The sequence below is a fragment of the Haemorhous mexicanus genome, chromosome 20, assembly GCF_027477595.1.
Source record: "Haemorhous mexicanus isolate bHaeMex1 chromosome 20, bHaeMex1.pri, whole genome shotgun sequence".
Lineage (NCBI taxonomy): Eukaryota > Metazoa > Chordata > Aves > Passeriformes > Fringillidae > Haemorhous > Haemorhous mexicanus.
The window spans coordinates 2592240-3071457 of record NC_082360.1 but is presented as its reverse complement, the minus strand read 5'-3'; the positions used below and the strand labels follow the sequence as shown (position 1 = coordinate 3071457).

At 43.9% G+C, this 479218-nt stretch overlaps 7 protein-coding genes across 30 annotated transcripts; 4 read left to right on the top strand and 3 right to left on the bottom strand.

Annotated features, from left to right (window-relative positions):
* The first annotated feature begins 9086 nt into the window (after nt 1-9086).
* Nucleotides 9087-53578, top strand: FOXK2 (forkhead box K2). 2 transcript variants are annotated; one of them, XM_059864447.1, is made up of 9 exons: nt 9087-9595; nt 40812-41006; nt 43564-43711; nt 44163-44309; nt 47008-47201; nt 47998-48173; nt 49043-49339; nt 49698-49907; nt 51356-53578. In XM_059864447.1, exons 1-9 carry the CDS (start codon nt 9102-9104, stop codon nt 51550-51552), a joined length of 2058 nt encoding a protein of 685 aa, XP_059720430.1. In that variant the 5' UTR covers nt 9087-9101; the 3' UTR covers nt 51553-53578. The 2 variants fall into 2 exon arrangements, with proteins under 2 accessions (XP_059720430.1, XP_059720431.1); XM_059864448.1 differs by lacking the exon at nt 9087-9595 and adding an exon at nt 12131-12246.
* Nucleotides 53579-55479: 1901 nt separating this feature from the next.
* Nucleotides 55480-70757, bottom strand: WDR45B (WD repeat domain 45B). 2 transcript variants are annotated; one of them, XM_059864449.1, is made up of 10 exons: nt 70556-70757; nt 65157-65231; nt 63331-63432; nt 62640-62727; nt 62025-62119; nt 60524-60714; nt 58672-58757; nt 57835-57936; nt 57205-57326; nt 55480-56941 (listed from the first exon to the last, which is right to left on the bottom strand). In XM_059864449.1, the coding sequence occupies exons 1-10, from the start codon at nt 70740-70742 to the stop codon at nt 56835-56837; spliced, it is 1155 nt and encodes a 384-aa protein (XP_059720432.1). In that variant the 5' UTR covers nt 70743-70757; the 3' UTR covers nt 55480-56834. The 2 variants fall into 2 exon arrangements, with proteins under 2 accessions (XP_059720432.1, XP_059720433.1); XM_059864450.1 differs by lacking the exon at nt 70556-70757 and adding an exon at nt 69716-69855.
* FN3K (fructosamine 3 kinase) lies at nt 70081-81570 on the top strand. Of its 7 annotated transcripts, XM_059864457.1 has the most exons (9): nt 70099-70213; nt 70332-70445; nt 70824-71640; nt 74246-74425; nt 75416-75567; nt 76835-76926; nt 77740-77822; nt 78642-78764; nt 79533-81570. In XM_059864457.1, the coding sequence occupies exons 4-9, from the start codon at nt 74279-74281 to the stop codon at nt 79869-79871; spliced, it is 936 nt and encodes a 311-aa protein (XP_059720440.1). In that variant the 5' UTR covers nt 70099-70213; nt 70332-70445; nt 70824-71640; nt 74246-74278; the 3' UTR covers nt 79872-81570. The 7 variants fall into 7 exon arrangements, with proteins under 7 accessions (XP_059720438.1, XP_059720437.1, XP_059720439.1 ...); XM_059864455.1 differs by having other exon boundaries at nt 70081-70445; XM_059864454.1 differs by having other exon boundaries at nt 70081-70485.
* A 970-nt stretch (nt 81571-82540) lies between these two features.
* TBCD (tubulin folding cofactor D) lies at nt 82541-203407 on the top strand. 2 transcript variants are annotated; one of them, XM_059864302.1, is made up of 40 exons: nt 82541-82703; nt 82829-83022; nt 85779-85829; nt 86029-86126; nt 86874-86975; nt 88129-88275; nt 89101-89156; nt 91281-91413; nt 98663-98708; nt 101352-101484; nt 102634-102782; nt 103698-103758; nt 104283-104357; nt 107420-107514; nt 130389-130545; nt 141360-141417; nt 145695-145724; nt 149051-149136; nt 153202-153282; nt 153997-154070; nt 154915-155032; nt 155952-156012; nt 157373-157395; nt 165592-165623; nt 167778-167840; nt 168261-168337; nt 170502-170583; nt 174152-174270; nt 175015-175106; nt 175978-176118; nt 178734-178817; nt 180164-180322; nt 181466-181604; nt 188845-188966; nt 189850-189927; nt 195623-195712; nt 196114-196201; nt 198710-198819; nt 201231-201315; nt 203093-203407. In XM_059864302.1, the coding sequence occupies exons 2-40, from the start codon at nt 82845-82847 to the stop codon at nt 203102-203104; spliced, it is 3585 nt and encodes a 1194-aa protein (XP_059720285.1). In that variant the 5' UTR covers nt 82541-82703; nt 82829-82844; the 3' UTR covers nt 203105-203407. The 2 variants fall into 2 exon arrangements, with proteins under 2 accessions (XP_059720285.1, XP_059720283.1); XM_059864300.1 differs by lacking the exon at nt 203093-203407 and having other exon boundaries at nt 201231-201420.
* On the bottom strand, nt 109776-118072 carry ZNF750 (zinc finger protein 750). Its single transcript, XM_059864303.1, has 3 exons — nt 117927-118072; nt 111878-113510; nt 109776-111463 (listed from the first exon to the last, which is right to left on the bottom strand). The coding sequence occupies exons 2-3, from the start codon at nt 113299-113301 to the stop codon at nt 110761-110763; spliced, it is 2127 nt and encodes a 708-aa protein (XP_059720286.1). The 5' UTR covers nt 113302-113510; nt 117927-118072; the 3' UTR covers nt 109776-110760.
* B3GNTL1 (UDP-GlcNAc:betaGal beta-1,3-N-acetylglucosaminyltransferase like 1) lies at nt 199618-307661 on the bottom strand. 15 transcript variants are annotated; one of them, XR_009488902.1, is made up of 16 exons: nt 307551-307610; nt 305955-306116; nt 304600-304726; nt 304020-304136; nt 303817-303916; nt 298795-298859; nt 290242-290307; nt 277650-277745; nt 232425-232520; nt 224238-224362; nt 216020-216155; nt 208536-208604; nt 207281-207422; nt 204776-204862; nt 203396-203486; nt 199618-201599 (listed from the first exon to the last, which is right to left on the bottom strand). XR_009488902.1 is itself a non-coding variant. In XM_059864306.1 (15 exons), exons 2-14 carry the CDS (start codon nt 306002-306004, stop codon nt 204782-204784), a joined length of 1203 nt encoding a protein of 400 aa, XP_059720289.1. In that variant the 5' UTR covers nt 306005-306116; nt 307551-307610; the 3' UTR covers nt 199618-201599; nt 204776-204781. The 15 variants fall into 15 exon arrangements, 10 of the variants coding, with proteins under 10 accessions (XP_059720289.1, XP_059720293.1, XP_059720288.1 ...); XR_009488904.1 differs by having other exon boundaries at nt 207281-207355; XR_009488901.1 differs by lacking the exon at nt 203396-203486.
* Nucleotides 307662-325665: 18004 nt separating this feature from the next.
* Nucleotides 325666-350461, top strand: METRNL (meteorin like, glial cell differentiation regulator). The gene is made up of 4 exons (XM_059864274.1): nt 325666-325943; nt 331566-331954; nt 348224-348283; nt 348931-350461. The coding sequence occupies exons 1-4, from the start codon at nt 325831-325833 to the stop codon at nt 349245-349247; spliced, it is 879 nt and encodes a 292-aa protein (XP_059720257.1). The 5' UTR covers nt 325666-325830; the 3' UTR covers nt 349248-350461.
* Nucleotides 350462-479218: the final 128757 nt, after the last annotated feature.

Below are 479218 nucleotides of genomic sequence, written 5' to 3'. Positions count from 1 at the left end.
AAAAGTTTGTGAGGATACTTAGTAGATGTTTTAAATTTTGTTTCAAATTTTGATTACTCTTTGATATCAGATCTTTGTGGTGTAAAATAGCAAAGGTGAATTCCAAACTGCAGGGCAGTATTGATGTATTTACTGGTGAGATGACACCAGGTGTTCTCTAAGAGGGTGAGTTTTGTGTTTAAAATTCTGTATTGGGAATTGGAAGAAAAAAATATTTTTAGATACAAAAATGGGAATTGGAAGAAAAAATATTTTTAGATACAAAAATGTCTCTCTTGGATGTCCAGTGACCCTCTGTCCTTCCCTGCTTCCATCCATCCTAATCTTGGTTTATTCAGTTACAGCTGTGAGTGATGTTTTTCTTCCCCACTTGTCTACTAAAACCCTGCCTCTGCAATTATTGCAACTGTTTTATTGGGGAAAATTGCCTTTCAGTCTTTCCTTACAAAGGAAGAAAATTAATGGAAGGAGATTTTCAGCTGCATTTACATGTCTGGGTTTGTGTAAAGACCGAACACAATCACAGATTTTTTTAAAAAATTGATAAACTGAGGGAAAAATGTTATCTGTGGAAGAAATTGAAGAGTGTTACTGGTGTTAATTATAGGTAGCATGTTCTTACCTGCATTTGCTTTTTTTCTTGAATCAAAGTGGAGCCAAAATCAAAGAATGAGAATGCATAAATCGTGTGACATTACAGAAACACAGTTTGTTGTACAAGGGCTATTAGGAGACTTGAAGAGCCTCTGAGGTAGTGGGCTACAGTTGCTGTACTTGGGGTTTTGTCACACTGACTCAAACTCAGTTCATAATGCTGCCTTCAAAACTTGGCCAACCTCAGAGGGAGCCAAAACCCCCTGCTTTGAAATTAAGAAAGATACCTTTATATTGAACAACATTTCTCTCAAAAGCTGCAGAAAGTAAAACACGCACAAAAAGGTCAGGCCCAAAGGTCAGGCAGGAAGACCATCACTGGCACCAAACTTGCAAATAAAATCATTTCTGCAGAGCTCTGTCCCAGTATATGACAAAAAATTGAATGATGTGTCACAGGTCAGTTTGCAGAATTGTGCTTACATCAATAATCTATTTGATTGCTGCAAATAACTTCTTACTAAGTGTTTTCTGGGGAGGAAAACAGCCTTATTAAGTAAAATAAAGGCAATTTGAGTGAAAAGTGCCATTATGGATCTGATGAGGGAAAATACAAATAGTCCCTTGAAACTGATTAGTAGAAAGTTAAAAATTCATTAGAATCCTGGAGCCTACCAACACACTAATTAAGTTGTTGAATTGCTGAGCTTCTCAAATCATCCCCAGCACTGACCAGCTCCAGGGCAGTGACAGCAGTCTGCAGGGCAGGGCTTGTGTAGCTGCTCTATTTACAGGCAGATTCTAAATTTAATAGTGGTTTACAAATATATTTTGGGCTAGAAACTCTAATGGTGGTCTGTGAAAGTTGACTGATTTTATGTTTGTGTCCTTGGGAGAGAGGGCAATGTGTTTGTGAGTGCAACCTACTAATATTTCAACTCTATTTTAAACTCTCAGTTTCTGGTTTTATTTCTATCTAAGAATTCTGTTAGAAAGTGGCTGGATTTTATCTGCAAAGCTTTTGCACTTGACAAGTTTCAGGTGGCATAAACAGCTTGTGAAAAGTCAAAAAAGTCCTGTAGTCCTGTTGCTGATGCTGTGGAAGGTGCTTTGCTGTGTAGTTGATGCATGTTGCTGTTTTTCTCTAATGCTGCAGTCCATCCTCAGAATAGCTTTAAGTGCATCTTAAAATTTTAATTTATTATGGTCTAAATATTTATGACACATATAGAAATGCTTCTCTTCATGTTAACTTCCTACTGAGCAAACTTTGCTCTTCTGTTGTTTTGGGTTTGTTTTTTTCCTGAGCCACATGCTCAGGGGAGGTTTGGGTTGGACACTGGGAAAGATTCTTCCTGCAGAGATCAGGAGACTGTGGGGCACTGCCCAGGCTCCCCAGGGAATGGGCACAGCCCCGGGGCTGCCAGAGCTCCAGGAGAGCTGGGACAGCACTCTCAGGGTGGGATGGTTGGGTGTCCTGGGCAGGGCCACAAGTTGGGCTGTGATGATCTCTGTGGGTCTCTTCCAGCTCAGAATATTCTGTGGTTCCTTGTCCCAGTTCTGCACCTCACTCAGAGATTTGATAATGAAAAACTGTGTTGCTGACTGCAGTGACTGTAACAATTACAAGCACATTGTTCCACGTTGCTCTTGTGTTCAGTGCTGTCACTATCCAAACAGGCAGCTCCCCTGGCAGCAGGGATGCCCCACAGAAGGCACTGGATGGAACTGGGGGCACTTGGAAACACTGGTGAGGAACTCTGGATCCTCATCACGAGGTGGGCTGTTTGTTTGGTGGTTGGAATACAGTCTGTTGCATCATTCCTTTTCTGAGACTGAAATGAAAACAGAGTATCAAATTAACCACAGGCTAATTCAATTAGCAAAATAAATTGAGGTGGAGGAGATGGGCTTTGAAGAACCCAAGTCCTCAGCAGAGAGATTTATTCCTCTGTTGAACATCTGTCAGTAATTACTGTCTCTGAGCATCAGTAGCTTCTGGTCACAGACTCTCTGCTGGTTGTTCCTAACACAACCCCGTGGTGGCCTTTGACTGATGAGACTCAGCTTCATTTTTCTGCTCCTGATTGAGGTATTGTAGTGCCTGTGTGTTGGTGTTCTGAATATCTGCTGAAGGGAACTGTTTTCCTCACGTGTGGTTCTGTTTTCCCCAAAGGTCTCACCTTTACCATGCTTATTATGCATCACTCAGGTGAACATGTAGAAGTGAGTGACATCTTTCTGCCTCAATATTCTGTATTTGCAGTAGATATAAATTGGTTTTCATCGATTTTTTTTTTTTCTTCTCTCCCTGTGTTGAAAAGACTTTGGTAGTGATATTTGGGCAATATTACTTTTTTTTTTTAAAGGTAATTTCAGACCTGTCTGTGCTGTCCATTTTGTATTGCAAAGCATGTTAACATGAGTCTGAATTTTGAACAGATTCCTGTCTCTCCTGTCAGAAATGTTTGTATTCTCCCCTTGCCCTTCTGGAGGTTGCTTGAACACCTTGTGATTTGCATGGGACTCAAACAGAATCTCTGCACCACAACGCTTGTTTGGGTTTTTTTCCTACATGGTTCTAAACAGCTGTTTGTTGTTCAAGTGTTCCCCTCCCAGAAAGAAGTCAATAGTGTGACTTTCTCTCTCTCTTTTATCAAAACTTTAAATGCTTTATGTTTTAAAGATTAGGTATAAATGTCCTTCAGTTTCATAGAAAAAGCAATTAAATATGACAACCATTCTGAATATTTTGAAGTTTATTAGGAAAATGAGAATCTATTGGGCCAAGCCTTACACTGAATGTACTTCAGTATCTTGTTTTGTCTCCAGGAAGGACATTCTCAGGCAGCTCCATCTTATGTCAATGTTACAAATGCAGCTGTGCAAGACTGGCTCTTGGTAGATTTTGGTAGAAACAGAGAACAGAGGTTGGTTCTTGTGTTGGAGGATTCCTAACAAGGATGGAAAATGTCCTATTTTAAGTTGTTCAGGCTTTGGCTACACATTAAAAATACCAATGCTAAATACTTTATATGGATGTGAAAAGCAGTGCTGCTGTCATCATATTCCTTATAGGATCTTTCTTTGTGTGCTTTGAATTCAGCCAGTTTCTTTATAGGCATCTTACAATATCTGTTTATGGAACATGAGGTTGTTGTCACAGTGCTTTTGCCTTATTACATGATTTCAGTTACATTTGTCTCTAGTGAAGACAATTGCAATTGCTTAACCTTTGTGTGATAGTTTTTCATACCTCAGTATCTCAGTAACTCTCTTCTGAAGTTTGCTTTGTTCTGCAGTTATCCTGTTGGACACAGTAAGAAATATTTCAAAGACAGACATAAAGAAAAGTATGTCTTTACTTTTCACTGTTACTTTCTTTTTGACCTTCTGTTGGCTGAGGAAAAGGCATTGATTTTAAAACAAACCCAAACCAAACTGATTTTGATAAAAACTTCATTTCTCCCACGTTGAAATGACAAATTTCAATTAGAAGGCTCTATCATGAAAAGAATATTTTAGAGCCTGTTTTTCTATTGATTCTTGTTAGTTTACCCTTGGTACTGGATTTGATTTACCTTTGGTTATGTTTCATGTAGTTAATTCACATTTTAATTCAAAGAGAGTTGCTGTACATTTCTTGATCCATCAAAGAGATAGGATGAACATTTCATTGCAGAAAAGGCAAAAGAACTTGGAGAAAATTCTTGCAGTAGAATTGTGGCTCATAACTGATAGCAGTTACTAATGATCAGCAGCATTAAATCCACTGAGTGCTGCACTCATGAGATCTGGTCCTGATTATGCTTCAGGACTTCACTGTGTAGAACTCTTGGTTAGAAGTGGATAACAAAACTTCAGTGCTTTTGAATCATCAGGTCCAATTTTAAACATAAAATAGAAGCCTGAAGAATAATTAACTATTTCTTTGGCAAAGGTCTGGGTCATGCAAGGCTGGATTGCAAAGCAAGGGGGGGTTTGCATTTCCAGTTAACAGACACTGCTGCTGCAGCTTCTGAAAATCCTTTTGTGGTGCTGCAGTGTAGAGTTCCTTTCTGTGTGATTACCTGGGAGAGTGGAATGGATGCTCTCTGTTCAAGGCATTTGAGTTTTCATGGTCTTCCAGCACATGGAGGATTTGGGGCTGTGCCTTTATCCCTTTGGTCACTACCAAGTTCCAGCATGGCTGAGTCGACTGCTCACCTCCTCGAACTGCTTGAGGTCAGTTATGTAATTGCTCTTTGCAGATAGGAATTAATTAGCCTGATTATTTTTCATAGCTTTTGGATGGCTTCCCCACCTGGAGAGGAGCAATTCCTCTGTGTCAGTGAGTGACTGCTGAGCCAGAAGCTTTCTGCCTTGCACTTGTGAGAAGTGCTGACTGGTTCTTTGGGTTGTGTTAGGAAGCAGGCAGCCTGTGGTTAGAATGCAAAGGATAATAAAGCAGTTCCACAACCGAGCTGCCCAGCCCAGTGAGCTGCTGGGTGGCATTGGCTTGTGCAGTGCTCATTTCCCTTCTCTCCCAAGTCAATGGCACATTAACAAGTGGCAGCTCAGGTGGCTGTGTTTGCCCTCCTCCCTGTTCCTCCAACAAAAAATGTGTTCTGGATGTCTTAGGTTTTTTAAGAGAATTGCACTCTACAGCTTTATTACTTAAAGAGGTGGGAAAGTCATCCATAAAGAAAAAAATGCTAACATTTGAGTTATAGTGGTTTATTTTCTCCTGTTATTATTAAAGTCACTTCAGAAACTGGCTTGGGTGTATCTGGAGAGCTTCCCAGCATCCCAGCCATTTGCTGTTTTCATTATTTTGCAGCAATTGCACAGTGCTTTTTTAACACTTTCCCCTTGACCAAAATGCATTTGTGAGAAAATGACTAAATCCCAGCATGAGTCCTGCTAAGTTTTACACACCTTGTTAAATTTAAGTATGTGAAGAGCTCCAGGATAGTTATTGGGATTACCCAAAAATGTGCCTGTGGGTTTGAGGCTCGTTGGAGGAAGCTGTTACTGCTTACAAGGGGCTTCTCACCTTGGGAAAGGAAAGATGTGCTTGTGAGGTGCAGGGATATTAATATGGGAAATCTTTCTCCATTCAGCTGCACAGGGTCTGGTATTTGAAGGGCTCATCTTGTTATATCACACATGGATGTTGCTGAAGTGGTTCTGACAATTAACTTTGTAGGATTTTGTTTACTAAAAATCAAATCTCACTGGAAGCCTGGGACACTTGCTGTAATAAAAAGATTATGAATAGCTCCTGATAGCTTTTAAAAGCTGTTTAATTGCTGGTTGTGTCAAAGTAAGCAATTAAGGTCACTTAATCTACTTGATTATTCATCATATTCCTCTAGTAGTATTCTGTGCTTGGGATCTGTGAAAATGTGCATCTTGAGAAGCTGCTGCACTCATTGATAGCCCTCAGTACAGGGCACAGGTAATAAGAAGAAAACTTCATTCTGTGGCAGTGCTAGCCCCAGCACAAGCAGCTGTGAATGAATGCCCTTGCATTGCCACAGCAGGAGCTTCAAGGAAAAAGGAAAAAGTCTAAAACTGTGTAGGTTGGTCACATAAAACAGTATTAATGGATTAGCTCTTAGATGGTACTTGCACATTTCTATCAACCTCGTGCCAGATTGTTTTAAGATTAGATGGTACAGGTGCTTCATTTCTGTGATGCAGTCAGATGCTGCTGCATAATATGATGGGGACTGGGTAACATTGGGTTACTTGGCATGAGGTAGAAAAATGGAGGAAGTGCTTTGAGAGCTTGTTTAGTGTCAGTGGCTACTGCAGAAGTTCATTGGGCTGATTAAATTTTGGTCAGTAGCTTCATTCTGTCCTGAATAGTTAAGGTGGATATAAGGCAGACAGAGAAAAAGGCCTTTTGCTTTCAGTCAGCTGGCAGGGGAAAAAACAAGTGTGAAAGAGGATTATCTGCAGTGCAGCTCTGACATCAGGGCCAGGTTTTGTTCCACGAGTGGATTTTGGGGAACCCAGAGACCCAGAACAGACAGAATGTTCTGTCAGTGGGAGCTGTTCACCACATGTACCTGCTCTGCTTCCTGCTCTGTGCAGCACAGACCTGCACATGGGCAGGTCAGGGTGACCTGTAGCTGTGCTGTGTGATCACAAAGTGACTAAATCTGCTCCAATTTAGAAAAACATGGACAGAAGGATCTCAGCTGTCCTCTTGAAATGAATGGAGCTTCTCACAATGGGGTCTGGTGTTTGCTCTGCAGTGCTGCTCATGCAAAAGCAAACAGCCCTACTGGTGTTCAGTTCCTTTCCACAGAGCAGCTTAGTGACGGTGGGACCCTTGGAAAGAAATTTCAGTGCAGACAGATTGCAGAACTTCAGCATTCCATGCCAGTGTTGTCTGTGTTGTTCTGTATGAGCAGGACAGGATCTGTATCAGCTTTGTGAATTCAGTACTGCTTGTTATTAATGAATTAATACAAATTAAGAAAGCTGTGATTCACATAATGGAAAAGGGTGAAGTAGCAGCAGTGCCTTTGAGCTCTGCAAACTGAGCAACCATCAGGGTGGTGAAAAGTGCTGCTGGCCTGATGGAAATTCACCTGGCTGCTCTCCCATTCTGCCAGTTTTCTCTCTCTGCAGGCGTGGGGTGTGTTAGGAGATGGCAATCCATGGGTAATTCCAGCCAGCAGGGCCCTCAGGATCCCAAACCGATTGTTAGCAAAGCAGGCACAACATTTCTGTTGCCAGCAGAGCCAAGGGATAAAAACAAGCTGAGAATCAGGGAGTCATAACTGCCTCTCTGATGCTCCACATTTGCTGTGCCAAACATATGTTGGTATAGAAGAAAGTCTGATTCTAAATACCAAAGTGTGGGCAAGATTTAACTAAAGTTTCTGTAAAAGAAACCAAAGCTCTAAACTGTTGCTATATTTTACTGCATCTGCTGTGCATATGAGATTGTGTAAATGGACTGAACCAGTATGGAATTATGTTGTAGCTGCCTATAAGAAGTGCTGATACAATCCTAAGGGTAAAACTAAGGTTTGCCATCACTTTGCAGGCAGCAGGTACTATATTCTGTTCCTAAGCATTCACAAAATAGTTCTACAGTTGAAGATCTGTTGACTCAGATGTGCAAACCCAAAAGTTTCAATTTCAACTTTACTGCTGGATGTTTGTTAGCAGGCTGACTGGTTTTAGGCTGAAATGTAAAAATGTTTAATGTCTTCTGAATTCACAGAATGGTTTGGGTCAGAAGGGACCTAAAGTTCATCCCTCTGCCATAGGCAGGAACACCTTCCACCAGACCAGGCTGCTCCAAACCTCATCCAACCTGCCCTTAAACACATCTGGGGATTGGACAGCCACAGCTTCTCGGGGCAGTTTTTTTATTAATAAATAATTGTGAGCTTCAGCACAGTAAAACCCCCAAACAACACAACCCTTTTCTCAGCAAACCATGGTGAGGTTATGGAGCTGTTACAGTGACATGTTTGCAGTGCATATGTTGGTAAATAAGCATGAATACATTGTAGCACCCTCTTCCCAGTTCATAGGCAAAAGTGTTTAACTGTTTTCTTTTCAGTTTTGACAGTGCCTGGTCCCTGTAACAATGAGTATTTGGATCAGGTATAATATTTTCATTGCAGATGCTCTATTTGTTGAACTGTGTAAAATTAATGCCATCTTTTTTGGTAGCCTGTGCTATTTTCAAGCCAAACCCATGCTGTGGATTCTCACTTGGTGTTTCCATGCTGCTACCTGTACCATTCCCTCCTGCGTGCCATGCCTCGGAGCAGTGACATTCAGCACTCGGTGTCTGGGTGCTGTGTCAGGTCACTCGCTCCCTCCTTGTGCCCTAGTTCCTCTGAGAAAACTGGGGCTGAGCCGAGCTGTGTGCACAGACACAGCCTGCCTTACCTGGAACTTGGACATTTGAAACACTCTACTGGCTTTCCATGGGTGTTACAAAACTCTGACAGTGCTGAGTTACCTTTAGGTTTATCATCACTCTCACAAAGCTGTCAGATCAAACTTTAGTTCTAGTTCTATTTTTATTATTTGTTAATAATACGGTATTTTGAGGCTAAATTTGAGCAGTTACCCAGCACTCTCCTACTGGTTCTTGCTCACCCTCTACCAGTATTCGTCTACTTGTATTTATTCCATTCTCCATTCTTCCCCCTCTCCCCCCGCGCCCGGTGCCGTTCCTGAGGGCGCTGCTTGCGGACGGCAGGTGCGGGGCCCGGATCCCCGCCGGAGGCTGCAGGTGGCCGAGAGGGAGGGGAGGGGGCGCGGGAGCCGACAGGGGCGGCCGTCCCGGAGCCGGCTCCGTCCCTCCCCTCCCGTCCTTCTCCTCCCCTCCCGGCCTGCGGGCGGGAGGTGCCGCCGGGGCAGCTCCGCCCCGCTCCCCGCGCGCGGCTCCGCTCCGCGTTTTCCGGGCCGCGCCCCTGCGCTCGTGCGCCGACACTCGGACGTGCGGGGCCGGCGCCGCTCGCCATTGGCCGCGCCGCCGTAGCCCCATGGGCGTGCGGGCCGCGCATTGGCTCCGCGCGCTGTCAATCAGCGCGTGGCTGCGTCAGGGCCGGGTGCGCGGCCCCGTTCCCTGCTGTGTGCGGGGCCGGCGCGGGGCCGGTGCGGGCGGGGCCGCGCCTCGCTCGTCCCTCGCTAAGATGGCGGCGGCGGCGGCGGCGGCGGCCGTGGCGCGGCTCGAGGGCCGGGAGTTCGAGTACCTCATGAAGAAGCGCTCGGTGACCATCGGCCGCAACTCGTCGCAGGGCTCGGTGGACGTGAGCATGGGCCACTCCAGCTTCATCTCCCGCCGCCACCTCGAGATCTTCACCGCCGCGCCCCCGCCGCCGCCGGCCGGCGCGGACGGGCCGCCGCCCCCGCCGCAGGGGGACCCGGCGGGCGGAGCGGGGGGCGACTTCTACCTGCGCTGCCTCGGCAAGAACGGCGTGTTCGTGGACGGCGTGTTCCAGCGGCGCGGGGCGCCGCCGCTGCAGCTGCCGCGAGTGTGAGTACGCGGGGCCGGCGCTCCGGGGCCCGCCGGAGGCCGCGGGTGCACATGGCGTGTGACAGGCGAGAGCGGCCCCGTCCTGCCCGCGCCTCCGCCGGCACCGCCCGGCACCGCCGCCGTGCCCTCCGCCGTGTCCTTCCCCCGCACGGCCGCCCCGCCGCAGCCCCGCACGGAGCGCCCGGCGCGGGCTGGAGCGGCCCCGGGCTGGCGAACAGAACCGGGCACAGCCCGAGCGCTGCTCGCGGGCGTCAGGGGAGACCGGCCGGGCGGTTCTGCACGGCCCCGGGCTGGCTGGGGGCAGGATCAGCGCTGGGGGAGTCCTGGGGCCCCCTCGGTGCTTTGGCAGAACCGGGGGGTTGTTCTGGTTTTGGTGATAGTTTCTGTTGCTTTGCCTAATTTTAACGTTTATTCTTACGGGTAAACTGAATCATCCACGTGAAATGCTTCTGCTGGCCTTAGCGTTTTAAAATGTTTTCGTTACGTGACAGCAAATGTATTAAGAGGTTTTAAACGGTAATACATTCCTTTGCCATTACCAAACATTAACTGTCTGTGCAAAATGATTTTCTAGGGCAATACGTGAGGCCTGCCCCCGACATTTAAGGCTGTGTTGAACCGTAAATAAGTGATCTGTGCTCTGAGGAGTCACATGTAGGAAAAGTGAAAGTGTTTTGGTTTAGTGTATTTTAGCTTCCTTGACTAAGAAATACCTCAGACGTTACGAGTGCTGTACCTTTATAAAGCACATGCCATCAGTGACACGGCCTTAATGCCCTCTGAGCTTGTAAACGGTGTTTAGGACATTGATGGTGTGTATTTTCTGCTCTGTCGGCCTAATGTTTGCTCTGTCACCTGGTTTCTCTGTGAAAATCAAATTGTCTTACCTCGCTGCTTTCTAGGAAATGCTCATTCTGAAGGGCTTTAACAGTGCCAATGTGTAGTCCTGAATATAGTTGGAGGACTCTTTTGACCTTTAACTGTCAGTTCTGTTTTTGCTTTCTGCTTTTAATATTAATAATTATTTGGCATGTGGTTAATCTGTATTTTAATCTAACACGTTTATGAAATGTAGATCAAATACTTTTTTCTCTGTAAGCACTGCAGTGTAATATACTATTTGTATGCACAATTGTGCATGATCTGTGTTGATTTCAAATAGTCTAGAATTAGTTGGAGTAATTGAGTCAGTAACATTCTTTTAAATGTTACCTGAGGAAACATTTAAAAGAGGAAAAAAGAAGTACTACTTCTTCATGCTGTCCACTGATTTGTAATTTATTCTAGTTCTTTCAGTCAGTGTGGCTTTTCAAGTGGAAAGAAGATTCAGAAGGATTTTTTGTCTCACTTTTTTTTTGAACAATGATGAAAAGTTGTGTGTAGTTAAAATTTCTTCCCCGGTGAACGTGGGTGGTGGTGCAGGAACTGGCATTTGCTGTGTTCAGAGGTGACACCATTCCTTGGGCTGTGCACACACAGCCCTCAGTTCCCAGAGCTGCTGGATGTGGTTATCTCCTGGTTACAAATTGGAGATGTGGGCCTGTAAATAAAAGGTGCCCCTGGCCAGGAGCTGGAGCTGCCATGCAGGGGGGTGAGCATCACCTTGGGGGGCCGGAAGAGTCTGCAGCCCCAGAGCTACACTGGTGATTAAGAGCAAGTGCTACTTTGTTGCTTTATTAAAAATAAACCTGTTTCTAAAACACAAATCTTACTGAGGTAGAATGGGGAAATAGCAGTTTCATTATTTGCAAAGCTTTTTTTTTTTTTTTTTGAACAGCAGTCTTCAGGCAAATTCAAGGTACTGTCTCCTCTTAGGAAGTCCTTGCTGTGGCTGGCTGATGTCTAATATTGTTTGTAGTCCTGTTCCTGAGTTTTGTTGTAGATTTAGCTGGTCACACTGAAGGTGGTCTCCTGGATTTTAAGTCAAACTGACTTACTTCAGTATAATGTAAACATTAATTAATGGTTGAAGTGTGATGGGAAAGAAAGTAGTTTTGGTGTGAGCTCAAGATTGATGATTGCCAGCCTCCAGCTCAAGTAATCACCAGATCTATTTTTGTTGTTCTTTAATCCTCCTCTGCTGCCAGTAATAAATATGCTTTGCCTATGACTACACGATCATCGGAAATTTTAATGGCAGGTGAAGTTTAAAAAATTCAGGGTGGCCTGTTCCTTCTGTTGGTTTTTAGGTGATCCTGGAAACCAAGAATGGGGGCTCCATCTCTGTTTTGTCTGATTAATAGTGACTTAAAAAGGTGCCAAGTACAATACTCTTATAGACTTGAAATGTCTTATTTGCTTGTCACTAATAATTGTATATAGTTCCAGTGTCCTTGGCCTTTTTTTGTTTCAGCACAATGTTTAAATTTGACTGCATTAATAATGTTACTGAACTCCTTGTCTTTAGAAGGCAAAAACAGAAATGCACCTTGGTAGTCTCTTACAAAACACACATTTTAAACATCTGGGGAAATTAAATTATTAATGTTAAAGTGTACACTTACCTGTAATAAAGGCATCTTTTTTCTGCAGATGGAAATGTCATGAAACATGGAATTACTGTGCCTTAAGATAAGTGTTCTGATTGCTATTTTTAATGCCTCCCTGGAAGCCTCACTGGCAATTCAAATGTTGAAGTTATCAAGCAGGAGGTAATAGCAGTGGGAAGTGTGTTTTTGTTTTTGCAGTTCTTGACAGACTCCCATCCCTACTTGTGTATGTACAAACCAGCTGTCGTCTTGTGAGATGAATCAAGTGGGGGTGGGGAGAAAAAAGCCATTTTTGAGTGTGTCCAGCAAGGAGCTCTCCTGTCAATGTCATGGTACACATGGGATGAAAGAGGTTGCAGAGGCTCCTGCTCAAGACACCCAGATCAAAGCAAGAAATTAATATTTCTGCAGCCACCTTTGAGATGCACAGACTGTCCCTCTCCAGTTCCTAAAGTTCATGTTTTTTAATTGCTTTCATTTGCTGCCCGTGGAATTTCCCCTGCCTTCAGTGAAAGCATTGATTGGATATATTGCTAGGTAAATCATAACATCAATATTTGCTTTTGAGGTACTTGGCTGGAAAAATACCTTTTGTGCTGGGCAGAGCAGCAGTTGTTGTCAGAGCTGGTGTGTACAGCTTTTGGAGAGGCAGGATTCCAGACAGATGTAACTGATACAGCTGGAAAAACAGACAGACTTCTGGGTACAGCTTTGCTCTGAAGGAGTGCTTTTGTTTTGGTTTGATTTTTGGATTTCTGGGATGAGCTTTGTGTATTGGCCTTTGAATTCACAGAACTCAGGACATCTTGAACCTCACGGTTCCGAGGCACTCTTACTCATTTTGACAAACCCGTAGATTTTGTCTTTTAGTCATTGCTTTTGGTTTTGCTTTTGTGGAAGTAATTTGTGATTCATAAACAAGATGCCATGAACATAGGAACTGCATTTTTAAGTGAGATCACAGATGCATTTAGTCCATGACCTGCCTTCAGGAGTGGTCTGTAGCAGATGCCCAGGAAGGAGCATTAAAATTGATTAATACAAATGGTTGTGTTTCGCTTGGTTATTCTTTTGGATCCAAAGTCAGAGTTCAGTTCTTCTTGAGTTAAAATAATTTACTGTTTGCATTTTTTCTCTCTCTTTTTTTAGTAGTTGAGTTTGGGTAAACCTCCTCTATCCACAGTGTCTCTGGATAGTGAATTCTGCAAAGTAATTGAAGCCCATGTTGGGAAAAATACCTCTTTTTGCTGAGTTTTTGGAACCTGATGCCTGGTAATTTCATTTGATCCAACTGAAACTCTTTTATAGTAAGAGACAGTAAATAACTCTCCCATTCTGTCATTCATTCTGCAGACTTCTTTACATTGCTAAGTGTGGGTGCTCTTACAGTAAATGACATCAAGTACGTTTTACTTTAGCTTAACATTTACTGACTAATCCTAAATTAAACCTGTGTAGCTGAAAACTAAAATTTAATTTGTTTGTATTCCTCTGATTTTCCTCCTGGCAATACAGAGGGCTGAATCAATAGTTTTAGCTCGGTCTTGTAGTCTGGAGCTACACGCTGGGGTTATTGCTGCCTTTAAGCAGTAGAAGTTCTCCTGCTGATGAAAGCTGGTCGATTCTGAGCAAGGATCAAGAGTATCTATTCCCTGAGTCAATTCTTTGGAAAAGTTTATTATGCTCAGTGTTACCTGCCCAGGAAACAGATTGTAAAGAGCCTCAAATATATCAGTGCACTTTCTTTTGTCATCTAATTGAAGTTACTTAAATTTTGTGCAAAGCTGTGATGTCTGTGTGGTTGGAGCTGTGACTGTACATGTGCTCCATGGAAATTTCTCACTGGAAACATCTGTGGTTTGGCTTAGCAGTGGAGGTGAAAGGATCATGACATTTCCTTGGGTAGAGTTCCATGGTAGCTAAGGAAGAGCATGCATTGCTTGGGTTTGAGTTATGGTTTATGTCCTAAAGGTTTTCTTATGAATAAACAGTTAGATACTTAGGGCAGTCAAACAAAACACATGCTTCAAGGAGTTGGTGTTAATATATCTGCAGTCTGTACTGACAGAGGGCTGTAAGTCCCTCAGGCCATGGGGCACCTGCTTTCTCCCTTCCTTGACACCACTCTTGACAGAGACAGTGGCTCCTCAGGGTGACAGCTGCCTGAAAGCTGGGGAGACCTTGGGATTGATTTGTGTTCAGAGGTGTGTTTGGAGCTCCATACCAGCTGTATTAAAACTATCAATTACAAATTACCTCAGAGCTTAAAAGTAAGGAACATTGGACTTGGCTGTGACTTGACAGACTCAGACTCCAGAAACTTTTATTTACTGGTCCTGTGCCATAGTGACTAATAAGGTCAACGGGGCTGTGTTTATAGGTGGGTTTTTGGCTACTTTAAAGTAGGATTTGCAAATGTCAAGCTCAGTAGAAGCAGTGTTCTCACTTTAGCAGATCTGATTGAAGAGGAGTGTAGGAGGGAGGTAGAGCACATATGATTTGAAATGAAAATAGAGATGAGCGGGAAGTTTCTATAGTAATGATTTGTGTTACAGTTGTTTCTGTCATCTCTTTTTTTTCATATTTGCCTCTCAATTACACACACCTTCTGAGTGATTTTTTTATTAATAAAGCAGTGTTGCAAATTGTCAGACACCAATCAGGTAATTGAGGTAAAGCTTTAACAGTTTATATTTGGATTAATTTGCACTCAATGTGCTTTTTCTGTTGGTATGATTGATACGTATATGAAATGTCCTTACCCAATTCTGCTGATGCTACTAATGTTCTTACATGTGCAGTTAGCTATAGGAGGAAGTAGATCTTTTGTGTAATTCTATGAAATACTACAAACTTTATAGTCTGTAAATTTCCTGTAAATTTCTATGACAGAAGCAAGATTAGTGTCATTTTGGTTTAAAGGTGCAAAGTCATGGTTAAAACTGTCTGTTCCAAGAATCTGCAGTTGAAAGACAGTTTTGATATTGTTACTTCAGTTATAATAATGAGGTAGGAGATAAGCAAATTAAATAATTCTTTGCATTGATTAAATCAAAATACTAAGGTGCCATGTTTGAGTAGGGTGATACACTTAATCAGTAGCAAAAGTAGTAGGTTAAATGAGCTAATAAAGAAAATAAGTTAATCTTTCACCCTGTCTTTTCAAAATAAATGTGTGTTATTAATTTGCTTATAGTTAGGTAAGGGAACTGTCTTACAAATATTCCTTCATGAAGGGAGATGTGTTTTAGAGAATAATTCTGCTGTGGAGGAGTTCTGCTGCTATTGGGTTTTTCTTTTTATTTTTTTCAGCATGTGCAATTGCAATGGACAAAGCAAAAGGTTATTTACAGTCATGCCTGAGCTATTCTAAATAAGATGATGCTTCTCATTTGCTGTATTCTTCAGTAAATGCAGCAACTCTTCAAGACATCTCAAGTCCCATTAATTTATATAAAATTATGTAAAATACAGGGGAAAACATAATTTCAAAGAAAACCTTGTATTTGTCATGTAGTGTGAGGCCATGGCTTTTGCAGTTAGAAGGACTTTTCCCAACAGTTCACTAATAAGCTGCTGTCTGTGCTGAAATCCTGGGAAGGTGGTGGGTTTATCTGCTGCCTTGCTTGTTTTCATGATAAAAAGTTGATGTGTAGTGACATTTGTTTCCTGCGACTTCCTGCCTTTAAGGAGTTTTTGACCTAGATAAAGCAGTCGGAGGGGAGGAACCATATTTATTCTGCAGCTATTCCACTTTGGATGGTACAGGAAATAAATGTTCCATTCTCCAGTTAAGATCCCCTCACTGCTGGTTGATCACTGAAGGGAGCTGAGACTTCAGTGAGTTGCAGAGCTGGTGCAAATTTTTTGACACATCATTTTTTGTAGGGCATGAGAAGGTCTGTGCATGGTTGGAGTCTGTTTTCTCACAGTTGTGGGTGTTTGTGTGATTCTGCTGCAGCCCTGCACGTGCTGCTCTGTCCTCTCAGGTACTGCCAAGCAGAACCTTGGACAAAGCCTGGTCTGTGTGTGCTGGAGTACTGGTGGGAGGAAAATTTTCAGTATTCAGAATTTCAGAGTGTCTTAATAAATATTAATATGAACACACCACCTTTTTGTTTGTCCATGTGCAGCAAATGAAATGAAAACCATGAGGAGGTTGGCAAACAGTTCTGTCCATGCTGATCCAAACATTCCTGTTGACCTCAGCAAGGAAGCTCCTGTGGACAAGGATGTGCATGGAATTGAGAGTTAGGAGAGCCAGAGCAGTGAAGTAAAAATGCCAGAGTCCTGTCATTATCAGAGTGTTATGAAGTGGAACAAAATTAGTATAAAGTTGACTGGAATTAGTTTTAATTCAGTGCTGGTTTAAGGCTTAACTTTAGGAATTACAGCAGGAAGCTCCAGCCAAAGCCTGGCTGAAAGCAGAAGTGACCTCAGTGTTGGATCAGACTGCTCAGCACCTTGTCCATGTGGATTCTCTGGGGATGGGGATGTTGTAACTATATAAAGTGCTTCAGGTAACTACAATCCCATATTGAAAAAAATGTCTGTATTCCCAACAGCAGAACTCATGGAATGCACAGGCTGGTTAGAATACTGTGCAGCTTAGTGCTAAATCATGAGTAGAAATACCTGCTCACTACTGGATTTTTTGTGGTGATCTGGAGTGAATGCAATTACTGATAAATATTTACAGTGTTGTAAACATTGTCCTCACAAATAATGAGGACAAAAAAATAGAATTAATCAATTTTAAAAACCCCAAAACAATGTCATCTGGAAAAGTAGACAGGGCAGAACTATAGGGTGGAAAACTGTTCTGAAAAGTAGCAGTAGAGTGAAAGCTATGACTGCAGAGGGATCATGAGATGCCTGTTCTGAGATGATATGTCAAGGCACTGATGTGATGACTCTGTGGAAATTGGGGAGTGGCAGCTGCTGCTGGAGCTTCACATCGTTCTGGAATCAAATCTGTGTTTATGGATCTTGCAAAACTGCAAGGATTTAAGGGGAGGGTTGCTAAGAGGAATTGAAGGCTGGAAGAAGTCCTAAAGAGTGAGGGACAAAAAGGGTCCAGTATATTTGTTTTATTCAAAAGGAGTGTGGGGTGCCTGGGCTGGTGTAGGTCGGTTTTTATGGGGCTGAATGAGGGTACTAAAGGCTCTCTAATGGATCACACACAGGTGTGAAAGCAGAGGCTGTAAACTGAATTGTCGAGGTTTGAATGAAGCTGTGTTGCTTTCAAGAGTGCTGGGGTGTCTATCTCACCATCTTCCTCTGATAAATATGTAAAAAATAACCCTTGCAGTAGTCAGCCCCAGTGCAGAGGTGCAGAGCAGGTATGGCTGGGTGACATGTCATGGCTTAGGGTTACAGGAGCTAAAGCTGGAGCTTCTTTGCTTCCTCTGCAAGTCTTTATTAATAAACTGTCATAGGGTTATAGCAAGAGACCATTTGATTGTGTATTTTAACAAAGAGTCATGATTTGTCTTGGTTTGAAATTAAAATTACTTCTAAAGCATCAAGCATCCAGTTGGATATTTGTTTATTTCCACTTGCCTGTAGTGTTCTCCCACTGATGTTGATGCTTTTGTTCACTATGTCATACTCTTCATATTGGAGGACACTGTACAGTTTCAGAGATAATTTTTGTGTAATATCAAGTGATTCTGTGGAAACTTTTGTTCTTTTAGTAAGTCTTAGATACAACTCATGGGCTATAAACCACTTAATTCTTGTCTTGATAAGAAATCAGGCTAGTGCATAATGGAAAAGGTCTTTACATCTTGCAGTGAACTTGAATTCAAGTTTTTTGATTACTTAAATGAAGATTAAATGCATGTTTCTGCTTCAGAAAGTGTGGATGATATAATTTATTGATAGAAGTTCTTTTTAAATTCCGATTTTCACTGATGTGTTCCAGTATGGGAGCAGGTATTTTGCCTGCCCTTTTCCTTCTTGGCTTCCTTTTTTCCCTGTCACAGCTGGGAAAAAGTAGTTTAACTTCCTTTGAAGGATCAGTTTCCTCAAAGAGCTGTAGCTGAAATGTTGGTGCTTAGCACAGTGTAGAATACATGTTTTACTACTGTAAGGTAAAAGTCTGATTGTGTATGAGATATAAACACAGTTAGCTAGCTTTTGTTTGTTTGTTTTGAAGTTCTCTTTGTTGTTTTTTAGAACTGAGAATACAGGAAAACATTCATTTATCACTTTGTATTGTCCTCTGGACATATTTGGGTGTTCTAGGTAGAATATAACTTGAGCAGACAAGGCCTAGACATGTAGTTTATACACTTCTGTAGTAATATACAGATCAATATTATATATATAATATATACATACAATGCCATTATATATTTATACAATACAATTAAATAGAATTTTATATTACACAATCTTTATATATATGATTGTATATATTTACCATCAGTGCAGTAAACACACAAGGGAGCTAGTTAGGAAGGATAAATGATGGAAGCTGGCTCTGACAGAAAAGAATTTCCTTCCTTGGGTGATTCTGCAATCTTCTGACCTTTCTGGGCAGGTGAAGGCCTGCAGAGCAAGGAAGGGGACAGAGAAATAAGATTTTAAAATGAGTAAGGCTTAGAGAAGAGAAGGGTGAGTTTATTCACATGAAGTTCTCTGTGGGGCTAAATTTAAATTTGAATCAGAGCAAACTGGTTATTTAAGTAAGGAAAAATCATGGTAAAGAGGATAAATGCTCTCAGGTACACAGTGGGATTGTTGGGGTTGCCACAGCAGGGCCAGGAGCTGGACTCTGATCTGTGTGGTCCCTTCCAACTCGGGATATTCTGTCATTGATTTTAGCTTCACACCCCACAGAGATGAGGAAAATGGGAGAGGGGAGTTCAGTTGGTACATGGGAGGGGTGAGGACCCAGGCCCAAGGTGTTTTGCTCTAGAACATGGGCAGGATATTCTGGGTTGGTCGTTGTGTGAAGTGAAGTGAAAGGGTGAGCTGGGAGGCTTAAGGGAAGATGGAAGATGAAGATCATCTCAAGTTTAAGGGCTGAGCCTGAGAAGCAATACAATTGTTATTAGAAATATAATCATTAACCTAATGTAGTGTAAGGAGTCTCAGACTTGGGTGTTTAACTGGGAAGATGTCACACAGAAGGATTTGGGGTCTCACATTTTGGGAACATGGGCTGTGCTTTGAGCATCTGAGCTAATCCAAGGTTTGACTGCTGCTGCAGTGGAGCACAGGAGGGAAGGTCCTGTTTTCTGCAGTGCTCCTGATGCAGCTTGGGCTGGCCTTGGAGCTCATCAGATGTTCAGATGCTGCTGCTCTCTGCTTTTTTTGCTATTTTTGGGTGCTTTGCTGTTGCACTGAAGTGGCTCACAGAGGTCTGGCAGGCAGTGGAGTACATGGTGGGCCTGCACAGACTTTGGGCAGCAGTCAGCTGGCTGGGACTTGTGGAATTGTACAGTAAGGAGTTGCAGTTCTAGGAGCTGTTTGTGCTATATGGAATAAAAATGGAAAGGAAAAGAAAGATTTGAAACAGTGAAAGACCAAAACTAATTTTGGTGTACTAAAAAAGCACTTGCAATGTAATGTAAAAATCTTTAAATCCTAGAAGTTCTTGTGACAGCATGCTTTTTGGTAAAGGGGGATGCTAAATTAAAAAAAAAAAAGGTAGATTTAAGTAGATGGGATGCTGACATAATTGATGATATCATACCTTTGGTTAATCTGTGCTTTCTGGCTCTCTGTGTTTCTCTCTCTCAAAATGTGAATACACAGAGAAAACATGAGAGAAAAAGGGAGTGTGGGTTCCTTGGCTGTGGATCATCTCATAGCAGAGGACACAGTTAATGTATGGTCTGGATTCCATGTATGAAATCAGCCTGGCTCCTGCCTAAATCCAGGCTTTGCTCCACAGGTCACTAGTGCAGTTGCTGGTATATTTGCAGTAGTGGAGTTACAAGCTCTAGGGAAAATTGAACATTAAGCATATAGTGCAGGTAAATGGTATTTTAAAAAATTTTATACATACTTTTTGTTTGTAGTGTGTGTGGGTCCCAAAAAAACCCTTTTATCTCAGAAATACTTCTCTATCTGTAAGGCAGGCAGGTGAGTGATTGGAGGTTGTGCAGCATTCTATATGGACTGCCTGAAAGGAAAGAATTACTTTGAAGATAATTGTAAAAACTTCTCTGACTTTTACATGTCTTCATTGCAGGGGCTGCATGTATGGGATGGTGCTTTTTCAGGAAATACATAAATGTGCTGAAGTTGACAATTCAGGTAGCTCACATGGGATTTGGTTTTCCTGTGGTGTCTTTTGAGGGCCTCAACTTGATAGGTTGTAGAAACATCTCAAACAAAGGTGTGATTTGCAGAGAGCTTTTGCTTCTTTATGCAGGACAGCAAATCCAGAATGCCATCAAAGGGAAAATCATAATAATTCAGTGGAGCTGATCCAGCCTTCCAAAACTGCTTGGGAGTAGCTGTGCATGGGCTTCCTGCTCTGATGGAACTGGCTGCTCACCTTCACTCTGAGCCTTCTCCCAGGGCTGATGAGGTGCAGCATTTCAGGAAAACCATCTCTTGCAGGAGGAGCAGGTGATAACAAATACCAGCCTTCATTTCTGTGCAGTGTTCGGTGGGCTTGGATGCTGACAGAGGTTGGTAGGAGTGAGTTACTGAAATGATCATCAGTCAAAACCCTGCTTATCACTTCCACAGATGAAAGCAGTAAATAATGCATTAAGCAAAGAGGTGTTCAAGGAAGTGAGTTGTTTTCTTTCCTTAGGTGTGTGGATGTCCTGGGTGTGGCTGGGTTAGGCTCAGATAAGGCTCTAGAGGGGTTTCTGTCTGATCTGCCTGACATGGTCATCACTCAATACACTTATTTTGAAGAAACCAGCCAAAGCACTTGTGTGGTCTGACCCAGGAGGTTTTTTTATCAGGTAGAGGGGGTTGGTGGTTTGGTCCTCTCTGCCCTTTCATATTACTGAATGTTTGTGCCTTTAGTAGCATTAAGGGCAGCAAGGCTAACACTGACTTTGTGTTCAAATGCTGTGAAAATCCTGCTTTGAAGAGGGTGCAATTATTCTGAACTTTATTAAAATTACTGGATTGGGTGGTAAGATTGTCATAGAATGATGAAATGCATCCTCATGCAGCCCTACTCTCAATTTTACCATCAAGATCCTGGCACCACTTTTGCAGCTGCATCAGGGTGGAGAGCAAATGCAGCAGTTTGAGGTGGTTCCCCTCTGCTGGGAATGCAGGGCTGAAGTCTCAGTGTAGGGTGGGCTCTACAGTTTGTGGTTGGGTACAATATTATTCAGCTTTCTAGATATTGATAATTGGCAGAGACATGTAGGACCTGGAAACCACAGTGTTTCAGTTAAAATGTCCACGTGACAGGCGCGTGTGGCAGCACCGGAAAGAGATGCAATAGGTAAAAACCACAGGAGAACTTCAGTTGTTTGTTTATCCTCTTAAATTGAAATTCAGGCCTTTGTTTTTAAAACCTTTTCCTGGTATTGGTCTGCCCATAAAGCTGAGAAATGCAACTAGTCTATGAGTATTCACCCTTTCTGTAACAAAACATCATTAGAACTGAGATTCTGGAGGATTCTGTTATAACTTTTAAAAAACACAGTTTTCTTTATTTCTTCCTTTCTTTCTTTTTTTTTTTTTTTTGAGATTTTTTGATGGCCCAAGATGCTGTTTTCTCATATAGTAATTTTCCCTTAACTGCATCACAGTATGTAGGGAATATTACCTCAGATAGAAAAAACTGGCACTAATTGTTAAACATTCACAAGATAAAATTAAAAACCTCATTCACAGCTGGGAGGAGAGCTCAGATCCTTCCACCTTTCTCTGTTTAAACATACAAGGTCAATTCAAAGCAACTCATGATGAAGATTTTAAATTTCCTACATGAATTTTGACCTGTTATGAATGGCTTTTGGTGTCTCCTGCAGTGCAGGCAGCCAGAGCACTCATCTGCCAGCACACCCTTGCACACAGATGTTGACTTTCCTGTCAGTAGTGAAATAGCCCTGCTTGTTTTATGGGGTGGTTATTCTGAGGTTGGAAGATTGTTGAGCCTGGAAGAGATCACTAACCTCAGCTTGCTACTTAGCTATAAATAAGTTTGGTCTGCTGTGGACTAGTAAGTACCCAAGATTCTTACGTGAGGTTATTCACTCTTATCTAGGGCTATCAGCAAACTGGGTGGTTTGAAGCCTTTAAAGAAAAGAAGCATGCAAGCCTTGCAAAAGAGTCAAAGAAGCATCTGAATATAAATAATTCAACCCTCAGCCAGAAGGATAAAATAAAAATCTGTAGAAGTTTTAAGTTTGGGGGTAGTGTTTTAAAGTTATTTTGGTTTAATAGTAGCTGAAGGAAATATTATTTGTATTTGTCTGTGTGCATTCGTTGAGTTAGCTGCAGTGTTGCTGAAAAGTGTGCCATAAAATAATTGAGCTTCATCTGAAAAGCTGGAAAGCATGGTCACATGGAATACAAAATAACCATAGTGTGGGAGAGTGTGACTTTGACTACAGGGAGAAGAAAACTGACTAAGGTGGTTTAATCAAAAATGTTGGTTGTAAAAATCAGGCTTTTCCACGGCTTTTGAAATGAAAAAAGAAAAATCCTCATGTTGTGGAAATGAACCTGGGATTTAGCAGTGTAGGAATGTGTGATCTGGGTCTCTTGGTTAGGGAGGCTCAAGGAGGCAGGATGTGTTTTTTGGTAATTCTCATCATACTCAGACTCTGATTCCATTCTTTTACTGAAGGTGTTGGTGTGCCTCATCCCCAAGGAAACTCTTGTTTCTGCAACTTGTTCTTTTTGCAACAACATTTGATATTACAGGGTTTGGTGGTTTTCTTGTTCTTCCAGTAAAATTCTTTATCTGGAAGGTCTAAGTAGTTTGGGGTTAATTACTCTCAGATGAACGTAGGTAAGGCCCAGGGGGTTTGGGAGCCTGTTGCAGTGACATTACTTCAGCTGGGACATCCCTGGGCTCTGGTTAGGGACACACTGGTTACTGGGTGTGTTTCACCAGCACAGTTTTGTCCTTCTTGTGAGTGTTTTGTTTTTATGGGAGCTGCTTGTTCCTGCTTTCCCCAGCAGATGTAAAGAAGGGAATATGTACAAACTGCCCTGTGTTTTCCTAGGGATGTTTTGTGGCAAATAAATTGCTGACTGAGAATATACTGACAGTGTCTGACACAGAGCAATGAGCTGGACTTAGCAAGTTCTTCCCTCAATGAGGGAGACTTTTATTTTTAAATCCGAAAGGTCCTTAGATACTTGTGATGGTTCACACCATCTTTAAGTCATTAGAATAACCCTCTTAAAGGTGTTCTAAATGGAGACAGGATTTGACTTGTGCAGGTAATGATTTAATACAAAAATACAAAGGAAAGAGCAATCCCTCGGGGTATTTAAAAGGAAAATACTGCATGATAGGTATTAAAGAGGAAGTGAATGGATTTAATATTGGGTGCAGAAGGGGCTGATTTGGGGTGATCCTTTCCCAAAAGATCCCTGTGGCAGCAGCAGAAGCAGCATTCTTGTACAGCTGTGACTGGAGTGGGGAGGCAGAGCTGGCTGCTGCAGCCAGCAGGTATTTGAAGTCACAGAGTTGAACTCCATCTGAATCAGGTTTTTTCCCCTCCATGTTTTGGAGTCTTAAAACATCCCCATTGCATTTCACTGTCACCTGGGCCATGGTGGCATCGTTGTGTGTTGCTGTGTTTGAGGTGCTGAGTGCACAGAGGAGCTGTGCACAGCTTCAGAGGTGTTGAGCAGTTTAAATGTGTGCCTGCATCCAGCACAGAGTGTCCTCCAGGAGCCACAGACACTACAGAAGTCATTTTATGTAATCTTAGACAAACTGAGCCTGCTGCTTCTAAAGGTTGCTTCACACTACCACTGATTATATTTAATATAAGCCTTGAAGTGAGTTAGTGCCAAGCAAAGCATTGTTTGGAGTATGGAGAAATAACCTGGGAGCCAGAATTAGCCTGTGTTCGTGTGGAGTGGTGTGTGTTTCGTCAGGGCTGCCCAGATCATGTCGTCCCTGAAGGCAGCACATTTCAGCTGGGAATGTTTCAGCCATTCCAACATGGAACATGCTGGGGAGTGGTGCCAGTGACATACGCTGAACATATGACCAGCACATGCCCCACTCCGGCCTGGGCCGTGAATTATTTACTTTTTGTTACAAGCTGTTTAGTTTTGAGAGGTTCTCTCCCCTCTGTCAGTATCAAGCACTGAGCCTTTTGTTTCCTTTTTAGTTTGGTAGTTGGTTTGTTTGGTTTTTTTAAATCTTCTTTTCTACTCTTGCTGTTGATTCGGTATTTCTAAAATTCTCTCCACCACCCCCACCCCTGTTTTGTTTGTGCTCGTTCTCTTAGGATGCCATCCCAGGTAACTCCTGTGGTAAGGCCATTGAAGCTGTGGAGGCCAGTCTGATTATTTTCAACTTGTAATTGAGAGATAAAATGACCTTACACTGAATCTTTTGGGACTTGGTCTATATTCATTAGTTAGCTGTGGTAGCTCTTCTCTGTGTCAATTTTTCACTGTTATGTTTCACGTCTGTGAAATGGCAGAGTTTTGCCCTCATCCCTTGTCATCTCTGGTTAGATAAATGATGTGAAGCAGACACTCCATAGGCCTTTTCTGATTTTAAACTGATTTTTGATGACAGCTCAAGTTCCCAGACTGCTTGTGACTCTTCATTTGTAGCAGCTCTGTGCTGTGGATTCTGGTACAAAATGAGTGAGCACCAACCCAGACTGATGGGCTGGGAGCTCTGGAGAGCAACAGTAGATAAAACTTTCATGTACATACAAATATACTGCATCTTTGCTGTGTGTTTCATAACATTTTAGGGAGTGTTACCTCTTGGATGGGATCAGGCTTGACACAAAATTAATTGGACTTGGTGAGCTTTTCAGAATGAATCATCTCGTAGTTATTTGTGTGCACTGTAGGTAACAGGCTTAGCATTGCATACTTCTTTATATAGATTATTCTTTTAAATTCAGTTTTCTCCTGGAAGTGCATTGAGTTAAAGAATACACTGTTACACAAGACTTTGCTTCTCATTTTAATATGCTGGTAAAGTTGATTTTTCAGGCATTTGCAGTAATTAAAAGTATTCTCATGGTTCCTGTTTTTAGAAGCCCTTTTTTAAATATTCACATTAGATCTCTACAGTAGCACAGGTTCATTAAAATTGTACTTTCTCCTTGTTTTAACCATAATTTTCAATAAAATTCAGGCCCTGCAGATAGACTGTAACTAACCCTTGGGTTTCTAGGTTAGTTAAAACAAACTCCTTGGGAGTCAGAGCTGAGAGAACCATCCTGTCCTGCCCTGTCCTCTCCTGTGTGAGAGCTCTGGTGTTCATGCTGTGCTCAAGCCAGATTAGTTTACTGGTGGGCCTGAAAAACAATCCCTGGGAAGGGAAGGGGAGAGGCTTGGGATTAGTTTTCTGTCAAGTCAGGAGTGCAACTTTTTCCATTACCAGATGGAAGATACTAATATAAGGTTGATAATATGGTTTTAATAGCATTTCATGGAATCATAGAATTTTTTAGTTGGAAATGATCTTCAAGGTCATTGAGTCCAGCCACTGATCCAGCACTGCCAAGGTCACCACTGACCCATGTCCCCAAGTGCCACAACCACATGTCATTTAAATCCCTCCAGGGATGGTGACTCCACCACAGCCCTCAGCAGCCTGTGCTGGGGACTGACCACCCTTTCTGTGAAGAAATTTTTCCTCATATCCAACTTAAACCTCCCATGGCACAGCTTGAGGCCATTTCTTCTTATCCTGTCCCTCCTTCCCTGGGGGCAAAGCCTGATCCTCACCTGGCTGCAGGTCCCCCCTGAGCCTCCTTTCCTCCAGGGTGAGCCCCCTCAGCTGCTCTTGGTGCTCCAGCCCCTTCCACAGCTCCATTCCCTGTCCTGGACATGTGGCAGCCCCACAATGGCTTTCTTGTTGTGAGGGGTCCAAAACTGGTCACAAGATTTGAGGTGTGCCCAGCCCAGGGGACAGGCACTGCCCTGGTCCTGTGGCCACCATGGCTGGTGCAGGCCATGTGCCATTGGCCTTCTTGGCTACTTGGGCTGATGTTCAGCTCTTGTTGGCCAGTACCCCCAGGCCCTTTCCAGCCACTCTGCCCCAGGGGCTGTTGTGACCCAAGTGTAGGACCTTGCACTTGGCCTGGTTAAACCTCACAACCTCACAGCCCATGGGTCCAGCCTGTGCAGATCCCTCTGCAGAGCCTTCCTCCCCTCCAGCAGAGCAGCATTTCCACCCAGCTTGGCATCATCTGCAAAATGCCTCAGGGTGCCCTCAGTCCCCAGACCACGTCATGGCTAAAGATGGCAAACATGGACCAGTGTGAAAGTTGTCTCCTCTTGGAAGGTCTTCCTCTGATCCTGTCTGCAGGGTCTGCCACTGCCCTGGGCAGCCTGTGCCAGCCACTGACCTCCCTTCCTGAGAAGATATTTTTCCTCATATCCAACCTAAACCTCCCTGACACAGCTTGAGGCCATTTCCTCTTGTCCTGTCCCTCCTTCCCTGGGAGCAGAGCCTGACCCCACCTGGCTGCAGGTCCCCCCCGAGCCTCCTTTTCCCCAGGTGAGCCTGGAGCACTCCTCATGTGGCTCTGGCACCCCTAGATCCCTTGTGGGCAGGTTCTCACACTAACCCAAAGGATATTTTCCTGTCAAACCTTGTTTTGCTGGGTCCCTTGGTGCTGGTTTGGTTGGTATCACTGAGGGCTTTAGCAGCAGAGGTGCTGCTGGCCACCTCCTCCCCAGGCAGGAGAGATCCTTACTGCTTCTGCTCCTGGGTTCACAGTGACAGATGTGAGCCACAAACCCTGGAGGAGGAAAAACAAAGGAGACCACTGTGGACAGTGAAGTTGGACTGGAAAAACAGCAAAGCTGTGCTGGTGCTATTTTGAGTAGGTCCAAACTATTTGTGTGGTTGATGGTTCTCGTTTTGCTCTTCACCACAGATGTATCTTCAAACACAGATATTTGATAAGCAGTTTCTGTTCAGCTTTGTGTTTTGTTTTCTAAGGGTGATGAAGAATTCAAGGTTTCTTCTTGTGTTTTAAGCTCTCTGTGTGAGGTGAAGGTGTCAAGTCTTGTCACCTTTGCAGTTCTTGGGGGAAAGCCACTGATTCTCCTGGCACTGCCATATAAACTGACTGGTGTTTTCTCAGGAGAGTGAGCAAAACTGAGTGAAAGATATCATTTATAAATGAACTAATTAGTGCTCATAAGGTCTTCCTGATGTGATTCCTGGTGATGATTAAAGGAGTGGTAATTTAAAAATAGCTAATGCATCTTTTTGACTCTCAAAAACATAACAAACAAACTTGTGCATTAAAGTTAACATTTAATGAGCAACTTGTAAAAAAAAAATCCTGATGATTTCTTATTTTGAGAAAGGATGTTGAAAAATTGGAGGTTTATACAGACTGGTTTTAATCATCTAAGGTGTTTGTTATCTTAGTTTTTAGCTTTTCTGACTTAGAGCCTGCATGTTGTTGTATACTGGGGAGGTGTGCATATCATTAAAATGCTGGGTAAGGCCATGGTCATGCCCTCCAGAGTTGTTAAAATGTCTTTTGGATTCATATTTTAATTATCACCTCCATTTTTGCTCTGCTTTTCCTTAATAGGATTTAGAATATTAGTCTTCCACTTTTCCAGATGGATATTTCTAAGTTTCTTGGTCACCCAAGGACACTAAGATTGTAAAATAATTAGCTGTATGAGTTAAAAACAAGGGAAATTTACTCCACATCTGTGGTACTGTTTGCTGCTATTTACTTCAGAATTTGTGGTAAGTTTAATTTTGGAGTCACCTTGGTTATTATGGGAAATGCCAATTTTTTGTGGTGCTTCCTATACTGACATAGGGATTAAAAAATATATATATTCTCAGGATCACAGTTTTTTGTCATTATTGACAGAACTGTAATATAATGCTGTACACACAGAAAAATAGGAAACACTTTCTCTAACTAGGGATTAGCATTTCATTTCACCACAGCACATCTTTCTGAAAATCAAACTCTTTCAAATATCAGTTGGTCCTTAAGTGTAAATGGAAACATGTTAATTTAAGTGCTGTGAAAATTGGTGTTTGCAGTTCTCTTTGTGCAGCAGCATATGCATTGAACTCATTTGCATCTCTTCAGCTTTGCCAGACAAGGAGATTGTGCAGGGGAATTTTGGAGTAATCCTATGACTGCTGAAATTGTTAAATATGCAATCCTGGGTTGGGATTTCACTACAAAAAATTATGAATTTGTAGCAATCAATGTTTGTACATGACAAAAATGTCATTTTAACAGCCAGTGGTGTTCTGCTAGAGGGAAGATCCAGCTTACAGGTGTGTGAGGAGTTGGTGATTGATAATTTGGAGGATTTTTTGTTATGTGACTGTTTTGTCAGTTCCATAGAGGGAAGATGCTCAGTTGATAAACTGGGGAAGCCTGACTTGGACAAATGTCACTTGGTTTTCCAGGGAGGGTGAAAGTAAGATCCCTTGTTTTATCTCTGTCTCAATTCAGCTTTGCTCATCCAGCAAAGCTGAATTGTTTGAGCAGTTTGGCAGGATCTTCCTCTGCCCAAGAACCTTCCTGGAGCTGATTACAGCTCAATTTTTTCAGCATTTCAATCATTTTATAAACTTAACTACATCAATTTGTGTGTTGCAAGGAAGAGTCAGCTCAATATTCATTTTTATTCTGGAAGTCTTTAACTGATACTGTGTCAATTATTGCCTACAAAATTACTTTGGCTCTGGCAGAATCACCAGAGCTTAAAGCAGAGTGAAACAATGTATTTATGTACCAGGACCATTTTTTATTTTAGATATTCTGTTTTTAGAAAATTCAATGGTCAGGAAGAGCTAAATCACAAACAAATAACAATAAAAAAAGGTTGGAATTTGAAGCTAAACTAAAAGAAGCTTCTCTCAAGACATGGTTGGTTTATTGTCAGAAAAGTCACATTGGGTTTGGTTCACACAACCTAAGGAGATGCTTTTGTCATCACCTTCCATCCACATTCTTTGTTTGTGGGATTGATCTGGTCATTGTGGATTCCCACCCTGACTGCAGGAGTGCAACCCAGGCTGAAGAGTGTACAGCAGTGTCCTTCATTTACACAGGAAAAGAAATAAAAAGTGAAAATAGTGCTTTTATCACTAAAACAGTTTGGTATTGCAAAAAAATAAAAAAACCAAAAAAACAAACAAAAAATTTAGAGGGGCTGTTTCTGGCCAGAGAAAGATTTTTCAATTTCATTTTGTTGGTAAAAGGCAGGGTAGGAGTGTGGTTAATTAAAACCAGTAGATAAAACACAAATAAACAAAGTGAAAGTGTCCTTCAGTGTCGGGGGGGCAGGATGTGCCCTCGCTGTTGAGCACCTCCAGGTGTGCACTGTGGGGATGGTTTTGGGTGGTTCTGCACAGGACAAGGTACAGGAGTGAGGAGCCCTTGGAGTAACCTGGCAGCTGTTTGGCACCTGGAATGAGGAATTCCTTGGTACTAAAGGAAAATAATTGAAGAATCCTTTTCCTCCACATACTTTTCAGTATTGAGATAGAAATTTCAGCTTTTTCTTCTTTATTTTTTTTTAATTAGTTGAAATATTGCTTTCATTTTCTTCTGTTCAGTAAGGGGGAAGAAACTCTAGCTTCTCACAGACACTTAGGAAATGAGGTTTGTGTTGTTTATCATCCTCAAACCCTTCAGTGTGTAACTGTATGGATTTTAATTAGAATGTATGCATTTAATAAGCAGTTTTCCTGGTGTAATAGTAAAGTACTGATGAAATGAAAGGTCCTTTAGCTGTGTTTGGGAGAATGTGATATATGGCTTAAGATATTTGTGTGTGTGTGTGTTACTTTTTGCCATGTAGGCTTCACAGCCACCACTTCTGTGCTCCTTAAACAGCTCCTCTGTGCACCAAACTCTGATTGAGGCACTTCAGTCTCATTTAATGAACTAATCTCCCTGTCCCTCAAGACATGTCTCTCACCTGATGCTTTGCCTCTTAAAGTGGTTGTAGAAAAAGGAAGAATTGGGGGATGATCCAATGGTTTAAACAAAGATTGGGTGTTGGGAAAAATATGTTCTGTTCCTAACTCTGTTGCACACTTGCCAAAACAGCTTGGCCAAGTCACAAATCCATTTAATCTGTTTTTGGAAATGGGGATAATGCTTCATGGGCAGGCAGATGATGGAATTTCAGTGCTCTTTTCCAGCAGTTTTTATCAGGGAAGAGCTTTGCCTTGTCTTTTAAAACCAATCCCTTGGGTTTGAAGAAGATTACTTGGTGTGCAGGGTGAACTCTCTGACTCCCTCCCTGCTCCCTGTTTTTGAGGACTGTTGGTGCTGTTTTTCCTTGTCCCTCAGACTTTCTTACGTACACTGTTCTCATGTGAATGCTGCTGTCCCTAAACTTTGGTGTGCCTCAGAGTTCAAAACCCCCTGGATCTACTGACCTGACCTGTGTGCAGTATGGCAGTGTTTCCTAAAGAAAGGGACAGCAGTGGCTTAGTTATAGTTAAGACCTTGAAAGTAGCACAGAAATTAGTTTTGGAAACTTATTTTTCTACATTAGTTCAAATCTCAAGCTTTCAAAGAGAAGGGTTAGAGGAGTTGCATATTGGGGGTGTTGTCTTGTGTAATATAATACAGCACAGCTTTTAAATTCAGGGCTCATGGTGTCTTTTTGAGTCAGGATTAGACTATGAGATGGCTTAAACTTACTGAAGATCAGCAGACTTCTACATTTCAACTCGAGTAGTTTTCTGCTGAATCAGTGGATGTCACTGGAGGTACCAGTGGCTCCTGGAAGCAGGGAACTGGAATTATGGAGTTACAGCTGGGACCAGAGCTGGTGCAGGAGGCCAGGAAGAGCCTGCCCTGTTGGGAGCACAGAGCTGTCACATTCCTGTATCCCATGGAACATCCCCCAGGTCAGGCTTTTATTGCAGAGAGCCTGGTAGGAACCTGGGCTTCAGCAATCTTGGTTTGTGTTGTTCATTACTTCAGTAGGTGTTGCTTGGAATGGTTTCATTTTGCCTAATGTTGAAGAGGTGTGAGCAGGAGGGTATGTGTGTGCACCTAAACTCCCTTTAAACCAGGGCAGCACAGCCAGCCCTAGCCCTGACTCAAACCACTTGAGGCTTTTCCTTGCTCTCTCAAAGGCATCATGAAGTGTCTGCCCATTTTCACTCACTCTAGAGACAGGTGACAAACTTGGGCCCAAGTTCAGCTCATGTGGCCATGCTGCACCCTCTCCTCTCTGCTGCTGCTCCTTCAGTACATGACAATCATTGGCCTGTGTTCTCATAAAACTTTTATTGAGTCTATTTTTTTTTTTAATTCCTGGACAGATTTCTACTTGCGTGACTCTGACTGGTTAAATCATGTCTGTTGTTTTTATTTGCTTTTATCCTTCTGTGCTTTTCCTGCTGCCCCTTGCACAGGCCACAATTTGAGAACTTGGCATGGTCTCAGAACAACTCAGGAGGAGGAGGAAGAGTGCTTATTGAAGGATATTTTCCAATAACAACGTGCTTGTTATAGATTAGTTTCTTTACTTTGTGGCTTTTCAGACTTTTTGGCATCTTGATTGGTTCTTGAGTGTACACACAAGTGACAAAGGAACCTAAATTTATGTCACACTGTGCAGCAGTCAATGCATAGAACATTTCTAGAAGGTCTGCACATTCAGGAGAAAAGTTTTAGGAATTTGCAAATAGAAGGAAAATGGGAAAGTTGTTAGAACAAACATTCTGGAGAGCTTGCTTGGTTTATAAAAAAGTCTCAGAATATAATACAAAAATCTTAATTTCTGTTAAGATTCCCAGCCCAGCAATATCACCACAGTGAAGCAAATATGGAATGGCTCTTGACCATCAGACATCTTTAAGTAAGCAACTGTGAAATTTAATTAATGCCCATAGCTGTGTGAGAGGAGGCTGGAAAAAGCCTGTTCTTTGAGCAGACAGGCAGATTTAGGGGGGAAATTAAACACTGCTGTCTACTCAAAGTTCGAGTTGGTAGGAAGCAGTTTTTGTCATTCTTCAATGGCCTGAGTTAGTCATGGATTTCTGTGTCAAATAAAAGGTTGTGCTGCTCTTGGAAGCAGAGTTCTGCCTTGAAGAGCCCATCTAAAATAAACTTTGCTTCCTTGAATGGGGAATAATCATTGTGCAGCCCAGCTTCAGTGGGTAGCTGCTCTCTTGGTAAGGAAGTTTGGGCATAATTTTGCAGTGGAATGCAGGTCTCTGATGAGGTAATAAACGAAGGCTTTTGTTACTAAAGTAACATATGAGTCACAAGTGCTTTTTTTATGATTATGCTTGCGTCAAAACACATCATGACAGCACTTGTTCACTGTACTCCTCCTACTGCTTTAATTGTAAGGAATGTGAGATGCCAGGAACTGTCTGTTTGGCTCCCAGCAGTTTGGTTTGCTTTGCTGATAGCTTTTATTTAACATTAATTGATATTATTAGAAACTCAGTGTTTCCATATGAACTTTTGCACCCCCACGAGTACCCTGTGACTAAGACTGAGGTGCCAGGCACATCTAAGCTGCCAGCTTGGTGGTAAAGGATGGGGTGGGTTTGGTTTGTCAGCTTTGGTTGTAAATTCTGTGCTTCATGAGAAGTTTTGGAATGGCATTTGCTGTGACAGAGAAAGTTGGAGCCTGCATATTTATGGTTAAATGCAGTTATCTGGAAGGAAGAAAAAATGATAATTGATTTCTGTTTTTAATTGCAAGTGTTTTGTTTGTGTTTTTTAAGCAGGAAGCTGTTGTGTTGTAGAGTGATGTATATAGGCTTTGTTGGGACTGTTTGCAATTTGGCAAAGGTAGAGGCACTCCAGCTTTTGGACAAATTTTAAATTGTTTTTTATAGTTTAGTAGGAAATGTAGAGATTGAGACCACACAACCTGGCTCTGCATAAGGCTTTTGTGTACAGAGATGCTAAACACCCGAAAATGCAGTGTTTCCATAGGCGGAGTTTCTTTTGTATTCACAGGCTGGGGAGCCTCAAATTCCAGAGGCATTACATGAGCAGTTTTAATGAATTAGTGTCTGGTTTTCCTGCAGCAGATGTGACAAGCAGCTTTATAAGCTGCTTCCCATCGATCGCTGTTTTCCAGCTCTTTTGTGTCTTTCTTTTGCTCAGAGAAAAGCAGGGAAGAGCTCGGTTTCTACAGTAACTGCTGCCTACACTCCTGCCTGCAGGCCAAGTGCTTTCTCAGTCCTGCAGCCTGTGCAGGGCTACTGCATTGAAATTCTGTACGTTTTGTTTGGGTTTCTGGTTTGGGTTTTTTTTTCTTCTTGCTGGTTTCAATATTTTGCCCTTTAAGAAAAGAGGAGAATGCAGTGGAAATTTGCGATTTTGAGATAGGTAGTTTTAATTAACCCCGCAGCACGTTGCTATGATTGTAAGATAACCTAAATATTTTTGCTGCTGATCGGTACCAGTGTTGTGTGGTTGGTATGGAAAGAAAAGAGATCCTGGCTGCTGAAAGAACCTTTGAAAATCTGTGATATACTGAACACCCTTTTCTGTAGCATAATAAGGCAGGGGAGGAGTGAGAATGGCTCCAAGTTGTTAATAGAATCCTTTACGTTTGCAGCAAAATTTGCTGTAGTGGAACAACTTCAGCACACTCTTTTCAGTCTAAACTCTCCAATAGCCTTAGAGGAACTGCTGTGAATACAGGGTTAAAAATCCCAGTTTCTCATGATGTCAGCTCTGTGAGTGGGAACGAGCTGAACACCATTTCAGATGGTGTCATGTGTTTATTACTCCATTTGTGTTTGCTGCTGCCGGTTCAGGAACGTTCCTGTTGTCGTCATCAATATTCTGCTGTCATAGGATCATTTTTTGACGCAGGCAGGTTTGTTCCAGATCCTTCTAAGGCAGGTCAGCTCTGTTCCTGTAAGGAATATCAACCAACAGCTTTACATACTTCTTAAGCACTTGCTAAAACATGAGCAGGGAAGTCTGTAACTGAGGTTTCCCATGGGAGAGCCAGTAATTTATAGCTGGATTGTATTTCCAGCCTTTGCTTACAATTTGCTACAAGTGTTTTATTGGCCAACTTGAATTAACATGAGGCTACAGCAATATTTCATCACTTCTGATGCTGCATAGATCTTTGCTTTTGAATCTTAAGAGATCAGAAAATAGAGAGAGTTGGATCAATGATCTTGCTCTTTAGGGTGGTTTCCATCCTATTAGGTGGCACTGTGTAGACAGCGATGGCACACCTGAAAAAATACCCAACTCCTTGTGAAGAGAATGCCCAGTGCTCAGAATAAAAATTCTAATTTCTGCTTTAAAAATCTGCCAGTGTTTTGTCCCTTATGGCGTTAGAGGTCGAGCGTGCCTCGAGCCCTCCCAGTCTGTGTGTGGAGGATGTGCTGTGCAGAGATTGATCTTTGGGCCACAGAAATCAATTGCAAAGGATAAGGGAATTAAGGGGAACACGTGTGAGCTCAGGATTCAGTCCTCAGAGGAAAAACTGCCACTCCTGAAAGGGCAATTGCTTTTTGGGTAACCTCTAGAAGTGTCCTCACTAGTAATGGCCAAGCATAATGGAATGTAAATTTATGGTAAATTAGCCTCATCAGGACTTGGTTTCAAAGCAGGGAGGAGGAGGAGGAGGAGGAGGAATCCATCCCACCCCAATGGATGTGGATATGGCCCTGTAGGAAGTGATGCCATATTCTGGCTGGGATGGTTTCTCAAAGGTTGTGGCCAGCTGCAAGCAGGAGGGCATCAAAAATGTCCTTTCTAAAAATCTGCTGGAGGAGCTGGGCTTTGTGTTCCATTAATATAAATAATGTTTTTTCATCACCTCTTCCCCATCAATAGAGAAAACCAGATACTCCCATGGCCAACGATGGAGAAAGGTTTACAAATGCCACCTTAAAGCTAAAATCTCTGACAGGAGCACAAGGTGGGACCTACATGAAAAAATTACCCATTGAGAAAGTTATCCCTGTTTAGAATTATAAGAAAATAATTATAATCTATTTTTCTACTGAAGCACTCTTTTTCAGTGTATCTGTGATAATTTTTCCTATACTCTTAGTACTGGCAAGGTGTTACAACACTTTTTAATGTAATTCTAGAAAAGACTTTTTAAAACAAATATCTGAACACATATTTCTGTTTAAAGAGTCAAGATGATGCCTACTGTAAAAAATGGTGTGGTATTTTCTTAATAACCTGTGCTTTATTAGTAATCATTTAGTGCTGGGAGTTTTCAGGTGGCTACTCAGTATATGACTGTTGGGATGGATTTATTTATCACCTCTGTTGTTAGCTGGAAGTCCAGACTTTAAACTGTTGAGTACTTTTCAATTATCTTGAAATAAAAGCAGCAATTCAGTTCAATTTGTCTTCTTAATAAGTTTTGGGTTTGTTGATTCTTTTAGCTCTAAAGGTGATGACTCTATTCCAGAAATGGAGTGTGGTATTGACTTCCAGTTCAATTAAACAGAGCCCAAAGTCTTAAAATAAATTCTGGATGTGAATAATTCAGTATGCCTGCTCTTGGTGTTGAGCAGTCAGAAACCTTTTGGTAGAAAATTCAGACTCTGGAATATGTAATCATACTTCAACTTGTTGAGCTTTTTTCACTTCCATGGTATTTCTAGTTGTACTCGTTAAGACTCATCTTTTAAGTCTTGTTTATTTAAAAACCAGTTAAAAACCACAGCCACATATTGTTTAATCTATAATTAATATCCTATTAATCCATTGTGATGGAATCAATAATAAATGAAGCAGCAAATGGAGAAAAGATGAAATTGGGGTCCTTGTGCTTTCAAATTGAAATTTACCCATTAGCAGGAAGTCAATCAAATTGTAATTTCCAAGCACCACGTTCCAGTGGACACTTGCTTGAATGGACTTGCTGCTGGAGTGCTCAGGGCAGAGGGAGAGGCTAAAGGACCTTGATTTGAGTTAATTTCATTTTTTTTTTTCTGGAGAAGCCCAAGGGTGGGTCTTAGTGCCTAAGGAGTGGTTGTAGAAAGCCTGGGGCCAGGCTGGGCCAGAGGCTCACACTTGGGCACAAGCAGGGGGAGAAGTTGCAGTGAAGAATTTATAGCTGTACAAATGAGAAAACTGTTCACTGCTTGAGGATGTAATTAGAGGAAATGTGTTTCCCAACTCTGTGTTTGGAAGGCTTCAAAATTTGGAGAGACAAGGCTCTGAGCAAGCTGATCTAGCTTGGAAGTTACCCTGCTTTGAGCAGGAGATGGGCCTGGACATTTTCAGAGGTCCTTTCCAAACTCAGTTTCTCTCTAGTTGTGTCTGAAAGATGTAAAAGCTCAATTTTTGCTTGACTTTTGAAAAATAATTGTTTCCAAAGTGGGGCCTGGGAGTGTGCACTGCAGGTGATTAAGTGTCAGTGTGCCCATCTTCTGCCAGAAGTATAAATAAATCAACTGGCTGTCAGAGTCATTTTTACTGGAATAAGGGGAAAGTTTGGGAAGTAGATCACAAGTAGGCAGGTAAGAGGAATTAGAAAATGGATTAGTTTCAAATCTCCCTTCCATGAAAAGGAGACCATAGCTAGAAGTATGGTAATTTCCATGGGTTTTTTTTTAGTTCAGTGATCAAAATAGCAGAAGGAAGTAGAAATAGTATCTCAGGCTGCTGTGCTGTCAGAGAAAAGGGGAAAAGCTGTGTTTGGTGGTGCAGATGTTGATAATGACCTCTGCTTCCCTTTGTGGGGAGTCAACACTGCCTGTGTTCACCTTGAAAGTATTTGAAGTCAAAAATCGACACCAGCAATCTCCCAGATGCTGACTGGGTTCTTTTTTGAGTCTTGGCTTTTTAATGTGAAAAGTTGAAGCTGTCCTTGGCTCTCAGTAAACCAACAAGAGTTCAAAACCAGGCATCTTGTTATTCTTTCAGATCTGTTTAAATCTCAGGAGATCTTTGAGTTAACAGGGGTTCAGTATCACAGTCAGTGTGAAGGAATTGAGCTGTGCACTTGTAACTACCCTGACTTCAGGGGTTATCACTGCTCAACCCTTATCATCTATTTGAATGTAAAATCTGGAGGTGCTGATAAAAGAGCCTGCTGATCAAAGTGGCATGGCAGCTTCTGTCTGATTTTGGTCCTGGTTCTTAGAAGGCAATTAAACTGGAATAATTCAAAGGATGCTGAAGCACTTGGTGTCACAGCAGGGTTTATGTACAGGGAAAAATTGAATTCTTCTGCTGGGTTTTGGTTTCCCAGATAAAGACAGGATGAAATTCCTCCTTCCCAGTCAGATGGTACTTTCACACAGGCAGAATTACAAGTGTGTCATCAGCCTTTTCCTGCAGTGTGGACAGAACTGCTGAGGGGAAGTGAGAAAATACTGGAAATACAGATGTGACAAAACCAGACTTTGCACATTTTTACCCTGAGACACTTCTCTGGCACCCTGCAAAGTTCCTAAATTCTGTAGAGGTCCTGCCTGGATCAGCATCTCTGTGTTTGCCTGAGAACTGCAGATATAGATGAGTTATCTGTGGAATAGTTTGAAATGCTGTGATGCTTGGTGTCTGTGTTCCAGTAGTCAACCCACAATGAGCTTTTTTTTTTAATTTAAAGAAGAATAATTGAGGTCATGAGTTACATTTTAGCTGTCACACCTCCTCTGTGGTTCCCTGGGTCATGCAGTGGCTCTGCTGTGATGCTCACCTGGACTTGTCATCAATAAATGTACAAAACAGCTTTATTTCTTTGGGATTTTTTTGTAAGTGGGTTGTCTAGATGAGTTTCTCCTCCAGCAAGCCGTGCTGTGGTAGTGTATTGTGAAACTATTGTAAGCTTTTGAACAGTGAGTAAAACCCAGTTCAGCTTGTTGAGGACTAAATGTTTGATGAGGTCTCTCCTTGTGGGTGTTTCTGTGGTTTTTGTTTAGTTCATTGTATAACTAAAGAATATGCCAAAACTAAATTGAATCTGATCAAATTAGAACATGTTCTGTACTTTGATTCTGGATGCAAATATAAGACATTTGCATAACTGCAATTTATTCAGGAATTCTGTTGGTTAGTATACATTCTTTATTCTGCTTTTTGGCTGAATTCCAGCTATAAAAATATCCTTCCATTAAAAAAAACTGTTTGCAAATATGAATCAATTGACAGATGTGGTTTTTTGATAATATTCAGGTGTTTATTGCTCTGACCAGACAGGAATTTGTAAGTGCATTGTATTTCCTTACTTACACTGGCTTTTCAGGCATGGGAAATGTAAAGTGCACTGGGGGTGCCTCTGGGTTTTCATGTCTGTCAGTCCCAGTTTGTTTGGCACGTGTGGAACCTCTGGAGTCCCCTGGTTGGTCAGAGCTCCTGTGTTTGGGGCTGCTTTTTGTGAGTGTTTTTCCCAACCTTGAACATTTGAGAGCCCCCTGTCAGTGCTGTCTCCTTGTTTGCCAGAGGTGCTCACAGGGAGATGATGCCCTCAGGGCTGCAGTAGGGTAAAAGGAGATCTTTTAATGTGTGTGTGCCTACATGGAATATCAAAGGAGCTGCTGAGTGTTCTTTTTCTCCCTTCCCATGTTCCTGAAGCTGTGGGGATCCACCTCTTCCCATCCTCACCTGGTGTGGCACAGGAGGACTCCAGGTCCTCAGTGCTGTGCACTGGGCTGGTTTCTTACCAGGCAATAAGGACTCTAAGCAGGGAACTAGCACCTAAAGCCATGTCCAGTTCTCCCCTTGAGTTGAAATAAATTTGGTCTTCAAAGCATTTAAGGTAAATTTGCAGGTATGGAATAGCCTCATGAAATGCATAGGGAAGGTGACTAAATCTTTGTCTGTGTCAAGCAGATTTTGTTGTTCACTTTCTCACAGGGATTTTTTTCTTAATCTTTGGCTGTCTTTGCATACACTTGAGTGTTGTTTTTATTGCTGCTTAAAAGAAATGCTTGGTAAATATTTTTATTACCAAAACAGCCAAGACCCCTTTCCAGTGTCGCTGAAATGATACAAGCACAAAGTACTTTCTACTGGAAAAAGCAAAGAAATGAGTTGTTACTGAATATATTAAAAAAAACCCAACCCAGAAATTGGTCCATTTAACTTCCTTGCTGAAATGCTTGTGCAGTTTTTTGGCACAGATTCTGTTCCTAATTTAGTACATTGAGCATGTTTCAGAAATAGGTCGTCTGTTAAATGCGGACACGGTCCGTACTCAGAAGTAAGGCAGAGAGAAAAGGAAGGTCACTGTCAATTCTTTCTCTTTTTCCTGATCCTTGAATGTGGATTGTAGGGAAAAAGAACCACTGTGGTGCATGTGGCAAGGGACACAGTGAAAATCAAATGCTGCCTTTGTTCTATAAACATCCTTCGATTCATTTTAAGATATGAAAGCCAAAGCACAGGAGAGTTCATTTCTAAGGCTACTCTGCAGCTCAGTGTTCCTGCCAATTCTTACATCACTTTTATGTTTAATATATTTTTCCAGAGAAATGATCGCTTTTATTTACAGTCTGTATTTTGCATTCATAGCTCATTTCTTACCCCTTGTTCCAGAATGTGCTTGTTTCCTTTTTGTATAAACCTAGATCTGCCTAGAAGCACTTGAAAGCAAAACAAACCCAAACCCAACATTTTGTGAGGTTTGTTTCTGGGTATAGTCTTGTTGGAAAGTCCTTTTTATCATGTGGGAGGTGTGTAAATGTCATCGTGGGTTTAGTGCTCAGTGTAGTCTAGCAACTTAAGGATGAGGAGGTAGTAAAGTTATTTGAACTGTATTTTTATAGATGCTTTTGTTGAGACAAAATTAAGTTTCTTATTTGCTCAAGATTAAGCAAATTTATTTACTGAGAAGTTAGAAACAAGCCTGTCCTGTTTAATTGGGTTCATTTCTAAATGCTGTGCACAGGGATGTTGAAAAGGGATTATCCTAAGGTACATTCATTGTATATTATTTTTCAAATTTGTAAACAGTTGCACATTGTTAATTTATTGTTTGTCATTAAATTTAGGCAGGTAATCCTTGGTAATACATGAAAATAGGTAGTTTACTGAAATTGGGTCTTAAATACAGCTCTGAAAAAAGGTGTTTCAATGTAGTACTAAAGCAGCAGTATACTCTGTAAATGAGCAGAATTGGAATTGGTATATGTTTAATTTAATAGGTATTTTTAGAGAAAAGAAGCCAAATCTCTTAGGCCAGTCTATGAAACTGGTTAGACCTCAAATTGGCCAACGTTCATGCTTCTGATTAATTCTGCTGTCATGGACCAACTTGTTCATTTGCTGAAGCCATTCCTTGGCATCATAAAATAATGAGGTTTTGTTTTTAAAATAGCTCTGCTTTGGGGCTGCTGCAAGATCAGGATGAACCTCAAGAAATTTGGAGACAATGCACACACTGCCCTTGTTAGAAAGAATTGCATTTCCTTGTGTTCCTTAACAAATGTCAGCTGCTTACCTGGGGATCTTTTTCTGGTCATGTTGATCTCCCTGTATGATCTGTAAATTGAAGATGGTTGTAGGTAATTATAAATATATATATATATATATATAAATTATAAATTATAAATGAGCTTAGGTGATAACATGCAAGTTATTCAGAAAGTCTTACATTCTGTAAACAAGTGGCTCATGTATTTGTTTATTTTTATTTTTCAGCTGTACTTTCAGGTTTCCCAGCACAAACATCAAGATAACATTCACAGCTCTGTCCAATGAAAAGAGAGAAAAACAGGAGGCCCCGGAGTCCCCAGTGAAGCCTGTGCAGCCCCAGATCTCTCCCTTAACAATAAACATTCCAGACAACATGGCTCACCTGATCAGCCCCCTCCCTTCTCCCACAGGAACCATCAGGTATTTAAACCCTGCAGGTGGGATCAGGGCCACGCACAGTCAGCCTCAGCACAACTTTCTCATTCAGGATTTTGCTTTGGAGGTCAAAATTCAGCTGAAGCTGAGCCTTACCTGCCTCCAGAAACCCCCTTTCTGCGTAGCTGCATGAACATTAACATGTTCAATGTGTAACATTCTGCTCAAGAACCTGGCTTTTTTCTTGCATTTCAACAATTTAAATTGCTTTTTGCTCTTGCATGCTGATTGCAATGCTTCAAATGAGACAATTTTAAATGACACCATTTTAAAATGTCCTGATTTGCCACTGTCCTGAAGTTCATCATCAGGAAAAATGGTTTGGGGTATTATTGGTGTGGAGAATGGACTGATCTCTTATTCCAGAAGATTTAGGTTTGTTTAGTTGGAAGGGAGCAGTTTCTTTTGTTTTTCCTTGCCCTGCTGCTTCTTTGGTAATTGCAGCCCTTGTCCCACCTGCTATGTGGGACCAAACTCAATTAAACACAAGCAACCCATCCTCACACATTTCTTCAGATGAAATTATTCAGTCTTGGAAAGATCAGGAGCAAAACTTCCATGTCAAGGCCCTGAAAGTTGTTTCAGTCATGTTCATGCTTTTGAAAGCTTTCTTTGTCCCCTCTTACTTCCTGTGACATCCCTTGAGTGAAGAACTGTCCATGCTTGCTTTTAAAAAGGTACAGCTTGTTAATGAGATTTGAATGGAAGGATAATTGACTTCTTGCATGTTTGCCAAGCTCTTGGTCTCTGTCTGGGAGTATTTAATGACACCTGCTGAAATGATGGAAGCAGAGAGAAGAGATACCTAGACTTGTCTGTGTAACAGGTTTGCTTTCTTCTAAGAATTCAGGGAAAACACATCTTGCCAATGACAGAGCAGCTCACAAATATTTCAGATAATATCCCATCTATCACCACTGGCTTTGCCTCACTATGAATTGTGTAATTCTCTTCAGGGCTTTCATGCACCTGTTGAGTAGTTTATTACAGGAAAAAAAAAAAAAGACAGTTTGGAGTCTATTTTGAGAGCAAAGCCTGACAGTTTCTCTGCAAATCATCCTGTTTTGTAGAAGACTTGTAAACTTGCTTTGATTATACCATATGTGTCTCTTTGTCAATATATGCTGAAGTGAGCAGAGCAGAGGGATGTTGTCAGCTGATACAAACACAGAGCAGGAGTGACCTATATCTAAAAAAATAAATTAGCTGCACATTTGGGCTCCTACCAAGGATTCTTCTGTACAACACTTAAAAATTGCCATCTCTCTTATAGTAAGTGTATCACTAGTAACAAATCATGGGTGGATTTCTTGGGAAGTGAAGCTTTGATGTTTTCAGTGTAAGTATATATTGCCCAATCTACAGTGCTTGTACATAAAAAAGGAGGTAGCAAAACACTGGAGGGGCCAGGCAGACAAACTAACCTTGAGTGATGAAAATTGTTAAAGCTTTAGTGTGTAGATCTAAATAACATTGTCTAGATTATTTGTTGTTGATGTTTTGAACCATAGATTTAAAGATTATCTTTGGAGATAAGGCTGGCTCTGGGGGCACAGCCAGGTGCAGCTATTGAGATTTCTAGTTTTTTGGAATTTTTGAGGGCTGCCTTGAAATCAGCTGCAGTATGAATTGCAGAGAGGGTGTCCTTGCAAAAGAGCTGCCAGAATTATTTTGGGGAAGGGGATGGACCTCACCTGCTGACTTTCTCTTTCCTCTTGGCTAAAAGGAAGTCATAGAAGAAAATTGGCATCGTGCAGCTGCAGTTCCTGTGGACTCTGCAAGGCAGGGGAGCACTGGTAGAAAGGTGTTCCCGTGGAATTGTATCCAGTTTTACCTGGGTTTTGTGATGGATGGCAAAATGTGAAGTGTTAGGAGATACTCTGAAGTGTTTGGCACCATCTCTTGCTTTCCAGCAGTGTATCTGCTCTGTTGGCCCAATACTGCATTAAATCAGCTGAGTCAGTGCTGATGCATCCCATTAGAGATAAATTTATGATTTTTATACACATACCTATGTGTAAGTATGTGCACACACCTGTAAACACTTAAAATAATGTTGGTTTCAATTTAAATGAGACTCAAACCTTTTTTTACCTCACTGCTTGCTTTATTTTCTCAAATGTGCAAAAACACTACGCAGGAGAGATGATTATTTTGGGGGCAGACTGAACACAAGCATATGACAGAAACTCCATGCAAGATGTGTGTCTTGTTTCCAACAAGTGCCTGAAAATCTGTGCTTGCTGATGCAGTGAAAGTGGACTTGAGGTGGCAAATCTTACACCAATATATTACAGCCTGATCAATCAGCTGATTCTTGAGGAGGAAAGCCTGAGGGAGATTTCTTCCTGCAGTGATTCTGATTCCATGGCTGGCTTAGCAAGGCATGGAAGGTGGTTTGGAATGGAAGCCCTGACAACCCTTTAGCTGCAACCTCACAGCTCTGGTAGTGGCTTTGCTGCAGTAAGAGCTTTTTGATGAGACATAATGTGGTGATATACTGTATAACAAAATAGTAGGATCTTCTTTTTATGCTCTACAGTGCTGCAAATTCCTGCCCATCGAGCCCCCGCGGCGCAGGCTCCTCAGGGTACAAGATGAGCCGTGGAATAGCATCTGACCTACATTTGATGGCTGACAATTCCCAGTCAGAAAACGACAAGGAAGCTTCGGGGGGAGACAGCCCAAAGGTAAACACAGCTTGAAACCAATCCCAGGAATTACACCTGAACTGAATGGAAGGCTTGGGATGTTTTGTTTGCTAAGGTGTATGCACTGAGGGGTAATTTAACGTGCCAGGCTTTAAAAACAATGTGTAGGGTTTTGTGATCAGATGTGAGATTGATTGATTGATTGATTAACCCCTGGGCCCTTTGGGGGAGGGTCTGTGTGCAGTCTCAGTTACAGATCCTTTTGGAGGCTATTGAAAATTCTTTGCTGTTATACATACCTGCAAAATTTGTGTTACCCTGAAATTGCTAATCAGAAGAACAAAGCTTTCTTAATTTCTTTTCTACCTCAAGATTTTGGTTGTCCAGAAGTGCCCTAAGTCAATTTAATGATGTTTATGACTTTTGATCTAGTGAGCAGTGTGTATCTCTTCAAAATTTGTTGATGCAGACTTTTCTTGTTTCTGTCCAGGATGACTCTAAGCCACCCTACTCCTATGCACAGTTAATAGTCCAAGCAATTACAATGGCCCCGGATAAGCAGCTTACACTAAATGGAATTTATACGCACATTACTAAAAATTATCCTTACTACAGGACAGCAGACAAGGGCTGGCAGGTAATTCTGATTTCTGGAATTTTTATTTTATTTTTTTACATGTGAGCAATACTGGCAGCTGTAAATGGTCATGAGCAGGCAGTTGGTAAGCCTCATAACCCTTCAGATACAGAATTTGTCAAATGAGTGTCTTGTCTTTCCTCTGATTGTAAGTTTTCCAACAAAGTGGGCAATTTACATTAGTCTGTATTTTAAATATTGTTTTATTGATGGAATGGTGTTCTCTAAACCTCTAGTAGGGATGCAGACAGACTTTGGGGAGAGCAGAGTGCATTTGGCACTGGATTTGAATCCTCTGTGCTATCTAGGAAAGGTGTCATGTTCTGTAACCTACAGTTGTGTCAACATCTGTGTTGCTATCTTGAGATAAAATTGAGGTATGAAATACTCCAAGTTTAGTTCTCTTTGGAAACAGTGATCTTGCCCATGCAGCAGGTGAAGGAACAAGTGTGTTACCTCATTATCTCACCCTGGTTCATGCACTGTTTGATTTGTGAACTTGCCCATTCCTGTACCAAACCTTTCAACTCTGCAGAATTAATTTCTTCTTTCTTTTCATTTTCACAAGACCAGCTTCAGCTTTTGCCAGGATGACTAACCAAGTACAAATCAGTCTGGCAGAGCCTTGCCAGGCACATGTGAAGGCTCAGTGCCTTTGGTGCTGTTTTGGGTGTCTCAGAGGCCAAGGAGCCTGGAACACCTGGAGCACATGGTCCATCCTGGGCTATCTGCTCCCAGTTATTGGCAGGGAGGTAAAATTTAGGGAGATGGGGTGAGAGGAAAAGTGAGGAAGTGTCGGCTGCACAAGTGGAAGACTGAAGAATACAATCCTTCCCTGCAGAGGAAGAGATTTTTAACTATTAATCACATTCTTATTTGTCATACAGCCTAAATGAAAGCTGGCTCACTCTCCCAAGGTTAGTGGGGAATGTAGCTGCTCCTGGCTGTTTGCTAAGGGTTTGGTTAGACAAGGACTTGGCTGTTGTGGCTGGGAAGTCTCTTTTGTTTCCCTTTCCCACATAACAGTGCAGTATCCTGGCTTCAGTCATGTTGTTTTAGCACCAAGACTCTGTTTATAAAATGTTGATGCGTGTTTTGCTTCCTATTTTGCAGTACCTTGAGTGTCTGTGTAGGTGATGTTGCTTTGTGAGCATCATGAACCCACCACACACACAGAGCTATGCTGAGCTAAAGAGCTCTGCCATGGAGCAGGGGTGGGTTTGGGGCTGGGATGCTTCCTAAAGCCAAGGTGACAGGCACAGCAGCCAGTGTCTTCTGGAGTCATTCATCTGCAGCTAGGCATAGAAACAACTGGAAAAGCTGAAAATCAGATGCTGTTCAGTCACTGCTCTGCCAGCTTCTGCACATTAGGAGTTGGAATGCAGCTCAGGTGACTTAGGAAAGATGTTCCAAATCATATTTGAGGCTATATATGCACATATCATTCAAAACATTGAGTACAAACACATGCACAGTGTCCCAGTCCCACACCTTAAGATTTCTATCCTTTAGCATACAATGGGCTCCTTTTGATGGGCATTTGAAGGCTCCTCTCTCTGAGCTTATTTTAGCAGGTATTTTTGGATCCATTCCTTTATTCTAGCATATGGAGAAATAAATACAATTTATAAATATGTTCTTGGCATCTTTCTAGTTATGTTTCCGTTTTTGGCAGGGAAAAAACCATCTCTGGTTTCATCAGTTTGCATTCAAGAAATCATATGTGGTTATCATCACTGCTTTAAGTTTTCCAAACTTACCATCAGGGTCATGAACTCAGATATTTGAGCAAGTTTTACATTGGCTTTGCACATTTTTGAGAGCTTTTGTTAACATAAATTTCCCATTTACCTCTGTCCTCCCACAAGTGTTTCAGGGTGAATCCTTAGCATCAGTCTCTTCCTGTTCAGTGATGATATTGAGAGAGATTGTAGGGTTTATCTATGTTTAAAAAAAGAAATTCAGTGTGCAAAGCCAAGCACAGATAGGGCAGCTTGAGGGTGTCAGCATTTCTGTGCATTGCTCTGGTGGAGGAGTGGGGGGATGTTGCAGCAAATTGAGGATGTGGAATGTGAAAGGGACTGTGGTGACAAAGATCTGGAAGAGCTGGTTCAGGACCTGCTGCCACTTGGTGTTTTAATTGACACAGTAAATTCTTGGCTCTGTTATTGAGACAAACTGGACTGTGGGTGAATTCACAGCACTCCAGCTGCCCTTGGAGCTTGTGCAACTTAGCTTTTCTTTCTGAACTGTGGAACAGTAACAGAATTGGCACACAGGATCAGAATCAGTATATGCTGTGTTCTGCTGGCCCTCCTGGAAGGAGCTGGGACACCTGGGGAAGGGTGGTGTACAAGCACTGATCATTTTTATTTTTGTTTTTAACACTGCATTCTCACAAGTATTTGTAGTGTTCTAAACATTGGTTTCAATCACCGTGTTTCTCATGAGAGAATGAAATAAATGGGATTCTTGTTATTTCCAATTAGAATACTGGGTTTTTAATTGTTGGGAAGGATTTTACAAATGCAAGAGTCCTTTCAGGTTTGTGGCACTGCTTGGTAGTGCTCTGAGTTCTGTTAAATTAAGGAATTAAAGAGCTGAACCCCCAGTCTCCTGTGCTACAAACTGCTGCAGTAGGCCACATTCTGACTTGGAAAAGTTATATGAATTCTACATATTTTTTTATGTTCCATAGAATTCAATACGTCACAATCTCTCTCTGAATCGTTATTTCATCAAAGTACCACGTTCCCAGGAAGAACCAGGCAAAGGCTCATTCTGGAGGATAGACCCTGCCTCTGAAAGCAAATTAATAGAGCAGGCTTTTAGGAAAAGGCGGCCTAGGGGAGTACCTTGCTTTAGAACCCCTCTGGGACCACTCTCTTCTAGGTAAGGAAAACCAGATGAACAAAAAGACTATGGCTGTTGTTTAATCTTCAGGCTGCTACAGACTTGATAGCTTTGGATACAGTCACAAGTTTAGTAATTTAATTTCATCCAGACTCAGTGTTTGAATTCTGTGTGTTTCATTAGGAGGCTGCCCCGTACACCAGGCTGGTGTTTATTGCTTGGTTTTAGTGTTAAAGAGCTTGGTTTGCAGAACTAACTATCAGATTGTTAATGTATGCAAGCCTTGCTGTACCTTTGATGGGTTTTGCAGAATTATAATTTTAATTTCTAACTGCCATCTACTGGATTTTAAAACTGTTTACAAAGAAAATTCTCAGATGCCAGCTACCATTTTATTAACCTTAGAGATGACAATTGTGTATTCAGTTTGCTAATGTTGGAGCAGAATTTGTCCTGGGGAAATACCTGGGTTTAAATTGTTCCCTCTGTAAAGTTATGGCCTTTCTGCTGGTGCAGATCTTTTTCTGCTTGCCCTGTAGCCTCAGATTTGCTCATTGTTCTTCTCCACCAGAAGAAATGTTCATGTTTCACAGATTTAGAGTCTCCCTAAGAAGGCATCCAGCCACTTCTTCTCCGTTAACTGTACCTGGAGTTTGCTTTTAAATTCTGTCCCTGTTTAACAGAAGCTTTTTAAAAGATGCTGAGCTCTGGGTTGTAGCTGTGCCCTCCCCTGCTGCACAGGGCAGTGTGTTACGCTCTCCTTAGAGGAAGGTCACGGGCTTTCACAGTTCAGAAGTTAAAACACATCAGCTGCTGCTTTCATTTCTAACTACAGAAGTGCCCCAGCTTCTCCTAATCACTCTGGAGTGTTGTCTGCACACTCCAGTGGCGTCCAGACCCCCGAGAGCCTGTCCAGGGAAGGATCTCCTGTCCCCATGGAGCCTGAGCCCAGCGCCATCCAGCCAAAACTCGCCGTCATCCAAGAAGCGCGATTTGCACAGAGCGCCCCAGGTGAGCACCCTGAGCTCAGCACAGGGGGCAGAGGGTGACACCAACATCCTGCCAAGACCTAATGTGGACCCAGAAATGAGTGTATATGTCACCTCTTCAGAGCAGATCTGTGAGAAACTCAGGAACAGCCAGGGAGGGTCTGTTTGAGCACCTGGGGCTGCTCCAGAAGCTTGGGTCACTGTTGCTGAGGAGAGGCTGTGCCTCTGTCCTCTGTAGGACTGTGCTGTCTTGTAACAGTTCTCTTGAAAAACCCCAAAAGGTAAGGTTGTGTGTGTTAGAGAAATAAGAAAAGGCCTTTCACACCTCTGTGGTCATGCCATCCTTCCAGAGTGGGGGGCATAAAAGAATTGAAAAGATAAAGAGAGATAAGAAATTTCCTATTAAAACAAAAAGAGCATAAGGCATGATGGGATCAGGATGTGTTTGTTCATTACCTTCTTTGATATACATTTGCCATCCAGTTTCTTGGTGGTGATGTGGCACTACAGAGGGCAGAGAGGGTCCTGAGCATTCCTCAGCATTCCCAGGGCAGCCATGCTGCACACAGCACCAGCAACACACACATGTTCCCATCTGTGGAAAGGGCTTTACTTAAAGAAGTGCAAAGCACAGCTTTGTTTGGGGGCAGAGCTGGGGTGCCCAAAAGGTGTGTGGGGCTTGCTGAGCCAGTACAGCCCTTACCTTGAGCCTGGAGCTGGGAATAACCACTTGTCCTAACCTCCATTGTCCAGTGTTACCTTTTGGCTCATTCAGGCATTAGTGAAGGAGCTTGCTAATTCTCTGATGTTTTAATGGGAAGTTTAAAAGAGCAACTGGCTTAGAAGAAATAATGAAAATTGGCAATCTAATTTGGACCTCTTTCTTGGTAGGATCACCTCTCTCTAGCCAGCCAGTTTTAATTACCGTACAACGGCAGCTACCACAAGCTATCAAACCCGTCACCTACACTGTTGCAACTCCTGTGACAACTTCAACCTCCCAGCAGCCTGTAGTTCAGACAGTTCATGTTGTGCACCAGATCCCAGCTGTGTCAGTCACCAACGTGACTGGATTGGCACCAGCAAACACTTACACTGTCGCAGGACAGGCGGTTGTCACACAAGCTGCTATGGTCGCCCAGCCCAAGGTAGAACCCCAAGAGAATGGAGACCACAAGGAAGTCAAAGGTAAGAACCTGTGGGGTTGTTTTGGCTCCTCTTTCTGCAGAGGGATTAGTATTTGGAATTTAGAATTGTAGAACCATGGAAGAGTTTGGTTTGGAAGGACCTTAAAGCCCATCTCGTGTGGGCAGAGATGCCTTCCACTGTCCTGGGTTGCTCCAGGCCTCATTCAGGGATGGGACATCAATATTTGCAGGGCAGTGCTTGAAGTGTTTGGCTAAAACTGAAGATTTCAAATTGTAATTTCTCAGATATGTTGGAGCAAGTAATAAAACAACACACTCGACTGAGGGCTGAGTGAGTGAAACCAAGTGGTTCCTGAGCACTTTGTTAATTTTAACCAAATTTTCTCTCCTGTTTGCAGTGAAAGTGGAGCCTCTCCCTGCTATTAGCCATGCTGCAATAGGAGCTGCTGGTCGCATCATCCAGACATCGCAGCCCGCCCCCTTACAGACAGTTACCATAGTGCAACAGGCGCCGCTGGGGCAGCACCAGCTGCCCATCAAAGCTGTCACCCAGAACGGAACGCACATCGTGCCCCTGAGCGCCGCCGTGGCGGGCCAGGGCAGCGCGGGTACGCCCCCTCTCCGCCCCCTCCTCCCCCTCCTCCCTCCTCCCTCCTCCTCCTCCCTCTCCTCTCCTCGTTCTTCTCCTCGTTCCTCTCCACTTCTCTTTGCCTGAGCATCTCTTTATTCTCTCTGTGGTTGTTATAGGGATGTACTTGGTGGGGACACCCCTTCCTCTCTCCTTGTTAGACAGGGATAGAAACAAGTTTTAAAAGAAGCTCCTGGAAATCAGAGCTATTAAAATGGTGCCAACCTCCCAGGTGGTTTCTTGGAAGCCACTGACAGGAAAACAAGAACTTGATTGTGGGTTGGCTCTTTGAACTGTTACTTTTTATTATGATTTTATTGAACCTGTACTGAAAAGGCCAAAATTCTGTAAGGTTTTGAGGTGGTTGGTGTCTGAATCCATCATTCCCCTCTGGGCCTTGGCAGGCTGAGTGGGCAGCAGTGCTTTGTCATCATTCCACACATTCCCTCTTGCTCCCAGCACGAGCAGGTTTGCTCTGCTGGCAGGTCCTCACAGCTCGTTCCAACAGTTCTGCTTTGTGTATTATCTGATACTGAAGGAGAGGTTTTCTGTCACATGTTTACAGGAATACTTTTAGGGCTGTCTTACATCAATTCATTACCTGCATTTCTGCTCAAAAGTCTTTCTAATGGAGTGAATTATCTCCTTCATTTCCTTTTTACTCCTTTGCCATCACTGACATTTATAGGTCAGTGTTCTGGCTGCTGCCACTTCACTTCCAGCTTAAGAGCAGCAAAAGCATCACAGTCAGACTTGAGGTGCACTTTCTGTGTCAGAAGGGATGTGTGAATAGAGCTGAGAGCCATGTGAAATACACTGAAAAGCTATTTTTAAAAGTAAGGAATAATTCTTTTTCTCTTTTTCCTGGATTCTGAAAACTCAGCTGATTCCACACGTTCCCTGACAGGGCAGCCAAGGGCTGCAGGGTGTGCAGGGAGTGTGGCTGCACACAAGAGTAGAGTTGATGCTTCCCACTGTTGTCTGTGTGTGATGGGTGTGCAGTGAGGTGCTCCAGGTCCTGGGCTCTTGTTACAGTAACTCCTAAGGCAGCAAGAAACCAGGTAAATCTCAGGCAAAGCATCTGAAGTGGGAGCTGGGCCTATAGAAACACAGATTAGTGTTTGTCCGTGTGACACACACAGCTGTGTGTTTGTCTTTGGTGAATGAAGGTTTGTGCCATCTGAGAAGGAAGAGATGCAGAGCAAACCCTGTTCCTGTTCCATTTTCCATGTGTGGTAAAGTTTCCAGGTGCTTTCAGGTCCTGCTCTCAGCAGAGCAGCCTGGCAGCATTGCTCGGTCCCTGTCAGTCAGCTCTGGGGTCCATAAGCAACTCAGGTTTCTTACTGTACAGAACACTTGATAACTGAATGCTGTGTATGTGATTTGACAAGGATCAGGGTGCTGAGGTTGGTGTTCTGTTTTCTGCAGCTGCTGCAAGTCCTTTGCATATGTTGGCGACCCACGCGTCCGCATCGGCCTCGCTCCCCACCAAGCGCCAGAACGGAGACCAGGCGGAACAGCAGGAACTGAAACGGATCAAAACAGAGGATGGAGAGAGCATAGTCATAGCTGTGAACGTGGACACCCCACCCGTGGCAGTGAGTGACAAAGGCAGCCAGAACTAGAAACTTTAGGGGAGTTTTCTTTTTTTAAAAAAAAAAAAAAAACCAAACAAAAAGAAAAAAAACCCACAAAAAACCAACAAAAACAAAACTCCGTGGTGCCAAAAGGAGACACTTAAATCTAACACCTAAAATGTTGGAACATGTTCTCACGCAGTGGGGAAAGGGGCCCTGTGAATCAGACTTCAACTTTCAGCACTGAAACAAAACCCAACACAGGTGGCCTTAAAACTTGGTAATTTAAAGTCAAACTGCAGAACCATGTTGTTGTAGAGGCTGTGCCCCCGCCCCTCCTGCCCCACGGACCGTGTGTGCTGGGAGGGCTGCAGCTTTAACAGGATCTGTCAGATTTTTCCCAGGACTGAGGATCTCAGTGTAACGGCAGCATGATAGCGCTTAGTGTGACTGGTTTCAAACGATTGTAAATTCCTAAAGGGAACAGAGGCAGGAGCCATTCCGACACCGTGGCAGCTAAGCCTTTCCGAACCACCCACCCATGCAGTTGTTGATAGATATGCAGTATTTTGTTGTTCACATGTGGAATTAGAAATTTTTGAGGTGTATTTTCATTTCTTTGCAAAACAATGGGGTCTTTGACATTTCAAATCACTCCATTTCTACTCCGGAAACTTTGGAATCACACAACTACTTTTCATGTGAAATTTTGTTTGGTAAAAAACTGAATGTAGGGTTTTTTTAACCAACGGAATGATTTACTTTTGTCTGTCCTGTTCAAGTTCAGATAAAGCTACTTTATTACATCTGCAAATTTTCATATTTTAGCAGTTGCCTGATAAATTTAATCAAATTTTATTACCATGTGTAGTGATCAAACGCTTCTTTGGGCTTGCATGTAACTGATTAGAAACTCTGATGTAAATGAGCCGTTAACTGACGTAAAGAACTGCTATGGATTTGACCAGAGCTGCACTTACCTGTTTCTCTCTCTGCTACCTTTTGCTGTTTGTTACTTTGTGTTGACTTTGACTGTCCCTGGCATATTTTTCCAGTCTAAAGTAAAACAAGAGTCTCGCTTAATATTGTGTATGTTTAAGATAACAGACTGTTCTTCATTTAGAAAGATAAAATTCTTTATCACGAGTCCTTTTAAAAAGAGTAAAATTATCTTGTCAGAGGTATATTCGATATTTTTAAGCTTAAGCACCCTTCAGTAGAAATTAATCTGCCCCGTTTCTCTGTAACACTTTGATGTCAGACACTGACCTCGGGGTCTCCATGACCAGTAGCTGTTGTGGTTTTCTAACAGTGGCTACCAGATTATGGTAATAATTTTTTTTTTTTTTAAGTGTGTGTTCTGCAGTTGAACATTTTAAAATGTATCGGTAATTTCTCACTTTAATGTGGTAATAGATTCCACTTTACATTTCAAAATTCAATTGGAACAAGGCTGCTGTTCAGTCTTCAACTCACACAACGTCTTAGTTCCTCCTGCAGCCAGGTGAGTGGGAGCCGGAGCTGGCTCCATCGGAATCTGGTTTTTGTCCTGTTCTGTAATAAAGATGCATTATTTATATTTCCTTTCCTGCTACGAAAGGAAAAACTGTATTTTCATGATGGACTGAACAGTTTGGAGTGGTTATTTTAGGCAGCTTTTGGAAACTATTTACCTAAAGACCAAATATGAGAAATGTGTACAAGTTTTGTGTTCATCCACACAATGGAACTGTTACAATGTCTCTGCAGATAATACATTAAAAAACTATGAAAAAAAAACTCTACACAAGCTGGATTTATAACAGGCATTTAAAAAAGAGCATAACCTGAAAAGAAGCATTTCTGTACAATTGCAACGTTTTCTTTAGAGGTTTTAAAAATAAAAAAAAGTAAAGTTTTAACATACTTTTTTTAAGAAAAAAAAATCCAGTACTAGTAATTTAATTTGGTGTTGAATGAATTGACTAGAATGTGGTTTATTTTCAGAAGTGAGAATCTGTTCACAACTAGGGCTAGGTGAATAATAGTGTATAAGATTTTTTTAAATAAAATTAAATTTTATTCAGCAAATTAACCAAGTTGAAATTACTCAACAAGTGTGTTTGCAATATCCATGTATATTTGGGGTTAATGCAGCTTCTGTGCCAGCCCCACCAGGCCAAGGTGCCCCTTCCAGCCACACCACTGGCAGGGAGGGGCCTGGGGCTGGACCCTGCCCGGGGCCCAGGAGGGCACAGCAACGTGTCTGCCCTCATGGATCATTATTTCTGTAAGTACATTTTAGGAGATGTCACTTTCTGGAATCACTGTCATGAATGGGGGTTTGGTGGCTGATCCCCTTTTCCTGCACTGGCTACGCTCTCTGTTTCTCAGCAGTTGGGGAAATGCTTTCAAGGACCAGGAAAACTTTGCTGGAAGCTGGGTCAGGTTTTCATGGCAATGCTTCCAAGAGCTGGGGAGAAACCCAACTCCCCAAGCCTTGGATGGCCATGGAACTGCTGGGCAGGGCTGTGGTGTTTGGAGTGAATGGGCAGAGCCTGTTCCTGGAACAGAAAGCACGGTCTGAATGGCCTGAATAAAACACAGTCCTTGGGAAGAAGAAGAAAATAACCATGGAGGCAGTGAAGTGGTGTAATTGTTACTCTGCCCCAGGGGCAGGCAGAGCAGTGTGACCCAGCCCCAGCCTGGTGGCATTTTGTGGCTGCTGTGTCCAGCACAGCCCTTCTGCCCTGTGTCTGTAAGAACTGCTCATGTCTCACATCTCCGACTGCACTGATTAATCTTGTATTTTCTCCTTTATTGTGACTACCTAAAGGTTCTGAAAGCAATCCTCGTATTCCAGTTTCTGCTGGCAGATACCTGGAATTACTGCAGAATTCAGTGCACTGACTCATTAGTTTTCCTGTCAGGATTCTGAACTGTGACCCAGGTACTGTGGAGAGAGATGGCAAAATGGGGAGAGAAGGCATGAGTTACTTTTCAGTACCAAGGGAACTGCTGATCCCTGTGCTTCAGGAGCAGATGCTGCTGCCCATACCTGGTGGTCTGCTCTTGCTGTGGGAGCTCTCTGCTTTCCTGGTGCCTGGGGGTGATCCTGTGGCCACGTGGTGCCACCAGTCCATCAGTGCCAGGTACAGGGCCCCCAGGCCTCGTTCCTTTTCCCAACGAGTGACTGACTGAGCACTGTTCCATTCATTGTAGAGCTGTGCAGACTCTGGGTCCATCCATCCACAGGAGAGCTGCGAGTGAAGCCCTGAAGCACTGGCAGAGCAACCTGGAGGCAGCAGCAGCTGGGAAGACTCAATCCTGTGCTGGATTTGATCCCTGTGAAACAGCTGTACCTAATCACATCCATTTGCAGGTAGCACAAGACAGCTGAGGTGGATTAGGGCACGCCAGGGTTTCTGCAGCACTGCTGGCTGCCTGCACAGGTGTGTTATTTTCATTCCTGCTGCCACGTTGGAGCAGAGGTTTAGGGAAAATTTGATCCGTTTGGAAGAGTTTAAATCTTCCCCAGAAATGTGTTTGTAGTCTCTTGTCAGCTCTAGGATAACAGGGACATGGGGTTGGAGCAGGGGCAGGGCTGGGTGGGGGAGTTCAGGAGTTTCCTGGTGCTGGGATCAGGAGCAGCTCCCAGCTGCACAGGGAGAGGATTTACATCGCCCTTGGGGAGTGTCTGCAGCACGTCCCCATCCCATCCTTCTCCAGATGGCAGGCCCAGGTCCTGCTGCTGGTCCAGCCCAGCAGGGGGGGAATGGTGAGGTTAGTGCTGAACAAGAACTGGTTTGCACTGGGAAGCTGGACTTGTTTTGGGACAGAAAGCAAGGTGCATGGCCCAGGCAGTGGCTCACATGCTCCTGTCCCCTCCTGCTGCAGCAGACTCAGCTCCTGTCCTTCACCAGTCACCACTATTGACTCACACGTTTATTCCCCCAGCCTGGAGCAATGGAAACCATGGCTGTGACCATCAGTGAATACAGCAAAGTTAGTCACTTTTATTTAAAAGAAATAACATATTACAAATAAGTGTGCAAAACAATTCCTGTGGTTAAATATGCATAAAAGCAACATGCAACCTTGACATCAACATGGTAAGTTAGTCCTTAGTAGGTTACATGACACTAAAAGGGACTTGTCAAAGTTAGAGTTTGCAACTGAAGTCACAGAGTGTCAGGGCTGAAGCATCTGTGAAATTAGCTTTCAGAAGAGCCAGACCTCCCCGCCCCAGTGTTCAGTGCCACAGCTGCTGAACTTGGGGCTATCTCAGGTTCTGGGTTAGGAGCTTGTGCCTTAGGTCAGCAGGAAATAGGGCAACAATTTTTGGGGAAGAGTGTACGAGTCAGTGGGTTCAGTCTAACCTACCTGTCCCTGGGCCAGCAGCAATAGTATGCGACAGCTCAAAGGGAAAAAAAAAAGACAAGTTTGCAAGTTTAAAGCCATTGCAGACATGGACCTTCCTGCCACCTTGTTCAGTTCTTGTGCTGGACATGGCCATGGCCTCTCCAGCCTCCCAGCTGCAGCAGTTTGGCAGTAGTTTGGCAGCAGTTTCACAGCTGTCACACCAGTACCGACTGTTGGATCATGGAAGGAATCAGCTCTACAACTACAGGAGCCCTGGGTGCTTGCTATGCTCACACAGGAGAGGGGAGCTGGGTCAGCCCTTGCCCAAAGGTGCCTCCAGCTGCTTCACAGAGTTTGGCACCTTGGACAAGTAATGCTGATCCCTCACCTGACGCAGCACTGGCAGGGCCACACGACCACCACCACCCAGCCCTGGGCACCAGGTCAGAGGACAAGCAGGACTTGACCTACAGGTGTCCCTTGCTCCATACTTGTCACCTTCCCTGTTCCCTCAGCTGTGCCAGGGGAGGGAGGAGAAAGCATGACCCAGTGTTCCCTGCTCCCAGCCATGCAGAAAAAGTAAAGCAATGCCTAAAATCTTCTGTTTTCACATCCCTTTTCCTAAAGCCAGCTGAAGGTGTGGACAGCCCCTGCAGAGCTCTCCCTGTGGCAGGCACTCTTGTTGGAGCTACAGTCATGTCACAGTTTAGACTAAAGAGAAACCCAGTAGGCACAAGCTTGTTGAAAGCCACATCTTGAAAACTTGAGTTGGTGACAGTAACCCAAAGAGATTTTAATGATGAATACTTGCAGAAATGAGAACAAACATATGTAGTCCACTACTTCAGAGCTGCTTGTGATCATGTTGAGCCAGGCTTCTCCATGAGCTGTGCTGCACTTCTGGCTCAGTGCTGGACACTCAGATCCTGTCCCTCAAAGGCGCGGGGTGGCCGAGGCAGTGCTTTGAGCCGGGCACTCCCCTCCCTCAGTCAAAGCTTGTCGTCCGTCATTTCTAGGAACTGAGCGTACACATCCCTTGAGCATTCCCCTTTTTGGTTGAATAAGAACTTGTAGTAGCTGCCATCTGCACATATTGCTGCAACACAAACAAGCAGGGTCAGGGGGCTGTGCCAGGGCTGCTTGCCTTTGCTCCAGCATAAGCTGCCCTTCAGACTCTCAGAGGTGTTCTGGAGGGACCCATGGCCCACCAGTTGTGCCAGCCCCGTGCCTCCCTCCCTGGGCAGTGGTGCAGCCAGAGCTCTGGGATGACAGGGACACAGCCCTGTCTCAGCAGAGCATTCCCTCCCTCCAAGCCAGCACAGTTCAAAGTCAGAACCTGGGGATGCCTCCATCACTCACCTATGACAGCATTTGGCTCTGTTCCAAAGGCACAAATGCACGGAGAGCCTGAGGGAACCTGGAATTTGGAAAAACTCCATTTGGAACTGAAGTATTTGGGGAGAAAGGTGGCAGAGGCCAAACTGAAAGAGAAAACAAAAAAAAGTAACAGGTTGGTAAGGTGTTGACTAGGGTGGATTCAGAGCTGCTGGAGTGATTGAACAAGGTGCAGGTTTGACCTGATTTTTTTACTGGCTTTTTACTTGAGTAAGAATCAGATAACCTGAGTAATTTCCCCTTGCAGGAAGGGAAACACGACAGCTACCTTGCTGGCTTTAAGTGACTGCAAAAACTGCCAGAAGGATTGATTTTTAGTAGAGGAAGGATTCCACAACATATGTTCATCCTAAGGTTCACTAAAACCTACACTGAGCCTCTACTGAGATGCTACAGCCCTGCAAAGAACAGCAGGAACTTGGCAATTACCAGAGATTATTAAATCTGCAGCTTCATGCCAGCCCAGCAGATAAATTTTTCCACCTCCATCAGTGTAGAGATTTTGCTACTGAGTGACAGGGCCAGTGTTTTAAATGCAATTCAAAGCTCAAGGACCCCCCCACCCCCAGGGCTTCAGAATGGCTCCAGCCCTACCTTGACTGCTTATTTCTTTTGGGGTCTTCTGCAGCAAAAATGTGGACTGTGCCGTGGTCACTGGAGACGCAGATGAGGGAAGCATCCTGGTTGAAGTTAATACTGCAGAGAACACAGACAGCTGCAGGATTTCTCCTGGGACAGACCCACAGCCCTGGCACAGACAGTTCTGCTGCTGCAGTTGTGCCAGCCTGGCAGGTGGGGTGGTACCAGGAGGAGCAGGGGCTGCCCCGAGCCAGGGCTGCTTTGGGATGAGCAGGCAGCTCTCAGAACAGGCCCTGCAGTGGCAGCAGCAGCAGCAGCCCTGGCATGGACACAACACCAGTGACACTGCTGGAAGGAAATGCACGAGCTCTGCTCTGAGGGATGGGCAGAAGGTGCAACTGCTGCCCCACAGTGGGACTCAGCACAGGAATGGGAGTTTTCCTGGGGAATGGGCAGAGGGGTTCCCTGCTCCTGGGACAGTCACACCTGGGCCCTGGGTGCTCCCCTGCACAGCAGGATGTGGGGATAAAGCTCCCCTTGCCCCTGAGCTCACCCCAGTCCCCCTGAGCAGTGCTCCAGTGCATCAGGGCACTCCCTGGCTGTCAGTGGGAAGTTCAGCATCCCCCAGATCCCACTGGGCTGGGCAGAGTCATTGCCTGGCACCAGCCCCAGCTCTGTCCTGGTCCTGCAGCCTGTGCCAGGCCTCACAGAGCTCCCAGCTCCTGCTTTCTCCTCCCAGCAGAGAGCCCAGAGGGAGGTGCAGGGGCAGCCAGGGTACCACAGCCATGCTGTGCTGGCTGAGGGGCTCAGCACAGCCAGACCCACAGATGGCACAGAAGCAGCTGAACGTACCAGTATATATTGGCTGCTTGTGATCCTCGACGTAGCTCCTGGATTAAATGCCCTGATGAAGTATCAAATATTCTTATGAGGGTCCCCTTGGAAAGGAATCAAGCATTGTATTAGGAAAGGCAGAAGACTGTCTTTACATCTGTGAATGCATCCTAAAATGTTGTCTGGCCAGCATGGCCCTGCACACACTGCTGGAGTTTTCTTCTTGGTAGATTTGCAAACCTCTCAAAACCAAATTCTGGGGAAGAACACTAGTTTCCCCACACACCACCACCACCACAATGTAATAATGCCTGGGTACAATCTTGTCACTTAGTGACTCAGGAAGTCTCTTTTAGTTCAGTTCTAAAGCACTGCTGCAGCCCTGGCCCTGATTTGCAGACACTGGCTGCTGTAGAGTGTGCCCAGGATCTGTGGGTCCCTTCTGCCACGCTCCCCTCAGTACTACTGCATTTTTCATTGCTGCTGTGCAGGTCTTTCCCACTGAGTATAATCAAGCTGTGGCTGGTCTTGTCTTAAAACTGGTTCAGTTGACATCACTTAGAAGCATCAGTTACCACACACTCTTGATCTGTATTGATCCAAATCTGAGCACCACCCAGTCAGGTGACAGAACACTGCACTGGGAAACTCCTTCAGCTGGAGTCAGCCAGCCTGACAGCAGAGCTGCAGAACGAGCCAGGGTGTCTCAAACAAAGTGATCAACAAATCAGTGCTGCCTTCCTCTGATGAAGAGTGGGTGTACACTGGGCTGTGCATCACCACCTGCAGCTCCTGTGACACACCTGGTTAACAGAGGCAGCTCTCCAGTCACACACCAGGACATAACCACCCAGCAGAGAAAGACTTGGTAAACATAGTTTAGTTTGTATTTAAGAGACAGGCTTGAGATGTTTGCTGACTGGGCTCAGACTCCGAGTTCAGTTGGAAAATAAAAGCTGCTTGAACTTCTTCTCTATGCAAAACAAGGAATGTTTAATACAGACGCAGCAGATAATGGCTCTATTTAGCAATGGAGTTGGCAGCTTTTAGAACTCTTTTTAGGAGACATGAAATCATTAAGCTTAAGAGAGACTTAGGATACATTTTCTTTTTTTAAACTGCTTGAGTGACAGGCTGGGCAGTAGAAACTATGTGAAACAGAGACTCGTTGGATTAATTTGGCTTGTCCTTTAGAAACTGATTTCAGCTGAGTGGAAGAAGGCAGCAAGAGCTGTGCCTGCCTCAGGGAGATGGGTCCATCTGCCTGACATTCCCAGGGGAGACAAATGTCCTGGCAGCTCTGCCTCAGCCCAGCACAGGGGATCTGCACTGCACCCTAACTTCATGCTCTTGTCTCTCCAGCCCCATGGAACACATGGCCCTTTCTGTGTGAGGGGGCAGCCTGCCCCATCCTGCTCTGTAACAGGGGCTAAGCCAGAGCAGAACAGAGCCTGCCAGTACAACTGAGCTATTTACAAGTATTTCTTTAGCCAGGGGGTCTGGAGTGAATTTAAGCAGAAAATAATAAAAGGTGAAGAATGCAAATAAGCTCCCCCCCCGCCCCTTTTAAAAAACATCTTGAAGAACACATCAAAGACATGAACTACTTGGGCCAAGTTGTGTTCAAATGTCACTGAAGAATCACTACTAGAGCCAGCTAAAACAAATACCACCTCAGGCACAGCCCTTGGCTGTTGGCTGTTTGGGCATCCCAGGGGAGCAGGGAAGATAAAGACTGAGAGTGCACAGTTCAGTGGCAGATTTTCCCAGGAGGTATTTCTCTGTCTCTCCTCCAAAGGATGTGACTTGCTATTTCATCTCACTACGCTAGAACACACAGTAAGTCAGAGGCAGGGGACATCATTCTTACTTTTTCTGATGCTGTTGCAATTCTTGTTCCCTGCAGGTTTAAAGCAATACAGCTCAAGACTCCTTCATGAGCTGGGATGTCCACAGGAGGCTTCTCTGTGTTAGCCAGATCCACGATCTGCACGTGGCCAGTGTGTGTTCCAGGAAATGCAAGAAGAGAGTTATTACTATTTGGACAAAGGACACAGAGACCTGAAAGACAAAAAAAAAAAACAAAAACAAAAATTGGATCATTTCCATAACCTAATCAACTTTCCAAATGTATGTTTCTAAAATATAATTCTGAGTAAATCAGAATCTCATTTTAATGGCTAGTGCCATTACATTGATTGCTAGTCCCAAAACATCACCTGTCCAAGAGTGCAGAGCACAGTTAAGCAGAGGAGTTGCATAATTTTAACTTGCTCTCATCAGTTCATTTTATTGTAATCCAGCTGTGGTTATCCAGAATCTGGGTGGTTTTGCAGATCAGCCCAGTCAGTCCATTACATCAAAGCTATTTTAAGAAGAACTTAAAAAGTCTCCTTAGCAGCTCAGAAAGGGTAAGAGTTTATCAAAAATGACATCTGAGCTTCTGCTCCATCAGTGAAACTATTATTAATTTGTGTTTCAACTTGGTTCTTACAGCACTGGCACCTTTCTCTTTGTAATGTTTTGTGGCCCATTTAAGGTAAATCACACCAATCCCAGGTGTTCTGTGGGTGCCAAGTGAACTCCTGAAAATTCAGTGCAAGAAAAAAACCTCCTCCTGCTGCATGCCCTGCCTGTCAGTCAGTCAGGCTGCTGGAGCTGCATGCAGGCTGGGACTCCATGGCAGCAATTCCATGTTTGCTGCAGGCAGGCATGAAAACCCTCAGAGATGGGGGTTCCAATCCTGTATAATGTGGTGGAGAAAACACCCTCCTGACATCCCAGCTGAGCCTCTCCACCAACCAAGCCCTGCCTGCAGCCCTTGTTTGCTCCACCCTTCCTGACACTCCTCCAAGCCCCTGCCAGCCCTGCAGAGAGCCCTTCAGCAGCTCCTTCTGCTCCTGCTGCCATCACTGAATGAGCCTGAGCCCCCCCAGGCTCAACAACAGCCACAGCCAGGCCTTGCTATTTAAAAAGAACACTATCAGTTTGCTCATTAGGCTCTTTTTAACAGGAGAGAAGAGTTTGCTCAACACCTCCAGCTCTATTAGGAAAGAGAAATGATGCACCTTACTGGAATTTGTGTTTATAATTAACCTTCCAGTAAAAATACAGGTTCTTTAGAGAAAAAAGCATACAGCTCTTCAGAAATCACATCTATAACATGAGCACAGCAAACAGCTTTTCTGGGCCAAGTATTTATAAATTCTAATAACCATTCTATAAACACAAAAGCATCTCCAAAGGACACGACTGCAGTGCAGTAAGTGTTTAATGACTTCTAAAGAACTGACTGAGGCAGCTGAAGATAAATGGCACGTCAAGAACACAATAAACTTGTTTCCATTCCCCAGCCCACACGTACAACCAACCTTTAGGGTTGTAGCAGGTTTCAAAGACGTGCAGCTGGTGGGGATTGTGTGTGAAGGTGAAAACTTTAATCATCGAGTCCAAGACAACCACAATTCTGAAACAGACCAGAAGTTCCTGTGACTCGGGTGCATAAAACAGGGACACAAACATTCATCCAGACCTGCAAAGACTTTCAACTGATTTAACAGCCCCATTCTTCCTGCCCTCCCCCACAAGAGACTCCCAGCCTTGCAGCAGCCACGCAATGATAAGCCTGCAAAGCACTTTTATCCAGCCCCTCCACCCACGCATACACAGACTCCAGCTGTTCACAGCTGCTCTTGCTCCAGGGATCTGCTGGAATTTTCTTCACTCCCCTCCATACCTAGAAAATCAGCAGGAGCCACAGGAGAATATTTCCCTACATTAGGGGACCAGGAATTCTTGTAGGTTTTTCACCAAGGCTTCACATAGCAGGATACTTAAACTGTGGCCTGTTTACACCTAATTCCCTGCCCCAGAAGCCTGTTTCACCTGCTGCTGTTAGAGCAGGATCTTTCTCTTCGTACAAGCAGCTGGGAGTGAGCAGGAGCACAGAGCCAAGCTGGGTGTCTGGACCCCTCTGCTGTACCTACCTGTCTCTTCGCAGCTTCACTGCTTTGACTTCTGTGGAAAACTCTATCTCAATGACAGTCTTCTTCTTCAGGTCATCCCAGATCATGACTACAACAGTGCAGAGATTGCATTAGACCATCAAGGCATATTCAGAGATCCACAGCTCCCTTATAACAACTTGCAGCTCCCCACAGTCTGATCAAGAGGTTCACCCAATGGTTAAGCAGCTACAGACAAGCATCCTGCTAAGCAGAAGGCACTGAGGCACTACGTATCAACCCCCTCACTCACACTATAACTTGTGCAGGCAGGAGCTGGTCAACTCCAACCACAAAAACTGACAAAAAAGACTTATTCTAAAGAAATGCAGCTTTTTTTTTGTTTGCTCTGAGGGTTATGAAAGAACTAACGTAGCTGTTGAAAAGAGTAGTACATTTTCCTACAAAGCTTGCCAGGCAGGGAGCTTCCTGCTCCTTGCAGAGCTCACTGTGAGAAGGTCAGCAGGCCTTGGAGAGCAGTCCCTGCAGGTACCAGCCTGTTAGCACTGCACCAGCAGTGATGTAACTCACTGCACCACGGTGCCTTAAACCTGCAGCAGCATCCCCTTCACCCGACCTTCAGGACATCAGCTCAGGGCCCTGGCTGTGGGAGCTCTCTGGCAGTGTCACACAGGGCCAAGGGGCCTTTGCAGGGTGCACCCCTCAAGCTCACCTTTGTTGGGTGGGTACTTCGGCTTTTTTCCTCCACCTACTAGTGCTAAATAGTTGCAACGAAACAACATTTCCACATGGCCAACACCACCTTCTAGAAACTCTGCAAGACAAATGTTTCATTTGAAAGTGTCAGAACTGGTTAAATTGCCATCTAATTTTTACCACTGTTACAAGAAAAGCTTGTGTTATCCAGCACATTTCTCAGGCATCTGAGAAGAAGAGCATCTTCCTACCCTGGCTGCTCTTAAAAACCAGAGAATGTAGATTCCTTGAAAGTTCTTCACACTGGAGCAGTAAAGCCCTGGATTTCATACAAGCCCTTGTGGTTTCTTCAACAGCACTTCTGAGTGCTGTGTTTCCTTCCTGAACAGTTGTACTTGAACACGACCCCTTTCTGCAGCAGATCCTCCTCCTGACTCCATTAAAGCATTAAAAGCAGGACAGCACATCCTGCTGTGAAGAGGTGTTATCACTGTGCCAAAAAGGTCTGCAGTATTTACAAGGGATAACCTGAAACAATTGAAGAATGTGTGATGTGTTCTGAATCTGTGTTAGAGCACTGAGTCACTGCCTGGATGGGAATTTCTTGGAACTCCTGGATGCAAGACAGACAAGCTGGGGTTGCAACAAGATTTGGCTTCATGCTGGGTTACAGAGAAAATCAAATGGACAAGCTCCAGCTGGGAGTGTCTTGGGCAGGTTTAAACCCACAGGGACAATGAACAGGATCTCTGTGTGCCTACACAGCCAGTTCAGTGAGAGCTCTCACAATCCACAGGGAAAAGGCAATCTGACTCATAAGGAACTTTTCACCACAGGACTCCTGGAAGCATCTCCTTCCAGAGCTACTGGCAGGAAGAGTTTTGACAAGGAACTCTACAGGATTTCAGGCTAATCCTGACTCTTTGAGCACATTGTCACAAGTGACAGTCCCAAGGCATGTTGCTTATGGAAGAATTTACTTTTAAGAGCAGAAAATAGTTTGTCAGCCTTGGCTATGTGAACAGTGACTAAAATCCTTACAGCAGTAGCAAGTGAAAATGTGCCTGATTTTGTAGGAATTGCTACTTTAAGTACATTTTTCCTCTTAATAAATCCCTTTTCTCACCACAGGCTGAAAGTGCTGGGAAACCTGTTTAGCAGCTCACTTCCTATATTTAGGATTAGAATGACATGGCTCAGTTTCAGTTTCCCATATTTTGACTCAGTTTTGTTTGTTTTTCTGATAAAAAGCTCCACTGTTAACACAGCTCATCTACTGACTTCTGTTAAGACACAGGAGCAGCTTTACCACATTAAGATCCTCCCAGATTTTTAAAACATACATAGAAGGTAAGATTTAGAGCATGAGAGGTCTGACCTCTCAGTGCTCTTGCAGACAATACTCTTGAGTATGAGAAATGTTACACTGAGATCTCCAGGAAAATGCCTGGAGTCTCACTGCCACACTGGATCATCCAGATCAGCACACATGAACAGAACAACTGGTGGCTGCAGGGAGCCACTCCTCCTGCTCATAAATACCCAGGAAATGCCTCTCCTACTCAGGCTACAAACATTAGCAACAGCAAACACAACTCTGCCAGAAGCTGAGACCGATTCCTCATCAGCCAACTGTGCAAATTAACACCACGGAGACTTTTGACCAGGCAATGGCACAAGTGAGAGTCCCTGTGGGAGCAGCAGGAGCTGCCTCTCCTGAGGCTTTATTCAAAGCCTTCCAGGGATGGAAAAGTGAAAGCTGAGCAAGAATCAGTCAGGGAAAAAATGAGAAGGCTGAGCTTCCAACACAGAGCAGCACGGTGTAATAAGTGAGTGTTTTACCTTGTTTCTCTTTTTCTTTGAGTGGATCTGCATTATAAACTCGGAATCCATTTTCCATTCCACATGCAAAGCATCCTGTGTAAAAAGCACATATATATACACATATATAGTAATTGCCAGATACACTCAAGAAGGAAGCAAGAGCCAGAGGGTTAGGAAAGCATTGCTCAACGACTGCATGGATACACTTGAGCTGAAGAGCACTCACAGGCTCTGTTAGTGATGGCAAGTGAAAATCTTCCAGAGAAGCTGTCCTCTATGCTGGCCTGGTGGAAATGTCTTGGTATTGGTAATAGGCAGGTAAGAAAATAATAGAAGGAAAGGAAACCAATTCCCAACCCACCTGGATCCTGTGCCATGCACTAGAGTGCAGGAAACCAGCATCTTAATGTTTATGGTCCAACAGTTATGAAGTGAGCTCCCTCCTTTCTTAATAGATCCAAATATACCTCATGATTATGACTCTGCTGTGGATGTTTCCAGAGCACAGTGCTCATCAAACAGCTTTTCCAACTGTGCTAACAAGAGCTGACTGCTGTACCATGCCAATAACTATATGCCAATAGCTGAATTCTAACCCAGGACATAAGCAGAAGCCAGATTAAAACTCTCTGGAAAATAATTGTAGCTACTTTTTCATACAGAAGTATGCATGTGCTTCTTTAGTGAAATCCATTAAGCTGCCAGTCCCCTGTCCTGCTCCTTGCCCTGCTAACAGGTGAACACAGGCACTGGTACAAAGCAATGCCACTGTGAAATCAGAGCAATGACAAGTCACCAGGAAGCTGCTGGCACTGGCAGCAGCCTGATGGCAGGATGGCTGCTCACAATTTGTGTGTACTGTACCAAAAATCCAGTTAAAAATCTCTGAGGTACTGGAACATAAGTTCCATTTACTCTGCTTTTATTCTTATGTACTGCAATGACTTGAACCCCTCAAATAAAAGCTGAGGAGCTCTGTCTAAACACAACCCTTCCCCAAACTCGATACTCCAACAATCACAGGGCATGTGGGGGAAGAAATCAAAACACAAAAACCTACACCCTTAACCCGAAAAACTCCCAGGTACAACTTCACCCTGTCCAAGATACTGTAATAAATTAAGTGCACAAAGTTCTTGTTTACACAGATAAACACACACACAAAGTAGATAATGTGAATGTCATAATTTTAGCAGGGTTAGCAACCATATTGCAATAGGCTTTGATATGAACCCTGCTGACTTTCTCTCCTCCCCCCTCAGCATTGATTTGCTCTGGCAGCCAGGTCTGTAAGTGTGAGCTGCAGTGATCTCCCAGCACTGGGACAGCCAGGGAGCAAGCTGCACTGGAAACCTTCCCCTCTACATAAAGCACTGCTGCACAGGATGAGAACTGATCTGGTCCTCACAGCTGATCCAAGTAATTATTCTCCAGCAACTCCCATACTGTATTTCCAGGGAAGTCAAAGGGAAGAGATGCTGAAGCTGTTCCCAGTAAGAAAGTGCTGTAAGGTTTGAGTTGTGCTGATCCCAGAAGCTCCAAACAACCCAAATGCAGCATTCCTGATGCAATCAAACACACACTTTACACTTCCTGCAGCACCACTACAGCTCTCTGCAGGACCAACCTCATGAGTAAGACGTGGGCTGCTTTAATGCCTTGGGAATATCCACATTTTTAACTGAAGACAGCACAGCAGAACGTGGGGATGTGAGTAACAGTGAGATTCCCCATGTGGTCGATCACTACCCACAGAGATATTAAGATCTTAGGCACGGCAACCCCTGAGTCAAACAAGAGAAGAAAACCCTATAGGAAGATTTCCATTTCTGCTTCAGTTCCAGGTAACAGGAACAGCTTTGAAGCTTGGTGATTCCCATCTGACTGATTTCTGTTCCACTGGAATCACAAATTTGATGGCTACAGCTTTCTGTAAGGAAGGTAAGCCCTTCCTTACAGGGCTGACAGAGGAGGGAACATTTCCTTAGGTTCACTTCCTTCCACAAGAAGTGCACCTCTCTTTTCAAGAAGGGACAGATGAGCTGAAAAGCCACTGACAAAAGATAACTCAGATATTTGTTTTAAAAAATGTAATGATCTGTAATTGCCTTGACCCCTAGTTGTGCTAGTTCCTACAGAAAAAGTGCTTTTTGCCACCAGTGCCAGCGAGACCAGAGTGAGTTTTGTTCCTCCAAATCTGCAGAAAAAGGAAGAGTTAAATTAATGACCAGCCTTTAGAAGATGCCACAGGCAGAAGGTGACCCGTTGGCACAGAGAAACCTGCAGGCTCTGGGGTGTGAGGTCCCACAGGGGCAGTAGTGGAGCACAGGGAAGTGACCATGTCCAGCACAGCTTCTGCCATGGTGGTTTTCCTTGGCACCACAAATGCTGTGTAAAGCCAAGAGCACAGGACCCTACCAACACTGTGGGGTCCTACAAAGCATTCCAGCCCACTGGAGAAGAGCAAATACATAAGTCAAGGGTTTCCACACCAAAACAAACCCACACCTCAGTTTTCAAAGCAGCTTTAGGCTGCAACAGTGACAAAACAGAAATTTGTCAGCAATTTACAGTAAGACCATTTATTATGATGTTTTGTCTCTTAATTTCTGAAAAGCACGTTAGTGTCCTTCTCAAAGCAATAGGAAAGGATCTGAAATCAGGAGCTCACAGTCTCCAAATTAGCAAGATAAAATCAGAATATTTTGACTTCAAACAACTGACAACTTCCATTTCCTTGTGTTACATTGTTTCTTTTTAATTTAAAGCCTAAAAGCAGCAAAGGCATCTGATATAAAACCAGCATCATTCAAGTCAGAGAAAGGAAGGCCCGTGGCAGAACAACCACAGCTGCTTTATCACTTGCCAGTCAGGAAGACTCAGCCTCAGTGAGATTTCTTTGATGGTTCCTCCTGTTCTCCCATCCTTGTGGGATTGGCCAGTCTTAAATTATTAAGAAATTAGGTTATTGTGGCAGTACATGCAGACACCCACACTTGTGAGCTTCAGCACTCCAGTGACTCACGCTCTATTCCTGGCAAAGCAAGAAGGCAGCAGGCAGCTTTCCCTCCCCTCTGCTCTCTTTCAGGTGGCCAAACATCACCTGCCCTTCAGCACTTTCCAAGAGCCCTAAACTCATAAAAGGTCACTGAGTTACTGCAGTGCAGTGTCATCGTTCCTCACAGCAGCAGCTCCAGGAGCTGCCAAACAGAAGCCAATTGTGTTTTTTCTTCATGTTTTTTGTCATCACTCAATTGCCTGGCCAGGTGAGGTGGGATGGGACATGAATACTGTCATGATGCCAAGACAAATTCCTTAAGGTGCTTTGGATGTGACAGCATTTGAAAAAGGGGTTTGTCTTGCATTTATTGCTATAGAATTAAGGAAGCCTTTGTAACAAACAAATTTTACACTAAATTGATGATCTAAAGGCATTTGCAATAAAAGAGAAACTTTTCTTATACAGCTCTACAGGCCAAGCACCAAATATCACTGCTCCATTACAGACCCTGCAGATGTGAAATTAAGCTCATCCTCAAAAATCTTTTTCCATCTCTGTTGGAGAGGCAAGATGAAAACAAGTGCAGAGCTGCTGAGAAACAAACTATTCTATTCAAGTCTATGGGATAGGAGGAAAAGAGCTGCCAAGATGCTCTCACCTCATTACCTCCTTCATGTGCTATTGCCAAGATGTCATCAGAGACCTTTGACTAAAATCAACAGAATAATTTGTGTTTACACACAACTTCAATGGCATCAGCAACAGGTACAAGAGCTGCAGTCTACAACAACAGAGGCTGCAAGAGTGTCTTAAGCAAGAATATTATTTGTTAAAGCAAAAGGATGTTACAAAATTATGAGCTTCTGCTCCTTATTCCACAAAAACGACACTTACTCATAAGACTGGTGCTATTTTTGTCTTGCCAAAGCAGGATGAGGAACATGCACCCTGCTTCTGGAGGAGGCCTTCTCCTCTAACAAAGGGAAAAGATAAGCCAAGGATGCACAGGGGCTGTTGTATCAGTGCTTGCCTGCCAGTGCGATTAGAAGTGTTAACCACAGTTTTTAAAACACAAACCAGGTAACAAGAAAGAAGAAAGCAGTTACACCATTCATTTTGAAAGGGGAGTACTGAGACTGAGAAAGGGCTGAACTGTGAGCAGCTCCCAAAGAAGCCCTTGAAGCACAGGCTTTGAGAGCCTGCCGGAGCCACACACGGTGAGCAGCCAAGCGCAGCAAGCCCCAACAAGCCGGGTCCTGGTCCTGTTCCTTCTCCGCTCACCCACCCACCCATTCAACTCTCCGAAGCGCTGGGCACAGACGCGAGCGCACAGCGCTGAAACAACGGGAGAACCACTAAACCCTCCCGCTGCCAGCGGCCTTCCCGGCTCCTCCCAGCAGCTGCAGCCGCCACACCTCGGGCATCCCCTAAGGCAGCAGCAGCCCCGGGACGCGAGCGGGAGCCCGCAGTGACGGCTCGGGAGCCGCGGCAGACCCGGGCCCAGCCCAGCCCGGCCCCGGCTCAGCACCGCCGCCCCTCCGCGGCACCACCCGGCTCCCCGGGCCCGCAGCCGTACCGTGGTCCTGGTTGAAGCCGGCGTAGAGCAGCCCGTTGCCGTGCGGGTTGGCCGGGAGCAGGTTCATGGCTCCGGCTCGGCCCCTTCGCCCCCGCCCCTCACACCATGGCGGCGCCCGCCCGCCTCAGCCCCGCCGCGGGAGCCCGAACCGAGCCGGGCCGAGTTAAGCCCGCCCGAGTCGGGCCCAGTCCAGCGAGCCCGCCGGAGCCGAGCCGGGCCGAGCTGAGCCGAACCCGCCCGAGCCGGGCTGAGCGGAGCCGAGTCCGGCCGAGTCCCGCCGGGCCGAGGCGGACAGGCCGGCGGCTGCTTCCGGCCCCGCCAGGCACCGCTGCCGAGCGCAGAGCCCATCCAGCCCTCGGCGGGAGGAGCGCCGAGTAGTCGAGCGTCGCGGGAAGGGCGGCGGTAGCGCCGGGAATGGACCGGGAGTGACAGCCCGGACCGACCAGGACGAACCGGGACTGACCGCCGGGCCGGAGGGGAGGATGGGTGGCCAGTTTGGTAAAAACTTTCACATCAAACTACTAAAAACACAGGAGTTGCGGTTAGAACGCGCTAAAATAGGGATTCCCTGACTTGACAAAACCCCAAACCACCCCCCAAACCCTACCCCCAACAGCACAGATACGTCTTGAAAATTCTCGCGAATTTCTCGGGACCCAAGGCCCTGAGCACCCTAACTGGACTTAAACAGTAATTTTACTTCGAGCAAGAGGATGGACCCGACATCCTGGTGAGGCCCCTTCCCAGCCGGATTTTTCCATGACTGTATGGTGAGCTGGAGCCCAGGCTGTGTGTGCTCACACCAACAGCAGCTATTCCCCATCCCTCCTGTGCGTTCACCTCCTTTTCCGTGCTCGCTCTGTGCCTTCCGTCGCGTCTCGGATTTGTGACCAGCTCTGCTGGGAAGTGACCGCAGCTTTTCGGTGCGCGACAGCTGAGTGCAGCCCCGGAGCTCTGCACGGACCAGCTGCTGTAGTGTTCTTTGGGTACTTATATATACATATAAAATAGAATAATCGCATTGCATCTTTATGAGATTTTGTTTCCTCAGGCAGCCAAGAGACTGGGTAATGTGAAATAACAAACCCTTTGCTTTTTTTTTTTAAAGCTTCCCTTGCCCAGCTAGGGCCCCAGGCTTTACTTGATCCCCGTGGGATTGCTGCGGGCGTTACCAGGAGCCAGGAGTGCTGCTCCAGCCTGTCCTTACCTTGTGTTTATCGTGGCTGGCAGGAGGAACAGAGATTCTGGCTTGGGGACGGACACACATCCGCAGAAATGCTCCCTCCAGCCAGGCATTCCTCCTGCATATCACACAAAGGGACCAGGCTGCTCATTGAGGAGGCCAAGGGTATAATTTGGAATAAATGAACCAGCGTAGCCGTGTGCATGGCACAGAACTGCTGATGCTACACCCGGACCGGGCGGGCAGATATTAAAGTCTGGGTGTCTCCGATCCAGGTTTAACCCCGCGGAGCTGCGGGCAGCCCTGTCCGTGTGTGCACTGGAGATGCAATTTCAACACCCCGACAGCTCCATCGCAGCGTTTCCCGGAGCTCCCCCGGCACACTCAGCCCAGCGGGCGGAGCCTGCTTGTACCCGGGGACAGAGCCCACAGGAATTTCTTCCACCGCACGGGGGTTTGCGGGCTGGGCTTTCCCTGTGAGCAGACTTCTTCTGGTGGCACTTTTCTTTAAACTGATGCACTGATTGCTCCAGGTCCGGCACTACTCTGACTCTTAACTGGCCGGAATTTTTACACTCCCAGTGCTGATCCAGGAGGAACATCACAGACTCTCACAGCAGTGGGGATGCCGATAGGAAACTGGATGAAGCTGCACCAAAGGATTGTTATTACTGGGGAGGAGGAGTCACACAATCCCTTCACACATGAAAGACTTGGCTTGAGTTATTCTTCCACCTTTCAGGTAACAATTTTGTAGACAGATGTTGTATCAGAAGCCTTATATGACACTTAAAGGCTGAGTTCACATTCCTGGTATCTAATTCAGGTATATTGTTCTTCAAATTTTTCTAAAGGAAGATAAAGCCAACCCTCCCCAGTTAAAAGAAACCATTTCTAAAGAATCTGAAGAAATTATTTATTTCCCAGAAATACTCAATTAATTTATTTTTGAAATAGTGTTCTTCAAGTCGTGTTTCTTTTACCACAGTGTCTGTGGCATTTTTGTCCTAGAACTTTCTCATAGAGTGGTATGAAATGAAATTTATTCTTACAGGAAAGTGTTTAACCTACAAATTAATTCCCCAAAGTATTAAAAAACATACAAAACCACTTATCAAATTAATTACATACACTACACCTTGTTGTGCATGTGCATAATAATTACATATCCATTTTTAGCTTAGTGAAGTTTGTCTTTAAAAATTACAGGGAACTTCACAAAGAATCCAAATGCACTATTGTAGCACTACAGAATTTATCACACTGTTGGTAGAATTTAACAATCATAAATACATTGTTAAGTATATTTAATACATTTTATTGTATTGAACACATTTTAATTGTGTTTAATATATATTCAGTGTATTTAATGCATTTTAAGTACCTCTGCCTGAAGATGCAGACCCATAACTAATTTTTATATTTTTAATTGTTTGCAAAAAATACAGGATTTTCTTTTATTTTTATTGGTAATGCACAGATTTCATGGAATTAAGAATTTAATCGAATGGTATTTATCCCTTGTATAAAACCACACAAAATAGTGAAACCAATGGTGTTGTGCACATCAGACACTAAAACGCAGGACGTATCCAGTAGCAGAATGTCATGTCCTTTTGGTGGCATTGGATGTGTCATTCATCCCAAAGCACCATTTCTTTTGTGAGCAAGCTCTAAAACAAGACTTCACGTTCTAATTTTTGTCAGCGTGGTACTTACATGGAGTGTGCGCTGCATTAAACAGGAATCCCTGTGTTCGAGTCTGGAGGGCCACGGGGCGCTTGTGCGGAGAGGGGAGCAGTGTCAGACTCCCGTCACACCGGGAACTGGCCCCTCATAACACCGGGAACAGCCCTCATAACACCGGGAACAGCCCTCATAACACCGGGAACAGGCCCCCATCCCGGCGGGAACAGCATCCCTCACAGCGGGAACAGCCCCTCATAACACTGGGAACAGCATTCCCTCATAACACCGGGAAGAGCATCCCCTCATAGCGGGAACAGCCCCTCATAACACCGAGAACAGCATCCCCTCACACCGGGAACTCCTGTTCCCATAACACCGGGAAATGCCTCCATCCCAGCGGGAACAGCATCTCCTTACAGCCGGAACAGCAGACCCTCGCACCGGGAGCAGCTGTCCCTCACACCGGGAACTCCTGTTCCCATAACACCGGGAACAGCCCCCATTACACCGGGAGTGGCCGCCCCTCACTGCAGGAGCAGCCTCCGGGAACAGCCCTCCATCTGCAGGAACAAGCTTCCCTCACACCAGGAGAAGCTGCCCCTCACACCCAGGAGCAGCCTCCCCTCACACCGGGAACAGCCCTCCATCACTGCAGGAACTGTTCCCTCACACCGGGAGCAGCCTCCCCTCACACCGGGAACAGCCCTCCATCACTGCAGGAACTGTTCCCTCACACCGGGAGCAGCCTCCCCTCACACAGGGAGCAGCCCTCCATCACTGCAGGAACTGTTCCCTCACACCGGGAGCAGCCGCCCCTCACACCGCGAGCAGCCTTCCCTCACACCAGGAACAGCCGTCCATCACTGCAGGAACTGTTCCCTCACACCGGGAGCAGCCGCCCCTCACACCGCGAGCAGCCTTCCCTCACACCAGGAACAGCCGTCCATCACTGCAGGAACTGTTCCCTCACACCAGGAACAGCCGTCCATCACTGCAGGAACTGTTCCCTCACACCGGGAGCAGCCTCCCCTCACAAGGGGGGCAGCCCCCCTCACGCCGGCCTCCGGGGGTGCCGCTCACCCGCGCTGTGCCCGCCGGTCCCGTCCCGCAGCCTGGCCGGGATCTCCGTGTCCCCACGGCACTGTCCCGCACCGGCAGGAATTTCCGCAGGGATCCCCGCCTGGCTCATCCTCCTCCTTGCACCCCACCCGGCCGATTAGCGGATTTAATCACATCTCTTTGGGCTGAAGCTTTGGGTTTCACACCAAATGCCCCCGATACAGCGCTTGTGGACATTCCTGGGGCTGCCTTCAGCTTCCCTCTAGCGGATCGGCCTAAAACCGCTCTTCCGCAGGCGGTCGCGGAGCTTTAGAGCGGCTCCAAACTACAAATACCAGCAGCTCCAGCACTGCTGAGAGGCCCCAGGACCCACCTCTCCTAGAATTAACCTCTCCAGTTTATGGTAGCAAATATTTATAAAGAATTTTATTTTTCATGTGTAGCTATAAAAGCAAAGCATTTTGAAACGTTCTCTCTGGCTGAGCTATTTTTTTAGCTGTGTTCTTTAAATTTTTTTCCTGTGGTGGGTGGACCTTCCTACCTCATCGTAGAGTGACAGTGGCAGAAGGACCCAGACCTTTAATCCTGTTTCGCAGCAGGTTTAGCAGAGGAGCAGCTGCAGCAGCCTGGAAATGACCATGGAGAAGATCCTGAAGGCAGAGCTGAACACCAACCTCCTGAAGGCACTGGGGAGCTCTGGGGGAGGATGCATCAGCCAAGGCCAAACGTATGAGACAGACAGAGGACGGGTGTTTGTGAAAATCAACCACAAACCTCAGGTCAATGCCAGCAGATCTTATGATTGCATAGAGATAGCTCTATGATTGCATAGAGAAAGCTTTTTATTTTAAAAGCAGCTGATCGTTAATAATACATAATTATTTCAGTTCTGAGTTTTCTTTTTAAAGCTGTGTCTATTTTATATCCAGAATTAATGTAGCAGGTTTGGTTAGTGTGAAATGCAGTGTAATGCAATGTGATAACCCTCAACAGCAGGAATGAGCTTCATTCCTGTAAAAAGGAGGCCAAGCACAAAGCTGTTACTGTGGTACTTGGAGTTTGGAAAAGCCCAGAGCTGACTTTGCATTCACTGCATTCCTTTTCATGTTCCAGTTGGGAGGATTGATGATGGGAGGGCACAAACAGGGGCCAGTGCTAAAACTTGCTGTTATCTTTAAAGCTACAGAAATTTCAAATATCCCCATTGCTTTTGGCATTTCTAAAAGTAAAACTCTTGCAGCTTCTCAAGCCAAACTCTTGACTTCTCTGCTACTAAATGAATACTCAATTGCTTTTTCTAACACCAAAGTGCATCAGAAATTTGCTTTATCCATATCAAAATCATCCTAAACTGCTGTGAAAAACAGCACCTTTGCTTCAAAAATGCAGAGCACATGCTGAGTAATTTTGCTGTCTTCTCCATCCAGTGGCCTGTGGGGAAAGAAGAAACAGTTTAAGGGCTCAATGTTACCTTATTTAGCAGTGGCTACATAATCTTCAGAGGTGCTGCTGCATCCAGGTAGTTTGGGGTCTTCATGAGCAGCTGGAAATCAGGGTGAAATGTGACATATCTTACAGCTCTGGAATGAATTTAGGAAAAAAAAGATAAAAGAAGTCAGGGTTAAGGCCCTTAAGTCTTTCTGTGTGGACTGAAGCCTTGCTGCAGCTCTCTCCTTTTATCAAGAGGAATTAACTCCTTGCCACTTTGTCAAAAGTACTCATTGTAGACATCCATAGTTTAGCCCAAGGATATTCTTATTCCTTGACAGGCTAGAAAAATGTTTGAAGGGGAAATGGCAAGTTTGGAAGCCATTCAGAAAACCAATATTGTGAGAGTGCCTCAGCCCATCAAAGTGATTGACCTGCCTGGAGGAGGAGCCATGTTTGCCATGGAGTACCTAAAGATGAAGCACCTCAACAAGTATGTCCATGCTTTTCTTTTTACTGTGTTTTGGGACACATTTTTTTTAATGTCTTACAGTCAGACAGGAAATTCATGAGCAGAGTTGCTTTATTCTCTGAGACAGAGCTTCTCTCTGTTGAGTTCTGTGTTTCTCTGTTTGCATATTAAAAAATATGTATGTGTGTATGTATCACAGATACAATACAATACAATACAATATGTGTGTGCACACTCCTTGTCCATATTTTGCTTTTCCTGCACTAGAAATGGCTGTCACTGCTCATTTGTGTGCTGCTCCACACGTGCTGAGATGCTGCTGCACTGAATTTAATCACAGCTGAGTTTGGCTCATCATTCTTTCATGAGATTTTTCACTGGAGTTTCTTTTTCCAGCCCAATGGGTTTCTTTAACCTTACAGGCTGCTTAGGTCTTTGAAACCTCTGCTTCTCTCTGTAGAATCTTCCAGTATGATTTAAGCCATGATTAGGTTAAGATGATATGAATCTGCATTTCTTCTGTCAGCCAATCTGAACATGGAATTCAGGAGTCATGTGTTGCTGAAAACAGATTTTCAGGAGCACTGCTGTCTTCCAGGCCTCCATATGGGAACAGTGTCATGTCTGTGGCTCTTCTGGCAGCTGCTTGTCCAACCCATCTATTTTATTTGGGACAATAATGACAATTCCACAGCCTCCACAAACAGGTTATTCTAATCCATCCCACTGTTCCTAGAAAGGATTTTCCAATGTCTGACCTTAGTCCTTCTGGTTGCAATCTGAAATCCACCATTTCCCCCCCCCCCCCCCATTTTGGAAATGAAGAAGAAATTAGTTTCTGTCCTTGAAACTCCTGTTAAGATACCTGTGGAATATTTAACTGGTTTTTAGTTGTCTAGAACTAAACCTCTGCCTATGGATTCTTTTCAAACTTACCTTTCAACTGCTGTTCAGCTGATTTGGAAGGGTAAAGCCAACAGGAGATACCATGTTCTGTTCTCTGCTGATAGTGGGGCTGATAAGGACCATCCTCCTCCCTTTCTGCTCCTGTTTATACTACCTTGTGTTCTCTTTACCTTTCTTGCAAGAGCATTTAGTGTGTTTGTTGTATTATCTGTGTCTTCAGAGCTGTTGTCAAGTAATTTGCTCCCTGTTAGGTGCTTGTGAAATTGATTAAGGGTCTATGTTTGCCAAAAATAGCCTTGGTCATATTTAATTGAGGTGTTTCTTCCTCATATAATATTCGCTCACTTGTTTCACTTTGATTTTGGTTTATTTGGTCCTACAGATACTCTTCAAAGCTGGGAGAGCAGATAGCAGAGCTTCATCTTTATAACCAGAAACTTGGAGAGAAGCTGAGGACTGAGGGAAGCACAATTGGTAAAGCATTGATGTAATGTACTAAACCAAAAAGGAAGCAATTCCTTTGGCTGGGGTGCAGCATTGCTTTCAATTTCCTAAGTCAAGCTGACAATTTGGACTCTGCTTCACTGTCAGACACTCTCTTAAAATGTTCTTGAGCTTACAGAAATCCTATTTTTTGTTTGCTGTTGGTTTAGATAACAGAATATTGTCCCTTGGTAAATGCAGAATTAAGCTCCTCTTTAAAGATGTTGGAGATGACATTTTTGAACTCAAATAAGAAGCAAAATATTAAAGAACTGCTGCTCCTCAAAGTGAATTAAAGCATAAATGAAAAGAAATCAGCTATATAAAGAATTATTTTTTGAGTTGGTACTGTTAAAATTTGAAGTGCCAGTCTGTATCTGTATTGTTCCCATGACTTCAGAGTGGAGTGGGTCTGACTCTTAGTGGTGGACAAATTATAATCCATTATTTTTGAGTGAAGGCCAAATTACTGGCAGGTCCCAAATAATCTATGAATCAAACCCAAGCTACATTCAATGGCAACATGTCCAAGTACCAGAAGAGCAGATTGTGACTCTGTATTTGGGCTCCTTTCCTGAATGTCCAACTCCTTCATCCAAAGTAAACTCACTGACCATGGCTGACTATGTCTCCATTTCCAGCATCTTCAAGTGCAAAAGATTTCTTTTCAGCTTTATAAAGGATTGTTGCCATGAAATAAGTGTAACTTATTGCTGAAAGTTATTTTTCCTGCCTTAAGTTCTGTGTTTGCAAACTTTAGCATGTAAAGATCTCAAATCCCCTAATATTTCTTTTGTTCTGTAGGAAAAGGAGCTGGTCGCTCCGAGGCCCAGTTTGTGGATAAGTTTGGATTCCACATAGCCACTTGCTGTGGTTATATCCCACAGGTATGGTCTGTTCCACAGCTGTGAAAGCCAACGGGCACTTGGAGAGGTCTGTAAAGTGCTCATACCCGAGCTTGCTCCATTTGTCTGCAGCTTTCTAACCACAGCTTTGCTTTCCCTGTTCCTCTCTGTTCCTGGTACTGTCTGGCCAGCAGGCACTGTGGGTTGAGTGAGAATTTGGAATGAAGTGCTGGTTCTTTAGCTTGGTGATATTTAAAATCAGTGTCCCTTCACATACCATATCTTGGTTTATTAACCCCTACTATATGGATCTCTGCACTGCTTTTGGAGAGCCTCATCATGTAACAGCTCATGACACATTGGAAAGGGCTCTTGGAAATGAAAGGGCTCTTGGAGATAATTCCACCATTTTCTGGCTCTGCATGTGTCAGGATTTCATTCTACAACAACTGAATGAACCGTCAGTATCTCAAACTCTTTGCTAAGTACAACTTTTCACCAAGTTAGAAATGTGTTACCCAGTAAAAATGAATGAATGCTTCTGCATTTCCAGAAAGATTTGAAACAGGACATTGAACAACTGAAATGATCTGACCAGAAACTCTCCCTCTAAAATACATTTTAAAAATGAGAATGAATGAAAATAGCCAGCATCTCAGTTTTTATTAAAGAGAGCCCCACCAAAGTATGGTGGGGAGCAGCACTCCCAAAACAAAACATCTGATGTTGCTGTGCATTGGTCACACTGACATTGTCCAGGCCATTGTGTCAGCACTGAATGTTTTAACTGGATCTCTCTTATTGACACTGGATGAATGTGTGTTAAAACTGCATGTGACAAACCTGTGCTGGATTTTCCAGGTGAATGAGTGGCAGAGTGACTGGCCGACCTTCTTCATCCGTCACCGACTGCAGGCTCAGCTGGATTTGATTGAAAAGGATTATGGAGACAGGGAAGCCAGAGAACTCTGGTCACAGCTAAAAGTATGAACCATGTTTTAAATCTGTTTTCTATAATTTCAGAAAATGTGTATCAGTGGGATTGTAAAGGTGTTTTATAAGGGATTTACCCAGCTTGGAATGAAGAACAGGGTCTGGATGAGCTTCTCAGTGGGTCCATCAACACTGTCAGCTGAACAGAGTTCCTGTTACTCTTTCAGTCTTACAGATAGTGGAAAAAAACCACCTGTAATTCAGAATTAACCTTTATTTCTGAGAATGTAGCTAGTAATAATAATAATATGGGAAATCCTAGGAGCTTGGTGTTATGAAGTGGGTGAAATTCTGCTCCCTGGACAGATTTGTATTTTACCTGGCCCAGGCTGAGGCTGGTTCAGGCCATGTTCCATGCAGCACTCAGGGAACACCAGGGATGTTCCCCCTCTCTTCTGTTCAGTGGTCCAGATGCTTACTGCAGTCCTTTTTGCCATTGAAACTTTTTAGTTTAAATGAAATTATTTTATATTTCTCATGACAGCCAACAGTATCCATGTCTAGAAACAATGCATCAGTACCAGGTGTTGATACTAGATGTGAATTAAGTGCTTTGCTGAGTGCTGAGCTCTGTCAAGAACAATCCAGAATATTTATCACTGGATTATTCTTGTTGCCATCAGTGTCCAAAGCACTCCATGAGGGCTGAACACAGGCAGCATTTGGTCACCTCAGGCTATAACATGCTACAGTACTTTATTTTATTTATTATTTTCTTCAAAACTCTTTAATTGTTAATGTCTGTTTATGCTTTTTCAGCCGAAGATTCCTGAAATGTTCTGTGATGTGGAAATTGTTCCTGCTCTCCTGCACGGGGACCTGTGGGCAGGGAATGTGGCTGAGGACGACTCTGGGCCAATTATATTTGACCCTGCCTGCTTCTATGGCCATTCAGAATTTGAGCTGGCCATTGCTGGAATGTTTGGGGGCTTCAGCAGCTCTTTTTTCTCTGCCTATCACAGTAAAATACCCAAAGCCCCAGGATTTGAGAAACGGAACAAGTTGTATCAGCTCTTTAATTACATCAACCACTGGAACCATTTTGGGACAGGGTACAGGGGCTCTACCCTAAACATGATGAGGAAACTTCTGAAGTAACCAGGCACATTTGAGAAATTCTGATATAGTCCCTTAGGAATGAGCAGCCCCTGCTCATCCCAAGTACCACAAACTCAGAATTGGTGGTAAAACACCTGATATGGGGAAGGTTTAATGCACTCTGAGCCTCACTAACTAAGAGCAATTGTGTAATCTTTAACTTGGGCACTGGATTCCTCCCTGCTGGAGGAAGGGGCTGCACTGTTTGTCAAGGCTCCGCTGGCATGGAAAGCAGCACGTCAGTCAGTCTGCCCTTGCTCTCTCACCTCTGTGCTGTGCTCCCACAGCTGTTCCACAGCAGCATCTTCCCAGTCCTGCTGCTGCTCCAGCAGCAGCTTGTTATGGAGAGCTGCAGTTGTGGGACAGTGGTGCTGGAAGCAAGTTCTTGTGTCTGCCCATGTTAGTTCTGGTTTAGTTTTCTGTCTGTTCCCAGCCCTTTTCCCATGAATACTTCCATGGTCTTCTGTTTCCCTTTCCTTTCCTTTTGCCTGTCAAATGTCCTAATCCAAAATTTCAGTCAGATTCTGTGAATCTGAAAAGGTTCTCTGTTTAATTTAATGAGCAAACAAGGCCCTTTGGCTGCATTTGGCAAACAGATGTAATTAATAATATTTCTAATTTGGCAAACAGATGTAATTAATAATATTTCTAATATTTATTTTAATTTAACATAATTTACTCACATTTGTTTTTTCCTTGCTAGAAGAACTGAAATTCCAGTGGTATTTTCTAGAATGATATTTAGTTCCTTGGCAATTAACTGTACAGTCAGAAATAGGTTATTACCACTCAAAGTTGATAATAGGATTTCATCATTTTAGTGTCATATTTCAGTGTGTTGTACTACAATAGTAACATATTTAAATAACTTTGTAAAAAGACAGCAAAATGTGGCTGGGTGAGAAGAAGCACCTGTGGCTGCTGAGTTGGTTGGTGCTTGATGTATTTTCAATTTTAGGAAATGAGTGCAGTGGGCAAAGCTGGTCTGTTGTGCCACAACTGGGTTATGGAAGGAATATCAAAATGTCAAATCTGATGGATTTTTAAGGGGTTTTATTGTTCGTTACTGCTTTATTTTTACAGAAAACACAGGCAGTGGGAATTTGGGGAGAAAAGTGTTCAGCAAAGACACTGGTGCACAATCTGAGCTAGGGTACATTAGTGACTCTGGAGGATTTTAATGGAAGTAGCAAGAAGAGTAAAAGTGAGTGCAGTCCCACAAATATGAATTAGAAGATTTGGGTAAGAATGACCTGAGTATTCAGACTTCAGTTGGTTGGCATGACTAACACTAAAATATTATATTCAAAATTGCTCAGATATATTTAGACTTTTCTCAGCTTTAAATGGTTGTGCTATAAAGATTTAATTAAGTTTAAAATTTGATGTTGTAATTGGTTTAAAACAATGCACTTTGCTCTCTGTAAATATGATACAAATAGTGAAAAATTTTTGCTTCCTTTGAATCAGGGGAATCTATCACAGTTGGTTATAAAACAACAGAACTAAAGCCATGGAAAAGAACTAAAACAGTGGAAAAGTGGAACAGTAGAGTTTGGGATTGTAGCTAATGGCTGGAAGATCTAGGTCTGAGCAAAGTGCACTGGTGTTTATGGATATGAACAAACCAACTTGTATCACACTGGGAACTACTTGTGAACTCAAATTTCTTCTGAAATAAAACACTTGTCTTGCAGAAGCCTTGTGTTCAGTGTACATGTCGTTTGTGGCAGTGGTTTGATGGAATGAATTTGAGCCTGAAAATAAAATATTTGGGTGTGGATGGAGCTGCTGGATAGCAGGAAAAAGCAACTTACCTGTTGGGACATCCTTGAATTTCCTGCAGAGTCAGTGGGGCTGTAGTTGCAGCTTTCAGGGTTGCAGTGTTGTTTCCAGAACTGTGTGATATTAACCAGGCAATGCAGTGTGGGTTGGGTAAGGAATGGAGGTCATGGACAGCTCCATCCAGCTGTCTCCCACACACCTTGTGTGGTTGTCCCCATCCTTGTCCTTTGCCCCTGGGGTTCCTGTGCCCAAGTCCCCAACTCCATCCTCACCCAGTGCTTGGGTGCCCATGCCTGTGTCCCCATCCTTGTCCCATCCCCAGAACCCCATAGCTGGGTGTCCCCAGGGTGGGTATCCCCATCTCCAACCTAGATGTTCCCATCCCTGGTGGGTGTCCCTGGGGTTGTGTCCCCATCCCCAGTAGGTCTTCTTGTTTCCACTGGGTGTCCCTCGGCTGGATGTCCCCATCCCCAGTAGGGGTTTCTGTCTCCGGATGGTGTCCCCAGGGTGGGCGTCACCATCCCCGGTGGATGTCCCCAGACTGGATGTCCCCATCCCCAGTAGGGGTTCCTGTTCCCAGTGTGGGTGTCGCCGTCCCCGGTGTGTATTCCCACACTGGATATCCTCACCCCCAGTGGGTGTTCCCAGGGTGGGTGTCCCCATCCCCAGTAGGTGTTCCCGTCTCCGGCGGGTGTCTCCAGGGTGGGTGTCACCGTCCCCGGGGGGTATTCCCAGGCTGGATGTCCCTACCCCCGGTGTATGTCCCCAGGGCGTGTCCCCTCATCTCTCCCCCGCCTCACGGAGGGGCCGGGCCCGCGCTCGGAGGCGCCGCCGCCTTTGGTCCCTCCTGGCGGCCCGTAGCTGGGCGGCGGCGGCGGCGCGGGGCGGGCCCGGGGCGGCAGCGGGCGCTTGTCCCGCGTGGTCGCTTGTCCTCGGTTATCGCTTATCCCGGTTACCGCTTGTCCCGGGTGGTCGCACCGCGCCGGGCCGGAGGGGCGAGGGCGGCGGCTCCGGGAGCCCCGCGGTGGGGGCTGGCGGCGGAGGCCGGTAGGGCCGGGCGGGGCCGCGGGAGGGGCCGCGGGAGGGGCGCGGTGGCCGCATGGCGGGGCCGGGCGGGGTGAGCGGGGCGGCGGGACCGGGGCGGAACTGACCCTTCCTGCTGTCACTGCCAGCGCCGGGCCCGCCGCGATGGACGGAGCGGGGCGGGAGCCGGAGGAGGGCGAGGAGCGGGAGCCGGGTGCCATCAGCGCCAGGAACATCCTGGACAGCTTCACCGAGAGCCGCGAGGTCGCGGAGCTGATCGGGAACCTGCGGGAGGTCTTCGGGGAGCTGGTGACAAGGGAGATGGCCACGGAACGGTTCATAGGTAAGCACGGCAGCCAAAGGGAGTGGTCCTGCTGTTGCATGACATAAACATTTCATTATGTATGATTCATTTTAGTATTGCTGAGTACCAAAAAGGGACCAAACCGCTAATTTTTGGGTCAGTGATAGTGCTAGAACTTTATCAACAGGTAATTCAGATCGGATGTTTTGCTCATTTTGTTTTCCATATGGATATTCTCTTATTGCCTGGTATTTAACTACTGTAAATGAAAACTTAATTCTTAGAGTCCAGAAATCGGAATTCTGACTCGTGCTGGACCTTCAGTTTCCTGTTCAAATTCAGGCGATAATCTTGTTAAAAGTTTGTATGTCTGTCCAATAAAGCAACTCTGTTACTCATGGAAACACACCCATTTTGTGCTTCAAAGTGTCAATTTCCTATTTACCTTTTCATTTCATGGGAAATGTGAAGAGGAGCTGCATCTATACAGATCATGTTTGTTTTTCCAAGTGGAGGTAACTTTGACTTTTGTGCCACCTAAGGAAAGCTCTCCTGCCCCTGGGCCTTGGCTGAATGTGGAAGGACCACAGTGAGGTGCATGTAGCAGTGTCCTGGGTGACCAGCCTGTTTCAAGGCCCATCTGTGTGTTGGGTCAATATTCTGATGAGGTGATTTGCAAAAGTTCATTCAGTGCTTCATGTATTTGCAAACTGAATTTAGCAGAGTGGCATTTTGCAAGGATTTTTGTGAAGGATGGAGAAATTGCAAAACTCACAGTCAAAATATTGACCCAGCAGCTTTGTTGTTGATAGCAAGATGTGAGGTGGGTAAACAATAAAGCAGAACCCCCCAAATTTGGAGATCTGACCCTGCAGAAGTTTCTCAGTAGCATTATTGTGGATGGCTGATCTGACTGTTCCATCTGAATGATGGACATGAAACTGCTCAGACAGAAGGAACTCTCATTGCTGAGGTTGTTCAGCATCACAGTGGAAATGTCAGATGTCAGTGGGACAGGAAAAACCATTGCTGGAAAAGTCACCTTGCTGTACCTCTCTGTCACATCCTGTGGAGTGTTTCTTTGCATTTAAATGGTATTATGAGCTTTCTGCCTGTGTATCATTGCCCAGTAAACACAGGCTCAGTATACTTAAAAGAGGTGTTGTGGTTCAGTGTTGGGTTATAATATTTAGTGTGCTCAGGTGTCATTCATCCTTCTTGAACAAAATGTCCCAAACCTGCCAAGAAGCTCAGTGTGTGGGTTAGAACACTGACACTTGGGGAATACCTTTCATCTGGGAGCAGGGAATGCAGTGATCACCTCTTCCACAGGGTTTTAAGGAAAGTTTCCAAAGCATTCAGAAAAACTCATGATGCTCATTTTGTGATGAACCATTAGAAAGTTTGGGAAACAGTTTAATCTGCAATTACAATTTTGAAGGAAAATATAAGAAGGTCTTTTTTGAAATAATAGTTTTAGAGCATCTGGTCTAGGTTCATTCTCTTCAGCTTTTATATTTGGGGTTTTATTTTATTTTATCTTTGCCAGGCTGTGACCTGGGAAAAGAATTTGCTCCTCAGTTCCACTGAGGAAAGCTGGAAAGCTGCTGCTGGAAAGCTGCTGCTTTGGTGTTGGAATTTGTGTCCACTGGTCCTGCTGTTTGTGTGCAGCATTAATTCAGGTGGGAAGTCAGGGATGACCAGGAGCTCAGGTTTCCCTCAGGATGGTGTGCTGGTGTCCCAGTGGAATTGCACAGGGGTGCTGTTGGATGGTCTGGTGTCTGAAAGTGGTTGTGCAGTGTCATCCACTGGTCAACTGCAGCACTGTTGGCTTTGAGTCATGTCTTCAGTGTAGGTGTTGTGTCAAGCAGAGAAAAAGGACAGAGAGCAAAGTGGTTTGTAAGAGAAACAAATAGAAAAGGGCAGCTTAAGGAGGTTTTGGTTTTCTAATTCAAAAGCTGTTTTCTCACCAAATAGCAAAAATGAGCCAGGCAATCTCCAGTGCCACACTGGAACAGTTAATGATCTTCTTGGGAATCCAGCTTTCATTTCTGTACCTGCTTTTTGTTGATTCTGGGTTTAAGTTGAAAAGCTTTTGTGTCTGAAAGCTGTGGAAAGTTGTTGGTGTTTTTTGTTTTTTTTTTTTTTTTTTTTTTTTTTTCCAATTTGTCTTTTCTTGAGTCAGTATCCAAAAGGAAGAGACAGTGCTACTGGTAGCAAAATAGAGTAAGGGATGTGAACAGATGTGAACAGTTTTGAGGAGCACAGTGGTAAGAGCTGCAGTTTGTTTGTTTGTTGAGGTTAAAATTTGTTAAGAATTCTTTGTTCTTTGCTGAACAATTCCCTGTATTCTATTTCAAAATAAGAAAGAGAAAGTAGCTCTGAGGATTGTGAGGAGCACCCTCATTGCAAAGTGTTACTTGTGGAAGGTTTGTCCAGGGAAATTGGAGAGACTCCTGGGAGTGGGTTGATGGCCCAGTGGAGATAAATGAGTGCAGTGTGAGGGGACAGACTGTGCTTGTGCTGTTACTTGGAGTTATAAACTGCTCTGTGTTGGAAGGGATCATCTCATGCCAGCCTCCCTCCTCTGGGCAGGGACACCTTCCACTACCCCAGGCTGCTCCAAGCTCCATCCACTCGATGCTTTTCTAACTTTGGGACCTTGCTTACAGGTGCTGGCAGCTCAGGGATGCAGGAATCTTAAGCTAAAACTGTTCAGAATCAGAGGGTATCTCACAGTTAAGGCTCTGGAAGAGCCTTGCAGTAGTTTATTACAGATATCTTTTCCTTTTCAGGTATAATGGACAAGTACCAGGAGCAGCCTCACCTTTTGGATCACCACTTAGGTAGGAATGTCAGCCTTAAATCATTTTTGTGTCTATACTTAAAAATCTGTTACTCTGGAAGGTCTGGGTTTGCATTACAAGGTTGCTGTGGCTGATAGTACTCCAATTTTATAATTGTTGTCTCACTCTGTTCTGTCAGAAGTACAAGAAACTCTGTGACCTGAATGTAATCCCACTGCTTTTTCTCTCCTTTCACTAGAGGGGATGATGAATTCCCTGTTGGAGATAGTATGTGACAGTGGATCTCCTCCCCCACTAGTTCACCTGGCTTTTAAATTTCTCTACATCATTACAAAGGTAAAAAAATCCTAAATTTAGTGTTCTTTAACTGAAATTTGTAAGTTATGAACATTTTCTTTGTTATTTTCAAAAATATTAAAATAAATAAGTGTTGAATGTGATGAAATATTTTAAACTGCACTGTGAAAGATTAGTTCTTTTGTTTCCCATTTTCATGATAGCTGATGTTATTTAATGATCCAGATTAGTAAAACTCCAGGTCTGAATGCAAAAGAAATTGCAGACAGGGAGATACTGAGTGATAAAACATGAGTTATAACAAAAACATGAGTTATAACATTGAAAAGTAAAATGTGATGAACAGTTAGATGGATGTGGAATTTACATTTGAGCACAAGAAAATATTTTTGGGCTGTAAGGGCTGAGCCCTGGAAAGGGAAAGGCTCAGAGAGGTGGTGGGGTCTCTATCCCTGGGATACTGGACACCCCATGGACATGGTCCTGGGCAGCCTGCTGGGTGACCCTGCTTTACCAGGAGGGCTGGACTGGACAATCTCCAGATGTCCCTTGTTTTAAAGTTAATTAGCATGTCATGAATTCTTAATAACTTAGTAAAAACACAAAGTTATATATCACAATTAAACACAAAGTTAAATATCACAAGGTCTTTAAGACTTTGATTGAAGGCTTACTCTCCTTATGACATGGGGATCCTAATCAAGAAATTCCTCCAAGGGTCTTTCCTTTCCCCTCAGTGTGTGCTGCTGCTGGATGGGTTCTGAATTCTGGAACTTTCTGCTTTAGGTGAGAGGCTACAAACGTTTCCTGCCACGGTTCCCTCATGAAGTCAGGGACCTGCAGCCTGTTTTGGATATGCTTGCAAAGCAGAACCCAAGAGATCCTGAGGTGAGAACTTGCTGTACTTTTATGTCTCCAGTGGAAGAAGCTGAAGGAAAACATTTGGAAAAAGTAGATAAAGCACTGACACACCCTGTCTGATGTTAACACCTGGATTTGGTGTGAAAACCATCATCCTTTCACAGGAGAAATATCCTCCCCAAGGAGAGGTTTTGGTTTTCTTTCATGGGATTTGTTCCAAGGATTTAGAAGCAGTGGCAGTAGAGGTGCAAATAGAATCTTTAACTGCTCATGGAAGGAAGAAATTGATTGTAACGTGTTTTAATTCACTGACCAATTAAATCCAGGTGTGTGTGTTGGGTCTGTCAGCTGACAGTCACAAAATTCCCTGCCGTTGAGTGCTTGGCAGATTCAATTTAGATGTAAGATACTGTAATATAGTATAGAACAATATAATATAATATAATATAATATAATATAATATAATATAATATAATATAATATAATATAATATAATATAATATAATGTAATATAATATCATGTAATGTAATATAGAATCATGTAATGTAATATAGAATCATGTAATGTAATATAGAATCATGTAATGTAATATAATATCATGTAATGTAATATAGAATCATGTAATGTAATGTAATATAATATAATAAATATAATTATATAATTATATTATTCTATAATATATTACATTATATGATTCTATACTGTATTATATTTATTATATTATATATATTATTCTATACTATACTATATATATGTTATATTATATTGTATTATATTACAATATAATATAACATTATATTGTAATATAATATTATATTATATTATATTATACTATACTATACTATATTATATTATACTTTATTATATTATACTATACTATATTATACTATGTTTTTCTATACTATGTTACATTGTATTTTAATATAATAAAGTATAGAATAATATAGTATAATATAATATAGTATTGTATAATACAATAATATAATTACAATATAATATAATATAATATGATATGATATAATATGATATATAATATAATATAATATAATATAATATAATATAATATAATATAATATAATATAATATAATATAGTAATTAATCAGCCTTCTGATAAAATCCTCCTCATCATTCCTCTCCTCTGTCTGGGGCAAAAATATCTCCTCCCCCTTCCTTTGCAGACTTGGGAAACTCGCTACATGCTCCTGCTGTGGCTGTCCATGATCTGCCTGATCCCTTTTGACCTGGCCCGTTTCGATGGGAACCTCGTTTCCCTGGAGGGGCAGGCTCGGCAGCCAACCATGGATCGCATCCTGGACATAGCCAAGGTGAGCAGAACACACCCTGCAGGGCTTTCAGACCTTTGGCTCAGTCATTCACTAGGTGATAAATATTCATATGTTCTGTATGTTCCTCAATGATAGTCTTTTCTGCACATTATTTAAATCTGTATTTTTGTGTCTAATCCGTAAAGAATTTTTTCATACTCTGGATCTTCAATCTGTTGATTGCTGCTTTAGAGTCAGGTGAGACTGCAGCTTGTTTCCCCTGATGTAACAAACTATTTTATCTGAGGTGAACCTCTGCTTTTGATTATGTTAGAGGCTTTCAACACATGCAAGTGCCAGAGAGCTTCTCTGAAAGCCAGATCTGAGGATCTAGAGAAAATCAGCATTTGAGGAGAGTGAGCAACTTTGGAAGCTGTGACTGTGTGAAGATTTTTAAACAAATACCTGAAGTTCCAGTGGGTGTCAGCCCAGGTGGCTGACTTGTCATACCTTTGAGATAAAAATAAACCACCCCCCTTCCCCACAGGTACCCCAAGAGCTCAGGCTTTTGGCACTTGCAGCACTAAGGGGGTTACTGCTTACAGCCCAATGAGCCTGTGAGTTAAGGCTTCAGCAGATAAATATTCAGTAATAAACCTGCTTTGAAAGGCACACAAAGGGAGACTCTGCCTCAGATACAGTTTGTTAAATGGAAAAATAAACTTTCTACTATCTTTAATCTCAGTTTGTGACCATAATAATGTTATAATGTGTGTAATCATCATAATATTTGTCATGTGAGTATCCAGTAGTGTATTAGGTACAGAGTTGGTTTTCTGTCTCCATGTATGAATTCTTTTACAGTCAGTTTTGTTTTCCCTTCAGTGTTACCTGGTTGTCAGTGACAAGGCTCGGGATGCAGCTGCTGTGCTGGTGTCCAAGTAAGTCTCTTTTGTGCATCTTGGCAGAAAGGCTCCCATTCCTCCTGCTGCTTCTTAATCTGCCATGGCAGGGTTGGGAGGGCTGGAAATTGCCAGCTGTCTGTGGGATATTAATATTGATTGAATTGGATGCAGATCCAGTTGGATTGGATCCTAGTATTTGGGAATACTGCTTCCTCTGCACGTGGAAATAAATTACAAAATAATAAATGATAAATTCATAATAATAAAATAAATTGCAAAATAATAAATTAAACAGGGATAGCACACACATGTCTCTTGTTTCAGAATCTATTCCAGTCCACATTCCTGGACATTCTAGTGGAAGTCAGCTCAGGTTGTGACTGATGTGGGGTTTTTTCCCTTTTTAAAGCAGTAAAAGCCCCAGCTCTGCACTGCAGCCTGTGCTCAGCAGAGGGCGCTGATTAATTTTAATTAGGAGTGTGTGTTCAGCACACATATGGGGATAGAATACATTAATCTGGTTCTAGTACCAGGTGTGCCAGGCTGTAGTGGTGCTGTATAGTGTATTTAGAATTACTTAGTTTATTATGAAAACACCATTTTCAAAACAGCCTGGTGAGTAAAACACTTCACCAGATTTTAGAAGGCTGACTCCAAGGCCTCTCCCTGTTCTCACATCCCCAAAGCCAGTTCTGAGCATAATCATTCTGACATGAAGTTTGTGTGCCACCTCCCTGCAGCTGGGCTGTTACTTGGGTGGGCAGAGCACAACGGTCCTGGGACAGATGGACAGACAAGATACAGGAGTCTGACTCTGTAGCATGCTCTGGGAAAGTCCCTGGGGAGCAGGAGAAAGTCTGGGCCCTGCTTTGTGCTCCAGGGAGTTGATGAATTTCAAGTGAAGTTTGAAACATCAGGATTCAAGACCTGCTGCTTTCCAAAGGGAGCTGCTTCTCACAGGGCAAAGGAGCTGGGGTATATTTCATAAATTCTCCTTTCTGCCTGCTCAGTCAGTGGCTGCAGTAGGAGGAGATGAGGCTGATCCTTATCCTGGTTTTAGTCTGGAGGTTAGGACACTCCTTTGGGAAAGAAAGATTTAAACTCCTTGGGGCTGAGGAAGGGTCTAGGAACCAGCTCAGCCACTTCACAGGTCACTTCTCTCACGTGTGCCCTTGGGCCAAAGGCAGCCTCATCCTTCAACCCAAAACAACCCTCCTGCAGCTCACCCCAAGTCCTCATTGTTCTGCTGCTGAGCACCACAGGGACTGGCTGGGAAGCCAGTCCATGCCAGCAGCTCACTGCTGAGATGTTTTCTGTATTTATTATATTTAATACTCCCTCAGCTCTTGGGGCTGTTCCCCAGTTATCTGTAGGTGTTGGAAGGATCCAAGTCCTGGCTCTGGGGCACATCCTCTTTGAGTTCTGTGAGTTGTGCTGGGTGGGCACAACTCCCCATGTGCCTTGTTTCCACTGGGTGAGTTGAGAACAAATGTAGTCTGAGGTACTGCTGCAGCAGGACCTGGTTTGTGGGTGCCAGGACACTGAAGTGATGCCCTGACTGCAGCTTGGCTGCTCAGGGAAGGGCTGAGAGTAGGTTTATGATAATTTAGCCATGAAAATCATCTTTTCCCTTTTCCAAGATGGCTAAAAACACATCTCTTCACCCATCTAGTGTGTTAAATAACAGGTGCTTGACCTTTTCAAATATCTGGAACCCCAAATGTAGCCCTGCTGTTGTTTGTTCTGGGCCTGACTGCTGACAGACAGTGCCAAATGACCACTGATTTTCAGATTTGCAGAACGGCTGGTTTTGGTGAGAGAGGTGAAAAATCCTCCTATTTCTTTCACCTTTTCACTAATTGTAATAGAAATAATTTCTTAATTTTTGTTGCTTTATAATTAAGATAAGAAATTTCTAGAACCCAAACTTTAAGCTGGGTTTGAAGTGAAAACTAAGTTCCAGGTCAGAGCCTTGCTCAGAAACAGCTGGCTAAACATAGGATGGTTTGGAGTGTTCCTATCCTCAATGATCTGGGGAAAGACACATTGAAGAATTATTTCAAGGAACTAAAACCAGTTTGGATAGGAGGAAAAATCATTTTTCATTGGGTGTCATAAAGTCAATGGCTGCAATGTTTTTCTTTTTTTTTTCTGTGACAGATTTATTGTCCGCCCTGATGTCAAGCAAAGCAGGATGGCAGATTTCCTGGACTGGGTGCTCTCCATGTTATCCAAATCCTCCTCCCAGACCATGGAGGGCACTGTCATTGTGAATGGCATGCTCCAGGCCCTGGTAAATACTGGTTTTCCTTTAAAAGATAGACAGTTGGGTTTATGGCCAGCCTTTACTGCTCCAGGAGGCCCTTGACAGCAAATGCACAGAGGGGTTCCTGGCAATGGAAAAAGGAGAATTTCCTCCACAGCAGTTTTGACAATATAACTTCCCATGCATGTATATTTTCTTTTATTGTCATCCCCAAATGAAAGTGAAATTGCAGTACAGATGCTCATAAATAACTCTCAAAGTAGCAGTCATTTCAGTAAGTTTCGGGTTGTTTGCTAATCTGAAGGAATTTTTTGTTGAGTGCCCTTTCCTTGTGAATTGATAGTGGTGTATGAGTCAAAAGAGCTGAATTCTTAGTTTGGGTTTTAAAATTGACATACTGTGCATGGGGAAGAAATCTGCAGTACCTGAACTGCTGTTCCAGGGCACTGCTCCTCTTGTACATCCTAAGAAGGGCTATTTATAAAAGCTTTGTTGTAGTTTTTCACCCTTAGAAGTGCTGGGGTGTGTTTTGAGATCCTGGGGTAACACTTCTGGTGTCTGTGTCAGTTTTGATGTCCGAATGTATTTGGGCAGAATGGGTTTGTGTGGGGGGAGGGATTGTTGTTCCTTCTTGGTTTGGTTGTTGACCAAGGCAGTGCAGGTGAAGAGAGATCACGAGCCCTTGTGCAGTCTTTGCAGTTGCACAGGTTTGAGGATTTGCTGGTGTTTGTACAAGTTTTGATAATTTGCATAAATTTGCTACTCTTCTTAACCAGTCACTAAGAGGACTTGTGTGCAATGTGGTACTAAACATCAAAGCAAAGGTCTGGAGCAAGTGTGTGGAGTGTGGGTTTTTTTTTTTTTTTTAGTTGTTTCTTTTTCCTCTCGAGCTCTTCCAAATCAGAAGGGAGAAGAAATGATCTATATTTAGAATAACTGAGGAGCTGCTGCTTAGGCAGGAGGAAGCGTTATTTGTGTGCATTGCAGCGTTTCAAAAGACAGAATGATGTTTCATCATTTTATTGTCAGATCTGGAAAGGGAGACTGCCTGTTTGCCATTCCCGGGGCATGATGAGACCTGCAGGATGTATAATGCATTAGTGTTTTGTCATAATTCCTTTGAGTTTGGCTTTGGCTCCATCCACCTGTTCATTAGTGCGCACTAAGCGAAACAGGTGAATACTCAACAAGTAGAATCGAAACCAGAATGTGATACAATAGACCTGGGAGCAGAGCCTGCTGCTTTGCTTTTCTGGGATTTTTTTTTTTTTCCTTCTCCACAGCTCATAATTCCTGTTCCAGTTGGTAGATATGAGCAGATTTGTAAAGCCTTGTCTTGCATTTAGTCTTCAATTTCTCCTTTGAGTCACTACAATGAGTTGTATCATTAGGGAGTAAAGGTTTTCAGAATAGTATGTGTATGCATGTAGGTGCTCAAGGAGAGCAGGAAATAATTATTTCAAGAGTTAAATGTTATAAATCATATTTATATATAATTACATATATTCTTAGTAGTTTAATATTAAGAATTTTGTCTCACACTTGGAGCAACACTAGGTTGTCAAAAATATCACCTGAAATAAATGTTCAAAATAAGTAAACAATTCTCTTTATCATGCAAGATTCTAACTTCATGCAGTATATAATATATTCTATTCTATAAATAAATACAATGTATTTTAACATAACAAGTAATCACTAAATGTGTAAAGCAGGGCACATCCTCATGAAGGGCAGCTAAAAGTTGTGGCAACGAGCTTCAGAATTCTTTGCCCTTGGATTCCTCCAGCACTTTGTTACTTTAAGAGTCAAACTGCAGCTGCTTGGCCATCTCTCTGAACAAGCAGAGAAAAGAGACCATTTTTCAGTTCTGGTCAGTACAGCAAGGTGGGTTTTGGGAATGATGTAACCCACCAGAGTGGGGATAAAAAGTCTCCCCACATCAGAGCAGAGTGGGGCTGCCGTGAGCAGGGTGGGTTTTGGTTGGGTTAGGGTTTTTGGTCTGCATTTACCGAGCGGCCCCGAGCGAGGCCGGCATGGAAAAATTGCTCGGAAAAGACACGAAACTCCTGCATTTCAATGAAGTGAAACTGCAAGTCAGGGACGCAGTGAGTAGTTGGCCGTGGCTGACTTTGATCTGCCTCTTCGTGGCCGTGAGCCTGGCTGATCAGGTGTGTGCTGCTGTTTCATCTCACTCAGCGTTGTGTGCAGAACGAGTCCGGCCGTTCCGCGGCTCCTGTCGGAACACGCACCCCGCCTTGCATATTGTAATTGCACTGGGGCCTGTGGCTCTCTGCTCCTTCCACCTGTCCTCAGGAACTCACCATTTCCCAACGGGGGGCACCAGCAGGCACCTCTGCTGCCACTATTTCAAATTCTCTGTTTCAAACTGCCCTCCTTTGTTGAAAGCTCTGTTGCGCTATGGCATTTAATTTGCTGCCCTACTCCTGTCCTTTGGCATCTGAAGGACTGAAAATGTTGGATTATTAAGCAATTGCTACTTTTTTATAACATTTGTTTACTTGAAGGAAACTTCTAGCCTGTTTCAAGAATCTGCATTTTAAATTCTCTTGGTCTGGAGGTTTGCTTTTAAACCTGCCATTATATCAAACAGCTTTTTAGTTATCGCTGCAGGGCGCAGCACTCCCAGTTCTTGCGTGACAGAGATGTCATCACGTTGAGGTAGCCTTGGGCATTGAAACTTATTAAACCTTATTTGTTTTATAAGTGATTCAGTATACAAGTGTGAGTAATAATTAAAAAAAATAAAACGCCCTACACAGTGATCTGATGAAACTCGAGAGTCTTAAGAACGAGGCATTTCCCTGAGCTGTCTCTAATGCAAAGGTTATTTAGCAATAGCTACATGCTTATGTAAATTTGGCTCCAGGGAAGAAAGAACTCTCTAACTCCATTCTTTCAGACCCAGAGGCACAAAAATAGAATATTTCCAAATAGAATGTTTCCCAAGTCTCTGTATTTTTGGCATTCTCAGAGAATTTGCTGTTTTAGGATTGTCTATTGGCCTTATTTTTTTAAAAAAGGGGTTGTTCCTTAGTGGTTTGGTGATAAAAGTGTAGAAAAAGCAGTGTTGGTGAGAGGTACCAATGTTCTTATGTCTGCAGGTACCAAGGGCACTGACTCCTTTCTGCTCGTGCCATTCCTCTCCTGGCTGGCACAGAGTATTCTTCTAATGTGGCCCTGTCTGATACTGCTGGGTTTTTCTCTTCTCACCAGAGCTTTTGTGGTTCATTCCAGGTTCAGAAGTTCTGTTACCATAAAGCTGTTTCTTTTTCTTGTTAGAACACAGTACTATCTCAAGCTGCTAAATGTTTTTTACCTTCTGAGTATTTAAAATCCGTGGGTTTTGGTAATCTCAAGATGGAAAGGAGATACTCTGCCAGCTCTCCATGTGTTAGTGTAAACATTTCAGATGTTCAGCTGATAAATAACTGGGATCACATGAAAGCTGCCATCACTCTGTTGGTGTCTGTCAGTGTCGGTGTCATGTTGATGCTCAACACCCAAACACGTGCAGCCCACAGCAGGAATGCTGCTTGTGTGGAGGCACAGCAAGAGCAAGGCCTTTAACTAGCCCAGTTTACCTTCAGCTGCAGGTAGAGTGCATTAAATATTCCCTCCTTCCAAGTGAACTTCAGTTCTGCCAGCGTGTTCTCCCTCCCTGCTCCTGGCCCCGAGGCAGGGATGGCTGGTGGCATTCCCGGGCTGTTGTGTGGCTACCAGGGGGTGCTCCAGAGCAGTGCAAGGGATCATTTCCTGCTCTTCCCAGCCAGGCTGGAATTATCCTCCCAGCCCTCCTCTTGGTAACAACCAGAGGGTAGATCCAGACCTGTGTCTCCTGCTCGGCAGGAAGATCCACTCACTCCCCACCAGGCAGGCCACCCCTCGTGGTGATTTGTGTAGCTTGGGGAACAAGTCCTGGAGATGCTCCCGACTGATAGATCTCCTGCAGGTCGAGCCCAAAGTGGGTTATGCAGACAATTGGCAGGTGTGGTGTCTCTGCTGGGATTATTAAGAAACTGGGCTTTGTTTGCCTTGCCCTGTGCTGTTTCTAAAGCAGAACCAGACTTGACAGTCGTCATTGCTTGCACACCACTGATTTTCTCTAATTTGTAGGTGGCTTAATTATTTATAAGAGAGGGAGTCACATACTTTTCAACAGCTGAGCAGGTTGGGTAGGTTGCTGTGTGCTCTGTGTCCTCCTTAGAGGAGCCTGTGGCGTGGCTGCCACTGCTGGGCTGCTCCGACAGGCAGGCTCCTCGTGTCAGCCCTCTGCCACCAAAATGCCTGTGCAGGTGGCAAACCAAGCTTATTAATTGCTTTGTTTGTATCAGATTTTTGGAAATGGTGTGCCTTGGATATTTTTCTTCCTTCAAGGCAGGAAGTTTAAGCTGGGTGCTGTAATGTTGATTTGCTCTTTTTGCTGCTTTTTTTTTTTTCCCCTCATCATTTTCATTTATGCATCATGAACATTTATTTTTTAATATGATCCCTGTTAGTTCCAGATTTACAGTATTTTTCTGGAGGTGTAACTCTGCTGTAAATGCCTGACTGTGGCATGTGCTGGAAGGAAATATTTTTTTTACTTCTCAAAAGCCAGCATTGGTTCAAGTGCTCTTTTATTTTCTTTGAGAAAAATACATCTATTACAATCAAAGGTTTTAGAGATTTGGACTTGGGGATGCTTTTGCATGCTTTGACTCATAAATAAATAATGAACACTTCTCTCTTGTCTTCTCTACACTCAGAAAAAAACCCTAGACACTGCTGTGTAGAATATCTGAAGAGTAGTTCTCCACAGTTGGGCTGTTACCTATTTACTTCTGTAAAATTTATTTTTGAAATAGCTGTTAAACTTCTCTGACACAGAGAAATGCCTGATGTATCTGTTGTAGAAGCTCCAGGAACCTGCTCCAAGGTTGTATCTGACCCCCAGTGCACCTCAGTGGGTGCAGAAAGAACTTTCTTCCCATTCAACCAATTGGCATTTTCAGCTGTGTTTATTCCTAAACCATTGGGAACAGATTTCATTGATCAAAAGTCATGTAAATATTATGGCCCTTTAAAAAAGGTTTAGTTATTAATTAAAATTAATAATTATTGATTAATTAGCTGTGGTGTCTTTTGGACAATTTTTACTTCTCCTAAAAACTCATATTGATAAAATAAAACATCCTAATGCACATCTCAGTTGATTTATAGCTGTTGGCATAATGACTTTTATTACCAAATGTGTATTATAAATCCCCATGATAGGAGTAGATGTTCTGAGTTGAAAATGGTTGTTCTTTAAGTTTTAGTGAAACTGCTGTAGGGAGACAATGTGTGTTTCACCTTTTTGTTCAGAAAATAATAGAAATTATTATGAAATGGAATCTGCCAAGGTTGCTGTTCTAAACTGATTCATAGGTGTGTGAGGAAAAGCATTTAAAAAATACTGTGCAATATTTGAATTTTTCTCATTTCCTTTTGTGTTTTGGTTGATTCCTTCCATCTCTCTCAGAGGTGGCACCTTCCAGTTGTGTTGTTCCTGAGGAGTCAGGACTTAATTCAGCCTTGGACTCAAGGGTGTGAGGACACGTGGAGAAGCTTGGAGAAAGGTGCCAGAATTTGGGAACTGCAGACTGAAATGGGTTGGTGGGAGGATTCTGTTCCAGCTCCCCAGCAGTGTGCTGAGAGCACACACCCAGAGGTGTTTGTTTGTCCAGGAGCATTCCCAAAGATCTGTTCAAAAGCTGTTTCTCTGCATTATCACTGCTTGAGGAATTACACTGTGCTTTGCTTGAATATGCTTGAATATAATAATAATAACAATAATAATAATAATAATAATAATAATAATAATAATAATAATTTGGAGTAAGCCCGTGTGTGCCTTAAAAATAATGTTTGCTGTTAAGTTAGGCAGAAAGGAGAAGGAGTTGTGAGGATGGAGGGAAGGAATTGTGAGGGTGGAGGGAAGGAATTGTGAGGATGCAGGGAAGGAATTGTGAGGATGCAGGGATGCTGCCCTGTCTCCAGCATCCACAGCAATGTGTGTGGAGAAACCAGGGATGGGGATTTAAAGCAGAACACAGGAACAAAGTGATGAAATGAGTTTCTGCGTGTTTCAACAAAGACAGAAAAAGTTTTAGAGGAGCTCTAGATTTGTTGTCCCAAAGATTTGCAGTTTCTCTGGCATATTTTTTAGGCTTTTTTAGTACAAGCAGAGTTTTGATGTATGTCAATGGGAAATTTTTGTATTGTTTTTAACACTGACTTCATATATTGCTAAAAGCTGTGCCAATTTATACATTTAAAGTGATATTTATTTCTGTTGGCTGGGCCTGAAGTCATTCTATTGCATTGCTGCTTTGCAAAAGTCATATTTAAGGGAGCCCTCACACTTCCCTGCATTAACATCTCAAATACTTTGATATATAATATGAAATTCCCGTCTCTGCTACTTGTAGTAGTGCTGATTTGTGATCCTGAAATGCAATTTAGTAACAAAGCCAAAGGGACTGGGTACACAGCCCCGGGGTGTTTTTCTTGCCTCTGTTGCTCGCAGCCACGCCTGCAGCGCGGGAGGCATGTGTGTGTGTTTGGTATGTGTGAGAAAGTACCTCTTTTCTGGGGAAGTCTGTTCTTGTTTCACTCCCAGGCATATTTATTGAGGAAGATTTTTGCTTCTGGTGAGTGCCAGAGCAAGGACAAACAAGAGCCTGGCCAGGTTTTTGCTCCATGGGGAGCTGAGGAAGCTTTTAATGTGTAACGTGTTCTGTCAGGTGTTAATGGTCCTTGTCTGGCTGCAGTGCTGGGCTTTCATCTCACTGGGATGTTTAGCTGCAGATAAAGTTCCCTGGGCACAGGAATTGCAGTTGGCCTGCTGGAGGTGTATTTGCAGGTGTCTGTAGGTGGTTCAGTCTCTCACAAGCAGTGGTTGCAGCACACTGAGCTCCTGTGACCCAGCACTGAGCCTGATGGGTCAGGGACCTGAGCTAGCCCAAAACTGGTGGCCTTTTTCTTTCCTCATTTTTTATTCTGGTTTTTTTTTTTTTTTAAATTTTCTTTTAACTGTTTTTTGGCCCCCTCACTCCCCTGAGCAGTTACCAAGAAGAACTGCACCCTGAGACTCCTCCTTTTATGCTATTTAAATCAGCAAACACTACACATTACCATGAGAACATTAGAAATATCTTAGAGCTAAATGCTTGATATATTGTGTTACAGAATCTCTGTATTCTCATGTCTGTGTTCCCTATTTTAATTGTAGGCACAGCTGTTTAAACATGGCAAGAGAGAAGACTGTTTACCATATGGTAAGTTTGTAATAGCCTGGGTTCTGTTTTTCAAGCCATTGCAGTAGAAAAGGGAAAGGAAGATTAACCTGGTGACAAGTGGCTCTGTAAGGAGTAAAATCCACAGTGATAAAGCAGGGAAAATGAGGGCAGCAAAAGCAGAAATGACAGTGAGGGAGGAGCAGATGCCACCAGGGAATGCTGTGTTGGAGAAGCACCTCAGAGGATTTGGCAGGTGGTCACACTGGCCATTGCTGTGACACAGGAGCTGAACCCAGAACAGAGAAACTGTTAGATGTGGGAAATATTTGTTTGAAATTTAGTTGAGCATAAACTGGTTTTGTACATATTACTGCTGGGAGTTCAGCAGAGACTCTTCAAGTTTTAATACAAACACAGGATTTCAAAAAACCCAAGTTTTAAGAACCAGCTGTGTACAGGACACAGCTGGAGTCATGTTGGGATAATTTTGGAATAAGAGAAGTTTTTTAGTAAAAAGAGATTATGTTGGGTGCAATTAGGAATAGCCAGGAAGCCAAAAAGAGAAAAAGAGAGTATGGAGGTTTCTGAACAGTGTAGCTGCATTTGGGAATTATGTTTGTCTTGGGGTGAATCTTGAAATAGGATCAGAACTGACTGCAGTGTGATCTTGGGCCTTATTGGTAGCAATAAAGGGAGGCAGGGAAAGGTGGTGGCTTGTTCCAAAACACTACAAAAGGCCTGGTCAGTTTTGTGGAGCTTATCTGAGTAGCAGAAATGGGGTTTGTGCCATTCTCAGAAACCAAGCTGGAATGTAGACTCACTTTAGAGTGTTTGTGATTTCACTCATGAAATTATTTTGGCCCTGAGAAGGTGTTTAGTTCTGGTGCTGGAAAGTCTCATTCTCCCAGTTCCTAAGGCTGAGATGCAGACACTTCCTTAGCAAATGCCTGAGAGATGGGTGATGATGGAGATAAGATAGTGAAGACAAACAGCATGGAATGACACAGGTGCAAATCCTGGGAATGCCATTGCACAGGAAGGGCAGAATCCACTGGGGAGGCTGCCAGAGAAGCAGAAAAAGAAACAGACTGGGAAAATTACAGTGCCACAGAAAAGGACAGAATTTAGAAAATACCACAGTACAGCACAGTATGGAAGGAGCATATTGAGCTCACAGCATCAACCCTGCTGGTGAAATCAGAAGCTTTGGCTCATGGCATGGAAAGAATAGTGAGTTATGAGTCTGTAATAAGAGGAAAATCAGGGGCATATCAATGAGTGAATTTACCCTAGAAAATCTAGAATGCTCACAGCTGAGAAGCAGATATTCAGATGGGAACTGTTCAGGAAAAGAAAATGTGAGAGACAAAAAATATCCAAGATTTTTAATTATAACAGATCTGAGGATGAAATGGAGGAAAAAATAGGCAAATGTCAAAGCAAGATCCTTTTTGAAGTCACTTGTGACATAGAAGTTGAATTAAAAACAAACACTAGCCCTAGAGTAATTTACATGGGTCTGTAGGATATTTTAGATTCAAGGGTTGGCAGGACTTGGAAGAGGCCTTTATTTATATATTCTTAATTTATTTTCTGTCTTTGAATGATGATGTTTCTGCAGCCTCTTCCTCCTAAACTATCAGTCTCTTGGGCTTTTATAACTGCAAAAAAATCCAGGTTGCTGGAAGGTATTGAAGCAATAATAATCATCACTGGCTTGTTGTCTGCATGGATTGTTTGTTTCATTTGTAATTTCAGTACATCAAGATGCATCACCACTCTTTTTAAAGACTTGAGCAGATTTGTAAGTCATGTCTTACAGTGGCTCAGACTTTGAAATAATTGCATTTTCTTTGATCTCTTTGTATTTTGAAAGCCCTGATATGAGGCTGGGGAAGGAGGCTGCAGAGGGTTTGGCTGCTGTGGTTCCCTCTGAGCAGTGCAGTTGGAAGCCCAGTGGCTCTTTCAGAGCCTGAGTCATTAGTCTCTATTAGCTAATGGTCAACTTCTGAAGAATTCTTTTCAACCTAATGAAACTGCAGAAGGGCTTTTTTATTTGTAACAGCCATAGCTTCCTTGTGAAAATTTTGAATCCTGGAACTTTATCCTCATTAACCCAAGATTCTCCTTTCTCTGTGTTTTTTTACTTGCTGGACAAATAACTTTGTTACCTTTGATGTGCCCAAATGAGAGGTTTTGTGGCTGATTGTTTACACATCCACAGTGTTTCTCATGTGTAAATGTTTCTGGACATCCATCATCATAAAAATTTCAGTGTCAGGATTTGGTGCTGCCTGAAAATACTAAATGAGGAAAGGGAAAGCTTCTTCAGTGTGCAGGAGATTTTCTGAGTAAAAGAATTACATTTTCTAGCTTCTGGTTCTGTTAGACACTGAAAGACACTTGGATTTGTTGCTTCCAGAAACATAAACACTCAGAGAAATGTAGATTATAATTTTCATCATCAAAGCTGATCCTTAAAGCCATCTCCCCTGGCTGGGCAGTGAGGGATATTGCAGCTGTTTGAGCAGTGTCACCTACCACAGAGTAGGTAACGGGGCATTTGCATTTCAGTAGTGCCTTCAAAAATAGAAATCTCCTAAAAAGCTTTCAAAACTTTGAGATGTTCATACCAAGGTGGTTTTAAAAGCAGTTTTTCTGGTGTTTTGTTTTCTTTTACAGCCACTACTGTTCTGGAGTGTCTTGACAGCTGCAAGCTGTCAGAAAGCAATCAGATGGTTCTGCGCAAGCTGGGCATGAAACTGGTCCAGAGGCTTGGGCTGACATTTGTGAAACCAAAGGTAGCAAAGTGGAGGTCAGTTCAAAGCTGAAAAGTTCAAAAAAAAAGGAAAATCCAAAAGCATAAAAGCCACTACAAATACATAAATCCATACATTTGCCTTCTGCCCCTCTGAACCTTCCTTTAAAGAAAAAGAAATCTGTGTGGGATTTTTTCTGCATATATTCTTCATTTGCATTATTTGGAAAAAGGAGAATTCCTCCACTGTATTTAGTTTCCTGTATTTTTTTTCAATTTTGGTACATAAGTGAGTGCTGGGACAAGCCAAATCTGACTTTGCACATTGCACAAGCAGAAGCCTGTTCCTATATAATGCATAACTCACTAAATATGGGAAGACCTTTGTTCTGAAGCTGATTTAGTACAATTTTGTAAGAGTGAACATAACTTTTTCCATTACCTGGTCCTACCCTGATTCGATAGAAAGTTCACAGGGGAAAAGTGGTTTGCAATCCTGCTCTGGTTTTGCATATTAGTCAGGTTTTGGTGTCTGGTTTTACCTACTGCCAGAGGGCAAACTCTTTTTGAGATTTCTCGCACTGATATTTTAAAATTGCAGGCTCCCTTGGTGACTATTTTTATTGTATTTATTTTACTGGCTTTTGAGAACATCCTTAGGCATAGAAAATTCTTTTTAGGTGGAGAATGTACCTTGCCCCATGGCAAAAGTCAGTTTAGCATGTAAAGTCTATCTTTTGTAAGAATGCATCTGCACCACGGGCTAAATATTCGAGTACAGCTTGGTCAGAAAGTACTAAGCTGGCTTTGAGATTTAAAAAGCAATTTTTAATAAGATGATTTTATTAATTTTTTAATTTTTTTTTTTTTTTTTTTTTTTTTTTAGTTTTTGGAGAGACTTTTGGGCATGGGAATTTTGTTTCTCTTTGTTGTTAGCAGTGGAAAATAGGTTATAGTGAAACAGGAAAGGGAGGGATAATGAAAAGGAACTATTTGAATAGTCTGGCTCTTCTCACCTTGGAAAACAGACAACTGGGTCAGGAGCAAGGAGAATGGGATATTTCTCCCTTTCCTTTAAACAGCCACTAAATAACTGGAGAGCTGTGCCCTGGGAGGTGCAGGAGGTGGCAGACAGCCTTTGTGGCAGTGTGTCCCTGCTGCAGCTGGCAGTTCAATCAGAAATCACTGGAGCTGTGTTTGCTGCAGGTACCAGCGTGGCTGTCGCTCCCTGGCTGCCAACCTGCAGGCTCAGGGTGCTGCTGGGCAGAGCCAGAAGAGAGAAGTTGCTGCTGCTGAAGCTGATGATGATGATGATGAGGAATATGACATTCCAGCAGAGATTGAAAATGTTGTAGGTGTGTTAAAGCTGGAGAGAAGTTGTTGCAATGGTGCTGTTGGATTATGCCCTTTTAAATTTAAATTTAAAATTTATACACAAATACAAAATTTATATATAAATACATACTATATAAACCTTCTATTAAACTTGAAAAATTCTCTACAGATCCATTTCTCACATGCTGCAAATTAAACATACGTTGGAAAATTATCTGCTTGGGGCTAAAAAAGTAATGTGGGTATCTGTGCTGCTGTGAACAGCTGGAAAGACTCTGAAACTTCTGTCTGTGCAGCTGATTAAAATAGATGGCATTTGGTCAAATGAGTTGGATTTCAGCATCTCAGTCAGAAACTCAGTACTGGAGTATTTGTTGTAGAATTGGCCATGGAGGTATAAACACACTGAAATACATTTTACCAATTTTATCCAGTTATATAAAAGAGATGCCCTGAGCCTTTTACAAATGAATTAAAATTTATAATGAAATACACAACAAAAACTATGTCACATGAAAGCTGAAGAATTATGGTTTAATTTTGAGACTGTGGTAGTATCAAAGGAACAGCATTTGTTTCTTAATATGCAGTTGTACAGCATGTCCTCTGCTAGCTGGCTGGTGGATATTCTGTAAAGAAATAGGCAAAAACTGCATCAGAAGACTTTTATAACTGAATGTCTAATGAACCTCTGCATAAAGCACCATGGCCTCCATTTTGAATCTTTTACAGCACTTAAAATTTCAATCTTTTTCCATAAACCATTTTGACATATTTCTTGCCTTTTAGTTTCAAGTCATGTGAAAAACAGAATAAATCTAGATACAATACAAAGATTTTTATAGAAAGAGGCAAATGAAGTTTGAACTCCTTAAGAATTTTTTCTATTATCAATAAGAATAATCTGTTTTTTTTTTAAATAAAATTATTTGCAGAACAATTGTTGGTTGGCCTGAAAGACAAAGACACCATTGTGAGGTGGTCTGCAGCCAAAGGGTGAGTTTGTTATGGTGACTGTAAACAATACATATAAATAATATATAACATGGAAAAATGGATTTCTGTCTTGTTCTATAGAAATGTGATGTAATGATTGATAATTTGGGTATATTGCCAGTATTTGCTGTTACTGCAAATGGCTTTAGCACAGCCTGGGGTGGGTGGGTGGGTGCACAGACACTTTTGTCTCTTCTGCTGGTGAAAACTCAGTCAGTTCTTAGGGAATTTCAGGTGGGTTTGGAAATGTTCTGGGCAAGACAAGATTTGAAGAGTGCAAAGAAACATTTCTTCAAAATGATTTTTTGCTCTTTCTCTTTTGAAATGCATTTCTGTGGGGGGTTCACTGCTGTGTAGTTTTTTTTAAAGTTTGAGATTATTGTTTAAGGATATCAGTCTCAGGGCAGTGGAGTGGCATCTTGAAGTCAGGAGGATTCCAGTAGCTAATTTTTTCCCTATAATTTACCAATCAACTGTAGTACTAATGATCCATTGTATGCTTCTTTCTTTTTCTTCTTCTGTAGAATTGGTAGAATAACTGGAAGACTTCCAAAAGAATTAGCAGATGATGTGATTGGGTCTCTGTTGGACTGTTTTAGGTAAAAATCTTATTTCACACTTTACACACATCTAAAACATGTCTGCTTGTGGAACAGGGGGACAGCAGTGAGGAAGAAAGGTTTAAAAATCTGTAAATTGTCTTGCTGTCCTCTCAGATTTCAAAATCTTTGAGGGCACAGATGGGCTAAGGGTATTCAATAAAGAAATTATTTCTGATCTCTCCTTGTGACCCCATACTAAGGTAATGTGCAGGGACTGAAGTAATCTTAGGAAAGATAAAGAAAATGCTCATTAACTTGCTACTTTAGAGATTCCTGCTGTGCTCAAGCTCATGTCTTGAGTTCAGTGTCCATCCTCAGAAACCCAGCAGAGCTGGAAATGATGTTCTGAGGTTCACCAGAGGTGAGAAGAGGCTGAAACATGTAGGGAGAGTGAGGAGTAGATAGGGTATAATAGAGATTTCTGCACTTGGGAATGGTGTGGATGTGGTTGCCCTCTAGGATTTGTGTTACTAGAAGCAAACTGAAGCATCAGGTGGCAGGTTTAGAATAAAGACAGTGGTGTTACTCAGTTTTTACAGTTAAACTCTAAAAACTTCTTGCCATAGCACCTTGTGGATACTGAGAATATTTACCTGAACAAAAAGTCTGCTTGTTGTCTGCAAGCCTCTCCATCATCTGCCAGAGTTTGGAAGTGTTTTGCAGAGTGGATGTGCAGGTTCTCAGACTCTGGCCAAGGGATCTGCTCATGCCTGTGTCAGACAGGATTTGGGGCCAGTGGAGACTCTGCTTGGGGCACCCAGAGCTGTGGGATGTTCTTTTGGGGCACTTTAGTGTTGGATGTCATGGCTTTGCATTCCTGTAGAGCATGTAAAGTCATTAAACAAAAAATTCAACAAGTATCATGTGCTTTTGTTTAATACCAAGTTGCTCATCACAGCTGCATTGAGTGCCTGAAATCTAAATGAGTGGTTTAGGGCAAGCCAATAACAAAAAGAGTTTCTTTATTGGCAAGAAATGCTGCTCAGGAGCAGTTTGTCACTCAGATGGCCCCAGTTTTAAAAAGTGCTTTCACTTTGGTTGTGAGTACAAATAAAGGATGCCAGCTCACAGGATAACACATTAGGAAAAAAAAGAAGGTATAAAGTGTGAAAGACTTGCAAGGAAAGTATCCACTGAGATGATCCCTCACTGTGTTACTGTGATTAATTTAAGAGGTGCTGCTGATCTCAATTATCCCTGGAGCTTCAAAGACCTGTGCTCACTGTGTTTTCTTTCCTTGTTTTTCAAGTCATAGGGATGAGTAATTCAACTAGTAATTGAGTGACCTGCTTTCTTCAGAAACACCTGGGAACAAATGTAGGCAAGGACAGAGAGAGCCTCTGTTGGAGTCTTTGCACTAAATATCTAGAGACCAAAATAGGAATAAAGCAGGTGCTCATCAGAGGCACTCTCTTTTACCTCTTGGGATAAGAAGGAAGGATTTGTTCTGTGCAGACATATCAAAAGACAAGAGTCAGGGAAGAAATGAGTGCTGACTTTTCACAGTGTAGTGAGATTGTCAGCTCAGTTCCACTGGGGTATGAGCCTTGTGTTGCTCAGCATACACATAAAGAATCCTGGAAAAAAGGGGAATGAGGGGCTGAGGAGACCAGCTGATATTCAAAGCTGATTTAATGTAGTGAGAGGTAAAAGTGACAGGAAGGAAAGTGTTACAGAAGCCCAGGTGAGGTACTATGACAGTAAATGTCATGTAAAATATAATGTCTAATGCATGCAAACTGATGTACTTGGGGCAAAATGCTGCTCACTGTCAAAGCCCTGGAAGCCACTGATCTGTGAGAGTGCATCAGGGGAGCGCTCAGCCCTGGCAGGGAAAACAAGAGAAATGTTGGAAATGATGAGGAAAGGGAGAGATGAAACGAAATCACTGAGAAGTGGTTTAACTGAAAACAAGAGAAATGTTGGAAATGATGAGGAAAGGGAGAGATGAAACGAAATCACTGAGAAGTGGTTTAACTGATGGGGCTTTTTACAGGTGGGAAGGAGAAGTGGAGGGGTGGGATTTGCTGGATCTCCCCTGTAAATAGGCCAGAAGGAGGGAGAGCAAGAGGCTGTTTACCATTCACTCTCCCTGGTGCCAGAGCAGGAAGCAGCAGGAAGTGCATTTCCACACAATTATAATTAACCAGTGGAAGTCATTGCCACGGGATGTTATGGGAGCCAAAAGTGTAAAGGGAGTTCAAAAAGGGATTATCCAAATTAATGGAAGAGAGTCCCTTCAGAGGTTATTAAATAATGAGTCCGGCTCCAGCCTCTGGTTCAGCTGTCTCTGTGCTGCTGATTGCCAAAGCCAGGGGGGCAAGAAGGGGATGGGGGTCCTGCTTCTCTTTGGCTGAGCACCTGCTCTCAGAGGTGCAATTCAGAGATGGTGTTGGGAGAGATGAAGCTTGGATATGACCTAGCCTGGCTGTCTTCTCAGGTTCCTACTCCTCGTGTAACACAGAATGAACTCTGTTCAGATTTAATCCTGCAGCATGCCACCTTTCCTCTTTTCACTTCATTATCTGCCAGACCACTAAAAATTATTTACCATTTGGGGTTTTTTGCTGTGTTCATTACAAGTTTCTCTGGTTTATGTTTTCTAAAGGTGGATAAAACTCACTGTTTGCTTACTTCATAAACTCTTGTAATGGGTTTGCTGGGAATTGCCATGTGAACCTCTTTTGCAAGTTAAGGGCTGCATTTGGCACTAAACTCATTAGTTATTTTGGGTATGTTCTGTACTCTTTCTGCCCATGTACTAGGAAGTTGTTTTCCTTTTCTCTATGACTTTCAAGTATTGAATCTTCTGTATTGAGTTACATTTATAGTCATAAATGAGTTTTTTGAGTATTTAATCATATTTATAGCACTGTTTATGTTGTATAAACAGGAAGGAAAACATGTTCAACTTGTATTTTACAAGTCCTTTGCCATCAATAACACAATAAGAACAGGCTGGTTTGGATTAGGGGTCTTTTAACATGTTAGGAATTCACTTTAAGAAATGAAGTCCTGAGAGGGAGGGCCAGTTTTAACAGAATTTGTCCTGACTTTAGTTTCCAGGAAACAGACACGGCGTGGCACGGGGGGTGCCTGGCCCTGGCTGAGCTGGGCAGGAGAGGATTGCTGCTCCCTTCCCGAATCCCAGATGGTGAGTTGGACTTGCTGGCTGTAAGTTCATGAAATAATTGATATTATTAGGCACCAAATGTGTGGCAGTAGACTGGGATTTGCTGATGTGTGTGTGCTGGGTGATGACTGAACCACTGAGTTCTACAGTAAAACATTTGCCCATGGGGATATTTAAGTACTTCTGTCTAAAGCATTGGCTTGGGTGTGCCTTTTTTAATACTTAATAAATATTTCTTTCCAAAATGGAATTAATTTCTTGGGGTTTTCTTCTTTCTTCTTTCCTCCCATGTTTCTTTGTACACTTGTATAAAACAATTCTGCATGTCTCCATATTGTGTCAGTGTCATTATTTAAGCAGAATATATTAAATAATTGATGACTAACTTGCACTTTAAAGCCAGTAGCTTCTGCTGTTTGTTTATGGTTAAATTTCAAAGGCCAGTTTCATGTAATTTATACATGAACTGTTTATGTTTTAAATGGGTTTTTGAAATAGCAAGATGGAAGGAAAAAGAACAGGGCAGAGGAATTGTTTCTTTGTGTGTTCTGTAGTTATCAACATACACTGAATTACAGAGATATTAATGTGATTTTGGTCAATGCCATACACAGTGGGAATGACAAAAGCACAGTGTAGCAGTTGACATCCACTCTTGGGTGCTTTTAAGTGGCTTGTTCTAGATGGTTCTTTGGGTCCCATCTGGTGCTCCTGTGTTGAGCAGAGAATTGAACACTAAATTTAAAAAATGTTTCAAAGCTGGTGTTTTACACTAGAAAGTCAGGGTGCTAAATCTTGTCTAGTTTGAGGATGTGCTGTCAAATATGGCATTTAAAGCAGATTATTACTCTGTCTCCACGGAAGGAGTTCATGTCCATTCTAGCATGTGCTGCATGTGAGAAAGTTTGTGCAGTGAGCCTTCAGTTGGTTTCCCTTTTTTCATTACTTTTGCCCTTGCATGATAAAGGTGAAACAGTTAAAAACCTTCCAGTTTACAGCTGAGGAATCATGAAAGGGAAATCCTCCATAGGTAAATCTGTACTTCAGTTCTGACAAAACCAGAACTGCCCACCTCTGTCAGGGAATCTGGATAACCTCATGACAGATTTTTATTTAATTTGAAGAAGGCAGATCAGATCACCACTGAAGCTGGCTTAAATAATATAATATTATAAATAATATTTGTATGAAGATGGGGGAGAATAAATCCTTGAATTCTTTGGAGGAAACACCAAAAAATTTTTCTTCTTTCACTTTAAAGAAATTCAAATTACCAAGTAAAGAGATACACAAGATTTTTTTTTTAATTGTGGATAATAGTAACTGAAGCTTTCTGCTTTCAGAGATGAGTGAGGCACATAGCTTAAGGTAGTGTGAAGAGTGGCAGTGGTGACACATGACTCTGTAATTTCATGTTTGGAAATTAGGGATTTAGCAGCATCTGACCCTAAGATTGAAGCTTTAATCTTGGACTGGAAAGCAGCTCTTCTCTTTGTGTGATCACATGCTGATGTACAGCTCAGTACCTCACACTGACTTCTGCCCTGCTGCTGGCATTTCAGTTCATTTGGCTTCTTCTGTTACTGCATTGCCTTTTTTCAAACTTACATTGATATTTTTGCCTTTTGCTAATGTGAGTGAAGCTTTTCTCTATGAAGGATTAAATTAAAGATCAGTGTACCTCTTTTTGTTCCTTACCTCAGAAACTGAAGTTCTGTCATATACTGTTTGATTACTAAACTTGTTACAGTGCTCTGTCTGAGCTTTTGGCTCAAAGCAGCACAGCACAAAACATGAGTTAAAAAAATTCTGGGAATTCTGCATTATGTTGAATGCAGGTCCCCTTCCTTGAGTAGGTTTACACCTATTAGTGATGTTCAGGCAGGTGAGGATGCCTCTAACCTGAGTAATGATCAGGGAGAAATGGATACCTGTGGCTTGATGGGAATAATGCTTGTTCTGGGTTTGTTCTCCTTACACTGTGCAAATTTACACAGGGATCAGCCTTATTTTAGTTGAACTTTTGCAGCAGTTTGGACAAGCTGGACAGCAGCTTTAAGGCAGAGGGAATTCTGAGCTTCATTATTTGGAATTAAAAGTAAGGATGAATTAACCTGTGTAGTAAATTTCCATCACTGAAGAAAGCTCCTTTTGTTTGGAATTGATTTGGTCCCAAAATTCTGCTTGCCAATTGAAAATTTAACTAGCAACTTCTTGCTAGCTGTTCTTCAACATAGATAGTGCAGTAAATGTATTTGTGTTCATTAATGACTTTCCATATATTGTAAGTACAGATCACAAGATTTATTTGAAAAATTGCCAGTTTATATACACAGATGTAGAAGTAGGAAATAGTTTTATGGCTGTATGTAGAAGGACACAGAAACTGGTAGTGAGTGATAACACATGTACTGAAACAAGACCTTCACCAGGAGAGTTGGCCTCAGGTGAAATAAATTATATAAATAACTTTTTAGGCCTGGAGTTTGAAGGCTGCTCAGTGTCTGTCTAACCTCAGCAAAGCAGGCACCTGGATTGCTTAGTTCTTCATATTTTCAGTATTGTTTTCATAGCCATTTACTTAAAGTTGAGCATGAACTGCATTTGTTAAACCTGTGCATGCTTTCTTTGGTTTGACTTGAGTCTTGGTCTCAGTCAGTGCGAGAAGAGGTCGCTTACACAGAGTTTGGGGCAGTTTATTTAAAGTGGCCTCTGCCTCTGAGTAACTAAATTTGGTCTGTTGTTCTCTCTTAGGGCAGAATGGCAAAGTGCATCCATACACAGAGCAGTTTTTACAGTATATTCTAAAAAGCCAGTTTTAATCTTAAGCTTGTTTAAACTACTGCACAGTGACATAAAAAGATTTTCAAAGGAAAGAAAAAGACCCAAACCCCCCCCCCATTAGATGAAATTAAGGCTGAAAAAAGACTATGACAGTATGTTATTGAGCAATATTGTTTCTAGAGCTTAAATGTCGTTTAAGAAAAGAAGTTGTAAAAGTTATTTTACATCATACAATTGCAAAAACCCCTTGAAGATTCATCTAATTTACTTTGGCTTTAGCAACGAATGCAAAAATTCACTCATCAAAACCTGAGCTTGTACAAGGCAAAGTTCAATTGCTTAAAAATATTAATATAAAATTATGAACATTATTTACAATGGAGAGATTGAGTGTATCTTCTCATGGGCCGAGCCCAATGAACGAGGGTTTGTAGAAATTTCACGATGATGCTGGTAACCAGAAACTCACTGAAAGGAGGAGAATTAGGACACTCTTGTTCTCTTCCTTAAAGTGAAGACTCTGCTGCAGTCATTGGGCCTGACCCTCTTAGCACCTTGCTGGGATTTCGTGGATTCTTTTTGGTTTGTCCTTTTTTGTCCTTTCCCCTTTGGGTTGCACTGAGTATCCTGAGCGTCAGCCGCGGGCTCCGCGGGCGCGCCGTGCCCGTCCTGCGCGCCGTCGCCATCCAGCCGCGCCGTGCCGGGGCTGTAGGCAGCCAGCTGGCACAGAGCCACAGCTGCTGTCTGCTTCTGCTCATCACAGCTCTCCATGAGCCCCAAGTCTGCAGCCTCACCACGCTGGGCTGCCGAGGGTTTGTCACAGGCACTGCTGCTGGGGGGCTTGGGGACGCACGGCTCCGCTCCGGAGCTCTCCTTCTCGGCGTTCGGAGCAGCGGCGCCGTTGTTGTCGTGGGATGGGCTGTGGAAGGATGTTTTCAGGCTGGCTGTGTTACAGGAATCCTTCACTGAGAGGTTCAGGGGCATGTCCTGCATTTCCAGGAAGCTCTGCCTGTCTGTTTTGGATGGGGTTTTGTACATGTGCTCATGAGTAGGTCCTGTGCTTGTGTCGGGCTTTTTTGAAAGATTGAGGGGACCTATCCCTGTGTCTTCCTCCGTGTTGGACAGCGGCCCCGCGTTGTTCTGGCTGTCGGTCTGTGTGTGTGAGTCTTCATCAGTGACATTGATGCTGGAAGAAACAAGGAGAAAAGAGAATTCACTATCAATTGCTCTTTTAAACTGGGGCTCAGGAAGTGGGCAGGAAGAGGAAGAAATCTAGACTTGTAGCCTAGAAGTCCGACAATTCTGTTGTTTCTCCTTAAATCCCCAAATCCCTTTGACCATACCCATCACTGTAATGGAAGTAATTCCCTGAAGTACTCAAACCCATTGGAAGTACAAAAACAAGGTGGAAATTCCTGGTAATTTAAGGAGAATGAACAGTGTGCTCACTGTAGCATCTTGTGCTTTGCACAGTTAGTACAGAACATATTAACTCACTGCTGTAAATCTAAATATATCTAACAGGCATTGCATGAAATGTGCCCACCTGTCTTTGTGTGTTCCTGGTAAACCTGACAAGAATTGCAAAGTGTTATTTTACCTGTTAGGTGAATCCCCTCTCTCCTGCTGTGCCTGCACTCCTTGAAGGGAGGGCGCTTGGTCCGTGCTTTTTCTCACAGGTCTGAAGGCTGTGAAGTTTTCTTCTGATTGGTCATACTTGCCCAGGGATGTGGATGATGACTTGTTGGAGAGGTCAAACAAACCCTCACACGTGTGGCTTGACTGGGTGAAGTTGGTGGGGCTGGGTCTGCCAGGGGAGCCTGTTGCTGCACTTCCTGCGAGAGGGCTCATTTTGGCATTCTCTCTTTCATTTTGGTCATCCTTAGCATTACTTTTGGCATGCAATAATGTCATTTCTTTCTCATAATCTGCTTGTTTTTTATGTGAGCTTAGAGGGTATTGTTGGGACGGGCTTAAAGAAGCTGGGTACAGCAAGGTGGTTTCTTCCATCAGATGAGAGTTTTGATCCCTGTTAATACCAGCTACGTGTGAAAATCTGTAAAATGGAGGATCTGTTGGCCTACAAAATCCATATGGTATCGGTGGAGTGGAGTGGTACTGCTGGAACAATCGGTAGTGTTCGTATGCTGATGGATTTAGGGGTTTTGGAAGTGGCCCAGGGTGGGGAAGAAAGTGTCTTTGATCTTGTGTTCCATAGACAGAGAGAGCAGAGCTTTCACACTCTGAGCTACCTGGGAGCAGGTAAGGTGTGTAGATAGCAAGCCGGTGCTCATAGAAATGGGGTGAGTACTCGGGGATCATTGGTTGCATGTAAGGTGAAATGGAACCAAAGCCTTTCGTGGGAGCAACTTTGTGTGGAAATTCTGGGAGGAAAGAACCTGCCTTCCACGGGTGAGCCGGTGCGTGAAACGCAGACTTGGTGTGAAAAGGAGAACTTTTGTTAGAGAGGGAGAGGATTTCAGATGCCTCAGTGATTTCTGGGCCTTTGCTGTCTCGGTGTTCTCCGACAGGAACGAAGGCTGAGGGCCTGACCATGCCCTCCAGCAGGGGCTGCACGCTGATGGCACCTTCTGCTGCAGAGCTGGCAGGGCTTAATTCCTTCGGAATCGCGGGTTTCTGTCCTTGAATTGCAGCATTTGTTGCCTGGGTTTGTAACTCAACGTTTTCCTTGGCATCTTCTTTTGTAAAAGGATATTGAGGCTTTGAATCGAGGCTTGACAGTCCGTTTGTGACAGATTTAGAGGAAGTTGGTTTGACGGTAGATTCCAGCTGGTTGATCTGTTTGGGCTCCAGGGAACTGCCCTTCGGGCACTTGATGACACGATCCTGCTCTGACACCAAAGTGATGGAGTTTTTGCAGAGGCCATACTTCATGTGGTTAAAGAGGTGGGATTTCTCATTGCAAGTGAAGGGGCACTGGAAGCACTTGTACTTGAACGGCTTTCCCGGTGGTCTTGGGATGTAATGAGGCTTCTTGGGTTTACGTTCTTTGAGGAGACTCATTCTTTTTTCTGCTTTAAACAATTAAATGTAATGGTTCTTTATAAAAACTTTCTTGTGGTTGGCTTCCCTAGGTTTTAGCCTCGTGATGTTTCCGGTTTTTCAGGTTTCTAGAATCCTTCTTCCCAGGTGAGGAGAAGCAGCCAGCTCCTGTGGTGTCTCAGGGAAGAGGGTGCCGGAAAACAAGGCTTCTGCCACTGGTAGTGCAGGAACTGAAACACAAAGTTTAAAATGAGCTGTAGTGGAGCATTGGATCTAAACACAAAGTAGTGCCTTGTCTTAAGAGCATTCCCCCTCATGCTGTATATGTTGTATTAGTCGGGTATTTTAGAACAGAATAAAAAAGCTGGAAGCAGGCTGCAGTTAGATGGGCACTGACCTTTGGCATCCTCCCGCACCCAAACACAGTCACACAAGTGGCCTAATTTCCAGCAGCAGCACTTGTCACCTGCCTGTGCTGCCAGCTCGGGGGAGTTCTCTTTGAAAGCTGGAGGAACATTCATTGAGAAGATGAAAGTAGAAATCCAGGTGGAGCTGTTGAGAGAGGAGTGGAGTGGGTGGGATGGGAAGAGGCAGGTCCCGGCAGGGGCTGGATGTGGGGCGAGCCTGTCGGGCCGGTCCGGGAGAGCGAGGAGGGAATTTCCTGCTGTGGTGACACAAGGGTGGGGTGCATGGGTCGCTCTTGGGCGGCTGACTGGGCTCTTTCTGAGACTGACCAACCCCTCTCTTCACTGGTGTGGCGTTTCCCAACAGCCCAGTCTCAGTGGATACCTCAAAAGTGCCCAATCTCTCGAAGGATAAAACCACACCGATTTTCTTCCTCTTCCTAATTCAATTAAGAGAAATGAGTGCTGCAGTGTCTGACTAATGGAATCCTCTGCCTGATAAACACATCTCCCATCCTCCTGCTGCTCACAGATTGCACATGGTTAACACGGGCACCCCAGTGCATTAACTCGGGGGGAAAAGTGTCTGACAGTAATTGATTTCTAGGGGAAGGATCTATCTGCCTTTCTTTGGAAAAACGAAGGTTGTGGATACTTCATCCAGCCCGGTGATTCGCTGGGTAGATAAGTCAGGAGGGCTTGTACCGGCTTGTTCCATTATGTTCACTGATTCTGAAGGCGTGAGAAACTCTCGGAGTCAAGTTCTCATGATTTTATAGGATGTGTTATGGCAGAGATCTAAAAACTGATGATTTCATCATGAACTACAAGCATCATTATCAAAATGATGACTGTTGCAAAACCACGTACTGTATCTATTGTGTTACCCGAAACTACAGGAATACTAATTGGAAGAGTGACGAGATAGCTCCATTTTTTTTTTTAAAAAAAGCTTTTTACATAGAAGTTTGAATTAGTAGTATTAAAATACTAAGTTTATGAAAAGAATTGCTGGTAATTATGTGCTGTGAGATTTTAGTTCAAGTAGAGATGTTTTGCATTTCTTAAGTCAGAGATTATTTAACAGAAAATGACAGGCAACACATGATGAAAACTGAAGGGAAAGCTACAGAATTGCTGCTTGGCTCATCAGGTATAGTAATTCTAGCATATTGTATTAAATGTTGTTTCTGATGTCATAGAAGTATTAATTTTGTTAAAATAGTTATTGTGAAGGCACCCTTAAAAATGCAAAGCTGCTCTGCAAGTAGAAAAAATACAATCAAGCTTTTTCTTATAAGTAACAAATGATTAAATGTGCTTCAGATTAATGAAAAAGGAATTTCTAGAGAAGTAGCTTTTTGTTTTTCAGGTTTTAATGAGGTTGTTTGAGTTGGATACTGATACTGTAAGAGCAACAAGGAAAAATGCATTAGCATGTTAAAGTCTCTTCATTGGAGTATGGCTGAAATAGTAGTCCAATAAATTAAAAAAAATTGTATTTTAAAATATTTTAAATAACAATAGCTAGAAATCTTTTCAAATATTAAAAATAATACTTTTACATTAAAAAATAAATAAATGAAATGTTGAGACACAGGAGGAGAGGCTGAGATAGGGAACTGGGCTCTTTCTTCTGCCTTAAGTGAGCTTGTTGCACTTATTTTTACCTAATGATTTGTAACTAGCATGGAAAGTTCGTAATGGACTCGGTCAAGTCAGTTTGTGCCTGTTATTCTTTATATCTTCTTGGAAGTGCTTGTACTAATTATTCTTGAAAAAAGATAATTGTTGTCAAAACTCCATTGCTTTCTTAGGTGAAGCATTGATGATAAGGTCCGAATCTGCATTCAGGTGCAGCATTTATAATAAAGGGATGGTAATTAGATTTCCTTGTTCTTCCAGCTTTCCTTTGCTTCATAATGAAAATTCCTGTGTGTCCTGTCCTCCCCCCTCTGACTTTGTACTTGGTATTTAACTTTGATTCAAGTTATTCCTGTTGGACAGAGCATTAACTATCATTTCTTAACAAGATAAAATGCGTTGTTGCAGTTTTAATGCTGGAAATTTCAAGCCTTGGAGCTGCTGTGCCGTGGGTACAGCAGGAGAGCATTCCAACAGCTTTTTATTTCTTTCTGTTTAATTTGTTTGGATGGCTCCAGAACCTGCTGCTCTGACTTGGGAGGTGCAGAGAGCAGCTTATTTTAAAGGGTGTTTACCTTTCCTAAACTTAGGTCAGGCCAGCCAGGTGAATGTTTTCTTTCTCTCTTTTACTATTTAGTCCCTTTTTTTCTCATGGTTTAAAAATGCCAGTAATAAAATATTTCTGAAGTTAGACAAGTAGGATAATTCTTCCTCTGGTCCCTAATTCACAGGAGTGTCTGGCAGAGAGACATATTTTAGCATTAAAAAAACATTCAAACTATTTGATCACACAGTCAAAAAGGACATTAATGGTTTAAAATAGGTGTAACCAATTAAAACTGTCCCTATATAAATGATGTCACTTACAGCTGTACAATCTATGTTTTGTGCTGCCAAAGCTAGAATTTAGTATTGGAAAGAAAATATCAAAATAAGTAGTTGCTTTTTCCTTTAACTTCAATGCCATCACTTGTGATATCTTTTAAAAAGGGGAAAAAAATCTTCAACAGGAGGATAATTTTTACATAACTTTTTTTTCTTAGATTGAGAATTTATTTCCTGCAGACCTGCTTGTAGAAATGCAGATGCTTATATATTATTATAATTCTCTAGTTTTGAAATGCAGTAGTGTTATTTACTTATATTTTTATTGAAAACAAGTTATTCAGATAATCTTGATCAAACTTGAGGTTATCTTAGTTGTTTGTTTTTGGCTCTAGTAACCTCCTCATGGCTTTCGAACCTGTCGCCCTTTCCAGCCTGACACTGACTGCTCCAAGCTTCCTTCCTCCTATTTTTAAAAGCAGCTTGTTGCTCCCTCCTTGCCTTTAACCTGTTGGCAGGTTCAGAAAACAGGAATGTAGTTGAACATTGTGTGTAAATATATAAACAAAAAATCTCCGTGGGGATAAGTATATACACACATATGCACATGTGTATTCATCCACACACAGATATGTGCATATATATCTGTCCAGGTTGTTTTTTTAGGGTTTTAAGTAGTTTAAATTGTTTAAGATGCCCAGTTGATCAAAGAGGAAATTTCAAAATGTCTTTTATTACAAGCAGGGACAGTAATTACATTTCTTTTTAGGACACTGCTTCAGCAAAGTACGTAACAGCTGCCCATGCCCACCCCATTATTATTGCAGGCTCCTTCTGGTGATGTGGATCTCTCTGACCAGGAGGACTCACTGGGGTGGAACATTTTGAAGGACATGCTATAATTAAAATATTGTGATGTGGCATTATTGCATAACCCAAGGACATGCCATTGTCACCTACCCAGGGTGTTGCAAGAACAAGATTTGTGAGTTTTATTCTAGCTGAGATTTTTCCAGCGATTAACCACCCCTCCCTTCTAAACTTCCAGGTCCTTGAAACTGAAAGATAAATTTTAACACAACTGATTGTTAATTAGGAGGAAGCAGGGGTGAGAGGGGTGGGCTGGGAGGGCAGTGTGTGTGTGAGGTGCAGACCCACGGGAACTGCTCTGTGTGTGTGTCTGGGTGTGAGAGGAAGCTCCAAACACAGATTAAATGACTTGCTTAGGCAGCGTGGAAAGGAAATAAAAATCTCTCTACATACCAAGTTAATAAATCAATGTCTTAATACACTCTAACTGACTAGAAAATAGAAAATGATCTGATTTTCTGCTAAATTTCCAGAAGCTGGAAAAATTAATAAATCAAAGCTGGAACACATTATTTTCACACATTATTTTCAGATGAACCTGACACAACTCTAGGAAGCAGAGCTGGCACAGCAAAACAGCAGTTTTAAGCAATGCAGCTTTTTTGTCATACTTCAATATATTAACTCCCCAAATAAAAAAAAAAATAAATAAAAGGTGCTGAAAACCCTTTGCACCCACAAGAGTTAATTATTGTAAAAACTTGCAAGAGTCAGATTTTCTCTCGGACTGAAATATTCCCCTCTCCTGTTGAAACTTTCTGCTGAAAGCTGAGCCTGGTGCCGTGAGTGCACCTGCTGGAGTAACCCTGGCTGCTGGGACAGCTGGGAACTGAGCACCTCAGCTTTCCTCCTTAACATCAGCAAGGTTTTATTGAAAGAAATGCTCTAAAGCAAGGTACTCACCGGGCACCGGGCTGTCCGAGAGCCGCCGGGCGGGCGCTGCGCTGGAGCTGTCACTGCTGGGAGAGCAGTACCTGTTCTCTGCCTGAGCCCTGAGTGAAACTGCAGGAGGCTGTTCCAGGGGAGGGACCTGAGCGTGTAGGAGTTGAGCCCTCGGGGTGTAGAGATGCACCTGATATTACTCCAGCCTGCAGCTACGATTCATTTGTTTGCGTCCACCGCTCTCATTGAGCATTACCTCAGCATCTCCTATCGAAGGCAGCTCCTGTCGCTCCGTGCCCTCCAACAACCAAGTTTTGCTCTCAGCTCTGGTGCCTGTTCCTTCTGCAGCGTGGGGTCAGAAGTGGCTGAGTTAACACTGAGGATATTTGAAGTTTTGTACAAGTGACTCGTGGGCAGCAGAACTGACTGTACGCAGGGGGTAGCAAAGCTTAGAAAAGAATTTTGCTCATTTTTTGGAGACTGACTTTTTTATTGAATGCCCTTTGTAGCTTTAATATTCTTGCTCTTTTTCTTTTTTCCTCCCCCCCTCTTCATTTTTATTTAAATTTTTGTCCTTCACGAGTCTCCTTTCTGAAGGCGGGACTGAACTGACTCCAAGCTCGCTTGCCACAGGAACCTGCCAAAGCTTGTCTATAATCGACAGCCAAATGCACAGGTCCTGGAAAGGGAAAGGAGTCACTGCAGGCAGGGTGATTGTCACGGCTCTGGCTTTGCTCAGCACCTGTGAAATCCACCAGGGAAATGGCAAAGCCAACTGCTCACCCACTGCTAGCTGCTGGGGCTGGCCTTTCGTTTGTTTTTGGTTAGTTTGTAAATGACATTTCTGGGTGCATGGGCCAGTCACTGGTGACATGGCTGAGCTGCTCAGTGAAATGATTTCCTCTCACACACAGGCTGGCACCAGGAAAGTATTTTTATACTAAAAACCACTCCTGTTAATGCATAAGCAAAGGGGCTTTTGGCTACTAATTCCAATGTTCCAGAGATGTTAAAACTTCTATTCAAAACTGAACACGAGAACCCTCTTGTTTCACCCACTGCTGTGGAGATAAGACAGCTGCAAGTTACCAAAACTTTACATGTATTTGATATTTAATATTTATGTTTTATATTTATATATATAAATGGATTTTATAGTTAGCAAAAGTAAGATTTTTTGGATTGAAAATTATTAAGGAAATTGTCTGGACAAAACCTGTTCAGAAAGTGGATAAAAGTTGTTTGAAAATAAGTCTTTAAAGTCTTGAAAATCTGTCTTTTAAGACACTTTAAAGCAGCATCTTAAAAATAATTTTAAAGGTGTTGTCTTTGGTTTGGTGGATTTATTTACAGACATCTACTTCCCTGTGTGGGTATGCAGGTCATCATGCTTCCTCTTGCTGGGCTGATGTAGCTTTTCAAAAAAAAAATTCAAATTATAAGCAATCACTAATTTTAAGGTAGAAGAGTGGCTTTTGTGGTATGTTTATTTTTTCCCTTAATTATTTTTTTATTATTATGTTTCTATAATGCAGCATAGCAGTATAGATGGTGTAATATTGCTGTCACATTACTCTCCAGGTGTTTGTAAACCCTTTGGATTAAGATGGGATAAATTCTTCCATTTGGTTGTAAAATATTTTGAATAAAAATTTGTGTATTAGAACTTTCTAAGGGAAAAAGGGAGAAAGACTCTATTCAGAAACATCTCAGGAAGAAAATTTCAATTTGTGGCACCTAGAGGAAGCTGTTGGACTCCCTCAATTGAGCAGACTGAACTGGAACTTTGATTTTATTTTTTTTAACTTCTCCCCATTGCCTGACCTTGTATTTGGAGGGGAGCTGTGGTGTCTAGATGCTGCACTGACCCACAGAAGATGTTTTAAACCCAGCTGCTTCCTGGAAGTGCTGTCACCACTCAGGTCAGTGAAATCAGCTGCAAGTGAAGCAGAACTGGAAGAAAAAGAGCAGCAATGTAAAGTCTCCTTTGCTTGGGCTTGGATGATATTAAAAACCCAGATCTGAGTTTTTCACTGATGGACCCCAGAGCAGGACCATGAGAACTGCTGTTTGTGCAGATTTGTAGAAACACTAAATCATGATTGCAGTGATGTTGTTTCCACACTTATTTTTAACTGACTCAATCACATCCTGTCCTATCAGTGACCCCAGTCCCCTGTTGGTAGCACCTTTTTCATTTACCTGAAAATTTTTCTTTCTTTTGCCTGAAAATTTTTCTTTCATGTACAGGTCAGATTAATTAGGAGCACCAGGGCAGACACAGTAAAATTTGGATTTATTGATATGTTTCTGCCAAGTTGCCTTTTTTTAAAATGTGGTGATTTTTGTATCTTTGTGGGGCTGAAGCTTTGGGTAGAATATACTTCTTTATTCTAGGTTCTTTTTAAATTTCAGTATTAAATAAGTGTTGTTCAGCTGTAGCTGAATTTAATGGATTTAGTTACTGTAGCATAATTCTGTAATTCTCTAAATGTTACAAACCTCCTTGTATGTGCTTTTATATGAATTTTTTTGCTCAGCTTTAGCACTAAACAGAAAACCAAATGTCAGTTGCAGACACTCTGCATCCAGATGGGATAAATTTCCCCTGATCTGGGTACACCTCTCACCTCATTTCTGTTTTCCCCTTCAGAATTCCATTCCCTGGATGTACCAGTGTGTGCCAGGTGTTGCTCCAGTCCCTTAGCACCTCCACATTAATCAGGGAGTTCTTGCCCTTCTGCTCTGATGCCAGACTGGCCCTGCTGGTTGCCCTCAGGACTCCAGTGCTGCTCCCAGGGGATGGCCACTGGTTTTTCCATCACCAGGAATTTTTTCCAGGTCTTTGCAGAGGTGCCTTAGCAATCTGTGAGCTCATTAGCTATTCCAGGAGAGCAGCAGGATCCCAGGTAAATGTGGACACTGGTGCTCATAGAGCTGGTGAAGCTCAGCTTCCCACAAACAAGTGCCTTGGAACTGCAGGGTTTCCCTGTGTCACCTTAGTTGTGCCTGCATTTGTGGCTTTGAGATAATAAAGTCCTTTTTTCTCTCTGGGATCAGAAGTTATAGAAGAATTTGTAAATCCTTTGGATTAAGATGGGATCAATTCTTCCATTTAGTTGTAAAATATTTTGAATACAAAATTGTGTATTAGAAATTTCTGAGGGGAAAAAAGGGCTCTCAGCATCAGCATGTTTGGGCTGGGTTGTTCCTCACCATTCCCAGAAGGGGGCAAATGGATGTGAATGTAATTGCTGGAACTCACACCATGCTCTGAAACATGACGTGATTCTCCTACAATATTCTCATAATTATTTTTTTCTATCCCATATGAATAGTTATTAGTCTTAATGCTTTTTGAATAACACCTTTGAAATGTGCCTTTGTTTTTCCTAACAATCCAGCCCCTGACTCCAGAGATAGGTCTGGGCAGATTACTGTGCTTGGGCTTGGGAGCCACTTGTTCAGATTACTGGAGCAAATTACTTGTATGGGAAAAGAATAAAAGCTCAGCAGTTAATAGCAACTGCAGATCCCATTTTTAGATATTTATTGTGGCCTGTGCTGTTTGGTCTGGAGCTAGGATGATCTTTCTCTGGGTTCCCATCCTCGCCCTTGGGCAGTGAAACATCTTGGGGGAAGTGGGAAACAGCAGGAATTGGGACTGTAGGCAAAGGGATGAGCTGTTTCTAGGGGAGGGTTTTGAATGGTGACTCTTTTCCCTGGCAGCCATTCTCACAGGGATGCAAAATGCACCTTCAGCTTCTGCCTGGTGCTCTGGTTACAATTCTCTTTCCAAATATATTCTTTTAAAAGTGATTTTCGTGCCAAATGTTTTTTCCTTTTCTACTTTTGTTTCAAAACTTACACCAGAGATTTTGAGTCAGTTTTCTTGCCTCCATGATAGTTTTTCTGATAGAATCCAGCAGCAGGACCTGAGTTGTGCCATGTGCAGTGCTAGGGTAAATAAACTCATTTTTCTTTGAGCCATACCTGACATGGGGCTGCTGAGATGCTGCTCTCACCAGAGAGCAGGGAGGCATAGAACAAATATTCTCAAACTCAACATATTTTTAGCTTTCAGTTATTTTGTGAAACATGCCAAATTTTATAAATATTTATATGATTAATATATATTGTTTAGTATTTCAATATATTTTTAAAGTGGGGAATCTAAACCAGCAAATATAACCTGATGCTTTATTTTATTTCATTGAAAAATACTGATGCTGCAGCATGGCTGTTATGGTTTTGCATTCAAAGTTTCATGTTACTACTCAGCTGTAAAATTTCAGTTGTTATTAGACGGGATCAGGCAGCTTAATTTGCATGTGGGAGAAACCTTTTTAACAAAATAGCCTGAAGTTAACTAAAATCTCATGATCTGGTGATGGATTTGTGTGCCATTCCACATTTGGAATTGCATCACCTCAAAACTCAATATTCCTTACTCTCCAATGTATGCTAGAACCAAAAACCAACATTTCAGTGTGGTTTCAGTATGATTTCACAGCTTCTGTTTTGTGCTGTATTTGTGGTTTTGTAGGCTTCAGACTATTATTTATAGGGTTTTTTTTTTTTTATTTCATTGGGTGGGGATAAATACTAAACAAACAAGAGAATCCTAGTTTACTTGAATTTCTGGTTTGCTTGTGAAAGGACGTTATTAAAATTTCTCTTGATGACAGCACAGTATAAACTTTCCAGCTAATAAGGTGTGTCATGTAGAGGAACATGAACCTTCCTGGGTGTTCTTAACGTCTTGGTGGTGAGCTGAAGAATGTTCTGGTGTCACTCTCAAGGACTTGCTGAGCTCTGAGTAGTCCCAGTCTCAAATATAATCCATATTAGTGTTTCACCAGGAAATAGTGCTCACTGTGCATGATGTGCTCCTGTTTCTGCTATAAAATCACATGTGTGTAAAGTGAAGGTTGAAAACATTTGCATCACTGAGGGGTAAGAAAAGGAAGCCAGGGAAAGCAGGCTGGAAGAGCCCTGTGGTTACACTTTCAGTGAATTTGTGCTTATTTTGGGAGGATTCCAGCCAGGAAGATGTTACTTTTCATCTTCCTGCTTTCCTAAATACCCTTACCCATTCACAAGGGATAGACTGGGATAGTCCAACAGTCCCTTGCTCCTTTTTAAACTGTGGCAACAATAAAATCAGCATTTGAATAGAAGGAAATAATGCTGATGGGATCCAGGGAAATTGGGACATTCAGGAGTCTGGTACTGATGGGTGTGTACAACTGATCTGAATCTGGAATTTGATTTTTTTTTAATGACAGAATAAATGAAAAGCAGTTATAAAGAGTGAAAAATGTGCAGAACCAGCCTTAATTTCTTCAGTTCATAAGTTACCTTCAGAATAAAAGGAGCATGAAGAAACTGTAAGAAGGAAATAGGGAGTGTTAAAGGTCTGTTGGTGAGGGACCTGGGGCACACTGGAGAGGGGACTTGGCAGGTTACAGTATCATGGGATTCCATGATGCTTTTTACATTTTCAGAGAGGTCACACCCAACTCTACCAGTATCCAAAAAGAGCCTGGCTTAGGGACATATTTGTGAACTGTTTCTGCTGAATGGTAAGCTCTGGTTTAAATAGGAAACACTGTTTAAATAGGAACAACTTCTCTCAGTTGATGTTTGCTCTCTGTTTTAAAAATATCCCATTGTCAAGTGTATTTTTGGTGAAAAGTTTGTATGTATTGAAGTCTTTGCTGCTGTCAGAGGGTTTCAAATGGACTCAGCCAGTCTCAGTAGCAGATACTGCAGCCTTGAAGGAATATCTGTGTACATGTGACTGCTGTATCTGTGGTTTTAAAATTGCCTCAGCTTTTGGTGCCTCGTTGATTTTCTACCTTTCTACCTTTTCCACCTTGTTGATTTACTATTGTTAATTTTTTCTTGTTAACTTGGTTAGAATGGATATGTGCTCTGGGGCAGTACCCAGTTTTCTCTTCCTGGTACTGGAAGAAGGTTCAGTCAGGTGCTTTTAGGGAGAAAAGACTGGATTCCTGTGTATGTTGTATTTTTATCTGAGAGAAGAGGAAATGGTGCTTACTGATAATTATATATAACTAGATATACTTTAAAAAACACCCAAAGTCTTATTTGTATAGAAAACTCTACACACAGTGGACAAAAGGGGCATTTTTGCTTGTACAATCTCACTTGGGCCATTTATTAAAAAAAACCCCAAACATAAGTGAACCCAGTACTGCTTGCCAGTGCATTTTAGGAGGAGGTTTAACTGGGACCAGGATTTGAATAGTCTTATGGAAATGCATTGGGTAGCTTCTTAAAGTTGTTTACATTCTCAATTTTTAAGGATTGCCTTCTGTGTTTCTTATTCCAGAGAAATAAGTTGTTTGTTATAGATTTGCAGCAGCCAGGGTTGGAGGAGAGGGATGATGAATCAAGAAGTCAGGTTTCTGCACTGTCTGTTGGTCTGCTCTGTAGTGGTGGTGAATTGTGAGGCTTTTGGCAAAATTCCAGGTGCTTTTCATCAGAGATACAGGAAGACCTGGGGAAAAGAAAAAAAAAAAAAAGAAAAAAAAAAGAAAAAAAAAATCTACCTGTCTTCGGTGGACTCTTTAGAAAATTGAGAACACCCAAACCTGAAAGGCTGGTTGTGGAGGAATTCCTTCTCTCTAACACCCAGGTGAACTTTAAAAGTGATGCATGGTCTTGAAAAGAACCTTTAAAAAGTTATAATGCCTATGTCACCGTAATAGTTTTCAAATTAGCAAGGAAGCATTATAAATAGTGCAGATTTATTTTTTTTTAGTAGCCAGCAGGTATGAGCAGGAAGAAATGCTGTGTCTGGAGCTGCAGCAGGAAAGGTCCCTCCCCCAGCAGCACTGGGAGATGGGGTAAACATTGAGCAGGAATAAATGACAATGAATTGCTTCTGGCTTTTTCACCACGGGGTTTATCTTGGTATTGCACAACTTTAGCCTTAAGGCTGGGCTTTCTTGGGTGATATTTCTTTTCTGACACACAGTGTTATGAGTTTACAGGATTTTTATACTCCTCTAGAGTAAGTAATTCATTTGCTCAGTAGGATTTCTCCACAAGCCTGTTCCTTCATGTCTTTAACTGCAGTTTGCTGTTGGCTCAGTCTAGGCAGAGCTCTGTCAGCTGTACACCTGTGTGAAGGTCTCTGGTCTGGCCTTGGGTGTGATTGGTAGGAGAGTCCCCAAAACACAGAGTGCTCAGTGTTTCAGAGCTGTCCTGGGTCAGCTGCTGCTCTGGGTGCAAGCCAGGCAGGGGGCTTTGAGCTTTCAGGGCTGTGTTAGGTCAGGATGTTGGGATGGAGTGGAGTGTTGGGATGGAATCCAGATCTGGCTGCTTCCTGCTTGGCCCCTGGCCCCACTCCAGAGCCCTCGCTCCTGTCAGCACTGGGGCACTGGTGCAAGGCTGCCTTTGGCCCCTGGCAGAGGGACCTGGCAACCAGAGCCAGTGTCCAGCTCCTGAACTCTGCATTTGAGAACCATGACAGGGATCAGACAGTCTGTGGGGCAACATCCAGCTGAACCACCACCCCCTTCTCTCAGTCTGACAGGCAGCCTTTGCATTCCAAGCTTTCCACCCACAGCAGCCAGGCAGACAACAGCCTCCTGTGCTGCCCTGCTGTGATTCATCCCTGGAGCAGGTCTGTCCTGATAGCTCCATGGAAAATCCACCACGTGGCCATGTAATTAAAGACTCTCTTCATTCATGACGTAGTCAGAGGCTGCAGGGAGCTTGCAGCAGACAGAGCAGCCCTTCAGTCACAGGGCACAGAGGGCTGGGTTTGTGCAGGTGCCTCTGCCCACCCTGGGTGGGCTCAGCTCTGGGGGCACCCAGGAGCTTCAGAGATTTCAGCTGCTCCCTCCTCACATCCCTCCTGGGCCTGCAGGAGCTCTGCTTTCTTCCTCCTTCCCTGGCAGACTCCTAATGAGGTCAGCCCTGGGGGCAGGAATGGCAGAGGAGAGGTCACCTGTGGGTGGTTTTTAGGCACTTGCCCTTGGGGATGGGATGTCAGAGCATCATCTCACAGGAACACAGAGAACTTTGCACAGCCAAAACAGCACAGAGAACTTTGCACAGCCAAAACAGCACACTCATTTTCTGATCCCCACTGGAGGCTTTATCCTCTTCATGAGAGAGCCCTTCAAAAGTAGATTCTGGAGTCAACAATGAGAAACAATTCAGAGGTGGTTTGCAGAATTTTTAAACTATTTATTTCTGGGAATGGGCCTAACCTGAACTTTCTGGTGTTTGCATGAAAATTGATCCAGTAAATATTAGTACAAAAGCCCTAATGAAGTTCCAGTTAGGAGCTGCCTCTTTCCAGAGGTGCCATGTAGGAGTGAGTGGTCTCAAACCTGATTTTCTCTACATGGGGGAGCCAGAGTTGTGTTTTTAGGAAACAGCACACTGCAGATATCTGCACCAGCTGTTTTCACAGAATTCACAGAATGATAAGGTTGGAAGAGATGTTAAAGATCATCAAGTCCAATCCATGCCCTAACATCTCAACCAAACCATCTCAATTTCTAAGCATGAGACTCACAAAGATGCTGAACCTTCACTTCTGCACTGGGTTGGTTTTCATCAAAGAAAAAATTGAAGAACAAAATTGCTATTCTTTCTGTTGAATATGTATCCAAGTTGAAGCTTCATCATTCATTAATTGTTGTGTTTGTAGCTGCTTCTGCTGTGACATTGTGCACAATGCTCCCTTCAGGAATAGCAAATGTCCACTTTGTAGTACTTCTTCTTATATAATTCTAAAATAAGAGGATTTGCAAAGTATTTTTTATGGATTGAAGCAGCTTCTCTGCCTTGATAGTCCCTATAAGAACATTATGCTTGTCTAAGGTAACACTGACTTAATCTGTTTTAAGTTGCATATTTTAGTTTGAAACTAAATGTAGACAATTCTTATTTAACCCCAGATCCAATGAAAATCTGTTTTAAATTAAATAAGGTTGACTTGACATTTTGCAATTTTCTTCTGGAGACAAGGCCTAGGGCTGAGGAACAGGTTTTTGTTGTTTGTTTGACTGCTGTATTTGTATATTTTATATGATAAACATTGCACTAAATAAAAAAAATTACTGTGTGGAGTTCAAGTGACAAAGGGTTCTGGACAGCACAGGCTATAGCTGAGGTTGGTGTAAAGTATGTTTTTAAAGGAGTAATGTAAAGAATCTTTCATTTAAATATATGAAACCTTTCAGTAACCAATGTCTCCCACAAACTCCTTTGTAGCCACATTTCTCTTCACAGAGAAAAGCAAGGCACAATTCTTCCCAAGAATATTTCTGGGATTCACATTCTCTGAACCTCAAGAAAACAAAGCACCACGACTTTGGGTAAACAATCTGCACATTGCATTCTACTTTGGCACAAACACAGGCTCAGATAAGTGTTGTGTTTTCTTCCTCTGAGGTTCAGAGAGTGTGAATCCCAGAAATATTCTTGGGAAGAATTGTGCCTTGCTTTTCTCTGTGGAGAGAAATGTGGCTACACTCCTTCACCAGACTTTTATTGTCTCTCACCTACACTGAGCAGCCCACTGTGTAAAATCCACATTTAAAAAGCAGAGTAGCTCTGCAACCTGTCTCCAGTATGAGGAAAAAACCCAACCCAGCCCTGTTTGTAGTGCCAGAAATTGTTTCTTTATTTTCCAAGGCTTGAGCACAGGGCTGTGCTGCAACTGCAGTGACTCTTGGGCACGGCAGGGTGGGGTGAAGCAGGTGCTTATTGATACCTTCAGGCTACAGGTAAAGGTGCCTGTGTTTTCTTGAGCATTCACAGACCTGCACAGGTGGATTTTGTTTTGATAATCAGCTTGAGAGTGGGCACTGTTTGTCCTCTGGTTTTGGTGGCACACTTTTAAAAAAAACCCCTGTAGATCTGTGAAAGAAATGGGGACTTGTAAAAGTAAAGCTAAACTTTTAAAGTTAAACCTGTAAAGTTAGGGAACAGTTCTGATCTTCTCCTTTCTGCATCTACCAGCCTCCTAGTTTTCAATAAAAAGGTCATGTTCAGAATTTCAAAAATCTAATAATTTTGTCTCCACCCTACCAAACTAAGTTTCTTCTGGAAGATATTTTTTCTAAAGTTTTTTTGATTTTTAAATCTGTCATTTTTGGTTAAAGCATTTTTAGCATTTTTTAGGTTTGGCATGATGTTTGAGGAACTGTAGAGCAAGAAATGAAGTTAAACCTGGAATATTGGGTGTTTCTTTTTGGGTTTTTATAACTCTTAAAAACCAACAAGAAATGGACCTGCTTTTTTGAACACACACACTTGTGTCAGGAGCAGTTTTTATTCAGCATTTCCCAGTAAATATTCAACCAGTGATGGCATAAAACTTCACCAGATGCTCCCTAGATCAGTTTTTGTGTTTCTAATTACCAGTGCTGCACACTTCACCTTGTTTCCCCTGTTAGTCCCACCTCCCCAGTGCCCCCTGTTTGCTTCCTTTTCTGTGTCTCCAGACTTTGCAGTCTCACAGAGCAGTGCTGTGAGTCCCAGATGCAGGAAAAGGACACCAGAGAGGTGTGAGAGAGGCCAGCAGATCCTGGAGCATCAGTCCCTGTCCCTGCCAAACCGTTTGGTGCTGTGCCTAGCATTTGGGACATTAAACTGCAAAAATACATTTTTTCTTTCACAGAGACAATCCAAATGTGAGGAGCTGCTGGAGGGGCCTCCCTCCCCCTCTTCCTTCCCTGCACAGAGGTGGGAGTGTGCCCACAGCTGTCCAAAGCAGCTGGAGTGGTCACTTGCACTGAGGGAAACGTGCTGCAGCTTTGCAAAATTGCCTTTGGTGCCTGCTTGAGTGTTCCTGTAGAACCAGCAAATTCCATTTTCCTCATCAGTTGATGCAGCAATTTTCAAAACAAGCTAGGCAGCATTTTTAACTACTTTCATTGCAGTTTCTTTAGGAACTAGGAAATGTCCAACAATCCATCCATCTCTGCTGTATGGTTGTTCCAGAATTGGAATTACACTTTCTCCCCTGTAGTGTTTATGCTATTATTCAAATCTCACCCATCTCTATATCTACTGCTTGATTTTCTTTGGCAGCTTAAAATGAATTTAAACAGCCTTTTAACACTTCACTTCTCCAGTCATGGTATCTATCTTTTTGTTTAAAGCAGCAGCACAGAGTGATGAACAGCACATGGAAGTTTTAATTATTTTGTGATTATATCCACTCAAGGATATCCAGGCACAGATTGCTAATGAAATACAGCTCAGTGATCCCACTTCTTGTTAATGGGATCACCTTGTGACAAATATTTTCTAAGGAAAATGATGCATTTGATAAATTTGATACAAGAAAGAAAACTGAGAGAGAAATTGTTTCCTTTTTTTTAAGAGGCTGTTGTTTCTGCAGACATTAGTCATTTAATAAAGTTGTGCCATGTAGAGAGAGATGTATTCAAATTTTCTATCTGGATGTGCAGATACCAAATAAAAGCCCTCTGGGGAGCCCTGCATTCATATTCTTGAACTGTGGCAGTGTGTTTCTAGAATGGTGTAAAAGAATTATCCTTACAGGTTTTGTGTGGAAACCCAGGGCACCTGGAATAGTTCTCTGCTCTGAGGTGCCCTGACTTTGACCCTCACTCATGGAGAAAGTTTCCTAGACTTCACAAAAGTTCTAGAATCCACAAAAGTGTGAAATAGATTATAGAGATTATGTATTATGTATGATAGTGTATGTATTATGTACTATAGATTATGTGTTATAGTGTAGGTGTGTCACTGAGTGAGAAATTGAGGGTTTGGGATTTTTAGTGTGTTGTGGATGGAAGCAAGATGGAGGGCACAGGGTGTCATCCTGAGTTTCTTTTTCATGCTTCTTCTTCTTCCTTCTTCTCCATGGGTTTGGGTGGCATTTTGTAATTGGGCAGAAAAGTCCCCACTGGGCCTCTGTGGGATCAGTTATTGGGTTAAAAGGGAAAACAATCCAGGTGTCAGCTCTTAATTGGAGAGTTTAGTCTTAAAAGACCTCAGAACAAGAGATTGTTGGCCATTTTGTGCCTTCTAATGAAAAGCTGCTGAACTCACAGTAATGAAACTGTTTTGCTGATAAGAAATAACAAACACCTGAGTCCAAACATGAACTGCTGTCTCAAGTGCCTTCAATCCAGACCCAGAAAAACCAACGACTGGAGCCTCCACAGTTTTGGAAGCTCTTTTATCTGTAGAAAAACATAATTGACTCCTGCATGTAGTGACTGGACAAGGGGGGATGGATTCAAACTAAAGAGAGTAGGTTTAGGTCAGATATCAGGAAGAAATTCTTCCTTCTGAGGGTGGGGAGGCCCCTGGATCCCTGGAAGTGTCCAAGGCCAGGCTGGCCAGGGCTTGGAGCCACCTGGGATAGAGGAAGGTGCCCCTGCCCATGGCATGGGTGGAACAAGATGCTCTTGAAGGTCCTAACTTGCTTTTTGTGTATTTTTTGTGCCGTACCAGTGGTCCCTGTGATGCTGAAGGCGCTGACGTACGATGAGAAGAGGGGGGCGTGCAGCGTGGGCTCCAACGTCAGGGACGCGGCCTGCTACGTGTGCTGGGCCTTCGCGCGCGCCTACGAGCCCGCCGAGCTCATCCCCTTCATCAGCCACATCTCCAGGTGGGGCTGCCTCCAGGCTGCTGGATGAAGCTTCTTTCTGACTCAGGCATGGGCTGGCTGAGTGGTGCTTTAAAAGCTTTTACTCCATTTTCAGTCTCGTTTGAAGGGTGACACAATACAAGTGTTAGATTCACGCCATCACAATCAGAAGCCAGCTATTTCTCTAATTACAACACACTAGAAGTGTTTCTTGGCCTGTCAACTTTTACCACACCATACTATAAATATCTTAAAGCAAATAATCTAAAATTACTCTTTATGGGTCCTAATACAATGCATCTTTCCTAGTTCTATGTCTCCATATATATCAATATCTATTTCCTAATTACAACACACTAGAAGTGTTTCTTGGCCTGTCAACTTTTATCACACCGTAGTGTAAATACCTTAAAGTCAATAATCTAAAATTACTCTTTATGGGTCCTAATACAATGCATCTTTCCTAGTTCTATGTCTCCATATATATCAATATCTATTTCCTAATTACAATACACTAGAAGTGTTTCTTGGCCTGTCAACTTTTATCACACCATGCTATAAATACCTTAAAGTCAATCATCTAAAATAACTCTTTATGGGTCCTAATGCAATGCATCTTTCCTAGTTGTCTTTCTCCATATATATCAATGTATGTATCTATATCCTATTTCCTAATAACAATGCACTAGAAGTGTTTCTTGGCCTATCAACTTTTATCACACCATAGTGTAAATACCTTAAAGCAAATAATCTAAAATTACTCTTTATGGGTCCTAATACAATGCATCTTTCCTAGTTCTATGTCTCCATATATATCAATATCTATTTCTCTAATTACAACACACTAGAAGTGTTTCTTGGCCTATCAACTTTTACCACACCATACTATAAATATCTTAAAGCAAATAATCTAAAATTACTCTTTATGGGTCCTAATACAATGCATCTTTCATAGTTCTCTTTCTCCATATATATCAAAGTATATATCTATATCCTATTTCCTAATTACAATGCACTATAAGTGTTTCTTGGCCAATCAACTTTTACCATATCATAAATACCTTAAAGCAAATCATCTGAAATGACTCTTGATGGGTCCTACTACAATGCATCTTTCATCGTTCTGTTTCTCCATATATAAATATAAAATTTCTTAATTACAATACATTATAAGCATTTTTGGCCTATCAGCTTTTGCCATACCATGCTGCAAATGCCTTAAAGCCAATCATCTGAAATTACTCTTCGTGGGTCCTACTACAATGCATCTTTCATAGTTCTATTTCTCCATATATATCTATATATATCTGTATCATCTATATTATATATATGATATATATATCTATATTTATCTATAGATCTGTATCTATCTATCTATATCTATATATGATATCTAGTTTTATTTGCAAGGCCATCCTCTGAAACTTGTTTCTAGCTCCATTTCTCTCTCAGCAATGTCTGTCCTATCCCATGGCATTTCTCAGTCAGCATTTCTTTTCTCAAGGTTTGCATACAGATGCACCCTGTGTGAGCCTTCTGTCAGGTTTTGAGAATTTTCTACAAATCCATTTGCCACATTTCCCCTCTCTCTTGAACTGATGAAACTGATACAGGTCATTTTTTAAGTCTATTAAAACTTAAGGTGTCTGCTAACACAGATGTTGAATGGCTTAAAAGTAAAGAATTGTGGATGGTGGTAATGTAAACATATCCATTTCCTTTTTGTGTGATGACTTCAATTCCCTCTGTTCAGCTGTTTTTCAGAGGAAAAGCCAAAGAAACTCACTGTAAGATGGATAAGAGAAATCAGTGTAGGTTTTAGCAGGGTGTCATCTTCTGTCTGCTTGATCCACCTTCTGTGTGGGGAGCTCAGTGACATCAGCTCAGGGAGTTTAAGAAGAGAAGTTTAAGAGAGAAGATTTGGAACCTTAGTTCAGTAGAGAAATAAACTATTCTAAAATGGAGGAGTTGCTTTATGGAGTCATAAAGGGCTGGAAATACTAGGAGCAAACTTAAGGAAGAGGTTGTTTCTTACTTTTTCAGCTGTGTCTTGTTCCTAACAATCCAGGATTTGTGGGACTTTGTCACATGGGTGTTGTGCAAAGAATAAAGCATTTTTTTATTGGCCATCTTACAGCTTGCAAATTGAGCAGGTTAAGTCTAAAATAATAAAGTATACCTCAGCTCTGCTTCTATTCAAATTATAATTTTCCTTTTAAAGTGTTCCAATTCAAAGATTATTTTGAATAGAAAATAAAACCACTTCCAGTTTCTGAAAGGGGTAAGAACCTTATGTTGCAATACTTAATTCTTAACACAGCACTTTTGAATAGTAGGGGTTTTATTATTACTAAGAAGGTGTTTGAGTTAAAGTTAACAAATACATGAGAGGATTTTTCCTCTTTTGATGCCTTGTGGTTTTATAGAGCAGAGCAGAGTGCAGGATTTCACTTAGCAGTGAATGGAAGTGCCTGGTGTAGTTCTTTTTCAATCCATGGTTTCTGTTTCAAAAGACTTTCAAAAGTAAAATCTTTAAGAGATTTCCAAATCTGTGCTGCTGCAATGGTGGACTAGAAGTTGCTGCAACCTTCCTCTTAATACTGCTGCTATTTTTGCAGATACAAACTGGTTTTACCTTTTTTCTTCTGTCTCATGTTCTCCCTCCTCCTTGTCTGTGGGATTCTCTCTCTCTTGTTTGGTCTTTTTGTTGGCCACACACTGGCTGACATTTTGAGGTTTCTTAACGGGTGACTTGCACTGCAAACACACAAGGTGCCTTCTCACAGTTTTTTGGCACACTTTTAGTGCAGCCATTGGCAGCAGCTTTGTCTCCATCAGAAGGGTTTTGATCAGTGATCATTTAGTATTTTCTTTTTAAAAAAAAAAAAAATAGAAGTTTGGACTACACAGTGATCTGTTGTTCTGAATACCTGCTTTAATTTTTAGGGACTTCCTTGCTTCTAGATTGCTGGCAGAACTATTTCAATCCAATCCAAAAGCCTACTTTGCCCACACAGAGCTACCTACTGAGCTCAGCAGGTCCCCAAAGAATATGTGACTCTTTGTTTCTTCTTTAAAAACAGTTCCTAAAGTTCTTTGAGACAATCTGTAAATGAATCCATTTCTATTCCTGGACACAGAGTCCTGGCTGGTCTCTGCTGGTTTTCACCCCTGTAGTTTCACTTTTCAGTGCTGGTCCTGCAGTGCAGGCTCACCACTCTGTCCTGTGGTACTTGCTTCTGGGGTTTTTTGAGCCCTTGATAAAACCTTCCTGTCTAAGAACCTGCTGTCCATCTTCTTAAGGCCCAGAACCATTTTTCTTCCATTTTTTTCCACAGAGCAGACAAGAAATGCTGAGACATTTTAGCCCTTGTTTCTCTCATGAAGTGTTTCATGGTGTTTTGATGATGTTTCATTTACACTGGCACAGATGGTAAAGGAGAGGAGCCTGGTGACTCTAGGCTGTGTTAGGATGTGATGCCTAAAACATCCCCTGTTTTGGGATAACTTTTGGAAAGAGAAGGTGAAACTCCAGGATAGCCCTGCTTCACTTTGGTGTGCTAGCAACAGTGACATTTGCCACAGTAAGTTATTAATGAGATGTTTTATTTTGAAGGTTCATGTTTAATTCACTTCTAGCTGAGTTCATGCTAAATTATCTGTAGTATGAAATTCTTAACTGAGGGTACCTGAAGATGTATTTGCACAGTGAAATAATCCCATGATATTGTATTATTGTGAATATTGTATTTTGATTGATGTTGTAAATACAATATTCTTGTTGTATTCTTGTTTTTAATCCAATCAGCACTAATGGTAGCAGTGAAGGCACACTGTCACTTGTGACCAGAGTGGTGACAAATGGCTCTGGCAGGGTGGTAGCAGCTCTGCAGAGTTATATTTATGTTCTCCCTGCCTGCAAATCTTCAGTCTTGGTACGGCCAGACTCATCCTGAAGTCTGGTTCAAATCTGATAATTTTTCTAGATTGGTGAAAATAAAAGCTCTGCTTCTATCCTCTGAGTTGAAAAACTTTAAAGCTTTCCTTTAAGGTTGGGCAAGCTTTTTGCTTGTAGAAACTTAAGAAATCCAAACTGTTAGTGTTCAGGCCTTCCCTTTATCAGGATTCTGATCTGCTCATGATGCTTTGAACAATCTGTTTCATGTTTCATTTACTCCTTTCCCCCTGCCATGCTGCAGTGTTGGTCTCCATGGGCTTGATGCAGGTACCTGTGTGATTTTTCAGGGTTTGTGGTATTTAGTTTTATGGTCACAAAGCTTTGTTGGTGGGACCTCTGGAAGAGATGTTTATAACAGGAGTTTGTGTTTCTGAGGAAGCTGGTGCCCTTCAGCTTCCAGCCTCTTCTGGAAACAAGTTATTTTCTTTTCTGGAAAGTTTCAAACGACAGTATTTGAGATCCCTCTGCCTGTGGTAGTAAAACTAATGAGAGCTGTGGTTGTGCCACCTATGACAACTTCAGTTGTTGGGAATAAACTGGTGAGATGGAGAGAAACATGGGGTAGAAGCTGAAAATTGTTAATGAACAGCTGTGAGGTGTTGTGGTTTGTAATATCTCAGTTTTCCAACAAAGCTGCGAGGTATTTTAGGAAGTATTAATGCTCTACAAGGCTTCACTTAAAAATCTTTGTAGCTATAGTGGCCATTCCTTTTCTAAATCCACTCTTGAAGGTAGAATTGCTACTCCAAAGAGAAATGGTGAAAAAAAAATTCAAATAAAGTATGACACACAGTTTCACCTATTGTGTCAGCAAGCTGATAATTACATACGGCTTTTTTTTAAATCTAGCCTTAGGTGTGTCACTGTTTTACTTAAAGAAGAGTCATACTTCTAGCCACAAGCAAATTGTTGCTACCCTTCAAAAATGCAGCACTCAGCATCTTGAAACAAAATGCATAATATCCATTGTGAGCTGAATTACACAGCAAAAACGTCTGCCTGGGTAGGAGTACACACTGTTAGAGAAAAATAGTAAACACCTTCCAAAGCTGTGATGAGTGATTGCAGTCCTGAGCTGCTGGCTTTGCTTAGTGCTGGCAATTGCACCAAGTTTATCCTGCACTCAGTGTTCAGCTCCTGGAAGCACATGGGACCCACTCAGGTACCAAAATACAAAAACTGGGTCCTGCCCTCCATGTCCTTTCCAGCAGTTACAGATTAAAGCAGAGGGTGATTTGCTGGGGATTTTTTTTTCCTTTTCTTGAATCATTTTGTAATTGAAAGACATTGTTTTTTCAGCAGTCAAGGAACATAAATATTTCACTTTGGACCAGTGAAAAATCACTTTAAACTGCATGAAGTCAGATTGCTTTTTTAGTAAAATTTCAGACAGTGCTATAAAATAAATCCTCTTCATATTCACTGTCTTCTCTCCCATTTCTTTATGAATGTTCTCTTCAGTGATGAAATTGGCAGAATACTGAAATTGTAAACTTAGATTGCTGTAGATCATAGATCAGCCCTTCTTCTTCCTGACCTTGCCACTCTTTTAAGAAAAAACAAAAAGAAATAAAAAATATAGAGAACACTTATTGGAAATACATGCCTGAGAGTGTTTCTAATAGCACTTGCTTGTACTTTTTCGTGTCAGTTTTTTTTTTTTTCCCAATCCATATTTCAACAATACACACTTGCTCATCTGCTTAATGGTCTGTTAAAGTCTAGTTAAACTGGTTTCTAAAACCTTGCCTCATCTATTCAAACTACAGGACCACAAAAAGAAAATTCTTGGCAATGTAGATGAAACTTCACTTCTTTTGCAGGACCACGTTGCTCTTTTTTGAGATGCACACACTGAAGTTGCTGTTCAAGCATATCATTATAAAAGCACCACTTGACTGAGCTTTGTTTCTCTCCCAGTCTCTACATGCAGCCTCTCTTTTTAAGCTTACCTATGAGGAAAGTGAAACAGAATTTAATGACTTGGAAATGTGGGTAATTTGATTCCTGCCCCCTTGGGTGTGGAAGTTGCTGTCTGTGAAGTGGCAGGTGCACAGTAAGGAGCTGAACTGTTTTGTTTAAAACCTAAACAAAAAATAAAAAGGAAAACATACTTGCACTCTGTAATGCAATTAGAGTGATTAAATGGTTGCTGGCTATCTGAACTGTGTGGAGCTGTGCAGGGTGTGGGTTCCTTTGCCTGTTGTGGCTTCTGTGGGGGGGTCAGGAGCTGGGATCTGTCGGGATCTGGGATCTCTTGAGAACTTGTGAGAAATGGATTTGTAGAGAATTCTCAAAGCCTGACAGAAAGCTCACACAGCCTTGTACATCTGTGTGCAAACTCAGAGATAAACTGTACCTATTTAAGAAGGTCATGGAGTAGAGATGACATTGTTGAGAGAGAGATTGAACCAGAAACAAGTTTCAACAAGTTTCAAAATATGACCTTGCAAAAAGACCAGACATTTTAGAGAATTAGGTTGGTGTAGGGGGGTCAGGAGCAGGGATCCCTTGGGAGCTGGGATCTCTTTGGAGCTGGGATCTGTCTCTGTGCAGCAGAGCACCAGGGCAGGCAGCCTTGGCTTCCCCAGGGTGCTGCCTGGCTTTGGGAGGGGGGAACAATCAGGTGTGGCTCAGGATGGATGATGGAGCTTGCTCCAGGGCAGGATTGTCCTGTAGAACTGGGGAAATCTGAAGCATTGCTTTGAGCTATGTCTTGTACTGTGATGAAATATGGGGAATGGCTTTCTGCAGTTATGTACCTGCAGAGGAGAGCTGGGTGCTGAAGGCACTTGGCTAAAGGGACCTTTGTATCACTGACCCTCTCCTTTCCCCTTTCCTTTTTCTGCTTCTTTTCTCAGGATTTGTAACTCCTGTTCTAAGCATTTTTCTTGTTGCTCTTTTCCACATGTGTATTTCTTACACTTGGACCATTTTACTTCATATTTTTGGATTGGAATAACTCAGTGAACAGCACAGGAGGGTGGGTGGTGAACAGCATGTGTGAGAGCTCTGTGTGAGCTGGGTTAGAGGGACTGCAAAAGGAGCAGTGTGGAAATGGGAATGGCCACAGCATTTCTCCTTCTCCTGAGACCTCCTAGATAAACAGGAGGAATTAAACCTGAATCATCTGCAGTGTGGCAGGAGCAGGCCCTTGTGCTTGCTCCTTCCCCTGTGTGCCTCCTGCAGTGGTCTAACACAGCTCCATGGGGTGAAGGGAACAGAGGACCTGCTCTGCTCTCAAAAATTCAAAAAACCTGAGTCTAGATGTGTTTTCATCACCCAGCTCCCTGTGCAGCCCTCCCCGGTGGGCTGGCATGAGTGGAGGGGTGCAGAAGGGGCTGTTTGCAGCAGCAGTGCTCAGCAGACCCAAGTGTCACCTCCTTTTCTTGCTTGGATTGTTCAAACCCACCATGCTTGTGGTGGCTCTTGTGCCTCTCCCTTTCCTAATGTACAGCAGGGAGGAGAGTTTGCTGTCCTGTTACCTCTTCACCCTTTTTAAGGCTCAGGAGGGAAATTCTGGGTTTGTACCAAATAGGCAAGAGGTTTGAGAGTTTATTTTTCTCCTCCCACAGCTTCAGGGTGGCACACTGGGATTGGTGGCAGCAGATTGCCAGGGGATAGCAGCAGGATCAGCTTCTTGCTGCTTGTGGCCAGTGGGGACTGGAAGTGCCTGCTGCAGGTGGTAAAAGGAATTCAGGTTTATTGCCTGGTACACCTGGTGCTTGGGAGCTGAGGGCAACTGGTGCTTGTGCTTATTTCTGTGCTCTGATGTCTCTCACCTGGCCCACCTCTGCTCCCTGTTCTTCCCACCTTGTCAGGGAAGGGAATGAGATTCACAAGGGCTGGGGAGGGCCCACTGACATATTTGGAGTCTTCTGACTTTCCCTGAGGCCAGTTAGGTGAGGCCTTGGGAGGATGGATAACGAGGAAGGGGAGAATTATTAGTTGACTGATAAAGTTGCAACTTACTTTTTAAATCTATGTTTATTGTGAACTTAATTGCTGTCATGCATGCAGGCTCCATATCTCTCAAGGAGCCAGGAAAGGTTCCATGGGGACTGGAGGGTGCAGAGGAGCCAGGAAAGGTGTTCATAGGGACTGGAGGGTGTAGAGGAGGCAGGAAAGGTGTTCCATGGGGACTGGAGGGTGCAGAGGAGCCAGGAAAGGTGTTCCATGGGGACTGGAGGGTGCAGAGGAGGCAGGAAAGGTGTTCCATGGGGACTGGAGGTGCAAAGCCATCCTCTGCTCCTCCTGGCAGCAGGCAGGTGTGGTGCACTTGGGGCAAGTCAAGACATGATCCTTTGGGTAGCTTAAAAAAAATATCCCACTTGGTTTGACATCAACAGTTTCTTTCTGTTAGGAAATCCTGGTGCAGTATCACATAAACTCCCACGACAAAGCAGACAGGTGAAGACACCTTAGAGGTGTTCCACCCTCTGCACTAAGCCTGCCTTTGGGGAGGATGTGCCTGTGCTTCCAAGTGGGAGTTAGCCTGAAAAGAGCATTTGTGGAGTTTGAGAAGTTAGAATGCTCCATTGAAAGGATTAACATGGAGCAGTGAGTGCAGTGTGATTTAGGAATCTAACGGGGCCCTGATGGAATTCCTGGCGTTTTGATTTTGCTCACCCAGTGCTGCACTGTTTGTTTTTGGTTTTTTTTGCTCCCCCAGTGTTGTTTGCAGCACTGAGTGACTCAGGTGGCAGCACTGACAATATACTGCTTTGCTGGCTTCACTTACACAGCTTTGTCTTAAGGTAACAGAAGAATAAGAAAAACTGGAAAACCACAATGTGATTATAAAATGAGCTCCTGTTTGATGCAGTGAGGGCAGCACTCAGGATTCTGAACTTCTTGGTATGATGAGGGGTTTTTTGTGGTTGAGTTTTTTCCCCCCCCTCTTCAGAAAAGACCAATATTGAAATACTGCATAACTGACAAATTACTGTTCTAGTCTGTATAACCAGAAATGTCAGGAAGAATTTTGCTTCTATTTGGTTCCAAGGATCATTTTCCTCCACATCCTTTAGTCTTGAAAGTTCTCTAATTAAAACATTTATGGGAGCTAGTCATATCATTAAAACTATATTCTTCTTAAGTGTCCTTTTAAAATAATTTTTAAGCCTGTGTGCCAGAGAATTAGCAAGCCTTGATTGATGCCTTGTGAAGGCTGACCTAGAACAGAGGCTAGACAGAGCTAAAGAACAAAGTAGGGATTTATTAGAAGGTTTCAATGGGTAGATTTTGGGTAGTATAAGAGCCTAGCTAGGGTTACACTTAAGATGGATTTAAAATGGTTATAAAATGGATGACTTGTCAGGGAGTCTCACACTTTTATAAGTTCTAGTTCATTTGCATATTGGAGTTAATTGTCCAAGTACAGCTCCAGCCCATCCAGTCCCACCCTGCTTGTTTTTCTCTCTCCAGCCCACGGGGTTTGTGCTCCTGGGCTGAGCTTTGGGTCATTTGTCCTTGGTGCCCAGCTGGAGCAGGAATTGTTTTGTCTCCCTGCTCTGTGCACAGAGCTCACCATCCCATAATATGAAGCTCAGACCCACCCACTAAAGCAGTACAGAATGTGAAAAATAGAAAAGCCAAAACCTGAGGCATCAGTATGAGGAGTGTGTACCTGACCCAGCAGTTTTCCAGCAGTGAGCCATGTGTGCTCCTTCCTGAAGGAATGCTTCCTGAACACTTGCTCTTCTAGGCTGTGTTGTTAGGATGAGCTCCTCTCTCCTCTTGTCTTTGAGGCAGAGAGGGGTATTGCTCCTGCAGGTAGCAGTAAGAAAGCATTAACTGCCTTTAGAACTCTTTATTGGGGTTTGTTTTCATTTCATTCTGACTTTCTGGCTCCTGTTTTCCCTAATGGATTTAAACTGAAATTACAGAGGCCAAGCTGACTGTGCATTTCAGAGACGTGGAACAACACAGTATTCATCACTGTAGGGAACTGATAGCCACTACCCAGGGAAGTTTGATATTATCAGTGTAATTAATATCCTCATGCTGAAGCAAAGCTATCTTGAATTTACTTTTCAGCCAGTATTTATTTCCGGTTTTGCCTGGAGTCAATAAATCATGTAATGAAGAGTTTCAGGCTTTGAAAGGAATAATTTTCTGCTTAAATGATTCTCCTGAAGTGATGTTTATTTGTTGCTGAAGTTAATTGAATGCTGGAGGTGGATTTCTAAAGCTGCAGACTGCGTGTCCTGGGATATATTCCCTCTCCTGTGTTGTGTAGCACATCTTTGAACAGCAGCTCTTTTGAGGCACAAGAATTACCCTGTGCAGGGTCACCAGACTTCATGCATGAAGAAATTGTTTCACATAATCATCCTTCTGTCTCTAAAGGGTCACCCTAAAAAACTGCTTTGCAGGTCATCTTGCAGGTTACTTTTTATCAGGATTTGCATGTTTGATTTTTGTGCCTTGCAGGATGTGACTGTTCTTGTGGAGATAACTGCAGCTTTCCATTGCTTCACTTGGTGTTTACTCCTTACACAAGACTTGCTGTACATTGGGCTGTTGAGAAACTGTATTTCCAAGTTTTCTTTTAAAATAACACTGAGTCTCACATTTGACATGATTACGTCCAGGTTTTAAACCCCTGCTCTGTTGAAAACCTGTTTGTGTGTTCCACAAATTCCTTTGACACAGTGGGGTGGCACTTGTGCTGTGGGAATTCCACAGCAAACTAAAGAAACAAGAAAGCACAAGGTTATTTCAGCTCAGACTTTAGTTCAGATTGTATTTCTAAATAATAAGCTCCTCAGAGGACGTGCTGCCTGTTCTGCTTAGAAGGCTAAATGTTGAAATGATGGCATTGCACATTTCTTTTCATGTATTTGCTGCTAATGCTCAATGTTTTATTTCTCAGTGCTTTGGTTATTGCTGCCGTATTTGATCGTGATGTTAATTGCAGAAGAGCTGCTTCTGTAAGTTACCACATCCAGCTTCCATCTCTCTAATCTGTTGTTTTCATTTAATAATTTGTAGACTTACTACAGTAGAGAAGCAAAAAAAATGTGTTTTTAAATCCTTAGAAGTATCTTGTGACTTTAGATGTTAAATTATATAATCCACAGATGCACATCTGGATTTATGGCCACAGTTAACAGTCTGCTGTATTGTTGTCATGATGATCAAGATAAAGTATCTAAGAAAGAATTATTTAGCATTTTTTAGTCACAGGGTCACAAACAAAAGGGTCCTACATAATACACAGACATTGGCTCTTTTGCACATTTCCAAGCTGGGGAGTTTTGTGAGGTTGCAATTTCCTGATTGTGCATCAGCTGTTACTCTTTAATCATGGTAAGCTGAAAATTTCTAGAATAATCTCTCTCCTTCAAACATATTTTTAGTTGTTGTATAAAACTCTTTCCATAGGACTGGGAATTTTAAAAAGAGTGACAATTCCATTAATCAGATACTGTTAGGCAGTACACCAAAGTATATTCTGTGGAAAATTTCTGTAGAAAACATTTGTGCAGTTGAGAGGAGTGTTATTAAGAGAAGAGAAGTGATGGAAAATTACAAATTTCTGTACTTACAGAATTTGAGAAGAAAGAATGGATATCTTATCACTGAGAATTTAATTTCAACATTGTAGACACTGAACTTGCTTTCTTTAAAACAAAAGTGTGAATTGTATCTTTTAATGGAAAAATCAAATTCTCTTATGCAAATGTAAAAAACTCCATGCTGTAACTGTATGAACTCAAACCAGGACCAAAGAATGTCTGCCAAAGAACCACATGTCTCTGTTCCTGACAATAAATGTCACTGTGCATGTGTTAAAAAAAAAAACAAACAAAAAAAAAGGAAAAAAGACAATCTTTTCAATATGCACATTACCAGATCTGTCTTTTTGACTGAAATTTTGCAGAGTGGTGTGTTTAGAACATCAGGAGGGTTTCTCAGGGATACCTGGCTAGCATCCTCACTTTTTTTAGCCACACCTGTGCTGGTGTTGAAGCTGCTGAATGAAGCTGCAGTGTAATTGCTGGGGAAGTGAGTCAGTGCTTGAGCAAGCCCAGCTCAGCTCCTGGCTCTGAAGGTGCTCAGAGCACAGCAAGCCAAGGTGCTGCAGATTGCTGAGCAGTGCTAGAACCCTTCCCTTGCTGTACAACTAACAAATACCAGCAATGCTGCTTCCCCCAGACTTCAGCTCCTACAGTTTAGAAACTAGAATTTGCCATTCTTGGCTCATTTAAGTCCCTTTATTCACATCAATTCTTCAGAGGATTTTCTTTTCCTGACAGCTGCATGAAACATTGGGGAGCATAGGTGATTTAAAGTGAATTATTTGTGTGATCCCTGGGAATTGTCCTCAGAGTCAGGGTTTATACAGACACCAAGGAGAAATCTTTATAACAACAATTGCCACTGCAAGAGTGCTGCTTACCTTTGGTGGCTTGATTTAATCATCAGTGTGTTTCTACATTTAAACTGGTATTAAACTGGTATTTTGGCCATGAGCTTTGTGCTAAACCAGCCAGACTCAAGCTGGGAGCTCAGTGCAGCCTGAGTATCTGTATTTCTAATTACAAAACCCAGCACATTGCTCCTGACTTCCCTCCTCTGCTGTAGCCCAGGCTTCTGAGCTGTCTGCAAGTCAGCTACCTCCAATCTCATTCATTTTTTCACTAGTACTTTCCAAATCAGAGTTGGTCAAAATTTGGAATAGCTGTTTGATGGACATTTATGGAATTACTAAAGCCTTTTCTCTTATTTTAGAAAGGCAAAGAAATATTTTGTGTTTACCAGCCATTATTACAATTTTGAAGAAAAATACCTGGGAGTGCTAAATATTTCCAATCATTACTTGCAGTTCAACACATATTTAAATAAACAACAGGTTTTACTAGATTTTCCATCTCTTACAATATGCAATATATTATAATGCAGAGCACCAATAAAATAAAATGGTGAATAGAGACATTTTGAACCCTGAGGTTAGAGAGAATAGAACAAGACTCTGCTTTTGAAGCTCCACAAGCATTCTGGGCTGGCTTGTGCAACTCTTTCATGAATAATCAGTGTAAGGAATAATCAGATGAATAAATGATGTTGAATTGGACTCTATTCAGCTCTGACATCTCAAAGAGAGGCTTTTTTTCCCCTTGTGTGACTGATAGTATTTAAAATACCTGCTTTTAAATGAAATATTTTTAGAGAATGCTGTAGTATTTTTTTCAGTTTTTGTGGGAAAGAGGAGTGTTCAGATTGGTCACCTTGGTTCTGATCTCATGGGTTCTTTAAATTAGTATCTTTGTATCCAGTTTTTCCATCTCCACAAGGGGATTGTATAAAAACTGAAAAATTACTCTCACAAAACACTTGAGGTATTTGGCATCTCTTAGGAATTTGGCATCTTTTAGGAATTTCAGGGCTTTCCAGATTTTGTGTCATTTAGGCACTTGTCTGAGCAGCACATTTTTAAATAACACTGTAATGCAGTGGTTGAACTATGAAACCCCTTGGATATGATAGAGAATGTCATACTCACTGAAATATGCCTGTGCTGAGTAGAAAAGGGTTTCTGTAGCATAAAATATAGAATCACCCAAGTGGGAAAAAGCTTTAAGATCATCAAGTCCAACTGTTAACCCAGCACTGCCCAGTCTACCACTAACCTGGATATACCAGGAGTTACCAAAAAATGTATTCTGCACCCCAAACATACCTTTTTTAATGGAATGGGCTAAAAGACTATCACCTAACTGCCTTCTTTCCACCAAGGGGGACCTCAGAGCTGCACAAATAACTGGCTGCAGCTTAATGAGATCTGCTTGATCTCCAGAGGGTGCATAGCAGAAAACACAACCTGTGCCCGCAGTAATGCATTGAGGGCAGCATAAACCAGGACCTAAAGCTGGAAGTAGAAAGAAATGAATGGTGCAGAGTGACAGGCAGCCTGTCCTGGAGTGAGGAGAGGAGGGGAAGAGCCTGTGGCAGCAGCTGGGCTGCAGCATCAGCAAGGAGCTGCCCCGGGGCACCGCTGCAGCCCCAGGGCACCGCTGCAGCCCCAGCTCCTGCCCCATCCCGGCTGGATGTGCTGCCCAGGGGCACTGCTGGCAGCAGGTGGGATGCCAGGCTGTGCTCCATGCCCTGAGCTGCCAGCAGCAGCTGGAGCTGCCTGGGCAGGCAGCAGGGGCTGCAGGCAGGAGCCTGAACAGGCAGCAGCACCTCGGGAGGCTCCGGCTCCATCCCGGCTGGCGTCAGCCCTTGCTCCACCTGCAGAGTGGGATCCTCCCTGGGGAGCCAGCTGAACCTGTTGTTGTCACAGGTGGATTACCACAGGGCTGCTGGAGTTGTGGAGGAAATACAGAAGCTCTGGCTGTCCAAATTCCTGTGGTGTTTCAGTAAACATTGGAGCTTCTCCTCTGTCCATGAAATATCTGTTAACGAGTGTTGTCCATCACTGGAGAGCTGTGTGTGCAGAGAGAGTGGCACTTCCATGGAGAAGTGTCCAGATAACAATGGTCTCCCCTCTCTTAAGAGTTCAAATTTACAGAAGCTTTTATTAGTGCTTAGGATTTTGTAGCCTTTAAAGGGATAAAAATAATGGGCTTTTTTGTGAGAGGGAAAATTCAAGTAGGGAATTAAGCAGGTTTTCTTCTGTATGCCATACAAGTAGACAGATTCACTTCCTGGTTGTTTTCATTGAATTTTTGCAAGATTTTGAGTTTATTTAGTGCAAAATACAAGAGATATACATGAATTTTATCTTCAAATTTTACTAGCCGTGTTTCAGTGTGCTTTCAGTCACATACCCTGCTGATAAATGTTGCACTCAATGGTTTTTACAAAAGTTTTCATTGACAAAGAATTAAACTTTGCCCACTCTTTGCAAATGATGTTGAAGTCAGACAAGAGTGAGTTGCCTCAGTTGCTGTTGTCTACAGATACTGACTTTCCATCCCAGGGCCAAGCCTGGTGTCACTCCCAAGCACCTGTGTGGGTGTGACAAGTTTAATAAACCTGAATTCTCAAACTGCTGCCAGGCAACGTAGGGCTCCAGGAACAGAGAACGTGGAGATGCAGAAACAGAAAAGCCCTGCAGGCTTGTTCTACTGACAGAGTTTACTTTATTTAAAACAGAAAAGCCATGGGTCATTTATATTGTTGTGTGTTTTGAATTCATCATCTGGTGTTTATCAAAAAGCAAACCTGACTCGTTTTGGTGTGTTTGTTCTCTGTTCCTCAGGCTGCCTTCCAGGAGAATGTTGGGAGACAGGTATGGTGACTTCCCTGCATCTTCATTCAGTTGTGCCTTGGAGGTTACTGTAAGCATGGAGTACCTAAAATCCAAATTAGACACCGTGGCTTTGGAAAAATTGAGGGAAAGAATGTCACAAAATGATTGTTTTCATTATGAGCAGCAAGTTCTTGTGGAATGTTTTTCTGAGGTGTGAGTTTTATTTTAGTATTCCAGTTTGGGAAGAAAATGAGCTTACTGGTAATTTTCAGTCCTTCAGAAAAGCAAAACCAGCATTTGAGCTGGTCATGGTACACCCTGGAAACTACAGTGCTTTTAAAGCAGGAAAAGTGCAGGGCTTTTTTGGTTTTTGGTTTGTGTTGGTTTGGGTTTTTTTGTTTTGTTTTCTTTGGTTTTTTTGATTTGGTTTGGTTTCATTGATTTTCTAGTTTTCAATAGAATCAGACCAACTGAAGTGGGCTGTGCAAGCATTGCTGTAGTTGGTGATTCCACAGTAAACAAGGCTCAAGAGTCTTCAGCTCAATTTTTGGGCTTGTCTCTTGTACCATCTAGATATTGTGAGAAATCTGGTGCTTTTGGAGGTACCCAAGTCCTTTGGTAAAAAGTATTGTGGTAGGTTCCTATGTAACTGAACAACATTTAAGTAGTTAAAATCCTCAAGTCAGCTTTGATTTTCAAACTTGGAGGAGAAGCAAATAGGGTAAAGCCTTGGATTTATTGTTTCTCACCAGGAATTAATAAAGCTGAATATACAGCTAAGAGAAAGAGAGTGTGGGGAGGGAGGGTGCAGTCAGTGTATTCCTGTGAGCAGGGCATGAGCATGGTTACAGCAATTTTGTTATCAATAAGCTGCTCTTTCAGGGATCTTTGTTGAAATGCTGTCACCTGACAGCATTCCTGAAAATCTCTGTTCTGAGCCAGAATTTTATTCCTGTAGAACTCTGGCTGTTAAACCATCTGTTCATGTTCAGTGTGTATTTCTAGACAGAAGTAAGTTAATAGCACAGAGAAAGGGTGCAAGAAGACTGGGAAGAAGAGAGGAGGGATTTTTGGTGACCTGATCCAGCTGAGTCTGTGATAAACAGAAGCCAGGATGGCTCTTCCTGGGTCTGCAGTTCCTGCCCTGCAGAGGTTGGGCATCACACAGCAGCCCAGCCTGATTGCACTGTGTGAGGTGCTGAACAAAGTAAATAACACCTTAGCCTGACTTAGCTCCAGGGGAGAGAGGGCTCCTGGCTGCTGCAGGTTCAGAAGTGCTTCATCTAGCAAAAATTCATTTTTTAAAAATTTATTTCTGAATCAGAGGGGTACAGTCCATGTTAGTTAACAGCCAGAAAGGTTCCTTACAGACTCTGCTTTGACCCACAACTCAAATGTGTCATCACATGGTGATGATTTCAGCCTCTGTTGGCACATCAGCAGTGAAGCAGTGACTTTTCATGGCATGGAGGAGCTGTCAGGCTCCAGCTGGTTCCTGCAGAAGCTCAGAAATTTTACTTGCTGAACCATTCCTTGGTGCCTAGCAAAATGGTTAATGAGTAGATCCACCTCTGGAGTTCAGTGTGTTGAAAGAAACACCCTTTCTCTGAACTGGAGCTGGAATATTCTCCACCTCAGGTAATAATGCTGATACTAAATAGGTGGAGAAAAAGGTTGCCCTCACTTGTTCCCTGCTTCCTGCCTCCTTCAGCTTTGTAATTCCACATGTCCCAAATCCAGAGCTGATGGCCACAGAAGGAGCCATTGTAAGGATGCCACTTACCCTGTGTGTCAATGGAAGCTCTGAAAAATCTGAAGCATTTTTTTGAGCATAAATCATGAGAAATGCAGATACTTCTAATAACACCAACTTCTATACTGGAGAATTTTGAAGTGTTCTGGGAGAACAGAAGCTGTTGGGTGTTCCTGTAAAGCCTGCCTGGCTGTGACCTCTGTGTTCCTGAAGTCAGGAATGATGCTGCCTCTCTGACAGGCTTGGTGGCACCGTGCCCTTTGTGAGATGGCATCCAACTGGCACACTCACAGCTGGGAACAAACAGCAAGGTCCAGCTGGCAGCTAGAACTCAAATTGTTGGCTGAGATTTTCCTTATGCAGTGTGAATCTTTATATCTTCCATTGTGTGTCTTGCTCTTTGGCCTTAAATCATACTGAGGTGTTTCTCATGTACCTTTTTGCCCCTAATCAAGGTTTCATGAGGCTTTTGGACACAGCATTCATTTTCCCTTTGAGCTACCAGGACTTGCAGGCTTGGATGAGCCGTAAATACTCTGTCTGTCCTTGGTCCAGTCAGATTTCAGCCCTTGTTTTTTGGGAGCACTGGAATTCTTCTTCCCAGAGCAAGACCTTGGCAGCAGCTGGCAGCTCCCAGTGCTTCCAGGATTAACTGCTTCAGTGATTCTCTCTGATGGGGAGATACTTCCCACTATTTTTGCATGGCTGGATCCTAATGTGGAAGGGATGAGTGAGCTGTAAACAAACCTGCATCACATCCCAAACCTGTACTTCCAGGGAGCCTCATTGTTTTAATACCCTCTGAGTGGCCCTTTTGGGAGTGAGTGGAGCCAGTGTCAGCTGGCTCTTTTCCATTTGTTTTCCATCGTGGCTCATGGGTGCTCTGCTGCCTCTGCTGATGCTCTGTTAAACCAGCCAGAGCCAATAAAATTCTGAATATCTGAATTGGATTGCCTGCATACAGAAATGCAGATTTCTAAGTGGAAATCTCATACTTAGATAATTTATCTTCTAGAAACAGACTGGTTTGAGAAGTGATGGCAGAAGTGGGATCCTTCAGTAGGATTCAGTGTTTCAGGCTTTGCTGGGAACCAGTGTTCATTTTAAAAACAAACCAACCCCATTTTTTAGTTCATTAATGAATCACAAAACAGAAGTGTAAGTAGAAACTCCCATGTATTCTACACCTGAGCATCTCTTGGTGCCTAAATCTCTAATTTTATATTTCATTAAGCTCACCTTGTGCCTTCACATGAACTGCAAACATGTTTATGTTTATCTAAATCCTTCTAGAGGAATCATCTTTTGGGCATATACATAGTCATGCCTTAGCCAAATACATATTTTGGTCTGACTGGGAGGTGTGAGGGGAGCTGCATGGGTTACTACTGCCTGCTGCCATTTGCTTGGCCTGTTTATCATTGACTCACAAGCAGAGTGAGGTATTTTGCTGTTTATATATTCAATATCCTTTCTGTCTCTAGTACAAGTGATTTTACTATAAATTAAATTGTATTTTTTCAGTGCTTGTGAGAGTAGCAGGAGGTTTGTTTGAAATCATATTGCCTATTTGGAATGTATTATACATTTTAAAACAATATTTTGTTTGTAGGGCACTTTCCCCCATGGCATTGACATCCTGACTGCAGCTGATTATTTTGCTGTTGGTAACAGAGTTAACTGTTACTTGACTATAAGGTAAGTGTCCAATTATTAATTTTCCTAAATATGAGGGACCTCTTGTACCTAATGAAATTCTTGTCTGGTTGCCTCACCTTGCTGAACATTGGTTAATACTGATGGCTTTAAGTAAATCAAAATTGTGGTTTTATTTTTTTGATGACTGATTATCAGGTGTGAGGCAGAGTGAAAACAAGGCCATGATTGCCTTGGACACGAGGAGGAAGCAGCCAAGAGGTGTCACAGAAATGTCTGAGCTGCTCAGGGCTGGACAAGATGAACTTTGGAGAGTTGTAGTCAGAGGAGAGGCTGTTGTGATGGCACACTGTGGTATTTGCAGGGGTCCCCAGGACGAGGTGAGAGATGAGTGAAAGTGACTCCATGTTCTCAGAAGGCTGATTTATTATTTTATGATGTTATATTATATTAAAGAATGCTATACTAAACTATACTAAGAATACAGAAAGGATACACCAGAAGGCTAAAAAGATAATAATGAAAAACTCGTGACTGAGTCCTCAGAGTCTGACACAGCTGATGGTGACTGGTCATTAAGTAAAAACAATTCACATGAAACCAATCAAACATTCACCTGTTGGTAAACAATCTCCAGCCACAGCAGCAAAACAGGGAGAAGCAAATGAGATAATATTGTTTTTTCTCTGAGCCTTCTCATCTTCCCAGGAGAAGAAATCCTGGTGAAGGGGTTTTTCCAGAAAATATGACAGACTCTGATATGGGGAAAAAATCAGGTTATACCCATTTTATAAAAACAGTTTGCCCAAGTTGTTGAATTTGTGGTCTGTGCATAGACCTTTAGCTGCAGTGCTTGTGTTAGCTCAGTGGAAAGCTGGCCAGTGTGCAGTAAGGTTTGAAAAGCCCAGCTGATCTCTGCAAAGAGCAGATGGGAGTACCCAGACTGGGGTGCTGTGGTTATAAACCTGGAATACAGAGTCAGCTCTGGAAACAGAGAGGTGCTGACATCAGGGGAGCTGGGAGCCAAACTGGATGGCCAGAAGGAGCAGAATATTGCATTTCCTCACGAGGAAATGACGAAGAGCAAGGGCTGGTTCTGGCTTGAGTTGTCTCAGTCTGTGTCCAGAGCCAGGGTGGGGAGAGCAGCCCAGCAGCACCCACAGAGGCTGAGTCAGCCCTGCTGGAGACAGGGCAGGACATTGCCCTGTGGGGCTGCTCAGGAGCCCAGCAGGTCACGAGGGCTGGAGCAGGTGATGTCCTTGGGGAGCAGAAGCAGCACCCGGGTACACGGTGGGTCATGCTCCCCTGCCAGCTTTGTGACTTCCACTTGTTGTAGTTGAGAAGAAGACAATCCAAAGCAGCACACTCCATTTGCAGGAGGCTTCAAACTGTTTTTATTCCAGCATGAATGCTTTTTATATATTCTTACATAACTCATGAATTTACACTTTACTCATTGGTCAGGAAAGACAAAGTGCTCATTGGGACAGGCAGTTGCAGGTTTCTCTTATTTCTCCTCCTTTCTTTCTTGGTTTCTATGTCAATAGCCTTGATAGGAAATTCTTTCAGGGGTAAACATGGATCCTCTTATCAAACTTCTCTCTGGCTCACAGAAGTTGCTGCAAAACCTCTCCCACATCCACTGAGAGATTTTTAATTCATCCTGAAACCCTCTGTCTTCACCTTGACTGGTGGAACCCTCTGTCTTCACCTTTTAATGGATCTCTCCACCTCTGCATTGTCCCTTTTGTGCAGAATCATTGCAGTCTGCTCATACCTTCACCTTTTACCCACTGTCAGCCCTTCTGGGGTCCCCACCCTCCTCCCACAGCCTTCCCCAGAGCTGCCTCCCACAGAGATGGGGAAATGCAGGAGCTGGGATTTCCCTCATCCCTGAGGATGGCATCCATGGGATTGCTGAAACTCCGGGGTTTTGTACTAACACAAAATTGAAAACATCCAAAAGTGACAAAGCAGGTCCTACTTTCTCTGTTCTGTAATTCTGGCTTGAAGGCTGATTATGTTCTTCTGACTTTTCAAGAGCTCAATTGGGAATTTAAATTTTTTATTTTTTTACTTCTTTCACTATGATTTCCACAGTTTTTGTATGAGTGCCTTTTACCTCAGTGAAAATATTTTTTAGTGTTGATTTTTTTCTTTAAACTGTTCAGCAAGTGGAATAAATTTATAAATCTTTTAATAAATAGCCTTATTCACTTAGAACCTTGATTTTCTGAAGCCATCTTCAGTGCCATTAATCAAACTATTCTTTTGTAAAATATTTGCCATCTCATTCACTCTCTTAGTTCCAAAAAATTACACTGCTTTTCAAGCAGGCTGTCATTATTCAGGTCAATACTTGAGTTACTTGGCTATTTCCTTATTTTTCCCTGAGTAACATTAAAGGAAAAAGCACCCAGGTATTTGTTTGGCTATTCAGAAAACACCATGAGAATGCTGAGCAATAAAAGCTCATTAAAAGAAAAGTATCAATTTCTACAGCTGAATTTGGTTTATCAGTGATGATGATGTTGCAGTAAAGGGGCAGTATCATGAATGTTTACAAATATCTGTATAGTTGTTTAGAGCCTTTCAAACCTAAATATTTTAATGCAGGTTTTCACACTTTTTGCTGATGGTGTTTGGTGATTCAGCTCAAATATCATAATACATTTCTGAGGATGGAAGGTTGAGGAAACCTGTTTTATATGAACTGGCAGTAAAGAGATGATGTGATTCCAGGAGTTCTGAGCTTGGTACAAGCAGAGTTAAGGAAAAAGCTTCTGAACCTGAGTGGGGTACAGAAATCTAAGCAGCACCATCATCAGGAAATACAGACTTGTCTGCAAGGCTTCTTGCATTAAATTCTCAGTAGGGCACAGAAAATGAAGACTGTAGTTAAAGACAGTTATAAACTAAAACTAAAAGTAGGATTTAGCTGCACCTGTGACCCAAGAGATTGATTTTTAGCTGGGCAAGGAAGTTCAGTTAAAATGGTTGGTAAGAGTGGTGGGTGCTAAACCTGGGACTCAGAAATTGTATCAGGGGAAATGTGTCTGTTATTGTGGGTTCCTGCAGAGCAGGGAAAGGACCTAGAGATATGAAATTTATATTATATTATATTTTATACATCTTTATAAATCTCTGCTGGCATCAACAACAGTTTGAACCAAGTGTCAGATCCTTCTCTAGGGCTCAGTAGAAGGTGCTTCTGTGTCCAGTGTTGGTTTGAGTAACTGAGGTCTGGCTGTGGATTTAAAGATTCCCTCTCTGATGAACCCATAGAGATCATGATGGAACATGTGGCAGTATTTGGTTTTTCTCTTTGCTTCTGACTGCACAGAGGTATATCAATGGAACACCATTATTGAAATTAAGTTAATCCATGAGTCCCTTTGTGCTCTTCTGACACAAAGTCCTGCTGATTGTTGGGCCTCCCAAGGTGATTTAACACTCATCAGATGTACTGAAAAAGCATTTCACTTCACTTGTGTTGACCTTGGCTTTCCATAGTTGATGCTTCTGAAGACTGGAAGTGTGGCTGTGAGTTAGGCAATGCAGGCTCCCAAATTAGTGCTGCTGTCCCTTGCATCTCACACCTGAGCTCTCCAGCTTCCACAGCTTTGGTCACAATTCACTGCCTGCATATGTTTGATTTTTAGAAAGGACTAATGGAAAAGCCCTTTTCCATTTTGGGCCATTGTATTTCTGAAGATGTAACACATTTCTGTAACTTATTTCTCCTCTGTCTTGTAGTTAATATCAGTGATGTGTTTCTCCAATCTGAAATAATTATTCAAGTTAATATACACATCTGGATTTTCTGGAATGTAACAATGGGATTGAATGTCAAGCTGTTGTATGTAGAGCAGGTTTTAGAAACAATCTGAAAGTTTTACAGAAGTGGTTTTAAGTTTTTTCAGTAATTCAGAATATTTCCCATCCTGTCATTCAGCTGCATTCCTTTTAGGAGAAGGCACATTTAAGCAATTTAGAGGATTAAACCTTTGGAATAGGCTTTGCTAAAATGCACACAGATATTGACACTGTACTCTCTGTCTCTGGACTAGATTTCTAATCCATATCTGTTTTTTTATTCTCTTTCAGTGTGTATATTGCTGGCTTTCCTGAGTATACACAGCCAATGATTGATCATTTAGTTAACATGAAGATTAACCACTGGGATAGGTAAGTTCATAAAATCTAATTATTAATATCCAGGAATTGACTGTTCTACATAGATTTTTTTGCTTTTGTAGATTATTTCTGTAAATTTCACTCACACCTGGCTTTGCAGCAGCATTTGACTGCAGGGAACTGGGCAAGCAGTAGGTGATACCATCTGTACCTCCCAAGCAGAATGTCACTTAAGCAGGTTTATGAATTTTTTCTTTTGGCCATGACCTCAATCTGTTAATAGATTAATAAAACCCATTTATATGGTGTATAGTGTGTGTGAGGGGTAAACACTGTCACCATACAATTACCCTAATTAAAGCAGATTTCATGCATAGAGATGGTGCTTACTCACATTCAGTGTTCATGGAGATTGAAATGTGTACAAATCACACCAGTGAGATTCTATCAGTGCTGATCATAGTTTGCATCATGAGAAATAATCACAGTTTACTGCACTGTCCCTGCCAGTGCCCAGAACAAGCCCTCAGGTCCCACCAGCCCCACTGGTGTTTTTCCTTTTCTCTTTGGGCTCTTTTCCCTCCACTGAAAGCTGGCTGCTCTTTGGTTTTGTTGGCTTTTTTACAGGGGGAGGCATGGGATGGACAGAGAGTACTGTAATTTTTAGTATTTGTTTTGGTTGGGGGAAGAAGTCCCTTCCTCACATTATTTTTTTAGCACATTGCTTCTGCTGCCTTGCTAACCCTCAGAAATGCTTTCTTACAGTGTCATTCGAGAACTTTCCACCAAAGCTCTGCATAACATCACTCCCCAGGCCCCTGAGTACATGGCAAACATGGGTAGGTACCAGCTGAGCTCTGCCCAGCCAGGCTGAGCTTAGGCAAGACCAACCTACAGAGAACTAATAAATCTACTTAATAAAGATTAAGATTTCCCCTGCCACTTTATCCAGCATAGTGACCCTGCTGGCTTTACCCATTTTTAGGTTTTATGCAAAAATCATAAATTACTGCCAGGTTGGCTTTTATCTGGAGCCTTTGATAGCTGCCTGCACTGGACTCTGCTGGTTCTGAGGTGAATAAATGGGAGCAGTTGTGTCAGCAGTTACCCCTCAAATCCCCAGCTCTTGCTTTGATGTTGGAAAGGGTGGGGGATCTGCTTTGTCTTGTCCAGCCTGACACCTGCAGAAGAATTCCTTTCTGACTGTGTGTGTGTAACCAGATGGTTCTTAGCAGGAGCCCAGGGTCCTTTGCTGAGCCCATTGCAGCTCCTGAGATCTGGAAAACCCTGGCAGCTTTTCCATGTGGCTGAAGGCAGTGCCCAGCCCCTGGGCAGCTGCAGTGCAGACCTTGCCTGGGCTCCTGTCGTGGTCCAGGAAGGTTCCACTTCCCATGGAAATCAAATCCCACCCACTTCCCTGACTGCTCAGCCAGCTCAGTGCCCAACAGCAATGTTATTTTATTTGCTCCAGCCAGGGAGGAGGTTGGGAGTGTAAAATAGCTCAGTGTGATATGTCAGAATTTAATTCATTAAAATTGTTTTTCACAAAGTCGCCGGGATACTCGACCTTACAGAAATGCTTTTCCAGTGTTCTTTCTAGGCAGGCAAAATTACATGTAGAGCTGTGATCTGTCACTGTGCTTTGTTTAAAAAATAATAAATGAATTCTTTAATCTCTTTCAGTTTTGCCAAGACTTCTGCCTTTATCAGTGGGCTCAGATCTGCACACCCGCCATGGGGCAATCCTTGCCTGTGCTGAGATCACCCATGCTCTGTGTAAACTGGCACAAGACAATAATAGGTATTCATGCAAGATTATCTAGACTATAAATTTTCCTTTCATGTCTGCTCTATTAAAAGCTTCCTGAGTATAATTATGGAAATCTTCATCTCACTGAACTGGGTTTCTATTGAATTTTTGTTTGTTTTTATGAGTGATGCTGAGCTTTCACGTTTTATTCAATGATTTAAGACCTCATTCTTAAATTCATAATTAGGCAAGAGAGATCCTTTGCTGCCTTCCTTGGAGAATTGATCCGTTAAATACAGATTAATTCCTCTTTCCCTGTAAGTGTGCTGTCATCCTGGGGAGGGACAGTCTTTTGTCTTCAGGGTTGGAGAAAAACCTCCTCAAGCAGCTCATGGAGTTAGACTGATGATGAATGCTGGTCCAGCTATATATAAAATATGTCTGTATATTTACACACACATTTGCCAGCAGTGTCCATCAAAAGAATTGGTGTCCAAGAAAAAAAGACAGATCATCTTTAGTAGTAGGAAGTACTTGAAATAGATGAAAAAATCACAGAAGTGTTGGAGTCCAAAAATACAGCTGAGCTGAGAAGGGTTATCAGTGGATTGGCAATTATAATTGCCTGTTTTATTTATCTATATCTATATCTATCTATATCTATATCTATATCTATATCTATATCTATATCTATATCTATCTATCTATATATATATATATTGGCTGTTGTTAGGAAGTGACACTGATTTTTTTATAAGCCTTCTGGAATAGTTCTCTGTATGATAAGGAAAGAATTTCTGGTGTTATGTTTGCTGAACTATTTAAAAATAAATATTGCATATTTCTGTGGAGCACAATTTGAAAATCAAATGATTGGTTTTTTGTTTGAAAGTACAGTGATGTTAGGGAAAAACAATTATTTACAGCATGATGAGGAAATCTGAATTAAAAGTTTTGTATACTTTTACAGATCTGTCACATACTATTTCACTGAAAAATCACTGGAGGGGCTCAAGCAAATTCACCAAGAGGTTTGTAGCCAGCATAAATCTATTTTTACCCTGGAATGCTGCCTGATTTTTAACACAGATTTACAATTAAGGCAGCTGTTCTCCACCTTCCTCAAGCCTGTGCCAAGAGTGAGCCTTGTCCTGGTGGTTTGGACACTCCCAGGCTCTGGGACAGCTGCTTGTCCTGGTCCCTGTGTCTTACACAGTGACACTGGGGGCTCTTCTGCCTCTTGCTGAACCCCCAGCTCTGCTGCTGGAAATGACATTTCTGAAATGCCTCAGGGTTTGTTTGGTTCCTTGTCCCTCTGTCTTTGCTCCCCCTTTATCCTCCTGACTGGCTGTGGGGTGACTGTGCTCAGGGGACATTTGGTGAGCCCATTCCTTGTCCCTGCATCCATAATTTCCTGTTTATAGCCCTCAAAAATCATATTCTGCATTTCAGTTGATGCATTGTCTGTATCTCTGCCTGTGCTAAATGAAACCTTGTCCTGCTCACTTCCAAATCCTTCTGTGCAGAGAATTTTGCTTAATTTGTCCCTTTCATTTTCAGTCATCCCATGGTGTTGGGTTCTTTATCCCAGCATGGAACAGGCAATATTCCAGCAGTCAGGCTCCTGCTGTCCCTGCAGCTCTGCAGGACCTTTAGTGCCAGCTCTGATGTGCTGGCAGATTTCACCCTTCACCCACCAAAATCCACAGGTGCCTCTGTAATTCTGGGCACAGCTCAGAGCTGCTGCCACAGGTTGGAAAAGCACCTTTGTCCTCCTTTAACTTTCTCCTGCTGAAGTGCCTGAAAGCTTGGTCAGCACATTTCTGCACTTTCAGTGGCCTTAGGTTGTTATGGTGCAGTTGCAGAAACTCTCAATTTTAAATAATCTGGGTTTTTTGGCTTTTACTACATAGAAATGTGATAATCTCTGATTTTTTCCAGTGGCTTGCTGTAACAGAAAGAATGAAGTAAGATTTTCCAGTCACATTTAAGCCTTTGCTTAAGTTTTTTCTGTTCAATCTGTAGTTTCCAAAGTTATTTTCAGTGATCAGACATTGAAGTCTATCATCCTTCTGAAAGGGCCAGTGGTGGAAAACAAATTTATTTTAAAAAGCCAGACTGGCCTCCAGGGTATTTCCAGGAGCAGCTTGAGTTTGGAATTCAGGAAATTAGTGCTTTAAGTGTTAAGTTGTTTTTTTTTTTTTTGAAAAAAAAGTTCAAATGGATAAAAAAAGTTGTTTTAAAGATGTTTTCCCTTTGAATTTTATTTTTTAAACCAACAGAAGTTTTGCACAGCTCACAGTATATGGCATTGCATGTGAGGGGAGAAATGAAAACACTTGGGTCACACAAACTCAATTAAACTATGTGTTACTTTTTTTTTCCCCCCAGCTTTGCAGTCGACAGTTGTACAGGTAAGAGAAAGATGCAAACCCATCAATTTAATCTTGGAAAATGTCAGTTAAAGGGACTGAAACCAGGATCTGGGAATAGGGGGGTGTTTTAAACCATTAGTGACACCCACCCTGGTCCCTCAGGTGCTTTGTCTGCAGAGGCAGAGGGTTCATAAGGAGCTGCAGAAGTGGCCTTGAACTAAGGAGCCCCAAATTCCTTCCCTTCCCTTCCCTTCCCTTCCCTTCCCTTCCCTTCCCTTCCCTTCCCTTCCCTTCCCTTCCCTTCCCTTCCCTTCCCTTCCCTTCCCTTCCCTTCCCTTCCCTTCCCTTCCCTTCCCTTCCCTTCCCTTCCCTTCCCTTCCCTTCCCTTCCCTTCCCTTCCCTTCCCTTCCCTTCCCTTCCCTTCCCTTCCCTTCCCTTCCCTTCCCTTCCCTTCCCTTCCCTTCCCTTCCCTTCCCTTCCCTTCCCTTCCCTTCCCTTCCCTTCCCTTCCCTTCCCTTCCCTTCCCTTCCCTTCCCTTCCCTTCCCTTCCCTTCCCTTCCCTTCCCTTCCCTTCCCTTCCCTTCCCTTCCCTTCCCTTCCCTTCCCTTCCCTTCCCTTCCCTTCCCTTCCCTTCCCTTCCCTTCCCTTCCCTTCCCTTCCCTTCCCTTCCCTTCCCTTCCCTTCCCTTCCCTTCCCTTCCCTTCCCTTCCCTTCCCTTCCCTTCCCTTCCCTTCCCTTCCCTTCCCTTCCCTTCCCTTCCCTTCCCTTCCCTTCCCTCTCCTTTCTCCTCTTTCCTTTCGTTTTTCCTTTCCTTTCCTCTTTCACTTCCCCCCTTTTCCCTTCCCCCTTATTTTCCCCTTTTCCCCCCATTTTTTTTCCTTTTTTCCCCTTCTCTCCTCTTTTTTCCTTCTCTCCCCCCCTTTTCTTCCCCTTCCCCCCCCCCCTTTCCCTCCCCTTTTCTTCCCCCTTTTTCCCCCTTTCCCTCCCTTTTTTTCCTCTTTCCCTCTCCTTTCCCCCTTCCCTTCCTGTCAGCTTCTCTCTGAGTTCCAGAATTGCTGTCCCCATCCTGTGTGACAGGCAGGACAGGAGCATTGCAAAAGGTTCAGGGCAATTTTTCAACTCTTGCAACAAGGAAAATGGAAATGAGTTTTCACTAAGTTGTTTTTCATTTCCTATTTGTTGAAGCTTCCAGGAAATTAAGGGATATTGCTTAAGGAACTGTTAAGTAAATGTGAATTAAAGCTGGTGTGTTACTCCAGAGTTTGATTCTAAATTTAAAGAACTGAAATCATAATGACTTGTAGTCCCTAATAACTGGATATGCAAGTGAGGGTTTTTCCTCCTGTAACTGACATTTTTTGGTCATTTTTAGCTCACTTCTTCACAATTGCCTTCCCTAAAAACAGTAAACCTGAACTAGTTTTTTATATAATTATTAATTACAGGTTAAATTTTTTTAATGCAAGCTTTTTAATCATTAAACTTTCTGAAAAAAAATGATAAAATTTACTTCTTGAGGGGTCATTTAGAGAAATGTGGCACTTCCAGCCCTGAGTGAGCTTGGGCTGCTGGGTAGGCTTAGTGCTGATACTGTATATTCATGTCTTTGTGGGTGGCTCTCTTGGCATCCATAAATTCTTTAATGTCAGGGTGGAGCTTGGGTGTAATTTGTTTTTGTCATAATGTGCACTTCTTGCTCTTAATGGTATTTATAAGATGCCTACAGAAATGTTTTTGTTCTAGATAAGAGTTCTAATTCGACTCCAAGCAGGATTGATTCACTGCTGTTTGCTCTCATACTTAGCTGAGACAGAGAGGTCTGCCCTAATCCATATTGTAAAACATCAGTGTGCATAAAATATTTGAAAATGGGACAAGAAAAATAAACTAGGTTATAAAAACAAACCAACAATTTGAGTGTTGCTGGGCAAGCATTTAGTGAAACAAGCCAAACTTGTTTCATGATGAGTAATTATTGCACATAATATTCCAAAGATTTCCATTTGAGAAATTGCTACTGGGAATTTTCAGTGTTAAAAACATCTTGGAGGAATGTTGTTGAAAACCTGTGTTTTTTATTTGTATTTCAAAATTTTCTACTGTATTAACAAAGAGCAGCTGGCCACATGTCTCAGCTGTTTATTAGATGTTTTGCTTTCACTTCTGGCCACTAAGCAGCCTTGTCAGGGACTGAAGGGATTTTAATGCTTTGATCAAGCTGTTCTAGGGAATTTTTTTGCCCTCTGAGAAAGGGAAATAGAAGAAAAGTGTAGAAATGCTGGATTTTGGGGTTGTTAAAATATTTTCGTACAAATTGCAATTCTTAAATTTTAAGCTGGAAAATGGGTTATGAGTTTCTTGATTGTCTGATTCTGTTGCATCCAGAAGGACCTCAGGTCAGACAAGAGAATACCAAAGTGCTGGGATGGAGACATTCATAGAGCTGCTCTGCCATCTTTGTGTAGAAATTCTTGCACCATCTTTGCCCTCATTTTGAAAAATGGCCATGAATTGTCCTTTACACAATCCTGTTTTGAGTTCTGCTGCAGCCAGTCTCACTGTTGAATATACTCAAAACATTCAAATTTATTTATGCTAATTGTAGAAAATCCCATCTTCTACCATATTCTTTTTTTTTTTTTTAAATACAAGTATTTCTCTGTCCTCCTGCAGAAGTCCTTTCTGGGTTTACCATAGTACAAAGGAGCCTGCAAGCCCAGGCACATCAGAGTGTACTTCCTGCCATTAGCCTTGATCCTGACACATCTGATGCACTGGTTTGTCTGGAGGAGCTGGTTGCTTGGAGCATTTGCATGTGCACTTCCAGCTGTGGGTTGTGCAGGAGTTTCTGGGTTTCTGTGGGGGGGTTACACCAAGGCACATGCAAACCATGCCCTGTAGAGCATCTGCCTCCTGTGCCTCTTGAGGGCTGTACAGGTTCTGAAGTTACAAAAAATTGTTCTGTGTTTTTTGTTTTTGGTTTAAATGGTATTTTTCTGTATAAAAACCTAAGATGAAAAGTTGTGGCATCTGCTGCCTTCAGCTGTGTTACCTGGCTTAGGAAATCACTCTGCTGGTTTAAACACACTCAGTAGCCAGCCTGGTTTCCATTCTGCTTCCACTGCACCAGCATGGTTAGTAGCTGGTTCTTCTGTAGCAGATCTATTTCTATTGTGCATCTGAGACCTTGGACTCATGCTCAACACTCCTTCTCTCAAGTAACAAATGAGGGAAAGAGGAAATGGGCTTAAGCTGCACCAGGAAAGGTTTAAATTGATGTTGGAAAAAAATACTTCACTCAAAGGTTTGTGAAACCCTTGCACAGGTAACCAGGGGAGTGATGCACCATTCCTGGTTTTTACCATTTAGAAAACCTAGATTTAAAAGACATGTTAGAAAGGATTTGGTATAAAAGGTTTTAACACTTTAAAAAGGGTTTGGTTTAAAAGCTTTTAACACAAATAAAAGATGTCTTTAAAAGGTTTCAGTTTAAAAGGTTTAAAAGATGTGTTTAAAGGGTTAGGTTGCTCTTGGCAGTGGTTGGATTCAATGATCTTATAAAGGTCTTTTCCAACCTAAATAATTCTGTGATTCAATAATATGCAAAGTCTTCAAGAAAACAGTGTTCTAATAGTTCTGTTAAGATTCTATGAAACTGCCTCATCTGGTCTGAGGTTCTGGAGTGACTCTTCAGCTGAACAGATGTTCAGTATTATTGTCACTGCTGGAAATGAAGGGATGGGACTGTTTTCAGGCTAAGAACAATTTATTGCTCAGATAAACATCAGTCTCAGAGGCTGAGATTTTAGAGGAGCAGGCAGTTGGCCACAGCTCAGGAGTAGTCCCAAGTTCTTTGTTACAAGGCAATGTAAAACTTTCTAAACCAATAGACAGTTGCCACAGAATTTATTTTGCTTTTCTGACCTATTACCTTTGCTTACTTTTGCTGCACTGTGGATACTTTTGTCCAGTGGGCTTCTAACCCACAGGCACACATATGCTTCTGTTATAACTTCTGAACTCTTGGCTTATTCCATACAACCACACCCTTACATTAGAAACCCTTCACCATCAAATCAATACAGTTTCTCACTTACTTAAGGCACATTCTTACAGCTATGGAAATATAAGTTTATTATTTTTCTGTTTAATGCCTGTGTATTGTATTTTTACATCAATCCAGGCTTCTCCTAAGGCTACAGAGCAAACTCTTCAGTGTCTGTAGAAGTTTCTGTTTTTCCCATTCCCACAGTTCAGAATATTTTTTAGCTTCCTTGTGGCCACTTCTGAGTCTGATACCAGAGGCCTGAATGCCCAGAAGATCAGGAGTGGATCTGGCAGTGCAGGGCTGCCTGCAGGTGGTTGCAGTGCACTTTGTGTCTCAGCAGATGCTGGGTCCAACCCTCCAGCCTTCCATCCCAGCTGGATGTGCCGGGATGTTCGTCAGCGCCTCCCACGCGGGCAGCGCGGTGCCTGCGACGTGCTGCACAGCCAGCCTTGCTCTGAGCTCATCCCTGCAGCCTCTGGAGAGGCTGCCTGGGTGTGGAGCACGTCAGCTGTGGCAGCCCAGCAGATTTAGGAGCTTGGAGTGGCAGGCAGTGTCAGTGGCAGCGGCACCTTCCGAGTTTCGGCGTTTCCAGCAGAGGAAGGGAGCCCGCAGGTGTTGACAGGTGCTGGGCAAGAGAGAAACTCAGCTCATTTCAAAGACCTTGAAGGTTGTAACTGATCTTGATGGTTTCAGGGCAAATGTGTTTCTTGGCATGCATCTGCCTAAAAGAGGTTGGTTTTTTTTAGGCATATGAGCTTAATCAGCAAAGAATTCCAGCTTTGCAACAAAGCTCATCTTAACAGTTCCTCCAGGTTCAGAGGGTTTTGTGCACCCAGGGCCTGGAAGGCTCTGTGAGATGCTGCTGCACTGTCCTCTGAAGAGTTACAAGGTGAAATTCTGCTACAAACCGAAGTCACTGGGAAAGCTTTTACTGCCATAGAGCCAGGATTTCACCTGTAGCATTCTGATGTTAGAATACAACGTGGGATTAAGAATTTACAGTAGCCTAAACCTTGGTGTTTCTCCTGTTGGTGTGGTTTATTCTGTGCATCCTGAAGGGTTGGCCATGAAAGCTTTGTTAAACTATTCAGCTGAGCTCAGGGGTTTCCCTTTTCCCCTGGTGTACCCTCTGATAAAGCCATTCTGTACCTCCAAACCCCAGGCAATGTGCAACCTGGACCTTTAAAGAAACCTCACTTCTGTCTGGGACAGAGTTCCCAAGGCAAATGCTTGGTTGCTGTTCATGTGGAGGTGAAATCCGTGTTCTCAGCTTTCCCAAAATCCAGTATTTACAACTGAATCTCTTCAGCTGTTCCAGTACTTCTTACTTCAGATTTGAATATCTGTGAAAACATAGATGCTTTTCAATTCCAAACAGCTTCAGTTACTGCTGTTTTTATTATCTTGAAGAGGAATTCTGGCTTTTGCACAAAAAGCAGCAGGCTTAAAATAATTTAAAAAAATAAATCCACAAAAGTACTTTGAACTTCTTTATGCCTTGAGAACAGCACTGTCACTGGTTCTGATTCATCCAATGGAACTATAAAAGAGAATCTGTCATTGTCATTCTTAGGTCAGTAATGTTAATTCCTCAATTCTGCAAGGGATTCTATGTTTAATTTTCCACACATTGTGACTCATGCCAGGATGTTTCTAGGAGAGCAGCATTGCTGTGGAGCTGCACACAGGGAGGAATGCTCAGGAGCTTGTGGAGCCTGGGCACTGCATCAGTCAATTTGCAAATTGAATTAATAATTAAAGCTTGAAACAGGTACATCTAATAATGTGATGCAACTTGTGGATGTGTTTTTGGAATAAAAAAGAGGAATGCTGACTGTACAGCAAAATTCAGAATCTCTGAATTAGGTAGATCTGTATCTTTTTAATTTAGTGAAATACTGTGGAGTGAGATAAAGTTAATAGAAAGATGTGCATCATGTTTGACAAACCAAGCATGGGCTGAGGAAAGATCTTGGAATATGACAGAATTTTTGGTTCTTAAAAGTGAAATATGGATGAGCTGTGGAAAGGGAGAACAAAATTAGCTTTATTGGTGGACATGCAGAGTGTCTGAGCAAGAACCAAGTCAGGAAGCTTTGCAGAGGAGCACACTCAGGTCATGGTGCCACCAAGAGGGACTGGATTGGAGTTTGTGCCTCGTGGAGAAGTTGCTATGCAAATCCCTGTCACCTTCCTGCATTCTGGCATGGGGACAGCAATCCTCAGAGAGGCTCTGAACTGAACTGGAGTTGGTGAAACGCCAGAGGAAGGGACAGCACTCAAATTATCACCATCAGCACAGCTTGGAGTGGCCTGACTTCCTTTTTGGCAGTGTGAGGAAATGGAGAGGAGCAGCCTTTGTGAGTCAGTCCTTGCTTTGTAGTTGGAGCAGAGCAGTCCATATCTGAATCCCTGCATCAGCAGACTGGTGCACGCCAAACACATTTGCAAGGTGATTATTTTCTACTCATTTGCAGTAAGGCAAGGAATGGGTGAAGGCAAAATAAAGGGGAGAAGAAGTGTGGAAGAGGAAGCAAGGCTTGCCACATCAGTCACCTGCTTTTGCTGCTGTCTCGACTCCTTGCATCACTTTTTTTGTTTTCTAATTTACATTTTTTAGAAGCTGGAGAGCAGAGCATGGCAGGAAGGTGGGGTAGACAATACAACCTTATCAGCATGGGGATGTAGAACCTGTGCTTGCTTCCTACAATGATAAACTGAGCTGGGGATTATTCAATTAAGCCCAATCTGTATTGATTGTGGAAAGCAAAAGTTTCTCAATTAAAGGAAGTGCTGACCTGTGGAAAATGGAATATTGTGGAGTTGGCATCTCTGTGTTACCTGAACCACCAATGAAATTGTTGAGCAGTCAGAAACCCAGAGCATATTGCAGAAGGGACCTCCTCGTGTGCAATGGAAAAACCTGTTTCAAATGTTCAGGCTTTTGAAGCTCATACAAAGGGATAAACTGGAGAACAAAGTTGTAAGAGCTGTTAGGATTGCTAAGCTGGCCTTCTGAGCACAGCTACTAATTTTATTGTGGGGAGGGAGGAGGAGAGGAGGGAAGAAAATGTTTAAAATAAACAAAAAACAACAAGCAAGTAAACAGGTCTTTGTTGTTGCTGCCCTTGCTGGGAGTTTCTGCCAGAGCATGGACATGCAAACAGGTGATGAAGGGTTTGGCACACCTCAGGGAGGAAATATTCCTGCAGAAGTGAAGGCAGACAATGAGGAGTCAAGGGAGGAAATATCCAAAGGAAGGGGAGGTCAAAGGTTCACAAAATGGAGCAGTGAAGCCACAGAGGCTGACACTGAGTGAAACTCCTCAGGCATTGCCTTGGGGCTGGGAATCCAGACAAGCAGCAGACTCTGCTCTGTGGGGTCAGGAGAAGTCTCTGCCCACAGCCAGGAGAAGCCAAAGATTGCAAACAGGCCCTGCCATTTCCAGGGTGCTTTTCCCTCTCCCCACTTTCTGCCCAGTTCAGATTTTCTTCTCCCAGTGCTGGTGCTGGCCAGGCTCCTGTTCAGACAGAGGAACTGGGCTGAGGTCTGAGCTGGTGAAACCATCCTTGAGGAGCACAGCTTTACCTCAGGAGGGTCTGAGGTAGCTTGAGCCATTTGTTTCTCTCCCTTTTCTGATGTGTTTCTTGTGGTGATAAACACAAAATCACCTGGGAGGGGGCTTGAGCAGGACAGGAGAAGGGTGGTAAATCTCACCAGGAGAGGAAACCAATAACATGTGAAAATGGGAACTGGGAAGGGAAGTTTCTATTTAGTTTTAGAGAGAAGATGATTTTATTTAAAAATTGCATGTAGTTCCTTTTCATTTGTGGAAATCAGAAGCTGGTAGAGACTGCATGACTGGAAAGTCCTTTGGACAGTCTCATGGGGTTGGAATGTTCCTGAAGGAAGTGAAAAGAAAAGCAAAATGAACTTGCCAGTCTTTTTATTATTCACATTAAAGATTAGCAAGACTGGGAGTGCATTTTTGCAAGAAGAAAGCTTAATATTCAGGAGAGGTTTGTATTAATCATGCTGAAGTCAAGAAGAGTTGATTTAAAAGGAAGCAGAGTTGATCAAACACTAAACTGGGTATTCTGTGCTCTGCTTTCATTCTGAAATGGTTTTGAGGTGCTTTTTACCTCACTGTGCTGGGTTGTTCTCTGAAGGCTGTTTCTGCTTTGCAGGGGTTTAGGTGGAGAGCTGATGAGACCAGCTGGTAAGTACCTCAGCTGGGCTGGGCCAGCACCAGAGGTGCCCTGAGGAATCTGGCTGTTGATGTGTTTCCAGTTTGTTTTGCATGTGTTGTGTTGAATGTGTAAGCCAAGTCTGCACAGTAATTAAGAAAAGATGAACTTTGGAGGCCAATGAGCAGATGGGTGCAGCAGGGCATGGGGTGTCAATAATAACCAATGCACTTGGAATAACTCTGTAAGAGCTGGAGGTGGTTCTGGGCTCTGTGTCACACTGTGTCCTTCTGCTGTTGCACACAGTGAAGTTTTTTCAGGGTTGAACTGTCTTCCTTCAGTGATTTACTCAGATTCCTCTCCAGAAGAGATACAATCTGCACTTTTAGACAGAAGCCATGGTGGAAATAATGATTTTATCATAACACGTGTGTGCACAGAAGTGAAGCACAAAGACCATATAAACAGCAGTCTGTGGGGAGTGTGGCACCACAGAAAAGATGGATTTGGAAGATTGTTGCATGCTGTGAAAAGGAAGGGTGTTGCAGGAAGAGGTAGCCTGGGTGGATGAGGAAATGGTGCCAACTTGGTTTCCTGCTTGTGAGCTGAATGAAGGAAGTGCTGCAGAGCAGATTCCAGCTTGGAAGATCTGAAACCATCCAGCCCTCGTGGGGGAAAGAGCTTCAGCACTGAGGTGGAAGAGAAGGGGGATTTGAGTGAGATTTGACACAAAAATGCAAGCTGAAGGAATAGGTTTTTTGTGATATGTTTTAGCTTTTAAGCAGCTGAACATTTCATGGTTTTGGAGAAATACAAATGGCAGTATTTTGACATGATACAAGTGTGTAGGTGGAATGAGAGAAGAATTGAAAATGTTCCACAAATTGCCTGCATGTCTAATGAAGATGATGGTCTCAACCACAAAAGAGCACAAAGAAGTGCAGGGAGCTAAGGAGGAACCCCAAGAGACTAAACTTGGGTTTAGTCACGTTGCACTTGTCTGTGAATAAATATTAGCACAGAGAAGCTGACACAGAGTACTGAGAGGGTTTGGTGTGCCATTGCCATAGTGAGGACTGAGTTCAGGAGTAGATTTGGAGCCCAGTAAGTTGATGATAAATGGAGGTGATGAGCTGTGTATGGAGCCCAGAGGAAGAGTCAAAAATCAGGTTGTGGGAGGAGAAGAAAACAAAACAATGGCATTAATTTATACTGCACCTTCTTCTGTCCTTTCCCTCCTCTCCACCAACTCTAAAGCAGCCAGGCAGTGACGTGGAGCTGGACCAATCTCATTTATTTGAACTGAACATCAGGAGGTGAAAGATAATGGTATTCCCCAAGTGCTGAGCTTTCATTTGAGCAATACTGTCAATCTGTTGGACAGAAAATTTGGAATGTTTCCTGTGTTAATCTCCATTCCCCAAAAAAGCCTCAAAACCTTTAAAAAATACAATTCTCAAAGTGGGTTTGTGAGCATTAGAACCCTCTTAAATTCATAGATTAAATTTGCAGTGTTTATTGTGGTAATCTCCATTCCCCCAAAAATCCTCAAAACGTTTTAAAAAATACAATTCTCAAAGTGGGTTTGTAAGCATTAGAACTCTAATAAGTTCATAGATTAAAAATAATGAGGGCTTTCTTATGAAAAGGATGTGCTCATATATTCCAAGTATCAAAGGAAATAAAGTTACATCCAGTTTCATAGCTCCCAGCTGTGTGCAGTGAGCAAATGCCACTCCTTGGAGGTTCAAAAACAATGGGAATAAGAAGGAAAACCTGTCATGTACATTTGAATAGTTTTTGGTGCCTGTAGTGTTATCCTTGTCTCAGCTGGTTTACTGTCACTTATGCTACACTGCTATTTCCAGGCTGTAGAGCAAAAAAAAAGGGGCTGATATGTGTGTGCCCACCTTGAATGCAGAGGGGAAAACATCCCCCCAAAGAAGGGATTTGCTGGAATGATGGGGCTAACTCATGTCAGAGGACAGTTACTGCATCACAGTGATTTCTGTACAAATGTAATTTCCTTCAGTTTTCAATTTCCTTTATTTTTAATATCTGTTTGCAAATGTACTTCAATTTAAAATTAATGCTACTGTAACTTTCTGTGATTGTCCCTTCAAAATTGCTACAGTTTCTCTTTACTGGGGGGTATTTATCTTGTTCTCAAACTTATTTTATTGCAGTCTGCACTTTAATTGAGAAGTTGTCACTATCAAAAATGCCATTCAGAGGAGATCCAATAATCAGTAAGTCCTGTTTTAAATAACCTTCCATGACTGTGGTAACTGTTCATTAAAGTATTAAGAAATTATGCTTTTCAAAGAAGTAAAATTAATGGGGTTGGGTGGTCTAACACATTTTAAAAAATACCAAAAAGATAGACAAATACTGCAGCAGATGCTGGTGCAATTTGAAAATTTGGTTTTTGGCTGTTGACAAGAAATAAAATGTGCAGTACTCAGCATCAGCAGGCATGGGGTGGTCAGTGTGGGCATGGTAACCCAGTCTGGAGCAGCTCTGCTGGCAGTCACAGCCTTGTTTAGTTGGGAAAACCAAGGACACAGATTGATCTGTGTCATTGCTGGTCTGGGGAAAGATTCCATGGAGGATGTTGAAGTTCAGAAAGCAAGAAAAGGTAAAGCTGTTTGTGTTCCTTGCTGTTGCAGGTGGTTGGCAGTGGTTGATAAATGACAGCCTAAGACACCTCACTCTTGTTTCCAGTGCTGCACGACAGCACATAAAGGTACAAGAATTTCTCCTCCTTGATGTGGTCCCATGAAATACAAAATGAGAAATACTTCTGCTTTCCTTTGGTGGAATATCCTTGGGATCTTACTGGTTCTTGAATGCATGTTTCTTAGATATGTGAGAGGAGTATTTTATAAAGTGTGTTTTGAATTCCTCAAGATTCCAGTGGACCTTTCTGATTAATACTTGAGCAGTTATCCCAAAGGTTGTTCCTTTCTGTACCTCTGGACAGGCTGATGGGGCTGGAAGCTGCTCCCTGGTGGCTCTGTGGTTATATTTAGAGGGTGTTTTGCTTCTGTTTTTGGTGTACTTGTATTATATGTGATTTCAGAGAACTCTTGTGAGAGTTAAAAATGCTCTGAATGACGTCCACAGGTACTCTGTGAGCTTTGCTGTGAGTTACCAGAGTTATTCAGGACAAGCAGCTTCAATTTTCCATTAAACTCTGCTGCAAATTCTCTTTCTATGCTCTCAGACTGCTCTGATTCTGAATATTAAATCCATTGATAGATGTGTCTCATGCTGTTTCATTTACATCATCTTAACACCTCCAGTTATTCACCCTAATTTTCCCAAGAAATCCCATGGCAGTTTGATCTCTGCTGAATTATGAAGGCAATTTCTGCCCTGCTAGAGCTTACAGCCAATCTGAATTTAACACACTGTGTTCATTGTCTTAGGTGTTAGTCATAAGATAAAAAGACATTTCAGGTATCTCACACCTCATCTTTTAAAGCTTTCCTTGGGACACAGAAGAGAATGGAGTTGTATCCAAATCACTGAAGGAAATTTAAAAAAGAAATTTGAATTCTTAGGATATTCTTTTGGTATTATTAACAATTTATTCAAAGTGCTGGCATGTCTTACAACTGGAATTTTTAAATCAAAAGCTTAAAGGAATTAATTATAGGCTGTAGAGAATTTTGATTGGTTGGTAAACATCAGTTAAAGCCAAACAAAGTGTATTTACTAAATGGCAATTCTCACTTATTTCTGCTTCTGTTTTAGAGAGAAATATTTTTAAGGGCAATGCTTAAGATTTTGAGAAGTATTCTCTTTTTTTTCTGACATACAGTATTCTCTTCCAGTTTAACTTCATACATTTAAGGTGAAAAACATTTCATTTAGAAAGTGAAACATCTGAGCAACCTGGTCTGGTCCCAGGTGTCCCTGCCCATGGCAGAGGTTGGATAACTTGGCCTTTAAAGGTTCCTGATCTAGAGCAGTTGGATAATTCTGCATGTTTTGTTACTATTATCCCTGTGGTAGTTAGAATATTGTTTAGGTGAGTGCTGGTTTTCTTTCAAGTCCTTGATTTTGCATAGAGAACTTGTCTGAGGTGTCTTGGAGGGCAGAATGAATCAGCTGGGCAGGATTTCTGAGTTACAGCTGAGATTTCCTGTACCTGGAGAGCATGAGTGTTGGTAGGTATTGTTGTTAACATGAAGTGAACAATGCACAGCTTTTGTGTGCTTTCAAATTTATTATAATTTTGGGTAACATTATATTATCAGCTGAAAAGTATAATTCAGCCCTAAATTCTATTCTGTTATGTATTCTATTAAATTCTATTCCATATTCTATTCTGTGCTTTCTGAGATAGCAGCTGAGTTATTTTGTGTTCTGTATCAGGAACTGAAACCACTCTAAAAATGAGGAGGCTCAGGTGTAACACACAACCACTGATCCTTTTCTAAGCCAATCCAGATTAGGACACAAGGCCTGTGATCCTGGATGTTTGGGCTTTTTGTTTATAACCTTCAGTCCATGTTCTTGTCTGTGTTTCCTTTCTGTAGGGTTTGTTTCTTGTCAGTCTGGCATCAGGATATGGGTATATATGAAATAAGATGAAATAATGGCTTATGTGTTTTGTGGTGCTGTGTCATCCTGGAGATCTTTCATCTGAACTGAAAATACATTTCATGCATTACTGTTCTTGTTTTAAATGCTAATTTAGCTTACTGGTCATATTGAAGGAATAAGATGAAAATCTGGTTTTTTCTTACATAAATTTCCTTACTAAACCAGTATTGGGAAGAAATAATAAGAAATGAAATGCCAGTATCTGAAAAGAATTTTTTTTAAATCCACTTTATTTTTCCTTAAAAATTCTAAAAAGCTCTGAGGTGAGTAAATACATTTCTGTGCCTCTGTTGCAGGAGTCTGCAGTGTCTGCACTGGCTGCTCTGTGCAATGAATTTTACATCAACGAGAGGGGAGAAGCTGATCCAGCTCTGCAGGGTAATGATTCATGTTTAACACAGAGGCACAGAGTGCTGGGCTGGACAAAACTTGTACTTTGGAGGGATTGCACAGAACAAGGATTTTGGTTTTAAAACAACTTCAAATTCTTCTTCAAAAGAAAAAATCAGTGACAGCTGAAAGTTGTCTGAAAAATGACAGCTGGAAGTGTAGGAAATGCCTCATTTCCTCCATAAATGCTGGCTTTAGACTGGAGGTGAGGAGAAGGCACCACAATAATGAGGCAAATTAATGTTGCTGTTCTGTTCCATACTGTAAAACAAAGAACCAAAGATTGTGCGTTTCTAAAATCCTAAATTTTAACAAAGTGAATAATTTTCACATCCTGTTTTGATAAACTCTGCCAGAGAACATGGCTGACTTACAGGAGAGTTGCTAAGGGATGAGAAAAGGATAGAAAAGGACACCCAGAGTTCTGGTAAATGTGCATGGGAAAGCTTGTGTGTTTGTGTTGGGATCAGCAGCACAGCAGGAGGCTTAAACTTCCCTTAGGGGTGTGTGAATCAGCATCTTTTTTTATACTGCTTTTCTTGTACCTGTCTTCCTTTCAAGGATCAGATTGTATCATGGCCATCAGAGACAAATTGCTATATTGTACAGATAAATATTTTAACATTTATATTCTTGTTTTTCTAAATACGACAGTGACTACATGTACTTAATAAAATATTGATTTCTTTCTCTATTTCTTGCCATTATTAAATCAGGTAACAAAACACCTATTATTTATTTGTCTTAGAGTTGTTCCCAAAATGATGTTGATATTGAGCACATATGTATTCACATGCAGTCCATGCCCCAAAGACTTTAGGGCTGAACTATAAAAGCAGCTTATCCTGATTTGAAAATACTTTATATAGTGCTAAATCTTAGTAAAAAAAAATTAACCCAAACCCCAAAATGGCTCTTTCCCTGCTGGACTTGGGCCCTGCCTGCCAGATTCTTTGTGGGCAGCATGGGAAGATGTGATCTGGTCCCAAGGCAGATGAAATCCCCACAAGCTCAGGAAAGGCTCATGTGTCAAACCAGAACGTGCTGGGCAGGAGGAGGCAATGCTGAGTCAAAGCAAACAAACTAAAAATGACTTGAAAAGGTGATAGGGCAAATTTTGTGTAAGGATGAAGTTTCAAGTTGCTGTAAAAGTGGACTGGAAAACTCAGGCAGGTGCCCAAGTCAGGAAGGAGAAGGGATCTGCTGCAAGTACAGGCTGCAGATGTTCTTGCTTTACTCATTTGGACCCCTCTGAAGCCTCATGATTTTTTCCTGGATACTTTTCATCTGCCTTGTGCTTGGAGGGACCATGGCAATGTGGCTGTGATGGTCTAGGGACATAATTAGGTCAAATTTGTAGGCACAGGTAAAATTTCTCATGGGACTTTCTGAAGGAGAATTGTGAATTGACAGTTTTTTCTGTTCTAGAAAACTCTCTGCTCAGCTCCATCTTGAGTACCCTTTTATTTGGCCTTGGCTGCACTGGAGCCTGCTCCCAACGTGATAACAGAAGTGACATTACACATGCAAGCATCTTTAAAAGAAAACAAATAATAAAAAAGATGGATTTGATGTCTGTACCCATAAAACATACAAATTTCATGCCTGTCTGTTGTGGGATTGAAATCCAGTAGTAAAAGCCCTCCCAGAGTGTATGAGGGATGTGGGGATGAGTGGAAGCTGCAGAAGTGCAGGAGACATTCAGCACAGTGCAGGTGCCTGAGATAAATCAGTTAAAGCAGGTCTGGACATGATCAGGGGGATTAGGGGGAAAAAAAAAAGCTTTTGGTAAAATTTAACCAGAGTTTTGCTGCTGCTTGATGATTGCAATGAAAGCACCAGTCAAGGCTGCTTTAGCAGTTTGATACTCTCAGTCTGTCCTTATAAAGCTGCAGTTTGTTGAATCACTACTTTTGCCTCTGTTTGTTTTGACCTTCTCTTAGTGTTTTCCTGTCTTAGTGTGCTCTGGTTTGGTTTTGCTGACTTTCTCTTTTAATGTTCTTTCAGGATGGGTTGTGTGGAATTCATAGTGTAGACACTTCACAGGCCCTGTTGGTTTATGAAGCTGAAGCTCTTAGAAGAATATTAACATTTGCATTGCACTTTGCACCACAATTACTGGGTGGTTATAAGTCAAGAGCTGTTTTTTGCTCGTTGCTGTGTCATTTGGCTAAAATGTCAACCTGAAATTCCCATCACTCAGAGTGGAGACTGTCACAGCCTCAGTGCTCAAGATCTTCTTGCTGTCACAGCAAGCACTGCATCTTCCTGTGGCCTCAGGACTCCCAACACCCTGGTGCTTTGGAAAGTTTCAAATAAATGTGCTTATCTGGAGGTGCTGCTCACCTCTGGCCAGGGAGCTGGGCTGCTGATGGCAGGGACAAGTTGGGGCCTGTCCATTGCGTTGGGGTTTAAAAAAACAGGAATTGTGATGAATGGGGAGTTTCTTATGGCAACTCTTCTTTCTTCCTCTAGCAAATATTGCTCAACCATTTAAACCTTAGATTACAGTAAGCACTGGCACAATTATGTAATCTTCCCAGGATCTCTGCTTCTTTTTCTTTGAGGATTAAAAGGTGTCTGTGCAGTAAGGGGATTGATAAGACCACCTTGCTCCTGTCTGAATCAGAGCTGTGCTTATTGCAGGTGGCTCAGAGAAGCTTTCCTGAAGTACTTTGGTTTTCTCTGCATTTTACAGGAGAGTTTAATGTGAAAAATTGGGTAAAGGAGGTATTGGCTGTAAGTCTGAGATAAAGACTGCAGCAGAAATGTGAACCTGTTCCTGACTTTTCCTCTTTTTATTTTTTCCTACACCCTCATTTTCTCCTTGATATCACTTTGCATGTTTGCTGAGGCTCCTTTTTCCATGCCCAGCTGGGTTTATTCTGTGTTTATTCTTGTGCCTTTTGACTCTGCTGCTGTTTGTAGGGTCACTGTCCCTGCTATGTCCTGTGCCAGCACACAGAACCAAAGGTGACATTTCTTCCTGAGCCTTCTCCTCCAAAACACCCAACTTCATTGATGATCTGAAATTATCTCACTGTTTAGTTATGATCTGTGTGTGTGCTAAAACAGGACTCCAGTCAGGAGTTTGCTGAGGGAAAACTGTTAAAAGAACTGATCTTCACAAACCTGGGGATCTCCTGCCTAACCCAGAACACTTATCCAGTGATAAAACATGGAGACCTAGAAATAGGAAAAGAACTTGCTCCCCTTAGCCAGAAATTTGTGCTTGTACTTATTAGTTGGATGTCTAAAACGTGAAAACTCTTTGAGAAGTTTGTCTTTTCTCTCTCTGAAGTAATAGGCTTAGTATAAATGCAAAGTCAGATTTTTAGACAGAAAATAGGAATTCATCCATGTAAAAGTGAACATCTTAAAATTTTTATCCTTTTCCTGTAGAAAATGAAGGTATTCTACATTATAGGTCAACAAATTCCAAAATTTTCCAGCTGCTTTGTTTAGAGGATCTTTCCCTTATTTTTTTTCCTTAGCCAGATATGAAATTCTAACAGTGTGGTGGTTGCTTTTCACTCTGCAATTGTATTTTTTCCAGATGAGCTGGTGACACAGTATGTTTCAGAACTACAAAACACAGAGGAAATGATTCGTTGTGGCTTTTCACGAGCTCTTGGGGCCCTTCCAAGATTCCTGCTGAAGGGCAGGCTCCAGCAGGTGAGAAAATAGGAGCATTGGAATGAAGGAGTGAAACCTGTGACAGTAATCAAATTAATAATAATGATCATAATTAAAGGTCTTTGTCAGAGGGGTTTGAATGCTAATGCACAGAAAATCATCATGAGTCGAGCTTGCCACGGTTTCTGATAATTAATGTTTAGTCCTGCTTCAGTAGTGTTAATGGCAAGCCAGAGGTTGGATTAACCCTTTGCTATGGGGTATTGGTCCAAGGGAAGAGAGGAGAGAGGGGGGAAGAGAGATTTGCTGCAGGGATTGAATTGAAACCCCTGGAGATATATGAGCCACAGAGTGAAATAAAAATACAGATTCAGAATATAGATTTTAGCTTTTAGCAGAAACTTATACCTAAGTGCCTTGAGGATCTAAAAAGCTGCAGCAGAGAGCAGAGGCCTTTGCCCTTAGGCACAATTCCACAAAATAGAAATGGTATTTCCATAAGGTTACCCTGCCCCAGACAGAATGCAAACTTAGCCTGCTGTTCTCATTTTTTAGATATATTGCTCCCATGAACAAGAAGAACTGGTAGAAGTACAGATGAATTTCTGTAATACTCTGGTGATGTTGTGTAAAACCTTACAGGCCTCTCCTGGTGAGAATCCAAACTCTGCTGCCTGCTTGGTTCCTTCATACAGGATTGAACTCATTTTACTCTGATATCTAGATTTAACATAGTAAAAAATGCTTTGGGTTTATATATCTCAATCTTTGTATTTTTTTCAGGTTTTAGAAGGTCTAAAAAAAGTTACAATAATTTCCCCTGAAGATGTGAGCTTTGCTGAAGCCAGGAGAGATGCCTTAATAGCAATTGCAAAGTATGTTTCTCACCCCTGCTTGTGTCTAATTTTAAATCTTTCTGTAGAAGCTTTCTCTTGTTCATTCAGCTGGGAGCTGGGAGCACGAGTCTTAAAACCATTTACAATCACACACATATATCTTGACTGCATGTCCATTACTGTTTGTTTTTAATTCAGAGCATTACCACACACCTGACTGTGGACTTCAGCTCTGATAGTGCTGTCAGGTTTTTATCAGTTAACTGACTACCTGGAGTGTATTTTAATGTTTGCTTTTCTCATGGGCTGCAATTTAATGAGCTTTACTGAGGAGGAAGGATATATGTTTTTCCACAATCTTAAAAAGATTGAAATGATTTAAAGAAACTGTGCCTTTTGTTTAAAGGAGTATTTTCTGTGTTGGATGTCACAGTGCAGTTAATAGTATACATTAATATTTTATGCTTTTAAACTGTTGCACTGCTAAAAACCCTGTGTCTTCAAGGTAAAGAAGTTCAATATCAGGTTCAATGCACATTGTGTTGGCCATTTGCTCTTCTTGGTGACTTCATTTTAAGGAGAGCTCAGGGACTGACAGACATTGAAGCAAGTTCATTTCTGTCATGTTATAGATGTGAAAGCTTTTCTGGAGTACTTTGATTTTTTTCTGCATTTTATAGGAGAGTTTAATGTAAAAAAAAACAGGTAAAGGAAGTAAAGCAACTTCCCTGCTGAGATCTTAGCTTTGCCAGTGTTCCTTTGAACCCAAACACTGCTCAGAACTCCTCAGGTCAAATTCAGCCCAGAACTATTCCTCATTCCATCTGTAGTGGACATCAGTTTTATTAACCAACAGAACAAAGCTTGCTCTTAATCGCCTCCCATCCCTTCTTTTCCTCTTTTTTTGAAGGGTTTGCCAGACAGTGGGTGTGAAGGGAGATGGATCCCAGCAGGAGTTTGTGTGCAGGGAGAATGTTGATCAGATTTATGCCACGCTGCTCTCCGGTGTCACCGACTACACCACCGACAGCCGGGGGGACGTTGGAGGATGGTAAGGGGGGGTCAGATCCTGGCCAGCTTTGGTGTCCAATGGAAAGCTGATGTGTCTTTTAAACCTCTCAGAAACAGGAGCTCCAAGCTTTTGGAGATTTGATATTTTGGAGATTTGAGCCTAGGTAGGAATTAGGAATGCACGGCACAAGGAGAAGTAGAAAGTGAGGGTGACAAGTTTTGGTTGTCCTTCCTCAAAAATTTGGAATATGGGGATTGATATGTTCAAAACTGAATTTAAGCCTTTTTCTGGTTCTGTGGGTGACATTAGTTCCTTTTAGTGAATACCAGGAATGTATTCAGTTGCAAACCAGGGATTTAAACATTACTTCTCTTTATTTGAAACAACACATTTGGTCCTGCCTGCTCTCTCCTGCTGCACATTGCTGTTGTGGGGATTCTTTGCCAGGAGAGGGAGCAGCTGCATAACGTGTTGAGAGGGATAAAAGCTCTCAATTGTGCTGCAGCATCACCAAGTATTTTGTAAGTTTAGGATGTCAATGATTTCAGATATGGGACTGCAAGAATAAATCATAAATCTATAGGAATACGTCTGCTGATGGGAAATCTGCAGGTAGCATAGGTAGATTAATAAATTTAGTAAACTGAATAAGATTAATAAGATGTTAGTCATATTAAGTCCCCAGCAGTCCTATTTTCATGGCATTCCTCAGTCTTCAAGGTCCCCCTAAGATGCAGAGAAGATTCAGTGTGACACTGCATTCCTCTGAATGCTCTGCATTCCTTCAGTAACAGTGATCTGGAAAGGCAATTTCAAATTTCAAAATTCCTGACTGCAGAGGAATTGTCCTTCTTTGGGTTTGTGTTTCATGTGTCAGCACTTACTGATTGGAAGTTCCTGCCAGCTTTGGATGGGAGAGATCATGAAGAGTTCATGTTATTCTTGCCATCCTGTAGAGTTACACAGCACAGGAATATGGATCTTACAAACCAAACATTCTCCTGTCAGGGTGCTTTTCTGCACCTGTTTATGAGCAAAATCTACCCAGCCTGGAGTAGTACTTGTTTATACAAAGCATGAAATTACCCTAATTCAGGAACAAGTCCAGTATCTGCAGATTTAAAATACTTTAGATGCTGTGTAGAAGCCTCAGAGCAGCAACACTCAGTAGAGAGAGGCCATGAACTCTGTAAATGAATGTGATCGAGTAATTTTGGTTGTCTTTTATTTATTAGCAGTTGATTTTGAGTAAAATGCTGGTTTTGAAAAAGCTGCTTAATTTTACTGTCTGAAACCACGATTTTAATTTGAAATGGGCAGATATGTGTTATTTTAGATATGAAGAATCAGCCTTGGGTGATTATTTTAGATATGAAGAATCAGCCTTGTTTAACCTGTGGGTGATAGTGTTTGTGTATGGTAATGAAGTGGTAAAATACATGTATTTGACCTGTCTGTCAAAAATACATGTATTTTTGTCTTTCTTTAATAGAGTCGTGGGAAAGTTTCACCAACTTTACTCTGCATATGCAAACTTCACCTTTCTTTTGACAGATGGTTTGCTGGGACATGTCTGATCTGTCTACAGGTGGTAGACATGAATATCTAAGTCAGATATGATACAAAAAACTGGTAAAACATAACCTTGATGAAAGACTGCCAGACTTGTTTTAAGCTGCTTTGGAAAAAATGGTGTAATTTACCTTTTCTACCATAATAACAAATGTCCCACCCAGTTTTAGATTGCACCTGCAACTATTTTCAAGTTGTTTTGGAAATCAGCAAGAGGTGTATTTCTTCTCATAGAAGGCTGCTGAGCCTTTTCAAAATTTTTTTTCCTTTTTTTTTTAATTATTCCTGAGAAAGGCTGACATTTCTCTGAGTTAGCAATGCAGTGAACATGCTGGGCCTGGTCTTGGGCAGGGTCATGTCACCCACTGAGGTATTGCCCTTGTCTTAGGAAAGGAACCACTTTTAAAAACTCCTGGATTGACAAGACATGGTTTAAAACAAGCATACTGATGATTTTTTAAATTGAAATTACACTTTTAGAAAAACTGTATTTAGACATTTTGAAGGGAGAAGATCATTATCTCGATAACACTCACTTCAAGCACAACTTAGTGTTATTTTGGTCAAACTTTTTGGGAAATAATTATTGTTTAGCATAGAGATTTAAGCCACTCTGACTCACAACTTGTTTTTAATGTTGGAAATATTCAGCTTGAAAATTTACAAGAATGTGACAGTGTTCAACATCTGACTGTCAAAATGTGGGTTGGCTTTTTCAAAAAATAATTTAAGCAGACAGAGCACTTAAGTTTAAATACATCTACTTGCACATGAAATATTACTGATCATTATCAGTTTTATCCTTAAAATAAAGAATAAGCCTGGTGACATCTGGCTGGAATAAAAACCAGGCTGGTGAGGCAGGGCACTGTTGGAGCCTCAGTGCAATGTGAGCTTTGTTTGACAGAATGGGACTGAGGGGACATTCCTTGTCCTCCCAAAACATGGGAGCTGCTCTCAGAGGTCATTGCTTCTGTTCTTGTGAATTTGTGCTGGTGTCTTCACCCAGCTGATGGAATTGAAGGTGTATTTATTGAGAGAAGTGCTGCTGTGGCTGCTCTGATCTGTCTGTGTCTCCACAGGGTGCGTGAGGCTGCCATGACCAGCCTGATGGAGGTGACCCTGCTGCTGGTGCAGAACGAGGCAGAGCTGATCAATGCCACCATGTAGGTCATGTTCTCTTCTGTGCTTTAGCTCCTGGAGCTCCATCCAGCCTCCAGGATGCAGCTGGGACACTCTGTGCTCCTCCTTTACTGAGTGGGACAGGACTTTGACAGAAGTGCATCAAGCCCACGCTGATGGGGAGGATGTTACATCTGATTTTCAGAGTGAAAACCTTGTTGGGAGAGCCTGGGTGGCAATCCCACCTTGGAAATGCAGCACAGCTCTGGAATTTGGGCTAAACCTGCCCCCTCTGTGGTGCTTCCAGTAGTGCTCACTGAAATAGAAAGCAAACCTGCTTATCCAGAGTGTCACATCATTAGTCTGGGATGTGATCAGATGTGAGCATGAGTTTGGATTTGTTTCTTTGCAGAATTATTAGTAAGGAAATAAAGAAAAATAATTTCCACTGAGCTCCTGATTTTTAATTTCATGATATGGTACTCCTAATAATGAAAGAACTAATAAAAGGTACCATTTTTAAAACATAGCTTGAGCTGCAGTAAAACTTTCCTAATAGTGGTATTGGTTTGCAGACAGTGTGCCAGGGGTTAGGTGAACATCTGCATGGTTTGGGATTTAATTAAAAACCCCCAAATGCTGAAGGACTCCTAGAAGGAAAGTACTGGATTCTCTGAGAATACAGTGCTTACTAGTGCCCATTTTCAGGGGCTTCCTCCTGTTCAGCTGTTCATACACAGATTGTCCTCATGGAACTGAGAGAAGCATTCCTGCCAGCTGGATCCATTTTGTAAATATTCTGGGCCTTGGTGTAACTGAAGGAATTTTAGCTGGTTTTACTGTCGTTAGTGGCCCTTTCTGAAGGGGAAAGGGCCTTGTAGGACACAATGTTGTAGCTGTGAGTTTAGTTGTGAGCATAAACCAAGTAGGATATTGTTAAAAACTAGCCAGAATTGAAGAAGTTATTTACTTGGGATATATGAGATATAAGAGAGACCTTGTCCTCTGTTACATGGGCACTTTTCTACTTCAAAATGTGCTTTTCTCAAAGTTCTGCTCTATTTCCATCTGAAATGTAGCAGTTCAGCCAGGCTGTAAATCACTTGGTTATCTTTTTGGATGAAGGGTGGGGCAGAATGTGTAAAAGGTGGATAAAATACTCTGTAACATTAATGTCGTGCTGGTTTTTGATTGATTGATCTCTGGAAGATAAAGCCTCAAGATTCTCTCACCATCTGGGTGTCTTAAATTACTTGTGTGATCATTCTGAAGACTTAAACCAGAATACTTTCCTAGCAGGATCATTCTTATTCATTTAGTTGAACCAATTTAAATCTAAATACACATTCTGCTGCTTAAATTTTCTGATTGATTGTTTTCTTCTTTATAGCTGCAAGCAGATTATGTGCTGGCTGGCTCAACAGTCAGCTGAAAAAATAGATAAATTCCGAGCTCATGCAGGATCTGTGTTCCTTACTCTTTTGCACTTTGACCATCCTCCAGTTCCACACATCCCTCACAGAGAAGAGCTAGAGAGGATATTTCCAAGGTAAGGTACTGAAAAATGTCCAAACCCAATGAAAATAAAAGAGAAATGCATACAGTTTCACCTAAACCAAGCAACCTGCTGTAATTTTTATGCCCAGTATGTCTGTGGTGCTGTCAGGATTTCAGTGAATTGCCCTGTGACTAGGCATGAACTTATTTTTTTCCTCAGCTTGAAAACATTGATCATAATGATAGTTTTTAATGAGTTGCATTGTTTTAACCAAGCTCTAGTTGCAGTGGTTTTCCAAGATGGACTTTCTAGTTAAAGTAAGAGTGAGAGCAACTCATTCCTGAGTGGTGATTGTGATACCTGATGGGTGTGAGTGTCACCGACATGTCTTACGGAAAATCCTTTCCTTAAGATTTTTTCCCTCCTGAGAAGCTGAGAGGCCTCAAGAACAAAATGCAAACAATGATTATCTGCTGCTGTGGAATGCAGCAGGTGGATCTGGGATTGGTCTCATGTGGTTGTTTCTAATTAATGACCAATCACAGTCCAGCTGTCCAGACTGTCTCGGTCAGAGACAAACCTTTGTTATTCATTCCTTTTCTATTCTTAGCTTAGCCTTCTGATGAAATCCCTTCTTCTATTCTTTTAGTATAGTTTTGATATAATATATATCATAAAATAATAAATCAAACCTTCTGAAACATAGAATCAACTTTCTTGTCTCTTCCCTAATTCTAAGACCCCTGTGAACATTGTCACATGTGAGGAACATCCAGCTCTGTGTTTGGGGATCCTCAGCCTGCTGTGACCCTCTGCTCTGTCTGTGAGGCTGCTGATCATCATCAGTGCTGGCAGGGTGTGGTGGCCTTTCTGGGATAGGTCTGTCCCTGAGTAGCTGGTGGTGGGAGAGAGCACAGAGTGAAACTGCAGAAAGAAACTTGTTTTCTGAATGTAGGCAAAAGTGTCTGGGGAAAGGAAAGTGCACTTCACATCTTCCCTGGGTCAGAAGAAGGGTTTGGAGATTCCTCCAAATCTGGCTGAAGCTTCGATTTGCATTTTCCCCATATGCTCAAAGACCAGTGTTTGATTTGATATCTAGATAATTCAGACACCTTCCTCCCTGTGTGGAGGAGCAGTGTGAGGAGGAGAAAAGCAGTGCCCCCACCCAGGCTGATTCTTTCCCTTCCCTTTCAGGTGGGAGAAGGAGACGCTGAACTGGAACGCGGCGTCGGAGGCGTTCCCTCGGATCACGCAGCTCCTGGGGCTGCCAGCCTACCAGTACCACGTGCTGCTGGGGCTCTCTGTGTCCGTGGGGGGGCTCACAGAGACCACGGTGAGACACCCTGCTTGCACACCTGCTGCCCTTCTTGGCTTTCCTTTCAAGGTGTCCTTCTCTTGACTTGCTGGGTGCTGGTTTTTGGCTTCTTTTTTCTGCCTCTGTCGAGGTCGGGTTGAAGGCACTTGAGACAATAGTTCATGTTCAGGCTTAGGTGATTTTTACAATCTCACAGCAGTGAGTTCTGCAGTCTTTCATTAACCAGGCACAAAAATGGATAACTATCTCCTGTTACAAGTCTCTTAAGGCTAAATTATCCAATTAAGAAATGACACCTAAATCATTTTCACTGTTAACCCAATAACTGATCACTCCAAGTCCACAGTGCAGTCCAATTTAAAAATACCACCCAAACCCACGAAGAAGGAGGTGAAGAAGAGCAAGGAAGCCTTCTCCATGGCCTTAGGTCAAATGCAGTGCTCTCCTGGGAGTCAGAGTCTGTCAGCTCTGTCTGTGCTTGGGGGATCCTCAGCTCTGTCTGTGAGGCTGCTGATCATCAGTGCTGGGAGGGTGTGTTGGCCTTTCCTGGGGTAGGTCTGTCCTTGCATCAGCTGTTGAGTAGCTGGTGGTGGGAGACCACTGCTTGCACACCTGGTGGCCTTCTTGGCTTTCCTTTCAAGGTGTGCTTCTCTTGACTTGCTCTGGGCTGGTTTTCAGCTTCTTTTTTCTGCCTCTGTTGAGGTCGGGTTGAAGGCACTTCAATACAATGAGATAATAGCTCATGTTCAGGCTTAGGTGATTTTTACAATCTCACAGCAGTGAGTTCTGCAGTCTTTCATTAACCAGGCACAAAAATGGATAACTGTCTCTTCTTACAAGGTCTCTTAAGGCTAAATTATCCAATTAAGAAATGACACCTAAATAATTTTCACTGTTAACCCAATAACTGATCACTCCAAGTGCACAATGCAGCCTTTTCTGTCCAATTACAAAATACCACCCAAAGAAGGTGAAGAAGGTGAAGAAGAGCAAGGAAGCCTTCTTCATGGCCTTAGGGCACATGCAGTGCTCTCCTGGGAGTCAGTCTGTCAGCACAGAAAATCTAAATTCTCAGCATCCAGACAGCTGAGTGTGCAGGGAACAAGGAGTGAGGGTGCTTTGTTTGTCCTGTCCTGGCCTGGCAGGACCTGAGAGTCCCAGCCCCACAAATGCCAGCCCTGTGCTGACTCTCCCAGCTGGGATCAGATCAGAGCCCCTCAGGTCAGTGCAAGGGGATTGCTCTTCTCCAATGAGGTGAAAACCAGTTCCTTTGTCACCTGATGCAAGGTGCTAACTGGTGGTTGTCAGGAGGTGCTAACAGTATGCACAGGTTTCTTTTTTAAATGATTTTTGATACATTTTCTGCTAAAATACCAATGAGATGTCAGAAGTTTCATTACAAAGAAATATCATTCAGATGTCTGTCTAAATCCTCTGAGCTTTTTTTGCAATCCTTATTTCATTCTTCTGGCATGAACAATCTCTTTTTCACTGACTTTGGCAGTCTGCTATGCTGCCAAATTTTTCCCTACATATTTGTAATTTTAGTGTATCCTTCTGTCCTTTTATTACAACTTGCACTGGTAGTTTCAGAATTCTTGGTTTCCAGGTATTTGGCTTATAATGTTTTTGATTTGTTGTAGCCAAAGATGTAAAATATAAGGAGATAATTTTGGGGGTAAGGACATGGTTCAGTTTGACACCACAGAGGACTATCAGAGCAGTAACAGAATATTTTGGACTGTCAGTTAAGTCTTTAAATCCCAGTGGTCCTGTAACAAGAGGAGGAGGCTGTGAGTCAACACCCCAACAGTGGTTAAGAGTGTTTCTAATTAAGATTTCCATCTCAAATTAAGAAAACTGGTAGAAAAGTGCTGGGAAACAAAATTTTTGTGAAGAGGGGAGCAGCTCCTGCTGGGTCACAGCCAGAAGGAGTTAAAATCACCTGGAGCTTGTCTCCCATGCCTTCCCCTGGTCAGTCACAACTTGCCCAAGTGATTTTTTTTGCCTGGGGCTGTGGTTTCTGCTCTTGGGATCAAGAGATGTCTGTGAGCCTTTGGGCTGGTGGAGCAGAGAATTCTTTGTCTGTGCAGTCTCTTGTGTTTAAACCAATTCTGAGCATTTTAGTGTTTCTAAAATGGCAACTAATTATATGGCAAGGCTATTTTAGAACTTTGGAAACATGTGTGTGTTGGTTTTTGACAGTAATTATCAGATAGACAATGTAACTCTTAACAGATTTCTTTAATGGCAAACATGCCCATGAAATTCAGCTTTCAGTCAAGCACAGTTAATTATAGGAGGCTCCACCAAAACCAAAGTTATTTGTCTAAGTAAAAAAAGGAGGAAAGTTTTGGAGAAACAGACATTTTGGCTGCTAGCTGGGGTCAGAGGAAAATTCTTATTCAATATTTTAATTTTTTTAAACTCCTGGTTGCATTTAGTTATGAAAAGTTGGAACAGTTCAGTTACATACAGCTCCCTTCCCTTGGTACCATCTGACAGTGTGTTAAGGGAAACCTTCTGCAGTGTTCTCAAACTGGGATTGTGAAATGTTAACTTTTCTGTGACCCTCCAGCTTTCTTTAACACTAGAGGCTTGTTCTGGCTAAAATGTTCTCCAGGGCTTTAGAAAGAAGATGAGCTAATTCTCTCTTGAGTCAGCTAGAAAGGCAAGGGAGGGCACTTACACTTGGGAGTGTATGTGTTGAATTACTTTTGATATCTAAAAAGTGATATGGAAATTAGAATTAATGTGCTTTACAGTGACTGGTATTCAAACTAGTCTGTCAAAGCCTGTAGCATTCTTTGCTCAATATCCAGAGACTGATTTAAAACATTCATAGAAAATTTTAAGAGCAATCCTATTAAATCCATACAAAAGAAGCAGCTTTTTAAAATCATGGACTGGGAGGAAAGATTACTGGAATATGTGTTCTTGCAGTGATGTGTGTGTTCTTGTGGCTCTCTTCCCTCTCTCACTTCAAAAATATCTGTGCACATACACACGTGGACATGGAAGTGAGAAAGAAGATTCTTGTGTGTACTGCAGGATAATGTGAGTTCAGATGTCAGTTTGTCTTTTATCCATCCCAGGGAATCCACAGGAGAAAGGCTCTGCTGTAATTCCCTGGTCAGGGGCAGTTGGGCTGCAGCTAAAATTGCTCTGCAGTATATTTAGCAAGAGTAGTTCTTTGTTTGGCTTTTTAAAGAGATTTTCTGGAATGAGCCATGTGGGGTCTCTGAAGTGTTGTGGTGGCAGTGGGGCTGCTGGAAGAATTGCAGCTCAGGCATTGGGAGTAATCTGGAAAAACAGAAGATGTCATTCCCTGTGGGATTTGGCACTCTGCTCCATCACCACGGTTCAAAGGGCACTTTCTCTGTGTAAAAGAATCTTCTAATTCTACATCTGGCCCACAGTGATGCATATTTCTTATGGCTGCATAAAACCCCTCAGTCTGTGAGATCAGATGTACAATGCTGGTCTTTCTCCAGTGCACAAACCCTGCAGTTCCAGGAGTCAGGATATAATTTTGATATAATTTCATTACTGTTGAACTACATTACATTCTAAATTTTGTTGAAGCACAGAATGTCCTGTGATTCCCTTTCCCCCTAAAGAGTGAAAATTGCATTTTAAAGTGGTATAGAAATTAAGTAAAGCTTTTTTTTTTTAAAAAGGAACAACGTATTCTGAACTCTTAAAGTTCCTCCCAGGCAGTACCAGAGCTGTGTTACTGTGTAGATCTCAGAAACAAAATATTGAGATGTTAGAAGATGATATTCTAAAACATCTGGTTACTGGCACAAATTGTATGCAAATCCATGCATGTTTGGTGGAAGAAAGAGGCCCAAAATCCTCTTTTCTTGGTTGAAGGTTCTTGAGCAAAATACACTTGAGAATAATTCCAGGCACTCTTTTCTTACAGAGAAAAATAATGTGAATTATGATATTCCTGCTTCATGTAAGGCATCCCTGCTGAAAGTACAAACCAGAGCCCTGATGTGGATCAGGTGTCTTAATCACTGATGGGGAGCTGAGAATTTGGATGTAACAGATGCTCTGTTACAAACTGGAATTGGCTTCAGCTAATTCTTTTTAACCATCTCAGTCCTCAAAGCTGCTTTTAGAAGTGCTGTAGCTCTGTTCTGCACAGCTGACTGGGAACAGTTGGATGCAGGTTTGTGTAGAAACCACACCAGGGACCTGCCCAGAGCTGCAGCTGGAGCTGCACTTGCTCCTCCTTGTGCCCTGGCTCTGGAGGTTGAACCTTCAGGACTTGAGTTCTGTTAATGCTTGGGAAGGCTGAGCTAGAGCAGAGGCTGGGCCGAGCTAAAGAATGAAGCAGGGATTTATTGAAGGATCTCCTGCATGGATCCACCTTGGGCAGCACCAGAGCCCAGCCAGGGCTGCACCCAAAATGAACCAAAATGGCCCCAAAATGCACGGCTGGACACGGAGTCTCTCCCTGGGATCAGCTCTGCTCCATTTGCACCTTGCAGTTCATTGTCCCAGCCCAGCTTTAGCCCAGGCAGTCCCATCCTTGTTTTTCTCTCTCCAGCCCACGGGGTTTGTGCTCCTGGGCTGAGATTTGGGTCATTTGTCCTTGGTGCCCAGCTGGAGCAGGAATTGTTTTGTCTCCCTGCTCTGTGCACAGAGCTCACCATCCCCTGATGTGAGCTCAGACCCACCCACTAAAGCAGCACAGAATCTGAAAAGTATTAAAAGCCCAAACCTGAGGCATCACTGTCACCAGGTGCAGGGTGCCTTTGAGCTCTGCTCTGTGCTCTGTTCATCTCCTGTCCCTGCAGGATCTGCTCTTGCCCTCAGTCTTGGGGCAGTCACACCTTGGCACACCCTGGTTTTGCTGTTTTATAAGAACAAGGTCATTCTCAGGCCTCCTCTTAAATTTGTATCCAAAGCTGTCCCAGTTCCAGCCCATTAACCTCCTAATTTCCTTTCCCAGTCCTTGTGGAACCCCAGGGAAAGGTAAATGTCACATGTTTGATGCAGTGTGAATTTGTGTTCTGCATAGATGAGGAAGACATTTGGAAATATTCTTCTCTGCAAACACTCAGGAGCAGTTAAATTACAGCTCAGATACTGAGGCTGGGACAGCAGAATTTTTGATTCCTCCTCACCTGAGGAGGAAAAAAGGATTTAACCTGTTCATGTCATGTTAGGCTGGAGTTTCTGCCAGTATTGGGAAAATGCCCCATTTTTCAATCTCCCAAGCAGTGACATGATGGAATATCCTCACCTGCATTTTTGTATTAATGACTTGTGCTGTCCTCATTGTCCAGTGTTTCTGATATCCTGCTGCTCTGCCTTGGTTTGGCACAGCTCTGGAGCACCCCACCTGGAGCTGTGCTTGTTGCCCTTCTCTTTCAAGCACTTTCTTGCCTTTCCAGAGAAACCACTGAGTCATTCAACTTCCTTAAAAAAAATGGTGTGAGATCTCTGAGGTGGTTTAAGAGACAAAAGAAATAGAAGAGAAAATGACACCACCTATGATTTTTTTCTGAGATGGGATTTCCTCTGCTTGTTGTTGATCTCTGCTCTTGGAAGATATGAAGACACAATATTTTTAATTTATTTATAATACTCTTAAGTGCACAGATTGCTTTAAAGGGTAGTATATAATAATTAAGCAGGTTTTGAATTTTCAGGAAATCTCTCTTGCAGTTATATATCTTGTGATATACAGAAGACCTTTCAGTGTCAGGACCCAGTTTATTCTGGGCACACTGGGGCACACACCAGTGCTGATTCTGGAGTGTGACAGAACCCCTCTGGGCTCAGTTCAGTGTAGCTGCCTTGCCCAGATTTTACTGACATTTGGCTGTCATTCTGAAACTCAGGATAACTGAATAATTTCTCCAAATTGCTTGACCTTTTTAAAGAAATATTTCTGCTCCTGCACTGCCCAGGATGTTTCAGTACAGAACAAAGTGTGAAGGCTGTTCCTGTGCTGCTTCCCAGGATTGCTGGGCTGTGCTGCTTGGGAAAATAATCAGAGTTTTGAGCCAAGGCTAAATTGTTTCTGATTCATGGGTACTGATGCACTCATAAATGTTACTGAGATGAGCTTTGTCAGATAAAATGTTTAAATACAGATTCCTCTCATTTGCTTTTGGGAAGACACTTGTGACGTTTCTCATCCTCATCCAATATTTTATTTTCTTTCCTTGATAAAATGGTCAGGCTTCTGAGGAGAAGGGGATTCCCACAGAGGCTGTGCCTGCTCCCCTCCCCCAGCAGGTCTGGGAGGGAGCAGCTGGCCTGGAAAGCACCATGGCTCCTGGAGATCTTGGAATCAGGGAGTGGTTTGGGCTGGAAGGGACCTTAAAACTCATCCTGCTCCTCCCCCTGCCATGGCAGGGACACCTCCCTCTATCCCAGGCTGCTCCAAGCCCTGTCCAACCTGGCCTTGGACATTCCAGGGATCCAGGGGCAGCCACAGCTTCTCTGGGCACCTGTGCCAGGACCTCTCACCCTCCCAGGGAAGAATTCCTTCCCAATATCCCATCCAGACTGTGGGGAGCTGTTGAGTGATGCTGCAGCCCGTGATGGTTCATGGCCAGTGTGACCCCAGGGAGTGAGTCCAGCTGAGCCTTGAGCAGCAGCACTGACCCCTCCTCTGCCATCTTGCTAAGCTGGCTGGTCAGACTGATGCAGTTAAACCAGCAGTCAGTTCTTCTTTCTGAGCTGGGTGTAATTTTAACCTGATTTTCCTGGTGGTTTGTGTGGCCCAAGAGCTCATCTGCACGGTTCAGTTCCATCAGCTGTTTCATAAATACTCCTTGCTGAAGTCCTGGTGTGCTCCTTCACCTTCAGATCATAGCAGTGTTATTCTCTGAAGTGAGGCAGGATAATCCCAGTTGTTTGAGGATGTTTTGTTTTGAGAGAAAGAAAACAATCAGCCTTTAATGTGGTCTCTGTCCCTAAAAAGCGGCCAACTTAGATTTGCCAAGGAGAAGTTTGCCGACTTAAAAAGGAGAAAAATCCCAAAAGTTTGCAAGCTTAAGAAGAAAAAAAACCCACAAGTTTGCCAGCCTAAAAAGGAAAAAAAACCAAACCCAACTTTCCTTGGAAGTGGGTTAGTGCAGGTAAGACAGCCATGGCCTGCTGGGTTTTGGTGCTGCTCTGTGCCCGTGGCTGCTGCTGGAGGAGCTGGGAGGGCAGGCCAGTCCTGTAGCCCCTGTTGGTGTGGCAGTGGCTTTTTCTTGTCCTTCACTGGAGGTTCCTTGTGTTGCAGCTCAGGTACTCTGCCCAGAGCCTGTTTGACTACATGAAGAAGATCCAGAGTGACCCCAGAGCTCTGGAGAGTTTTTGTGAGACGCTGCTGAAGGTCTTTGAGGACAACCTGAGGAATGACCGGTAAAGCTTCTCCTTGGCTGTTTTCCCTTGAACCCTTCTTCCCTTTCCTTCCCCTTTTCCGCTTCCCTTCTGGAAGTCAGATGTGTGGCACATCCAGGGAATGCCCAAGGCTCATGAATGTGCTTTAATAGAGCTCTTTGGTACAGCAGGACCTGAGGTGAAATATGTGATCAAGGAGTGATGGCGAAATATTTTGCACATTCAAGTTTTTAAATCATGGTTGGGTTTGGGTTGCAGGGGACTCAAAGCTCATCCCATTCCAGTCCCCTCCCATGGATAGGGACACCTTCCACTAGCCCAGGTTCCTCCAAGCCCCATCCAACATGGCCTTGGACACTTCCAAGGATGGGACAGCCACAGCTTCTCTGGGCAGTCTGTGCCAGGGCCTCCCCACCCTCACAGGGAAGAATTTCTTCCCAATATCCCATCCATACCTACTCTTGTTCAGCTGGAAGCCATTCCCCCTTGTTCTGTCGCTATTTTATTTTGTTTCTTGTCTCAAGTGTTGAAAACATGGCCATGGTTATTCCAGCTGACAAGTGTGGGGTCATTTGGTGCTGTAACTTCTGATACAGTCTGTGGAATGCATTGTTCATATTCTAGAAAACAGATTTATATTTTCTGATACTGTCAATTGTGTTTTCAGGACCCTGCAAATATAAAGCAGGGGTGTTGTTAATTAGGTTTTTTTCCTTTTTGGCTGGGAGGGAATGTCCCCATTCAGCCAACAACACACAAGGTCCTGAGCAACCCTCCTCTGTGTAAATCAGAGTTCTAATTTACCTGTGTGTAGGTATGTAGGAAGTTTCCTTCTTTGCTTCTGATTAAAACATCTGTATGCCAAGAAGTGTGTTTAGCTTGTTGAATCATTTCCTTTCCTCAGGGTGTCTGTGCCTCTGCTGACAATGCTGGACCAGATGCTGGCAAATGGCTGTTTTGATATGTTCACTGAGCAAGAGAAGTAAGTTGCTGGAAGTTTTTTGGTTTATTTCCCACTGTGCATCCGGGCTCCTCAGTCTTGCCCTGGGTGCTGCTCTGGGGGTGCACAGGGCTCCAGGTGTGAGTCTATATTGCAATGCTTTAACCTTCCCCAAGTGGGACAAACAGCCTTGAAAGGGTCTTGACAAAATCCTTGACTCTCTTGGCTGTGTAGAAGTTTGTTACTTGTTCCCTGTTTGACAGCCAGGACATTAATCAAATGCAATTTGCATGTTTCACCTGGGATTCTTGGACCAGTATCAGAGCCATTCTTCATTTTCCAGCTTCCTAAATCCCTGCTGGTTGGAGCTCCTTCCCTGCTCTACTGGGGGCCCTGAGCACTGGCAGTGTCCTGTGTAGTGCTGCAGAACCCTCTGTGCCTACAAGCCTTGGCTCCCCCAGTCCCACTGCTTTGGTTCATGGGAATATCTCCAAAGATGTTAATTAAGATTCTAATAATAATAAAAAAGTCATGTCCCATCTCTTCCACCCTGAGCTCAGTCCTGTGGAAAGTGTTAGGAACAGATAAATGTGAGTGAGATATTCCAGTGTGAAATCATGGGGGTTTGCAGATGTTTCAGAAAAGAATGATTTTAATTTCAATAATATTAAAACCTATTCCACAAGCTCTCCCAGGCAGCATCTTGGCACACCTGCAGGTATTTGCAACATAGATCCTGCAAGCACAGATACTGCACTGGGAACTTGTTGATTCAAGAACTGCTCACAGCAGATAAATCTGGAAAGCCTTCATCATTCTGAAAGTTTTGGTTGAGCCCACTCTTGTCTTAAAGTGTGATTTTAGATCATATTTCTGAAATTGCACTTGGCAGTCCCTGTTTGAATGAGAATTTAAAGTGAGTCGAGGACAGATGGAGTGAATATTGTTCAGTTTGATAATTGTGCCACTGATCTGGGGCTTCCACACGGGCTCCAGCCATCCCTGCTGGGGAAAGTGAGAGATTATGGGTGGAAATTCCAGTCAAAGTCTTGTCTCCCAGGTCACTGAACAGAAACCAAGTGGGAGCAGCAATGCCTTTGCTGTGTGAGTGCCTCAGACTCAGCCCTGTGGTGCCATTGTGATGCTTTGTGTAAAAGACCTGAAATAAAATCCAGGGCTATTATGGGGGGAAAGATTTTTGAAGCTGATCCAGATGTTATTTGCCTCCAGTTTGATGATGAAACCAAAAAAGCAAAGGAATAATGGAGCAGCCAAGTGGATCATGCTGATGTCAAGGGAGTGAAATGCTGGCCTGGAGTGCAGAACTTGGTACCATGCAGAGCCCAGGAGGGGCAGAGCAAGGGGGAGGTGGCAGGCAGTTAAAAGATGGAGAGTTAGTTCCTGCATGTGTCAGATTTTGGGAGTGTAGGTGCCTCCTGGTGCAGAGCTGGCCATGGGTGAGTTACTGTGGTTCTTCAGAGGGAGCCAGGTGAATCCCAGGGCTCTGCCAGGCTCTCTGTGTGGATCAGCACACGGTGGGGGAGCCCAAAATTCCCTTTTGTGCATTTTGGTACTCTGGTAGGTCCTTTGGGTGTAGTGAGGGATGGATCCACTGATCCTGCTCCAGGGCCTGCCTGCCCCTGCTGTTGGATGCCCCTGCTCCTTTTTGAACAGAAGAGCCTGACTTTGGCTCTGGTCTCTGGAATGGAACCATTTATTCCCTTTCCAGAGCAGCCTCCATAAAAATGGGTGAGAACATCAGAGGGTGGGTGGGAAAATGGAGACCCTGTTTGGTGGCATGGAAAGGCCACATGTGCTGCAGTGTCAGGTAGAGTGTGCCTGAAATACAAATTGAGATACAAGCATGTATCTGATGGATTTTTCCTTGGGATGTTCAGCTCCCATTTCATTTCCTTCCCTCAATATTTTTTTTACCATGTTGGGCTGAATGGAGTTTTAGCAAGGGAGTTGGCATGGGGGATGTCTGTCAGGATTATAGCTGAACCAGCCACCAAACAGACAACTGCTGCATTGTGAAAAAGTGTTTGCAAATGCATTTTGAAGTCTGAAATGGAAACTCTGCTCTCCCACACATTTATTTTCTAATAAAACACCCACAGTCCAGAATGGGTAATATCCAACAGTGCTTCATTTAACCAGGATTAGGAGCAGGATCAGTTTGACCTTGTGAGTGCTCCAGCTAAAACCAGTTGCCACAGGGTGTCACTCCTGCCTTGCACAGGTGGAACCCACCAGGCATATTCCTGCCTTTTCCCACCCTGCAGCTTGTAGAGTTTGGAATATAAAGCTCAACATTTCTGGTGTGTTTCTGCAGCTGAATCTCAGTGCTGGGGAAGCTCTGTGTGGTTGGTGTGTGATCTCTGTGCAGAAGGACAAGTGAGCCCTGGTGTTCCTGCTCCTCTCTCCTGGTTTGGATGTTTGTGCTCAAGGGAGGTGGATTTACCTTGTGTGGAGCAGCAGGGATGGGGGTGTGGGGTGGATTCCTGTCCTGTGGGGCTGGAAATGAATCAGCTTCAGTGTCACCAGGGTCATCAAAAGGCTTTCAGAACTGGCTCCTCTGTTGTGCTTGGCTCAGGGAAAAGAACTGCTGTCAGGCATATTCCAGCTGTTATTTCCTGCCTGTCCTGAGGTGACATCAACCTGCTTGTCCAGCACCTGAGGCTCCCCCTCCCTGGTGCTGACAGGGATGGTTTGTGTCACTGCAGGATGAGTGGCACTGGAGAGCTGCTCTGGCTGCAAAGTGCCCTTCTCCCACTGGGCTGGAGGGCTTTCCTCTGTCCCACAAGTTGTGCCTAAACAGGAAGGGAAAGGAGGGAAATAGGGAGTGAATAAGGAGGGAAATAGGAAGGGAAATAAGAAGGGAATAGGGAGGGAAATAGGAAGGGAATAGAGAGGGAGATGGGAAGGGAATAGGAGGGAGGTTTCTCCTGGCAGCAGGGCAGGTGGGTGCTGGGCTGAAGTGTTGGGGATGCTGCAGCATCACTGACTGCTGCTCCCACCAAGCAGGGCAGCAGAGCCCTCAGCTCTGTGCTCACACAGCCCAAACCCTCCTGATTCCATCCCAGAGCAGTTTGTGCAGCTGCTCTGGTGGCAGTGCAGGGAGTTGGTGGGTTGGGGACTGCTGGAGGCAGCGGGCACAGCTTGGAGCAGAGCTCTCAGAAATGCACTCTGGGCTGCTGGGACCTCTCCAGTGGCTGCTCTGAAGGCACAGAGGTTGTACCTGGCTGGTGAGGAGGACCCTTGAGGGCAGGGAGGACAGAGGAGACTGAACTGAGGCCACTGGCAGAGCTGGCATTGGAGTGTCACTGGTCACAGCTCCTGTGGCTGCAGGGTCCTGCTGCTCAGTGGTGAAGGATCCCCTGTGCTGCTGGGGCTGTCCTGGGGACTTCTGGCTCCTCAGATAAGATGGGAGTAATACTCAGGGAATAATACCCAGTGCCATGAAAACAGAACAGCCTTGGAGTGGCAGCTCAGGATCTCGTGCTCTCTGGGGTAATAAATGGCATTTCTCTCTCCTACATGTATGTACTTCACACACCAACAGAAGCACCCATGTATTCTCTCTGGTTTTTCTGGTGATCTTGCAGTGCTCTAAGAAAGTCTGTGTCCCCACTGATCTCCAGCTGATAATTTCCATGTATCCATGCTCCCCTGGCCTGGTTTTGAAGCAGTTTTACTGCTCTTGCATGAACATCTGTGCAGCAGAGAGCTGGCAGGGGCTGGTGGCAGCTCCACCCTGGCAGTGGCACTGCTGAGACCCAGCTCACCTGGAGGAGGGACAGCAGCACCCCTGGCAGTGCCACGTGTCCCCAGTTCACAGAATGCAGAGAGAACTTTCTTTCCCCAGTGCTGATGCTGTTCCTGCTGGCACAGTGCCCACACAGGAGAAGGAATTTTCTCAATTTCCTTTACAGAGGCCAAGCTATTTGAGTCATCTGAGATCACACACAGGTTAAGTTTGGTTATTGCAAATGTAGAATTGGCAACCAACAGAAAGGAAAGTGCATCTGTTTTAAACACAGAATGCTGCTCATGAGGTTCCATGTTTTAAATTTGTTCCAGATGCTCATGTTCCAACTGGTCTCTTTGTTGCTCCCCCTCTCAGTGATGTCCCTGCTGTTGAAGCAGTTTGAATCTCACCTAATTCACTGCATGGCCTGGCCTGTGCTGAGAGGCAGGCATGCACTGCAGGGATTGCAATTAGCTGTCTGCACAGGGTCTGTGTAATTGGGGTGGAGAAATTCCACCAAGGTAAGACAGAACATACCTCAGCAGTCAGAGAGCTCTTCCCTCAGCAACCCAGACAAATCCATGCCTGTAGACACACACAGACTCATTCATGCAGATGTCTGGTGTTCTGTCATGTGTAGAATTCTTTACCTCAGTTTACCATGATTTGTTGTTCAGTTTTTTTAAACAGGTCACTGTTGCCAGTACATGCCAGGATTTTGTTACAAATTTTCAAAAAGTCATTAAAAACCACTAACTCTTGTCTGGAAACCTCTCCAGGACAAGGCACCTTACCTTAACAAAACATCTTGGCACTCCTATAAACATCTTATTTTAAATGTTCTGCCCTTCAACAGATGACAGTACCCAGCTTTCTTCAGTAGTTTTTATCCACAGCTTTGAACTGCAGTAGCAGAAAATGAATGTTACTATTTTTGCTTTCTGCTTGCCATACACAATGCAGTGAGGTTTCCAAAATACACAGCCTAGAATTTATTGTGCTCACTAGACAAATATGAAATAGTTTCTTTTGCATCTATGGCACTTCAGCCTTGAGTGTGGCAAGTAAAAGATTAAATAATTTGAACTGAAATAAAAGCATTAGTCCCTCTTTCCTTCTCTTTAATAGATCCTTGGAATAACTAACAGCACTTGTGTTTGTACGAGTGTCTGGGAAAGAGCTGTGAGAATCACGTTTCCCAGACTGTGTGGAAAAAGAAAAGAATTTGCTAAATATATTTAAAGATGGCTTCATGGCCTGTCCATGGAATAGAACTGTGAGCCCTGTGTTTAATTACGTTGTCTGGAATCACTGAAGGAATTTGGGCTGTGAAATGGTGAAGTAGCTGAGAACAACATTCATCCCCTTTATGTAAAGTTTGGTTGGAGACCTTAGGGAATGACCATGATGATTTGGGCTGTAAAATGGAGTAGTTATGAACAACATTCATCCCCTTTATGTAAAGTTTGGTTGGAGACCTTAGGGAATGACCATGATGATTTGGGCTGTAAAATGGAGTAGTTATGAACAACATTCATCCCCTTTATGTAAAGTTTGGTTGGAGATCTTAGGGAATGACCATGATGACACACAGACTGAGTAACTGTTATTTGGCTGTAGGATAAGGTAATTCCTGGCACAGTATTTCTGATCATTCCACACTGCTTAACCACAAGCCATGGCCAGCCAGTTATCCTGCATGGACTGAACCTGTTTGGCTAAAAGGAGTTCACTCCTCAGCACACAGATATTAGCAATGTAAATAATTAATAATCATTTTTTCCCTCTCTTGTTGAAAAACAAAAGGCTCAGGAACGTGGTGGCCAAACTCTCCTGAGCTGCTGGGGGGAAGCACAACCCACCCTGCAGTGTGTCTTGCTTTGCCTTGGAATGTTAGTTTGGCATCCTGACAGTCATGAAATGTCTTTGAAATTCTGCTGAAACCTTCTGCTCACCTTTCTTTCTTTCTTTCTTTCCCATTCTCAGCCATCCCTTCCCAGTGAAGCTGTTTGCCCTCTGTAAAGAAGAGATCAAAAGGTCCAAAGACATCCGGAAGCTTCGCTCCAGCATCGGAGTGTGAGTTAATGAAATCAATCTTTTCTCCCAGAAAGTCAGGAGTATCTCACTTGCCAGATGGAACAGTGAGGTCTGGTTCATGTGGAATTTAAATGGAAGATACACACAGAGACATGGGATTGAAGGTTGTGGGAGTCTCACAGTTCTGGATGGTTGAAGTGAAACATGTGATGTGATAAATCTGAGCAAGGTTGAAATTTTTTATAGACCTAAAGATGCTTAAAGGGAATAATTTGCTTTTTTTTTTGCTTTTTTTTTTTTTTGGTAGAGAAAGAAAAAAAAAGGGAATAATTTGCTTTTTCTTTTCCCCTCCCTCCCTTTTTCCCCAATGTCCATCCTAGTTCTCAAAACTTACTTGTGCAGTTGTAACACAAGATCTGATTCTTTCTGATATTTTCCAGATTTTGTGGCCTGATTCAATTTCTAGGAGACATGAGAGAGAAAGTTTTCTTCCAGTTGTTTCTCCTCCTTTGCCATCCCTTCCCTATAGTAAGTACTGAAGAGTTTACACATGATCAGCTCTATTCTTTACAATACTTTACAAATGAAAAATAATTCAAAGTGTGTTAAAGCAGCATTCTCTTTAGCAGGTACTAATGTTTAGAACAGGCTTTATTTCTCCAGGGTCTGCTCTCTGCAGTGGAAATGCAGGGGGCAGATAATTTCTATGCTCTCAGCCACACGTGCTGCCCTTCCAACTCCTGCCCTTACTGGTTAAACTGGGAGCAGGGCAGGTGCCTCAGCCATTTGTTTCTGGGAAGATCTTTCATCATTTAGTGCTGAAAGCTCCAACCAGATAAATTACTGTCAGTTCTGTGACGTTCTGAGAGTAGCAATGCTGGAGTAGGGCTGGTTCAAGAGAAAGAAACATTTTTTGTCAGGTGTGACAAAAGCTGGGGCAGTGCAGGAAGGTTTAGCAGGCTTTTTACCTTTTTCCTGTAACTAACAGGACACAAACATCTGAGTATGTACAAGAGATAATCTGTGTGATGATGTTATTTTAGTCCTTTAGAATCTGTGTTGACTTAGGAATGCTTGGCTTAGGTTTTTTCATTGCCCAAACCTGGGAGCCCTGACTCTGCAAAGTTTGGTGCTTCAGGTTTCTCTTCCATTTCATGTTGTGTGTACTTGCTCCATGAGGAATCCCACAATGTAAGAGGTGGAGAGAGATCAGAAGTTCTGTGGTTTATTGGTTTCTTACATCATTGGTTTTTACAGATGGATCAATTTGATTTGATATCCCTGAAATTCCTTTGCCTTCCTTTGGCAAAGCTGGGCCCTTTCCAGCTGGGCCAGTCTCACATGTCTGAATTCCTTCCCTGTGAGGGACAGAGATGTCACCTTCCAAATGGGAAATACTGCACTGAGTGTAGGAGCAGGAACCCCAGGAGGTGCTGAAATTCCCTGAGCTCCCTTCCTGCAGGAAATCCCTGCCAGAGGCAGGAGTGCACTCAGTGCCCACCATGCCATGGCAGCAGCCACTGTGAGGGAGCAGCACCAGGAGCAGCCCTGGGCTCTTCCCCATGGATCAGAGCATCCAGAGGGGAGACCACAAGGATGGGAAGGACCTTGAGGGGACCCTTGTGAGGAGCAGCTGAGGGCACTTGGTGTGTTCAGCTGGAGGAGACTGAGTGGGGGTGCTCAGCCTGGAGAAAAGGAGACTCAGGGGTGCCCCCATCACTCTCACAGCTCCCTGAAAGGTGCCTGTGCTCAGCTGGGCCGGGCTCTTTCTCCAGGCAGCACTGACAGAACCAGAGCACACAGCCTCAAGCAGGGAAATACAGGTTGGATATCAGGGAAAAGTGTTTTACAGAAAGGTGATAAAGTTCTGGAATGGCTGCCCAGGGAGGTGGTGGAGTCCCCATCCCTGGGGGTGTTTAACAAAGCCTGGAGGTGGCACTGGGAGCCAGGGTTTGGGGGAGGGGTTGGGGCTGATGATCTTGAAGGTCTCTCTCAACCCAGTGATTCTGGAATTCTGTGAGACCTCACTGCACTTGCAACTTCCTGATGAGGGGAAGAGGAGGAGCAGAGGAGGGGCAGACACTGATCTCTGCTCTCTGGTGACCAGTGACAGGACTTGGGGAATGGCCTGAAGTTGTGTCAGGGAAGGTCTGGCTTGGATTTCAGGAAAAGGTTCTTCCCCCAGAGGGTGGTGGGGTGTTGGAACCCAGGGCACAGGGAACATTTCTCTGCCTGCCCTGAGAAGTCCTCATCCCCAGGAGAACACTGCTTTTAACCTTCATCCATGGAGAAAGCTTCCCAGACTTTGGGATGAATTGGAATCTATGAGTGTGTGAAATACATAGTGGTGGAGTTTATCACAGGGTGGAAAACTTAAAGAGTTTTGGGTTTTTAGTATGGAGGTAGATAGAGAACAAGATGGAGGATTTTGGGCATTGTCTGATCTCCTTCTTGTTCTTCATCTGCTCCATTTTCTGCAGTGTTGGTGGCACAGGGTGATTGGTTAGAAAGAACTGCAATGCAGATTTGGACAGACAAATAATTAGTTATTGTTAGAAAGGTAGAAACAAAATACCTTCTAAGAGTTAATTGGACAAATATCTTTAAAAGACCTTGAACCTGTGTGCCTGGTGACTTTTGGTGCCTCCTCTTTATACTCTAAGCCTGAGATGCAGACAGCAGGCTGAACTGTTGATAAGAGAAAAATAAACAACCTGAAGACTGAAAAAACCAAAAGTCACATTCATCTCTCAATTCTGGCACAGAACTTCTTAGGAGTCTCCCCATCAGGGGGATCCTTGGGGGGGTCTCCACAGTGGGGCACTGCCCAGGCTCCCCAGAGAATGGCCATGGCCACGAGGCTGCTTTGGACACCAGGGATGCTCAGGGTGTGACTCCTGGGGATGGTCCTGTGCAGGGCCAGGAGCTGGCCTGGCTGCTCCCAGGAGCTGGCCTGGCTGCTCCCTGTGGGTCCCTTGCCCTCAGCAGCCCCTGTGGCCCTGGCCTGGCTCTTTGCTGCCTCTGGCCTCCCTGCAGATCCGGAAGACCACGGCCAGCCAGGTGTACGAGATGCTGCTGACCTACAGCGACGTGGTGGAGCCAGCCATCATGGACCAGGCCATGGCCATCCTCAGTGACACCAACTGGTGAGTGCAGGGCTGCCCCCAAAGAGCCCCTGTGCCCTGGAGTGACCAGAATTCAGTGCCTGTGAAAGCTGGGGGAGGGGAAGCTGGAAGAAGTGATAGCTCAGGTTCAGCTCTCTGTTGCTTCCACGACAGCAGTGCTGCAAGGAATTCCTCTGCTCCAAAGAGCTCTCCAGGATACTGGCCCACTGCAGGGGGATGTATAAAATCACCATTAGATCAAGTAAAATAGCCATATTTTTCTAACAACATAAAAAGGGAGGAAATCTTGGAAGTTTTCCATGAAGCAGAGCCTGGGCTGTGCAAACAGTCAAACCTCAAGTGCACAGACAGTTTCTTGGCATTTACGAGCACTGGCAGGATTTGGGGAAAGGAAGGATCTCTGCAAGCTGGAAAACAACAGAATTAGCAGAACAGCTCAAATCTCCCATGAAATGTAATTACTCAACATGCTACAAGCCTTGTATTCAAGCAAAGATTTGGAATTGGAGCAGTTTAGATGTTTCCCAGGATAGGATGGCATGAATTAAACAACCACTGCATAGAATGTAATTCTTTTTTTTTTTTTTTTACTTACTTTCTTCCAGGGGCAGGGGAAGAGGGCCCTGTTCTTCATGAGCATGATCCAGTGACTTTTAGAGCAAAGGAATCATTCCATGAGCACCTTTGCAGTGACAGGAGCAGGGAACCAGCATTTTGGCACTGGATTTTTTCCCTTTCTGCAAATTCTAGCATTGAGCATTATCACCTGGGCAGGCTGATAAAAGGCTGCATGCCTGGAAGATTTGAGAAAATACAGAATTTTAAGATAATAATTAGTTTATTAGTTTTGCTGCCTTGTTAAGCATTTTTCCTTGTCACAGACCTGGCCCATGGAGCTGCCCCAAGTCACAGAGAACAGACAAATACAGAAAAATATATAATTTATTTTGTCATTATATTAAATAGCTTCTTGTATTCATTGACATTTCATAGAAATAAGTTTACCCCAGACAAGCTCAAAGGACTAATACACCTTTAGGGTGGCTGACAGAGTTGCAGATTGCAGTCACACTGCTTGACTTCTGTGTAGTTTCCAGTTTATTTCTGTGCTTGAGCTTAAAGAACTTTAAATTTGTGTAAAGAAAGCTGAGTTTATCATTAGGAGGGGTGGCTGCTGCTTTTTTTTCCTGAATTTTCCAGTGCAAAACTGGACAAGAGTCTCAGGTGTGAAGGAGAGGTTGCCAGCAGTTCCAATTCCTTGTTTAACTGCAGGTGGAAGTTTAGGATTGAGTTGGGTGTGACTCAGAGCTCCATCAGCAAACCTGCATTTAAGGGCAGGAATTGCATAAGGGATTTGTTAGCTGACTCTGCAGGATGAGCTGAGTGCTGTCACCCAGGGATGGTTCCAGGGCCAGTACAGGAAAAGCAGTGGCAGTTCAGCTCACAAACAACTGTGTTCCTAAATCAAAGCAAAACACTTCCCCAGAAGAACACTCCAGGGAAATGAATATTCTGCTTTCACCCTGTCATTTTTAGGGTGTGCCTGGCTTATTCTGGCTTGGAGCAAGCCCTGAGTGCCCTGCTGCACTGTGGCCACAGCTCTGAGATGAAAGACAAAGAGCTCATTTACTCAAAACTTAATTGTTTTATCTTGGTAGATTTGAGCTATTTACAGAAAAAGAGATTGGAAGTAGTTGCTGAGTGTCACAGTGAGCTGCTTGTTTTCCTCACGCTGTCCCAGTGCTAAAATAATCAGTCTAAATTCTGAATTACCCCAAGTATTAGCAGCAGGAAGCCAAATGAGAATTTGAAGGAGTTATGGTAATTATGGGATGCACATATTTTCCTTGTTGGGACTCCAGAGACTTTATCAAACAATTGTGTCATGCAGAGTTTAAACAAATTACTCTATAAATAATACACTTTGTTTAGCCACAGGAAAGTTTCTAGTGGTAAATAAGACAAATTGTCCAAGGTGTGAAAAAAAAGGTTGAAGTTATTTCTAACTCACCCTTTTTTGCTTTTTCCTTAAGAGGGGGATGGGAGGGTCTTCTCCAAATCCAATCACTTTAGAGAAAAATTAAATGAACTTCTAATCAAAAGAGTTGAAAGAGTTGTACAAATAACTGTTTTTTTTAATATAAAACTCTGTAAAAGAATAGTGTTGGACATTTTATTAGCCAGTGGCTGATATTAACTAAAAATAGACATTTTATAGACCTGTGGCAGACCTGGTGTGTATTTGTGGTTTATCTGACTTAGGGTGGTACAGAAATGGTCCATTAGCCTTCAGATGTGACACAACCAAAAACTCCTGCCATTTGAAATGTGCATGAAAGGAGCCACCCAGTGTGGTGCAGGGGTGACAGGGATCACTGAGGGGGTTTTGTGGATTTCTCTGAATGAACTGGAAATAACCTTTGCTCTCCCAGGGAAGCAGAGCTGCCCGTGGTGAGGGAGAGACGGAACTGCCTCTGCGACCTCTTGAGAGTGCCCAGACCCCAGCTGGTGGCCAAGGTGAGGTGGGAATGTGCTCCAGGGGGTGCTTTTTTCATGGAGGTGTCCCTGAGGATGTTCCCAGCCAGCTGCAGAACACGTGGGATGGCTGGAGCTGCTGCCTGAGGCCCTTGCAGCCCCATTCCAGAGAGCATTCCAGGCTGGCAGCGCCACATTCCAGACACAGATGTGCAGCCACTGCTCCTCTGCCCTTCCTGGGGAAGGGGAAGAGACAGGAACTTCTCCATTTCAGCAGCAAAGATGATGACATGAGCTGGTGCAGACACAGCATTGCAGCACTGCCTCTGTGGGTGAATAGCATACAAAACCATAAAGTGTATATATATACATAAATATATAAATATATATATATAAAATGTGTATTTTTAGATAGTTTGGGCATGCCCACCCAGCTCAGTATTTCACAAGTACAGAACCTTCTGCTTTGGTAGAGGTTCTAGAAGAGGTTTTTAGTGTTTTAAAGAATATGTGTTAGTGTGTATATATCAATGTTTATCTTTCTTTAAAGACTCATACTTAGGACCCTATGAAGACCCTTCAAAGACCTCCTGCTGCCTCATAGCAGTGTCTTCACTCATTTTCCAGTTTTTACCATCTGCTTTTAGTACAATTGTAAGATACCTCAGCTAACATTTTTATAATTCTGGAAAACAAGAGTCTGAACCTCCTGCCCAGCAAGGAGTTGTTTTTCAGAACAAAAACTGACCTGAGGGTTGCTTTTAAAAGTTTTTTAATCAAGTAGGAGAAAGGTTATGCTCAAAGTGAGAGATCTTACAAGATAAATTCTCTGATTAAAAAAAAAAACACCTCCTTCTTTTAATTCCTAATTATTGAAGGCTGAGAGAAGACTGATACTTTAGGAGAGAATAGGATAAAGAAAATAATAAGAAATATCCAAATACACGTCCAGGTATCTCTGAGGTGGAATCTGGATGTTTTGTGCTCAGTTTGGAACTTTACCTCTTGCTGCCCTGCACATAAACAAACAGTCAGTGTAACACTCAGCACAGAGCTGAGCCTGCAGCTCAGGGTGCCACTGAGGAGGAGGGGCTGTCCCAGCTGTCCCCCTGTCCCAGCTGTCCCCCTGTCCCCAGTGCTGCTCCCAGCAGTGGGAGAAGCCAGAGGGGAGGCCAAGCAAGGCAGGATAAAAAGGAGAATGAAGTTGGCTTCAGCTGAAATCAATACTTTCTAACTTACTCCATGAAATTTTGTACAAATAAAACTTGCTGGGGGTTAGTTCAAACCATGGGGTTAAAAGCAGTAAGTATTACAGCTTGATATTTTCTTTTCTGTTTGGGTTAGTTAATTAGAGAGCTGCAGTTCCCCCCAAAAAATGGCTCAAAATCCCAAATTTCCCTCCAGAAAAATTGAGAGTGGGAGGGGGGAGGATTTTACCTCCTGCCTGTTGTGCCTGAAGCCCCCCAGGATGAATCCAGGATGGTCTTAGGTCTGGGGGAAAATCTGGGATCCCAAATCCTGCCTGGGGAAAATGGGGAGGTTTAGAGGGAGGGATCTCCCAAATTCCCAGGAAAAACGGGGAGTTTGGGGTTTTTTTCCCCTTGTTTCCTGGAAAAAAACAAGGTTCTCCAATTCCCAGGAAAAACAGGGAGCTGGGGGTTTGTTCCAAGTCTAAAACTCCCCAAAATCTCCCACTTCCAACCCAAAACTTCCCCCTGACTGGGAATTCCAAGGTGAAGGTGTCAGGTGGGGGGAGCAGGGGGACTGCCTGCTCCATGTGACCTGTCCTTTTCCTTTCCTTTTCCTTTCTCCCTGGCAGAGTTCAGCATGAGCAGGAGCAGGCCCTGGCTGCTGGGCTGTCCTGGAGCTCCTCAGTGGCTCCTGAGCTGGGAAGAGGCTGAGCTGTGGCATCCTGATCCATCCTGACACTGGATCCCAGCAGAGCTGGGCAGGAGAGGCAGAGCCTGTCTGAAAGCACCCCTGTGCCACAGGAAGGCAGAAATTCCTTGTTTCAGTTTTTAGTGTTGCTGTCTGGCAGGTTCTGGTCACACTGACCTGTCTGGTGGCAGTGCTTTGTACTTCCCTGACTGAACCTGTACACACACCAAGAATTAAACCTGACCTGCTGCACTGATCTCTTCAAGATTTCTTTTTCAGAGGTGAGAATGGCAACACTCAGTGATACTGAAATCATCCCCAAGCATCAAGTGTCCCTGTGGAAAAGTTTGTCAGAGTTAAACCAAAAAAATCCAGGTTTCACTTCAGCTGATGGCAAAGCCTCTCTCAGCAGCTCTTTATGTAATTAATTCAGACCAATTGTTTTTCTGGTAAATTCAGTTTTGAAGGTGGTGAGTCAGTTCTTCAAGCAGCTGCCAGGAATCCAGGGGATAATTTCTTACCCCCTACAAAATGAAATAGCTCTGAAATTGATCTTTAGTGAGATCAACGTGATGGGGAGGCCACATCCTATTGCAATAACACTGTTATTTCATGGCTGTAATTAAATCCCACTGTCCCAACAGCAGAACAGTGGCTGGCTGTGTATTGCCACCTCTACAAATGTGAAAGGAAGGAAAAATTCAGGCAGAGAAGCTAAACCCAAGGCAGTTTCTCTGTGAAGTAAATGCTGCTAAGTGCAGGTGTTCACTTCCAACCTGGCTGGCTCAGACTCTGTTTGGTTTTGAATTGACTATAAATGAAATTATTCAACACTTCTTAAGGATTCCTGCAAGCTGGACTGGCAGCTGGAATTAGTGGAGCTCACTGAGTGTTAATCACAATTTACCACTCAAACTGAGTCATGTGCAACAGCAAAGCTAGTAATGCACACAGTAAAAAAATAGTAATAATTACTGATGTGCACAGTGAAAGTAATGTACACAGAAAAAAATAGTAATAATTACTGATGTGCACAGTAAAAGTAATGTACAGTAAAAAAAAGTAATGTACAGTAAAAAAATAGTAATAATTACTGATGTGCACAGTAAAAGTAATGCACACAGTAAAAAAATAGTAATAATTACTGATGTGCACAGTGAAAGTAATGTACACAGTAAAAAAATAGTAATAATTACTGATGTGCACAGTGAAAGTAATGCACACAGTAAAAAAATGGTAATAATTACTGATGTGCACAGTAAAAGTAATGCACACAGTAAATAGTAATAATTACTGATGTGCACAGTAAAACTAATGCACACAGTAAGAAAATAGTAATAATTACTGATGTGCACAGTAAAAGTAATGCACACAGTAAGAAAATAGTAATAATTACTGATGTGCACAGTGAAAGTAATGCACATAGTAAATAGTAATAATTACTGATGTGCACAGTAAAAGTAATGCACACAGCATTACCCTGGTGTAGCTAGGACCTCCCTTGCAAAGGGGTTACTCAGCCCAAAGATTAAATTAACAAAGCCCAAATGACTACAAAGCTCTAAATTTGGTTTTCCTGCAGCCAGACACACAGGGAGCAGCACATTTCAGTAGCACTGCTCACCTTGCTTTAGTTAAAGTGATAATAATCCACCCCTTCCTTCAGGTTCAGCGTGGCCAGGTTTGCTTCAAAGGCTCCCCCTGTCAAGTCCTGCAAGGGAGGAAGAAGAAAATGAGCTCACACTCATTTCAGGCTGTAGCAGGTTTGGGTTACTGATTCTTTAGGCCACAGGAGAAAGTCCCATTTGCAGAACTAAAATAAACCAAGGTTCAGGAAAGTTTCTACTCCAAACTTCAGGGTATTTTGAAAATTTAGTGTTCAGATCATTGTGGGGGGATGTCAGACAGCTCCTCCCTGGGCTGTGCTGCTCTGGAGCTCACCAAGGCTCTCAGCCCAGCTCTGCTCTGCTCTTTGCCAGCTCAGACATTGGCAGAAAATGGGCCAAGGCAGTGAGCTGGACAAAACAAGTGGTTTGGGTGGCCTCTGAGCACTGATTAGGTTGTCTGATAAAACAAGCCCTGCATCCAGCAGATGAAGTGCTCTGCAGAGTTAAAGGTGTTTCCTTTAGCCCAGTCAAGTTATCAGGACAGGAACTGGCTGCATTTGGTCCTTGAGCAGCCTCAGTGATGTCATTAAGCAAACAGGGCACCTTCAGCATTCCTGAGCACTTCCTGCAGTCCTGAATTACTGATCTTAAGGAATGTCTCCAAAAAAAAACCCCAAAAATTAATGTTTGTGTGGTTGGCCCAGAAGAGCAAGAGTGAAGTTTTAACTGTGAATGTTTAGGATGGGAAGTTACAGAAAGGGAATCCCACTGAAACTGGAATTGAAGGGGTTGGAAAAAAAATAACCTGCTTTATAGAGGGTTTAAAAAAATACATGAGAGACCAGATGCTAAATTAAGTGGGAGAGTTAAAGACAAATCTTTCATTCCCAGAGCACAGGAAAAGCCAGGCAGGGCTGTACAACAAGAGATTTAACTACAAATTCTCTGAAAACTTTATACAATCAAACTTGTTTAATTGCTGTGACAGAAAAATAAAAATCCCTTTCATTTCCAGCCATTGGAATCCAAGCCAAGGCAGGGCACAAAGCAGCATTTCCAAGCATTTTGCTTTTACCTCCAAGCAAGAGCAAACAGGGAGCACAAGCCCTTGGGTGAAGTGGCCCTGAGCAGCTAAAGCCACACTTTCATTCTCTTCAACAAAAACTCACACAGAGAGCAGAATTGCAGCTCCAGCTGTCTGTGAAGCCATTCTAAAATGAGCAGAGATCAGAGGATGCCTGCTTCTTCCAGAGGATTTGCTCTGCTACCAAAGCCATGCCAGTGCTCACAAGGGAGGAACTGCCTGAAAAAATAAATGAGCCAATGCTGCTCCAAGTACATGGCCCAGAGAGTCACTTCTTGTAAACAGCCCACTTAATAAACACATCTAATCTGCAAAATCACCCTCTCAGAGCTGCAGAGGAACATGCAGGTTTTGTCTGTATCAAAAGGAAAAATAATCCCCTGCCATGAACAGCAAACTAAAAGCCAGAAGAGCCCCTGAGAGCACACTTCCACCTTCAGAAAATGGTGAGGAACTTAGGCTGGTAAAGAGTCAGCAAGCAGAAAATGCTCAGTGGCCATGAGGGGAAAAATGGACTGAAATCCCAGCTGAAGTCAGAGAGCAGAGTTTGCAGACAAGATGTTGTATAATAGTCTCCTTGTAAGGGCTCCCCAGATTAAATGTGCTTTAGAACAGGTTGCACAGATGTTTTGTCTGGGGACTTCCACCCACTGTTCCATGCAGTCTGAAAAATTAAATGAGTTGTAATAGTACTTGCTGCTCCAGGAGTTTATCAAGCAAGAGTACAGGATAATGCCCCAAGGCACTCCCAGTCTGGCTTTCCAGCCCAAGTGCTGAGCCCAGAGCTGAGCAGGAGCTGGGAGTGCCAAGTTAAGAGCAGGCTGTACCAGGGGAGAGGAGATCCAGCTGATCCATCCCTGGAGAGACCAGCACAGCATTACAGTGTCAGTGCTGTGTGGAGCTGCAGGTTTTAGTTGCTGTCAGAGGGTTTTTATTGTTTTTTACCACTGTAAAAAGCAATAAAAATAGCAAATCCATTGTATTTGCTATTTTAAAGCTTCTGTGTTATAAGAGCAGAAGAACTGCTGGTTATCATCTAATTATATTATGAGGGCAATTAAAGCAGTTGAAATAAGTTACCACAGTCAGATGGAGAAGATGCTTCAGAACTGGCAGGGCCAAACAAAATGGTTTTTAAGGTCTGATTTAAAAACAAAGCCTTTGCCATACATGGGGCTGCAAAATACCTGGCCCAAAGCAGGCTGAGGGCATGTGCTCATTGGGCAAGGAAGTACAACAGATGCAGGTCCTTCACAGAAGCTGTCCCTTTTCTAATTCTTAATTTTACCCAATTCTGCTGATTTAAATCCCAAAATACCCTGCACAGTCAGAACTGTAGAGCAAAAGCTTCTGGGAAAAGGCACTTCCAGTGACTAGAAACTCATTTTCCTGAGGAGCAAATGCTGCTCCTGCAGGTGAGGCCAAAGGTGGGACTCACCAGCTTGACACAGATCACGAAGGGTGGAGTTGCATCCCTGAAGTGACACACAGGAATTTTTGGTTTTGGTCTCTCCTGCAGGAGGAAGGGGTACAGAAGCACTCAGGTTACTTGCCAGCTTGGTTTTAGGAGCTGCTAAACTCTAAAAGGAGAAAACAATGTGTTGAGCTGTGGTGCTGAAGAGACCTTGCTCATTCTCTGTCTGTGTTTCAGTGCCTTTGTGTGAAGTTCCACCCAATCTGAATTTGGAGCTTTCTGCTGCTGAGAGGAGCAGCTCTCACTGCTCCACTGCTTCCTCCTCACCTCCAAGTTCTACTTCCAGCCCTTTCCCAAACAGTTCCCTCTTGGATCTGATGGCAATGTGTGCAGCTTCAATGGTTGGCCCATAACAAACTGTTCCTCGTTTTGGGGTTAATTTTGTGCCATTGTAGTGAACTGCAGCCATCCCTGTGCCCTCAGACAGCATCAGAACAGGCACAAGGGCAGAGACAGAGGAGGACCTCTCCCTCCTGAGGGGAGCTGTTCAAGGGCTGGGACTTCACCACGATCCAAGCTGCAGGATTTTCTGAGGGTTCACAACAGCTGCAGTACAATCTTCACAGCTGAGCTGAGAAAATGGGTTTGTTTTAGGAAGACCAGTGCCCAGGATGTGTGTCAGTCATGCTGACAGTATTACTGAGCTGCTGGGCACTGAGGCCTCAGTATTCCAGGCTGAAGTGCTGATCCCAATTGCTTCCATGCAGCTCAAACACTCAGTGTTTTCCCAGTTTGGAATTGTACAGTTCCTCCAAGCTGTACCTGAGGAGGGGCCCTCCTGTTCCTCCTGTCCCTCCTTCCCTCAGTCCCACTCCCATCAGATACCAGGACCTGGCAAACTCAGGGTAATTTGATCCACACAATAACTTGTTGGAAAACTTTTAATTTTGAGGGTACCTTCCTTTTATCCACCATAAACCAAATTCTACTCCCATTTAGAAGACACAGCTGTCAGTGAAGACTGTTTTACCCCATCATCAGGATCCTTTCAGAAGAAGTATTTTTGTCTTTCTAAACTGACTTCACTGAGAGGGAAGCTGACAGTCCTGGCTCCACTTTGCATTCCAGTGTCCATTCCCAGCCCCCCAATCTTCTGTCATGGCCTCTTTACCAAAATGAGCTGCTACACAACAAACAGGATCAGTGACAAATTCCTTCATCACATTCCCCAGGACACTTCCAGATCACAATAAGGAATGCAAGAGTGCTTATAACTCACCTCAGATTCCTCATAAGTGTAGAATCCTTTGGTTATTTTCTTTTCATCGACATCACAAAATGCAGTTACCTGGAAAACAGAAGCAGGATGTTTCAGTAGCCCCATGTCACCTGTAATGTAGCTGTGAGCAGAGCTGCAGGCAGGGGGATGGACACAGGAGTAGGACAGAGCACCCTGGGCCTCCTCTGGAGCTTAAAGCCTGATTAAATCCTTTCTGGTCTATCTCAAGGAGTGGAGAAAATTCTGTGTCTGTGAGCACATTCTGATCTAAGTCACTGACTGCATAAGGGAACAGCACCAACCCCATCCCCAGGGAGCCAACTCATCCCAGAGACCAATTTCCTCCTTTTGGCACTTCCACTAAAACCCAGCATGAGATGCAATAAAAGCCTCTCTCTTCCTGGCCACCCCAGGCATGGGCTGTACCCCCAGACACCTCAGGACCTCTGCTCTGGGTGCTCTGCAGTCCCAGCCTCAATGCCAGGGCACAGCACACCAAATCTGGGCATTCCTCTGGTATGGACCTGAATTTCAACAGAAAAGCTCAGCAGTTCTGATGTTTAGACACAAATAATTACTGCTTCCCTTTGCTTATTCTCACTGGAGTTATGAAAGCATTATCTGCAGCCCTAGGTGCCAGATATTTCAGGTGGGTTTTTATTTGCATTCCTCATAAATATGCAGGCAGAAGAAATGCCTGCCATCTAAAATACACAGTGGCCTTATTTTTGAGAGCCACTAGGTTGCCAGGAACATTTTGGAAGACTTTTTAAAATAAACATGGCTATGTTTTCCTCTGACTTCCACTGGATCTATTCATATTATCTACATGGAGCTCTTATGCTGAAGCAGAACACTTGAGATAGTTAAGGTCATACAGAAATCAATTATTCTGGTGAAAGCTGGATAGCAGCTTTCATATCTTTTTAATTGCTGCATTAAAAATTGATTAACAACACTTACTGCTGAGAAAATCTGAAAAGCCAAACAGCTGTTTATTAATTTATTAAGTTAGAGAAGGCTGAAAAGGCTGGCTGGCTTTCCATGTCTAAAATCTCTCTCACACATTTTCTTCCTGTGATTTAAGATGGTTTTCTTTTACCTAAAGTGACCTCATTCTGTTTGTGTAGAGGGTTTTTCTAAAACCATAATATCACTTCCTTCATTAAACATCAATGGCAAGAGAATGCAAACAAAAGCATCAGGGGGCTGCAGATAAGGCTGCAAAGCACCAGTGTCCAGAGCAAGGAGGGAAAAGAGGGGATAAACTGGAGGGGGTGGGCAGGGACAATCCTTGGAACCCCTCAGAGGGACACAGGCAGACCTGGAGAAGACAAAACAGGCACCAAAGGAAGACCAGAACATTAAGGAAATATGGAATTTCCAGTGTGGGGCTGTGAGGGAGGAATCACATCAGGAGCACACCCAGGATTTGCTCTGATGCAGGGATTCCACAAACACATGAACCCTGGGTCAGAGCTGGAATGGGAACAGAAGGGAAGGAGGGAATTCAGGAAGGTGCTGGAGATTGTACAAGGTGTTTGTGGCTGCTGCAGCTGGGCTAGATTGACACACACAAGCAGCTCCTTCACAGATAAATCCACTTGACATCCCTGGCCCTATTTCCACGCCCACTGCAATGCTTTGGGGTGGCTGGAAAATCAGATGGTGTGGATGTGTACACACACAGAGATACAAATATGTGTGTACATGAAGGGAACCAGTACAAGTCACTGGGGGAAGAGATTCCCTGGCTGTATTCTCTTCATTCTGTGCTAACCACCTTTAAAATTCTCCAACATTCAGCAAATCTCAGTTCTGCCACTTGTGTTTTACTGTCCTGGAAGCTGTGATCATAATAAACAATATTTAGCAAGAAATGCCTTCAATGTCAACCCAACAGAGTTCTAGGAACAAAGTCCAATATGTTGCTTTACTGTCCAATAAATGAAGCTATTTTTGGAGCTGATTATGCTCTTATAGATAATAAAAACCAAAATAAACCACCAAAACTTATGACACGAGGTAAAGTGAAATTCTATTTACAGTTCTCTGTCAGTAACTGAGAATTCAGCTGCAAGATCTGTGCTGGAAAGTCTCACTGTTCACCCTCAGTGTGTTATAACCCAGTTAACAGAAACCCCTGAGTGGTGCCTGGGCTTCTCAGCATGAATCAATTTCTTCCCAATATCTAATCCCAATCTCTGGCAGTTTAAAACCATTTCTCCTTGTCCTGTCACTGCATCCCCTTGAAACAGTCTCTCTCCAAAGACACTTCTGGTATCACTAAATTGCCATTAATTCCAACCCTCCCTCACTCCATCACTCCAGTTTCTGGGTGTAGAAACCTCTGCCCTTTCCCAGCCCCCAGAACACCCCCACACAAACCCCTCAGTGAAAAAAAGAGCACAGGTGAGCCTGTGACAGATTTCCCTTTTGGATGAAAGAGCTCCAACCCTTTTTGTTATCACTGAGGTATTTCCCTGTGTAATTCCCAATGGGCTCAGGCAGCCCAGACCTGCTTTTTGCAGTAGTACAAAACAGGTCAGACTTGAGTGGGTGATTTTTCTGCAGCCTGCACACCATGTGGGTGGCCAAAATGTAAGGCAACTATTTTTCTGACACACACTATTTATTTTCCAATTAAAGCAAAGCTGTGTTTGGACTCTAACTACAGGACTTAGGCAGAGTTGTTTATCCCATAAGGAGAAGTCAGGGCATCAGGCTTATGGGAGTTATTTACTTTATACACTATCAGGATAAACCCAGAGACACCTATTTATTTTCCTGCATTAATGGCCTTCTTTCTTGTAGCTTTTGTGAAGAACATCTATCCACACAGGAACTCCTGTCTCCCTGTGAGAAACCATGAATTACAAAGCCATAAAGGAGTCTCAATTTGCTTTTTTCCCCCCCTCTCCTTTTAGCAAAATTACTCATTGGCAATATCTCTGACAGTATGATACCACTGAGTCCTCAGATGACACTTCAGCATTACTAAAATATATGAGTTATTACACGTTTTTGTTTTGAACATCACTTGTATGAAAACGTGCACAGTTACAAAATTTCCAAAGGAAAGAGCACTGCTAATTCTCAGCTCAAAACTGGAGGGGACAGCTGGGTCTCTGCTAGAGGCAAGCTAAGGAACTACTGAAAGTCATTTTTGTAAAAATGGATTGCAACTTCCACTAACAGTGGTGTAAGGGGAAAAGGAGAAATCCCCTTCTCCCTCCTAAGAGAAAGTTTACAGTGCTCAAAAGATAAGATACTAACTCAGAAACAACCTCTGCTAGGGGGAAGCACGTCTGAGGAAGATAAAAGCCCTTTTCTGGCTCTTCCTAATGAACACAGGGGCTCTGCAGGGCCAGGCTGGGGCTATCAGACCTCTCTGGGGAAAGGAGATTAATGGCAGCACATCCTCCTCCAGTGCTCAGCAGGGAAGTCACAGAAGGAGCAGCAGTGGCAGAAGGGTGCCCTGGGTGCAGCTGGGGCTACCTGCCTGCTGGAGCTCTGCTGGGATTGCACAAGAATTTAATTGTTTGTTTCCTGTGGGACTGATGGGTACTGCAGACAGTGTTTGCTCAACTTCCCATTCCACTCAGATTTCATCATGGAAAAACTGAAAGGTTTCATCAGCTTAATGGTGTCCTTTTATGGTGAATGGTCTCCACAGGGTTTTGTTCCCCCATCTTGTTTTCACCTGTGGTTTGTAACAGCCATTTACAGAAAGCAACAACCTGAAACCAGCCCATTCTCAGGTCTGGAAGGACATGAGAGGCAAGTTCCACATGGGAGACTGAACAACTGAGTAGAACCTGAGAGAAAACTGGAAAACCCTTTCAATAAATGGTCACCTGCACACTGGGACTTCTCCCTCCTAACATCAGCTGGTGTCCTCAGAGTCACCTCCAAAGAGACAACCTGCAAAATCCTTCTGAGCAGATCTTCCCTGCTGCATTCCCTCCCCATCTCATGGGATCCCACATCTGTTTTAAACTTCTAGTGAATCCTGTTAATTCTTCTATTTATAATTCTTTCACTGAAGCTTGTAGAAAGCCTCAGGAGCATGTTAATATACATCTCTGCAAAAGCAAAATCAATTTTGGCCATTCATGTCAAAACAAAGCAACTGAAAGCATTACAATGCAAGTTCAAATAGATACAGCTAGTGAAAAAACAGGCCAAGGGACAGACAGTCTGCCATGCCATGGAACCAGCAAGCACCCATCACAATCTGAGTGATTTTCTGTGCCAGGAGCTGCTTTTATTTCACCTCTTTAGCACTCCAGCCAGGACAGAAGCTGTGGGTATCTTTAAACCCCATTTCATTATTCCATTAAGACACCATTCCACTGAGAACAGCTTCCCCCTTCTGCACATACCCACTACAAAATCAGTGGAGAATTTTAACACCAGAATCCAACATGCAAAATCAGCTGCTGAACACTGGCTGTAAAACATTTCCCTTGTTGTGTACAACACACCTGCCTTCAGAGGGACCTCACTGCCAGAGACTCATCCTGCAGAGGAAATCTGAGTGATGCCAGGCACCTCCTGGGTGTGCACAGCTCTGGGCTGACAGAACAGAGCTTGCAAAAAGCACTTCCACATGGAGAGAGCAGGGAGATTTCCTGGCCAAGAAGCATTCACTACAGTCCAAAATGAAGCCTTGGTTTACCCCATGGCATTTTAGGGGGTTTTATACTTGGATTTCACTGAAACTTTCAAATTTCACCTCTCTCCTTGTTCTGGAGGCTTTTAACTTGCTTTCACCTTGCCATTCCCCTGGGGAAGTGGGTGTAACATTCTCCCCTTTATTCATGGTTCCTTGCTTTCCATGTTCCCACTCCAGGCTCTGGGAGTCACACACTCTCAGAACGTTTAAAATGCTGCAAAATTTGAACATTTCTTGGCTGTGGGGGTGAGCTGGAGGACCAGAGCTGCAACACAAGGTTTGGTGATGCTGCTCTTGGAAAAAGGCAGAGGGAACCCAATGGATGATTTGAAATGCTCCATGAGCCACGGAAAAGGGCCTTCAAAAGACTTTGTCTGTTTGCCACCAGCAGACAGGGTTGTCACAGAGGAATGGCATGGCCTGGCTGTGTACAAGCACTGTTTCCAGCCCACTAATGAGCTGATGCTCATTTGGTCCTTTCCCCTGCTTTTCCATGAGCCACTGGAACTCTATTTTCAGCCATCGGAAATGACACGAAGTGTTAATGCTGAAGTTCTCCTTTTAGCTGAAGTCTGATGGAGAATAAAAGAGCAGACAAGACAGCTCAGAAACCCTCCAGGCACATGGAGCATCCCAAAAAACATTTGGTTTCCATCTTCAGCTGCAAATTATAGACACAACGGATGTGTTTTAAACAAAAAAAGGCCTGTTTGACTTCATTCTTGCAGAAATGCTAATACTGAACCACTGTCAGCAGTGTGAATCAAGAAGGGGACAGCCAGGAAGCAGAATTTCCCTAAGAATACTGAGATCATGGTAATTAATTCATAAAAAAAACTACTAGTGGAATAATTTTTTTTCGTGTGTTGCTGTTTAGCAAAAATAGTGAGCCTTGGATTTTTGCCTGTCTCCTTTGGAGACAAAGCATCATTTTAATATTCAGCATGCAGATGGCTGAGGGAAAAGGGAGAATTGCTGAGGTGTCCTTTTGTCTTTTAACACAACCACAGCTCACATTCACACTGTTTCCCAAACAAACTAAAGTAATAATTTGTTAGTGAGTATGAACACAGACAGACTGCTGCTTCCTGGAATTGCCTGAATTTTGTTTTCTAAGAAACAAAGCTCTTTGGCACAGGGCAGAGCTGGGCTTTTCAACATCCCACAAAGACCCCATCAGCAGAAGAAATGCAATTGCTTTGTTTACCAGGTTCTAAAAATACTAGAAACATCCTTTTTTTCTTGAAAAAGATGTTTTCTTACACACCCTAAGCCTGACAGTTCAAATGATTTAATTCTCTTCCTGAGGATTTAGTAGAGTCCAGGTTTGTTTCAAAATTACAAAGTAACACAAGCTGTGTGTAGAGTGGGTTTTTTTGGGAGTGTTATTATTTATCCCAGGAGTTTGTGTCCCACATTTTCTGCAGGTACTTGGTGCCAATTGAGAAAACAACTCTGCAGTGACTCCACAGTCCAGCCAAAGTCAGTCAGGACGTCTGATGAAATTCTGCATCTCAGTGAAAGTATGCAGACAAACAAAGCATAGGTGAAATCTCAGGAGCCTAAACTGACCTAAAATATAAAACCAACTAACATTGAATTTAGACTGCTGTATTCTAAACCTAATTTTAGTTGGCTTTATACTTTTATAGATTTTCTATATAGAAATAAAATATAATTGTCATTATGATTATTATATATAACAATGAAATAATATACAGAATAGAACTGTCATAGTAAATCAATAAATAAAAAATCATATTTAATGGACAGGTCTGTCCTCCCTGAATGAAACAACTGATTCATTTAATATCTTTTCATCCAGCTCACCCACTGCCACGTGATGGCAATGACTGAGGGATGGCACTGGAAAGGCACTGGAATATCAAGCAGGAAATTCAGTTCAGTTTTTGCTTTGTACATTTACTATCTGAGAGTCTCCCATGCCTATTCAGTAATTCTAACTGCGTGTATACAAATGTCTTCTATTTTTTTTATATGTGTGTGGTCTGAGGGCCACAACATTAATCAGGTTTTTATATGTATTTGTCATTTTGTCTTCCCATCCATATTCTTAAGAAAAGAAAAACACATGCAGCAATAAAATGAATGTTCTGTGGTTCTTTATAAGAAACAGCCATTTGACATCAGCCCTAAAGCCTTTGTCTAACACAAAGTTATTGCACACAAGAAAATGCTATAAAAATAAGGCATTTAGGCTCTTGGACAAATCTATCCTGAGAAATATCTGCCACTGCCAAACCCCAGCATTTTCAGCTGACTGTGACTGGGACAGCCATGTCCAGCAGTTTCTGCTCACCCTTTCAGCCCACACCAAACCCTTTTTTTTGGCAATCAAATCCTTTTTGGCAATCAAATCCTTTCCAAAGGGACTCACAGTGACCAGGGCCGTGTCCAGTATCCACTTTGGAACTGGGCAAATATTACACAGGTATGGATGACCCTGGACAAGGCAGTTCAGCACCCTACAACCCAAGCAAAGAGTTGCTCTACTCACCCTGAGTACCTGCCTACTACAGCTGTGTCTCACCTACTGCTGTGCTGAGCAGCAACATGGGGCATTTCTTGCTCTCCCTGCCCACCTTAAGCTCTAAACAAAATATCATGGTTTTAAAAGAAGAAATACATCACACAGAACATTGAGAATTGCCCCAATTTATATTAATTATCAACAAGTACTTTAGGGACAAAACATCTTATGAGAATTTTGCTGGGTTAGATCAGCAGCATCACAGGGGCACATGAAGAAGAAGTGGGTTTGTACAAATGTCACTTTCCAGCTCACCTTTTTCTGATTAGCTGGTGACAAGCTTCTGTAGAGCTTCTTGCCTTGCTTGCCAGCATTCCAAATGGTGAATGATGTCCAGGAGCTCAGGACTCTGTCCTCAAGGAACCTGACTCGGTGATTCCAGATGGTTTCCCTGGAGAGTTGGAAAAAGGGCAGATTTTGACCCCTAAAATGTTTTAACATTATTATAGAGCTATGTGCACATGTACACACTCATCTACAGGTAAACCTGACCAAAGGGATTCATATAATAATAATAATAAAAAAAAATCACATCAGAACATTGGACTGAAAATTGCTGAGGGAAACATAGAAAAGAAATTCTGTGGAAGTTCTCAGACAAAAAAACCCATTTGGATAGATAGGAAGCAGTAGCTAAACAATTTGTAATTTCAAGAAGCCTCCCAGATCACAAGAATATGAAAAGCTGCAGCTGTGGTAATGAAGTTCAACCCTTCCAACACCTGTGCTCACCTATGAGGTGCCCTGGAACCCTGCAGTGACACAGGCAAGGCATCTCCTAAACCCAAGGTGAGCTTCTCCTGTTCCATCTGCCCATGGGCTCATTCTCCTTGGCTGATGTGAAGCTGGAACCTCACAGATTTAGAAGCCCAGCTTACCCCCAGCACCACAGCATAAATGCATTTGCAGTGTGGATTTGGCTCAGGGCTCCAGCACGTGGGTGTCAGAGCTCTGAGTCAGTGACAGCCCCAGCAACACTCAGTGTCCCACACAAACCACCTCGTCACAGCCCTCACACTGACCAGCCTGCACACACACACACATTTCAGAGCAGGTAAGACAGATTTAACTGTAAAAGTGCCCAGGTATTATTTGGCAGTGACACAAATGTGCCTATCCCTTTATTTGAAGGCAACTTTCATAAGAATCTGCATTTCTAGGAACAAAAAGCAGTGGGATTGTTTTTTCCTTTTAAAAAGGAGTGTGCCTCATAGAACTGTTTAAAACATGCTTTAGGAAAAAAAGCAAGCTGGCAGATTTCTGTGTGCAATTACACCTTGAAGTCTTCATCTTTGGGATAACTTCCACAACAGAATTAAGCCAAGTGGTTGAGGTAAACAAGGGTGACACCAATACCAAATGACAAATCCCATGGCTCTGGAACCATTCCCAGCAAGGGACCATCCAATAGCCTTAGGGACTGAAGAGCTGCTGACATCTTCAACAAGTTCAAGACAGGTTCTCAGAAGGAGAAAACAAAGCCAAGGAAAGCAGTTTGTTCATGGTCCATTCTCCCAACTGGCAAATCCACTTGGACAACTACAGCCTTTTTTTGAGTGTGTGTGTTCTACCCTTCTATGTAATATTTAAGACTACAACATTTACCATGGATTAAAGAAAACTGCCTGCTGTTAAAAACATCTGCTTTATTTCCAGCATTCATTTAATATTCATTAACTAGGAACCCAGCTCAGACTTATTAAACAGTTTCCTAGAGAGAATAAATTGATTTCCTCGATTTGACAAATGAATCTTCCTAACATCCATCTCTTGAACAAGGCACCTTGAGCTGTAACTTTCCCAGGCAATTCTGATGAACCCCTAGTGGTGTCCCCTAATTTAAGGCAATCTTCAAGTGAAGTTTTCCATTTTCTTATTTGCATCATTCCTTCACAGCCCCAGTTATGTTCTGAAGACCACAAAACCCTCATAGGACCCAGTGACCCCACTTCACTTCAGCACAGCCAGATCCTGCTCAGCACTTCATCACTGATCCTGCTCTGATAACTTGGAAAAGCCCTCGAGCACAAATAAAATTTCCTCACAGTTCCAAGGGTGATGGCTTTGCACCAGCATTTCAACTAATGGGGGGAAAGAAAATTTTGGATTTGATCAAAAATCTCTTCTAATGCAACCACAAGATGCATTCCTGCTGCAAAGCTTTAACTGCTGCTGGCATCCTTTGACACTTGCCTCTTTCCATGTTCATGAGAGCATACTGCAGTCCCAAAGGAGAGTTTAAGGAGCAAAATGTGAAGGTCAAGTATTTTTCCAGGATCACTTTACTAGACATCTTAGGATTTCTGCGTCCTTCTAAAAAGGAAGATTATTGCTTTGCACATAAATGGAAAGCTTTTAAAAGTGATTTTCCTTTGAAATGTGACTTCAGAAGGATAACACCATATTACATTCCAAAGGAACTTCAGAATCTGTTCTGTTGGCTTGAGTGGCACTGGCAAGTTTCTTTTCCACTTGAGTTTACAACATTAAAGAAACTAAAAGTATAAAACCAGGCAGCCTTACAAGGCAGGAAAAGAACTTGTAACTAATTTCTAGGTGCAGTGCAAACACCAGGCTTCTAAAAGATGTTTTTATTTTCATGGAGATGGAGGTCCCAGCACAGCAGTGCTGGTTCTTCCAGACAGTTGTGGTTGCTGTCTAGGCCATGAGAGCCTCAGTGCCCTACTGAGGTAAAATTCCATCAGAACAAATCTCAGAGCTGTTAATCACCCGTGAAGATTTCAGACTGCAGCAAATTTACTGACTCATCTCACCTATCAATGTTAGCCTGGAAAAGCAACTGGGAAAAGCTTGCAAGAGAACTGCACCCTGAAATAAAAGGGTATGAAAGGTATTAAACTCCAAATTAATTGGGCTATTGTTCAACCACAAGAATATTGTCAGACAGCTGCATTTAACAACAATAAAAAACTTTCTTAAATAAGTACTGTGGGTTGTAAAAACAAAGCCAACATACCCAGCACTTGGGATGCTTTGCTGGCATCACTATGGAGGCATTCTTATGACAATGCCCACAGAAAAGCATTTGAAGCTCACATTGTTTGGTGTTGTGGGTCCCCAGGATGAGGTGAGAGATGAGAACTGACTCCAAGTTCTCAGAGGCTGATTTATTATATTATGATATGATATGCTATTATATTAAAAGAAAATTATATACTAAAACTATACTAAAGAAAAAGAAAGGAGACTTCAGAAGGCTAGAACAAGAATGATAATAAAAACCTGTGACTGACCAGAGTCTGACACAGCTGGCTGGGATTGGTCATTAATTAAAACCAATCAAAGATGCACCTGTTGGTAAGCAACCTCCAAAGCACATTCCAAGCAATCAGATAATTATTGTTTACGTTTCTTTTCTGAGGCTTCTCAGCTTCTCAGGAGAAAAATCCTGGCAAAGGGATTTTTCATAAAATGTGACAGTGATACATCTCCATATTGTGTGTTTTCAGTGAAAAAGTTAAGTTGCACCAAACACTTTGAAGTCTTGAGTTAACCCTGAAATACTTTAAGCAGTGCAAGCTGAGATACCAGATAAACAGAGAGCTGAGGGGAGACTTTAGAGCAGCACTCACAGGCTTCATCTTTGTGAGAACTCACTCTGCACAAACACTCCCACAGGCTGAGGCAGAAGGGAGCTTACAGGTGTCAAAGGAGAGAGTTTCGGTTATTCCCTTCAGGTTTCCGCTTCACCTAAGTTGCCACTTTTTTTTTTTTTTTTTTTTTTTGATGTTTCCAGGAGAGATAACTGGGATTCCTGCCTCGAGGGATAAGGGAATGCCATTTTCCCATCCTTCACCAGCCAGTGCAGGTGCAGCAGACAGGAGCTGCAGCAACGTGCAAAGGGTAATTAAAGAAAATGCCTGAAACGATCCAGAAGTTGTACAAACCACTACTCAGAGATGATTCTCACAGCTATTTTCAGATTATGCATTATTACATATTCACAGCCACCAGCAAAACCTAGGAGGTAGTATTACTCTGCATCACTCCAAATCCAGACAGCTTTTCCTACCCATCTCACAGAAGATTAGAGTAAGCAATTTGCAGCAGCCTTTAGTACCACGTCCAAGCCTGTATTCAGTGCACAAGATTTTCCTCAGCCAGAAGGTGGGACAAAATTCTTCTCAATGTACAAATTTGTTCCCATATCCTAACGCTCTTTCTTGATCCCAGATCTTGAAATACATTATTTCCCCTATTCTTTTCCTTTTGTTGTCACAACTTTGTAAAAGAAATGTTAGGAGTATTTCCACTGGAAATGTCATTCTTGAGGCTTAGATAATTTTCCTGAGATCTCACTTGCCCTGGCCCCTCAATGCTCATCAGTTATGGAGCCTGGGAGGAAGAAGAGGAGCCAAGATCCTGCAGGAGTGAAACGAGGGTATTCATGCAGAGGGTGAGAATGACTACACCGTGTGTTCCTCAGCCCCAAGTAGTTATTACCAGACCATCCACCCAAGTAATGCAACAATGGAGCTCTGTTAAAAATGTGTGGTGACCTACTGACTGAATACAGGAGTCAAGAAACATCTGCTCTACTCCTATTTTGAAATGAAAGATAATGTGACAATAAAAGCAACATGATTTAATGTCTGAGCTCAGTCAAACCTCGCCATATTGCTGCACTGCCTTTCCCCTCCTTCCCCCAGTGAGGCCACATAAGTGAATGCACAGAGCAAAGACAGATGTACAAGTACTTGACCAATGCAGAAACACAAGCCCAATATCCTGAACAGCACTGGAATTTTAGGCATGGATTGCCATCCACAGAAATACTATAGATCCATAAATCTGACCTTTTCTCCCTGTGCTGGCCCTGCACAGTGCTCAGGTAACACCAGGCAGGAAGAGGAGCTGCCCAAGTGAGCATCCTCTTCCAGGGCCCTTTTATTGATGGCAGGGTAAGAGAGCTCTGGATGAGAGGTGCACCTCACCTGATGGATAAACCAGAGAACTTCATCATCACAGTGAGAGCTGAAAAAGCAGATCCCTTACAGCCAGTGTTGCATGCAGAATTCAAGGCCCTTACCATCCACAGGAAATTCAGAAATAAATCCTGTTTGAACCTTGGCCATCCTGGTGAATAAACTGATTTTTTTGCCGTTGTTGTTCTGTTGAACTTCATGTGAACTTATTAATTGCTGGCCTATATGGTCCCACTGAGTTATTGCATTTACACTGTTAATAGGTTCTATTAATGTCTGAGTTCATCTTCAGGTCACGGGTCATTAGCTGAGGCATGGTTTGCATTGTGGCCTATTTTTCATGAAAGGCTTATTAAGAGAGACAGAGACTATCAATGTTAATGGCATTTACTTTTCAAGAATCTAATGAGGTCATTAGTTTCCATGTTTAATTGAAGTGCCAAATGCAAGCATAGAAGATAAAAATGCAGTTGACCTCATCTTAATTTCAGCTCTACAGGAGTATGCTATTCCTCTCTCCTGCCTATTTTTGGCTGTGTATGTTTGTGCAGGAAATGAAGGAGGCATTCCTGTGCTCACCACAGATCCAAGACCTGGCCTCAGAGCACCTCTGGAACAGCCAAATGTGTGTTTCACACTAATGCCTGTTCCTCCTCGCTCAGATGACACTGGAAGCCTCCAGTGCCTGAAACCAGATGTTTTCAATAGATTATGTAATTCTGCTTATTTCTGCAGAGCACTATCATGCTCATTCTGAGCACAGGGAAATGAAATTACTGAAGGTGCACTTCACCTTTTCTGTGTAAAAGGGAATTGGCCAGATCTTAGATAGAAGGTACAAACCTTCTTTCCCATATGTATTAAATTTGTCTTGACTAAAAACTTGCAAACTGCTCCAAGGATTAGCTGCATGCCCCAACCACCTGTCTTCATGAGCTGCACTACCTAAAGACAAGTGCAATTTTTTATTGCTCACCTCACTCCAAGCTCACTTTCATCTCCCAGTGAGGTATTGTTGTATATACAGTTCCTTTCTCTCCCCTTTGGCAAGATAATAATCTATGAATTTTAACATGTTTTTATTATACATTAGACTTTTTTACTCCAGTACTCCTCACTCTAAAGCCAGCTCTGCTATGGTCTCACATCAATTTAATGTGGCCGTGCAGCAATGAGAACACAGCCCTAGGGTACAACACCAAATAAAGTGATTTAGATCCAAGAGATATGAAAAGTGGGATTTTGTGTTGTGAATTCCTAGCTGAGAGAAGTTTCTCAAAATCCAGCAGGTATCCATCACAGGCTTTGGATGAAATGACAATGAGAACATTCATATTTCTGCATGCACCCAGTGAAATCTAAATACAGACCCTGAACTTCATGCAGATTCTGTCACACACCCAAAACATTTAATAATGCAGACTGATGCCTCCAGGGTAAGGGAGAATGCAAATAAGATTTAGTTTCCTGCTTCACAGATATTCTCAACTCCAGATATGTGTTCCAGAAGGATACTAATCATAGGAAATGACCTAAAGCACATGGGTGTTTACAATTATACTTACTAAATAAAAAAACCAAAAGAACCAAATGTCACTTGCCAAGCAGTTTTACACATATTTTAGGAAGTCTGAAAATGCAGTGAGGCTTCTTTCCCCCTGGAAGGTTCTGAAAGACACCCACATAAACTGAAACCATCACAGGCTACGAGGGACTGTTGTCTTTGCTGGAAAGAATGAATGATGCACCTTTGTACAAAAATGGCCTGCTTTGGGGTTTTTGAGACTGAAACCAGGCATTTAGGGTTAAAAAAAAAAAAATCAACTTTCCTACAACCATGATTTTGATCTCAGACAAGATATTAATTTGGCTGGTGAGTTACTACTTCCAAATCCAAGTATAGGCTAACTAAAAATTTAAAGATGACCTGGGCCAATGGCAAAAAGCAAAACAACACAGAAAAACTGTTCCACAAAACACACCTTATAAAGAAAAAGGCTTCTAGAAAAGCCAGAACGTGCATTAAATAAGGTGGAATGACCAAGAGGCAAATTAGGCAAGACTCAATTTGGATAATAAACTTAAACCTTTGTGATGAGTCCATTAATCTCTTTTTGCTCAATGTGCATTTCAGTCTCCAGACACAAACACTGGGCAACCCTTCAGAACTCGGGCAACAAACAAGGGAATGGGCCAGGACAAGGAGCTGTTGCACAACCTCATGTTTGGAAAGCCACACCAAATATCATCCCCAGTAGTACCAGCAGGAAGCCAAGAGGAAGAGCAGCTCTCCTGGTTTCTTAGAATGAGACAAGAAAGGCGCCAACTTGGACAGGCACCCTGCACATCTGAAAGAGCTCACAGCATTTCCACATTCCCCCAGGATGCTGTAATTCAGGGTGCTTGTGCCACACAGCCTTGGAGATCTGAATAAGCAACAGCTTGCAGTAAATTCAAAACAAAATAATTTCCAAGAATTAGATGCTTTCCCACAGATAGAAGCAAAAGGCATCCAAGAGTTTTTAGCGTCCCATAATGCGTGGCTGAGAAGTTGGTCACTAACTGCCAAAAGGATCACACAGTAAAAGAGGAAAAAACCCAAATCTTTACATTTCAACATGAATAAAAAGGAAAATAATTCATCTCATGCTTGTTTGCAAAATCAAAATCATCAGTACTATTTGCTTGAATGACCTTTCCAAAGTTAAATGATTTTTTATAGATATTCACATTTATGGAGATCTGCAGTGGCATTAACCATCAGTGGGCTATTTATGGGACTGCACACTATGTGCAGCAATACAGGGATGGACAACAAAAATGGACCTAGGAATATTCAGTTTTACTGCTCAGTTCTACAAAGCCATAAAAACAGGACTGACTGAAAAGTGTACTGATATCATTAATCAGTAAGGAAACAGTTCTCTTAATTACCACTGTGATTCTGGCATGGGATTCCTAAAGGACAGCACAACCCATGTAATGTTTTATTAATGTCAGTGCATAAGAGCTTTGGCTCAGCTTGCAGCATGTTGAGGAATCAGCAATTTACACCTCCTTTAGGGGCTGAGCAGCCCAGGAAAGGCAGCAGGCAACAAAAGCAGCTTACAAGGAAGCCCCTGAGATAATTACTCCTAAACATCCTCAGGGATTTTTCAAACCTCATTATCTGATTTAGGTGGTTTAGACCCTTTAAAATAAGAAAATAATATATGTAAAGGCAGCACATTATCAGATTAAAGGTTTTGGTCTGGTTCTTTTTTTTTGTTTTTTAAAGACAGTTTTTGTTGATATTACAAGTTTCTGTTTACTTTTTAAATATTGAGGCAGCTGATTTTGAAATTAGGCTGTAACATTTCCAAACTATTTTTTTTTTTACATTATGGTTCATACGTCAAAAAACACGAAAATGAAATTTTTACATATTAAAAATCCTAAATAAAAACCCCAAAGCAGTTTCACCATCTTTGCTGCTGATGACCCAAGACAAAACCAACTTGGAAATTCTCCTGGAAAGCACAGCTTACTCTAGGACAGAGTGAGTGGCAGCCTGGGGGTGGTACCGGTACAGCAGGAGGCAATGGTTCACTCGAAAGACTCCCCCACCCTTCTGGAGATGGTCATAAAAAAACAACAAATCCTCTGGGACACCCTGCAACAGAAAACAGTTACTAGATCAGTGTTCAGTTACATCGGAAGATGTTTTATTTCTCTGCCAAATTAATAAGATTAAAGAGAATTGTTACTCATAAATACAAATTTGCTGTTGCCCAGGGAGGGTGTGGACTCCCCAAGGCCAGGTTGGATGGGGCTTGGAGCAACCTGAAAGTGTCCTGGAGGTGAAACAAAAAGATCTTTAAGCTCCAACCCAAGCCCATCTCTGATTCTATACTATTATTTGTGTATGTCCCAGTGAACTTCTCTAATGGGTCATGAAATAAATGCAGCTAATGCTGCTGAATGAGCAGTGCTATTTAAAAATTAATTGCAAGGGCAGAGGTGGAAAAATCAACATGATCTCATTTTGACAGAGATCTCAAGCTTGGTGCAGGTGAATCCAAAAGAAAGAGAAACCCAGCTGCTGAACAGTTTGTGCAGCCTAAAGTTCCCTGTAACCAAATAGTTTGTACTGCAAAGGATCAGTGGGTTGAGAAGGGGTTTTTTCTCATTTTACTGGAATTCTCCTTCTTTCTCTGGCTGTCATACAAATACTGGTCTCTACTTAGGAAAGGTGACTCAGGCCCCATAATGACAGACTTCAATAAAAGCTGCAATAAAGGCAACCTCAGAATGAGGCAACATCTGAAAATGTTTTTTTATTTTTCTTGAAACTTCCTTCCATGGTACATTCATCCTTATGGGATTGCACCCACTGCTGCTGAAAACACAACAGGATAAAAGTTCCTGCAATTGTGGATCTAGCAGCTCCAGGAAAAATGAGGAATTTCACAATCATTTCAACATTTTCCACTTAAAAATCAGAGAATCTTCATGCAAATGATGCAGTGTCAGAAGGGAAATTAGATGGCTCATAGCACTCAATTCCATTTTGTGGCATATGAAAGCACAAACCCACCTTTAAAGTCCTCCACAGAAGATAAAAAAAGTAGCATTTATATATATTTTGCAAAGCTACAACCTCTTGAAATACTAGAACATTTCATTATTTCATGTTTAAATACAGATATTTCTTCCCTGCTATACAGTGTTTGAAAGGTCACATGGTTTTTAGCAGACTAAAATCTCCCTTTTATAAAACCAGCTGGGTCAAAGAAAACATTTAAGTGTAGCAACAACAAAAAGCTGAAAGATAAAATGACAAAATTTTAAAGGAAAAGAAGGTGGAGAGATTAAAATACATTTGTTTCTGTAGACAGTATGACACATATGAATAACCAGGTCATGAACCTCAACTTCAATTTTAACCATTCTATTTCAACACAGAAAAATAGTAAGAGTACAAGTTAAAAAAAAAATAATTGAAATTTTCCCCTATTACTACAGCTTCTGAGTTTCTTCCATAATTAAGAAAATGAGATTCTCTAATTAAAGTGCTGGACTGGCCCTCGAGTAATGAGGGCAATACAGTTCAGTGACTGTTTCTCATCCTCACCAGGCTGAGTAGCCAGAGGGGTGTGGGAGTGGAAGAGAAATGAGACAAAAAACTCTGAACCCTGGAAAACAACTCCAGACCACTCAGCTGAACATGTGAATCTTGGGAGGAATCAGAATCCAATCAGGCTCTGGACTCTGCAGCTCCTGCCCTCACTCTGGGTCGTGTGTGACACTGACTTGGGCCATGCTCCCACATTCTGGATTAAATGGATTCTGCTCACTAAGGGCAGCTCATCTGCAGCTATTGGTTGTCTTTGTGGACTTTGTCTGACTTCTGGTTTAAGAGCAGTAGAAAACTTTTAGACAAGCTCATACAATTTATGCTTTGAAAGCCACAAAAGAAATCTGGGAGAAGCTGGAGTAGCAGCCAGCAATCACAGTCACCAAGAAGACAAGAAAAACACAAAATCAATTTCTTTCCATTTCTTTTGTAGCCCTTTCTATATTTTCCTTATTGTGGACTTGAAGGGAAATACTGAGCCAGCAGAAAAGTTCAAACCTTTTTCTCTTTTCCCATCACACACTAGACCATGTCTCAGGGCACAAGTGCAGCAGATATCAGCTTGCTGCAGGAGCCAGATTTTGATACAGATCTATGATTATGTCACACCTCAGCAATTTCTTCTCTGTTGGATAAGCATTTACATTATTCAAGACAATTGTTGATATGTATATTTAAGTAAAGTAAAAGGATCTTGCAAAAAACACTCTTTGGTTCCAAGGGCTCTTTTGCTTTCCTGTAACTGGCAGCAATTCTGTGGAATAAAGTGCACTCAGGCCTAGGAAGGAGCAGGTGCCTTGCACTGCTCAGCAGTGGCCTCTCACATTACAAAGGAGCAGCACTGCCATGCATTTTTCAGAGGAAAGATGTTGACTGTGTTATGGATCCTGCAGGGATGGGACTTCCTACGGCTCTTGGGCGTGTAAGTTTGCTGCAACACAAGAGTTCCTTCCCAGCTGAGATCTATTATTGGATCCAGATGGCATTTTAAACACCAGGAATCTTTGTGAAACAACACAGCTCTGAAAGAGAAAGCTGTTTAACCACTAAAGGGATATTTGAATGTATTTTTTGAAAATTAATATCCATAGCTAAAAGTATCAATTACTAACCCAGCATTTCAGCAATAGGCTACCACATCAATAGCTTTCAGCAAGAATAAATACAATTAAATTGCACAGTTTACATGTTACTGGGCTACATGCAGAATTTTCCATATTATAGGCAAAACCCAACCCCACATCCTCTGCTGCAGAAAGGCATAAACTAATTACAGCTCGCAGAGAAAAGCACAGCCTGCCCCTGCTCTGCTCTGCTCTAACCAGCCACATGCAAAATCATAGTTTTTCACATTCCCACTGAACAGGGGAAGGGTTTCTGCTGACCCAGTATTTTGGGCAGGTCCTGCTTGCTGTGCTGATGAGGGGACTCATTTCTTATAGACCATGGGGTGTCAAGCAGAACTCTAACTTGAGTTAAAGTAACTCCTTCTTCAGGATTAACTAAATAATCTATGATCCTCCTCTTGCTCACTGTTCTCACTCCTGGCAGCAAACTGTGCTCCAACTGCAGCCACCTCAACATTCTCCAAAGAGGATCAAGCATCTCCCAACAAGCAACTCTGGCTACAACTCTTGCACTTCCACCATCAGTAAGGATGAGGAGCACCAGCAGGGATCTTTCCAGGGCAAAGCCTGGAGGTTTTCCTGAGGGGTTTGTTCCATTCCCAGAGGGACCATCAGCAATTTTTGGAGGAGTTTTGATGCAAGTGATGCCCTGTGCAATGTTGTAACCATGAACTCCTGCTGAGGTCATGCTGGGATGACCCAGAGCAGCACTCCAGGCTGGAAGTCCTTTCATTTGCTCACTTGGACAGAAACCACCATGGGGCTGCAGAGGCATATAGACAATGTAAAAGCTGCCTCTTGCTGCTAAACCAAATAGAGGAGAGTGATTCTGCCACAGAATCAATCTGTCCCAGCTTCCTCATCCATCCCTTGTCTCAGTCCCATCTGACTCCCTGCCATGTCCCAGCTCACAGGCACTCTGGCTGAGGTGGCAAATCCTTGTGAGCACAAGCAGTGGAGATTTAGCCTGTGCAGAGAAGTCTGACTGGTGAAAATGGGAGATCTACCAGTATTTCATGAATACATGCACTTCTAAGAAACAGCAATGACAAACAAGACAGGAGAAGTCCATCAATCCACAGGGGGAAAAGCCTTCAGGTTTGGAAAAGCTTGGTCCTGCCTTTTGGTCAGGGGCATCGAGGAAAAGTGGGCTGCAACACTCTGTAAACCAGTCAGCAGCATCAGGGTAACTGCTGGACAGAAAAAATCCTCTAATTCCTCAGAGGAGCCTAAAACTGGTGAATGGGAAGAATTAAATAGCTATTAATAGCTTTTCTACAGGATTACCCAAGATATTCTCAAGTCTCCCTTTCTGCAGATCTGTCACTTCATTTCTTGGCTCTCATCCAAATGCCTTTCCAGCATTTTGCCTTGATTACAGGACCCAGAGCCCATCAGGATTTATTTTATTGTTTAGGAAATAACAGGTTAAAGGAAACTCCAAAAGGTTGCTTTCATCCAAACGTCCTGGCACAGAGAAATGCAGTTAAACAAAGAAGATGGGGAAGTCAAAGGGAAGGGAGGTGGTAAATTGTCAATGATATTTAATAACAGACTAGCAGAAAATATAATTAGACATGGGGTATGGGGTGAATTTTCAAACAGCTCATAAAGTGTAATTAATCACAGGCTCCACCACTTTTTCTCTGCTTTTTAGATCAAATATTGATCTCTGTGCAGCCTTAACTGTATCAAGCCAAAACCAAACAAAAAGCCCCCAGTAGTGCCTGTATTTTCTCCCAGTTTTCCCCACAGCATCTTGACAGCTTATTTGACAGACCGAGAGTATTTTAATTCACATTCCAAAAAACCAAATTCCTACTTGGCCTTTTACCTCTCAGGCATTATTATAACCACTTGCCTTTCTGAATGGAATGACATTTGTGTGCTCTGGCAGGGGAACATGGAAAATTGCATCAGTGAGTGCCTAACAGCTACATTTACCTCAGAGCTTTCCACATGCCCTACAGTCTCCTGTGCTCAAAAGGATATTTTGACACCTCCTCAGTTTGTGTTTTTTGTGACCTTTTATCACAAAAATAGAATGAAACTGAGCTCCAGACACTTTGTTCAGAGGCACAGCTTGTGTTCAGAAAGGCTGGTGCTCTACAATGCACGAATCCATCTGGGGCTCATTAAGAATCATTTCCCCCTGTTTACACTTTGAGATTAGCTCAGAACTTTAAGGCTGTCACTCCATTTTCAGTTTTCATACACTTAAAAAGGAAGGATAAACACAGGGGTGACAGGAAATTTGGAACCAAGTTGTGGTAAAATTCTAGAGAAAGAGGCAAGTTTGGCATGTGACAGTTGTGATGTGGAGGGTAATTCTGCCTGGAGAGAGCCAAGACTGCAATTTTCCACCCTTGCATGCAGGGTAGCAATGCTCATTTATACAGCTCTCCCTGTACTCAGCATTTCTGTCAGGCACATGAAAAAATAACTTTTCTTCACTAATAACAGGCACCTCATCTCCTACAGCACACGACTGGGGAGTTCCTCACTCCAACAGATGACACAGCTTCAAAATCTGCTTTTCACATTAGACCAGAACATGGGCATTCTTCTCCTCAGCACAATTTTTTGTGCTGCTTTTGGACACGGTTATTACTTTTTAACAATGGTGCTACTTATCAGGAGACACCAAAAACTCCAGCAGCAAAGCCACCCCTGGTAATGTCACACACCAAGTGTCAGATGGGAGTTCTGAAGGGTTTAGGAAGGGCTGCTACATTTGTCAATAAGGAAGTGCTGCACTCTTTATCCAAAATTGCTTAAAAGATTATTTTCTTTCAGTTTCCTAAAAAAAGTTAGCCAAAAATATGGTTCATCATGTGACTCTTCTTCCAGCAGGGGATACTATTTGAAATGTTACTTTATAGGATTGTGACCACTTCCATTGTATTATCTCAGCCTCAGAATGCCTTCAGAACTTGCTAAAATCTTTTCAGTGCTCCTGCTTTAATTATCATTCATCAGAGATTGCATAAATAATACCTCTACCATTTCAGGTAATTCATATATAAAACAAACCTGTCATGTTCTTAGAGACCATTTATGAAGATATTATTTTGTTTGGACCTGAAAGGAATACACTTCCAACAACTGCAGATCTTGATCAGAAAGAACTGCACTAAAAAAATAAAAAAAAAAAGGCAAAAACCTGTTTCACCAAAGGCCAGAATGACTGGAGAGAGACATACAGACCTACCTGGAACAAAAAAAGGATTACACCATAGCACATCTATTTGTATTTGATCACTCCACCCACTCTGCTACCATCAACACAAGTCACAATTTCTCCCATGGAAGAATGAGCCTCCATTCTTTCCTCAGCCCTGAAATACGAAGAACAGGTGTTTGGATTTCATTTCAAATGAGAAATGCAGCTTTTTGGCAAGAAACAGCTCAGCAAATGGAGAAGGCCAAATCATGGAGATTTGTTGGCCTGTTTTGTGTTTACTTCCAGCAATGTGACACTGGCAAGCCTCATGAATAAACACAAACTCAAAAATGGAGATGGAAGTGATCAGATCCTTGCAGATCCTGGCTCAGGTCAGAGCTTACAGGGATGAGACCCTTCAGAGTATTCTCAGCTCTGCTGATACACAGAAAAACTTCCTTTGCTTTAAAGGGATTCTTTTCAAATGAAAATGAACGAGTCAGAGCAATGCTAAATACTCTGTAACACTAAATGCTCAAGATTTAAGGCTTGATTTTGTGTCCTCTAAACCCCCAGAAGACAAAGGTTTGACTTCACTGCTTTGTTCAGATCTGTCCTGTTCTTAGGGTATTTTTGTGAAGGTCCTCTGCATCAGCCAGAGGCTGAGCTTGGACAGGTTGGACACTTCACAATAGGGACAAACAATAAGTTCAACTTATCACTGGTAATTCTTCAAACTAGAAGGACATAATCATGCATTGTGGCTGAAAAATCATCAGGATTAAGACTGTCATTGTGCTACAGCTGAATAACCAGTGGCATAGCTCCTACACAATTACACAGAGAGAGCAAAACAGAAAAAGGCCAACTCATAAAAACAAAACAAGGAGGAAAAAAAGCCAAAATGAAAAGCAAAAAGCACAGAACAATAGTCTATTTAACTTAACCTCTTGAACTTTATCATTAGGCTTGCTGTTCTATTGTTGCTGCTGCTTTAACTTGCTTGCTTTCTTTCTGGAGCTTACTAACAATGCTCAAGAAGTCAAACATCCTTCAGGGAGTGAAAATACAGTGATAAGAAATAATAATAATAAAAAAGAAAATCAGCAAATGTAGATTGTATTGGGAGCCAGGCACCATTCCCAGCTCTTCACCCACCATGTAATTAAGGGCAAAGCTTTTCACTGCTCTAAACAATTCAGTTCTCTGTCTGCTGTCTCCTTATAATTACAATTTTTTGGCAGCCCAAAGAATAATATTTGTATATCCTCATACATACACACACATGTATATATATACACACTGCATGGCACTGAAGGGCTTCATTTAAAAGCTATAAAAATAATCATCATCATCATCATCATCTGTTGTAGTTTAAATAATTAAATAGGAAATAGCCTGAGCAGATTTGTTTTAGAGTGCTAATAAATGAAAGATTAAAAAAAAAAAAATCAGAACCACCCATTTTAGCCCTAAAATCTCAGCAAAACCACTGGAAGCAAAAGCTCTCAGAACCAAACCACACAAAATGGATCCAAATGTGTCTAAATTAGATCTATTTGCCAACATATTTCAACTACCACAATGAATACTGCTAACAGACACCCAGGGATTTTATTCCACAAACACTCTGATGAGTTTAAAGCAATCAAACTGAACTCATACAGGAAATTCATGAAGACAAAGAACAGCTAACTGGCAGGGGAAAAACACTTCTGAGACCACAGGGATTGAATTTGTAACCTCTCAGCCCTGATCCTTGAGGAGAAGCTACTTAAAATCATCCAAGGACAAGCACAAGAACTCAGGTTGACAAGGGGACAGGTGAATAATGAGTTTTTGTGGTAATAGCCTTATGGCCCTTCTTTTTTCCTCTCAGGGATATAAATCTTTCCCCTTAGCTGAAGGAACTTTTATCCCTCTGCTATTCTGCACCTTTCTTCCCTCCCAACTTCTTTCAGCAACCTACCTCACCCTGCTCATAACAAAACAAGGGCTCACCTGTTTTTGGTCTCTATTCCAGGGACAAAGAGGAGCTTGGATGTCTGAAACCTTGATTTTTTCCAGGTTAGCTGACACATCCCATAGATGTGTTACAATGTCAACCCCAGGTAGGTCCTTCCATCATCAAGGTTATTCCCAAACAACTTCAGTTGGCTGGAGATTGGTTTTTTAAAAAATGGTTCGACCCAGCTTTTTTTAGAGCTCAGCTTTCACCTACACCCCTTCCCTATTATTCCTTAATTCCAGGTAGAGGCTGTTAAACAAAGGGATGGCTCCTGGACTACAGATCACCTGCACCACTCACCTTTCCCCCCTCATCAAATCTTCCCACATGAAAAAACCACTCTCGAGAGCAGAACCAGGTTGGCATGACCACCGTAGGCCCATGGGAGGTGAACACCTAGGGAAAAAAGAGGGATAAAAACCCAGTCAGTTAAAAAGATCAAACCCAGCAGCTGCTGAGGAACAAACAGACCTCACACATTCACCTGAAATTGTGCCTGTGCCTAATCTTCAGCAAGCTCAAGCACTGAGAAGAGCCAGTGCTGGAAATTTAGCAGGTGTTTAGTGTGTACCAGAATGTTCCAGGTGCCACAGCCCAAAAGGTGAGTCTGGCTCCTGCTTCATATTCCATGCCCTTCTCTTCTGCCCCAAGCTGCAAGAGGTGCAGAGTACTTAAAACATTTTTCCAAATTTAGAGTATCCTACTGGAGCTGGCACTTTATCAGTAATGATGATGTGAATGTGGAAATGAAGTAATTGAGAAGAATCACAGAAAGTTCAAGTTCTTAAACTGAACCCTACAATTCCTGAGCATTGATTTTTTTTTCCCCTTTTTATATTCCTTCTACATAGATTAAGTATGAACTTTCACTGATCTTTTATTGCTGCCAAAGACACTTAAATCCCAATCAAGCTTGGACAAGTAAAATGCAATTTGTTTTAAACATTACCTGAGTGCTATGGATTTGCTACCCAGGGGTACCTACAATTAAAGGTTTTTGGAAAGGAAGAGCTTTAAGTAGAGAAAAGGGAGTAACTATTAAGTTCATCTCTTCATTTGTGACAGCCAAGAACTATACAAATGGGTCTTTGAAGCTTTAAACAAACTTGTTGCAAATACAACTGTGAAATAAGCCAGAGTGTGGATGACAGGAGGCAAACTGGTTCTTTATTTTTTTTTTTTTTGCACAAGATGAAGTATCCAGGCAAAGAGGAGACTGAACTTGTCAAACACAAGGTGCAAAGTGAAGGCAGCAGCTTGTGCCTGCTTCCAGCAGAGACACAGGAACTGCAGAGCACACCCTGGGGCATGAAGAAAAAAACAACTTCACAACTGCTGTCACTCAAATGGCAGTGCTGATCTGAAGCTGACAATTTCATGTTACAGTGGTAATGTAAATATTCCTGTGCATCTGAAGTTCTTAAACAAAGTGTACATTTGTCACATGCATCTCAGCATCCACATTTTAAGGGTGCTCCTCTTGATGTCAGCCTGAGGGAGCTCCACAAACTCTTATGTCTGGCCACTTCCATTTCCACAGATAAACATGGATTTAAAACCAGATAAAGACATTTAAATCAATTGTCCAAATTAACTAAATCAGAAATACAATCAAAATTTGACAGATGACCTACTCCCATTCTTTTTACAGGTATCTGCCCAAACTTGAGGGTGAAGCACACAGCATGGCAGCTCCAGCAGCACAATGACAGACCTTCACTGTCCCCAAAGGGATCCTAGGGTGACTCATTTTCATCCAGACACTTCAATTCCAGGCACTCATATTTAGACAGAACAATCCCATCACTTATGTGTCCTAACTCACCAGCAGGTTGCCCAGAGCTGAAATACTCCAGTTCAGAGGTGCTAAATGTAAAAATCTCCCCCCAAGAGTCAGTGGGAGCTGAAAGAGTCAAAACTACCCCAGAAAAGCAGAGCAGCCTGATTATCAGCACATGGTTATTAGCTCCACATTAATTACAAGGGCAATTGAGTAAGGCCTGAACCAAACAATGACCAAACTGTAATCCCAAAAGAAAACAGCAGCAGGGAGAAAAGCCAGGCCAGAGGGCATTGCACTGAATCTCATTTCTGAAAGGAACAAAAACTTCAAAGAAAGTCTTGAGCCCATGGGTACTTGTGAAATGTGTCTGGAGAGGCCAGAATGGCTTTTCCTCAGAGCTGCCAGGTCCCTCAGGGATCAGGAATGCACTTCACCTCAGAGCTGGAGCTCCAAGCAATCAGCTGTGCTCACCTGCCAAGAGCATCCCTCCCAAACATCCCAGATAATGTGTTCCACTGACACAGATACTTCAGTGAGACCAGACAGAACAGATTACTTCATCATAATAAATAAGTATATATTATTATTATTATAAATATTAAAATATTTGTTATAATTCCAATAAATACATTATTAAATTATTGTTATTATGAAAAATTTAAGAGAAAACTTCCAAAAGGCACTGATGTTAGCACAGATGATGATTTTACAGCAGACCATCACACACTGATGTCTCTCCTAAATCCAGCAGAGTTCTGTGGCTCACTGTCCATCTCAGCAGAGACACCAGAGGAGAATCACACAGGCAAAACAGAGACTGATGATGCCACACATGATTTCAGATCTTATCCTTCAAGAAGGTCTTGAAACCTGCACAGCACAGCAGCTGAGAGTCAATAAATTGGCAAAAAAACTTTTCCTACCTGAATATTCACAGAGCAACATCAAAAGTGACTTGAGGAAATTTATTTGTACTGCTGTCACAAAGTGCAGAAGGGTGTCCCTTCTACTATCTTGTCCCTTGCTATGTAAGAGTAACTTTTGTGAAGCTGAAATTCTCTTTGTTGTTGTGGTTAGTTTGGTCTTCAGTTGAATCTCCTGATCCAAGAAACCATAAATCAGCAGTGCTACCCCCCAGGAGGATGTGGGAAAACAGGGCACCAAGCAGAGAGAACAAGACCCTTCTTAGCAGCAGCAGCAGAGATGATCCAGAAATAATCTTTAACCTGATTAAACTGCTGGAAATCTACATTTACACCACATTTACATTGATTAGGAGCTCTCCCACTCATGCTGCCTCTGGCTGCACACCCCAGTCACAGCCCTGGCACTCTCCTGACCCCAGGATGGATCAGAGCACTGCAGCAGTAAAAAGCCATTCTTTTCCTTGTTTCTAGTGTTAGTTTTCTACAGCCTTAGTTCTCTGAATCAGTTCACTGTGGGGTCAGAGCAGCAATACCACTGACACACTGGAGAGGGAAGGAAAAGCTCTGGAGAGGGAAACAAGCCCTCTCTTTTTGGTCACTGCCCACAGCTCATGAGTCCAGCTGAAACATAAAACTGCATCCTCTGAATACCCACTCTGATGGGAGGAGAACTGGCCAGGAAAAACACTAACAACTGTTCTGAAACACTGAGGCATCTGCCAAACTTCTGAAAACCACCTTCCAGAGCTTTTGAAATTTTATCTTCAAGTGAAAAAAAAAAAAATAACCTCAACCTTCTGCACTTTGGAAATTCTATATTTCACCTTGGTTTAGTCTGATGGGAAAGTTTCCTCTGTGTTTCTTTTTTGTCTATTCTTGGCATAAACTCTTGCCAAGGTGTTAAAAAAATGGTCAACTTGCCTTATTCTGTGATAAAAACTGCAACTTCTCACTTTGTGAGACTGACACTCCAGATTTTATCCATAAATCTTTTAGATTGCATGGAGTGGAACGAGAGAAACAAAGAGGACATGCTAGTGTTAACTTGACAATCAATCAAAAGCAGAATTTGAATGATGATGCCATGAACTATGTTTAGTTTTCTTGGAAATATCCTCCAACTGTGCTTAACAAATGTCTTGTGTCACCTTGGAACAGCAGTGGGTTTCCAGACCTCCTGGAGGAATTAATTCAGAATTCTGAGAGCAGGTTGGACCCGTGAACCTTTCACACACAGCTGGATGGAAAGATTAATGCTTATTAATAATACTTGTTATTAATTACAGAACACTGTATGCTGTAAAAAAAATCTAAATATTTAATATTTCATGTTAAAAACCAGAAGATGAAGGTATAAATCTGTTCAGGGTTTAAATTTCTGAAGAACAGTGTTGTCATAACCTAACTGGAATCCATCTCCAGATGATGGGCACAAATTCCTATTTCAGCATCTTATTTACTAAATTATTCAGAACTTTTATAACTAGCTGGGTTGATTCCAAGGATCAAGTAGCAAGTAATTGAAGCTGGTTTGTTCTTGTTCACTGTTTGGCTATCGAATTACATCCAAGTGTTACACAGATTCTCTGAAAATAAATCTAAAGAACACAAAGAGCTGATAAAGTGACTTTCATTGTTGTGTTTCAAAGCTGTCAGCAGCACATGGAACTCTGGCTCCCACTGATGCTCAGTGCAAAATTTCAGTTCCAACACAGGGAAAGGCATTTTGTGTTTACAGTAACTTCTCAAGGAAAGTTCTCTCTCCTGAAGCAGCAAATCAAAGTCTAACAGCAGTGATAAAAGCAGATGTGCAGATGGTGAAACAACACACTGAAGGGCATCACTCCTGACCTTGAAGCAGTGATGTGTTAAGATACCTGTGCATGAATTCAGCAATGCATGGACCAGGACCTTGTTACTGAGGTGCACCAGGCTCACATCCAGACTCAGGTCTGTGTGTGTTGGTGTGAGAGAAGAGGTACAGAGGGGAGGGAAGAGAAAAAAAAGACTCTTCCTACTTCAAAAAAAGTATGGGCAAAGAGGATTTTTCAAAAGAATGAGCTTTGTGAAGCTTTTAGGAACCCAAGCAGCCAGTGTGGAATGGATTCCATGCAGTTGGTTTATATTGCACTGAACTGCTGTACCCTTTCCTGGGCTTGTACAAATAACTGAAGCTATTTGTGTCACCTCATCACTGCAAGCTCTGGGAGCAGCTGAAAATCCTTCTCTAAGGAAGCTGAAATCCAGCACAGCAAAAAGCAGATTATTGAAATAAGCCATACCTTGTCTCTCTGTGCAGAAAAGCTGCTGTATACACAATAATCCTGGTGCAGGCCTGACTGAAAATCAGTGGTACTTAGGATTGTGAATCCCAAACTCTAGTAAGCAACAAACGAGAGGGTCCTGAGAGCTGCTAATGCCAGTGAAAGCAGAGAACATTCAGCACCTCCAAGAAGGTATTCCTGCTCCTGGAAAATTTATGACTTACAGCTCCCCCTGATTTCCTCTGGATTTGAAGCTTGAATGAAGACTGGAATGTTTCACAGTCTGCAGGAAACACAGAGCAGAGCCAGTGAGAGGAGCTGGGAGATGATGCTTTCTCTGAAGGCAAAGGGCACAGAAAGGGAGGAAAGCTGGGAGAGAAGAGCTGAATTTTGCTGTAACAACCTCCCTGGTTCCTCACAGTTTATTGCATTTCCAGTGCTGTTCACTTTCAGAAAGTACAACAGTCCTCTTTACAGCTACACAACCATTGTATCAAAACATCAAATTTAATTTTTACAAATAACATTCCCTATGTGAAATAAAATTTTCATACCAAGTCTGTCACTGCCATATTTTCTGGTAAATTTCCAAAATTCCTTTGCAAGGATTTCCTCCTGGGAAGCTGAGAAGCCTCAGAGAAAAAGGAAAACAATATTATCTCATTTACTTCTCCTGTGTTGTGCTGCTTTAAAATGTAGTAAGTAATTGCTTCATTAGTTGCATGTGAATTGTTTTTACTTATTAGCCAAATACTGCCAGCAGTGTTGGACTCTCTGAGCAGAGAGTCAAGAGTTTTTCATTATTGTCTTTTAACCTTCTGTCTATATCCTTTCTCTATTCTTTAGTTTAGTTTAGTATGGTATTCTTTAATATAATATAATATCATAAAACAATAAATTAACCTTCTAAAAACATGGAGTCAAATTCATTTCCTCCCTTCAAGGGGGTCCCCAGAAAACACCACACAAATCTCTGCAGTGAAACCACCCCCTGGAATGAAAAGCAGGGTGTGTATCAGCAGGGCATCCCCTCCTCCTGACATCCCTGGCTGCAGCAGAGCCCCACGAAGAATGAAATGCTGGGCAAAGACTGCATAGAGCATCTCAGAGTCTTTGTGGTCAGGGTGACTCTGAGATGTGCTAGAGAGTCTCTTTTCTTAGCCTGGCAGCTGAAGAAGGAGTCAGGATTCTTCTGCTCTGGTTTTCAAGGTTGTTTATTTGCTGTTATCTATCATATTCTTTCTTTGATTTGCTGAGATCTGTCCAGCAGGTCGGGTTGTGGCACAGTCCCTGCCCTTGGGCTGGTGTTGGCTTTTTACACTAAAAATTATGTGTACTTTATTGACAATAATTTCCCAATAGCTCTCACCTATGTCAGACAGTCTGTCTCTACTCTAAACCAATCTAAAATTGCCAACATCACTCAGAAGATGGAGGATAAGAAGAAGGACAAGGCACACCCAAATCCCTCAGTTTTGGCTTCTGAACCCCCATTCCAAAAACTCAAAATTCTACTTTGCTATCTTGTAACAAACTCACTATCATTCTACTTAAACTTTCATGGCTTGTGAATCGTCATGTAAGGTTGGGAATTGTTTTTTCTAAGGGCTAAAATGGAAGGCACAGGTGGTTTTGACTCTGTGCCAAGACCTCTGAGCTCCCTGTCAGGGTCTCAAGTCCTCCAGAGGAATTTCTTGGGTTCTGACAAGAGCAGGCTGCACTTTACCCAGGTTATTAGATTTCCTTAAAATTTGCTGTTGAAAGCAAAACTGTTTACAAACTTGCTAGAAGCAAATATATTAACTTTGGGTTTCCAGTCCATGGATTGAATTGGCTGTGGCTTTGTTTTTTGGGAGGCAGCTCCTGCCAGCCCCATTGTGTGAGATAATTGAGGGCCGACCAGAGTGCTGAATATCTCTGCTTTGTAGCTGAATGGCCAAGAGCACGCACCATTCTTCTGGACGTTTTTAGAGCTTTTTTCCTGCTAATGACGATGAATTAACCTACTGCTGAAGCCAAAACAATGGCTGCATGCAAAGGAAACAGCCTGTATGATTTTAGCATGTCTTACAGCTTTTTTTTTGGTTTTGTTTTGTTTTTTGCAGGCTACTAAAAGTGGTCTTTACAAAAAGTTTCCCTAATTCTTGGAGGTTTTCCAGTCTTTAAAGAGTCAAGTGTTTACAATGGAAGAATGACTCCATGCAGTAAAATCAAGCATTCTGCACCAAGAGGTTGTCTTTTTGGCTTGCTGTTTGTGCTGAGGTTTTACTACAAAAGAAAGAAAATCTGCTTAAAGTCATATTGGCAGGTTCTAAATTGTCATTAGAACAAACAAGGAAACTGCTAAGAAACAACACTAACCAATGCTCATGGAAAATAAGTCCATAAAAATTACCTTTCCATTTGACTTGTGGACATGCCATTTTGAATTTTCACAAGATGAAAACTGAATTTGCCTTTCATATTTGTGACTTAATAGAGTTAACATTGATTTAATAGATTTAACATTGATTTAATAGATTTAGCTTAACTTAAATAGATTTAACATTTAGCAGATGACAATATAGACATCAGAAGTGTCTCCCTGCATGGTGTGTAGCTGAAAAATAAATCTATTCTGCTCTTAAAGTGCATGATGCTTGTCCACAATTAATAAACTTCCCTAAAATGTGCTGGCAAAGAGGAAAACAGATTCCCATAAAATGCAACACATGAAACTTTTCTACATACCAGCCCCCAGAATCAATGTTCAGCTGAAATGTGAGTAAACCTCCTGGCAAATCTCAGCTTCAGCAAATTTTAAAATGCAGGTATTTGGAGAGAGAAACATGAAATACTTCTGAGTGTTCAGGATTATCTGAGAGTGTAACAAATCCTTCATCCTAATGCTCACTGATTCTCTTTTTCAAATAAAACCTCGTGCTATAAAAGTTTTATGCAACTTGGAAGTGGGGGACACATGACCTTCAATTAAATGAAAGCAATACAAGCACCTTATAAATGAGCATCAAACTGCAGGGAAGGAGATCACTTTTGAATTTGAGAAGTTCAGCTGTGTGCTAATGTACATGCAAAAGACCCACAGGAGAAATATTAAATATTCATGCAAACTCGCTGTATTTATTCCAATATAAATTACATTTATTTTGTGGTTTTTTTTCTTCCCTATAGACTTTTACCCTTTAGAAAGGCAAAAGAGAAAATTTAGATCAGATCTTAGACTACAGATTCTGATTATCTGATTAACAGCTGCGATAGTAGAATGTTTTCTTTAGGAAATCAAAGCAAACTTTAGCCTAAATCTCTCCCTCATGTCTTCCATCATATTGCAAGTCTTTGGGGAGTATCAAAGCACCAAATGCATTCCAGGGCCTTGAGAGTGTTTGATTTGAGTTCTGCAACCCTTCAAAACTGTGAATGGGAGAACAAAGACAGAAAATAAAAATGCATTTTAGAAAAAGAAACGTCACTGCTAGTGCAGAAACTGTAACAGCAGATTTTACAGGGGGGAAATTTCAGATCTCAGCTTTCTCTCCTTTAAGATATTAGCTTAGATTAGATTTTTTCTCTCATTTTCTCTCATTTAAGATCTCAGCTTTCTCTCATTTAAGATTTTAGCTTAGATAGGATTTTTCTCTCATTTTCTCTCATTTAAGATATTAGCTTAGATAGGATTTTTCTCTCATTTTCTCTCATTTAAGATATTAGCTTAGATAGGATTTTTCTCTCATTTTCTCTCCTTTAAGATATTACTTTAGATTAGATTTTTCTCTCATTTTCTCTCCTTTAAGCTCTTTCTGCACACTGTCTCTAATCTTCTATCTCACAATGAAAGAGATACATACTGAGAGTAAAAAACCCCATCACCTCAGCAACAGCTTTCACACACACATCCATTTTTGATAATGAAAGGGACCCACTACACTCATCCAGAATTCAGCAGTCTCTTACAAGAATTTGTTTTTCAACCAAGTGCAGGAGACACAGCTGGAAAGACCCAACCAACCCTGAGCATTTGCAGAGATAGGAAATAAGTGCCCATCAATCTGTAAAAGTCTGAGACAAAGCAGAGCTGAGAGCTCTACAAAGCTTTCCCTCCTCTCTGCAGTCTCCTCTTTCAGCCTCCCTAATAATTTGTTGATGGCTTTAGATGTGGGATTGGATTTTGGAGGTTCTTCCCTTGCTTCCCAGCCAGAAACACGAGCAACATTTCATGAATTTGTGACTGAGTGTAACCTCCAAACTCTCCCAGCGTGGGCAGCCTGAAGTCACACTGCACCTCTGGGTGTGCATCACCTACAATTCATTCCTAAAATTCCTCAATTTTCATTCCTAAAATTCTGAAATTCTGCCTGAATTTGGCATTTCCCATCCCTGCTTTGGAGCAGTTACTGCTCAGACAGTCATTTAATCTAACCAGCACCTTCGATATTTTTATTATTTTTATTTTTAAATATTTTTAAAGAAATCAGGGGTAAGAAAGAAGATAATTAACAGCTTCAGATCTCCAAGTAGAGGTTGGTGTGAGTTATCAAAGAGGAGCTCCAGAGGACTTCTAAACTCACCAGTTCACCTCTGAAGGGCTGCCTGAGCCTCATGGAGCTGGACATTTCTAGAATCTGACTGTTATAATTATCCTCAAACTGATGGACTTATTTTCTCCACTAAGATTAAATTAAATTTTAAAGAAATCATCTCTAAAAAAGTGGTTTAATACACAGTATGAATCTGGTAATAAACCAAGTGCAGCTGAAATGATCAAAGGATTAAGAGGAATCCAATTGTGCTACACATATCAAAAAGATTTTTTACATTCTTTTTTAAATATAATCTTCTTACCCTGTTCAGCAGAAATATTCACACCAAAAAGACAGTAGATATTTACTATATAAATAATAAATAGGAAGGGCATCTGCATTCAAGGGTCTTGCTATAATATCAGAGAAAAACTATTAATAACTAACTAAAGGAAACCAACTGAATCAAAAAAGAAAATGTTGATTTTTCATTTGCCAAGGAGCTGAAAATCAGTGGAGGAAGCAGATGCTACAATTGTACTTAATGCAATTTAAAATTTCAAACCAGAGCAGCAGTTTTGGCTGTACTGGAACATGGCTGCAGCACCAGCTGGGAAGGATCTGCTGAGCAGCTCTTGTGATTTATATCTCTGAGAGCTCCATGGGTCACTCAACATAAACACCCTTGTTTGTCTCACACATCCTGCTAAAAATGATTAAGATTTAAATGAGGGTTCAGGTCTGTGAACTACAAATTCTGAGAAAAGGTAGTGTAACACACACAAAAAAAAGCACAATAACAACGTATCTTAAAAATACTGTGGTTAAAAATATTAAATAATAATTATTTTCCAGTCATGCCTCCCCAGAATTTAGATTATTTCCCCCAAATTCCCCAAAATTAGAAACAAGAACTTTGTGTGTGCTGCTTGTTTATCACAGTGACAAACAACTACAGCTTTGAAACTCAAGTACAATGTCAGCACAAACAAAGATCCAAAGGAGTGAAATCAGATTTCCCCATAGGGCTTTACCCAAATTATTGCCTTTGTATTAAGTAAAATCAGTGTATCAACAATAATTATTCCTATTTCTTATAAAATATGTACTATACCCTCTTTTTGGAAATGGGGATCTCTGCCCTTTTCAAAAGTGCACTCCACAAGCTGATCCTGCATCAAAACAAATCCCAGAACCAGAAGGATCTGTGTCCAGCTGTAATGAAGTCTAAGTAAGTTCAAAAATCAGCAAAATCTCAGGAAGAATCTTTGAATCTGATTCAGGAAACCATTCCATCAGCAGCATGTATGGCAGGCAAGCTGCAAATGTTCAAATATTTAACCAGCTTGAGACATTTATGACCAGCAATTTTGCACACATGCACACGTGTTATTCTGCCCCAGAAAAATTGGTTTGAGATTGCAAGGAGAAAAAAGCAGCTTTTTTTAAGGAAAAGTTGATGAGAAATGATGAGGCTCTTGAAGAACAGGCTAATTCATCTATAAAAGACAGATATTTGTGTTGTGATGGTTACTCACATCATATCCACTAGCATCATCTCCTCTAACTTGAATTCAGGAGAAGAGCAGCAAGCTCCCAAAACTGGCTGAAGCATTTTAGCCACACAGCCAATTTGATGACAAAAATATCCTCTTAAAAAACAAAACAAAACCAAACCAACCCCCCCAACCCCAAAAAACCCAACAACAAAAAACCCCAAACAAACAAACCCACAAAAACCCTGCAAACAAACAAAACAATAACAACAAGAAAAAGCCACTCACAAAAAAACCCCACCAAACTAGAACCAACTTTCAATACTGCCAAAAGATGATAAAACTAAAGATGTTTAATACCTTCAGGACTTGTAAATTCAGCTAACTCTGTGAAAAATGACACCCACAGGCTTTGAAAGCCTGCCTGGGTCAGTGTGGGGATGGTCACTGAGGGATCAGCCACAGAGGAGGAATTCCAGCTCTGGTCTCAAACCTCCAAATTCACCAAGACCATTCCTAAACAAACAAAATACAGAATACTGCAAGTCCTGGCAAGTCCTTCTTGCTAATGCAAATGAAGAGGAGATATGGCCACTTTAATTCTCATGGAAAGTTGTCCTGCTCAGCCAAAATTTCAATTCATTTTCCTACTCCACTGAAACATGAGAAAATTTAATTTTAGATGGATGTAGAGAATACAGTGCTCTGCTTTTTGCTGCTGTTTGTACTGTACAACTGCCATGGGGGTGAGAAATAGAACACCCTCCAGGCTGCTCAGAACCTCCCTTGGATTTCAGAGATGCCAGCAGCAGAGGAGCAGAGGGAAGAACTTCCATGGTCCCTCCACAGCCTTTGGGTGCCTCCCTGCACCAGGAGTGCCAAGGTTTCAGCAGTGACACTTCAAGCACTTGAATGTGAATTGGGCTGTTTATAAAAACCTCTTCCCTTCACTTCCAAGGGGAACTTCTCACATGTTTCAAACTGCACCACGATGCTGTGTTTATACCAGCTGCCACTTAGGGAAGACAGAAAGCAGGTTTATATACAGTATCTGCAAAATGTAAAGTTAATAAGTGTTACCAAGCAGCTGGACAGTGTTTGAATTCAAGGGGAGATGGTTCTGTTTCCACTTAGATCAGTGAAAATCTGGACTACCTTCCCTGACTTCAGTGGAATTGCTGCATCCAGTGCACAGCTGATGGGATTTTTGTATTTCTGATCCATCCTAGACCTCTGCTGATCCTCTACCAGATCCCTGCAGGCAGGCAGAGGGGCTCTGGGAGGGGAGGAGGTGCATTAGGTGACCCCCCCCAAGCCACATCAGGGAGTCAACAACATTAATTCATCACTGGGATAAAGCTCATTGTCATCATACCCAGAACAGAAACATTCCTGCTGCAATGGCCTGCCCAAAGCCCAAATCATTTGGACATCAAGACCATACCTGAACATTTTTAAGGAAGTATAAATATTTTAAAGCACAGCTGCAATTTAAAAAATCCCATTTTTATACACACTGAGCAAAACAGAATAAATACACTGCTTCAGCTGGAACAGACCTACAGTGATCATCCACTGCCTGAGCACTTCAGGGCTGACCAAGTTTTGGGGGCACTGTCCAAATCTCTTCTACACTGACAGACTCAGAGGATTGACCACTGCTTTGGGAAGCCTGGTCAAAAAATAACAGACATTTTTATTTTGTCACCCCCAAAAGATGATTGGACAAGTTTTACTCAGCCTCATCATATTACTTTGGATATTTCAGTGACAGGCTGGGCTTATTCTCAGTTTCCAAGTTGTAAAGTTTCCAACTTGCAAGCTTTCAGCCTGGCCACATTTCTGCACATCCTCTCCCTTGGCTCATCCCTCTTAATTCCACTGGGCCCCACTGGACATCCCAAGCCATGTTCAAATATTTAACCAGGTTGAGACACTTATGAACAGCAATTTTGCTGCACATGTGTTATTCTGCCCCAGAAAAATTGTTTTGAGATTGGAAGGAGAGAAAAAAGCAGCTTTTTAAAGGAAAAAATGGGTGAAGAATGATGAGGCTCTTGAAAACCAGGCTGACCCTGATCCTCCCTGAGTGCCTGCTCCCACAGCAGTGGCACCATGGATGAGGTGGCACTGGGAGCAGTTTGCCTCCCAGTCAAATTCTCCAGACTTTCCTTCAGGTAACACCAAACAAGCCAGGCATCCTTTGAAGAAAAAGGAAAAGGATATAACAGGATCTTCAAGAAAAAAAAAAGAATAAAAGAAAAAAATGGAGAAGACTCAAAACTTCCTCTGCTGTCACAGCTGTTCTGGGCTTTGAATTCTGTTTAAATATTGTTCAGCCTAACAGTTAAACATTCAGAAGGACATACAGCATTTGCTGGGCAACAACCACCAGCCCTGGACTCTCCCATTTCTGCTGCACCCTGAGACCTCTCACCTCTTCACACAAATTGAAGTGAATAAATGAAAGCAAACTTTTCAGATCAGTGTCATGATCTAAGCATTTCTGGCAGAAGTACACTGATACAAGCTGTAATACTTTGGAATGAGTTAACAGAATTCTAGTTAAAATAAAAACATTTGTACCTAAGGTGTTAGTTTGTCTTTGGAGCTACACAGAGTATTAGCAGGAGAGCTACAGTGATTTAAAGCAGCTTATTCAATTAAACCCACCATGCTTTCCCCCCAAACCCTTGCCTTTGCTGATCATGGCACTTCACAGAAATTGCAAATTACTCCAGCTTTGGTAGTAGTTTAGAAAAAGTCAATGTCTACTGCATTAAACTGTCAATAAATCAGAAGTGCTATGAAAGCAGAATGGGTACATAGAGAAAAGTTTCTTTTACACTGCAATGTTTTAGCAGAGGGAATCAACTTTTAAAATTCAAATGAAGTTTTTCAGTGATGAACATTGATACAAAAATTTGTTTTTCAAGCACATTTCATTCCTTTCATTTTTGGAAAAAATGTCTGGGACAATGATCTTTTTGACTGAATCAAACAATGCAGATTTTTGACAAGCTTAGTGTTTCACTCATTTTTTCAGTCTTCTCACCTGTTGTCACAATAGCCTTGTCATTCTGTATTGTTCTAGACATAATTTCTTTTCTTTCTAAGACAGACTTACTATTGCTAAGACTAATAAGGTCAGTCATTGGTATTGTCCAATTCAACATCATTTCTCATTAGCCAGCTGCAAACTCAGGATACCCTCAGCACTGCAGCTGCTTCACAAATCCAACCACAATTCTAAACATCAACATTTCAAACAGCAAAAGAATTTCAAATCCAAATCCATTTCATATTAAAAACCATAATCTTGTCAGGAATGTCCTTCGTGTTCTAAACATTTCCATTTAGCCAGAATAAACCATTCCCTGGACAAAACCAGGAAAGCAAGGCTTTCTAAAGCAGGAGAGAATGAAAACCTTTATGCTTTATTTTTGAAGCCATTCCTGAGCATGCAGTTTCAAAACCAGTTAAAGTGTCCCAGCTCCTGCATGAGCCCTCAGACAGCAAATGGACCCACAGCTTTACAGTAATTGTGGAAATGTAGAAATGCATCCTCTGCTACTGTGTGGGCCTGTGCTGTAATTCATTTTCAACAGCTGGAGCAAAGCATTACTTTGCCATTTTTGCTGCTTTTCATAAACAGGAGGAATTGTCCTGAAAGCCACTGGCCCATGTCCCACAGCTCCAAGGCTGTGCAGCCCTCGTGCAAGACTGACCCTGGTGGCCACCAAGCCACTCTCACCTCCCTCCTCAGCAGGATGGGGGAGAAAACAAGATGAAAAGCTCATGGGTCAAAATAAAGGCAGTGTAAATAAAAAAAAGTGAAGGTTGAGCATGGAAGCAAATTAAAAAATAGAAAAAAGATGATTTATTCTCCATTTCCCAGTAGCAGGGAATGTTTGGCTGCTTCCTGGGGCCCCAGTACACAGAGAGGCTGCTGTGGAACAAATGTCTTAGTAACCAATGTCCCCCTTTCTTTCCTCTGGCTTTCATCACTGAATCCCAGAATCACTGGGTTGGATCAGGATCATGGAGTCCAACCCAGCCCCAACACCTCAACTCAACCCTGGCCCCCAGTGCCACACCCAGGCTTTGTTAAACACACCCAGGGATGGGGACTCCACCACCTCCCCAGGCAGCCATTCCAGAACTTCATCACCTTTCTGTGAAACACTTTTCCTGATATCCAACCTGTATTTCCCTTGGTGCAGCTGGAGGCTGTGTGCTCTGGTTCTGTCAGTGCTGCTGGAGAAAGAGCCCAGCCCCAGGTGGGCACAGGCACCTTTCAGGAGCTGTCACTGAAGGTGCCACCACACTGTAGAACATCCCTGGGCTCAGCCAAGGTTGGGTGTCCTGGTCATGTCCCCTCCCAGCCCCGCAGGAATTTGGGATCCCTGCTCAGCTAAATCACTGCTGTGGTGCCCAGTGCAGCTCAGATATCAGAGCAGAACAGTGAGGAAAGGGAACTGCAGCCCAGCCAGAGCCAGCACACCTTGATTTGTACATGAAAAAAACTTCTGAACCAAAGGGCAATGCTGCTCTGGTTCTGAGTGTTTGCAAATATTTGAAGGTATTTTGTTAGCAGCTAATGGCAGTGAAGAAAAGCATGACTACACATTCTGTCCTCAGTTCAGAGGAGTAAATAGCCTCCCCCAAAATTCAGCAAAAGACACAACATTGTGCTAAAACACTCCATTAGATAACTCACATTCTGATGACAGATCACAAGTTTCAATACTGTAGGGAGAAAATGCTTAAAAGAAAGGCTCTTGAAACTCACAGATTATTTATGTCACCCTTGGGCATTTCTCTCCTGGTCTCAAAATTAAGAGAAATTGTTAACACAATCTTCTGATCAAAGAGCATCACTGGGTAACAGAACATCAATTTTGCCTTTTTGTGTTTGAAAAGTAAAACATCAGTGTCCTCTGGGAAGACAAGAAAAATAATCACAAGTAGGATTACAAAAGAAAAAGTCAAAGATAAAAGAAGACTAAAATTCAGCTCTGCTGGATCTGCCCTCAGCCTCCTCTGCAGATGCCCCACCCCAAAAATGCCCAGACTCTGCTCAGGTGCAGGTGGCCAAGATCTCCTCAAGATGACAATTGTAGCTGTTGACCTCTACCCAGCAAAACCAAATTAAATTCAACTTCCAGTATGGAACACATCACTGAAGCAAAACGAGGAGAGAGAAGGAGGGAAACAGAGCAGGGGGGAAGGTGATGGAAATTAAAGCACCCTGTGAAAGGCCTTTGGGCAGGACCCAAAAACTGTAAATAAGACTGAAAAATGTACAAGGCTGGGGACAGCAAAGAAAGCAATTGCTTGGCTTTGCTTCCTTTGATGCTTTAAGTGGAAAAACCCCAAGATTTTGCATGAGTAAAGAAACTATAGAGTATGACAAGAAATATCTGTTGCTTTCATCAGCTTAGCCCACCACAGCAACAGTTGAGAACACCCCAAATTTTGCCCATCTACACAACCCAAAGGAGGTGATGCTGTGTGTATGGCTCATACCTTTCAACATGTTCTAACACACTCAAGTCTAATTCACATGAAGTCATTTTAAAGAAAACAAAAGTAACATGATACATCAATTTATTTTATAAATGTCTGCACTTACAGACTAAAACATGTGGATTTGTTTTAAATTTAATCTGCACTGTTTACCTGATGAATTTCCTAAATCCATCCTAAATTAGGCTACATCAAATAGAAACCTGTAAATACATTTTCTCACTCTTTGCCCAGCTGTAGAGACTATTAGAATATATAAAAAACCTCCTTTACAGATTTCATACAATACATGGAAGATGAAGAAAATAATTTCAATCATCAATCAAAAATTACTTCTTGCCATTAACATTTGCTCATTTTGGTGTCACAGAAAGCAGAAGGTACAGAGGAGTAAGGTTTCTGTTTATCTTTCCATAAACATTGCCTCTCAATGGAATCTGCTCCAAGGTTAAGGTCCAGCCTGGAATACCCCCCTCCCCTGGCTGGAGGAACTGGGATACTGCTCTGATATAAAGGTCACAGTAGCTGCTTAGGAAGAGGTCCCAGGGGATGCCCTTGCAGAGGATATAGATTTGGCATATACCAAAATAAATCCAACCAAACACAAAGCTTGTTCACAGTTCCGCCTCATTTCGTGTTTGAATATGGACCACATGTTTGGGGATTAAGCTGGTGAACCCAATCTGTCTCTTCCAGGAAACAGCAATGAAACAACTGGTCTACAGAACTGTCAATTATTTCATGCAGACCAGCTGTGCACCAAGCTGAGCCCCAAACACAGGCCTTAGTGCTGGAAGAACATCTTCTGTAACAAGAGCCTTACACACAGAACACGTTGAACTGAACCAGTTATCTTCCCACAGGAAGAAAAATCCTACACATTAATACTGCAGAGAGGACACCCACAACAATACCCCTTCAATACCCCTTCAAAACCCTTCAATATCCCTTCAATACCCCTTCAATACCCCTTCAATACCCCTTCAATACCCCTTCAAATACCCCTTCAATACCCCTTTAAATATCCCTTCAATACCCCTTCAAAACCCCTTCAATATCCCTTCAAAACCCTTCAATATCCCTTCAATACACCTTCAAATATCCCTTCAATACCCCTTCAATACCCCTTCAAATATCCCTTCAATATCCTTTCAAAACCCCTTCAATACCCCTTCAATACCTTTTTAAATACCCCTTCAATACCCCTTCAATATCCCTTCAATATCCCTTCAAATATCCCTTCAATGTCCCTTCAATTCCCCTTCAATACCCCTTCAATACCCCTTCAATATCCCTTCAAATATCCCTTCAATGTCCCTTCAATTCCCCTTCAATACCCCTTCAATATCCCTTCAATATCCCTTCAATACCCCTTCAATACCCCTTGAAAATCCCTTTTTCCATTTAATGCTTTATTTATTGGGATTTACAATATTTTATCACTTTGTATAGAAAAGAAAATAAGCTGGGGAAATTGCACTTGTCCTTGCTACGTTGATTTTATTGCTGCCCCAATGATGTTTCACCAGACAGCAAGCAGACCTCTGTGGAGAAAACAGCCTGCCAAATTCTAGAGTTACAGGTTAAAAACCAGACATGAGCAGCATAGGATCCATAAATCTCAGGCAGCACTAAATTGAACTGAACTTTATTTTTCCTTTTGATCTCACTCAGCAGATTAACCAGGCTTTCCCAGTGATCAGTACCTAATACTTTAAAGACAGACACACAGAAGAACTGACAGTTTTTATAATTCATTTCCAATCCTGCTGCTTTTTTTTCAGGTCTTTTCAAGAGGTGATACTTGCACATGACTGCAGAGGTACACAGAAAAGATGGATAGCAAATCCTGACGGGGAAAAAAGCCCCCATCACTTCTTGTCTTGCACTTCTAAGAAAGTGAATGTTAATGTTTTGAGTTCTGTTAATGACTTAGTTGTGTTTAATCATATATGTTTTGTAAAAAGCTTCTGGGCAGTGACAGCTGGAGTAGGAGCCACAATCTTGCTTATGAGGGACAAACTTGTTAAATGAACTATACAAAGAAGCCAATGAAGACTCAGCTAGGAATCAGAACAGAGTGGGGGAAATAACCACCTGTACAGTTCCAACAGCCTGAAAGCAAAGCACACTCACAAAGCTGCTGAAAATGTGTCTTTTACACCATCAAGAGCTGATTTCTGGATGAGCATTCACTTCATTGGTTGAAGTTTCCCTGTAAAACTTGTCCTGTGCCAGTATCACAGGAGCAGGGCTCAGCTTCTCCAATCTCCCTAAAACTTGGACAAGAAAACTGCATTTTCTTGCAGTGGAGAAACCATTTGGTCCTTCAGGTCACTTGAGTGACCACTGAAACAAACATGCACGAGGTGACATCACCTTGTGCTTAATTTACTGTGCACATGCACCCTAATTGTGATTATCTAACAAACATCCCACTGCCAAATGGACCCATTTCAGAGATGTCAGGCTGGCCATGAGACCTCTGTGTTTCTGGATAGGAAAATACCTGCAGCAACAAGACCCAGCTGTTGAAGTTCTGTTCTAAGACTTTGAATCCAAAGATCCAGTGGCCATGAATGTTTTCACTTACAAGCAGAATATTGCAAATATTTGAATACCAATCAGACAGGTGCTTTTTAAAAAATCATAATAAATGCTTCAGGAACATGCTGATGACAGAAAAAGTCAACAATAAAAGTGCACACCTCATGATCCAAAATCCCCCTTTTTGTTTGCACTGTTTGCATCCATCATGTATTTCCTAAGCTATGACAGAAGTTTGTGATACAAGAATAGGACCTAAAAAGAGAACAGTTTAAATAGAGTATCACTTCAAGAGATGAGTTAAATATTTTATTTCTCTTAGGAGCCACTGCCACGAGTGGTTCCAGTGCAATTCCAGCAGGTCAGAAGTCTGCCTGCTCTCAGTAATCAATACAGAGCTCTCCCTGAGGCTTTGGCAGCTTCCCCCTGCCCCACTGTGGCAAGCATGATCTGAAAACTCTGAACATAATTCAGTATTGAGACAGGAAAAGAGATTAGAAATGAAAATCTTGTTCAAAGTTGATACTTATGCCAGACCCACCAAGTTGCTTAGAGAAAGCTTTATACAGAGAGCTAAAGCTGCTTTGTTAGGCAGCTTTAGAAATATTTTGAGCTGTGGGAATTTCTCCCCAGTTTGCCCTTCTTCCCTCCCTTTTTTAAGTAAGAACTTGTATTCAAGGCCAAGCTTCAGAAATCATACAGGGCCACTAGGTCATCTGCATTACAATGCCTGATTCAGCATGTATTTAGATCATAAATTATGCTCCATTAGAAGAAAACGATTTCCTGTCAAAATGGAAGTCAATTTTGACAGTTAATTTATATGCCTGACCAAGAAATAGACCCCAGTAAAAAACTAACTAACTTAATTTTATCTAATGTGGAGGCAGAGGGTACAATTAGAGAGTGATAATTTTATTATCTGGATCAGAAGATTATTTTTGAATAGACAAAGAATAGTCCTACATAGCTATAAACATATAAATGGTAAAAATCCTGGACTAGTAACACATCTGTATTGGTTACATTTGCATTTTAGTAATAGTTTATTTTTTCCTTATGAAATCTACAATATTTACCTTAACAGTTATAAGCTGAGAGTTATCACAATTTTTATCTTAGAAAACTTTTGCTAGGAAAAGAAATATTGTATATTACAAGTTATATTTTGTACTGTTCCCTTCCAGTGTAATAGATGATTTCTAGGGCCCTGCACTGCTCTTGCCAAAGCAAAGAAATGCAATGTGTGAATAAAACAAGTGACATTGGTAACAAATCTGTGACTATAAATACATCAGTGCTGTCCAGTTTCATTTATGAAAACAATTATAATAGTTCATAACGATGGAAATCACAAAATGCCCTTTTCAAAATGTGAATTATTTCTTAGCAAAAGAGTTTCTGTAATTCTACAGTCTAATCATACTACAAAGTATCAAAGTTGAGATATTAAAATCAAGTTTTAATTTTTTTAGGAATATTTCCTGATCTCTTCAGGTCTTAACTTTGGTCTTAGATGCAAACAATAATGCTTCAGAATACCAGCACTACCAAATAGCTTGAAAATATAATCAACACTGATAGATTTCATTCAATGCAAATGACATTAACTGTCAACAAACCTAGTCCTATGAATGAATCAGAATTCCTCTTCTTTATGAAACTCTCCTAATCACACAATTACTGCTTGTTAGGACAAGTTCCCTACACAGTCCTTCTGTCAACAACAAATAATCAGCTTCACCCACCTGAAAATTCAGATAAACTATTAGGACTAATAATAGGAAAGCTGCATAAGTCCAGTCTTTGTCTCCATTCAAAGCACTTTGAAGCAGATGAAAAGCCCCAAGTGGACTCAACAAGACTGAACTGTGCTCTCATCTGCTCACTCATCTCTGGAAGGCACACACATTTTGGCTAGGCAGCCACACCAACCATTCCCAGCTGAAAACTTGATCCATTTTCATCTGACAACCTTTGCAACTCATCCTCACATCCACTTCACCAGCAGGCAGAGGCAGCACTGCCAGTCACGAGCCTGTGGCTGTGTCTTGAGACACAGAAATCTCCAGCACCAACAACACATCCACGTGGCCTTGGACACACCCAGGGATGGCTGCCCCATCCCTGGGCATGTCCAAGGCCACCTGGATGGGGCTCTGAGCAGCCTGGGACAGTGGAAGGTGTTGGAGCTGGATGAGCTTTAAGGCCCCTTACAAGCAAAACCATCCCAGGATTCGATGATTCTACAGAAGTTGTTCTGTGCCCTTGACCACCCGTGGCAGTTTCCCACATTTTCTCCAGTTTCCCAGGTTTTCTCACAGGTGATTGGCCTGGGACTCACATACAAGTTCCTCACCTGGAGCTATGCATCTTGCCTTAATCCACCCTGAATTTTTGCTGCAGCTGTGAACCCTGCACACCGAGGTGTTCTGCTTCTCAATCTGCCTGCCACAGTTTAGTGATGGAAATCAGATCAGATCCATCGTGTTTCCCAATACAAAACTGAAGAAGTCAGCTCAAATTAAAAATGTCATGCACAGAAATGCATTCCCAAGAGGCTAGCAGTGCTTTTTATAGAGGATTATGGAACAAGGCACCTCAAGCTGTGATGATATTAAACTAACAGCACAAACTGTAGGAGAAGAGCTTTGCTGGAAATCTAACATAAGGGCAAATTCCCAAGATTAAAGGATTTAAACAATGAGCTGCCAAATAAGGCTTCTATGGGTACTTGCAAGATGAATTACTATTTTAAAATCCATACAGAACTTTCCTGTGCTGCCCAGTGAAAGCCAATATGGCCATTTGTCCCATCACTCACTCTAACAGCCCAGTCAAACCATGTCCCACGAAAAACTACAATATTTAATAGACCCCAAATGCAGAGGTGTCTCCTTCCTCTGGGAATGAGGCATGAGAGGGACATTACAACTGCCAGATCCTCAAGGCCTGGCTTTGGATTCTACATAGCTACAGTCACAGAAATGACAGTTGGAACATGTAAAACTGAGGAGAAAATAAATTTACTGGAACAACCCAAAGCTTCTGCAGCAGAATAAACATATCCAGTAATTCTGATGTTCTGCTGCCTGCACAACATAACCAGAAGGAGAATTTAATTAGAGAGCTGTTACAAAGAAAGTAAACAAGAGCCACATACCCACTTAAGTGCTTTTGTCTCCTGCTCTACACACACAGCATTTAAGAGGAAAAGGCATTATTTTGCATATTGCCAAAAACATGACAAGAACCACTACCAGTAATCAGTGAGGTGACACACAGAGTGTCAATGTCTAAGGTTTCTCTAACAGTAGTTCCTAACTGAAATGATTCCTGTCAGATTTAACACCTCCAAATCATCACCTACATTACATAACTTCTGCTATTTCTCTTCTACTTTCATCTATTCTATCTGAAAGAGAACATTGTAAATACTTATTTCCCCTGTATTTACTGGGAATTTTTCCCAGTGAATATATTCCACAGCTTTGCTGTGTACCTGAAATGACACATAAATATCTGTATATATGTGCACACAAACATCTGGAAAACACCCAGTGCCTGCAGGTGCAGAACTGCATCTGCTGCCTCCAGTTGTTTGGATTTTTTATCTTGCCACTGGGCTCAGTCCTACCCTGGATACAAGTAGAAATATAATTTGCTTTTGATTTTTGAAGAGCTCTAAGAAAGTTAGAAAAGCTCTCAGAAACTTCAGTGTGCACCTCTGACTTTATTTAGAGCCCTTGAAGCTCTCAGCAATGTTTAATTGATTCATACATTTCCATCCAGTTCAGTAACTCAGAGGTTAAAGGGGACAGACCAGAGGGAGGAGAGAAACTTCAGCAACTTCTTGTCAGTACTGAATGGAAAATAAAGGTTTAAGCCACTCAAAATTCTATCTTTTGTGCAGATTTCATAAAGTCTTCACAGATATCAATTAGTATTATACAAGGACTACAGGTGTCTCAAATTCCTTAGATGCCCTGGTGATTTTAAAGTGCTTTTAAATGCTTGTTTCCATAACCACTGTTATGCTTTCTAAACAAGTAAATTAAAATTCCATCGATTAGGAAGGGATTGGTTCACTTCTTTAGAGTTTGATCCCTTCCACTTTCTGAAAATCCATTTTGTTAGGTAAGACTAAGCTTCTACTGCATGAAATACTTCACTTTCTCTTTTTCCCCCCAAATACTTACTTCAAATTAGCTCTACAATTTCCCCAAGAAGCCTCTCAAAAGTGTGTACCTTTGATTTAATCCAGGGGCATTGGTCTAATGGAGGGCACACTGAGAACACACATCTTCTACACCTCCTAACAAAACTAAAGCCAAATTACAAATTATTTTCTGAAGGGAGAAATCACAGTAATCACCCAAATTTCCAGATATAATAGTGATTTCCTAACAAGGAGCAGTTACATTCCCCTATGCCAAAAAAACATGAAGTAGGAATTGGTAGGAAATAAACAGAATAGATTAAAAGTAATGTTAAGAGAATGTATTTGGATTATCTGTGAATAAATCAATACCTAGAGGTATTTCAGTATCATGGAGATGATCAGTTTCTTTGCAAGATAAACTGATAGTATGCATTTTATTCCTCTGCATCAGCAGCAATCTTTGCTAGCAGTTAATAAAGATATCTGCCCTTTAAGAGGTGTTTTCTTCATATAACATCAAGCTAAGAGCAGCTCAAACTGATGGAGGAAAAGAAAAGGAAAAACACTTGAGGGGGTGATGCCACTGAAGTTTTTCAATAGACAAATGTCAGGTAGGTTTCACTCAGAGTGCAAGAATACTGTAAATTCAGACACATCCCCACTGCCAGCTCAAAGGGTCCCACATACCAGAGCAAAAGGGCTGACAAGGTACAAAACAAGGCACCAAAAGGGATGAAAGGTACAAAAAAAGGCATCAGAGCAAAAGGGCTGAAAATGCTCTGTTAAATCACTGCCTACCTCACCTCACTTGTGAAAACCCCTCACATCCTCCTGTGGCTGAAACTCAAGGTGGACCTTTCCCCCAGCCCTGGATTCTGCCTTGTGCTGTTTGTTTCTCTGTGAAAGGGATGATGGTGAGTTGCTGGAAGCCTTCAGAGAAATGTGACTGTGAAAGTGAAGCCAGACAAACAGTTGGCATTGCAGAGAAATCTGTCCTCTAAGCAGCAGCAAAGAAACACAACATGCTCTGTCCACCTACAAAACATATATTATGTTTTATATATTATATGATATTTAGAAAGGATATTAAAAACCATAATCAGTTACTGTGAAAGACTGGCTGGACAGGAACCACTCCCCTGTGTTCTCCTGAAATAGCTACACCATTCCCAGTCTTTTTTTGTCTGGTACTTTACTGTATAAACAGCCTGTTAGAAAAGTCACCATCACCATCACCTCCCCCCTCCAGCTAAACCTCTCTGCTGGCTTTGCCAGACTGTCCTTTAAACAGGAAATTGAAACATATAGGTTATCTTTTCTTCTTCTTAAATATAGATGCTAGCTTGGTTTAAACTTCTTTTTTAAAAAAATATGACCTTTAAGTCTTCCTCTGAACATGCTGCAAACATCAAGATTACCCTTCACCTACCTGCTCCACCTCACACCATTAATACAATGCTAAAACAAAAGCAGAATATATTCATGAATATATATTCATGTATTTGTGAATCAAGATTTAATTCCCTTCCTTTTCGCTTGAGAATAATGTGCATATACAATACATCAGATAAGCTGCAATGATCAAGAGTAATTTTAAGAACAAATTTGCTTTATTCTGGTTCTTGATGCATATCTAGGGTGAGTATAAGAGCTGAAAACCACTGTGTTAGAGGGTGAGAGTGACAGAACCTGGTGACATTAGACAGAGAAGCAAGGAAGAGGTGCTGATCACTCTGACTACTCACCAAGGCAAAGCAGAGTGAAATTTGGAGAAATAACTAACTCCTGTCAGCTGATTTGAGTGAAAGTGCTGCACCAGGAGTTGGGCAGCACTGACCCACAGGCAAAGGGGAAGAGCAGCCCCATGCTCCCCATAGCCAGCACCCCTCCCTGGCCCCAGCTGCCCAGCCCCTCCCTGGCCCTGCTTTTGGCCCTCCTTCAGCTCCAAGCTGGACTGACTCACTTTGCTAGGCTGGCAAAAAGGGAGAGAGAAAAAAGGAAGTGAGAGGAAGAGGATCTTGGCTGGATGGTTTGGTGGCAGCAGGCCATGAGATCAGCTCTGCTGATCAGCTCTGCTGTGTTCTGTGGCTGCTCCACAACGTGAAGCTCTGCAGGGCTGCCTGAGCTGCTGGAGCTGCACCTGAGCCTCTCAGAAGGATTTGCTGCTCTTCCCCTCCTGGCCACACATTCCCCTTGACTTCCCTTCTTACAGCACTGCTGTCCAGTTCAGCTTGTTAACAAAGCTAAAAACCATTTATTTTTCTCTCTTTATCTCCTACCAGCCCAGGAACATCAGCCAGCTCCTTCAGGAGAGGACAAGCAAGAGAAATAGCTCGAGGGAGGGTGCTGGGCTCCTGCTGGAAGTCAAGTTTTGGATGGGAGTGAGTTCTTAGACAAGCTCAGCAGCTCTTCAGGAACCTTTGGCTGCACCCCTACAACAATTTCATGAACACCTGCCTGGTTTCTGCCTCCTCCCACCTCTGTGCTGCTCCTCCACACCTTGCCATTAAACAAACAGGAAAACCTTTGTGTCTTTTCTTTGTGAAGAGCTGAGCTGGCTCATCAAGAAGTCAGCTAAACCCTTGCAGCAGCAAGGAAATGGGAGGGATCCTGAAGAAAGGAGAGAGAGGGGGTAGAACCTTTGTAAACTAAAATATCCAAAGAATTACAGCTTAAAAATGCAGTTGAGTGCATTTAAATACAGAATTCAATCTGTTGTAAATTCAATCAGGTGTTTACTCTAAGACAAACTTTATGATGAATGATGCTGCATTACAAAATAAAAACAGCACTGCTGCCCTGTTTAGACCAACTAGGAGCAGAAATGAACACACACAAGTTTGCTTTACAACTGTATGAAAATAAAAGGTAGTTTGCAATGTTTCCTGTCAACTACTTCCAGTATCACTATTAATTAGAAATCTCCTATGCAATCACCTCTCTTATTTTCACAGTTTTTCCAGATGTATTTTGTAGGTAATGCAAAGTATCTGCAACACAGCCTTAAAGGTTGTCATGAAAAACAACCTGTGACCATGCTGTGCCCTTTTCTGTGCAGCACACACAGGGGGAACAGCTCCTAAATGTTCTGATAACATCAGATATCCCCTGCTGCCAGCCATGAGTCCTGCCAAGGTGCCTTCCACAGCAAGGGCAGCTCTCAGTAGTTCTCTACAAACACAGTTCTACTTAATAATGATAAAATTAATAATGAAAAAATACTTAATAATGAAAAAAATACTGGATATCAAAGCTGCACTTGGTTCATCTGTAAACAGCAATGACTTACTGATCACATGGTTACTGCAGATTTCCAACCACAGCTGGATTTGGTGCTCAAAGTCAAATCAGGCTAATCTGGAAATTATATATTACCTCAGCCCAGATCATATTTTACTTTTAATCCCACATATAAAATACTCCAAGTGAGTAAAGTGGAGGTTATCATTCTAATCCCAATTCTGCTTTTGCTGCAGATCTCATCGAAGTCTTCATTTCCCCTGAAATCAAGGAGACAGGACCACTCTGCTTGGTGAGAACCAGAAATTTGGAAATGCTGCACTCCTGAATCCTGGTGGGATGCCAGAAACAAATTCTTTATCTGCTTCATAATTATTACCATGGCCAAAAGGTGGCCAACATTTACCACTGATAATTTCCTTCACATCTTGGGGTTTATTTTTTTTTTGAGACACAGAACAATAAGGCTGACCACTTGCTTTACCAGAAAAAGAAACCCTAAAAACCCCCCACTTCCTTCTGGTGCTCAAATTCACCACATCTATAGATTTGTTTTAAGTTTATGCAGCTGACCAAATTCAGGACAAACATTACTACAGAAAAAAAAAAAATAAAAGCTGACACATGGACTAAACCTTAGAGCAGCTGATCTTATGTGCATAATAATGAACTCTCTGATGGAGTTTTCAACTTGGAAGACCTGATGTGTCTTCTATTTTAGATTCCTTTCAACAACTAAGGACCTCATTCATGAGGGAAATTTATCTTGGGAAATGCCCTGGAAGCACAGACTGTACTTTTCCTATGGACAGTGGCTCACTATTTTCTGAAGATTTATCACATCCATTTCTCAGGATGAGATTACATTTCATTCTTTCCAAAACTGGTTGTACTACACATAGAATGAAGCACCTTCACTAAAAAAGAGAGGATTTTTTTCACAATCCTTATCTTCTGAATAGTTTTACCCATTATATAAACCTTGTAATCAAGGGATTTAGGCTCCATCATTTTATCCTTGTTTTTTATTGTCCTGTGTTTATTTATTGTTACAGAAGCAGCTGAGGGAAACACTTGGAAAGATCCCACAAGGAGAAGTTCTTTTTGGCTTTTCACACTGTCAGTGTCCAGCCAGCTCCTGTATAATCACACAATAGTGAGTGAATTAGGAGTGTGGGTTTTAATTTATCACAAGATTTCTTTTTAAGTTGGTTTGTTGGGGTGGGTTTGTTTTGTTTTTTTTTTTGGCAACACAGATCTACAATCCAAAAACCACATCCAAAGTGTAGATGGCACTGGATTCTGCTTTCAGTTCATTCTTTACTTTGGCCATGAAGTGAAACATAAATCAACCCTCCAGTGGAATGTAGCTGGGGTTTGCTAATACTTCTGAGACACTGCCATGCAGGGATCTGCATGAGAAAGCCAAAGAACAAGGATCTAGAGACACAGGGTGAATATTTATATAAGTATTAAACCTGCTGACAAATTGATCACATATTAGTCCTTCCTCTGAATGCCATATACAAAAATTAAAGAAAAAATTTGTCTTATATAATATTTATATTATATATAATAGATTGTATATATTAGATATAATAGTCTATATAATTATTTATATAATAATTAAATAAAAATAACAAAAGAAGATAACAAAAGGAAGAATTTGCAGGACATCACAGGGGGAAAGAACAGAGGGGGAGCACCACAGACTTCTCAGGGCACTGTGACAGCTGCTCTCACCAAAATATCTGCTTCAATAAACTCCTAGAAATGGCACATTTTAACCCAACCTTCAAAGAGCAGACACAACACACACAGAACAAGCTGGAATTCATCCATAATTCCCCACCATGAAGACAGAGAAATACATAAATCCTATCTCATTGTGGCTCAAAGATGCCAGACATGACAGAGAAGCCCAGTGACAAAAAGAGAAGCCCATCTCCCTGTGGCTACCTCATCTTCTTGCACTCAGCCTCTCCCTCAATTCTTCTGGAAATACACACTGTGGGCTTTTAGAAACATCATTTTCTTCTCCTTTTCAGGGAGTTTTCTATCATCAGTCCTTATTAGAGTGTGCCTAACTATGTCAACTCCACAGAAAAAATCCAACCTTCCCTCCAAACATCCCTCAGCTTCTTTCTCAAAGGCCTAGGAGGAAACAGAAGCAAACACAATATAAAAGCACTGGAGCATATGTCTATACACTTTCCACCATCAAAACAGAGAAATCACTGACCCAGAAATACCCTGAACTGTGGAAGGTTCTCTAAAGACCCCAGGCAATCAACAGAAACTATCTTGGCTCTATACAAATCAGAAAAATATTTTTCTTTATCTTTTTTTTCTCCCTCAGACAAATGCAATGGTAACCTCTCAGTGCATGTGATGAGTCTGTGGTGAGAAGGCTGCAAGGAAGATCAGGCTGTGAAAAAACAGCCCCTGAGTTCCATGAAAGTAGGACTCTAAGCTGTGAGCAAAAAGGATTTGCTTTAGTGTGTGCCTTGATGAAAAACCTTCTAAAATCTGCTGAGTGTGGGATCCAGCTGAGCAAAGTGGAACAGGACTTGTTCTCCAAAGCACAGGCTGGAGTGGAAAGGAACAGCAGAGGGGCATTCTGCCCCAGCAGTAGGTGATGGGGCTACTTTCCTTTTCCAACAAGAAAAAGTAGTTTTTAATGTTCTCTGCTCTATGCTGAATTTGTTGGACTCCTACTTATGAAGGACACAGCTCTCTGCAGCACAGCCTCAAGGACTCTGTTTTTCTCCATCTACTTCCACAACACTGATGGTTTTTTGGTAGGGTTTTCATCTCATTAAATAACTCAAAAAATGATGCTTTGATTATTTCATAACACAACACCAGGAAAATAAGCACTGCCAGCTGCTGTCATGTAATTACCACCTTAAAGTCTAGCATGGCTTCTCCCAAATTCTCTCAAACAACTGTTGACAGTTGCTGCATCTGAGCAGCATCATGTGTTTCCTTTGATTCTGATGCACAAAAAGAACTGCTTGAGACCCAATCCTGTAGTGGATCAAGGAAATGCAACCAAAGCAAGTCCATTTAAAGTCTCTTGAAATGAATCAGAGAATATCCAGAGTTGGAAGAGACACACGAGGATCATCAAGTCCAAATCCTTACCTTGCAAGAATAAATCATCATCCACTAAGAGAGCACTTCCTAAATTCTCTAGCATACAAAACACTTGTTAATATTGCTACAACTGTCTTGCCAGAAAAAAAAAAAGAAAAAGTCAAATAAACCCTCAATCTACTGGCTTCTAATAATAATCTTATGTGTCCTGTGTAAATATACTAGCTAGTAAAATGCATGCCTTAAAATACAAAAAACTCCAGTTCTTTTATGATATCAGTCAGCCTGATTCTGCAATAAGAACAGAGACACTAATTTGGACCTGAATAGAAGCTGAAAAAGTAGGCAAAATACTGAATAATCTTATTTTGATACATTTGCATTCATCAAAAATACCACTGAAACTCAGAAAACTTCGATTCATATTTTTTTACAAAATTGAAAAAAACCTATTTCTTTGCTTAGTGTCAATAATGATTTCATAATTATATTGCAAACACAGAATTCCAAGCTGCCTTTGGAGACAAAGTGCCCCAGTGCCAGTGAGTGAGTGAGGCTTTCAGAGCCAGTCCCTTTGATCCACACATGTGAGGAGCTCCCACCCAAACTCACTCATTCAGTCTTCATGCCTCAGCTCCCAAGGGACAGAAAAGCAGTTTGAATGTCAGAGCAGGAAAATAACCCAGAAACAGTTACACAGATTGTTAGTTCCAACCTTAACCTGCATTTTTCATCAAGAAATCATTACATTTCCATCAGTGTTGTTTTACCATTGCAACCTATGTCTGAGTGCTAATATTGCATTTTTAATGGCTCACCAAGCTCATGAATAAACCTCTAAAAGCAACTCAAGATCTTGGTTTTCCTAGTTTTTACAGAGATGGGGTAATTGAGAGGTGTTTTAAAAGATTTTATTCTATTATTAGTCTTGATGAATAGTAAGACATAAAAGATGTAAAACTTAATGTAATCCCATCAGAATATTCATGTTTTTCTTGGTTACAATACTTTTTAAATGTTTTTATCCTATTAGCTTTTGCTACACAATGCTGTTATCACTTCTAACATTAATCACCTATATTTTTCCTCATGTACTCCTGTCATAATGCATCTTTCAAAGTTCTAATTCTCTAAAATATCTGGTCTTTTTGTAAGGCTTTATTTTGAAACTTTTTGAAACTTGTTTCTGGTTCAGTTTCTCTCTCCACAATGTCATCTCTATTCCATGGCCTTCCTAAGCCAGCACACCTTATCTCAGTGTTTACATGTCACAAAACAATGTGAACTTTCTCTTAAGTTTTAAGATTTCCTTACAAATCTATTTCTCACAGCAAGAGACTGGAAAAGATTTGGCAATTTCCATTTCCAGGGCAGACAATTTTGCTAATTTTGCCTTTTCCCCTCAGCCTCAGGCATATCAGTCACCTCTCTTGAACTCCTCTTGTTTCAGACTCTTCCCTCCCATTTCTCTCAGGACAACTTTTATAACTCCAGTGAGCTTCCCAACCCTTTTTTTCTATGGATTCTCTGAAAACCACCCCACACACACCACATTTCTCATCCCATTCCTGGCCTCTGGCAGCCTCACTTGTTGGACAGAGCAAACCATTCCATTAAATTTGGGATATGCTCCAAAGGTTCACAGCAAGCACCCAGGAATGCTCTGTGTGTGTGTCTGGAGAGCACTTGTGCACCAGGGCTCAGAAATTCCATGCTGAGTTCAGCAAAAAGACTGCTGGACCTTGCAACAGCATAAAGAAGCTGTCAGGATGAGAGAGGGAAAGCCATTCATGCCTGGGGAAGTATTTAGGTTTAAAACTATTCATTTCTGATGGAAAACAATCAAAGGCTAAGGAAAAAGAGGCATTTTGTTGTCTAACTGCATTCCAAAATATGCCTTTATAGATGGAACAGAGAATTCTGGGAGGGAGGGTGGCTGATGGACAGAAGAGGAGGAACACAGGGGATACAAAAAATCATCTGCCAAAGGAGGAAAAACCATGGACTGAGAATGGTGAAGAGGCAGCAGAAGAGGCCAACAAAACATGAAAATGATGGGACTGAAGAGCAGCAGGACCCAAAGCCCCATGGCTGGACAGGCACAGCCAGGGTGTTCCTGGTGTTCCTGGAGCTGTTTATGTTGCTGGGTGGGAAGGTCAGGCACTTACAGGCACTTAATGCCAAGGGACATTACCAGAGCCAAAGCAGGATCTGACTTCTAAAGTGACACTTTGTTTTTACTGACTTCTAATGAGATTTTGAAGGGCTTTAAGAGGGACAGGCAGCCAGAAGAATTCTTTATTAATCTAAGGGTAAGATAAACTTTATTAATCTAAGGGTAGATGCTTGCAATTAGCAGTGGAGAGAAAGGGTTAAACCAGTCAGTTTTGTACTAAGACAAACAAACAAACAAATCTTTCTTCCATTCAGGCTTAAAGGTTCTCATTTCTTCCAGGACAGAGCACTGATGATTCCCAGCTGTTTGGCATCTGCTGCACTTCTACCTGGAGCATGTGTTCTCTTTGTCATCAGACATCTCCCAACACATGGATGGAGAACCTCATCCCCTCCACTGGAGCTGGATGTTATTAAATATTCCTTACACATCTCTGATGGTGGAAATCAAGAACTAGGCACCTACAGGCATGGAGATGTGAAAGCAGGATCTGCTGATCTACACCCAAGAAATGACATTTTTGCTTAGTACAGGTATTTAATTTGTGAAAGAATCTAAAAGGTTCACCCTTCAATTTAAAGCAAGATTTTTATTATGCTCATTGTTAGTGAAAATATTTTAAAACCCCAACCTGGCAGTTAGGAAGGGCAAAATGTGTCTGTTCCTCCTACTTATGGTCAGGAAAGTCTCATGTTTACTGCATTATTCAGAAAATAGAGCTGTCACTGAGCTGCAGCATTTTACCAGTGCAAGATGAGCTAAACTTTTGGTCATTTTGTTCCAGAATGCAGAAGTTTTTGACCACATGAAACTAATTTTATATATGCCACTGATTCAAAACAAATTTTAAAAAATTGATGTGTTACTTTTGGCATCAAATTATTCTACGGAATCACAGGGATGAAATAACTCTGTTAAAACAGCTGTGCAAAGCACTCAAATGGTCTTGCTTTCTTCCTTTCCAATAAACCTCTAGCCTGCTTGGAAAGCCCTGTTTTTCCAGACTTCAGTTTGGGAAGCTTATTTGGTAATCAGTCATTTTTCACAGGCACATGCTCTCTTATTTTCTAGCAGCTGTGTACATACAAATTTCCATAAAAACCAACACTTAAAAGATCAAATTTGGAGGCTTGAAACCTGGTAAAGGAGGAAAGAATAACAGCAGAGCACAGGAGTAGCTGTCAAGATAAATTACAAATAGAAGATACAAAAGCAACATTTACCTATTTTCTCTTCAAAACCAAAAAAAGGCATTAAATTTTCATGCTAATACAAGCACATCTACCAGGAGTGTATTTGAAATAAATTTGTGCCAGCCCTGTGACATTGCCCAAAACCATTGAGAAGAAGCACTTTTCCTAAATGAAATATTGAAAATTCATTAACAGCAACAAATGTAAAGTTGTGGTCAAAAGATGCCCAAAGTTAAACCAGCTGCTGAGTAAATCACTATAAATGGCACAAGATTTGCATACACAGCCTATATGGGGACATAAAATCCAGAGCCCTCATTATTGGTAAATTCCTGACAACGAGAAGCCCTGAAATAACAGCAAATATTTAACAGCACTTAATGCCAGTGCAAACACACATCTGCCCATCAGGGCATGGCAAGACAATTCCTTGGCAAAGCAGGTCAAATTCAGACAGGCAGAGTTAAAACACATTTTAAAAGGTAATTCTGAAAGCCTGAATAAGGCTCTGGTTTTTGTAAAAGGTAGAAAAGTTACTTCTCTTTGCCAGTTGCTCACACATGGTTATGGACAGTCACAGATCTGAGTCCAAATAACATATTTTTGCTTTAAAAAAGGGTTTGACAGAAGTTAAAAAAGCCAAAACCTGTTATTTATATTATCATTAAAAACAGACAGTAAAATTTTTGATTTGCTGATGGTGGTGACATTTCTACATTCTACAGTCCCCAAAGTTGCCAGGAAAAAAATTAACCAAATATATCAAATCCCAAATGGAAATTCAAACAGCTTTCAGAATATGTGAAGCAATAGCTTCACAGCTTGGTTTTAGAAAGAAGTTTATTTCCTTGTAAAATGTATTAGTTGTGTTTATGGAGCTCTCTGGTAAGAGGTCAGAACTGAGAAAAGATTCCACTTCAGGCCATTCATCCAAAATTGTACAGACAGCAACAATAAGTCCAGTGTCATGGGGGGACACACAACATCAGGCTCCTTCCTGCAAAACAACTCTTCAGCTTGGAATTCTGTGCAATTTTGGAAAGATTCTAACTTGGCCAGCAAATATTTGGCTGTTGATCCACGATCAGAAGGAAACAATGGACAGTTTTCAGGTAATTTGCAGGTAAATAAATTCCTTGGCATGACCCATTCTGGGTATGTGGTCTGACACAAGTAGCTTTAGGTTTTTACAGCAACTCTTAATTACCAATCCTTAATTGTCTTGCCTTTAGAGGGCTCAGGGTGTCAGTGCCCTGGCTGTGGCTGCTCCAAGAGTTCTCCTTCACCAGGACTTCCATCCTGGATGCACTGGCATCTTTCACACTAAAAATGTGTATCTGTGAGCAATGCTTATTTATTATTCCTACCAAATTAACACAAGCCCTGCCACAGCAGTGGCAGTTTGCCATCAAGGCTGAAGCTGTGTTATAATTTTCACTGAAGAGAAAAGTTGAATTGAGTTCTATGTCTGGCTGCTTGCACCTGGTATCCTGCTATAAAAGGAGATTTTGGACTTCACCTCTCCTCAATACAGAACTTGAAACTAAAGTATCAGAGAACACATGCTTGCCACTGAGGCATGTAATTTCTTCCTTCCTCTTTATTCTAAAATTATTCACATTACCTACTTGATGAAAACAAAAAAAAAAAGAAGCCCAAGCAACCCAAGCTTTGAGTGAGATTCTTATCACAGGGACCCAGTTCTCAGGCAGCAGTGAAATGCATGCTATCCTGTCAGACAGAAAATAATTTCTTGTTCCTGAACAACAAAACATGTATTTACTACAGATACTGCTTCAGCCATTTAAGAAATATTTTTATGCTTTGCTTTTGTCATTTTATCAATGCTCCATTTGTGTTCAATAGCATCCTGCCTTGTGCAGAGCAGCAGGATGACAGACCCAATCACTGCAACTTGACATTAACGTGCTCACATTCCATGGCTGCAGCTCGGCTGTGAAGGCCATGAAAGAGTGAATTTAACATATGGCAGAGCACCAGAAATTTCTTTTTGTTTGTTTGTTTCAAATCCTACAAACCATCTCTCTGATCCTGAATAGCAACAGGGTCCACAAAGTTTCCTCTCCTTCCACTAAGCTGGTTTTGTTCATTCTCCTCTGACCATGGCCTCCCAAAGGACCAGGGATGATTCCTCCATCACTGCCTGCACCTGCCAAACTAGAAGATCAGAAGTACTTCTTTGCAGACAAAAATGTTTCTCATTTTCCATCACTAATACATGATTATTTATACAGCTCTAGCAGCAAAGAGGAAAATGGGAATTCATTGAATATGGCATTAACACCATCATTACTTCAAGAAACCCATTCAGGTAAGAGACAAAATGAGCCACAGCAAAAATTAACTACTGGGAAATTCCTATTTACACAATCAAGCCAAGCAGTGCTGACAACAGCAGAGGTGCCCCAGGTCACCTGCAACCACCAGAATTTTACAGAAAATGGCTCTGAAGGCAAAAGGATAACACTTCATCAAGTTTAATTTGCAGGAAACTGCTTCCATGTAAGTAACTGTGTAAAAATACATTCAAATTTGGGAGGGACTGTGCTTTAAATATGGTTCAAGCTAAAAGGATTAAAATGTGACATGACACAGTGGCAATTCCTGCAGTAAATGAAAGGGTCAGCTGTTCTGTGCTTTCTAAAAGGAGGAGGCAAACATCTAGCGAAGAAACAAAATCCATAAAAAGTTTTCAACCCCGTAATTTTCTATCAATGGACATAGATCTCTCAGAGCAGAACACTGGGCCTTCTAGCACCATCACTCTTTCAGCCCAGGGACAGAACCAAGGCCAACAAAAGTGACTTTGTACACTTGGACTGGGCTGCAGCCCCCAGGACCTGCTCGCGCTGACAGGAAATCGCCGCAGCCTCGAGCCTTCATCTACCCACGTGAACCACAGACCACAGACCAGCCTCTGTTCTCTCCTAATTGTCAACATCTGCTCTGCACAGCTATGAATAATTGTATGACACACAAAAAAAATCTCTCCTACTGACTCCAAAGGCTGTTGGGTTTGTGTTTTTCTTTTTTTTCTTTTTGAAGGCGAAATCTGAGGCTGAAGTTTGGCTCCTAGGTTAAGATTTGCATTCTTCTGAAAGTTGACACTAAAATGGAATTCAGGGTGAGTGGGAAAAGCTGAAGGTGCTGGTTATTTCTTTCTAAAGTCAGGTGGCCAGATAAATGGCAGTTGAGATAAAACATTATTTTCAAATATTGGAGAGAAATGGAGCACCAGCCCACTGGTGGAGGTAGCAAGCTCCATGAGAGGTAGCTGTGATCCCTCTGACTGCTTGATTCATGCCAAGTACAACAAACCTCAAATATCCCAGCCCTAAAAAAGTGAGGATGCAGATGTGCCAATGGACACATTCGGCATGACTTGAGTTTCAGTTCCAAGAAGAAACACATTTGAGGACAGCTTAGCAGCACTGCCACTTGAAACCTCCACTTTCTTGAGCCATCAGGGCTTCTAGGACTGTCAAACATTGGAATGTAGCAGTTTCTAATTTATTCTCATTTCACAATCACAGTCTTATTTATTTATTTATTGATAGTAGAAGAGTGCCAGTATGAAAGCTATGGCTAAAACTCCAGGGACATGGCCACTCTACAACTTTAGATGGTCACTAGGCCTGGCTAAGAAGGGAGAGGAGAAAGGAAAAAGGCAGATGCACATCAGTCTGTCTGCAGCCCTCATTAGCAATGGGGCTCTCCATGGAAGAATGGAAGGAGAAATAATTAAAGAACAAATCACAAGGGCAGTCACTCCTTGCCAGTGTAATTCTCAGACACTTTTCCAGGCTGGAACACAACTTGATAAGGTTTTCTCAACTGATTCCTGCACAAAGCAGAGCTTGACTGTTGGCTGCATTTAGGACAACACTAGGAAAAAGAAAATCTTTTCTTCTTCAGCTGAAATACTCAGGAAATGCACAGAAAGAACAGAACACCAAGAACATAAAGCTAAACATGCCTCTTTTAGTGTCTACACTAAAATGACTCCTTTATCTCTCCTTCTGGCTTCTGTGATAACAGAGCTGAGATTTCCCTGCAGTTTCCCAGCTGTAAATGCTGTGACAGTTCATTTGCTTCTTGCTAGCCTGGGTTCAGTATCACCTTGCTGGCCTGGCAGTGCTCCAAGTGAAGTGTGTAAAGTGTGTGAGCATGTGGACAGTCTGGTTTCTCTCAGAAACATTAAAACCCTTTTAAATGCAATTGCCAACCTGGTGGCCAATTTACCTCCTTCCTCTGAGGCTTGACTGAGAGAGAGAGGATTTCATGAACACAGAACTGTTTTCTCCAGTATTTTACAGTCAGAATATTAAGATGACTATTCCTCTGCTACTTTCTTATGGGTGGTTACATTTCAGTTTCTTCATTAAAAACTACTAAGCAATCTGCTCCTTGCAAAATGAATGGACAATTAAGGATGTGGTCAACTTGTGGCTCTTTTGTCAAGCATCAGGGGAAGACAAAATTATATGGGGGAAGAGATGAAACCAAGAATGAAGTGAGAAAGTGAAAGCTGTTGAGGGCTGTCACAGCCAGAACAACCAATTCCAAAAGCTGCAGTGGAAGAACATGGCAAAAATGAAACAACAAAACACACTAAAGAAAATACAGAGTATAAGATCTGCCCATACAGTCCCAAAACCCCCAAAATCCCAGTGTCAAACCAATGGGTCTCAGAAAAACAAGTCTGGAATGCATGCTCAGAATAAATTTCAATTGTCACTGAAACTATCAGGTGATATTAAACACAAACTTGGAGCCTGGTTTATTAGCTTTTAAAACAGAACATGGCAAAAGGGTTTGGAACTGTGTACATTAGGTAAGACACAAATCAAACCAGAGGCAGAAGCATTTGTATAATATGTGCAGTCTGATGTAAAAAAGTAAAATTATCCAAAACCCACCCCCCCCCCCAAAAAAAGGGGAAAGAAAGGGGGAAAAAAGGGAAAAAAGCAAGTTTAAGCTGCATTATTGACAACACAGTTATTTTGTCTTTTGTTGCTAGATAAATTCTCCAAAGTTATAATATTTAAACATTATTTTAAGTATAGTTTGAAGTATTCACTAGACAGCAAGCAGTTTCTGCAATTTATCTTTTCTACTTCATAAAATGATCATAACCCTGAGATTCATACATTCATGATTATATTTATTTCATTCTGACATTATTACAGTATAGGTATGCAAAGAACTACCCAAAATAAATACAGACCTCTTGGCATTCTCTGGAATTATACACCTGAAAATAATAATTCCTTTTACTGTACAAACTTTCTGAACACCTATCTTTTATGTTGACAGGCATGATTCAGATCCACTCCACTAAACTCAACACCATAAATGAATGGTACCAAATTAGTCTAATAAAAAGAAGCCTAGTAACATCTGCTTTTTCTGTTTCAGTAGCTCTGAAGAAATCAAAGAAGTAGTTTCCAGCAACTCCTAAATCCTCCTACTCTGCTCACCTGCAGCATTTGCTTTTATATATTCTCTACATTCTTTGCATATATACTGGTAGCTCTGTAATCTATTACTGCAGCTAGCCCAGTACTGTTCCCTACCCTGAGAGGCAGAAAGACAAAACCCATTCCAGAAGCTCCAAGCTGGGGCTCCAAGGCCCCTTTCCTCTCTTGAGCCAAGGTTGAAGCCAGCTCTTGGGGACACATTTTCATAAAGAGAGTTTAGTTCCTATCTGAAGGGGGGAGGATTCAGAAAAGGGGTGAATTACCTCACCACTTCTGTCTCTGATTGGGGATTTCTGTCACTTATGCTGATTTGCTGAATTTCTCAAACTGTATCCACCCCATGCAGGGGTGGGCATTTTCCAAATCTGCCCCTTGAAGGCCTCCAACACAGACCAGCCTTTATTCTACCTCCAACACTGATATTTGTTCTTTCATTTCAAGGTTCTTTAAGGCATCAGTGGAACTGGATATGCTGCTCACATTCAGGATGATGAAATTGCCACAAATGCACAGAAAATATTCATTTTTTATGAAAAAGGACATGCTGCTCACAGCTACATTGATCCAAACTAATGCACTGAAAAGCTCTCTGTAATTTATTTGCACAATTTCAGCTCAAGAAATTCTAATCACAGTCCATTTGGCCAAAACTCTAAAAACAGAATAAAAATCCCATGTCCTGTTTGTCACACTTGTACTAAGGACAAAAAATACATAAAAACTGAATCCCTCATTAAATCTGGATTGTTATACTCCAAAGCTGTCAGACTGGACAATGAATCTGTTTTTTTTACAACACAGAAAGGAAAAATATGAATTCAAACACAACAGTATAACATATATTGTTAATATTGTGAGAGGATATGGTGGATGTAAATATTTGAAAACTCAGCTTCCTTAAGCAGTTAAAAAATCAGAAAAGCAACAACTACCGTGTAGAAAAATGTCAAACAAGGCAGGGTGAAGTCAGTATAAAAAAGTTTTAAGGAATAAAATCTTGAGTGTGACAGATCAAATAGAATGGGCTTAACTCCTGCTCACACACAATTTTTAAAACAGTGAAAAGCTGTTCAGTGTGCAGTGACAAGAGACAAAGAAATGTTTTCTCCTAGGCATAAGGCTACAAGAGGGAGTTGCATTGCAGATAAAATATGCTTGAAATCCATATTTTTTATTACAATAGAAGCCCCAGTAAAAATATTTCCCTTCTTTCTTGGAATCAGCACTTTGATTTTCAAATTCAAAGAAAGCAAATTGCAGAAGTGAAGTGTGTATCAGCTCTGTGCTCTCACATATGGACAAGCAACTGAAAAATAAACATCACTGAGTTGGAAACGTCTGTTTGGAGTGGGCTTTTTGTTCTGAAAGGAAAAAAAAATAGGGCTACTTCAATATCCTATCTATTACTTTAAAATCAAGACTGGATTTTGTCCCTCAAAAAGAGGAAAAACTATAGTTCCTTAAACTATAAAGGGCAGTGATATTGAAGCTCAAAGTGAAGTTTAAGGGTTGTTTATTTGGAAGCCAGCACAAGCACATCAAGGCAGATCAAACAAGAGCTAAGTGGAGCACTCAGAAACTGGAAGTTATTAGTTAGTTCCATCCATGTCCTTAACTCAGCTCTAAATGAACAAATTATCTTCAATTTATTTTAACATCTTGCCCTATTTTTCAAAGTAATTTTCAAGAGTATTGAGGAGACATATATGTCAATAGTAACTTGGAAGGCAAATGATGCATTCCTGAAAATTCAGTCTGGGACAGTTTTCCTTTACACTTGGCATTACCTGTCCATCTCCTCCATCAAATGTCTATAAAAATGGCATTTAGGATGTAAATCTGTTGCATTCCTTATTGGTATCATTAATTACTAAAAATACAAGAAAATATCATCAGCTGGAACAAATTGTAGCTCACACAGAAATAGCTGTTTCCTACCAGTTTCATTTCTGTGCCCATCAAAGTCATCAGGCTTTCTCTGCCATACAAGAGTCTGTCATGCTGTAATGCTGCATTCATCAAGAACATTTTGGAATAAAGTCAAACTTATTGTAATCACAAGACCCTTTTATTCCATATTACAATATTTCTGTTCCATTTTAACATTATCATGTATTATGAGCCACATTCCAGCCTTGTTAAATCATGCAAATTATCAGGCAAGATATGAAGAGGAAAAAAATACAAGTTATTTAACACTCCTTCCCCTATGGGACACCTTTAAACTCATGCAAAACTGCACACACACAAAGCACAAGCTGTATACATTTCTGAATTCCAGCAAACCTGTTTCTAAGTTCAAAATATGTGACCCTGAGCTGCCTTTTCATAAAGCCTCACTGGGAAGTTCTAATTGTGCTTTGAGTTCACAGATGTGGCTAAGCCACTTCTCATTAAACTTTCTAGAATTCCATGAACCCTTTGACATGTATTTTCACATGTAAATATAAACACTGTCAAGCTTGTGAAACTTTGGTTCATTCTCCTCCAGAGGAGAACAGGGATCAGCCAACCACAAAAGGAAGCAGCCAGTTGGGTTTGTTTTTTTTTTTTTTTTTAATATGGTACAGGCTCAATCCCATACAAATACCCATTCCAGATTACTGCTGGAATCTGCTGTAATAACCAACAACTTTGGCTTTTACACTCAGCAGAAAAACATCAGGGTTTCACTATTAATGCCACATTTTTAGATAATATGGGTCAAGGAAGAGGAAACAGTGATCAAAAAAAATGCCAAGTGTTGAGTATCTTTTTATTGAAAGACAACAAACACAAGTGAGCCATTAACAGTGGCAAAGATGGGGGGAGGGAGGGAGGGAGGGGGAGGGTGGAGGGGATTTCAATCAGCCTTTTCATGTTTTATTCATTCTTAAGTAAGAAAGCCTTTCCCTCTGGCCAGTTTTTGCCTTTACTAACATAACCAGACAACAGGCATTGCACACATCCACTGTCAGATTGCTGCCTTGATTATTATTGCAGTTGTGACACATGGACAGCCAACCCAAGCACTAATAAAGGGGAATTTTCTGTCTGCAGGTAGACAAAAAACAGCTGCTGTAAGCCAGAGATATTCAATCCCTGGTCCACCTGGAAAATTCATCCTGCTTGCAATCTACTCCTACCAGATCCTGACCACTGAGAAGTTCCCTATTGAGCCACATGATGATAATGGAATATTGAGTGCACTGAATTTATGCAAAGAAAAGGTCCAGTCATGCTGTCAGGTCCTTCTTGCCTTTAAAATAAACTGCATGTTCTGACTCCACCACAATGCTGGAACTATTTCCAAATTGAGTATCTGTAGTAAATGCTGATTTGTAGCATGAATCTTTATTAAATATTAATTAAACTCTAATAAAGGAAGACTTAGTAAGTAGCAAAGCACAGTTTTTAAAGCTGTCAGTGAAATGTAACAGGGACATATATGCTATGAAATGTTAATTATTGCTCTTCTGTCAGGTGGTTGGCAGAGATTGTTGCTGAGAACTACAAATCACCTGTGACAGTTTCCAGATTTATCCAACACCAAGAGCTCCAAGATAACCTGCAAAGTCCAGCATGTAGCAGGAAGTCATACAGACACAGTCACCCAGAATCACTGAGCCTTTTCCAGACAGTTATTTATCTACATGAGTTATTTATCTCCAGTCCAGCCTTATCACCACAGGCCCTTCCTTTTGGCAGGAGTCTCCTCAGGAGTCACTCTGAGTTTGCTGCCTGCTTCCTAAGACAAAAACCACGTGAAGGGGTGGAAATGTCTTGTCTTGAGGAGGAAAAATGGTGGTGAGGTGGGATTGTGCTTCAGGCTGAACAGAATACTTCACAGGCTGAGAGACTAAACTAACCTAAAGCAGTGATTTAACAGATGTGGACATGAACTCAGCTCTTTTACTTACAGTCCTGAAAAATGACTTGCATAAATATTTGTGCAATTAATCCAACCTTAAAACCATTCAGAACTTTTCACTTACACAGCCCAGTAAACATTTCCAGTGTAAAACAAGGGCTGCACGATCAAACCTCAGGCACATTCACAAGCACAATTTGGACTCAGATATCCCATTGGATTAGTTTTAATCTACATTTTTTTCCACTTACTTCAACAACAAAACAGTCAGTTCTCTTAATTTGTTTGCTCATTTTCTTCCTATACCTGTCACTGTGATCTGCATTTACTGAACAGTTACAATTATCCTTTTTTATTTGGTTTTTTTTTTTTTTTTTACTCTTGGCCAGAAAGAGCAAGTCCTCCAGAACACATGTATTTAAGGTTTATATCAGGATACCCATAAAAGTGTGGTTTGCTCACCTGTCATTTATGCAGAAGATAACATTGAAGAAGCAAATATTGATCTTTTAAAAAGTAGCCTTTTTCATTATCATGCTCTCTTTGTACTTTCTCACTCCCACCACACTCTCTGGGGTATATATTCTGAAATTTCATGCATACCATAAAGTATCTTTGGAATGTTACAGTATAATTGTTTAGAGAAACATTTAATGGATGAGTAAGCATCAAGAGGCCAGGGCTAAGGGAAAAGTTAAAATGCTGGCAGCATTTTGTATTGAAAGATCCTCTCAGCATGAGGACTGGGGATAGATATTTGATCCAAAAATCTGGTATTGACTTAAGGAAAAAAAAAAAAAAAAAACAAACCAGCATCCAGCTTCCAGCACAGAGGTATCTGAAGGCACTTCCCAAAATATCTGCCTCCAACCACAGCTCCCAAACCTGGCTTTGGGCACTGCCCAGCAGAGCAATCCAGGGCCACAGGAAATTATTTGATCAATAACATAAACATTTTTATAAACAACATGATCTGGACAATTGGCTCTTTTTCCTGTTGGAATTGGTCCCTTGGTTTCCCCATTCCCAGCACAAAGAATCTGCATGTGCATGGGGAGGAAATGCAGCAGAAGTGACTGGAAAGAGCTGGGCACTGAGGACAGAGAGAGCTAAAAAAAAGCTCAATGTGCTTTCACTACAGGAATCTGCTGCAGACAATGTGCTGTGAATTAAAGCAAATTTTCCTCAATTCCCTGAAGGACTGCTCCTCTCAGAGATTCTACAAATCCATTAGCACAGGTCCATCATTATAGATTGTTTGGGGTTTATGTACTGAAGAGAGTTTAAAAAAAAAACACATACACACAAAATAAAGCATATGGTATGGGTAGATGAGTGGGGCCTTAGATAATTGATTCATACTCAGATTAAATTATTGGAGTACAGCTGAAATGGCTTTTACTTCCAATTCCTCCTCTGTCCCACACTGTTTTAAGTAAGAAAAAGCAAAAGCAGAAGTGCCACGTGCTCACAGAAACCAAGCAGCTCTTTTAGCTCCAAAGCTGGAAAAGCCAAGGTGCCCCAGGCTCGTGTCACAGCTCAAGTCTGATAATTGGGCACCTAAAATCCCCCTCCAAGGGGAGCCTGTGGTGCTTAACAACATGTGAGCTGGAGCTGGTGCAGCACAATATCTCCAAAACTTCAGACACTCATGGAATTCTCAGAAATCTGCTGTCTTTGAGGAACTTCTGCTTCTGCATTCAGCTTGGTGGAGAACAGGTAGCACGATAAAAATGATGAGGGACACACAAATAGTGTGAATCTATAAAGCTCATCTTGTTAAACTCATTAAATACCACAAGTTCTGCTGGTTCCAAACCCAATGTATGGTCCAAAACTGCTAATCTACCTGTAAATTGTGTGACTCTAAACTATATGTAAAAATAATGCATTTATTAAGGCTTTAAGAGGTATTAGTAGCAAGTAAGATTGCAAGGGACTTCCCAGGTCATCGTATTTGCATCCTACTGTTGGAAACACAATATTAAATAATCTCTTCCAGAACACATTGATTCCCATCTTATTTAAAATGAGGTTTTGTTTTTGGGTTTTTTTTGCATAATCTCAAAATCAGACTATTTGTTTTAATTTTCCACCTAATTGATCAAAGACCAAGTGGCCATTTAGATGAAACACTTCAGATTGTGTAGGACAAGCTTTTGCATCCTCGAGCTTTTCTTTCTTTTCACCAGAAACAGTGATTCAGATGCTGTCAGATAAATACACTGGTGGTAAATCTGTGTTTTTTCTAATGCCACACTCACAGGCAAATCCAAATATTCCTTGGGTAACTTCTTCTGTAATTACTCTGCCTTGGTGAATTACAGGGAGCTGTAATACCACTGGTGATTTTAAAACAGGCTCTGTAGATTGCTCCTTGTGTTACAATGACCAGAGCAGGGCCTGTCAGTGTTTTTTTGGAGTTAGGGGAACATAATAGAGTTTATAATGAAGTCAAACAAATAAGGATATGTTAATCTTTTCAACCACTTAAATTCAGGGAAATCAAAACCAAATGTCTTTCTAACACAGCATCCCAAACCCCAAACCCAAATACTTGGATCTCAAAGCCTGCTGGGATGTTTTCTGCAAACCATCCATTAGATTTCTTATATTCTGTACATTCCTCCACAAGCTGGATTGATTTCTTCCACAGCTTAACTTGTTTTTGCCAAAGTCTCTTTTAGTCTCTATTTTAGTTCAGCATTGGCCTCCTGCCTAATGAAACAACTGTTCTTTATGCCAAAAACTGTCATCTTCAGTTGCACAAGATGCATCTCACTTACAAACAATGGATAATGAGCCCAATGTTTAATGCCTGAAGAACTGCTGCTATAAAATGATCCCAAGCAAAACTTAAACAGATACAGGAATGGTCAGTACCTTGGGTGGGACAAGAACCATTCTCATGAAAGATTTTTTCCCCCCTTTTGTATTGAATTCCACTTTTTGTAAAGAAAACCATCATTTTTGAACATGAAAGCATATGTAGACAGCACAGGCAGCAGTGAGACACGTAGGGCTCACTCCAAACCTGAAAGCTTCATTCTCACTCAGGGTGAGGTCATTGTTCTGTAATGATCACCTGCACCATAACCTTGGCTTCTCTGGAACAAACTATGTTTAAATCTGATAACCTTAATAAACTATCAAGTATTGCTTAAGACTGATAAAAGTCCATCCAAATGAAGCTGTTGTGGTGCTTCCTGCTGTAAGTTCAGACCCTGCTGGAGCAGAGGTACCTGTGTAAGGAGCTGCTCCTGGCTGAGGTTATTGATCCAGCGAGTGTATCGTTCAGTGGAGTCCAGTGGCTCTCTTCTGACTTGGCAGCCAATAATCTAAAGCAGAATTACACAAATCCCCTCGGTTAAACTCTGTACACCCACGTGGCAACAAAACAGCATCACAAAATAAACATTCAGAACATGGCAACTCCAGGAATTAAGATTATCTACACAGTCCTTACTAGCCCCCTTCGAGGTTCATTAGGTAATATGGTGCAGTTGCTCTGTTCAAATGTTAAATAGTTACAGACTTCAAAGGTCTCTAGGAAACACTGAGGAGTATCTTTACAATAACCTCATTCTTGGGAATATTGGAACCATTTTGGTTGAAATTTTCAAAGGAAATTTTCCAGAGGCAGATATCTAGAATGCAAAATTCCAACCAAAAGTTAGTCCAGCAAATGAAAATTGGAACTTGAGTAACACCAGACTATCCTGCCAACAGTCCCACAACCTATAATACCCCCCATTTCTTTTAATTTATACAAAATAAGCAAAATCCTATCATATTCTGATTTGTTTTGTTCATGGCAGAACAGTGTAGACACCTCATTTTGATTTGGTCACTAAAGCACTGTACACCCATGTGAGCAGTATCTCCTAATCTAATACTGTTCTCTGGCTGTACAGGTTGAATATGAATTTTAATATTATTATTATGCCAGTAGGTGTTCAGAAAGCTTCCAGTATGTATCAAGGAATATCAGCAGAATCACATATATGCACAGACACATATTAATGCAATTTCATGAAACACTGAACTGTTCACAAATCTCTGATTAGACAAGGAAAAAGCTGAGAGAACCTCAGGAGTGTGACTGGACAGAACTCTGCTGTTTGCTCCTCCTGGAGTCCACAGTCTACACAAAACCTTCAGGGTACCACAGGATTTAATTATTGATGCAAAGTAAAAACTGTTTTATACCAACTGCTGCACTCCCATCATACTGTAACTCCCCATTTCTCTTCCTGAGTTTTCAGGTGCTTCCCACTGAGGATGTGTTTGTCCACTGAGAACTAACACCACAGGGCTTTAGTGTTTCTGAACACTAATTTCTGAGAATCATGCTCTGTTCAAAAACAGGAGAGAAACTCCCTTGGTTTATTTTCTACCCTAAGCATTCATAAATCTTCCAGGTATCTTTGTTTGCAGAGCTTTAAACTGCAGAGGGATGTGAGCAGCCAGCCAGAGCTCTGCATGTGCAGTTGTGAATACTTTTGATGTGGGATCAAAAACACCATGAGAAGATTTTGCTGGGGAACTGCTGGCAATGAAACCTCACAATTTAGAATATGATTAAATACAATCAAAATAACAAGCATGGAGAAAAAGAAAATGTTATTTGCTCATCCCAGAAGAATAAACCAGAATGTCTCTGAACTAGGAAATGTTTCCTCAATGACAACAACAAATAACTGTGGAAAACTTCAGTTCTCATCCTAACCCTCACATTACAGCTAAGTAATACTAAGACATTTTCAGAAGGTTAACCTAAAATTCTTTTAAACTGAATTAGAAGAGTTCATAGTGATGATTGTACAGCACACCACAGAAATAAAAACCTGCAAAAGTCATGTCAGATGTACACCTATCCTGTGCTGCAAGGATGGTTTTTATTTAAAAATTGAACTCTTTCTAGTATTCATTAATCAAGCCCTCATTAGCCTTCTCTTACATATCCTAGGTTTTTGTAACTTACAAAGACACTTTACAAAACTCTGCATAAAAGGTAAAAGGGAAAAATTACCTTTATTTTATATCTCAAGCTATTCTATAACAGCACAAGATGGAAACTTAGTTTCTTTATTTAAAGAGTCACAGTGAAGCTGAACAGATACAGAATACAAAGAACTTTGAAAAGATGAGAGATTAAAGAGGAGAATTTCAAATTTGTTTTTCTGAAAACCTGTTTCTCAATTACAGCCAAGTAGGAAGTGCAGTCATCTCTTTCCTGGCAGCCTGAAATTTAAATTAGAAGCAGAGGACAGAGTTTCACATTTTTATATTAATTTCTGAGCAGACTGATAATTTCATAAATGTTGTGGGTAATTTAAGCAAACTAAAAGTAAATGCTGAATCCAGGTGCTCAGCTAAAGGACTGCAATTCCCTGAAGTCCAAAAAACAACTGGTTCAAATCCCACCTCCTCACACTTGAAGAGAAAACTGCCCAGGTTTGATCAATTATCTGCACACACATGAGGAGAGGTGAAGGCAGACAGCAGAAGTGCCATTAAATGGGATCCTGACAGCTCTTTTCTTGATTATACATCACTGTTTGTAATTTCTAGAGTTTGACTTCGAGTCTTAGCTAAAATTCCCTCCTACTTCCATCTAGCCACACAGATAATTCCATTGCATGCTCCAATTTACTTCTCTGAATTTTGGCTCACCAAGCTGGTTCTGTACTTACTGTAGTGTAGGGCTTAAAATGTTTTGAGCCTTTTGGAACTGAAAAAAAAAATGATGAGGAAAAAATGCTCATCAAATAAAGTTGTTATTTAGGAATTACTGGTATTGCAGTGAGAAAAATCAATAGGTTACATTGAATTTAGCCATAATTTGGAGCACAGTCTTTGGAAAGGTAACTTTGCAACACAACAGGAGAATAGCTGCAAGCTCATTAACACAATTTACATGCTGTAGGAAGTGCTGTGTTTGCACTCCCCTCTGCCCTAAGAGCTGCTTTCCTCTCATTTGCAGACCCAGCACCACTCAAAGCCACTTTTATCATCATTTAAGAAGTTTGTTTTACAGACAAATGTGAAAATTGCCACGATGCAATCAAGTTTATTTCTAGATCCTCAGCCCAGCAAATCCCCCAGCCTTGTGCACTTCAGCTGTGCCATTCCCTCCCAATGGGGCTCTGACACGTGACTGGGATTTCTGACTTGTGGCTGCAAGATAAACACCACCAAGCTGAGCCTTTGATTCAGCATCTGCAAAGCCCAGCTCATGTAACCAGCTCCTTTCACACAATGAAAATCAGATTATTTAGAGCACAAACAGCTTCCTCCAGCTCCCCTGTGAAAGGTGTGGCAGCACAAGCAACTGCACACTGGTTCCATTTCCTCCATGCCTCATAGAGGTTTTATATTCACTGAATATTTCCTTAGAGCTTTCAAATTGAAGTGAAAAGTTTTTCACTGTTGCTTCTCTCATAACATTTAAAATACTTTGATAAAAATCTTTCTGGCCTATATCACACCCATTCCTTCCAAGAAACTCTGCATTAGAAATATTCTTTTCAGTATTTTGAGTATCTGTTTCTATGTAAAATTAGAGTTCATCCAAGTTTTAATTTTTGATCTAATTAGACAAGTTTGTTTTTATTATTACAAAAGCTGGAGTGTGGCATTCACCTGTACCTAGATTAAACTATGCAATATATACAATAAATGCAATAGGCTTCTTATTCCAACTGGAAACTTGCTGAAATGCAGTATTAATATTACTTGTGTAGGAAACAGTACCATGAACAATGAATAACAGAAATTTCTGGCTCATAACTAAGGACTATGGCAGTTCAGGAAAAAGTAAAACTCTCATCAGGACAGAAAATCATGACAATCCTTTCTGCTACCACAGCAGTGAGGTAATTTGCTTTCTAGACAGATAATTGCTTTTTTAATGTATTAAAGGTAACTTAGAGCTCATTCAGCTTTTTATTTAATTGCAACCAGCACTGGTGTCTCTGGAAAAAATATAAAAGAATTTATCCTTTATGACAACAAGAAACAGTGATAGGAAGAAGAAGAAGAGCACAAAATAGGGGATTTATCTTAAGTACCAACAATTACCTACAGTGAAAGGCAACACAAGTAAATTTTAAAAACAAAAAGGGCTTCAAGTGAGCTCTGTGGGGAAGAAGTGGCCAAATATAGGATCAGTTTGTGGCCATACAGTGCTGCTTCATCTACTGCTCCACCAAAAGCCTCCAGCATCTGCCAGTCCTGTCTAGATGATCTCAAGCAGGAGTAAAAATGGCATTATTGGTCTGTACTTAGGCACTGAATCTCTCTTCTGTAATAACTCCACCACTTCACACAGTTAGGAGTGGAGTTAATGAATTGTACCTAAATAACATTATCAGAATGAATGTCACAGCCATGTTCTTCATGCCACTGCATTGAAAATATCTTCAGGAGGTAGGGAACTATAAGGCAGTACAACAGGAATATGATTCAACCAAAACAGTACAAACAACAACAGTGAAAATAACTCTGAGGTTCTCCACGTCACAGCACCCTGGCAATAACAATCCAACCAGCACATTCAGTAAATTCAGAGTTATGCTCGTGTTCAGAGGAACTGGGCAGGATTTCTACACACATTGCCAAATCCTGCTTAGAGCTGCCTCTAGTCCTGTGAGGTACAGAAGTGTCCTGTGAGGTGAAAAAAGAGAATTTCAGTCTCGTGTCTGACCTGTGCAAAGCCCAGTGCTCTGTACCCAGTCAGACATGTCAGGGCTCATTCCAGCTCTCACCAGTGGTTCTGAAATTCAGGTGGAGATGTTCCTTAGTTTCATCATTTTAGAGTTTTATGTTTTGCCTTGCACATTGAAGTGGAAAAGGAAGTGGGGGAGAGGAAACAAAGTTGTAATGAGTTGGCAATTATTAAAACCAAGGCGTTTTCTGCAGATGTGGTGTTTTTGAGTTTTTAATCACTACAGCTTCCTTTACCACAAACAATCTTCCTTATTCAGGAGGCAGCCTATGGGTCAGAACCCACCCCTTGTACTAAAGAGGAAATGAGGATGAAACAATTATTGGTCTTCAATTTTATCCCAATATTTTCCCCCTTTGTTTTAAAAAAAGAGGAAATGAACAAAGACAGGCAAAAGCATAAACTCTCCACAAGGCAGGGGGCACTGGATGTACAAACACACCCAGGAGTTCCTCATATAATGTATCTTCTCTTAAGGAACTTTATTATTGAAACAGCTATTGAAAAAATATGCATTTTAGCATGAAAAAATCCATGGCTTTTCTGTACAAAAGAAATGCAACTTTCAAAGGTTATACAAAGTACAGAACCTGATTCTACATTCTGAGGAAGAGTGTGCAGTGTTCTGTTTCATTTTAGAAATATGACAGAATGATGTAAACCTCCTTGAAGAGAATGTCATTAAGTACTTAGTGATGCTGTAACTAGAAAAATCATAACATCTGATCCTAGATAAGGTTCAGTGAAAAGAAAGATTATCCAAATAACAAGCAAAAGAGGGAGGATTATCTCAAGGGCACAACACCTTTTCCCCCAGTATGCCTCTTTATGAGAACCCACAGATGGAAAATCTGAAAATAAAAAGCTAATGAAAGTTATTTTCATTATAAATAAACTGTATTAAATAACTCTTATAAGAGTTATTTAATAAGAGTTACCTTATCCTGAATGTTTAAGAGCAGCTTTAGTTCATGAAGCCCACATCTTCTGTCCTAAGGAAAGGCAGATGTCACCTCTGCTGTCTCCAAACCCTACTTCAATTATTTTTATTGTAGTAAATTTATGCAGTAATTTCCTTTAAGAAAGATTTTGTGATTACAATTTAATGCAATTAAAAAGGAAAAATAAACTAAAGAAATATTTTATTTCAAATCTTCCCAAAAGTATATACTGCAGGAAGAAGGTGGTAAAATGTGTTTCCTCTCCCAGTCATTTCCAAGGGAGGAAATTGTTCTTCAAAACATGACACCTGTGAGGTAATTTGCATTAGGTGCAAATATACAAAATACACCCTGGTGTATTTGAAACATGTTTTAGAAATTATAAAATATGTTGATGTTGCTGACTCCCCAAAGAAGCCTTTAGGTCAGATGAATATCCATTTCCACAGATGCTTCTATCTTGGAGCAATCCATTTGTAAGAACACCTGTTACACATTCTACTTGACCTTAGTTCAAGTCCAAAGTCCACAAAAGGATGTGGATCTGGAAAATTACATGTTTATTTTCAGCACATAAAAAGAGAGTAATCAAAAACCAAGGAAGTCTGAATTTTCTTTAGTGAATTTATATTGAAAATAAGAAGTCATGGTGTAATCAGAGCAGTCCAGCTGAGCATCACAACACAGGAAGGTTTAAAAAGATGTTGTCACATGTGTGAATTCATGAAGTTTGAAGATGACATTTTGGGGAAAATTCCAAGTAAATATCATTGAAGAGATAACAATTTCTTTTGTCTGTAGCTTCACAAAGTCTAATTGGATTGCAAAAGTTCTCACCTCAGCAGAATGTCTGAACACCAGGAGGAGGGAATCCTGATTTTTTAACATTTTATGCTTCAGACATAGTTTTAAAAATGAAATATGTTTACATGAATGAAATGCATTACAGTCAGACTTCCATGAATACCAAACTCCAGTAATCACAATCATTTGATGGTGTTATTGGCATGTGGAGGCCATTTTAAACACAAATGTAATTACAAAATCGTGTCAGTTGGGCTGTTTCCCATTTGGAGGATTTGATTAAATGTAGAACAGACCTAGGCTGACATCGTGACTTTGAAAATGCTCTGTGGTTTTTTTCAGAAATACCAAATTAAAAAAGATCTTTAAGGAAGCTGCCTAATAAAAAGCAAAGACACAGCTGAATTCCAGCAGATCTGGATACACAGGACCAATTACCAAAAATATAAAAATAATACTCTCACATGGTCAAAGAAAGAATTTTCATATTCCCCAGTGCAAAAAAAGGAAAGGAATCATATTTTTTCCTCTAGACATACTCCAGTGTCTCCACTTGACAAAACCTTCACACAACTGCTGCTTTAGTTTCTACTCTCCAAACCAAGAGAGAAGGTTATTGAAAATAATAGATTATTGATATGTTACATATAAGTAATAAAATTCATTAATAATAAATTAATAATTAATAAATTACTCTTATTTTCTATAATATATATTATAGAAATAAAAGTTATTTGTTGTTCATTAATTTATTATTTATGAAATAAATTTTTATATATATAAATTATTTTTTAAAGCCTCTAATGACAATTTCCTGAAGTGAAATCTAGAAATGTTTTTATAAGTATCTATATTGGGTAGCCTTAATTCAGAGTTACATTTTCCACATGCTGGAGAAGAATGTACAAGACTTGGTAGTTTGATAATAGTTTGCAGTAAAAGGGAACTGAATATTAAAAAAAATTCTGCTGACCAGAATAATTAAGACTAGTTCATGAAAATATTCCTCTGGACATAAAAAAAATCAACTGATGTTGGACAATCAACAGCTGCATGTAATCACCTCAGGAATATAATCTCATTTTCCTTCTGTCTATACCAAAGATAAACCAGAGCCTCTTCAGATCAGCCAATTCCTGCTAACAGGTTTATGCAAACAAATTGGATTTGTCATCCAAGACATGACAGCACTCAATGAATGTCTCTTCAATAGCTGTTGGATGAATTAATTCTTGTATTAAAATTAACCTCTACAGGCAGGGCTTGCTGGGACAGGCCTGGGCAGCTCACACGGATCTGTCTCAAACCTGCAGAGTAAGGGAGGCACGAGGAGAGCTCTGCAAATGAACTAAGGAGAAAAAAAGATTATTTAAGTTCTATGCAAAGAAGATTTTAATCGACTTCACCAATTTAATTGTCCAAAATAAAAGCATTTATCAAAGGAAATCTGCTAAGCTATATGCCACAACAGGAGGACAAAGCATTTAAGGGGAGATGGTAAAATCTGGACTTCAGAATGAAAGACACAGAATGAGAGAAGATCACCAACAACCTCACTGAACACAGGAAGGATGCAAATTAAGTGGTGGTACAGAACTGAATTTAAATGGAGGACAGAGAGGTAACATTCAGCATTATGTAGTTCTGCTTTATGGCAGTTTAATAAAACCTCACACACACTCATTGTCTTTTCACACCAAAACTTACAGAATCAAGTGGATCTGATCATTTTAGCCACAAGAAAAGAATGATATGACTTGAACTAGTGCTCTCTGTAGGCAGAGCACTCACCAAGGGAGGGAGGAAAAAACAGTCTTGCTACTTTCTAACACATGGCAGAAAGGTGTGACAGGTCTCAACATGCAGAACACCACAGGGTACAGTGACATGAAAAAAAAATCTATTAAATTATGACTTTCAGAATTAAAAAATATATGTTTCCAGACCAAAAGGGGGGAAAAAATCATCTTAACTTCTAAATGTAGGTAATTTGTGAAGTTCAGGGGTGGGAGGGAAACAGCCAATGCCTTTGGCCTAGAGCTGTGCCCTAAAGAAAGGAGCAGCTCAGCTCTCATTCATCTGCTGGTTTCTCCAATTCCCGGGCCGATTGTGCAATATTTGTTTCAGCTCTCCCAGGGCAGGTGAACAGATCTGTGAGCCACCAGCTCACAATGCCAGCCAGGAATTGTTCAAGTTCACTCAATCCCATCAGCTATCTTCAAGTCCCATTAACCATCAAAGATATGCAGAATTCAGGCAGTTGGTGAACACAGGCAGATAATCAACAGATAAAAATGGCTTTAGGCACTGCTGCTCTTGATCTAAAGCCAAACTACAGAATATGCCAAAAATCTGCTTTAGAGATGCAAAACAGTGAGAATTGTTCATTGAAGAAATGGAAATGTATATTCATGTTCTGTCACAGGCCCAGGTATCCTACCTGTTTGAGACAGAGGATTGTAATTTCACAGCAAATAGAAAGGTGTTCATTGTGACACTGCTACTGATTCACCTCCTGCTGAGCCAGAGAAAACAAAAGGAAATAATGTTCTTTATTCCTATTGCCCACATTCTCACTCCAGCTGTTGTCTCACTGAGGTAGGAGACAGTGAGGAAAAGCTTTTAGTCGTTTTTAAGCTCTTAAATGTTACTCAGTGTCTCCAAGATCATTCCCAGGTCCAGTGATTCTCCTGCAGCATGCCCAGAGCAGGGCCTGCTGGAAGCATCCAACAACAAGATCCAACTGACATCCCCTCTCTCCTTGAAACAAAAATCTTTGGAGGTTCTCAGAGGGTAACTCTGTTGAAATTAAATAACAGAATTAATGAGAGGCAGAGTGAAAGACTGCACAGTGTGTGTGATTTGGGAAATAATTCCCTGGGCTACTCCAAACTTAGGAAGTTGTTCTGTAGAACACCAGTACATACACTGGGTTGGAGCTCCAGAAGAGCACACAATAAGATATGAAGGCATGATTTTTTCAGAATTAAGGGAAATAGAAGCTTGAATCTTCCTATTAATTAGCTGCCAACAAAGCATACATGTTTTGTGGTTGGTAAATAAGCAACACCTGGCTTATCAGGGATAAATGGGACAGATACAGCTTCTAGGGATAAACAAAACCAGTATGATGTCCCTGAGCTCCACAACTGCTAAAAGTAGGGATTTGCACTGAGCCTGATATTTCTTAAGCACAACTTAAGAGTTTGTAGTATAAATACACAGAGTCTCAAAAGCTTGTGTCTTCTGAGAGTGTCTATTTACAGAATTCACATGAGGGGGACTTAGAGATGATGCAAAACAGTCACCAGAGGACAAGGTGACAGCAGTCGTGCTTCAACAAAAAGCACAATGCATGAGTGATTTGTATTTTGAGATCCAAAATCCTCCACTCTGAACATTGCCAAGGTCAGAACAGTTCCACCCTACAAGCCTTATTTTTAAAAAGTGTCCCAGATAAGAGCAGCTTAAGAGAATAGAAATTAACTTGCTCTTTAAAGCACAATTAAGGAGTCTGTGATCCAGGAAATGAGACACAAAGGCTCCTGCTGTTACCTCAGTGTTCCAGTACCTGAACCTGGGGCAAGCTTCTTGCTTTCTCAGAGATGGAGACACAGGTTTCTTTAAAGAATAATTTGTTGGGAAGATCCCAGAGGCATCTGATCTCTTTGGTTCTGCTGTTTAGTAACCAGGTTTCAAATCAGAGTAAGGCAATTTGCATTTAAGAGTAACACAAAAGAGAAGAACCTCAGGGATGAATTAAGACCTGGGAGATTTCTATTGGTGGGCAAAGTTGGAGACTTTTCCTACCTGTAGATCCATAATAACAACAACAGCAGACTGAAGCCTACAATATCAGTGTTCCACTAGGAGCACTGCTCTTCAATCTGACTCCCAGTAACAATCAGCAGGACTAGGATTAGGAATAAAATTTCTCAAAGTATATTGAGACTGCATAAAGTCAAAAATCCAGGTCAGGAGAAGTTGCAAAACAGTGGAAAGTGCAAGTCTGCAAATTAGAATTTCAGGAACAAACCAAAAAAGCTCACTGCTTCACAGGCATTTCTCAACCTTCTGCTTTTTGTTTTAATTTTTTTTTTGTTTGCCCCTCCACCTACTCTGGTTTATCAGACTGATTGAAGCCAAGCCAGAACTTCAAACACAGAACAAAACTTCATTCAAACATCCCCAAATATCTTCCAAGGCCAGAAAATTGAATGGCATGATTATTCTGGGGACAGAAGAGAGATCATTCTTTTAAGAACAGAAGTCCACCTTGCCACTGGTCAGTAGATTTGTGACCAGGCCAACTTTTTCCAAAGTTGTGTCAGAACTCTTGAGGGGCTCTGGACCAAACTGATCTATCTGCTCACCAGAAACAGTTGGATGTGTTCCCCTTTCTCCTTCAGACCTTTGATTTAGAGTTCTGGAAGATCCAGCATTGACCAGCAGGTTACACCTCCCCCAGGCCTCCCACACATTTTCTGTAGCTGTAACATGGAAGATGTGCTGGCTCTGGTGGAAATGGAGTTAATTCTGCCAGTGCTGTGTGCTGGTAACACACCAGTGCTCTGAGCCCTGCTTCCAAGGCTCTCCCCAACATTTTCCCTCTCCAGAAGGCTGAGGGTGGGCAAGGCAGTCAGATCCAAACTGACATAAGGACTGTTCCTTTTGCTTTTCATAAATTACTTATCTTGACCCATGGTTTTTTTCCATGTTCTCTGTCTCCCACCACCCCATCCTTCTGAGGAGTGAGAGAACCCAGTCTCAAGGCAGGGCCACCACAAGTACCAGACTGCACCAGGACCATAAATTCACCTGAATTTGGAACATGGCAGTAACAGGTTTGTGTTGCTTAGATCATAAAGGCCCTTCAGTCTACTCAGGTCCTCTTTATTACTTGTTTGATTGTCATTTAATATCTCATACTGAGGGTTGTTGGGCACTAAAGTATAACAGAATATAAACAAAACAGTGGAAGTACTTCCTAAAAAGACTACAAACTGTTTAGTTTAATTTGGTCTAATTAAAAAAGTTTTAATTTACATCCATAGAAGCCATATAAGCAAGAAATATGATAGCTCTTAGCACTAATTTCCATAAAACAAGAATACTGGACCAACTTGCCTTTCTGGTTTTTTGGCATCTGACTGCAGAATTACATTAACTGATGGATATCAGAACAAAAACAACTTTGGATTTATCATTTTATTGTGTTTGTAATGCAAGCTAGGTTACCTGCTACTCAGGCACTATTAAAGCTCCAATTTAATAAATCCCACTGTAAGGATGATCAGATTTCAGAAGAGCCCTAATACAGGTGGTGTGATGAGCAGGTACACATCCCACTGCTGAGCAGCAGGTTGTTTGGCAGACATTCCTCAGCCAAAAAAAGTGTCTTGTGGAGTTCAAAAAGTTCAAAAGGTGTTTAGTTGACAGAGAGCAATAATCCTAAAACTGTGTGTTTTGTTCAGATACCTGCAGGAAACACCTTCAGGACAGACCAAGTAAATCAACCTTTCCTTTCCAGAAACCTCTGGCACATTGAAATAAGTATCACAAGAGAAAATGTCAGAGATGTGGAAACAATAAGGCTGATTTTGCTGAATGTTCCTGATAGGAATAAAAACTCAGTTTTCAAGTTTATAAAGGAATATCTTAGTCAATAGTATTGACAAATTAACTGCCATAACAAGTATATATATATACATATATACACATATACATTATCTTTGGATAAGTAGAACATACACACAAACTCTCTCTAAAGAACACTGACTCTAATCACAGAAAATCATATAAAAGCAAAATCATATAGATCAGAGAAAAACTCTCTCACATAATTCCTGACAGTTTATTTCACAGGAATAAAGAATGGAGTTCTAATAATGTTTCATTTTACAGGCAGACATAGAGAGAAACATCAGCTGAACTGTAGGCCAGCTCACCAGTGGTAACAACCCATACATTCCCTATGGTTTACAGTTCCTTAATTATTAAAAGCAGATAAACCATAGCTGTAGCCAATCCTTTGCAGCTTTTCACATGACTTGGAAAGGCTACATAAAAAAGGCATTCTCCTTCAGATTACAGACATTAGCCAAACCTATATACTTATTTGCAAAAGAGTATCACTGTTGTAATGAGATCTGGTTTTCTGAAGAGAGAAAATAAAAGGAAGAAAAGAAGTTCAATCAAAGCTCCCATTCAGTGCAAGGATTAAAAATAAAGGAAAAGAATACACTGGTTATTGCTTTGCCTCCCCAAGCCTCACTGTGAAATTTTCATATCCTTTTAAAGATGTATCCGGAACTCTGTCAAAGAAAAACCCAGAAATACACACAAGAAAAAAGTACTCACACTGTTTGGGTGTTGAATGGCAACTTGGTGCTGCAGCCTAACCCGCTGTGGCATCATCACATCATCCTGGAATAAATAGCACACTGTTACTGAACATAAATAGGGTCACAGAACACTACTGACACACAGTAGAATATGTTGCTAAATGAACATCATTTTACTGGCTTGCAGTCAGAAATGCAAATGGAACAGATATGAAGAGACTTCACACTTTTTGTGGATTGAACTGGGTGCTGTTGGAGCTGGAAGTGATCGAAACTACTACGTGACAGTGGTGTTGTGATCTCAACACTCATCCACAGGCACCCACACATTTCACATTTATTTCTCATGAAACTCTCCAACGCTTTCACAACTCCCCCAGCAGCACTGGCAGTGTGAGGACAAGGAACTACCCTCAGTTAAAGCCATGAGATCTGAGACATGGCAATGTGAGGAAATGTTCTCTGTAATCTGGCTGTACCTCGTTCCACTGACAATGAAAAGCCTTTGGTCTCTAGATCTAAAAATATGTCATATTTCATGGGCACAAAACCCAGTACTTGTGAAATGAGAAAATTCTAAGGAAAAGGAAAAAAGGGAAGTACCCACACTCATAGAATGCATTAGCATTGACACTGGCTTTAAGACACACCATCTGGATTTAAATTTTGTGTTAGCACTTCTTCCACTTGTAGCATAAAGATCTGTTCTATTTACATACAAAAAGATGGGTTGTTTTGTGAAAAGTCAGTAAATTTGCTATCCTGCCTTGAACTGTTAGGAGAGATTCCTTTCAAACTTATATTATTTCCTGTACAAAATTAAATCCTTTCTAGACAGTAATTTTACAGTTTATAGAAATTACAGCACAATTTTTCCTCCCGAAATTTAGGCCCTTGAGGTTTCTACCTATATTCTTTTCCATGTTGGTGCCATATTTCCCCCCTTTTAAAGAATCAGCCTTTTTTAGATACTGGTTAAAGCTAACACAGCCTATTTCTTCTCAGAGTATTTCCAAATAAACTTAATCAGGCAAACATAATTCAAAGGAGCCATGAATTCCTGTTCTACAGACACCCTTTTAACAGTTCCTCACACTGAAATCATTCTGATTTTCCTATTAAAGCACAATCCCTCAATATTGAATTTCCAACCACTTTCACATTAAAACTTTCCATCAAGTCAACAGCAACAGAAAAAAAATATTAGTGTTTAAGTACCTACAGCTTGAAGAGTTGAATGACCTCACTATAAAGGTGCCCCTGTAGTTTTATCAAAACATGCATGATAAAAAATGTTTCAGAAGTAGGTCCAACTATTTAATACAATTCAAGGTTAAAGATAAAACAAAATAATAATAAAACGGACTCTTACCACACATAAGTTTATAAAAGATGGGAGGACTATGTTGTCAAAAGCATTTTTCTGTATTTTGCATTTAGGATATGTTTAGTCATAAACATGACAGCTGTTCCTGATTTTCAAAGCCAATAGAGCAAAAAACCCCTTCAGATTTCCCATGACTTCAAAACTACAATAATATTATTTACCACCTCATCCACTTTATCAACTGAGCACCAGAATTCCAGTATCAAGCAAGTGTTCCCATCAAACCTTTACCCTATTTCCCACAAGAAAAACATAATCCTCTTTCTTTATGCCAAATACAGAGCTGACTTTTGTGAATTAAAACCTGGTTGTCATACAAGCTATAGCAGATATATTTTAACTGAACTTTGTTCATTCCTTTACAAGTTGCTATGGGTCCTTAGATGTTTTCTTGGTAAATACAAAGGAAGAGGGGGAAAAGGGGGGAAGAAAATGGAAAACAGGAAAAAAAGGGAAAAAAAAGGGAAAAGGGAAGAAAAGGGGAGAAAAGGGAAAAAAGAGGAAAAGGGGGAGGGGGAAAAAGGGATAAAAAAGGAGGGAAAAGGGAAAAAATGAGAAAATCCACCAAAAAGCAAGGAATTTCAATGCTCAGAACAATGTAACCCTCATCTTTTACAAGATACAACATTTGGTCTTGTGCTAAAAAATCTCACTGTTCATGATCCCACAGAACAGAAAGAACTCTCACATTCTCAAAGATGAAAAATAATATACTTGATTTAAAAAGGTTAAATCAGCATGGAAAGCATTCAAACCAAATCAAAATAACCTATGCACCAAAGAGGTCGATGTCATGTTTTCATAACCACCCAGTTTGACAGGAATGGCCCCGTTCCCCTAAGAAAACACTGGGTCAGTTTGATGCTGTTGGCAAAACTCACAGATCTGGGGCTTAGGCTATCAGAGAGCATCAGTATTCTGTAAACTCCAGCTAAAGAGGGGGCACTATAACCACAAAAACTTCTAAATGCCTCTTTTTATTAATACAGCTTTGTTCTCTAATGCTGGAAAACTCAATGAACTCTTACCCTGCATGACCTGTATTTCCTTTAATAATTCTGTCTCATTTTTTATTAGCAGCTTTACACACACACTGCACTGCTGGATGGCTCTGTGATACCTTCTGAGTTCATGGAAGGAGAAAGAAAGATGGGAAATAAAAAGAATATAAAAGTTTAGGAGATAATCCCAAATACTATAACAATGAGTAATATAATAAAACTATATCTAGTATATACTAATACTATATATAATACGAATGAGTAATATCATAATAATATAATAATGAGCACAAAATATAAATCACACCCCAGACAGAAATGAGACCATCATTCAGCTTTTTTGGATTCAGGTTGGTATCAGAAAAGTAACTGCAAAATCCAACTTTGACAGATTCCTTGCTATGGGTGACTGGAAAGGTAACCATGCATTTATAAATGTATTTATCATGAAATAATCTTAGGGAACTTGGATGGATTTAAGACTGGTATTTAAAAACCTAAGTAAATCTGAATGAGTAAAACCAAAGTGATTGTACCACAAATTAAGAGCACCTTAAAAAGAATTATGGAATTTTAGCAACTATAGTATTAAACAACTAAGAGGGTATGATATTTTACCCAACAGTACACAATAAATCACAAATTTTCTATCAAAGCTGTTGCACTTCTGATATTGAATTCAGCAAATGCGTTGCCAGACTTCAGTTTCTACAGGAAGAGTTTGGTCATCTTTTTGGTTTTTTTTGGTTTAACACTGAGAACAAAACCTCAGTAATCAGGCAAACACTTTCCAAATGATTTTTGACTCATTTCAGACAGAAAAAAAAGGGTCTATAAAAAAGAGGGAAGTATATTTAGTTGGTTTCTGTTTCCTAGGTGAGGGTAGGGAAGATAACAGCAGTAGCAGTGACTTATATTGAAAAATAATTTTAACAAAACAAAGTTTACAATAAAATCCAGTTTTCTCTGTTCACATGGAAGTCTCTAGTGGTTGTCCCCTAGCAGCTATACAGCTGACAGGATGAAGAGAAATTTCTCACATGAAAAGAATGGACAAAAGAAAAGAAATTTAAAATAAATGTTAAATAAATGCATGCCTTCCCTAATCATATACTTGGAATACAAAAGCTGGCCCCTTCAGCCAGGCTGTGTGGAGCACATCAGGGTCCCCAGTTACCACAGTGGTAACTTCATCATTTTCCCTTAAAAATTGGTGCTTCTGCACTTGAGAAAGTAAAACAAAATATACAATTTAATGCACAATACACATCTACTTTTTGCAACCGAGGGCAAGTTCACAAAAAACAAAACATTATAGGTCAGTATTAAGGTGCTTTCTTAAGCTCACATTACAGACTCAGCATCTCCTGCTTTTCCAAACTCCTTCATATTTGGCTGCTCAAAATGAAAAAAAAAAAGGATTGGGAGCTGATAGACTTCCCTCCCATAACAACAGCACCTTCTTCCCATCACAGCTATTAAATTAAAATACAACCAGCAGCAGCAGCGGGAGGAATGTTTCACTCACTGAGCAACAATATGGCATCTCCAAAATCTTTCAATTCATCAAATGGTCCATTCATTTATCCTGCACCTGCTCAGACTAGAGGGAAAATCTTTCTTTGCTATTGTTCAGTTCAACTCCTTGAACCAGGAAAGTGAAATGCCTGGGACCTCCAAAAAGTGGCCTGTCAACAGCTCTGCTGAAGGAAATACCCTGATCCCAGGCAATTCTCCAGGGGCTGCTGTTTGAACAGCCCCACACTATCAAACTCACTGGAACCAGGCACTCAAATGGCACCCACAAATCACCTGGGACTAATCATCTGTCAGTGCTTGCAAGATTGTAAGAAAAAATGCTACTTTTCTGTTCCTACTCCCAAATTAAACTGAGAAAGAAGGGGACAACAAAGAAAACATTTCAAATTTAAGAAGCTGACTGCATTGAGCATATTTCTTGTGTTTGAGCAAAGCAACAAACAGGTCTACATGGAAAGATCTATGTGATGCTTTTATGAGCCTGACTATCTTTTTAATGGAACCTTTTAATTAAGCATCACTATTAGCTGATCAGGAAACTTTGGCTGTAGAAGCAGCTCCCACCTCAGTGCAATTATTCAACAAATGCAGACACATGCCTTTCCATATCTTGATTTTCTGTGGTCACTGGAGATCACCTTGATTTTTGCTGATAGATCACTGAAAAATGATGTGTGTGCAGCCAAGTGAAGCAGGTAACTCCCAAGGTGTTCAGCAGCAAAGCCAGTAAATCCAGACAAGAGTTAAAATTTCCCAGTGATTCCAAATGCCCTCTTTAACTACTGAATAGATGAAGAAACATGTAGGGAGAGGTAATGGCAACCAAATTCTGAAGGTTTGCCTCTTCATTTAACATTTCATACCAGACAGAAACATTTAATCTGGTTTTAATACTAACACATCTTTGCAAAACAATGATAGGGATGATGTCTTCAAGCACTCGTATTTTGACTTTTTGGCAACCAAATTCTGAAGGTTTGCCTCTTCATTTAACATTTCATACCAGACAAAAACATTTAATCTGGTTTTAATACTAACACATCTTTGCAAAACAATGATAGGGATGATGTCTTCAAGCACTCGTATTTTGACTTTTTGGGGCTCATTAGTGCTTAGGAAACATGGACAACTCTTCTGGTAATGGAGTTCACCACTATATCCACACCTGCTACTTGTGTAACAGCTTATTTCAGTTTTTAAATCAGAGGAGAAGTTCCCAAGGACCAGTATGTTAAACAACAGCAGAAAGGAAATACATGAACTCTGATCACATCTTCATTTCCTATGAAATGCAAAATAATTGGAAAGAGAGGAGGAATATTTCAGAAGTTTATTAGTGCCTGTAATGTATAATGGCAACTAAGAGGAAATCTATGCTTCCAAACCCAGGAAGTTACAGAGGCTGGAAAAATAATCTGTTTATAACTGAGTGTGCCTGACACAGCTGGCTAGAGAAGGTCCCACCACCTTCCTCCAAGGCCTTTAGCAACACCCCCTCAAGGAGGAGGGCTTGAATTTGAACCTCAAGGAACATGTGCAATTTGAAATTAAGCAATTATGCACACAGCAATTAAGAATTACCATTCCCAACTTAAACCATGCAAACCAATCTCCCAAACCAAAAGGAACAGGTCAGCAGCTGCCAATTCCATCACAGGAATGACAAATGTGCTGTGGTTCACCCTCATTTTTGGTGAATAAAACTTACCAGTGTCCCCATGGCATTTTGGACTATTAGCAAGCAGTGACACTGTGGGAACATGGTTTAAAGTCATATCTTTGAACTGCCTGAAATTGTTATAAACTGCCAACAGAGCCTTTCAAAAGATTAAAACAAGCAGGTTAAGTTCTCAAGTGATTATGACTGGGTTTGAAACACTGCAGGTCAAAAAAGGACACATTTTTATGTTTCTTCTTTAACAGTAAGGATCTCTCCAACAACACACTGAAGAAACCTGAAATAATTGGAAACTCCACAGATTATTAGGATGAAATGAAAGCACGATCCTGTTTGAAGAAATAGTTTCAGACAAGTAAAGGCATGTTTATGTGCATGGCAATGAAAACAGCAGCTCAAAGCAGAATTTTTAGTGTAAGAGCTCTGCTGTGCTGCAAGGGGGTAAATGCTTCTAACAAAGATGGCACCACCCCAGAGAAGTGACAAACTGCAGCTACAGTACAATGAAACTGACAGATAAAGTCATAACTGCAGTCAATTTGAAGAATAAAAGCTAACAGTGAAATATATTTGCAAAATTAGCCCTCATTTTCCCATATTATGAAAAAATTTTTAAGCAGCTCCAATTTTTCTACTTGTTTTCCCAAAGAGGAAAAAATGCCTCAGTAGCTTGGAGGTGAAATCTGTAACAACAACCAGAGTAAAAAAACTCCACAAGAGCTGTTAGTCCAACAGCTGCCACTTCATACTAGAAAGGCTGATCAAATTCTGACAGTTCTGAGACCTGTAACCTTTTTTTTCCACATTTCTTCCCAGTTTGTTGTCCTCAGAAATCTGTGTTGAGAGACATAACACGAGCAGCTTGGCTCCAGCTGGAATGGCAAGCAGAAACAGCCTTGCTGGAGCCAGCATTTCCAAAGATGCTCCCAAATATGCTCATCCACTCATTCCACTTCACAGAGAAAGCAAAGAATGTACAAAAAGCCAGGGATGCATTTCTCCACCTATTTGTAATGTGCACAAACAGCTCCATGCCTCTCCACATCCACCTGTAGCAAACCTGAAATTGTGGCTGCACTTCTGAAGGTCAATTCCTTGGCATTACTGCAGCACATTCCAACAGGCTGATATCAACATTCCTTCCTAGAGAGCTGGATACTGGACTGGTGACTGAAATGAAGAAGGTAGGTGGTGTGTGGAAGCAGAGTTGTTAAACAGCTGGCAACATCTGTGCCCCAGCTTCCACCACACAACATTTACTAACTACAGCCAAAACACTGAGCAAGTGTTGGACTTGTAGCAGTTTCCACATCCATTTTATTTGCTCTGATCTGTTTTCAGCAAAACACGGTAGTCACAAGGGGAGACAGCAGAAAATACATTTAAGTAATGCCAGGTGTTTAATATTTCTTTTGTAACAAGATTAGGCTTCTGATAGTCCAGAATGCCTCTGATTTGAAAAAGCAATAGAAGTGCACAGAACAGAAAATCTTGGTAACTTCTCCTAAGCTTATCCACACTGTAAAACATGAAATCCTCAACTCACTTCAAGTAATCCTTGATAATACTAAATATAAACTTCTGCTAATGACAATATTGCAGAAATACAGTATCATTACCAGTTAGATTCCTTAATAATTGTAATTTGCTTCCCTGATGTTTTGTTTTCCTGCAATAGTCAGCCAACAGAAACAACACAGCAGCAGGAAGATTTTAATATAAGGTAAATAACAAATTGAGAATTCTGAAGAATCACTATGAAAATATGAATTAACTTCATGTAGAGAATTTGATTTTCTAGTTTACTGCCAGTGATTTTCAAACAACTAGATCTGTCTGGATTGAAAAGAAAGACTAACCCATAATTTACTTCAGGGCATCATGATATACATACTTGTGACAGAAGATATGAAGCTTCATGGGACAAGAGTAGATTAATTTCTCAGTCATGTACTCGTGGACTCAGATAACTTCAGCCAGCTCAAGCACACACATTCCTCATCCCACAGACTCCCTAGAATGCCCTGTGCAAGCCTAGAATATCCAAATTTTGCAAATCATAAGTAAGTTCCCCTGATTTTGGTTTGTTTTTTTTTTTAATTTTAGATATGCAAAATCTCACTGACTAACAATACATCACAAAAATCACAATATTTTAACATTCGAACAAAAAAGAATTTCTTCCATCAAGTTGATAAGGCAGGTGGACTTTGCAAACTGAAGGATTTCCCTAATTAAAACCTGAGAATGTGAATAGAGTTCACATACCTGCTCTCAAAACACATTTTAACAAGCACAATCATAATATTCAGTTGAATTATCGCTGAAAACTCTGTCAGCAGCCAGTTCAACCTGTACTACCCTACCCCATAGTTTAGTTCCAATTCAGAGGGGAAAAAAATCAATCTTCAGGTGAAATTACAGGAGATCAGTGAGCCTTGAAGGTCCTGCTCTTCTTGCCTGCTCCCAGCACACGGCCCCACTCCTGTGCTCAGCTGGGCACCTCTGTGAAACCATTCCTGCATATTCAGCTGCACCGAGTGAGATCCTTATCTTCGGGTTACTGAGCTCAATGGCTTCACAGAAGATATTCAACAAAGGACAGGAAAAAAGAAATTCAACTTGGAAGGTGAGACTTCTCCTATTTTACATCAAAAAGCCAGTAGATTAGCTCTTAGTTTCTCATCAATACAATTTTCTGAAGAATGTGGGAAAGAAAAATCCTCAAAACACCCAAATACCAACCTTGCCCAGCCCTGTTCACAGCAGCTTGTGAAATCTGATAGAATCAAAGAATGATGTAAGGCTTTCTGCAGGTTGGAATACAACTTTACAGCCATAAATAGTAACCAACACATTAAACAAACTCCTTTAAGCAGGTTGTCTTACAGCAAATCAGCAACTCCATTAAAAAGGAACGCATTATACTGACAAAACCAAGTTAGACAAAAAGCATTAACTTACTGAGTCCAGAAAGCAGAGATAGGTTCCTGAGCTCTGAATTACTGCTTGATTTTTAGCAAATCCAACTGTTGAGAAAGCAAAGATAAAAATATGGAGGAGTTTTTACTGTTGCAGCTTTTAAAATCTCAATAAAGTGGAGCAAATGAAAAGAAAATACAAAAAGCATTATTACATAAAGTACTAGATTCTTCCATATTTAAAGTAATTTGTGAATATTGAAATAGGAGGCCTGTGTCAGTCACCTTCTCTGAGTGAGTACCAGAATTCTACAATCAAGTGCAATAAGAGTACTTTTGGCAGCTCTCCCCAAAGATTTAATATGGAATGTGTATCTTGAAGAGGGCAGGTTTTATATCCAGAACCTCAGCTTGTAGAATCACAGAAAGCTTTGGGCTGGAAGGGACCTTTAAAGGTCATCCAGGCCAACCCCTTGCAAAGAACAGATGCTGAAAACCCTTGGCTGTACACACATTCATCTTTGAAGCCCTAAAAAATACCAGCAAATCATAGAGGAGGCAGGGAAGGACCAGAAACTGCTGTTCTTCCCATCAGGGATCTCAGGAGGACTCAAAAAATTCTGTTCCTTGGTGCTTGTCACATATAAAGTTTGCAAACACAAAACCTTCACGTGCCATTTATGTAAAGGGGATGCAGGGAGGAGCCAAAGCAGGCTGATTTATTAGGTACATACACAGAGCACAAAGGTGATTTATTTCTACCAGAACATGTTGTATCATCAGTGGAGACCACACTGAAATGCCACTTCAGACAAATGACAACACTGGCACCTGAGGTGTCTCAGTTTCTGACTTCCTGACACTTGATGAATCTTTTTAGCAACCCATTAGTTTCAGGAAGAAATGAATGAGCCAAAGAAGAAAATTGTTTTGTCAGCCTAATTTCTGAAGTAGATGACTTTCTGGAGGGTCAGACAAATGGCAGAAGCAGGTAAACAGGAAGGAGCAGGAATCCACAGTTGAAGGTAAGGGTGGGACTGCAGCAACCACTGGGATACACCCCCAAGGTGGGAATGCTTACCTGGGATCGTTTCTGCAGGTAGACAAGGTGAACCTGAGAACTTTCTGATCTCTGAATTCTGGCCCTGGGCAGCATTCTAAGAAAAGCCCACACTATATCCAGTGTTAGTCTGAAAAATGCTGCATGGATTCCCCTTGGTCACATATAAAACACTTAAGCTTCCTTTGGAGTATTTTTGGAACCAAGTCAGGGAATCCAGCAAAATTATCCTGACCTGCAAAATGAATATTATTGTGAAGACATGCAATACTGTAGGGTTTTTACTCTTTAGGGGCAAAACTGGAAATGTAAAGCCAAAAAAATCTCACCATGAAGTGGAGCAGAATAATTTTAAATAATAGTATCCACAAAGTTTCTGATTTTGAATTTGAAAAAAAAGCAGAGTTCTGTAATTCTCTTATCCTTTTATGTGTTACAAATTTAAGTTAGCTCAGGAAACAGATTTAACTGGGCTCAAAGGTTCCCTTAGTTGTAATGCACGTGCTCCTTGGCTATTTTGCTGAGCTGTCCAAGTACAGAAAAATACTTATGACTGCATTTCTTACTGCCTCAAGAAACATTATGTCAACTACCCAGAACTGCACTAATAAAGGCTCTCCCTCTTAACTGTGTTATTTTTTCTCATGTACTTTAATCCTCACCTCAGCTTCTCTTCATTGTGTGTTTTTTGGATTGATTATTTTACAGGATGTTTACATTCTACCTTTTACAGACCTATGAATATGGAATCTCATCCACACAGTAACTCTCAGTCTCCTTCCTACTGGCAGTAAAAAAGCAGCTGGCAGAGACAGGAGCTGCCAGAGCAGCAGAGCTGGGTCCTGGCACCACAGTTTGAGTGGGAAACAACTGCTGCAAGTCAGCAGGCCTGGGCATGCCAAAGCAGCAACCCCCAGTCCTTCACTTACCCCTAGTAAAGCAGGAGATAAAAGAACAGCACAGAAATGATGACAGAATTAAATTTGCTCAACTGGAAACACTTCAGTACTATCAGAAGCCAGAGCAGCTATAAAGTGGCCTGGACTTGCATTTCAGTGCTGTCACTAACATACCCAAATATTTCAACAACTTTCAGTGGACAATAATGAATTACAAGGAATCAAAACTGTAAGAAAAGAGTGAAGGAGGCTTCAAGGCAATGAGAAGATGGCAATTATATTACTCTATGAACTTCCTGAAGTATTTGAAATTTCATTTTCAAATAAACCACTTTAAATAAAATCACGAAATATCTAGTATTTGTTATGAGAATGAGTTGGAAAAGACTTCTTGCTGTGTTTAAGACAGAAACATCCTGAAATTTTTCATATACCAGATATCTTTCAGAGGAAAGAGAGAGAAGAAAATACACATATTTTTTAAATTATTAAGAAGATAAATATAAGTCCCCATAGAAGAAACTAGGTATTAAAAATTCTTTAACCACAACAAATTCTGTGTTTGGCATGAGTAAAAAAATTTCTTTAATATTACTCTACTGAACAAAATGAAATGTTTGTGCCAGGTCTCTGAGTTTTGTAAGGCCTGCTTACTCGGTGAAAAGAGCCTGTTACCATGGTTACAGCCGTAAAAACTTAAGCCTCAGTGAGATATTAACATTCCTTACTCTTGGAAAGAAAAAGGTTTCCTTTTTTTAGGCAAGTGACCCTTTCTTTTTTCCAAGGTTCCCCCCCTTTCTTTTACATGTTAGAAAAGAATCAGAAATAAATCCTAATCTTGTGTAAATAGTTGAAGATGTGAAGCCTGACTAGTACATTGTTTCTGTACCAAAGCATCTTCTTTTAAAGGCAAGACTCTTTCCAGTTGTACCTAGTCCTTAACAAAATGAAAGTAAATCACCAAAAGCAAACAAATGCTACGGATTTCAAGTAACCTGCTTCTAAAATTTAACAACCATGAAGTAAAGGTGTCCTTGTTTTAGTGATGACCTGAGAGTGTCTCCCACATGGATAAGCATGGGTTTGTTTTTTAGCAGCACTATGCACGTCACACTATTATTTAAATTATATATTTAAGTAGTGCACAGTCTCTCCCACCCCCAATTTATTAGAGATCTGTTCAGTCTCCAGCTACCCCAACACTGACAAATGCATGCTAAACCAAACAATAATCTAAATAATCTGACATATCCCTAATGGCACAATGGAATTCACAACTGGAACTCAATTTTAGGTTCAGTTTCCTGAAGTGCAAAGGTGAACAGACATCAGAATTGTAAAATTAAAAAAAAAAAACCCATCTTGCTTGTGTGTTCTGGCAAACTAAAACCTAGTTTATACACAATTGATACAACACTCTAGTAGGAACAAGATTTTAGTCATAGCAAATGTTTATAAGAATGGAAAATATGTTACACAACACGATGGTATTAGCAGAAACATTACTAACTATCTTAAGTAACAGAATTAACAACCTCTGGGATTATTCTTTGACTTAAGAAATTGTAACCTACTTAGTTTCTTGATCAGTAAAAGAAGTCAGTTTTGAAAAGTCTGATCATCCAATAGCAGAGGGGGGAGAAAAAAGAAGAAAGTTACAGGATTATGAGTAATTCTTGACATTGCTCAACTCCAGCTGTATCAGTTGCCCAAAAGAGAAAAATTCCCTTTAAAAACCTTGTCTGCCTTTTGTCATTACCAGCCCAATAGTTCTAATATTACAAGCTGCACTGTCAAAACAACATCAGTTCATGCTAAAGGTATTAAAATACTAAAAATATTTATAGTAAGTGTTATGCTGTGTTACTTCAGTATTGCTATGTCTGACAACTATTTAGAAACAGATGTAAAGCCTACAGTCAGGAGAAATGACAGTAAATAAAGCCAGGGGCCTCAACCAGGTTGCAGATGAGTTCAGTGCACAAACTCTCAATTTATTTGCATGTTTCAACAGGGGATGAAAAGCAAACTTTCTGGAACAGAAGTGGGCTTTTGCATAAGCAGATCATCTTGAGGAGACTCTAATGAGCCTGAGCTGCTTCACACTTCAAACAGGACGTGCAGTGAAAAAACAGCAACTGTCCAAATTCTGTGCTACAGTGTTTCCAAAGTGTGACTTTTAGAGATAACTTCAAAGACACATTGGAACCAACAGTTCCTACCTGCCTACTCATTAAAACAAAGTCCAGAATGACAGGAACAGTGGTTGCACAGCTCCAGTACAAACTGTGAGCACACTGTTCTTCCCTTGTGATCTTCCAACTTTATTGTCACTCAACAACAGCTTCTCCAAAAACCAACTGACTTGTATTTCTGTTTTACATTTTAGGAAGACTTTGTGCTAAACCCCCCCCAAACATAAACCAACCAAAACAAGCAAAAGAAAATCTGTTTAGAGAGAGATTTATTTGTAATCTCCTGCAGTGGGAGATAATTCAGATTAGCATGCAGATGAATAGGGGATCACATCATACACCTGTCTGACAGCTCACTAAACATCTTGGTTTAGCCCTTTGAGTGAATACTTGGGACTTTAGTCAGAGTTTTTAGCTCACATCAAAACTTCTGAAACCTCTGTTTTGATTTGATCATTGAAGCAATATCGAAAAGGTATTTCTTTTCTGTTTCAGGGTCTATTTTACTGGACTGAAAGATATGCCTTTATTTTAAAATCATTATGCAAGGATTTTTAATTTTTTTTTCTTAAAACCCATCTCCTGAAGATAAATCAGATATCAGAAAGCCACAGTAAAATTGTAGGCATTAACAACATTGTGTATACTACAATTAAACAAAATTCTTTTGCTTTTGCAGAGTAGTGCACACAAGTGCTTAGCCAAGTTCTTTCCTTGAACATATAAACAAATTCTACAGAGCCCAAAGCAACAGGGCCAAATTCAAATTGGAATGAGTTTTCAAGCAGAGCTCTAGAAAACAATGTGTTTTTTTCCATTGCAGTGAAAAAGGCTACAAAAACACTTTTCAAACTAAAAATCAGAAGGTGCCTGCAATAAGAACCAAACTCTCACAAAATTAAGCTACATACCACCTCGAGGCTGAGAGGAATTGTTGGTTCCAATGATTACTGAAACACCAACTTCCTCCAACTTGATCTTCCATTTTTCAATTATTTCAGCTGAACCATCCTAGAAAAAATAATGACACAGATGCAGCTATTTTAATTTGTGTGTTGAAGTGAACCAAAAGTTCTTGCTAGAGACAGTATTTTAAAGAAGGTCTGAAACACACCTTACTGGCATCATTAAAAATAGACAGCTCCATGGTTCCTTTAAAGTCTTGTTCCCAAACTGACTTCAGGCACTCATCTAACCAGCATTCACTGTTGTGAACAGGCAAAATGATAGACTATAAAAAAACAAACAGAGATCCACATGCATGTCAGGAAGCATATTTTTGTTTACTTACAGTATATTTAGTAAAAAGGAGAAGTAGCAGATCTTTCTGAAACTAACTTTCACCAAAAAATGCATCTTAATATTAAAGTAGGTAAAGAATAATCTTTGTTTTCATTACAAATTTATTTTTTGCTTTCTTTTCTATCAAGCTTCTTTTTAAATTAAGTCCCACAAGATGGTTTTTGGTGGAAGACCAAGGAAACAAGAGAGGCCACTGAAGCAAACCCTCAAATGAAAGATCTGTACCACCACCCCAACCTGTTTCTTGTATTCCTGCATTTCTTAAGACCCTCCTCACTTTTGTCCTCCATGAATAAATCTTACTCATCAATTTCTCTTCAAGCCTAATTGGAGATGCTCATACATGCAGCTGGACCCTCGGGCTGCAGCCAAGTTTTTAAAAATTATTCCACCTCCAACTGCTCTGAAGCACATTGGAAGTTGATCTGTGATGTAGCTCCACATTCTGCCATCCCAGCTTTCCTCCTACAGCCCCTTGGTTCAGAGGTGCACACACAGCAGGAAAACACACCTGAAAGACTTGAAAATTGGTTAGAAACCAGAGAGGAGGGCTTTATCTGTTCAAGTTTAGTTACTCATCACTGATCTAGTTATCCCCAAAAAGCCAACAACCCCCAGAATTCTTCCAGGGTCTCAAAAGAGAACACATTTCCTTCACAACATGCAAAGGCCTGAGAAATCAGCCTGGTGCTACACTGGCTGTGTTTGAAAAGGGAGAGCCCAGTCTGTACCTGCTAAAATTACTTTTAGATGGGGAACTTAAGGGCCTGAGTAACTCCTAAAAAGTCTCAGAAGTCCCTAGAAACACAATTTAAACTTCTCATTATGTGGGGTAGCCACAAACACATGGCTGGAAGAAAGAGAGAATCCTAAGAAACAAAACACTGGGATGCTGAGATGGAATTATTCCCAATTCAGTGCCAAGTGAACACAGGTACAAGGTGCAAATACAGGTGCACCCATCAGAAGGCAGATTTTTGGACACTGAAGGATGTGCACACAGGTACAACCCAGTCCTGTGTAGGGTACAGTGATTAACAACATTTCACAGCCAAATAAAAGAGCAAACATCTAAAATGAATGAACCTCCTGGTTTTTGGCAGGATGATGGAACAGTTCTTAAAAGAAGTAGGACAAAAGCTCTCTAAACTTTTAAGCAAAGTAGGCCTTTGATTTGTGTTTTAGAGAGATAAATAACATAGGGAGAAACAAAAAAAAGTGAAACTGATTACCCAATAATTACAATATACAGACAAAACAGATTATTTCAGAACTGTCTCAAAATAGTAGTTATTTTAGATATTAAAATAAAAGCAAAAATTTGAGATTCTAAAATGCTATATTCAATTCACTCAAGATTTTAATATTCTTTATGTGGACATGGCAATTAAATATGACCCTACACATTCATACCAATCAATCTAACATATTAATTCAGGAAAAAAGGGTTCCACAATTCTTCCAATGGCAATATAAGCTTGTACAGTTTTGCACATCCAGAAAAATCAGTTATTTTTCAATTTGTTTTCTGATTCACTTAGTAAAAATTTGACTAAGCCATCACCAAGTAGCTTGCCATTGGTTTGAAAACTGGAACTTCTTTGCTTTTTTTCCATGGTGTACTCCTGTTTTAAGTCAGGGCAGCAGTGCAAAATAGCAAGATGATGTTTGACCTCCCTGTTTAGTTTGAGCTGAAAGCAGAAAAAAGTACTTTGAGGGCAGCACATATAAAACAACCCATAAATACCTGGTGGCACTGAGGTGCTCTGAACTGAACTGCTCATAATCTATTAACATGCTCCTAAACACATAATTGTGAGCAAATCCTACTTCCACAGAACCATGCAGAGCTGGACACCTGCCAGCTAAGGCCCAGAGCTGAAGGGCTGATGATACTTCTGTGTAAAACCTGAAAAATTAACAAATCCACACAAATAATTGTACTCAGCAATAGGATTAACACCTCAGAGTATTGCTAATGTTGTAGACTAGAGTTTTCTTAGGTTCCACCATTCCTGCTCAGCTCACTGGTATTCTGTGTTTAGTTTTAGTTTGAGGATAAATCAATAATCTAGACTTTCATTTCTCCCTCGTTCATTACCAGATTTGTACCCTGGATTAAGAGTTGCAATTGCACAGCCATAAATTGGCTTTTAATGTTGTGTGACTGTATCAGAATAATTCAATCTCCTTGGACCATTCAAAGAAGGGAAAAACATGAACCAGGACACTATTTCACTTACAGGAACAGTCTGATATCAAAATGCCAACTGGTAGTAACCTCCAGAGACTGTATCAGCTTCTTCTGTCCCAAAACAAGATCAACCACAGCCCTGGCATTGCTGACAAACCCTCCCCAGGGTCAAACACCAGCCTTGCTAAGGCACTCATTAAAAGCAGGAATAAGGAAATCTAGAATGGTTTTCCCAGTGTCCTTTTGCTGCAGTTTATGCCAACTCCTACTTCCCAGTCCCAGCACAGATGATTATTCTAGCTCTCCTTGCAGCAGCCCTTCCTGTATTTGAAGACTGCTACAAAAACAGTGAACTACAGAGGTGTGAAGCTCTCTCAAAGTAATTTTGAGTATTTGGGAGATAAATTGCAAACAACTAATGCCAACCCCGTGTACCCGAACGCTTTTGGCATTACAAATCATCTGAGTGACAATCTGAGCGATCTGAGTCACAATTACCATTTCATTAGCTGAGGCTGATTTACAGCAGCAGGAGTTTCATGGCCTATGAGCCAAATACGACTCTTGAAACAGAGCTAAGAATCAAACCTGGACTTGAGCATTGTGACACGACCTGGATTTCCCTGAACTCCACACATTCTAGATGAGCATTACATATATTTCCGTATTTTTATATTTCTATATATATATAGCTATATAGGCACAGATGGAGATAGAGGTTGTATATTTACCTTTATTTATGTGTTTAATTTATACATAAATTAAATAATAAATGCGCATATATATATATATAAAATATATATAAACACACTATACACACACACATATATATATGCATGCGTATACACACACATATATATATGCATATATATATATATATACACACACACACATACATATATATATATATATATATATATACATATATACACACACATATATATGTATGTGTATATATGTATATAGGTACGGGAAGTAACAAAACCAGGAAGTGTTTTAGGAAGATTTTACGACTTTCGTTGCCAGCCCCGTGTACCCGAACGCGCCGGTCCCGAGCCCTCCGGGAGAGCCCTCCCGGGCTAGCCCCGGCCCCGCCCGAGCTGCCGTGCCCGCCGCGGGCAGCCCGGCCCGGCCCCGTCTGTCACGTACCACCTGCACGGGGGGCTCGGGGCTCCCGCCGGCTCTCCGCGGCTCCGCCATCGCCGCCGCTCCGCAGGGAGGAGCGGGAGGAACAACCACAGAGACGGAGGCTGGAGCGGCCGGAAGAGGCTCTGCCGGCGGCGGCTGCCGAGCCCCGGTCCCCGGGCCCTGAGGGCACCCCGGGCCTTGAGGGCACCCCGGGCCCTGAGGGCACCCCGGGCCTTGAGGGCACCCCGGCCCCGGCCGCGGCTCTTGAGGGCACAACCGGCCCCGACCCCCGCCCCGGCCCGTGAGGGCACCCCGGTCCTGGCCTCGGCCCCGGCTGTGAAGGCACTCGCATGGAAAAATCATGCTATGAAAAACCAGTGTCCATAAAAGAGACAGAGGAATCTTGCAACTTTATTCGAATAAAGAGAGAGGCCACACGCCCGCGGGGTTTTCTCGCTCGCGGACCTCCCTTTTATCCCAAACTCCCGGCCTCTTGTTGCCATCTTCCTTTCCCAGCGCAGAGGTACTAGGAAGGTGCAGCCTTCCCGAATCGCCTGCCACGTGTTTCCCCCCCACCGTAAACATGTCATTTTCCCCAAAGTTTTGAAGTTCAGGCTTGTGCCGACCCTTGACAGTTTCAGGAGTCAGTTTTCAGGAGCTCTGCAGCAAACCTGCTGCTTGTTAATAGGGACATTGAGACCCATTTCAAAGATGTTAAGACCCATGCTCCCTCATACTCACCCATTTATCGAATTGTTTGTTAAGACATTAGCACACATCTTCCTTCTCACTCTGATTCCTCAGTTGAGGCTGCCAGTTATTCCCCACCTGGTCTCTTAAGTTCAAACCTGTACATTTTCAGCAGTGTTACAACTTTTTCAAAGTTATTTCCCACACTGAGATATGGTGACGGGTAGTAGCCTGCTTGAACTGAAATTTGTGGAAATTGAAACATTTTTCACTTTCGAGTTGATCATTGTACGTATTTCTGGAGATTGATAATGGTAATGCCAATGTTCTCTAATCTCTCCAGTCTGGGTTTTTCTTGGCCCTAACTACTGTGTTCAGTGGTTTTTTTAAATAAAAAAGTTTCTAATAACCTTTAAAAAGGGAAAATTGCTGGTGGTAATGGTGCCATTATCATAGAATCATGGAATGTTAAGGGGTTGGAATGGAATGGACCTTAAAGATCATCCAGTGCCACCCACCCCCTGCCGTGGGCAGGGACACCTTCCACGGTCCCAGGCTGCTCCAAGCCCTGTCCAGCCTGGCCTTGAACACTTCCATGGATGGGGCAGCCACAGCTTCTCTGGGCAACCCGTGCCAGGGCCTCACCATCCTCACAGTAAAATATTTGTTCCTGATATCTAACCTGAATTTCCCCTCTTTCAACTTGTACCCATTACTCCTTGTCTTGTCACTGCAGTTCCTGACAAAGAGTTCCTCTCCAACTTCCTTGTAGGCCCTTTCAGATGCTGGAAGGCATTTCAAAAATATACTGGAATGTATTATTGATAATTTATTAACTGAAATTATGGTTGTGCAACCGTTTACTCCCTTCAAAGTATTCACAGCTAAAAGGGATTGCAGCACCAGGCCCTGTACAACAACCTATTCAGAATTTTTAAAATTTGAACAAAGCAATCTTTGTCAAGCAAAATCCTGAGATTATCCCTTGTTTATTTGAAGAGCCTGTTAAACAGCCAGACAATTCAAGGAGCAAACAGAGCAGAGTTATCTTAAAATGTTGGTTGGCACACAAATCTGAGAACTGAGGTGAGGAGAACAGCCAAGCAATCTATTTCAGCCTCGGAATCTATTTCAAATTATCTGCACAGCTTCTCACCGTCCAGCCCGAGTTTAATCTCTCCATGAACAGCACTGTTAAATATGATCATTCCTGTTTCTGGCGACAAAGGCTGCTGGCACTGCTGTGTTGCCTGCGTGCCTTGCTTTATCTAGGAAAGTGTAGCAGAGTATTGCTTTACTCACTCTAAACCAAACAAAAGTCCTAGTCAGGGACAGCACCTCATTAAGTGAAGCAAAATGCAGACAAAGCCCTTGCTGCCTTCCCTGAGGAAAATACAGAACCAGAAATGTTTTCTAAGTTATATTATGTAGCTGACCACAGAAAGTAATTAAATACAAATTTCTGCTTAGAATGTGATTTTTGTTTGGGGTGGGTTTGGAAAGACATTTAAAGGCCCATAAGCATGTGGAACCTATTCAGTGGGATTGTCAGGGCAACCTAGGCAGCTAACACCCATTGTGAGAGCTCTTACCTACTGGCTTTTGAAATTCCAGCAGGCATTTCTGTGTCCTTGGGCAACTTGGGAAATGAAATAGTTTCCAAAATACAGTCAACTGTTTCGCTGCCCATTCCACTTTCATGTGGGGCAGAATGGAAAGAGACCTCCCGACAGTGTCACAACAAACTCATTAAGAACCACGCAAAGATGGTTTGGTCCTAGTTCTACTTCCAATTGCTCTGTGTTAAAGATTTTTCACAGTGGTGGGAGCAGCTCACAAAGCAGTCCTCACAGCTAAAAGCATTGCAAACTCAGACATTTCTTATCAAATTAATGCTTAGCTTTTATTTCTGACTATTAAAATAATCTTTTGAGGAGTATTACTGTGAACCTAAGATTTGCAATTTCTGGAGGCTTTAGCTATCAAACAGAAATTTTTCTCATCTTAATAGAAAAGCATAATATCTAGAGAGTTGGTTCTGTTTTTTCTTTTTTACATATAACTGTCACTTCTAAAATGACACAGACTCACAGTATGAACAACATGGACATATTGACTTGTGAGGGCAGATCTCAGCTGATTTCACTGGAGTTTAAAAGAAAATAAAGCAAGACTGCTTGTGTAGGCTATCAGTGGGGTTATTGAGGCCAAGTAGCCTTTGGTTTAGTTTCTTTTTGAAAAGCTCAACTAGTAACTGGGGTGGTAAAAATGCATCTGTACAAACAAATCTGTTGTGTTGTGAAGCATGTGAGCAACTTAATTTGGTTGTATCTTTATTGGAAAGACAGAATGAGTGAGTATAGAGTGTTCTTTTAACACATTTGTCACTGAAGTTACAAGCTCTAGTAGTGAAGTATTTCCAGAACTTACTATGTTGAAAGAATCATTCAACAGCATAGGTAAAAAAATTCAGCTCAGAGCAAGTTTTGAAACCACTTCTATTCAAAGAATGCTTTGAGCTTCCAAAAAAGCTGTTATTTTCATAAAATGTCACAGTTGAGTGGCAAGAGAAGAGGGGGGCAACATTTCTCATTACAGTACAAAACAGCAGAAGGGGACATGAGAAGCTCATCTAGTCCTGGCATTGTGAGACAGGCTCAGCTCACAAACACCTACTGGGCTATGGGGCTTCATAACACCCTCAGCCACTTTACTGCAGCCCTTGCTCTCTTTGCCCATAGAAAGAATTTCTTAACATCCAGCTTAGATATTGCAGCACTTTCTAAGCCCCCTGAAATTTGGCTGGCTAAGATCTTTTCCCTCTGGCTGAAAGATGCAGACTTCTGTGATCTCCCCAGTTTAAGAGCTGTTGAGGCTGAGCCTATTGCATAACTTATCCCTTTTATACAGATGCTTTTTGCTCTCTCTCTCTCTCCACAGTTTTCAGCTCCCAAGGTACAGCTCTTCACTTTGAATCCTCTGTTAGTAACAGCATCTTAATATTTTACCTTAGGCAAGAATTATCCTACTTTGCTCCTACCTTAGTAGATTTGGCACTTTGTCTGCCTTTTAGACCAGATGTGAAAAGTTTTGCTGGGCTATTAAAAAGAAAAAAAAAAAAAAAAGAAAACAAAAAGACCCTTACCACCCTACCCTGCCTTTTTTCAGGGCTGAAAAGAGATTCTATAATCAAACACCCTAAATAAATACTAACAAGGAGGCCAGTAACCTGCCCAAAGATAAGACTAGAATCTCTCAGGCAGGACACAGGCCCCCATCCCTTCAGCCTGTATCTCCACCCTAGAGGCTGCTCAGCCCCTCCTCCAGGGGTCCCCTGATAGCCCTCTCCCAGTGGCTTTATCCCCTGCAGCTGTGTGCCTTCTCAGCTGCTTTCTTGCTAATGCCTATGTTAACCCTTTCTTTGCCTGAGGAGGCTTGCAAATTCCATCACAAATCCTTTAGTCCTTCCCCAGCCTGCACACCCTTTATGAATTTATGATTTTATGAATTTGCAAATTGCTGTTGAGTTTCCCTCCCATCCCACGCTCCTGTTGAGGTTGTGGACTTCTGATTTGTTCAGTGATGCTTTAGACCTTTGTTTATTCTCCTGGCTCTGTTCTGGATGCTCTCTGGGTACTTTGCATCTCTGCTGGAGAATAAGGCCCAGCACCAGTCCTGGTGCTCCTGCTGAGGCTGGACCAGAGCAGGATTACTTCTCATGTCTTGCAAGCCATACTCCTGTTTGCACAGCTTAGTGCAGTGTTTGCCTTTTTCACAATGGCTTGACACTGTTAACTCCTAATCAGCTTGTGATCTATTATATCCCCTAGATCTTTTTCTGCATGAGGGAAACAGTATTTTAGCAGTTTTATTCCAGCCAGCCACATGAGAAGAAAATGACTGGTAGTGTGAGTGAGATTATCTGCTTTGGGCCTCAATGCCAGGATTGTTTACTGGTTTCCAATTAGTTACATGTGTACACCCTGTTAAGGGAGTTGCACAAGGGCTGCTAATGCCTTCCTTTGGCCTTCAGAGCATTTATTACTAGCAGGGACTAGTACCTAATAGTTATTTGGGCCAATTTCCCTGTGTACTCAAGACTTCAAATGCTCAGCTGAAATTACAGGCCTAATTGCTCTTACAATTTACACATGTTGAGTTTGGGTAACCTCACTGAAAAATGCTGCTGCTCCTTAGAGAAGAAACATTGTGTGATACATTTCTTTCTCTGAAACATTAGCTGTGCTTAGAAAGGATGTTGCTTGTTTCTTCTTTTCAAATGAGTCAACATGAAGAAGCCGGTGGTTGTTTTGATGAGGCAGTAAATACCACAAATATTCTGTTAGCTGCAGTACTGGACTTGGGTAGCTTTGTGGGTGAAATAGAAAGATCCCATTCATTTCAGTACCAGCCCACACCTCCTTGACCACCAGTCATCCCACCCCTGTGCTTCCACATCCTGCCCTCAGACTGCTGGGCCACAGCAGTGTGATGTTGTGCAGGTTCCCTGTTCTGCTCAAGCCATTCTCCTCCCTGCTCCAGCTCAGGCTGCTGAGTGCACCTTTATATTTAGTATGATTTTGTGGCATTGAGACTGCAGGAAATGAGGTAGTGACAAGTGAGAGGCACTTCCAAAGAACTGAAGCAGATTAGTGCAGGTTTTTCTTTGCCAAGGGCTTTAATATTTGAGCAACATTATGCAAAGTTAGACTTTAATTTGGTAATCTTTTCCTAAAGGAATGGTTCTAAATAATGCAGTATTTTTAAAGTAGAGTAAGAGAAGCAAATTTACTTTTTAGCTTGTGAAATCTCCTGGAGGATCCAGTGATAGGCATGTGGTTATGGTCTTACCACCTCAGTTAATATAGTTTAGGTTTGCTTTTAACAAACCAATGTGAAACTCAGTAAAGTAATAAAGGCGTTTTCCTTACATACCCAAAAAAAGCTTTATAAGTAAGTTATTTGGAGGGAAAAGGTTCTTATTTACAAAAGATAGCAAGATTCAGATAATGGGAAGAGATAAAGGGTAGCCTTGAATTTCCATTTTCCTGTGTGCCACCACTGATAACCCTGGAGAATCAATGCTTCTACTTGAAGAAGAGCAAACCTTTCACCTTTCCAGTGTTCAGTTTAGGTCCTTTGTTTTTCAAAACCGTGCCTGTGATCTTCTTGATGACTGAACCATTAAACACTTGAAAAATCAAGTTATTCTGAAGAGCTGAGGAAAGTGGGTGGAAGTGTCTATTTCCCAAAGGTTCCTTGGTAAGTTCATACTAACCACAGACAGAATTTTGTTGAACTTCTGTACCTTTGGGAGCTTAAACTTCTTTGTATTTAAGTACAGGAAGCATCTGACATTTTAAGATGGGAAAGTGCTTAAAGAAATAAATCATATCCCTCCAAAGGAATGTATACATAACAGGAACTGGGATTTGTATAATATAAGAGATCCACAGACAATGTATTGGATGCAGATCTTTATATGACACACAGGAAGAGAAATGAGTAACATTTTGAATTATGAATTAGCCAAAGGCATCTAAAGAAAAGATACAAGATTTGTGTAGCTCTAGAGAATACAGCAACATTTACTTAATATGTCTTCATTGAAAACAGAATTCAGTAGGTTCTTTAAATCTTTATATTGCCCCATAAAAGAGATTTTATCATGTCTTATTATATATTTTAATATCTCCTTTAAATGTTAACCTGCTCTGAAAAGTGGATCTTAAATTACAGTTTATTGTGACTAATTCGGTTTCAGTTTTGCTTAGTTTTCAAGCCAAGGCTGTTCTGCATTTTCCTGTAAATGCCAGTTCATCACACTCACCCTGGGTTATGAAATTAAAAGTTTTCAGGTTCATGCATCTTCAGTAATACAGATTTAACAGCTTCATTGAAGCTAATAATAGTGCTGATAATACAAAGGGCAGTAAGAGAGCAGCTCACTCCCTTACAGCTGTACTGGCTATGTGTTGCAAAAGAGTAGCAAAGATGCAATTCTTGTCAGAAAATTGACCAGATGTGAGCAGAGCAGAGACAGGAAACTCTTCCCTTTCCGTGAAGAACTGTTACTCTGTCTTTATATTCCTTCTTTGCTGAATGTGACCCTTCTCAAGGCCAGGAGAGCCTTTGAACAGCCTGAGAAATGTGGTGCTAACCTGAGGACAGCAGCTCTCTGAGGAAAGGAGCTGATGAGCTGTGCAAATGTTATCTGTGATGGTTTGTGATTATCTTATCCAGCAGTGCCTATGGTATCTGTGATGGTTTGTGATTATCTTATCCGTGGTATCTGTGATGGTTTGTGATTATCTTATCCAGCAGTGCCCATGGTATCTGTGATGGTTTGTGATTATCTTATCCAGCAGTGCCCGTGGTATCTGTGATGGTTTGTGATTATCTTATCCAGCAGTGCCCATGGTATCTGTGATGGTTTGTGATTATCTTATTCAGCAGTGCCCATGGTATCTGTGATGGTTTGTGATTATCTTATCCAGCAGTGCCCATGGTATCTGTGATGGTTTGTGATTATCTTATCCAGCAGTGCCCATGGTATCTGTGATGGTTTGTGATTATCTTATCCAGCAGTGCCCATGGTATCTGTGATGGTTTGTGATTATCTTATCCAGCAGTGCCCATGGTATCTGTGATGGTTTGTGATTATCTTATCCCGCAGTGCCCGCAGCTCCGGGGTGGTGGGAAGGGCACGGACACAGCCCAGGGTGGCATCATCTGTCACATGGGTATTCAGTGGGGACATGCTGCTGTTGGAGCACTGATCCCAGCTGGGGAAGGGTGGGAGGCAGTGACTCCCCCAGGCCCTTGGGACTGTGTTGCTGGCTGGGGTCTCTGTACAAATCAGAACTGGGACAGCACTGCTGGGAACGTGCCTTGAGCTGTTTATTTACCAGCATCAGCCTCATTCCATGGGTATGGCAATGGGAAGATGCTAGCAGCTCACATCCCCGACCCCAGCAGCAGCCAAGGAACTGAGTGTTATAACTCACTTAAAAGTTTTTTGACCAATCACACAATGCAAAAGCACATTGTCAGTGGTTCCATCCAACCACTACAAGCACAGGTACCTTTGGTTAAACAATGCTTGCTTATTTCAAATACAACACCTGTTTGTGAGCCTTACAACACAATGCACAGAGCTCCATTATTAAGCTTAGAACTCCCTAATATCTCACTAGATAAACTTCTCTGCAGCTTAGGGAGTTATTCTAGACAAGTGTTAATACACAGACCATTGTTCTATCTGTCCTTATTTTTCTACTTCTTATATAACCTTTCTGCTGACAAATCTCATGGCTGCTGCTTAGCTCTAATCACAGTTCTGCTGTCTCTGAGGCCTGCCTTTTGCAGTTTTTCCAAAAACCCTCTAATTTGAAGGATTCCCCCAGGACTGCTCATCTCTGCTTCTTCTCCCTGGGTTGAGGAGGAGCTGCAGCTTTGTGCAGTATTAAGGACTGAGGGGGTTGCCAGAAGTGGGACCTGGGAGTGAAAGCAAAGGGCTTGAGCAAATCTGTCTGTAAAGAAATCTTTTCAAAGGATCACAATAATTTTGTGTGAATACACTGACAATTGTGTCAAGTTTAGAGTTTTTTGAGGTAAGGTTATGACATCTGTGACTTTACAGATAGAATTTGGCTATCAAAGATGTTTAGGAGCAGGTCTGTGGAGACTACATTGCCATGCTAGCAGGATATAAGAGGTGACAGTAAATTATTTCATTGTGTAGAGGCTCCCTGGTAACGTCATCCTGATGCCATTAGAGCCTGCAATAAACCACCAAGCACAAAAGACCCTGCATCTCTCTCCTTGTGACAAAATCCTTACTCATCTTATTCTTTCTATAATGAATCCAACACTTAACTTCCATCTAAACTTTCCCTTCCCAAATAAGGTACTATTTTTAATTTTTTTTTTAGCCACAAGAGAAAGAATTTTAATTTCACCAGCTGGGAAGTCAAGATCCTCATTTTGACTTTAAGTGAAAACAACTAAAAATACCTTTTTGCTAACATTGCTGCTTTTGCTCTGCCCAGTACTGTGCCTGTTGAGAGAGTTCAAGGACAGCCAAGTGTCCAGCTCCACTGAGAGCACTGGCCTAGAAGCAAACCCTGCAGGTATTTAAATCCTGGGATATCTCTACATGCAAATGGGAAGTTTCATTGAGTTTTAGAACCTCCAACTGTAGAAAGTTGTGTTGGTCAGTGTTCTCCTCTTGGGTTCTCAGATTATTTATGCAGCTGACAGCCCATGTGACCGTTGTGGTTATTGTGCACGTAAACTTGAACTTTGACATTTCATCCTGTTGCAGAGCCTTGGTATGTGCATTCCTTTATCTTCCCACCATCCCTGCAGTTGCTGTTCATTATTGTCAGTGCTTATTAGTTAGAAAAGTCCATTCCATTTTGTTTGGGCCAATTAACTGGTGAAGAGAGCAGCTCTTGGAGGGTCCCCACTAACTGTGTATCACCAGCTATCATCCACTGATTGATTAAATAAACCTGAGCTCTGCTGCACTTTTCAGAGGGAAATTCTTGTTTCTCAGTTGACCAACTTACAAAATCTCTTCAGACTTGTGAATATTTCACTCTTTTATGACAAAGGGAGAAACAGACATTGTGTAGCAAATTAAATGAGAGCTGTTGTAGTATTTATTGTCATAACTACTTTATATTCTTTTTCATGTGTTTAGGATAGTGTCTTCCTAAAAAAACAGAACAGAAGAATACCAGGAGAGGAAACAGTCCTTGTGCTGCTTCAATATTGTGACCTGCAGCCTGTCTGAAAACATAACAAAGCCTTGATTGTGCAAGTGCCCAGCTGATCCAACAAGCAATGAATGAGTGAGCAATGGTCAACAAGGAGGAGTGGATATCACACAGGGCAATTCAAAAAGGTTGTAGTGCTGTGAAGAGAGAGAGGCATGAAATGAAATAGAACCACAGATAAATATATCATCAACCATGTGGATTAGTTCTACTTTTTGTTTTTTCTTTTTTTTTTTCTTGAAACGGTCCAGCATAGAGAAAAATGTGACTATAAATGGGAAAGAGATATGTCTTCCAGTATGGAAGAAAAGAATCTCATTCTTTTGGTCTAAATGACTGATAATTTCAAACCAGAATCTGATCTAAGTATGAATGAGGTCTCCAGGAATCTGCTTGGGTCACATGCCAGGTAGTGCAATGTGCAAGACAGTTGTGTCAGGGAAGTACAGACTGTCAGATTTTCATGTTCATTCAAGCATTTGGGTCCACATAAGGCCCAACCAGACATGTCAGCATGAGAGAGGATGAGAAAATCTGAGATGTTACAAGAGACCTCCTCCAGTCCTTCTTGGGAGCACAAGATTCAGCAGTAGGGAGGATTCCCTTTCCTTCAAAGATTTACACTGCTCATTTTACTCTTGAATGGATTCAATTCAAGTCAGAATTCTGCATGAGAAAGGAGAAGATACATAAACAAATATATGACCAAGATAGCAGAATCCAGATTTCATACTTAGGTACTGCTTCAAGGACTTCTTTTAAAAGCATTAAAAAAAAAGGAGTTTGGGCAACCATGGCATCTTCTAAAAATACTTGAATCTATTCTGGCTCGATGGTGTTTCTGAGTAAAAGCACTTCCTGATTTACTAGTCCTTACTGTTAGTTTTGTTAGATCATTTCAGATCTCTTACCACACCTTCAGGCTTTCATGTTGTTTTGTTTTTGTCACTGATCTCAGGACAGTAAATTGGCAGAGTACCATGAATTTGTGTCAACGGATTTTCAGAACTCATCGACTAAATTCAGCATCATAATATATTAAAATTATTTTCAACAGGTCATGCAAGGAACTGAGAGAGGCCTTTGACTGAGGACCTCATTTTCCTTTTCCTCAGTCCACTACTTTAATCAGGGGAGCATCTCTGGTCAGATTTGTTGGCACCTAAATGAGAGTGTAATCTGACCTAATAGAGCCATGTAGTCAACACATGCTTTGAACCAAAGAAAAAGGAAATAAATTAGAGTCTCTTTCAGCAGAGTTTGCAAAACTGACAGTCTCATTTGAGCTTTGGGTTGATTTTGAGGACTTTTCTTGCTTGTGGTGCTAGAAGGGAGGAGGTGAAGCAGGGCCCTTTATCCCCTGCAGATCCATCTGCCCTGCAAATACTGCCTCAAAGCAGCACAAAGGACCCTGCTTGTGGAGCAGCACAGGTCTCATTCCATCGTCAGATCCATTGTTTTTCCTTAAGCAAATATGTAACAATGTCAGAATTTATGGATTGGTTACACAATCCCTGATCTGCTTTAACCAGAGTTAGTGCTGTTCCTCCCAGAATGCTGCTGCCTGTGCAGACAGACAGACTGGGCACCTACACAAAGCTCTTTGCATTTTTTTCTCTGTTAATGCTGCAATATTTGGTAAGACATCACTCATTTAGTGGGTAAATGAATTTAGGAAGGAATGAAAATGCTTGTGCTGTTAATAACAACTGGACAAACCTCGCTACACTTTTCCTACAAAAACTGTCATTGAATTTAGGGTGAAATCTGGCTTGTAAAAACTACTCCATGGACCAAATCTACCTCATAGGAGCTTGTCAGCTCTAAAAAAATCCCTGTCATCAGATCTGAGGTTGGTCTGGTCTCTGAAAAGACCTGCTGTTGAAAATTAAGTGCGAAATTTGAAAATTATTAAGTTGAATTATTTACCTTGCTACTTCATCAAGTCTGCAAAAATATTCTCTCTCCTTCTGGTAACCTAGCAATGAATCCCCAGTGCACAGTCATTTTTTCACAATTTGTAGGAGAGTTGCATTAAAATGCATGTCAGTGTCTGTTTCTTGACAGGCATGTAGCAAGCAGCACTGCAGAAATGTTTGTTTATCCTGGCAGGGGCTGGATTTGTTTAGTGTAACTTGCACCAGTTTTGTCCAAATTCTGAAGTAGAAAGGAAAATATATTCTTGTTTTGTGATCAGTGTTACAAATATTCTCTTTAGCTTTGTTTTTATTAAGAGAAGTGACTGCTAATGGATTTGGACCTGTGTCCTCTGCTGTCATATTCTCCCTCCATGTACTGGAAATTGTTGAATGTTTTTGAAAAACTGATTGCACAGGCTGAGCCTACAGGTTGCAGAGTGGAGACAGGCTGGAGGAGCTGAAGAAAATGAAAAATTAAGCCAGCCAAGAGATATGCATCATGATTAATATCAGCTTCACCAGTGGCATAAATTATGTTTTCTAAAACAGGAAATTAATGTTTATTAAGTGGTAGAAATAAACAACTGGTCCTCTTGAAGAGTCCTCAGACTAAATGCTGTTTTCTGAGTACTTCTTGGCAGACATTTTAAATACCTAGGTTATTGTGAAATGAAAAGAAAACACTAATGCTTGTGGATGAAAGGCACGGGACTATCCCCAAAACAACAATATGCTGAGGCCTCTTCAGAGGTTTTTGGGTTTGGCCTCAGCTTTATCCAGACTCAGGCATGCAAGCAGGAGTTACTGCCTGCACCCCAGAGGGGTCTCTGGGCTTAGGCACTAAATCCTCTGCCTGGGTCCCCAGTCCTGAGCCAGCCTTGCAGTGTGGGATGGGAATGAGCTGTTTCTGAGCCATCTTTTGTTCTTTGTGTTACCTTTTTGATCCTCTCAATAGGCTGCTTGGGTCCAGACATCATTCCCTTCATTGCTTTTGAGTTTGATGTGCAAAGAGGAAAATGCAAATTCCTGTCTGCACAGGCTGGGTTTCTTAACAGTTCAAGGTGTTGGGAGTGGGGAAATGGTGAGAGAAAAGCACCAAAACCATTGCTACCATGATGCTGTGGCCTGTAGCTTGATCCAAACCTAGCTGTGGGGTTTGGGAGACTTGTCCTTAATATCACAAAGCCTGTGCTTAGCACTATCCCAAAACCTAGCTTTAATCTTTACTCCACCTTAGACCTCTTGGCCAAAAATATGCCTTGCTCAGCCTCCCCCGTTGATGTATCTTACCTGGCTGAGGTATCTAAATCAGGAGTTGTGTAGCCAGGAGTGCAGTGTTGCTCTGCAGCCAGCATGGAGAGGCAGGGATGGCCTGGGCTGGGCTGAGCCCCATCCTACAGAGAGGCTTTGCCCTGGGGGACAGGGCAGGACAGCACACCTGACCTCCCTGCTCAAAGGCTGCTGTTAGTCCTGTGTCCTACCCTGCTTCATACCTGGGAGATCAAAATAAAGGCCTTGAAGAGAAAGGGAAATGTATCATTTTATTAAAATAGGGAAATGTATTATTTTATTAAAAAATAGAAATCACACATTACACTTCTGATTTGCCTCAAATGTTGAAGTACTCTTGGGAAGTGAACCTCCCTGCCTGCAGTGTTCATCCCTGTTTGCACAGTGCTGTGCAGAGAGGGCCCATAGGTGTAACTCTAGGTACACCTACTGGTTTGGCCACATCACAAGTCTGGGCATCTCTTTTTCTGGACCTTTTTTTTTTTTTTTAATTTATTTTGCTGTTGCATCATATAATGATTTTTTTTTTTTATTATTACCAAAGGTTTTTTTGTTTATCTGACAATTAAGTACCTGACAATAATTAAGTAAGTATCTGACAATAAAGTGTCTCTCTTTCATGCCTACAGCAAAATCCCTTGGTTTGGGTGGGAGCTGGTTGGGATCCCAATGCAAACATCCAGAGGAGGAAGCTGGATGTGAGTGCAGCAGGAGCTGCCAGTTCAGGGGGAGCTGTTTGTGTCAGAGCTGCCTGTGTGTGTCCAAGGCAGAGGGGCAGCCCTGCTCCCCACCCCCTCTCCCAACTCTTCTTTAATGCTGCCTCACTCTTAAAAATGCAATCTTTAAATTAGCACGGTTTCATCAGGAATACTGCTGTCCTGCAGCTGGATTTCAGGCATGCCCTGACAGCAGCTTCTTTTAGGAAAGATTTCCTTATTTTTCTTTAAATGTCTGTTGTTTTCAGTTGCATTCCAAAGGCCAAAACTTTTCCTTTCGAAACAAAACAAGAAAAGCAAGATGTGATGTAGTGGTTTAGGCTTAGTAGGAATTGTGCTCGGATATTAAGGCCACAGAAGCAGGCAGGAATGAGCAGGAGGGTGCAATTATGGATGAGTGTATTTTCTTCACTGATTTTAATTTCATGAGAGCAAGTAACACGGTCCCCCCTCACCACACACAAAGGTTTCCCACTGTCCATTCAGCTGCTGAACCTCTCCCTGTTTTGTTACTCTGCTCACTCCTGTCTGTCCACTGGATTTACCTTACAAATTCTATTTATTTCCTATTGCTCCTGTATTCATTGTCTATTGTTCTCTCTGTGGCTTGTTTGAATTCTTAGACCACTCTCTTTCCCTCCTGCTTTGCCATGCATGCTATTTAGCTATGGCTTTGCCTTTCCAGAAAATACCCTGCTTCTCCTCCTTCCCCCTCCTCCTTCAAAGTTTCAGATTTCCCTTGCTGGCAGGCAGCGAGGGGCTGCACACCAGGCACCAGCCCTTGGGTCTGCTCTGTAACCACAGGACCTGATTCCCCTCCTGCAAACTGAGTAGCGTGACAATAAATCAGCTGAGAGGGGGCTGCCTGGAAATTGCAAAACAGGGACACGTAGTGAAACCAACACATGGCTGGGCAGTGACCAGCACAGCTCCCAGGAGCTCACAGTTCTCCCATATATATTCCCTTGGGGACAGCAAGGCTGAGTGAGACCTTTCAACAGATTAGCTCTGCCACACTGTTTAAAAAATAAAAAAATAAAGCAGCTTTGAATGTTCAGCTGAGATGTGCTCAACCCCAAATCCAGCATCTGAAAGTGCCCTTCCTGTGCCTTCCAGCAGGGTCCCAACTTGGCAGGGGGGTTTGTCCCTAATAATGTAAACACAGCCATGCTTTGAAGAAAATTTGAATCCAGACCTGAGCTTGAGCCCATCTGTAATCACGACTTGATTTTGCTTTCCTTAAATCTGTACTTTTGAGTCCTGAGGAAAATGAGTCATCTCTCCCTTAACAGGTTCTCCTCCTGCAGCTGCCTGCTCTTTAAAATCCTTAAAAGTCCTTTAAAATCGCTGCTGTTTGTGCCTGGGTCGGGAGCCGTGACAAGCAAATATTTAAAGGGAATTTAGAAGGAAGTGTCTGAAGTGACTGTGTAGAGTCTCATCTTTGAGTTGCTCCTTGAGGAAGGCAGTGGAGCTTTATTGGGGTTCAAGTGTTTGAGTGTAGGGAGCTGCTTCCAGAACCTGTATCTCCAGTCCTGCCACATTAGGTCAGAGTAGTTACTCAGTGACTTCTGTTTTCAGAGGAGTGTGAAGCCTTTGGTGCAGAAGATTTATATTTCCATTCGACATTATACAATATTTTCCTCCCAAGATTTCAGTGAAGTTCTGCTCTTTCTGAATCGTAAATGAAAAAAAAAAAAATTACTGTTCAGAATGTTCTCTCTTGAAAAGATGTTTGCTTTTCACAGCTCAAACAGAAAACAGCTCAGTGCATCCAAAAGCTGCCTCACCCTTTGAGCGTGTTCCCAGATCTCAGCCAAGAGCACTACTATGGAATAGCTGTGAGTAGCCGGAAGAGCATTGTAGGGATTGAGATGCAAATGAGCAAACCAAGCAGCCCCCTTCGCTGCAGAGGTTCCCTATCTCCTGCTGCCCCTCACTTTTGAACTGGGGGAGGCTTAACCTGGGCTTTGCTCCCCAGCCACGATCCCTGGCTCTGCACCCACAGCCCTTGGCTTTGCAGCCACCAGCCCGGGCTTTGCTCACTTGTAAGGCTCAGCAGCTCGGGGAGGATGAAAACTGTGTCAGCATCAGGAAGGCGTGGAGGACAGGAGGGGCTTTCAAAGTCCCCATGTTGCCGTTGCTTTTCTGGGTCCCGAGAACTAAATGCCACCGCTTTTTCTGAGTTAAAAGGAGGGGGGAATAAAAGCCAGAGGTAGTAGCCACTGCAAAATAGCACACTCTGTTCCCTATCTTAAAAGTTCACAGTTTTCAGGCAGTTTCAAAAGTTCCAGAGAGTAATGTGAGCTGCCTGGGCACTTGTTTGTTTTATCAAATGCAGGGAGTTCGAATATTGCAAAGGAAATCAGATACAGTGGGTTGGGGGGCGTGCAGGGGGTTGCACATATAAACACTCTGAGGAATAAAGCAATACGGTGTTTTCTCTGTATGCTTTTCTTTCCACGGTGAGGGGAGGAAGCAAAACATTCTAACAAAACCTCCTACTAAAGAAATAATCAAGGCACTGAGCTCTAAAGCTGTATCACTGCACATGACTGGGAGAAAAAGGCATTTTGCATTATTGCATGTTGTCATCACTTTGCTCAGTGTTGTCCCTCCGTGCTAATTACATGTTTACATGCATTGCATCATTGGGCAGAATTACTGTAATTATGTTAATGCTTCATAATCAACAGAACACAGTACCTGTAATTTACCAAACAAAGAGGACATGAAAAGCTAAACCCGCAAATGGAAAGGGATACATTGCAAAGGATTTAATCCTCGGTGCAGCAGCAGGCAGGAAGCTTTCAGAGCTGGAATATCCTGCTTCAGCCACTGGATGCTCTCAGAGGCACCAGGGCACTTTGCAAGGTGTTTTAACAGGTACTAAGGAGGCTAACGCACCAAACTGTGAACGGGGTGTAAATGTTTAATGCTCATTCACGAACTGTCACCTAGCAAAATCAGTGCCCTTCATAAAGCTGCACGGCAGACTCTTGAAAGAGCAACAGGAGACTAAGAAACTCGCTGATCTGGAAATATTTCAACCCCTCTCCTATCTGTGGATGTACAATATCAATCAATCTCAATCCCCTCGTTGCTTCTTTGAAAGAAATTATGTGGCAGCTGGCATATCAGAGCACAGTATGCGTGCAGCTGGATCATCTTCCTCCTACCCCCATCCGTGTTTTTTTTTTTTTTCCCCATTTATCTTGGCCCGGGTAGTTTGGGCTTTAGGCTGACTCACCCCCTGCGCTTCCCTCACGTCCTGGAAGGCTTCTAAGGGTCTCTGTCACTAAGGGTTAAGTATCTGAAGTCAACAGCGGAATAACCCGGGACATTAAACAACACAAGGAGTTATCCCGAGTGGTCATTAAGTGGTGAAGAGTAATACAAATAAGATCGAGTCCCAAGTGCTTCCTGGTAAGTGGAGACACAAGAAAGTTGCAGCCTTCATCTACCAGGAGCCGCGCCTTGGCGGAGATCCTACTGCACGCTGAGTCACCTGCTGCAGCGAGGTGCAGGGCGGGCACCGGGGCTGCACCCCCAGGGACAGACTGCGGGTCACTGCGGGCACCCAGGGCTGCACCCTCAGGGACAGACTGCGGGTCACTGCGGGCACCCAGGGCTGCGCCCCCGGGACAGGCTGCGGGTCACTGCGGGCACCCAGGGCTGCACCCCCAGAGACAGACTGCGGGTCACTGCGGGCACCCAGGGCTGCACCTTCAGGGACAGACTGCGGGTCACTGCGGGCACCCAGGGCTGCATCCCCAGGGACAGACTGCGGGTCACTGCGGGCACCCAGGGCTGCACCCCCAGGGACAGACTGCGGGTCACTGCGGGCACCCAGGGCTGCACCCTCAGGGACAGACTGCGGGTCACTGCGGGCACCCCGAGCTACACCCCCGGGACAGGCTGCGGGTCACTGCGGACACCCCGGGGACAGGCTGTGGGTCACTGCGGGCACGCAGGGCTGCACCCCCGGGACAGACTGCGGGTCACTGCGGGCACCCAGGGCTGCACCCTCAGGGACAGCCTGCGGGTCACTGCGGGCACCCAGGGCTGCACCCCCAGGGACAGACTGCGGGTCACTGCGGGCACCCAGGGCTGCACCCTCAGGGACAGACTGCGGGTCACTGCGGGCACCCCGAGCTACACCCCCGGGACAGGCTGCGGGTCACTGCGGGCACCCCCAGGGACAGACTGCGGGTCACTGCGGGCACCCAGGGCTGCGCCCCCGGGACAGGCTGCGGGTCACTGCGGGCACCCCCAGGGACAGGCTGTGGGTCACTGCGGGCACCGGGGCTGCACCCCCGGGACAGGCTGCGGGTCACTGCGGGCACCCAGGGCTGCGCCCCCGGGACAGACTGCGGGTCACTGCGGGCACCCCAGCGCGGAGGGCGCATCTCCGTAACTTCGCCGGCCAAACGAAACCCTTCGGTCCCGCCCGTCATCACCCCTTCCTACACAGGGTATCTTGGGGGAGGCCAAGCAGGGCGGGGCAGGAGCGGAGCTCTCACCCCAGGCCAGGACTCTGCCAAGGGAGCTCGGGGCAGCGGCGGAGTCCGGGACGGGCCGTAGCCGCGGGCGGCCGCTGTTCCCGATCCGGCGCCGCGTTTTGCCGGCGCAGCAAGTGCCGGCCTTGCCGGAGGAGGAGCGGCGGGAGGGGGAAGGGGGAGGAGGAGCCGGCCCTCGGCCGGGCCGCTCCCGCCCCTCAGCTGGGAGCCCGCAGCCAGCGGGTGCGAGCGGCAGAGCCGAGCGGCGCCGCGCCGAGCCGGGATGCGGGAGCCGGGGATGGGGTAGCCGCGCCGCCCTGCCGCGCTCCCCACCATGTAGGCGAGCTCCGGGCGCCTGCACATCGCTCCCCGCAGCCTGCACCGCGTTCGCACCGGGCCGGGGGACCATGCGGAGCGCCCCGGTCTCCGGGCTCCTGCCGCTGCTCCTGGGGCTGCGGCTGCTGCTGGGCGGCGGCGCCGCGGCTCAGTACTCCAGCGACCTGTGCAACTGGAAGGGGAGGTGAGGGGCATCCTGCCCGGGCAGGGGGGAGCGGGGACTGCCACGTCCATCGCCGTCCCGCCGGGGGGAAGATGCTGATGCCGAACACAAAAGGGAGATTTTCCCGCTGTGCTGCCCAGCCCGCGAACGGGACGGCGGAGAGCCGGGGCCGGGGGCTGCTCTGCCTCCCTCCCTCCCTCCCTCCCTCCCTCCCGGCGGGCTCGCCGCGAAGAGACGCTGGGCAGCGGCCCCCGGGCAGGGAGGGATGGAGGGGCCGGGGCGGGCTGGGCTCCCCTCGGCGGGGTTGAGGGGCCGGGGCGGGCTGGGCTCCCCTCGGCGCTGTTCGGGGGGCTGGGAGAGGGAGGGCGGTGCCAAGTCCGCCGCGGAGAAGTTTCTCCCCGCGACCATCTTCGCCTCGGCCCCAGCGCTCCGCGGAGGCGGCGGCCGCGCCCGGGGAGCAGCGAGGCAGCCCCGGCTCGGAGCGGCGCTGGGATGCGCTGCACCTGCGGAGCGCTCCCGCCGCAGCCAGCGCGTCCCTCCCCGGGGCTCTTGCTGGCTCCTGTCTGCTCTCTTCCCTTCCCTCGCCTGCGCTCCCCCTCCGTGCGGTCCCGCACTTGGCGCTCAGCCCCGGGGTCACTCCCCGCTCCCTCGTCCCGCGGAGATGATGCTGGTGATGAGCTCCGGGAGCGGGGGCTGGCACAGCGGCCGCGCTGCTGATTTATTCTAATTGCACCGGTTGAGAAACCTCTCCAGTTCTCAAGTGTTTATCTCCCAAATTATCTTTCCTTTAATTGCTTGTAATATGTTTAACGCGTGTGGTTGGGTCTGTGACCTTCTCCTCTCTTTATAGGTTTCAAAAAGCAGCTCTGCTCAACTAGCAAGTGTTGCTGGGTCAGACTTACTTGGAGAGTAAAATGGTTCAACTCTAATGCACTCTTCAGATCTGACTTTCTCTAACTTTAAACTTTGGCCGGCCTATATCAGTGGAGTGTTTTGGAGTAGAGAGAATTCAAAGTGGGGAGACAATTGGACTGACTTTCAGCATCATGATTTCTTTTCTCCTACTATCTGAAATGGGGTGCTTAGTGTTTACTTTTTTTTTTTTTTTGATAATTGATGCATAGTTAATAGCAGTGAATCCACTTGAAGATGAGTCTGCTTGACAGGGATGAAACCTCTGGCAAACTCCTAATTTGTCATTTTTCTTTATACAAAAAAAAAAAAAAACCCAAAATAAAAAACCAAAAACCCAAACAACCCCCCCAAAACAAACACACAAAAAAAAAATCCCTGAAAATGCTGTACCAAAGCATTCCAAAGCATCTCAGCTGCACTACTTACCTGCTTACCTACTTACCTTACCACCTGCTACTGCAGCAAGTATTTTAAAAGAATGGTGACAAACCCTTGCAGTTCTGTCCTGTTTTGCTGTTATTTTTGTCCTCTTTTCTTAGAGCAAGCAGTGTCCCCTCATGTCACCTGAGCAGGGTTGGAATAAGCAGTGCCTAGAGTTTCAGCTATGGGGGTGATGCTTTGGCAGGGGGGGAAGTGAAATCTTGTAACTGAGTTTGGGATGAGCCTGGAGATGCCAGTTTGGATTTACTCACCTCCCCTGTTGTTGTTCTGGTGGGCTGAAGTGGTGACAGCTTTGTGATGAAGCTGTTGGATGAGCAGGGAAGGAAGAGCAAAGTTTAGTCTGGGTGGTTTCACTTGTGGGGGAGTTTTGGAGTTCAGGGGGGCTGGAGTTTTGGGAGGGGATAAAGGAACCCAGGCTGACTTAGGCCTTACTGGTGGCAAACAGGAGTTGTCAGAAATGCTGGCAGTCTTAAGGCCACTCAGTATCATCTGACTTGTCCTGAAAACACAGCAGTTGAGAAGGAAAGAAAGTAATTTGATGTACCAGTGAATATCATTAATTGACCATTTCAGTGTGGATACCAAGGGTTAGAAAGAACTTTTTTTTTAATGCAAAATAGAATATTTTGAAGTCATGTGATGATTTTTAACCTTCACTTTTAGGAAAAGTTATGAACTTTAATGTCAGACATAGTCTTTCTCTACAGTGGAGTCATAGGTTGGTTTGTGCTGGTGGATTTGGGAGTCACATCATCTTCTGTAGTAAACCTGAAGGTGTTTTCTCACCTTAATATACATGTTAAAGCAACAGTCTTAAAAGCAAAACATTCTGGATATGGGTTTTTTCCCCTACTAGCTTGTGGAGAAGTGATGAGCTTAAACCCCTGAGCAGGATGAAGAGCTTCACTAGGATTCCTCTGGAGATCCCTGATGCTTCCAGGGAAGTCTGATGCAATGCACAGCTTGACACCTGCAATTTAAGTACAAGCCATAATAGCATCTTAATAAATAGCTTGTCAGAGAGCTTCCAGGAAAGCTTTGTCCAGGAGAAAGCAGAAATTTCACTGTGATATGTCCAGTTATTACTTTTTGTGCTGCAATGACCTCGTGATGCTTTGGGCTTCAGTGACAGGCTGAGAGAGTATGCTGGCCTGGCATGTTTGACTGTAGGACAGAGAATTCAGCTCTTATGTGGCTGCTTTTGTCCATCAGTCTTGCTCTTGGTGTGGTGGATGCTCTGAGCAATTCCTCATGTTCTCTAGACTGTCATCTCTTATTAAATTCTCCAATTGAGGAGCAAAAGTTCCCTGTGTTCATTGCAGGTTGCAGGGAGGACATGGGTGCTTGTAGGGCTCTTCAGCACATCTTCAATGGAATAAATAAATAACTGAAGTAGATAGTGTGAATATTCTTCTTGCTCCCTTTTTCTTTAAATAACACCTGTTCCACATTGCAGCACAGCAGCTCACTGAGTGATACTGTAACAGGTTTTTCAGGGCAAGCATAAGGGGATGGCTGAGGCCAGAAAGGGAGAAGAGCAAGGAGACAGATGCAGTGATTCAGGATTGGTATGAGGAAGTGGCTGTAGAAGTAGCTTGTTATAGAAGTAAGTCCCAATAAGCAGCACCATTTAAAATGGGAGGATGGCTCATCCATCACTGCAGCCATGAAACACCTGCCCTGTGTCCTTGCCATATAACCAAAAAAACCAGAACTCCAATGAGTTTGGAGAATAACAAGGCTCCTGGGTCTCCATTCCTGTGTGGACCTGGTGTGTCTGATGGGTGGCTAGAGAGAGCTGAACCTGGTGTTAACCAGTCTCAGTGTGAGGACAAGTCATTCTGACCTCAAGCAAAGCGACAGGTTTTACTGGATGATGATGGTTGCTGTTAAATAATGTGAACAGGTATTTTGAAATCTGCTTAACTTTTGAGTCATCCTTTATTATAAGGCTTAATGTGTGCAGGTACTCGTGCTTGATGTATCTGTCTAATGGCATCACTCTTGCCTGTGGGAGATAATTGGCTTTCAGAAGATAATTTCAGAGTCCACCCTGTTTTCGTTTGAACACCATGAATGTTTGAACAAAATTAATGTAGCTTTTTTTTTTTCCTCTGGCAGAAATTCACTGCCTCAGTGTTGTTGGGATCACTTGCCACAGAAGTTTCACTGCATGAGTTCAGAGTTTTGCCCCTGGTGTCTTCCTTCTGTTTAAGCACCCAGACTGGAGTGTGCCAGTATAAGTCCTGCAAAACCTCTGCAGCTTGTTTTGAGGTCCTGAGCAGGGACAAGTGATGTGTGAGGATAACTTTCTGCCCCTTTACTGAAGGATAACTTTTACACTGTTTAATTTTGTTTATTTGCAGCTTGTACATAAACAGACTTCTGGGTTTTCTGTTGAGGGGCATCATGTGTGTGCTGTGGTGAAAACTGATTTTGTGGACCAGATGTGGATTTACAGTCAACTTGAAATATTCCTTTGCAAGTAAAGTTTCCTGAATGTGTTAAGTACTACTGAATTTGAGGGCAAGAGTCTAAAGGTTAAAAGCTTGTCCCTCTTTCCTCCTCATCTGTGTGCTTGATGTGGCTTTCAAGATTCTTCAAAAGCACATGTTTGGAGGCTCTATTGTTATTAAATATGACTTTTTTTCTTTCTGAGCTTCCTCGTGTAACCTCTATCAAGTAGGTCACACCGACACTCACAATAATGAGTCACGTCAACAGTAAATGCAAACCATATGGTTTGGTTTTTTCCCTTTTACACATTGCTTGTAGTTACTTTCTAAGTGCTGACTTGAATTCAGACCCTGTTCAGTATCCAAAAATGTCTTTGGGATGGGGAACTGTGTATTTGGAGGTTTCTGCTGAGGAACCAGACTTGATGTCATCACTTGCACTACACTAAAATATGTTTTTGCCACAGATTTCCTGTGTAACCTCAGACTTAATCCTTTTAAATTTTTTTTCTCATCTTGGTTCATCTGCCTACAAGTGGGAATGTTGTGAAGCTTCCCTAAAATCCTGCAAAGCAGACCCATGAGGTGACAAAGAGTCTGGTTTTGGGTTGTCCTCTACAGGCACAGGATAAAAGGTGCTTGTGTTTGGGAACAAAGTGCTCAGAGCACAGGAGGAGAAACAACCTTGGTGGTGAAGTGATTTGCTCATACTCACTTCATGGGTTTGTGACAGGACAGAGACTGGGCCCAAGGGATTTTTCCTTTATAACCCAAATACTGCAGCCAATAAATCAGGCTTCCCACAGCTTGTTCCTCCAGCTGCAGTGCCTGCCCTGTGCAGTGTTGTCTTAGGGCTTTGGGTCACTCTGGCAGAGAGCTGGTGGGCTTGATGCAGCATCAGTGATGGGCAGCAGGGGCTGTTCAGAGCTGCCCTCACCTTAGGCTGTGGGCACACAAGCCATGGGGATTTACTACTCATCCTGCTTAGCAGCTGGCTCTGGCACCCCGTTGTGCCCTCCTATCCCATCCCTGTGGTCCCTGTGAAATGGGTGCTGGGCTGTTCATTTTTGGCCAGAGTAAATGGCCAGATGTTCTCTTTCCTGCTAAACACAGCTCTGTGTCTGCTTGTAGCCCATCAGTGAAAATGACAAACTGAGCTTAAACCTCGTACTGGGCAGCAGTGGAGGAACAAGTTCCTACCAAACAAAGCAGCACATTCAGTGCTTCCCCAGCTATGACAAGGGACAGAGGTGTCTCCTCTCCTCTTTCTACCTCCCAGTGTGGAGACTGGGGCTGCCCAGCTGGGCCAGAGGGTATCGGTAGCACGTAGAGCATCGCTTTTGCTGCAGTTTGCAGGGTGAGCTTGGCACCCCTCCCAGTTTCAGATCCATTGGGAATATGGACTTGGAAGGGGAACAAAGTACTTGGAAAAAGGTGGAGTCTGATCTGCGAGGCTGGAGAACGTGCTGGATTGAGCCACCAGGAAGGGAGTTAGAGCCTACGTGTTTTACTCAGTATGCACTGCTCAGCTGATGGGCAGCACCTGAGCCTGTAGTAATTTAATTACTTTTGATCATGTGCTTATATCCTATTTAATTTTGAAGCCTATTACTAGTGGTTTGACATTTTCTTCTGGGGGATGATTTAAAATTGTCCTGTAATATTAAGGCTGAAGTGTTGCAAGAGACCCACGCTGCAGAGCTGGATGGGCCAACAGCCACTGATGTCCTGGGCTTCCTGCATTTCTTGCTGTGTGTTTTGGAAGGTTTGACATTCCCATTGTTAGCTCTGTCATTTCTCTAACCTTCTCTTTCTTTCTTTCTTCCTGCAGTGGCTTAACCCACGAGTCTCACAGGAAGGATGTTGAACAGGTCTACCTCCGCTGCTCCGAGGGCTCCATCGAGTGGATGTACCCCACGGGAGCACTCATAGTCAACCTGCGACCCAATATTTCACCTGCCTCTTACAAACACTTGACTGTTTGCATAAAGCCCTTCAAAGACTCTGCAGGAGCAAATATTTATTTGGAAAAAACTGGAGAACTGAAACTCTTGGTGCGAGATGGAGAGCGCGGCCCCAGCAGAGTTTATTGCTTTGGCTACGACCAGGGGGGGCTGTTTGTGGAGGCCACTCCTCAGCAGGACATTAGCAGGAAGATTACAGGCTTCCAGTACGAATTGATGAGCAAGGGGATAGCAGCTGATTTGCACACAGCTTCTGGTGAGTTCTGGGGTAGAATTCAGACTCCCACCTCCTGTATTGGATGTGTAACAGATGGCAGTGAGTGAGTGAGTGGGAACGTAGCTGGCTGTGAGTTTCGTGTGCTTTTAAGGCCATGTTTTATAAACAGAGCTATTGCAGAAGAATTGATTTGGTTTTTGGTTTGTTGTTGTGTTTTGGAAGCTGGTGGCATGGGCTGAACTCCAGTGATTTGTTGAGGGCCACAGCGTGCAGGAGTCTCCCCTTGCAGGGGCAGGGTGTATTTCAGGAGCTGGCTTTACCCTACACTGAACCCCTGGGCTTCCCAGCCTTGCTGTAACACTTTTCTATCTACTTTTTTACTCAGTTTTTAAGACCCCATTGCATGTTTTGAATAATAAACATTTGAACAAGGAGGCACTCCTTTTCCTCAGTGGTTTTTTTTCCCCTTTGCAAGTAGTGCTACTTGCTGACCTAATTATTGCTTTTTCTGTTGTGGTTTTTTTATTCAAACAAGGAAAATGGTGTGTTCCTTCCTCACTCTCCTGAGAATTACTGTGTCGTGGCAGAGCTCTTCAATAATTTTACAGGACAGTGCTGTCTTCCCTCTCAACCATTATGAAAAACAAGTTTTGTAGGGAGGAGTTTTGCTCCAATGAAAAACTTATAGGAAAGAGGAGTGGACTAACTAAAAGATCTTACAAGCCTGTAAAGTGTGGTATTAAATGGCATTTGGAACAATGGCTGCAGGTGTGACCTAAGTGTGCTGAGCAATTAGACAGAGAAGAAAAACTGGCATTTGTGGAGGATGACAGGGTGAAAGGGGAATTCCCCTTAGATAGGGGATATCTGGTTCATGCATCTTACCCATTCAGGATTGCCTCTAGCTTTCATCCCCAAAACCAAGGAGGTTTCCACAATAGCCCAAGGAATTGCAGATTTAGGGTAGTTTATCTCAAAGGACTGCAAGGATTTCAAGGTTTAGGTATTTTAAGTGTGGAACCGGATTTGTTTGAACCAGATTTCTCTTTTGAAATGTGGGCTGCCTTTGCTCTTTTGGTGAAGGCAGGGAGACGAGTCCTCAGAGCACACTTGGGATGACTCAGCCCGGGGTGAACCCGATGTTTAGTGAGGCTGTGTGGCCCAAGAGCTCTGTGGATGCTGGCCAGACTCTGCCGTGCTGATGCCACATGCTCTGCCTGAGATGCTGCTTGATAAGCAGTGGTGTGACTAATTAAACTGCAGCTGGATCTTCCAGGGATGTCTTCTCTGGGCTAAGTGATTGCAGAACTTGTTCCATCCTCTCCCCTCCCCTGGCTCCTTTCCACACCAGGCTCTGGGTTGTCTGGTTGTGTATTTGTGCAGCCCTGCCAGTGGTAAATGTTGTCACGCCAGCTCGGACGGGGCTTTACTTTTGGTGCAGCTCTGAGCTGGACTCAGCTGAGCAGAGCTGGGCTCGGGGCTGATGCAGTAACCTCGGGAACTGACAGGTGGCAGCTTTGCCATTATAACAAAAAAAAAATATAAACACAAATATTCTAAATTTGAAGTAGCTTCCTTTACTTTTGCCACGCTCAGAAGTGGTAGCTTATTACTGGGCATTCTGCATTTTAAGCAGGCTGCTCTGCTCCATCCAAAATTGCTGCAAATGAAGTGGGGTATCTCTGCTGAGCTGCTTTCCCAGTAAGATCATTTGTGCAAAGATGAATACACTGTGCAGAATGTCAGCTATGTAGTAAAATTCCATTGCAGAAGACATTAAATACATTGTTTAATCAGTTATTTGGAGAATGTTCCCAGATTCAGTGCTGCTTTCTCTGTCTGGCTGTGAGGAGGGAGACACACACAGGCTAATGAGAAGTCACTTAGACTTACTAAGAAAAATCCAGTGCTCTCTTATTTTCCAAAAGAGTTGAAATTGCTTTTGCATATAGTAAAATAATCTGACAGAAGCACTGCTGGGTTTAGGCTGCACTTGGGGTTTCTCCTGAGCTTTGCTCATTGAGGACTTGCTGCTGACATCCTATACCAGCACAAACCGCTCTGTTTTCAGAACTAAATGCATTTCTTTACACATTAAATCTTGGAGGTTTTTAAAGCTGATGGGAGTATTTTTTCAGGGACGTTCAGAAGTCAAACTGAGGACTGCATCCAATTACAGCCTTCCTCTTTAATAGGCACATTAAATCACTTTTTCAGTGACTGCTGTATTTTCAGCTGTAACAGACACTGGTTAAATTTCAGTGCTGTCTTATGAAACAATGTGGTGGGGAATCTGCTCCGTTCTCCAAGTGTCTTGTTTGGCTAGAAGAAGCTTTTTAATAGTTCATCAGCAGAGCCTTCAGGGCAAACTGGGGATCTCTATTGTATTTTAAATTATTTCTCTTGCCTTTTTTTGGATCCCCAGACTCTGGGGAGGGGCTGTGCAGGGTGAAAACACGATGAAAATGCCATACATGACTCTTTCCACTACTCACTTAGATGAGCACTTTTATTTTCCTATAAATATCTGTACGTCTGGGGGAACTGCCAAATAGCTGCCTTGTGAGGCTTCCACAGAGCAATATATTTGAGGCTCTTTGCAGCTTGTGGACCTCCTTTCTTCTGGAGCTGCTTCTAGTTTTTCTGTGAAACTTCAGAATAAACGCCCTTTACTGAGCTGCTCATTTGGAGGGGGAGTTTGCAATCACTAAAATCACTGAAGATTTTTTTCCCTGGAGAGGAGGCTCAAGTCAGAGGCAAGTGCTGACCTCAAAGGAGCTGAAAACTGGGTTTAAGGTTCTGCATTTCCCACCACCCTTGCTTCAGGCCCTTGTTCACAAGCGTGGCTGATGTTTTTTTGGCTGCTGCACTCTGGAAAAAGAGGCTGCTGTGTCTCAGTTGCAGTTTGACAGAGTTTAGCAGAGCTGGCAGTAGGTGTGAAGAGGTGACAAAGATGTGAGATGCTGTTGTAGATGGGGTTAGAGATGTGCCGGGCAGAGGAAGCTGCAGTGCTGCTTCTGATGGCAAAGAGCTGAAAATTGCAAATATTGCATGATTTCCTTGCTACTTCAGATGCCTGTCATAAAAGACCCAGGTGTGGGGCTCAGCAATCCAGCCCTTTCCTTGTGCAATAACTACTTGCTAACAACTTCTCCCCGCTTTCCCTAAACGCTGTGTTTGTTTCCTGGTGATAATTGTTGTACTCTGCCCTTGAATTTACTCTCTCTTCCTAACCTGGCATCCCAGCGCTGATTAAAGGGTGTAAGTCATCTGTTTAATACTTTAATGACCTGTTGTGTCCTTAGAGTCCTGACATTGCAGGGTGCATCAACAAATCAACAATGCTTGGCACGGTGCCTGTGGTTTAATTAGAAATCCTCAAGTTTTATTAGTTTACAGCCATTCTTTCCCACTTAATCAGAGTCTAGCAAATAATTCAGTAGAAAACATATGCAGGTTCTGCATTGCCCTTTCCCTTTTTTTGAAAAGTTGAATGACACAGGGCAGTCTTAACAATTTTCTAGATTTTGGGGACTTAACCCTTTTCTTGGCTCTGCCTCTGCCTTACCACAGTCTCTCGGAATTTTCCAGACTGTAGGAAGAATTTGTGCTGTACTGGTAGATTTTAATTCAGGTTGCTGACATCTGGTGTGGGAAGTTTTTTACCTTGATAGTAGCAGTCCAAAAAAGTGCATTTCTCTGGGGTTGTAGTTTCTTAAGATGGGGAGAGGAGTGAAGGCAAGCATGCCTGGCATCATTTAATGGGAGTAGTCCCTAGGAAGGGTCACCTTGACAATTCAGGCATCTTGATGGGTGTGTTCTCTCTTCATATCCAAAGTGATGGTTGACTGAAAGTGCTTTTGATTTCAGATTAGGCTTTGGGCTGCACCCCTCTATCATTCCCATGCACACTGATGGTCCATTAACTCCAGCTCATGCTCTGCAGCCCTGCTCTGAAGCCTCAATGTTTGTCCCACTGAAGAACTGAGGCGCTGTGACATTTTGGCCCGAGGCCATTGGAGAATCAGCAGAACTTGTTTGAGTTGTTGAATTCTGTTGATTCTAATCTTTTCTGCTTGTGCAGGAGGAAAACACTCAGAGGATCAGCCAGGCTGCCCATACTGACAAAGAGATGGAGGTTTTGCCAAAAGTGGTCTGGCCATGCAGTCCCTGGAGGTTTTCTGAAGGTTCTGACCCACATGAGCTCCTCAGATCTGCCTTGCACCACAGCAGACTGCTTGCTTTAAATGTCTATGAAAACTGTGAAGGTCCCTTGAGAGTAATTTACTTTTTGAGTACTTCAGCTTTTGCTCAGCTAATCTGAAACAAGAATCTGTAGGTTTGACCAAAAGTTTTGGAGAGGAAGGTGAATCCTCCTCCCTGTCCCACCAAAGGAGTTTTATTATTTTACTCTAAGTCTGTGTTTCAAGAGTGTCTCATCCAGCTCTGGGTCCAGCTTTGTTCAAGCTGTGCAGCTTGCTCTTCCCATTGCTCACCCATGGGGTGTGTGTAATTTAGTTGTCAGAGCTCAGGGGGTTTATTGAAAGCCCTTTCATTACCCACCTGCTTCTGTGTAGTAAAGAAGTCAAACTTTAACAAAAATGCTCCTTTATCTTGATGGCATCTACAGATTTAGTGCAGATTCTATTAACTGGTTTATATGTTTTCTTTATTAATGCTGGGTACCTGGCTGAGAATATGAATACACAGGAGGTACAACACTGGTGTGGGTATCTGAAAAACAAGGCAGAACTGGATAAATCCAGTTAAGTAATTAACAGTATTCAGCTATTTCCTGTATGCTGTAAATTCACTGTCCTGAGAAAACAGATCAGAAATTCAGAAAGCTCAGAAGTCTTTGGGCTATACCAGTGTTTCTGCTGACAAATGGCTTTTGAAAGCACCCTTCTTAACTTCTGATCTTTAATGCAGAGTGTGTTTGGCAGAGGTGGGGCACCAATCTGCCCTATTTCTGCAGGTATCCTCCCCAGCCTCTGTTGTCATTCCACCTTGTAGGCTCCTAGTCTCATGCTTTCCTCTGGTTCCTCACAAATATCCAATCCTTAATGTTTTTTTTCATTCTTGAAAGCTGGATGTGCTGCTTAGCTTTGTGACCTGAGGCAGCAGATGGTGGAATCACAGAGTGGTTTATTTTGGAAGAGATCTTTACAGTGCACCCAGTGCAGTGTGCAGGGACACCTTCCCTGGACTCATTGCTCAGAGCCCCACCCAAGCTGGCTTTGAATATTTCCAAGTTTAGGGCATCTGCCACTGCTCTGTGCATGCTGTTCCAGTGTTTCACCACCCTTACTCTGGTGTGTTTTTCACTTCTTGTCAGAGTGGAAACTGTCAGGTGCTTTGTGCCAAGGCTGGTGAGCAGGAGGCTGTGCCTGCTGTGCCCTCTCTTTGCCAGGGTCACCATGACTGAGCTCCTCGCTGCTGTGGGCAGGAGAGGTGATGGAAAGGAGCACTTGGAACACTTAAACTGAAAGTCCCCATGACGTTCATGCCTAGCACAGGTTCTGCCTGAGTAACTGTGGCCATCTGAGATGTTGGCACTGCCCTGTGTGGCAGAGTGGGAGCACCCGTGGGTGCTGCGTGGGCTCTGTTCCAATCCACCCTGTCAGATGAGGAAAATGCCTTGCTTTGCATTTCTCCCCTCCCTGTTTTCTGTGCAGGTTAAAACTCTTGGGGTTGAGGGGTTAGAGCTTGATGGGTTTCTCAGGTCCCTTCCAACCCAAACCACCCTGTGACCCTATGAAGTGCACAGAATGGGTTGATGCTGCATTCCTCTCATTTGGGGTTTGCTGGAGAAATTAATAATAAACAGCCAATGAATAATAAACAGCCAATGAATAATAAAGAGCCAAGTTGAGGGATCTGCCCTATCAGCCTGAGCACACCTTGCTGGGTGGCTCACCTTGCATGTAAAGCTTTGATGATTTGTTTGACTTTTCTCTAAAAGGTCACAAACAAGTTTTAAGAGAGAAACATCAGAAAACAGCCTTTATTGCAGTTTCTCAAAACACACTGCAATTAGTGGCTGTATAAGGGATCCTCCTGACACTCCTGCTCTGGGATACTGTATTTTAAATGGGATTTTTTTTTTTTGGTGTGTGCTTCCCCTCCTTGCAGTAGAGCCTGTCCACACTAACTTTGTCTTTCCCATAGTATCCAAAACTTGGCACAAAGTAACCATGAAAATATAACCAGCATTTCCTCACCCTACTGTGCAGAGAACACATTTAAAGCTAGTTAGTTTTTGAGGACTTGTCACTGAGCCACATGTCATGGAGCAGCACCTAGCTGGATCAGGCTGGCTGCTCTATAACACTGCCTGGTGTGGGAATAATTTTGAGAAGCTGGAAACCTGCTCCAATTATTCATGTGCCTGAATTGGTCAGGTTTGTGGTGAATGATTGACTGGGTGGGAGAATTTGAGAACAAAGTTTTTGATTTTTTTTTTTGTGTGTACTGCTCTGATGCTCAGGGAATGCACACACCCATACATCACCTGGGACTGAGCAAGAGTGATATTTTGGGGTCTGAAAAATGTTGGACTAAGAAGCCTTCACTTAAAAGAAAACCCCCACCAAAATGGGATGGATTCCCTAATTTAATCTCTCCTTCTCCCAAACAAATGCCTTTGCCAGCATCTCCTCTGGCCCTGCTTGTCCTTTGATGTTGGGCAGGAGTTGGTTTTGCAGTGGGCAGAGGAGGTGACAATGGGGCTGCAGTGATAAACACACAGCTGCAGGGGACAGGGGGATAGAAAATAGCTTATTTTTGTTAGACTGGCCACGAATGCCGTTAGCTTATTTCTCAACTCAGTGGGCAGTCAAAACCAATAAGCAGTCAGGTGTATTGTCTGGGCAGCTGGGGCTCTGCTCTGCCCTGACCTTTGTGTACCACCAAAGATGGTCCCACAAACAGAGCTGCAGTCCAGCCCAGTTGCTTGGCAGTCCTTAATAATGCTCTGTGCTTGCTCTGCAGAACTGTTTAGTTTGCTGATTCCTGAGGCTGCAGTTAAGAAGGGATGAGAGGGTGGGGAAGCTGCATTCCTCTTCCCACTGACTGAAACATGGGCCAAATCCTTCCTGTGTTGGAGTCTTGATTTGCAGGACAGAAAATCTCTTTCACTTCGATCTGTGCTAGAAGCCAGCAAATATTCACTGAAATATTGCAGATATTTGGAAGATATCCTGGACCTAAAGCTGTGATATGTTAGGTCTGACCTTGGGAGGTTTAATACTGGCTCAGAAAAGTGTCATAGGCTGCCCTAGGACAGCCTTGGTCCAGTTAACCTTTTTCTGGTTCAGATTTGTGGAAGAATTTTTTGCTGTGGGTTGCACGGGCACCTCCTGACTCTTTTATGGGATTTGAGCATTAACTCCTGCAATGGGCATCACCTCTGGTGTTTGCCCATATCCCTTCTGTATTTCTGGGAGAGCTGCAGTGATCAGAGGTGCTGGGAAATGCACACAGAGCTGGTCTGGCATTGCATTGCCCTGTCTGCCTCCCAGGAGCATTCCTGTCTCTACAGGATGCCCCTGTGCCCCACCAGAGCTGCTGCTGGCTTTACATCAATTGCTCCTATCTGCAAGTGGGTGTCAGAAATTGGAGAGAAAATAAAATTGTTCCTATGTAGAACTGGTGAATGGGCTTGATATGAGCAAGCAGGGCGTGCTTTGAAGGAAGAAAAGGTGATGTATCTCAAAGCTTTTACTGTTACAAATAAAAAGTTTTAAGGTTAACTGGACAATGTTACAGCATAGAAGATCTCTGGCTGTGTGGATGTAGCCCCTCCACAACTCTTCTCAAGAACAGACTGATCAAACCAATGGTTTTATAATGAAAACTGGCCTTGCTCCTTCAGAGCTCTCCCACATACCAAAAAGAATTTGATTTCTAGAAACAGGAAAGAGAAGGACCTGTGTGGAGCTGAGTGCACATATACTTCTTTTTTTTCATTAAAGACTCACTTAATCTTTGATCTGTCATTACTCCACTCTCAGGGTTTATCTTTAACCAACCACTCATTTCTTAATTCTATTCCTCTGCTCCATCAGAGGCATTAATGAACCGGACCAGAGGGGAGGGAAGGCTTTGTGTTCCTGGCAGGGCTCCAGCCTGGTAGTAGGTGCTGGCTCCAGCCTCTCCTGTAGCCCTGGCAGGGGCAGGGAGAAGTGCTTGGCTGCACAATTTCCCCAGGGCATGGGAGTGCAGAACACCTTAGTTGTTCATTTTCTGCTGTGCAAGCACTGCCTGACAGCTGAGCTGTGTGTTAGCTACCAGAGACAAAGCCCAACAGGACATCAACAACTGAATAACTTCACATTTTCCTGGATCTGACCCCTGTGAGCTTTTACAAGGCCTTGGCATGACTTTTCCTTTAGAAGAAATCTTTCCAGAGTGAATTTTGGGAGGGGATGAGCCAAGCCAGAAGTCCTTGTGGGTTTTGAGTCAGGGGAAGCATTTCCTTTGTCCTGTGTGGCAGGGCTGCAGTGCTGGCACGTTCTGGGGTGACAGCAAGGGACACTCTGCTCCAGCCTTCTGCTGCAGGTCAGAGGGGATCACAGGAGCTCCTCAACCATCCAGAGGCACCTCTGACTCCCAGCAGCTCATTTCTCCTCATGCTTCCCACTCCTAATCCCCCCTGGCCAGTAGAGGTAGGTTTGAGGAAGGAGAGAGGGATTTGCTGTGGGATAGTCAAATAGAGCTGCTTTTTTATGGCTTTATAGTGGTGTCTTGTGCCTGCAGAGCAGGAGGAATTCCCAGCAGTTATCTTGCTGCCATCTTTTCCCTTTAATTGCAGTTAGGGAGGGAGAAGAGGGAAAAAAAAAAAAAAAGCAGATGTGTACAGGTGCTGCTGGCACAGGAACCTGGGCTGGGGTGGCTGCAGACACTTCTGCTTTGCTGGGCTCTGCTGCTGCAGTGCAGAGAGAGGAATTTAATTTAACTGGACATCTGATCTGCTGAGTGGGGCTTTTTGGACTCAATATCTTGCAGGCTTGACTGTAACTGAGGGTTTTTCTAGAGCTGTGATGCAATGGGTAAGTGTAGGAGCTGGGCTGGGATTTGGCACTGATCCAGTCACTGTTCTGTCTCTGCCCACCCCAGTGCTGGGGTTTGCCACAGAGGGGAAAGAGCAGGGACAGCAAGAAGTGTCTTGAAGCTGTGACACTTTTCATCCTTTCTCCTGGCTTGATGCAACTCATGCGTGGAGGTGGAGTTTAATAATGTTTAATGCTGCTTAAATAAAAACTGCTCTGTGGGTTTTTCATTCCTTTTGTTTTGCTTTGGTTTAAATTTTAAACAAATGGCTGTGTTTCTAGCTGACCTTTCAGCTTATTTGTTAGAATGGCTGCTGCATCTTGGAACAGCAAAAAGGCATCAGTCCCAAAGGATCCTTACGTGCTCTGTATCTGCTGAGCCAATTTCAGTTTGAAAGCTGTTGCAAACAGAGCTTGCCTAGTACCAAATCTCTTCCTCACATTGTTTACATAAATAGTTAATCTTTGGTCTTAGGGACTTTAATACCCTCTTGGAAGATAGTTCTGTGAAAAGATAAATTTCTGGTTTATGATCTCTTGTCCTAACGTTTCTCAGAACACAAAGGTCATCACATCTCTAATAGTGAGGTTTTACAATATGCTTTTTTTATTCTTTCTTTGCAGGAAGGAAGTGGTATTGACTCGATTCTCTTGTCACAGTCCATGCCACAGCCTGCAAAAGTCTGCATTTCATTAAATTTATTTGCAGGTTTAAACTGTTCTTGGCCAGTGTCTGCATTTTCCAAGTTATTTCTGGAAGCTGGTACATGTGTGCAAGTTGAACTGAGTGTTAGAAGGCAAGGAATGGGATTTGACACTTCCTTTTCTGGAGGGCTGAAATCACTGGTGTCCCTTCTTCATCCAGAGAGCTCAGGGAAGGATGTCCATTGCAGCATCCTGATGTTGTTCAGCTGCTCCACCACCACCTTGTCCTGTACCAAATCTTGGCTGTAAGAAGAAGGGAATCTTTGAGTTTTGTATCTTTGCCCATGATCCTTGTCCCAAGTTGCCTCTTCTGCTCAGCACAGGGGCTCAGATTGACTTTCTAGCAAACAGGGGGATGAACATTTCTGCCTTCAGAAGGGCACTACACTCTCATGATGTTACTCACAGCATTAACCTTGTATTCATCAAAGCACAGCCTCATTGTTCTTCAGTGCTTAAAGGGAGCTAAGAAGAAAAAAAAAAAGAAAAAAGGAGACTGTCTTTGTACATGGGCAGATAATGATAAGATAAGATAAGGGGTAACAGTTCTAAACTAAAGGAGGAGAGATTTAGATTAATGTCAAAGAGAAATTCTTTGCTCTGAGGATAGGGAGGTTACTGGCAAGGTGAAGCTGTGGCTCCCCCATCCCTGGAAGTGTCCCAGGCCAGGCTGGATGGGCTGGGACCAACCTGGGATAGTGGAAGGTGTCCCTGCCCATGGCAGGGGGTGGGAATGAAATGATCCTTAAGGTCCCTTCTGTCCCAAGCTGTTCTGTGATTCTGTGGTCCTGTGTCTGAGGCTTATTGATGCAAAGGGCTGGGAGCAGGACAAGTCCAACTCTCCTGTTTGTTCCCTGACTTGCTGTTTTCCTACTGACATGCTGGAAAATGTGCAGTGCTTGCAGAAAGCCCTGTAATCCTACCCCATCCAAAGACAGGAAAACCTTGTAAAACAAAGGAGTGATGAGAGAGCTCCTCTGTGTGTTGTGACAGGGTGTCAGTAATTTCCAGGCCAGCTGTGGAGAGGCTCTGTGTCTCCTGGCCCTGTTTTCCCCCACTGTGTGGCTGCAGGTATTGTGTTCAGTGCAGGTGTGCTGGATGCAGCTCTGCTGGCCTCAGCTCCAGCTCCTTCCAAGTACGAGAGGCACTGACAGAGCAGCTGCATTGATGCAGTTCTAGGTGGTGTTTCAGTGTGGGGGTTGTGAGGGTTTTGAGGTTGAGTGTTGTTTTGGCTTGCTCAGGAAGAGCTTTCTGAGGTGGTGAGGAAAGTTGAGGTGTATCAAGAAAAGGAAAGGACTAGTCACAGCCTGGTAAACCAGAGTGGTTATCAATTCTTGTCCACCTCCACTGCAAAGCAGGTTTTTTTTCTTGTCTGGGATATGAGCTGTGAGAGGTTTGCTTCATGGAAGAAATGCTTCTTCAGAGGGGAAGCACAGGCATACTTAAGAAGAAATAATTGGCAGGATTTATTTCGCTTTGTAATTAGTTAAAGCAGGAACAGGCCAAGATTTATTATTTTTTTTTCTTGCTCATATGATGTTTGTCCCTAAACTCCTGTCTCTCATCTAAGTCACTGATCCCGTAATCAGTTGAGACATCATAATTTTTGCTTAGGACTCAGAAAAATAACACAGAAACGCACCATTATTGGAGAAACCACATCTCTATTTTTATAATCTGCTCTGGGAAGCCTGCACTCCGTGTTTCCAGGAAGGAGACTCATCCTATGATGTCCTTTCCAGTCTGGGTGCTGTCAGCAAGAGCTGCCAGTTACAGAGCTGGCAGCAAGAGTTGGAAAGGTGTGGGTGGGTTTTTTTGTTCCCTATGAACTAATGCTGGTGTCAGGCTGAGGGAAATGGGTCTGTGGCCCCACAGGGGTGTGCCTGGAGGTGCTGCAGTAAATGCCTTGAAGAGGAAAGGCTTCTTGTTTTAATCAGAAAAACGAACGGAAAACAACACTTCAGCCCTGCCTGGACCTCCTTGGTAGCTCTTGATGCTTAAAAAGGTCTGATTGCTCATCAAAGGGTTGTTCAGAAGTACTGAGGTGTGGGTGATGTGTGCTGTGGAAGAGCAGATAAAGAGCTCTGTGCTTTCCTCCCCCAGCATCCACACCTTCACCACACGGCACGCGTGCACCCGCTTCTTCACCAAACCAAAGGGTATTCCTCGGTGAAGTGGTTTTCTGCAATTACTTTGTGTTCAACATTTTCACTTCTGCTTAAAATGTGTCTCTTCCTGTGTGTGCTGCTGGCTCAGGGGTGGGTGTTCAGCACAGCCTCTCTGGGGACAGCATGGAGAAGGTCTTTTGGGCTCGCTGAGTGGAGTGTTGGGATGGGTAGGGATCTGCAGCAGGGCTCCTGGGGTGTTCTGATAGCTGTGACACCATGGAGTGTGTTGAGAAAAATCTGGACAGGCAGAAGAAACTTCTTTCTTGTGGGTTGGAAGCTGGTTTTGGGGTAAGGTTGGGTCAGTCAGACCCATGGGTGGCTGTTGAAACACAAATGTTTCAAAAGAAGACCAGACCCCTTCATGTGGTTTGTGTGACGCCTGCAGCCAGAGCCAGCACGTCTCGGTTCCATGTGTCCTGCAGGGAGCTGCCATCCTCCACCACGGCCCCTCCATAACCCCACATCCTCTTTTCCAAGGAAAGAAGGGTTGTATGCACACAAACCAAAGGAGGAAGGACTGGAGCTGTGTGTGTGAGCTGAGAGAGGCCAGCAACACCTCCCACCACTCTTCGGGCAGAGTGTGAACAGCAGCACTAAAGGGGTGCTCAAATCACCCACAATATTGGGGAAAATCCTTTCTAGACAGCCCAGCTCCCTGGTGCTGGCAGAGCTGGGAACCACCTGAGGCTGGCATCTCCTCAGGGCACATCCCTCTCTCTTATCAAGCATTTCTGCCTCCCTGTGGAGAGGTCCAGGAGAGGACCAGCAATGTGTTTGACAAAGCTGTTGGCCAACAAGTGCGGTCTATTGTTAGCATCGCCTCGTCCTCCTCACTAACACCAGGTTCAGAGGGCAAATCGCTCAAAGCAGCTGGGACATGACTGCTGGCTTGTGAGGAATGATGTAATTACATCTCCCTCTGTGGGGAGGTGAATAGAGGCCTTTGGAGGCACTGGGTGTTGGAGGGAGAGGGCTGCCTCAGGTTACTCCAGGTCAGGATACTGTCAAAATCCATCAAAGGCACTCCCAGGAGAGTCGGCAGCCGACGTGCACAATGCAGGCTTTATGCCACTGCTGCTGGAGCTGAGCTAGAGGCATCTGGGCTTTAGAGGACTTCAGTAAAATGTTGCTTTTCTGTGTGTTTTTTTTTTTTTCCCACCTCTCTCCTGCTGCTGTATGAATTAAGGCTCTTTGGCTCATGGAGTTTAAAGGAATTAGAGCAGCTGATGTTGATATTGTTGTTGCAAGTTCATAGGCTTGCTTTTGGATGTGAGAACCTGGGCAGCCCTCAAGACATCCCCAGGGAGTCAGGATCTGGCAAACACAGCTGCCTTGTTTAGTAACCAGGCCCAGTTCCCCAAAAAATGAACATCTTCACCTGCTGTGCATGACTGAAGTGCTTTTCTTGGGCTTGTTTTTTCTTTTAATTTTTTTTTTTTTATAGTTATAAGGATGCTTCCTCTTCTAGCCTGATGTATGTGTGTTATTTTGACCTATGGGTGGAGCAGACCACCTGCTGCCCAATCCAAGAGGAATGAGTGCTGGACTGCAGCTAAAGCCACGAACTTTTGTGTTAAACACACAGGTTCCTTCATGGCTGTGATTCAAAAGAAAGTGTAGGCACTGCCACCTCCTAAGGATTGATTTTCTTTTGTGAGCCTTTGTAGAAATCAGGCTTTGGTTATAGCCAGTGGATGTTATTTGCTTTTTAATGGTCCATTTACCTCAGCAGTAATCCATCACAACTTGCTTTCCATCTGTGCTTCCATACCTTGTTTTTGCCACTTGCAAGATCTATTTGATACTCTGTGAATGCAGATGTGGGAGTTGTCTCACAGAGGAGGATTTTTGGTCTTCATCTGTCTGCAGTTGCAGAGATGGGTGGTGGAGAATGGTTGTTAAAGCAGCTCACATGCCACCACACTGCTGTGAGTCAGCTGGACCTGAAGCAGGTTTTAAGTAATGATCTAGTGTGAGCAAGGCTGAGCATTTTTAATTTCCTGTTGTATTTAAAAGGCTGCAGGATTTTGCCTAGGGTCCACAATTAAAATGATTTGATTCTGTGTACACATGGAGATTTGTTCATTTGATTTATTACTGTGTCAGTCAATTTAAATGGAAGGAACCACTTTTAAAGCATTTTGTTTTTCATCTTTAATGCTGTTGCTTGTGTTGCACTCCTTTGGAGAACAGAAATGCCTTAGTCATTTTGGTGTTTTCAATTTTCTTATGGGGCTGGATGAACTACAGAGGTGTCTGATCTAAACCAAGACTTAAAAAGGCTGAGATGCCTTTTTATTACAAGGTCTTTCCAGAATGAAATGTCTGAAATCCAGCTGTGGGTTTAGAGGCTGTCCATCAGCTGTACTTTGTTTTGGAGCTTGTGTCCATGTGAAAGTGCTGTGGGATTTGGGCAAGTTCCCTCTGTGTGGTTGATCAAAGTCAGGTCCTCATTTGGACAGAAGGAACCTGGGGAAGAGGGATTTTTGCCCTGGATGGATTTGGGAGGTGCCATGAATGAAACAAATCCATAGTAGGATGTTTGGTGACTAACACACTGAGACTTGCCCAGGGCCTGTGTGGATGTGGCACTTGGGGACAGGGGTCAGTGGTGGGCATGGCAGTGCTGGGGTCGTGGTTGGACTCGATGATCTCAGAGGTTTTTTCCAACCTGAATGATTCTATGATTCTGTTACAACTTTCTTTCTCAGGTGAAGTTTCTTTATTTGTTCTAGCCATTGATCAAAATCTCTTGAGTCTAAAACCTGAAGTATCTTTAGCCTGAATTTATTCCAGTTCTCCAGTTATGTCCAGGCTTCATCTGGTTCTGCATTTCTCATTATATTAAACATTTTCCAAACTTTCCTGAAAAAGAGAGCTGTATCAGTATGTGGGCAAAGAAGGGCAGGGAAAGCTGGCTTGTTTCTGAAAGCTTTGGAGGTATTCAAACTTTACAGAAATGTGATTGATCCAGATGCTATTTTGTCTATTCCTTGTCTCTTCTTTTGGAGCTTTTCAAGCTCTTTGAATTCTTCCTTCAAATATCCCTGCCCAGAAATGTGCATTTTACGTTTCCTTTAATCCTATTAAACAGCGTGTTACACTGTGTATGAATCATCTGACTGGAGCAAATCTGGTGGATTTGGTTCAATAATCCTTCTTTCTGGATCACTGCCTTTCTGGGTCCCTGGAAAAAAGAAGAGCTTTGCCATGTCTTGTGTCAGAGGGTGGCTTGTGCTGTCTGACAGGAGGGTGGCAGAGCATTGGAGGCACCAGCTGCATCTTATGGACAGGCTTAAATCTACTTTTAAGTGCAATGGATCAACTTTGGGAAGCAGGTGGGGTGAGAGGAAGGCTGTGACTGTTTGGGAATCTAAACTAAGTGCTTTCAGATGTTGAGGTTCAAAAACCAAATTTTTTGGGGGTAGGTGTGGCTTCAGTTTGCAGTTTGGTGGTGGGGGTGTGATGGAATCTCATTGTCCAGTCACCTCCAGTGGAGCCCTGCTCTGCTGGACTCTGTGCCTGTGCTGATTCAGGGTTTCCATTTTCCTGGGTGATGTGTTGAGGTGACACCAGGTGACAGACAAAGTTCTGATCGTGGACAGACTCACTGAGCATGGCCAGGCAGGGCAAATCCTGATAATAAACAAATTCCTGAACTCAGCAGGGTGTTATAGAAACATCTGTACTGCAACTACAGCACCTTCTCCTCAGAAATATCTGGCTGAGTACAAAGAGGAGCCACATTCTTGCATTGATTAGATTAGTGCAGATATCCAAATGTTTCCAGCAGTACAGGAAATGGTCTTTGTGCTGCTTGAGCTCAAGCAGATATGGGCTCCAGTTTCCTCTTTGCCTCAACGCCCTCCAACACGTGCATTGGGGTTTTTCCCTCCCCCCTTTGCCTCCCCCACTCTGTAACCTCCTGGATCTTTGATGTGGTGATGACTAAATGGCCCAACAACACTTGCTAGAAATTGTAAGAAGGAGCTTTGCCATCAGAGTATAAAAGACACATGATCTGAAGGCTTTTGAGTGAATTTACAGCAGAGCACCCTGCAAATGCAGCCAGTACCAAAACAGGTTTTGCATAAGTGCAGTGAGTGTGTGCAATGTTTGCTAGACAATGTACCCCAGCAGGATTGGTGGTGAGATCCCTACTCCTGCTTGGCTACAAAAATCTCATGGAGGCTCTAGGGTTAACTAGGGTTAGCTCCCACTTCTTGTGGTGGTAGAGATGCCAGACAGATCTTTGGAGTGATTGTGCCCATGCTGTGTGTATGTGTCAGCCACGTTTTTGTTTAGTTTAAATGGTTTATTTATTTAAATCTATTTCTTTGCTGCTGTCTAGTCCTTTGCTAATTGTCACCCTTCCTGTGCAGCTCCCTGCCGACCCTGCAGTGACACTGAGGTCCTCCTGGCTGTCTGCACTAGTGATTTTGGTGAGTTGCTGTCTCCCCAATCCCCCTCTCCTCCCATAAACACCAACAGACCCTTCCTCACATCTGCAGCCTCCACCAGCAGTAAATGTGGGCACATGGGGAGCTCTGAGGAGCTCAGAAGTGTCTGCCCAGCTGGCACCTCCCCAGGGTGGACACAGTGACACAGCAACCACGGTAGAAGGTCAAGGATTTGGGTGCATTTAGGAGAGACCATTACTTCTGGTTGGTCGACTTGACAAAACACCAAAAGTTTCACTAATTGTCCATGCTTCCCTTTTTAAAAGGGAAATTGGCATTAGCTGGATCTGTAATGGTTGAAGAACAGAAAGTAGGTTGTCAGGGAGCATTTAGCACAAATCTTGCTAGAATTCTTCATGATTAATGCTATTTTCCTGATGTAATTATTTTTCTGTTTAAATTTAATATGTGGGTGCCCTTTGCTGGACAGATTACAAATCTAAACTATAAAAAAATGCGAATATATACTGGAGGTTACTGGGTAATCTTAACTCTCAGAATAACAAAGCACCAAAACTTGGGCTGCTGTAGTGAAGTCAGTTCCCCTGGTTGCACAGGCATGAGTTTGGACCAGGGTCTTCCAAAGCATTTTTGAGTAATTAATCCTTAAAACCTTTTTCTGTTTCCAGTGATCAGAGGCTCCATTCAAAACGTAACGAACGAGGCAGAAGAGCAAGAATCCATCATTCACGTTGGGGTCAACAAACTGTACAGGCAGAAGAGCAAAGTCTTTCAGCTGACAGGGGAGAGTGGGAACTGGAGAGGACAAATAAAGACCTTGCTTGAGTGTGGGGTGAAGCCAGGAGATGGAGACTTCCTTTTCACAGGACGTATGCACTTTGGGGAGGCCAGGTTAGGCTGTGCCCCTCGTTTCAAAGACTTCCAAAGGATGTACAAAGAGGCAAAAGACAAAGGGCTAAACCCATGTGAGATTGGCCCAGATTGAAACCCCCTGTTGGGCCGAAGATGGCTTTTAGCATTTGGCCAGGAATGTTTCCTGGCTGCAGTGGAAACTCTGAACAAACCTGGTCACTGAGGCTGGACAGAGCTGGAGGCTGAGACCCCACAGCCTGCAGTGCTCACAGGCTCATGGAAGCAACAGAGGTACGAGCTCAGAGGGCTGCCAAGCAAGAAAGGCTGGATTTTTAACCAATCTTGTCCTTATGAATTAAGTTATTATATTTTTTTAGTGACTTCCTTAGGAAAACAAACAAAGAAAACTCCCATGTCTTAATAAAAGAAAAACCCAAATGAAAGCCAAGATGCCTTTGTATCTTTTTAATACTAATTTTTAAAAAAGTCTTAAGCTGATGTAGCATTTGGTATGGCGTATTCTGTATAAATGGCCAAGAATGTGATAGAGCACGGTAAAACATCTTAACATTGATGCTTTGTAAAAAGCTTGGTGTACAATTCAAAGTTGTTTCTTATGACAGAAATTTATGGAGCCAAACTCTTATGTGTGTGTGTTGGTTTTTTTTTTAATTTGAAAGAATGTACAATTGCCACCTGCAATTTTTTGTCCAGGCTGGCAAATTCTTTCCATTCCAGAGAAATAAAGGTCCCTGGATTTGACACATGCTGTTTAAAATCTTTATTTTTTTCTTTCTTCTTAAGGCTGATCCCAGCTAGTCCAGATGTGCTCATAGATCAGTTCTGGGCTGCTTGCTTATTTTGTGGCTTCACTGAGCAGAACCAGAGTTCCTGTGAGGCATTGAGAACCACAGTTTTTTTCAAAGGGGAAGCAAGAGCTATTTTTGGAGATTTTTAGACATGTGTGGAGGCGAGGCTTTATGTGTTCTTCTCTCTGATGCCAGCAGTGTTATTTTGGGACTGGCTCCAAAGGCAGGCTGCCCCTTCATGTTTAGCTTGAAACTTTTAAGTGTGGTAGCTTGGCATGAGGTGGCTGTTGATGCCTGTGAGTCCTGGGGGACATGACCAGGCCACCTTGTGAGAAATAAACCCTTGAATCAGGCTGTGCCACCTCTGCAGGCACTGTCCCGAGGAACTCTCCCCACTGTTCAGTCCCGCTGTTCTCCATCACTGATGGTGCCTTCACAAGGATTTTAACCTCTTGCCCATGTTCATTCCTCAGCATTCTCCACTGCTTTAACTTTTATTTTAGGCTGTCAGGTACTTTCAATAAAAAGTTTCTACTCAGTGTTGCTTTCTACCTGATCCCTCACCTTTCCTTTGTCTAACTTGGTTCTGAGGCTTGGGGAGGGCAGCTCAGGGGGTGGTCCTGGGTGGGTGCAGGAGGTTCTGAGGTGGATGGTAAGGAGATGTCCCATGACCCTTATCAGGGGTAAAAGCCCCACTTTCACCTGAAGTGAAACCAAAATCCCTCTGCAAGTGTTTCTGTGAACTCCTCCCAGCAGGGTTCATTCTGTGGGCCAGTGGGAGAAGAGTTTCTTTTAGTTGTGTGAAGGTGATCCTAAGAGGCTCCAGGGCACTGTGACTACTTCTGCAAAGACCTCTCTAACCCCATCTAGCACCCACCTATTTGCTGCTTTGAGCCCTTCTGCTTTCCAGCCTCCTGTAAGCCAAAGCACCAAAGCCAGCACCCCAAGGTTTGTGCAGCCCAAGGTTCCCTGCAGCCTACTTGGAATTTGAAGAGAAATGGGCCAGGACCTGTAGAGGGATTCACTCCAATCCCTCTCTGTGGCCTTGCTTCCTCTGGGGCTCTCAACCCAGCTTTTTTCAGGCTTTAAAAGAAGTGATTTAGCACTGAGATAACTCCTGAGCACAGCTGAGTGGGCGGTTCAGAAGCCCTGTACCTCACCTCTCCTCTCCTGTTGTGCTTCATGAGCTTTTTCCAGCACAGAGTGACTGCTGGCAGGATGAGAAGAGAAGAACAACATGTTCCTGGAATTGTCTCCAACCTGCCCACTCTCATCTTCCCCTGCAAGGCTGCAGGAGCAAGGGGAAGAGGCTGAATTAAGTGTTCAGCCAGTACTTTATGAGGACAGTGCAAAGCTCCAGGCTTTGGCCCTGGAGCTCCACCTCTGGCTGCAGTTCAATTTTTATGGCAGTTTAAGTTGATTGTAGACTTTTTAATTTAAAAATATCCTTTGCACCCTGTGCTTTGTACAGAGGGAGGTTAACAGGGATATTTCACTGACTGCCCTAAAATCCAGTACCCAAATGCTCACCCTTAAGTCTTTGAAACGTGATTATAGCTTGACTTGTCTGGCAGAGGAGTCAGGGATGGAAAGGATGGATTAAAAATGACTGTCTTTGCTCACATGTGCTGACTGCACTCTGTAATGAGAGGCAAATGACATATTGATGCAGTGTCATGTGGGGACAGGCTTGTTGCCACCTAATGAAAGACCTTGACTGGAGGTGACTCAGGACAGAGGTGGAGCAGGTGCTTGCAAAGCACTGCTCTTCTTACCACTGCAGCTCTCTGAAGATGAAGGGCTTCCTCTTGATACCTAATTAGCATAATTGAGTTCCTCTTAAAAGCAACAGGCTGACTTATCTGTTCCTTAGGAAGCAGAACTAATGAACTTGAATTGCCTCTGTAAGAGCCCCCTCCAGTTGGGCAACACTGCCCATAAATAGGCACTAGGCATGTTCTGTTCTTGTGTCTGAACTCTGGCAAGTGTGTGGTTTGCATTGTTGGTGACAACAATTTCCATGGTAACCCTCATTTTCTCTTGACTTTCCATGAGCCCACTGGTGAGCTAAATCACCTCCCAGGTATGAGCCATGCAGAGCTTGCTGTGGTGACACATAGGTGGGTTGGGAAACTCGTGTGGGTGTCTACAGGGTCTGTTTGAGGTTTATCAGATGCTGCGTGACTGGGGAAAACTTGTCCTTCTTCATCCTGTGGGGACACAGGCTCATCTCTTCAAACACCATGACTTCAGTGCCTGCATGGAGGGTCACTGTGCTTGGTTTGCAGACAGCCAGGCCAGAGGAACATGATTGTTTCACCTGTTTGCTTCCCATTCAGGAAGAACAGGCCATTTTCCCCCTGCTACGCTGACACACTTTGCTCCTGCATGTGAGGCACAGCCAGGCTGCAGGGAGGTGTGATGGTCACAGTTTGTCCCCAGTGATGTCCCAGCCCACCTTCAGGCCAGCTGGCTGTAAGATCAGAGCTGCTTGTAGACACCTTTTCATCAACACAACTTTTTTTTTAGTTGTGCTGTCTCACTCCCATGGGTGATCCCAGTTTTCCTTCTGGGAAGCATCAGGTGTTGCTTTAGCTCCAGCCTGCTGCTGGTCTCTTCTCCTGATGATAGTACTTGCCATCAGCCTTTTCTGGAGGAGGGGACTGCCCTGATTTACCCCTGTGCTGGGCCAGGCTGTGGCCTGGTCCTGTGTGGAATTGAGGACCTCATCCAAGGACACAGATGGGCTCTGGGGAGGACGCTTTGGGCACGTTCAAGCTAAATAACAACCAAGCTGTTTGCACCTTGAACACCAGCATAGGTGATTTCTTCAGCACAGACCTTGGAGGGAAAGGCTGTGATTTGAAGTGAGTCACCCTGGCAGGAGGCAGGAGACGTGATCTGGCTCTTGCACCAAGCTCTGCTGAGCGTCCAGGGCTGGTCACGCCCGGGGAGGAGCTGGGACGTGCCGTGGTGCAATGCAGCAGGTGTTTCCTGCAAACCTGCCCTTTGAAGTGTGATAGGGCTTGTCTGAGCTCCAAGCCTGACCAGCTGATGTGGTGCAACACCTCCGAGGCAGATAGGAGCTCTCCTGCTCATAAACTTAATTAGACAATGCTTATTTCTGCAACTGGAAAAGTCTCTTGGTGGTGCGTGTTAGAGATGCTGGTTCAGTGGTAAATAAGATTAGCGATATTGGGACCAGCTGTTCTAGGAGACAGCAAATTGAAAACCAAATTGGTTGAGAAGTAAACCAGAAAAACATCAGGAGGGAGCTGTGTGTGAGTCTCTGAGACTGGTTAGAAGTAATGCAGAGCCAAAGCAAAGAAATGTCTTGACAGCAGCAAGATTCAGGCCTGGAGGAGTGGGGCTGCTGGGGAGGGAGAAGAGTCAAGTTTCTCGTTTCCAGCTTGACAGAATGATTCCCCTTCCTGCTGCAGGGGCTGATTTTGAACCTCCTTTTAGTGAGGACCAGCTGGCCTTACTCTGGGATGGTCGATAAAGAAGAAGCCTTTTCCAGATAATCCTTTCTCCACCATCAGTCTTGACCTCAGAGCCTCACTGAGAGACATTGAGGGACCCAATGAATGAGTGAGCACTCACTTCCTCCTCCTCCTCTCCCTTTCTTCCTCCCTTAACAAAAATGAGGTGCCTGATTTTGGAGTGCCACACCCACCTCTCTCAAAATCACCCAAATGCCTTGATTTTGCCCCAGTCAGCATTTGGAAATCTCTGGCCAAGGCTGAACAGGAAACATGGATTTCTGCCTGGTGTCCTTCCTCAGTGGCTCTCCTGGGCTTTGTGCTGGAGCTGAGCAATGGTGTGGGCTGGAGACACACCAGCCATCAGCACCCACTGGCACCAGTACGTGGTGGCTGCTGTGGCCAGCACCTGGCTGCTCACTCATGTTGGGGCAGGAGCATCCAGGGAGAACCTCAGCCAGAGTTCTGAGAGTGCTGGAGTGAGGCAAGACAAAAAAAGAGGGCAGTTTTCAGTAGTTATTTCAATCTCACCTTGTGTAAAGGAATTTGTCTCATCTTTCCTTCTGCCCAGCAGAGGTGCAGAACTTCCAAACACAATGAGGAAGCTGCGGCAGGCAGTGTTTGTAGGCATGGAGATGTGCAGAGCCTCAGGTGGGCCTGGTTCAGAGGGTTCTGAAGAGGCAGACAGCCCATTCCTGGGCTGCTGAGTGCCTGTCCGTGGCCCTGAGCCACAGTGGTGAGAGCAGCAGCAGTGACTGCAGCTGCTGGGGCCTCAGCTGGGCCCCACTTGCCTCCTTTCCCCAGCTGAAGGGTGCTGAGCTGAACTGCTGCAGGACACGGGTGCTCTATTGATGGCTTGTGCAGGCTGAGCTAGAACTGAGGCTGGACAGAGCTAAAGAATAAAGCAGGGATTTATTAAAAGGATCTCCTGCATGGATCCACCCTGGGCAGCACAAGAGCCCAGCCAGGGCTGCACCCAAGATGAACCAAAATGGTCCCAAAATGCACGGCCGGGCATGGGGTCTCTCCCTGGGATCAGTTCTGCTCCATTTGCACCTTGCAGTTCATTGTCCCATTCCAGCTTTAGCCCAGGCAGTCCCATCCTGCTTGTTTTTCTCTCTTCAGTCCATGTTTCTGCTCTTGGGCCTGAGATTTGGATCATTTGTCCTTGGTCCCCAGCCAGAGAAGGAATTGTTCTGTCTCCCTGCTCTGTGCAGAGAGCTCACCATCCCCTAATATGAAGTCCAGACCCACACACTAAAGCAGCACAGAACCTGAAAAATATAAAAGTTAAACCTGAGGCATCACAATGACCCATCCCACAGCTCTCCTCATAGCCTTGCTCTGTGCTGTGAGGTTTTCCAGAAGATTTTGGGTGATCCCTTGCTCCTTGCAGGGAGTTAACTGGCCCTGAGCAGGAGCTGCTCCTGTGTTTGAGGTCTCCAGCCTGCAAAGCCTCAGTTGTGTGCTCTATGTGTACAGCCGGCGTGGGGCTGCCAGGGCATGGATGGAGCTGCCAGCAGTGCTGAGAGGGGAGAGGAGAGGACAGGAGGAGTGTCCACTTGTGCTGGAAGCAGAGCTGACTCAGGGCTTTCTCCCCAGGGCTGGGTGCTGACTCAGCTGCTTTGCCTTTTCCTGGCTTCTCTGAAAACCAGAGGCATCTCCTGGGGCTCTGAGGCTGTAGCAGTGCAGCAGGAGTCAGCATTACTTGGTTTTGGGAGAGTCACGCCTTGCCTGTTTTGGGGCAAGAGCCAAGAAGTTCAGCAAGAGCTTCAGGATTGCTTCTGGGTGTGTTTTGTGCTCCTGCTGGGGAGCACGTGCTGCTCAGCCTGGGCTAATTCCTGGGGTGGATGTGTGCTGCAGCAATGCTGCTGCTGTTGCTGTGTCCCCCCACTGGATTGGGGCAGGGAGGATCTTCCTTTGGCCTTACTGGAGTGTCATTTTATGGTTTCACTCAAGCTTGTGTCAGAACATACTCCCTGCTCTGGTGGGGGCTGGATGAGGCTGAGCTCCTGGGGTGGAAAACACTCCATGGAGGTTGTCCCTGCACCTGGGACACCAGAGCCTTGGCTCTGCCCTCTGCAGCCAGTCAGTTTTAGGTGCTGAGCTGGGATGTGAGGAGCATCTTGTGCAAATGATGAGGATTGACCTCTTAGCCTGGAGCCTGGGGTGGTGGGACCCTGCTGCAGCCAAGGGGATGCTGAGCCCAGCAGCATTGCTGCCAATTCCAGGTTGTCCTGAAAGAGAGGTGGCGCTTTCCTGGTGCTTCCAGCAGCCTGGTGGGCTCCTCCCTGTATGGGAAAGTGGAGCCATGAGGCCAAATCCTGCATGGTCCTGGCTGCTCCTGTGATAAACATGTTTATCCCACTTGAGATGAGCTGAGGGAGAAGGGCTTTGGGCCAAGCTGGAAGGAGAGCCCACATACAGAGGTAAAGGCATTGCTGACTGCATGGAAACCTGATGAAATTCCCTATAAAAATGGCAGAGATGGATGTCACTGGAATCCTCAGGTGGATGAGGCAGTGTGGATGTCACTGCCATGTCTGTGGGTGTGGGGGCTGGGACAGGTGCCCACCCAGGCACTGTGGTGGCTGTGGAGGGGTTGCTCCATCACCAACCGGTTCCTCCAGTTCCTTTGGGAAGCACCAGACTAAGTTGGAGTCAGACTGGTTTGTGCAGAGCCTATATTTGCCTGGAGAGGAAAAAATAATAATAATAATTAAAAAAATCAGTTCAGTCACCTCAGCCCAGAGTTGTTTTTAAAGGGAGGGGCATGGGGAAGGTCTTGGGCACCCCCACTCTGCTGTGGGGCTGTCGCCAGGCTGGAGCCTGCCCTGGGGCTGAATCACTCTGTGGGTTTTGGAGAGGACAAACAAACAAACACATCTCTCATTGTGATGTGGATGGTGGCTCCTCTTGGAGAGGTGTCAGCTCCTGGAGGGGCTGCACAGAGTGCTGGTGACACAGCTCTCATCGTTGGCTGAAGGGAGGAGGAAATTCAGGCACGGACCCATCTCAGGAGCAGATTTCAGTACGGACACAAAACCATTACACTGCTGATAAGCAGCAGTGGCTGCAGCTCAAGCCTGTGTTAGCTGTCTGGGGCAGCTGAGCCAAGCTTGCCTTGCCCTTGGGCTTTTTCCTTCTGACTGTGCTGTGTTACACCCTTCCTTGGGCTGTTCTTAATCTGCTTATTCCAGAGAAATCCTATCTGCCTATTACTGTGCCCTTAATGCAGAAAGACTTTCTGTCTTTCTCAGGGTGGGAAAAAAAAAAGTTTCCAAAATCCTCCACAAATGTTGCTGCCCTGCAACAGTTTTCTTCAATCCCACAGAGGATGTTTTAATCTAAATTTTGGTCAGTGCTGGAGGGAGTCACGGGAACATCCCAGTCTGAATACTGGTGGATACTGGTGGGTTGGAGATGAATGCTGGATTTTGGGCAAGGAAGACTGGAGCTGATTTCAGCCAGTGGGCGCCAGGGTCTGTGGAGATATCCCCTGTCTGGGCTTGTCCACTCAGTACCTGTTTCTGACCCATGGCTGCAATGCCTCCTTATGCCATGTCTGTAAACACTGCAGGACTGGCTCCTGGGGCTCAGAGGATCTAGTAAATCTATTGATCATGCTTAAAAAGAAAAAAAAAAATTAGAAGTAGCCAAACCTTAGCTAAACCTTGGCCTTTATTTCACTTAGCTTTTCACTTAGCTGTTTCTGAAGCCCTTCAGAAGGGATGGGCTCAGCCCTGAGTCAGGTCAGCTGTATCTGCCCACCTTTGCAGGGCTGTTTTGCCTTATCTCCCTTGTGACACTCATGCCCTTTCCTTCCCCTTCCTGCTGCAGGGCCCTCTCAGAGCAGGAATGGGTGGTGATGTCAAGCCCTGTGCAAGCAGCCTGGCTATGGGGAACTGCTGCAGAGGTAGCAGAAGTGAAGCTGGCTGGAAAAACCCCTCTGTGTTGTTCAACTTCCAAACCCCACGTAGCTTTGGCTTAGCATCCAAAATTAAATTATCATTTCCTTCACAGCCAAAGGTATCACAATGTCTGACACTTGGGAGTATCAGGGGGCAAATTTTATCTGTTGTGACCCTGTTCAGTGGCTACAGAGATGGTCAGTGACTGCCACAGCATGCAGAGCAGGGGGTGACTCTGGCTGGGGCAGTGCTCACTGTTGTTGGCTCTTTTGCCTCAGAGTTTCCATCTTTCCACATCTCCAGGCTGGGGTCACTCTGCTGTGGGTGTAACAGACACATCTGGGCTGATGTGTCCTGCCTGGCTCCCTGTGGCTGCTCACCCAAGGCTTTTTGGGACTCCCTTTGGCAAGGTATCCCTCCTTGTCGGGCAAGGCTGGGCTGTGGGTGAGCAGAACTCAGGCATCCCATTTTTGCTTATCAGGTTACCTTTGGGTCAGGTAACCTGATTCCAAAGCTCTGCCAGGCTGGGTCAGAGGGTCTGTGCTGTGCACCCTGTGGCCTTCACCCTGTGGACTCACCTCATGGTGAGGTGAGTACATCTTTGTCCTCGTGGAAGCTGAGGCTGCTCTTAACATGCCCTGGCTGGATCCTTCTGGGTGTGCTGCAGAGCTCTCCTGGTTTCCACAGGGTATGGAAAGGAAAAAAGTCAGAAAAATCCAGACTGTCTGATTCTCACTCAGAAAGAAGCAATAGCTCAAGTGAAGCATGGACAGACAAGGGCACAGCACTGACCCCAGGGCTTTGCTCTGCACCCAGTGCAACTTCCTGCTCCTCTTGGGGACAAGAGGACAAGCACAGGGGTGCTGATGGCCCCTGCTCTGGGGATTTAAGCAGATGGTCTTTCCATACAATGTGGTGATGGATTTAGCTGTTAATGATGCCTTAAGATTTCAGCCTTTATATTTTTCAGATCCTGCCCTGCATTGGTGCATAGCTCTAAACTCCATATAAAGTGTCAGCTGCTGCCTTCACATTTTGGTCAGACAAAACAATTCCTCTGGGCCTCAAACTCAAGGACACCCTACAGCCTCAGGCCCCAAAAAGTACAAGCAAAAGTGAATTGGAGGGGAGAGCAAACTGGGGGAATAGGACTTTATCACCTGAAGCTGTAACTGGAGGATTAACACCTGATATGTAAATGGAGCAAGCTTAAAATTGTCTGAAAAACCCATGACCAGTGTCCGTCTTGGGTGTAGCCCCTCTGGGAAGCTTTTGAGTGACCAAGGTGAATCTGTTGAAGGCCTTTAATAAATACTATAATAAAATGAAGGCCTTTAATAAATTATTAAGAAATTTATAATTAAGAAATTTATATAATGTAAAAATTATAATATATAATTTATATTATATATATATATTTTATATTATAAATATAATTTTATTATAAAAATAAAATAGAAATAAGATATAAAATATATAGATATAAATATATAGTTATAATTTTTATAATTTAATACATTTATAATTAATTGAAGGCCTTTAATAAATACTATCAAATTATAGCACCACTTTATTCTCTTAACCCTGTCCAGTTTCTGTTCTGGGCATCATGAGGAGAGGACGGGGCTGGTGGGGAGCAGAACCTGCAGCTCATTAATGTGGGATGGCTGAAAATCCCTTCCTGGGGGTGTTTGATGGCAATAACTTGCTGAAATGACCACGGACCAAAGTGCTGCTTATCCACCAAACAGAGCCTGGGCTGGCCCCAGCTGGCCCCTGGAAGGGGGGATTTGTGCTGCTCACATCCAGTGGAAAATCTTCTGGAGAAAATCCTGCAGGTTGCAAAGTCACTGTTGTTTAGATGGATGTGGGATAGTTCAGCCTGGAGCCAAGTTCAGCCCTGGGTTCTGCAAGTCTAAGACACACAAATGCTGCTGAAGAGTTAATGGGAAACAGAGTGTGGAGCAAAACAAAGAAAGACCTTTTGAGGTCTCAGCTGCTCAGGGTAATATTTAGGTTTGGTGACTCTCTGTATCTTAGAGATGGGAATGCAGCAAAGCTCTTTCAGTCCAGAGTATACATGGAGCCCAACAAGACTGTGGGCTAATATCAACAAACCTTTGGAAAAGCAGATCCTGTCTGCTTCAGCAAAGCCACAGTGTTATTTTTCTTTCAACAAATGTATTGAGACAATAATAATGCTGTGCAGATTGGCTGTCCCTGGCCTACATGATTTATTAGGAAGCAGAAACAATTGGAGCTGCTGAGAAAAAACAAGCTTTGGACATGGATATTTTCCTCCTCTTTTTTATTTTCATTTTTTCCCCTTGATTTCCTCATGAACTAAAAAAGGGCCACCTAGTCTGGTCCCAGGAGAGAGGTTGCCTCCTTCCTTGCATTTCTTATTAGACCACCAACCCTGGGCTTGCTGCTTAGACACTGCTGGGGAGAAGGGGAGGGTGAAGCTGTGCTGGGGGGAGGCTGGGAGAAGGTGATACAGCCACAGGAGAGCATTCCCAAGCAGGAAAGCAGAGCAGGTCTGAAGGAGGAGACCTCCAATCCCTTTTTAGCTGTCGGTGACTCAGGGACAAGTTGTTTCCTCTCTCTGAGCCTCCCTTTCCCCCTGTTTATCCTGTTTATTTACTGCTAAAGCCATTGAGGGTGGTGGTGCTGGCCATGCCCTGGGAGCTCAGCCCAGCTCAGACCTCCGGGTGCAGTGGGAGCACAAAATGGAGCTGGCTGTGGTGGCAGGCCCCTCACAGGTGGCCTTGAGCTGTGTCTGGTGGCGAGTCCCTCAGTGGTGGCAGGTCCCTCACTAGTGGTAGCTCCCACACTGGTGGCCACGAGCTAGCTGTGATGGCAGGTCCCTCACCGGTGGCAGGCCCCACACTGGTGGCAGGTCCCGCACTGATGGCCGGTCCCTCACGGATGGCAGGTCCCTCACAAGATGGCAGGTCCCTCACAAGATGGCAGGTCCCACACTGGTGGCAGGTCCCACACAGATGGCAGGTCCCACACTGGTGGCAGGTCCCACACAGATGGCAGGTCCCACACTGATGGCAGGTCCCACACAGATGGCAGGTCCCACACTGGTGGCAGGCCCCACATTGGTGGCAGGCCCCACACTGGTGGCAGGCCCCTCACAGGTGGCCTTGAGCTGGGTCTGGTGGCGAGTCCCTCAGTGGTGGCAGGTCCCTCACTAGTGGTAGCTCCCACACTGGTGCCTCACGAGCTAGCTGTGATGGCAGGTCCCTCACCGGTGGCAGGCCTCACACTGATGGCAGGCCCCACACTGATGGCCTCGAGCTGGCTGTGGTGGCAGGTCCCTCACTGGTTGCAAGTCCCACACTGATGGCAGGTCCCACACAGATGGCCGGTCCCTCACTGGTGGCAGGTCCCTCACTAGTGGTAGCTCCCACACTGGTGGCTCACGAGCTAGCTGTGATGGCAGGTCCCTCACTGGTGGCCTTGAGCTGGTTGTGGTGGCAGGCCTCACACTGATGACAGGCCCCACACACTGATGGCAGGTCCCACACTGATGGCCTCGAGCTGGCTGTGGTGGCAGGCCCCACATGGATGGCAGGCCCCACACTGATAGCAGGCCCCACATTGATGGCAAGTCCCTCACGGATGGCAGGCCCCACACTGGTGGCAGGCCCCACACTGGTGGCCTCAGCTCCTGCTCTGTGGCTTGAGCAGAGAACCTCTTCACTTCAGAGTGGTTTATTTGCTGCCTCAGTCAGGAACACCCTGGGGAAGGTGTGTGCCCCTGGGGTGGGCAGCCCCCTCTGCCAGCTCTTGTCCCCTTGCTGGCTCCAGAATGGACAATCACAAACACACTGTCTCTGGCAGGTGCTGGCTCTGGCTTTGTCCCCTTGTCCCCTCTGTGCTGTTCCACACCTTCCCCCCCTGCCTTTGCACGTGCTGGGGTAGGAGAGGGTTCTGCTGAAGGCTGGTTCTCCCCAGGACCATGGGTGTGGATGCCTCTCCACCCAGGGGCACTGGGGTGCAACCTCCGTGTAGTGTGAGGTTTCCTGACACCCCCTGACCTGCTGGCTGCCATCCAAAGCTCCTGGGGGCTCCTGGGGGCTCTGTCCTCCCTCCCCACCCCACTGCTGTGGTCATGGCTCCAGCTGCCCACAGAGTGGGTGGCCAGCTGTGGTCAGGGAGCTGGGGGCAGCTCCCAGCCTTGATGAGAGGCAGCTGGAGGACAAGGCTGTTCCTCCACCACAAAAACCCCAAATGAGTGGGGGATTCTGCTTGGGGTGGGTGAACATCTCCCTGAACACCCCATGAGGATGAAGGAGGCTGAGCCTCACCATGCTGAGCTGTGCCAGGTGGTCCCACTTGCACCCACAGCCCTGCACACCATCTTCACTGGGTTTTCTAGAAAAAAAACCTGTGAGTTTGGTTAATAAAGTGCAAGGGGCTCCCTCACAGTGTTTTGAGGCAGCAGGACCAGGTGCTCTGGCAGCAAACTGCCGACTGAGTGTCTGCACCAGTAAGTGATATCATCAGGGGTTGCTTTGCCTTCAGAAATGACTAAACAGATTTTCTCTGGTTTCCAGTTGACCCCGTGGCTCCCTGTTGATGATGGGAGCAGGCTGTTTAGGTTTGAGTTAATGGTGCCACGGCCAACCCCAAATCAGCCTCAAAAGCTGGAGATGGATTCAGCAGGTAGAGGGAGGGGGAAAAGCTGCATCCACTGCACCCAGCCCTTGCTGTTATTAAATCAGGGATTGCTGAGAATCATCTCTGATTCATGCCCCAGCTGAAGCACAAGTATTTCACATTTGTCTGAAGGGATTAAGTTTTTAAAGCTCCTGCCCTTCTGGCTGTGTGTTTTCCTCCTATGAGTTAGTTAGCCTCAGCTCCCAGTTTTTGAGAAACACTGGAGCATTGGGGGTGATTTTCCTTTGTGATCTTTTTCTTCCATGCCTGGAGTCAGCACAAAAAGGAGTCAGTGAAAATTAGCTATATTTGATTATTGCAGGGGGCTACAGGAGCCCTGGGTAATTGCTACATTTGGTTCCTTTTCTCTTGGGTTTCACTGACATTTCAGACAGCAAACGAGCAGCTCCTTCCCCCTGCAGATGTTTTCTGTTGGTTATAGTTGGGAAGAAACCATGGATGATAAATCCATGTGCTTCTTTTATGTTTTTTCTGGGCTTGCTGAAATCAGAGTGGGGCACAGAGCTCAGCTCTGGATGCTCCTGCCATTGTGGTGAACAACAGCAGGACCTCCCTCCATTTCTCCCAACCCTGTTTGCAGAAGAGAGAAAGAAGAGAAAAAGTGAATTATGGTAGCCTGACCCTCCCAGTATTTTTTTGCTTCACCCCTGGATCAATTACACCAGCCAAAACTGTGTTCCAGACTGAGGGAAAGAAAATTTATCTCTTTTTATTGCCCCTGGGCAATTCCTCTCTTAATTCAGGCACATGCACATGTTTTGGGTATATCACAGGGTATTTCTGGGCTCCTGTTTTATTCCTGAGCTTCTGTCAGCTGCCTCCATCCATGCTTAAGGACATGGACAAATTTGGAGCATCACTTGCATTTTTGGGGAAAGGTTATGTCAAAATTGCCTTCAGGTTTGTCTTGGCCCCATGGAGAAGGGGGCCAAGACACATTGCCACCTTGGCTGATGCTCTCTGGACACAGAGAACCAACCAAAACCACTGAAGCATAAATGGTCTCTGAGCAAGGTCAGGTTTCCTCTGCACCAGAATACAAAGGAAGAGGAGAATCCACAAGATCTTAAAATCTTTAAACACTGAAGTTTTATAGTAAATAAAGCCTAGATTTTACTGAACAATCTCAAAGCCTTACTTTGACAATATGATTAGAAGGGAGAGCTGTCAGGCTATTGCTAATTTGATGGTTTGCCCAAAGCCAGGATTCTCCCCAGGCTCCCCACTCTCACACACATTTTTCATGAGAAGGCAGAAGCCTGCAGAGGCTCCCTGACCTAGGGCTGGGGGTGCTGTACAGCTTTGAGGCCCTCAGCCAGACTGGAGGGGCCTTAAACCCCAAAACAACCCAGTGGGGAGACAAGGAGTCTTTGAAGCTCCTCCAGTCTGCCCAAGCTGCAGAGTGGGGTTGTGAACCTTGTCTGTCCTTCCCTAGGAGAATGTTGCTTTTACAATTAAAACCCACACAAACCCCCAGCCCTTGCTACTGCTTGTTACCCCAGTGAAATATCTGACATTTGAGACATAATGGGAAGTCAAAGAATGTGAGGAATTTGGTGACTCAACATAGAGTTTATTATACCAGCCCCACCGTTTAAGCCCATGTAATGTAAAATTGTTTTATGGCATGTGGCACAGTTCTGTGGGTTAATTTATAAGCAAACAATTACTATTCAAATTGGGATTTTTTTTTTCTTGTGCCTACATAAACTTGTTATCTGTTTGGCAGTGGGGGATGCTGCGAAGAAATGCACATTTACATTTTTTGCTTTGATGAGATTTGCTTTTCCTGGAGCAGCTCAATGGTGCATTGAGGACCAGGGCTCACTGCTGAACTTGACCTGGGAGTGGCGTGGAGATAAGCCAAATGTTAAGAGAAAAGAAGCCCTTTGTGCAAAGATGCCAGGATATTAGGTCTCACTTTTAGGTCACACACTTGTTAGGGGTTCCTTCAAAGTGATGGATTCTTCTGCTAAAATTTAATGATGTCCGTTAAATCACAGGGTCATGAACTAATGCATGTGCTGAAAATGGTTTGCCAAGGGACCATGAAGACAAGGCCTTGTGTCAGGAGACTCCCAAAGCAAATTGGATTTTCCACACAGCAATGGCTGCGTTTGAAGGTCTGTCAGTGGCCTGTAAAATTCTCCACCAGTGATAACAAGACAGAATTGCCAAGCACTGAAGCAGTGCCATGAGCATTATAGAACAAATCACTGCCCTCTCAGGACATAATAGCTTCTTGGTCATCAGTCAAAGAAAGAATTATCCCAACCAGCAAATGGGCTGGAGGAAGCTGCTCCTGCTCTTCCAGGAGATTATCCCAGAGCTCCTGGGTTAAATCTGCAGCAGAGAGCCTGGGGGTTCATGAGAGCATCAGTGTGGAGCTGAGCAGTTGGGTGGGTGGATTTCAGGCTGGGTGCACAGAAAAGGATGGAACAACTCCATGCTGACTCCTTTGGGGCCACCAGCTGGCCCTGTTGGTGTCCAGCCACAGGACAAGCCCTGCCCAGATGTGTCTGTGCTGAAGAAAAGGTGAACCAGCTGGGAGTTCTGTGCTGAAGGAAAGGTGAACCAGCTGGGAGTTCCTGTGTTTCTCTCCCCAGCTGCACATCATAGGGAAGTTCATTTTTGTCCCATTTCACATCCCACTGATTTGAATTGATTTTACAGGTAATCAAGCTGTTGGGAAAGCAGCCTGAATCATTCCCACTGAATCCACAGAATTCAGCAGGTGCTTTATTGCTGCTGGTCTCAAGGCTGGCTTCTATCCAGTCTCACACTGGCTCGGCTGAACTGGTTTAGAAAGCAGTTTGGAGCTAAACTGCCCATCCTGACAATGCCCTCCCTGAGCTGCAGCTTGTCTTGGCACCTCTGAAAGCAGAGGGAAGTTGAACCCCAGGGCTCTTCTGTCCCTGGCCTTTCAGCTGAGATCACTGTGAAGAGGGGCAGCTCCTGATTTCTCACCAAGGGAAGCTGCAGGCAGACAAATATCAGAGAATTTAGACAAAAGAGTGGCAGCTCTCTTATTCCAATGTTAGGTTCAGGGAAGCCAAGAGCTCCCTGCTGGGCTGTCCACGTGGGCAGTGCTGCTCTTGGAGCAGGGAATGTGTTGGTCAGGACGTGCTGACCAATGGCTTCTCCAGCCTGAGCCTGGAGTGAGTGATGGAGGAGGCAGTTCTGGTTCCACCCAGTCTCTGAAGGATTTGATCTATTGTACTGCCAAAAGAAAACAGCATAGATCATCCTGGAGTGCAGAGCTATGCAGAGCCCTTGGAAGGAAAGTGCAGTGAGGGTGGAGCAAGAGGACACGAGGGTGAGTGCTGCCTGGGACTGGAGTGGTACAAAAATCCCCTCAAGCTCTCTGAGAGCCTGAAAGGTGGGTGGCTCTGTCATGGCCACACCAAGTGATTTTTTGGAAGAGAGGGTGCCTGGGGACTGCTGCAGGGGTGATGCTGCACAGAGCCCAAGATGGCCCAGGGGTTCATTCTGTTTCCAGTGAGATGTGTGTGTGTGTTTGTGAAATCAAACTCCCTGGGTGATGTCATGACGTGATGAGAAACTGGGTTATAAATTAAAGGAAGAAAAAAAGTAGACCCCACTGTGGGTCAGATGATGGCAATAAATTCAGATAACAGCTCATCAGTGCCTCTTCCCTCGTTCTTGTACGTGTTTGCAGTTTTTTTTCCCCAGTTGGGAGAAGATCTGGTGAGAAGCAGCTGTTTTTTATTTGTTCTCCATCCACATCTGATTAGATTGTCCTCATTCTGCCCACTGAGACGTGCTCAGGAACTCTCCCAGCCCCTCTGTTCACTCAGTTTCTGGGGCACCAAGGAGTTTGGGACTGCTGGAACTTAGTTTCACAAGCTCACAGCATTTCAGAGGTACAAAGGGCTCCTTCTTGATCATGGGGCTCAGGCCCCACTGGGCCAAAGGGCATGGCCAGATCCTGCACTGGAGCTGATTATGAGGTGCTGTGGGTTTGGCCTGGGAAGGCAGCAGTGGGGACATGTTCCTCTCCCTGACATTAAGTTATTAATTTGGTTTTAGGCAGTTCTGGGGCTCTGCAGCCCAAGAGGAGAAATGTATCTCTGCAGGCTCTGTGAATGTTCACCATGGGCTGATGAGGAGGGAACTGTGCTGCAAGGAAGAAAGTGAGCTGTGGTTTTGGAGCAGTGGGAGAGGAAACCCAAGGCTGAGGTGGGTAGTGTGGGAGCAGGGAGAGAGCTGGGTGAAGGCAAGGGCATGCATCCCCCTGAATGTGTGGCTTCCTAAAGGCTGAACAAGAACATGGTGAGCTTCTGGCTCATTGAAGCTGGTATGGAAACTCCCATCACCTCCTCTGAACTCCAAAGCAAACCTCTCCAGGCCAAGCCTGTAATGCTTCTTACACCATGCTAGAGGAGGGCTCCCCTCAAAGCATTTTGCAGGCAGTTCTTTCAGGAGACAGCTGTGAGTGTTTCACTCAGGGCAAGGAGATTGTCCTGGTCCTGTCCTGCCTTTGCCTTCCCTTCCCCTCACTACACAAATGGCAGGATTTAGGTGGCTGATGCTTCTCTCTTCCTTCTCTTGGTGTCCAGATCCTTAGTGCAGACACAAACAATTAGCAAGGGTGGTTGGTCATGGGATGGGTGAGCTCCTCACCAAAACACAGCAGAACCAGAGCTTCTCTGGTCAGCAGCCCCCCTCCTGAGCACGAGGGAGCCTGAGAACTTTTCCTCCTGTTTGCTGGCTGAGAAGGGGATCCCCCATGGCAAGTCTGGATGTGGTGTTGAGCTCCCAGTTCTGTGCCCGGGCATGTCCCAGCCAGGCTCCTGCTGTGTGCTGAGAGTGAACTGCAGCTCACAGCACCTCACCTGCTCACCACAGGGGTGATGGGCTCTGTGGCTCTGCCTCAGGTGCCCAAGTGAATTTCTGGGAGCCCCAGGTGAGCTGGGGATTACATCTGAGTGGGGATTACAGAGCCCCCAAAGCTGAGGTTCCTGCAGAAGAAGGGGATCTGACCCTCCTGGATGTCAAACACAAACATGGAAATAATAGGGTGGGAAATGTTCTTGAACTCATCTCAGAAATTAGTTTTCTGTGGGTCAGCTTAAATTTCTGGCAAAAATTCACAGCTGATTTTATTCCAAACTTGTTTCCCCATTCCCTTTAATCCATGCAGCTCACATGCTAAAAGCCACAGAGACAGCTCAAAGGATCACCCAGTATCCCTGTGCCCCTGGGCTGTGTGCTGAGCCCTGGGGGCTCCCATGCAATGGGAGGGTCACATCCCCCCACCGAGGGGGACATCACCGTGCCCAGGTGCTGGGCATGGCACAAAACTTGGCTGTGTTGCTGCTGCTCAGGCCTGCAGTGGCCATGTTGATGCAAAAGCTCCATCTGACCCCGTATCAACAAGTTCAGTTTCAAAATGAAAGATAACTTATTTTATTTTATTTGACCAAAGCTTTGTGAGATAGGGAGGTTTCCGGATAGGATCTGCAATGCTCAGGCTCAGGTATCAGTTGCATAATTTCCTGTGCTATTTCAACACTCTTGTCTTTTTCCTTTTCTTTCTTTCTTCTTTTTTTTTTTTTTTAAATGAGCTTCTTTGCATACTGGAGAAGTCTTATATAAGCATATGTTGGGCTGGAAATCTTTTTTTTTTCTGAGTATTTTTTTTGGCAGGGAACTCCTGGCACATGATACAGAATTCAGAGCCATCAACTGTAGCTGTGATACAGATGTTCATTGCCTATATAATCTTTCTCATATCAAGCAATTACCCTGAGCCAATTTCTTTATTTTAAGCACCTTGTTGTGGGAACGGAGCTGTAAATGCATGAATTGCTGAGTTCCCTTCTACCTTTTTACAGTAGACAAACAAAAAAATCAGCACAGGGCCTCAGTGAAAATCAAACATGAGGGCTGTTCTAGATAAGAAAAGACAGACACTAACTGAGAGTTAAAAAAAAAAAAAAATCCCTCTCCAAAGATACTCTGGAGAAGTGCCAATAGCACATAACTGCATGGAGACTAAATAAAACCAGGTGAGTTTCCTGCCATTGTGGAGTATCAAATGTGATTTCCATTTGTGATGGACGTGCTGTTTCTGCCAAGATCATCTGGAGGTTTTCATTTTAGGACTTATTATTTTTGTTGGCCTAATATAGAGCTACAGCCCAGAGTGCTAAAAGGGAACGTTGCAGCAATGACACCCACAGCAGATGAGGAAAAATGCCATTATCAGACTGAAAGGATCTTCCTGGGAGAAGATTTTTCTATCTCAAGTTTAGATTTTTGGATTGCTTTGAATGCAGAACAAATGGAGAATAAGAGAGGAAGCATTGGCAGTGATCCTCACTGCAGAGGCACCAGGTAACATCCTTTCCAATTAAGAACCTGGCTCGCTCCAAATATATCATTGAAAAACTAGGTGTGAACCAGAGATGTAGATCAGGCTGTTTTGCACTTCTGAAGTGATTACAGGGAGGCTGGCAAGCTGCCCTACAACAACAACAACAACAACAAAAACCCAACCAGAGAGGCTTTCACTGTCCCAGAGCCATGCAGGGTGGAGCAGGGCTGGCTGGGGGTGCTGGGACATGGGGATCTGCCCTGGGTCCAGAGGAGGCAACAGGGCTGCTGAAGGGCCTGGAGCACACACCCTGGAAAGAACAGCTGAGGGAGCTGGGGGTGTTTAGCCTGGAAAAAAGGAGGCTCAGGGGAGACCTCATCACTCCCTACAACTCCCTGGAAGGTGGCTGCTGTCAGGTGGGCTCGGTCTCTTTTCCCAGAATGAGAGCACACAGCCTTAAGCTGCACCAGGGGAAGTGTGGTAGTCACATTCTTAGAACAGAGAGATAATTCTCTGTTTCTTTTTGAACAGAGAGACATAATTCTCTCTCCTAGGATTTTTCTTGGGGAAGGTAGTGAGAAGTTTAGAGAAGAAAACATCTCTTATCTTTACTTGTAGTTTTTGTTGTTTAGTACATGTGGAATTGTTATAGAGATTGTTTACTGAGAGTAATTTGTTAATTAGGTTTTGTTGAGAGTTGCTTAGATTGATTAACTAATTGAGTTAAAACTGTATCTTGACTGTCTCCAGACAGTCACAGGTTTTTCTTTAGCATCTCTTTAGTATAGTATTTTTTTAGTATAGTATCTTTTTAGTATAGTTTTAGTGTAATATAGTATAGTTTGATAAAGTAATTGTTTAATTTTTTGAATTATGGAGTCAGAGCACATTATTCCCTATGTTGGGGTCACCCTACATCGATAGGGAAGTTTAGGTTGGACATCAGGAAAAAAAATTCTTCATTGAGTGACTGGGCACTGGAATCATCTGCCCAGGGAGGTGGTGGAGTCACCATCCCTGGATGTGTTTAAAAAAAGCCTGGATGTGGCTCTCAGTGCCCTGGTTTAGTTGATGAGGAGGTGTGAGGTTGCAGGTTGGACCTGATGATCTCAAAGTTCTTTTCCAACCTCGTTCATTGTGTGATTCTGTCATTCTGTGGGTCAGCAGAGCTTGGGCCCAGGAAATGGGCTGGAAAAGCTGGAAAGTGCCAGCTTGTTAATCTGAGGTGAGCTTAAATACAGGGTGGTGAAGGGGTCCTGGCACAGGAGCTGAGGGCTGGGGTAGGGAGCTGCACTCCAGAGCAGGGCAGAGCATGTTCTGGTAGGGTATGGTGGGAAAGAGCCTTTCCCATGTGGCTGATCTTGACCAGTGAGAAAAAACACTGGAATTACAGCAAAGAATTGTTCCTGACAGACCAGGAAAGCCTTTGGACACGTTTGTTTTCCATGCAAGGCCAGTTTGTTCCCATTATAACCCACAGTACTTCTCCTAAGTGTAGGGCTTGGTGGTAATGTGCAGGTACATTGTTCCTCTAATAAAGGCAAATGAACTCAAGGGATGCATCTGTTCAATCTTCAGCTTGTGTAACCTGCAAAGAGTGAAATGGAAATGGAAAAACACTCAGCTGATGTTCCAGACATCAGACAACATATTTTCTCCACGTGGATCTGCTGCACACACCCAGCCCTGATGTGCTTCCAAGAATCCCTGTCTGAGTCCTGGAATAAAACCCCAACCACTCTTTTGGGAGAGGCCAGTTGAAGACCCAGGGCATGCAGCCTGTGCTGCTCACAGCTCCAGGTTCTGCACAATTTCCTCCACTCACGAGGCCATCTCTCCCCATCTGGGTTTGGGCCTGTCCAGCTCTCTGATCCCTTCCCTTCCTGAGCCACTCAGGCTTCCAGTGCTGTCCTGGCTGTGCTGCTGTGGCCAAGATGAGTTCTTGGTGGGCTGCCAGCAGAAGCATCCCTGGGTTTGGGAGAGGTTGGCTGCCCTGGCTGGATCCCTTGGGGCAGGGTTGGAGGAGGGTCTGCAGAGGGCCATCATGCACAACCCCATTTGGGAGAACAGAGAAACCTCTTCCCCCAGTGCTGGGCTTATCCCAAGGTGACCCTTCCAACTGTAGCATCTCCCTGACCCTGGGATACCTCTGCCTGCAGTCCTGGACCCATGAGATGGACACAGCTCTGGGTGCAGAGAGTGGAGGGATGGAGAGAGGTGGGATAAAGTGGTGGATCCCTCAAGGAGGGCTGGCCTGGCCCTGGAAACAGGGCTGTCCCCAGCCCTTGCAGAGCTGTGAGTGTTCTTGCTGGTGGAATACAGACTGCAAGAGACTCGGGCTGGGATTTATCTGCTTCCTCCCAAATCCTTTCCTCTGCTCACACCCTGGAGAGCTGTGAGGGCAGAGCATGAACACATCCTGCAGACCCAAAAATACTCTGGCTGATGCCTGGAGGAAGAACTATTTTTTACAATTGATCAGCTGCCAGAAATCCTTTTCAGCTTCTCTGGCCTCTCCCTCTGTTGTCCAACATACTAGAGGTATTTTGGAGCATCTGGGTCTTCATTAGACATAAACAATCAGATCTTTGAGGACTGAGGTATCTCAGGAGCCAACCTGTCCTTGGCTGAGAAGAAAATGTTTGCACAAGGGAAAGTGAAAAGAACACGTGAAAAGGTGAAATCGCAGCCTTTGGGGAAATTTGTCATTAATATCTTTGGGCTGCCTGGCAGTAATTAACAAGGTGGCACAAGCAGAAGGGTGATAGATCTGCTGTGTTAAAGGTGAAAAAATGGGCTGGTTGGGGGAAACTGAAATGCATTTCTTCAAACTGTTGGGTGACCTGTGGAGCAGGAGGTGCCCTGGCCCACCTGGCAGGACCTGCCCTGCCAGACTTTATCACCGTGAGCAGCCACAGCACCACCAGTCCCCAGGCCAAGGGCCATTTTGGCTTGGCCAAAACAAATGGCAGCTTCCCCTCTCTTTGTGAGTTTTAAAACATAGGTTGTCATGCAAAGGAAATTGTGCACGACGATGATGAATGGTTGTGAAATACCATTTGCCGGAAATATTTCTGGATTCTGCAATTTAGTTGCAAATTATAGAACATCGAGCGCAGCCTTATGGGGAGGATAAAAACCAACCTTCCCCTGCTGTGCTGAGAGAATATTTATGACTACACCCCTCTTTTCCTTCTCCCACCTCACTCCACAAAGACATTTTTAGCTCTGAGGCATTTTCAGAAGACAACATTGAGCCTCCAGCAGCATGGCCAGGTCCTTGCTGGGATGAGCTGTGGCAGAGGAGCTCTGACAGCTCACATCTGCCACCAGTCTGGCCCCACACCCCTCCTGAGCTATTTCAAGATGAGCAAAATGGAGTGGTTGGAAATTGTGGGTTTGTTCAGCTAGTCTTGGCTATCATGCTGGATGGTGCTGAAGTAGGCATAGCAACAGGAAAGGAATGTTCCCTGTAAAAAGATAACCGTGCTTTGCCGAGGACGTGGAACAGTGAAGTTTGTTAAAGCAATCAGTATGTGTCATAATGTTTATTTAACTGAGAGCAGGGACGATGGAAAAGCATTGCAGCTGTGGAGAAGCCCAAGAGTGCTGAGAGGGATGGGGAGCATAGATTTAGTAGCTGTCTTCCCTTGGAAAAAAGGAAAACAAGCTGTGCTATCAGGCAATCGATGGGGCAGATGGGAGAGAACACAAGGTAGCTCCTGACTGCTGGCTCCTCTGTAGGGGTGAGGTTAGAGTTTTATTATCTGAAGTTCACTTTCAGGTTAACAGCTTTGAGGATGTGGTTGTAACTCTAAAGGGAACAAATTTTAATTCTTTTCTAAACATAAGCTATTTCTGTTTGAGGCAGATAACCTTCTTGGCTGAGTTATTTGCCAGTGGTAGATAGAAAGATTGGAGCAGCAGAGTGATGCTTGAATTCCTCCAGCAAATAAAAGAGGAGAACTTGACACCACAGAGTCATTGTGGGGCCAAATTCTGTTTTAACCCACTTCCTGGGGAGCTCTTGAAAAGAGCAGCTCTGGTGTGAGTCCTTCTGCAGAAGGCCAGAGCAAGGAGAAACAGGACACTTGGTAATTGGGACAGCAATAGATGAAATCAAATACTGGGCCACTGCTCTGGCAGTGGGATCTGTTAAGCTGCAGAGAAGTGCCAGAGGATCTGGCAAACTCACTGGACTTGATGTAAGAGATAGACTTTCCCTGCTCCACCCCACTCCAAAAAAGAAGCAAAAAAAGTTTGCTCCTTTTTTTTCTAACAAAAGTTACAATTGCTTTTGGTCAAAATTGGAAATTATGTGAGTGTGGGGGTTTTGTTTTTCTTACAAAAATTCATACCTGCTTTGGGAAACACAAACCTTTCCTTCACTCTGAAAACTGAATTTTAATTCAAGGCAACATTTTTTGTCAGTGATGGGAGAAGATTGCCTCAGTTGTTCTCAGGCCAACCAAGCCTTAGAGAGGTGAATACTTGCAATATGCTGAGTAGAAATAAGTCTGCATTGGCTGCCCTGGCATGAATCACCCTCTTCCCACCCAGCTCTGCACATGGGTGTATGAAAGGAGCCTTGCCCAGACCCCCATTCCAGAGGCAGGACAGTGGCTCTTTCCAAACCTTCTCCTTCCTCAAAGTGCACAGCCCCTATGGGAGCCACCACTCACTCTGCCTTCATGGAGGAGCTGGCAGGGATGTGTTTCCTTCAGGATCTGCTGGAGCAGCTCTGCAACGTTCTTTGCTTTCCTCCTGCTCCCCTCTGCTGGCTCAACAACCATCTCTGTAACAAACCCCAGGCTTCCCGGGTTGCCCAGCAGAAAAAAACCCATAAAATCCATTTCAGAGACCAAATTGCCCATAATTTACATGCCTCTCCTCACTTTGAAACGCAAGACTGCTGATGATAACATCAGGAGTGACAGAAGTGGTATCTGTTGCTAATTACAAGCTGACATTATGGTCAAGCAGAGCCATGGGCCCCATCAAAAGCTTATTCAAAGTTGCTTTTTCCCCACTTCAAACACAGGCTGGACACAATGCCTGGCATTTTCCACCTTTGGAAAAAGCAATCCCTCTGAATTGGCCTGACAGCTGCTTCTTCAGGAGAAAAATTGCTCAAAGAAGGAGAAAAGGTTAAAACAACCATGGACGAAGCTGATCCTCTAGTGGTGAAATTTGTTCATCTCTCACGGAGAAAAACAGTGCCCATTTTGATTTCTGAAACACCTTCCCCCTCACAGGTCCTGTCAAACTGTCCTTAGGGCTCACCTGGAAATGGTCACCACATCCAGCTGGTCACCTGAGGCATGTGGGGACCTGAGGCTGCTGGACACTGAGTCCTGGAGTGATAACCCAGAGAGATGGGCAGGGAGCTCCAGTTTGTTGATTTTCTTGGGTAAGAAGTGACAGAATGAGAGGAAGTGGCCTTAAGCTGCTCCAGAGGAGGTTTAGATTTGATGTTAGGAAAAAAATTCTTCATGGAAAGAGCAGTCAAGCGCTGGAAAAGGCTGCCAAGGGAAGTGGTAGAGTCATTATCCCTTTAGGGATTTAAAAGTGAAGGAGATGTGGCACTTGGGGCATGGTTTTGTTGTGGGCTGGGCAGTGCTGGGTCAATGGTTGGACTTGATGATCTTAAGGGTCTTTTCCAGTTTTAATGATTCTGTGATTCCATGATTTCTCTGCCCTGCAGGACCTGCAGCAAATCCCATTAAAAGTGGTGATTAAACTCTCATTAAATCTCCCCACTGTGCTTTCCGGGCTTTGACACAGTACAAACTGATTTCCTTCTTTCATCCTAAAGACCAACCCAAATTGTCCCACCAGGCTCAGTGGCACTGGTATAACCTCCTGTTTTTTCTTGCAGCCACTGGCCATGGCTGGATGTTGCTGTGTAGGCAGCAAAAATTCATCCTGACCATATTTTCACAGTGCCATCACATGGTGTTTCATGGAGCTCCCCTTTGGGACTTCTCTGTTACCTACCATGGAAAGAGTGTCTTCACCCCCAGCCTATGAAAAGTGGGTTAAAAAGAAGGTTTAGGAAACACAGCAGCCAATGAGCAAACAGACCCTGCACTGCAAATCTGGTTCTTGTAAAAACTAAAGGAAGTTTCCAACCAAAACTTTTGTTTCCACTGCCCCAACTACACTGTGGGGAGAGGGGCAGCACAGAGAGCTCTCTGCACCTTCCCTGGTAGGGGTAAACAAAACTCCTCCTGGAAAGAATGATGAATTTAATGCATTCATCTGTTTCTTAGATTCCTTGAAAGCAGAAGCTGATACAATTTGCAGAGGAGAATTACTACAGCAGAGATTTAACTGGAGTAATCAAGTTTACTTGGCTTGAGAGCAGCCAGGCCTGGGCAGGAGCCCTGGCGCTGCCCTCTTAGAGGGTGGTGATTTTCAAAGATGCAATTTCATCCTTGTGAAAGCTTGGAGGCACACAGTTTGTGGGAATGGGGGTTGGGGCTGTGTGTGGCACAGTTTGTGGGAATGGGGGTTGGGGCTGTGTGTGGCACAGTTTGGGGTCACTGGGATGGGGCTGTGTGTGGCACAGTTTGGGGTCACTGGGCTGGGGCTGTGTGTGGCACAGTTTGGGGTCACTGGGCTGTGTGTGGCACAGTTTGGGGTCACTGGGCTGGGGCTGTGTGTGGCACAGTTTGGGATCACTGGGCTGGGGCTGTGTGTGGCACAGTTTGGGGTCACTGGGCTGTGTGTGGCACAGTTTGGGGTCACTGGGCTGGGGCTGTGTGTGGCACAGTTTGGGGTCACTGGGCTGGGGCTGTGTGTGGCACAGTTTGGGGTCACTGGGCTGGGGCTGTGTGTGGCACAGTTTGGGGTCACTGGGCTGTGTGTGGCACAGTTTGGGGTCACTGGGCTGGGGCTGTGTGTGGCACAGTTTGGGGTCATTGGGATGGGGCTGTGTGTGGCACAGTTTGGGGTCACTGGGATGGGGCTGTGTGTGGCACAGTTTGGGGTCACTGGGATGGGGCTGTGACACAGTTTGGGGTCACTGGGCTGTGTGTGGCACAGTTTGGGGTCACTGGGACGGGGCTGTGGCCCAGCCCCATCCCCAGTGGGTGCAGGTGAGAAGCAGGTGAGCAGCACTGACAGCAATGAGCCATGGAGTGCCCAGGGGTGCTGAGCAACCACCCAAGGGAGCAGAGGGCACACAAGTGACATACATGAACGATTAGGGGCATGAAATGTTGTGTAAAGAACAAGGGCAGACACTTGCAGCTTTCTGAAGTGATCTGATGTTACTCTCTATGGGTTGAAGCTATCTGAAATTGTATGGTGACACTCTGCATGGTGGCTGGTGATGCTGGTGGTGAAACTGGAACATGGAATAACTTTGCTTTGCCTGTAGACTCCTTTCCCCTGAAGCTGTGGGATAAAAGGGAGAATTCAGGCAGATAAGGACAAAGTAGCTAAGTGCTTTGTTTTGGTTTTTATGCTTTGTTTACTTGCTGCTTGAACTTGTGACTTGCCAAGTACTGAAAATGCTGAGATTTTCCTAGAATGTGGCCAGTGTGAAGCAATTCTTGCTGTCCTGACTTTCCCTAACCCAGAGCCCTGCTGTGGGCAATGGGAAGAGGCAGGAGCAGCAAAGAAAGGTTCATGGTTATCCCTAAGCTGGTTTAGGGCTGAAGGCAGTCAGCTTTGGGAGGGAGCAGCTGCCCTTTGCTGGCTTTGTCCTTGTCCCCAAGTGCTACAGACCCTCACAGGGTACAAAGCAAACCTCAGAGACCTACAGCCACCCCTGGGGGAGAGAGAGCAAAAGTGATGAGTGTTTGCTCCCTTCTGGGTGATTTCTAGAAGCAAATCCCCTCTTTTTTCTGCCTCTAAAGCATTTTTACAAGTACCAAACTTGTGTTCCCTCTGTTCCTTTTGGGACACCAATAATGAACCGAGGCACTTTCAGTAGAGATTCTGGAGTGTCTAAAGAAGGGCAATGAAAATGGTGAAGGCTCTGGAGAACAAATTGTGTGAGGAGATTCTGAGGCAGCTGGGCTTGTTTATCTTGGAGAATGGGAGGCTATCTGAAAGGTTATGATGAGGTGGGACTGATGTCTTTTCCCAGGCAGCAAGCAATAGGACAAGAAGAAACAGCCTCAGGTGGCTCCGGGGAAGGTTCGGGTTGGTTATTAGGGAAAAATGTCTTCACAGAAAGGGCTAAAAAGCATCAGAACAGGCTGCCCAACAAGGGATGGAGCCACCATCCATGGAGGGATTTCAAAGACAGGTGGATGTGGCATTTAGGGACATGGCTTTGGTAGGTTGGCAGTGCTGGGTTAATGGTTGCACTCCATGATCTCAAGGGTCCTTTCCAACCTAGCTGATTGTGGGATTCTAAAGGGAAATACCAATGGTGTTTGCTGTCCTGGGCTTTGGGAGCTCCCAGCACAAAGAACCCCAGTGTCTGTGGAAGAACTGGGGGTGTTTTATGTACAACACCTAATGAGTGATCAGGGCTCAGCCTCACAGTGGGAGTGGTCTGTACAGCACTGGTGGGTGCCCAGAACAAGCCACAGGCAGAGGGCTGTGCTTGGCTGGAGCACTGGCTGCTCCCTGTGGATGGCCACAGGGATGGTCATTCCATGCTGTGGGCAGGGCTGCCAGGGAGCCCCTGCTGCACCAGGTCCCTTTGGGCTGGCTTGGTTTGCAGGTGTCTTCAGGGACTGCTCTGGTGCAGGTTTCTGCACATCATTCCCTCTCCATGACCACAAAAGCAGTTCCCAGCCAGCCCTGGCCCCTGTGGCAGCCAGCCCTGGTGCACACATGTGTGAGCACATGTTGTACCCCAGAGCAGGGCTGGAAGCTCAGCAGGGGCTGCAGAGTCCTGTGATGGCCACTGTCCTGCTCAGGAGGGGCCTGAGCTGCTTCTGCAGCAGGGCAGAGATGCAACACCTTGGCAAGGGGAGAGGTGTGGGCTGGAAAACCCAGTGACCCTCTGACTGATAGGAGATGCTGCAGCCAGCCCAGGCAACTGGGAGCTGAGAAAAGCTCTTCTTAACTCTGGTTTAGGCTGAGCCAGAGACAGGCTGGGCCTTGGTAAGCCTGGTTTTAGAATGGGAGGGATGGCACCCAGCAAAAGGAAGTGTCAGTCCCTTTCTCTGCCTCAGGATGCTGTGAGAAGTGTGGTGAATCTCACAGGCTGCCGTGCAGGGTGGGTCCCTTCCAGGCCAGGTGATTTGAATGGCTCTGCTTTATGTTCTGGAAGGTCTCTCTGGCTGTGGTTAAACCTTTCCCTGCCCTAACCCCATCCAGCTCATCAGGCTGGGATTCTGCTCTGTGAACATCTCTCTGCTGGATGTTTGAGAAAGCTGAAATGTCAGATTGACCTTTTGAAGTTTTCTTTTTCTCAAGGAAGGAGGTTTCTGTACAATTCATGTCATGAATCAATCCAAAGGGCTGCATTTTTCTGCACCAGTTAAATAAAAGATCATTAAACCTAACAAATGTTTCCCAGCCTGGCTGCACTTTCACGGAGTGTTCAGCTATAAATGTGACCTGTGCTTATAACAACATAAACAATATGCTCCTCAAAAGCAGGACAGACTATATACCTCTTCTTTTTATTTTTAAGCTGCCCAAGAAATATATACACACATTCCTAATATGCTTACTTAAGCAGGAAGCAGACGAATAGTTTAAGATAATGTTTCAGCCTGTTGTGAGTTATATGTGCCCCAAAGATTGTTTCCTTTATCTGGTGATTTTTCAAACACAGAGAGAAAAAGCTGAAAAATCTTGTCAATTCCTTAACTGTAGGCAAGATTTGCAGGAATTTCCACTGTGTTTCCCTCTCAAAGGGATATTTGAGACCACTGATAAGGGGAAAAGGAGATTAAATAGTCCTAATTCTTTTCATGTACTATGGAGACTAATTCCTCTTGCTCTCACCACCATGTCCAGTGGACTGGCTAGCTGCTGATTTCCCCTGCTTGTGGGGAGATCTGAGGGGTGATATGGGCTTGAGGGCCTGGAGAAGGGGGGATCAGCTTAAAGAAGGAAGATGCTTAATTTGTATGCAAAGTTGATTCTGGATTTGATCACACCAGAAGCTTCTGCTGGGCTGTTTCCCCCCCTCTGCTGAAATATCTTTTGGCTGACATCACCAGCAGAACGGGACATCAGAGTGGGTTTAAAATGCTGCAGAGCTTGAGTGCTGGCAGCTGATGGAGCCTCTTCTCTGGCAGGGTGGTCAGTGGTCTGCAGGCACAGCTCAGGGAGACCCAGGGAACCTTCCTGTGGATGTGGAGATGGGCTGGATGAAGCTTCTGTACCTTTGGAAGCCACCCCAGACTGGAAAAATGACCTGTTCAAGTCAGCCTGCAAAGGAGAGGGTGACAGGAGCTGTCCCACACATGCTTGTCCCTGCCACAGGGACGAATCTCCAGTGCCACATCCTTCCCATGGTCTAGAGAAATCCTCCTGCCATGCCTCCTGAGTGCTCTTGTGTGTTCAGTGCTTCCCAGGGCTGGAGGAATTCCCCCATGGCTTTCTGAGGGTCCAGTCCTGGGCACAAATCCTTGCCCTAGCCCTGCCTGCAGCAAGGGCCAAGATGAAACTTCATGCCAAAAACTGCAACATGAAAACCAGCCAACAGCAGCTCACTGGAGCCAAAATCTGCCCTTGGCCACGCTTGAGCACCCGTGTTGAATTTTATTTTTGTCTCCAGGTTAGTCAGGACAATTATTTTGCCTTTTGTGCACTGTGAGTGCTGCCCTGGCGGGTGGGGGAGCCCCCTGAGCTGGATGGGTGCTGGGAGCAGGGGGAAGAAAGACAAACTGTTTAACTTGTGAGATGCTTAGATGGGCTACAAATAGCTTGGCTGGTGTGTATTCTTCCCTCTCATCACCACTGCATGTCTGGCCTGGTGCCATGGGAACCCAGAGGGACAAATTGTCTGTGCCCATGGCAACGCTCCTCGGGTGTCATTTGCCCCCAGCCCCTGGGGCTGGGCTGGGTTGGTGGCTGCAGACCACAATGAAGGCAGAGAGGAGAAGCTTGGGACTCCTGGTGTCAGGAGTAAATTAAAGCTGAGTGAAGAATGAGGATCTGATGGTGGTTTCCACAGCCTGGGATCCTGTCCTGAGTCAATGGGGACACTCAAAGCATGAGGAGCAGCTTTGTGGGGTGTCCTAAATCTGACAGACAGCTCTCTGATAGGCAGATAAAAGGCAAGGATATATAAGGATTTAATTGGGATGGAGCTGGAGGCTAATTAAAATGGTGGTGGTTGCTCAAAAGTAAAAAGAAAAATGCAGCCTGAGAAAAGGCACATGTGAGCAAACAGACAGGAGGAACTCTGATCCTCCAGCTGAGAGGGAAAAGGGGGTGATGGCCACCTCTGCCCCCTTCCAGGACCCTGGGCTTGGGGGGCCCTGGAGGCAGGACCATGCAACCTACAGCTCACCCCTTGGGAGTGGGGTCTGCCCCCAGCAGCCTGTGGAGATGGAGATGCCTGCTCAGACCTATCTCTGGTAAGCAAGAGATGCTTTGGGAAAGTGCTCCAGAGCCAGTGTGGTCCATGGGATGCAGATGCCATGGCTGAGGTCAGTGGGAGCAGTGATGCCCCAAATGACTGCAGAGCTGGCTTGCCCAGCTCTGTGGATGGAGTTTTTTAGGCTGCTCCTACACCTTCCTTAGGACAGGCTGGTCCCTCAGTGTAGAGACATCTGAACCCAGCCTGAGGCACTTCATGGACTGCCCCAGGCTTGTCCTCCCATCCAAACACCATCTAGAGCTGGAAAACAGCTTTCTCTGTGTCCCTGGCACTCCAGCACTCTGGATGCAAAGCCAGGCAGCACCATTTCTCCCCCCTTTGATGTGGTGCAAACACAGCAGAGGGTGCAGTGACCCCAGCTCAGCTGGAGTCCCAGCAGGTTTGGCACATGCTCTGTCCCCCAGAGAGGAGGGGCTGGGAGCTGGGAGGGATGTGGGACATGTCCTGCTCCCCATTTCCTTGGCACTGACCCTGCTAAGGAGCTGACACAGGGAGCAGCAACTCTCATTAGGGCTGTTTGCTTTCACAGTGAACTGTGTGTCACTCTGAAAACTGATACTGCAGAGGGAAAGCAGTGTCCTCTCTTCCCCCACCCCCTCACCGAGGGACAGCTTATATTTACTTGTAAAGAGATAGGGGTGATTTGGTGAAATAATAAAGGAGTGGTTAAAGAAGCAGAAATTCCCAAGTAGGGAGGAAAAGTAGAGGTTTTACTCTTTTCATGGCATTTTGTTTTCACTGAGCACAAAGTAAGGGACTTGGCCCTGAAGGGGCTTGTGACAGAGAGAGGAGGTGGCACAGGCAGCACAGAGCTGAGCCTGGCCATGCTGGTGGGGGGAAAAGTACCCACACTGAGGAACAACTCAGCTGAAATCCCACTGGAATTGCCAGGGAGTGGACATAGAAGTCTTGAGGTGTGGTTAGCATAAGCATCCAAACTTCCTGATCCTTACAGGGACATTAGAGCTGGTAAAAAGAACTTTAGCAAGGAATGGGCCATCTCTGAAGGTTTCTGATGCCTCTTGTGATGCCTTCTGATGCTGCTCCTCTGACTGCTGCTAGGAAAGGGCAGGGGCTGTGACACTGGAAACCACTGGCAGCTCTGTTTGCCTTTCATTCTTCACTTGTCAATGCACTCCACAGGGCTTTGTTTGGAATCCTCCTAGATTCCAGCCAGATTTTCTACAACAAAGGTACGAGAACAAATTGAGATAAAGTCAAACACAGGAGTGACCTAGAGCAAGCTGAAATGACTTTGCTGAGCTGCACTTTCCCTAAAGGATGGGTGTGTCCAGCAGCCTTGCACAGTGAGACAGGGCAGTGTGTGTGTCTTTGTGCCTCTGAGCCTCTTTTTGCACTCCTGTTATTCCAGCCCTTGTCTTGTGCCAACATCCTTTGGGTCAAGTGTCTGCAGTCAGCAACAAAGCTCAACGGGAGCTCTCAGCCCTCTGTCCTTGTTTTGGTTTAGTCTAATTCACTCTAATTTTGGTTGAACTTCCCTCTCCATGCCCTGCCTACCCTCCCCTCTGCTGCTGCTGTCTGCTGTGCTCAGAGGTGCCGCCAGTGCTATCTCGGGAAGGAGCTGGAGTCAGTGCTCTGCTGAATTATCTCATGTTTGTTCAGTGGGAAGCACTGCACTGTTTCCAGCTGTATTGTTGTTCTTGGCTTGAAAGTTTCTGGCTCTTTTCTAATTTGAACCCCAGCCCTGGTTCCCTGATGGCTGGAGTGGTCTCCTGGCACAGCCCCATGGGCACCTTGGTCCTGGCCAGAAGTTGCAGAGGGGTCTTTGGGCTTTGCTTGGAGTCAGGAGGACTCAGGGGTTGGGTCAGAGGGCTGGCAAGGGGCTGATGGGTGAGATTTTGTCATGTGGTCTTGGCTCTGCAATGCACATCCTGCATGAGTGTGCTGTGATGTAAGGCAGGAGGAGGAGAAGCTGAGCTGTGTGTAAGAACCAGGCAGTGCTGAGGGATTATTTCTCAGCAGTGATAGAAATTCTCATTTTCCCTTGACTTTTCTTTCAATTTTCCCCCGATTTTTTTTTATTTTCCCCCCAATTTTTCCCCCATTTAAAAAAAATTTTCTTCTACAAAGGTATAAGAGGACCCATTTAAATATTGGGCTCTTCAGCTCTCTAAACAAACCATAAATCCACACTTTGACGTGGAATTAATAAATTAGCCATGTCAGATGGATTTTAAACATCTTTTGAAACTTAGTAAAGGAAAAATTGTAGGAAAATGGTGCTGCCTTCAGTGGTGACACCTGCCAGCCCATGGGAGGGACACAGCAGTGTCCAGCAGAGCTCTGCACGTGGAGGGGCTCAGGGAAGGAAAACTGCTTGGTTCTCTCATTCAGCATTAAACAGAATGCACTTGGCATGATCCTCCTGCTGGGCTTTACAGATACAGGGCTGAGAGCCCAAAGGAGAAAAACTTCAGGCTGAGGAGGTGATGGGGAATGCTTGGCTTGGGTTTGGTGAGGGAGAACTCTGGAATAAGAAAGGGCTGTGCCACTGCAGCAGCTGATTCAGCCTAGAAGAGGGTTGTGGGTTGATTCCAGCACCTGGTTGTTAAAATGACAGATTTTTCCATGGAAACCGTTGCTCCTGACTGTCCCATTCAGTTTATTTTACCCATTAATCAGTTCCAGGTGAACCCAGTAGTTCACCCAGTAGGTGAACCCAGTTTTCCCATAGTATCTGGAAATGGATTTTCTGAACACTGGTCAAGGTGATTTGGTGTGAAGAAAACTGGATTTGACCCCAACTGAAAGCTAGTGGTATTATATACTGATGGAGAAAACCAGCAAAAAATTCAGGTATCTAGAGTCACAGACAGATTTGTTAAATCTTCTCAACTTGGATAAACACACCAAACTATTGGGATTTCAGAGGTTCTGGAATTAATGTTGGATGAGCATGCTCTGGAAAATAAATTTAGCTTTGACTGTGGAGTAATCATGGGGTGGACGTTAGGCATGAGTGTTAATATTTTTAAAAAGATTTCATTTTTTAGGAGCTCTTTTTTTCTGTTCTGGCTACAGGACAGCCCTGGAGTGAACCTGCACCCCCTGATACCTGTTTGTCTTGGTGATCTGTGTGTCAGAACCAACCCTAGGCTTTCCTACAGATCCCAAGGTTTGCTCTGGATTTTTGCCAGAAAGATCCTTTGATTTCACTGGGATTTCTAGTCAAGACAGTGCTGAATCCAAGCACTTAGAACTAATCTTTATGCACTGGGGTGTCATCCCTGATTAAAAACAATGAAACTACAACAAAGGTATATCAGGTTTTATATTAAATAAAAAGGTATTTTGAACCTTAGTGTTAAATGGCACAGGGGTGAGGGTGAAATTTATATAGTATTTGATATAAATCACCATTTGGGGGTGAAATTTGTGTAGTATTTTATATAAACCACATTTGGCTTTCTCAGGCCTCTGCAGCCAGTGCTTGTGAGCAGCCCCTGCTCCCACAGCCACGCTGATGTCACCGGTGCTGCATGTACAAGGACACAAGCAAAAGGCAATTCATGCTGAATTCCACCCCAGGACACAGCCAGAGCAGTGCCTGCCAGCCAGAGGATGAGGTCATTGCAGGAATTCTTTACATTCTGCCTTCTGCACGGGGTGCCCGAGCAACCAGAGTAAAACTACAACAATAACCGACACATGGGAAGCTCTAAATGCTGCTGGGGTGGTTTTTTACTCCCCCTGCTCTGCTCCCCTGAAGAAAATGGAGAGAATAAACTGTTAAATTAGGTCCTGTCTTGATGGAGACTATATAAACCCTGCAGAAAGCTCTGTTGCTCATTAGGAGGGCGTGCACAGGGGGCTGCAGGGGCTCTGGCCCCAGCCCATGCACACTCCCAGTGGTATCCACACTGCAGGCTGTGTGATGGAGGGCCTTGAGAACTGCTTTGAAGCTCTGCCACGCGTGCTGTGGCTTATTAACCATAAATAAAAGTAATTCTGGGAGTTCTGAAAGTCCTAGGGCTCAGTTTACCCTTGATTGGTGTCTAGTGGCTCGTTCAAGTTTTATTAATTGTATTAAAGCTGCAGCGTGAGCTCTGCTGTCCTTAGAAGTCAGAAAATCCAGACCAATGAGAAATGCTGCTGGAGTAGGTTCCTCAGGGTATGACAGCCCTGACCAGAGGTTTTCCCTCCCCAGGGTGGGGGTCCTAACCCCTTCCCCTGCTCCAAGAGGTTTTTCCTGGTGTGCAAAGGATTGATTTTTATGCTACTGCCTTTCTTTCACTGGGGATATCAATCGAGCTCTCTTTCTTTCTGCCCACTAACTTTCTTTTGCCAAAAGTGAAGTAATTTAATATCCCAGACCTGCATGCCTTGCTGGATGATAGGCCCAAACACTGGGTAGGACAGAGAGTGTGCAGTGTGACTGCATAAATCCTGTTCCATTTGGAAAGTGGGATAAAAGACCTCAGAAATGAATTTGAATCTTTGTGATTAATGAACAGAACCAAAGAGGCTTCATTTTGCTCCTTATTCTGTGGGTGAAGGCTGTCTGTATTTGACAATTTTATTATTTGCTGCTGTTATTCTTTAATTTCTAGTGCAGGAGGCTTCCTAGCTCTTTCCATAGATTTTGGAACCAAAAGAGACTTTAAATCATCCAGGCTGTGACCTCCTGTATAGCACAGGCCAGAGCATCTCAACCCTTATTGAACCCAATAACTTGCATTTGACAAAAGCACATCTTCCAAAAACCCATCCAGCCTTGATTTAAAGGCAAGACATGGTAGCAGCTTTGGGGATTGCCTAGAAAAACATGGCTTCTGCAGCTGCCTTGGTGTTTAATGTTATTCTCAGGAGAGGAGGGGAGTGGGGGGAATAACAACCCTTGCTTGTTTTGATGCCTTGGCAGCTCTAGTTTATGACCTTGTGCTGCTGGTATTATTCTCCAGCTTTTAGCAGCGTTTCCCTGACCAGCCTTTGCTCTGGGTGTTTGTTATTCTGGGCACTGACATGTTTTGGGAGATGCCAGGAAGGTAAGAGGGTGGTGGTCTGGGTAGGCTCAGTGAAGGTCTGACTTTTCTTTTAGTCCAGAACTAAAGGGCACTGTAAGAGCTGTGTGAACTCCTTCTCACTGGGACACTCAAACCTACAGAAAATCCAAATTTCTCTTGTTCTCCAGCAAAAATTAAGGCATTGTCCTGCTCCCTGTCCTTGCAGGACTCTTATCTGCTTGGATCTGAGCTAAGGCCATGACTTCTTTTAGGGAGGTTCCTCCAACAGCTGCCAGATAAAAATGACTTCAGTTCCTCCAATCAGGCTGGTTCTGAACCACTGACAGCAGGGTAGTGACTGCATATTCCTCTTCTTCCACCCAGCCAAATCCTGAGCTAGGCTTTCTTCCTTCCTTGTCCAAATGTTTGAGTAAGTGAAGCCAAGTTTTCTTTTTATTTCTTTTTTTTTTTTTTTTTTAATGAAATAATATTGCCTTGATTCATGTAGATGTTAAATAAACATGTAAAATAAACGGACTGAAGCGGGACTGGATGTAAAGCTGAATTCCCATGGTCCTTGGCTTCAAGGATCTGCTCTCCTGACCTTTATGGCAGGACCAGATGCCTTTGGTGCTCTGTGTATTTCTAATGGTCAGGCTGCTCTCTCTCTCTTCCCTTCTTCCATGATTTTGCTGCAAAGGGGTTCAGGACAAGCAAGACCAAAAAAGAGTTCCAGTGACTGGATAGGTGCTGAAGCCAAATGGCCCCATGTCATTCATGGTTTTGGACCTTTGCTTTTCAACTCTGTGGAGGTAGAAATGCCTTCTTGACATCCCTCTTCTGTCAGCCCTGCAGCCTTTGCCCCTGGTGCTTGTCCTTTTTGGAATAAGTCCTTTAGTATTTGTCACAGCTCTCTTATGACCAAGCACTTCCATGTTTCCCCTTGCTCTCTTCTCTTTTAAAACCAGGGAACCCAGGGGCAGTAATTTTTGGGAAAGTGCAGCTGATGAACAGAGAGAAGCTTGGAAAAACCTCTCACCTCTACCCCAGATGTGCCATGGTGACCCTGGGCAGGTTCTTCCATCTTGGTTTGGCCCTTTCATTTTTGTCCACTGATCTGTGGTCATGCTCTCTGTGATTCCTTCTCCCTGTGCTGGACTTTGCTTTCCAAGTGGGACATTTCTTATTCAAATATGTAATTTTATTTTCTTTTCACATTTTTTGGCTCCACTCCCTTCTTCTCTCTGAACTCACAAACAAACCCTGCAAAGATTAAAGAGCTGAGCTGACAGTGAAATAAGGAGCTGCATCACTTTTCCATGCAGGCCTGTTGCTCACTCCTCCTTCCTGTACCTCTGCCTGCCCTCAGTCAGGGCTCCATGGAGTGCTCTGCTCTCTTTCCTCTTTGGAGAAACATTTGTGTCTCCATGTGCTTCCCAAAGCCCCAGGCCATGAGGGTGCTTTAAAATAAATCATCCTATCACCCAATTGCTGTAGTGTTTAATTACCCCCTACTTGATGGAGATGTCTGGAAACATAAACAGAAGGGATTCCAGCAGCTCTCCCGCTGTCTGGATGTTGGAACCACATTGTGAGCTTCACTCTCAGAGCTTTGCCACCCCTCCAACATCTGCTTGTCTCACTTCCAGCACAGGATTGCTCTCTGCACACTCAATTCTGCTGGAGCCTGGGTCTGTTAAGGATCCCTAACCCAGGAAAAGGTGGCAAAGCACAAGGGGACTGACTGTGTGATCCCTGCACTGCTGGAGAGGGATGGGATTAGAAAGCACCCCCAGGGGTGAGGGAGTTTCAAACTCTTGGATAGTTAGCTCTTCACACACCTAAATTTATTAATATATTCTATCCCTGATTAATGGGTTGCATGATACCTGAGTCTTTTCACCCTCACCTGTGCTGTGCAAGTGTTGTGCTCTCCTGCAGCTGACTGTGCTTCAGGGGATGGGCAGGAACAGGCATGCTTCATTTCATGACCTCACACAAACCAATTACCCCATTTACAAGCAGCATTATGCTGTGCTGAGTCAAAAGCCAGTTTTACAGCATTTTAACACCAGGAGTTAATGTTTCTTTTCTTTCCCTTTTAAGAAAGGAGCTGTCATTCATCCTTTCTCTCCTTTAAACCTGATAGATAAATCTGTTTTGACTTTTTGGTGTGCCTTGGTGAACTCCCCTGCAGGTTTAGGCTGGTATATAATGAGAGAATTGGGGTTGCCTTTCTTTCCCATAAGTTTAGTGACAATGTGTGTGGGGCTTTTTTCTTTCTCCATGTCTTTTTTTTCCCAGTTTCAATAAAAGTCGTGGGTGTGCAATTGTTATTGCATCTCTAATACTTGTTCTGATCCAGGAGCACTGAACTCTGAAGCACATTTCCAAGTCCCAAACAGTATATTTGATTCTGTTTCCATGAGATATTTGAGAGTTCAGAGGATTATCCAGAGTTTATCCAAACTCATTAGAAACTCTTGGTCCAGACTGAGATCTGGAAACTTCACAAAATTAGAAGCAAACTTGTAGGAGGTTTCCACTGCTCCTTGGTTTTGCCAGAATGGAGCAGGAAGAGATCAGCTTCTCCTGCAGCATTATGGCTTCGGGTACCTGCCAAAGCCAACAGAGTGCAGAGATGTGCAAAATGCTGAAATAAAAAGGATGTTAGCTTGATGTTTTCTAACCTCACTAGAGGGTTGGCTTGAGTCTGGCTGGTTCAGCTTTGGGCTGGTTGCTTCCTCTGCTGAATCCAGAACCTAACCCTGATCATTGTGTGTCTGCTGGCTGTGCTGGGGACCACCTTCTCCTCCTGTGAGGGAGGAGCAGGAGACAACTTTGTCCAACTCATAATGTCAGACCCAAACTTGGAGTCTGTTTAGTTTCTGACTCCACTCTTCCATCAGAAGAAGGGAAGTGGGGCTGGGCTCATCTTGCAGCACAGGGCAGGTTGTGTTGGCTCTCTGCGGTACTTCAGCTCACCAGATCCCCTTTGGGGCAGCCCTGAACCCTCACACCAGCCTCAGCCAAACTGGAGGGCTCCCAGAGCAGCCTCAGAAAGCCCCAGCTGTCTCTGCAGCCTGAGGAGCACTTGGTGAGGTTGCTGTCCTTTGGCCAGGGGCTGTCCTTGCAGCGTTTCTGCTCGCTCCGCTCACCGCGCTCTTGGCGCGATGGCAGCGGAGGCTGGAGGAGGAAGGAAAAGCAGCAGTGAATCTCCTGGGATGTGTGGCAGGCCAAGGAAAACTTTGCTTTTTTTCCATGTTAATATTAAAGGTGGATCCTTAACCCATTAGCTGGCAGCTGTGGAGCTGTCATTTCCTTCCTCTTCCAGATGAGAAGCTCATGTGGAAGGAGCAGGCGTGGCTGGGAGGGTTCCTCTGCTGGAGGTGGGGACTGGGCTGTCCTCTTGGCCAAGTGGGAAGTTATTTTTGACTATGTCCTACAATTTGGTTTTCTTTTCCATTTGATGGTGAGAGGGTTTAGGTTTATGTAGCTATTCTCATTTCATTGCATTTTGGGTGATGGAAAATTGTTCCTAGTTGGGAGCAAACCAAGAATTTTTCTAAGCAAACAGGAGAAGGATCAAAAACTTGGACCTGCCACCTTCTTCTTCACTCAGTTTTCCTCTTGCTCTCCATCTGGAGATTCCAAAAGTCTTTTCCCACCTACACAAGCTGTGTCTGAGGGAAGCTCAAAAAGGAGAATTGATGTGCATAAAAAGTTGAAGGTGCTCCAGATGCAAGGCCCAGTGTCCACACAGTGGAGAAGACAGCCACACTCCACAGTGTGGAATGGCATGGTGGGAAGGGGGCTCTACCAAAAGGAAGGCAAAGCATCTGTTAAAGCCAGTGGAAAATTTCATGGGGTATGGGATTGCTGAGTTTGGCCCCATAAATATTCATACTGCTGGCTTTGTGGTTTAATCCATGGTCCTCTTTAAAAATTAGAACTTTCTTAAACAAGAGCTCCCTCTGTCCCTGCTCTGTTTGGTCTCTTCAGCTGCAGGGAATAACTCTTGGCTTGCCTGAGCCTTCCTCCCCACTGTGGCATGGCACAACTCCCCTGTCAGCAGCACACTGTTCTCATTGACTTTTATTATTCCATGGGCTAAATGACTGCGTGCTTTGATCTCCTGTTGGACTTGCTGCTTGGGAAGGGGGGGAAAGGTGGATTTTAAATTTTTTTTTCACTCATGCAGAAAGGTCAGGCTACTGAAAGGGATAAAATGCCAAGGAGAGACTGTGTGGTTTTGGCAGTCTTTTGGGAGGGGAAATGCTATAGAAATGTAAGTCTCAAGGAGGGATTAACTACTGGATTTTATCTGACCCCGTGTCACAGTACCACACATGGTATGGATGTGGATGCCATGGTGCTGGCACGGGGTTCTGTCAGTGCTGAGCAGAGGAGACAAATAAGATTTGGAAAGAGTCAAGGCTGTTTGTGGGTGGTAGGGGATGGACACCATTGTCACAGAATCCCAGAAGGGTTTGGGTTGAAAGGGACCTTAAGGATCACCTTGTTCTACCATGGGCAGGGACACCTCCCACTGTCCCAGGTTGCTCCAAGCTCCATCCAGCCTGGCCTTGGGCACTGCCAGGGATCCAGGGGCAGCCACAGATGCTCTGGGCACCTGTGCCAGGGCCTGCCCACTCTCACATTAAATAATTTTTTCCTGATATCCAGCCTAAACCTGCCCTCTGTCAGTGAAGCCATTCCCCTTGTCCTGCCCTCCAGGCCCTCGTAGAGTGTCTCTCCATTTTTCCTGCAGGTTCCCTTCAGGTATTGGAAGGCTGCAAATTTGGTCACCCTTTCCCTTCTCCAGGCTGCACAATGCCAGCTCTCCCAGCCTTTCCTTCCAGCAGAGCTGCTCCATGCCTCTGCTCATCCTGCTGCCTCTCTGGGCTCTCTCCAGCAGCTCCAGCTCCTGCCCAGGGCTGGGGCAGCTCTGCAGGTGGGGTCTCACCTGAGCAGGGCACAGGAGCAGAATTCGCCTTGCCCTTAGACTGAAGATTGTCCTCTGGGATGGGCTGAGTTGCTTGTGGGGATATTCTGGCAGAAAGTCTGCTTTGCTCTGGCACAAAGTCTAGCTTTGCTCTGGCAGAAGGTCTGGCTTTGTTCTGGCAGAAGGTCTGGCTTTGCTCTGGCAGGCCTTTTTGAGCTCTGTCTTGTTTTTGTCCCACCCCTACACCTGTATGAAGTGGCTGCTCACAGCTTTTGCTTCCTGATGTTCTCAACAGGCAGGTGCCACCCCTTCCCTCTGCCATGCCTGGTGGCCCTGATGGTGGCACAGATGCCATGGTTGTTGTGCCAGTGCAAGAATGCAGTTGGGAAAGGCTTCACTGAGGTGACAAATGTCAGAATGAGAGGACACAGGTGTAGGAGGATACAGTATGGGTAAGTGAAGGTGGTGTAGAAGGTAATTTTATCCCCCAATGAGTTGCAGCTGGACCAATTACTAAAGATTAGAAGCAGGCCTGATCTTAACAGGCCACACCTGTAGCCAGTAAGAACAAGTGGTATAGAAGAGTGGATTGGTGGGATGAGGAGTCAGATGGCTGCTGCAAGGACCAGCAACAGTCACTGTTTAGAGGAGCTGCCTGTGAGAAACATCGAGGGGGTATGAAGCTCTGGTGATATGAAATCCTTGCCCTATAATGATGTTAGAACTCATGATATCTAAGACAACACACAGGCTCAGGCTGAGTCAGGGGAAATTTAGGCTAGATATTAGGAAGAAGTTCTTCACAGAAGGAGTGATAAAATATTGGAATGGCCTGCCTGGGGAGGTGGTGGAGTCACCATCCCTGGATGTACTCAAAAAAAAAGCCTGGATGTGGCACTGGGTGCCAGGGTTGAGTTAAGATGTTTAGGGCATGGTTTGGACTCGATGATCTTGAAGGTCTCTTCCAAGCCAGTCCTTCTGTGACCTTTGTCAAAAGCAGTGCTGGGGGTGGATGCTGCTGTCTGCAGCACAGGGACCATCTCAGCCTGGGAGCCACTCCCTTGGCCAGCTGAGAGAGATTTTTACTGGAGGGACTGGCCAGGGGAGAACTGGTGCAGGAGGAGGGCTGGGGAAAGCACCCCACTTTCACACTTGCCTGAGGCTCAAGGTGTAACATCCATACTGCCCTTGGCTAAGTTCAGTGAAACAACTGAGCTGCTGAGGTTGCGTAAAGATGACTTTAAAGCTGACTGGTTGCTAAAAGTGCTTTTGGGGGGAGTTGTCTGAGCATGTGAAAGGAGGTGGTGTGAGCATGAATAATGAGCTCTGCTCCTGGGACTGGTAAAATTCACCCGTGGTACACATTGCCAAGGGCTCTGCCAGAGCTCCCCCAAAGCAGCCCTTGCACTGCTGCTGCACTTCTGAAGCACTCCTGATGGTGGGCAGTGCTGTTCAGGAGGTTGGAAAAATGGCTTTGGGCTTGGCCAAGAGCTGTAATGTGTCTTGGAGAAAGGAGAGGAAGGATAGACCCCAAAGGATGGGTTTCTATGGCCACAGCAACTTCCTCTGACCCTGCCTGCTCACCAGCAGGCTGGGATGGTTTGAGCCAGTGAAAACCACTCCAGTGCTGCATGTGATGTTAATGACCCCTCCAGAGGCTCAGCACCACTCAACACCCTTTTAATCTCCTGGCTTCAGTACAGGAACAGAAAAGCTTGAGGAAATCTTGTAAATTATCACATTGTAGAGCAGCTCCTCAAAAGCTGAGGTCCTAAAACCAGCTAAGCCTTCCCAGGCTGCTCCAAAGGAGACATTTTTGAGCCTCAAGTGAATGAAAAGGTCAGCACGGTAAGGTGTCCCTCAGTGAACCTGTGGTGTCCTGATGCTGCTCTTATTTCAGAGGTTCCACCACCCTCACCAGTCCTGCCAAGCTTAGCCTGACAGTGGCAGCTCTTACCTGATGTGGATTTCCTTATTTTAGGTCAAATTCAGAGGCTATGACCAAACCCCCTAGCAGAACTCCTCAAAGTGTTTTGAATACAAACCAGTTTGAGAGTAGAAGCTAAAACAATCTCTGGACAGCGCAGGTGCTGTTTGCAGATCTGATCCCTGGAAGAACTAAATTTTCTTTATAAAACCTGGATTTGTGCAGCACACAACTGCATTGTCCTGTTCTTTCTGCAGCCCTCCAGGCAGAACCTGGGGCCACGTTCTCCAGAGTTGTCTCCATGCAAAGTTCCACCTCGGAAGCAAGGAGAGATCCTGCATGTAGAGACATGAGTTGCTGTATGAGATCACTCCCAAATAAGGCCAATTACAGAACTGACTGAGGTTGCCCTTTTCATCAATCTCCAAGGGAATGGACAAGTATTGGAGATGGAAGAGGGGTTCTTGCACCTGGAGAACCCAGAAGGCAAGGAATTCCCATTGTGTGGAAAAACCCCTTTGCAGAGAATCCCTTTGTCTCGTGACATCTCTCTCAACCTGCAGCTGACATCTCGGATTTCTTTTCACATAGTTTGTTGTCTTTGTGCAGTTACTCAGCAGATTTTACTTCTTCAAACTCCCCTGAGCAGTTTTCTACATGTTCAAGCATCTTTTTAATGTGAGAGAGCTGATCACAGCCTCAAGCATGGGATTTACCCTGCCATGGTACCTTCCCACGCTCGAGCTGTTGAAGAGGCTTTAGTGGAAGACTGTTCCTCTTCACTCCTGACTTTTTGTGCTCTTATTCTCTTCTTGTGTTAGTGTCTGGTTGCTGTTCTCAGTGCTGCACTGCTGAAGTGCCTGACAAAGGAAATGACACTGATGTTCATGTTAACTCTCTGACAGTGGTGTAAAAATAGATGGGTTGAAATTATGCCCCTGAGAGAAGCTCCTGGCCCAATTTAGTGCACCCTCATTCTGGGGAGAGAAAACAGGTAATAATTACAAAGAGAAAGAAAATGTTGTTTTCCTGGACGTTGAAAGCTTTTGACCTTTGAGAAGAATGCTCTATTTATAACAGCAGGACTGTGTATTTTTAAAAGCCTTGAGACACACGTGTGCTGAGGAGTCAGAGATGTTCTTTGGCTCCAAGTTGTTTTTTGACCTCTGCTAGATTAGTGAAGATATAATTTGCAACATGACCCCAAGAATCAAAAGTCTCTTTTTAATAAAAACTTCAGAAATAACCTCACCAGGGAGTTAGAACTGATGAATGCATAGATAAGAAATCCTCTACTGCAGCTCCTTTTGAGAATTAATCCACAGAACAGAGGAGGATGTGGATGTCTTGGGGACAAAACTCATTCATTAGGCTGTACAGCTAGAGAACTAAAAATAAATTAGTTATAATTCATTTCTAAAAGATGTTTAAATAGTTAGCCCTGTATCTGAGTTAGAACTATTGAGAAAAGCATTTCAGCACATGTTTAAGTGAAAATTGGAGCATTTTCATAGTTTTGTGCAGTTTAGTGCCTATTCCAGTCACCTAATTATGTTTGCTCCCAACAGTGGCCAAAGAAATTTACCTCCTGGTTTTGGCATCTCCTGTTGAAACTTTAGCACATTTGCTGGAGAGACCCAGCCTCCTTCCCTGCTGGAGATGGTGCTGCTGATCATTCTCCTGGCTTGGGCAGTTGGGGTCCTACCACCTAAAAAAAAGATCATTACTAAAAATAATTGTGGTTTTTTTGTTTGTTTTTTTTTTTTTTTCTCTTGCCTCCCACACTTGTTGCTCTGTGCTGGGAAATGGTTTGGTGGCAAAAGGGAGTTGCTGATTCATTGCTTTTACTCCTGCAGCTGTACCTGACTTAATTAAGGTTCTAGTGCAGACAACCGAGTGCACAAACCTCAGAGTGGAGGAGGGACAATATTTTGCTTGCTCCCACGGTTACCACAGGTCTGTTACCACTGATGGGCTCAGCTGGTCCCTCCTGAGCACGTGGCACTGTGGTTGGCTGCAAGAAACCTTCAAGTGCCAAAGCAAAAGGGCAGAGTGATGCTTGCAAGAATCCAGAGAGCATCTGCAAAACCTAACAGGTTTGTGACCATTTACTGGAATGGTGAAAATAGTGAGTCACTGTGGTAAGTCAGCAAATGCTTATTTTAGAGTCAAGTGCTGCTCCTTTGGAGCTCCTGAAGTTTTATAGGAGCCAGGACTGAGACTTGCTGTACAAAGAGCTGCACAATGCTGTGCATGCCACATCTGTGGATGTGATCCAGGCCAGGCAGGACAGGGCTTGGAGCAACCCAGTCTAGTGGAAGGTGTCCCTGCCCATGGCTGGGGGATGGAACTGAATGATCTTTAAGGTTCCTTCCATCCCAAACCCTTCTGTGAAAGAAATGAAATGCAACATTTGGAGCTCACCTGGGTAATTGATGAAGCTTTGGCCACCTTGTCTTCACGTGAACAGGGAAATGTAAAAAAATTTTGAATGGGTCAGACTTTTACTTTTCTATTGAGCAATGCTGTCAAATTAAGAATTTCTTAGTGCCAGCCACTTTGGACTGGAAACATCTTCACTGGACCTCCAGGCCCCTCAAACAAAGGTGTGGGGTGGCCAAGACCCCATCCTCAATGAATATTTTGCACTGTTAGAGGCAGCACAGCTACCTGATGGTGATGGCTCCTGCTGAGCCCTTTTGGGCTGCATGTCTGCCATGCAGCTGTTTGCCTTAAGAAAAAAATAAAACAAGAAAACTCCTGGTGCTGGAACGATGCTGTTCAAGATGAGAACTTGGCAGCTGGGCCTGCCACCCACTTGGAGTGCTGGAAGTGCAGCACTTGGAGCCCTGGGAAGTTGTGAAGGGCTGGGACTGAAGTGTTTGAGTGGTGCTGATGCTCTCCTGAAGAGAAGAGTTTCACCGAAACTGAGAGGGGAGAGGGAGCAGAGGAGCCTTGGCCACAGCAGCTTTTCCTGGCAGGATTGCTTTTAGACTAAACTACCAGAGGCAGTACAGAGCAATAATCCTGGCAGGGGAACCTGAGCTTCAGAAAGGAGGGCACAGCACAGAGCTGCTGCCAGCCCTGTAATCTCTCCTTATTATCTCCCTAATATGCATCATCTGATTCACTGCCAGCTCTCACTTCCGCCCCTCTGTCTCTCTGTGCCCCCTCTTCCTGCTTGTGCAGAGATAAAATGTGTTGTTATAACTGTGAACTCACCCCTGGGACTGCTCCTGAAACCTTGGCAGTAAATCACCCTTCATCTCTGCAGATTGCCTTGGACATCCTGGGAGTTGAAAATGTAAAATAAATAAATTATGTTTATCTTATATGTATATATACATGCACATAAAATGTATAAAAATAATATAAATGTCACATTGCAAATCCAAACAAAAGTATTGAATGTTTTATGTTGACCATATGGCTTAGTGACACCACGTCAGGGTTTCCTGTGTGTGCTTTTTACTATTTCCTCTCCACACTTTCTATAATCTCTCCAAGACCTCTGGAAGCTCACATAAATGGAGATTTATCTCCTGGGACAATGGCAGTTGGTCCCTATTTTTGTTTTGAGTTGTAGTGGCAGAAATACTGAGTTGGTTTTTTGGGTGGTTTTTTTTTAATTTATCTATTTTTCTGCAGACAGGTCTACAAGGATGGAGCTGTGTGTGCACAGCCCTTCCCTACTCCTGCAGTCCTGGGAAGTGCTTGAAGCTGTGACTTTTGGATCCAGGAGGGAGGTACCCAAAAGCAGCAGGGCTCAGGAAATGCTGCAGGAATCCTGCCTGGTCCCTGGGCACTGGGGTGTCCTGGGTGGAGCTGGGTGTGAAACTGCTGTCATCCTTCTGAACCAGAGAGAGGAAAGCACTGCTGTGGTTGTGGACAACGCTGAAATGCTCTGACCAGAGGAGAAATTCTGTAACTGGAGAGAGGAGCAGCTTCACCTCCCTGGGTGGCTGCTGCAGCATTCAGCACCACCACAGACAGAGGCCAAACCACGAGAGAACCAAAGGCATGATGAGGTGCCCCTACCCTGTCCTCTGCTCCACAATGCCTGCTGTGAGCCCCTAGGAACCACAGAAAGCTGCAGAAACAGAAAATACAGAAGCATTGCTAAAAGCTACACCCCTGCTCCTGGTAGGTGGTGGCTGCTCTGCATTTCTCCGTGGGGCAGAGCAGCTCTAAGTGGTCCCTTCTGGCTTTGGTTTCCAGCTCTGAGAATGCCTCACAGCATGCACTGCAGGGCCTGTCTCCACTTGATAACAGGGCCCTGTGAAAGAGTCATAAATCAAACCTGAAATCTGGCAGGTTTAATAATAAATCCCAAACTTGTGCCAGGTCTGTGAACTTTTCAGTCTAACTGAGGTGCTCGGAGAGTGAACCTGAGAAGTCTGGTGGTTGCAAGAGGAAAACAGGCAGAACTTGTCAGTTTTGACCCCAAATCAAGGAAAATGTTGTGGTTTTGGCTAAGTGGGGCTTTGTGGTTTTTGTTAACCTGAGGCTCAAAGCAAATGTGTGTTTGGGAGAGGGAGAGGGGGAAAAAGAACATGAATTGAAATGGGAATGCTTTTTTGTCATGTTTCTCACTGCTCCCACTTGGAGGAGGGTAATGCAAGGAAGTGGTGGTTTATCTCTGCATCAGGAGTGTAAATAATGCCATGGAAAGCCTATTTTGTTACTGTGAAGTTCATGCACAAATTCCAAATCCCACACAGCCCAACAGCTGATCCTCTCTGATCACTCTGCTTCCCTCCCCCAGAGTCCCTTTGCAGCCCAGCTCTGCTAAAGAGAAACAACTGATTCCATGGTGTGAGTTCAGAGAGGGGCTGCTGAGGAGCAGGAGGCACCTTGATGGGTTCTGGGCTGATTTTGGGAGAAAGGCCATGTTTCCTGCTTGGACAACTCAAGTGCTTTTGGGTGCAAAGTTCCCAAATGCTGCCCCCCTGCTTTGTCCCTGCCTCTAACAGCACTGCTGAACAAGCAGACCCCACTGACACCCCCAGACTCATCCTAGCAGAAGCCCCACAGGTTTGAAGTTGAGGGAAAAATTGTTCCTGTGTTCTCTGCTTTTTGATCTCTCAAAGCACAGCACCCGAGCCATAAAGTGGGATGTGGATTTTGCTGTCATGTCCATGGCAAGAAAGGACTTTAAGATAAAAAGCTTCTCCTTTGGAGGCCCCAGTGTTAACTATTGATTTTTAGCAAAGAACTAGAGTTGTTGTTGTCATGTTTAGTTGTTCTGGTCCCTGAGTTTCCCAGTTCTTACCCACAGGCTCCAGCTGGGAAATCTGTGTGTATCTGGCTGGTGTCTTGCTCCAGTGCTGCCTTAGAGAGAGATTCAGTGTCTGATACTGCTTAGGTCTTACAGGGAATCAGCTTTTTTGGAAGATGTGGGTTCCTGAGTGAGGTTTCCATTCAGGCAGGTGCTTGGTGGTAGCTTCAAAATGCCAAAATCCTTTGTTCAACACCCTGCTTGGAGGAAACCTCAGCAAGCTCTAGGTTGCTTCTAATGGAAATCTCACCAGGCTTGGAGGAAACCTCAGCAAGCTCTAGGTTGCTTCTAATGGAAATCTCACCAGGCTTGGAGGAAACCTCAGCAAGCTCCAAGTTGCTTCTAGTGGAAATTTCACCAGGCTTGGAGGAAACCTCAGCAAGTTCTAGGTTGCTTTTAATGGAAATCTCACCCTGCTTGGAGGAAACCTCAGCAAGTTCTAGGTTGCTTTTAATGGAAATCTCACCCTGCTTGGAGGAAACCTCAGCAAGTTCTAGGTTGCTTCTAATGGAAATCTCACCAGGTATCTCTGTCTGTATCTATTAGATCTTGCATGACTTTGAGTTACTAACTTTATTGTTTATTAGCTTTTTTTTATTGCTCTTGCTCGCGGGACATGGCTGCTTGTGTAGGCAAATGCAAAATACAGGCTGAGCAAAATGTGCAGGGAAGTCCTTGGAATATGGGTCAGGGCAGAGGTGGCTGAAGGCTGAGGAGGAAACTTCCTGCTCCAGGGACAATGGTGTGATTGATGCACCCAAAGAGCTGATTTAATCCAGTTGAATTATTTCATCATGAGGCATAGAGCTGTGATAAGGAGGCTTCCTCCTCTCTGGATGGATGCAGGGAGGCAGCAGATAACAGGATTAATGATCTGAGCCCCTGGGTCGGGTTTCATTCCCAGTCTCAGTATGAATCAGATGTGACCCTGCTGCCTTGGTTGCAGTTATTGCAGAAGGGCAGGGGTTTAATGAAATGTGGAATTGAGCCTCCTGATCTCAAGGAGACTGCCTTTCTGGGCATGATTAATTTTTCCAAGTCAAACAGATCTTTTGGGCCAGTGAACAGGTCTTTGTTCCACACTGGCAGGGACGTGTTAGGAGGAGGGGACTTCCCTGCTCCCAGCCAGACCCCTTGGGGCCTGCTGCTCCCAAATTAGGATGTTGTAGGTGATGAGAGGTTCATTTTGCCTGTGAGTGATGTCCAATCTGCTGATGTTGGGCTGGCAGTGTGTATTAGGGTTGGAGCTGCACAGTCTGGGCTGCATCCTTCATTTTTGGGGGTTTGTCTTTTGCTCTGCTCAGTTTTTTTTTCAAACCTGCAGGAAACACACAAAGCAGAGGCGAGAAAGAGGAGGGGAAAAATCTTCTATTTCAGCCTAATTAATTTTCTGACCCAGTGGGTTGTGGGGCTGCATGAAGAGAGGTGTGGAGCAGGGACATGGGGTGATGCAGGATCTGCTCCTTTCTGGCAGGGGAGGTGTCAGTGCAGAGCTGCAATGTCTGCAAAGCTGTATCCAGGGAAGTCCTGCTGCTCAGAGATGCTCCAGGGGGCTCCTGCAAACACACCTGGGGTCCCTTTGCCCTCATCTCGTGGAGGTTTCTCCATCAGGAGGGACCCAAGGGGTGCAAAGGAGCTGCTCCAGAGCTTGGGAGGGAGCCATGGCTGGCAGGCTCAAGCCCTGAGGTATTTATGTGAATGTAAGTGCTGAACACCTCTGACATGCTGGGCTGTTTGCATCCATGGCTCTGGCCTTGGCCTCCCTTCACGAGCATCAGAAAGTGGTGGAAAATATTTATACTAACAGATTGTGAGCAGCTGTTTCAAAGAAGCATTTATGTACTAGGCAAACTTTAAATTGCCCCAAAGTGGGACATGTGTTCTATAAATACACCATTATGAAGAAGTGGGGAGTAAGAGATTCTGGATCCAGAAGGCTAATCCTCCTACACTTATTTATTTTGATAAAGAGTTTATATGCTGGAAAGAAATGGTGTAGAAAGTAAGAGTGGGGCTTACCAGGATGCAGCCATGCTTCCCAACTGCAGCAGAGCAGAGTTAACCTCTCCAGATCCAGCACATTGCCTCTAGATTCTGCACATCAGCCTATTTAAAAGCAATTCCACCCCACTGAGCAAGGAAACACCAGTTTGGTATGGCCCCTTTCTGAAGGAAGATGTAATTTAGAAATTGGATTTAGTTTTGCTTTGGATCCAAACCCAGGCTTGGAAATACATTCAGTTCTCTGCTGCCTAGCAGATGATTAAAGATGAGGAGCCTGACCCCTGAAGTCCTGTCATGTATCAAATCCCAAAGTGCATTTCTTAGGAAAAATGGTTGATAGTTTGATGCTGGTACAAGCCTGCTAGAAAACAAACTGAAAAAAGCTTTTGGGGCTAATATCCTCTTTGTTTGCACATGTGGGCAGGTAGGAATACAAAATGCCACTTTGGAAAGATTTCCTTTTGCCACTATCTTCTCCACATCTCAGGAGTCTTTAGCTCATAAAAATGCTGGGGGGAGCACACGTGTGTGCAAAAGGGACATGTGCTCACTCTGCCAATTAAAACTGCCCAGAAAGTTGTTGAGAGTGAAACTTTCTTATTCAAATAGCATGTGGCTCTGCTGGTCTGGGGAGGTTGTCATGGTTATCCCACATCAGCTGATGTCATCTCCTTTTCTGTAGAAATAAGTGCTTTTCAGCTGACCAGTTCAGGGGAAAGCTGTTTAAAATGCTAAGGCAGCCAGAGGAGCTCACTGGGGTCTCTGCTATCAGGGGGAACATAAAAAAAGCTGTGAATCAGATGGAACTGCTAAATTGTGGGGGAATTGATGGGGAAACTGGTGTGGACATGCTTGGATGGGGCAGCCCCAAAGGTATTGTGGGTGCACAATGGTGGCACTGAGGAGAAGGGCTGAGAGTGGGATGGCTGGGGGGGCTCATTGAGGCAGCTGAATAGGGAGGAGAAGGGCAGTCAGAAATGTACAAAAGCCCAGAAAATTGTTGTTTGCCTTGTGACTTGGGGATTTTAAACCAGGATGCTGAGTGATAAATGGCTTTGGGATGTGAAATGTCAGCTCTGAGGGGCTGGCATGTGGATGTGCAGGGTTTGAGCCTTGCATGAGTGACACTGTCTTGCTGGGGAGAAGAGCCCTCTGCAATGCCCAGAACCTGACACACACTTTCTGTCCAGCAGCTCCCAGGGCAGCAAGTGGTGCTCAGGGATCTGGAGCCCAAAGTTCATGGTAAAACCCAGGAAAATACACAAGCAGGGAGTTTTAATATCTTGCATTGAGGAGAGGGTGAAGGTGGTAAGCAGGGCAGCTAAAGGGGTGTTTTGGTGTAACTTCATGTGATAAGAGCTTTTTCCAGCCCTGGATGTGGTTCCTCATGAGCTGAGAGCTCATCTTCCAGCTGGGAATGGCAGGTCTGTTCCTCATGGAAGGAAAAAGTCTCGTTGGTTTAGATTTGAAGTTGGACTTGGTGCCTTGAGGGTCTTTTCCAACCTATGTCTCTATGAATTAGTTGAGGATGCTACACCAGAAAAGCACGTGTTGTTGCATTTCTGTGCACCTGCTTTAGAGGCAGGAGAAGCATTTATGTGAACAAACCATGGCAGAAGGCAGAGCTGGTGGTTCCTAGTTTTTCTCTGGCACTCATATGGAGCTATGGAAATGTGCTCAGAGCTGGAGCAGTGCAGCTGGGAGCTCTCTGAGATGCAGGGAGGGTTGAGGACACTTAAATGCTGTTTGGGGTGCCTGGAAACTGCAGAGCTGGTGGGGTCTGAACATCCTCCTGATGCCTATTCCTTTATCAAACATGGTGTCTATTCCTTTATCCAAAGTGCTGTGAGGTTCAAGAGTTGCAGGGTAGGAGTAATGAGAGGAAGGGACAAAGAATCAGGCAGTGCTGCTGCAGATGACTCAGTTTCTTTGGAATCTTGGCTGTAGAAATAACAATCCTACTCATCGTTTTACAAATGCTTTTACAAACACTTAAACATGGGATGTTACTGCTAAGTGTTGACCAAAATGCTCTGAGCATGAAAGCTTCATTAATCTGGATGAAAACATGTAAAATGAGAAGATAATCTGTGCTTCCACTCGCAGCACTGTAAAGCAATCTCTTGGTTTCACACCAGTGGAAATGGGAGAATAATTTGCTTTTATCTTTATTTTCTTTTCCTTTTTATTTTTTCCCTTCCTTTTTATTTTATTTTTTTTTAAATTCTGTTATGGCTGAAGATCTATGTCCAAACTCACTCTTCAGGGCTGGGAGATATTTTCTCTGTTAAGTTAAAAAAAATGGAGCTCCAGTCCCTGGAGGAAACCTGATCAGAGACCTGCTGGCTTCCACACACACTCCAGGCCCATTGATCTCCCCTGTCCCCTCTGCCCTCTCTGTCTGTAGGTTATGGAAACAATGTCTGTCAGCAGCAGCTCTGCTTTCTGTGCTGGTTATTAACTTTCTGGCAGAAGGGAGTCTGCTCTGCCTTTATGGGGTCCCAAGACCCACAACGAACTCAACAACCCAAAGGGAATATCTCCAGGAGCTCCCCCTTTTACACAAATCCCAGTGTTTTCTTCAAAAAGAATAAAGTCTCAGGACTCTTCAGTTGTGCAAGGGTTGAACAACTGCAATGAGAGATGCACAAAATGTCTATTTAAACCCCATGTTTGGGCAGGTATCTAATGTGTTTTCTTGCTCAGAGTGCAAGCTGTTGTCACCCTTTGTTTCATGACTTTGCATGAGAGAAAAGAATCATTATTTCATCTGCTGGCCAGGCAAGTATTGAGGAAATGTTAACCTGCTGGAACAAATTCTGTGAGACACAAACAAATTTTGAGAAACAAATTCTGGTGGCTTTCTTTGCTCCCAAAGTTAAAGTTTGCTTCAGGGCCACTTCAAGGCACTTTGACCAAAATCTGAGCCCTGTGCCAAGGGAGTGAGTGGGAAATCACAGCAGCTCACTCAGCAGCTCTTCAAATCTCTCTAGGGGAGATGGGGACATTGTCTGGGGGATTTTAGACCAAACTTTCAATCTCTGTGCCCCAAGTACAAACTATTAGTTGTCTTCCCAAGTACAAACTATTAGCTGTCTTTGCTCTGACTTTTGGTTGTGTCCAAAGCTCTGCCAGGGCCCCTCCAGCACTTCAGTCCACTCACACTTGTGCCTGAAAATAGAACATTATAGTTTTGTTTATTTGTGGGCAGCTCATCCTGCCCCTTGGTTTCACACTGTGTATTAATAACTGGTTCTTGATCTTAGAATAGTCACAGTGCTGGTGTATCTTCAGAGATCTTATTTTGGGAAGGCAGTTGTGAGTCCTATAAAGCAATCTATCATAAAACTGAGCTGAATCCAGGGCAGCCCTTGGAGGAATTCAGCAGAGCTTTTGAGTAGTGTAGCACACTGTTCAATCCCACTCTCTGCAGCACCAGCATGTTTCAGAAAAATGCTCACTCATTGTTTCCAAATTCTTTGTTCATCTGAATCCCTTGTCCTGTGGACACAGCACGTTTGCAGAGCTGATGTCCCATGGCATTGGTTTGCCCAGCCAGGGCAGGAGTTGCTGGGGCTGAGCTGTCCCTGCTGCCACCCTGGCTCTTCAGTTCCTTCCCCACTTGTCTCCATCAAGGGCATGCCAGGAGAAATCCCAAGGTGCTTAAAGGGAGTTTCTAAAAGGGGCAGAGACTTATTGCATGGACAGAGAGTGAAATGGGGCAATGGTTTTGAATGAAAAAGGAGAGATTTGGCTCAGATGTTAGGAGGAAATCCTTCCCTGTGGGGGTGGGGAGGCCCTGGTACAGGTTTCCAGAGCAGCTGTGGCTGCCCCTGGATCCCTGGAAGTGTCCAAGACCACTGGGGCTTGGAGCAACCTGGAATTCTGAAAGGTTATCAGATTAAGCTTTTTTCTGACCCAGAGATGGGGTAACTGAGACACCTTTTAAAACCTTTTATTCCATTTTTAGTTTCATGTGAAGGGTGAGACAATACAGGTGTTATAATTCCCACCATCACAATCAGAAGCCAACTGTTTCCTAATTACAACACATTATCAGCATTTCTTGGCCTATCAGCTTTGCACCATGCTGTAAATGCCTTAAAGCCCCTGGCAGGGGGTGGAACAAAGTGATTTTCAGGGTACCTTCCAGCCCAAACCATTTCATGGTCCCATGAAGTCAGCAGAGAGAACCCCTCATGATCTGGCTCTCTGGTGCCATTTGAGCTTCCTGGCAGCAAAAGTGGAGTGAGGATGAAGAAGGCTGATGATGCTTTGCTGAAGGCTGTGAGCCACAATTCCATTGCCATACTTGGATTCAGGTTTGAATTTCCTCCAGATCTCCTGGCTGATGCCTCAAAGGCTGCAAGTCCTCAGGGCAAGCCTGGGAGCACTTTGGGGCAGGGCATTTGGATTCAGGCAGAGCCCAGGTGTAACTGTAAGTCTGGGGCAGGGCATTTGGATTCAGGCAGAGCCCAGGTGTAACTGTAAGTTTGGGGCAGGGCATTTGGATTCAGGCAGAAGCCAGGTGTAACTGTAAGTTTGGGGCAGAGCATTTGGATTCAGGCAGAACCCAGGTGTAACCTGTAAGTTTGGGTTCAGGGCATTTGGATTCAGGCAGAACCCAGGTGTAACTGTAAGTCTGGGGCAGGGCATTTGGATTCAGGCAGAGCCCAGGTGTAACTGTAAGTTTGGGGCAGGGCATTTGGATTCAGGCAGAAGCCAGGTGTAACTGTAAGTTTGGGGCAGGGCATTTGGATTCAGGCAGAGCCCAGGTGTAACTGTAAGTTTGGGTTCAGGGCATTTGGATTCAGGCAGAGCCCAGGTGTAACTGTAAGTTTGGGTTCAGGGCATTTGGATTCAGGCAGAAGCCAGGTGTAACTGTAAGTTTGGGGCAGGGCATTTGGATTCAGGCAGAGCCCAGGTGTAACTGTAAGTTTGGGTTCAGGGCATTTGGATTCAGGCAGAGTCCAGGTGTTACTGTAAGTTTGGGGCAGGGCATTTGGATTCAGGCAGAGCCCAGGTGTAACTGTAAGCTGTTGACCAAACTTTTCTGCTTTTTGATCCCCCCAAACAAGCAGAGACTGAGAGAATGTCAATGTGAGCCTCTGTGAGCCTACACCTGAGCACAGGCTGTGTCTTCCTTGCTTTGACTTCTGCCAACAGCTCTGGCTTCCCTCGGTGGTAAATCCTGTGGGGTCTCCATGTGGGAACTGGGGACTCAGCTGGATCCCCACACAGCATAAATGGACACTGGACTGGGGGCTTTGGAAAGGTGAAAGATTCCCTGTGCCTGTATTGAGACCCTCACAGTCTGGCTCCTCCTGCCAAAAAATGAGTCTAATATATATTTTTTTTTATCTGGCTCTCCAACTGGAAAACTGCTCTTGGTTATCTTTGCTTTGCTACCCCTTCAGATGGAAAATATGACATTCTCCCCACTCACTATGCATGTAGGAATTCCTGCTAGCATTCCTGCTTTCACTTCTCTGAAATATTCCAATTTACACCATCAGGGACTTGGCAAAGCATGGCTTTTGGGAACTGCATTCCCTGGGCCTGGGCTCCTCTCTGCAGTGTTTCCTGGCTGGGGTGAAATCTCCCTCCTTGCCCTGCAGTGTCAAAGATGCTTTTCTGTAAATTGCTGGACCTCGTCAGGCCACAAAGGTTGGGCTGTGCTCAGCCCTTGGGAGCTCCCTGGGGCTTGCAAAGCCTCTCCTGCTCCTTCCAGCACCTGCCCTTCCTCCAGGGGCTCACGTGGATGCTCTCCTGACTTGCTGCTTTAGCTGAGGGTTCCTTAGCCTGCAGTCAGTGGTTTTGGTGTCTGCTGCTCCTCCTTGGTTTTTGTACCTGCTGAAGAAATTAAGGCTGCTCTGTCTGTTAATCTGTCCCATCCCTCCTGATTGCAAGTTAATTCAGGTACTGAAGGTAGTTCTGCCCTTTGCTGTGTTCTGGAACTCTTTTCTCTTGCTGAGTTTTTTTCTGGGATTTTTTTTTTAAATTTCCTCTTTACGTTCTTTGCTAGACCTGTACAGCAAATGGTTTACTCACAGGCAAACTGACTTTGTTTTCATTTTTTCTTTTAATGGATGTGAGCCAAGATCCCATGCATGGCTTAGCTGCCTAATTTCACTGATTTCACCACGATGCCATGGCCATTCATGCCCCTGCAGCTGGAATCAGAAAGGGGTGCTGACCCCAGGACTGCCCCCTGCAGAGGTGTGCTGTCCCTACTCTGCCACTGTCCAGCTGTGTCACCCTGGAAAAGTCACAGGAATACTGGAAGTCATTCTTTTCCTCCAGAAAATGTTGCCCACAAAGTTTCAGACAACAAAGATGAGGCCTTGAGGCATGACTATAATCTCAGTAAATAAACAACCACAAATAATTGGTTGAAATAATTTGGGTGCAGTGTGCTGTTGTGGAGCAGTTGCAGTGTGTTTATGCTGTCAGTGAAGGCAAAAATAAATGAAAGTGGGATATTTTTTTCAGCTTTTTTTTTTTCCTTTCTGTTTTGTTGTTGTTTAATGGTTGGCTCCCCCAAGCCTCAGAGCAAGGCAGTGCACAGTCCCACAGCCACCCTGCTCCTACAGTGCCTGGCTGGACACTGCTGAGGAAGAGGAAAGGAATATTTGTCAGCAAGTGAGGAGTAACCTATACTCAGGAGAAAGTTTTTCCCTAATCCCTAAAAGGCTGGTTTCTGGCTTGAAGGCTGCAGGTTTGTGACCCTGACAAACCTCAGCCTGCCTGCTGTAACATTAGGTGCTGTCATCTTGACAAATACATTAAAAAACCTTCTTTGATTTCTGCCAAGCAGAGCAACTTGAGCAAACCATGTGCCAGTGAGTAACCCAGAGTGCCTGGCTGTTGTGCAAGGGCTGTGTGAGGAGATGCTGTGGGGATGCTGAGTGGGGTTTAGGACTTGTTTGCTGACAGAAGAGGAGATCTGATGAGATAGGCAGGGATTGCAACAGCCAGTGGCATAGGAGCTGTGGGTCCACACAAACAACACTCCTCCAGTGGGTGTTTTGGAGAGATGGGGGGATTTTCAGAGCTGCTGCAAGGATTTTGTGAAAATGGCTTTAGGGAAGCAGGGTTGTTTTCCTCCTGGAGGCTGAATGTGTTTGCAGAGCATCCAGGGCAGGCTGGGCAAGGGAAGCAGAGACTGAATCCTGGTGGAGCTGGGGCAGAGGTTGGTGCTGCAAGCTGAGCATGACTCATCAGCACAAAGCACACTGCAGATCAGACAAAGCTCCCAGGAGAGCTGCTCTGTAATTAATATTCCTCCAGGTCTCTCCTGTAATCAGGGCAGATGGCAGAGCCTTTGCCAGACTGCCACCTCAGGCAGGTGCTCTGCCCTGTGCCAGCCCTGCTGAGCATCCCTGGCACTGACTCTTGGGTAGTGTTGGGCCCTTGGTGCCTGGCACCTGCAGCTGACCTGCTCTTTGTTCAAGGGACAGCCAGAGCCTCCTCCCTTCCTTCTGAAACAAGTCCAGCACCACTTCCTGCCAGCACCTTCCAAGTGAGCTGGTGCCAGCCCTGTCTCACCAGCCTTCAGGGGACGTGGTCACAAAGGAGCACCCTGGAGGAGCAGGGCGTGTTTGCTTGACAACACCCTTCATAAAACCCAGACAAGAATTCTGCCCTTGTCCTCTGCTGTGGGGATATTTCAGCTTGTTTTTTTTCAGTTTCAAATATTTAAGGCAGAATCCTTTCTGTTCTCCCCTGTTTTGGCCAAGACTGAGCTCAACTGTAAGTTGAAAAAAGCCCACTAAACAAAAAAGGCAGTTTTTTGTTTGACACAAATACTTGACATAATCATCCTTTTATTTATAATGTGCATCCTTTGAGCAGCAGGAGAACTGAACAGGATCACTGGGGGTGTGAGGCTCCAGTGCAGAGGAAGAAGATAATTTTTGGCTTGGAGGAGTTGGTTGCATGGCTGGTTTAACAGCCTTCTGTAACCTGCAGAGCAAATGTATTTGCTTTGGCTCCTGAACAACCATAACACTTGGAGAGCTTTGCCTGTGCTGCTCACAGTGGGGTTTTATCTGCATTTGTGTCAGAGCTGTGTCAGACTCACAGCCAGTGGCTCCTCCAGCATCATCTCATCCCCATCTGGATGAGAGGGGATCAGGGGATCACGTTGGAGCAGGGAGGGAAATCCCCCAGGGTGCAGAGGGCCCTGAGGATGCTGCACAGCCACCACTCAGCCTGACTTACACACCCCTCACCCTCTCTCTGCTGAAATTGCTCTTGGATACACCTGCAAGGGAATTGTAGGATTGGGATGCTCTGGTCCAAAACTCCTCAAGGCCCTGGAGACACTGCTGGTGTGTTGGTGCTCAGTCACCAGCCCTGGAGCTCCTCTGAAGCTGAGGTTTGGCAGCTGGTGTGCCCAGCAGCTCCTGCTCTGGGCACTGCTGACCTGGGCTGGGCTGTAAGAGCTGAAATGAGGGATGTGGGACTCCAGGCTGCTCTCCAAAATGCAGTTTATTGTACCCAAGGTGTCACAGCAGCCCAGGGTGGTGGGTGACAGAGCTGTGCCCACAGCTGCCAGCTCCAGCTGCAGGCAGGCCTGGACACCCTGAGTTTAGGTTACAAATGCATTTTATACTTTTCTTTGCTGAGCATCTTCACACAGTAGAACCAATCTATCCCTTAACTTTTACCTATAGCCCATCATAACTCCTGTAATTACCATATTCATGTTCCCATTCTCCAGTCACTCACAGTCAGTACATTGCAGTTTAAGCCAGAAGTTGTTTTTCATTTTTCTTGCAGTAGGAAATTCTGAGCCCTTTTTTCTACTTGCCACATTTGCTGCCTTGTTTGCCTGTGCTCTCTTTCAGCTTGGTAAAAACATCTTCTGGTTTGGGGTGGGTTTATCCTTTGCTCTAAGCCATAAAACCCCTTCTAACCAACACACCCTTTGCCTCCTTGGTTATCCAGTCAGACTGGCTCAGCAATTCTTTCCTTCCCTATCAAAACTTGCTTCCATCTCTATTCCTTCTTCAGACTCTACATTCAAAAATCTTTCTGCCAAGCACACATAGCTGTGAGACTTCCTTGTCAAACTTTCATCCTTCCCAACCCTGGGTAAATGAGGAGCTCCCATCCAGCCTGCCCTGGGGGGCTGGGGCTGGCCAGGCTCCCTTCCTGTGCCCATTGGGGGCACCTCCACCCCATGGAATGCTGGTAAAGCTACCCTGCCCTGTGGGGAGCATTGTTTCTCTGCTCTTTTCTTTCCTCTTCAACAAATCCATGTGTCACCACTTCCTTCCCACTTTGTTTTTCTGAGCATGCAGGAACATGGGGACCAAAGGCACGAGTGTCAGGTGTGGTGTTGAGCAGAGCTCTTGCTCTGTCCATCAGTGATTTGCCCTCTTGTCTCCTTTGTTTCAGTGCTGGAAGGAGGCCCAGCAGCACCTTCTCCCTTCACCTCTTCCTCTGCATCAGGGACTGCAGGGACCTGCACCTCTCTTCTCTCTGCAATGGAGGGAAATTAATTGTTAAACTGGGATTGTCACTGACATGTTCTATGAAAAATCCTTTCCTTAGGATTCTTCCCTCCTGAGAAGCTGAGAGGCCTCAGGAACAAAATGCAAACAATGATTCTCTGCTGCTGTGGAATGCACCAGGTGGATCTGGGATTGGTCTCACCTGGTTGTTTCTAATTAATGGTCAATCACAGCTCACCTGTCCAGACTGTCTGGTCAGAGACAAACCTTTGTTATCATTCCTTTTCTATTCTCAGCCAGCCTTCTGATGAAATCTTTTCCTCTGTTCTTTTAGTATAGTTTTTAATATAATATATATCATAAAATAATAAATCAAGCCTTCTGAAACATGGAGTCAAGATTCTCATCTCTTCCCTCATCCTGGGAGCCCTGTGACCAATCTCACCCCCCAGTGGGGTTGCAGGATGGTTTGGGTTGGAAAGGACATTAAAGCTCATCTTGTCCCAGCCCTGCCACAGGCAGGGGCACCTTGCACTGGACCAGGTCACTCCAAGTTCCAGGATGGGGGAGAGAAACAGAAGAATAGGCAAAGCTTGTGGGTTCAGATAAACACAGTTAAATAGGACAGAAAAGAAAAGGAAAATGACAATAACCATAAAGGAATATCCAGACCAAGTGATGCACAGGGTGCTTGCTCACTGCCCTCTGAGCCATGCCCAGCCAGCCCCTGAGCAGAGGCACGAGGATTTTGGAGCAGCATCAGCACCCTGGGCTGCCTGCCTGCAGCCAGGGATGAAAGCAGAATGAAGAGTGGGGTGTGTTGAGTGATGCTCCACGTTGGGTTTGTGTGCAGCTTTCCAAGACAAACAGCAACCTGCCTCCCTGCTAGCCCTGCTCCCTCCAGATTCCCAGAGCATGACTTGCAGAGGGGTACTGGATACCAAAGGCAAGTGCCAAAATTCATTATTTGACTTTGTCAGCTCGGTAAAATGTCTGATGTTGGTAGGAGGTTATGTTTTCATAGAGAAAGCCTTGAAGAAAATAAAACAAAACCAACTCCCCCTCCCATCCTGGGGCCTCCTGTCCTGGGTTTCAGGTTGGAGCCAGGGCTGCTGACTCATCGAATGTGCAGGTGCTGGGGCCTTCCCGTGGGGAGCACCAGCTCAGCACCTGCCCTCTGGGACAGGTCCTAAGCTTTTTTAAAAGCTTTTGTCCTGATTTTCACAGCAGACCAGATCCTGGATCACCTTATCCTTCTGGGTGCAGGTCCACCAGTCTGCATCAGCCTGGTGTGTCTGCTCCAGCACATAATTTGGCCCCATGCCTCCCTCCTTTCCTTCTTCTCTACCACAGGAAGCAGCATTTATAAAATCCCTAATGATCCTCTCAGCTTTTATACATTTCCTGTCTTGCTTTATAAATGAAAGAGGAAAACACAGCAATTTGACCTGAATTACTTTGGATTGTGCTTGCTGCATGTGGTGTTTGTCACCAGTCTGCTTTGCCTCTGTCATCTGGGATGCCAGGGTGGCTGTGTCTGCTTCCATGTCCTTATCAAAATCCTGGCAACTTCAACATTTCCACAACAACCTTCTTCCCCCTTCTGATTGAGGGGGAATCTGAGGGAGGAAATTGCTTTACCTTTTGGAGACATAGAGAAAACCTGGAAAATGTGAATCTCTTTCACTCTACAGACAAAGTACCAGCGGGCAAATAAATAGAATTTCTCTTACTACAGATGAATGACTCTCCATTTTCAAGCTAAGCTAGACTGGGGATTTTGTAAATGTCTTATTTGAGACACAGGGTGGCCAACCCACCACACACACTGAATTACCTCCTTGCAGGAGACTGTCTGCTTTGACACATGCATTCTTGAGGTCATAAATGGATTTACTGGGGGATGCAAGAAGGCCTGAGAGCACTAACCACACACCTGACAGCAGTGCTGTTTCTGTTTTCTGGGATGAACTTTACAAAGAGCAGCCCTACCTCAGTTTTCCTCTGAAATTCCAAGGTGTTCAGGGGTGTTCACAGGTTCATGGAGCTGTAGCTGTGCAAAACTCCTCAAAGCCAAGGTTTGTAGAGGTTTGCCACTCCTGCTGTGCTCAGCAATCCATGTCCCATGTCCAGTGCTCACGAGGATGCCCCAGGAGGGAGATTCCAGCACCTTGCAGGGCATGGGGCAGGACAGGGGTTTTCTCCTTGCTGTGCACAAGAACAGCAAATTTTGGACCATTTCATGGCTAAAGATGGGGAAGATTGGCTCTCATATCCTCGTTACCTTCACCCTTCCTGATGTTATTTCCTGAACTGGTGGAAAACTTAAAACCCCAGACCAGCCATTAACTGCTGAGTTGAAAGATATTTTATTCCATTCCCTCTCTTTGCTGCCTTGTTTTTTTTCCCTTCAGAAGCTCTCTTGGAATACCATCCCTACCCATAACTTTGTGAAACATAGGGGCCAAGTGCCTGGAAACTGAATCAGGCCAGCTTCTAAGCTGACTTGCATGCAGCACTGGAAATAAAAATAATTTCTGTAATCATTGGAGCTTAACCAGACTGAAACCTGGACTAAGTAAGCAGAAAAATCCTGTCCTGACTGCTATAATCTACTCTACAGCAGCTATGAAATGGCAATGCCATACCCAGGTGTTTCCAGCAAGGAATAAAGTGGTTGAAGTGATACATAAAAAATTTCAAGTTTGCTTTTTTCATCTAAAATAGGGAGCAGGCAGCCAAGGCCATCACCAGTTAAACAGGCTGTTAAAGCAGCTTTGGGGAGAGCTGGATGCACTTTTGCAAGGGGAAGAAATCAGGAGGACCAGCTGTGAGCTGGACAGTTTGCAGCTGAGATGAGGTAATATGGTCAAATATGTGCCTCAGCGAGTGAGGTTAGTTATTTATTCCCTTCAAAGACTTTCCTGTGCCTACGCAGCCTGAAAATTATTTTTACAGTTAATATCAGCCTGGCTCAGGCCAGACTTGTGCTGCTGTTGGTACTGCTGAAGCAGCAGAAGAGCAGCCAGATCTGCAGCCCAGCTCAGGGAGCCTTTGATGGGGCTCTGGAGGATCCCCAGTGACCCAGAGGAAGCTCTGAGTGCAGATAATCCTTATCAGGTCACATGAAGTCACTCAGAAAGCAGCTGAAGTGACCCTGCTGGGTTGGACTCCAGGGATGGGAAGATCTGGGGAGCTGAGCTGAGGTTTCCAGGGAAGGGAACCCCCAGTCTGCCCTGGGGTGGGTGGGTACCCCACAGCCTGGGGCAGTCCCCTGGGAATCATGCCATGTATGCACAGGCTCCTCTCTCTACTGGTGTCCTCAGGTGCAGATTTTTGTCCTCAGGACCAAGTGGAAGTGATGCCTTAAGTTTTAGCTTTTGTATTTTTCAGATCAGTACTGCTTTAGTGTGTGACTCTAAAACTCCCTTGGCTGTCAGCTGCTGTTCTCCCATTTTATCCAGAAAAAAACAGAAAAAAGAATTTCTCTCTGGGCCTGAAACTCAAGGACACCTTACTGTCTCAGGCCCTGAAAAATGTCAAGAACAGTGAATTAGGGGGGCAAGCTTGGAGTGAGTGACTTCATGACCTGAAGCTGTAATTGGACAATTAACCCCTGATATGTAAATAGACCAAACTTATATCTGTATAAAAAACTCATGACCATCATCCATCCTGGGTGTGGCCTCTGGGAGGTTCTTGCACTGCCCAAGGTGTATCTATTGAAAGTAATAATAAATAAATACCCACTTTATTCTTTTAACTCTGTCTAGCCTCTGTTCTAGGAAGCCTCTCAGACATCTGAAGAACACCCTGATGCTTGTCCAGCCTGCTCAGCTGCACTGGCCTGGCTCTTGTGTGCCTGGAACCCCCCCAGTGCCCAGCACAGGGAGCTGAGGAGCTCCAGGGGTGCTGGGGTGTGAGTTGGAACAGGGGATGGCCCTGCCCAGACCAGAGAGCAGTGACAGCTGACTCCTTTAACACCAGTCTGTGGCCCAGCACAGAGCCCTGAGACCCCAACCCCTGCATGGTGACCCCAGAGTGGGTGGGAGGCAGGCTGACCTGGTCTCTGCTGCAGTAACCCCTGCTGTGCACCAGGAATAAAATCACTTTAAATGCAGCCCAGAAAGGGTTTGGCACCCATGGGGGTGTGGGGAAAGCAGCAGAGCTGTGTTTTCCTGGTGGTTAACAGCTCTGGTGCCATGATCTCTGCTGCTCCCCAGCTCCTGGTCTGGCTGTGTCACCCCTTCTTGAGGAGTTTCAGTGCTCTTGTTGGAGCTGGGCTCCTGCCATCCATCGTGTCTGCTCCAGAAATAAGGAAATAAAGTAGAAGAGGAGATGGGCCTGCCTGCATGCCCAGTGCAGGGCTAGAGCAAAGATAATGTCTGGGGTCATCATGCCTGTGGTGGTGTTTGTGGGTCCCCAGGACGAGGGAAGAGATGAGAATCTTAACTCCATGTTTCAGAAGGCTGATTTATTACTTTATGATTTATATTATATTAAAAGAAAATGATATATTAAAACTGTGCTAAAGAAAGAGAAAAGAGACATCAGAAAGCTAGCAAAGAAATAATAAAATCTTGTGACTGACTCAGAGCATCTAACACAGCTAGCTGTCATTAGCTATTAATTAAATTAATTCACATGCAATCAAAGATGCACCTGTTAGTAAACTATCTCCAGACCCCATTCCACAACCATCAGATAGTTACTGTTTACATTTCATTTCTGAAGCTTCTCAGCTTCCCAAGAGAAAAATCTTAGTGAAAAGATTTTTCAAAAAATATGTCAGTGACACATGCCCATCCTCTGCACCCAGTGGGGATCAGCTCATCTGAGTCTAAGCTTGGTTTCACACTATGGAAAGTGAAAGATGGAAAAGATTGTTCTCCTGCTGCTGTGTGTGCTCTCTGGTGTTGGGAAATGGGCTCAGTACCCTGTAAGGAGCCTTTCAGCAAATTTCAGACTTGGGTAAGATGAAAAGAGACTTCCGAGAAGCCTGGCCAAAAAGGGAAGGAGAAAAAAAAAGACAAAAAGAAATATTTACTTTGAGGTTCTGCTTTGAGAGATTTGGGGTTATCTGGGTTTGCAACATTTAAATTAAGGGAGGAGTCAAAAAATGAAAGACATCACCAGGAAATATTGATGCAAGGCGATTTCTTAACACACACAGATCACTGCTGACTTTGGGAGGTTTACCCACACTGAGCTTAGAGGCTGGAATTGGAAAAAAGAATCTAAGTGCTTAGGTTTCTTACCAGTGGGTTGGGCTTGCAACCCCAGTCTTACACAACCCAATTTCTCCAACGCCTCTGCTGAGCTTTCCATCACATGCTCCCCTCCTCCTGCTGGGCCTGATGCTTGTGCTTCTCAGTTTTGAGAACCCAGGGATCTCTGATTCAATCCCATTTCCAGTCCTCACTGGGTTCTTCAGGATCTTTTCCTTCCAGGGCTCCTTGCATGGGAGTCTCAGACAGGTTGCTGCCTGTTTCTGGCACTGCTGTGTCCCCTGCCAGCCCTGCCCTTGTCACCAGCATGCTGGCATTCAGTTTTGGGCTGCCTGGAACAACACATCAATGCCCTGGAAAGCAGTGGGAAAACAGCAAAGAACATGTTGGAGCTTTATTTTTCTTTCTTGTTTTGACAACCTCTGGCAAGAGTCTAGATGAAAACAGAGGGGCTGCAGGAATGATTGAGGAGGGATTTTTCTGTGTGATGTTTTTTCTAAGATAGGATTTGCCAGGAAAGCCACCCACCTGTTCAGACAAGGCCTCAATTGTGGTAGATGGTGGTGAACAACTGAGTGCCTGTGTTCCCCTCCAAGAGCCACAATTCCTGGGTTATTTTTAGTAGATTTGCACACCTCTGTTTATTTGCTCTCCCTGGTGCACATTCCTCAGTCCCTGGGACTTCCTCCATAATGTGGCCAAAGCTGGAGGCAGAGGAGCTTTCTGTGAGCAAATGCTGCTCTAGTGGGAAAGGATGGGTACTCTGAGTTTTATCCCAGCACTCATTCCATAGAAATCACAGTTGTGGCTCTACCTCTGGGGGTCCCTGAGTGCTGTCCTTTCACTGTGCAATTCCCTGCCACTTTTCCTGTGCCTCTCTGGATGTTTGTGGAGCTTACAGATACTGGATTTTCATCTGCTTTTCATTTCCTTGGATGCTGCTGGGCTATCAGCTTGTTTTGTCCTTAATGGCAAGTTGCTGCTCCACAAAATCTTACAAGACAAGGGAGCTGTTTAGTCTGCTGCAGGCTTTTTTTCTGTGCTCATAAAATAAGGGAGACAGTAACTGATGTCTTGGGAGTGGAGGGAAGGGATTTATCAGTGGAGAAAATTGGGCTGACCTGGAGGAGTGTCATTAGATGTGGAAGAGTCCTTAAGTGGTAAAAACAATCAGAAACAAACAAAGTGCTGGTGGCCTTGGTGGTGCTGTCAGAGCACTCGGTGTGCTCTCCTCACCACAGTCCCCAGAGCCTCCCTGGTGCTGCTGTGCCTCTTCTCAGTGTGCCATGAAACTGGAAAGGAATGTCTTGTCCTTGTCACTGGAAGGAGCTGAGCAGGGAGGGGTTGCTGTCTGTCTGTCCTGTGGGACACGTCAGGCTGCCAGGGCCACCCTGATCCAGCAGTTCTGGCCTGGCCTCTGTGAGCTGCCCAAGGTCATGCAGAAAAATCCATCTCAAAGTGCAGGAATATAAAATTCCTTCTGTTTCCTTCCCTTTGCTGCTGTTATTGTTGCCTTGCTCTTTGGGTGGGTTCCTATTTTTTTTTTGTGGTGCTTGGTACATCATTACTCATTTGCACAGGTAGGAACGCTGTTGGACAACTCCATTTCATTTCATTTCATTTCATTTCATTTCATTTCATTTCATTTCATTTCATTTCATTTCATTCTGTATTTTCTCTCAGGGTTTATGTTAACCCTTGATCTGCTACACTTTCAGTGTGAGCCTGAACTCCTTACATTGAGATCTTTGGCTGCTGCAGTGAGGTCACTTGGGAAGGTTTAGCAGTTTGAGAATTAGGTTTGAAATATTTGAAATATTCAGACTGATGAAGGACAGAAGTGGCTCAGCTCTTCCCTGTCTGCACCAGAGCCAGCTCCACTTGGTTACAGGGACACAGCACCTGGGCTGGGTCAGGTATGGCCAAACCCAATGTGAATTTTGGTAGGAATTTCCTTGCTGGCCTTGGGAGACCTGTAACAATCCTGCTGGTACCAGAGCCACTCCTCAGGACGTGTCCATGGGCCTCCCTGCAAAGGAGGATCTTGGAAACAATGGTCTGGGCAGCTCTAGGAGATATTCACCTCTGCCACTCTGCACACTTCTGCCTCAACACCCTGAGCTGAAATTTCCCATCTCATTTGCTCCTGTGCCCTCCAGCTGCCCCACACCTGGCAGCTGGGTTAGAGTTGTGTAAAAAGGGAATTTTTTACACATTAACTTTTGTGGTGGACAAGCCCTAAAGCCCTTTGGGATGCAGTTAGGGTGTAGACTGGCTGCCCAGGCCCAGCTTTGTTTGCAGGAAGGTTACAGGATCACAGGGATGTTTTTTTGGCAATGCAGTACAGTTACACTGGCTGTAATACACATCTTGTATGAGGGAATACATGGGCAAGAGAGACAAGTCCTGGCAGAGCACCTCACTTGTTTCTTGTCCTCCTCTGAAGGCAAAAGCACCTTTCTCTGGGCTGGCTGAGTCCTCAGTGGATGGGGACATCTGCCTGTGCTGAAATTGGAGAGTATTTTCTGTTTCCATGAAGAAGTGATGACCTCTCACATCCATCCCAGCTGTTGGGGGGTGATTACTTGGTGATCCAAGGCTCAGGGTGGGTAGCTAAACAGGAAATGATGACAGGGATCCTGATGCTGCTGGGATTGGCCATGTCTCTCTCCTCCTGCCATCTCCCACCCCTTCCAGCAGAGGAGCTGGAAACAAGAGGAGCAAATTCCCCGTCCTGCTTTAATGTGGCTTGGCCATGAAATTATGTGCACTCCAACCAGCTCACTGCACGTTAAACAAACAGGGAGAGTCCTCATTGTAGTGAAAGCATAACCATTAATAACATTGTTTATAATGTGCTTATTTGCTGATTTGGAGGTCAAGCATGTTTGGCATTCCCACTGCTGGAAGGGGGCTGGCTTAGCAAGGGCCTCTGCTTTACACTGGACTCTTCTTTTCTATTTTTGCAAGCCACATCTACATGTTCCTGAGAAATGTTTATGGTCTGGAGGTCACTGACATAGCTTTAAACATCTGCTCAGCTCAGAAAGGGAGAAATTGTCACTGTTTTTGCTATGGCTCTCCGAAGTGGCAGTGTCTTTTAGGTGCAATGATTCATGTGTCACGCTCCTGCTTGCTCCAAACATGCAAACAGTGAGTGCTCCAGAGCCAGTGAAAGCAAACAGCTCTGCACCTGCCCCTTCCACGCTGTCCTGTGGCCTCAGAGAAGGCTCTTGAAATTACATTTTCAGTGGTGTGGGATGCCAGGTCTTGATGGTGCAGGGCAAGAAGTGAAGTGCCAGTCAAGCAAGGAAGATCTGGGGACACAGTGCTGAACTCCACACCTGCCAGTTCTCAGCTTCATTCTTCTATCTCTGTCAAGGCCAGGATTGAGTTCTGCAGTATTTCACTAAGAAGGCACAAAATGCCTAACGATCTTTGTTTACAAGGCCTTTTAAGGCTAAACTATCCCATTAAGAAATGACACCTCAATTACTTTCACTTTTAACCCAATAACTAATCACTTGAAGTCTGCAATGTGAACTTTTCTGTCCATTACCACCCAAACCCATGAAGAAGAAGGTGAAGAAGAAGGACCAGCCTCCACCCTAAAACCTCCATCTTGCTCTATATATATTACAATATCCTAAAACCTTAAACTCTAAGTTTTTCACCCCATGATATTACACACTTCGAATCAACTACACACCTGTAATTCCAGAGCTATTCATCAATTTTGGAAGCCTTCTCCACGGCCTCAGGTCAAATGCAGTTCTCTCCTGGTGGTCAGAGTCTGTCAGCACAGAAAATCTAAAATTCTCAGCATCCAGGACTCCAAGACATCCCTGCTCTGGAAGAAGCAGCTGGGAGGCCGGGGGGGTCAGCTGGCAGGTGTTGTTTATGCTGGCTCTTGGTCCTGTGGTGGTCTTTTACTGCTTTAACAGTGCCAGAGACACCTTTTGATAGCTGAGTGTGGTTCTTGGAACAGCCTTGGTCTGTGCCTGTGGTTTGGCTGCCTGCTCATTTCTGTGTGATGCTGTTGAGGGTGTCTGCACTGGTTGTTCAAAGCTTCAATTTCTTACATTGCTGCAGAAACTGACAGCAGGAATAGCTCCTGAAAAGTGTGCCTGACCTGAAAATGTTGGAAAGTGTAGGCACACAGTTTGGGGTCATTGGGATGGAGCTGTGTGTGGCACAGTTTGGGGTCACTGGGCTGTGTGTGGCACAGTTTGGGGTGACTGGGCTGGGGCTGTGTGTGGCACAGTTTGGGGTCATTGGGATGGAGCTGTGTGTGGCACAGTTTAGGGTCACTGGGATGGGGCTGTGTGTGGCACAGTTTGGGGTCACTGGGCTGTGTGTGGCACAGTTTGGGGTCACTGGGATGGGGCTGTGGCCCAGCCCCATCCCCAGTGGGTGCAGCTGTGAGAAGCAGGTGAGCAGCACTGACAGCAATGAGCCATGGAGTGCCCAGGGGTGCTGAGCAACCACCCAAGGGAGCAGAGGGCACACAGGGGCAGTGCAGGGGCAGCAGGGGTGTAAAAGGTTGGGTAAAGAAGGGCAGATGCTTGCAGCTAAATGGAGCTGTGTTATCATTCAAAGCCTGAAATGGATGTGGAGTTTAATGTGATGATGTCTCTGGAAAATGGCTGATGACAATGGTGTGATGAGTGATTCACAGAAATAGTTTCTGTTTTTTGAAAACACCCTGTTTCTCTGCACACCATCAGACAAACAGGGCAAGGGATGTGGATGCATCATCAAATCTATGAAACAAACTGGGCTGCTTTACAAATGTGAGAAAGATACCCAAGGGCTGCCAAGATGCATTTTGGTGAGGAAAACAAAATGACAAACTGCTTTTGCTGTAGAGAGACCAGGCCAGGATTCAAAGTTGTGCATCTACCACCTCTAGAGAGGAGCACACAGAAATCTGTGTCCCAACATTTCTATAATGAGCAAGACTAGACCCAAACATAAGAATGGGGTGCTCTGTCCTTTGGAAATCTGTCCCTCTTGTGCGTCCCACACTCAGAAATTCCAGCTGTGAAGTTTGCCATTTGAAAAACCTTTTTCTAGAGGTGGGTGTGGAGCTGTGTGTCAGCCCATACCTGTGATGTGGCCGGGCAAGAGAAGCTTTTTCTGCCTTTCCTGCATTGTCAGGAATCTTCCTTTTTACCCAGGTGCTGACTTGCCAAAAACCATGCGGAGAATCTGCCTGGAAGACTTGCACCCATGTCTTGCTGATCCCAGGCAGCTGAACACAAACCTTTCTGGGGCTGCAGAGAGGCTTGCAGGGTGTGATCACAAAGGAGCTCTTTCTCTACAAGAGCTAACTAAAAATACGAAATTATGTGGACTGTCATGGCAGGTTTTCAAATTCTAGACAGTATTTTAATTTTATTTAAATCCTAAATCCCTAAGAAGGAAAGGATGGTGTGCTCACAGGGGGCTGTGTGTTTGTATGTGTTTGTTTATCCATCCACATTGACTCCTACATGCTGCTTTTTGAGCCCCAAATTTCAGCAAAAAAATGACATTTTGATAGTGTTCTTGGAGCTTATGAAACTCTAAAATTGTGTGAAATATGCAGCTCAAAAGATAAAAAGCACTTCTATTAATAGTCACAGATTGACATCTAAGCTCACCCCTTAGCAGACTGCAGAGAATCCACACAGGGGGATGCTATAAATGCTCCAACCACAGAAGGAGTTTCAATCCCAGCACATCCTTTATCAGGCACCAGAGAATCCAACCACAATGCAGAAATCCCCAGGAAACTACCCTGTGTTATTTCTGGGGCTAATAGCAAAACTCATCTGGGCTGTTTGTTTATTTGTGTGTTGGGTGTTTTTAAAATTTTATGGAGAAGCCGCAGGGCATGACATTTTAAATTAAGATGAGATTGCTATAGGAAATGGTGAGAAAGGTCACAGAAATATCCCTCTCTTGGCAAAGAAAGGCCTTTAAAACCACGTCCAGGCTTTGCTCTGCTGAGCAGGGTGTTGAAGATGTGCTCAGTGGAGGCGTGGGAACGGGGAGCAGTGTTCTGGGCAGCTTCTCAGGAGGGAATGGGAATCTTTGGGATTTTCATGTGGCCTGGCAGCTCAGTGCTGTGCTCAGTTGCTCTGCTCCCTACCATGCTCCTTCTGAGGAGAGGGAATTGTCCTTTAGGCTGTAATAATAGAGGGTCCAAGGAGGCACCAGCCTTTCCTGTGACATTGATAGCTGGACTCATCTCACCAAACCTACAAGCTAGCCAAGGCTATGTTATTTTCTTTGTAATCAGAATAAATAGACAAAAATAGAGTGACTTCTTATTCTTTCTTTGTAATCAGAATAAATAGACAAAAATAGAGTGACTTCTTCCTGGGAGGTGCTTCATCCCAAGGCAGGCGGGTGTTCATCCTCTGTGGTAACTGCTTATTGTCATCAGGGACTTCACCAGTGCTCAGGGTGACTGGTTTAGATTTGGCCATCTCATTTGTAGACACCCTGTTGAAGGCAGATGAACCCCACTCAAGCTGTCCTAGTCCACAGTGATGGCTTCCAAAAAGGTGTTTTAGTGCAGGGCTTTAGTCCAGCTCTAGCAACAAGCTCGGCCTGAGACTGAGATCAACATGATGAGCAGATATTGCCACCAAATCTCATTGCTCTGAGATCCCCACACTGCCCTGAAGCATCTGATGAGGTAGGATGCTGCTAGATGGACCTAAAATCTGAGCTGGCTCTGAAAATAAAGTGCAAATAACTTCTTGTGTGGAAATTGTGATCAGGGTAAGCAGCTGGTTATGGGGGTGTGCTCTGAGGTTTTTTGTGTCCTTCTGCTCCTAAGGGAGACTTCCAGGTGTGCTTGATGCTGCTGACTATGAGCAGTTTAGCACTCTTCACAGTGATAGCAAGGACAGACATTGGAGATGATAAAATCCTACCTGGTAAGGGCTTTTCTGGATCTGTTGACAATTAACAATGACAATTTTCTCTCTTTTTTTTTTTTCTTCTTTGCTCTCTGCTGATATTCTCAGCATGATGGGAAAGCAGTTACTAATTGAGCCCAGTTGATTCTTTCAAAGATTTTCTGCTTGGAATGAGAGCATTTTTCTTCTGATTATATTACAAGAACATGGCAGCCTCTAGTTCTCCTTTTGCCATTTCAATCTGTGGCTGTATATCCAAGTGTGGAGCTGTGTAACCATAAGTACATTCACATTTTTATGAATACTCTCAGTCTGTTTTCACTGTTTCTGTTATTTCTGTGTGCTATAAAAGTGATGAAACTTGAAGGAAGAAGCCAGAAATGTGGCCAGTTCTAGGCAGAGATGCGTTTTCTACGTGGGGACTGGGGTGTTGGAAAGACTGACACTTGTTTTTGTCATAAAAAATGCTTTTGTTAACTCCAGTCTGGCTCAGAAATACCTCCACGAGATCCTTGGCTGTTCCAAACACCCTTTTGCTGTGCTCTCTTTATGCAATTGTTTATTTTATGGTGTCAACTCCTTTGTATTGTTAGGACATCGTTGCAGGCCAATATTTTACTTGGCAAAACTCTTTGAGTCACAAGCTCAGTCCCTCAAAATTTCCTAGTGTGAGTGCTCAGTGAAACCAAAGCATGCTCTGACATCTGTGAGGGGCTTGTGGGTGAAAGAGGGGGATTAGCAAAGAGGTGATCTCAGCTGCTTGTGTTTTGCATGCAGCACATGGGGTAACTGAGCCACTATAAAGTGCTGCAAGATGATGCTTGTGCCTCCTCCCCAGTGGCTGCAGCTGGGAAGTGCTGAAGCACTCCACTCTCTGCTTTATTGGAGGCTGGAAACCAAAACCAGTTGGAAATTTGGAATGAAGAATTCTCCCTTGTTGAATTGGTCGTCCCTCAGGGGTGACTGCACCCCACAAACCCAGGGGTTCACAAAGAGCCATCAGTGACAGCCAGGGGTGGAGAGGGATCTGCTCTTGATGGGGTTTGGTCTGGTGGAGTTTATTTTATTAAAAAAACTGGAAACTCTCACCTGAAACGAGATGTGTCTCCTGACAGGTAGGGCTATGTGTGCTACAAATCTGGAGAGGGTATTTGCTGAATGCTGAGATGGCTCAGTCTGGCTGTCTTATCACCAGGCCCTTGTCAGAGTTTGATATTGCAGGAATGATCACTCTATTCTTACTGAAGCCTTGGCATGAATCTTGTTTTTTACTGTCAGTCTTGCTTCTGCTTGCTCTGGATGAGCCCTGTACCTACAGCTTTTCAGAGAAATCACCATGTCCTGGTGAATTGGAGAAGAACCATGTTGCAGTGAGTTGCAAGGTGGAATTCACAGCAATCCTGGCAGTCTAAACCCTCTTCTTTCCCAACAAGCTACACTCCTCATGGTGCCTCTGCCTGTGGCAAACACAACTGGGCGAATCTCCTCCAGCTTCTCTGCTCCACAAGAGCTTCTTACCCAGTAAATGTTTTTTTTTCTGTCTTGCCAAACTGGTTCACCCCCAGCACTGATACCTGTGGTGGGACCAGGTGCTGCTTCATCCTGGTTCAGGAGGTCCCCTGGCTGTAGGAGATCTCACAGATGTAAAGGAACTTTCCCTGTGCTTGGAAGTTTGAGGGCTGGAGACACCAATCACCAGCAGATGGGTCCTGATTGTAGGAACCAGAGCTCACAGCTCTGTTAGTCAGAAGCAGGATCTAAGCCTGGATTGTGGAGCTGCAGAGAGTGGGTTGTTTCATCCCAGGAGAATTTTGTGGGTTATTTTGGCAGAGCACAATGGAAAAAGCATGGACTGTGGCTGTCTTTGCAACTCTTGGCTGTGTGGATGACAAAGTTTGCCTTCTGGCCTGCCAGGCCTTTTTGCCTTCATTAGCTCAAACTTATTTTGGAGACTTTATTACTTTTTTTCTATTTTCTTTCTTTTTTTTTTTTTGTTAATTTTTATTTTTACTTTCTTTCAGTCTCCTCTGGCTGGGCTTTGTCCCTGAAGCCCACACTGATGGGAGCATCCAGGAGATAAGAAAATGGTGAATTATGTTTTGCATCATCTATGGCTGGAATTTCAGTGCTGCAGGGTCAGTTTTAAATTATCCCTGGAGGGCTGGTTGTGCTTTATAAGCTGGATGGCTTGGCTTGCAGCCCTTTGATTTTTCCAAATAGTATAAATCTATAGACATTTGCCTTTGGCACAAAAAAGCTCCCCACTTCCAAGTCAAGAATAATTATTTTCCCAGAGACAAGGTCAGCAGCTGGATTAAAATAATGGGATGGAAAAAGTCACTCTTGTTGCTTTTCACATGATTTTTAATAAGTAATTTTCAAAAGTAACCTCAGTGTACCAGCATCTGCCCCTTGCTCCCATGGCAGCCAGGAGAGGTTCCTTAACCCAGGTACAGCTCCCAGTGTCCTCCACCAGGGCAGGAATTTCCTCTGAAGCTCCACCTGCAGCAACAAACACACAGAAAACCACAAGAAGTGGTACACAACCACTCTTCCTCATGCCTAGTAGTGTCTGCTTCCCTAAGATTTTCCAAATTACTCTAAAAACTCACCATTTCCTTTTTTTAAATTTATTTTTTATGGTTAACTGGAACCAATGGAGTTCACATCAACTGAAATCTTTCATTTACATTTTTACTTTTCCAGAAAAAAAAATACTCTTTGTGAGTAACTTGCACTGAAAATGCCAATTTAGGGATGTGTCCCTGAACAGCATTTTCCACCTGGCTCTGCAGGGAGGACTTGGGATGCAGGAGGGAAGTGCCCCACCACTGGCCTGATGAGTGGTTTGGAGAAGAAAAATACACTCTGCATCTGTGCTGGACATGAGCTGTATCTAGCCTGATGTTCCTTCTTGAAGCTATTGAGTTTATTAAGGATTATTATTTCAGGCATCCTTTCCCCTGCTACTGAAAGTCCATTAAGATGGAAAACAAACCCTTCTCTCTTTGAGCACGTGGATAGTTTTGGTCTGGACCAACTTGTGTCAGAGTGACATAACCCAAAAAAACAGTAGGAACCATTTGACTGAGGTTCTGCTGCCAGAAATATTGAAGGTTAAAATAATTCTTGGCAGGGCCTCCATCCCCTGTGGATCCCAGGTGTTGGACAGGCAGATTCCAGCTCTGCCTTGGCCTCTTGTGTGTCTGTGAAGCAATCCATGGCAGAGAAAGGGAAGGGTGAGGAGCTGTGGCTGAGGGACAGGCTGGGCTGGGGCTCTGTGGCTCCCTGTGTGGATTTAGCAGTGTCCTCGTGATGTTTTTCCTGGGCTGGAGTGGGAGGCACCTTGGGCTGATGTTGGAACCCTGGATGCTGAGAATTTTCAGCTTTCTGTGCTGAAAGGCACAGACTCACAAGAGAGCACTGCATTTGACCTGAGGCTGTGGAGAAGGCTTCCAAAATGGAATGACAGAACTGGGATTACAGGTGTGGAGTTGGTGATAAGTGTGTAATATCACAGGGTAGAAAACTTAGAGTTTGGGATTTTAGAATATAGAAATAAATATGAAGCAAGATGGAGGTTTTAGGACAGAGACAGGTTGTTCTTTACCTTTTTCCTCCTTCTCCATGGGTTTGGGTGATGTTTTGTAATTGGGCAGAAAAGTCCACATTACAGGCTTTGAGGGATCACTTATTGGGTTAAGAGGGGAAAATAATCTAGGTGTCATTTCTTAATTGGATAGTTTAGTCTTAAAAGACCTTGTACCAAGAGATTGTTGGCCATTTTGTGCCTTGCTGATTAAAGGCTGCTGAACTCATGGTTGTGAGGCTGTTTCACTGATAAGAAATAATAAACACCTGAGTCCAAACATGAACTACTGTCTCAAGTGCCTTCAATCCAGACCCAGAGAGTCACAACCATGAGTTCAGCAGCTTTTCATTAGAAGGCACAAAATGGCCAACAATCTCTTGTTGCAAGGTCTATTAAGACTAAACTATCCAATTAAGAACTGACACCTGGATTATTTTTCCTCTTAACCCAATAACTGATCCCTCAAAACCTGTAATGAGAACTTTTCTGTCCAACTACAAAATATCACCCAAACCCATGAAGAAGAAGGAAGAAGAAGCATGAAGAAGAAACCCAGGATGACACCCTGTGCCCTCCATCTTGCTTCCATCCACAACACACTAAAAATCCCAAAACCTCAATTTCCCACCAAGTGATCCACCTACACTGCTCTCTATAATCTATTTCACACTTTTGTGAGTTCCAGTCTATCTTGAAGTCTGGGAAACTTTCTCCATGAATGAGGGTCAGTGTTCCCCTGGGGCTCAGGGCACCCCAGAGCAGACAGAGAAATATTCCTGGTGCCCTGGGTTTCCACATCTGATCTTCTGCTCATGTTGAGAAGTTGGAGAGCTCTGGCAAAGCTGAGGGTGGAAACACAAGTTGGGTGATGGATTCTCACAAGCCATGCAGTTGCCCATGGGATCATCATCTACCCCAAATTCCCAGCTTACCCCAGAGCCACCATCTCCAGTGGGGCAGGAGGACCAGATTTGGGGCTCTCCTAATCTGTTTCTACACTGGGCATTGCCCTTTGGGCTGTCCAGTGTAATTCCTGGTATCAGCTGGGGAACCTTTGCCCACGGGAGCGAGGCTGACTCTCTCCCTGTCCATTTCTCCATCTCTCTGCACCTGGTGTTGTCATTCCTGCCTGTCCTGAGTGGGTGTTTAATAGCTCCCACTCACATTTCACAGGCTCCCTGGGTGGATAAACAAGGTGAGGGCTGGCTTGGTCTGGCTCAGAGAGATGAGATGAACAAACCTTCCTGCACAGCTGACACCAATCTCACAGTATCTGTGGCACCCATGGGTCATTCCCTACCCAGACACCCACTGAGTTTCACTGTTTGTTGGAGTGCTGCAGCAGCAAAGACTCCAGTAAATACTCAGCTCTCCCTCACCAGCCCAAAGCCCAGCAGAGCACTGATGGGTTTATTTAAGAGGCAGAGCAGGATATGGATTTTCCACACAGTAACAAGGGCGTTGCCAGCTTTGTTCACTTCAGGCTGCCCAAGGTGTGCTTGTTTGTGGGTATGAACCCCCCAAACCAAGCAGGGCAAAGCCTTTTTGCCTTACACAGTGTGTGTACACTTGGTGTGATTTATCCCTTGCTTTAAGCCTCAGGCATTGGCAACATTTCTTGGAAAACCAAAAGTTAGTACTAAGTTTCTCTCTTGTGGATGATCACTTCTGATTTCCCTAAGCTTTTTACCTATATTGGACTGACTGAAGTGCAGGTACAGCTCCATGGTAGGCCAAAGCTTCAGAGGAGTTTTGAAGAGAGAGAACTGCAAAACCTCAGTCCTGATGAAGCCAGCTTGGCTTCAGGTGGTGCCTGTGGATTCTGATGTGTGGGCACAGAGCAGCCCTTCCAGCAGGCAGAGTGCAGCATGTGGGGGAACCGTGGTGGGAGGAGAGGAGATAGGGCTGGGGAGACCTGGGCTGCAGCAGCAAACCATGGCAGAGCTCCAAACTCTTCAGTAAAGTCCAAACTCTACAATAAAGTGAATAAAAACCAAGCTAATTGTGGAAAGAAAGTGCAGATTAATAGAAAGATACTTTGGCAGACAGAGATTGGCCCAAGAATGGGGTAAATCAGGTGGCTCTCCTATCACTAAAGCCTGGATTCAATACAGGACCTGGGACTTGGTGCAGAGGGGAGACTTTTGGTCAGGTCTGAGGCATCTTGGGGTTGCCAGACAGAAGCAGCCTGTTTCAAGTTATGGGTGTCAGTTTATCACATTCACAGAGATACCAGGATCCTTTGCACTAAGTTATCAAGAACAAACAGTTCTCTGAGCAGTAGTTCAATGTGATGTCAGATATGATATCACTATCTCTTTGAAATAGAATTTGATTTTGCTTTTAGTGTTTTTTTTCTCCTCTGTGCTGTCAGTGCTGAAGCTTGTAGGACCAATTTATCTGTCCACTGGTGCAAACTTAAGTTTAGATCCTGGTAAATCTTCTCTTCTGCCCAGAGGACCACCTTTTCCACCCTCATAAACATTGAAACAAACTTTCCTATGACAGAAAAGACCAAAGAGCTGTGGAAGAGGCACTGGACTGGAACAACAGGAAGAAATGGTGCCACTCAGAATTAAGCCAAACTTTGTTTGGCATTTTGGCCCCATGCAAATGAGTGGTAAAATTTGCATCAGCTTGGGCTGCGATAAACCTTAATCCATTATAGATTGTAACTCTTTGCTGCTGGTATTGTGAGTAGTGTGGATATGGGTTTCTGGGCCTCAGGCAAGTCTGGCTGTGGCTTGGATCACAGCTGCCTCACTGAAGCCAGTTGCAAAAGTCGTGTTCACTTCAGTGTGACCAGGTTTGGGCCCTGCAGCAAGCCTGGCCTTTTAGTCAGCCGAGATCAAGTGTGATATGAATTTAATACCTGATGAATCACCTTGTAGGATCTAATTTTTCCCATTGCAGGGAAAGGGGTGTATTTGACAACCCAATAGGATCCCTCCCTCTTTAACTGCTAATCCAACTAAATCTTCTGGCAGCAGACATCTGAAAAACACTGGAAACTGCCATCCCACAAACGTGGCGATGTGCTGTAAAAATAGCTTTATGCTGAAATGCTATTTCATTACAGCAGTTGCTATAGTTTCTGGATCTGGCAGAGATTCCTTCCCCATAAACCCTGACTTTAAAGGGGGGGGTGTTGTAAGTCAGCTGTTGTGATTCCCATTAGGCTGAAACTTGGCACCGAGTCCATCTCTAGGTTAAATTCATCCCCTGCAGGTCTTCTGAGCCTTCTTGAAATGTTTGTGTGTGACTTGTGCGCAGGAGAAATACCAGCCCAGGTTCACTGGCTGCTCTGAAAGGCTCATTTCTGGGTTCCTGAGGGGCAGGAGCAGCCCTAGGAGCAGCCAAGGCCAGGAGAGACTCGGTGTAGGCGGAGTCAGATGAAATACCACGGTGAAGGTCAACTCCATTATTACTGTCTCTCTGCTTTATGTATTATACCTCACTCTTTCCAAGGTGACAAAGGAGAAAATGAGAAAACCCACATGTGTTCCTGGCTCTCTGTTTCTCTGCACAGCTTCCATCTGTCCTGAGCTGTGAGTTGTGCAAGCTGCAGGGAAAGGTGAGAGCCAAGGAGGCCTTTCCCAGCCAGGTCTCAGCTCAGTTTGAGCCTAGAGCAGCAGGAGAGTAGGTGGGTGCAGAGAAATTCCCCACAGACACCCCAGCGATGCCAGGGAGAAGCTCTGAATGAAGCATTGGTGTATCTTCCACCTCCCATGAGCTTGCAGAGGACCAGTGCTGGCCTCTCTGTAGAAAGCAGATGTTCTCTTGGGGCTTATTCAGGAGGACCAGAGGCCAAGGTGTGGACAAGAGAGCCAAATTGTTCTTCTCCTGTCAGCAGTTGTGCACTTTTAGTTAGCAAGAGCCAAGTAAGGCTTTGTGGGCTTTTCAGTTAGCAGGAAGCAAGTCACCACTAGAAATGTTCCTCCTGGAGGCCAGTGCTTCTCCTGAAGGTGAAGAGATGTCAGTGCACGACGTCAGGTGAACTAAAACCTGGGAGGGAATGGTTTGTTTGGAGTCACTGTAGCAGAAAATGCAGATATTTGGGTTATGACCTGTTGCTGTTTGTTTGGGTCCTGAACACAGCCTTGCTCATTGTCATACCAAGGATCAGGGGCTGCAGAAAGCTGCTGGTGATGGAGGGGGCTGGGCACCATCCCTTAGGGGGTGTGCATCCACACACAGCTTTGGGAATCCCCAGCCTGGAGAGGCTCTGCCATGTCAGAGCTGCAGGGAAGGCAAGGGGCAGGAATATCTTAAAAACATCAAATAAATGATTGTTTCCATCCCCTGGTGCCTCTGATCCCACGTTGTGTCAATGCTCAGGAGCCACCCACGTGGTACGGGCAGTGCTGTGGGTTCCTGTGGCCTCATTGCAGGCAGGTCACTCCACAGGCTTCTCTTTGAAGTTTAGGCAAGGTCTGGATATTTCTTTTCTCTTTTCTTTACTTCTCCCCTTGGAGGGACAAAGGCAGTGGTGTTGTTCAGAACCAGCTGTGCTCTATGCAAACCAGATGCCCATCACAGGCAGCTGTCAGGTGTTGCTGACCCTGACTGGCTTGTGCCATGAGGGGTCTGTGCTTGGGAGGTCAGTTTGGGAAAGCTGAAGCTCTGCTCCAGTCCAGTGCTCATGCCATGGCAGCACCATGTCCTTGCCAAGGCGCAGAGGCTCCACAGGAGCCACGTTTCTGCAGCATCTCCCAAAGCTCCTCAGGTGGGACCCACCTGGGCCTGCTGTGACTGTGTTCTGCTCCCTGGGGGAACAGATGCTTTCAGGAAAAGCGAGTGCAAGGATAAGTTAGTGAGGGAAATGTGAGATGGCCTATGGAAATCCCTTGCTCCTGCAGAGCCCTGAGCAGGCGGGGGACAGGAGGTGCCTTCCTCTCCCTCCTAAGCCAGGGTTTGCTTATGAAAAATGAACCACATGCTCCGGTCCTTGCCACCAACGCCTTTCCTTGCGGCTTTCTGTGTGCTGCAGTTGCATTTTGCAGACATCTGGATTCAATAACCCTGCTGATACAGCCCATAAAATTAGAAACCGAACACTGTGGAAGGCAGAGGTCAGTGAGTGATTCATCCTGATATAATGTGCTGGGGCTGGAGCACTCCATGACTCAGGATGGGCTCTGCAGGACCCTGGGGTGCAGCGGGGCAGCCCCCTGCCCACGGCTCCCTGTGCTCTGTGAGGAGAGCTGGGAAAGCAGGGGGAGGCATTGGTTGCCTCCGGCATTTCCCTGACCTCAGAGGGAGAGACCTGGCACCTCCCACCTCCAGAATCTCTGCGGCTTCCAGAGGAAGTGCTGTGCATCCCCTTATTGGGGGGATAATCAAGGACTTGGAAAAATTGGCCTTGTTTCCTCTCCACAAACTTCTTGTGTAACTACAGACAGAGCCTGCTCAAAGTCCTGTTTAGTGTGGAGAAGCTCCATGTGTGCCTCAGCTTATCCCTGCAAAATGCTGGGCAGTGAGGCTGAGCTGCAGCTCGTGGCTGCTCTTCCCTGTCTCTGCAATGCTCTTCAAGCATCTGAACCACCCTCTCTGAGAAGGAGGATGTGGCTGCAGTGTCCCCAGGCTGGACAAGGCCCCTGTCTGGAGCCAGGTTCTTCCTGAGAGGTCTCCTGCCAGCAGCTGGCACTGGTGCTCAGAGCCCTGAGCATTGGGTGGATGGTTTCACCACCCCAAACTCCTTTCTGCCCCAGTGGCTCTGGATCTCCAAAGTTTCTGGCCACGTGTGGGGAGGTGAGAGCTCTGATTCTCTCTTTGCAGCACCCTGTGACTCCTGTCTCTGTGGTGAGCAGAGCTGGAGCTGATGTTTTGTTCTGCAATGCGCGAGTGCCAGGCTTGAGCAGGGACCAAGAGGTGGGTGTGGCTTAGAGGGAGGTTAAAGCTCCTGCTTTAACATATTTAAATAGAGAATATATTAAAATGGAGAATGGAAGCAGAGAGAAGGGGATGGAAAAGATCAGAGTGCAGAGAACAGATTTGATGCTGTACTGCTGTGCAGAAATTCAGAAAGCCCATGGATACCCTCCTGCTGCAAGCACAGCTGTGCCTGCTGGATGGAGTGTGCTCATCACCTGGGATTTACCTCCTGATTTCTGAGCCTCAGTGGTGTTTGTCCACTTTGGCTCTCTCTGCAGCCAAGAGAGAGAAACTGTCATATTTTCGTGGTGACAGCATGCAACCCGCTGTCTCCAGAGAGCAAAGCACAGCCAGGGGGATGAAGGATTGTTTTCATCATCCTGCATGCGGGCAGTGACTCACACAGGGACGCTGGATGACGAGGGAGGGATTTCAAAGTCAGAAGGAGAGCCAGAGGCTCAATCCTGCTGGCAGCTCTTACCTGCAGGGCTGCACAGGCTTTGGGATGGTTGAGATGTCCCCTGTGATCTAGGATGGAAGTGGGGTTGTGACCCACTTGGTGACTGGGCTCTTGTAGGACGTGCAGGTCAGAGCAGGACTGGAGTCTGGGCTGGTGGCAGCAGCATGAGGGTGATGATGTCACACCAGCTCAGACTGGGGAGGTGTACTGGCCAAACTGGGAAGCTGGGCCTGGCTTGGTAGCACTGCTTTGGTTCTCACAGAGCTCTGCAGGACCCAGTCTAGGTGAGAGGTCTTTTATAACATTGGTTTTATCATAATGATTCTCAGAATTTTCACTCCTCAACACATTGAGACCACTGGTCCTGTTGGCCTGAAACCATATTTTCCTGCTACTCTGTAGCAAAGATGATATATCTGCAACCATATAGAGAAACTCTCAGCCCCTGGTACTGCAGAGAAGCATCTTATACTTCCAAGAGCTGACATGCCAAAGACTTTTCCTTCCCCCAGCCCTTCAGCTGGGGTGAAGCTGTTGATCTCCTATCCTGAGACACACCCCTTGTGCAATCCTTGCCTTGCTTGGAGGGAGCTTGCCTACAACCTGCAGGGTTTAGAGCTACCCATGGGCTCTGGAATAGAGTTCTGCACCTCGTGTCCCTCCTCAGGGCTCTCAGGGGAGGAGGCACAAGGCACATTGCCTGAGGGCTGCCTTCCCCAGCGTGTCTTTTGTGGAAATGGAGCTTTGTGGCACAGCTGGAGCAGGGAATAATGGGATCCAGGAAGTGGTCACCTCCAGGCTGCAGGATCCATCTGGTGTGAAGTCCTGGGCATGCTCCTCACCATCATTTTTATTGTTAGTGGTGGGAGGGGGATTCACAGAATTCACAGAATCACTGGGTTGGAAGAGACCTTCAAGATCATCGAGTCCAACCCAGCCCCAGCATCTCAACTCAACCCTGGCCCCCAGTGCCACATCCAGGCTTTGTTAAACACACCCAGGGATAGGGACTCCACCACCTCCCCAGGCAGCCATCCCAGAACTTTCTCACCCTTTCTGTAAAACACTTTTCCCTAATATCCAACCTGTATTTCCCTTGGTGCAGTTTGAGACTGTGCTCTGGTTCTGTCAGTGCTGCCTGGAGAAAGAGCCCAGCCCCACCTGGCTACAATCACCTTTCAGGGAGTTGTAGAGAGTGATAAGGTCACCCCTGAGTCTCCTTTTCTCCAGGCTGAGCACCCCCAGCTCCCTCTAAGGTTAAAGGTGTCTACAGAAGTGTCATCATCCAGTGCTGGATAAATGAGTTGCCAGGATAATGTTTTGCCATGAGGCTCTAGGCTGGACTCAGTAGATTGAGCTGGGCCCTGGAGGCAGGGAGATTCCTTCTGCTTCAGCTGATGATGGAATTTAATGCTGGATTAGCAGGTGCTGCACTAGCCCAGACCTCAGCCAGGAGAGTGTGAAGTTTGGCTGCCTGAAGTGCTGCTAATGTGTGCACAGAGTGTGCCCAGGAGCTTCCCTGTGGTGCCAGCTCAACACCTCTCAGCTTCCAGGGACATCTCTGCATCACTTCCCCACCCTGTGCAGATCTTGCTCCTTCTGAGGTGACTCTTAATCCCATCTAACTTTGCTGAAGGAAAACTGATATTCCCTGAGGAGGCACAGGCAGGATCAAAGATGAGCAAGATCTTTATTCTGGAAAGTTTGGCTGGATTAGGCTCAGCTTTTATAAATATGCAGATCAAGTACCATGACCTACATTTCACTTCAAGGATATTTTATTAACTTTATTTTTTTGACTTGTCATGGCTTGAGTGTGGCTTGGCTGAATGGCTTCAGTCTGCTAACAGCCTTGGCCTTAACATCAGCTTCTGCTGTTAAGTAATTTGCAACGGGTTTCTTTAATTACAAATGCTCTTATTTTTCATATTGTCACAGTCTGCATGGCAGATAGAGATTTTTAAAAACCATGTGCCTCAGCCATGAGGGATTTGTAGAAGCTGTGGCTCAGCTGGGAGTGCAGGCATGGGGCACTCAGCAATCAGGACATCTGCAGGCAGAGGACAGGTACTCACTGGGAACACCAAAGAGAAAAGTGGGGTGCAGAGCTCTCAGCAAGAGGATGGAAGCCCAGTACTGCTGAAAAGTCACACCCAATGAGTCCCAAATGATGCAGCCACAGTTGTGAGCTGCAGATGAACAAACCCCATGTTTATCTCTCCTCAGCAGAGTTTCTGCTCTGCGATGACAGCTGTGAATGTTTTGGAACCTCCAGAGCCATGAGGAGGCTGAGGCACCTTTGCAGGATGACGTCTGGGGAGGAAACGCCCAGCCAAGGAGGAAAAACAAATTAAATAAAAGCTCTTGCTGTTTTCCTAATTGTTGCTGTTTCAAGTCAAAACACAAACAAAGAAACCTCAGAGGAGTTCACTGTGGGACAGGAGCTCAGTTTGATGCGCTGTAGCCCTGGCTGGTTCCAGTAATGCTGCTGTCAGCACTGGGGCTGCTGCTGGTGCTTTTGGGGAGAACAGGAACAATTGGGGCTGTTGGGAGAGGGAAGCACTGAAACAAAAGACCGTGCTGGCAGCTCAGTTGGCTGGAGAAGTCATGGAGCCCTGGCCCTGAAGAACTCAGCCACAGGGGGAAGAAGTTAATTAGATGGAATAAATCATGTCACAGAGTGTCCAGTGTGTGCTGGAATCAGGGCCCAGGAAAGCTGTGGTGGGTGAGGGGCAGCTATGCATGGGGGCAACATGGTAGGCAGGGCATCCTTGTCTGGCCACACTGTCCCAGAATTGGGGCTGAAGGTGGGCTGATCCACTGGCACCAGGGATATGTTCAGCAGAGCCAGTGGGAGGCTTTAGGCAGTGCAGGTTTAGCCTCAAGGTAAGAGGAAAATGTTGGGATATTTGGCAGGTCCAGCTGCCCTTCTCCTGCTGCACTTTTTTGCCTCAGCACCAAGCCCCAGCAGGGGACATTGCCAGGGTGGTGGCCCAGGCATGACATGGGGGACTGGAGCACCTCTGCTCTGGAGACAGGGCTGGAAGAGTTGGGGGTATTCAGCCTGGAGAAGAGAAGGCTCCAGGGAGACCTAAGGTGCTAAAGGAGCTCCAGGAGAGCTGGAGAAGGACTTTGGACAAGGGATGGAGGGACAAAGGGGAATGACTTCAAACTGACAGAGAGCAGGGTTAGATGGGGTATTGGGAAGAAATTCTTCCCCATGAGGGTGGGGAGGCCCTGGCACAGGTTGTCCAGAGAAGCTGTGGCTGCCCCATCCCTGGAAGTGTTCAAGACCAGGTTGAATGGGGCTTGGAGAACCTGGGCTAGTGGAAGGTGTCCCTGTCCATGGCAGGGATTTGGAAGAAGATGATCTTTAAGGTTCCTTCCAACCCAAACTATTCTGTGATCCTGTGCCACGCAAGCACTGTGGGGCTGAGCCTGAGGGCTGCCTGCAGGCTGGCTCCTCCATGGGCATTGGGCATTCTGCTTTCATGTCCTGGTCCAGTCCATGGAGCAGCCTGGGTGTGGAGCACAGCAGGAGCTCCATTATACTGCTCTGGCTCTGCCTGGCCAAACCACACATGCTCCAAAGCAGTGCAACTCCTATCTGAGTAAATAAAAAGCTTATCCAATTCCCCCTATCCCTCCCTTGCCTCACCCCCAGCTCTGAAAGAAAAAGGAGAATTCAGGAGTTTCACACAGCATCCAGTTTCAGGCAAATGTTTTCTGTAAAGCTAATTGAAAATGTTCCTCTCTGCTCTTCCCACTCACACGAGGCTGTTGGGGAGGTCAGGCTGTGGTGATGTTCCTGTGCACCCCTGGTCTGGGACTCAGTGGCCACAGTCCAGCACATGCTGCTGAGGAAGGTCCTGAGTGATTACAGCAGGAGCTGGCAGGTTTTGTCAGATCCTCATAAACTCCTGGAACTTTACAGCAACTGCCCAGCCCCAGAGATCCACCATCCCAAAGAATTGATGATGCAAATCTATGTCCCAGACTTGTCAGAGGCCAGCACCAAAAGGCTCAAATCAAAGGATTTGCATTGCGTGAACTGATAGGGATGTGTGGCTCCCTGTTCTCAGCAAAGCCTCTCTCCCTTATCTCTCTCATCTTTGATGCTCCCCTAGTTCAGCAAGGCCCTGAGAGTGCCAAGGCTGGGAGCCACCCCTAGGAGACAGCACAGGAGACAGCACAGAAGGCAGTGGCTGATGTCTGCACGTCCCTAAGGGTCCCTGGGCTGTTTGGATGGGCTGGATATGTCCACAGGCAGCTGATGGGCCCCCTGCCTGGCTGCAGCCCCATGCCCAGCCTCCTTTGGTGCCAGGTTTGGGCACACACAGGAGCTTTGGCAGGAGCAAAGCTCTGTGCAAAGGCTCAGGTTTAGGGACTGGGCATTGACTTTTGGTGAATTACCTTCATATTCTTAGTTCTCCACTTGCTCATGAGTGTCACAACAAGAGAGCCTGGAAAGACGCCCAAACACACCAGAAAGGAATCTAATTTCTTTTCGAGGGAGTTGCTGCAGAAAAACATTTGAGTTATTTGCTAAGCTCTAATAATGATACTTTACATTTGCATTGCAGCTTCCACCTAAGGGCATCTTGGCACAGCCAGTAATTAAACCTTCGAGTCCTTGTGAGGGAGACAAAGCTCTTTTCTAACATTTGACAGACAGCTAAACTTTGGGCCAGGGTCAGATTAAGTGGCTTGCTCAGAGATGTACATTGAGTGTGCAGCAAATCCAAAATCAAACAAGAGCCTTGCTCGGCCCAAGGAGACATTTGGGATTCTGCTCCCTCTGCTCTGCTCCAGTTGGCTTTTGTAAGCCTCTGTGGTTTGATGGCAGTTCAGAGACATCTCTTCTTGGTATTAAATGCAGGAAGTCTTTTGTCGGATTTAGGCAACCAGGCGAGCTAATTGCAAATTCAGTTTTGGTTTAGAAATTGAAGCTCAGTCTCCATCACCTTAGCAGCCACAGAGTTATCTCTCAGGACTTTGCTCCAGCACTGGATTAATTTCAGGTCTGTTTTCTTTAGAGCTTTATGGTCAGTAATTAATGGTATAATTACACATCAACATAATGACAGCTCCTGACACGGCAAAGCTCAGGGGCAGGGCACTGAGTGTGGCTCATTGTTTGCTCCTGTTTCTTTATTTTGGAGGGTGAAGGCAGGCAGCTCTGGGCCCTGACAGCCCAACTCCAGTGGGGGAAACCCTTCTGCACCAGTGCTGTGACCAAAGGCACCAGCAGCCCACAGAAACCCACACATTCCTTTGCTGTGCTGGCGAATGTCCTGTCACTTCTTATGGCTCACTGGGAAAATCCTCAGGGGGACTCCAGCACACCTGGATTGGGGGGCAGAGCTGGACAGGGGCAGAGCTGCTTGAACTGAAGGAGTTTTCTCTGTGCCTCTGGGTTCTTCCTAGGGTTTCCAAGGGTTTCCCTCCATGCAGTGTCTTGGCTGAACACAGATCTGGGTGCTGGCTGCTCTCAGGAAGTTTCAGCGTGCAGGTACAGACAAGCAGGGGCATGTGATGGACTCTCAGGGCTCTCTCTCCTGCCAGGAGCTGCACTTGGTCATAGTTTCACTGCAGTGGTGCTGCTGGCACCTGGACCTGGATCTGCTATCTGGTGCTCTTCAATTTCCCCATCAGGCAAAGGGGACATCCATGGTGAGGACAGATCTCTCCACCCTGGATTATGGGGGACAGGCAGACCCCAGGGACATCTGGTGGAGTTATTTTAGGGTTTATTCCTGCTCTGGCTGCCCTAGGGATGACAAACTCTGGAGTGTTTTCTCTGCTTCCAAGTCATGCCATCCCTGTCTGACCCTGCACATGGCCACCAGTGCCCTCTGAGCCCTGATAACCATCAGGACACAGCCAGGCTGGTGGAACACGGTTGCCCATGGCTCAGACCTTGGCTGCTCTTCCATCCCCATCTACTGGCCAGCCTGGAAAAGAGCTTCCTGGGGAAATTCCACGTAGCTGCTCAGCTTGTGGCTGGGCATGCTGGGTCCTTGTGCCATCCCTGCTTGGCCCCGGTCAGGATGGTGGGACCATCTATGGGACCATCTGGATTTGTCTATGAGGAGAAGGCAGATCACTCTGGTTTTTGGTGGGATTTTGCTATCTGATATGCAGACACATCTCCTTGTGTGCAGGGCTCGGCCGGAGCAGCGGCGGGAGCGCTCCTGCCCTCAGGGCTGGGCCCGGGCAGGCCCCGGCCTGGGCCAGCAGGGACCGTGTGGGGAGAGCGGGAAAGGGAACGGGAAAAAGCGTCCGGGCTCTGGGAGACCGGCACGGGGCTCTTCGCTCTGTGGGCAGTGATAAATCTGGCAGCTGCTGCAGGGACTGCGTGGGCTGTTTTCGTGTGTGCGCGACCCTTGCTGGTTTCTCAGGCTGCGGCCCCCTCGGAACGCGAGCTGAGCGGTGGAAACCTAATCCGAGTGTGGGCGGAGAGCCCATCCCGAGCTTCTGGGATGGCCGGGTTTATCCTCAGGAAATCCAAACGGATGCTCAGCACTGGGGGATGCTCGTGGTACCCATCAGGGATCCGAGCAAAAAAAAAAGCAGAGAAAGAAGGGAGCTGCTGAGGCGGTGGAGAGCAGCGAGCAGAGCTGCCAAGCCCTGCTTCTCGCAGCTCTCCTGCTCAGGAACCCGACATGCTCTGACCAAAGAGCAGCAGGGGCTTATCCCTGGCTGGGGTCTCTGCACAAATCAGAACTGGGACAGCACTGCTGGGAACGTGCCTTGAGCTGGTTTATTTTCCAGCATCAGTCTCATTGCATGGTTATGACAAAGGGAACATGCCAGCAGCTCACATCTCAGGCTGCAGAGTAAGAACTCAATGTTACAACTTACTTTAAAAGCTTTTTGACCAATCACACAAAGCAGAAGCACATTGTCAGTAGTTCCAGCCAACCACTACAAGCACAGGTACCTTTGGTTAAACAATGCTTGCTTATTTCAAATCCAACACCTGTTTGTAAGCCTTACAGCACAATGCACAGAGCTCCATTATTAACTTAGAACTTCCCAATATCTCACTAGATAAACTTTTCTGCAGCTTAGGGAGTTATTCCAGACAAGTGTTAATACACAGACCATTGTTCTATTTGTCTTATTTTTCTACTTCTTACATAATTTTCCTGCTGACCAATCTCATGGCTCCTGCTCAGCTCTCACCACAGTTCTGCTGTCTCTGAGGCCTTTTGCAGCTTTCCCAAAACCCTCTGATTTTATGGATTCCCACAAGGCTCACCATTTGCACAAGTGTCACCCCATGCCCTGGCAAATGACACTTTCTCTGCTGTGGGTTGGGAGGGTGCTGTGATGCTGTGCTGGTATTCATCACCTCCTCCTCCCCACCATTTGCAGCCAAGGGATGTCCTGGAAAAAAGGAGACTCAGGGGTGCCCTCATCACTCTCATAGCTCCCTGAAAGGTGCCTGTGCTCAGCTGGGCTGGGCTCTTTCTCCAGGCAGCACTGACAGAACCAGAGCACACAGTCTCAAACTGCACCAAGGGAAATACAGGCTGGATATCAGGAAAAAGTTTTTTCCAGAAAGGGTGATAAAGTTCTGGAATGGCTGCCCAGGGAGGTGGTGGAGTCCCCATCCCTGGGTGTGTTTAACAAAGCCTGGATGTGGCACTGGGTGCCAGGGTTTAGTTGAGGTGTCAGGGAACAAGTTGGACTCAGTGATCTTTGAGGTCTCTTCCAACCCAGTGATTCTGTGGATTCTGTGGATTCTGTGGATTCTGTGAATTCTGTGAATTTTGGATGCAATGCCTCCAGCCAGCAGCATCACTTGGGATAGAAAACCCCTTTGTGGGCTCATCCCTGTGGTGTGTGTAGCAGACCATGGCTGCAGGCAGCTCTGGGTGGATGTGTTGGAGAGGATAAAGTGCAGCTCACAGAAGATAACCCTAAATTCCCTGTTTTCTTAAGGTAGAGTCTCCCTTGAACAAATCCATGAAGATGCTGAGGGGGGAACAGCCAGCTCTGCATGGAGTGCAGGAAATGCCTGCCTGGGAAGCTCTTGAGTTCAGTGGTGTGGTTGCAGGCACTTTGTTATTTTCCAAAAATTAGATAAAATCTAAGGTATTTTCCCAGAAAAATCTCTGTGTTTTCACCCTCTCCCTGACAGAGGCTGCAGAGCAGAAGTGCATTTGGAGCCCCTTGGGCTTTTCCCATGGAGCACTTGGCTTGTTAAAATATTTGACATCAGAGTTCTTTATTACCTGCAATAAAAAGCCTCTGCTAATCTTTAACATGCAGTGTGTCAGAGAAAATGGATTGCATTAAAAACCTGTTTATGGGAGTGTTACTAAAACTTGTAAAAAGGAGTAAAAGTGAATGATGACTGAAAAACTTCAGTTTGTAACAGCAAAGGTGCTGCCCAGCCAGGCAGTGCCCAGTGTAGTACAGACCTGAACCCAAGGTTCAGTGCAAGGAGGAACTAGCACCTCTCCCCATCTCCACCTTTGCTTTGCAGAGATTCCCAAGCCTGCTGCTTTGCTCCCCAGCATTTTTAATTCAAAACTTCTGCAGCAAACCACCCCAACACATGTCTGTGTTGAAGGGCACAGCCTTGTCTGGGGGCATGACTGGAGCTCCAGGACTGCTCTGTCCCTCTGGCTCTTGGGGTCAGCATTTTATGACATCTTTCCCTTTTTTATGTAGTTTGGAGAGGTTTGAATCTTACAAAATTAGGCTTTCCTGCAGCATTTATGTTTTTATAACACTGCCTTTTAATACAATGCCTTAATACCTTGTGTGTTTTGATATTTTCATCTGTTCTCCCCACTAGAGGAGGGTGGAACAGAGCTGTGGGCTGTGGTCCCAGGGTGAGATGGCAGAGCCATACCTGCTGCTTCAATAACCTCCTAAAAACATTTCAGACCTCTAGAAGGATAATTTCCTCCCAGTTTCTGTTCCAGACAAGGTCTGGGAGTGTCTGAGCTGTAATGGCATGGACATGCCTGTTCCCAGAGCTCAGCTATTGGATTTCAGACAAGGGAGAAGAACAGCATCAGGTGTCAATTTTTTTTTTTTCTGCTCTTTCTACTCCACAGACTATTTTTAATATTATTTTATTGCATTGTAGATAAACAGCAAATGAATGGGTTCCCATGAGAATCAGGGTCTATCCACCTTTCACATCAATTTAGCCAAAGGGAAAGTACAGTTGCATGAGAGACTTCAGTTCTTTTGTGCTGAAATTTCCCCTCTTTTTATGATTTCATTATATTTACCAAAGCTGGTTCACATTAAGCCATGAAACCAGTGCTGCATCACCCCATGGCTGGGGGGTGGAATGGGAAAGGGTTATTTCAACAACACTGTCACCCCAACTGCTGCTGACAGCAGCTCAAGCAGGGCAGGGGGGGAGAAGGGGCTGCAGGACCCTCTTCTGACTTGCCCTGCATGATTGTGTAGTGGGATCAACGTGTCCTTGCTTTCCCCAATGCTTTGATCTGCAAGAGGCCGTTTGAAGTGGTCCAAAGCAGCATATTTATGGCAGCATTGCTCTGCCTTAGGCTTGGGAGATGCACCATGGCTGTGTGTGCCAGCAGCCCTGGGGAAAAATGCACCATGGCTCTGTGTGTGCCAGCAGCCCTGGAGAAAAATGCACCGTGGCTGTGTGTGCCATCAGCCCTGGAGAAAATGCACCATGGCTGTGTGTGCCATCAGCCCTGGAGAAAAATGCACCATGGCTGTGTGTGCCATCAGCCCTGGAGAAGAAGCTCCAGTGCATGTGTTGTGCTGCCTCATCCCCAGCTGGGAGGGAAATGCCAGCTGCCTCAGATGCTTGTACAGGACAGGGATGTTGTTTCCCTTGTTGGCCTGGGTGTGATTTGGGCACTCTTAGTCTGGTCATGAATTCAACAGATCAGCTGACCTGTGGATGTGCTGGCCTCGTCAATGTGGAGAATTCCAGGAGGTCCCAGGTGGATACACTCTGGGAAAGTGGTTTTTAAAGGACAGATGCTGTTGAGTGTTGGGACTGGGTGTGCTGGGGCAGGGAGACTGAGCTTGAGGTCAACAATAGGATGTGTGTGACCCACAGGAAATCTCCATCCATGTGTGATGCTGATGAATTTGGTGACAGAGCCAGCAAACAGCAGTGTAAGGAGTGGGAAGAAGATGTGGGAAATAGCTGATGGATGCAAAAGGCATCGGAGAGCTGGAGCATCTTCTGCAACTGCAGTCAGGATAATGTCTGGAGGTGCCATGTGGGGAGATGAGTGATGTCAGACAGACCCAGAGGGGACCCTACTCTGTGCTACATCTAAGCCTGGAAGTTACAGCATTAGATCTGGAAGAATTTCTTGCTTTTATGCTGGAAGCTGAGACCTCAGAACAAGGACCCTGCCAGATGAGACCTCAGAGCAAGGACCCTGCCAGATGAGGCCTGGAGAGAAAAATTCTTTTCTGTGGTTGCATTTTTGAGAAGCCAAAAGTCAGAGGGTGGTTCTTCAAAGGCAGGCCCTGCTCTGCAGATGGGCTGCCTCCCAGTCCCAAGCATCTCCCTCTGGTGAGCACAGACCAGGCTGGAGCTGCTCAGATCTGAGCTGCTTCCTGAAGTCATGTGTGAAACAGCTGGAGGAATTCTGTAGGTGAAGGGTTGGAAATGGAGCTGGGATCTCCCTGAAGGTGTTCATATAGCATTTAGAGCAGGCTGTGGAGGATGAAGCTTTGGTTTGGGGAGCTCCAGCAGGGTTCTGGTGGGTGTTGATCATCCCCTGTGTGCCTGGTGGGGGTGGCACAGCCCCTGATCTCCAAGGGATCACAGTTTATCACTGGGACACCTTTTAATGGGATGGCAGCACTGGAGTCAGTGTTGTGTGAGCCCAGGCTCACAGGGTGCTCAGAGCTGTGTCCTCTGGGCCTGCTTCCAGCTCCTGGCTTGGCCAGTGTGTCACCCTTCCATGTGACCCAGGGGTGACACACAGGCTGTGTCCCTTCCCTGGGCACTGCCCTGCTCCTAGCTGTGTGCAGGAGCTGATGAGCAGAGCCATGAACCTGCTCAGCAGGAAATGCAGCCTCCTTATGTCACTAACTCTGCTCCCCACCTCTTGGCCTGAGGCTAGGGCAGGGCAGGGGGGATAAATAGAGGCTAAGTGCTGTCAGTGAGGAAGTCAAGAGGTGAGATGGGAGCAGTCTTGGTGCGCTGGAGGGTGACAAACCTCTCACAGGAGGAGTTTCTGAATGTCTCCCTAACTGCAGCATGGTACCTTGCATGCTGCATGGACAGAGGGAAGGGCCCTGCATTTGAGCTCCTCCTTCTCCCTCACCAGAGCCAGGAGCTGGTGGCACTGGGACTGTGCTCTCCATGTCTGTGCCCAAGCACCCGTGCTCCCCTTTCTGCCACGACCCCATCAACACAGCAGGGCTGGAGGCCAGCCTGCCTCTGAAGACTCTGAGTGTTTTCCAGTTATCCGTGTCCTGTGTGGGCTGAGTCGCCATCTCCTGGCTGTAAACCCAGCAGGAGGTTTGATCTCACACCCTGTGGCCTCTCCCTGGCTCCTTGCTGCTCCCTCCAGCTGGGAGATGCTGAAAGGCTCGGGTGCCTTGCTGATCTGTCACAGAGGGGAGCAGAGATTTCTCCCTTTGTGCTTCAATTAAACATGGAATTTTCCTCCTGGAGCAGGGCAGGGGGTTGGTGCCTCCAAATCTTCTCTGGCAGGAATTTATGGCACCTGTTGGGAGTTCCCCACCATGGTGTCCTCCCTTGGGGGCCTCCTGGCATCTGCTGAGAGGGACCAAGCAGCACATGGGGCCCTCGGGCCGAGGTGGAGCTGAATGCCTCCTTTGACACCAAGAACCAGACCGAAACTATGTCAACGGAGAGAGCCAGGGAGGATTTTCCTGTTTTTCCTGTTGGAGGCTTTGAACTGTGTCCTGCAGGGTCAGTGCACGGGGAGATACCTTGGGCTGGGATGGGGAGGGTCTGAAATCCTAGACCCTGGGAAAGGGAAGACCAGTTTGCCTGGGAGAGCCCTGAGAGCCCATCCATCTCCAGGGCATTAGCCAGGAAGAAGAATCTGGGGGCAAGTAGTGACCCATGATGTATTCCAAAAGCTGCAGTGCCATTTTGGCTGGTTCAGCTGCTACAGGTAAGGGTGGGATTTGGAAGGAAAGCTTTGAATGCCCCAAAGCCTTGGGCATCTCCACACACTGGTGTAACTTGAAGGGGACCCCTGGGCTGCAACCCAGCTCTGGGTTTGGGAATCCCACATGGATGTTCTGGGATGTGCTCTAAGATGCTCTCTGCCCAGAGCAGGCAGGTGACTCCAAGTCAAGAGTGCAATGAAGGTACAGCTGAGTCTGTAGGGGCAAAGTTTTGGGCTGGGGGGGTTTCCCAAGGTTCAGTGATCCATTCTTCTGCTCTTGTACAAAGAGGCCAGCCCTCAGTCCTGTCCAAAAGTGTGTAAAAGCTGCTGGGAGAGGGTGACAGCCCAGCTGAGGACAAGCAGGTACAGCAGTGGGGTGGCTTGTCACACTGATTCAGTCCCCTCTGCTGCAAGGGCTGCACTCTGAATTTATTGCTGCATAAACCATAAAGATACAGAAGCTGATAGCACAGCACTGTTTCTCCTGGTGTAGAAAGGTGTTTTATGCTGTGGCTTGTTGTTCTGCCAGTGGAGCAAGGGGCAGGTCATACTTGCAGGGCTCCTTCATAATCCCCAGCTTCAAAGGTGTCTGCAGGAGAAGCTGGGGAGCAGTGCTGGGGGGTTAAATCAGCTCTGCCAGAAAAGCTGGGCCCTGGGCCAGCAGCAGATCCCTCACCACCAAAAAATGGGTGTGCAAAAGAAATGCTGTTTTGGTGTCCCTGAGTGTCTCAGGATTCTGCTGAGGCAGATGAGTCAGTGCAGGATTGTGGCTTTCTCTGTCCAGGACTTGCAGAGACACCAAGTCTCCCCTGAGTGGGTTTTCTCTGCCACCCTTTGCCCAGCCTGGTTATGGCTGCAGCAAATGGATTTATTGATGTCAGGCTGTGAGTCTTAGTGGCCCAATGGAAATCCCTGCCAGGTTTAAGCTGGAGCTCCAGAGTGATTTTTTTTCTTCTGCTGACATCTAGTGTGTAAAAACATGTAGCACAGTGTACTCAGTGGGTTGGGAAATTTGGATAGGGGGAAAAAAAAGGGTTTCAGATACCAGCATCTTCTTCCAGCTCCTCTGTGGGAGCCTCAGTGGCCCAGGTGACCACTCAGCAAGGGGGAATCCTGCAGGCTGCTGCTGGCTGGTATTTCCAGGTAGAGCTGCTGAAAATCAATCCTAACCAGAGCAGGAGGATGAATTAGAAGTGGATTGTCATCCAAGCCTCTTGTTTGAGGCACTGTGTTTGTTGGGTGTGAATGTGTCAGTGGAAAGAAGGAGCTGCTGAGTTATCACAGGGTGATCTGCTCAGGGCTGGGATGGCAGCTTGTCCAGGAGGCTCAGAGCTGTGCATCCCTGCTGGATGGGGAGAACAGGGGAAAGGAAAGTGGAGCAGTGACTCCTTGGGTTTGGCTTTCTCCCCCTTATTCTGCTTCTGGCCTGGTTTCCAAAAGTTATCTCAAGTCAGTGAGTTCTCCTGTTAAAATAAGGACCTTTTAATGTCTGGTGGTGAATGAGGCTTGTTAATGTCAGCAAATATCCTGGCTTGGTATTCCTGTGTGGTTTTTGTGAGGTCCCTAGGACGAGGTGAGAGATGAGGAATTTGACTCTATGTTTTTAGAAGGCTGATTTATTATTATATTATATTACATTACATTATATTAATTATATTAATCATATCATATTAAGAATGCTATACTAAAACTATACTAAAGAAGGAGAAAGGATACATCAGAAGGCTTAACAAGAATGAATAACAAAAACCTTTGACTCTTTCTAGAGTCCTGACACACTGGCTGTGATTGGCCACTAAGTTAAAACAATTCACATAGAACTAATCAAACATTCACTTGTTGGTAAACAATGTCCAAGCCACATTCCAAAGCAGCAAAACAGGGAGAAGCAATCAGATAATTATTGTTTACATTTCTCTCTGAGGCTTCTCAGCTTCCCAGGAGAAAAATCCTGGGAAAAGAAGATTTTTCAAAAAATATAATAACATTCCTGCCCTCTGTCTCAATACACAGAATTTTGGGATCTGCAGGTTGCTGGTGGTGCCCTGGAGATGGGATTGGGATCTGTGGCTCCATCTTCCTGATGCTGCACATGAGGGGCACACTGCAGCCTGTGGAGGTGACAGGACACTGCCTGTGGCTCCATCTCCTGATGCTGCACATGAGGGGCACACTGCAGCCTGTGGAGGTGACAGGACACTGCCTGTGGCTCCATCTCCTGATGCTGCACATGGGGGGCACAGTGTAACCTGCAGAGGTGACAGGACACTGCCTGCCCTTGGCGCTGCCCCAGCACATTTCCCTCCCTGGTGCTTTAATTTTTCATTTCCTTGTGTTTCTCCTCTGCTGTGACAGGAGCCCAGCTTTCAGCCTGCAGGGCTGTTACCACTTTATCACCCTTGTCACCCCTCCAGCATTCACCTTGCTGCTCTGGAGCACCAGGAATGATCCAAACTCAGGCTTCAGGTGGGAAGTTTTGCACATCCAAAGAATCATCAGGGATGGAGTGGACCTGCCCTGTGTCCTGACTGGTCTTGTCCCTATGGCAGTGGTCACCTAGTGGGGCTCCTGCACCATATGAGAGTGCTGGTCCCTTGTTCCAGCCTCCTGACACTGTTATGGGACATCTGGTGGCTTCAGGGCTCTGTCATGTCACATCACAGGGTGGAGCCAAGCAAATGCTCCCCTGTGCTCCCATGTAAAATGTGCTTTAAGGTACAAACTGCTGTGGGAAATCTCATGCTGAAGGTTTTACACTGCTGTTCACATGACTTTATTTTGTACAAAACCTCTCAAATCTTGCCAGAAGTCAAGGTTTATTTCCCCATCCTGAGGGTATTTAGTCCTCATCTCATTAACTTTGATTTTCATGTACAATTGCTGAGGAGAGAAAACAACCAAAACATTTTGTATTAGGGAACAGATCAGACATAAATTTATCCTGCAGCCATCCAAGATGCTTATCAGCAGGTTCTTCTCTCTTCCCTAGCTGCATGAGCTTGCAGAAAAACTGGTTTTGCTGGGCTTTGGCTTTCTGAAGGAAGAAGAAATGATTGCTGGAGAAATTCCTTGGGTAGCACACCCCTGCTTAGGATGGGTTGGTGGTTTGAGATGGGATCAAATTGAGGTCCCCTGGGCAAAGGAAGGATTTGGATCTTGAAGAGGAGGGAGATTTTTTTCCCAACAGTTTATTCAGGAAAGTGACCTCTGAATGGGGTGTAACTTCTGCAGTTAAAATCATCTGCTTCTTGCTTTCAGCCACAACCAGCCCAGGTTTACAAAATCAAAAAGAGGTGTTAAGTGTGCTTATGAAGCCAAATCTCACACTCTCCCTCAGATTCTGCTGGGGCTGTAGCCAGGCACAGCCTGTCTGGAGGCAGAGCACATCAGGCCATTCCACCAGCCCAATACTCAACTTTGCTCTGAGCAATGGGTAAAACCAGCTCTGGTAAAATCAGAGCTTTGCAAAGTTGGAATGAACTCTGCTTTAAAACTGCTTGGAAACCAAACTTCTGCCAAAAGGAACTTCTGCCAAACATCATGCCAGCAAAAAATAATAGGAAAGGGCAATTATTTCTTCCCATTTTGGTATTTTCCATCCACCATTCCCTGGTGATTCCTACCACATGTAAGAGGTTAGAAAGCAGAAAAATGCCCCCACTGTCACTCCTCTTCCAGCAGTTTTTAAAGTCATGGATGGCAGGATTTGCATTCATACAAGGTGCATTGCCTGAGTTTACTTATTAACAAAAGTTTTTTCCCTGCTGCTGCAGCTGCAGTGTGCCTTACCCACCTGCAAGATGCCTCTGACACAAGCATGTTTGTCAAAACCAGGGAGATCTTTCTGTTTATTTCGTGGCTAGGAGTGCTGTGAACTCAGGAATTCCTCCAGGTGGATGCTGTACCCAGTGTTTACATTGGGCTGGAGGACAAACTGTCTTTAACCAGCTGAGCTGTGGAGCCTGATATCTGTTTTTACTTAATTTTTGCAAAGTTGCATCTGAGGGTTTATCTTGCTTATAAACAGCTCAGTGCTGTCACCAAGTGGAAAAAGCAAATCCCAGAAAATTGCACATGAGCCAGGCTGGAAGCCAGCACAGCCCACCAGCACAGCATTGCCTTTCTGCATGGTAAGGTCATCACTTTGGATTTGCAGCATCACACTGGCTGCTGGGACAGCAAGCACCACAGGCCAGCAAATTCATGATTTTTTTCTTCCCTTTAATTTGCTAAAAGTGGAACTTTCCCGAAGTCCTGATAAAACTTCCCTGGAGAACGTGTTTCAAATCCAGGAGGGCTATTCTTGTCAGGCCCAGAGAGAATGAGAAACAGCCAGATAAAAAGGGCATGAACCCACAGTGTGAGCAACAAAGACCAAACTCCCTGCCCATCCCACTCCAGACAAGATGCATGAACTCAGCATCCTGGTGAGTCCCCCAAGACCAGGGTCAGGCTGGGAGCTAACTCTGCTTTATCTCCTGCTGAATAATTCCAGGTCTCATCTTGACAGGGAATGGGAGAAGCAGGGTGATTACAAGATGTTTGCAGAGCTGCCAGCGCTGTTCTTGCCTTGTTTTAGTGACAGGTTGTGATGAGGCGTTAGCAGGTTGTGGAATGATCAAAGGCAGAGGGGAGGAATTCCCTGCACCAAGAGGGATGCTGGGTCTCTCTCCAATGCCACCTTAGAGCAGAGGGCAAGACAGACCGAGGTTTTATGCTTCCCCACTTTGGCTTTCTCCTGGTCTTTCTTCACAGTGATAAACAGCAGCAGTCAGCCCATAGTGATTTAGTATGTGCAAAGCCTGAGCTTTATCAGTGTCCCTATCCCGGCTCCTTTTAAGTCTCCAGTAGAAATCTCAGCAAGATAAAAACTGTCTGAGTTTGTATCCACACAGGGTAATGTGGCTGAGCCTCATAAATCCCAGCAGGGTATAAATATCACCCCATTTTCCTCAGCAAAAGCAAAACTACTGGATACCAGTAATGAAGAGAAGGGCTTGTGCTGCCTGGATCAGTGTTGGAAAGTGTTTGCACCCCAAATGTCAGCAGGGATGGGACTCCAGCACTAATCTTGTGCTGTGTTTAGGATGCTGAAGCAGCTTCTCCCAGTTTCAGGCAGGAATAATTTTTCATTTAAATGGGAGTGGAGGCAGCCATGCACAGCAGCCATGCACAGCAGCCCTGATGCCTGTAGGCGGCAGGAGAGTGTGTCTGATCCGAGCTGGACACAGCCCTGTGCTGTGAGCAGCCCTGCAGGATAAAACAGATCCCACCTGCACACCCTGGCATCAGGAAGACCCTTCTGCTCTCAGACCCCCATCCCTGTGTGTGGTTGTGGGTTGGAGTGATGCCTTGTGAAGGCTGACCCAGAACAGAGGCTGGACAGAGTTACAGAATAAAGCAGGGATTTATTAAAAGGATCTGCTCCATGGATCCTCCTTGGGCAGCACCAGAGCCCAGCCAGGGCTGCCCCCAAGATGAACCAAAATGGCCCCAAAATGCACGGCCGGGCACGGGGTCTCTCCCTGGGATCAGCTCTGCTCCATTTGCCCCTTGCAGTTCATTGTCCCATCCCAGCTTTAGCCCATCCAGCCCCACCCTGCTTGTTTTTCTCTCTCCAGCCCACAGGGTTTGTGCTCCTGGGCTGAGATTTGGGTCATTTGTCCTTGGTGCCCAGCTGGAGCAGGAATTGTTTTGTCTCCCTGCTCTGTGCACAGAGCTCAGCATCCCCTGATGTGAAGCTCAGAAGTGCACACTGAAGCAGCACGGAACCTGAAAAATAGACAAGCTAAACCTGAGGCATCAGGGGGATGCAGGGTGCAGAGCAGAGCACCCCAAGCCCCAGGCTGTTCCCCAAAGTGTTGTGAGGCTGATGTGGGGTTGCCCAGAGTGAAACTGGAATCAGACCCCACATCCCACCAAATCCTCCCTTTGGATGGAGCCTCTGCAGTGCTGGCCAGCAATTTCTCATCCTCTGCACAGCACAAGGAGCTGCTCCTGCACTGCCAGAGTCCATTGTCCCAGTCCCCACTCTGAGAGAGTGCCAGCTACCACAGCCCTGCTGCTGGGGCAGCAAGCATTGCTCCCTTTCCTTTTATTCCTGAAGACACATGTGGGATCAAAATGATGGGGTTTGCAACTGGACCCCCCCCCCCCATCACACCTCTGCCCCCAGGCAAAGGCAGGGAGTGATTTCCTCAAGTGTAGGTCCTGGATTGGGTGGTTTTTTTACTGCCCTTCATTTTAGGGGGAGGTTGGTGAGAGATTCCCTGGAGATGCTGAGTGAAATTCCTCTCACCTGCCTTGGGCACATACCTCTGTCAGCAGCACCTTCCAGAGGTATCTGTCTCCTGCCACTGACTCAGAGAGTATTGGCTCAGGTATTGGCTCAGGCTCATCAGGACACTTAGGAAAGAAAATCAAAATTAATAAATGTTTATGGATTAAACTCCTTGGTAGGAGGCTCTTACAAGGGATTCATTTCCCTTTCATTCATTTAAGGAGAACTAAACTGAGCTGTGGTCATTTTAATTCTGCTAAAAACAGTACAAGCATAATGTGACTTATCTTAATCCACTTGAAAAATCAATTCAGTTTAATTTTCTTGAGTGTCTTGCATAGTTTGCCTTTGATTTTTCATGTTAATTAGTTTTATTGTGGCTGACTGAAACCTAGCATGACCATAGCTCCCCTCAGCCACAGAAAATGCTCCTGTGGCTGTGTGCAGAGTGGAAATGCAAAGCTCCTGTGTTGGGTGCCCAGGATGGAGGATGATCCTGTGCAGGGCCCATGACAATGGCACAGGATCACTGTGGTTAGGAGGTACCTCTGGGAGGGTCAGGTCCAGCCCCTCTGCTTAGAGAAAGGGCAGCTGGAACAAACTGCTCAGTGCCATGTCCAGTTGGGTTGGAATATCTGCAAGGATGGAGAGTACAAAACCTTTTTGGGCAAATTTTTCCCTAAAAAAAAAAAAAAAAATCCCCATTTGGCCCCTCTAACAGTAGAAAAAATGTTTTCTCTGATGTTTCAAATTTACTCTTTTTTATTTTTCTGTTTCTTCCAGGGTGTGACACACACAGCTGGAGACAACCAAAAAGTGACCATGGCTGGAGGGGAACTGATACAACAGAGGGGATCCAAAGCCACTTTTGCAGCCCCTTACACCCAGGGCCAGGACAGAAATGGGTGGGAAGATGAGAAAAATCCCTGCACACACCACAGCTCTTCAGCAGGGTGGATCAAGCTGAGAGCAGAAATTGGTGGAGCTGCCACAGACTGCTGAGAAATTCAAAATTTTCACCCCCCAGAAGTCAGCAGAGCCTTAAAAGAAGCTTTTACAAAGCACTTTGCAGAGGAGGTGAGTTCATCATCTCTTCATCCTGCAGGTGGGGAAGATGAGGCAGGAGTTAAAGAAACCATTTACCAGTGGTTACCTGGCAGAGAAATGCATCCAGGTGCCAGCTCAGCACTGGGCCAAGTGCACAGTGAGTGCCAAGGCCCTGCCTTTATCCCAGGCATTGTCCCTCAGCCCTGGGGCTCTGGTGGGCAAATGCTTATTGTACAAAACAAAAACAGAACTGCCAAGGTGGGCTAGAGGGAAAGAAAAAGCACCAAGGCATGGGAATCTGCCCATGGTTTTAAAAAGACTTGGATGAAAGCCAGATTTTAATTTTTGATGATTTTCCTGGAGAGAAAAATACCAATAAAATGGTAAAAAAAGACCAAAACAAAGCAATTGGCTGTTGAAATCCAAATGTTTGAAGTTTATTCTCATTAAACCCCTATAAGAGCATGTGGAATGGAAAAAGAAATCTGCTTTCTTATGATCCAATAAGTCATGAATCATTAAGGTTGGAAAAGACCTCCAAATTCATCAAGTCATAAAATGGTCCATCAGGATCCAGTGTCTTGGAGATGAAACTGGACAGTGGCACCTGGAAAGGAGATGCCATTTCCAAAGTGATGGCAGTAACAACCAGATCTCCTTGGCAGCTCTGGGGTGGCTTCTCCTCTGCCAAAGGCCAGGAACCAGGGGAGCAGCCAGAGGAGAAGCTGCAGTGGAGCTGGGTGTGTAACAGCTGCTGCTTAGAGAGGCTGGTTGGTCTCCTCTCTGAGAAATGCCAAATTACACAATTAAATCAGTCCCTGTTGGATTTCAGCCTTATGGATCTGCATTCCCGAGGGTGGACTGATGGATTTACTGCTGTTTCACCAGTGCTCATTACTAGAGTGTTTTGTTCCAAGATGCTAAAGAGGAGGGGATGAAAATTGCACCCCCATCAGCCCCAGCAGAAGAGGATCTGATGCTGAGGAGGGTCCAAAGGGAACAGTGTGAATGAAGCAGAGGTTTCCCACTGACTTTGAAATGAGGATTTGAGAGCCTCTAGCAATCCCAGGCACAGGGCAGGGCTCTCTCCTCTCCTCTGCTCTGCTCTCCCTCTCCCTCTCCCTCTCCCTCTCCCTCTCCCTCTCCCTCTCCCTCTCCCTCCCCTCCTCATTTTGTGCTCCTGTGGGTGCCCCACACCTGGAACATCCCCAGCTGTGTCCAGGCTGGTGCTTGTCCTGCAGGAAATAAGATTTCATGTAAGTGACAAGTGCTCCACTTCACCCAGACATGGACAAAAGGAGAAGCAGACACAAAACTTGTGCATTTGAGCTGTTGCAGACCCAGGACCAGCCATGGACTCAAACCCCACATTCAAAACCAGCTCCTGTATCCAGGCTCAGCCTCTTCATCCCCAGCCAGGCCCCACCAAATTCCATTTCCCAGCCCCTGTGTGTGGGTGTTCCAAGCTGCAGGAAGGGATCATGCTGGTGACACTGAGTCTAGCTGAAAGCTCCACCCAAGGCTGGCCCTGCTGCTCTGCTCAGCTCTCCCTGGAGCTTGGCAGCCCGTGCCTGCAAGTTACATATTTTATCCTCTGCATGCCAGGCTGCTCCATCCCCAGGCTTTGTTCAGGGATTGCCATGCAAATAAGCCCACTGCTGCCTCAGACTGTGATAATTAAAAGTGAAGTTGTAAAACAAGCAGCATCAATTTCTGGTGCTCGTCCCCAGCACCACATGGTGATTGCACTGAGTGGGGAGACATTTCCAGCTACACAGCAAACTCGAAATAGCCTGGAGAGAATACATGGGAATTCAGCTTGTGCAGCAATTTCAGATGTCAAAACAAGTTTCCTTGTTAATATGAAACTATTTGGACTTTGCATTTTTAATTAAAGCTTTTAATTATCCAACGGTATTTTATTAGCTTTTATGAAGACAGCTGCTTTAAGTGCTACAAGCCAAATCTGTGCTATTGGTCTGAGGCAGGGTTTCAGATGCAAACAGCCTTCATTGTGACTAAATGGGGCAGTTTAATTTAAACTCGACTTTACTGTCCCAGCTTGATTGAAACCCTTTTATGGCAGAGACAATAAACAGCCCTGATGGGAGAGTTTGTGTACCCACAGCTGGGAGGGGGTGCTGTGCCTCTCAGCCCTTCCCAGGTGAGCATCATCTGCCTCTGGAAGGGATTTCTCTGCCCACCCCACCTCCCTTCTCATATTGTTTTGTCTTTGAGACTGGAAGGTGCTGGCTGGAAGCCTTTTGCACCCCTGTGGTGGGTTTTGAGGTGCTGAGGTCCTAGAGCTGGTGCTGCTGGTGGGTTCCCAGCACAGGAGCTCAGGGGAGCTGAACTCACTCAGGGTTCTGGTCTGCAGGAGGATGTTCTGTGCTGGTTCTGCAGCACTGTGCTCACAGTCCTCATCAAGAGACAGGTGGCACTTGTGGCCCTGAGTTATTTGCTCGTTGGGATCATGTTGTTTACAGCTGCAGTGTGGCCTCCCTTGGTTTACAGCTGAACAAGTTGTGGAAGCCTTTATCCTGCCTGTGCAGGAGACCAGGCAAAGAACAGAATTCCTGAATCCATTGCAAGGGAAGAGCTGACAATCAGAGAAGATTTCTGGCTGGAGCACAGCCCTGTGCTGGGTGCAGTGCTCCAGTCTGAGACCTTACTCTTCATCATTGTCAAAAATCATCAAAATGTTCTAAATCATCAAAATGTTCTAAATCATCTGTGTTTTGCCAATGAGAAAGGCAAAGCAGGCAGCTTTTGAGCAGTGAGCAGGATCAGGGGCTGAGGAGATGATAGCTGTGCCTGAAGCTGAAAGGGCAGCTCAAGACCCTCTGTCTTTTGAAAAAAACCCAGTCTTGCATAAAAAAAGTATTGCAATGGCTCAGAAGAGTTGGAAATAATGAACAAATGTGTCCAGTTCCATTTCAGGTGTTACAGCTGAGTCAGAAAAAGCCTGAATTCAGGAAAGGCTGAATTCTGAGCACTCAGCAATGAGCCTATTTCTGTGCACAAGTCTCAGTCAGGAGGATGAAATGAGGACCAAGGGGTGTGTTGGGTGTTTGGTGTAAAGCACAGCATGCCAGGTTGAGGAGCACAGCTGTGGTCACCCCCTGGATGTCCTTGTGGGATATTTTGGGGGGATAGATCCTTTTCCCTTGGTTCTCTCTGCTCCCAAGGATTAAAACCTTGCACATGGCCAGGCAGTCCTGCAGCACCAGCCATGGTGGCTTCATCCTCCTGCATCCCAGGGCTGTTGGCAGGGAAATTCCTACATCAGAGATGCTCTGAGACAGGGCAGATCTTGCCCTAACAGCACCAAGGCTGAGAAGGAGACCCCAGGACTGATAATTCCCTTTCCAGCAAGTAGATGTGTCCCACTATCAAACCACAAGGTTTTATTCACCCCTTTTTTGTTTCTTCTTCTCCCTTGGGATCTCTAAGGGAAGGTTTCCAGAAAAAGATGCAATATTCTGTGTCAGTACCCAGCCTTGCTGCAGTCTCTCAAGAGCTGGTAATGATGAAGATTTAATGCAAATCGAATGGACTTTTCATCTTAGCAGAAAAGTATTTACAGCCCATTAAGTAGATGGGAAAACTGGTCTTTTTTTTATTTTTTGGAAGGGAGCAGAGGGGAAAAAAATAGTGCTGTGTAAAAGTGTGGCCACAAAAGGCTCTTAGCTTGAGAAATTTAGCCTGAGAAATTTATCAGCTTTGAGGATGGAAAAGTCATCATTTATATATAAAAATATATCACTTTTAATTGCACAGCCAACTCCAGCTTTACTCATTAGCTACTCATGCTACTCTGCCAAGTTACACAGTGGCGAGCTGGCTGGAATATTTTATTTCATATTTCATCCTGGACCAGAAAAGTCAGCATATGGCTCCACCAGCCTTTGTTTTCTTCAGTCACAGGACAGGGAAATGAAAGCAGAAAAAGGGAAAAAGGCTGAGAAGCAGGAGAGGAAGAGGAAGGTGAGTGCTTGGGAATGCTTCAATGCCTCAGGCAGGGGTGAGCAGCTCTGGCACCCTCAGGTGTCTTTGGGGCTGCAGGGCTCTGTGGCTGCTCAAAGGCTGTGTACCAGGGCTCATGGCGAGGTGTCAAACACAAGAGCAGCTTGGTGAGGGGCTTTGAGGATGTCTGACCCCTCTCCTTCCCCCAGGTCACACCTGCATGCCCTCCCAAGGTGTGTTTACAGCACCTTAAATACCTCTGATAAGGCCCTGACTCTGCAGGGATGGCCAATTTCTGCACCTAATCACTCTCACTTCTCTGACAGTTTTTCTTAATGCCTTGCCTGAAATATTTCCATTTGTAGCTCCTGGCCCCAGCTCTCCTTGTTTTACTGTTTCCAGATCATTTAAATAATCCCCCTTTCTCCTTTGATGGTATTTCCCTGGAGGTATTTATAGCATCATCACACTCCCCATTTAATCTCCTTTCTTACAAACCTTATAAATTAAATTTCCCATCTCCTCTCCTTTGCCTGCTGTGCTCCTTCAGCTTTGTAGCAGCAGGTGGCAGGAGACTGAGGGGTGTGAGGGTCTTGCAGAGACTTTGGGGGTGTGGGGGTCCTGTAGAGACCTTGGGGGTCCTGGGAACTTGTAGAGAGACTGGGGGTGTGAAGGTCCTGCAGAGACTTTGGGGGTGTTTGGGTCCTAGAGACATTGGAGTGTTTAGGACCTGCAGAGAATTTGGGATGTTTGGGATCTGCAGAGACTTTTGGGGGTATTGGGGACCTGCAGAGACATGGGGGTGTTGGGGACCTGAAGACACTTTGGGATGTTTGGCACCTGCAGAAAGATTGGGGGTGTTTGGGTACCTGTAAAGAGACTGGGGGTGTGAGGGTCCTGCAGAGACATTGGAGTATTGGGGACCTGCAGAGAGATTGGGGTGTTTGGGTCCTGCAGAGACTTTGAGGGTGTTTGGTGCCTGCAGAGGCTTTGGGGGTGTTTGGGTCCTACAGAGACATTGGAATGTTTGGGACATGCAGAGACATTGGGGTATTGGGGACCTGAAGAGACTTTGGGGAGTTTGGGACCTGCAGAAAGATTGGGGGTGTTTGGGACCCGTAGAGACTTTTGGGGGTGTTTGGGTCCTACAGAGACCTTGGGAATCTTGTGGACCTGCAGAGTCATGGGGGTGTGAGGGTCCTGCAGAGAGATTGGGGTGTTGGGGACCTACAGAAAGATTGGGGTGTTGGGGATCTGCAGAGATGTTGGGGATCTGCAGAGACATTGGGGTGTTAGGGACCTGCAGAGAGATGCCAGCAGTGGTGGGGCATGGAGAGGGACTTCTTTTGAGATTTGGGATATTTTCTAAGCACAGACACCCCATCAATGTGAGCTGCTCTCAGCATGAGGGACACTGGCAGGGCACCAGAGCACCTCCACGTTGCTGTGGAACCACACAAACCCAACCCAGGCAAACACCTGCCCTTCTTACCCATGGGAAGGATCAAGCAGAGAGCACAGAGAATTTCAAAAATGATTTTGGTTTCCTGCTCCATCCCTTCCACGTGGCTGCTGCTCCTGTTCCTGGAGATTTAATCCATTCACACCGAGTCAGCTGCAGCCCCCAGCCCCTGGGGGGAATTTCCACTGAGAAATTTGAAATTGAGGTGGTTTTTTTTAGGGCAAACAACATCTCTGGAAACAAACATCCCATAGGAAATGTCCGCTCTGTATTTCGCATTCTGGAAGAAAAGCAAAAAGTAAAAATCCAGTGAAAATGGAAAATAGTCGATTATTTCAGAGCTTGTCCCAAAGAAGGGAGATCTGCTCTCCTTTTCCTTACCTAGTCTCCCAGACCAAGCTGCACAAAGTTCCTGAAAGTCTGCAGAACCTGGCTTAGAGGGATGTGGCTTTCCCTCTGCAATATCCCAGCTCCAGAGGTCTTGTTTCTTCCAGGCCCTGCCATGACTGACATAATATTACTTATTTCAAAGTAACTATACTAATCATAGTTCCTTTGCAGCCTGGGGAAGCCTGAAGCACTGGGCAGCAGTGGGGAATAATGGGGGCTGCTCAGGGGAAAATGCCTGCATCGAGGTGGATGTGACCCCCCTCAATGGGCAAAACCTACTTAGTGGGGAGAGGGAAAAATAACCCTTTGAAATCCTTGTATCTAATCAATAACTTTGGAAAGATGAGATAGCAGCAGCCTGATGCTGGCAGACAGGAGGTTTTGGGTAATATGGGTAGATGAATACAGATTTTGCATTGAATGTGAAATATTGCTTTTGAATTAAAAAAAAAAATCATTTTCCTTTCCCACTTTCTGGCAAAGAAATTGGAAATGGGAGCCTGTGGTCCAGGTCCAGTGTCAATGTGCAAACTGAAGGTTCTTGCTGAAACAAAGAGAGAGTTTGTGGCTGAGCCCTGAGTGGGAGCTGCCTGGTTTTGTAGCTCACATGCCTCTTGCTGTGGCTGTTTTCCCCACTGGCAGCAGTGGTGTCTGTCTGCAGGACAGGAGGCTGAGAGCTCTGCCCCACGCTCCTTTCTGCCTCATAGCACCCAACACCTTGTGCCACCCAGCAGACTGGGATTAATGGGGAAAGTTCACAGTAGCATCATTGTTTTGTGGCTGTGGGATGCTGAAGGCAGCCCTCCCTTTCACAGTTCAATTCCTGGCAAGAAATCAAGGGAAGCTCAGAGCAAAAAGAAAAAAAAAAAGGAACCAAAACACAACAAACCTCTAAAAAGCTCACGTCTCATGTCAAACCTTAAGTCACAGGCCAGAACAGTAAATAATGGACCTGGTGACCTAGACTTGCAAATATTTACATTCCCTTGGCTTGGCTGATAGCAGGGGTTCCTCTTACCATGTCTCACCTAATTAGCAGCAGGCTGCAAGAATCCAGGGGTGGGTTCTGGTTTCTTTTTCACCTCCTCTGTGCCTCTGTCTGCTGGGCCATGTAGTTTGCATGTCAGGAATAACATGAGGAAGGTGTGTGTGGTTACACCAGAGACTGGCAGGACTTGGGAGTTAAGGACAAGTTTCCACAGTCACCCAAGGAGTGCAGGCCTTGATCCCCTTCTGTCCTGATGGTAAAGCCTGTCTGAGGGCTGCCACACATACAAAGCTCACAAAGGGCTGTGAGCTCCTTGATTTTAGGGCTCTCTCACCCCTGGGGCTCATCTGGTTATGTCTGTTCTCCCAAAAAAATCTTGGCTGTGCCACTGCTTCGAGGCAGGCGTGGTTTGGGAGGGGACTGGTTGGCACATGCCAAAATTTGTGGTCAAGAACGTCAGAAACAATCAAACTCTGCAGATTGTGAGTTCAAGTTCAGGTAAAGATGAAAAAAATCAGTTAGTAAAAAATTTTTAGACTTGTATCATTTCCAACAGTCTGGGCTGGGGAGCTAAACCCCAAACTGTGAGTCTGCACAATTGCTAAGCAGCACTAGTGGCTCCCTAAATGGGCACTAAGGGAAGACAGCACTGTGTGAATTGCTGTTGGTCTTTTTATTTGACAAAAGGGCTACATCCAAAATATATCCTGAAAGATATATTCAGAAGAGAGGGAAAAGCTGCTTCCCTTTACTCTTTACAGTGTACAAACAATTGGCTCTTGGGCAAAATCTGGAATACACCCACACTGCCATCTACCTTCAGTGGCCTTTTCTCCCTGGGGTGCTTTGTGCCAAGGACAGAGGTCATTAGCAGTGACCTGGAGCAGCTGAGGGCTGGAGATCCAGCCAGAAGGCTGTGGAGATGGACCCAGTGGTGCAGCAGAGCCCAGGCTCTGAGTGGGGCTGTGGAGGTGCACAGTGAGGAGGTGGACATGAGGGGACATGGCAGGGACATCAAAGCACGGGATGTGTGGGTGGCTAGCTGGTATTTCCAGGAAAGTTCAGCTGTTTTCCCTGAGTGTCCATGTTTCCCATGTGGATCACATAACTTCCTTTTGGTTTTCTTCTCCCAAAGTCACACATTGTCTCTCCAGGGCTGATGGGGAGGGGTCATCCTCTGGCTTTCAAAGGTGAGTTTGATAATGACATTTTGTGCAGTCAGAAAAGAGCTGATGCCTCAGGTTTTAGCTTTTTTTATTTTTCAGATTCTGTGCTGCTTTAGTGTATAGGTCTGAGCTCACATCAGGGGATGGTGAGCTCTGTGCACAGAGCAGGGAGACAAAACAATTCCTGCTCCAGCTGGGCACCAAGGACAAATGATCCAAATTTCAGCCCAGGAGCACAAACCCCGTGGGCTGGAGAGAGAAAAACAAGCAGGGTGGGACTGGCTGAGCCAAAGCTGGGATGGGACAATGAACTGCAAGGTGCAAATGGAGCAGAGCTGATCCCAGGGAGAGACCCCGTGCCCGGCCGTGCATTTTGGGGCCATTTTGGTTCATCTTGGGTGCAGCCCTGGCTGGGCTCTGGTGCTGCCCAAGGTGGATCCATGGAGGAGATCCTTTTAATAAATCCCTGCTTTATTCTTTAACTCTGCCCAGTCTCTGCTCCAGCTCAGCCTTCACAAGGCATCAGAGCCACATTTCCCCAGGGGTAGCCCAAGGACATGCACTGAAATTGTGACCCACTGGGCCTTCAGCTACTGTGTGTAGGACCCCACACAGGCCTGTGAATGCCTCTTTATCTTCCTCTGCTCCATGCTCTCAAGGCTGGGGGCCTTGCATCATTCTTACAACACTCCTCAGCCTGACCTGCAGTGCCCTGAGCTGTACAAACAGTCACATGAGGGAATGTTATTCATGTCTCACACAGAGCTTGCACTATGTCCTGGGCACTGTATTACAAACTTCTTGAAAGAAAAAGCCACTGAACAAAATCCAGTTGGCTTTACCCAAGGGCCAGCCAGCATCCCCTCTTCTTGTGCTGCAGCCAAGGAGGCTCTGCTGGGGCTGTGGCTTGTTGCTCACAAGAGCTCTCTGTGTCAGCCAGGGGATGGAGAGAGCTGCCCTTCAGCAGGGGTACAGCCACAGTGAGCCTGAGCCTGGGCAGGAGCACCCTGGGGGCTGCAGCAGCTGGGGGCTGCCCAGGGTGTTGGATGCAGAGCGAGTCTGATCACTCCATCCCAGCTCCCAGGGGGGACATGCTTAGGTCTGCACAGCTCCTCATCTTTTGCAAACAGATGTTTAGTGCCAGGGAACTGAAATCCTGGAGTGACCCATCCCAGCTGGCCCAGCCAAAGGCCCCCTGCACACCCCCAACACCCGAGAACTCCAAGCACAGGCATCAGCCACATTAAAATCTGAATTGTCATTGCAACTGCTTTTCCTAAATTTGCAGGGCCAGGTTTATGTCTTTCAGTATTGAGTAAATGAAGGCTGATGTTGAGACATGCTGGCTTGGTGATAAATGGTGTGTTGAGAGATGGTTTATGGGGCCACCACAGGCCACTTTATCTGCTGCCTCTTGCAAGTTACTGATTTGTTCCTTTTTTATTTTCAGAGTTATTTTTTATTGATTTCTTCCCCGTGCTTTCCCCTAGTCACAGAAAAAGAGGGAAGAACAAACAAAAGTGGGTGCAGGAGGATGGGACATCATCAGAATCCTCTTGCCAGCCTGGGTCACTGGGTGAGCTGGGCTGGAGGGGTGCTGGGCATTGGTACCTGGCTCCCTGTGACCTGGGTGACATCAGCTGCTGGCCCTGGCTGTGGCTCCAAGTGCAGCTTCTGCTGTAGAACCCATCCCCAGGCTGGGATGGTGAGGATGAGGGTTGGATAAATAAAGGAGAGGGATAGGATAAATAGGAAGGAGTTTGGATGTGGGTGATCTGCAGCCCCACAGCTGCCAGCCAGTCCAGCCCCCATTTTAACACAGGCTTTAGAGTGGGGTGTGAAATGCCAGCTTAGAGGTTTTTAAAGAAGGGAAAAAAAAAAAGCCCTGGCTGGAGCAGGCATGGGGGCAATGCTGGGGCAATCAGCTTTTCCATGCTGACAGCCCCAGCCCTGTGTGGGTGCAGGGACCCTGAGCATGGCATGGGCTGGGGGACAGGGCTGGGCACCAGGAGGTCAGGGTCCCAACAAGGGGTGACCCCCTGAAGGGGTCAGTGCTGTAGGGTTTGGGGCTGGGCAGGGAGATAAGGAGATTAGCCTTGGTTCCCCCATGGGAAACATATGGGGACCCCACCCTGGGGACCCCCGTGGCACAGGGGGGTGGAAGGCAGGAGCTGTGGGTCCTGCAAGGAGTCTCTCCATGGTGGGACCTGAGCAGCCAGGCTGGGCAGTGACCATGCCTGTCACTGGCTGTGGAGCCTCACACTTGCCCAGAAACCCCACCCTGGCCCAGAAACCCCCCAGAGGCAGCTGCTGTCTTGTCTGAGGGTGATGCCCATTCCTCTGGATTGTGTGGGTGCTCCTGACCACGATGCCACCTCCTCCCTGTGCAGCACCACCTGCTCTGCAGCACTGATGGGAGGGCACTCAGGAATCACTGCCAATAACCTCTGGTGCCCTGCCTAATCCACTGGCACAGCATCCAAACACAGCTCCAGTCAGCCTGGGGAGCAAAAGTGGGGAGAGAGCACTGAGTGGCCTCTCCTGTCCCCTCCCCATGGACATGCACTTGCATTAGAGGGCTCAGTGCTTTTATTTTGCTAAACCACTTTGAAGTGGAAACCAAATTGCACCGGCTCCCTCCCGGCTCCCCTGAGCCCTCCTGGTTTTAATTAGTTCCATCTGATGTTCATAGGCTTCCAAGAAATAAATGTGCTTTCAAACTGCTTAAAGAGCCCGGTGGTGGCAGAGAGCAGGGAGCTGTCTCAGTGACACACAGGCTGACAGGGGACACGTGGGCAGCACAGCAATGCCTGCAGCCAGGCTTCATCTCCACTCTGGCCACTGAGGTGGCTCTGCTGTGCATGTTTACCATGTCCATGGGCTGAAGGTTTTGTGCTGAGGTCAAGGATTGTGGAGAAATATCAGAATAAATCACTTGGGACTCCATTTTCTTCACGGTGGAAAAAGCTCATTCTTTATTCACATAACTCATTTTTATACAGTTTACAGATCTTGTGGGTGACTCCAGTTGGGCAGGAGCTTTCTTGCCAATTGTTTTATTGGTCAGTAACAAGTTATTATCTTGTATTGGTTGGTCACTCAAACTCTTGGTGTGTACGTACAGAAAAATTTGTTTGTGAGAGATAGATTTCATTTTTTAATCTAAAGGCATAAAAACAGTTTATCCAGGTGCTGGTTGTTTCTTACCCAGGAATAGATTGTTATGCTAATAAACTGCTCACACCAGGAGTGCTTTCACTTGGGAAATTGCAAAGTGGCAGCTTGACTTAGAAGAAATGAGAGTCCAGCCAGAGCAGGCCTGATTTTATAAGGCTTTTCTTTATAAATTTTCCACCTTGCTGCAACAGAGAAAGATGCTTTAACCTTTTTGTTCTTCTGCTCCTCCACCCAGTCCTGCTTTGCTCTAAGCTTTCTGTCTGCAGTTCAGCTTCTCAGCCCAGGCTGAAAGAAGAATTAATGGGAAAGCAGCTGTCCTGTCTCACTGCCTACAGACACGTTCTGTACACAAATCTTTGCTGAGAAAGACATCATCATCCCTGTTGGGTTGTGGAGTAACTTGAAAATGAAGTCCTAACTCACTGAGTTAGCAGAAAAAGGCCACAGTCTCACAGGAACTGTGCTAGCCAGAGTCCTCTGAAACAAGAGGAGCAGAACCTCCTTTGGGGCTTGCACTCCATTCCTGTGTCCATGAAGTCCTCAGGACAAGCTGCCCCAGGAGGGTTTTATCCCCACATGAATAAAATTTACCTTTATTTCCCTCATTCTGCTGATAAGCAAAGCCAGTAAATCTTAGCAGGGTTTGCTCTTTGGATTTGGGGACAGTGAGCTGGAGTCTTATCTTGTCCTAATTAATCTGCTGGTTTCTGTTCTGGCTGTCAGGAATTGGGCTGCAGTGTGGCTGGGACTGTGGATTAGGTGAATGAGCTGATTGCACCCACACCTCCAGCTCCTGCCAGTGTCCCAGGAAAATTCCAGGTGGAATTTCTCTTCCTGCCACCTGGGCTCATCCAGGAGGGAGCAGCAGCCTTCTTCAGACAGCCCATCCCACGAGCATCCTACCCAGGCACCTCAAAACTGCTGAAAGGAGTCAGATATTGAGGGGTAAATGTGTCCTGCCAGCACAAAATGTGTGGATTTTCTGGCTGCCTTCCCTCCACAGAGCACCCCCAGGTTTCCCTTCTCCAGAGGGCCCTGCTGCTGCAGAGAGCTGCCCCTGCTCTGGGCTGGGGGTTCCCTGAATCAGCCTGTCCAGGTACCACTTTAGTGCTGCTTTGTGTCCTTGTCACCTGCTCTGCTCTGTCCATCTTGTGTTCAGGGACACTGTGACCCTCTGGCTGTGGGTGACACCCCCACAGGTACCACTTTGTGGGGTGCCCCAATGAAGGCAGGAATGATGAATCTGACTCCATGTTCTCAAAAGGCTGATTTATTATTTTATGGCACTGTATTATATGAAAGAATACTATACTAAACTATTCTAAAGAATACAGAAAGGATATGTACTGAATGCTAAAATAATAATAAAATAAAAACTCGTGACTCTCTCCAGAGCCCTGACACAGCTTGGCCCTGATTGGCCAAAGAGTGAAAACAACTCCCAGCAGAATGCAATGGAACAATCACCTGTGGGTAAACAATCTCCAAACACATTCCACATGTGAGCACAACACAGGAGAAGCAAATCAGATAAGAATTGTTTCCTTTTTCTCTGAGGCTTCTCAGCTTCCCAGGAGAGAACTCCTGGGCAAAGGGATTTTTCAGAGAATGTGAATGCCACACATATCTAAGGAATGCCATAAACTCCAGGGTCTGCCTGGGCTCTCACTGTGCCCTTGGCTCCACATTTTGCAGTTTCCTACATTTTTATGGATGCTGTTAGGCTGGGAGAGATCCCCAGGCATCCTCTCCCTCAAATGCTCCCTCTCCTACACCAAGGCAGGATCACAGGTGACCACAGTCTGCCTCTGCTCTGGGGAGGATGCAGCTCAGTGCCTGCTGTCTCCTTCTCCCTTCCTCCTCCACAGCCCCTTGCAGATTCAACACCCCAGAATTTGGGTTATTCCAGCCAGGACCATGCCTCAAAGACTGCAGACAAGGAGCAAAATTAATTTTTTTTCTGGACTTGCTATTTGCATTTCAGGTTTACATCTGTAAGTATTATGTCTTTGTTTTTTTGTTTTGCTTTGGTTTTTTTTCCAGTTCAGTGTACTTGTCAGGGTATAAGATCTTCTATTTTGTTAACAAAAGCTCAACAAGCACAGAAATCTTTGGTGGAGTCCTGCTCAATTACAGCCCATCTCCTGGAGTGATTTCCTCCCCCAGAGGACTCTTCTGCTATCAAGTGTGATTGCGTGGTGTCACATTAGAGAGAGCTTTGCAGCTGTGATTCCAGCTGCTCTTTCCTGGACAGCATCCTGTTTATGATTAAAAAAATATATGAAGCAACAAGCAGATTTAATCATTTGGTGTCCATGTTGTATCTACAGACAACAGACTTGGAGGAGGAGAGGAGGCTTTAAGGGAAGTGTTTAGAACATGGTTCAGTGCTCTAAAATACTGGTATCAATTAATTATGCAAAACAAAACCCCAAACAACAAAACAACCAAACACAAAAAACCCCCAAACCCAAACCCTTGGAAATATTCAGTTTTTACAACCAGACATTTTTCATTTTGTTTTCAGATCTGGTTCAAGACCTGGAATTTGCTCTCTAAAGCCCTGGATGATCTGGGAATCAATGCAAGCTTGGAAAAGAATGGAGGGGACAGTGTTGGTTTTCTCTGACTTTATGTTGGACCTGACAACTTGTAAATTATGGCTCAGCACAAGCAGAGTTAATTAGAGGCAGCCTGAGCTGGTGTTGGAAATGCAGGCACATAAAAAGGAAATAGGAAACACCATTCTCCCCCAGCCTGTTGATTACTGGGCTTGTTTCTGGTTTACACTTCATGAACTCTTCCTCCACACAGCTCTGAGTTTGATTTGAAGAAGGAGCAGTATTTCTTGTTGTTTGGTCTTGGAATTTTTTCTGGGCTTGGAAGGCAGCATCCACAGTCTGGATGATAGCTGGCTAATGGAAGCTTTGCTTCTTTTCAGCCAAGGTTGGGATTAAATGCTCGAGACAGTATTTCTTGTTTGGACTCAGATGTTTATTAGCTCTTATCTCTGTTACAGTCTCACGAGCTGTGAGTTCTACAGCACTTCACTCTAACAAGCTAAAAATGGAGCCCCATCTCTCTCTCTACAAGGCCTTTGAAGGATAAACTGTCCAATTAAGAAATGACACCTCAATTATTTTCACTTTTAACCCAATAGCTAACCACCATGGCTGCAATGAGGACTTTTTTATCCAGTTACACAAAACCACCCAAACCCATGGAGAAGAAGGTGCATTACTGTGCTCTGGGCTGCCCCAGGTGCTGACTGAGGGGTTCATTCCAGACCTGTGGACTCCTGGGCTTCCCCCTCACCTGCTGGTCCTGCCCCTGTGTCTGTCTCTGCCCACCTGGCCCTTTCAGCTCTCTCAACCTGGTTTTTTCCACCTTTGTTTCATATTTGTCTTCTCTTTGTGCTAAACAGCCTTGGTACAATATGTCCTCCAAACAGCTTCCCTGTCTGGGAAGGCAATTTGACCAGAGCCATGTGAAATTTTTGGTAAAAGATGACTCTATGATGAGTTTATACTGTTTCAGATATTAGTCCTTGAATAGAAAGCTTTTTATGCCATTGCAGCTTAATCAAAATATTTCATTTGAGCTTTGATTTCAGCTGCTTTGATTATACTGGGAATGATGGCAAGATAATGCTGAGTCCTCAGAGTAGAAGAGAGCCAAATTTAGAAATCTCTTTCACTGAGGATGAGGTTTGGTTTCCCAGCAGCTGGAGGATTTATCCAAGCCTTTGCCTAATTTCATTGGCTGGGCAGAGTAAGTTGTCCTACAAGTGAATACTAAATCTTACTGAAGTCTGCAAAACCAGATTATTATAATTAAATTAAGGTAAAACTTTGGTTTTAGGATCGAGTCAAATGAACCAAAAAGAGGACTGAACTCTCTGAACACCACTGTCAGCTCTCTATGTTTGCAGCCATGTTTTCTTTTCTTAAAAAGTAGTTTTTCCTTGGAAAAGGCACACTGTCTTCATTGCTTTGGGAAGCTGGAATTGCCTCTTTGGAAAACGTTGTCTAATGTATTTTCAAAGTGTGCTGGTTTTGCTTTCAGATTAATTTCAGTTGCAATAATATTTTCACAGTTGTTCCTTACAATTCTGTTCCTTACAATTTGCAGATCTGTAGTGGCTCTTGTCTCTAATCCTAAACAAAGCTCTTGGGTCTGTGGGCTTTGGGGTTTCATGGAAGTTGCTTTTCATCATGTCTTATATAGCTATAATTTAAGAGCAAAATGATGTGAATTCATAGTTATAAAACTGATGTTCTTGCCTTTAATAAATACTTGATGCTGTGATTTAGGATCTTGAGTTAAGAGCAGAGCAGTTCCTGTGCTCTGGATTACCAAAATATGGCCTCGGACAGGACAGCAGTGTTTGTGCTGAGCTTCAACCACAGCAGGAATTGCACTGAGCTCAAAGCATCAATACAGGGTTGAAAAAAAGCACTTGCTGACCTGCTTTGAGTGGTTGGAACATATTAAATTTCCATCAATCAGAAATGCGTGTGCTCCACCCTTCAGCCCTGAAGGAACCTGCTCTCAGTCCTTTAACATTCATACTTTGCAGCATCCTCTCATCCAGTGAGCTGTCCTAAATGCTTGTAGGGAGTGTCTCACAATCATCTTCAACAGGGCATGCAGGAGCTGAAGAAATTCAGATTTAAATTAGCCATCTATTGTGCTGCTTCTGCAGGCATTTGTACATGAGCCCTCATCTTGTTAGGAAAAAAAGGAACGTGTCTGCAAAGCCTTCCTCTGGGAAGAAGTGTTCTCCTGCCTCAAAGCAAGCCTGCCTGCTTTTAAAAGAGTATAACTCTTTAAAAAGCATTTATTAAAACATCTTTCCCATATTCCTGCAGTGGGAGATGTGAAATGCTTTTCCTTTCATGAGAGGCAGAGGGCTGGGGGGAGCAGGAGGTGACTGCTTGGCTTTGCAGCTCAGCTGGTAGACTGCCTGGAAGGGAGCCAGGGGGCCTGGGTTCACTCCTCTGATAAGTCATCAATTTCTTTCTCACCAAAACCATCTGGTTTTGGATGCTGAGTTATGAGCTAATATTAAATACAAAAGTTTATAGCATCACATATATAATATTGTTGATTAGAAGCATCAAGTAAAGTAATTGACCAGAGGGGATTTGGTGTGAGCAGCTGGTAGAGCATCTGGAGGGGAGCCAAGGGGCCTGGGTTTAATTCTCAGGTCATCTATTTCTTTCTCACCAGAAACATCTGGATTTGGATGATGCAAAGCTACAGACTATTGTCTCATGCAAATGTTTCTGGCCTCACACTTTTTAAATTTTTTTTTTTTTTTAATGAAAATGTGTTTCCAGGAACATTTCCATTAAGTATTTACACCCCGAGTATCCTGTAAGAGTGACAAGGAAAAGGTGCATTCCCAACCCCTGCAAAAATCAAAAGCAAAGTTTATTTGGGTGGAGCTGTGATTTTTAACTGGACTCTGCATTAATGGTGCTTTGAGCCTGAAACAAATATTTAGTTTGAAACACAGCAGAGTCAGTGCTTTGCCAGCACCATGGTGCTGATGGCTGCCAGGGCTGAGGGGCTGTCCTGGTGTGGCACAGGGAGGGGCTGGAGCTGCCAGTCCAGGCTCTAGGCATCCTGAGAATTTATATTATATTATATTATATTATATTATATTATATTATATTATATTATATTATATTATATTATATTATATTATATTATATTATATTATATTATATTATATTATATTATATTATATTATATTATATTCCCTACCAAGGCAGGAATGATGAGTCTGACTCCATGTTGTCAGAAGGCTGATTTATTATTTTATGATACTATCTTCTATTAAAGAATACTAAACTATACTAAAGAATACAGAAAGGACACAGACAGAAGGCTAAAAGATAATAATGAAAACTCGTGACTCTCTCCAGGCACAGCCTGGCCCTGATTGGGCAAAGATTAAAAACAACTCCCAGCAGAATGCAATGGAACAATCACCTGTGGGTAAAAAAATCTCCAAACACATTCCACATGAGCACAACACAGAAGAAGCAAATGAGATAAGAATTGTTTTCCTTTTCTCTGATGCTTCTCAGCTTCCCAGGAGAACAAGCCTGGGTGAAGGGATTTTTCAGAGAATGTGAATGCTATAATTTATATTACATTAATACTCACAAGATCACCCTCGTGCTGGGTGAGGCTTGGTGGCACTGCCAGGGCTCCTGAGCTCCCACAGCCCAGGGCAGGAGCCTGTTCTCAGTGCTGTTTGCAGGAGATGCAGATCTCTGCTCTCTGCAGATGCTCTGGTAGAGGCTGGATGTTGGATGAGGAAAAGGATGCTGTGGCTGCTCTCTGCTTGTCACAGAGTCACAGAATGAGTTGGGTTGAAGGGATCTTAATGCTGATCTCATTCCCACCCCCTGCCATGGGCACCTGCCACTATCCCAGGTTGCCCCAAGTCCTGTCCAACCTGGCCTGGAACAATTCCAGGTTTTGTCCTTAGCTCCTTTCCCCCTGGGATTGCTCCATCACAATGAGAGGGTGGAGGCCTCTGGTTTCTCTGTGGAAACAAAGGGTGAAGGAGAAAGGAGGCCCTTTCCTAACAATTGCATTTTACCCACACTGCAAAGTCCTGCCTTGATTTCCCAGGCAGTGGTTGCTGTTGGCAGCTGGGGGGCCTGGATCTCACAAGATTAGCTTGTTACCTGGGGTAAGGTGCCTCTGATTAGCACGAGCTGCACGTCTGGCCTCTGTGAATTAAATCAAGGAGTTATTAATGACTTAATAACGAGTGTGATTCACAGGTGGTCAGTCAGGAATGAGGTATGGCACAGAGGTTGGGAAAACTCTTCTTTTACACTCTTCTGTCAACCTGTGCAACCTGCCAAGGTCTCTCCTGAGCCAGTGGAGGCTCTGGATGATCTGTCCACTGGAGAGGCCTGTGCTTGTGAGCCCCTGTCTGGCTCACTTTGATTACTGGAGCTCATATTCTCTATTATTTCGCTGTTGAGCAATGCCAGTGTGAGAAGACAGTAAGGAGGGAGCCATCCTCCAAGCCTTTGGCATTTTGGCCTTTATTTTCTTAGGCAGATACACAGCCATATCCTTAATTGTTCTGCCAGAATTCTCACAAAGGTCTCATCTCAGTTTTGGTTAAAGAAATAAGAGGCCAAATGGAAATAAAATATTAGTCTACCTGACTTTACCAGCTGAAATGATTTAGAGCATCATTATTAGGCTCATTCCTGTCCCTCCCTCACAATAAAAATACCATCTAAAAAAGAACCAGAATGGGACATTTCCAGAGGAATATTACATTTCATAAGTATGGGTTTTAACAGCCAATCTCAACCAAACAATGCACTGTGTGCTGCCAGAAATAATAAATCAGTGCAGCCCTCAGGACTGAAATGGGGAATTGCCTCTCCTCATGTAGCTCTTTGGAACTTTAATCTGAAATATGCCACGAATCAAAGGATAACTTATTGGTACACAAGAATTCCCATGCTTAGTCAAATCTGATTTCCACAGGGTCTGGTGCTTTGCTGCTGGTGGTGGCCAGAGCCAGAGGAAGGACCAAGAGGAGTTGTTAGTGCAGGAATGTTTGCAGAGAACACTTAATTTTGGTAACATTCAGCATGTAGGAAGGACTTCAATACACCTGATCTGATGTGGGAATTGCTGCCTGCTCCTGCAGGCTTCTTTTCCAGTGGAGAGACACACAGGAGTGTCCAGGAGGTAATTCACCCCAATCTAAGATATATTAAAGCTTGTTATGGATTTGGTTAGAGAAAACCTTAATGTTGTCTAAACACAAGGGTCTCAGCTAAGGCAGGAGGGATCCCAGTGACATTTTCTGCCCATGAGGGTGGCACTGCTGGCACAGCATCCTGCAAAGGTCTTGGCTATGGAGGGACCCACTCACCTCCAGATAATTGCATCTGACTGGGAGGGCTTTAAGTTTTTTGTCACATTCCTATTTTCTGAAAAATCCCTTTGCCCAGGATTTTTCCCCTGGGAAGCTGAGAAGCCTCAGAGAAAAAGGAAAACAGTTTTTATCTGATTTGCTTCACTTCTGTTGTGTTCATGTGGAATGTGTTTGGAGATTGTTCACCCACAGGTGATTGTTCCATTGCATTCTGCTGGGAGTTGTTTTCACTCTTTGGCCAATCAGGGCCAAGCTGTGTCAGGGCTCTGGAGAGAGTCACGAGTTTTCATTATTATCTTTTTAACCTTCTGTAAGTGTCCTTTCTGTATTTATGTATTTATGTCCTTTCTTTAGTATAGTTTAGTGCAGCATTCTTTAATATAATATAGTATCATAAAATAATAAATCAGCCTTCTGAGAGCATGGAGTCAGACTCATCATTCCTCCCTGCCACGGGGCACCCTGCAAACACAATAAATTGTTTTTGAGGGGAATATTTCTCACACCACAGCTGCCTTCTATAATTTGGGGCATATCTGATAGCTTCAAGGCAGTTGGGAACTTGTCTCTAATTTATTAGTGCAGTGAAAGTGGTCACACAAGAGTTCTTTCCCATGAAAGTTTTGCAGGGTGGGAAATGCCCTTTTTGTGTCTGGTCCATCTGCCCTACTGAGGAGAGGTTTTCAAAGGCATTTCCCTGGTGTTTTATTTTTTAATCCCTGATCCAGCCCTGGTTGTGCTGCTGGGGTGAGCAGTGGGGAGAGATGGTGACTTTGGTTTCTTGTAGATGTCATGGCTCAGTTCATCTGAAAGATTCATTTTTGTGCACTGAGGAAATGGAATTCACCTTTGCTATGCATTATTCTGTGTGCTGCTTTTCAGCTGTTTCATAACTGTAGGAATTTCAGTGAAAAGCACATGATTTTTGTGATCACTCCATGTGATTATCTCCAGAATTATTAACCAGAATTAAAATCATTCATGCTCCTGACTGGGAGTTGAGTGTGAATCTGCCTGTTCCCTTCCTATCCTGGCTGAAACAGTGCAGACAGGGCACTCCAGGGCAGGGTGCACACAGAGTGCACCTTGTGTTTTAGTGCTGCTCTCACTTGGATTTCCCAGCATTTACCTTTACTTTGCTTATTTTGATCACTGGGCAGTGATTTATTTTTTTTCCATCGCTGCCCACAATGCCTACATTTTTTTCCTGATATACAGAATTCTTTCAGGACTTGTTTACTTCAGCTGCCTCTCAGTATTTGCCAGGCTGAAATTTGCTCTTTATGAGAGAGGGAGGTTGTTATTTCCTCCTGACTCACCTTCCTCTATAATTACCCAGCCCCAGGCTGTGTGAGATCTCAATATTATCATTATTAATAGCACTCCCTCACCCCCAGCATGTGCAGCAGCTTCCCAGCACAGCCAGGCAAGGCCAACCACTGGATTATTCATGGCTTTAAGTGTTTGCAGGCACTGAAATTTAGATTTTCACAAGCAATTAGTGCTGTTGTGTGTGCCTGGGCTTTGATACCTCCTTCAGAACGTTTCACACGGGGCTGCTCACTGCAGAGCTCTGCCCCTTTGGGGTGTCTGGCTGGGCCAGAGCTCCTCCATCAGAACTGGAGGAATTTTCTGGTCAGTCAGCTCTGGGGTTAAGAGCTCTGGCTGGGAGCTTGTCAAATGGTGTGTGTCTGTAAATGCCTTGGGTGGATTGAGGATAAATGAATGATCCCTTACTCTCCTGTTCCTTTCAGTTGAGACACCATCCCCTTCTATGTCTGTAATATTATATTATATTATATTATATTATATTATATTATATTATATTATATTATATTATATTATATTATATTATATTATATTATATTATCACTATATCATACTATATTAAACTATACAATGTATATTACAATATGTAATATGTAATATAATATATGATATGTATAATAAAATACATATATTATCTAATAATAGATATTATTTATTATAATATATACATATACATACAAATATATATATATTAAAAAATATTATTAGAGCAACTCTCCTTTATGATCCCATCTGCTTCCATGGGACATAATTGTCATTTAGCAGGCACTATGGTGTGCTGATCTCTTTTTGTCCCTCTCTAGACAATATAGCTGCAGGTATTTATCCCTATTTCAAGAATTAAATATGTATTTCAAAAGCAGCCATGGAAATAAAGAACTGACTTTATTCTTTTCATTACCACCTGATCTGTCCTAACAAAACTCTGCTTGTTGGCCTGAAGACAATAACTGTTCAGACAAATTAATAAAATACCTTTTCTCTAAGTATATATCCTGCATGTGTGTTTTGACAGAGCATTTTCTGTGACTGCACTGCCAGGCTTGCTCACACTGGGTGCCCCAACAATTTTGGGGAAGGCACATCCTTGTTCAGTCGAGTTTTACAATAATTTAACTTTCTAAGTGAAGACATCTTGGGTTAAGCTTGGAATTGTAGAAGGATTAAAAGGCTTTTGAAGGGGAGTATTGGCTGTCTGCAGGGAAAGGCAGTGTGAAAGTGAGAGCTGGGCTTGCCTTGTGTTTTGATTGAGAGCCAGCTTCAGGTGCTGCTGACTAGGATTTGAAAATGGGATGTGTAGTGCTGACTGAACAGTCTGGGCAGACTAAGCTGAAATAATAAACCCAGGATTATGCAAATATTTCTGTGGGGTTTGGAAACCCCAGCTGGATCTGGAGCCAGTTGTGTCGGGAGGAGCTGGGGCTGCCTCGTGGCCCAGGCAGAGGGAACCCATCAGGGGATTGTGTCAGGGATAGAATGAGCTCTGCTTGCTTCTGCATTAACTTTGGCTGGCAGCTAACATGTCAGGCATTTTGGCAATGGTGAATCCTGTTCTTTTTCTCTCTTTAGGGCAGATTTCAACAAAAAGTGAGTTCTTTGTATGAGCTGAACTCTCTAGAAGACTTAAGGGCCTGTGGTTCAGATGCAGCTTCCCCAACAGTGCCCAACAGATGTTCTGAAGTGCTCATGAACTACACAGAAGTGCTGCTGTTTTGAACTCCTGCAAACAGTCAACAGACTCACATGGGAAATTAAATGAGTGCAATTTTGTGGAGAGATGCTGAATGTGGCTGCTAAACGAGCACCGCCAAAATAAAACACAACCAACAAGGGCTGCTTGCTGGAGCAGCTGGGGAGGGACATACATGACAACTGAAGGATGTGAGTGCTTGTAAATTGCCTCCTCTGATTGCTTAAAAAGTTCACTTTAGAAAAGACTTGGTATTTAGTGGGAGCCTGCAAGGAAATATTTGGGGTGCAGGGGGCCTGGAGGAAGCACTGGGGAGAAGGGATTTGGAAGGCTGGTGGAGGAGCAGCAGCAACCAGGGAGATGTAAAATCAGGGGGAGCCAGGGAGGGCTGGGGGATCTGAAACACACTGGGGAGAAGGGGGCTGTGGGGATAATTGGGGATGATATCCTGGGGTATGGCTGTGCCTCCAGGTCGTGGCATCTGTGAGGGCTCCATCTGCTCTGTGCATAAATCCCAGCGTGTCCTTTCATGTTCCTTGCTGTGCAAGAATGCCAAGTGGGTCCCCTTGCATGACATTTCCAGGTTTTTGTGGTGTTTTCCTGATGTCCTGGGAAGTGCAGGCTGTCTCCAAGTTTGTATAACCCCAGCTTCTGCCTCTGCTCAGTTTTGAATCTTGCCTTCATCTGTAATACTCAATTAGTGTTTTGAAGTATGTACAGGGCAATAAACCAAAGAACCTTTCAGGCTGCTGATGAATGGCTTTTTATTTGAATGGAAATCACTGCTTACAAAGGTATTTTCATTTGTAATGCCTGTTAAAAAATAAAAATAAATCAAGTTGTACCTGAACCATCCAAGCAATACTGAAATTACTCATCACCTGTCATGTAACCTGTAAATCAGGCTTTAATCCTCTAAATGTTGTTGGTATTTTTAATGCAAATTTGAAAAAGATCTTCTGGGGAAAAATAAACTTGTGCAGCTTACAATATATTGACATGAAAACAGTTTTGAGGGCAATTTGCATTTCATTTTTGGCTGCTTTTGGTCCTACCCCATTTTCTTGGAAGGAACAATCAACACCTGAGCTAAGGCAACAGCGCTGGGTCCTGTTTCTAGGAGCTTCAATATCAATCTACTGCTATTTCTACTGTGGCTTCAATCTCAATCTTTTATTCCTCTGCTGAACTATTATAAAACTCAATTTTTTTTTTCCCCAGCATTGCTCCCTGACTTTGGGCAGTGACTGGGAGAGCAGTGATGTGTCTGCAGCTCATGGGGTTTTCCCTGGAAACAGGGCAAGGATTGCCCCACCTGTGTGAGGTGGGCTCCTTCCCATTCTCATGCCCTGTGAGAATGGGAGAGTTCCTTGCAGGGTGTTGGGAAGGATGAAAGTTTGACAAGGAAGTCTCACAGCTATGTGTGCTTGGCAGAAAGATTTTTGAATGTAGAGTCTGATGAAGGAATAGAGATGGAAGCAAGTTTTGATAGAGAAGAAAAGAATTGCTGAGCCAGTCTGACTGGCTAACCAAGGAGGCAAAGGGTGTGTTAGTGAGAAGGGGTTTGTATGGCTCAAACCCACCCCAAACAAGAAGATGTTTTTACCAAGCAGGAAGAGAGCACAGGCAAAGAAGGCAGCAAATGTGGCAAGTAGAAAAAAGGTCTCAGAATTTCCCACTGCAAGAAAACTGAAAAACAACTTCTAGCTTAAACTGCAATGTACTGACTGTGAGTGATTGGAGAACATGAATATGGTAATTACAGGAGTTATGATGGGCTATAGGTAACAGTTCAGGGATAGATTGGTTCTGCTGTGTGAAGATGCTCAGCAAAGAAAAGTATAAAATGCATTTGTAACCTAAACTCAGGGTGTCCAGGCCTGCCTGCAGCTGGAGCTGGCAGCTGTGGGCACAGCTCTGTCACCCACAGCCCTGGGCTGCTGTGACACCTTGGGTACAATAAACTGCATTTTGGAGAGCTGCCTGCAGTCCCACATCTCTCATTTTGGCTCTCACACAGGGAATACCCACCTGACCCTCTGTGTTTGGTCCTGCTGATGAGGAGGAGAAGCTTTGGGAAGGGTCCTGTTCTCGTGGAAGCCAAAGCCCAGCAGGAACACGCTGGGGGCTGCAGGAGCTTCCTGCTGACCCTGATGGGGGCTCAGTCTGTGCTGCCCCAGCTCTGCTCTGGCATGGGCTGGGTCATACCAAGGAGCTCTTTAGGGACACAATGAAAGCCACATTCCTGAGAGTGCACAATCTGTGGACACAGCTCTGTAACATCACTTTTCTCAACGGGATACAAATTGGATGCAGAGGTTTTGCTTCTTTGGCAAGAAGCTTTTTGAGGATTATTATTTTCATTTATAATATGATTTTGGTTGAGTCCCTCATCTGAAGCCCTTGTATTTACCTTGGGATTAACCCCTTAAAGCTCTGTGTATCCTGACCCTGCCTAATGGGAGGCTGAGTTGTGCTTCAGTAGCTTTCACATCTGGGTGGATAATAAAAGTATTTCCAGCTCCAGCAGTTATTAATGCCACCAACCCTTGCTCTTCAGAGCATGAAGGAACCACTGGTTGATGAGGATTAGCAAGGAGTGTATGGTACAGGTCTTTTCCAGAATGAAATACCAGGCAGCACAGAGTGGAAAGCTGCTCCACGTGCACAGATGGGCTCTGCAGAGGATTTGTTCTGCTGGGAGCAGAGCCACCACTGCCCTCTGCTCACAGGGAGAGCAGGGACACAACAGCCTTGTGCAAAGAGCAGCAGCTTTCCCCTTGGTGCTGCCAGGGAGTAAAATGGGACAGAAATCTTCCTCTCCCAGCTGGTGCTCAGGCTCTGCTGTTCTGGTGTGGAATTGCTTTGCTGCTCCTTTTTAGGATGAAAGGTTTGATTCTTTCCCTTCCTTCTTTTCTTGCTGGTGTCATCAATCCCAATGGGACAGCACAAACCCAGCCATTGGAGCCACGTCAGCTGAGGGATTTTATAAGCTGCTATGAACTTGAATTAAAAATTGGAGCTCATATTTGAGCAGGGAAGTTGAGAAAGAATGACACTCGACTGCAACAAGAATCAATTTCCTCTCTTTGCATTCCTGGCTATTTTTTCACTCCCCTGGTGGTTACAGGTACTCTGTTTTGGGTTTAATTGGGAATTTTCCCACCCAGTACTGAAGCAGACTGAGATGTGCAACCTTCCCAGCCTCACAAAATCACCACTGGGCTTTCCCAGGGAGGTTTGGCTCACTTCTCATGTCATCATCATCCTGTTTGAAGTGCAACAAAACATTCATTTCTTGAACGGCACTGAAGTCTGCACTTGAGCTTTTTATTCCTCAGCTGAAGCTGTGACTTCACTTGGGCTCTGTAATTTGTAGGCTTGAACAGTTCTGAACTTCACACCAAAGGCAAGAGGAGGGCAGAGCTGGAGTTTGCCTTGCCCTGACAGGGAAACTTCAGGGCAGATTTTCCTTGGACACCCCAAAACTGAGATGCTGTTGGCTCTATCTCACAAATACTTGGTAGAGACACAGACAGGAGATTTCCCTCTCATTTTGTAGCAACAAAGTGATAACATCAGCCTCAGATTACTCAAAGTTTTGAGCTAAAGGTGAAGGCAGGGAAATGAATAATCTTATCTTTATTTTCCAGCTGTCTTCTCAGTTTTGCTGACCTATTTGTCCACCCTTTTCTCCACTTCACTTGCAGTAAAAGATGGTTAGGATAGATATTTAAACTTATTTGTCTTTTGAAGAGGAAATTTGCAGAGTTTTGCAGTCATTTGTTCCTTGGATTTGAGCTGATCTATGTACATGTCTGTGCACCCAAGCTCCAGCTTGCACACACACACATAAAACAAGATCAACAAAGAGCTGTTTAAATAGCAACCACAATAACAGCAGCAACAGGAGCTTGAATTCATTCATAAAAAAGTCTGAGTTTTGCAGAGCTAAGTTCCCACCCGAGGCCAAGAGAGGGCTCCATTGAACTGTGTTTTCTCTGCTCTGAGTTAGGGGATTTGGGGAGATCACAATGGAGGAGAAAGAATGAGAGAGAGAAAACATGTGAAAAGTGCAAAAGTGTGCTAGGAAAGGAAAAAGAGAGAGAAATACACAGAAAAAAGAAGAAAATCTCTGCTAATTTCTAGTTCTGTCTTTATTTTCTCAAAGACTGTACAAAACCAAACCATGCACATAAATAAACTGTGTACATGAACAAGGAGCAAAAATATAGTGGGAGGAGGAAGATCATGCCCTGGGAAAACAACTTTCCTGATGGAAAATACTGAAAGAGTCAGAGAAAACTCTGGACAAGGGCAGGAAATTTGGCAAATCCAAGGTTTTGCACAAAGCTGTCTTTCTGTCAAGCAAAATCCTTTAATTAGCTACAGCCACATTTTCATTTAAATTGGTAGGAAAGTTCTGATGTTACCATGGGTTGCAGAAGAAAATTTAAATACCTAACTTCCTAACAATTTTTTTTAAAGAATCTCAGCTCAGAGTCTTCTCATTTTCTGAAGCTTAAGGACTGTGAGGTGCCTGTGTGATGGGATTGTTGCACTGTGTTGCTTCAGAATTTCTCTCTCTTTGCCCAGAACAGTTAAAAACTTCTGATACTCTGAGGCAAAACCCAGTTGGACCATGGAGAAAATCCTTCTTTTTCCTGTCTTTTTTCCTTTCAGATCCACCTTCAAGGTGACAGCACTTGATTTTCACAAGAATTTTAAGTATTCACTGAGAATTCCAACCATATGACTTCAAAGCATTTCACAGAAGTGTTCCAGTGAGTTAAAATAATTAAGTACGAAGTGCATTGTTGTGTTTTGGGACACTTGTTCAACATGAAGAGCTCATGGCAGAGCATGTCACAGCAAGGACTGTGGATGCTGCTGGTCAATAAAAAGAAAGCTGGAAGGATGTAAAAAGACAGCAAGCATTGAAGCTGCTGACTTGTAAGCAAAAATTGCTATGGGGGTATAAAGAATGGGAAATTTAGAGGAAAGAAAGCCTGAATAGCCTTCAGGATTTCATACTTGATTTAGAAGGTCATACAAATCCAGTGGAAGCATTTCAGGAGAGGTTGAACACCACTGAAACACAGGGTGTGAAAGATTTCCTTGGCAAGAAGGCTGCTGGTTTTCTTCTTGCCATTTTAAATCTCTAATTCTATGACTGAGGGGTGCCATTTAAGGCCTTGATGGCCCTCCAAGGTGGCAATTCCAGCTTCACCAAGGTGCAGTGCAGCCTGCTGAGAAGAAGAACCACCTTTATGTGCCAGGAAATGAAAGCTGCCTCTAATTGGCCTGTTGAGAATTAATCACTGCAAAAACCAATCCAAGTCACGAGTGCAACCAGTTTCTGAGCAGGATCACCCTGCTAACCCAGCCCCAGTCTGGGGAGGGACACTGAGCAGGGATTTTAAAAGTCTTTTATGAAACCTTCTTTGACAGTTGCAGTTTCAGGAGCCCTTTGATCCAAGCATCAAAAATAGAGGGAGGTGCCTCCTGCTGAAATGCCAGTCCCAAGCACTGAGAGAATTGTCTGCTAAGCTTCCACAACTGACACAAACTTCTTGCTGATTTTTATTTTTTTGGTGTTTGTTTTAGACCAGGTAACATGAAACTCTGAATTTTTCCTCATCTAGTATGTCCATTGTCAAGGGGGAAATGTTCTGGTGTCCTGGAGACTTTTTTAATGCATTGGGCAAAACATTTGTCCAGGTCTTTGGGGTTTGTGCTGCCAGCCTTGGCAGCAAAAAAGGCTGACAAGAGTCCCAGGCAAAGAAATTTATTTAATAGTGATGTGGGCTTTGCTTCTTCTTGTTTTCACAGTGGATAATGTAAAGACAGTGCTGTAAAACTTGCTTTATCATACTGACTTCCCTTCTTTCTCTGTCTTTGAAAATGGACTCCCTGCTCTCTCCTGAGCACACTTCTAAGGATTGCCACGTCTGCTCTCTGCCAGGCAGCAAAGGTGGAGCTGACACCTCCAAGGTCTGTGATTCTGCCATGGAGCAAAATTCATGGCCTGGTTCTTTAGGTTCTGAGCTGATCTGTGAAGTGTGGTGGGTGTCCTCCTTTCCTGGAGGAGCTGATCTTGGCAGTGTGTCTGGACTAGCTTGCTGGAACTGGTCTGGTAGCAGCAGTCTGGTGTTTTCAGCTGGTGTGGCCTCTTTTGTGTGTCTGAGCAGGTGGGTTCTGCTTCCCTGGTTTGTTGGGCCCACTGAAGATTTGCCCACCTGGCCCAGTGTTTGACCATGGCACAGTGATGGTGCTGAAGGTGCTGCCTTGTGAAGGGCTCGAGTCCATGTGGATCAGCAAAGTGCTCCTGAGCAGGTTCCACCCCAGCTGGTGCTGCTTGGCTCCTGCACCAGCCTGCCCAGGGATGGCACATGAGCTCTGGATCTGGACCATGGCTCAGGTAAAAGCTCATTTTCCTCCAGGAGATCCATTCTGCCTCGTTCTCCCACTGTCTGAAGGAGGTGTCTGCAAGGCCTGGCTGTAGCAGTGGAGGGCTCTCAAATCACCCACAGGATTTTTGGTAATGAATGGTCCACTCCCTGTGCACCACATGGTTTCTGAGGCAGTGTAAATAACCCCAGGTAGTATTTGGAGATCCACACCTTGTCCCTCAGCCCTTGAGGGCAGGTATAATCTCAGCCTGAGTTTACTCCTGTGCTCCTAAAATAATTCATATTCCTTCTGCCAGGGAGGAGGGGGAGAGAGGAGCCCATTTGCAAACACTTGTGAAGAAGGAGGCAGCGTGGATTTATGCTCTAATGGGAGGGATTTGGCTGTGGGACATCTGAATGAATACAATCTGATGAGTTTCATTAAGGCTACACCTCATTCTTTTAATTAACTTCTTGTTCTTGTCCTTGGTGAAGTAGTAATTATTTTTTAATTAGCCCAACACTGCATTGCAGAGCTAGCCAACCCTAGCCTCATCTTGGAGAGGTGTCATAAGAATTAAGTTAATTAGCTTGTCACCATCCCTGTAAAATATGGCTGTGTTTGGCAAAAAAGAAGAAAAGAAGCCCCTTTGCTGTTCCAAGGTTAATTAAAAACCACAGTGCACAGGAGGCAAGTGGGAGAGAGGCAGATCCTGGGGTTTGGTGAGTGCTGTGGGTCACATCCTCTGTGGGCTCAGAG

Bases quoted from the DNA above. Each gene is read 5' to 3' on its own strand.
- FOXK2 (XM_059864447.1), top strand. From the start codon at position 9,102: ATGGGCGTGCGGGCCGCGCATTGGCTCCGCGCGCTGTCAATCAGCGCG. The intron at 41,007-43,563 runs GTATTTAAACCC...TATGCTCTACAG, and splicing joins TCTCCCACAGGAACCATCAG to TGCTGCAAATTCCTGCCCAT. The intron at 47,202-47,997 runs GTAAGGAAAACC...TTCTAACTACAG, and splicing joins CTGGGACCACTCTCTTCTAG to AAGTGCCCCAGCTTCTCCTA.
- WDR45B (XM_059864449.1), bottom strand. From the start codon at position 70,742: ATGCAATGCGATTATTCTATTTTATATGTATATATAAGTACCCAAAGA. The intron at 58,758-60,523 runs GTAAGAATGATG...TTCCTTTCCAAG, and splicing joins TTGCAACAGCATCAGAAAAA to GGGACCCTCATAAGAATATT. The intron at 56,942-57,204 runs GTGAGTGATGGA...TTTGTGTTGCAG, and splicing joins AGAGCCAAATGCTGTCATAG to CAATATGTGCAGATGGCAGC.
- FN3K (XM_059864455.1), top strand. From the start codon at position 74,279: ATGACCATGGAGAAGATCCTGAAGGCAGAGCTGAACACCAACCTCCTG. The intron at 75,568-76,834 runs GTATGTCCATGC...TTGGTCCTACAG, and splicing joins AAGATGAAGCACCTCAACAA to ATACTCTTCAAAGCTGGGAG. The intron at 78,765-79,532 runs GTATGAACCATG...ATGCTTTTTCAG, and splicing joins AACTCTGGTCACAGCTAAAA to CCGAAGATTCCTGAAATGTT.
- TBCD (XM_059864300.1), top strand. From the start codon at position 82,845: ATGGACGGAGCGGGGCGGGAGCCGGAGGAGGGCGAGGAGCGGGAGCCG. The intron at 83,023-85,778 runs GTAAGCACGGCA...TTTCCTTTTCAG, and splicing joins GGCCACGGAACGGTTCATAG to GTATAATGGACAAGTACCAG. The intron at 175,107-175,977 runs GTATGTTTCTCA...CTTTTTTTGAAG, and splicing joins GCCTTAATAGCAATTGCAAA to GGTTTGCCAGACAGTGGGTG.
- ZNF750 (XM_059864303.1), bottom strand. From the start codon at position 113,301: ATGAGTCTCCTCAAAGAACGTAAACCCAAGAAGCCTCATTACATCCCA. The intron at 111,464-111,877 runs GTAAAATAACAC...TGTTTCTTCCAG, and splicing joins AGAGGGGATTCACCTAACAG to CATCAATGTCACTGATGAAG.
- B3GNTL1 (XM_059864304.1), bottom strand. From the start codon at position 306,004: ATGTTAATAGATTATGAGCAGTTCAGTTCAGAGCACCTCAGTGCCACC. The intron at 303,917-304,019 runs GTGTGTTTCAGA...TATTTTTTCTAG, and splicing joins TTTTTAATGATGCCAGTAAG to GATGGTTCAGCTGAAATAAT. The intron at 224,363-232,424 runs GTGAGTGGTGCA...TTTCTGTTGCAG, and splicing joins GATTTGATGAGGGGGGAAAG to GGTGTCCCAGAGGATTTGTT.
- METRNL (XM_059864274.1), top strand. From the start codon at position 325,831: ATGCGGAGCGCCCCGGTCTCCGGGCTCCTGCCGCTGCTCCTGGGGCTG. The intron at 331,955-348,223 runs GTGAGTTCTGGG...CTTCCTGTGCAG, and splicing joins TGATTTGCACACAGCTTCTG to CTCCCTGCCGACCCTGCAGT. The intron at 348,284-348,930 runs GTGAGTTGCTGT...TTCTGTTTCCAG, and splicing joins TGTCTGCACTAGTGATTTTG to TGATCAGAGGCTCCATTCAA.